Source organism: Linepithema humile, chromosome 4 (assembly GCF_040581485.1).
Source record: "Linepithema humile isolate Giens D197 chromosome 4, Lhum_UNIL_v1.0, whole genome shotgun sequence".
NCBI classification, from domain to species: Eukaryota; Metazoa; Arthropoda; class Insecta; order Hymenoptera; family Formicidae; genus Linepithema; species Linepithema humile.
The window spans coordinates 22470388-22956622 of NC_090131.1; the positions used below are offsets into that span (position 1 = coordinate 22470388).

The 486235-nt window shown below is 37.3% G+C and overlaps 12 protein-coding genes and 1 non-coding gene across 28 annotated transcripts; 5 read left to right on the plus strand and 8 right to left on the minus strand.

Moving 5' to 3' along the window:
- Positions 1–250: 250 nt before the first annotated feature.
- put (activin A receptor type 2 punt) lies at positions 251–8746 on the minus strand. Its single transcript, XM_012367564.2, has 9 exons — positions 8359–8746; positions 7021–7211; positions 6700–6877; positions 6477–6613; positions 6023–6402; positions 5691–5877; positions 5485–5622; positions 4940–5071; positions 251–4495 (listed from the first exon to the last, which is right to left on the minus strand). Exons 1-9 carry the CDS (start codon positions 8405–8407, stop codon positions 4310–4312), a joined length of 1578 nt encoding a protein of 525 aa, XP_012222987.1. The 5' UTR covers positions 8408–8746; the 3' UTR covers positions 251–4309.
- A 237-nt stretch (positions 8747–8983) lies between these two features.
- Positions 8984–12497, plus strand: Nemp (Nuclear envelope integral membrane protein). Of its 2 annotated transcripts, XM_012367565.2 has the most exons (9): positions 8984–9125; positions 9290–9466; positions 10044–10159; positions 10232–10454; positions 10531–10697; positions 10777–10986; positions 11061–11185; positions 12030–12191; positions 12281–12497. In XM_012367565.2, the coding sequence occupies exons 2-9, from the start codon at positions 9376–9378 to the stop codon at positions 12402–12404; spliced, it is 1218 nt and encodes a 405-aa protein (XP_012222988.1). In that variant the 5' UTR covers positions 8984–9125; positions 9290–9375; the 3' UTR covers positions 12405–12497. The 2 variants fall into 2 exon arrangements, with proteins under 2 accessions (XP_012222988.1, XP_067209731.1); XM_067353630.1 differs by lacking the exon at positions 8984–9125 and having other exon boundaries at positions 9140–9466.
- On the minus strand, positions 12483–13800 carry LOC105672550 (uncharacterized). Its single transcript, XM_012367566.2, has 2 exons — positions 13597–13800; positions 12483–13357 (listed from the first exon to the last, which is right to left on the minus strand). The coding sequence occupies exons 1-2, from the start codon at positions 13691–13693 to the stop codon at positions 12852–12854; spliced, it is 603 nt and encodes a 200-aa protein (XP_012222989.1). The 5' UTR covers positions 13694–13800; the 3' UTR covers positions 12483–12851.
- Positions 13801–15428: 1628 nt separating this feature from the next.
- Positions 15429–19194, plus strand: LOC105672647 (stAR-related lipid transfer protein 7, mitochondrial-like). Its single transcript, XM_012367722.2, has 6 exons — positions 15429–16171; positions 16250–16401; positions 16515–16783; positions 16853–16980; positions 17189–17328; positions 17660–19194. The coding sequence occupies exons 1-6, from the start codon at positions 15765–15767 to the stop codon at positions 18019–18021; spliced, it is 1458 nt and encodes a 485-aa protein (XP_012223145.1). The 5' UTR covers positions 15429–15764; the 3' UTR covers positions 18022–19194.
- Positions 18794–20973, minus strand: LOC105672636 (DNA-directed primase/polymerase protein-like). The gene is made up of 3 exons (XM_012367702.2): positions 20221–20973; positions 19218–19999; positions 18794–19112 (listed from the first exon to the last, which is right to left on the minus strand). Exons 1-3 carry the CDS (start codon positions 20533–20535, stop codon positions 18899–18901), a joined length of 1311 nt encoding a protein of 436 aa, XP_012223125.1. The 5' UTR covers positions 20536–20973; the 3' UTR covers positions 18794–18898.
- A 325-nt stretch (positions 20974–21298) lies between these two features.
- On the minus strand, positions 21299–24396 carry LOC105672637 (cuticle protein 21.3-like). Of its 3 annotated transcripts, none has more exons than XM_012367706.2 (4): positions 23905–24396; positions 23561–23600; positions 23204–23498; positions 21299–22770 (listed from the first exon to the last, which is right to left on the minus strand). In XM_012367706.2, exons 3-4 carry the CDS (start codon positions 23213–23215, stop codon positions 21853–21855), a joined length of 930 nt encoding a protein of 309 aa, XP_012223129.1. In that variant the 5' UTR covers positions 23216–23498; positions 23561–23600; positions 23905–24396; the 3' UTR covers positions 21299–21852. The 3 variants fall into 3 exon arrangements, with proteins under 3 accessions (XP_012223129.1, XP_067209738.1, XP_012223126.1); XM_067353637.1 differs by having other exon boundaries at positions 23204–23512; XM_012367703.2 differs by lacking the exon at positions 23561–23600.
- A 1512-nt stretch (positions 24397–25908) lies between these two features.
- TRNAS-GCU (transfer RNA serine (anticodon GCU)) lies at positions 25909–25990 on the minus strand. Its single transcript has one exon. It is a non-coding gene; the product is annotated as a tRNA-Ser (tRNA).
- A 1113-nt stretch (positions 25991–27103) lies between these two features.
- Positions 27104–31746, plus strand: mal (maroon-like). The gene is made up of 8 exons (XM_012367629.2): positions 27104–27243; positions 27751–27907; positions 27980–28636; positions 28701–29683; positions 29763–29957; positions 30473–30690; positions 30762–30924; positions 31197–31746. Exons 1-8 carry the CDS (start codon positions 27159–27161, stop codon positions 31250–31252), a joined length of 2514 nt encoding a protein of 837 aa, XP_012223052.2. The 5' UTR covers positions 27104–27158; the 3' UTR covers positions 31253–31746.
- Positions 31747–31925: 179 nt separating this feature from the next.
- Positions 31926–37745, plus strand: LOC105672590 (RAS oncogene family member Rab27). Of its 4 annotated transcripts, none has more exons than XM_067353639.1 (6): positions 31926–32586; positions 32826–32896; positions 33255–33369; positions 34263–34375; positions 34528–34725; positions 34902–37745. In XM_067353639.1, exons 1-5 carry the CDS (start codon positions 32443–32445, stop codon positions 34709–34711), a joined length of 627 nt encoding a protein of 208 aa, XP_067209740.1. In that variant the 5' UTR covers positions 31926–32442; the 3' UTR covers positions 34712–34725; positions 34902–37745. The 4 variants fall into 4 exon arrangements, 3 of the variants coding, with proteins under 3 accessions (XP_067209740.1, XP_012223054.1, XP_012223053.1); XM_012367631.2 differs by having other exon boundaries at positions 34528–34719; XR_001100849.2 differs by having other exon boundaries at positions 31927–32586; positions 34528–35040; positions 35147–37745.
- Positions 37746–97552: 59807 nt separating this feature from the next.
- On the plus strand, positions 97553–483907 carry LOC105672535 (protein artichoke-like). 7 transcript variants are annotated; one of them, XM_067353615.1, is made up of 13 exons: positions 97553–97726; positions 97801–97934; positions 99788–99988; positions 140662–140718; positions 182383–182503; positions 209392–209498; positions 266413–266507; positions 389116–389154; positions 434812–434899; positions 476600–476992; positions 477704–480796; positions 481644–481981; positions 482603–483907. In XM_067353615.1, the coding sequence occupies exons 10-13, from the start codon at positions 476689–476691 to the stop codon at positions 483164–483166; spliced, it is 4299 nt and encodes a 1432-aa protein (XP_067209716.1). In that variant the 5' UTR covers positions 97553–97726; positions 97801–97934; positions 99788–99988; positions 140662–140718; positions 182383–182503; positions 209392–209498; positions 266413–266507; positions 389116–389154; positions 434812–434899; positions 476600–476688; the 3' UTR covers positions 483167–483907. The 7 variants fall into 7 exon arrangements, with proteins under 7 accessions (XP_067209716.1, XP_067209717.1, XP_067209719.1 ...); XM_067353616.1 differs by lacking the exon at positions 209392–209498 and having other exon boundaries at positions 97801–99988; XM_067353617.1 differs by lacking the exons at positions 97553–97726; positions 97801–97934; positions 99788–99988; ... (2 more) ...; positions 209392–209498; positions 266413–266507 and adding exons at positions 354362–354788; positions 354927–355283; positions 355559–355599.
- On the minus strand, positions 109694–190104 carry LOC105672536 (protein artichoke-like). Of its 4 annotated transcripts, XM_067353623.1 has the most exons (7): positions 189975–190104; positions 182404–183066; positions 124856–124894; positions 117238–117547; positions 113363–116455; positions 112244–112587; positions 109694–111785 (listed from the first exon to the last, which is right to left on the minus strand). In XM_067353623.1, the coding sequence occupies exons 4-7, from the start codon at positions 117491–117493 to the stop codon at positions 111243–111245; spliced, it is 4236 nt and encodes a 1411-aa protein (XP_067209724.1). In that variant the 5' UTR covers positions 117494–117547; positions 124856–124894; positions 182404–183066; positions 189975–190104; the 3' UTR covers positions 109694–111242. The 4 variants fall into 4 exon arrangements, with proteins under 4 accessions (XP_067209724.1, XP_067209723.1, XP_067209726.1 ...); XM_067353622.1 differs by lacking the exon at positions 124856–124894; XM_067353625.1 differs by lacking the exon at positions 124856–124894 and having other exon boundaries at positions 182404–183061; positions 189975–190099.
- On the minus strand, positions 440028–442516 carry LOC105672538 (maltase 1-like). The gene is made up of 2 exons (XM_067353629.1): positions 441252–442516; positions 440028–440931 (listed from the first exon to the last, which is right to left on the minus strand). Exons 1-2 carry the CDS (start codon positions 442481–442483, stop codon positions 440457–440459), a joined length of 1707 nt encoding a protein of 568 aa, XP_067209730.1. The 5' UTR covers positions 442484–442516; the 3' UTR covers positions 440028–440456.
- LOC105672537 (alpha-glucosidase) lies at positions 443397–445897 on the minus strand. Its single transcript, XM_012367547.2, has 2 exons — positions 444630–445897; positions 443397–444169 (listed from the first exon to the last, which is right to left on the minus strand). Exons 1-2 carry the CDS (start codon positions 445877–445879, stop codon positions 443695–443697), a joined length of 1725 nt encoding a protein of 574 aa, XP_012222970.1. The 5' UTR covers positions 445880–445897; the 3' UTR covers positions 443397–443694.
- Positions 483908–486235: the final 2328 nt, after the last annotated feature.

Sequence of the window (486235 nt, forward strand, 5' to 3'; positions counted from 1 at the left end):
GGCACAGAAGATTGGTCGAAGGTTTATTCGTCTTTCGTTGAAGAAAGAGCATCAGGCCTTTTTTTACGATGATCATCATTATGAGAACAGCGCAGACTAGAGCAAAATAAAGGTATGTGAATCAACGCTTTGTATAATTATAAATAAATGCAAAAAAAAGAAGAAAAGCGTATAAATTAATTTATTAAGATTACTTATACCTTAAGAATATATAATAAATGTATATAAGAGCGAAAAAACAAAACCGGTATTTAGTGTTTATTAGATTTATATTGAAACTGTTGCTTTGGGTTCTGGAATAAAAACACTTATATCATTGCTCCTTTCGATAAATTGCAGCGTGTACGCTGCTGGTAAATATGAATAATTTACATTCTACATTATCCCTTAGTGTTATATCGCATTACATATGCATTAATTACTCCTACTGGTAAAAAAAATGTTCAAAAGTCTATATTTATATTAAATATAACATTAAGCTGCTCGCTTTGTAAAATCAAATATACATTAGTAATAATAAGTAAGATAAACATATTAGAGCCACGTAAAATTCATGATTAGTATTCTACTCCGTAAAATAAATGTTACACTTAACGTAGCACTTTATAAAATTCAAATTAATTACGATGTTTTTATCTCGTGCAAAAAATCGTAATAAGTTTCAATCTGTTAATTCGATTGTATCTACCAGGTACTTTGTAATAAACAGAACACGGACATTCTCATCGCTTATGTGTCTGAAGGGTAACCGATGAAATCGGTCATACATTATACACGATTAAACACCACTATGCACACTATTTCCGATCAAATTCCGAAAAGTAAACATTGTCTAGAGCTCTCTATTGTGTTTATCGTCTTACAATCATTCCTTCAGGCACAAGCAATGGTGATGTCCGAAAGTCCTGATAATAAGATTATATTATCCATTTTATAATGATACGTGACGTGGCTTTACAGGAAAAATGCTTCGCTGGATTTTATTTGGCATACTTTGTGATCGAGATATATATTTACTGCACGGTTCCAATAAGTGATCAATGAGGAATGTGAGTGGCACATATTACGTATACATATGTGTATATACATTGTGCGCGCTTTAAGAGAAGTGTCTGTACGTAACTATTTTTCGAATATTTAGAGATACAAATTATTTATAAAATAAGACTATTTGTTCAAAGAAAGCTAATGTAATGCTTCTTCTTTTTTCTTTCAAACAGAACGATGCAAAATCATTTCTGAAATATTAGTGTATTTTTAACCGAATTCGTCATTAACTTTTACTTAAAATACTCATGTTTTAATATCTAGCTGCGTCATTGTCGAATAGTGAGAAAAGATATTTTTTAATCAGCTTATTACAATAATGTAACAACAAATAATTTCTCTAGCAAGAGAAAGTCTCGATATATAAGGTAGTTTTTTAAAATAACGACTCAAGTAGAAAGAGTGAAATTATTCTGCAGTAAGATTTTGTAATATCTCATATTATTTCTGCAGGAAATTCCTTTACAAATTGTATTTCTAATATCAATGAACCGTGTTATATTATAAAGCTCAAAGAAGGAAACGATGTCATATCATAATGATGTTGTTAGATCTATAGTGGCCGGAAATGGAAGTTTTTTTTTTGTGTCAAATGATTGTAAAGCGTTAAAGCATTTTTCCTTGTTTTTCCCATCTAGAATTTTTCTGCACATTACTGATTAACACGTATACAGTCGCTTTGCAGATTTTCTAACTTCAAAAAAAAAATCGTACTTCCTAAGATACATTTCTCGTTTGATAATCGAGAATGGCAGTTCTTATTAATGGATCTATTTTCAACATATCGAACATCTTAAGCTTCAAAAAGATTAGTGGAAATATTTTAAATATTCACTCGTGTTTTTTTTCATGTATTAAAAATTTATATACAAGAGTAGACGATAAAGTATTCATAAAACTTTAACTAATCAATTTTCAATCAAATAATTTCAATGTGTGTTAAAAGTTTCGATTTTTTGTATATAGAAATCTACATTGTAGAGCCACCTACCCATACAGCAATGGAAATCTGCGAGATATATTAAAATCATCCCCAATGTCCCAAATGTATATCACACTGTTTTTCTTTAAAATACAATGAAACAATGTTTATAGTAACAAGTTCTCCAAAGTGCTGTGTGATATAGGATATTTTTAAAGAATGCTTCAGTCAAAAGTCTATGGAAATTATCCAGAAAATTCGTATGACATCACAGAATATTTTAGGGGAGCACTATAGTAAAAATATATGTACACCAGTAGAATATGACGGATCATGTCTAGATATAGGGTCCGTCGTCGTTTACTGCGCGTGACTTGGCACGGGACACGACCGTGTCTCTTGAAATATATATGTGGTCCGCGCGCGCAGTGGTATATTAGTATATTTTAAAAATATACTTCAGATATATCCTCCGTGCTCTCTCTCTCTCTTTTTTTCTTTCTTTCTCTCATACATTCTTAAAAATATTATGATTTCCTAGCAAGATATGTTCACGAGATCCTGCAGATCTTTTTTACTGTGTGGGTAGCTAACAAGTCGCAGATTCGCCGCTGGGTTTTTATATATAATTACTCTGGATCTCACTGCGTACGATCCAATACCAGAGATTTCTGTCAAATGTTCTAAGTATATAATCCACAAATTCATGGCTAAATGGAAGCAGTATTGTTTTATACGTCCTTGCAATGTTATCTGCAAGTTGTTGCAAGGATTGACAAAGATTGAAATACCGTACCTTTTATTTACGCGCTTTTAGAAAAGAGAAATTTATATATACAATAAAATATAATATCGCGTGATATAATTTGGCAGATATATATAACTACGTTCTTACTATATTTAACTCTTGTTTACCTTGCAATTATTTGTAATATTTTATTCACACCGTTATCTTTCAATATTGTTCGTTAAAATGAAAACGTAAACTTCTTTCAATACATTTTAACATTAATGAACCTGTTTCCAATGCACAAAAAAGGCACTGGAAAAGATAAAATGCAGTAGAGATGGCTCACACGAAAATTTATCAAATTAGAGCTCTCGGCTCCCTCGCTGTGTGAGGGATTATGATGTCAGAAGCCACAAAATGGTACGAATTTTTTCCTTCCCCAATATACAATATTGAAATAAATAATTTTATCAACATTCACGTTCGATAAATGTAATATAAAATAATCCAATATAGTTGCAACGAGGGACTAACAGCTTCAAGACAACGTCATGTGACATCATAACTATATAATGAGCATTTGTATGGCGTTAGAGGAGAAATTAATAATTATTCAATAGTGAAACGTAAGATTGAAGAGATATATGCTTGTCTTTTTTTTACTATTGTTTCAACATTCCTCATTGATATGTATAACAAAATTATGATACAAAAAATGGTTGTGCCATTCAACTAAAGCTATAACAACACTAGTCAACAGGGTTTTCGGAACAGATGGGCTGCATGATAAATTCTATTAAATTGAATGAGCTGCAGGACCTGAAACCAGCAGTCTTAGTTATCCATCTTTGAATAGATTATCGATATCCTTCTTTTTTTTTCAAAATTGAGAGGCAATTAGGCCAGTATTTAGGTACTTTAATAAGCAAATATATTTCATATATTATACATATATGAATATATATTATGAATATATTTATAATATATAGTTATTTATAAAGAAATGTCAAATTCTTGTAAATAGATCTGGTGATTTAATTTCTTAGTTTGCATTTTGAGTGGCTAAGATGCAAAATTTAATATTTTTAAATTTTTCTAAAAGTTTCTTGTTTCTGATTATTTGGAAGTAATATCTAACCATTAAATTACATTTAAAAAATAATTTTAATACAGCTAAAAAAGTTTTATAAAAATCTTAATAATAATTCAAACTTTTGCAAGTTTTGAAAATTTAACATTATGATCTTATAATAAACATTCTAAAGTTTTTTATTCTAAATTTCAGCTATTTTTTGCCATTAATATAAAAAATATGACCATTTTCGCTTTGGGAGTTCGTCTTACCCCTAACCGTCCGTCTTACACTTTCCCCTAAATAAAGTGTATAATTTATGTATAATATAATGTATATATATTTATATACTAGTAAAATAATATTATATATTGAAAAATTTAAATCCAAAAACTTTAATACGTAAGCTAAAAGATTATACGTGATGGGAAAAAACTGATGATATCAGCATGTCCAAATTAGTAAAAGCCATGCTATTTACCCTCTGTTCCTGAAAACTTTTTGAATTTTGTAGACTAGTGCAATATATAGACGCTAACTACATACTAGACTCCTTGGTAGTAATAATCTCGTTGGTGTTATCAACTCGAATCAAAGTAGATGAATTTAATACAAGAGTCCTACTAAGGGTAGCAACTCGTTCCACAACGCACGAGGCGGAGAGGCGTGCTTCGGCATCGTGATCCCAACATTCCTCCATAGTATCACAAATTGATAAAAGTCCCTGAAATAACACGTATTTCAGTTACAGCTATAATCCTTCTTTTTTAATTTTATTTTTTCACGTATATATAGAGCAGATTGACTTTAAAACTATTAGACTTTATGAAAATATCAAAATAGGAAAAAATGTTTTTATCTACGTCCTACAGATTTTATACGAATTTTTAATCACATAAACAATATGATAAAAATCTTATAAAGTCCAAAAAAACATATCTACAAATATTTCGCAAATTTCTTTGTACACTTTAATATTTTAACATATCACAAAATTGATTATTATCTCGGGTGATCTTTTTTCTATTCCAAAAAAAGATCTTAATGATATGAAATGAGTCACTCAATATATATATATGCGTTATCGAGTTTCTCAATTATTTATCGATATTAAATATTAAAAGGATTAAAAAAAAATAAAATGTCTTTTTTATAATTTTTAACTTACCGGATGTTTGCGCCAAGTTTCTAAGATGAGCGGTCTCTCTTTCTTATGAACAACGCTTTCTTGCATGTCTTCTAGAGTAGGATGTAGACCGACTTCGTCTTCGAATGGTAGTCGATATTCTCCTATTGGTCCCTAATATTAGAATAAGAAAAACAATTAGTAATTTTTAAAGTGCCTTTAACTTATATTTTCTAATTTATTATAACTAGAATATAACATTGCGCACACCACAAAATACAAGATTTCAATACATCGCAGTAAAATTCTAAGCCTACCAAATGTTATATAAGATTCTAAGGCATTCCGAGGCATAAAGATATATAAAATGTACATTTTAACATTAATGTACATTTTATTCATTTTTATAGTTTAGAATCTTTATATCATGTCAGTTGTTAGGCCTAGAGTTTTACTGCGATGCATTACAATTTTATATTTCAAAATTCTAATCCCATTAAATATGATAAAAGATTCTAAAACATAAAAAGGAATAAAATGTACATTATGCCATTTGTAAGATACACATAATATATAATATTACATACGTCTTGTACAGTACATCTTGAAGCTAATTCCCATAGCACTAGTCCACAAGCATACATATCAATCCGTAAAAATGAATCTCTAGTAAAATTTATTGCCCCTTCTAAAACTTCTGGTGCCATGTATCTTCGTGTTCCAACCTGTGAGAAGCAAAATAGTTATCTTCGTATCATAATAAAGAATATGAAGAATGATATATATGTATTACTTGTCCATGTGTATCGCCGCAAGGTTTTCCTGGATGAAAAACAAGTGCCAAGCCAAAATCTGCTATACAGGCACTCATGTCAGCTTTCAGCAAAACATTTTTTGACTTGAAATCTCTGTGAGCTACAGCTGGTTTATAACCATCTGCTTTATTAGCTGGAATCTCCTCATGTAGATGCATTAAACCTCTGACAATAATAATTTTTTTATTAATTAAATGAAAAATTGCTTAATGCTCAATGAAAATATTATCTTATGTGTGATTTATATACAATCTTATATTTTTTGAAACAAATTACATTTTTTCAAGATTATTATAAATTATGTGATTACCTTGCCATAGACTCTGCAATTCTACACATCTCAGGCCATGTTACAACGTTTGCTTTCAAGTGATCGCATAGCGAACCTTTTTCATGATACGCTGTGATCAACCAAAACTCAGTTTGTAAATTATCTCCACGTTTTTCAACACCTATAAAACGTAATATGTCTTCGTGATCCATATGTGCAAGTTTGAAAATCTCTTGTTCAGTTTGCCAAGATTGCTTGTCTTGAACAGGAAAAACTTTAACTGCTACGATATCATTTTTCAGTTGGGCTTTCCAAACTGCTCCAAAACGACCTCGAGCTTTAATCTCAAGAAGCTGTATTGGGCGTAAACCTAGATTAGGAGAAGGTTGTGGCAACGGGAGAGGTTCCAGTGTTGGCACCTAGAAGATTTACATTAATTTCGTAAGTTAAATGCTACATTTTGTAATTCTGTAATAATTGTATAATATACAACCTCATTAAAATAACCCAATTTCCGGCGACGGCAGAACCACCACAGAAAAAGTGAACTAACAGTGAGAAGTATAGGAATTGATATTAATAAAGCAATTGTTATTGCTTGTTGTTCCATATTGGGCACAGGTTCAGAATCTGAAAAATTAATAATTTAAATAAATTAGAAAAATATTGATAAATTTATTTTTAAATAAAAATAACACATAATTAAATAAAGTTACCACGAATAATAGATGGTTGTGTAGGCTTAGAGGATGAAGTTGGATGTGGATTCAACGAAAAATTTTGGTTACACATATTACCATCGCAGCAACAAAAATATAATTCCTGTTTTCTTTCCGGATTCTCCTCTATACAATGCGGTTTATCATAACAATCATTGCTATCTAGAAAGCAACCCTGAAAATAAATCATACATGTTATATAAAAAATATATTCAGTCATAGCCTTTCCTCTCCGAAAATCTCTTGCAAGATCTGCAGTGTTTTACAAAATTGTATATAATAAATTATACATCATGAATTATTAATGAAATAACTAACCTTCAATTTAATTGTTGTCTTTTTAGTAGCACTGTCAATTGTCCATAGCACATAACAATGATTACGCTTATCAGGATCATGTACAACACATTCTTCTGTTCCCGAACATCCTTGTTGGGATTCTATACATGTTGTTTCATTATAAAATTCGCAAAAGGCTGAACCTTTAACATCTTTCCCAAATACCGTTCCTAAAATAATTGATTAAAACTTTATATTTTCTCTCATTTAATATGAACATTTAACATAAACAATAATAAATAAAATTAAATATTTTACTTTTGTACGTTTGATATGCAAAACTTCATATAAATGTTGCTATTTTTTTATCTTTTAATTTTTTTAATAAAGTAATTTTTATCAGTTATTAATTTAACAGTTATGCGTTAGTAGTTTTTAAAAGCGTCTCAGTATAATTTTTGATTTTCAATATCTTAAAAATTTTGTTTATATATCTATTTAGTTGTAAAACAAATACTTATAGAAAGAGCAATGAGAGTCAAAACTAATTTATTTAATTAATTTAAAAAAAGTAATTGACTCAACAGCAGCATTTCTCAGTTTTTAACTTGATGTATATAATTGAAAAGAACGATAATAAATATAGGGTTTTTTATATATATATATGCCATTTAGCAAATTTATATGATTAGGAATTGAATTATCTATAAATTGATAAAAAAATCAGTTGCCAATAAATATGATTTATTAGTTTATATATAAAGATGATAAATGTGAAGGAATGTTACATCATAGTATTCTCTATCAAAAATTGGAATAAGTTTTCTTCAAAATATTTTGCAATTTAATATTTATAAGATATAAGCATGTAACTGCCATTATAATTGATTTATATATTAAAATTACAGAAAATTTAATCCATAGAATTTTATCAGTGTTTAAATAAATTCAATTAGGAAAAATCTGAAATTATCGCTAAATTATTTGAGTAAAATTTGTTTATCTACAGTCTATATATGTGTGAAGAAAAACAATAACAATAACAAATTATTACTGAGAGTATACTCCAACTTTATAAAATTAAAATAGAAGACAAGTTTGATAAAGGATAATGATACGGACACGTATCCACACGTGTAAATCTAAAACAAAAATTTAGAAAACTGAAAACTTTGATTCTAGCTTGTATTGAAGTTTGGATTAGTTGAGCTAAGACTCTTCAATGCAACTAGTGATAATTTATAAAGCTTTCTTTCACTTCCTCTGAGTAAATTTCTGCAATTTTTTAAGTTGTACGTCTTCTGAATAAAAGCTTGAATTAAAATTGAAAATAGAACTTTTGCTGCACTTAAAAAAACATCATTATATATATATTACCTAATAATCCCAAGAAGATAAGAGGCAGTATCGTCGCATATGCGGACATCGTGAGCGAATCGTAAAAGCATACCAGTAATTTTGAGTCTATTAGCTATTAAGCAAATTGTAGTAATTTATCCACCGACACATCTCTCTTCCTTTCTCTCTTTCTCCTTCTCTCTCCCTCTGTCTCTTGTTTGCTTTCTCTCTTCCACTTTTACACAGAAATATGCACTCGCACAGATTTATGTCATTTTCACCATTAAATCATTGCGATTCTCGTAACCTCCGATCGAGAAACATACTCTTTTTTTCCGGCACGTTATGCGAACACGTTAGCAACGCAATTAACTCTCGCACGCGACTTCCTAGTTAAATTAAGAAAGAAACCTCATTTTCAGATTTGTCAGAAACAGTGTGCAGTAAACGGAGGAAACGCACAGAACGATTTGCAAGCACAAAACACCTACGAGATGTGCACTTATCGTGGACACAAGAATACAGTACGACGGAGCATAATATCGTGGGAATAAAGCCTACGGGATAGAAGATATTTGATGTCTACAGTCACGGTCTGCTTCTAATATGGCTGTCTAGCGCTTTTCTCGTGGTCATCGACTAGACATTATTCGAGTCCAGCAAACTACTGTGTATTTTAGACAACCGCCGTTTGTGGCGCTCTTTGAAGCTTGGCAGAACAAAGTGGAACTAAATATCAATATGGAAGCACTGTATATCGAAGGCATTGAAGGACATCAGAGCCGACGGCTCTTCACGTGACGTCAGTGAGTTCATTAGGTCACGTATCTCTACCTTTAATCAATATTGCTACATGAGTTCAAATAAGGCGCCTTGCTCCACACGCACGTGAAATTCGAGATTGCGATAACTCGATACGTACGATACGATTATTGTTTACATCGCATGATTTCAAATTTTTTATCATCAGTTACTACTGGGACGACTGGGACCGGTAATGTGTAGCAAGTGTGATGATACATGTGTGGAGTAAATTAGTATAGTATTATTAGAAAAATGCATAAAGCAACCGAACCGATAAAATGGATATTCATATATTTCTCTCTATCTCAATGCGTGGCCACAAGGCGTATTCTCGAAGACTCAAGTAAGTTCGAATAAATTGTGGTTACTTATACTTAACCTAAGAGATAAATTAATTTCGATCGAATTACAACTTTTATAACAAACATATATTCAAATTGCCCCAAAAAAACAGCGTTCTATTTGTATTCTATAACAAAAATGTGTTGTCGGTAATATTTTTCGAATGGAATGTACGGTTTTCTTATCAAGTTTTTTTTTGTCATTATCATTATCATTCTTTATCATTTTTTTATCAGCGTATATATAATAATTTAATTATAATATATTTATTCAATTGATTCGAGAATATGCAGTAATAACCTTGATTTAAAAAGATAATTTTTCTACTGTATTTATACTTTTATTAATATTTAATATTTTTTTATTACTAAGTTAAAATTAATCAAACATTTTTTTTAATATAACTTTTGATATTAATTAACAAGAAAAAAGAATACTATAAACTTTATTTTCTGAAACTAATTTTATTTCATGCAACTAATTTTTTACTGTATGGACATTAATTTTTTGTACGTTATTTAAAAAGAGGCAATACATTTTTATATGCATATATATATTTATTTGATGTAATGTTTCAGGACCACACTTTTTTTTACATGCAGGTGATATTGTGGAGAATAATGGCCCTGGATTAAAAACATATTGCTATAATGCTAATACAAAGTACTTAACACAAATATGGAGAACTATGACTGTACGACAGTTTTAAAATAACATAATATCTATGTAATTTTGACATATTTATAATATAATCATTATATTATAGATGCATTTGAACATCAATACGAACTCCTATGTTTTATACGACGGCAAAACACCTCAGGAAATTCATCAAAAGCATGATGAAAATAAGAGATCATGGAACTTTAACTGGTTTGATACTGGAAAACATAAGCAATTAAGAATTAATCCCTTTGAAAATACATGTATAGGAATTTACATAGATACTCCCATTGAGTCTGAATACATAATAACTCTTGAAGAAACACGTGAGTATTTAAATTATAAGTTGTTTCTTTTTATGTATTATAATCAGTAATATATATGGCAATTACTCATTACTAGGTATCGATGTTTGGAGTTTGACAATGATGATAATAGGTATCATAATTTTCTGGTTTGCGCGGAGATTAAGTCGGAATTCTTTATTTTACTATACTTGTGGCATAACTTGTGGAGTGACTCTATCTCTTGTAATTTTGATATATATGGCAGGAAAATTAATACCACGGGTAACTAGTTTTAACATAATACTGTATTCGACTAGAATAATTTTTGATAAAGTATCTTATAAATATTTCTGTCTTTAAGGGAAAAGTTATGTACATAATGATTTCTGTATCAATGAGTGTTTATCTTGCTCAAATGCTGTGGGACAATGCACAATTAATTCTAGTTCAATATAAAGAATGGCTGATATGGTATATTCTGTTTACATCTACGATTAGTTTCATAATATGCTATCGTTTTGGTCCAGTTACCAATCCAAGAACAAAACAAATAATACAGTGGTTTTTACAGGTGAGAAAAAAACTATATTATATCATATTTTTTTTAAATTTATATTGTCATAAATTGGTTTTATGTTTATATAGCTTGTGGGATTGATATTAATATATAAAAGCAGTCACTTTTACGAAGCATCTTTTTCATCTTGCTTTGTATTCATACTTCTTTATAATTATTCTAAAGCAATATTTGAAAGAGGAAAAAAATATTGGTAAGCATATAGGATGATCTGCAATATTAGTAGTCAATGTCTTGCAGACAGCTGTAATCATATGTTACATAAAACTAAAATAGTATAAAATGATATAATTGCATGTTTTGCCTTTTCTAGATTTACTGTGTGAATGAGCTCAAATCCATTGTGCACTTTTTCTCTTTATGTTGCGTTTTCTTTTTTTTTTAATATCTATGTTTTCTTATATTTTATTGTTACATTTACATATTTAAAATTGTTAGTAAATTGTGTGCTTTAAAAGCGTTGCTTTTTAATCAATACATAAATTTAGATATAACTTAGGATCTTAGTATAGTAGATTTTGAAAGTTGTATATTTTTAATTCTCTTAACGTGTTTATTTCAATTATTTGATGTTAAATCAAATTTTACATTCTACATTTAAGCAATTTTTAAATACTTTTTATATAATGTATTAACGCAAATTGTACTTTTAGTTTGTAATAAAATGTATGGCACGTTTTTATTTGTTATTTATTTAAAAAACATAAGAATTGGTTGTACATTATTGTGTCATTTCTATATTTTATTTACGAACAGAATTATAAGTTTTATTAGCATATAAGCAATGTAAACGTATTATAGGTACATCGCATATGTAATAACCTACATTTATTTTAATATTATTGGATTTTTGAAATTTTCCAAATATTTAATGTGTTAAATAGCAGTATACTTATTTGTTCACGAATGCTTTTTTTATCTATTTTAATTTATTTCAAAAAAAGATATGTATATACATTATTTCTTGTGTGTGTATGTGTGTGTTAATTATAACAAAAATGGTAATATTGACTCTTTTTTTTCTCTTTTTAAATGAGGAGAAACATTTTTCCTGAAAAACGAAAATTGTTAAATGATGATCAATATCGTGAAGAAGGAATACGGCAGACTAGGAAAGCTTTAAAAGAATTGCAGAACTATTGTTCTAGTCCCGAATGTAAACCTTGGAAAACGATGTTAAAACTGAAAGATCCTATAAGGTTGAGACTTGTCTATAACACCGCAATATACATATATTATATAAGTAAAAGTTTCTTAGTAACAATATAGATGTACATTTTTTTTTTAGGTTTGCGAAATTTATGGAAGGAGAATCTCATTTATCAGAAAATGAAATCGATGAACATGAAGAAGAGGTTTCAAAAATTTTGGACAAAGATGAATACACAGACGATGAAGACGACTCTTACTAAAAGTGCTTAAATTAAAATTAATTGTTAACGTTTGGCTATTTGGGTATGTGTAAATATATAAAACATACGAAAATAAAATATTTTTATCATTAATCCAATTATTTTATTAGTTTTTCTATCGGACACAAAGAATAAAATTTCGATACAATATTCTTTCTTATAAAGAATATATAATTTATAGTATTACTATTTGTAATGTAATATGGCAAAATGTGAATTGCACAAGTATCACTCAAATTATTTAAGCTATTCAGACAATTCACAGTTTTATCTGTAACAATTTTGCATAATAATTTTTAACATCACAGACTTCGTCAACTAATCTTATTTTTTCTTTATATGTAAACTTTTAAAGTAAAAGATTAAATACATATTTATTAATGTTGCATTCCAGCTTTGCATTGTTTAACTTGTTTTTGAACATGGAAGATTAAACACATCACAGGTTCAGGAAATATATCCAATTATCTGTAAAAACTTGTAAAGCACATTAAACGCAACAACAAGTCCTGCGAGGCTTGGGGGTAACATGCCAGTTTTTAACAAAATATTGAGTACTTTATGCACTATTGGTAAAAGTGTTTTTAAGAATTTCGAGCTAACATTGATTAAAACTTCAAGTGATTTGTTTATTAATGCAAAGCTTTTACTTCCAATTTCGTGGAGGATGTAGCATATTATAGTTTTGGTCGTTTGGATTGGCTGCAATATTATTTTATCGATTAAGTCCAAAGATAATTTTTCTGCCTTAGAACACACACTTTGTCCAGTTAGTGCGCCAAACACAAAGCCGGCGACATCTGATATACCTTTGATTATAGAATTATTAACAAGCTTTACTAATTTTAACATTATTTTAACGCCATTCGGTAATAATGAAATGGTTCTTTTATTTCTTGAGAAAGATTTTTCCAAAGGAGTATTTGGAAAGTTCAATAAGTGATTCCCGACATCTGAAAATAAAATATGTTATGTATATTATCTATATCGGGATGTATTAAAAATAGTTATTGGTTCTGCTAGATAGATGACAATTTTATTTAATTTAAAAAAACGTATATGCAAAAATATTGTTTGAGAAACAGAAAAAATATTGTCTCTTCTATCTGTAGCATTATCTATCCGCAAAAAAGTAATTCCGTCAAAAGCTAAAATATTTTTAATTGCAATTGCATTGTTACACACAACTTACTTGGTTCTTCTTTTTTCAAGTCGGTGCTTTCTTCAGCATAGATCCTGCAGGTTCCGTAAATCACTACTAGAGTGAGAACGAGAATTGATATCTTCATTTTTAAAACAATGTCAGATCAAAAGTATCAACACTTGTTGTATTTCCTTTCTGTCTCTTGCTTTGTTGCAATTTCTTCCGGACAGCCACTTTGCCGTGGTGTCGTGTTCCTTTTTATTGTTCTTCTTTAGTCAGTCATCGGTAGAAATAATTAGTTCGATACAATCTTTTGACAACCTGACATCCTAGCCGATGTAAATTGATGCCGTGCGTAATGAAAGTGGCAAATGATTTTCGAAATAGACACCGAAATATTTCTACTTGCAGTAATGCACTTAAATGGCGAATCAAAAATTTATTTTGTTCCGAGCTTTATTTAATTTATTTTTTATTTTGTTTCAATAAAAATATGTAATTACGTTTGCTTAAGTTTGCATTCGAAGCGAGCTTGTAAAGCAAGTTCGGAAAGCAGCTAACAATAAGTAGAACTAATAATATTAACGATTTTTCACGAGCAACATTGACGTATACCATTGCATATAAGTTTTCTTATCAGTACTAATTTCGTATGGAAAAATGCTTGCCCATGATGACATTTGCGCCTCACCTTTTTGTTATCATCGCATTTGAGTGTGACGCAAGTTGTGTTTCCGTGTTTTTACGGAAACAGAAATTGAGTGACAAATTGTTCAGTGAAGATATTTTAAAATTAGATACGAGATTTAAAATATAAGTATTAAAAAAAAATTATTTTTTCGTGCACGAGTGCATCTGAATAATCGACTCAATAATTTTTTAAGAAAATTGATATTGGTATTTTTTTGTTCATTATTGTTGAGTTTTGTTTTCGAAGAAATAAAAACGGTGTGTATTGTTTGTTCGTGTAACCGGAAGACCGACTTTTAAGGAGCAAATAATTGATCTAATCTACTTTTATATGCTATCAATTATATAAATATCACTTGTTAATCACGATATGTGAAAACAATGAAGAAGTGCTTGATAATAGTGACTTATAGTACTAACTTTATTAACATGTAAATAAAAATAAATAAAACATGCAAGTTAATAGTTTATACTGTAAAAAGCTAATCTTAGAAAAATATAGATAACATGTCTAACGTTACACAATTGTAGTTTATTTAATTGCTATAATTTACATTAAATTTATATGTAGATAGATTTAAACAAAATTGAAAAATTTTATACTTTTCTACATTAAATAAATTTTCTATATAATGACTTTTATATTACTAGTAAAATTTTAAATATTATATTACTTGTAAAAAAATTCGGCAATTATAATATTTATATATTTTTCATTAAATATTTTAGTTGCGCTGTGTACATAAATTTCGTTTGATCTACATTAATCATAAGATTTGGCAGATGTGTTCTTTTAATTAAATTTTCAGATAAATAAAACATTTTTAATGTGTACACAATTACTGTTACCGTTATGATGGATGGATGTTACTGTTATGATATATTTCTGGACTCATTTAATAAATATGAAAAATGTAATTACGGCCATGTGTCCTCAACAGCATTTTGTTGGCGCGCATTTTGTTGGCGCTAAATAACGTCGGTGAAGTAAAATATTTTTTCTTCTATTTTTCCGAAATGGATTGTGGTATAATTTTTTCGTTTCATCTTCTCTTTATTCAAGAACAACTAATAGAACCAATCTTCCTTCTTAAATATTCAAAATCTACAAGACAACAAGACAGACAACTGTATCCTTCTTTAAACGCGCACGAACTCTGTTCGTGTTTTTTTATACCCTAAGATGAAATGGAACAGAAACACATGCTCGCGCACATCTGTTTTATCTTCGTCTCTTCGTCGTTCTTTCTATTTGTTATGTATCCGCAATTGTGCGGACGATGATCAGAATTTGCAATTGATTTTACAACAGCTGATTGGGTATAAATTATTGTCAGACAAAGATGCGTTTTACGTAATTTGTGCGCAGTTTAATCGGTAGCGTGAATGAAAAGCCCAGACCGGTGCGAGGTGTTACGTAGTATCGGCGCAGTCCGAGGTTATCTGTAAGAAAATCCGACGTCCTGAATAAAAGTGAATGAACTAATTGCGTTCTGTGGAAAATACATGACATATCGTTGAAAGCGATGTACATGTGGAAAATAACCGGTCATACTCTCAAACGTTTTAACACCAGTTACAGTCACGGCAATGGTAGGTTAGCACTCGTTTTGGAGCATTGGAGTTCCAAATCGCAAAGTGGTAAATTCAATGGCTATCGCAAGAGAATAAGCTTGTGGTTTCGGGAACAAAGCACGCAGGTAGCTCAGGCCTGCAAACGACAATTTGAGTTCGTAGCTGCCCAGCGTATCAGGAGATATATACAGATATTTCACCTCTACACAAGAATATGGGATGAGGTGGCATTGAGGGAATTTATGAGGTCATGGAGACTAAGGGTCGCCAAGAATGCCAAGAATTTTTTAATTAGTGCAGCCGGTGTGTCTATGTACAATTGGGATCGCGATAGAATAAATGACGAAGAAATTAATAGGTAACTGTGGCTAAAAATTCGTGACAATGAGATATATATTTGTGACATTGTTGAAATAATTTCCTTTTTATCTTGCAGATACAACAACGAAATTGAAGGAATTTACCGATTGCGAGACTCTACAGTGATTTGTGCAAAATGCCATCTGCGAATTGTTATTGATGTTGTACAGCCTGATGTAAAATATTGTAAATGTTCATGTCAGTCTTTTGCTTCTTCTAATGATGATCGTAAGTTTCTTGTTGTATCAACTATCCAACATTAATTTGTCTTTTGTCATGTATTTTCTGCTTTTAACCTTGCATTACACATACCTAATTTGTATATAATATATGAAATATAGCAGATAGTTGGCAACCTTTCATCGAGCGTCAAGACATGTTGATATGGCGAAAACAAGAACCTGATTCCGGAGGATTATTTGCGTACAAAGTATACGGTTCGTTCTCCGATGTCACCGCCGACGATTTCCTACAAGTACAAATCGATGTAGATTATAGAAAACAATGGGATCCTACTGCTCAGGAGTTGCAGATTATTGAGACTGATCCCAAGTCAGAATTATCTGCCAATAACAGCACTGATATTATTCACTGGGAAATGATTTGGCCTGTAAGTGTTATAATATACTATCCCACTTTGGAATAAGTCTTTATTAATCGATTAATTTACGTTGTGCAGAAATTATTTTCAAATAGAGATTATGTGTATCAACGACGATGGGTCGTAGACAGAGAGAAGAGACTTGTAGTTATTGTCAGCCGAGTGACGGAACATCCTGATGTACCAGAAAGGCGGGGAATTTATAGGTATATAAAAGACAATTAGCATAAATCAAGAAATTATGTTGAAATGTGTATATATCGTTAAGTTGAACAATCTTCTTTTCTAATTTCTGTATTTTTTTTATAGAATAATTTTGTTTATTAAGTATATTAGCAGAATTAAATGTCAAATTAGAATAATGCCAAATCTTCTTTCTCGTCAAAAAATAATATAAAATTTGTACATAAACAGAGTGAGAACATATTGGTCGTACATGGTGATAAAACCTTACACAGAATTCCACGAGCCAGGTATTGAATTTGGACTCACTTATTTCGACGATCCTGGTGTCAATGTGCCATCTGCTGTTACTACATGGGTAGCACTGAGAGGTATGTTTTCTATATATAACTACAAAATCTTATACTATTTTATACTATAAGAATTAAGCCTAGCAATTTAGAATTTCCATTTTCTTTACTACAATGCACTAAAATCTTATATTTGAAACAAAGAAATGGTCTAGAAATTATAGAATATAAGATTTTAATGCATTGTAGTAAAATTCTAAGCAAATATTATAAGATATAAGATTTTAAAGCATAAAAATAAAATGTACATTAATGTTAAAATGTACATTTTATTCAATTTTATGCCTTAGAACCTTTAACCTCTCTAACTTTTTCCAATATATCATAATAATAGTTACAATATTCATTTTAGGTTTACCAGATTTCTTAATTCGCATGAGGCAGGCCTCGAAGGATTATCAGAAATATAAATTGACACAAAACGCACCTGCATCGAATAGTGATCATCTTCCGTTATCTGAAGAGGATGTTTCCAAAGAGCAAATCAAGGTCGATGTAGAAGAGAACGATAAAAAATCAATGAGGGATTATGAAGATGAAGATGAAGAAGACGATTCCACCAACGATACTGACAATTTAGATCTGATAACTAATGTGCAGCAAGAAAATGATGTAGCTGAAAACAAGGACACTATCAATTCTACGCCCAAAGAAGAGCAAGGTTTACTACATTATTTCTACATCACGAAATTATTTGCGTCTTTGGACACTTGACATTTGAATTTAATGGAGTAACTTTGACTAGTTAGATTTTAATGTAATTTTCTATACAAAGAATAATGTTATCAGTAAAAACATAAAACATATTCATGAATGATAATACTGTGGAACACAAATAATGTTTCATTGACGTATATTGGAAAAATAGTGCTTTTATATGTAGCAGAACGAATATGACAAACTTCGCATTTTCTTTCAAACAATAAGTTTTCACTTTTTATTAGAAAAAGGAATAATACCAAGTAAACAGTGAGTGGGACTGATCAGATGCGTCATTGATTTTAGTCTGCTCATTCATCGCATATTCATATTATCTGTTGTGAACTGCAATAAGAGAGCAAACATAATGTAGTTAGTTTTAAATCACAATGGAAACATGAACTGAAAGTTGTTTGGATTTAACAATTTATGTGGATCTGTAAAAAGTAAGCAGAATTCATAGTATTCTCAAACATAAATCAACTAAAATATAATTATGTATTATTCATATAGTTATATATGTAAAATATATACCACAATGTAAATACATTATATAATATATATGCAGGCTAGTCTTCTTACACTATTCAATTCATATAAGGAATCAGCGTAGAAGATAATCATTTTTTCGTTAATGTAATAATGTAAATGAATTATATATTCTAATTACATGTTGTTAAAATTGTTCATTTCAATGTTCTATTTCTATTTTATACAAAATATGATTTTTTATCAGTTGTTTATATTAATATATAATTTGTTAAAGGGCATTATTATTACAAGAAAGCATGCTAAAAAATAAATTTATTGAAAAATAAAAGCATTTGTATATAAATATTTTTATACAAATTATATTTATATTTACAGCATTCAATAGTTTTTAAATCTTTTTCTATACAAAGTTTTCATCTATTACTGCGCAAGATATAAGAGTATCGCCTTCTGTGTCCAACTTAAAAATAATTTCTTCTGGTAAACTCTTTGGTGTAGATAAAAAACCCGAGCAATCTTCATCGTGACATTTCTGGTATATTTCTTTCTTGTTCAAATCCACAATCCAATATACGTTATTGCTTTTATGGCATCTACCAATGTTTTCACAGTATCTGTAAAAAATAGTATTGTATTATTTTTTTATGTAGCAAGATGGATGTACATATAGAAAAATAAATATTAATAATTATCTGATTGTCTCGTTGCAATTATATTACCTGTTACCAAAAATTTCATATCTTAGCGTTTTAGTTTTTTCTGAATATTTAGTGACGCGTATCTTGCCAGGATCAACAAGACTACGAATATAGTTGTCTATTTCAGGATATGGTGATGCTTGCTCATCATTCTGACGAATGGATTGTGGTATTTTTGTGTATAGTTGAACTTTTACGTCGCTCCGATTAGAAAACTCGAGTAGAATTAAATTTTGTTTGTTTGGGAAGTATGATATTAAGGAATCTAAAAAAATTCCTAATTCCTTATCTTTGCATTTATTCACTGGAATATGTACGTTATCTGCAGAAACTGTTAAAAATGATTGTTTTCCCCATTTAGTGGACAGATATATCCTAAAATGTCTATTCTTTGTATAGACACCAGTGTCAATAAATAACTTTTTTTCACGATTTGTCTCCACCAGCATTTCTTCCAAATCTACTTTGTTAAAATGACTTAAAATTCCATGTATTTGATTTGACTTTAAATGCAGCATGATGTCATTGTATATAGTTTTGATAAATTTTCCAACGTGCAAGTTATCCTTAAAAGCCATATCCTTTATAGTAAAAATTACATGTCTGCTGAATTTTTTACTGGACGTGGAATCCAATATTAAAAAGTTACTTCTACTACATGACAAGTAATAATGATTAAGTAAATATGCACGTAAGATATCTATCAGTGTCTCAGTCATGCGTGATCCATTGCAAAGTGGATTTTGTTCGATTGGATATTCTAAGTCCAGGTACAACCAGCATGGCGAATCCTTTGGTATTATCTGTTGAAATTATAACTTTCTGCAAATTTTGCATACATTACAAAGGCACTTAGAAATCCTTATTTATTTTAAGATTTGTAATCAATTTAGAAATTGATATTGATATAAGCAGTACAAGTACATATATATATATATATATAATATTATGCATTAACACATTAATAATCTTAAATTTTAGTGATTCTTATTCTATTTTTTAACATAAGTGAAAGCATACTCACCTCGTATGAACATCTCTCTTTTGGTGGTTTGATTTTATAATACCACCAATACACCTCTGGGTGTGCGACGACGAATTTGCGACTACCGTCCTTGGGCTGTTGATACACAAAAGTACAAAGTGTGTCCGTTTTAGTGCTATGTTTGGCAGCTGCAGCCAATGCATCCGCCTGCTTGTAAAATTCCTGCCAAAATTGCGTCGGGCCCAATATATGTGACGGCATGACCTGATATGTTTTCACCCAATTAATGTTAGATTCCGGTTTTTGCTTCTTCACCTTACTGCCGTAAAATTTTTTTGGACTGATCGGATCCATTTCAATGATTGTCGTGCCGATTTCACATATGACTTTGTATGACAAACAATTCACACGATTATCGTCATTCTATTGTTATTTCGGTTGAAACATATCTCTTCTAGCACGTACTATTAGATCAGCTGATCTAAACTCTCGACTCTGTTTCCCGCCAATTTCGTGATATCTGCGGTCGACTGATGTAAACAAGTACTTGCGCACAATGGTTATGTTATGAAACCAATAAATTGCCAATAAATGGAAATTCTTTCACAAAGCAATAATTCTATCCAGCTATCTTTTGAAGTCGGTTTTCTGAAAAATTTTTCAATATAGATTTGAACAAAAATACAATCTCTTCTTACAAATTAGTTGCGAAGTTGCTTATATCTGCAATTAACAAAAGTGAATTTTGTTTCATCATCTCAACCGTTCCGAAATTGCAGGAAACCGGTCTTACGTGAAAGTTGTTCGCTACTGGCTTCAATGATGTCGTGAAATGATCGGTACACTTCGATTATCCATTGTATGCAAATATAATTTCAACTGGAAATTAGGTGACACATATCTATTCAATCCGCTGAAACACTTTCTATCAATCATTGTATCCTAGGCTTTGTGCTTGTAGCTCAATTGCGTAGGTGTGTGACTTTCTTTCAATTGTCCTAAATTAACGATATTCTTATGTAAATGAGGAATAGATATAAATAGGACATAGATAAAAATAGATAATACATCGCAACATAAATGGATAAGGAAATGTCGATTTCGCAAAAAGTATTAATTGAAGCTTTCAAAAGCACATTTAATCATATGAAAAATAGTTTTTTAAATACTTTTTTTCCAATATTTTTTCAACACTTAAAAAATTACAGTAAATTTTATATATTAATTCTTTAAACTATTATTTATTAGCACAAGAAGTGATGCGATTAACACAAATTATTGTATTTCATATACATACATATATATATATATAAATTAGATCACAATAAAGATGTAGATATTTCCATCATAGTATAACAAGCACATTTTATTCAAATCTAATACAATAAAATTTCTATTTACTGCTAATCTGGAAAAACTCTTGGTATAAAAATGTATTTCAAAATATGTTGCGTATATTCTGTTATTTTGAAGGGTTTTATGCATACAATACAGTGAAGTATAAATATAAATATTACTATATATATATTATATACACACCTATGTAAAGCTTTTGCATGTACCAAAGGGAATACGGTAACATTGAGGAGCTCGCTGACGCGAGAGACCTACAATCTCCAAAATCGTTGTCATGGCGAACCGCTTACATGCATTAAGTATGCATCAATTCGTTTACCAGGCGTAGCTGGTGCCAAAACCGCTGAAAGCGGCGTGTACCACGGGCGCGGCTGTCTCATAAGAGTAAGGGGCGGCATATGTCTTGGCGACTATCGGTGTGCTGTGAGCGGAGTACGCGAGAGCCGGTGCGGCATGAGCGGTGTATGCGAGAGCCGGCGCCGCGGCGATCGCGGTTTTAGCCAAAACTGGAGCAGCGGCAACAGGTGCGGCATAGGCGGTCTTGGTGATGAACGGAGCAGCGGCGGCGTAGGTAGCTGCAGGTGCAACTGCGTAAGCGGTCTTGGCGATCACGGGGGTTGCCGGCGCGGAATAAGTGTACGCGGCGGTCTTAGTGATGAGCGGGGTGGCATAAGTCTTGGCGATGAGCGGACTGGCGTAGCTGTAGGCAGCGGGTGCAGCGGTGTAAGCTGCCTTGGCGGCCAGAACTGGGGCGGCCGCGGCAGCGGCGTATCCGTACGAGGGTGCGGCGGCGTATCCGTAAGCGGGTGCGGCGGCGTATCCGTAAGCGGGTGCGGCGGCGTATCCGTAAGCGGGCGCGGCGGCATAAGCGGTTTTGGCGAGTATCGGAGCAGGGTGAGCGGCGTATGTCGTCAAGGCCGGTGCGGCGTAAGCAGCTTTGGCGATGACAGGCTGTGCGGCGATCAGGGGCTTGGCCAAGGCTGGCGCGGCATAGCCGATGGCGTGCTCCAGCAAGGCGTCGTTGCTCACGTGGCTGTTGCTCACGCGTACCGACGAATGCGCGGAGTCCTCGGCCCGGCTGTACGAGGACACCACGTTCTGGCCGGCGTAGCCCTTCTGCGTGGATTCCTGACTGTAGCCAATGCTGCTGAGGTCGGCAGACAGGGTGCCAATGTCGTAGGCCGCCGGCCCGCCGGCGCTAGCCATTGCCACGAAGGCTGCGAGTATAACGAACTGAAATAAAAAAATATTACCATTAATGATATATATATTAAAATTTATATGAGAGAGAAGAAGTAAATTTTTAGCAAATAATTCTATAAAATTCCTGCGTTATTCAGCCTAGATCATCTTTGGTAGAAATGTAACGTTCAGTTCTAGAATAACGAATTATTAAAACCTGCTTATCTATCTCTCATCTATTTATCTACATTATTTTATTATATTTATTAAAATATAAATATAAAAAGCAAGATATAAAATAGATATCTGTAGCTAGAAAAATACTGACTTGATCATCAAAAATTTACCCACAGAATCTTGCTTTCTATGTTTCCTTTGATTCTTAATATTTTGAAATTGAAATTCTGCTTGTTGCTCAATGCGTTTGCATTGTTAAAATATCGATGAAATCTTCTCATGGATCTGTTGATGTATATATGCTTACCTTGAATGCCATTCTGCTTGTCTGAAGTGGAGCAACTACTGAGTTCTGCTGAAATGGTAGCTGTCGACCACTATTTATATCCGTGTAAGATTGTAGGGGGTTTCGATCGAATTTTGGGCACTACTTTGTTCGAGGTGATTGGGCATGGCCGATGGGAGAGGGAGACGTATATTTCTTTGTGGGAAATCATTAAGAAAGGAGCATACGAAGGTGTAAAGGAAAGGTAGAATAGTCGCTCGAAGGGGGAATATTGGCGAATTCCGGGCGTGGTCCCCACGAAATTAAGATCGCGCATCTGAAACAGAGCAGCTTGTCAGAAAACGTCAAGGGTGCGACACTTATCTGCTTAATAATTACTTTTAACTCGTTTCACTTTTATCTCGTTTCGTTTTCGTTCCTGCATTTCCAACAAAGTGTAAGTCAATATTATTATATAGTGTAAGTATATATTATTTACAATTAATAAATAAATTAACATAGCGGTAATGTTAAGAATTGTCAGTGTTTCATAGTTCGATCAATTTTCTACATTAATTGCCGCTATATAGATATGCAATATGATATGATCACAATATATATGTAATACGTGAAATTTATTTCTTTGATTTGTCAATTAATAAAAACAATTAGAAAATGTGTTTTTCGCAAATCACTTTACAAGTTTTTTTTTCATAATATATAATACATTTATATAAACTCACCATGATATTGTAGAACTCGTCAAGGACACACTTTCTCCAAATTCTCTGACATAAGCACTGTCATATGTGTAACAAATACGTAATACTTGCGTATATATAGGTGCTCTTGTTATTTGATAGAAAATGGGCGTGATCTTATCCAAATATGGTTTTATTGCCTGGAGGTTGAAAGGCTGAGTTCGTTGCAGAATTCTAAAATTTAACACGAATTATTATGAGTACACTTTGAGAGGAACAAAAATGGGTCACATTATAAATCAAAATAGATCAAAGTGAGAATCGCTTTCTGTTCGAATTGAAAAGATTTTTAATTTGTTTTTTCGTTGCCTGTTTTAATTGTTTTCTTATAAATTTTAAGACAGATCTAAAATAGAAAAGCAGATGAAAAATGTAGAATAAATGTATATGAATTTTTATTCGACATTTTACATTTATATATGTAAAAGAAATAATCATTCTCATAATCTTTCCTTTTGAAATAAACAGGCAATAATATGAATGTGAATAAATCAGAACGGATTAAATCAATAAATGATAAATGGAGCGATAGCGGGTACAAAAACAAATCTTGACTCTCTCGGCTTCGACATTTCATTTACAAATTATATTTAACATGACATTAATATGATATCAATCAGAATACGAATTAATTGTTACATTAAGAGGATCATTATTAACTTTAATCGAATTTATTACCTTGTACCTTATTATTATATAAATTAATTGCATTGTATTGCACAATTTATTTTAAACATGAGGTATCTCAATCTTAATTTCAAAATTTATGAGAAATATAAAGTCATATTAATTAATTCAAAATTGATGCTGTTTTTCTAATGAGATCATTTTAATAAAATTATGTAAATAAATTATGTAAATAAATAAAATACCAGAATTTTTGTTGATTTAAAAATAATTAGTAAAAAATATATAAAATTTATACAATGTGTACATTCTCTCAATGCGGCCCTTTATCGCAAAGTTGATCACCACTTGCTTTAAGTGATGGTGCTAGGTCACGGACAGCCTTCACGTAAGTGGTTGAATTTTTTCCTTTGTAAAAGTACGCTTTACGCGGAGGTTACATTCATCCGTCTTTCTGTCCATGACCCAATATCGCCCTAAACCCTTTATTTTATGATTGGTAAGTATAGTGCCGGCGATTCTTAACTTCCATAAATTGCGCAAAGAGAAAATGTCTTACATGAATCAATTTAATATATTAATTATTATGTATAATAATATTTTCTTTATCTGTACGTATACAAGCATGTAAATTAAAAAATTTGGTAGCAGCTTGCTAACAATTTTAACTTTCGACATGCCGGTACATGACACGTTGTAAATATGTGTTTCTGATTTGCGCGGAAACATTAATTTTTAGCTTTTGCACCTTTCAGAGTAAAAATTTATTATTATTAATCATGCGTCTTTATCATTTAAAGATATTTTTCGATCGGTCATAAATCTTCCGGATAGTCTGTAAAAATAAAGAAACATATTTAGCAAATCTAAATATATATAATTTTTTAAATGGTTCTTTTCTTTTTTTTCTATTTTTTAAATGTTATTATATCTGAAATCATATTCAATAAATTAACAAGGTTATAATCCAGGTAGCAAAATGTTGGCAATGTTAGCAAATTTACTATCAATTTGCCAACATTGCTAATATTTTGCTTACCGGGAAAATCATAAAATAATTCATAAATGATTTTTCATGGACAAAATCTTTTCTGAGATTAATTTAACATAAATTTAGCAAATAATTTAAATACTTTTTTAAAATATAAACAAATAATGCAATTTTTGTATGAAATATGTAATTATCTTTAAATCTTCTCTCACTTGCAATAATCTTCTTACTTACATAATTTTATAACAAGTTTTTATTATTATGATTATAGAGTTTATATTGCAGATACAAATACAGATTTTATACAAAATTTAGTTTTTTTTAAATATTAAATAAAAATATTATACAAAAATAAAAAAAAAAAAGAACGACGAGGATGGGATTCGAACCCACGCGTGCAGAGCACATTGGATTAGCAGTCCAACGCCTTAACCACTCGGCCACCTCGTCACGCGTTATTTTACCTTCGAAATGTTATAATGGGCAATATTACCTTGCTTTCCCACTGAACTATAATCTTGAGAACTTTCACAAATTGCACAAGATTAAAAAAAACCTGCTAGTTGATTCAACAGATGTATTAATATTAGTTTGCAAGTGTGCAGTGTTTAGTGTAGAGAGTGCTAAAAGTAACTCCGAAATCAATAATTGATAACTGATTAAAGTGTCATATATATATTTATATCAAGCAAATTAATGAGAAAAATTATTTTTATTTTTATTTTTATTTTTATTTTACGTTAAATGTAAGTAATTTAATATAATTTATTAATGTAAATGCAATTTTATTAATCTTTACATATGCTAATTAATATTAGCAAAATTTTCAAAAATGGAAATTGATTCAAATACTTTTTTAATTATATAAAATACAATAACACTTGTAAATTTAACACATGTCTAACTGTTCAATTATTGATGATCGTTATCGCATATTTTTCTTACTGTAATTAATTATAATATATTATATTTGTGTCTAAGTACGAATATTGTATATGGAAAGTGTTTTATTAATGTAGAAAATGTATATCTAATGAATGATAGAGCATTTATGACGTTTTGTGTACATTTTGCTATTGAGCAAGTTGTAATGACATCAGCTCTTACATCATAATGTGATAACAAATCTCTTATCGGTTGTTTAATTTTAAATGTGCAATTGTTTGCGTAAAAATGTAAAACAAACATAAGAATAAGATTTAAGAATAACTAAAAATAAGAATTTTTTTATGTTGTTTATGTATCAAAAATTATCATATTGCACAGTCATGCTATGTAGATGATGCTTAGTTCATCTTGCACGGATGTTTCTGATTCATGTAATTCTTCTTCGTTATGTATGTATACGACGTATATATTAGCAATATCACGTTAATGTTATTGTACAAGTGGCGTGGAAGTCACGCGATTGCTTGTGACTATAAATTCCTTCTATAAAATTCTGTATGATTAATCCTCCTTGAGCGGTAGTGATGGTTGCAACTAGGCCGATTGAGTAATGGCTCGCGTCCAATACTCGTTTATTTTGTGGAGTGCATTAGCTCTAGATTCTAGAAGATCGGTGTAGAGTTCTAGTGTCGAAGTGAGGTCTGGTGAGAACTGATAAAAATTGATCAACATGGCAGAGATATGGTTGGATTTTACGCCGATATATGATGATGCTACTACAAAATGCTTTGAAAATGAATTCGCAAGACTTAAAAGTAAGTACTGTAAAGAGAGTTTCTGACAAAACTTTGTATCTTATAAGATATAACATACTGTGGATTAATAGTTTCTTACAACTTTTGCGTTTGTAATAGAAGTTTGTGCAATATACTATAGATTCATAATTGATAATAGACATAGTTACAAGGTCATATGTGATGACATCATTTTACGATTCGCTTTCGCAACAGACTATCATACAGAATGTTTCGAAACTACTAAATGTCTAGAGAATTTTGGTGATTTTTATGATAAACTACATTAACATTTGTACAGCAATATAAACTTCGATTAAATTTTGCAATTTTTTTTGTTATATTAAATATTTCTGTCATGGTAAAAAAAAAGTTAATTGGACTATTGAGTTAAAAAATTAATAATAAGAAAGATGGATCTAATAACGAAATATTATAATTGTAACTTAATGTAAAAAAAAAAACAGTCTAAATGAATACGCTGTGTGAACTACGCTGTTAGCCTTTTTACACGCGTGCTTATTTTAGGCGAGTGCTATGTGGATCATGCGGGTGCTACTCTGTATTCGGATACGCAGATCAGAAACGTCAGTGCTGATCTGCATGGCTCTCTTTATGCTAATCCGCACTCTGTCGGTATCGCGAGTTCATCGACACAGGATATTATCGAGCGCACGAGATACCGGTGAGAGAGATTGTATTAAGCCAATAAGCGTGCGTGCAATAATGAATTTAATTGACTCAAATCGCTTTTCAGGGTTTTGAGTCACTTCAACACGACACCCGATGAATACAGCGTTATCTTTACATCAGGCGCCACAGCGAGTCTAAAGATAATCGCAGAATGCTTTCGTTTTAAAGCGAATGAGAACAACGAGACAACTTCGGGGAATTTTGTTTATCTGCAAGATAATCATACGTCAGTCCTCGGGATGCGAGATGTAGTCGCCGGTAGAGGCGCCGAGGTCATTTGCCTCGGGCACGATCAGGCGTTTCAGCTTTTCAGCCAGCATTCGACCTCTCGCGATCCCGATGAAAGACAAAGCGGCAATTCTCTCTTCGTGTATTCCGCGCAATGCAATTTCTCTGGATTGAAATATCCCCTGAAATGGATCAGAGATGTGCATACTGGAGCACTCTCTTCTGTCGTTAATAAACCATCGACTAGATGGTATGTTCTGTTGGACGCAGCTGGCTTCGTACCAACGAATAACTTGGATTTATCTATTTTCAAACCAGACTTTGTGTGTCTATCTTTCTATAAAATGTTCGGCTATCCCACTGGTATTGGCGCCCTGCTGGTTAAGAATTCCAGTTCGGATATCCTGCGGAAGGTTTATTACGGCGGCGGTACCGTGGATGTCGCCCTTAGCTCTGAAATGTTTCACAAAAAACGTCAAGTGTTGCATCAAAGGTAAATAAGCGATAATTAGATCCTAAAATAAATGCATTATCCAAAATCATCTTGATTTGCACAGGTTCGAAGATGGGACCGTGCCGTTTCTATCTATCGCATCGTTGCAATACGGCTTTGAAATATTCTCAAAACTTACCGTAGATCAAATCTCAAGGCACGTTTTTTCTCTCGCCAAAATTCTGTATCATTCCTTGCTAATGTTACACCACTGTAACGGTAAACCAGTTGTGAAGTTGTACGCTGATTCCGATTATGAGGATCGCAGCTCACAAGGAGGCATCGTTACATTTAATCTCATTCGATCCAATGGTGAATACGTGGGATACATGGAAGTCCTTAACATGGCAGCATTATTCAAGATACATCTCAGAACAGGATGCTTTTGTAATCCTGGCGCATGCCAGAGGCATTTATCCCTCTCAAGTGAAGAAATTCTTCAAAACTATGAGGCGGGATACACGTGCGGCGGTGCCGCGGATTTAATAAACGGGAGACCTACTGGAGCAGTGAGGATCTCTTTTGGATATATGTCTACAATTAAAGATGTCCAAACAGTCTTACTTATGATTGCGAAGTGTTTCATCGACGAGCCGTGTATCAGAAAACTTCCGCAATGGTGGGAAGATCATAAAGTAAAAGTTCGTAAAAAGTACAAGCACTTTTACAATTCTAACATTCTGGAATATCCAGTTCTGCGTATTACAAATAACGAAAAAGATATTATAAGCAATAATTTGCGAAACAATTTTCATAATAATAGCGAAAACCCCGATCGTGTCACAAATTCTATAAATGCTGACAAAATAATTACATCGGAAAATAAATGCACTGTGCAACGCTTATTTATATATCCTATCAAATCGTGTGGCGCATATGAGATTACAGATTCGTGGAATTTGAATTCTAAGGGTCTAGAATATGACAGAGAATGGATGATAATGACATCCTCTGGCACATGTTTAACACAAAAACATTATGTAAATTTATGTTTGGTGAAGCCTATTATTTTTATAAAGGAAAAAATTATGAAATTAACATATCCAGGTAAGAATGATTAAGTGTTATAAATGTAATATAATATGATGTAGACATTTTTAGTCTAAACAATAGTAAATCGTTTTAGGAATGCCAACCATTGAAATACCTTTAGAAAATATTTCTAAAAAGTCAATGGAACATCCTGTATGTCAAAGTAGAGTATGCGAAAGTAGAGTACAAGGTATTGATTGTGGATCAGAAGTTTCTGAATGGTTGAGTTTAGCATTGGGCAAGCCAAATCTCAGATTAATTCGACAAAGTCATGAAAGACAAAAGAAAGGTACAATAAAAATAATTAATCAATAAACAATTTAAATATAAGGCTTATAAGAGCATGAGCTAGTTATTGTTGCTCTTTATTAATACATTCGATTAAAAAGTGTACGAACGTTTCGACCTATGGCCATCATCAATGTACAATAAAAAATAAAATATAAAATAAACGCTGTTATCGCATGAGATTAACGCGACAAAAAAGCCGATATTAAGTTGCGCTCGGTTTTTTTCGTTAATTTCATGCGATAACAGCGTTTATTTTATATTTTATTTTTTATTGTACACTGATGATGGCCATAGCCCATAGGCCAAAACGTTTGTACACTTTTTAATCGAATGTATTAATAAAGAGCAACAATCACTAGCATCATGCTCTTATAAGCCTTATATTAAAATTGTTTATTGATTAATAATTTAGAGCTGAGAATATAATCTCATTGTAATTTGTATTTTAAAAATAATTAAGTTACCGTTTCATTAAAATTATAGTTACTAATAGAATTTATTTTCTTTTTGCAGGATTAAATGAGGCAAAATTATCATTTTCTAGTCAAGCACAGTATTTAATAATAAATAAAACAAGCGTGTCATGGCTTGTCGATGAAGTATCTGATGATTTAGATTTTGAAAAAGATACAGCTATACATCGATTCAGAGGAAACATTATTATAAAGGGTTGTAATGCCTTTGATGAAATGCAATGGCAACAGATTCGTATCGGAAATAATAATTTTAAGGTATACATTTTTATATTAATCAAACTATTGTCTAATATATGTTACTATATGTCTAATATATTTAATGGTAGGTAAATGGCCCCTGTACAAGGTGTCAAATGATATGCATCGATCAAACAACTGGGAAAAAGACCATTGAGCCATTAAGAACATTAGCGGAAAAATTTCATGGAAAGTTGAGATTTGGAGTTTACTTGACTAGATTGGAGAGCACACAAAGTGTACTTAAGATTGGTGATTGCATTTATTATTCCTGAGTAAATAATCTCTAAATGAGTGACTAATTAAATACACGTTGAAATTTTTACCATAAACAAGCAACAAATCTGACATGTTCTATGAAGTACTTAGTAGACCATATACACTTATAGTAAATAGTCAAGTTCATTTTTATACAAGAAATATTGATAAAATGAATCATACCTGATTTATAATAAAACGTGCTTACAACAAAACGCAATCCACAGCTTGTTGTTGGTCAATTTTTCTTATCGGTTTTCCTGCAGATACATCTTTGACCATATCCGCAACTGCAGCGAAATCAGGAAAGGCTAGAGTTTGAAGCTTTGAGTATACCTGTTCATCATTGACATCCACCTCAAAAGATCCTAAAAAATAACAGCTGTAAGACTTTCATTTGTTCCATATTCATATGCCATATTTGCAGACTTACCTCGCCTTCCCGCTGTACCAGTAACAGTGGCATCGGGAACATTTTTCTTAATTTCCTCTGCCAGCTGAAGGAATTGTTTCTTGTGTCCACATGAGCCACTTCAAAGTTATAGCAATTTGTTATTATATAAATCTAACTAATAGAAAATCTTGCTATACAATTGTATACTTACCAATATTCAACATTAACTTTTATATCTGTGTCTTCTGGCATTTTATCATATTTTAAATTGTAGGCAATTATTATATCCAATTCAGTGTATCTTTCGTTCGATTATTTAGTCCATTCATCCATAAATAGCACTTTAGTGTGATCTAACCTAATCTCTGCTCACAAACGAGAACCTGTAATAAAAGTAATAATTATACTTTAATATCGATATACATCATTCTTGTTTTTATATTTTGTTGATGTATGCATCATCGGAACATTATTAAAACATTATCGCAAATATAAAGTACACTATACTATAAATAGTGCACTTGTTATTCAATATTATTTTGTGTATATTGTTGAAACAAACAGAAAAATTGAAAGATACAGCCAATTTGTCGATCGGAGGAATATTACTTTGTGTATTGAGAAAGATATCCTTTTGCATTCCGTCGCGTGGTTTCGAATTTTTATCGCAGCGATTGTGGTAGCTCTGCAGTTGCCAGCGCCATTTTTCGCGAACAGCTGTTCATCAGCTGTCACCGCTGGTCGTCGGAGCTCGTTACGCAGCGGTGCGCCAGTTTGTCACGCATACGCACGTCAAATTCCCTGCGAAGACGCGAGCGTAATTGCGTTACGCTTACAACGCGAGATCTTCAGACGATAATCGGCCGACCTGTTGTAGTTCAGTAGTGTTTCCGCGTTATGGGGGCACGGATCTTTTGAAAAGTGGCACACGTAGGCAACAGGTGTCCATGTTGAATGCCACACACGCGTGACAGTCGCGACGACGCTTAACGGTGCGCAGCTGTGATATAATATAATCATCGCCCTGATAGAAAAGTTGTGTATTTCTCACGTTGACAAGTGGATTGACTCAAGGCATAAGGACTTGCTAGATCTTTGTGTTGTGGACCTTCATCAAAATGAATTACGATTATCTGATAAAGTTGCTGGCGCTTGGAAACTCCGGAGTTGGCAAAACGAGTTTCCTCTGTCAGTACACTGACGGCACTTTTAACTCTCGCTTCGTGTCTACTGTTGGGATTGATTTCAAGGAGAAGCGAGTGGTAAGAAAACAAGTAACGTAACTTGTATGGTAGCATGTGTCACTTGGAGCCTGTTTATTTTTGTAAGTAAGCTTCTTAAAGACAGCATTGTAATAATACAGGCTTCAAGTAATTAATGCGGCCATGCGAGTGAAAGTATAAATATTGCACATGTGTTACGCATACACATGAAGTATGATATAAGAGTTACGATAGCTTCTGCATTGACATTTGTGAGTAAAAGCCAATTGTTGTTGCAGGTTTATCGGACAGAGAATGGCAGAAGCCAACGAGTACATTTACAGCTTTGGGACACAGCTGGCCAAGAGCGGTAAGTATATTAGATTAAAGATACATGTAGTTTTTAGACAATAGTCAACACGTGTTTCTTGCATTCTTTGGCAAGTTAGCATTGAAGTTTAGCAAACATGTGATACTATGCTGTAATTATATTTTTCATATGCATAACATTTAAATAATAACTCAACTACATTGCTGCGGAAGTTTGCATATGCCAAAGTACACAATACTGTTGCAACACTGGAAGATTTGAATATAAATATGTATAATCTAAGCTATATATAGATATCTCTTAACATGTGTGATGCTGCATCCTGCATGTGCAAATAGAGACTTAAGATTCCCAATCTAACATTTCACACAAGTAGCTTAACATTATTAATATCTAGGTTCAGAAGTCTAACTACAGCCTTTTATCGGGATTCCATGGGTTTCCTACTAATTTTTGATCTGACCAATGAGTTGTCGTTTCTTGAAGTAAGAGACTGGCTGGAGCAGCTTAGGGTACTCATCATTTATTAACATTATTGTAAATATCACGCAAGATTAGAGAGATCATTCTAATCGAACGATTCTTTGAGTTAATTTACTTCTTTTATTTTTTTTATTGTCATTAGCTGCTAATATTTTCATGTCATTAACATGTTTGAATTATCACTTTAATTATACTGTTATCTGATGTGCATGACATTGGAAATAGAGTGAAGCATGTGGAATACTAATAAACTAGAGTGCTACAACTACACCACAATAATTACTCAAAATTTAGCCAATTATTTAGCTATTTAAATGAATTCAGTATTGATTGTTATGGTATTTGTTGTGTAGAATAAAATGCTTGTACACAAAAATTGCTAAATTTTTTTAATTTTAGCATAGTTTGACAAAATTGAACAGACTGCATTATTTTGCATTTTATTTGCTTTAACTCATTTAATACAATAATAGTTTTGTATTGCTATAATTATATAAATATGATTACAGTGATTTATATAATATAGAAGAATTAAGATACACTTGAAAAATTGTGTAAAAAGATTGCTACTTCTTTCATGCGTTATTTTGCATATATTAAATAATCAACAAAGTGCGGTTTTGCTGATGATATAGTCTTCACAAAAAACCGCACAAACTTTGATACGTACTTTTTTATACTTTATGACTCAAGCTGTCGTTCGATTTGACAATTAAAGATTTAAATAATGAAAGTAGTGTCAGAGTAAATATTCAAGAAATTTAATTTCATGGAAATTTGTCTTTAATTTAAAAATTAAATTCCTAAATTTGAAGATTGTATAATTTAGTGATAAATTTCTTATTTTGCACAAAATAATCAAATGTGGAATTTTCTCTTCATTGAATTAACATATCATATTTACATGTATATATACATGTAGACCCACGCGTATTGCGATGATCCAGACATAGTTCTCTGTGGCAATAAATCTGATCTTGAGGCCAAACGCGTCATCAGCGAACATAAAGCGCGAGATCTTGCCGAAAGACATGGGTAAGTCAAACAAAAAAAAAAAAAAAAAAAAAATAGCGCGTGTAAAATAAAACATGTGTAATGTAATTTAAAAAAATTTTTTGTCGAGCTTCTCCGAGTGTCATATTCTTTTTTTTTTAAATAGTTGCTTAAATGAAAATTTATCTTTTCAGCTTGGTTTATCTGGAGACGAGTGCCGCAACTGGGCAAAATGTCGAGCGCGCGGTGGAAATATTATTAGACCGCGTAATGCGCAGGATGGAGGCTATGGTAGACAAGTCGCTGTTACCACATCAAAAAGTTTTAAGATGCCACGAGCGCGACACTCCGCCGCCCAGTAGTTTCTGCTATTGCTGACAGTGCCGGTACATGTAGTTATCTAACTACTCTGTCTGTCGAAATAAAAGAAAAGAGAATATTGCGGAATTGGCATTTTTTTTATTTGCCAATTTCGCCATAAACTCTTTTCAATTAGCATGTTCGTTGCAATCAAAACATTAGAAATTTTATTAATTTTTTTATATTCATTTGTTACATTTTGCAACAGAAAGTACAATTGATATCAATTTGGTAAGAATTGACAAAGTCGGCGAAAAACTTGTGGATAAAAATAATTCAAAGAACTGTTTAACTGATGGACTATAATCGACATTGCTATTATGCGAATCTCATTATGCGTCATATTCGTAAGTATAGTAATTAATAATTTTCATTTATACTAGGTTTTTCATTTTTTGTTTTTATTCAATATTTTGCAAAATTAGTGCAAATGCATTTTCATTTTTTTGTCAGCATTCGATTCTGCAGTGCGCATATATTATTATCGTAACGAACATGTTAAGAAACTTGTCGATAAATTTATTTCTATAAAATGGCTATCCTGTGTCACGGGAGAACGTATATATTGACAATGATAAAGATTTCTTGTTATTCTGCACCTAACTAAATGTCTTCCATTGTCGTTTATTATTGAGTGAAAGCATTCCTTGCATTCAGCGAATCTACTAATGAACTCTCGATTGATGTATTTATACAACAATTGGACTTTGTCTTCTACGGACAATTCTACGGACTATTTCCGGGACCTTTAATGAGTTTTGTACATACTCTGCTCTATAAATATTTTATAAAATTCTTTTTATATCGCTCTCGGTTGCTTGTTCACGAATGACAAAGTTAATAGTATTTAGACGTCATTTAACTAAAAGTGTCTTTCATCTTGCGATAACGCTGACCTTTTCTATCACTATTATCATACGCACAAGGTGTTCAACAAGTCAATCTTTTCTTACTCGTCAAAAGTGTGATATGCGATTGACTTGTCGCAGTAAAAGTTTTGGAAATTAAATGCGATTCACTTTCGACTGTGTGTGTATATTTTTGATGTTATTACTGATCAAAGTTGACATATTTAATAATAAATGAATAACGGGCGTAATTAAAATCATATAATGCGCATATCTCGATGAACTAATCTCTTGTGATATTTATATCATATTGAATAAAACTATAAATTATTGTATTGTGATTACTCATTAATGCCTCAATTATCGAATAAATGCTACAGATGTTAAAGAGAAATAATAATGTATTTAATAAATAATTGCTCATAAGCGCATATACAGATATTAATTGTAATGATCATGAAACATGTATTTTCCTCTTTTGCGTTTCTAAGTCTACGGTACGTTCTAAACATATCGCAACTAGTAATAATAATAATTTATTATAACAAAAGAAGATAACATCGTGACACAAATGTCACGAATAAGAATCTATAAAATTTTTGAAAATAAAGGGAATATTTTCTAATTTTTAAAAATTAAAAATTAGAAATGCATTAAATCTCTTGACAGTGCAACTAGGAAAATCTTTCTTCTTCATTTTAATCGGATTTCAACTTAATATTAACCAACTTAAAATTTCACTATAAAGAAATTAATCATGTTGAAAATTAGGAGTTAGCAACAAATGATAGTCTTTCACATAGTATTCGCACAAAAAGTATTGTGATTAAGTTTTTAAAATTTAAAAAGACATTTGATGGTTTTATGAAAATTTATTGAATAAATATTAAAAATTTTGCACTTTTATTATGTCGTTAATTATGATTCTGAAATATTGTGCGAGGTGAGATGCTGAGAGCGTAAATAAGCAGGTAAGCTTATAGAATTATGTATACTATGGAGAGAGTGTAATCAATCTTAACTGCAGTTTATACGGAACTTCCACTCATCTCGCTGTCTTGGGATATATTAATGCTAAATTGAGCAAAATAATTGAAAATTATAAACATGATACAAATAATTTTATTAATGAATAATACCGTTGTAATTTTATGGAATTTATTCGTTGATCTTTTATATATTATTTATAATATTACATCTAAGCAAGTAATCAAAGTATCAATATAAATAAATTGTCTAATAAATAACTTAACCAATTCATAGCCTAAATCAATGATATATTTTTTGATGTAAAATAATAAAATAACTACGACAAAATTGTATTCATTTATATCATGCGACTGAAATGTTATCAACGTTATTAATATTACAGCAAAAGTAATTTTAGATCGTGCGAGTTCGTCGACGTTATTCGTAATGGAAGTCAAAATGAATGCAAAGTGTACTGTCTGAGTAATGAAAACTCCGGAAAATATCTCTAGTAATGGGGGATGAAACTTCATTGTTTCATCAATGAGAAACGAGAAGTTGTAAAGTACACTGAAAGAGATTAAAGTTTGTAGAGAAACTTGCTTCATTGCTCGTTTATTAGTCTATTATTTACACATATGGATTGTTTATAAACGAAACTTGGAATACTATCTTTATGTTTTCGTTATGTAAAAGTTAGTAATAATTTTTCACTTCAATCAGCAGTCATCAATTTGAGTCATAACATTTTTCAATAAAAATCTTCATGATAGAATAGATAATAAAGAATTGTGAGGCATCATAACAAAAAAAGAAAACATAAATAGAAAAATAAATTAACAAGTATACTAGATAACAGATTCTCAAAAAAGTGTAAAAGTGCGATCTGAAGTAGGACCAATATCACTGAATGTTAAATATATTTCTAATTTATATCACAAGCGCGTTAAAAATTGTTGCAAGTTACAATTGTTGTATTGTATGACAATTATGTCTTGTCTGTCAGAGAAATATAGATGATACAAAATTTAATATTAAGATAAATTAAGAACCCAGATAGCCAAATGTTAGCAATATTGCTAGCTTGACGGAAAATTTGCTAACATTTTGCTTACTGGGAATATCAACGAGTATTTATTCATGTTTTGAAGAGTTTCCACATAATTGTTGAATAAAAAAAAATGTTGTAAAATTATGTACACGAATTGATTGAATAAAAATGGTCGATATTAAAATTGTTGTATTTCACACATTTTGCAACCCCGATTAATATTGTTGAATCGTCCCAGCTTTCTTTGTAATTAGCTACAGAATGCACGCCCATTACTATTCTCCGTTGTGTAGCACGAATTTTCAAGATACACAGAGATATCCTAGCTACCAGCGCGAGAGAAATTATTAGAATGCTAACTTAGGAAACTCGCATATAATTTATAGCACTAGAAGAGAGCGCAAGCGGAAGTTGAAGTGCCACAATACCGTATTATGTACTTAAGAAACCATCCCGGAGTTACTAAATTGAGTTGTTCATGCGATAATCTGTATAATTAAGTGAATAGCTACACACATTATAATAGTTGTAGGGATCTATTTTGTTTGTTTACGAGACGTAAATATATTATATTTTATTTTTTCAATGAGAATAAAATATAACATATGGTGCAGTATGTGAGCCATTTTAGAATAAATAAAAATTTATGATGTATATAGAGGCGTTTTAAAGTTGCATATTAATCCTCTAGTGCATTCAAATTTTAGTTTATTTAAAAATTTTACATCACAAATTTAGAATGGTAAAGTTTTCGAAGTTTTTGGTATCGTTCATATATAACGTAGTATGCTAAATAAAGGGCGTAAAAATAAAATAAAAATCTCAGCGAGTTAGTATTTGCGCGCAGAATTATTTTCAACAAGTTTAATTTTCTAAAGTATAATGGAGAAGTTAATATTGAATAGTAAAACGGATAAGAAGCAAACGATGTGACGACAATTCTTGCAGTAACTTCTAGAAAATTAATTATCTTTTGCAAAGAGAGTTAAGGAATTACCAAAACCCGTTTAGTCAATGTGTGAAAATTAATTTGCAGATGCAAGCCATTAAGTGTATATTGAACGCCCTAGTTCGTGCGCGAAATTTCAGCGTAACTTATCGCTGCAGGTAAATAAAGCTGGCGCAAATTTATCAAGCAACCGGTATTAATGGTAGACTATTTATCGAATCGCGGCCACTTCGTTGCTCGGACCGTAATCTTCCTTTCTTACTTTGCTCATTCTCTTGATCCTCTCTCTTCCCCCTCCCTCTCTCTCTTTCTATCCTCCTTTCTCAGTGCTTCTCAAGGTGAGAGTAAGTTTTCGCGAAGTCTCGGCGACGAGCGTAACTTCTGACCGGAAGTTTCACCGTGCTATCTACCTGAATTCCCCTCGCTGGCTTGTTCGCCAGAGACGCGGCGGCTATAGCTACTAGCTCTGCATGAATTTTCGTCGCACGTACCAAGCAGTCAGTTTCAAAGATGACACGAAGCTGCTTGGCTTTGCAATTCCGCGAGGTTTGTTTTACGCTAGTAAAGTAGAGTTGAAACCTACTCTGATGTATATGCATATGAGGTACGTACCTGCGGCAGGTGTTCGCTTGGAACTATATGAAATTTATAAATATGCATACGAAGTTATATATTTTCATTGTACGCGCGAGTTCATTATTTTCGCGCGCAACAGCCGATTCCGACAAATATAGAAACAGCAAGTATTTTGGGTGATTTATTTACGTAGCATTGTTGAGTCCGGTTGAGTAGTTAAATACGATATCACGTTCTCTAAATCGGAGATATGCTGTTGATACCTTTTTACGTATTGACAGGAGTGATCGACGTTTGTTAAATCGACAAGATTAATAGGCGTTATCCGCGCGCGCGCAATTACTTTCACTCGCGTCGAAGATTGAAAAACGAGAAGAACGAGGCGTCGCTCATCATTTATCGGAACCTGGATATTAGTGGTGTAACGATGATCGACTTCCCGTAGCAGTGGTAAGAGAGTGCGTTGGAACTTTTAACACGTTCGCCTCGGGGCTGCAAAACTATCTACATCGAGCGAGCTTGCGCTAGGTGCGAACGTTAGAACTTTTAACACGTTTGGTGCCAAGCTGCGAAAGTAACATCAGGCTGCGAGCTTGCCGCAAGTTTCAAACGCTACTGTTTGCGATTTTTCAACAAAGGTTTTTTTTTCGTTTTTTTTTCATTGTACGACTTTGTGCAAGATTACGAAAGACACAATTTTACCCAAAATACGATTTAATTTTTAATAAAATGTTTAAAGGTATAACAAAAATTTTATGTAAATACTAAAAGTTTATTTTTTATTTTTAAAAACTTTGTGGAATTGCATTCAACGCAACGTTATTTTTTAAAGATCTCATTGCATTTACGCAGTAAATTGAAGTTTCTTTTTGTAAAAGATTTTCTATCAGCAACTTTTAGCGGTTACAACTTTTTGATATTATATTTTGATATTATTTAATTTTTAATTTAAAAAGTTATTATTTTTTTTTTTTAAGAGCGTATCTATAGCATGTTATATTGTATTAGAAATTTTGTTTTGAATAGGTCCATGTATCAACATTGTGTGCCGATATAAATGTGCGAAATAGGTCCGAATGAAAAGTGAAAAATGCATGATTTAGCATTGTTTCGATTTCAAACTATTTCCACGAAATAATTTTACATATACAAAGCTTAGTAAAAAATTACCTCTCTCTTTTTATCAAAACATCTTTTATAAAAAAATTTTTCCTTCGTACAATAGATGAAAATCAAAATATCAAATTTCCAATATAGATGTGAAAAATTAGAACAATAAATTTAATCTGTGTGTTAAACAATATTGAAATTTCACTATTCATATTTGTAAAAAAATAATTGAGAACTTGGATTGACATTGTTTAAATCAAAGAAATATGCAAACTTTTAAAGGTACGATATTTTTAGCATTTGCGAAAACGAGACTGATACGATAAATGACATAGCGATGTCATTCGAGTTTCAATATTTTCCTCAAGACATTCCTAATTAAAATTGCGTTTTATCGGTAAAATTTGTTAGTTCAATGAATCGATAATGTCAGGAACTTCTCTTTCCAGACAGTGGAATAAACAGAAAATGGGAAAACATCGTCTCAAAGATAACCACACAATTTCTTTAGTTTCTTTTTACGTCTTTGTCTCCCGTTGCTGCGATTTTCAGCAAAGAGGATCACGAAGACTGTAGTGCTGCAAGAAAACCTTAATGGCGATAGTGTTATCTTTTTTTTTTTTTTGTATATACGTTTATCCTCGAGATTTTTCTGTTGCCATCGGATTCGCTTTACTTATGTTTATTGTAAATCAAAATAACCGTCGTCACAAAGACATTTGATGAATTTTGCATCTTATAGAGCATTTTACCGCATTTATCAGCTCGTAAATGAATTATCACTGACTATACTTAGATCACAAGGCGTTCACAGCGCATTTCCTTCATTCGCGCGGAATTGCTTTTTGCGCCGTCGCTTTTTTTTTAAAAGCCGTTCGCTGGAATTACGCTACTCCGCGCATCAATAACCTGCGCGTTTATTCTTCGCGTTATCGTTAATATCCTTAAATTCGCGGGAGAGAATAACTGAAGCTTCCTACTCGCAAATAATGGCAAATCAAATATATACGCGCGTATTTATAATAGAAGCAGCACTTGTAAGATAAGTAGAAAGACCGCGTCTTAAAGCGTCTTAAAGTCGAGTTTGCCGTCCCTCGCGCATATCGACAGTTTAATATTTAAAACTAAAATGGCACGATACCATTACGCACATGTGGGCTTTCCATTTTTGTTTTTTGTATACAACTTTTTTCGACATTAATTTCGCCTTCGCGTCGCCGTCGAAGATACACCCGTGCATTCACGCCCGTTCGCATTTCGTCTCGCTTGTTCTACGTATGTACACTCGAGGAACGCGGCGAAGCGAATAAGAGAATGAAGAAGACGGCGAAATAGCCGGGGCGGAACGTGTCGGTTGTTTCACCCCCGCGCGTTATTCGTGGGTGTATGTATTGTACAAGCACGAGACACAAACGCTGGCGATACCGTTTGTGTAGCCGGCGTGTGTGTACCGATAGGCGGCGGAAGAATTTCGGTTAGATAGCCGACTGCTAGATAAAATGAAATTACGTCGCGACCTCGAGCCGGAATGGGCCAACGGAATCCCCTTACCGCCTCTGTTTCTGGGTCGGTGCCGCTGCCGGAGTGATTTATAACTTCCGTCTGCGCGGATATTTCACGTTCAGTGGCACGGGCTAGCGCGGGCGAAACCGTTTGACCGTCTGGCCGGGATTCCACCGGCTCCCGTACGACGGTCGAGAAACGGGCTCAACGGCACCATCTTGAAATAACGAGCGCAAGACGCAGCCTCCGGGTGCCGTTCAGCGGGCACTCCGATGATTGCTGGCGGAAACTTTCGGTTTACATTTCTTCTCGATTAATGTCGAGTTACCCTTCGACCTCGCTTCTATAGTTCAACGCGGTCGAAGGTGGCGATTGTTTTTAATCAAACCGGGCAACGAAACTTATGAATGTTTCAACAGTTCTACAATATTAATGTAAAGCTCAAACAGAAGAATTTAATGATTTAAGAATTTTAAACTAGACGAACTTTGCTAAACATTCGCATGCTAAGTATAAAAATATCTTGCGGAAAAAAAATCGATAAATAAAACAGTTACGTGGAAATTCTTGAATAAATAAATACATTTGTGTGTATAATTTATTAAAAATTGAGTTATGCAATATTCATGCATACATGAAAAAAATAATGTGAGGAATGAGAAAATTATAATAAAATTTATTTACTGTTCCGATACGTAGAGCGCATTCTTTTAGAGGAGATTCACGTATAAATCCTGCATGTGTAGTAAATATCTCGTGGGTTTCTCTTAGATTCTTGGATGCGGAAATAGATTGAAAGCGCGCATTTTGTTCCCGCATGCTCTCGTGGGATCTGAGGGCTTCGTCGTCAATTTCATCGCCGGATCGGTCATTGATTCGTTGACTTAATTTTTTCTGCATACGGAATACAATAGTGGTGCATATGCATTGTTTCAAAATAGTTTATCATTTATACACGTTGTTCAAATCCTTTTTCTTGACGCGCCAGCAAATACCGACTGTTTCGCACTCTTACGCTGCCGTATCAAAAAGATTAAGAAACTGTCCAGGCGCATTCCGCGGACACGGCGGTAAAGATGCAGAAAGGAAGCGTCCGTCCGAGCGCAGAGGAAACACCGTCGTTCTGTCTGTTTCGTACGCGAATGCTGTACCACTTCGGTGGATTTGCAGAGCCTGTATGTTTCTATCTGGCTGGTGCCCACTTGCCTTTTCTCTCCAGAGACGGCGCGAATGCACTCAATTGTTTCACTCGAGATTGTGAAACACGAGAAACTGGCTTAGAGGGAGCTTTACGCTGCTCGGGGGCTGCCCTCGGAACCGGCGAGGGGGAGGGTGGTTTCTGTATGGAAGTTGGACACGAGGATGTACGTTCAAAGAAGGTGCGCACCTTCTCCTCCTCTCTCCGTCGCTCACGGCGCTCACTTCCAGTCTCTTTCTCCTGCGGTAAAATATTTTTGAGCAGAAATGACGCACAGACGTATTCTCTTTCCCGTCCGGTGAAATTGAGGTAGCGCGGCGCACCTTTCTTCATTCTTCCATGGAAAATTGATGGCCGGCAAGAAACCGTGTTTCAGATAATGCTGATGGATACAGCGCACAAACGTAATGCGCGCCATTTACTTAATTTCTCAGGGGCTCGCTTCTAGCGTTATCAAAGTTTCAGAACTTATAATATTTAAGTGTGTGTAAAAATGCGCTACGCAAGTTGGGTGTGCGATGTACATATATGTATATCTAACGCGAGATATTACGCTCAAGAAAAAAGAATTTTGGCGCGCGGTTGGAAAGTGGGTCACAATAAGGCGCGATCTTTTGTCAGCTCGTTCATCATAATCAGCTTTAATCCTCGTGATAGTGATGAGGAGCAGCCGCGGAGAAGGAGTCATCGCTTCATCCGATAGCCGAGAAATAGGAAATTGTTCTTAACCGAGTGAAACGAATTAAAGGGCCCTCGCCGCGGAATTGCTGATCGGTTAACATCGATCGGATTCGCTCTTCCAATTAACGTCACGTTTTCGCAGGGGATCATTATCCCTCTCAGCAATTCTTTCGGTCCCTTTCCCGCTCCGTGGCCTGAGGTCGATCGGGGAAAAGTCTCACGAATCGCATCCCGTTGTGCTGAAACTTCAGCTTGCTATCGGCCCGCTCTTTCTTATTCCGCTCTTTCGTCCGGCTTTAATGCAACCCGGGGAATCGTAAACGATGAGACTTCCGGATGCGGCCCGCGCGTATTTCTTACCCTCCCGCTAAATCCGCGTCAGGATACCCGGGACAATGAGGGGCGCCGGTAAGAGAGAGGCACGGGAAAGTTCGCGGCGGCTCTTTACACAGGCAGATACTGTGAATCACTTCGCCCGCGAGCGCGAGCGCGCGCTACGCGGGGGCCTCGCTAACAAATGCGGAAAGTTCGAAAAGGAGGAGAGCGTATAACAACGGCATTACTGCGTGGAGTTTGGCGACGCTCGTTTGCCGGGAAATTTCATTACGCTTGTTGCGTCTTTCGGCCGTGCCGGCGTCGCGACGCGTTTTGCTATTCTCCCTCAAAGCGCCATTTAAGTCTACACCGATGTCTTCTATACGAGCGTTGGTGCGGCAAAATGCGCGACAATGAGAAATAAAGCGCGACTTAAATGCTAATAATAAAGAAGAAAGTGTAAAATTGCTCAATTCTATGAATGGAAGCGAGAAGATATATGTGAATAAAACCTCGAATTCCGGAGAACGTCCGAATCCGATTGTTCCGAATTTCACCACCCACGGCTTAGTGCTTTACTTTATACTAAGACTTTCGCGGAATTCCGGATATAATATGACAAGAGAATTCTCGTGTTAGAAGATAATTCCCCGTTATAAATTGGATAAAAATGCGCTCGCTTAACGCACACACCACTTACCGCTTTCCCGTACGACAGATAACTTCTCATTGTCGGATAAAAAAAAATACGCGAAAGAGTATGCGATTCTCTAGATCGGATTATCATAGCCGAGAACCAGGCCAAAGCCCTTGGCTGGGATTTCTATATCCCACGCCCATCTTCCGGAATATCTTTCCACCGCGCCGGCTCTTACCGCGACTTCAGACGCTCCTGAAGTACCACGGCCGAGCGGGGAACGTTTTATTTCGACATTATAAGCTATTTCACTTTGAAATGGGGACAAATGGAATTGTAGCCTCCCCCCATTCGGCGTCACCCGCGTTTCCCAGCGCAACTTCTCTTCCTCGCACTCACTTGCCAACCACGCCGGGACTCGTTCCAATCTGCCGGCCTGAATCGCGAATATGATTCACGCGAAATTAAAATGTCCGATTTATCGATTGCCTTTACCCGTTCGAAATGAGGTATTGAATCCGAAAGTATCTGGGGATGCCGGCGTGTCTCTACCGTTCGTCACGAAGACATACGCTTACGATGGCGACGTCGACTGCTCGTCTGAAAAGAAGATGTCTTTAATATCTCGTCAAAATTTCATCCCGTTATTTTCCGTGCATGCGCGTTGCAACTTTATCCCCGATCGATAATAACCGATATTTCTTGCACGCGAAGATAACTCGATAGCGCCGGGGCAGTCATCAGATTAGTTTTAAAGATTATATATCGCGTGGAAACTATGTTAAGTAAAATGAGATTCTGCAGAAAAATCTGTAATCGCGTTTAATCTTCATCAGTATATAGTTACATAAGCTTTAATGAAATTTGGATCTAAAAAACGTATTGTTCTTTAAAACCTCATTTTGAATTTTATCAAACAATATGGCGTTAAACGAGCGCTGTTGATATTGTTATATGAAAAGTTAAAATGAGAAATATTTTTTCTTATCTCTCCTTTTATTTCAACACAACGGAATCTAATCAAATTTATAAAAGTGCTCTTATTAAATTTATACTTTCTTTATGAATACATCCTTTATAGAATCTTTTTTTGCAATAAAACCCGCCAACCGCGTGGTTATCTCGACACTTTCCATTATGTATCGTTTACGGAAAGCAATTTGCGTGGCTAACGCTATAATGTCTCGAGGAAGACTTACAAAACGGCGGTTGTGCACTTAGCTTGAAGCTTCGTCCAATGCTTTATTTGCTATTTTTTTCCATCGCTGCCGGTGCAATTAGGTGCGTTTAATAAATAACTGTGCGATTAATTTAAAAGTATAATAGCGGCAATTCGATCGTTAAAGATAGATTAAGATGAATGCGGTGCATTTGCGATTATCCAAATATTTCATATCATTATCCATTAAAAAAATTCAATATCTATTTAAAGATCATAAATTTAATACAAAACAAATACATTGCTACTTTTCATTCAAATAACACGTATTTAAAGATTATTTTATCCAAGTTTCATTTTGTTTTAATAAGTTATGCTATATAAATGCGAGAGACAATGTCTTTTTTTTCGTTTTTTGCTAAAAAGATCGTATTTTATAATTATGACGTATGTCCAGAATATAGTAAAAGTATACTGGCAAGCATATTATGGCTTGTCTGCACAAAGCGTTAAAAGATGAAAGTTTTTTCATCACACATTATGTCATTTTTATATACCAGGTAGATTATACCTACATCAAGCTCACAGATTATAACGTATATTCGATCGTAAAAAATATTTTCTAAAAATCCATAAGTATTTTATATTCATATTATATTTTTTCAAATGTCCACGTAAAAAATTTTTAGTTTTTCCCAAATAAGAAGCATAATCGATTTTGAATGGCGCGCCAGGTTTCTTTCAATTAAATTGCTATTAATTAAATATAATTTTCATTGATCTGTCCGTGAAAAATTTAAGAATTTTTGAACAAGCAACGATTGTGCACGGTGGATCTTATTCTGCATAAGGATTACGTCTTGATGATTATGTAGAGTTAGTGTACCATTCTGTTCTAAATTACCACGATTTAAATTGTATTCGCGGACGCAAAATGCAAGCTCAACCCCGTCCGTTATATGCGCATGAGAACACTGCCAAGTGGTAAGACCGACAAAAAGCTGCGGCTGTCGCTTTCAGGAAGAAACCGCAATTCGGAATCACCGGTTTAAAATATCAGGCTTACGAGAAAAGCTGACGTTGCGGTAACGAGATTCTCAAAATTTCTGAAAATTATAAAGCCTTTTGCACATCATGAGAATTTGCGTATCGATATGAAATAATGAAATATTGATATAAAATATTCCTAAATTAATAAATCAGTGATTATCCTGCGTAGATTTAAATAGTCGATGTAGCCAATAAGCGGACTCACTCAAGATAAATAATGAAACTATATATTCTAGTCGTAAATATCGAGCAAATTTCAACCCGTGGTAGAATGTGATATAATTATCGCGATCCTCCCTGGTATTTTGATCAGCAATATTAAAATAATGAAGAGAGGGTAAATGCTTTTAATATGCTTGCGGAAATTGCGACACAGTTGGTTATCTTCCGCTCATATCAGCTTCCTATCCTGTAAATTCCGTAAATTCCTTTTTCTGTTTCGACAGAAATATGTAAAATCATGAGTTAATTACGCTAGATATCTTGTTATTGTATACAATATACTACCATTAAATGTAATTAGCCAGATTCTGTTATGAACTTAATAGAATTTTATAAAACATTGTTTTATGAAACATTGTTTGACGCTGTCTTGATTCGAATTATTTTTCTTCTGAAAATATGTGAAATAAAGAGATAAATTTTTACGAGATAGTTTAATTATATATAAAAAATATATTTTCTCTTATGGCATAAATATCGAAAAAGCTATTATTCGGACAAATTACATTTATGCATGATAGTATTTAATGCGGGCAATGCGTACGCGCGACAGGAGCACAAAAAGTTTGTGCAGCTATTTAATAGTTCTCTCTCTTCTTCTGCGTGTTCACGTCTTTTTTCTTTTTATATTTTATTAGACTGGAGATAAGTTTCGTTTGTGAATGTTGAAATAATGAATCCGTAAAATTAAAACCTTTTTACAGAGTCGTGTTACGTTTCCTCTGACGTTGCAGCTATTTTAACCGCGGAGCGTTAGATTGGTTTTTCGGAAATAATTCTCATTTTATGAAATAAAGACACGCACACCATTAAGTAATGAAAATGACGACAAAAGCGACGACATGGGAATTCTAACGAAGTATAAAATCAACAAAGCGTAACTGAGCGCTATAGAACGCTTCGCGCACGAAATTCCGCGGTACACGCGAATAAGTGCGCTGACATTTCTCGTTTGCGGTAACTGTGAAAATGGAAGTGGAGCCCGGCTGCACACACATCGCGCGCACGAGTGTACAATTTTCGCAACGCTTTATTGGGATGAGCACGTCGCTGTTGCAACATTCAACCGCGCCGTGACGCAGGATAGAAATATTTTACGAAATGGAACTTGAAGCCGACGATATGCGGACTCATCGCCGCGCTCTCGCGAAACACACCTTAACGCGCACCATCAGCCTCGACTTTCCCACGAGCAGACGTATTCTTCATGGGATTTAGCGGCGAACCGTAAATTCGTTTGCTCACCCCCTTAAACGCCTCTAGTCACCAGTAATATTTCATTGGAGGCTTCATGCCGTCTCCTACTTCCACGAGACGGATCTGCGGATCAACGAACCCTCTACAAGGAAGCAGCTCGTATATGTCTTTGTTCAATCAAGCGCGCTCTCGTCTGGCGTCCCCGCATAATCACTTCCACTAGCGTACGGCAAAAATAGTCGCCGATATCTATCATGTATCTCCGGTAAACTTTAGAATAACACGACCCAGAAAAACAAAGAAAAAGAGATTAACGGCCCAAGCCGTTTGAGCGTCCGTAAAGAGAGCAATTAATCATAATTTAGAAAGTATTAATCAATCAAAGCGTTAATTAGCCGAATCACTAAAGCAGCAATTTGCCGTTTCAGAAAAGATAAGGATATTTAATGGCAATTTTTCCGACATCTGGATATTTTTAATCAATAAACAATTTAAATATAAGGCTTGTAAGAGCATGAGCTAGTTATTATTGCTCTTTATTAATACATTCGATTAAAAAGTGTACAAACGTTTCGGCCTATTCTCATCATCAGTGTACAATAAAAAATAAAATATAAAATAAACGCTGTTATCGCATGAAATTAATGCAAAACAAACCGATATTAGGTTGCGCTTGAGTTTACTGAGAGAACAGCGTTTATTTTATATTTTATTTTTTATTGTACACTGATGACGGCCATAGCCCATAGGCTGAAACGTCTGTACACTTTTTAATAGAATGTATTAATAAAGAGCAATAATAACTAGCTCATGCTCTTATAAGCCTTATATTTAAATTGTTTATTGATTAATAATTTAGAGCTAAAAATATAATCTCATTATAATTTGGATATTTTTAGTTGCTTTCTCGTTCGGCAGGCACGATATTTCTTGGATCTGACAGGTTACGACCTAACTCATAAATCGGTATAAGATTGTTATAAAATAACTTCTCTAGGAAGAAGTTTCCTAATCTCTCTTGTCTACTTTAGCTCTCAACTACTATGCAGTCAATTTGACGTCAGCGGAGACGTTTTGCTAAAGAACGAAAAGAATACCAAATTCGTTCCAGCTTTATTATTTCTTTATAATGTAATTATTATTTTGTCATGAAAATAAATAATGAAAATAGAATTCTTCGCTTTGATTAAAATTAAACTCGACAATTTTGTACAAAGTTAACAGTAATAATACGGAATTAATATTTATTTTTATTTTTTATTCTAATTTCTATTTTAGTAAAAATAGTATTTGTTTTAATTTAAAAAATGAGTGCTGTATAAGAAACATTTTCTCTACATTTCATTTTATATATACATCATTGATTTAAGGCAAAAACGCAATTTATCAAGAATATCTCAAAGAATAGAAAATAACGTTACGTGCAACTCGAATACAATATTATCTTACGAACGGATGCACTTAGCAACTTCCAGTACACACTTCACAGTTAATAAATCCAGTTACTTCCGGCTTTTTATTTGCGTCAACATAAACCAAGTTACAGCATTGGGTAGGAAATGAGGGCTGAAAGAAGGAAGGAAAGAAATGCCGGCACGCGTTGATTACTTATCGATTGTTTGCGCGGGTACCGTTGCGATTCGTTCAATTTAAAATCGCGGTTTCTCGCTCGATGTTTTCGCAGATGGAACGTAATTTTCTCGCTTGTCTGGTCCGTGATTTCTTTTCTCCAGTGCAGCACGATTAGGTGAAACCGGATTAGCTCCAAGTGTGTATCATTCCATTACCATTCTATTAGAAAAAGATGTTCCACCGATTTCCACTTACAATCAAAGGTGTTTGATCGATTTCAATTATTTAAAAAAAATAGAAAATAAGATAATTGTAATATTTTTTCACAAAAATAAGAATAATTATGATTAATCGAAATAAGAGGAAATAATTCTAATGCTGTGCAATAATTAAGTCTTAATTATTTTGTTTTGCGCGAGTGCTACTTCGAATTGCAAGATATAATTACCGCTTTTAGAGTTTCCGCGAATTTGATATTGGATTAAACAGACGTAGCAAATTGACCGCTTACATACTCAGCAATTATTACTAGCGAGAATTACAGCGCAGAATGTAGAACGATAATAATGTTCGCAGAGATTTTCATTAACAGCGCTTTATGTGCTATCTCTGTTCGTAACTTTTTAATACTCAAATTTCTATACTTTTAGCTATCTAAAGTTCACTTTTGTAACTAAATATGGAACAAGGCTTTGCATAATTTGAATCTTGTAGTTTGCTTAAAAAATTGCTTTTAAGTTGGAAATTATTCGTTATATAAATTTTTTGTCGCGCAAAAATTATTTTGTAATGAGTTCAAAAATTTATATTTATAGAGAAATGCTATAAAAAATCTTTTGCGAGTAGATTTAAAAATATTTTTTATTCTTATCAGATAATATTTTTTGACTGCTTTTATTAGATTGCGTAGTAAAAATATCGCGATATTCGATCATTTCTTAATGTACGGATCATCTTTATTGTTCGGCAAAAACAAGAAAGTTTCATTATAAGTTCTTCGATTCTTCATCTATTTCCATGCTTCAATCAATGTAACGTATTTCGAGAATTCTAAAGTGCAGTGCAGTAGTAAGACAGGTCGCCCGTATGCGTCCGAAATCTAGACCATCCGAAACACTTCGAGGCGACCCTACAATGGTGGAAGTTCGTTCGGACCGTCGTAAGTTCGTCGCTGAGTTTCTCGAACTCGAATCGTTAAACATCGATTAAACGGATAGGTGACTCCTGGCGTGGACGCGAAGGGGCACTCCCGGTACGTGGAGTGCAGCACAGATTGTACTTACGGGGGTGAACAAGTTACAAGTCTCGTTACAAGCAGACCCAGAAGTTGGCCTGGCTAAAGCGGGCTTTGATGATGATTAAGTCGCGTTAGCGTAGAATCACGATGCGACATTTGATTTCGGCTCCGGATTCGCATCAAGTGTGACAGATGACGTTGACACGTGCAGCAATGCATACACATTCGCCTGATACTTGCGACAACCGTGCGCTCGAAACATCGTAAAAAAGTCGTTAGCGATATTTTTTGCAGTCACCAAGCTAACCAAACACGGGTGAGATTTTTTGAAACTCTAGATTTACTGACAAGTGGAGCATGATGTCGAGCACTTTTTGTAACAATATTTGGTTGTTGCAAAGTTGGCAGTTAGTTGCAACAGCAAAATTTTGAACAAAACTTCACGCGAGAAACTATGTTGTTGAAACAATAACGGGTCATCTTTCGATTAACGATTTATCGTGATAAAATTAAATACTTTCGACTTTAAGAAAAAACTTTGAAATAATGTGCGCACGTAAATGTTATAACAATTGCTCAAAATTAGCATAAATGTTAATAGTAATTTAACAATATTACTATGCATTACTAATTGAAATTACTGTTTAATTTTGTATATTTCAAAATTATAATTAATGCAGAAGCTTTGGATAATAGTTATCTTCAATTTTCAATGATTATATTGGCTTTGATTATAGTAAATGTAATTTACAATTATCAAATATCGCATGACAATATACGATTTTTGAGCCACAATCAAAGCTGAGTTATAAAAGAATTTGTGAGATTTACAATCGAACGTGATTCCAAAGTTATCCACTAGATTTATTTTTCAACGTCTTATGGTCACTCGTAAAATCTTTCACTGCAGATCTCTCCGGTCGTCTCGCGTCCGTTGCCCGATCGCGAATAGAAATGTCGGAATTTTGGCGATATCCGGTGTGTATAAAGTGTACGAATAAAAACGCTTCCGTCGGGACCATATTTCACGAATACTACTTACAGGCATATACCCATCGTTCTTCCTGTAGACGCTTCTGGTCCCGAGCTCGCCCTACGGAAATTATATGCGGGATTCGAGCCAGAGCCGCTACGTGTGCTCCACGAGATCGGAGATCTAGAATTCCAACTGCCGAACGTTAAGCATCGAATTAATGCCAGATGTCGCGTACATTGAACTCATCGAAGAGTTGCGTGATTAATATCTGCCGGGCCGAATCGCCGGAAGCGTGTCGGCTCAGATCGAAAGATACTTAGAGCATACGGGCTGTATTTTACACCTGCATCCAAGATCTTATGGATCTTTTCCAAAATTACGGAATGTGCTAATTCTACGAATTTATAGCGTTCTATAACATTTTTACTTAATGTTCAATAATTATGAGTTATTAGCAGAATTTTACGCATTTCAAAATTTATCTCTGTTACGCATTTATTTTTCAAATTTAAATTTAATATTTTATCGCCTGTTAATAAAAGAGGATATTTATTCGTTAACAGTTTGGTTGCTTGTATTTCGTGATAAAAATTGTAACATTAACAGGTTGATATAAAACATATTAAAACTTCCTTCAATCGCGATTTTTTTAACCGAAAATACGGTGAATAAATTTCCATCGAGTAGGACAAATAAAAATTCATTTTTGATAAGCACAAAATATTCTGAAAAATTTGAAGTCATAAACTGTGGAAGCAGATTTTATAAATTATTTCTGCTTATTAATAACGATAGTGAACCATATCTATATTCCTATGGTAATGAATATTTTAACAAGCAATATTAAGCGCATTTGTATGAATCATACTGAAAGTCATGCGTTAATTATAATCACGTACAAATTTACATAAAATAATCCTTCGGCTGTAATAAATGCTTGTTACGTCGCATTGCATATTTAACGCTCGTCCGAATATATTCGGGCATAATAAAACTTTTTTGCGCACATAATGATAGTCAAATATTTTTTCACCTTTATCGAATTTACGGATTAACGGTTTATTTTTGCGTGTTTTACATTTTCGGCGAGAGAGCTGTTGAAATTTTCGCACGTAATATGTCAAGTATGAATCGTATACTTCATGCAGGCATATAACTTCAATTTTGAATGTTTGCACTTCTGGAGCATCATTCACCGAGTTCAGAGTTGGAAATACGTTGTATTAACCGCGCGGTAACGAAAATTGGGCCAACTAAACCGACTTTGTCCTGCGCCAAAGAGTCGCTATCCGCGATGCGAGGAATTCGAGCATTCAAATATGCGTCTCGAACGTAACACGAAGTTAGTCTAATAAGTGGAATTTGAGCGCACCACACCGGGGCGATGCATAGGACGCTTCTACCGTAAGATGTTGCGAACAAACAGAAGAGACGTCACCGAAGACTGCGCTAATATATTTACTGGTGTCGTGTATAAATGCGATATGCAAGCGGAAATAATGATTCGCGGTCTGTCCTTTTGCATTCGTAACTGGATATTACTAATGGCATGCAACTGTATTATCTTTCACGATGCAGTGAGTTTCACCGTACATCGCGTTATTGATCGCGCCCGCTTTCATCTTGGCATACTTTTAGTTCGAGTGTAATTTACTCTATCTTAGCAATCTGTTGTTTTACGCGATGCTTCACTTAGTCAGAAGTATAACGTTGTTCATTCTCTTCTAAAGAAATAGTACACACGATCGCCGTATATTTCATATATAGTACACTTCTACCATCCCGCATATCTTTACGATGAAAGGCGCTCTTTCTCGAAGACGATTTGCGAAAGGTTCATTGCTGCAAAACCATTCTTTCGCAGTCAGGAACCATCCTAATTCAGACCGCTGTCAATAAAACCGGTAGTTTCATAGAACATGGTGAAGTTATGCGGTCATTTGAACGATATATGACCCGTGATATTAAGTGGGCCATGGGATTTTTATAAGCCGCGGATTGTGAACGATCGAAATCTCATAATTTGAATATTAAATTTCGTGCCAGAGTACGATTCCGATAAAAAAAATAATGGAATAAATACGTCCAATCAGAATTAATTTAGATTAAATATAAAAACGAGAGAAATAGAAATATAAATGTGAGATAATTATTTAGCGCTAATTAAGTAGTCGTAATTAAATACGAGCTTAATTATTCAGAAATTTCGGCATTATTAATTATACTGCACATTTAGAATTTTTTTAATCCATCGCATAATACTTTCTATCCTTTTAGTAAATGTAATATTCTGCTCTTTACATAAAAATATGGGAAGAATAATAATATAATAACACGTAATAATGACAGTAAAATATTCGCAGAGGGATATTTTAATAATCTGTATACTTCTGTAAAAGTACGCACGGCTAGCTCACGGTAACGTAACTTTTCACTTTTCTCATATTTCCCGCTATTTTTGTTAAAAATATTTTTCTTTGGTGTTTTTAAGAGATCCGTGATTTGACACGCTCAAGCCTGTTTATTCACAAAACGCATCTCTGTATTTTTATTTTTTTCTGTGACATGTTAAAAAATTGTGGCCACGAATATTCGTCATTTTGTAAGCGATGCCGTTAGCCTACAGGCAAATGTTTCAAAAACAATCGTTATTTGCGTGCTGTCCAATTATTTCTATGTAGGTGTAAAATTAAGCACTATTTTTAATGAGCAAAATTCTTGCAAATGAAAACTTTTTACGGATAAACGGTTAAAAACTTGTCGAAGAATCTGTAAGTAGAAGAAAGCGCGGAAAACATACAGAAATATACGGAACGCCGAGAATATACAGCTCGGATAGTTACGCATCAGAAATTTTCACGATCGTTCCCAATTGAAATCCGATGACGCTTCCGTCTCGTAGAAACACACGAGTTATTGGAGCGTCGCGAAACTCGAATCTGGAGCTTTCTTCGCGTCGAATCCGGGACGAGGGCGCGGGCGTTTTCTTGAAAGTCTCATGCGGGCGCATCGCAGGACGTGTTTACACGACGAGAATGGAGGCTCGCGGCAGCGTCGCAACCGCAGTTGTAAGGTGAACCGCAAGAACACCACCACCCAACCACCACGGGGGCTATCTTATCTCATCTAGCTGCTGTTAAATTACCCGGCTCCCCGAGCTTTCCCGTCCTCCCTCCTAACCCTTTCCTATTTCCTGCCTCATCGCGGTATTCTGAACGAACACAAAATAAGGGGCGAAAGGAAGGATTGCAAACGAGAAGGGCAAACAGCAGGACGGATAAGAGAACGGCAACGAGAACAAAGTGTGCCCCGTAAGAAGGGGGGTGGGGGGGGGGGAGTGGAAGACGGAACGAAATTGCAGCGCTCCAAGTGCTTTCGGAATCTCGATAATGTCAAAGACTCTTGCGGAGGAGAGAAGGGATTCTCGAGACTCCTCTCGTCGACGGCGGGAAACTCTTTCGTGAAATATCGCCCGGGGGCCACGCGTTCAACTTCGAATATATCATTCGCGACTACTTACTGCGGTTTGTGGCGGGGTTTCGCGTGGCGGACTCCCCGTAATTCTTCGGTCAGCGGCCGTCGAAGGATATCCAGAATAGCCCGAAGGTGGTTTTTCGGCGAGCACGGATCACGAGAATCTCTTTCTCTCCCTCTCGATCGCGAGGATTCTTCTCCGCGAGAAATGCGGCGTTTGCTTTCGGTTGCGGTGCAGCGCGGCACTGGTAACCTAATCGATGAAGACATTTGCCTCCGTCGACCACTGACGTGGACGGAGAGCGCGGCCGGACGCCGTATATCTTCCGCCCTGCGCAGCGCAGCACCAGAACGAAGAAATGGAATTCGGTAATATGTAATGGTCAGCGCGCACGCGGAACCGACGGTCTTACAATTAGTGAAAAGATCGGCGCCGGTTTTCGCGTACTTACGCGGGCAAATCGGATTCCAAGCTCGCTCAGATTCGCGCACACATGATTGAATTATGGTGTTTTGAAAAATCTTAATCTCTTAGAATTCTCTTAGAATTCTCTGATGAGTCTCGAGCAATTTCTCCGTAAGATCTTATCAAATTAATACTGATACTTAAAGCACGCAGGATAATATATTCACAAAATATATGAGATGTGGAGAAGAATAAGTATTTTTTTTAGTTTGTTGGAATTATTTAAAAACAGTAGATAATAAAATCTTTATCCGATAATGTGGAATAAATATAAAAAGGTTAATAAAGTAGGTACTACTTTAAGTATACTTTACGCAAAAGAATGAGGCACGGCTATGAAAGGGAAAAGAAACTTTAATGGCTTGTATCGGATCGAATCAGATTGGCAGTATTCAAGGCAAACTGAAAAGCGCGGAAGTAACTGCTCTGTATCGAGTGGGGTCAATTTATATTAGCTTTAATTAAAAAAATCTATATTTATTCGCAGATGTTGCGTCGGAATTATTGCCAATTCAGAAAAGAAACTATTCGAATCGTATGAAAATTGATAAAAAACTGTAAGAATTCTATAAACACTTTTAAAGTATCGTAAGCGCTTCATGTGAATAAACGATAAAGATCATTATTATATATTTATGCAACAAATGAACAAATGAATGAGTAATTGGCTTTCTGAAAGTACAAAAGCACCGTGACTCGAAAATATTGCTGGACAACAATTGGAAAGTATAGCTTGTCGTAAATCTACAAAGTGAAAACCGCCCGCGGCTAGTGGCAACGTCAACACGGTGCAAGTAAAGTTAAATCAATCACTCCAAAGTTATAACTATGTTTTAGAGCAAAGCGCGCGAGGTACGGCGATCTGCCGCGCTATATGCCTCATCGATAGGTTTTTGATGGTCATTTTGCCTCATCGAAAAATCGATACCGGTCCGGCGCTTATCATAATTACAGTTCAGGCTACTTCACAGCGCGAGCGTGCTTCGTGAACCAGTATTATCTTACCGTTATTGTCTTAGCGATTTCGAAAGTTTTCAAGACGGCCCGTAACTTTAACGGTTTCTTAATAATACCCCGTAGCGCGCGTTGCTATCTACAATCCAGCTTCTCTCCCTCTTCCTCTCCTTCCCCCCTCCCCCCTCTTTGTGAAAGGACAGATTAAATTTATATATATTATATAAATCCAATTCGCGTAACCACTGCGAATAAGCCAACAATATTATGTCTAGATTTGAAATATTCGTAGTTACACGAGCTTCGTGGAATTTTCAAAAGTGTTTGCGTAAGAATTGAAGGGAATGCGCAAAAGATAAGTCTGAATAAAGCCAAAATTTCTATGAATCTTTTCAACTCTTTTTGAATCTGATGATTATTTAGTTTAAAAAATTGAGCTTAATATTCCAGTGAAACGTTTCTGCAGCTAATTACAAATTCAGCTCAGTTCTGGTTGTGTACGGCTCCCAGCAGTAGCCCAGATTTCTTTTCTGTTTCGTCTTACAATTCGCTATTGTACACCCGACTTTGATATCAGCGCTGCAACGAGGAACGTGATAGGAGAACTTGAAAACGGAGGGTATTCCCGGAACGAATTCATTTGTCACAATTCGCCGACGTAACGCGACGTATATATACGCGTATCACCGGAAAACCAGGGCGCTGTATCAAAGCGTAACAAAGCAGAAGCGGGAGGAGAAGGCTGTATAACCTCGGTCATGTAGAACAGGCGGGGCCATACAACGAAGGTACCGTCGAAAGCGAAGATACACTTTGCCGTGTCGAAGATGTCGGTCGAGAAACAATGCACTGCTTGGAACAATGTGTTTTATTCTTGGATGCGTCCATTATCTTTAGAAAAGGAAAGAAGGCAAGCGGAAAATGAGATAGCTTGAAAAAGCCTGTTCTTGGTCGATTCTTCTCGTTTGATGTGAGCTTTAATGTAGATTGGCCGTGGCATAATTTCGCGGGACGTGCTTGCACAAAAAGCAAATAACGCTACGTAGGCTGTAGCGTTAATATATGGCTGGAGCTTATGTTTTGCCAGAACACATTATTTTATTTACGATTGCAAAAAGTGCAAAAAAATATACGTGGGAAAGTCAAAAAGTAAAGTGACAAAAGTGGAGAAGAAAATAAAATACGATATTAAAATATGATATTCTAAAACACATAATAATTCCAGATAGTCAGTTGTTAACAAAATTTGATTAAAATTACTATCAATCTGCCAACATTGCTAATATTTTGTTCACTGGTAATGTATCGTAATATTTTCACTTCATCTTAATTATTATTATTATCATAACTCTATTTCATATGCAAAAGTTCTGGTAATCACTAATTTCTGCTCAAAAAACATTGAGGTTACTCACAGGAATTTTTCGGCTTGCTCTTCCGGTTACGCCCACTCTGCTCTGCGGTAATGTAACATATGTTCGCGTCAGGTAATTATGTTTCCGACCAAAGTTTTTTACAACTCCGTAGTGGAGTGCCTCCCACGTCGACGTCGTGGCAGAAGCCGAAAAAATACGACATATGCATCAGTTTGTTTGAATTCCAGGGTAAAAATATTCTTGCTTTAGAAAAGTATCTTTTAAGTAACACCGCGCAATATTATAAGTCGATAAATTATGATAAATCGTAAACATTATATTAGTTAAATTGTATTGCTGGAGATATTGGATCGTGATTTAATGTAAAATAACGATTATAAGCTGATATGATGCGATCGATGTTGAATATATCTTGTATTAGTTACTAACATGTATATTAATTATTATTAATTAATAATTTAATTTAGTATCAATCATATTACAATATGAGTAGTATAAATCAATACTAATATCATCGCAATGCCAAAAGAGAATATTGAATTAAATATATTATTAATTAATGCTAATTGAGATTATTTACATAAAGCTATTTCTAGCACCCATTGAATTTGTTACAAAACTTATTTACATAAAAATAAAATTAGTGTTTTGATCATGAATCCTAGTTTCTTATTTAGCCACACAGATTTATTATTATTAAAATTGTATTTATTATCTATATTCTGTTACTATTACTTATACCATAATTTTATATAAGATTTGAAGATTTCGATCAGCTTTTTCAGATTTTTCTTATTTTTTCAAAATAGCAGCAATAGAAAGCTATTTTATCCACGTTCAATAGAATTGATCCAGTAATATTGCCAATTGAACGGTGGCTGCACAAACATGTATGTTACGATAAGAGAAAAACCGCTTACTATGGTCAAAATACAAACAGAACATTGCCAATTGAATTTCGAAAATTTGTGAGAAGTTCTTCCACAAAAATAATAACGTTGAAATTGAAAGAAAATGTCAGAAACTCGAGATGCCCTTTCTTTGATTTATTTGTAATAGTCAATAGAATTACAGAACAAAGGCATCATAGATTTTACTTATAATTGACAGCGGCGAACCAAATCAGAATCTATAATCGGATCGTAAATAGGCTTTATTTTACTTAGACCGTATTGTTGGTACTAACAATGCCTTTTTTTCATTCTTAAAGTTTGCCTCGAGTTGGTTATGCTGCAGTAATGGGACCTAAAGGAGCCTAAAAACTTTTTTCAAACGAGTTTTTATTTTTTTTTTTCAGTGAAATCGCGAAGATCCGCAAACTAAAAGACTTTTATGGCAGGGAGATATCAGCTTGAGATTTTCGTGTTGGGATTCAAGTTTCGTGTTTGTCTGGTATACGTCACTTTTTATAACAGAAGAGTTTTTCATTTTTATAAACAATATATTCATCTTTGCGAAATCAAACCGAAATTACTAGATACTAGATCTGTGTGGTCTCACAAGTTTACGCGCGCGTCTTCTCGCAATATAAACTTCAGTCATTTCTGAAGTTGGAAAATTGTGAAATTGTTTTTCCTTCCGTGAAATACAGTATTGAATTCTAATAAAAATCTCTGACATACAATATAGATTACCATGAAAAACAAAATATGTAAAAAAAAAACTTCAACTTTCAGAGTATTAAAAAATTTTAAATATTTACTTCGAATATTACGCTATATTTATAAGCGTAATTTTTAATAATAATTTATGAATGTACTTTTTATATGTATATAATAGTTTTTAAAAATACATTCGTATGTTACAATTTTTATATTTGGTTACCATTTTAAATCGCTTCTCACATAACAGTATTCATATTTTATCTGGTTTTTTTATAATTTCTTTCGCTTTCTGTAATGATTTATATAACAATATCGCTGCAATTATTTATATAACAAATTTTAACCACGTGATATTGCTATATTTTGTTTGTATTAAAGATAATTAATAAAATACGCAAAATTCACATAAAAAAATGTAATATCGCACAATAAACTCACTCTGTATGATAACAGAAATAATGTTTACGTCAAACGTATGTTTTTTTAAGTAACAGCAGTGAGCATCATTTTCTTCATGCAGCGTCCGCATATAATTCATTCCTATGTATGCCATCTGTTTAAGTTGAACTCAATGTATAAGCCTGTTACAAGCCTTGATTTAGGTATGAATTTAGATTGAAAAATTTGTCAGCTACTTGTTATCACACTTTTTGTTTTTGTTATCTCATTTTGTAACTTCGTTATCGTACGCTGCATACGACAATCTATTCTTGCGAAAACAGAAAGGAGAGAGAGAGGGAGAGAGAGAGAGAGAGAGAGAGAGAGAGAGAGAGAGAGAAAGAGAGAAATGAGTCCGACAACTAATATTTTATCATATTTCACTTGCAGATTACGTCGCGGAAAAATGACAAACGCACGTATCGATTTTCGCACCGGCTGATAATCCTGACCTACATAATGCCGTTGCATCATTTGTCTTTTATCTGCTACAAATCCTCATAAAGATTTATTAGTGACGCTGAAATATATATATCCCCAAACAACGAAAGAGAATGAATAATGGTCTGGTGTACGCGTGTATTAGCAGGCTAATGCGTTCTTTTTCGCAGTCCGTTGTGGGATTTGTCTGGACCAATGTCAAAACAACTTATATCATTAACCTCCTGGGACCCCTCTGCGCATCACACATGATACGGTGGCATTTTTCTTTTTCGCGCGCTTAATCCGGTAGGTAGTCGCGCGAACCGTAATTTACACGCCAGTGATTCCAAATAGTAGAAATGGTTTTCGTTGAATTATTCTGATTCTTGCTAATGTAGGTTTTTTATTTTATCGATTTAGCTAAATAATTTTACGTTCAGAGTTTTGCGATGTATTGCTCGACCGTGCTTAAATTGAACGCAATATAAAAACCATTATTACAGCTGCACAAGTACACGGTACGCGAGAGAGAGAGAGAGAGAGAGAGAGAGAGAGAGAGAGAGAATTAATCCGAAACCTTCTCTATGCTTACTCATACTCCATAAATTTCATTGGCTGCACTGCGGTAAGAACGATGATCGAAATAGTTATTGGGAATGACCTTATTATCGACTCGCTATTCGACACTTACTATAAATTATGAGTACAATACCATAATCGTATATTCGATGTTTTTTCTTCCCCATTGTGTCGATGCGGGTGTTGAAACGAAATCGTTTCCTTTGAGGATCGACACTGTTTTCATCATTCGATTGGAAATCGAATCGCGTTCACAACACGATCGTGGTAATTACACAATTCGATCGTACGCGAAGGGACATTAGTCTCCGCGTTCAGCAGCATGTCCCGTAAGACCGGTTTCACACGGTTTGCCGTTGCGTCACGGAATGCTTTCAGCATTAATCGCGAATGAAAAAAATACTCTTTCAGATAAAAGTTTTCACACACAAATGCAATCAAAATATTCGTAAAGAGAAAATATATAAATAGCATCCAATTGTGCCTGCAGTTCTACAAAGCTTTCATTATTTTCCTTTATTTTTAGTAAATTTTTAAATTTATTAAATATTGTAATAATAAATTGTATATATTGTAATAAATTTCATTCTCGCTATTAAAAATTAAATTGATTATTATGTGTACTTGTGAGAAGATTCTTTTTCATTGCAACTTTTTTTTAAATCTTGAAGAATGCAAAATGTGAGCTATACTTCTATTTTCTTAATAAACAATGCAAACATAGATAAATTTTCCCAATAAACTAAATAATAGATTATTTAGTTATTTTTGATTTAAAAAAAATAAAAATAAATAAAATAAAATTGCCTAATAGCGTGCTAAATATCTAAGCTTTAGACAAATTAATTATTATTTTATTTCAAAATTGTTCATATATAGCGATCGTTTACAAACGAGGTAAAATGCCGTTAGTAAAAGGGTTGAAAACCACTGGCGAAATTAGTGGTCCGTGTGAAACTGGCTTAAACTGGTCCAGGGACACGATGCTCCAGCGACGACGCTCATAATTGCGTCCGTCGGGGATAATCCCGGGCGTCGATGGATAATCAAGAGGACGGTCCCGGTGCACCACCGTCCATCGCGTCCACGTCGATTTTCACCACCACGGCTCGAGGGAGACAGAGAAGAGCGAGAGAGTAGACGGGGAGGGAAACGGTACCATTCGCGTGATCGCCGCGCGCATGAGGAAGAGAGAACAGGATTATTATTTTAATGGTGGCTTAATTTGGCGGATGCACAAAGCGTCGGATGCGAGCGGTGCCGAAATTGTCGGGGAGCGATCAGTTATGAGAGCGTCGATAGCAGCGGAGCCCAAATATATATTCGAAATATATCCTATCCCTCGGACCAGCCTCTCGCGTTTAGCGGTAGCACTGCGTTCTCTCGCACACCCGTCGAAACGGTCCATTGTGCGGACGTTCGCCCCGTCCGTTATTGCCGACTCCGCGCACACCCTCGTCCGATTTCACCCTTCCCGTCGTTCTCGCGCGTCGTCGCTTACGGGAGGACTGTACGTACGTACGTCTCGCGTATATACGCTTGTCATCCGCGATTTACTCGCGCGCCGCGCACGACGCTGGCGAGGAGCGGCTTGGGGGCGATTATATACGACGAAAGGAGCGCGCCTCCGCTGTCGATAAAGCGGATAATGAATCGAGGGGCAGCGGCATCTCTACTTTTTTTCTCCTTCCGTCTCTTTCTTTCTCTCCCCGGTAGCTCGAGTTGCTGAGCGCCCGAGGAAATGTTTCTCGCGCGAGCGAGGAACTATCAACAATGAAGCTTGTTTTGTTCGCAGCATGCCACGCCGCGGTGTTGCTTAACGCGCCCGGTGCGCTACGTGCATTATTCGCGAATTAATTATCGCGGAGAAATGGAGATATTCTTCGTCCCCTAACCCTTTCCGTCATTGCAACACTGTTTGGAGTCGGAATCATTATATTTTGCATGCTAATTGGACAGCTTTTATATACAGAAAGCGCCGTGTGAATGGAACAGTATTTATTTATATCTCATGAATATTAATAATGTTTTTATTTACGCGTTTTACGTTATGATCCGATCTAAAAGTTTTCGATATAAAATCGCGAAATGCATTTCATACGTGGAAAATTGAGCAGGTAACCATCACGATGACATGAAAACAAGTAACGTAAATATACCATAGTATATGTACCTGGTTTTTGTGAAATAAAAACTTGTAAAAATGATGAAAACGAGAAAATTTCTTCCAATAGTTTTTAAACGAACAAGTGAAAACTGTATAAAATAATGATTATCGTGCGGCGTTAAGCAATGTGAAGTGAAAGATGTATCATTTTTACAGAGAGAAGTGCCCGATGTAGTTAAAGTTTGATTCGCTCGAAGAAGCTCTTACCGGGAAGGGATGTAATTTTTTCTGACTGACTTGCGAGAAAGAATGCAGGCGTTGGAGATAAGCGAGTTCGTTAGAATAGACATTTATATCAACGGGGAGCAAAGCACGATCGTTGAAATTGAAGTTTGTTTGTCATAAAAGTTCGTTGCTGCGCTAACGGCAACCGCGTTTTATGATTCTAGCCGTATGAAACCAAGATAAAAGACAAATATCATATTTCACAATTCGAATTCGCTCTTTGATGAAACGCTACTCATGTTTGATTAAAAGCGCAATTATTGTTTATAATATTGATTACTACTGACAGCTCTTTATTGTTTGGCTTATAACACATATGTTGTATGCTATGTGTGCTGCATATGGCTGTACATACATACACACACACGTATATATTATGAATATCTGTGAATAAAGTAAATTTACATTGATAAAACTAAAAGCTTTACGAAGTGTGCAGTTGAACGGATATGTGAATGCTAATGAATCTTTCATACGCGCAGCATTATAAAGATAACAATGTAAGCGGATTTCGCATCTGCCGGCGATCTGGGAATTTATCACATTTTATAAAAGCAAATATAAGACAATACAAATAGTTATTGTTAGCCAATAGTTGAATAGAATTGAATAATCTAAATCCTAAAAATGCGAAAATTGTTAATATCTATTTTCAAAAAAAAAAATTTAGCGCAAAAAAATTCACGTTACTCACGTATTACTCAGTTATACAAACGAGACTCTTACATTTCTCTTGAAAAGTTGAAATTGAAATGTTTCCGAACAAATCAAATCCGGGATGAGATGTCTATGCCGTGGAAACTATACATTACTTCCGTTTCATGTAACACTGATCGTCGTGAACAAATTTATTAAATAATAAGCTCGGAAACACATCTCGTTCTGCAATTTGATGTTGGCGTACTGCCATGCAAAATTAGATGACTTCCCGGAACAAATATTGCGATGATTTTCGCTGTTAAACTTTAACTAGCAATTATTGAAAAGTCTTTAGCAACTTTGTTAGATTAAGTTCTAACCTTCCTACGCTTCTAAGCCTTTGCTATATACGAACGAACTCTAAAGGACTTCGAAGCGGTTTGCCGTATCAGAGGTCGACTCTCCGGCGCGCTTACAAATCCTGCCGATAAATTCGCCCTCGAAAAGTCGATCGTGCGACGGATAACTTCCCGGGCGGAAAGAGTTGCGGCAGCGATTATCCTGAAACGGGTCCGCGCGGTGTACTTGTGCGTACGTGCACGGACGGAGCGACCCCCTAGACGATAATACATCCGTGCGGAATGCCCCGTTGCATAGATATACCAGCCGTTATTATCATTAATACCGTTTTCTCTCAGTCGCCGCTTAACCTCGTGTCGCGCTTCCGGAACGAAAGGGTTTCTTCCGGCGGTGGATGCGCGGGTGAATACAATTCCCGCTTTTAAGTTTAATAAACGAGAACGCGCGCGCGCGCGCGCGCTTCTCTATCTCGAAATTCTAGAGTGCTTGGAGTGAGTGCGTTAAGACGAGAAGAGAGCGGGCAAATGAAATAATCCGAACGGGAGCGGACGGGACAGGAGAAGGAGAATGCCCTGAAACACAAGCTCGTGCTAATTTTAATAACGGAGATTTTCAGGCAGTCATTAACGAATTCGCTGAGTACGTCTTGTTAGAGATGATAATGGAGAGCGAGAAAGGCAGGGGGGAGAGGGAGAAGATAAGGAGAGAGGCGCGAGACGGCGAGGGATGAATGGAGAGGTCGAGGATAGTTATAACTCATCCGACTTCATCGTCCGACGAAGTAAATGTGGCGCGACTGGGGTCGGGCGGGGATATTCCATTGTGCCCAACTGACAATCGATTTAGGTTTTGTACCCTTAGCTTCTTATATTCAAGGGCTCGCAATATGTGTATGTGTATGGGGATTTGTCAGGGCGGTACAATAGCGTCGTTAACACGGCTTTGACCGGTCGCGAGTCGAACGCAAATCGCGAGGGAGTACCGTTCCTATTCCTGCACAACATCGATCGTTGCGGATCTCTTCGATGGTCGATTGAATAAATAAATGTCCCCCTTTGCTGCGATAATATATAATGGTTAACCGTTCGTAACGTAATGCGATATTCTGCTTACGAGCAAGTAAATGCAAGCTTTTACGATAAATATCAATGGCACTGCTGCAGGAAATAGGTTAAACAATAATAAATTATTTTGGTGCTCGGTAAATATTTTCGCAAATATTAAAGATATAAAGAACTCATCAGCATCTCGTGTTTTGCCGGGTAAATATTCACATTTGAAAAAAAAAACTAACTCTCATAAAATCCACATATTTAAATTAATTCTAATAAGTTAAAATTAAGCGTTCTTTATTCAGCGCGTAATTAAATACAAGAAATAAATTCGCGATGCAATTAAATGCGTGAATTACACGAGATATTTTAACGTAACAACAGGGGGAAAATTTCTTGGGAAATCAATTATCCGCGTATTAATTCATTGAAAGTAGTAATGAGGATCGTAAAAGCACTTTCTTTAGAACAACTGCATATTGTCCGTACTTTGAATTGCTAAAGAACCCTATAACAATTGCAATAATATCAAGTTTGAGTGATGCTATTATAAATCGCATTTCAATCCAGCTCGTTTCAATCAAATAAGAGGAAGAAGACAGAAATGTAAGGAGGAAAAAAAATTGTATATAATAAAAAACTATGCATTGTTACCAAACGTTTAAAAATACCTGTCATAATTATTTTCACTGGTTGCAAGCTCAATACTTTTTATTTCTCTCGATCGTATCGTCAGATATCATAGTGCACCGAAAAAAAGCAGCACTAATGGTTGAGTGTGGTCTAACTGCCGCTCGGTTCGTTAGCCGCTGGTCGTTCCGGTGAAAATCTGGCCGTTTATTGCACCCTCTTAGACGCAACGAACCTGAACCAGGCTGCAATGCGCTTGGAGGGAGAGAACTTTCTTTTATTTCTATTAGCCGTCGAAAGTTCTCTCCGATCCAGTTGCGATAGGGGCGACCTCCGCCAACACTTCTACGTGTACTTGTTTCGCCGCTTTTTTTATTTCCGGCTTGAGAAGTGAACATCCGGAGAAAGTAGGGGAGTCACGCGTATACGTCGGACGTAATTAACTCCATTAACCACGAAGAAATTATTTAAACCGCTATCGACGATAGCGCGCCACGTTAAATACTTCAAACTTTTAAACCGAGCGTGTTGTATATACAGTAAAATAAGTCTGACCAAAATGTAATTATCTACTTAAAAAATATTATATGAATCAAATCCGATCAGAAGATAAAATTATTTGCCATATGATACAATATATTTCCATAAATTTAAAATACAAGCGTATATATATTTTACTTTTAATCCCCTATTTTCCAATATTTTTTAAAATTTATTATAAGACACAATATACTATAAGTAGTACAAATATATTTTAATAGACTTGTTTCAATTAGAGTATTTTGCTACGGCGTGCCGTAGTTTTACAGTTATATATCCCCGGCAAAAGATGAAGGAAGAAATTGTGGAGAATACCGTCAGTTTTATGACTGTCGTAACAGAGATGGAAACAACTGCCGCGTATCTTTGAAATTTTATGACAGTAGGTTTCATTATCAGATACTGAACGCGCGCACTAACATCTGTTACTTCAAGAATTTAAATAAATTTTGAGTAACACAGAATTATATAGAACATTATCATTTGAAATAAAAAAAAGAAAGAGGCTCTTCTCTTATGACAATTTATGGCAAGCATATAGATGTTTAAGACGTCGCAAAATTTATGTTAAAATATGCAAATTTTTAGAGAAGTTAGTCACGTTGTACGCTATCTTCAACAGCACCTATCGATTCCTTCGATTTCAAGGCACATAGTTCTCTCAAATATAAAGCCTCGTGCATTCAATAGAATAATGCCATATTTGCATTTCGTCTCGAAGACCTGATTCCATCAAGTATGCCCCACCTGACTTTCGCGCGCTACGTTGTCCTCACGTGTGAATTCGCGAATCTTATCGTCGTCGACGATGCAACGTACTTCTTCTTTTATTCTTCGTTGGCGTCACGGACGTGCCTTTAGAATATGACCCAGAATCGCGGGATATAAAATTGTCGCAAAGTAGTTAGCTTTTTGATTCAATAAAAAATCAAAGTTCCCCGATTTTATTCTTCATAATGAGTTATGTGGAAAACGAAATATGATGTACCAAATAGATATAGTTCGTTATCCGTTATAATATGATATGTAATCTAATTATCACATATAGTATATATAGTATATATAATAATTTGATATACGAGATATATATTATATATCAGATGTATATCAGATTCCTTTTCATTCATAAAATTATAAGCAAAACATTTGATTTAATGTAGTCTTCGTAATATTTAATATTTATCTTATATTAAATATTTAAATTTATAATATTTACCTCAAATATTAAATATTTTATTTTATAATATTTATCTTATATTAAATATTTATATGGAATATATTCAATTAAAATTCTGTTATGTGATTAAGATCACGAATAATAAGATCTTTTTATAAACTTGCAATATTGTTATTTTTAATACCTGATAATTCCTAAACTTTATATAATATTCAGCTCCAAGAATTTTCTGACGAAATATTTTTATTAAGGAAAATATGTTTTGGAAAAATAGCCCGTAGTACATTTGCATGCCGACCGACAATGGATGCAATGCATAAATATTCTATCATAAATCCGCAGTGAAAAAAAACATTTATAATGTTTTCTGTCAAAGTTTCAGTGCCTTTCGCATCCCAAATTCCAATCCATGCTGAAAACAGCTTCCGTAATCCCCAAAGAGTAATTCGGATTTATACTTCCGCGCAATGCCCTGCGTCCTGTGCGCAAAAACGTTCAACTTTTCCCTGCAGCTTTTTCAGATTCGCGGAGTTAAGAGGACACTGAAATATTGCGCGAAAGCCGCTCCTAGTGCGCATTGCAATAAGAGAAATAGTCGATAAGAAGCTTTTGGCCTAACTCGAAGTTTCAATAGCAATTCGCTCGGGCTATAGAGAAAGTTTGGCGTGAAAGTTTTCGACAAACCGTAATTTACTAAGTCAAAAACGGAGGTAGAAAGTGGAAACTCCTTATCGAAGGCATAATTGCTCAAAAGATGTTCCGCGGCGGAAACTTTACCAATGTTTTGGGAAATAATGTTACACTATTATTCACAAAATGCACGGCTAAGAATTTACTAAATTTACGAGATTAAGAATCAGGTATTTCGCGTCAAAATATATGAGAATTAAATAAATAGCGTCGTCAAAGTGGAAGAAATAATAAAAAAGCTTTGAAAAGCTAAATTTTTCTGTTTCAATAAATCTTTAAGAATTTTTAAGCTCTTAAGAAGTCTTCAAACTCTTAAAAAGTTTATCTTAAACATCGTCATAAATACACAAACTACTTTTTTCTATTAATTTTATTTTATGTACTTTAATATTTTTATCAAAATTGTGTATTTTCTAAAAATATTTTTCTCTTATTAGCTAAATGAGCAGCACTGGTGATTGCGCAAATGAAATTCCACTGCGCGGTTCGCATTAAAGATGCAAAAATCCACAGCGCTTTGCTGGAATTTGCTGAGAAGATCTCTATTCTGATATTCACACGACGTGAGATTTCTAACCGAGATTCGAGTCTACGGTAGATTAATGGCGACTCTCATCCTCGCACATGCCGCTGGGCAGAGCTCCTGAGAATCCCTATCCCCCCTTTACGTATGCAACTACATACAGCCGTACGTATGTATGTGCACGCCCGTGTGAGCGCATATCTATAGCAACGAATATAAAAAGGATGCCCGTGAATATCGGCGAAAAGCGTGAAGAGAGTAAAGGTTTTTCGTCGGCATAAATGTCCAATGTCTGCACTTTTCGTCGATCGTTAATAAGAGGTTACTTACCCAACCCAACATTGCTAGCTCCGCTCTTCCACCCTCTGGACGCAGAAACCTCCCCCTCCTCGTGGCTGCCCTGGGAATCCGTCGACAACTCTTGCGGTTCTCATCTGCCAGTGTGGGATGTGGGGTATCTCCCGCTCTGTCTCTCTCATCCTTCCTCACTCTCTGCCCTGTCGTGTCGCGGACACCCTCACGCATTACTAAGACGAATAGCTCCCTCGTGGTGTCGTGCAATCTCCGCAAAACACGCGCAACCATCAGCGAGCATGGGCCAACTTCATTGAAGTTCCTTATACACGCTGCATCGTCGAGGACGAATATTTAATTCTTCATTATTACGACTGTGAACACACTCGCCGCTATTCTAATTCTTGATTTGTGCCTGAGAAAAAAAATTTTTACAACAATAAATGTGATATATTGTTACTTCCTACTTCTGAAATTATAATATTTTATATCATAAAAAAGTTAACAGATAAAAGGGCTACAAGACAAAGCGCGACGTGAAAAAAATTTTATTGTCTATCAATACAAAAGTAGTGATACCGATATAGAAATGTTTCGGCTCAATTTCGGCCCTTTTCAGTCTGGTAGGTTTGTAACCGGTATTGATACCGATATTGATACCAATATTGATAGCGGTTACAATCCTACCAGACTGAAGAGGGTCTGAAATTGGGCCAAAACGTATCGGTATCACTACTTTGTATCAATAGATAATAAAATTTTTTGCGCTTTGACATTCGTACTTTGACATCCAAGTCCTTGTAGCTCTTTTTTTTTTAAACTTCTTTTGTTGTTATATAATTATAAACATTTCTGTTTAAACGTTCTTTATTAATGTTTGGAATTAATTATATAAGACTACTTTTATATCGATGAAATACTCGTTTTCTTTTTCTCTTTATTTCATATCTTTTCTCTTGGAAAAATAGAATTTATATTTTTCTTAAAATCCACTCGTATTATGTTACTTCTACAAACGTATTCACTTTCAGCATGAACACACACACATACACACACAAATCTGAGAGAAATAATATAATTATATTCGTCAAGGAACATTGCATAATGTAGTTTTCCGTCAAGAACAAGCTGCAGCTTTCCTCCGTGCGTGCATATCGAACATGCATCATACGAAATGTCAGGCGGTAGGTAAACATTTTATGAGGGAAACTACGGGTTATCCGTTTATGTTACACGGCGCATCCGCTAGATCAAGCATCGTCGCATTAAGCTAGTTTCTGTTTAGGGAAACGGGTGGCAGGATGCGGCGAGGTTAATTGCAACCAACAGCGAAGCCACGAGATGTGTACGGAGGCGGACTCACGAGACACGTGGCACGGAAATACGGCGTCTTCATAATCCGGCGTCGCCTCCGGTCGTAAGATGCGAAACGTTTTGGTCTCGTGATCTCGGATAGGTGCCCAGAATTAGGACACATTTGGAATGCCAGCTAATCTGATTCAACTAATTTCGACTTTCTCGCTTCACGTATTTGCGAGCGTATGCGAACATATACACTTGCCGTATAAAGTGTGCTTCGAAGCGTAAACTTTTATTTTGTGAACGTAAATTGTCTACTATATATAAATAATAATAACAATTTATAAAAGTTTATAAAAAAATTTACTTTTAAAAAAACCAGTAATTTTAGAATAGAATTAAAGCAGTTAATGTATAACAATAGTAAAAATATCTAAAATAATATAAAATTTGTCTGAAAAAATATATTATTAAATATATTGATGCGTTAAAATTGGAATATTTTATATAGCGAGATTATTTGTGTTGAGATATCTTTTCATACAGGAAGTAACTGCGCGAGATAAAGCGAGATATATGGATGTTTGTAAAGCTAGCATATCCATCAAAAATTAAAACAAAACTTATATCAATATTCAGTGTCATGGCAGGAATTTGCGATTGAAAATGCATAAGATAATGTGAAAAATAAAAAAAATTAATATATCACGATTGAAATCTTTTAGAAGCCATAAGCAAAGTAGAGCTCTATGTTTAGAAGATATGAGCGAACAAAAATTTATATAAAACTAGAATTCTCATCTTCAATCGCAAATTCTTACTGAACTGGAGCGCTAAAATTGGAAATAGAGCATTAAACTAACACTTAAAATGGTACTAAATTTTGACATGATTCCCATTGCAATTTTTTGCAGTGAGGGTTATCTGCGCAGACATGATGTATGGTTATTTCGGAATCGTAAAGCGAATGTGTCTTCCCGTTATCATTTCTGAGTGTTTATTGAAAAATGCGAGTTTCATGTGTTTCGAAGATATTCAGCATACAATAAATTTTACTTGCCATTGTTTCTATTCAATCTGTATTACATCACAAAGATATAGACATTAAGCACATGAGACAAATGTAGTACGTACATACGAATGATAAGTGAAATATAAACTTTACAAACCGCTCTTGTTCAAGAGGTTGCATCGATGAAATGCTCAGATTTCGCGGCTATGCGCACACAACCAGACAACTTCGACCCGAGTCGTATACTATCGTTGTATTTTGCAGTTCTTCGGCGCGTATTTACCGAAGGATATTTTTGTTCTCGAATTTCCGTAGATAAGTATGTACTTTATTACCTCGTGTAAATTTGAAGTCGTATCTAATCGCGGATTTAAAATTAATTAACGTTAATATGTGTGTTAGCTATTTTGTATAATGCAATTTTATTATGATTGTGTTTAAAGATACAAATTTATATACCTACGTAATAGTTGCTCAGTAGTCCTCAAACTACGAAAAGTAAATATTTGATGTACATCTAAATTAATTACATTTTGCATGTTGACAAAAGATGTCTTAGATATAGCGTCAAGTAATGCGTCGCTAAAGCAAGCAATAGTTTTAAGAGACTATATTTTTTTAAGACAGGACTTTTTTATGACAAGCGTTGCGTACTGCCAAACTTACAGTTATAAAAAAAATATTACGCAAGAGAAACAGTAAAATGTAATGACAGACTGAAGTTTCTCGCGTTGTTGTTTTACGTCCTCTGTAATTGGAAAATAGTCGCGGATAATGCAAGAAATTACGGCGCACCATACTCGCAGTCAGCGAGACACCGTCCGTGCATCACTTTAATAGACAGTATCAAGATACATCTAACGATATGCCGGCATTGTGTCTTGTTGATGCATTAACTATGAGATATCGCCAGGAGCGCGAGCTACCTGTCTCTCCTGCGTCCTTATAAGGTTTCACGTGGTTTATCTATAGCAGAAATCTTGTTTGGGCTTCGCAGAGCATGAGCAAACATCGTCTGTAGCCTCGTGTTTGCCGCTTTAAACTGCAAACGGTTTGTCACTTTAAACGCGATATAGCAACATCTATATATATCACATAGTTTAAGAGAATTACCGTCCGGTCAAGAGTTTAAGCTATAACGTTGTTAGCTTTCTCGTTAAACTAATATTGGGTTTCATGCAATGTTTATTTTTTAATTCATTTTTAAATTCTATTGAAATATTTTTTTAAATTTCAATTAGATTCACATTAAAAAATTCCCACTACAAAATAATACATTACGTCAACAAAATGTCAAGTTTTTTTTTTATGGTTTTTAAATTGGAGATTTATTTTTGTATCATTTTTTTCATATTATATTTAAAACTCATAAAAAAATTGGTGTGAATTTTTTAAATAATTTATTCTAAAAATATTTAATTCATATTTTATTATTTTTTGTACAAATAGCTTTCGACAAGCTAAAAACATTATGTTCAACTTCTTCCTTCGTAGCTCTGTCGAAATACATTCTTTCAAATCGCTGTGTCACGATCCTTGCGTTTCGCGATATACAAGTGTATTTCCTCGTTGCGACACATTTGATCCTTGCTACAAGGACGAGTGCCGGCACAATGGCGGAAGAAAAAGATTTCTCCGAAATGGAACTGCGAGTGGTAGTTAAGTAAATGGGATCGTTCGTGACGCGGGCGGTTGCCTCCAAAATCGGGTTGGACTCTTCAAACGCCGTTGTATCGGGAGCGAAGTGACACTAGTCTCGTGGCGGTTTCCCCCGTGAGGATCTCAAGCAGAGTGCTTCGCCCTAGAACACGTGGCGCTCTCACTACTGAAGGACCGCCGGGTTCTTATTTATCTGGGTTGCCACGTCTTCACTCCACTGTCATCCCGGAGAGTCTCACTTTTGGAGGACCCTAGTTTTCATCTTGGCGGTTCACCTTCTTCCCAAATTCAGCCCCGCTGCTTCTCGATACGTGCTCCAGATGATCAATGAGCCTTGGAAAATAGTAGTTCACCTTTTCCTTGGATCCCGCCCAACTTGCTAGTTACATATTTATCGTGGCATTGTGCTTCGACTTTCGGCTTTTTTCCTCCGCAGCAAGTTTATGGAAATTCTGATACGTTTTGAGAAGTTTGTCAATATATCACTTTAATATTATGATGTCGTCGGTTCTCGGCAAATATCGCTTTGCACAGCGATTAAGGTGGAGTGCGTAATAATAGAAGTAGCAAAAGGTTGAAAATGTTTATAAACATTTTCTATATATTCTGGACCTTTAGTAGTTTAAAATAACTAAATATTCTTAAAAAATAAAAATAATAAATATATTATTTTAAGGTATATATATTAAGCTATTTAAGACAAAGATATTAGGAATAGGAATAAGTATTAAATATTAGGAAGAAGAATATGGAATTATTTTATTTCAAACAACAAAGAAACGAAATGTATTAGTTATTTCTAATTCTTAATTTTTAATTCATGATACGTTAATACATCCCATTTTCTTGTTCTGAAATAAAATAATTTCAATTTTCTATTCCTAATATTTAATATTTATTCCTATTCCTAATATTTTCTCTATTGCGCAGGACCTAAGTATCGACCGATAACATTTGTCAGTCGGGACCGAACTAAGTTGTTCGTGATTCAGATCGAAGAATCAAAACTCGCGAAACTCCGATGAATTCGATCGAGTGTTTAAGCAAAAATATAAAGTGAACTTGTATCAAGTGTTCATCTAGTGTTTAAACAAGTCAAAATAATCAGGAAAAGAGGAAGGCCTCTAAAAATTAATGTGGAACTATTAATAAATTGTTTCCAAAAGTATAAAAATGATATTGTAATTAATAATCAAATCTGCTCAAAAGACGGCAAGATTTAGCTTGCAATTTCGAAAGAAATGAGCGAGACAATTATCTCTTTTTTTTTTGTACACATATGCCTGTAACAATATTTATAATATTAAGAATATTTTATTAAACAAGTAAGCATTAGTTAACAACAGTTTAGAGTAATTACTTAACAACAGTTTAAAATCATCGAAGAGTTTATCAGAAAGTTTCATAACAGATAACGAAACTAAAATTTTGGAAATTTCTGTTTCTAAACAAGAGTTCGATTCGATAATCGAAGAACGTTTGCAAAAAAGAACTGAGCGTAATTTAAATAAGAAAGCAAGTTACAAAAGAAATTTAAGATTTAGATCAAGTCTTTATCAAGAATTTTTTACAAAGTTGTTTTGGAAAACAAGACAGTTGCAATCCTGTGCAATAAATTATATCAATCATTACATACCGTAAAACAAACAGAGAATATCTTAATGGTGCATTAAATTAATATGTATTTTGCACATGGACGGGCTCCAAGTTTCGACAAGTTCGCGACCGAGCCGATACACGAACAGTAACAATAGCGATCCCTATTAAGCTGGCACCTTCACCATGAAAAATCGGGTTCGGATAGTTCATAATTAAGTGCTAATTTGCTGCTAATTTATTGCTCTAAGCGCAAATTTATTGCTTCTAAAACTCATTAGCAGGAAAATAATGACAGTTTCCATTTGACCAAACGATTATAGAGCAACATTCGGTTACAAGCATACAACATTGGTTGAATGAATGATTGTCGTTAAAAATTCCTGTACCTAAACATATATGCACACTATTCTTTCGCGCTTCTTCATGCGGCAGTGAGAAAATTTGATGGATGTTATAATATCTACGATTATGTAAACAAATATCAAAATAATATTCAACGTTGTTATATACGCATCGATAGAGTACATTTTATAAAAAGATATATCCGTTTGTTGAAAAACTCTATAAAAATATTAAAAACATTTTACGCTTCATGTATTGGTGCTCTCTGTGATTGCAAAGACGAAATGGAGGCGAGAAAAATGATAAAAGCAATACTAACGTTGTCACAATCCAAAACAGAGAAATTAATAAATTTAAAAAAGGGAACAATATTTAAAATCTATCATAACAGGTAAGCATAACAATCTCACAATAATTCTCGAATATTACATATATTATATAACGTTTTTAAGTACCGTTTTAAAGAAATAGAAAACATGATCACAGAAAGTGAACACTTGGATGATTTTACGGAGGACGTAACGCATCTTGCAGAAACGGCGACCAATTGGAAAGAATGGCTTAAAGTTGTTGAAAACAAAATAGAAAAAGAATTTGAAAGCGAAACCGATAGACCAAATGCCTATTATAATATTGAATTTGCTAAAATTAAAAAAAATGATATTTTACTGTTGCCATTATGGACAACATTATTGGAGACCAAAATAAATTATGGAAGCATGAGAGGATCTACAGCAAGTTGTGAAGAAGAAATAAATAAAATAAAAAATACAGTTTTTAAAGATATAAAAAATAAAACTATAAGAGTGGACACTCTTTTGTTCAAAGATATATCGAACATCTATTCAGTGAAACGCTCTTAGCCGATGCTAGTTCAATAGCCGAAGTAGACCAATATAAATTAGATGAACAGTTACCATTCTATTTGGAACATCGTATTTCTCAAAAACTGCAGTACAAGCAGCTTGTTGAAGTGGATATATTTAAACATTGTTCAAAAGTTCATCCAACGACGCATAAAATAGATAGAATTTCATACTCTCTATTAAATGCATGTCCACTTGACAGTTTAATACAAACATTATTTGTAATTGAAACAGACAATGAGAACACAAAAAAAATGGTAAGTAAATAATTTTAACAGAATAAAAGTATAAAAGAGCTTCTAAAATCTTCTTTTTTTGTAGATAACTGCAATTTAAGGTAATGAGTTTTTTGATGTTATAAAATATCTTTTCCTACGTGGCATTACCAACGAAGCTTATAAATGCAGAATGAAACTTATGGCCAAACTAATAACCCAAAGAAACGTCGCTTATAATAAAAAATTGGAACAAATAGTTGAGTGTAGTGGTAGGGGAGATATTTTTGAAATTAATTGGAAAGTTTTCATTTTTTGTATCTTGATTTTTATAAAAAGTGATGCAATCAAGTAATCAAGCATCAATCTGATATACTATTTATTAATAAAATGCAATTAAGAAAAGTTAATATTCATATAAATGAAATGGAAGAAGCATTTCCACAAATGCGGAAATATCATTAAATGAACATAAACTCCCCTAACTTCAATGTATATAAATAAATATAAAAATCTTATAAAAAATACTAAATTATAATAAAAACTTATTAAAACCTTTTTATTAATAACTATAATAAAATTTATAAAAACTAACATAAAAATAAATTTTATTATAATAATAAAAAAAAATTAACAATAAATAGTCTAATTAAAACTTTCTTATATCAAAAGAATAATATAACTCATTACCAGAATATTGAATAACTAAAACTAATAAAGTAATATCTGCAACGAGACCAAAATCAGAGAATTTTGGAAAATAATTAAGTAAAAAAAATAAAGAGTATCATAAAATAACATTTATTATTATTATTATTAATTATTATTGATTAATTGATTTTTTAATTATCAATTATTATTTTTGTAATGTTACAAATGATTCAGTAATAATAGAATGTTTGACTTCCAAAAAATATATGATACAAGAAATACCGAAATATTTAACAATTAAAGAAAATAAAAAAAGGAAATTATAAGATGGCATTATAAGATATTTAGGTACAGTGGGCAAAAGTAGTGGCCATTATACAATATGTCAGTGACCCAATGGAAATTGGAAAAAATTTGATGGATTCACTAAAAAGAAAAGTATCCAAATTGCTTGATTGCATCGCTTTTTACAAAAATTAAGATACTTCAAAAAATAAATAAATAAATTATATATATATATATATATATATATATATATATATATATATATATATATATATAACACATCATATAATAATTTTAGAGAATTAAATTACATTATAATAAATAATTATTTTTAATTATATTACTAAAATGTCAGCTATAAAAGATTCAAGAAAATTTTAAAAACTAGAAGCTACCGGAAAAATGTGTTGCTGTGGACTATCAGCGATGTTCTTACTGTAAGTCGTCTCGCGCCTGAAATAGGAAATTCACAACTTGGTGAGCATATGCGACGTTGAGAAATTGGTCGCATAGGTTACGGGCATAAAACGCGAAACAATGTCCGTACCTGCAATGGTAGCCGATTCAACGCTTTAGTACCACATCGTAAAAGATATTGATATTCCTTACCGGTAAGGGCGGATATACATGTAATGGGTGAAAGTGTCGAGGTAAGTGTGCAACCGTGCCAAGAAGAGGTGATTTCGTTCTGTTCCACATCGTAGCAAACAGGAATAACACTCTATCTCTGCGGACGAAATTGATACCGTTCTTTCGTGTCCGCGCTCTTTCTGATGCCGATTTTAGCCGTACTTTGTGCGTATTACAAAATCGATATGGCAGAAGCAGTTGTTTCATATATATTGGTATATTACATAAAGAAAACTGTTTACGATGGTTTCGTTGAATCACATAACCTATATTAATATTACAGAACAAGAGTAACCGTCCTCTGACGCAGAGATAAAAATAAAATATTTTATATTCGTATACAGGGTGTCTCATTTTAATTTATCTCTCAAAAAACTTTTTCATTTTTTTCTACAATCAAAAATAAAAAAAATTTTTTGAGGGGTAAATTAAAATGGGACACTCTGTATATAACGTTTCTTCCCTCCCACTTTCAAGTTGTCAAATGATATTGGTTATTGATAATCTCGTTTTAAAATAATGTGACTTCGTAAATAAGCATGTGTTTTTAACAATATATGAATATATTAATAAATATTAGAATTTTATTTTTTTCACGGCAATGTAATTTGCGTTGCGTATGAATGCCATCATTTCTTTGAAAAAAAATATTTGTTTTTTACAAAAACAATTATTCTTATAAAATTTAATTTATGTGACTATGTAACTGAAGAATCATATGCTGCGCCGTGAAATGTAATCACGATTCTCATATTCCATTAAAACAGACATTTCCAGCAGATATGACGGCGCGTATACGTATTTTCTGGTTTAATTTGAAATATGCATTTAACGGTGAAATGTCTTCGGGCGCGCGAAGAAAGAGTCCTTCGTCGTCATCTCGCGGAGATGTAAGTTATTTCATCTTCTCTCGGCGAAAACCGTAAAGGGACGGATTTCTATTGGAGCGGGACGCAAAGGAGAACAACGTATTTATGTTCGTGCAGCGGATGTCCCGCTTTACACTCCTATCTTTTTTTTCTACAATTGTATTTTCCGCGAAATCAAATCCATCTCAGAAACGTACATTCCTTCGACCACAGAAAAATACATTCGTAAGATGAGTGTGTAACTATTCGTATAAAATAATATTCTAAAGGAAGATCTTTAACGTTTGTTAAGTGATTTCTGATCATTTGAGACATTATCTTGTTTTTGCGCACTTTTTTTACGGTATCAAATAGAGACGTTTTTTCGCTGAGTTTGTAGCGAAAAAGTAAACGGCAACGACCTGGCTGCGTTTTAACATTAATACGGGTTGTCAGCCAGTATCTTCTGTAAATCGTTTGTCTTAGATTTACTCGTGACGTTCGGAGATTTGCTGGTGACGCCCTTACCAGCTGCACTACCTCGACAGTACGATTAATTCGAGAATTCCAATCGACTGTTCTCCGTAATGCTTAATGGCGCGTATACAAGAGAAATCTGCCTTTTTTGGTTTTTAACGCTACCCGAACGTGCTTTTACCAGATATGTAAAATTTGAAAAAACTAAATTCTTTTTGGAATGTAAAATTGCTTCGTGTATTAATATATTCCAGTATCTATCGTTTATTCTGATATTCTACCGTTCTGTGATTTTATGTGTAATGGTTTTTCAAAATACAATACCTATTTTCGTTAATCTTTACACAGAACTGCGAATATAGTCCACAATTCTTAAAACACAAAGTTAAAATTACACATTATACATTCGCTTCTGTTATCTCTTTTCAACACTCAAAACTAGCAAAGCTTTTAACACGATAATTGTTTAAATAACAATTTTAAATTTATCAATGTTTCCTTAAAGTGACAATAATAAAACACATCATTCTTATGAATAGATAATTATATTAGAAAATTTCTTTTCAAAGTTTCGACAAAATCGATATATTTGTCATTGTGCGATTCAGTACGTTAATTTTACAAAGGTAGTTTACCACGCACAGCTCAAATTCGTTTAGAAAGCTGCAGTACGTGCAAGCCTCCGGCCTTTAGGCGGAGATCAAGATTTGTCGTTGCTTACACCGGAGGTTGATCTACATCGCGGTTGTAACGCGATCCGCTGCCGGAGCCGCCCTCGAATTACTTTGCCGCAGATTTATCCCCGATTCACCGGAGATTCACTCCAATCACGCATCGCCACACAGACCTGGCCGTAGAGCTACGCCATAGTATTGCGGGTGGTTTACGATCGTTCCTCGCAGATTTAGCCCGCTCGAGCTGGCCGGCAATGGCAGTCCAACCATTAATTTACGAGCTGCGTGCCGCCCGCGCGAACCAGCCGTTCCCCGCGCAACGATTGTTCGACTAACGATCATGGACGATGGAGGTGAGATTCTTCGGACCGTCGGAAACGTTGTTAACGTGTTTTCTTACGTTCGCGCTTCGGGGTAAAATTGAAGAATCGCAACAGCCAAAAAAGAAAGCGCGGTTGCTTAACGCTTCCTCGTACAACGCGTTTTTTTGGGAAATAAAGAAAATAGTATTTTTTTATAAGAGGGACTCATTTGTTTCATACGTGAGATACTTGTTTAGATAAGCATTGCTTTTTTGAAAAGTATTTTTCTATTTCGATTATAAATCCATGGAATTTAAAGGACACGCTAAAACGCTTGATCATGGAGGTAACAATAAGATTAACCAAATTTTGAAATTTCGAAATCGTTTTGTACGCGGCGCATTTTAATACTCGCAGTTTAAGCTCGATTATAGGCTCTGTCTTAAATGCGTTCTTAAGCCTTTTAATAGGCTGGCCGTCAGTAAAGCATTATCTCATAACGTGGAATTCATAATAGGGCAGTTTTTAAGTCGTCGAAAAAAATACGCTGTATCTAGTGTACACACTGTGTATATCAGGTATATCGAGAGCTGATGGCGCACTGTGTTATGAAATGGAATAATCGAACACCGATAATCTAATCCGCAACGGTTTCGTTCTCGAAGAACAAATCATAGTCCGACAGAAATTTCCGCCTTTGTTCCGAAAAATCCAACGTCATAGAGTTTGTTAATTGACGAACGAGAGTTGAACGAGTTTTCTCGTCCAATGTTGCACGGCCGCCGTGTGCGTGGGCCGCGTAACGTCGAATTCGCCTGGCAAATTTGATTACCGGTGTTTTGTAAATCGGGGGTAGACGAAAAAAGTCGTGGATTATTCGTGATATACGTTGAACAAGGCACGCGGAAGCCAATATGCAGTTGAAGTTGTCTGATACATACCAAACCTATCGCACTTTCGCATGCATGTACGGATTTCCAGCCGAGGAAATTCGGTTCGGTCGAACTACGTCGGAATGAATTACGAAACTTTTTCGACATGAAATCTGTCGTTGGCCGGCATCGCGACAGAAAATATTTCCCGGTACAAAAGATTAATTCCCGGTGGCACTCGTCACTTTTTGCCGTGTTACCCGCTGTGTTTTGCTCGTTCATTAAATTAAACGCGCGAGAATCATGTTTAATTCTTGATGTCGCCGCTGCCGCCGCGATGTATGCATGCAGTACACGCTTTTTCTTCCGTGAACGCACGCGTGCATTCCTGACCGCGTTGTTGTCCGATTCACGCCATTCCAACCTATTCTCTGCTCATCCCCCCCCCCCCCCCCTCCTTAACATTACTCTCAATGATTCTCGCATCTCCGAGTTGCACAAAGCGTCCTCTAATTCCCGCGTTACGCCGGCCGCGGCCGCCGTAGATCTTTTTCACGAATTTTACGTTACGGGGAAGGAGAGAAAAGGGAAGAACGACCGCCCATGTCGCTCGTGATAAAACTCTCGCTTGGTCGGACCCAGCAACCGCGCGCCGGACATGCGAGAGCATTTTAATCGCGTTATTTCATTTTCACTTTTTCTCGCGCTCGCGCCCACGCATTCATGCGCCGAGTTCTCTCTCTCTCTCTCTCTCTCTCTCTCTCTCTCTCTCTCTCTCTCTCTCTCTCTCTCTCTCTTTCTTTCTCTTTCTCTCTCTTTCTCGCTCTCCCTCTCTCGTAATTCAGACGTTTGGCGTGTGCTTTCGTGTAGATACGCGCGTGTACGTGCCGGTGAAAAGTTTATCGTAGAGAGCGTGACGATTAAAGCGTCGGAAGTTTTGCAACGGGCGTGGGATGCAGAAGTGACCACTGCTGGAAAGGGGATATATCTCGAAAAATCGATGCTGTAACACTTTTTTTCGTCTGTAACTACATTTTGCGCGCAGAAATTATATCACAAAAAAAAACGTAAAAAATAAAACTCGACACCAATATCGATTTCAGATTGTTAATATTAGTTTTTAATTTCAAAAGACAAAATATTTGCTTTAAAAAAAATGCAATTTATTTAACGCGATAGTGTATTTTGTTGATTATGTGGGTTACTGTACCAAAATGAGCTGGTTAATAGGCCAATTTGGCACACTTTTAACAATTTCAAATGTGTTTGCGAAAGAACAGTTTCTAATTCAAGACTAATCATTCCATAAAAATACTTATTTTCTCAAGTAGACTCAATTTCTCCAATGACTATGCAATCACGGACTGAATGGGGCGGCTCTAAAGCGGAAAAATAAGTCGACAGTTTAATGATCATAGACGCTTTATTTAAAAAATACGAGAACCATTTTGCGATGTACGTGAAAACCAGAGAGAAACTAAACTACCCGGCAAAGATCTCATGAATGTCAAGAAAATGTGATATCGGGCCAACATAAATGTTTGTGATATATGTAACGCCGCTTTTTCTTGACCGTAGTGTTTCAACGTAAACTGGGAAACATCTCGAGTAGAAATTGATTAAAACTAAATAATATTTTTTATAAAATTATTTATATAATTACTTTGAAGCAGAGTTTAATTTAATTTTATACAAATGCAATGAAATTTTTATGAACAAAAATTTTATGTGTAATATAGAAATTGATAAAAAAAATGCACGATGTACTCATAAAGAATAATTGCAATTAAGAAAATTATTTGTTTTTGACGAATATTCGTTATTTAACTGGATTGCAATATGCCGAACGATTCAAGTAGCGACACTCGAATGCTATCGATGCATACACTCGTAAGATGTGGTATACTACACAAGTGCGCGTTCAAATTTATTGAAGCTTTGTTGGCTTGGTAGAATGGTGCATGGTATCACACGCTCGTTTTTTTATTCACGCTGCGGAGCAAAGGGACGCGTTTCTCTATGTGTAATACAGCACGACACTTTTCAGTTCTGAAAAAATAATGCCTTTATTACACAAGAGACGAGCGACATTTGTAATCGATTGGCTGTGCAAAGCGGAAACGGTCATGAAATGTGTATGCTGCGAGAATTGTTCCCGAATTAGAATATTAATATGTAAAACGCTTGTAGCACTTGTGTTATTATTTTTCTTATTTTATCTTTGTATCTATATTTTATAATATACTCAATATATTTATAATATATTGAAAAAATATTAAATATTAAAATCTTATTTTCTCAAAATGCTGTAACGTTTTTTTCGAGTAAACTCTTTAATTATAAATGGTGCAAAACACATATAAGTAAAAATTATTGCAGAGATTATAATTAAATATGTGCAAAGAATTAAAAAGATTATCCTGATACGGTAAAACGGTAATATCTCTTTTGAATCAATAAAGATTAAGCCGTTTTAATTCGGTCTCATTGCTCGCATAGTACACCAGATTGACAAAATTAAGGTTCAAGTACTTTTTTCACCCATCCTACGTGATCCATATCGCTCCCCTCTTGACTCTAATGGAACTCGTTGGACTGCCCGGAAATACAAATTGCCCTCTGATTGTTAAATATAATCCCAGCGATTTGTTAATCAGTCGAAGACTATTCAAGTGCAGCGCGGCAACTCCTCTTAATAGTATTCTGATCTTTGATCTCGCAGTTTGTCAACTAAGCGGTATTTGTCTGCATCGTGGCGTGATTTTGCAGGACGATAAACAGTTTGATGTTGGTTCGTTTTCGTAAACGCACGTCTAATCAAAGTGCGTGTCCGCTCGACTCGACATCGGCGTGAATATTCGGAACCGATTATGGTGGTTAGCTTAATTGCATCGACGCAATTTCTCGACTGGCTTGCGGGTTAGACTCGCCGGTTTTGGGGTTTGGCATTAACGCATGCTACTCGAAACGGGCCGACGCGGCGGTTGTCGATCCGTTCGATAATCAGCGTAATATATAAGCGGCACACAGCGCGCGCGCGCGCGCGCACACACACACACATACATACATATTGATGCACGTTTGGTCGAGACGCGTACGAGAGCAGCTGGTTAAAAAACGTTTCGGACGACCGAACGATCGAACGTTCGTCTCTTTGATAACTACTGATCTGAACGTAAGCGCTTTGGGATCTTCCGCATTCTGCGTTACCATCATTGTGCGAACTACAGATTAAAGCTTAACGGATATTTCAAGAGAGTATGTCTGTTTGAAGTAGTGAAAACGATCGAGGTTTTTCAGAACAATCTGCAGACAAAAGAAAAATCGGAAATTGCGCAATTGTCAACTTATTTTAATAAAAAGAAGTAAAAAAATGTGTCATAATACAAAGTGATATATTACTACGCACTTAAAATATAATTTCTTTTTGTATAATAAATCTGCAGCTGCTTTGCGGGTTAAACCAGTCTTTGAAAGAAAGAAATGTAGTAAATATGCATTTTAGATTACACAGCACCAATTTTGTTGCGCTTTAGATATGCTGTAGGAGAGGTTGTCCTGAGTAATTCTCCGCAAAAATTAAGTGGCGGACGGCATTGGTTTAGGAGATATAACAAATTAAAGTTTCACAATAAAGATTGTGTACGCCATAATAATCGGTTATTATGTAATCAAAAATCTGTTTACAACTTTCACGCGTGAAATATGGAATACGTGGACGCGAAGCGGAGCCCACGTATTCCGTAAATATTTTTCACCAGAATGAGAAGTAAGGAAAAATAATGAACTGCGGGAAATAGGTAAAGCCGACTGTTGACAAAATATCTATGACTATATAGCTTTGTTTACATTCTTCAACAGATTAGTACGACGTACACAAACTTCACTGTAATATCAGCTTATAACACCTAAAGTAGAGCATTAAAATTGTGAAACTTTTATTTGTTATATCTCTCAAATCAATGCTGTCCGTTACCTAATTTTTGCGGGGAATTACTCAGAATAACTTCTCCTACAACATATCTAAAGCGCAACAAAATCGGTGCTGTGTAACCTAAAATTATTTACCGAAAGAATAATTACATACATTACCTACGACGAATATTACTATCGTGATAAAATCGAGATAAAAGTCACACGTGTGAAGTGAAATCCAGATATGTAATAAACTTTATAAACGGTATTGTTAATCGAACAGCTGTTTTTTTGACGTCCGATTAATTAAACGAAATTATTTAAGATAATAATTTGCGATTTGTCGGTGACTTTGTAATTTTTCGATTTTCGATATTATTGCACAATGAGTGGCAATTGTGCGAGCGCGTTCTCTCCGAGTATGGTTCAAACTTTGATCATTAATATCATCATCAATTCAGCTGCAAGAGTAACTTTAGAATTCGGTCTTTTGAGCTACAACCGATCTCATAGGTACAGGATAATTTCCGCGTAATTTTCTGACATAATTAAACCAGCGATTCAATAATTAAACCTCGACTGCATCGTTCGAATTAATAAGTACCACTTCAGCGAGAATGGCTCTTTTACACAAAAAATTATGGACTCGACGATTGGCCGGTACAAGGGAAATGTGCCGATATGAAATTACATTTTCCTCGTATATGAATTAGCGAGATGAAATCTCATAGCGTGATTTTGCTCTATATCACAAAAAAAGGTATTCCGATATTTCAACGGTGGACACAAATACATCATTGACGACTCCGCCGATGACAGCCGGCAATGCGGCTTATGCGATAAATTGCGCTTTAATCCGCTTGCGCTGCTCAATAGATCGTGAGCCTTCGAAATTACTTTTCCAATTAACAGCCGCGTTTTATGTTGCATTTGTCGATAATCAATCTCTCTTGCATCTATCTGGCCATGTGTTCGCAGCAGAATGTGTCTGCGTGTTGACGCGTCTACTGCGCCACGTCGGTGTGCGGCGGTGGCGGGGTTTGCTCGTTGAGCTTGTTTGACCGTGTATATCTCAATGCGTGTTCTGATTGCTTGCTCAGCAGGCTGGCTCGTACGTATGTCAGAATACGCGCGCCGACTGCTACGATGCCGCACGCGTTCGCGTTTAATTATTATACCTTTTAATATACGCTCACCGGGCGCGCGTGTTTTTGCGAATATTAATTTCGAAATAATGCAATAACCCAAATAATAATGCAATCCGCAGCTCCTCGCACAGTCGAATATTTCGCAATTATTTTCTAGCGAGAACAATGAACATCACGTCGTTATTCGTTACTCATTTATTTTTTTATTTTGCATCTAAAATTGAATATCCGATAATGGGATTGCTGAAAGAAACAGCGACTTTAATTTAAATAATATAATCGTCTACATTCTCAGATTTGTTCCGATCTGTTTCACTTTGACACTAATTGATCCTAGCGGATCTGATCGGTCACGTTGCTCCGATAATCTGATGCATGTTCTCCGAATACAAAGACGCTCCTAGAGAGAAATGGCTTTGTGACGACGGTAGCGCGTGCCAACGCGTTCGTAGAACGCTGCCATTGAAATACCATGATCTGTCTTTCTACTTCGCACGTCGTCCAAGAAGCTACGGAATTTAGATGGGAAAGCCAAGTCAACTGATACTGTATTTTGCATACAGCACGATACGATCGTCTACTCCGTCGAAAGTGTTGCGCGCATCAGATTTGGATAAGAGATCGATTCTCACAAAGACTCCTCCCAATTTGATGCGGCGGTCGTCGTGTGCTGTTATTTGTTTGAATCATCGGAGGATTTACGTACCAATTTGGGCAAAAAAGAAAGAAGATTTATGCTATATCTAAGTAACATATTAAATACATGTTACTATGCTTTTTTTAATGAAAAATATTTGAGAATTGAAGAAAGAATTTATCTCAAAAAGGTAAAACACATTTTATATAAAATAGTTTGTAATTATATTTTTATATTCCAAAAAATGATTTTAAATTTTTGTAAACGAAACTAGAAGCAAGATAAATTAAGAAAAACTATGCTTCTATATTAAAATATGACGGATTTTAGATAATAAGAGCAATATCATTAACATATTCATATGCGGAAGAAAGGCTTCTCTAGTTATAAAAAATTTGTTTCATCAATTCTGTTCATTTTTCACTTTTATGCGATATGATATGTGAGTCAGAAGAGAGTACGGTATATATAGCAGTAAATGAGACGTTAAGCGCCTTGCGCAGATGTGTCCTTTCCAATATCCTTTTTTGCGATACTTGTCGACGATCCACGTTCAAGCGCTAAAATGTTCTTTAAATATCGGCCGATACTCAAGGGTGAATTACGATTCGCACTGGCAACGGCAGCATCGAACGTATGTTAAGGGAAAGGAAAAGATAGAGAGAAAGAGCGAGAAAGAGAGAGAGAGAGAGAGAGGTGCAATGACGGCGTAGAATTGAGCTTACATGGCTCCGTAAGGCGATTTCTTAGGCATTCGCCGCAATAAGTACCCATAATGCTTCGGAACGCGGAGCAAGCGAAACCGTCCCATCGTTTACCTGCTATCATTCGCTATCCGCCTATAAACAGCGACCTTAACGGTTATCGGAAGATTGCAAAACCGCCTCGAGAATACTAATAACGATGTCGATCTGAAAGGGACTTCCGCCTATCCTACGATCACGGATTAACTCTAGTTTAATAGCGTCGCGTAACGTTTAGTATCGTATCGGTTGAGATAGGCAAAGTTGAGCGATGCTTCGATCGATTTTATTCGCGTACAGTTTTACCGAAATGTTCGCGTCGAACAGTCAAGAAGAATGGAAACTTGTTATCGAAAATAGCTTAAAGTGCGATTAAAATGTTTGTGCTGTGTTATATTCTCGCCGCCTCTCGGTTCCTTCGCTATTGTTTGTCCTGGACTGCTTTAAGCGCTATATACTGGAAGAGACGAAGACTAGAGTACATAGACGAGCGACAGAAACAACTTTGCGCCGGGTTAACGGATGCTACTGTTCTAAAGTCAAGATGTTAGGTGCGGGAGAAGGTTGAGATGTTAGATGATCCCCGCTTAAAATGTATCCTCGAGACAATGTGCGCGAAAGCAAAGAGAGTTGTTAACCTCTCTCCTGCGCCGTTATATGATTAAATTAAGGCGTAACGTGTATCACGGAAATATAATTCACGCTAGACTTAAAGGATTGGAATGCAGAGATTCGGCTGCAATCACGCGCGACAAACTTTCGCCGTTCGAATGTCTATACTTTTATCCGTACGAATATCTATTTTTCGATTGAATTGACCATGAAAATCGCGGAAACTCACCGGAGTTAGAGATCGAAGTTTCTAGGAAATGAAGGAGAAAGTAAGATTGGGGAAACGGAAAATGGGTTCCGTGGACTAGCAATAAGACGGCTACGTGGTGGAGAGACGAAACTTTCCTTCGTCGCTATACGCATCTCCGTGGAACGTGTTCCTGCATTAAGATCCGAGTTTAAAACAAGTTTTGAATACGGGGACACTACGGATAAAACAATGCGAAAACAAGTAATGTTGACGTAAAAATATAAAAGACTAGAACAGCTAACGATGATCCAAGTTAAATTGCGAAAACAGGCAATGATATTTCGCATATAAGCCGCACGAATTATTCGTGGTGAAATTCCAGTTGAATTTTTTTTCCGGAATTAATAATAAAATTTGCATTAGTAATAAAACGCTAGTTTTTAAAGTAAGTAGCTAACTAAAAATAAAAAATATGATATATATACATATGTAACAATGTAGTTAAAATTCAGCTACGCCTGAAGAGTATCCTCGGTTCGCCGCGTTTGCTTTCATCTACAAATTCTTTGACAAATTTGGCGTCCACTTTTCCCTAGTAAATTCGATTGGGAACACCTTTTTACATATACTTTCCGGGTTTACACAAAAAATCCTTTGTCTCTCTAATTGTTTTTGTCTCTCATCTCTATTGTCGAGTCTATTGTAAAACCGTCGATACAAAATCAATTTACGCAATATACTTTTACAATATTTCCTGTAACAAGCACAGAACTTTAGGCTTTTCGTCTGTCAGCTTTGTATTTTTACTTTATTTTATTTTCTTTTATACAACAATATGGAAAATTTATAGTTCAATAACGTTTAACTGATGCGCTGATTTAATTTTACTAACAATAAGAGGATATCGTGTCAATGATCGAAATATCATTTAAAATGAAATTATAAGCGAGTTACTTATTCGCTTCGTTGCACGATTCTGAGTAAGCAATTTTAGCCTCGTGGGTCATCCATTCGGCAATGGAAAACTCGCTGGGAGCGCGAAAATTGATTCTCTCTCTCTCTCTCTCGCGTCGCGTATGGCTGCACTGTCTCATAGCATAGCATTGGTTTTGGTCTCCTCTCGTCGATAAACCCTATCAGACGCAGGTGATGAAAGCTCGATCCAGTTCGCGCCGTTCATCTCGTTCATCGCGAACGATCCCACTGCGACTCACGCATGCATGCACGCTCACGCATGTATGCAAGCTCACGCACACGACAGGAACTCGTCATAAATCTGATTCGCCGCGACAGTGCTCGCCGGTAGTAATTAACCATTCGTTGACTGTCAGTTCTTCTGACAGTACGCCTGGGCGATCGGGTCGATACGTCTACTCGATATATTTGCTCGAAGAAGCCGAATGATGGCGAACGCATTCGCGAGGAGCGGAAGAGGCGTGCCGATTGATGAGATTGATCATGGCGAGATTAGCGAGTGACGAATTGTTATTTGTTCCCGCCGCGTTCTCTCCCGGGAGAGCAATGCGTTTATATTCAGACTGCCGATAATTAATTCCTCTCGAAGGTTATCCTGACTAATCGTCTGGTCTTAGAAACAGCTTCCCTGAGACAGCTCGGTCGACGCAGCTGCCGGGTGTGTTCTGTTTTAATGAGAGTGCACGTCTAGATTCGAAGAATCCGATTAATGCCGCGCATAGCGATAAATATCGTCGTAGATCAATATGATTTATCGTGCTGTGTTCCGGTATTCGTTGAACTATCCCGCAATATAATTTATGTGCAGCAACTTATGGCTGCGAGTACAATGGCAAATATTATAGCTAAGAGAATTGATGCATATATCAAACATTGAGTTCGGAGTTAACGACTCGACTTGAAAATGTTTGCATCTTTTTGCTATTTTCATACTTTCAAAATAAATAAATATCATTTAGAAAAATAGCTTCCGTTTTTAAATCATGTATGATCTTTCTTTGTGGCAAGCTCTCACCTTAATCAATGTTATTAATGAAAATTTAAGGATTGGCCGCTAAATTCTAACAATAACACCTAACAAACATGATAAGTACAAGAAGCCTACGTATGATGTGTAACATATTTCGAATTCGTTTGACAGGTTGTCTGACGGGTAAGTGCAACCACAAATTTGAAATTCTAAATATTGCACCGGGGGGACTCGTATCAACCAGCAGGTATGTGTGCAATCGATCACTCGTAACAAGTTTTCTGCTAGGATATATTCCATTCAAAATGCTTGCGCAACACTCTGCATATTTATTGCAATACGTAGAGCACAACTGTTTATTATAAAAAGTAATCTCGGTATTACGATTTTTAAGCAATATTCGTTACAACTCTCAACATTTTGCAAAAGGTGCTTTGTACCTTATAGACTTTAAAATAATAAACGTCGAAGCGTACAGGCTAATGGAACTTAACCAGAAGTTAGCATTACCAAATTAACCCACGAATAATTACGGTGAATTTCTATAGCTTCATTATGCTAACATTCGCGCATACTGCATTGTTAATAAGAACGCGTGAAACGCCGATGCACGCTGCAGCCGAACATCGGCGAAACTTGTACGCGGATAAAAAAAAACGGCTGCAATTTGTACGCATAGCCCGGGGGAACGTGTTGAAAAAACGTACCTAGCCCAATATTCAATTTTCACCCGACCACAGAGTGCCGACGTCAGCTCTTATTTGCTGAAGCTGTAATGTAAAGTGCACAATATTTGCCGGACGTATCGGCGTCCGTTTCACCGGTGTGGTGAAAGAATATATGCCGCTGATGCGGATAAAAATAAAATGGTGAGCGTTGCTACGGCAAACGGTATTGGCGGAGAAGCGACAGTATACACAACGAAATTGTTGCTTTCCGTGCAGCAAAGCAAAGCGAGATGCGAGAGTCTGCGTCCACCCGGAGCGGAGAGAACCGGGATCGAGATAGCGCGAGAGAATTGGAATAAAAAAAAAAAAAAAAGAAAAAAAACGCGAGAATTACACGACAGTTGGTGCAGATGTGCGGAGGGTGCCGGTGGTGCTATCGGACGATCGGCTTTTTCCACCTGATAAAGTTTAACCAATTAACGTCCGCGCTGGTTAAGTCACTTTTCGGCCGCGCGATAAAACCGAAAAGACACCGAGAGATTCGGGTTATTTGTACACATCTGCTGCGGGATCGAAAATTGGCTCGGATTTATTGAATGGAGCGCGCAGTGGCGACGACGGAGGGAAATCGAGAAACGTCACGACATGGTAAACGTGCGGCTTTATTTACTAGGGACTTGTTTAGCAAAGCGCGTTATAGCTATTGGAATATATTATCATCTGTGGACGTCCAGTCTAGTTAGGTACGTTTGTCAATAATGTTTAGTATGCAACTTGCTTAAAATGCACGAGGATATCTCATTTCGCGCGTTATCAATTTTGCGGGATTGCGGAGAGTTGCAAATAACATATTATCTTACGTTGTAGTAAATGAATAATATTTAACACGTTATGATTTTTCATTTTCTATTTTGCTTCTTTAATTATTTTCCGGCGTGCACAGTGCATTGCAAGTAGAATGTCTAATAATATAGATGTATAAGTAGCATAATATTTCTTTTAAAAAATTCTATCATTCTTTATAGTTTTTAAAGTTAAACATTAAAAATTTTAATAATTATGCCCTCAAGTTATTCATTTCTGTTAAAGTTCGCGTGCAATTATCTGAAGAATAAGATTGTCATCTACTTACAATCTTGAAGTTAAATTCATCAGAATTGCTTCTCTTTCAGTCACTCATAGCTCGAAACAATTTGCTTCTCGACATTTGCTAAAGAAAAATTATCTCAGTTTTCGCAAGAAATATCCCCGAGTGTTGAGCACTTTATCATTATATGTCGTATCTCCGTCAAAAAAATTCCCAGTGGATACGTTTCAATTCTATTATCAGAATAAGAGATATAATTGTTATTAATATACGCAATAACTGTAATTGAAATTGACACAGTGCTGCAAATTGATTCAACATTTTAGTTATTTTATGTATTATAAAATATTTAAAAAACTATAAGTATTATTTATTAATACACATTTATATCTAAAATAATCATATTATAGAAAGGCATTTTTGAGATGCAAAATATTTTACTGTGCGTTCAATTCTCTTTGCGTGGATTTTGCAACAATGTACGTCTTCATTATATTTCTAGTCGAGTACAAACGATCGACGACTCGATTTGCTGAGTCTTGGCAGTACAGTCTGCCATCGGTCGACAACGCTGTTTCGCTCCGGATTTTGAAATTCCTTCAGCTACTCGCCGACTTTCGACGTTCTTAGAGTGCGAAGCCAAGGTGGAAACGAGTTTACGGCAGAACGGGGTGGAAAAGAGGAGACAGGTTCGAACCGATGGAAATATTTATTCCAGAAATTTTCCTCGGAATAACGGTTCGGGGTTCCCGCGTTTATATAAATTTGGTCTTACACGTTTCAGGTCTTCTCGCTTACAGAGTTTCCGCAAAAGCCTGGCGAAACCTGAGTTCGGCGATAAACTTATGCACTTTCTACATCACATTTTTCTTGCCTCTGACCGCATTGTTTTTGCTTTCTTACGTTCTACCCTTACTTCGTTATCGATCGCATGTCTCCGGCGCGCTCATGATTAAATAATGAGTTTTTAGTAGCATTTTTAAACACAGACACCTAACAATTTTAAATCAGAATGCTTAATTGAAATATGGATATTATATCTTTTGTTAGCGTGTCCCAGATGCGCATGACGCGTCTTAGAGAAATTCGCGATATAAAATATTTCATTCACGAGCTACACAAATGCCAACATTTCACGCGCGTGCCAGTTTCGAAGTCGGCAGTTTGTCTCGAAAGAAAACTCAGACTTCTCGTTTCACGGAAAAGCCACGGATGTCAGGTTCTCATTTGGGTATTCGTTTTGAAGTCTCCGCGAAGTTGGCCAGTACTCAAGGACCTAAGACACCTAATTTTGAAACTTCTCGCGTTACTGATGGTCGTCTGCTCAGTAATTTGTCGACCTAATGCAGAAAATTTATGAACAAAGCTCGGCTCTCAAAACTAACAAACTCTCAGTGTATCCACACTGTTCATGTGTTTCTTTTTAATTAATTTTTCTAATTGGGTGCTTCTTGAATGTAATTACCTTTTCGTTGTGCGTATTTCAATTTATTTCTATTACCCGATATTTTTTTAACTATATAAAAAATGTCACTGTAAAACGATATAATATCTCAATATTGATAAAATTGCAAGGTTAGATAATACTGTTACAAAGAATCATATTGAATGAATAAAATGTATTCATTCAGATGAAACATCAAATAATCATCAATATTCAACAAAATCAGGCAATAGATTTAATACGACGGCATTATGCTGCCGCGCATTAATCCTATCATAATATTATCCTCTCATTAGTTTGCATTAAGCTGATTGGATTATTAATTATGCGAAAAAGGAGACTTCAAAATGCAGTTATTGCTAGATTAAAACGGTACAAAATTACCAATCCAATATTGCATTCAAATAATAGCAACTTTTTTTTTTTTTGCCATTTTCTTTTATATTAAACTGGCTTTTTTCATTTTTTTATTGTGCCATTTTTTAATGCTATAATTCGAATCAGAGTTTACTAATTAATTAATTGTAAGTGTTTGCAATTAAAAAAAATTACATTATTCTGTCTTGCGTTCGACAAATTGCCATAACTATGTCGGTTTATTTTGTATATGTTAACTTTGATGTTTGGTTGTGCAATCGTCTTCAAAATACAAGTATCTAATTAATCGCAAGTATCTAATTAATTAAAGTGTCACGACTTACTACGAAGCTTGATCGTTTAGTCTCGCATTCGCAGAGAACATAAGGTCGACGTACAGGCGTGCCGAAACAGTCGGGTAATCCTCCGACCTCCATCATAGTTCTGTCTAACTTAGTCTTATGGGCAGACAAGATTTACCTTTGTTTCATCACGTTTTGCCGGTAGTTTCAGCGTGGCGTTACCATCGAGCTTCGTTGTAATTTCGCCGAAGCGTATTCCGACCGCGCCGTCGCCGTCGGGGTATTAAGATAATGAGAGTTTCTGTATCGCCCATCCCTGTACCCGCACATTCGATAGCGCACGACCAAGTTAAAGTGTAATTTTCCATTTCGAGGCAATGATTCGACCCGCAGAAGTGGACTATAAAAATTCGCCTTCGCAGAAAATCGCGGTTGCGCTTGTGCACCGTTCTTTAAAGAGAAACTGTACATGCAGATCCGAATCAGATATTATAAGTGCTAAAAGTAGGAGATATAATCACGTTTTAATTCCTCGCAGTTATGTCTAATAATATCGTTATACTAATATGCAAATATAAGAAATTTTAATTGTTTGCTACACACAATAGAAGTAATCATATTGCAGATTCTCGCATTGCATATGCTTGTGCTTACACAATTTGATTCTATTCAGATATTATACAATATATTATCCATAGTATTGCATGCCAGATTGTTAGTAACACATCATGTAATGTGAGAATGGTATTACAGCGTAGAATTTATGCGGTGATAAGATTGAAATTGAGTGTATTACTTTAGTTTTATCAAATTATATATAAATTAAATATTTAAATATGAGTTAAAATATGATATAAGTATAAAATAAAATAGAAAATATAATATATAAATATATAAAACATAAATAAAAAATTAGTCTTTCTAATCATTATGTTCGCAAACATTGATAGGCCAAATTTTAAAATAAATGCATCCAATATATTTTACAAGTATAGTTATGTAACTCATAAAAAAATCAAGCTTTTACTCTGAATAAATAAAAATTCAGGTTTGAAAAAGTTGAGATATTGATCCACTTAATCATCAAACAATGTACAGATGCAGTGTAGCTTTTTGATGTTGTTTCCTCTATGACCTGTTAACGACTGTAATTACCGCGAACAATGCAGACAATAAATATTTTGCGGTTATATAGAAGTTGTACGACCTTTTGTCTCCTCGCGTTGCTTGTGGCACCAAGAGTAAACTCGAAAGATATTTTCAAAGGCGAAAACACACCGGGGCAAGCAGTTACGATCAAGAAACGAAATAGGCACGTGTCGTTTTATGTAATCTCACGGCAGTGAACTCCGCTTTGTGCGACGCACAAAGCCACTGGTGCCATTTCACCGAATGCTCGATTTTGTATGCATGTCTATTCCCCGAATATGTACGTCGTTACGGAGCCGGAAACGTTTGTTCGAGGCTCATTGAATTTCTCATTGCAAAGTTCAGTATACGCAAGGCAGAAAGTAATATCGACGAATGTTTCTTAATACTTGATTCATTATTACTTGCGTTTTATTTTTATAGTATAATAATCCGCACGGATGCATTTTACACTAACATCAAATTTTTATTTCCATTACTCTGTTTAATGTTTTGTAATGCAAACAAATGAAATATTTTTATCATTAAATTCACAAAATATGGATTAAAGATAAATATTTTGATTGTGGTAAAAATCACAAATAAACAAATAATAAATCAAGTAATATAATATTAAAATTTACTCACCAGTTGATGTTCGGCTGCAACAATTCTTTCGATGATGTCTTGTCGCTGTATCTCGTTGCGATATGCCATCATTGTAATTTATGCGATGTCCTGCTGCTATACTCCCTCGCCGTTGCTTCAAACACAGGCTTTTACGGTAATAATTATCACTTTCGATTCGACCGATTAATTGATACGACACTCCCGAATTTTACGATGCACTTTTAATTTCACGATTCCGAAATACTCTCGATTATAAATACGAAATAATTTCAACGATATAAAAATCAGCATCGTTACTGTCCGATAAAGTAGCATTGCGAGGCAAAAAACGTGAATATTATCGGAAAAGTTAATTATTATCATTTGCCTTTATTATTATGTTGACCGATAATGCGTTTAACTCTCAATGCATGATCACACGTACAATGTTCTCTTAAAATAAATAAATAACACAAAACATGCCTGTAATGTTGCCAACATTTTTCACTTCTAAATACGTGTAAAAAATTCAAAATACGAAGGCAATTTCATACCGACGCTCAACGTTTCGACGCGATAATTGTCGCACTTTGTACAAACGTCGATAGACTGATAATTGCAACCGTACGCATTAAATAATACTCCACGACGATTGCTCGTCGCTTGATTGAACAATCCCGATATGTATTTGCGCACAGAATTTACTTCGAGACGAACAAAAGCACCCGCGAAACGTAATACAATGCTACTTTATGATCCGACACCGCCACCATTTTGCGAACTGACCTACGCCAGTGATATCGTGACGTCATGTTCATAAAAGTTCGAAAGATGGAGCAACTTCGCATCGATGCTACATGATTCAGCAAGATGTCCGATACGATGCAACGGTCGCAATAGATTGTACGAATATCGGTAAACTGGTAATCGCGACTGTACGCACTAAGTAATATTTCGCGATTGCTGTCCATCATTCGCTACGACTATCTTGATATGTATTTCCGAACAGAATTCATTTCGACGGGTAAAAATGCATGCAAGAACAGAGCGATACTCATCTATGTCTGACACCGTCGCCATCCCGCGGGGAAAGAAAGCCGCGTACACACTTTTGGTATCACTGCGTTCCCCTACCAACTGCATACATAGATCATGTGACGTCACGATCGTACATACGGTGTCATTGAATGTCTCACACTTTCGGTAATATATTTTTAAATTGATTTTTAATTTATTCATTGTATTTGCATGTTGGTTAAAAAATTTTAAATTATTTAAATAGTTTATTAGTTGATTAAAAAGTTGGTTAAATAATACGAAGTAAAAATCCTAAACCAAAGGTATAACATACTATTGACATCTAAGGTATGTACATCGATAACTGATCACGTTTAAATGTCTAAAAAAAATACGCCGTAAAATCTTACAAAGAGAATCTTACGAAGATTGTGGCAGTTTATACGTCGATTATACTACTTGAATATTGTAAAATGACCAAATAAAAGTAACGCCGCTACCGCCTCTACTCGCCAGTAGAGTTAGTTATATGACATTACCGACATATGGGACATTTTCTCAGTGTCAGTCCTGCGGGGTGCGTCGTTTTCTTAATGCGTCGTCATGCTCCGAAACAGAATATAAAATAAGTATCGAAAAGTAAGTATCAATCTATATACATATAATACAATGAATTCTTTCTCCTCATTTTATTATTATCATTATATTTTCAGAGTGATGTGTGATCGTCACATATGTGACTAGTGAACTTTTGTGCGAAGCGTCTTTCTTAGAATTTTCTAACCTTATAATCGCGACTAATGATGCACGCGACGGATGCTTTGCTTTATTTCTGAATAAAAATAAGGTGAGCATAAACAGCATTTGGTATTAGGAGAATCATTAAAAAACATCAATTGCAATCACATGAATGAATAAGCGCACTAATTTTTTAAAACGCTCAATCATCGTTCAGTTGAGTATTACATTTACTTTTGGTCAATAAAAAACACAAGAAATACGAAACGGGTACAATTTATTTCTGCGCTAATACGACGTGATTGAGAAGGTTATAAAAAATTTAGAAATTGTAGAGAGGAGAAACACATCATCACATTTTTTCGGGGAAATATAACAATTATCCGCGACATAAACAATATGAGAACAAAGTTAGAATAACTTTTAAAACTGATCAATTCTTGCAATAAGTAATTTAATTCGACAGTACTCAATAATTGAGATTAAAATCTCGCAAAAATATATAATAATTAAAATGTTTATTATAGTAAATATAACAAAATGGATAAAAATATCTTCATATCGTTCAAATGTATATTTAAATATTTTTTTATCTGTTAAAATATTTTAGCCGTTTTATATAAAATATATAGATGTACACATTCTATATCTTAACATAAAATCTAGTAACATGAGTATGGACAAAAACGTTGCAATATAGTAAAATGGAAATCATAAAATTTTCTTTGCGATATTTATCTAGTTTTTTTATCTGACTATATTTAGAATGCACTTTATGCATTGATGGCCAATCGAACAACACGATGGGAACAGTATTATGCATATACTTTGTGTACTTCAGACGTATTCAGTATTTTGAAGTACGTATTCAGTATAGTATACGTACTTCAGATATGTATTTTAGAACACATCGGTGTGTTTTATAGTGCAAGTCATCCATTCGTGAAAACAAGTACGATTTCCTATGAAAAGATTGTCGATGTATGTACGTATAATACAATTAATTCTTTTTCTCACACATTTTTGCAATATTATCTCCGCAGCAACGCGTTGATTACCTTACGTGTCGAATGTTGGGTTATTTTCGTCACGCGCCTTTCCTAGAATCCGTATTTCGCGACGGTCGGGCACGGACGTTGTGTTGTTTACCTCACGATAGTTTCGAATAAAAACAAACATGAATATAAAGCTGTCTGGAATTTTTCGAGTTTTTCGTTCGCTGTACTATAAGATTACGTATCAATATCACACGATTGCTTCTACTTAATAAGCGTGTAAAATTAACCTATAATTGGATTTACATGAATAATATATAATATATAAGGAATATTGCATTTTTTCGCATTAAAGCAATAAACAAACGTCTTGAAATATTATTTAATGTATATGGTTGTGTGATTATTGGTCTTTCGATATTCTTAAAGTCATTAAAGTTTATTCTATTGTGTTGTACATTGCGAATCAGCACGCATCGACATGAAGTTATCGTCCTACGAATTTTTATAAATACATGACGTCACGACATCTTGCGCGTCGAACAGTTGGCAAGAATAGGAGCAGAACTGTCGAATGCGAGCAAGCGTTGTCTTCTATTTCATGTGTTTTTTCTCGTTCAAAGTGAATTCGTGGACAAACAAATACCGGGAATGTTGAATTTAGCGATGAATGAGCATTATAGAATGTTAATTAGTGTGTACAATCGCGATTATTATTACTAATTGTTTATCGATATTCATATAACCTATAACCGTTGCATCGCATCAGTCGTCGAATCGTCGAGCATCAGTATGAAATTATCTTCGTTTTTCGAATTCTTTAAACATATCTCGAAAGTAACGGGAGTGTCGTGCGAAGTTGCGGGCGATTATCTGTCCATTTCGCGCTATTTATTCGTTCGAAAGTTTATCGCATGAGTATCGTGCGTCGGGAGTGTCGTTTCGTGCTTGTAATAATAGTGTTTAGGAATCGTTGCGTTGTGCATTAAAAATACCGCGTGCGTAAAACTCAGGAGTGCTGTTTCAATTAACCGGTCGTACCGTAAATGACAATTAGTGCTAAATAAGTATGTGTTTGGAGCAACGATGACACTCACAGCACGTAGCTGGACATTGTAGCGGATTGCAGCGGCAGGATATCGCAGCAGAAGCAGTGAAACCTCGACTGGTGAGTAAATTTTAATATTATATTACATGTAAACTAATAGTATATTACGTATTTATTTTTTGTTTATTTATGATATCAAATTGTTATAAAAATTATGCTTTTTGATGATATTAATGAACAGATTTCCTATATAATTATTTTTATGCGAACTTTTAAATGTAAATTCTTTAACTCCATGCGATTTTCTTAACGTAGTGCTTGCGCATCTGTTTTACACTTTTTTAACGTATTATATGCTTGCAAAATATACATTTTCTTGTTTATATTGGATAATGCAACAATTTTTTAAACAAAAATAAGAGCTCTATTAATTAAAAATTTTTGCCAGAGCTTAATTTATCGAGTTTATCGTAAACGAATAATTACAGGTTAAATATATGTTTAGTTTCCGATAACCACAATCGTTTACAGACACTTGTATGCATGCACATTGTTGCGAATATAGGATGTAATTACGCCTGAATACAATTTTATATAAAAATCGATTATTTATTGCTTGCTTTAAATAAGAGAAAGAGACAGAAAAAGGGATAAGTAATATAGAAAGATAAATATAAATGTAAGAAAAAGTGAACACATCTTTTTATTAACTTATATATTGATACAATTCTATTTTTTTGAATATGTAATATTTTAATTTACTTATAAATTTAAATTATTTTTCTTTGTTTTACTAATTTAAATTTTAAATTATTTTAGATTTTTTAATAGGAATGTTATAAATTTTAAATTATTTATTAATTTTAAACTAATTTCAAATTTTTATTTCATATTTAATTACCGAGGTATATTTAATGATAAAGATCTGCAAAATTTGATAGAATTCATTGTTTTATATTATTGCATAAGCTTTTTAAGATACGCTGTATACATTTTTAGACACGGCGTGTATATAATGAGTTTAATAAAAGTAATGGAACATATAATAGTAAAAAAATTAATATAGCCAATAAGGTCGCCTTTGAACTTATAATTTCGTTCCGCGCGAATTTCCAAAGAAGAAAAGATTGGAAGGAAGAGATGAAACCGCGGTGCTCATTATAATATCACCGGATAATCCGATACCCATTTCATACTGATCGATCCCTATCTTCCTCGGATCTAAGAGTTAAAATCCGAGAGTTAGTTGAGATTCAAGGGAAATGCTGAGCTCCATAATCATACCGTGGAATTGCTTCGCGCGGCTCGGGGATTCTTCGGCTGAGCATTTGATATTTGCTTAGATTCTACAGAAAATGTTCCTGACCGTAGACACATTTCATCTATTTTTACGTCTCGTTATAGATATTACTTGATAGGTATTTTTTTCTTATTAATATTGATGTATACCTCGGAAAACGTTGTGGTAATAATTAGGATAGAAAACGAAGCATATCGAGGTATTTTTTGTAAATAGGACAAGAGAAAGATATAGGAAGGCTTGCGAGTATCGCGCGCAAGTTGTCAAAGCGCGATCGTGTCTGCTATTCAGGCAAAAGTTCTGGGGAAAAAGTCTGTCAATCGATCGTGTTTCATTGTGCGAAGCTTGACCATTCTTTTGCAGAACTGGGACAAGATTCGCGTTTTAGATATCCCTTCAGAGAGTGTCTCATAAAGCGTCTGAGCGTATATTCTCAGAAATTCGAGTTACACGTCTGTCAAACAAAAAGTTTTTGATAACATTCATATATTCGCAAAATGAGGAAAATATACATATTGTGACTGGCTTCCGTGCGTCGCGTTCAGTAATAAAAAGCACTTTGCGTCTTTTTTGCGATGACCTCGCGACACTTCTTTGTACGAGTATATTTTCCGCTCGATTTCCCGCTGTTACACTGGCCAATAGCCGCACACATGTATTTCGTAATCACGCTCATTCATATGAGCATTTCAATGAAAATTATCGGTATTGTTATCGCGTGGAGGGAGACGTGTATTTTCGGGATGTCGCTTATGAAAATGGATTAAATGTACTCCACGCGCATGTAAAATTACCTATCACCGTCCATATCGGTAATTGTTATATGGTACATAAATACGAACGATGAGAGTTGGATTGTTCTGAAGAATATTTTATTGGTTTTTAGCAGATGTATTTAGCAGATTTTTTTTACTTTTTTATTTTGTGTCGATACTTTCATTTTTCAACAATTGGTGTGCATTTGATGCACCAATAAATATTTCATTTACTTTTATAATTCATATAAATTTATTTTGGATGTTTTTCTTTGATAAAATGCATTTTTTATTTATCGATATTCAAGAGCGCGTAAATGTATATACAAACATTATTTTCGGAATTATTGAACATGTCAATGCTCTTATGTGCTATAAACGTCAGAGATATACATGGAAATGTAAGTTATTATTGTAATTACCGTCGGTATCCGTTGGTAAATATGTGTAGCTCGTGTATGAATCGGCAAAGAGAAAGCCGATAAACTCGCGCGTATGAATTGTGTTTCATACCAGCGTGATAATCGCGATTTTGAAAGCTCCGCCGACGAAATTACGACGAACCGAAATATTATTATTCGCTTTGAATATGCACTGCTGGTAATGCGGTGTCCCTTTTTGCTCTCGTTGCCGAAATAAGCCGGTCCGGTGATATATTAGTACCGCATAATGGAGTTACTGTAATGAATGGCCACGTAGCACGTGCCATTTTTGTTGGTTTTCGCGGCGAACGCAGTTACTGTGACATACGAAAATGTCAATCACCTATGTAAATTGCACAAACAGGATCGCCGATGCTGTACATTGAGTTGCAGTCAGTGTATTGCTACAAGTTATTATTATTTAACATTATTTGGCACGTTAATGCTAAAAACTGTATGTTTTAATATTTGTAACAATTTAATATTTTGAAATAGTTTAAAAAATTTTGGATTTTTGTTTATGTGATTTTACATGGATGAAGTTAATGTGGACGATTGGTGGTGGTACATTGACTTAATGATTTAATTTGTTCTTTTTTTATGTAATACACTTTTCATCTCTCTTTATTATGATTACTTTGATTATTTATCACTATTCACAATTTGTACTGACTTCAATCGATTTTGCTGTGAAATTTGTCGCCGTAAAGTATCGATGATTGTTTAATTCACATTGCATAATGGCAGCGTATGAGTTCAAAGCGATTTGAGTGTCAGCATATAAATTTTACTTTGGAAAATATTTGATCTTCCGCACGCTGTACGCCGGTTGTGTGAAGCGTACTCATTTTCCAACATATAGCGAATAAATATTAATTATCTGTTATTGGACAAGCCATACATGGTGTGCTGGGTCATTCGATTTTGTGAAAATAATGTATGCTGGATTAATTTGCATTGGCAATGCGTGTCCACGCGCGCTACATTAGATCATGTATAGTTTCTAACAAATTTAATCAATGAATTCAAGGAACCATTTTACTTTTAGCTTTTACCGCAACCAGTATAAATTTTTGATATACCTTCCGTAATTTTTTTCAGAATTACTTTTTCGTTATTTTTCGGACTAACTATATCATATCACCATCACGCTTGAAATCCGTTTGTTAAATAAATATTTTTGCAACGTATAATTTGCATCCAGTATGTAATTTTACTTTATGGCTGAAGCTTGCATATCATTAAATTGCAATGCATGATTATAATTCATCAAATATGTATAATGGGTATAATATATCTCTACTATGAAGCCTGATTAATAAAATATAACATGTCTCATAAAAATTCAGGAATATAATGGAATAAGTAGAATACTTATATCTGAAAAAAATTGAGCGAATTTGAAATTATACGTCATTTTTCAAGCGAGAGCATTGTTCGAACATCTCACTTTTACGCCATTATTCCAGTCGAATAATTTTACGGTATTATTCCTCTTGCATTCGATCGCATATTCGCGTCGATTTCTTGATCACGACTTAGATTTATGTAGAACTAGTTGTTATCTCTCGCCAAACGAGTGCTCTTCCTTCTGGTCTCTGTTCTCGCTTCTGAACCACTTTGCTCGCCCATCGGGTATCAGGTCAAGAGAATGGAATCATTCCAAATCAGATTACGACATGCGCTGGGCATTTAAAGCATTCTTGATCATTCCTCTTTCAGTGTCGCCGAGATTTTTCGACGTGAGAGAGAAACGGGCAAGAAAACGCAATCCGGCAGGAAAGTGTATTGCCAATCGATATCGAGGCAGAGTTTTCTAGTAGAGTGGTATCTGAAATCTTTATACAGCACACGAAGCGAAATGTCGTGTTCAAGAGTGAACGTAAAACGTGTAAAACTATAGATATCAGAGTTATTGTAGAAATAGTGAAAACATGTATTTTGAATGTGTTTTCTCTAATCTCTATAATTATGAATTGCGGTATTTGACTTCTATTAAAATTTAAAAAAATTTTTCTGCTTTTTATATTGTTAGACGACACTTATATAATAAAATATGCAAACTGTAAATTTAAAATTCCACTAATTAAGTTATTTCAATATAAGCAATATTCTTTTAAGTTTTACAAAAGGAAACTTGGCAAGTGCTGTGAAACCTTCCTTGATACTTCTGATTGTTGTAAAAATTATATTTCCAAGCGTCTTTCATTTTACATTTATTTGATGATTTTATATTTAGTTGATTATTTTTATTATTTACACAGTACTATATTAAAAAATTACATTATTTTTTCTAATATATCAAAGAATTTTGACTTGATATTTATCTTGAAATTATATTAAATTTTATGGGTTTTATGTCGAGCTTAATTAATTTAAAGGATAATATGCTTTTGCTGTTTGCTCGATGTAAAATAGATCATTCTGGCTCTCTAGTTTATGATAAACAGAGAAATGTGAAAATATAAATGAAATACTGCTGAGTAGTAAAATTATATCGTTTTGACGACAATGTGTACGCTTGAATTACGTAAAAACAAGTTGCTGTGTTAATTGGAAAATTTGTGACAAAGTTTTGAATATTTTAATTTTCGTTTATTGTTAGCAGAAAATATTTCAAGAATGCAATTTGTAACCACTTGAATTGCAAACAGTTTGGGAGTAACACGAAAAGTTTAGCAAACACAGAAAATTAAACAACAAAGGTACGTTGCGGTAATTAAATTGCATCTAGGATATCTTCTTTCCGCGCAATGCGTCGGACACATATTGCACGAGAAACAGAATATTTTATTAATTAATTTTATACGGAGTTTTGCAGCCGTTGCTTTTTCGCTAGTTGATAGAAATATGCCTTGCACACGTAAAAACACTTTCTTTAATTATGTTACGTGTTCCGAAAGTTTGTCCATTATGCACATAAATTTTACAATGCTATATACATATTTTTTGCACGTCGTGAAACACATATGGTGATTGTAATTAATACACTTGACTATTTTTTCACAAAGAAATAACCGCGAAATTATATTGATAACAATATATTTATATTGATTGCATTTTTACAATTGTTTGGGAATTTAATATTTTAATTAGAAGAAATGTGAAAATGGCAGTTAAGATTGAATGTAAAGTTTTAATGAAAGTATTGTGACACTTTTTTGCATCCAACTAAATGTATAGAAATATACTCTCGCTGCAATTAATGTCGATGCCATACGCGATGCAAGTGAATTCAAAACGATAGTATTGGTTGGACATTCAATCGATATCGCTTTTTGACGCCGCCAGACATACACTGATCCAACAATAATGCGGCGCTATGAACCTGTACAATGCGCGTCGCGTTTATCTCAATAAATATAGCCCCTCGCTGTAGGCTGTCGCGAGCAGACTGCGCGCGCCCATAGATAGTTATTTCTCTCTTCTAGATATCGCGCCATAGAATGGCGTACACTTACATGTCGTAGTGAATTGGTTACTTGATAAATGTTTTGCGTCACGGCTCGGAATGGTAGTTTTATACGAAGCTACTGTATCGACTATTGTATCGTTATAAACGCTATCTCGCGCAATCTATCATTTTTTTTCGTAAAGAAAAATAGTTAAAATATAGCTATATATACAAGCTGCAGCAAAAATCACAGTACAAGCAAAAATAGAATGATTTTTTGTATAAAAATAAATGAAAAATATATAATATTTTTTCATACCAAGTTTTGTTATCGAGAAAATTGACTTTAATAATTTTATTCTATTTTATATATTTTTGTATTGATTTAAATAGCAGCTATTAAAATATATTTAAAAAATACAACATATTAAAAAAATAAAAGCAGTTTGATGTTGCATAATTTTATCCATAACTTACATTATTTAAAATTTTTTTTTTTATAGACCATTGTATTTTTGAATTTATTTATTAATACCCATCTTTCTCGCACGCGAGAGATAAATTTGACAACATGATACAAGATATGACTATTGATGAAGACTATTGAATTTTAGCAAAGTGCGAAAATGTTATTAATTTAAAAATTTTTGAAGTTAACTTTCTTGATGATAAATTCTTTAACATTTTTTATTTACTTTTATATAATATAATAAACCATCCTGTTCCAGTTTATATCGCGATTTTTGCTTCACTCTAACAAGATATATTTAATTTTTAGTTGAAAGAATGCTATAACATTTTTTAGAACCTCATAAAATTATTAGAAAAACACACACCGGCGCTTCATGTGAAACGCGACGCTGAAGTGCCTTTCGTGTAATGCGCTATCATATATCCGCTTTCATTCAGCTGCCAACTGTTGCGACGAGAATCATCGCGAGCATGAGTGCATCTTCTCTGGGGTGTACTGTGTCAGGTGAAAAGTAGCGGGAGAAATACGATCGAAAACGCGAGGGAGCAAAAACGGGGGATTTCATCGCATGCATAATTTCTCGGCTCGTAACTGCGTCTTCCCGTTACAATGAACCGCCTTGTTCGAGCGTATTATCCGTGTACATGTACGAGGATAACGGGGAAACACGGGGAATGACTGCGCGGGGAGAGAGAGAGAGAGAGATACAGAGAGATAGAGATGCGCGAGCTGTGGTACAATGAGGTGTATAGACATCGACTCTAATACAATTGTTCCTGTACCAAGTTTTCCCGGTGCAAGATATAGGCTATGCCAACTACTAACCCCGCGTCATACCGGATCCGAGAGCTATCCTAGTACTAGCGGCAGTACAGTTACGGTCTAACGGCGCGCTGCGCACCTTATTAATAGTTGCACTTGGAAACTGCAACGGCGTTGGTCTCGTGTGCACAGCGAAAGATTAACAATATGTACGCGGGAGTTGCCGCTCGAGCAGAAGAACCCTCGACCGCAGCTGTTTGTCATGAGGAGAGACGCTTCGGATGCAAAACACCGTTCTGCCGTTCTGTTGTAAACTGACGTTTTGGTTCATTAACGCCCGAATATTTTCGCGCTGCGAATATCGAGTGGTGTGTTTGTTCCGTGGCGTTTCTCCGACATGCGTCTGCAAAATTTTCCTGACCATTCCGCAAGATTTGTAGTCGTTATCTCTTTCATTTTTTGCTTTTATTTGAAATACTAATTAACTGCTCTGTTAATTACATTCACATGGTTAAATGGGATAATAATGTGAGTAATAATGTGGGATTTTTATTCCACGGATGAGGAAACATTAAAAACGTGTGAGGAAACACGGAAAAATTTTAATATACGTCTTCTAAGAGCGATTTCAGTGGAAATGTAGCTTATTACACGTGGTAGATTTAATAGCTCAACTGCCTCTCTTTAACTTTGAAATATTAGTTCTTAGTATCTCAAACAATATCAATTGTTCTTTAACAAACTGTAATATTGCCTTATTGTACTTTACAATTTTTTTTCTTTTACACTACATTTTGAAATTGTAAATACAATTATGCTGCTTTTCTTGTTTTTAACAAAAAGCATAGCAAGAAAATGACCGTATTGTAAACGTTTTCGTAGATATGAATTTACTTCTCTACTTTATTATAAAATTACGGCTGGAGATTTGCAGTAGAATGTTTTATAAGATTGATAAGCCGCGAGTATAATCAGTGAGGAACATAGAAGACGAGTGAATAATGACGTGAAGGAAGATTAATTTTTCCGTTAAATGAACAGCGTAATAAATAATTATGAAAGTGATATATCTGCTTCTTAATATCAACGTACGTATTTCTGCTAGATCTCCGTTAATTATGTTCGTTCTGTTGCTTTTTTTCTGCTAGAAAGAGTTTCACCATGCATGCCTGCGTTAATTATACTAGCTAGTATCTTATATATTTTCTACTAAAGGGAGAGAGAGAGAGAGAGAGAGAGAGAGAAGGAGAGACAGGGTATTGTGAAGGGACCGGCGTTAGTTTCAAGATTACCTTCATAAAGTAGCGTGAGTTTTATGCCAGCGTAAAAGTACGCTGACCCTCGTTGATGAGATTACAGAATATGATTATGAAATAAGTGGAAGCACTGGACGATCGTGTCCGCGGCGCATATTTACGACCGTTATATATCGAGATAAATTACCGACATGCGACAGTTAGACGAAACTCCTGGAATTAATTAGAGTTCATAATTGCACTGCTCAACATGTTTCTAGAGCTCTCGATGCATCATGCTGACTTTTCTTGTCGCGTTTCTTCTTGTTATATTCTCATTAAATTTACTCAGTAGCAATCTTATTTCAAACTTCTTGTGATACTTCAGCCTCTTTAAAGAACATAGATGTTGTAGTCGACGTTGCTGTCGCAAATTCCCTTATGCTTACAATTTTTAGTGCTTTTTACACATTTTGTACATTTGTTATACTTATTTAGTTTATTTCGCAAATATTTAAATGAGACAAACGTTATACGCTTTTTTACCATTTTAGTCAACGTTAAATATTTTGTAAAATTTTTAATTTTATTATACTAAAAGAATAATATAATGTTTTCCAATATTTTATTTTATACATTTTCATACATGAGAATGATACTCGTGGAAAAATGAAGGTATTAATATATATTGATTAAAAAACTATCATACATTCGAGAGACTGTGAGTTAGCAATTAATTGAAACAAATTTAACAATTAATTGAAAAACATTTATGGATATACAAATATATAAATTAATACTTTATATATAAATGTTAATACTTTAGGTAAATCTTGTTACATGATAGCTTTAATATGTACTTATATTCACTTACCTGCCACGGGATCGCATTTGATACCTTGGAGATGTATAACAACCATAAAACGGACTTGCATTGAAGCATGTATTATTAGAAGGTATACATCCTTGAAGCTATAGCTTCTCCGACGTATCAGATCGGAACTGATTGACGCTCTGGGATAGACTCGAGTTAATTACGAAATCTGCGCGTACCACAGGGGCGTTCTAAGCTGTCCGGTCTAAGCCGCTATTATAATTAATTAATTAGTCATGTGACTTAACGTATTACCGGAGATACGCTAGGAAATTCCATTTCGTCGGAATGGTAATTAAATCATAAATAACATGCGTTGCGCATTATTTTCGTACAAAAGAAATAATTGCGTTGCAATAAAAATTACTATAAAATTAAAGATGATTCTTACAGAACAAATTATAACTTTTAACTTTTATTATTATTAATATTCCGTTCAATCGGAGTTCTGCATTCTGCAGCGCGCGTACGCGTGCGTGCTTGTGAATAAATTAATCGTTGGTTTTGATATTTCTATGAATTGAAAAAAAAATCAATCATAATTAATTGTGATTAATGAGTTTGTTAATAAGGATTGAGGAAGTTGCCTGAATCATAATTGAAACGATCGATTTACAGCTTTGGGGTACTTTTATTAACCGAAAGTCTAGACTATAATAAAGAATGCTATGTGTATACATATCTTCTATCTATATACAATAAACCGATTTTTCACGATATTCGATACACAGTTAACATTTGGCAACTTGGAATCAATTACTTCTTTTTTTTTTGGCAGGAATCACACTTAGTCTTTCACAATTCAAGAATTCGAATGTGCTCGTTTGAGTGTCTCTCAGATTCATAAATGCGTCTCGCAACGTGATATTATCAAAATTGAAGTGGCTAGATTACAATCATTCGCAAAATCTTCCCTATCGCGATATTTTAAGGACGACGATGTGAGCCCTTAAAGCATTTTTTTTCCTTCGCGTTTCTTCTTAATTACGTTAGTGCTGATCATTAGAACTATCGATACGAATAAGTGTAATATTGCTTGCGCAGCACTATAAAGATGAATTTCGTGGATACACATCTGCACGGACATCGTTACGTCGCGATGTTTTACGTTATTTACAAAAAAGTGTCGCACGTTGTATGATATATAGACGAGTTTTGAAGTTTATGAAGAAAATTTCAAACGGCTTAAAAAATCAGTCTTCGTACGAGAGATTCGAAGTTTCGAAAGTGAGGGTTGATAGATCGTTGCTCGATTTTCGTAAAGCAGCGGAAATATTCCCTATTAATAGCTAGTGCTTCGCGATACTTTGTAAAAAAAGAAAAGATCTGTAAAGAGTGTTCTGATAAAATTGTCCATCAAAATGTTAATTTATCGCACGTATTTGATTTTCTCGCTGAAAGTTCTTGAATTTTCACGTAGAAATGTTTTTTAGTCTTTTGGCACAAGCTTTCAACGCCATGACGCATCTAAGTCTTGCGTCGAGCGTTTCTCGTCGATATACGGTAATCAGATTAAGTCGCTACGAAGATGTTCTCACAATGGAAGTCGCATGTTTATTCGCGCACAGTCGCACAATTGATGAGATGATTGTGTATTCAGGGACATGTTTTTTTTTTTGGCACTTTACTCGCATTCTTCTTTCTTTATATAAGATGAGCGTATCGTGGGAGCGATGGCATGCTCGATGCAATGAAGATCGTATAAAAAATCGTTGGAACATTGCTATCGATTAAAAAATTTTTTACCGATCGGCGTAATTCTGGTTCGATCGTTTGCTGTATAATAAGTCGAAGAATGTCTGTCTCGTAGATTACGGCGTAGATTATTGGCGAAATAAAAAAGAAATGTCGAAACTCGTGACGGCCGGAATAAAATTATCACGATCATCACATTCCGCTTCGCGTTATAATCGACATGATCGACGGCCGTCGGCTTGATTATTCGAAACGCGCGTTAAAAGTTTGAAGATCCAATATCACACAACGACCATTCCGCCTCATCGTCACGTTTTCGACGACACCGGAAACATCGTCGACACGAACTACACGTCGTTTCGTCGGGCCGCGCGATTATTAGCTGTAGATATTGGTGCAAGTCGACACGGTTTTCATCTCGATGTCATGTTGAGCGGTCTCTTTACAAGACTCCTTCGCCTTCTGCTACGAGCTGAGAGGTGGTGGGCCAATATTACTTATGAAACTTGGACAAGTGTTCTCCGCTCTGTCGCCGCTCTGTAACGAAAAATGCCTGTACGACATGTACTCCGGCGGATTCGCGGACAACGGCTGATCTCGCTTGGCCGTCGCCCTCTGCTTCTTCATTTTCATGTAACCCAGTACGGAAATCAGCACCACGAAGACGACGAAGCCCATGCAGCTACCCACAATCAGGCCCAGCCGTCTCGTGAGCATGCTCGTCAGGCTGCCTCTGTCGCTCACCGTCCCGTCACCCACTATCGAATCGGGCGCGTCCAAAGTTCGGACATCCGTGCAACGGCTCGTAGGCGAGTTTACCATCATTGGCAACGCCGACCCCTCAATCACGTCGTCGTGTGAGGCGTTCCACTGCCAAGAGCCGATGTCCTCTGGGATCGGCGTGCCCCAGCTGCCTAAGCCGAGCACGCAGATTAGGTAGCGCGTGCCAGACGCTAACTTCGTCAATCTTACGGAACGTGCCTTTGGATCCAGCAACTTGCCTCGTACCTGAAACGTCGGTGAAAACATTGCCATCAGCATACATAGATTTTTGCTTTTGCGCCGGATTTTAATAATTAAATGTAAACATTTGGCGAAACAATGCAACACGTGTTTACTAGTGAATTTCATTACAAACACATATTCTAATTATTATTTTTAACGTTATATTTTAATGCCGTAATTTTTTTCAAAGATGTAATGTATAAATGGAATATTACATCAACAGTGTAACTGCATAAATTTTGCAAATTGCTACAGAAATTTTTACAATACAATAACTAAAAAATTTTTAATTATATATGTTAAATAATAAACAAGAATAATTTTAGATAACACTTTACTATATTTTACTGAAGAATTTTTAATTTCTAAATTACTGGATAGCGTAAAGCTGAGTTTTTATGCTTTATATTTTCTTTTATCTAACATAGTAATTTTCCTGGCGCAATTGCAAAAACTCTTACCTCGTCGACGTTGTCCAAGGCGTGATATGCCACTTGGTATCCATGGAGGCCGGAATGATTTCTGCTCTGCCACGATACAAGAACAGAGAAGGGCTGAATGTCCTGAATTGCGAGTTTCAAGACCAACGGAGCGGAACAGAAAGCGTGGGGGTCAAGATCGAGAAAGACGAGGCCCCGGAGTTCGGGCGGCTGCTCACATCTTAACAAACCGCCCTCGACGTCACCGACTCCGACACCATTTCTTCCGCGGCTACGACCACCGCCGACTCCGCTCACCAATTTCTGATGATCTCGTAACCATTCCCACAATTCTTGCGACTCGCAGCCACAATGTAAGGGATTCTCTGTCAATGAGACCAAGACGAAATTCGCTATTGTTTGCAAGATTGCACTCATCAGCTTAAAAAGTGAATTGATTAACGATTTAATATATCAGAATATTCAATTATAAATATATATTTTTTATATACTGTTATTATTCATAAAAAAAACTTGATGATGCTTTTTAACTATTTCACGGAAATTTAACTTATAATTAAAAACTCATATATTATAAATTTATTTCGTTTATTCACGCGCGCCGTAATTTATTAAAATAATCGCAAATCTCACGCATTGATAATAATTGAAATTTATAAATATTCCGATTTAATGCTTTCCAATTAGCATAAAACATATCTGTACGATTTATAAATGAATGAATTAATGAGACGATATTTATCGCCGTGTAATAATATATTGTTTCCAATTTTTTTACAAATTTAGATGAAACGTATATACTCCGAAATATGTTTTAAAGTGTTCGGAAAATGTTAAGACACTGCGAGAGATTAGTTTGCGAAATGTATCGGAGAAAATGAGACATAGTTGTGCGAACTTGTTTGATTGTTTCGATGTTGAATATTGATTTGAGACAACAATACGTGACTGGCGATATGATTGATTTTCAAGTAGTAGTAACTTTAACCGGATCGATAGCCGCCGTGTATATGGGAAAATGCTTTCTACCGTCATCGTTCATTTGCGTTTGAATTGAATCGTTGCTTTCGAAAAAAATATGAACAAGCGTGTGCAAGCGCGACATTAATTACAAGTACTAGGCGTGTCTAAGTAGCTTACCTTCAGCCCGCAGACTCCTTATTTGTGTCTCGAGTGGTCGGAAAGCGTTCAGCGGCAGATTCTCTAAGTAATTTCTACTCAAGTCAAGTAGACGTAGCTTCTTCAGAGGTCTAAACGCCTCACTGGAAATGGCGTTTATCCAGTTGCCATAAAGATGCAGCTCGATCAGGCTAATTAAATTCTTGAATGTCACTTTGCCGACAATGCCGATCTGATTGTAAGACAGGTCCAATATTTGAAGAGACTTGAGATCCTCCGGGAATTCTTCCAGCTCTTTCAGACGGTTGTGCGTTAAATTGAGTATACGTAGATGCTCCATGCCCTGCAGCCTCTCTTTCGGTAAGATCTCCAAACTATTCATGCCGAGATGAAGAGTGAGTAAATTTGGTAAACTTCGAAACGCGCCCGGCGATACGCGAAGAATGCAATTCTGTCCGAGATAGAGATGCAAGAGCGCCGGAAAGGCTTCGAAGTCCTGCGAAGTTACTATACTGAGATTGGTGCCGGATATGTGCACTTCTTGAAGAATAGGATACATCGCCTCCGACGGTAGATCGTGGATTCTGTTTAAAGGATTTCGGGTGAGATTCAGCCACGTCAGACCAGGCAGATTCTGACCTGAGAGAGCTACCGCGGGTATTTGTCGAAATTTATTCTCCGACAGGTCCACTCTGCGCAACAAGGACGAATGCGCGAAGAAGTTCGCCGGCAGCGCATTCAAGTTATTGTGACTGAGATCCACGGATATTAACCGCGACAGATTGGCCATCGCGAAGCCGGACATCGTCTCGATCTTATTGTGGCTCAGATCCAACTCCCGCAGATGCTTGAGACTGGCGAAACTCGCCATGTCGACGTTGAGAATCTCGTTGGTGGACAACGTGAGGATTTCGAGATTGAGCGCACTCGCCAGCGCCGAGTACGGGATGTCCTGCAGTCGATTGTAATCCAGTCGTATTTCCCGCAGCGACAATAATCGATCGAAAATGCCCGGCGGCAGAGTGCGCAGGTGATTCCGATTCAGATGCAAACGCGCCAGATTTCGGTTCAGCACGAAGATTGTCTCCGGTAACTGACTTATCTGCGAATCGTCCAGGAAAAGCTCTTGCAAGGACGGCAGCCCGTTGAAACTGTGCTCCGTGATCTGACTGAAATTGTTGCCGGACGCCGCGAGTGTACGTAAACCGGAAACATGCAAGTGCAGCAGCGCTGACGCCGTAAGAAGATTGTCGTCCAAATTGAGATCGAACAGATTATTAAGTCCGCGAAAGGCACCGTTTTCTATCGTGGTTATCGAGCAGTTCTTCAAGTTTAGCGTTCGGATCGGTAGGTCCTCTTGAAAAATTGCATCTTGCAAGATGGTAAGATAATTGTTCGCCAGATCCAATACTTTTAGTTTCTTAAGAGCCGTGAGCGCATAAGGATCAAGTCTTCTTAAGCCGTTATCCTGCAAATACAGTTCCTCCAGCTCGTGCAGCTCAGAAAAAGTCCTCGCCGTTACGTGACTCAGCTTGTTCATGCTCAGCTCGAGAAACTTCAAAGCCTGCATCGGTTGAAAAGCCGCGTCTTCGATCTTGGATATGGAATTGTTCGTCAGATAAAGGCGCTCCACTAAAAGAAGATCCCTGAAGAGGGGCGCCTGCAGGTGTGTCAGCTTGTTGTGACCCAGCCACATGATACGAACGGACGCCTGGCCGCGCAGAGAATCATTGTGCAACACGGCCAGGCCGTTGCTGTCCAGCTGAATGGACACTAAAGAACTTCCGCCGGAAGACGATTCCGACGCTGAGAGCTGAAAGACGTCGCCGAGCATGGTCAGCTGATTGCCCTGCAGATTAACGTGCTGCAGACTATTGAGCGTTCTTAACGCGCCCGTCTCCATCGAGGTGATGGCGTTGTTTTGCAGATGAAGTTCCAGTAGCGCCGGCAGCGGCGTGAAAACGCCACGCTTCACTTCCGTTATATGATTATCCTGCAGCCGCAGCTCGCGCAGTTGATGCAGCTTAAGGAAGGTGCCCGGCTGCAACTCGCGGATCTTGTTACCGTCCAGGGAGAGCGACGAGAGGTTTTCGCAATGCTCGAGGAATTCCCGCGGCACCTTCTCGATGTAGTTGTTACTCAGATGCAATTGCGCCAGCTGCGTGAGACTCGTGAGACCCTTGGCGTCGATCCTGCGGATGGCGTTCTGCTGGAGATATACGACCGCGAGGCTGACGCTGCCGGCGAATGCATCTCCCGGGATCTCGAGAATATTGTTTTCCGCCAGATAGAGTTCCCTCAGCTCGGGTAGCCTGGCGAACACACCACCGATATAGTGAATGTGGTTATGGCTAAGTTCGATCGTGCGCAGCCGTTCGTTCCCCTTAAATGTCGCGACGTCGAGGAAGACTATTTTGTTGTGACTCAAATCGATCGACTCTAGATCTTTCAGCGACACGAACGCGTCCTTGTGAACAGTCTCGATGGAATTGTAGTAGAGCGATAGGGTGTGAAGGATAGGACAAGGTCGGAAGCAGTCTTCGGACAGTTTCTCGAAATTGTTGCTACTCAAATCGAGAATCAGCAGAGCGCTGAGAAGACTGTAACCGTCGTCGGGTAGTTCGGATATCTCATTCCACGCCAACCTAAGCGACGCCAGGCTCTCTAGCCTCCTCAGGGGAGCCATTGGAAATAGTTTCAGTTTGTTTTCGGCCAGATCTAGATCGCTGAGGCTGTCTTCGAGGCCGGCAAACGCGTATTCGGAAATTTTCGATATCTGGTTTCCCTTCAGAGTCAGCTTCATTAGTTTCAAGCCGTAAAAGCAGTAGGACGAGAGATCTTGTATCAGATTCGTCTCGAGATCTAAGGCGGCCAACTTTCGTAAATCGGCCAGTGATTTTTGAGGCACATGGGGCAGACGCCCGGAAACCAGTGCCAAAGATTCCAAGCTATCTTTCAGGTTCGTGAACGCGCCCTCGCTCACTTCCCGCAAAGACGAATGTGATATTTGAAGATGCCTGATTTGTGAACCGGGTGGAAAAGCACCCTCTTTTAGCTCCTCGATGCTTTTGTCCAGCTCGTAAACGCTCAACGACTGTACCATCGTGCCCGTGCCTGAAAATGGTCGTAAAGGGCAAGGCCATTAATTTCGCTGAATCGCGATAACATAAACTTCGAGTTTGGCAACATTGGCTGATTGCACGTTTCATTAGTTTTATGGCGTGTCAAAGAAAATAGTTTTCTCCTAAACGCGTTATTCACTTCACATTGTGAAATTATATGAAAATGTTGTAAGAAAAAACGAGCGCTCTTTTCACACATAAGTGTAGTTCGATACTTAATGAAGTGCGACGAACAAATTTAATAGATTAGTCAATCGATAGAGAAGGTGACTTTTAAAGTACCTTTTAAGAATATTGCTAAATATATTCACATCTAAATAATTTTTAGAAAAGTTATCTTGTAATTCGGATAATATGATTAATATTAATTTTGAAATATTTTCTTTAACTTTAGCAAATGCATTTCAAGATTCACACGACTGCAAATATTATACATTTATAATTAGATCGTGCATGTTGTGGATTCTCGCCACGTTGTCGCTATAAATCTGTTTAATGGAGCTTGTTTCATAGTAAATGAAACAGCGTAGCTTAAGACGCGTTAGAGAATGCAGCTACAAGTGCATCAATGTGCATAGATATGCATAAATGTATCATCGTAAATATCAGAGATGGAAATTGTTGATGAATATTTGTCGCAAAATTAAGTTTTAATATCAATTATTATATAATTTTATGATATAAGTAAAACAGCTTTGCGATTTCACAAAGTTTGATTTTTTAATAAATGTTTAGTTAATGATTTTTAGCTTTTCGCTCTTTAGTATTACTTACCGCTCGTACTTAGCACGCCTTCTAGTGTGGTTTTTAGAGTCTCTTCCGTAGCGCCAGCGCATTCCAGGAAGAGACCGTCTTCAAAATTATAGCAGGGACAGCCCGGAATTGTTTCCGACGGCGGACATTCCGCTATCTGAGCAACGGCTTTAAATGTAACGAAATTCTGAATTAATAGGATCTGGAGAACCATCCTTGAGATCCGCCAATTTACAGCGCAAGGATGGTTTTCCCGTCGTTGCGGATCTCGCGTCATCTTAGCGTCACATCCGTAATCTCGTTTTCCGCCTGACAGACCGCAAAGAGTTTTCTGAAACATAAAAATCACAAACAAAATTAAAATCGATGAATATATATTTTACGTTACGCGAAAATTGCAGTAATAATAATTTTTTTAAAAATGTTGCAAGGTGCAAATTTTGCTCACTCTTTGAATTCATCGACATTCTATTTTTCTCTTCTTCAGTTACAATTTTATTTCTATGTTTGTATGAAATAGTGAATTAAAGCACTATTGGTTCCGTTAAAATTTTCCTATTTCACTGACAAATATTTACGGTTGCCTTTGCCGTGAGATATTCTTGTCTGAATAAATCTACGGAGTAAAGTTAAAGTTCGCTTGCCAGGCACTGTGCAGCGCATGCTGGAGCATGTTTACGAAAAAGTACGGCCAAGCTCTCAGAATAGTGCGAATAGCTTCCTTGAATAACAAAGAGTGCACGTCTCGCTAAGACGGAGGTGCATACGAATATACGGGGACATAAAAATTATTTGACTTGTATTTAAAAAAGTCGCGTTTTCTCTGTAGGTTTTAGTGACATTCACTTTTCCAAATAGCGCGAAGAAAGTTTCTTTTGTTAAAATAATGGTGTATCATAAAAATGAAATAAAACAGGTTTTAGAACGTCTTTTATATAAAACATTTTTTCATTTAATTGTTTTACTTTAATTATTAATGTATTCAAATTTTTATTTAAATGAAAACGTTGTTGGTAATATTAGAAACTTTTTCAACTGTACTTTTGAAGTTATGGTAGAAGTTTGGTACACAGAACTGCTGTTAGTGAATATAACATGAGATGAAGTTGCATACACACACAAAGATGATGTTCTTAATTCGAAACTATCTATCAAGGGAGTACTATTCAAATAGTCACCGTCGGCGATGCCGGTTGTCAACAATGCTAACGAGTTCTCTAGATGATGTTCGATTTGGATGTACTGAAAATACATAGCATGCTAGTAAATTGTCATTCGTGAAATGCGCTTTATTTGCATCTATTTTTTCGCTCGGCGAATATTAAGCTCTGATTAACATATATATTTGAGAAAAAATATCTTTTGTCATATTTCTGAAATATCGATCAAAACATGTATTTCTAAAGAATTTCATGTTCTTTTATACACCGTGATAGAAAGTATTTATATCTAAAGTCTATCCGACTACATTTATTGAAAATAAAAATACTATAACAAACGTCTTTTCTGGTACGGCGAGTTTCATGCATAATAAGGAGGAAGTAAGGAGACGAATATCTACAAAGCTCTTTACGCGTAATCGTACGGCGCCAATGGCCGGTTCAGAAATCTGTATCACAAAGACGATGTCTAGACTGAATCGATTTTTCACAAGCATCAAGCCGCGATATCGCGCCCATTCACGCCCAACTGAATTCACGAATGCCTCTTCCTTCTGACCCCGCACCGCAGGATCGCGGCACGAAAAGCCTCAATAGCCGCACACCATTTTCGTCTACATCCACATTTGCGCTTCCGTAGAGTGTCGACGAGCATTACGATCGTGCGGTAAAACACACAGCGACGTTTCACGAGATGTGCGTGCCAAAGATTTTAAACTCGAATTCAGGCGTGTGTGTGTGTGTGTGTGTGTGTGTGTGTGTCTTACCGGAAAGTATACTCGGAAGAGATTTTTGATAAGATCTTTTAAGAAATACGATTAGCCAACTCTTACAAGAGCTGAATGTGCAAATTGTACTATTCGTATGTGTTATACAGCTTGGATCTATCTGAAAAATATATTAAGACATTTTTATTTTTATTATTATTATTTTGCGGAAATTTTTTAAATTTTCGTACATGTTATAAAATTTCTTGGCAAATAAATTTTAAATAAAATACTTATTATAGCGATATAAGCAAATAATGATAGTGATTCCGGTAATATACACCCATATGATACACACACTCAGGAGTACTGCGACGGCGCGGTAAGTGAGTCCTCGGCAAGACTTGGAGGGTAATCGCATCGGATCTTCCCTCTCTTTATTTACTATTGAGCAAAAGAGTCGCTGTATTTTCGATTATTTCGAAGCGAGCGATTAAGGGCGGAGATTCACTTGGAATTCAAGAACCGTTTTCAATTTAAGCATTAATCTTTGTAGTGAAACGCCGGTTCAGCATTATATCGGAAGCTATCGTTCCTTAAGTATTTCGATCGAGTGACTGGGCAAACTCGCCGGCGCCCCGATGCCATGTGCCGTGCTTTTCTATTTCCATTGCGCCCTTACCGATCGCGCGGAATATGTTGTTCGTAGGACATACGCTGCATTCCCGGCACGAATTGCCATAAATGCCCCGTCCTCGAGGAATCCGGTGTGCGACGCGCCATTAGTAAACTAAGATATCGCGGTTACGTGAAGCTTCTCAATTCGGATTATTGGCACCCGGTATTTGATAGAATTGAGTCATGGCAATAAATGGATTAGCGGACGATCAATTTGAGTAAGCGAGCGCTGACGAACGTGCCTGACGCGTAACAGCATTTATGGAGATGACTGAATGTGCTTTACGACTACTATTGTTTAAGAGACTAATTGATGTGAAATAATAATTACACTTACTCGTCTCTATTTTATACATATATTCTTATATCAATGAAGTCTCTTTTATCATATCTATCAAAGCATACATTTGCAAGATAATCTTTGTTTTTTACGGTGCATTACCCGTTGTTACGTCACAGTAAGCGTTCGTCAATTAACAACTTTGAAGTTATTAAAAGACGCTACTGCGTAGAGAACAAACCCGTCTAATCGAATGAGAACTTCAAAGCACGCTCTTTTCAAGCCGACATGGTAGAGGATTATAACTCGTGTGAGGAGAAGAAGGTAGTTGTGAATTCAGTAGAAAATGCGCTTTACGAGACATACATCGTTTCGATCCAAGTGTACGGCTATATACGTACTCCTTGAGAGCATACTCAGCGCTTCATGCAACACCGGCGGTAATAAAGCGCGAAAACGTTTCGCCGCTGCTCCGTGGCGCTGTTTTAACGCGATGAAAACAGTCGGCGCGCTTCCGCGCGAGGAAAAACGAATGTGTCTCTTTCAGCGCGTCCATTTCCTCGTCAGAACCTCTCGCCCTGCCCCAAAGAAATTTCAGCAATGGAATTAAAAGGTTTAAGCGCACCAAAAACGTTCTTCATCTTTTCAATTCTTTGTTACATTATTTGCCTCTGCCTTGCTACGTTTCTCTAAAAGATAAAAGTATTTAAAGAATTTAGTGAAAATTTTAAAAAGTTAAAGGAAATTGCAATAAATATAGTCACTATATTTCTTACAGATAACAAAATGTATCTGGAATAAATTTCTATTGCAAATTTATTCAACTATAGCTCTTAATTTATTGAAGAAAGTGTTTTTGATAATATATAATAATATTAGCTCTCGATTGTTCTCGATTGTTCTCGATTTCATAGAAATCTTCCTTTATTACTGCATAATGTTCTATCAATTCACTCTATTGCGTAGCTGCTGTTTGACGTGAAAACTTGACAATATCTGTTGAATTTCGCAATTTGCATTAAATCGATTTAGGAACAATAACATATTGTAATTTCGAAACTATGTTTCGATAAGGTAATGATGTTTTACGCCACCCCATTAGCTAGGTATTTGCACAACACGACTTGTGAACTTCATGGTTCGATTAGTAGTCGCTCTTTTCGACACGCTGCTGTGTCAACAACATGTATGCGCATGCATATTAATCACTTGACGAAGTGCTTTGGCATCCTGTAGTTACACTGAGGATTAGTTGCTGGGAAATGCTTATTAATAATATACCGATACAATTGATTTCATATTACGAGAAAAGTGTTAGCTCTTTGCTATGAATCATTTATTCCAAATAATCCATATTGCAATTAACTTAGTAAATTTTATGCATTCAACAAGCGGCGCGATAAAATAACACACTTTATCGCGATATTAACCTTAACGTTTACGATTCTCCGCGTATTTAAGACAGAGTAATCAATTTTCTGCATACTCTCTGGCAGTGTCAGTTGGAACTCTACATCGTTTTTACAGCAGATGGTAGCTATTGTATCGCGCTTGTCATCGTAAACTGCGCATAATTTCAAGAATATGCGGTTCTCATATAAAACCACGGTCGCGATCTATATATATACATCTTCTATATATATATATATATGTGTGTGTATGTGTGTGTGTGTATATATAGACGATGTCATAAAATCGGTAGCAGTGCCCGCGATATGTTTCTCCCCTCACAAATCCAGAGTGCGCCTTGAAAGATTACCTACCTACCCTCTTCCTGTAGTAGCTTCCCCATGCGTGCCATGACTTATCCAGAATGCCACGCAGTATTCTGTGCATTCGCAAAACTTGTTTGCCACATATTACATTTGGCGGTTAAACGTACCATGAACTAAGTTCGTTTATCAGAGCGTTCAAGCGATTTGATTGCAAATCACGTGTGCGAAAACTTCGGAGGGACTTTTTATCGCGTAAATACACATACATAAGCGCACACACGTCGGCGGATTTTCTTAATATTGCGAAATAGAGGTTAAATATAGCGTGTTGGACACACAAATATAATATCATCACATGAATGGAAATATGTGGAACAGTGAGAAATGACAAAGTTATTGAACAATATCGGAGATAAATTACCCGTCGGAATATATGCGAATGTTGCGAGTATAAGCGGTAACTAGTTATCCGCGATCGTAATTGATAGAAATCTGTGTAATAGTGCATGAACTGTCGTAGGCACGAATAGTGCTTTGCACGGAATATTAAGGTCAGACAGGCACATTTGCTGGAGCATTGCGATAATAACCCACGTTAAGTTTGATTGGCACTAATATAATTATTCTGACAATTAAGCTTATTAAAGATATTTCTTATTAGACTTTATTTATTATTAGTTGTGTGGCTAGTATTTTATTATTATATAATTATGATTTATTTCTCCGTGGAGTATGTTAACTTTTAATAGCATTTTATATAATTAATTTTTAATGATAAATTACATTGCGCATGTGAAACGTGTTTTTGAGCTTGAATATGTGTATTGTTGTTTAAAAAAAATATGCGCGTACATAAAATTTAATAAAATGTTTATTTTGATTGCAATTGAGCGGGAAAACAATCAAGTTTTGCACTTTGTGTGGAAATTGTACATGTAAAAAAATATAATTAAACCAAGCATCTAAATAAAATCAATAACCAACCAAATATATAATAAATCTAAATAAATCAAATAAAGCATCTAAATAAAATCAATAATCAATCAAAATAAAATAGAAAGGGTTGAATACGCTTGTATAGCGAGTGGAGTGTATCATGTGTAAAATTCACTACTACACGAATAATTGATTTTCTCAGAGGAAAGATCTTAGAACATGTTACTTGTTTTCTCTTGTTCGTAATGATACTTGCGATTTATATGTCGATAGTAGTGTATGAGTTTTTATTAAAATATATTTTCTTTGTATATGGTGAATGATAACGGCATTGCCCTAGGGATGTTACGTAGAGTATCTTTTCGGTCGTTGTAGTGGAAAACTCGCTCGTATAACGCTAGAGGAATATGTTTTACATACTCCGTGTATCTCTCACGTGTTTATCTCTTAAAAATATTATTTTGAAATAATCTAGATTACGAAATAAAAGAGCAATAATTGAATTTAATTTAATATCTATTTTTTCATCTACATGTATTCAAAATGGCTGTCTTGCAAATATTTTTTTTTGTGAATATCTTTTTGGAAATATTTTTATATTTAAAAATATGTTTGCAATAAGCAATTTTATTTTTATTAAAAAAATTAAAAGAAGTTAATTTAATTTAAAATAAAGCATTCATATCGTATGCTATACGCTTTAATATGTATCAGATTTTATTTATAAATTATACTAATCAAGAGAAAACAACTATATATATGTAAAAGTTTGAGAGGTGTGTAAAAATTTATAAAAGTTATAAATCTTAATAAAAATAATTAAATTAGTGTCAAGATTAAATACGTATTTGAAGGATGAATTAAGGATATTTGTCAGAATCGCTCGTCAGATAAATACAGTTTCAAATCGAGAACTATTTAGTTAAAGCGTACATCACGTTCATTTCGTCAGACGTGGACGGACTTTCTTTAAAATGGTTGATCTCCCTGCAGGATCTCTTTTGCTCACAGAATCCGACTGCTTGCGGATATTGCTTCTCTGTGCATCGCCTTTTAACCGGTTTACCTTGTTCCTCCGCGAGAGGAAAGCAAAGCCGGGCTTGCTAGCATCGAAGAAGCTACCAATTTCCGCAGCGCCTATCCTCTTTCGAACGTTTTCACTTCGAGGATCCCCGCTAGAAGTAGCTGCGAGGAATCTCTGAAACTGCTGGGTTAAGTGAATTCGAGGTGTCCCGGCTCGGATTACCACCTTCCAATTTTGCCGTCTTCGGCGGCTAACGGGGGCAAGAATTCGCTTCAGATCTAGAATCGCGATCGTCTCAAGATTTGCGTGATTCGAAAGGCAGAGTTTATCTAACTTTGCATTATCAGCCGGGCTTACGCGGCTTGATCTTGAAAAGGGGATCGCGCACTCGCGAGAGATTTCTCAAAGAGCACCCTTTTTGCCGGTGTACTAGATTGCCATAGGACCTCGATTGCATTTATCCCTTCATGAATAATTGCTGCCTTAAGAAAATCCACAAAGAGCTTTCGTTCATAAAATACCCTATTTTTGATGGAACATTAATCTATAATATTTATGGAATTATGTACGAATATAGTAAAGTTTGCCACAAAATGTTTTATCGTTATCTTTATCATTACAGCTGATCCAATTATAAACTGTGTGATATATATATGGAGAAAGTTTTATATAAAAAATTACTGTGTACGGAAGTAGTCGCGGAATGGAGGAATTATAAAAATTTTTATTATGTTTTTTACATAATGGTCATAGTATTTAAATTTATAATAACTTTTATGGTTTGCGATTACTGCCGTATCATAGTAATTTTTGAAATAAAATTTTTTCTATGTACAGGTTAAAATTTTTTCTATGTACGTGTTCCAGACCATATCATCCATTAATAGCAGATTTCGAAGGCTATTTGAAAATGAAAATCTTTATACCAAAATGTTAAGGCTATGATAATTTTTAAATGATAAATGTTTATAGTTGATTAATCAAATTGTTCAAAATTTACGCTATATTGATTTTATATCGTTATCATGTGAGAAAAAAATTAGTTTGTACAAGACATTTTGTACATTTTGCACATTTTACATTATTTTTTAATTAATTTTTAAAATGATTTTAAAAGAAAATCAAATAGATTGACTTACCGGCACGATGCGCAGCAGCAGAGTTGTTCACAAGTTTATCTGTAACATACAAAGTACATCCAAATTATAGTAGCGATTAAAATAATTTTTTATTTGAGAAATAATTATTAAAATATTAAACACATACATTAAAGTTTTATTTATTTTTTTTATTTAAATATCTAATAAAAAATTATATATTTATATTTAACAACCATAAATATTAAAAATTGTAAACGTTTTACTGAATATTTCAAAGTTTCTATGCGTGTTACATTACATATTTAACGTATTATTCTGCAAATAACAGATAATAAATAAATTATTACTTATCTTAAAGCTGTTTCGCCGGCACTCAATGCTCTTTCTGAGCCTTCTCCTCCTTTCAGTCTCCCTTGCAGTTTTTCAAGGCACTCACACGCGTTCGCGATGTGAATACGAAAATCGTACGGTGTTTTAAACGGGTACTTTGTTGTTCGGACAAAGTAAAACTCGAATATCATCGCACGGATTACACGTTCGATACTGCCGCGTATAACGATGGAAAAGATGAGATCGAAAACTACGGGAAATAAAAGGATAGTACTATCGAAACGGAACGATCTGCCGCGTACGAGGTTCTGCTGTGTGCATGATAGAGATACAATAAACATATCAAGGACAAAGTCGCGCTGAAATCGGAATTGAAATCGAGGTGCACTGATCTAAGCCAACTTTATTCTTGATATGTTTATTGCGTCTTTGTCGTTCGCACGGCGCCACTTTCCACAAGGCAAATTGTTCTGTATCGGCGCGTTATTTCTTTTCATAGTACTATCCTTATTATTTTCCATAGTTTTCAATCTCATCCTTTCTTACTTGTTACGGATGCGGCAGTGTCGAATGTGCAATCCGTGCGATGATATTCAAGTTTTATTTTGTTCGAATGATAAAATACGTGTTGGGAGTGTCGTTTAAAATATCGTGCAATTTTCGTATTCGCGTCGCGAACGCGTGCTTGGAGAACTGCAAAGAGGACTGAGAACGCTCAGAGAGAACTTCGGGTGCCAGTGGAGCAACTTTAGAATAAGTAATTATTTATTTCTTATCTGTTATTTGCAAAATATTGCACGTAAAATATTATGTAATGTAATGCACGTAGAAATATTCAGTAAAACATTTGCAATTTTTAATATTTATGATTATTAAATACAAATATATAATTTTTTAATTAGATATTTATATAAAAGAGATGAATAAAACTTAAATATGCGTAATAATTATTTCTGAAATAATTATTTCTCAAATAATTATTTTAATCATTGCTGAAATTTGGATATACTTTGTACGTTACAGATCAACTGTGAACAACTCCGCTGCTGCGTATCGTGCCGATAATCCCATTTGTTTGCTTTTAAAATAATTAAAAAGATAAATTTAAAAATAATGTAAAATAAACAAATGACCTTTAAAATCTGCTATTAACAGGATATATTTGGTCTGGAACACTTTGTGTATATGTATTTGGCATACAGTTAATTAACGTAATTTATTAATTGTAACCAAATACTCGATGTATTTTTCATAAATAATATATTTGGTTACAGTTAATAAATTATTTATAAGACAAAATTAATTTTTATTATTAATGATTCTTTGTATTAAGAATTATTGTCATATAATACAATATAACTTTAATAAACTTTAGACTTACAATTACTTTTCGTACTGACACGTGCTGATGTCTTGCGTTATATATTCACATCGTAGGCGTAGTTTCAAACAAGTTCTGATCTGTTTGTGTCGAAATTATGCAAAAGTATGTTACGCAATATTCTGTGTACGACTTAGTATAATATACGCATTATTTACTACTAAAACTAAATTTTAAGAATGCGTTATAGAAGGCTCGTCTCCAATTATGTTTGCTAACAAATTATGATAAAAAGGAACGAGGTTTAATTTTTCTTGATGTGAAAAGATAACAGACGTCGAATTGCACGAAACTAGCTTAAAGGATTCCTGCCGGTCGAATTAACCGAGACGAGAATACGTTTCGCATGTTTCTTCTGCCCGACTGCGCAGCATTCGTCTGGAATACCTCGATTTAGGGAACCCCAGACGAGTGTAAACGTGATTTGAATATTTCAAACGCCAATAGCAGCGGCCGCGAGGTTTTCAGCGTATCTGACATACTATGAATTATTTTCGGTATCGTTGAGTGTATTGAAATAATCCGGCGAATATTTTACAGGTGGAATATTTGTCAGATTATTTCATATTGCGCAGACACTGTGGTACGTGAAACTGATAGCGGTTGGAACTGGATTGGCGGCAAATTTATTATACGTACAGAGTTGAATCCGATGGATTCAAAAAGTGGTCATCGTACCTCTATCTGTCGTACTTTTAAATTAATTACTTTATAGACAGCACAGATAGTGTTTGTAAATTTAACAAGATATAAAAACAATATTTTCAATTATAAAACAAACATATCTAACAGATTGTGCGCCACAGTGTCCTATGTGTGCTTTACAATCATTTGCCCAATTCATGTGTACAATGTCGAATTTCAATATCTGTTAGGAAGCTAAAATTTTAACGAAAATTTGTTTTTGAGAAGTTTTTTTAATGAAATATGTTTGCATCATTGTTTATTCATTTTGATTGCTCGCCGATAGAAGCAGTTGGGAATATTGGCACAGGTTTCACATATGCGGAAAGCTATCGGATATTCGCTTTGTAGTTTGACACAGTCAACGTAAAGGATACGTAACTGCTTGGCGGCGAATCGATGCTGTCACCGTGACGAATACCAAATGCGTTCGTTATGTCACATGAGCTCGTGAGCGGAACATGTCGTAACTTCCGGACAGAGACGATCCGATTCTTGCGGAAACAAATGTGAGATATTTCGGCGAGAAACGGGAGTCTCGATCAACGAAACTGCCACATCTCGGGGACAGTTTCGCTGCGCCATGGACGACGGGATGGGATGGGGAACGGATGGGCAGAACGGAAAAGACCGGGTCCTCGTCGGATTCCGCGAGTATTGGCACATACGTAATCTCCTTTCGGCCTCGTTTCCGGAAATCGCTGATCTTCCGAGGAGCATTCCGGTCCCTGCATCCCGGTCGCCGGGGTTTAGGCGACCGGGATCCTCACGTGGAATAGTTTCGCGGCGCTTCGACGAGATAGCTCCCGAAAATTTACTACCCTCGTCGTACGTGCAGTAACTTAGGTTAAGGTCTGAGAAGACGCACTCGAGAGGAGGGGTGGAAGAACGGGAAAACGTACTCCCCGCCACGCCGATTTAAAGTTGAAGAGTGCTCTCGATTCCGGGCCGATGACACTCTTCTCGGGATTCCCGACGACGCCGTTTCTCTTTATCGCACCCATCCGCAGGTACGAATGCGCGCTCCGCGGTTTACGTTGCTATGTGTAATACAGTAACAAGTACCGCATACCGGCTTGTCATGCATTCCACAAGATATGTTAGCGAGTGCGCAGTGCCGCCTCGGGATCAATAATATTTCAAGAATTTCAGATGTCTGTTTTTTGCTACATATTTTGATGTAAAATTTTGTTATCCTTATTTTCTATTGCACAAAACGTAAATTAGTTATTTTTCAAAAAATATTTATATTTCCCACAAAACAAAAATTATAAAATAAAACTTTGACCAAATGCAGAACGCGAAGAGAAACGTAACAGTCAGAGACTTTGCGAGATAAAATATTTATATTAATTTTCTATAGTTGATAATGATATTATCGATTATATATTTGCAAAATTCTACGTCAAAACATTACTCCATTATTTGACAGAGTAATGAGTTTTTCAAAGCTTTTTGAAAGCACCAAAAATGGGTCGACGTATGGATTTACCGTGTAAGCTTCCGAAAGCTTGCCGTCATCCGGCGCTACATCGATAACTCGCACCTGCGGACAGATAGAACAAATCTATCAGCGGCTATCGCGCGATACGCGCGTGTCCTGCACACTTTCACGTTCGAAAATCGCCGCAGTGGTGAGAGTGATCCTGAAATCGATAAGAGGAAACAGCGGGTGCTTTTCTCTAAAAGACGATCGGATAGTATTCAGCAAAGCGAGGTTACTCGAACAAGACTACGGTCGAATGACTATCGGCTTGTGATAAATTCTCGCAAGTTTAAAGGATGCCGTAATGGATTCGGATTATATATCTTCTCGGACGGTAGCTTGCCCGCCGGTTTTCTGACGGAAAAGAGAACGCGGAGACCGTGAAAACCCGTTGCCGCTGGAGCGAACTGCCGTAGCGCATCGTCAAGCGATTTCGGATACTTCGGGATATGCCGGGCGAAACGGGAAATTTTTGCGACATGCCGGAGCAAATTTCGCTTCAGCACACCGTTCGATTACCGCGCTTAGCGCGCCCGCGCGGACTTTTTAAAGCGTCGATCGTCAGCTGAAAGGATCTTTCCTGAGAATTGTGCAAAAGGGCAGCGTGGCGATAGTGTTAAGTGAAACGTTACAGTTTCTTCTCGACTTATATTTATACAACGAAGAAATGTTATGTCATAATATACGAGAAATGTTTGACGAAACGTATGTGTTAAACTTTACTGAAGACAGCGTAGAACGAAAAATCTTAAATTAGTTATTTTATATAAACATGTTCTAATAATAATTTAATTTTTCTTGATTATAAGATGAGATTCTTTTAAAATTATGAAAAATGTTAAACCTTAATAGAACGATTTCGTTATAGCACCGTAATTTTAATTAAATTCTTATACTTAGATTTCCAATATAGTTCGTTATGTCTGCTGACGTTCTATAATTAAGCTTCCATCCAAAATGACGTTAGCTATGCTTAATTACATTCGCTCATTACGCGAGGAGTAATCTACGATTGCAAGTAACGATCCATCGATCGTACCTCATTAAAATAGTGCTCATATTACAATTGCAATTATGCAGCCGAAAATCAAGAGATCTATCGAGAGCATTCATTCAGTGGTTGCTTGGTAAGTCAGATTCGTGTCGGAATAGCTCTCTTTCGTCGTCTTCTTTATTCTTACAAGAGGACAAAGAATCTCCGCGGATGGGTTAAAGTACGACGTAGTACAAAGAAGCTGAAACCGCTCAGCACTTTCGAGGAAATATCGTTTGTGAGCTACGAGAGGACTCACCGAGACACCGTCGTTGCCAAAAGCAGACGGAAGAGGAGAGTTTGTAAAAAAGCTCGTAGAAAAAGATGCCAAATATATAAAGTGATATCAGTGTATGATTATATAATAATATCGATCTTTTGTCTGGTCTCTCAAAGCGTCGATATTTTTTTGTGTCGATGTTAGATTCGATAGTGTTGCATATCAGAAACAATGCAGATTTTTTTTGAAAGTATATTTATATAAATAAGTTAGCTATTTTTTCTCTAATTTGTGTCCCAATCTCTTTTTGTTCATACCACGAAAGTTTGGTGACCCCAGGCACCGATATACGAAGTGCAATTCATATAGTTTTTTCGTGATTTTTGCTTGTGGTTTTTACGTGTTAATTTTGGATTGCACCACGTACATTGGTTTGCGCGAAATGAAGCAATAGGCGCAATTTTACAATATATCGTTCTCGTGACCTTCGAAAGTTCATGAATGCATATGTGCTGGCACGCGTATATATGTACACAGCACAGCGACATACGCGCGAGAGAGGTTATGGAAATATTATTTTAATTAACCCCGTTCTCTCCTCTCTCGTGCCGGTTGTTCGTCCCACTTTGCGTTTCACGGTTATGACCTATCGTAACTCCGCGAGGTAGGCGGCAAAGGGATTTCATGCACCGTCAGATATCAAGCTCGTATAATATTATTATCGACGTTATTATAATTAAAACGCAAAGAAATTAACTTTGTCTTCGGCCCGTTCATCATCGTCGCTTTCACTCTTCCATTCTCTCCCTACGTTTTTCTTTCCATTTCTCTTCCACTTTATTCATTCGTTTTTTTTCTTTCGTTCCACTTTGCTATATTCTACTCTCCCGCTCTGCTCTCTGGCATTTCCATCCGATGTTCGACTTTATGAGCCTCGGCGAACTCTGGTGCTCTTTAATTTCTTTTGCCCTCAAGTTTGGGAGCGCTCATTTCCACCCTTTTCTCGCAGTTTTATCTGTGCGAATTAACACTTCACTTTGATACCGACCGCGAGGATTCTCAATGATCGCGATGAAAAACGGGACGAGAGATCTACAAGAGGGAGAGGAAGATAAGTGTTGGAAGCATGCACACAAGATCGATTTTTCCGTGCAAAACGAGAAGCAAGATAATTCTAGTTTTCGGAGGGATGAAAAAGGGTGAATTAAAGAAAGAAAGCGCACGTCTATGTATAAGGAAAAGAAAGAAGGGCAGACACGTCGATAAACGCGGTAAAATCGAGAACCCGGTGCAATCTTTCGATTTACTGCGACCGAGTGATTCCATTGAACCAGCACAGGTGCTGACGATGGATCGAGTGGGCAGTAACGCCGAGAGTGAAATAATTTTCATGACGCGAATAAATTTGGTCCCTTTGGGCGGTATGGGCATTCATTTACATCTTCCGAATGCAGTGAAAGCGCAAATTTGCTGCCACTCGCTGTACGAATTGTCGACATTTTTTTTCCACAACCACACGCGTACAAATAAAACCAATTGCGGGAGTCGAGATAAATCGTAATTCATAGTAAAAGTTAAGCAAAACTCTCGTAAATTACAAACTCTTATCGCGTAATGAGAAAAAGTCAGAGATATGAAATATCATTAAAGTAATGCATTTTTAAACGTTAGCAAAATATTTTATGATGTGAACTTTGTTATCGATTCTCTCGTATGCCATTTACAAAAATTAAACATTTACGACATCAAACATTTACATTTACATTTGTAAAACTAAAAAGTTTGATATTTTGTAAAATTCCTGATTAACCGATAATCAATGATTAATTGTGTATAAATGCGTTGTTGAATAATTTGAGAATTGATAAACGAAAATCATAAACTTTCGTACAATGTTATTTCTGTCTAATCAAAACAACACTGTTATATATTGTATTTATAAAAATAGTCAGTTGGTTTACGCACTTTCAACGCACTTGTGATTGGCACAAAAGCCGGACGTACACTAATGCAGTTGATCGGCGTTATTCTCGTTAGGTTTCTCGTTAACAGAGAGATTATCAAAAGCTTGGCTGCCTTTGTGACGTCCAAGAGCAGAACATTTCATGAATAAGTGATGCAATTACCACAAACACATTGCTTGCGATTATTTTACGAGCTGTTGCGTACGCAGTGTATTATTCATTCTACCTTTTGGCAATTTAAATTCCGATAAAAATAATATTACTACGTTTTATAATTGAGCTTGCACGAGATATTTCTGCTTTATGCATGCGCCCGTAATATTTTTCGACGACGATCGGATAATCGTTTATGCGAACGAATAGAAAAGTAAAGATTAAGGCGGACATCGTTCGGCCGCGAATTTATTCATGAAAGTATTCTTGTTCCGGCACTAATACTCTTATTGCGTTGAATCCTTCGCTCAAAGAGGAGTAAAAGATAAAAGAATTTGACACAAAGAAACTTTGATGGCTAGTTTTATCTTCTTTTTTTCGCTAATGCTAAATTACCGAGCCATCGCTCTTTAATTCTTATTAAAGATAAAAACATTTTAATAAACTGTCTGTGTTAATAAGATTTAGAGAAGTATAATCGTGTAACTTTAAATTGACGTGGCAAATATTTGTACAGTATAGAATAAAATTCAATTTGTCGAAATTTTTAGATCTTTTATCGCTCATAAATTAAATAAAATTTGCTAGCGTCAAAATATTTTTGTTTTTAAAAATATAAGAAAATCCATTTTCTCGAGAAATCTGTAGATCAAAGAAATTGTGGAAAGTTTGCGTCATCTCGCATAGAGTGTGAACTGTGAATTTTTCACATAGCCGCCTGGGCGAAAAGTGTGTGCAGCTTTCTCTCGCAGATGATAACAACGGTCTCACGTTCGATCTCATCTCGCGGAGCTTGTATATAAGAGTTTACTTTTTCCTTAGTTTATGTAAGATCTTCGGTTTACTTTAACGTGATCCCGCTACTAGTTTCCCTGGGCTCGATTCGATTTTGCTACGTGTCGCTATTCTTTTTTGTCCTTCAGATTAAGTTAAGCTCTCGCAAATTGGATATTGCGCGTTTCTCTCGTCAATTTCACTAACGAGAGGTGAACATTACGAAATAATCTCACGAATATAAACGTTTGATGTTACATAAATTCGAATTTACAAAGTATATATGGATATGTAAATACATAATGAATGAGATGAGATCTGGTGTTTAATTTGATAGCGACATTAATAAGGTAACTCAAACGGACGTGATTTTGATTTAGTTTTTCATCAGTTAAAACCACTCTGTTTGGGCTTTAACATACAAATCGTATTAACTTCACTATATACTTGTATATCATTTTGGTAAATGTTCAATCTCGATTATCAAATACATTCTGGAATTTAACATCAACAAAATTATCACTGATTAATATCCTATTTCATCTCAATGGTTTCAATACTAGATAGTGGTAGATACACAGAGAGTTCAACTGATGTCCAAGTCGTGAAAAATGGGAAAGCCGTGACGCAACCTTTGTTGTTTTAAATAAAAACGTACTCGTTCAATGTGCATGTCATTGTGCTGTTCGTCAGATGACGTTCTCATTATAGAACGTTGACGGAGTAGTAGCTCATACCGAAATTACATCGTCTCGTAAGTGACAGGCCCGCACGTTTCTAACGCCCTCCCGTTCGACGTATGTACATGCCGCGTACAGCCACACTGATGTATTGCAATTTGCAACACGCGTGTAGGTTATGTCAGCATGTAACAATGGATACATCAGGCACGACGACGACTCGCCGTCCGGAAGCCCGCGCGACCGCCACCAGTGGTCCGATGGAGCACCCGATGGTGCCGAACCATCGAATTGACATTTCGAGTGATCGGTAAATCAATCACGGTCGCATTAATAAGGACCGCGCACGCACGGCCACTCCACAATCCAAGCCCTACTAGCTTGGATCCGGTAATAGATAAGGGATTGCGTGCGGTCACCGTTCGCGTGTCCTGACCGATTCGCGTGCACGCGCGCGCGCGTAATTATTGCGTTTCGCCCTCGTTAAGATTAGTTGACCTTTTGCAATCGCGATGCACGCACGCGCGAAATTCCCCGTGGTGTGTCGTTGCCCTCTCGAACTGTCGAGAAATGGCCATTTCTTGGTCTCTGTCAAGGATACTGCGCAGCAATACGACTTCCTCCTCTTACTTCCTCTTTTATAGCGTCGCGGTTATGAGCCAATCTATTCTCCGTTTATACGGTAACGCGCTCGATGGAGAGGAACGTAAATAGCGAAACATTAAAGCGAAACATTACATTAAGTAAACGTTTCGCGAACGACGATGAGGGGGCGCGGGAAAGTTCGGTGGGAGATATTTTCAGTCGTCTCGCGAACGGGCGTCATTGAAATTCAATGAACATCAAAACGAAGTAACGCTACGCGACTTCGTTACGTCACAGTTACGCTATAATGGCGTGTTCTCCGAGGCGAAACGAGATTCTCGCTAAATTCAACACGCGGCTTACGACGTGTGGTATCATTTATGTCGGTTCCAATCTTACGCTGCACTCCGTAACGGGCTCTTGCATTCGCGAAATCGTTACTACCATCGGTCGAATCGCAAACTTTGAACCGAACTACAACTGCGCGGACGAGCGTCATTAACCCTCCGATGCACTTCACATACTTCTATATTACACACTAGACTGCCAGCGACTGTCGACTGTGTTGGACCTCCGCAGCTTCTTGCGACGTGTGTATCGAGGTCGTGAGACCGGCGGTGGCGATGGCATTTGTAATATATAAACTCATGGATATGGTAAAATAACATTGTGGTGATACGATCGCGTGCACTGCTACAAATGAACAGTTCTTATGTGCTTGATCACGCTGCGGTTTCTACTTTCTGTATGGCACATGACAGCCTCAGCCATATTTCATCGGCTTTAATAGTCGAGTGTGTATTGTAGAAGTCTATTCTTTTATAATCTCTATTTTCATTAATTCGGAATTTTTTAAATTCAAAACAACGTACGCACGCGAGCTTCCCATTTGTCTTCCGATACACTATAAATTATAGTAGTAGAGATAAACAAATAAAATAACTATATTATTCCAGAGGATTCAGAGAAGAGCTAGAAAGAATTAATTTTTTTATATTTAAGTATAAGGTGGATGCAATAAACAGGTTAATAGCGTTGAATTGTTGTGGTACATTACGGTTCGTCGCAAACCACCGATTGGTTCTGCCAATCGCATGCGATTCACTTAGTAGAAACGGTCGTAGGTGAAATTGGCTGTCTAGATCGATAAAAGTGAGATTGAGATTTTCACGGTATTGAGTAGGACGGACGGCTCTTTGTAAAAGGCATGTGCGTTTTGCGCGAGAATGTAATGCGAACGCCGGGACGCATGTGTTGAGCGAGAGTTATCTTCACAAATTCGCACGTGATGTTCTGACGGTCCCCGGGGCGCTTTGTTCGCCGTTTATATTCCTGCTTGGCAACGGCATTGTGAGCGGTATAAATTTTCCGCACGACGTTTGAATGCTATAAATTAAAAAGCATCTGCGTGCCAAATCTGGAAAACGCGGAAAACTTGTTATACCCAGCGACGTAGTTCAGACAAATGTATTAAATTCTGCTCTGGAGAAGTAAATCTTTCAGAAGTGTATTGCATCGAAGTTTTCTTAACCTGTCCAACTCTTTCGTATTTTTATGCTTAAATGTACTTAATTTATAGCATTCGTCAATTACATTTTATCGGTTTTATTATATTTTTCACCAAATTTTATCAAATTAAATAATAATTTTCTTCGCTAGCGTATCTTTCTGTATTATTGTATATGAAATGGAATCATCTTATACGACCAATGTGCGCAAGTACATTTCACAAATGCATCAGTATAGCTCACGCGACATTCGATCTAACCCGTTTGATCCTTTATAGAGAAGCAATCCTATCCTACGTTTACCTTTTTTTCTGTACACTCAAAGTCTTTTGCTCATGTGAGACGTCTGAAATACGTTCTATCGGATTCCTTAGATGCAGGTAAACGTACGGTGTCACGTTTCGCAGTGCTAGGTGTCTACTCACGTTCCTCACTCTAAATTTTACTGCCGCGCGAGATCCAATCCGACAGCGCGAAGTGTGCGAGGGATCTAATCCGAAAAATAGTGTGCCGCTGTACGATAAGCGTTTTCTTTATATTCGTACCCACTCTATGTCGCACGTCTCCGCCTCTGATACTTTCGCGAGTGCTGTCATTCATCCCGCATTTGTTCCTCGCTTCGCGAGGAATATATTCGACGACGTTACGGAAAGAACGATTACATGTGAGGAAAATACAAAAAAAAAAACAAAAGAATTGCAATATTCCGTGCATTCTTTATTTGTCTGATATATTATATTGTTCCATTCTTCATCGGCGATTGTTACGATCGTCTGAAAGGTATAATGTTCCTGTCATAATCCCACACGTCAGAATTGATAACCCTTCTTCCCTTACTTCCTTCTTGACACAAATGCGCGAGCTCCCTCGTTCAACGCGAAAGTGTGGCGTTCGAGGTGAAAAATAGCAAAGTCGAAGATGGAATATTTTGTTGGTGAACGAGATCTGTCGGAGAACATAAGACCCTTGTACGTTGCGCGCAAAGGAGGTTTCATTACGACGCAGGCGGTGGAGGGAATTTCCCGCGCAGCAAATAGGGCGGGATGGGGAGAGAGAAGAGGTCTCATCGAAAACCTAATACGATGGTAATCAGGGGTGAGTCCGCTTCGGTTCTTCAGGGTTACCAGTCCCATCCGTCGCCAGAAGAAGATCCGATCCAGACTCTCCCCCTCTCCTTCTACTATCCGCCAGTTGCCAGGCATTGAAAATTTATTGAACTTCCCCAGTCATCCACCCCGTCTCCCCTTTCTCCCCGCTCGTCGCTCTCGCTCACCCTCCTGCGCTCTCTTGACTTGATCGAAGACAGGCTTTTCGATATCTTAATAATCCGCCTATTCGGCTGTCACCGGGGGTGGGTATGATTTCGCGAATCTATAGTCCGCCGACGTACGAAGAATAGATGTCGTACTTGTCATCGCTGTACGTCGCCGACGGAACCTTCATGAGCTAAGCTCACTCGAGGGACTTTTATGCTGTCGTTATGTTCGACATCTCGCGTCGTAATGCCAAATTGAAATTGCAGCACTGACGGCCTTTGAACGGCCCAGGTGTAATGGAACATCTCGTGTAATCCATGAAAACCTTTTATTGAAAGCGGATAATAATTTTTAATATATAAGCTTAAAGTATATTATCGTGCGATTGCAAATTTCAGTGCAGGAATTTTTATCGAAGCTATAAAATTCCTTACATTTTTTAACAAAATATGTAATGAATAATTGTATGTATCGTAATTAATTGTATATCGATATCATAATTAATAGTCGTATAGTGCATAGTTGTATTTAATTTTCTTCTTTTTTTAGTAATTATTTGCGATGTTACATTATTATGCATTATTCAAAAAAATAAATAATATAAAGTTTCCTATAATTCGAAGAAGGATGAATACAAAAGTTGCATCAGAGAAATCGTATTGGCATTCTATTGTCATTTGATAAGAAGAACTACTTTTATGAAGAGAGTTTGTATCACAATGTATTTCCCAGTTTGTGCGTGTGTTTATCTGTTTTCGCAGCCATCGCAAAACGCGTATACATAGCGCATTGTATGTTTTCCATTTCTGCCTCTTCCAGTATTTCCATGAATATATCAAAACACAAGATCCATCTATACTCGCGGTATTATCGCAACTTCTCTTATAAAATATTTTACATTATCCGGCACAAAGGAAGCAGTCCTTACCATGCTCTAAGAGCAACCATAGACATTCGTTCGCCCTTCGAGTCGGACAATGACCAACCAGAAAGAATCCTCGGAGTACCGCGTTTCTCACGAATGAAAACGATCCGCAACTCAATACCGTAACGAGTTTCGCGAAGTCCGACGAATGCATCTGATAAGCGAGTTTGCTTCAAGTTCGAGACGATCGCCGCCGACGTTGCACCGATGTCGAAGCTATCCCGAAGATGTCTGAAAAATAACCCGTATTTCTTCGACATAAACGGGTGCTCTTCCGCGCAGAAATATCTGGTATTCGCGTATACCTTGTCTCGCCCCGTCGCGACCGCTTCGTATTTCGAATTCGCACCCATCCGTTTTGCCTGGCGACCCTCGATGTAGCTACGCGCTTTCTCTCTTCAGGATCTTTTATCTACTTTCTTATGTTAAATTCATGACTCGACGGCAGCCGCTGTCGTTGTCGCCGCTCCCGCTGGAATTCTTGCGCGGAATGCAACGCGCGAACGCGCGCGACACAAGTCGCACAGACTCGCAATACGCACAGAATGCAAGCCGAGCAACGGAGCATGCGAGAATAGTTTCAAGTTGTTCGTGTAGACGCGAAATGATGGATATTTTGCGAGACGATTGTCGGCAGTGCTTTAAACGGATTATTCTAGGCTGTATTACGCCGTCGCTTTCTCTATCTCTCTGTGTGTTTCCGTTTCTCTATTTCGCACACCCTCGAGCTTCAAAATTTACGGGATTAATTAAAAACTAATAAAATTTACAATGCACTCTTTGTTGTGAGAAAATATTACCCGCGGATTTATAATATTTATTAAATTGTTGTTTATATCTGTATTCTCTCAACAACTCAACCATGTTTTTGATTAATATTTGATAACAAGAAAAATTGAATAAAATCAGAAAATGTTATTAAAAGTGCGTTAATTTAATTTAATTACATTGCATGAAATACTGTTCGACAATCTGCAATTAACAAGTACCAACGACCTCATTATTTCTCGTCATAAAATTTTTAGTAAAGTCGAATAATATAATTAAAACTGAACAAGCGGGTCGGCGAAATTACGTTCTCTAACGATAAAATCGATAATTACGAAATTATTAAAAAACGTTGAATACTAAATGTTTATCTGACAGTATATTTATTTATGACTTTATGACTTTATGGCTTTTGTGGCTTTAAGATATTCCATTTGAATTTTTCTGCAAAAAGGAACAAGTTGCAGCTTCTCATGCAATTTTTCGAACATTTTCTTCGGCAGCCACGTAGCAAATATCAGAAATGTCTGTTTACTCTTCTGACTTTTCTACCGGCTGCATGTTCTCGTAGTATTTCACAGGAATATCGCCAATAGCGCGAAAGGTGTTCTGCGTAATCACGTTTCTGGAATTTCCGTGGTTAATACAGATTTCCCATCCTTCCGCTGACGTTGTAATGCAGGGTTGCATCTGCATAACGTAGAGAATACAATGTGCAATACCGGTGCGGACGAGCGTAAGCCTGAGCGCCGGTAATGAAATCGCGCATTACGCCATAGTAATGACGGCCTCGAGGCATTGCGACGCTTAATGTTCACGATAACGATGTAAAAAAGATGAAACGAATGTTTTTATACTTCCGTTGTGAAGCACAAAAAGAAGAAGATTAAGACGCTGTATTCATTGTGTCGTAGGTCGCAACTTTGACTTTTGTAACTTAATCACCGCTCATGAAAGAAGTATGCAAATAATGAGCCATGTCTTCGAATCGCGCGTCAATAGCTTAAACATACTGTACTACTCGTAAAAAGTTTGATGGAATGATGAATAACGCTGTATAAAATAGACAGGAGTATAAAATTGTATAAAATTGACACGAATTTATAAAAAAGTACCATCGTTGCTTTTCAATTAATTACACTTTAATTTATATATTTATCGCATTTCAATCAATATATTCTCAATGAATATTGTATTTTACAATTATTATTTTATATTATATCAAAAATATTGTACTTGTAAATATGAACCTCTGCAGGAATCTCTATGAAATAACATCTCAGAAATAACTTTTTTAATAATTTTAACAACAATTTATATAATAACTTACAATAAAATACAAAAATGAAACATTGAGAGCTTTTAACGACAAGCCTTTGATAATAATTACATTTTACAATTACTATTTTATATTCTATCAAGAAATACTGTATTTGTAAATATGAAAATAATACATTAAATAAATTAACTTTAAAATACATAAACTAGCACTTCGCAGGAATCTCTATGAAATAACATCTCAGAAATAATTTCTTTAATAACTTTCGTAACTTTAATAAAATATAAAAATAAAACGTTGAAGACTTTTAATGACGAGCCTTTGACGATAAAAATAATTAACTCAAGTTATATATTTTTAATGATGGACAAAATAATTGGTAAGATAATAGATAAAAATTTAATTATACGTGTCTGTATATATCTGGAACAAATTTATTCAATTAAGTGCGCGCAATGTTTTGTGTTTTAAATGTCTCTGTATAAGTCGGGCCTATAAAGTGCGATCAGTATTCTATAAACGGATTAGTATTCCATAAACTTTGTTACTAATTTAAGTTAGATAAGCTGCTTTCAGATATGTGTCAAGAGTACTTCTAAAGAGCTTTTAGAAATCTGGCAAGTAGACTCGCATTTGCGTACAGTTGCGCGGCTATACAAATGTTTGCATAAGAGTCTTAATCCGATTATTACGAATGAAGTTAGGTAGAGAATTAAGGATAGAAAGCTGTAAGCGTGTTTCTCGCAATTTTTGCCACTGCCCACAGTGAACGCGGATTGCGGACAGCAGATTTAAAATAATAAACTTTTTTGTTTACAGGATTGCTTCACGTCGGCTCGAGAGAAAAAGAAAACTGTCGTGACGACAACAGAATCGGTAAGTCCACATTTGTATTTTTAATAACTTATAAATACAAGCATGAAAAGTTACTTTAATTTAAACTCATAGGTACTATATAGCAAGGAAATTTTTTACGCACTTTGTTTATTTTAACAAGATGTGAATTTTGATTGCATTAATCGCGCGGATAGTCAAATGTTAGCGATGTTGATAGATTGACAGCAAATTTGCTTACTGGGTGCTTAGATATATCAGGTTTAATGTATACATTAAATCCAATTAAAAATCTAATATTTGATTAATTAGTTTCAAATTAATGTTATATAAATTATATTTGTGGTTTTTATAAAATTTATGTGATTATATATTTCTAATTAATCACGTCGATATCAGTATATTCCTATTTTCGTGTTCCATCGCAGAACAAAAGTCACTACCAAATGGCGCGATCGTTTTAATAAATTTCCAATCGTACATGGTGCCATGATACTAACGACAATCGCCGCACTCGTAGCACACGTAATTATAGAAGATACATCACGCTAAATTAGCACAGCTGCAATCAGCGCAACGCTCTCTTGTGCATTAGTCATTTAGTTATGACTATGACGAGAGCTATAAAATCTTATGCATATCTGTTCATAAAAACTGATTATCGGACGATGTACATATATTATCTCTAATTACAATGCTTTGTGCTATCGCGTTGAGTTTGGAAACTATTGTAATTATATCTTGTGCGAAATTTGCAATCAAGCGATGCGAATGTGCACAGTCCGATGAAAGCGTGATTTATGACTCATAAATTAAAACGAGACACAAGAAAAATATTGAATAAAAGAATTGCTAAATACATCTTTAAGATTTTGAACAGCTTGGAGTTTTTTTTGGCAATGTGACATGAGCATAGTAATACAAAGTTTTTTGGAAAGACTTCAAATTTATATTAAATTTATGAAACGTCTCTTTTATTGAACTTTCTACAAACGTGACGCGTAATATTTATTTATTTTGAAATTACTTTTACTAGCATTTTTTATTAGATCTTTGCAAGTAAAAGGTAATTTTTAATTCTAATGCATTGCAAATTGATAGTGAAAAGGAAATTTAATTGAATATTCAACGATAACAAGTTCCAATTATTTCGTCTCTTAAAAACGCCGTATCTCATCTTGGAACGAAACGCGGACTAAATAATCGCGAGCTTGCATCCACGTAATCGTAAGTATTCCTCGCGTGCAGTTTCCGCGTTCTCAGTCATCGCGTTATCTGAAATGTCCTCCAACAACGGCATAAATTTGCCGGTATGTTTTCGGCTCGCTGCGCAATTTAGTCGAGGCTCTGTTTGCGCCGCCGCTGATTTCTAACTCCAAAACTGCAGCGGTGCGACGCCACCGACGACTTTGCCACGCCGGTCACGCCGATCGTCGGAGTTTCTCATTACGATTCCGTTAGCGTCAGCAATTGCAGTAAGTTGTAGCCGGTCGAGCATATATCGCGTTACTTTATTGCTGTTTGGCCAGTGGCCGCTGCGCTGCTACTATTTCCAAATTTTCGCCATAGCCTCGTCGTGTCAGTAACTGCAACTTACGATCATGAATAGACGTAACGCTTCCGTATCTTACATCCAGTTACTGGCTACATCCAGCTTTACGATCTCCAGTTGAAATTAGATTGCCGCATTAATTCCTGTCGTTCGTATCGCGCGATAGGTCATATATTTATTAAATGAATTGTACTTCCTTGACTACACACTATATATAAAACAATAGTGAAAGAAATTTGAATCTTTTCGTTCTTAAAGGGAAAAAAATATGTGCAATTATTTACATCTTATGATGAAAAATATGTGAAATAAGAACGAAAGAAGGAAGAAATGTAGCAGTAATTCAGCATACCTTACTCGGGAGATTTGTCTTTCATGTTAGCAATATTTTATTAAATCCCGTGTAAAAGAAGTTTCTTTTGGGTGTCAAACGATTGCGCTCTTACAGAGCAGACGCTCGAGAAATTCGTGATAATCAAGGAATATTTGTACATGTCGCCATTTTTACTTTCTATTCGTTAATATGACAAATAGGGCTCGGATATTCGGGCTTTAAACCAGCTCACCGCCGGCTGCGCCGGAGACAAATGGGACAGCTCGCTCTTTCGGCTTTACCTCTTCTCTCGCTTCGTCACTTCTTCCCACCGACGTACTGCTAAACGAGTCGTTAGTGCCGATTTTTTACACGGAACCGTCATTTTAACACACGGGACATCCGAGCCTTAAATTAATGTACACATAAATTCACGAGATTTCTTAATTTATCCACGATAGTCGAGAGAAGAATTGCGCGTTTTTAAATTTTTTTATTAGAGTCGTTTTAATTACTACATTTTAGACGCATTACACACGTATTCTATGAATCGCATCGTATTGAAAGAACATTTCTGCATTTGAACAAGCCGTAATTTACACTCTTCTTCAAACCTTAGCAAAGAATTCTAAAAATTCAATTTTCTGAAACATCGCTGTCAGAAATTCCGCAAATAACTTGCAGTAAGCTGCGTCTCCGTTTCCAATAATTTAACTGAGAAAAGCAGCGCGGAAATTGCAAGGAAGCTGCGATTGATTACCGATTTGAAGCTGCTACGTCGACTGCCTTTGCGAATATTGAAAAAAAACGCGAAAGCTAGGATAATAAAATGCAAAAGAGTAAAATAATACAAATAGCAGTGTTATAAATATTCATACTCGAGCTATATTATTTTTAAAGTATAAAAATAAATTATGAGAGTATCATAAAAACAATAAATAATTAAAATTTTTATTACGAAAGATCAAATGTATGTCTTTTTAATTAGCTACATACATAATATTTATATTTATATGATATAATAATTTCTATAAATATCTACATACATTTTCACCGTTTGAGAAGAAAGAAAAACACGTAGAGTTGATACGAATTTTATGTTTCGAAGAGTGTGGAATGTTTTCGGTGAAACAAAGAGAAAATCCATTCTATGTGACGTGGCATGCGTTATGTTGGAAAACGCGCTGCAAATATTTTCTCGCTGCTGCATCATAAATAAATAGCATATTATTCAGCGCATTATTTTAATGGAATTTACGGCTTCAGAGAGCTTTCCGAAACAGGTCACATCGATTGTTAAGAGTTTCTCGCTGTGTGATATCGTCCGATGTATCACAGCAGAACGGAATTTCACGAAATTGCTTACCGCCTTTTACAGTGTCTACAATTCCTGCTGGGTGCAGCTAGTCGAATTGTGTTCCGAATTCTGCAGACGTTACAGACACTCATACGAAACTGATCTCACTTTTCGAAAGCAATTTTCAAAGCAAACTCGGAACAAATTCAATCCTATTAGATTTTATGAACCGTGATAATTCACAAAAATTATTCAAAATTGCACGGCAAATGATAAAGGCAACACAAACGGTAACTGAGAAACAAATTTGGAGCAAACATTTGGTTAAAATGAGATTATATTTCATTTTACAGAAATATTTTACTGCAACGAGGATATAAAGCGGTTATATTATATTATGCTTTTACTTTGTGAGATATACATGATGTTAATATTGTTTCGCTATAACATGGAAATAAAAATTGTCTATTATGTGGCAAGCGAATAAGCTTACTTAGGCGATAAGCTTACTTATCTTTGTAAAAACCTGCTTATCTTTGTAAAAACCTGCTTTTTAGCATTGTATATGCCAAAGCGCGAATATCTCTATATATGTGTATTTTTTTTACAAGGTCTAAAAACATTCCATTAACTTGCACGTCCATTAGAATATTATTTTCGCGTATTTTGCATCAGCGCATTTACCAAGGGGTCTCGCTACGATTTCATCCTGCTCTATGAATTCCTTTCCACACAGCTGAGAATGAGCACGTAATTTGCTTCCGACCTTTCGTTTCCATACGCACAAATGACATACGGACAGCGAGCAATGAAAATGCCCTCCAGGGACTGTATTGTTCTTGCGATTCGTAATGATGCCTCCGAGCTCGCAGATGTTACGCTAAGCTCTTCGAAGCGGTCGACAAAAAAAAAAAAAAAAAAAAAAATTGGGAAGAGCTGGAAAAAAAACGTAGTATAATATGTATACGTCATGCAGCGTATTATCATTCCTCTTGTACATCACCGACGTATGATACGTCGGAATTCACCGTGCAATTTTAATACTGCATGAAGAAGAATGTTTTTTTTCCCTTTTGTATTTATTCAAAAATTGTGAAAATAGAGTATGCTAATGATATGCCATTTGCGTGAAGAGCGAAAGAATACGATGATAAATAAAAGTAATTTTCTTACATCGCTATGCAAGAAAATCGCTGCCATTTAGAAACTATGCTCTACGCCGTGCCTTTATATCCGCCCTCCACCGAATCAGAGTCATTGAACGAATTGGCGCGCCTGATTGCTCGACTCCGGCTGATCAGGAAGCCCATTTGTTGGGTAATATATTATTCGGAGTGGCCACATCAATCATTCTACTTGCAAGTTGCCTGGCTTTTCATTGAAACTTAAAGATTAAATGTAAGGAGAAAGCATGTGTATGTGATTATGTGTCTGTGTGCGCGTATGTGTGTTTTATAGAAGATAACGTGATTATAAAATTTAATAATAAAGTTTTGGAAAGGTTTGCCGGATCTACATTCTTACTTTCTCTTTCTTAGTTTCTCTTTTGTATCCTCAATGCCTGGGAATCGGATTTTCCATAATTGATAGGCTAAGAGAAAGATCGGAGTAGCATCATTTATTAACTGCGGGCTCATTCTCTTGCCCTCATGTTCTCTTTCAACTTCTGGCTTTACTTACGATTGCATTGATTACACGTAGTATGTAATATCATCTCGCGATACATAATTGATTCAGGCGGTATGTAATTAATTAATGAGTTGCCGTGGTATCCGGTAATATTCGCTGTTAATTCCTTGCTTCGTCCTGTGAATGCACGTACACGGTAATATTCAGCGCGATTCTGCTTCGTTCCTCTTACGATTTATACTCACAAGACCCTTGAATTAGTAGCAGCTGGATTGCGAATTTTGGAGAGCTTGTGCAACAATATTTTATTAAAACACATACCAACATGCGCGGGCGTGTAGAACTCGAATGAAATTTTATTCCTTTGCTAACAGGAATATCTTTTAAAATTCACATCAAAGTGTGCGAAAATATTATATCGGAAAAATAATTTACACAAATTCGCGTTTTTTGTGTATATTTAAATAAGTTGTTTAAATATACGATATTTTTATATGCAATATTTCTTCGTTTTATTTTTCTTTTTTCTCACTTTCTTTCCGCGCCATTTTTCTATTTCACATTTGCCTAACCGTCTGACATGTTGCGTAATGAATTTTAATATTGATTATCAATTCTAACGTTATCACATAGTCGGAATTTGAAACAATGAGAGAACAGCGCAAGAAGAAAAGCCAGAAGAAAAAAGATCATAAGGAAAAATATGAAAGTTCGACTGTAATTCACGAACAGATGTTACAGACATGCATACACATATCCATGATAAATTTCTTCGTTTCTGACGTCTTTTAGAATACGCTTTTAATTAGACCGGAAAACTGGCGATAATTTATTTCCAGACGTAGCTCGCTATCAGAACTGTATGTAAATAGGTAGAATGCAGTTCATTAATTGCTATATTTACTTTACAAATTGAGATCTTTATACTTTTATCGTAGCTGCAATTAAATTCTATTCTTTCAGGTAAATGTTTCGATTTGTTGTAAATTTGCTTAAATGTCAATTAACGCGTTAATTGTGAATTATAGCAACTTGTCATGTGATAGCTGAAGTGTTAAAGTCGTAAATGTGGCTATAGTATGGGTTAATTACAACTGTTTGAAACTGCTCTCCTCTTATGAACGAAATTAAACTGCTACGACTCGAAAATTTAATGATGGACAGTTACACTGATCGAGATTAATTGAGTGACGATTATTGCACAAATGACTTCTATTTACTGATTTAAACGCTGGCGCTAGCAAGATTCGAAACGATTAATCAGATCCGAAGAAAGAGATCAAGTTCAATAACAAATTTGTTATTTTATCTGTAATTGAAAAACTGTCAAATAATATTGAAAGATATATTTGTTGTCATATTGATCATTGGTAGCTTAAACTTTATATTATTAAGCGAGAAGGAAGTAGTTTTAAATTTGGAACAGTAAATAACAATTTTTTTATGTAATTAGTGAATCTATTTTAAACTATTTTTTTGGACAATAGTTACATTGTGGTTGAAGAATACAGATACTTTGCAATCAGTACAACTGCTTTCAAAAAAAAAAGAAAGAAAAAAAGGAGAAAAGAGGAGAAAAGAGGAAAAATCGCTCTTCATTTGCAAGTGAAGATTTGCATTTCAAAATACACGACAACGATAGATATTTTTAATTTAAAATAATCTTCCGCGAGTTAGACGCTCCAACGCGAAAATATATTAATTTTATCGCATTCAAGGCAATCCAGAAGGCATAAACCAGCAATTGCGTTTCTCTTCGATAATTATACTGCGACAATTATTTCATTCGTCGCTAAACACGAATTTACTGAAGTTCCTGTGTTTGACAATGTATTAACAGCATTGTTTATGGGTGGTTGTTGAATTACGCATCAATTTGTAGCTTGTAGATTAACACATAATACATTAAGTGCTTCTATGCAAGTGTTCGGATATTTCGAATGCGTAGAAATTAATAGAATTGATTCTGTTTCAATATTTGAACTTATTGAATTATTTTTTGAATAATTTATCGAGTGTGCTTGATTCTATCCAAAGAAACAATTGCCGTTTGTTTATGTAAAACAAAGTTAATCGGAAAAGAAAACTGGAGATAATTTTTTATAAATTAACAATGAAATTTATAACACAGCAAATTTACGATTAAATAGATTTAATTCTAATTTTTTAGCTTCTATGCTAAGATTAATATACATATTTTTAAAAAAGTAGCAGGAGGGAAAGCGAAATAGCACGTGACGTAAAATGTTGTATACATATATTAGTGTTTGCATTTGCTTCTGTAACTACCGTATTCTCTTTCTCACTTATATTATATAATATCTAGATGCAGCATTACTTTATGATCCTCTCATTTACCCGCGTGAAGATTACTGATGTTATATTTCAGTATAAAATCATCAGTATAAATGCTTCAATTATCTTTTTTCAGCTATATTTTGTTTTATCTCGTAATTATTCATGCATTTAAAATGTTTATGTCTCGCTTTACATTGCATACTATTAATTAGTTTGCTTGTCAAATATACTATTCAATAGGAAGGTTTTAAATTTAATTCAAAATAACATTTTATAACATTTATATCACTTTATATCATTATTGCGCAGTTGCATTTTGCCTTAAATTAGCAAACGAGCGTAAAAGCAACAATGTACAGAAATATATATAATATAATATATATAACATAAAGAGTCGCTATATATATTTCCATTTCTACGAATGTTGGTAAACTTTATTCATGCGACGGAAATGCGAGAAGCACCGATATTTTACTTTAATTGCAGATTCTGCGCAAATAAACTATCTCGAATCAAGTTTAAATTGTCGGTTCGAGCAAAACACGTCGATAAACCGACTAGCGTGTTTCCGTACGCACTTCTCGCAAATGAAGCCATTGACGCTTTCCGCCCTCGAAGCACGAGGAAACCGTATTTTTTTTCACACTGTTCGTCCTCGCTTCTCTCTCACTCTCTCTCTTCCTCCCTGAAAAACGGAATTTAATTCTACGGCATAGGTGAGAGCGGCGCGATTAGTATTCCACGCATCGCATCACGGGTCCCGATCGTCATGGATGGCTACGCCTTTCGACCCGTTCCTCGCCTCGAACGTCACGTCCTCCTTCCTCCGTTTATTCCCCCGTTTTGCTACCACGAACGAAAGTCGGAGTTTACCGTGGAAGAAGCTGTGCGTTCTTTCTTGCTCGCGATCTTATTTCATATCGCCTCGCAACTTTTTCACGGAAATCCCAAGCACGTTGATCGTGGATACTGCGCCTTCCGCTCGTTTGTTCCTCCCGAGCCAGCCATCGGGGGAGCACTGAGTTATTACACACGGTCTTCCGCGGTCGGTTGGCGTGGAGGGTTGCTTCGCAGCGGGTTCCCTCTTCTTCTCCCTCCCTCCCCCCTTCCCCATGGGTGCTTTGGGTAGGACAAAGTGCCAGTGCCAGCATTAATAGGCCACAAGCAAGTGACTTATGTAAAGTTTGACCAAGTTGGCGCAGCAATATGCCTCGCCGTCGTCTCGCTCCGATGTTCACCCCCCCATCTCTGTCTCTCTGTCTTTCCAGAGAACCAACGAGAGAGCGATGGACCGAATAACTCTCCCGAGGACACTTTGAGAGATAGAGAGATAGAGAGAGAAACCGAGAGACAGTCGCGGCCGCGGCATCCTCAAAACTTCCAGCGATACCTGCATTTCTGCTCACCGGGCGGCGAATCGGATTGTGAGAGCGGAGATGAATTAAGCTCAGGAGCGTGCGCGCGCGCACTTGCTCGCTCGTTCGCGTACGCGATTCGTGTTTCGCGAGGCGCGATGGGAGGTGAGAGGATGCGCGGTTATAAAGGTCGGGTCATATTTTAGTTCTCGCATTGTACTGACGGAATTGTAAAGGAAATAAATTATCGCGCCCCGGGGAATCACCGGGGCGCCGCCGGCAACCACCGTTTCCTCGCAGTGTAACGTGCTCGCTCAGACTCTGTCAGGAGGAAGAGAGAGGAGGAGAGAGACAGAGAGAGAAAGACAAAGCCCGATGCTGAAGTACGACAGGATTACGCCCCTTGATGCTGAAGTTGCCGATGATCCGGGGAAACTGCTCGCGATAATAGCGCAAGTAGTTCAACCGTTTGCGGTGAATTACCGTGATATTTTGGGCATGAAGTTTTGCGAATTGAATGATTGAAAATTAAAAGTAGAACAAAAATCGACAGTTGTTAGACGTTTATGATAGCTATTGCGCTTCGTACAATTGATATATGACATGAGAAAGTTTCTTATGAAAAGATACAAAGAAATCATTCATTTTTTACTGAAATTTATTATGATTGATCGAGTGAAATAATTGATTGTGTTAAATAATTTTCCCTAGCTCTGTTCCATTTTTCCTGTCATTACTCTCGAATGTGAAAAGTAAAAAAATATCAGAAGAACAATAAAATTCTAGTGTTTTATTATTTTTTAATTAAATAATTCAAATGTTTTTGCAATTTTCAACATTTAACCTACTCATGCTTTTTGTTAAAATATTGTTCGCAAGCTTTTGTCGAAAAAGCTGTGGATCAGAATCGAAGAGACAAGAAGCAAACAATCACTTCGTACAGAAAAAGGAGAGGACAAAGTTATGTACTTACTTTATACTAGTATTTGTATGTGTAGAACGTTTGTTCGCGCAACAATTACGCAAGCGTCAATATCACCTCGAAGAAAAAAAGAAAGCCGCCTTTGATCTTGCCTTTAATCCGCCAATATCAATTACCGTTTTTTGCTGCCGTCACGTCGATAAGTTCAAAAAAAGAGTTAAAAGAATCTTGGACATGCAGCGCGGTCTGTTCCTCCCCCCCCCCTCCCCCTTTCCGCTCCACCTCTTTCGCATTCGACCAGAATTTCCAATTCCGCGCGTATTACTCCAGATTACGAGACCAACCGGGCATTTTTTGGTATTCCCGATAATTCCGTAGAATGCGAGGGAAGGGGATTAATTCGAGTGGCGGAACCGTATGACGTGTTCGTCACATTCGGGGGTTATACCCGGCCGGAAAATGCGACACCTGCGTCGCGTAAAATTGGATAGATGGTCTCTCTGCGCAGCTTTTATAAATCGTAGATACTTCCTAGAGTTTATCACGCGTAATACTTTGCGAGGATTCGCTCGCAAAAAAAAAAAAAAATAGAAAGAAAAAAAAATGAGACTAAAGCGCGAAACGTGACGATTTAACGGAATTATCGCGAATTATTTCATTTGCCGCCATTGCTCGTTCATTGTGCAGCTTCATTCTGTTTTAGATTCAAATACATTATTAATAATAATATTTTCTCTAAACTCTAAAATTCAGCTTGACACACGCGCAATTTCGATCGCGCGTTTTAAAATTTAAATGCGCGACGGTGTGCGCACTATCGCTGGTGCTTGTAACATTGGCTTTTGTTCGATCATTTCGAAAATATACGGGACAGATTGATGCATTGCATAACCGGTACATATCGGACGTCCCTATATTTTATATTTCGCGCGCGACGAAAACTGTTGCACAACGCATCGGATAACGCTGGTATCGTAACGTGCCAATAGCGATTCCACAACTTCGAAGAATTGTCGATTTGGAAATGCGAAACGACAGGTAGAAATTTGGCCCACAGATATTATAGGTGTCACGTTCGCAAGATTGATTCTTCTTTCATGAATAGAAGCGATGCACAGAACACTTTCTTTTTTTAGATAAGAGATTCATATATCAATGTCTAGTAATTTATAGTATCTCTTGACTCTGCAAGATTTACTGAGATATCTTACAGTCGATTTTTTCTCTTAATAAAAACTTCATTTACGTTGCTGCTATTGCCATTTTCTCCCCAACTTTTTGATATTTGAATGCTTTAATTAGTATTTCCCAAATCAAGATTTCATTACAATGAAAATAAAAAGGAGAATAACATTTTATTATGCATTTGCAGTCCTAAAGCCTAATTCGCGAAAATTCGCACCAGTTCTACAATCTTCTCAAATTTCTCACAATCTTGTCACCATGTCTTGCGAGTTTGCCATAATGACTTTCGCGAACATTTCCCGTTAATGAAACCACGCTTTAACGCCATTCGTGTCCTAATGGGGCAGGCTCCACCATCTCGTCGCGCAAACCGAGAATAATCTGCCTCCGGAGACGAGACCCAAGGCGCACGTTCCTCTCACTCACTCTTTCTCTCTCCCTCTCTCTCTCTCTTGTCCCTTCTAAAAGTGTTGCCGACATGTCTGGCGGGCACCATCGAAGGTCTCTCTCTCTCTCTCTCTCACGTAGGTATATGCGACATTTGTCACGTATATTTAGTGCGAATTTCGCGGCCGTTTCTCGCCCGCGCTCGTAGAGATTTCCCCGCGGCGATAAGCCGCGCGGAATCTCTCAAAGCTCTTTTTCGTCGCGCCTACACTATACCTGTCGCGCGTCGAAACGTATTGAAGTGGTGAACGGTTATGACAGACGATTCAATACAGTCCAAAGCCGCCGTTCCGACCTCTATCTTCGCGGATGAGCTGCAACGAAAATATTAACAAAATACTCTGCTGCGCGATCACCGATATCGATCGCTCCACTTCGCGGGACGCCAAATTGAAAACCGCGCGGTAGAGCGCATGGCGCGTCCAAAAAATCAATATTTGATGGATAACAGAGTTTCCACAGCGCGACATCGGTATTCTTTCAAATATTTGAAGACGTCTCGTGCACCGTCGGTTTAATGTCCAAATATCAATAAAGCGATCGCGTTCACATTCAAAATCCATCGTGACATGTGATTATTATGAAAGTTTGTCTGCTATCTTGTATTTGCAATCCTGAAGTCTAATTCGTGAAAATTTGCACTACTTTAACAACCATATTTGCTATAATGTGATTGTATTATTTTAAACATAAATTTGAGAAAAATGAGAAAAAACTTGAAATTAAATATAAAAAAATTTGTTTAAATATTAAAATATACATAATTTGTACATTTAGATTATATTTATTACATTATTTTTATTATATTTATTACATTTATTGTATTGAATTGTATTTATTGTAATCATTGCATTCTACATGGGACAGAGAGAGAACCGTACTAATTCGGAAAATTGTACTAATTGTTTATTTTCAAATGATCAATATCGTATTAATTTGCGCAATATATGAATATAGTAGCTTATGTTGAAACCCGTGAATTTTCTGGCCAGAACTTTACGTCAACGTGGCATTTAATTCCTCGACCATGTCTTAATCGTCTCTTCCATCCGGCAGCTACTTTTGCGCGCGAACGCAGATGGAAAATTGGAGCTTAAATTTCTGTACGAGCATGCAAACGAGAGCGAGGAAAAGGGCGAGAAGTCGTAGAGTTAATTAGTGCAGAAGGCGCAGTGCCGTTTTTCTTTCCCATCTTCCGTCAAAACAGGCAGCGGGAGGTTCGGTTATAGAGCTTTTTTTCTCTCGTTGCCTACGATAATTTATAATTAATAAGCACGGCGCGCCAGTATATTTGTCTTGGCTTTTTCATTATTTTATCGCGGCTCGAACTAACTTGTACCGCGAGGTGAAAGGGTTTACCGTAAAAACCAATCTGCATACTATGCTCTCATCGTATATTTCCGATGACTCGACATATATTGTGTTTTTTGAAAGATCAAAGTAATTTAAATTTTTGCTTGTAATAGCATATTAATAGTACTTCGATGGCTTTCTCATAAATTATTTTGGAAAAATAATTTTGAAAATTTAAAATAAACTTTTCTTCACTGAGAGAAAAAAATAATTGCAATGACCACAATCTGTAGTGCTTTTTGGTGGCAACTATATTTTTATAGGTATTCTAATTATATGGTTGGTTATATGATTGACAGTACTATACGTATAAAGTTATTATTGCACATTGTAGTAATAATTCCTATAAAAATGAGTAATTTGATTGTAATTATAGTCCCATACATTATAGTTCCAAATATCACATACTTTTCTCTCAGTGTTCGATTAAATGGACTTATTGTGCTCGATCAATTAATATCCGTCACAGTACCTTATCGTGTACATGAACTACAACGTCGAACATAATTCAGCTATTATTAATGCATGTTACAATTTCTCTCTCTCTCTCTCTCTCTCTCTCTCTCTCTCTCTCTCTCTGTCTCTGTCTCTGTCTCTTTCTCTTTCTCTCTCAGATTATTATATACATCATGATGTTTTCATCTATTCGCCTGTGAATGATACTTAATGGAACATGCTATGAGAGAGGGAGTGAGATACTGCAAAATATAGGATAAAATTGAGAGCGTAATATTATTAGCGACCGTGAATAAATCTCTGATAAACTTTGACATTAATTCAATAGTAGTAATGGCTAGTTCACGTTATTTTGTTTCGGTGTAGCATGTCGAAAATGAATTACGCTTTGTGCTGGCGAGCTCTAGTCCCCCGTGTGTTTAACGTATTAAAATAATTCCCATGTAATACCATATGTGCATTGGCCCAGTGTAGACCATAAAATGATAACGCTGTTCGATCGCGAATAATAATTTATATTGGAAATAGAACTTGTTCGATGGAATTGAGATCTAAAACGTACACAACCGATCGTAACCGATTATCAGCGGCAGGATCGTATCCCTTTCGAGGGTTCTCTTTTACGAATTTTCCGCCCGTGAACAATTTGTCATTAACGCGCGAATGAGCTCGTTAATAGCTTTTAATCGCAAATGTAATCACTTAATCATTGTTTATTTCCTTTGATTTCTACACAACTAGGCCGTGACATTAAACAATAGCGTAAACAGTTTTAAGCTTGGATTACATGGCTGATCCTGGATTATAAAGGAGGCTGGATAATATAACAACGTCACGAGTACATTTTTTTTCTCTATGAAAAAAAAAAAAATGAATAAAAATTCTGTTTTCTCGCACAATGCGAAAAATCCAGTCACGGTAGTTCTATATCATGCGACGAAAGAGGGATGTAAAGTCTAAAACCATAAAGCATTTACGCGCGGGCGAAATGAATTGGTTACGGTGAGCGAAAATTCCGAATAATGAATTGCGAGCTAGCTGATGTGGGTATTTCTTTCACTAATTGTGCGAACTTATGCTTATGAATTCATGTAACTCAATATTTTGTTCGCCAGGAATTTTGGATTCTTATTTTACTGATATTTTCACTGATATTTTTGTTATTATAATACTGTGTGTGTTTCTAATGTAGAACAATTTTATATTTTTAAAAGATTTTATTATTTTATTATTATCGCTACAAAATATTGATAAAATTCGATATTGCAGAGACTATATGTATGTTCAACATTGGAAAATTGCGAAAATAACTTAGGCAGTTTGTGCGGTATTATCTGCATACATGACTAGCCCCGAGGGAAATTGTACGTTCTCTCGTAACGTAACGTGTTTGTGATACTCGCATGTAAAATATATTGATAATAGGAGTGGCATAGAAAATTGTTTTGTATAATGAATGATTAAAACATTATGATATTCGTAATATCGCGAAATTATAATATAAAGGAAATTCTATTATACGACTTTAAAATGTTACACAACCTTAATATTGAACGTACGATGATTTATCGTTTTTAATATAATTGTAAATTTCAGAAAAGCTTAATAAATGCTTTCGCACAGCAGCATCGAACACTACATATATTTTGCTTATTTTAAAATTACGAAATAACACAGATTTAAATATTCATTTATTTTATATTGAGTTACAGAGGGTCAAAGAGAGTTTACGAACTCATTTAAATGTTTTTCGTTTTACTTAAAATATTATGTTCCGCTTAAAATAGACGCGCGCATTTAATTTGAAATCCACGTTATCGCAACAATTAGAAGCACTTGAATAAAACTTGAATTATAAAATATGAAGGTAAATTATTGCACGCATCATGCATTCATCATAAAACAATACGTTCAGTACATACATTGATGCGTTATAAAACCGTTAATAAAATTGTTAATTTTTTATATAAAGCGATTGATAAATACAATTTGAGATAATACCATCGCCAAACAATAACGAACAATTAAAAAATCCGAGTTATCGACTGTTTTTCGAATGAAGTATTTTTATACATATTCGAGAGGCGGTGTTATAATGAAAATTGCGATCGCGTAATGCATAAGGAACAACATATTGAATCCAATGGATTTTCTGCCGGCTTGGCTTAGTCGGATCGCGGATAATTCGAGTGGATCAAATCGATTGCAATTTACCCATAGCCTTAAGTCCATTTATACATAGACGCGCCCGAAGCGCGGCACTCGGAACGCCGCGCTAGAGAACGACCGAATGCTACAAATGGATCTGCATAGAGTGATCTATACGAGCGGACGTGGACGTCTCTTCAGCACGCGCAGATTGCGCCGTGCATACGCCGCATTCGGACGTTTCTAATGCGACGTTCCGCGCGGACATTTTCAACACCCTCGGTCTGATGCGCTCTTAACCCACACGAAGTCCTTTCCCTCGTGTTTCCACGAAAAGCTTTATTTGGAAATTGAAATCCTACTAATGTAATAGATGTTGGAAGATTCACACAGATAGTGCAATCTACAAAAAGTTCTTCTTTTACCTTGAAATCTTTTAATTAACCTCAAGTTGACTGCCGGTAATTTCTTTGTCATTTTCTTACGTCTTTTAATTTTCAGTTTTACGATACGGAAAGAAGATTCTGCCCTTTGTAAGATTGTTTAAGATTACAAAATCTCTTGCGAATAATGACGCGACTGTGTAGATATATTTTTAAAGTAAATCCGGAAAATGAGTGGCTCTCTTTGTGAACTCTGAAGCCGGAACTGGATTTGTTGTAACAACTTCGGTCGCATATTGATGTTGCAAATGTAACTCGAACTGCTTTGAACTTTTTCTAGAGTGCACATATATACAATTGATATGAGAACCAACCGACTTTGCATTCAGTTTTTTCTGAATAAATCATCTCAGCGGCGCTTTATGCAGAGCTGCTAATTAGATTGAAGTAGTTTACATTCAATAGCCGTAGTTATAAGTACCACGTACGTACATACGTACGTACGTGCCTTCCAATGCGCCGCAGTAAACTTACGGACATTTTTTGATATCGACTCACAGGTGACCGCGATACCGGTTTGCTGAAAGAGGATCATAGTACGAACATATATCCTGAATGCAGTTGCGTGCCATTGTCTGTTTGCAGTGGATGTTGCATTGTGTGTTTGCACGCGCGTTGCTAAAAGCAGTTGCGATAAATTTCGGTGCCGGATATCTACGGCGGAATTTATAGCGATGTAAAAACCAGATATCCGATTTTTATAAAATTGGACTACACGCGCGATTACAGCGCGCAGGAGTTCGCTCATGCGCGAATGAGAGAGAAAGAGAGAGAGAGAGGGAGAGGGAGAGAGAGAGAGAGCTAGTCTAATTAGTGCGTCGTAATACGAATGTTTATCTACCTGTTTTAATTAATGACATACCCTCATATTATTTTATGTAATATTCGTGAAGTCGTGTTTTAGCCGCGTTTCCGGCTTTAGCATTCTAAAATACATACCACTCGCTTTTACTCCGTAATAACGTGCAAGCGTGTCCTCGCGGCTTTGCTATGCATTTCTATCTTCTTTTTATCGGGAAATATAATGTAAAACGTAATCCGAGATACACGATTGCATCAGCCAATTATACATCATGTATAAAAGACAGCGATGAAAATGTAACTTTGCAGAGCTCTGAGGTATCAGTTTTTTTTCCCCCTTGATAAATGCGGAGAAATCCATTCGAAAAGTTTAATTTTCTCCTTATGAATTGTAGATTATTTTATTGCACCGAGATGTGTTGCTTGTCCAGACTGCACAATTTTCAGCGCTGTAGATCTATACACAGCGGCTTACACGGCACTTCCTTAGGATAAGCGTGCATTCTTGATCGCGCACATCTATCAATATTGGAAATATTATGCATTGAATGCAGCCGCCGCTGTCCAGAAAGGAGGAACGAAGGGAATGCACAATAGGTAGCGCGCGAATTCCTGGAAAAATCGATGAGGTACCTTTCAAAGCGATCGTCCGCAAATTACTTGAAGCTCATTGTGACTCGAAATTGATGAGGTCGTGGACGCGCGCGGAAACGCACACACATGCGTACACTCGCTTACGCGCGCGTACGTGTATGCACACATACATAACACATACCGAGGATCGCGCGGCGAGGGAACGAGCGAAATAAACGACGAGAACGACGATTGGTCGAGTCGGAAAAAGTGCAACGGCGGAGGCTGACGAGCAGGAAGTTTGCGGGCATTAAGTTTTTGCATCATCCGGACGAAATACGAAGAAAGTCGTTCCTCGCTTTTGCCTCGCATAAAAGTGCGCACGCGCGCGCGAGTGCGGTGTCTTATCGTCAATGAAGGGTTGTAAGCCTCTGCCGGCATGTAACGATATGCCGTTAATAGAAGACGTTGATATCTGATGGGAGGAAGTTCGTTAACTACGCTTGTGTGTGTGTGTGGCTGTGCCGCCGCGGAAATACCCGATAAAACCGGCCGAGACGAGAAATAATTAGTGTCCGCCCGTTTCTTGAATGAGGGGCTCTAAGCGCTAGAGCGAGGGGAACGGGCCGTTAGAGCTTTAATACGAGTTTAAACAACACCTAACAAAGTAATAAACGTGAGGAACGAAAGCCGTTTGTTCTGCCCAACCCAGCATTTATGCATTTAATCAACCATCGCCGGTAATTGGCGTGTAAATAACGATATATTGTGTGCGTAAAATGGACGTATATGTAATTTTATATTAATCTTTATTACGTTGCATTATATAAATTTCCCTCCATTTTTGGTCGAAGTTTCTTAGTATCGTTTGTTTAAAAATTTATTTTGCAAGAGGATATTTTTATACGCGGCAAAACAACGTCGAAGAAACGTTTAGCAAACATATTTTATGATTACGTGTCTTCGAATAACGAAGGCACACGAGGCATTAAAGCGAACAGCAGGTGCAGCACGAGCGTCTGCAATAACATGGCGAAAGTTAACGTCAGCCACGTTAACCCTTTAAGGCATTATGCTATATACATATGCCTTCTAGTTTTCGCTCTCTGTCTACGCCGAGATTACGTCAACCCGCTCGAATTGCGGGATTTCATTTCCTGTAATGTTGAGACAAGAAATGTCTGACAACGAAATTGATATATTTCGCAAAATTAAAATTATATTCTAATAAAATATTCACAAATAGTCGTAAAAATTTAAAAATTTTCCAATAAAATATATAAATAATTACAAATATGGAAAAAAATTGTTCATCAAATGTGAAATAAATTACAAACTTGTAACAAAGTTTGTAGTGCTATATTTAATACATGATAGAATGTATATGAAATAATATATAAAATGTAGTTAAATGTTTCATTATAGATTCAAAAAAAAATTCTTTGAAATAATTTGGTACAATTTTGTTTATTATGAGATTATCTTTTCTTTTGCTCGATTTTTTACTCGAGCAAAGGTAGTATTTGACGGCACAAGTACCTTTGATTATTTCCCTTTGATCATGATTCATCGAAAGATAACTAAAGGAGCCTTGCGTTCATGATTGCGAGTTGATGCTGACAAACGACTGCAATTGCGGATTGCTGAAATGCAAGCAACGATACAAGCTGCGTACAGCATCGTGTTTGATCTGCGTTTCTCATCCGAGCACGTCCACTGCTTATGCGCCCAGAAGATGCAATACAAACAACTGGGAATGTATAAACGCACCACTTCATTATCGTATTTGGTCACGCGGAGATACTGTATCAGTAGATAGGCAAACGTTGCCACGCACACAAAATGATCTCGATATACGTGTAATTGTCATTTCATGAATTTTCCAAATTTATTACGTACACAAGTGCGTACACAACAAATGCGCGTTATCGATTTCCGACGAATATTTTGGAAAAAAGTTGTTTCAGAGCTATTAAAAATTAAAATATTTTCTTTATCTTATTAAAGTTTTATGTTATATCTCTTTGTAAGACGCGAAATTTTTTGTCGTAATCACGGATCTAAAATTATTCTCCAATTACCTACTACTTTCAATGAATTTTATCTTATAGGTATCGCTAACTATTCTGTCTTCTGTTCTTTTTTCGTCCTTTCTACAGCGTCTTCTCAAAGAGTCGTTCTTAGTAATTTAATTCCAATAAATTGCCGATGGTTTAGCAGCATCGCCTTTGCCTTGCTCGAAACTTTCGACGAAGCGTAACTACTTTTATGAAAGGAACACTCCTTGTCTCCCCTTTTGTTAACGCCTAATAAACGCGAAAAAAATTGAAGAAAAACTTCAAATTTTTTACACGTATCTATTTTTTGCAGTCGTTATACATATATTATAGAATTACTTTAAAAAGATATTTATACTTTTATACATGTTATAATCTTTCAATCGCAAATTTATTTAAAACTAAATATTGCAAATAGAAAGTGCCATGATTGATCAAGAATGTTAGCGATCAATGATTGCACAAGAGCTTTGCGCGGATGGACTTCACATATCCGAGAGCACATATAGAAGCGCAGCAATCGCTGACACGTGTGTACGAACAAAGAGCTGATCCGTCTGAACTATTCAAACAAAGGGAGGTACGAGCCTGATATAGCATCGCAGCCATGTCAGGATATACGGTATTACGGATTATTACGGGGAGAGGAGTATAGAGTCAATCTCGGGACAGACTCAACGTCGCAACAAAAAGAAAAGGACGGCAGAAGAATCGGTCGTCCGCGAACACATAGTAACCATCACTACGGGGACACTTATAAAACGAAGTGGTTTAAATCCTTTTAGTGCATTAAATCCTCTTTCGCGTTCGCCGTCGTTCCCTTTTGTCTCGCCCGTCACCCTCCATCACCGCATTACCGGCTTCCACGTCAATCTTGCGTGAACTCGCGATCGCGGCACATCTGTACCGGAAAGCTTCCGTTCACGAGCCGTGTTAAAAACCGATAATGAGTCCATTGTTTCACCAACGATGTGGCCGGCTTTGGTTGCATTTCGCTTTGCCGGCGGTAGTTCCTTGCGAATTAAAGAATTTATGAGCTTTTTCCCCCCAGCGACGTAAACAATAACGCAGAGATAGAATAGCGCTCCGTGAGATACTTTTAAAAATACAACGCGCGGCGCGTTGTGTTACTGCCGTGAAATTCACCGTGACTTACGACTTTAGAGGCGTCGTAGAAACTTTTTTTAAAGATCTACATCTTGAGTGACGATAAAAATTACGCACCGAGTTTTAATTTCTGTTAGTGTAATGTTACATTTTGCGCAAAAAAAAAAAAAAAAAAAAAAAAAAACAGAAAAAAGGCGATCGTTCATTGTGACAGCTGTTATTCTTTTTCAGCGTAATTTGAACTGTCAATTTTGCCAAACACGTTTCGCGGTTCGAGTGGAATGACCCGATAACGACGTGACGAAAAACGGAATCCTTGCCATAGAACTCACAGAGAGACGGTAAAATAATCCGCTTTCGACGTACCAAGGGCTTTTTGTCTCTCTTCCACTTCTGCCACAAATTAAAACTCATATCTGCCGCAACACATTTCCCGACGTATTTGCCGTAACAACGCGCTCGGCTTCAATCTACGACGTAGATTTCACGTGGCATTTTCTTTGAATTATTTTTTCACGGCGCAATCCCACCTTAAAATATCGGCGCCAGCAATAACTCGGCCACCAAAGAACGCTCTTTCGCCGACTCTCGAAGTTACTTGCGTCCCACTATTATTTCCTGCGCACTCACTCTCCGGCCCGTTGGCTCGTGTGCTTCGCTACCTCGTCAAAAATCCGCGCGTAACTCGCGGAAACCTTTGTGGACGCGCGTTCTTTCGAGATTTTCACTCGGCAACGTAGATGTCAAAGTGCTTCGTGAAATAAACGAGGTGCCAGGAGAGAAAGAGAAAGAGAGAGAAAGGGAGGGAAAGAGAGAAAGGGGGAGAGAGAGGGAGAGTTCGCGCGCGCGCGCGCGTGTCTTGTTTAAAAACTCTCGTGAAAACCGGAGTAAATGTATGCGGATTTTAAATCCGCTTATGCCTCGCGAGGTATGTCCTTTTCACCGGGTTTTGCGCCGGTCTCGCGAGTCCCGCCGCCACTCGTTATGCGTCCCGAGTTCCGGCAAACTTTTCAATGTCGTTTTCTAACTCCGTAACTCGCCGCGCGGACACTTTCGCCTTGAAAGCATTCGGGGTTTAAAAGAGGGTTCTTCGCAAGGCGGGATAGTCGTATTATAGCCGATTATAATTCTTTGACGCGCGCCCCGAATGGCTCGATACTTGAATTACAGCTCGAATAGTTGGGGCTCCTTCGCCTGGCGATAATTTTGCAGTCTAACGCGCCAATAAACGATGGAGCTTAATCCCCGTCGCTCGTGATAAATGATTTCACGCTCCTGAAAGTACACAACTTAAGGTCGTCGCAACCCCGTGAGAAATTCGATGGCGGTGCGCGTGTTTACGTTGTCAACATTATATAATCCTGACACTGCTAGTGCATCACTTCGGACGCTTACTTCGTCGGAGTGCATCGCAGAAGCGGGATTTTTAGACATAAAAGTCTTTACGGAGCGCTTTTTGAGCATTTTTTATAACGTCGCGCTACATTCTATTTCATATTTTAAGAACATGTCTAATGCATGTCAGCAAATATACCAGCAGATATATACAGAGCAAAAGATTCCTGCATCTATTCACATTGAAATTATGCTTTCCGTTGTTTTCCAGAATATTTTGTTTTAGAGAAGTACATAGTTTTAGAATCTTGCATTTTTTTATATTCGGAAAAATATACCAAAAATGTGTTGATGATTAAACGAATGGTACAAAACGACATGATGTAGTGACATGCATTTTGTTTATGAGAAATAGACTTTGCGATCATTAATGATACACAGGATATACGCCTTGTACGTGCGAAGTGTACAACTGTGCAAGTAGAACGGTATTTAAACTTGAATGTTACGAGTGGCATTAACGGGACTCTGCTGAATAAAATATGACGGAATTAGCCGACGTTAAATCCCCTTGGAAGTTCAAGCGAACTAGGAACACGGTATTTTCCTTTGTAACAAGTCCATTGGTTGTGAGAAAGAGAGCTGATTAATACGGGTACTTATAGGAAGGCCTGACGCTTTCAACCGCTTCTATGGCGAACTCAAGAATGGTTGTACACGAGCAAAAATAGAAGTGGCTTCTCTTCGTTATAAGGTCGCTCGGTTACACGTACAAATGCCTGCTTTTGACTCGTTCCGCGCGCACCAGTGCAAAACGCGGCGCGGCGGACGTGTTGCGGCGACGCTCTATTCGCGAACTGTTTTGTATTTACTCGCGATGCAGCAACGTAATCGCGCCATAATGCCCCGTTTAAAAGCTGGCGGTCGATATCGCGGGAGAATAATACGGTGGTTTTAAAAAGAGCGTAATTACGGCACGGGACGCTCTTCCGCAACAACGTGATATCGAATATTTCCAACGTCACCGGATGATGGATCTGCTGGGAAACGTAATTTTTGAAAAATTGATTTCTCCAAGATACACAATCTTTCTTTTTTATTCTCACGCACGCCATATATAGAGCTTTAATGTTGAAAACTCCGTTTTTACCGAGCCATATGCCAGTGACAAGTTTTTTATTCGAAATTAATATTTCCTTGACAAAATTATCGAGACACTGATAATTTTTAAATTGTGAGCTATTAAAAACAAGAGGTCTTTCGCGAAAAGAGTTGCCGGGAAATGCAAAAATACTAAAAGTAAATAATAAAACTTGATTTCTTGCTGAATTTAACGTGAGTTTTATTTTACTCGTATCTTTTAAAGGACTAATTACAAATATTTAAATGTAGAAAATTAGATGACTTGCCTGGACGCTTTCATTAATGAAAAGTAAACTTTAAACTCGTAAAAGAATTTATCGTAAAAGTTTCACATCACGTTGATCTTTTTACTTAAGACTCTTCTCACGAATATAATTATTAAATTTCTGCTCTCGCTCTTTTTTTTTTTTTTTTTTTTTTTTTGACGACAGACGCGATGAGTGTGTAAATTCCTTTAATGATGAATCATTGCTAAGTCATGTACGCAGTATCATACATGCACCGGTTGTTCGCGAATAATCTCTGACCCAAATCTACCCCTTCGTCATTGCCCTTCTCATCGCAGAGCGCGTATAGAGCAAAAAGTTCCAGTTTGACCGCCACTTCGAAGTTCAAAGGGCGCTGCATATTGGGGACGCAGGGGTCGCAAAAGGGTTCGAGAGTTCGTGCGGGCGACAGCGACGTCAAAAGCCGGATTGTTGCCCGGTCGCGTTTGACTTTGGCGCGATGAGTATGACATTATCCGTCGGCGTAATGAGAAATGCGCGGACGGGCGGGCGGTCGGGGCGGACTTTCGGTATAAACGAAGACACGGTGACATTCTAGTGTTGGTCCGTTGCCGATGACGGAGTGCAGTGCCCTCCGGCGCATCGTCGTCGTCGTCGTCGTCGTCGTCGCACTCCGCGTACCGGCTCGCCATCTCGCGCCGTCTCGCCCGAGGAGATATTCATAGAAGAGGAACTTCAGGGAACTTACTCAGGCTATTCGTGGTTTCCCATAAATGCGCGGGAGACGGCAAGGAGAGGCGAGAGGGTGCCGATGGAGGAAGCGTCGCTGTATTTTTAACCCGCGGCTCGCAAAAAGTCGAATTATTTATAGAAACGGTTAGCAGCCGGCGAACGGCCCCGTTTATTCTCTTTGTTTTGTCTACTGATGGGCAACGGTAATGCTCTTACGTGTCGGTGCGCAAGATGCGGACTGTTACAGGAGAATGTAACGCTAGACCCTCCACGGCTTATGAGTATTCATGCGACGTTCAAGCGGCTAACATATGTAAAGGACGATTCGAGCGTATTATTTGCATAATGCGTAAGCGATTCCTGATTCCGATTACCGGGGTATTGTTTGAGACAGCGTACGTGGAATTTTGTACGCGGGAGATCTTTTCGGATAACCTCCCCCCAAGCGGAAACCTCACAGCACATACTTGCGAACTAAGAATTGAGATTGTATGCAAATTGGTCGATTATTTCGCCAATACAGCTACAATATTACGTGTAATTGCATAGCGGCTTTAACGACGGCTTTCAGAAGCTTGATATTATTATTTGATATTTCTCTAAATATCTCTCGCTTTTTCAATTAATTTAATTAGCGCTTTGAGCAGATACTCTCTACATATCTATCATGCATAGAAACTCGCTCAAGTTCTCAGATATCCTCTTGACTGTACTACGAAGCCTCAGAAGGTTCATTTACATTTTAGTTAACGCATAAACTTTGCATGAGAATCGAAACGGAGTTTGCGTACTTCCATCAAATCAGTGTGTCTCTTTCTATCCGCAATCTTGCGAATAGCAATCAACTTAAAGGAAAAGTTGTAAAGAAGTAATGCATATTTGAGCGAAAAAAATAAAATAATTAAGAAACACTTCGGGCGAGAATATTCAGCTTTTCATAGCATAATTTCCAGATATACCGTCAATTCCAAATATTATATGTAAGCTATATGCTGCACTTTGCAATATCATTTCTTTTAAAGAGAGTAAAGTTCACTGTGATGAAATACGGCTAACGTATGTGACAGAAACAACTCTAGTCACGTACCACGTTTTTTTCGCGTGAGCCCATTAGCCAGGGCGCAAGAAAACAAGGATAATTATTAAGGGGCATTTCATTAACTCGTTTCGTTAATTCTCTTTATCGGCGTAGCGAGCGGCCTTAATAACCGAAGGAATTCCGCTTTGGCGGCTGCAGGCAGAAAATGAACAAGAAATTTGGCATTATGTGTTCTGCCTTCTCCTCCCGCTGCACGGCCTGTGCACTTTAGGAGCACTTATGAACACTTAACGCAAGAAACAACACGATACGGCACGTATGTGCTAGCACTTTAAAGCGTGGCATGAAAGATCGTATTTAAAAGAAAGGCAACATTACTTAACTTGCATATATATGACTTACATCAAATATTAATGATCGGTAAAAGAAATATATAATGAAGTCGTTTATATATGCATCGTAATGCACTTTGCGAATGCAATTAAAAATAAAATATCTTTTATAAGAAATGATCGAAAATAAAACGATACATACAATGATCGATTAAAGAATTTTAAGATTAGTTTAAAGATATTTTGTTAAAAGAAATTTCTATATAAAATTGTACTTTGTAAATTCTGTTTAGTGTATCTGCAATATTTTTGCGCTAACACGATTATCAGTCATATCAAAGCGAGAAATTATTTTTCTCAATAAAATAATTATTTTTCTGCAAATTTACTTGAATCAGACAATCAATGTTATTGCCTTTAATTCGATTAAAGTATTATGTCGTTTATGTACATGATAACGCAATTTACATATTTTTCATGAAAATGCATAGGATACTAGATTTTACTCTGATCAGCGAATCTTGCAGTAATCGTAAATCGTGCAATTTCACCGGCGACGTATTCTCTCGCCCAAATTACCCCGGCATCTGTAGATCCTCCGATGAATCGCACTCCTCCGGGACATTAAGGACCGTCGGAGTCGTAAAAATCAATTTGCGCGAGCCACGTCGCAGGGCAATCAATTCGGCAGATTCGACAATCTTATTTGCAGGATTCCAGTGCGCGCGCTAAGGTAACGACATCGGCACGCTTCGCCAGGCGCGGGCGTGCGCGCGGAGGCTGTTCGCCAGAGTATTAAATTGGCTGACGCGCCCGCCGCTTCCGCTTACAGCGGCATCGCACCGAGCTCGCGCAATTTTAAACCTAATGGATTTTCGTCTCCTCGATGCCTGAACCCGCTGCGACCCGCCAAGATCCGCCGTGTGGGATTCGCGGCGAGCGGCCACCCGAATCCGTCCTTGCCCACCGAATCAATTTCCGCACGAAGTCCCATTAACGATCGGCTGTGTAGGTGTATGGGTGTGTGTACACGTATGTGTTAGAATAGCGGAGGAGGCAGTGTTGGGTTGCGTGCGGGTGCTTTTCCCCGGAGTTCTCCTCCCGGCGGTCCCTTCGTGAATTTATTCGCACGAACGCCCGGCACGTCGCCGAGGAATTCCATTAATCGACGGCGCAGGCACTTCGAGGCGACCGAGCTACCGCTTTATAAATGGCGGTAACCATCGTTTAAGCCGGGATTTATAACCTAACCCGAACCTAAGCCCAGACGTATCGCGATACGGCGTATCCAGCGGTGCGCTCACCGATATATCGATACGTTAGCGATCTACGCCCATGACGCGTCCATGGAACTTGATGACTTGCTATTACGAAACTATTTGATGAATTTATTTTAAGGAAGGTTCTGACAGATAACGACCTCAATCTTTTTGCGAATAAAACTTTATTGAGATATCTGTTCCTGAAATAACATCTCTAGGATGTTTTGATCCTAGAAATTTTCCGCGACAAAAATATCACGTAATGTACTAAAAGAATGTTAACAACGCACAAGATCTTGATGAAGATTTTGACTTTCATTGCGACGTATTCTCGGTAGAATATTTTAACACATAATTTTTTGGAAATATTGTATATATATATATATATTGTGTGATTTGCAAAAATGAGACAATAATAGATAATAAATTACTTTAAAATACGATCACATGATTTCGATCACCGGTCACGAAATCTGATGGTTCGAGCTTACGCTTCTCGATGGGATTGCGGCCAGAATCGATGAAAACGCTCGAGTGATCGCGCGGACACAGCGAAAACTTGTTGCACGGCTCGATCATCATAGCGCACACTGGTGTTGGATGAACGCGTTGTTCGAAATTTAATCCTCAAACGAGCGATGCACTCTCGTGATGAATATCGTGATTTCCGCGGTCCGAGCGACACGAGCGACGCTCATGAAAACACTTTAGTTCCAAATGTGCATTCCGTCGCGCGCGCGGTTATAATGGAGCTGGAATTTTATCTCAATATTTATGTAGAAAGGTCCGCGGCACACACCACTGGATTACATACGAGCGTATCGATATTATTGCACAGATCTGATTGAAGATTAGAGTCGGATTTAATACGTAGATTTGAGATTGTGTTTCCTATTTTTTCACGTTCGACGACCTCGCTTTTTGAATCATCGCGACATAACTCGTACAGGCTGTTCGTAGTGAGAAATTGTGTCGTAGATCAATTACCGATATCACACTCTGATAAAATATAGATATTGAAATATAGATTTCAATATATTGAGTTGAATGTATTATTACATTTTTAGTATTATCACTCTTTCATAACAACCATAAATAGTTGATGAATATTATAAATATTATTTCGCTAAACATTATTTGAATTTTTCAGCCATTACTTTAAATACTAGAAAATATACAACATTAATTTTTGATTTTTTTAATATTTAGAATATTTTTTAAATTAATTCAAATTTTTAAGAAGAAAATTTAATATAACGGAGTGGTAATACATTTCTTTAAAACTCTCGCGAAAGGATCTTAACAAATACAGGTTTCCGAAACTAATGCTTACATTACGCTTTAAATCTAGTTGGTCTCAAATCGCCCTTACTAAGCCGTTCTCGTTGCCGTTCCATTCGCCAGTACATTTTTAACGAAGTTGGCTTACTACTTTTTTTCGCGATACTATCCGCTTAAGGCTCGGCATTTCCGTCAAGGCTTAATCAGTTTAAGCACAGGTTTTATCCACAAGCGGCTACGACCTGCTCTTTAAATTCAGAGGTAGCTTAACGTTTAAGCTTCCTCTGAAATACCAGGCCTAAATGGTCCCTCCAAATGCGCTACAATCCCGACATTATTATTTTCTGTCCAATGGATATCGTACAGAAATCTGTACACGTTACGATTTGATGCGACTCTACAAATCGTTAAAATTTTATTCCTTTTGGTTAATAGATTCTTTGATGCGCTCAAGTCTTTTCTCCTTCAACTTACTTATAAACGTTATGCATTTTGCATTTTTATTATGGTTTAATTTTTCTATGTTTGATGAGAAAACTTCAAATAAGAATGCTCTAGAGAATTCTAGTTGAAAAAAAGTGCGCGACATCTTGATATATTATCTTGCAACCTATTGCTAATAAATATATTTCTGTGTTAAACCGGGATTATTGGTTGCATAATTTAATATGGCACCGCAAACTTTTCTAATAAAAGTTACAGCGCGTCTTTTTCTCTCAACTTTGATTGTAATACTTTGCCAGTTTGCACTTTTTATCACGATTTCATACAATAAATTTTTGTCGCAAAATAATGATCGTTATTAATATCACAATATCCATGAATGTCAATTCATCAATGTATCATTACGAGTGTTCAATGTAGAGCAAAAAATTTCCACTATTACTGTAGCAAAACCGTAGCGCGAGCGTGAAAATAAAAGTAAAGAACAGATAACGATGGATAACATCTTTTTCCGGTCAAAGCTCGGAGTGGCTTTTTGTGTTTTCGAACGAGTGTAGCCATTACGATGTTCTGTCATGCACGCTGCAGGTTTTTCGCAACATGAATAGAGGAGTCGACCTCGGGTGTGTGTTCTAACTATTTCGTGTGCTTCAATTAGTACTTGAAAGCATCGTGCAAAGTGCAACTTTGCGTTAAGTTGCGAGTTTACTGGCGATTTGGAAATGTGGAATATCAAGAAATGAGCGGAAATTGCATGAAATCGCGACATAAAAAAATTACACGTGACTTTTCGAGCGTCTAAGACATGAGAAGCATGTAATATTTTCCATGATATTTTTCCACATACGTAATATCCGGAATATTTAAATGTTCGCCAGTAACGTGCTCTGTTGCTATTCTATTCCTTCGGGATTAAATCCCACAGGACTCAGAAACACGATAAATTCTAAGAAGGAATTGAAAGGAAAGAAAAAAAAGAAATCGGAAACCATGGCGGGCCGATGTAAATATGGGAGGAAATTGCTCTGGAAATAGTCCTTCTCCCAATGAGCGAGAGATCGCGAGCAATTGAAATAGCGAGATGCCAATCGGTTACGCAAACGCTTAACGTGTAATTAAAAACTAACATCGTTTATGTGCGACGTATGTGCTAACATACGTATGTACGAACAGAGTGTACTCTATACACACATGTATACATATCAATAATGAACGCGCTTTATGTACGATGTGCATCTCGCTTGTTTCGAGATAATCTCCAGCTTCCCTCAATCTCCTAGGATGGAACGTAATCGTAGCTTAAATCAAATTGTGTGCAACTTCCATGTAAAATATCTAAATCATTTTCCTAATAATATTAGATAATATCATATAACCAATTTAGAAAAAGGGAGAAAGGGAGAATTATCAAAGTTTCAAAGTTATTTCTCATTTTTTCTCCCGTGTAATTGACCGCACCCTTACAATAAAAAGTTCAGAAAAAGCTCTTGCGTAAAAGTTGAGAAAGGGCGCAGTCTCGCAATAACCAAGGCGCCAGTCGCCGGCAGCGAGCTGGTCTTAAATGTAACATTTTTGCACAAATGTACTAAATGCAATAAACGCGCCATTAGACGAAGATCGTGCAGCGAATCAGCGCAGACGCGAAAGATTTTCGTGTGTTTATCACCGTTTTGCTGCGCGCAAATTAAAAGCTCGCGGGCGGTCGCCGCGGCATGCCGACGGGATCGCGTGCGTCTCCATTGTTGCATTTCAGTTAACTGCAGTTAACTGCGTCAGTTGGCGAAAGTAGTACCAGCGGACAAAACGCCGTAATTAGAGCGATAATTGTCAGAGCGAAGGGTGCGCGTCAGAGGGCGGCGCAATAGTGGAGGAGAGCGCGCTAGAAACGATGGGGCGGCGAGGAGGGGGAGAGAGTAGAATCAACCCGGCGCTGCCGGGGCAATCATGGTAATTACTCGTGAGCATGTTCATTACGGGGCGGCTGTATCTACAGAGGCGCGCCTAGGAGCGGCTAGATTTCGTCTCGGCCCATTGCTTCCTTCAGCCTACTTTGCCTCGCCATCAGTTCGCGAAACGATAAATCGAGCATATATCGACCCGGTTACACCCTGAGCGGTTCAGCGACGAGATTACGTATGTAAGACGCGTTCGTCGCGCCGAATCGCTTCCGATGCTAGTCGATTCGGATTTAGAGCCGTCTAACTTTTGGAAGATGCTCAATTTGAAGATATTTATTCACATAATGAGAGTTTTGAAGGTGGGAGACAAACTTGTTCGACATTTGAACAGAAATTTTCGCATGCAAAACGATAAAAAGCCGATTCGATGATAGTAATCGTAAATTCGAGTTGATCAATTTATTTACATTTATCGCGAAATAAAGATATTGCTATTATGCATATTTCTGAGCTATTATTTTGCAGGCAATATTCAACTAATGTGACAAATATTTTTTTATTCAATTTGGAATATATTATTAGAATCGCGTGTTGCGCGATTAATTTCATCTGATATAATGTGAAATTTTGATATGCGTATAAAATATTGTTCGATGACTGGAATATTCTTGGTTATGACATGCACAATTTTCTCTCACGCTATACGACAAATTCATCTAATTAGTAACGTTTTAATGATAGTTTAATAACAGGCGAACAATATAATGCTCATTTAAATTTCATTATTTTGCAAATAAAAAGTTTGTTAAATAATTAAATCATAATTTACTTGGAAATAAAAACTTTTACCATCTAATTTGAAAGTCAAAATTCAAATAAATGATTATGATCCATATATAAAAATTTGCTTTCAACAATATCTGTTGCAGTATTTATTTTTTAAATTGTATACATGTTATAGAAAATATTAAAATTAAGGATTTTAAGAATAATCATTGTGCATTACTGCCTTAATGGATTCTATCATGATCGGTGAAAACGTTTATCGCGTACGCATTAATGTTTGCCGTTATTTTTATAAAAATTTTTTAATCGTGAAATTATAATTAAAGTAAATTTCAATGAATGAATGAATTTGAACATGACAGTCATTATTGAGCAATATGATATTTATACTATTCAATTGTAAGTGAAACACGAGTAAGAAACTGAATTAATTATTTAATTTATTGTTTTTGCATTGCGGATTATTTAAGTAATATAATTTACATGCAGAAGAGATGCTTGTAGACGCAATGTAATAAAGTATAATGTAATAGAGCTGCACTCGTACCGTCCAATATAACGTTGCATATACGCACATTAATGTAAATTCCATGTAAACACGATGCCAGATACAAGCGAGTGTGCATTTGCGGCTGTTTCAATCTGGAATGCTGATGATGTCAACAATTACGAAAGCGCGCATTATATATTTCAATAATAAGTTTATGCATGCAGCGCGAACGTGTGTACGTAAAAATATTTAAAAAATTAAAAAGAAAGTGCGCTCTCTATACGTACAAACTGGGTTACGATGAACGTTGTATTCCGTCTCTTTGAAAAGCAATTTGTTGCATCAGGTTCCCAATTTCAGTGCCGCGCGTTGCGGGCGCAAGTAATGCATTTCACAGCGCGCGTTTATTCAAACGCGTGCTACAATTGCGTCTCAATCACAAGAGTAACATAATTGTCGCGCGAAACGAATTCACATTTGTGCGACATACCCCGCGGAGATATTATAGCGTTCCCGTGCCATTCTATTAGTCTTTCATTTTGGCCCGGAGCTATTTGATTCTCGTTTTAATACAGGCAGCTGGGTAACGGCGCGATGGCGAATTGGATTTCTCCGTGTTTTCTCCGTGTCTTCAAACACAGAGCCCATATCTGCATGTATAATATTGCCGGCACAAAGAACGTGAAATCTTTACCCTTTTTCATTCCACACATCTTTCCATGCACACCACGGCACAATGTGGCGCGGTGTTTGCAGTTTCATACAATTTTAAAATTTTTTAGCTGCCGTGTGTTATCTTATTATTGCCTATAATGAATACTTTTTATATTGGACGTCACAAGCATAGCGGATTTATAATGATCCCAAGTGGGTCGATAACGTTTCTTAGAGTGACAATTTTTTTTTTAGATTTTGTACGAAATTTAGATGTACAAGATATTCCATTATAACTGCGTCCAATTTTAAGACCGGCTTCTCCGACCTACTTGCTCGTCATTCTTATTGTTATACATAACTCATCGCTCGTGTCTAAATAGGGGAGGTTTAATTTAGACTATTGTAGCAGTGACATCAAAGCGAGACTGTTGTTCTCGTCAACGCATTGTTATTATGTATGCCCTAATTTCAGTCGCGACATTGTACATTACGCATTTATTAACCTTGCGTCCATTACTTCATTAACTCCGCGACGCATTTTCGCGATGGAATTAAGTCTGAGATTACTAATCCGTTTATTTGCTCTTTCTATTTCCCGCTTGAAGCCTTTGAAAACGTCTACAATAGTATCCGATTCTGTCCACGCGTTTTTAAAATTTTTTATTAGTCTGTTATTAGTCTTTCTGTCACGTATAAGAAATGCATAATCGCTCAACATTTTATCTTGTTATCATAACCTGTTGAGTAGTCACCATTCTCATTATGTGCTTTAACAAGTTGAGGTAATGAATGTGTCATGCTCGCAAACTTGTTAACATTAGTCTCGTATTACAAGAACAATGTTATTGTTAATGACATTTGTCCTGTATATGTACGTATATAAGTTGCGTATATTTTATTACAGTTTAAAATTAGTTTAGACACGTTGCGGATACTGCGTGGCAGGTACATTATGCGGTGTGGCGATATGTCCCCGTAATTGTACTAACTTCCATCGATAAAGCACGCTCGCGTAATTTCTAACGAATCTTCATTATGGATGTCGATAGTAGATTGCTCGATACTTTCTTGCGAGCGAAGGGATGGGGAGGGAACATGCTGCTCCGACATTCATCCGGAAATTGATGACTTTGAAAGGCCGTGAGTCCGTATCGACGTACGTATAGTTGAAAGAGGAAATGTCCATCGCATACGAGCACTCGGAACGAAGGGGTCAAGCGGAAGAAAAAATTGTATCTGTAATTGAAGGATATGGCGTGTATCCTGCATGGAACGCTGAATCGGTTGTCGCGAAAGTAAAATTTCATATTGACATTAATTGTGTGGCAATACTGCGTATAGTTCCACAGATCGCAGAAAATACTATTACTTATGATAAAAGTAAACAAGTATATTTATATATTAAAAAAACTATTCAAAAATTATTTATCATTTTTCAATTTCTTTTATTTATTAGAATTATTTATTATTATTATAAATTTATTATTTATTAGAATTAAAATTATTGTAATCATTATAAATTTATATAATAACGCAAAATTTTCATTTGTAATATTGAATTGTTTACTAGTATTTATTCATTATATTTTATGCGAGCAACTTGGAATATTACGGGGAAAAACCCGCAAATATAAATAATACTGGATAATAATGCTGCAATTCATAAAATTTCAATCAAACTTTGCGAAGAAATCATAGCACACAATTAATATTTCTGGTACACCGTCGCAGTTTGCATTATGTATTTTTGTTGTTCCCGTTGCTTGTTGGATATTAATTTGTAGTTATCGACCGCTTCGTTACGCTTGTAATTAATTTGTCGTTTTGCATCAAAACAGTGGCGCACTGTTTTAGATCGTTCAATATGTTAATCTCTCGATCTTTCCTTTTTTTCACTGAACATGCTTTTCATACAGCTGTAACGATCCGTGGGTAAAAAAATACCGGGTCTTTCCTGACATCGGGAAATATGTCCGAATATCTGAAAGCTCGATTGTGTGTCAGTGGAATACACAAATCGGATCAGTCGTATTCGAGTAAAACTCAGATGCTCGCGCTGCGCAATTTCAAATATTGCCCACGCTAATAGAAACTACGCAGTGTCAATACCGAAATGTCCATCGTATTATACAAATAATCGCACAAGCCACTCAAGCAGACATGGCGGACGTGGCAATTCGAGGCTAAACCGATTGCTTTATAGCGATGTGCATTTTGTGCATCATGTAACATTCATATGAAGAGACATGTCCCAGTGGATGGATGCACCAATTTGCTATTTTTATTGTCGATCATAAATATTAATGTTTTTGTTAATTACAAAATAAATTTACGGTGCAGCCGTGAGCGTTGTAGTAAGGGCTGTGCTTCGTAATAATAAGTTATTGTCTATTCAGAACCATTTTCTATTATTTCAGACGATGAATATCATCGTTTCGGCCTTAACAATAAAGCTTGCGAACGTTTCTGACGCAAGGAAATTTATGTTCATCCCAATTAAAAGTTATCTGAAGCACCCTCGTAGATACCGTCTTCAGAACCGCTGAGGCGGACTGTCGTTTCTCAGTTCATGGAAACATAGACAGTGTAAATTTATTTAAATGCCTTTCGCGATAAGCGTTGTGGAAGCTGTTATGAATGGAATGTAATTTCCTGAAAAGCAGCGAAGGGCTTACGGATCTTAAGCGCAACCGTTACATTTCCATTCGGCCACTTCTTCGACGATTTCGTAATTGTCAAGTCGCTTTGATCGATTCGATCATCGAGAGTTTAACGAATAGCTTGATACTTTGCGCGAGAATTAAATTAATAAGTTAAGTCATGACGTGTAAAAAATTTAAGAGTTATACAATTATCTTATTCAATTATATTTATATAATTTAATATATAAAATAAGCGTAAAAGCAAAAGGCAGAACTTTTGAATTAAATCATACGTTTTGTTGCTACTGACACAAAGACGCGAAACGCGAATAGTTTTCAATGTTCCATTATTGAGAACTACCATGGGTACGCATTCGTTTTAGCAGCGGTATCATTGGCGAACGCAGAAATGCTGACGATGCCACCGCACGCATCCGGGGAAATACTCGCTCGTAAAATGCTAGTTTATGTGTGTACGGGTCACGCGCGTGTGTCATGTGTGTGTCATGTGTGTGTCATGTGTGTACATATATGAACGAACATCTGTCACATCGGCGGACAATGCACACGGATACAGCCGTGAAGTTACTTTCCGGAGACACACAAAGGTTCTGAGAGAAAAAAATCCATCTCTCTAGGATAGAGGAGCCGAGGTCAGCCAAAGCTTACGACTTCGGAACTCGCTGGCAGTTTTCCAAAGCTTCTTCGGCCAATCGACCTGCCTGATTGCCTGCAAAACACACGGTATTGCCTCGATATATTCACTGTAGCTGTGGGCGCGTGAAACATTGCGCTCTGCGCGATCAGCATCAATGGATCGATGTGTAATTGTTGTCCCAGGTCATCAACGTAATGGAGAATGTGTATGGAATTTGTTTTTCTTTTTTCGGAGCTATAAATGTGTGAAATTTTAGATGCAGAAATACACTCAATGTGTATATTTGTAATATTAAAACCAAATGTGTTTCCACGAAAATATATACAAAATATATTGATTGTTTGATGCCAAAATACTAGGGACTTAACTACTTTAAAAAGATACTTTACTACTTTAAAAAAAATATGTATAAGTCGACGCGAAAATATATATAATAATATAACCACGTGTACATAGGAAATAAAATAATTTATTTTTTGCGTAATTTTATTTTTATATTTTTATTGATCTGTTTGAATTTTTGTATAAAAGCTTTTTGTTTCTTGTTCTAGATATTTCATTAAAAATAGTTGGTAATTTCGCGATATTACGTATTGCAAAATATTATGCGCACAAAATTAAAATTTGCAATTTCCCATACATCCATTTTTCCATTACGCAAATGAATGACATTCCACATACGCGCACAAGTACGGAACACTTCAAACGCCGCTTGTAGTTACTCTCATAATTATTGCAGATCTAATTGACGCTAAATTTTAATGTGGATTCATCAATGCGATTTCCTGTTCGGGCGTGGTTCACGCCAGCGATAATTCGGGCTGAAAATCGATCTCCGGTCGGAATATCGGCCGTGGATTAGCGGCAGACTGGCCGTTAAATTACACGGCGCCGAGAACCGATCCGAGGCAATCGGTATGCGACAATCACATCGCACGCGTGATTTCTAGCGTGTTTCCATATAGGTATTCGTGCCGACGGCTCACCTTGCCCATCCCTTACCTGCCTGTCCGTCCCTGGCTACCGTGGTCACCTTTTCCGCAGCGCCACCCTGTACGCCGTTTGATTAACACAGCCGAGAGTGTGGACGGCGTGGTTTCGGCATACTGCATGTGACATTACGGGTACACCATCCATTATTCTCTCCTCTCTTCACCCTTCACTTCGTGATTCTCTCAGTGTCGCGCTTAAATAGATTCACGCGCCCGCGCGCGCAACTCCGCCCCCGTTGAGCCGCTGTGCTCTCATACGTATTTCCTTCCGCGCTACTAAATCATCATCAAGTTGGCGGAGCGACGATAGTGTTACTTTACGTAGCATACTGCTTACAGTCTCAAGTTGTACCGAACGTCGAGTTATTGAATTTCCAATTATTCAGGCATTCGAGCGGCGGAAAACTCGCGATACGCACATCAAGCGACAGTGATGTTATCTGAATAGTTAAAGTGCACGGCGCAATGTCTTATTAAACTCGGCAGGTTGATGTCTTATCCAGTTAGCGCCTAGTTCTTCAGACGAACTTTTCTACACTCGCGATGTAGGTATAATGTGTGGTAGAATTGTTTTTGGTTAGAAAACTCTGTAATTCGGAGTAAACAGGTCAATAATTTCAGAGTACAATATCGGGCTGTTGCTAGAAATAAACGAGAGTTACTTGATATCGGGATATTAATAAAATATTAATTGGTACACTAATTTCCATCTAATTATAATTATTTATCGATCAGCGGGATATTTCTAAAATTTGTGAAATTTTTCGATTTCACGAAATATATTTGTTCTGCTTTCGAGCGTTCGTGCTTTTCGAGACGTGTTCATTTGAGATCAGGGCTATAGTCCTTTGTCTCTAGTTGTTTGTTATATCATTTATCTGGCCACTTCGCCAGTGTCACATATAGGTACGGGGATAATGACACAAACGGAGAGGACAAAGGAAAAAAAAAAGATAAGAGGCGTCTCGAAAAATAACGAAGTACCTGCGGGGAGCAGAGAAAGTAAACGACCCTTGGCGCTTGCGGTGGTGCTCTTTTGATTTTGATGGATCGCCCTTTCCTCGTGGCGTTCTCTCCAGCTTTCTTCCTTCCTTCGGCACTTCTTTCCTTCCTTTATCCCTTGCAGTTTGCCAGTGTGAAGTAAATACCTCGACTGACGATGATCGACGCAAAATCGTTAAACCGTTAGATCCTTAAATCTTTCTGAATTGACTGCGAAATACGAAAAAGCTCTCCCGATGCATATCAGAAGATCAGATTGTACACTTTTATTACCTCAACCGATTGTTCTTGCATAATATCATTCTTGCGCAATACTAATTACAGGTTTTTAATTACAGATTTAAGAGATATAATTGCTTTTTATACCCGTATTCGATAAATTGTAGCAATATAAAATTAACATTTTATTGAATTTTTTTGAAATCAAGAATGTATTATTTTGTATATTAGCGGGCAGAAATATTTAATCGAGTTGCCGAGTAATCGCGTTTAATGCAAATATAGATGTATTCACTACCCATCATTAACTCTGAATTGACAGAAGCCTATAATGAGATAATGACATATTTCATCGCAAGATTGAATAACATCAAAGAAGAATAGAAATTGACTTGAATAGTGTAATAATTGTGTGGAAAATGGTTTAAACGATTATTTAAATAAGTAAATTATCGACTAAATGAAATATGTGACATACGATAATATGAAATGTGCAGTGCCATATAAATTTATTTAATATGCGGAGGCTTTGACAATTAGACAAAATCTAGATATTAATTTTCTTTACTAATGTACCAATTATAATTACCGCACTTTATTACGGAAAGTTTTGAACTGTAATGCCATCTAACAATTATCTCTGTTCATGTATAATAAACTTTGAAAAGACTTTTGATTTAAAAATATAACATAAATATTTTTACAGAAAGAATTTGATAAAATTACAAAAGATAATAAATCTTGCACGAACATCTAGTGATTACTTATCTAATTTTAACATCATGATTAATTGGAGATGGATTATATTTTGTTGAATATTATTTTTTCTTATACTACATTTGTGTAGTAAGAAATTACAATTACAATTAATCTTGTACAGCAGAATTAACTAATTTGTGGTATTTAATTCGAGACACACTTTTTGAAAATAGCATCGGAATTAGAGTTTCATTGTATTTTTTTTTTTTTTTTTTTTTTTATTTCTTTTTAAATTGCTCTCCAAATTGCTGAAAGCTTACAAATTGTTTGCAGAAGAGAAATAAAGAAATAAAGCCAAACCGTTGCAACTCAACCATTTTCCAATACGTGTTCCAAGTTAGTAGACAGTATAATACGTGCCTATGTATATCTATAGTGCCGAAATTAGATTTGCGATATTGAATGTTGATATTGCGATAATAGTTTATGGCTTAGGTTTCGTGTGCAATATTGCATGATCTCAAGCACGTACGCAGTCTATAAACCAGTCGGCATAGTCAGATCTAATTTGTTACACAACCACTCAGCTCCACCCAGCACTTAATCGAACTGACAACCGAGTCAGCTGTCGCGAATTAATTTGCCTTGCAGGTGTCAAGCGCAGACCGACAACTGTCGCCGTTTTCACTCGATCTATTGGAAATATATTCGCCTGAATTATTTCTCGTCTGAATTCTTTTATCACGAGTTTGCTTTCTTTTGCGAAAGCGAACGTATTATCGTGACATAGATTAATTAAAAGACGCGTATTATCAGCCTCCGTGTTCGTTCAGCGTTAAATATTAACTACAGTATACAGTATACGATTACATGTTCGGATTTTAGATAAAAATTTTATTAAATGTTGAATATAAATTATGCTCGAACGAGTAAACCAAATAACATTGAAATGTCGCACTAACAATAAGTACAGCATTAAGCATCACTATACATTTTGCAAATATATTACGTCGGAATTTGAGACAAAGCAACATATTCGCAGAGAGGTATTGTCGTTCCATCGCTATTACGACGCGCAGAATTCTAATAATCCTGTCGGTTATTCCGCTTAACAAATGAACAGAGTCGTACTCATTATCTTCTGCGTGTAGTTTCGAGAAAATCACTTCCACGTAATTTCGCAACAGTCTGAGTTGCGGTATTCAGCGGTGCGCTTCCGGTATTGCTTTAATGACATTCTTTAGCACGCGGAGAACTTCGCGCGACAATTGTTGAAGGGAAATGCTGATCGGATGGAGACACAGAGCGGGGACAGAGAGCGATCTCGAAAAGCGAACGTACGGGCCACGCGTCGACAATCGCTGAAGAGACGAGCGGGTGCTTTAAAGGGTTGTTGAGGCATTCTACGGTGACCACAAATATTACGGTCCAACTAGCGGATCTGCCCTCGTGAAAGTGCAAGTCGAATTTGTGGCCGGGATTTGCTCGTCAGATCGCAGCTCTCGTGTCGGGCGGTCTGCGCGTGTACCGCAAAGCAGACATTCTGTGCATTCCGAAACTGTAATATTGCACTTGTTGTCTGAAGCTGCCGTTCGAAATTAATTATACTGCGAGAAAGAGGTGTGCAGAATTGGTTTCGAATTTCGGTCAAAGTTATACAATATTTAAACATTTTTAGCGTTCATTTAAATAGTTTACGATAAATATTTTCAAATTTTCGACTCAGACGCTTCGCGTCTGAGTCAGATTTCTGAACAACGTAATCTGTTGAGCGTTTTAAACATTTTTTTTTATTATAAAGGTGTTAAAATAATAAGATCGATTTGGGCAATATAACAAGGCGTGCGCTATTCTGTTGTGTACAGTTTTTTTTTTTTTTATTTGTATCAAAGTACGTAATGGCTTTCGCAATAAACGCATTTGATAGAGAAGCAACTGGTGCACAAATTTTTGATATTAAAGCGTTAAGTATGCCGCATGCTGCTTGTGTGTGCGCTCGTATACGTATATGAATATACTAAAATATCATTCTCCAAAGTAATTACGCTCTGAGTTGTCGCATTAATTATGGTCATGGATTACACGAGGGATAATATCGTGTTTACGTGTGTATCGTAAAAATCCCCTGCATGGTTTTAATTGCATCGCACTGTGTATACCGCAGTTTCGCTGCTGAACACGGATTATGGCTAAAATATAAATAGCTGTCATCATTTTATATCGTGATTTACCTCATGTCTGATATTTGCAAGCGATATATTATTTTTGGATGAGCATGGTAATGAGAAAGAGAGAAAGGAAGAGAGCAAACGACGCGTCACATAATTAAAATATAGAGCATTTTTATGGAAAAAAACATACGCAGCAGCGGCTTGATTTTACGCTGCATTTATCAGCTGACGCAGTGCTCGACTATTTTTTTGCGAATTCACATTTATTTAGAAAAACAATTTTAATGCGTGAAATGCGGTGCTCCGCTGCGTATGACGCGTAACGCCATTTAGCGGCGACAGATTAACGGCACTATAAGTCTGCGGAAACGTATTTTCCAGAAAATAACGATTGAACGCGGACTCACTCGGCGAAAGCATAGTGCCGCTATCTCCTCGAAACCAAACTCAAAAATCGATTGGACACTCGTGTAGCACTTGTGCGCGAACGCACCGCGAATAAAGTTAATTGTCAGATTGAAGGATAGATATGTTTTATTGGTTCGTATATCACGTTGTGTTGCCTGTTAAAAATGCGAAAAACTGAAGTTGAGATTTTTATCGTGTGAAAAGTGTCCGAGCGTTTACAGTGTTAATGAGTTGCTATCTTAATAAAAATTTAGTTACACGATTTAGATGTGAGTCGTTTTTTGCTACATGCAAAAGTCGACTGATAAAAAATGCAAATTGAGGTACACATTTGACATAATTTAATGTTGAGCGTTTATCTGAGAAAAATATACGAGAGTAACTTTTATAATATATTTTTACAAGATATTTCATGTTAGAGAATGCATAGTCGCTATACTTGAAGATTATAAAGAGATATTCATAAAAATTCTTCGAGTTTTTATCTACAGATACAATCCAGAAGTTTTAAGTGGATCATGTCATAAACTACTAGGACGGATTATCAAAGTTATGTATGACGTGTCCTACACTCAGCCGATTTTTATGCTATGTAGTGGTTACAAGATCACATGGAAATCTGACAAAAAGTATAAAAACTATACATAAACTTTAGACAAGCACAAGCATTTTTCTTTAGACAAACTTAGAGAAACATTCTTTCTTCAAGTAAACATTTTAATTAAAAATTTCTTATATTTTTGTACTTTTTACTATAAAATAAAATCTGTTACTGAAACATAATTATGAAGAATGAAATCAATATCACGGCAGCATATGTGTAAGCACATATATAAGAGAATTTCCTAAATATTTTCTATATACACATTTTATACTTTATATTTCAATAGTTTTAATGAAATTATTTGCTCAGTATATAAAGTTTTGCAAGAGTCCTATACTAAGAATGTCATCAACTTTGCGCGCAAGAACTTGAAAGCTGGCTAAAGTTCTAACTTACACGTAATGCAGCTGTGCAGTTTCTTTATAAGTGGATTACTATAGCGCGAGCGTGAGTTACGCACAATCCTGTAATGCAAATTTCACTTTGATTATTGCGTACAATGGCGTTGAAATTAAATTTCTGATTTTTATCAGATTTTACATCTTTTATGCAAATTTTCTCGTCTATCTTTTTCTAGTTTTGGTTTTCGACTATATTTCAGACATTTGAATTCAGACATTTGAACTCACACAGAACCCCTTAGATATCCATCAAGTTTAACAAGATTACCGAGTTAGAAATTTCATTTCTCTACATAAACAAGAAATAAACAATCGTCTACACGGAGACATGCATCTTGGTTGTTTTAGAAATTAATAACGTCGACTCACCTGCGCATACGAGCCGCAACGTGAAGTTTGCTTGCCGAAACCAGCGATCTACGCGTGTGCCGACACGGATCCCAGGATCTTCCCTCGCACTTCAGCACTGGTAAGTCACACTCGCACACGCACGCCGAGACGAATCGTACCTCGACGTGCCATCACTCCGTTTTCTCGGCCGACAATTATCCCATTCGGCCGGCACGATCACGTTAGATTACCGCGTCGATGTTCGTGTGTTGCGTAGAGCGGACGAGCACCCTCGTTCTCGGACCGACCTCTCGGCCTCCGAAACGAGACGAGCAATTTCTGACGAGTCGAAGGCGCGCGTTCGCCTCGACGACACTCGAGAACAAGAACACACTCCGGACGGGACTGTCAGTCCTGGGTTTGCGCTTTCGGTTTACGGCGCCGCCGCGAGTGTGTGCATTTCCGTCAGCGGGGATTAAGGGACGTTGGTGTGTTGTCGCACGATATTGTCATTGTACGTGTCGGTCGTGGTGACGCCCACTATGACAGGTACTTACTGCGGATACATCTGTTGTTTGGAGAGAGTACGCGCGATAAGCGTCCTCGAGTATCTTCCGGTGTGTCTGGTGGCCTGTCGGCGGTCTTATTTGCGAAATCGGAGTCTCGTGCGCCAGTCGATCGATTTCCGTGCATTTAGCTGCGCTATGGACGAAACGAATGTTAGATACGAGTGCGTTACGGCGCACACATCTGCCGTTATTTATCGCCAGCGAGGGAGAATACGGGGGAACCGAATGAGCGGCGCATGTAACGAAGAGTAACGAAGGGTGGGAGATGAAACTTATTAATTAGAAATGCTTTTCGCAAATAGCTGGTTCGCGTGTCGCCAAACGAGCACCATGTACATGTTATTAATTGCTATCGAGTGCTAATTGAAATTTGTTCTGGAGACAATCATTCTCGGAACGACGTAATTAATCACACGCGTACAAGAACATGCTTTTTGCCACCGTGTTTAGACAAATTTATGATTGCTCAAGACAATTTTGACTAGAGAATTCTTCTAGAGAAATGGAAAATTCTTCTAACAACAATCATACAGCAGAAAACTTTGTGACTGATTTTTTTATGATGATATATTAACGTTAACGTTTATCACTTCATACAGCGCATTTGTTTCGCGTCGACTAAACTTTCTAAAGCTCTTGTTATCGACAAGTTAAGCTTTCTATAGCGACGACACGCGTTTACTCTTGTGCCGACATACAATATTAGCTGTACAAGAGAACCGCTTTTGCTTCGTCTTTCTTTTTTTTTCATGCTTCGGGGTTGTATTTATCGGTACGACGATGGACAAGCGCACGATGCAGCGCGAAAACGACGAGCCTTCGAGAGAAGGCAGAGAGAAAGTGTGAGAATGAGAGAAAAAAGAAGGGTGTGACCTCCGAACCATTAATTTGCATAGGGTGCCTTAGCGCTGCATCTCTCACACCGCGCGGGAGAATTTTCGGAGCGGTAAGCGAGCGCCTCGTGTACTCTGTTAATTGCCTGGTCGCTAATTGAAGTTCGTGCGTTGCTCGACCGACTAGTGTGCCGCATACACGCCGCGAACCGGACTTTTCGGTTTCACGAATTCTCGCGTCTACGGAAGCTACCGTGTCGGAAACAGTCGGCGTTATCATACGACGCGGCGCAGTTCGCTGGCCACAGTAGCCGGGCGTATGGCGCGGTTACTTCGTTACGCGATTGTCTGCAGCAAACTGCGCGCATTTACATCGGCGAGAATTATACGCGCTGCATACGGACGTGGCCGACAAAGCGCGGGAAACTCGTCAGAGGCTCCTTGCTTCGATTGTGCAAATCGTGCAGTCTGCGCTGAAGAGCTTTGAGAAGTTATTCTCATCAACGTCCGCGCGTGCTTTTCATTCGCTTACATGCCGTACAATTTATATGAGTTGGCCGTATGTCGTGATGAAATGCATATGTGTTCAATTTTTCGATTTTGAAAGCATGCCAATATTAGTTTTGTATATCTAGAATGTTTATGTTAAGATTGACGAAGCTTCTAAATTTTTTTTATACAAATTATAAAAGGATAAAAATATGAATTTAACAATTTATCATTAATCATTTATTTATTAACGATTAATCTTATGCTACAAAATCTATTAAAATGTTTAACATAACATTAATCGTTAAAATAAATTATTAATAAATTGTTAAATTCATACTTTTATACTTTTATTTTAATTTTTTACAATGAGAATTCTTTCAAAAAGTTTTTATCTTACCAATATTTTTAGTCATCACTCTTTTAAACATTTAATACGAAATACATGAAAAATCCACCAAATTTAAATATTATTTATAGATTGTCTAAAAGCAATTTGTGATTTTAGATAGTTTTATAATTAACTTAGAGGTTATAGAATTAGATTTCTATTCTTTGATTTCTATTTTTTGATTTCTATTCTTTAGATTTCTATTCTTTGATCAGCATTGATTAAATTATGTTGCGGTGACACATAAAATATGATTTCCTTTTATGCACAGATTAGAGGTATTTTGCTGAAATTCAATTGTGATTACCGCTAGAACCATCAACCAGAGCAGTAACACTGAAGCTTAAGAGAGAGGTAGGTAGGTACCGCTTGGATATTCGCGATCATGGCATGCATTTGCATTGTGGCAGATTATATCAAATTCATATGTATATATTGGTGGTAGAGAGAAGGAAAACTCGTCAGCGGCTCTTTGCATGGTACATGGTTGAATGGAATGGTTACACAAACTGAGCTATGGTACGTGGTTATTCAGCGAGTATATATCGGGTCTATTCACGGATCAATAAAATCATAGAGCTTGTGCGCTCTATGAGTTCTATCTACTTTAATTTCAAGTCATTGTCGGTCTGAATATTTGCAAACGTTGCATATGTTTGCAAACAAAACTGTTAGTGTTAATACACGCGTCGCTCAATAAAAATGCTTGAAACGCCGCATTTTATTACCATGTCAAAGTTTGAAAAATAAAAAAAACCAAAAGCTTGAATAACTAAAATGAAAATCAATACTAAAATTTTGGAAAAAGAAATCGTCGAATTTTCACGTGCAATACCTTATAAGTTGCTTATAAATTCCTTTAACGTTAATTTTGGATTTTAAGATATTTTATCAATTTTATTTATTTTGCAAATAACGTCTTATTAGCATTTCATATTTTAATTTCGTTCTGCAACGCACAGTTAACGTTTTTTTTTTTTTTTTTTTTTTTGCGAAGACAGGAAACTAGATAATGAAAAATCGTCAACACACACTAATGAAATATATGTGTATACCATAGATGTATCGCCACGCGATGACTTATAATCATAACGCGGCTGATATCCAATAAAATCTATACTCGGTTATTTTCTGCATTAACGTGAGACAAAATAATGCATTTCCGACGATCGATGATCCGATCGAAACTATAAAGCTGCGCTCGAGAGGGGCCGCCAGCACACTTCACCGGTCTTTTACGACTTCATTAAGGTGCCGTTACGAGCTAGATACCGTCGAGCGAACAAAGTATGTGCTTATACAGCTCCCTTATGATAAACTGTGTCGATTTATGAACATCGCGCATGGTTTAACGGTCGTTACTAATAATTTTTCGCTTTGAGACGCGCCGCCGTTGTTTCATAAAGCTGACAGGATGGACCTAGTTTCGAAACGAACGAAGGATAATAGTTCACAGATAGCGCCAATTGAAATTTGAATTTGTTAAGCACGATTGCTTTATATATGGGTCAACGGCGTTGATATCAAACTGAAGCAGAAGTTTACGAAACTCGTTACGAGCGTTAGTAGCATTGGCGAAATTCTGTAACCAGTCAAACGCGTATAGCGCATATTCACGTGGGAACGTATCATTTATATTTAAACGCGACACCACGGGCTGCACTATTAATTATTAAAAATAATATAGAATTGCATATATATACTACACTGAATAGCACATAAAATGTTTACTTTGCTGATATTTTACAAAATTTGCTTAAATGTATTATATATTAAAAGATATTTTTGTTAACTACGTATATCAGCTACGATTTAATATATTGAATTAACTATCGAATTATTTAAACAAATTTTTTTTTTAGTTTTATGTTAAAACACTCGGAATTTTATTTGCAATAACTTGGAGTTATGTTTGTTCAAAAGGTATATAACCGTAGAGGAATTCACGTATAAATTAGAAAAAAATACTGTGAGTAATTAAAACTTTATAATTAGAAGGTTATAAAACACACGTATTTTTTCAGTAAACTGTGAATTCAAATATAGTTTGTGCAAAATTGAATTCAAATTGTTAAATTTTTATATCGCAAAATTATACGAAGATTTTTATATTCTCGAGATATATCAGCATTCAATATTTTTTAATCGTAATTAAAACATGGTCTATATGTATTGATTTAATTATCACGTATAACAAAATATATTTATTAACAAAATATATTTATTAAAAAACAAATATGTTGATATAATTATAAGAGCGAATTTTAATTAGACTGCCGCCACATGTTTATTGCACATTTAAACCTATACATTTAAATCTATATGTTAAAGATTATACATAATTATACATAATTACTTATATTTCACAATATAATTACTTATATTTCACAATTACTACGAGAAAAACAAGTAAAAAATTTTATGCTATTTGAAAAAAATTAAACGTGAATTTAAATTTCATAATTTACGCGTCGACTATTTTATTTCGCGTATTATTTCGCATATATATTCGTCAAATATATCTTGGTAAAGAAACGATGTGATACAATTTGCGTAAATTTTATCTCATCAGCGCCTTGTTTAGAAGGATTAAGGTTACTATAACAACCAATGTCCTTAATCGCCATGTAGCCTAGGTTCAAGTTCAGCTGTGGTGCGTGATGCTTTCCCCGAGAAAGGTAAACGTCAGTACGTTTACAAAGTAAACAATGTGCATAAATGTTTATAGTATAGGTACGTGAATTTAATAACGTCAGGGACTTCGCGGTAATGAGGGTGAACGTGTCAAAATATTGATGCTCGCGCGGTGACAGCTGAACCAGTGAGATTAGAAACCATTTTGTCCACTTTCAAGCAACCACTTTTAAGATAATTTACCATTATTTTACAAATTGTGTGTTATAATTATATTTAATCAATAAGGCAAGAGGATAAAAAATTTGGTACAAAAAAATAAGTCTTCTTACTTTCTTTAAAATTGCACGGAATAAACGTAAGAAATTTTTATTGGCGTTTTAAGTCACAACTAAGCGAAACAAATTTTAAAATTAATGTTTTAATTAATCTAAAAATTTTTCTGTAATTTATTTTTGAAAATTAAACAATGGATCGTTTTATATTATTTTTAGGATGAATGCGAATAATATGAATATATATAAATTATTTTGTAATATAGAGATCGATTGCGAATAAAAATGTGAGAACAATTTTACGTCTTTTTCTAACAATTTTTACAATATAAAAGTTTAATAGTGTTTAATTTTGCATAAATTACATTTTAAATTATAGTTTACTGAAAAATATGCGCTTTATAGGTATCTAATTATTAAATTGCAGCGCGTTTTTTCCAATTTATATATCTCTCGGCAATCACATATTTTTAGTTAAGCAAATATAATTTAAAGTTATTGCAAATAATACTTTATATAAAACTCCGAGAACTTTGTTCAAATTTCGCAATCATCGAATAAGTTTGAGTGCCATACTGAAACGATACTGAAAAATAGAACTTCTCTCGCAACAGTTTCTCTTGAAACAGTCGCATGAAAAGTAATCGCAAGTATTTCACACACAAAGATATGTCAATGTTTATTTAAAAAAAAAGAGACTTTACTTTACATCGAAAAAGTAAAACTCGCCGACGTCCATACAAATATGCCAAAATTTGACAGCGATATTTCTGGTTGGGCCAGATATGCATTTCGATGCTTTGTTTAAAACGTAGCACGGTAGGACGGATTTTTCGTGCCGTCATATAAGTCTTCTTTTTGCCTCTGCATTTTTTTATAACGATATACGAAGATCGTCGGCCGTGCGTTGCAACGTACTATGCAAACAATGCGTATACATATTTATATATGCTACTACAGGTATCGTACCGATAAAATCGCCGTTATGATGAGAATGGGGCCGACGGAATATTTGAATACTGTTTAACCGGCGTGTCTCAGCCGGATTTTATAAACGTCCAGACTGATTAAAGTTTTTACGCCGTTCTAATTCCGGAACTTCCTCCACAGCCAGACATGGGAAGCGTTGTAAGTTTATCGTCGGTTCTAGATGCTGTTTACGCCACGAGCTGCGGTAATTGGAGTCCCCAACACGAGTCGTCTTTATCGCGTGACAGTCGGACCAGTGCTTTAATTTTTCACGTTATCGGCATGATTAACGCATTGTGTTATATACGTCGACGTATATATATATATATATATATATATATACATATGCGCGCACACAATTCAGCTACGTATCTGCGATTGCATCGAAACGCGTAATACCCATAAAATCCGGGTGCATTAAAGTTAACTCGCAATCGAGACAAAATTATAGGTTGCACTTTCCCGGTGCATCGTGTGCACCGCGCGCGAAAAGCTGTACGCGAATCGTAAACTTGCGCCATTCATTCATAGAATTATGAATTTTTCATGCCGCATGCAATTTTATTAGGCCACTCTGGGGCGGTGAAACGCTCTTATCGTGTATTCGTGTGTCTCCTAACTATACTTGCCAATAATCCGCCGTTGCACACTCCGCTCCGCGCTGTTTATCAACCTACCGGTTGTCAGAAGCGTTACATACGTGCTGTCAAACACATATTTCGAGCACGTATGTATTAATTTGGATTTGAATTAAATTTCAGTGGTACAAGTTACGTCAAGCTGCACGGATCATTAATACGAATATATTACCTCATTAACTTTTTTGCATTTGCCTTTTTTACAAATGTATTACGCCATTGTGTTTCTCGCATTAACTTCACCGATTAGTTTTTTTTTTTACTCCGTTGTAATCTTTACTCTGAAATCTAGTCACATCTTATACTTTATCTCCCTTCATGGTAAACTTTACTTTTTTACGCGCAACTTGGTGCAATATCCAATTCCATTAAAACTTACGGCCAAAGAAATTTAGCTCTTACGCGTATAAACTTTAATGATGCGTAACGTAAACCGGGAGGGTGTATGTTTCATTTGCGTATAAAAGATTCACAGTCGTATCACAGTTGTTCTTTCAAGAGTTTCTACAGAACGAATGCGTCGTAATGATACACTATAATAGATAGAAGATACACGAATTCCCCTCACAGAAAAATGGAATAACCGAGCAATTGGACGGAAAAAATTCGGGACTCTTTCTTTTTCTCTTTCTTTCTATCTCTATCTCTCTCCCTCTCCCTTTGCCTCTCCCTCTCCCTCATTCACCGGCTCCGATTTCGCGCCAATGGAAGTAGTCGTCGCTTAGTTTAGCTGCGAGATCATCGCTGTTGCTTTGTTGTTCGCGTTTTCGTCGTCTATGCACTGTGCGAATAATTTTCATTCAGAAACTCACACAGAAGTTTATCCCGCCGGAACGGCGCAATCCGATGAGATGCGCTGCATCCTCGTAAAATCCGAACAAATGCAACGGCCGACAAATGTGAGGGCGACCGTCGAAATACCGACGCGTCTCGCGGCAACGTACGGGCACGCACGCACGCACGAGGATCGCGCTGTGACACCGCCACGCGTGGTGTACGTTTATTTCCGTCGACGGAAACGTGACACCCGCTGCACGCTCGGGAGCTGTGAACCCGTCGCTCCCATTCAAGAGTCGCCGGCGGACTGCGAGCTCGCACCGTGTCGAGATATGGGAGTGGTGGGAGCGTGGGAGGAGAACCGAGGGGGATGTAGTACTGCACTCAACGAGTGGGAGAGAGATGACTGTGGGTGCTGGGGATGAAGAGAGAGAGGCGATTATGAGCACAAGGATGGAGAGAGGGAGAGCGAAACCGATGGGAAAGAGTGAGAAGGAGAAGGAGAGGAAGTGCGACGATGCGAGCGAACAGAGATAGGTAGACGGTTGAAGAGAAGGTGGACCAGACAAAGAGAGAGCTAAAGCACAGTGTTCGGGAACGAGAGGAAAAGAAAGGACGCAAGAGAAACGACAAACGAGGAAAGATGACGATCGACGGCAAAGAGACGGCGGATGGCGACAAAGAAACGTGAATGCTGAAAGCACCTGGGCGACGAGGAGAAAAAAAGAGGATGGAAGTAGAAAACGAAAGAGGGACGAGACGAGGACGCGAAGAGCCGACGAGGACGGTCGGATAACTACAAGACTGACAGAGTCTGCGAGAGCGCGGTGTCTCTCTTCGCTCCGACTTTTCTCTACTTCTCTTTCTTTTTTCTGTTCGACCCCTCTCTGTGCGTCTCCTTCACCCCCTCTCTCTTCCTCTCTCTCTTCCTCTCTCTCTCTTTCTCTCTCGCGTTTCATTCTTCCCGCTCGTATCTGACAGTTTGCACCCTTCGCTTCCTGCGCCGCTATACGCGCCATTTTTTTCTTCACTAGCCCGCTCTTTAGACACATTTCGCGATTTTCTCTCGGGCATCCCCGCGAGTCGCGAACCATTCTTCTTACTTTACCGCGGCTCTTCAACGGCAACATGCTCGGGCGCGCATAGACCGCCGCGTGAGTGGAAGGATTGTTTGCACCGAGCAACGTCGCGATTATCGCCGAGAGACATCCTCTAAAAGGAGTTAGTGCGGGATCTTTTGGTTATGTCCGTGTCGCATAAAACTTTGGTAGTGGCGAATTTTATTAAGAGCGCACGTAACGACGAGTTTTATGCAAGAACTGTATATTTTCTGATCGAATCTGTTTAATCTTAAAAACGGTTGCAAAGAGTTTTCTCGTAAACAAGCGATCAATTTGATACTATTTCTCTTAAATATGATATTTTCAACGGCGACTTATTATGCAAGATTTTTTTTATATTTTTAGAAAATTATATTTATTATAAAAGTAACGTTCTTTAATATCTTGTTAGCTTTAAATTTTTTATAGACTATTAAATAAGAGGCTTTAAAAGTCAGTCTAAACATAAGGTTTTTACGCATCTTTACCTGATACTAAACATCGTCCTGCATTTGCGTAACTGCTGTATTTTGTAGCAAAATTTCTATGGAAATGATACAAATGTCCAGGACTGCATTCCAGCAGTAACTCGTAAACTACTGCGGATGCTTCAAATCGTGAGTGGACAAATTGTCTACCTCTGTATGTTCCAGTATTAAGGGTATTACCCTTGCGCGTAAAATAAGCGCACCAGTAAATAACTGTTGAATGACCATTAAAGTTGCGATTATTTTCATGTTTTATATAAAATAAAATATAATTGCGTTCTTTCTAAAATGTGAAAATCCCACTTTTTATTATAATATTATTATAAATTGCAGTAATAATTTTTTGATCCATTGTTCATTGTTCACTCAATTTTATTATTATAAAATTCTCGTTTTATTATTATTCATATTTGAATATAACATAGCGTAAAATCAGTAATATGTATTAAACATTAAACATTTTTTTATTTATATAAGATAATTTTTTCGATAAAAGAAATAAATTTTTATTTTTGGAAGCTTTTCTTGTTAAGATAAAAATAATGTTTGTTTCTAATAATCCATTTGTGATATTATATACCTAATTAAATAGGTATATTTAACTTATCCGACTCATAAATAATATTTAGTCTGTAACAACTCTAACTGCCTCTAACAACTAATAGTTTCGAGGACTTTGAAGTTTATGAATAGAATGTCTCTAGAACCAAGATCTGCGACAGACTAACAAGGAATCAATATAACTATTGCATACATATATACATATATATGTATAATATATATATATATATATATATATATATATATATATATATATATATATATAAGTTATACCTGGCATTGGTAATCAATAGTTCACGATATTTGAAACAAAATTTTCATGCGTTAAAATTTAAAACATAGTAAAAATATAAGAGAAAGCCAAAAGTGCTAAAATAAAAAATTTATGCACAAATAGAGTATATTTTTACGCGAAAAAAATTAACTATGAATATGCAAGAAAATGAGAAATCTAAAAATCTGAAAATTTTATATGTAAGTTTTTTTTCCGCATTACAGTTTATTTTTGTAGTTCATAAAGACGATCAGTGCGCAATCATGAAACGACTTATGTGTAATATCTCATAAAATTCGATATCGCAGATTGAGTTTTCCACTCAACACGCCAACTTGGCTCGACTCATGGGGGTAGTTCAAAGTGGGCCAACACAGGGATGGACGATATCACGAGAAAGCTTTTAAAAGATTTACAAATTCACTTTTAGAATGGCACGCAACACCATACTGCACATTGCGCGCACATGGGCTGATTTTAAAATAATAATTATAATTTTCAACTTTTCTGAGTTCTGAGAAATCCGCTTATTTTATTATAATTTTGAGATAATTAATTACAACGCATTTGAACATTTATGCTTTTAACTATTAATGTGGAAGGTATAACAATCATTGTATGGTTAAATTCAGTTTCATTGCATGAGTAAGCATTTTGATTAAATTTAGCTTTATTGGTTGTCAGAGTAGGGAGCTATTAGTTACAAATGTTTACTCTAACTTGTCTAGGCGTAATCATTCACGCAGTATTAATGCGAACGTAGCTGTTGTTAATTGTTGCAGTATTTTGTACAGAACTTTATTTCGAACAGACTTATTTGCAAATATTTATATTAATTATGCATCATCACCTCAATGAGGTTCATTTTCGGAAATAGCATCCAAAATTCCAGATCATTGAGATACCTGGTTTAGATTCGGTTCTAATCCGAATGAACCTAATCGAAACTTTCCACGTTATATTCTATAATGTTGCTCTCGGTAGATTCTGAATTTCGAGACTTTTAATTTCTTCGGTCCATTATTACTACTCGCCTCACTCACCTCTGTTGGTTTTAGTAATAGAAAGATAAACGGAATTAAAAGTGTTAATTGGAAGAGAAAGTATAAAAAAATAGCTGAAGAAAAAATGCTTTAGTCAGATAATGAAAGGAACCATTTGCTTAGAAAATAAAAATTTGCTTAAAGAAGTAAAATTAAAATTAGATTGCCTTCATTAACTTGATCGTGAATGATTTGGATATTATAAATACTTTTATTGAATAAATAGAAAACAAAACACAGCTCTCGCTATTCGTCATATCTTTTTCACACACAAGTATTGATTTTTTCGGAATCACGTCTCAATATCTTTTTGGTCTGACTTTCACATATCTTATTCTTTATGGCGCGGACACGCTTGTTTGAAACGCTCCGTATTCCATATGTGTCGCAACGTTATTATTCGAAAAATGTTTCGGGCATTTCGAAGTATTTTCCCCGCTTCAACCCGCAGCCGTTGGAAAAATTTGGCGCGGTCGAGACCCTCCGCTCGAGATTTTTGGCTACCGGTTCACCCTTCTCGATACACACAAGGGTTTGCTCACATCGGGACGAATGAGGTGGAAGCTTTTAGGAAGCGCTGCAAAGCAGACACTTTCTGGCGTACAGAACATATATAGGTCCCACTCCGTCGCAGCCTGCCGACGTGGAAATGCGCGCTGTGAACTATCAAAGACAAGAACGTCGGTGAGTTCCCGGCACGAATTTTCCGTGAAACGCGGGTTGACTGAAAAGCTTGGCTGAGATTAGGTCGGTGGCCAATTTCCGTACTCTCTTTCGACTCTCAACATCTTTAGCGCCAAAAAGGAAATTCGTCCTGTAGACGTTTAAGCTTAAAGGAGATTTTAACATCTCTGGCTCAGTATTACGGTTAATGATGTATCTCTTTCACTTGTACTAGTAGAAAATCTAGACAAATTTCCATTTAGTAATAGAATCTTCAATTTGAATAACACTCGCTCAGTATTTGCCAGTGTTAGTTAAAAATTATAAACTATAATTTAAATAATTAGAATGATAAATATGATTATTGTAGCCAATGACTTTTTACACTCAAAGTAATGAGAACAATGCAACGTCTGTTAACAATGGCAGAAAGACTTTACTTGAAAAGTCATGTCGCAATACATGTTTTTGACGAAGTCCCTTTTTGAATCGAAGAGCTCTTTATAAATCTTTCCCGCAAGAGAATGTAATAACATTTTTTTCCCGTTTATTTATCCCTTTGTCCGTTCGTTTATAACTCTTGCGTCGACAAAGATTGTCGGTCTTTTTGTGAAATGTGCTTTTGTGCTTTATCCGACGCGCTGAAAACCGACGTAAAGCCATAAACCATATAAAAATATTACATTGCTTGACTCAATCAAGAAAATTACCAGCGGTGCGCGGAGCTGAAACGTTCGAAAGTTACAAAAGCAAACATCCGTCGCCCCCAGGTTCGCGCGGGGTCGACGTTCACGCTTATCTCGCGGTATTAAGCGACCCTGACTTTTTTCCGTCTTCGCCGTCGCAGTCACGTACGTGTCACGTACACGCAAAAACTTACGCCGCCGGCCTGCCGGGAGCGGCTACGGGCTCATTCGGCCGGAAGTACCGGACATCGGGTGAAATACGATTGCACACCGGCAACGAACGTACGGCGGATACGGCGGAAGAATGGGGACGAGGATTCGCGGAATATCGGGTTGTAAGGTCAAAAGAGAGAATGAGAAAGAGAGAAACAAAGAGAAAGAGAGAAAAAGAAAGAGGGAGAGGGTGAGAGAGATGCACAAGAGGTCATCTCTACGCGCCTAGCGGGACTTGCATATTTCCCCCCCTCGCGCTTTGTTCAACCGGATATCACGGGTGGTTCGCAGTTGTTATTTACGTCGGGCGATGAATAACAATGAACGAGAACATATATTAAGCGTATCTATAAATTCGAGCGCGGCGTGACAATTCTCGCTAGAAACGATGGGGAACGATGGGCGCGTCGACGGCGGTGTTGGTAGCCCATACGGCGGTGGTGGCGGTGGCGGCGGCGGCGGCGGCGGCGGCGGCGGCGGTGGCTGCTGCGACGGCGGCAGTGATGGCGGTGGTATAGCCGACAGAGAGAGAGTGCATTAAAAACGACCGTTGGCGGAACGACGGAGAAACGGGCGCGATAGTGCCCGGCCATCCGACCGATCGTTTTCCACGTTCGTTCCGCTCGTGTCCTAACCCGCGCGCGTTCACGAGCATTTCACCCACGAACGACCGAGGCGTGCTGCATTGTTCGACAGCAGACAGCGCTTCGCGCACGTTCGCACTCTTTTTTCCCCTCCATTTTCCTCACTTCTGTATAATGTCGATTCCCGGAAAACAGGGGTAACGAAAGAAAGGACGCGGGGAAAATAAAGGTCGGACGCATTGCCACTTGAATATTCACCCGTGACGGGGCACGTCAAAAACAAGAGAAGTAGAGAATCGTGTTACGCAATTATGCGAAATGTACTGCGACGAATATTGTCATTTAATTTTTGACACAGAATCCAAAATTATAAGTAAGAAAAAAATTTTCGAAATACTATCTTTTATTAAACATGAGCGATTATTCTAATCTATTTTTTTTTTTTTTTTTTTACAAAACATGGCGTAATAAAATTGTAACTAAATTGTAACTTAATTTCTGAAACAGTATTTAAGAAAGTAAGGATCTGCTTCACATTCAAGATGTGTCCAAAATCTGCAAATGTCCTTTTAATGACAAATTCTTTACTCAATTTAGAGTCGATTTTTCTTCAGCGAAGATGTCGAGAGGGATGATCATTTTTCACATCTTTCGAATTTTCGACATCATATATCTCTTCAGCTGAGCTTGAAATTGAAATTTTATTAAGTTTCCACTTGAAATTAACTGAAGGATGTGACTCTGTTATTTATTTGCCATCCTGAAGCTTAGTTCACGAAAAGCTTTCCTTTTCCAGTCTTTTATAACTCGGAAACCTCCGATGCCTCGACATTTTCGCTCGCAATGAAGAAAAATCGCTTGCAATCGAAAATGTGTAGAATTTGTCATAAAATAAAAGTACGTTATTGCAATTTCTGGATTATTTTTTAGTATTCAGCATCAAACATATATAACGCTGTTCTGAATTGGATCCACGTTCATTTGAACTTTTCGTCTCAGAGCGATCCCGACAACGCGTTGTTGACATATGGAAATTCTATTACCTACCATCCTATATAACCATCGAGCTCCCAGTATCGCCAGACTTGTTGTCGATAATTACGGGCCATTGTAAACGCTGCGAACGTGCGAGGAAAGAGCAGCGATTGTTTAGTTCCCGTTTGCGGCCGTCACTATTCAAAATCGTAGTGCGTCCGCGCTACAAAGCGAATATTAACTCGCACAATATTTTCGCAAGGTACTTCATGAATGTATCTCGGCGCTCGCTGAAATCAGACCGATGAAATTTCACCGATCTCACCCTCCCCGCCGGTCGTGTCTCGTCGCGCGCTAGGCAAGCCGCCCCGTTGAATATTGATGTAACATTTTGTGTCATCGAATGGAACGCCATGACGAAAGCTCGCTCGTCACGGCGAAAGAACGTGCCGATTTACGTGTACAATTTATCGATTATACGGGGACTGAGTTCACTAACATCAATTAATCCTAATCTAAATGAAATAATTGTATTTTGTGATGCTGGGTTTAATAGATTTAGCTAATTTTGATTTTGCTAGAGTTTACTAACAGATTAAATAACCGTAATATAAACAAAAGCAACCGATACACTCAATTTATTATTGATGTTGAATGTTTTTGAGAAACAAGGTCAGCATTAAACATTCAACAAAGTTTATGCGATTAACGTAATTTATTTACACCGCACAGACGGGGCGTCATCGCCGCAGAAAAGTTCGTTTTCTTTCTCAGCCACCATGAAACGGACAATTACGTATAAAGCTCGAAAGTAGAGGTAAGATAACGCTCCGGAAATAACGGTATCATTATATTTTAATACTATTCGTGTAAAGGCTTCCTTTTTTTATTCGGCGAGGAATCAGCTGCGTCGGTCGTGGATACGAAACGAAATGGAAGAACCTTACCAGATGAGATAATAAACGGCGCGGGTTATTACCTCTGTAACATGTAACATTGTGCGCGAGCATCAGAACCTGGATCCAGTCGTACCATGATATTATGATAGGTACGTACGTATCGGGTCAAGAGTTCCGTGAAAAATTTGCTGCTAATGTACCGGCCATCTATCAAATATTACGTCGTAGCATGCGAGGATGATGCGCGAAACTGTCATTTCAAGTAGGTCACGCTTTCACGCGATGCTTTTTTTTTTGCCCGCATGAATTCGCGCCGGTGTAAAAATATAGTTAGCAGCGCACGATATTAAAGCATGAGTGTCCGTCGTTGTTCAAAAATTAAACCTATATTTTCGACGACATTATCGTCGTGACGACACGTCCGAGAGAAAGAAAGAGAGAGGGCGATAATACAACTTTGCTCTCGAGTTTAATGACACGTCACATTCCTCCTATCGTCGACTTCACGCCTCGTCGTCTCACGTATCCTTTATCACGTTGCCACTTGTCCCGCGTATCGTGTGAGGTACTTTTCGCCGCCCGGCTAGATTATCGAGTGGATCTTAAGAATCCTGTGGCAGTTTGAGCTTAACTTTCTTTACCTTTGCAACAAAACTGGTTTTCTACGCGGAGACCAATAACAAAAATCGAGAACAAAACTTGAAGAACTATTTTTTTCACGTTGTTATTTGCCGCCACATCTATATCGATATTCTACGTTGCAAATTTGTACAGTGTGCTTGTTTTTTATAAATTTTAAATTTTGGACAACGAATAAAAAGATAAAAAATAATGGGAAGCTGCATTTTTGAAGGACAGCGCACTCTTCTTAAAGTTTATATTTTTCGGGGCGCGCCTTAATCCTTCCGCTTTACGCCTCCGAGATATATAGTTCCGAGCCTCGTCCCACAACATGAGGGGGCGAAACCGCGCGGCGTTGCTCTCCTTATTTCGCCACGCTCCTGTATCTTACTTCTTCGCCTTGCGTATATAGCGTAATGTCGAATAATAAGCAGCCCAAAAGCGCCGGTGTAATATTACGTCGGATCGTGCGGTAGATAGCGCGCCGGCTCCTCGTCTGCTAAGTTCCCTCGCTTTAAACGGGCCGTCTCGCCTGAAGGGCGGCTTATCGTGGCGGACTGCAACCGCTGTTCGAAATTTCCTGGAGCGCCTACGACTACGCCGTACTCCCATCGTCGCGAGAAGCAAGTTTCCGGCCGCGCAAGCACACATCCGAGTTTCCCCGCGAGTTGCGAGCGAAACGCGCGCCACGGATGCGGTTGTGCAGAAGCGGATGACTCTGGCTGAGCGCGGCATTTGCGAACGAAGATACGGAGGCTTAGGACACGGAGAGTGTCACGGTTATGCCTGGGAAATACTTCCGACCGGCGGAAGTTAGCGACTCGTATCGGGGCCGCCCGGCAATTGTGTAAAATAGTGATTTTATTACGCGTTGAAATTTATCACCGTCGCATTTTTTCGCGCACGCGAATGGTTATGCGCGCGCTATTTAAAGCGATAAATTAGAGCGATACAAATATATTGTGACATTTATGCAAAATATTTTTAACGCTCGCGTCCTATAAATAATGTACGCGCGTAGTTATGCGGGCGGCAATGCTTTTGTATCACATAAATGTGTCGCGTGATTTATTATTAAGCGCGTATATAAACCCGCTTGTGACCCGGGCACAAACTCATCGGAAGATGGGATCACATGATTACCTATTGCGGATCAAGCACAATGCCTGGAAGCAATGATGCATAATACAAAGCTCTCCCTTTTCGCCCCTGTCGACTGATTGCGTGATCGAATCTCTCTTCCTCTTTGCTTCATCCGCGACGGTGCTGCGATATGTCCGCAAATAATGCGTTCGGTGGTCACAGTTCGCCAGAGATTAAACCGGATCGCGTAACGTTCTATTGTGGAAATCAATTCATTTGTGCATATCGTGATTATCTCTGATATGCGAACATCCTCGATGATACTTCAAGTAGTAATTCGTGTGCAGTATCTGAAGTATTTTGGGAGGACAATATTTTGTTAAGAGATCAGAAGAATTCCGAAGAGCTGCGCGTTTTGCAGAGGTCTGTGTAGTCTCGATCAAACCAATACAGCAAAGTTCTAAAAATATAATTTCTGAATATATAGTTTATATAAATTCCAAATATATAGTTTCTAAGTGCTATATCGATAGTTGCTGCTTTTACGGGTTAGTAGAATATTCCAGTTTTTTTCGGACAATCGATTTTATCCGATAAAAGTGTTAATTATTTTCGATGACATGTAAATTTTTCTATGTTAGAAATTAAATTGTTTTTCCTCTTGTTTTTTTTTAAGTTTATACAAATATATTATAAAATTTCTTTAATCACAGTAAAAATGTGTGCTTTATATTTGTAAGCTACGTTATAAAATAACTAGAAAATGAATCGTTAATAAGAAATATCAAACAAGCATTCCGCTGTGATTTTTGCCAATATCACGAAATTAACGATCCTTTATAACGTCGATAAAGATGCAGAGCAGCTCCGCACTGCGTACTCATCGAATTCACCATTCGTCGCGCCGCGTGGTGTATTCTGACAAGCGGTCGTTCGCGTCTGTCTATCGTTTTGCAATTCCGTTTGCGTATTACGAAGTTGCGGATGCGCGTCGTTTCGGATCGGCCTCGGTTCGATAGCCGCGTCCGGATAGCGTGCGAAACTGGGCGAAGCTGCGTTACATTCGTCTATCCGTGCGGCCTTCGGTCGCTCATGCGTGTTCGTATGCGAAGCCAGGACAAACGGTCGCTTTGTAAACGCGAATTTCGCTCCGCACGGCCGATAGTTGACGCGGTTCCGGTGGCTTCTGTTCTGTCACGATTACGCGCTTCCGTTCCACGGCGCGATCGTTCGTGCCTGCACGCTGCGAGAATCAACGCGTTACAAGCATCCCGGCAGAGTGTGCAGGATGCACGGAGCTCAGAGAAGGCCCGGAGTGAATGATGGTGAAAGGTTGTAAAATGGAGGGAAGAAGCCGCGCGCGACCGCGACCGCAGGCTTTTACGAGCGCGCTGTTACCGAGCTACTTTGATAAGTTAATTGAAGCATTCACATCGCATTTCGCGTTTTACTAGATTTTTACGCCATCTGGATTATGCTCATAATATGAAGATTCTGATTACACAGGTATTATAAGACTTTCAATTTTTTTCAAAGTAAAGATTAATGACGGATAATTTTGTATCAAAATTTTATGAAGAATCCGTTATTTACTTTGGACTGAAAGATCCTATATATCATTCAGACAAATCGTATTTTCTGAAAAATTACGAAAATGAGTGTAGGAAATAAGTAAGAGGAAATTTACGCGATTGCGAACTGTGCAATTAAATTCCTAATGTGCTTATTAAAACTATTTCCGTAAATCTCTCATAAAACGTTGTATTACCCTTGTTATATAGTCTATATACATTTGTTTGCGAAAGAAATAAAAAAAAAAACGTTTGATTCACTGAAACAGTGCGCCGACGATTATTTGTAGTTTTTTTTCTGTCTGGTGAAGAGATTTATGATAAAAGTTTCATAGTGTATACACGCGCATCCCGCACAGAACTTTTCGTTTTATTTATAAAAAAGCAAAATTAGTGGTTCACACTATTGCTTTAGTTTGCAAAAGGGATAAAGATTATAAAACTCTTTCTTTTTTTTATTATAATATACAAATGTATAACAAACATATATACATACAGATATATCAAGTATTATTAAATTATTAAAAATTTTCTAACGATATCTACGATTTTATTTCGAAATATAATTTATTCAATGCAAGATCTAAAAATATTTTTTGCCCGGTTTTCTCATTTCCAACTTGCGTACAGAGATTCACACACAGTCAGTCATTTCCGTAGCTGCCGTATGAAAACCTATCAGACAGGAAAATCGCGATGAAGGGGATAAAGGATGGCGTGCAGCTACTCGCTCTGAATACCACAAAGTCGAGAAGTTGACTCTCGCCGGTTTCTTCGTAATAACTCTTTTGGCGTCTACAATTAGCGGTTAGTCCCGGTTCCTTGCACGCCGAGCACGTCTGCAAATGCTTCATAAAGCGTTGCACTCTGCAGGTTCCGGAGCCCGAGGCGTGCTCCACTCCCGCAGTCCTCTCGCAGGCCAGAGCCGAGAGGGTTAAACGAGGGAAAGTAAGACGACGAGATGATGTGGGCGGGCGAAGGAGGGAAGGGGGGGGGAGGGAGGGAGAGGAAGAAGGAAAACTCGGGGTGAGTAAGTGGGTGGTCCACCGAGGGGCGTCGGCGCCGTTGCAGCAGGTACGTGGGTTACGTACGAGGGTACGTTCGCCAGTTAGCTGGCGCCAACGTAGAGACGTTAACTGACTTACGCCGCCCGCGGGGACGAGGGCCGCCCAGCATGAAGTAACGAGGAAATAATTATGAGAGTACGTGTCGAGATTTTATGGTATCGCGCGCGAGCAGACGCGTTGCTGCCTAAGATCCGTTTCGCCGCTTCGGCACGTTTCGGTGGCCGACGTAACTACAAGCGGATTTACGACGGCCGATTCGCGACACAATGAATCCGATTGGGGATTCTGAAAGTGATTTGATAGAATGCGACCGGCGTTGCGGGCAATTTCCACTTTTTTTTGTCCGTTATTATCGTCATTCTCCGGTCGCGCCGCAGTGCGAAGATTTCGGAGGCTCGAGGCGTGAAAAATTGGGTTTGAGTGACCCACTGGGCGAGTTGCTGTATATCATAAATGAGATTTAGCGTGCCTCTTTACCGTACACGTGGCGATTAATATGCATTTCATCCTAATTCGGCTTTATTTCGTGCTAAATGCGAGGTCGCGTATGAATTACAATCACTTAGAAGGGCAAGAGGATAGGGCACTTAATAATAATTACTGTGAGAGTTATGAGAGGGGAGGGGAGATGCTCGCTTCACTACCGTAAATAAGTGAGGGAGGGTGCAGGGGGAGTCATTTTTGCACCCTCCTCCCGGTCTCTGCCTGGCAGTTACCTTTCTCTCGTCCCTCTACTTTTTGTAATGGTCTCTCGTTTCTTGTCTTAATCTCATTTTCTTTCATTTTAACTCTGATTTATATCATACACGTGCTTACAAAAATTTCACGCTTGCTGCGATTTCCCCCCAAAATGTTCGTAATAAGAGGGGACTCGTATTTTTTATCCGTTCTACTTATCTGCTATATTGTATCGTCTAACTTACGGAGGTTGTCGCAAAAATATCGCCCACTTCTTTCAACTGCAGATACTGCAATATGAGGTATAAGACGAATGGTGGGTTGCAACGTCAAGACAAAACGATGGCTGTTGACTTGTAAAAAATGGAATGTTAAAGGACTGCGGCAACTGACAGCTGAATAATAACAAACACGTTTAGTTTATATAAATTACATTTTGCAATTTAATGGCTTTCTTAAAAATATTCAAAGAACAGATCTTTCTTTCCGTATGTCAATATATCCGTTTCTTTATTCTTTCCTTAATATTTATCTTTGTCCAGTATCATTCGTGCGCTTAAAGATGCTTCTGAAAGTAGAAATAACATCTTGGCATTATTAAGAAAATTTATTGGTTCGACAATGTTGAGTACTCGTTTCAAATACTTTCGATTTGTCTGGCCAATCGACAATTGCAAATTTTCTTTATTAGATGCAAGTTTCAAGAATACCTGATCGTTCAAAGCTCACTCATTTATCGTGCTCGCGATTACGAGACGCCGTGGATTCTCTTCCGTTGTCTCGAGTCCCCGCGTTTTCTATCCAAAGGAGCTCGTTGCTCGTTGCGGAAGGGAAAAATAATGAGGCTGCGGATAGGATCCCGGAAACAATCGTCGTGGTCCTCAGTATCTCACGTTTCTCTTTCCGGAATGAATGATTGTGCGAGTAGGAGCCGCAAACTGCCATAGTGCGGCAGCATTTTTAAATCTCTCGGATGCTGTATTTCAATTTTTTAAAGGGTGTACGACAGTTCGTAAGCGAAGCAGTCACCGTCGTGAAGCACGTCTCGCGACTGTCGGGTTGGCGTGATCTATTCGTTCGTATTGCAGACGAGCATGATTTTGATGTTGTGTGCGATGCTGTTTCAAAGAAAATTTTAGAGGCGTTTGAATATTTAAAAATCTCAACATATAAAACGTGCATTTCAAATCTTCAGATAAAGAGTGAATATTGATTATTGGATGAAAAGAAATCTTCGCGTATTTTTAAATTGTTGAATTGTTTAATTAATTCTGTGGTTTCTTATTTGGATTGCATAAAAAAATATTTTGCAAGCAAGTTACGAGTTTTGGTTTATTGATAGTCGTAATTAAAAGTTGCGCAAATGACAGATAGAAAAAGATGAAATTATATTTTATCGACAAAACATTGTTTTGCAAGTTTTTCTGCACTTTTATTTCAAGATAAGTATTTTTTGAAAACTCGAAAAGTTTAAAGAGCTGTTCAACTTTGGATATACCGAAGTATTGCTTTCCCTGTAACTTTGTGCTATACAAAAATCCGAACTCACCAAGGAAGCATTTGTAGAGATTTTCCGCACAAGCGAGAAAAGTCTTTACGAAATGGCAGATACCAAATCAATGAGCCGAAAACATCGTTTCTCACAATCTATCTTCTTTAAAAAAAAGAGATGACTGCAGTAGATTGTAGGTGTTCATCAATCGATAAAAAGCTTCATTACACTCGGGCCAGATCGAGGAAAAATCGCGTACGAAGCTATCGCGCGCGTACAGGCGTGCTACAGCGCGATCGCTCTCGTATTTACGAGGTTCGATTTGGCAGGATGTCTCGATGTTGCAGGAACGAGGAGGGTCGCGAGCACTTGCGAGGGTGCGCTATTTTACGAGGGAGTCGTGGCGGAGGAAGGCGAATCGTCGTCGAAAAACGCCGGCAGTTTAAGTTTCGCTCGGTGCGCGCAAAAGGGCGTCGAGCGTTGCTCGAAAAGCGTATAGACGGATCAGGTGTACGGTCCCGCGTCCTGAAATACTCTGGCGAATTTATGATTCCGCCGTGCGGCATTTTCACGCCTCATGTCGGATTTCCGTGCCCTTATCTCCGCGTCTGACGGAAGGCGGTGAAGCGACACCGCCGTGCGATCGCTCGCCGCAAAATATCGGTACGCCCACCCGGACCGACCCGCGGTAACGCGAAAGTGCGGCGCCGTTTTTACGGATGCGCGTCGTATTTCGGTGCGCGCGTGCAGGTGGCACAGTACACGGCGATCTGTCGGAATAATATTGGGAAATATTGCTTAACCGCCGTACTACGGGAATTGGGTCGAGAATAATTTCCTCGCATTCGCGTATCGCCAATTACGCGCGAGTTGTTCGTATATGAAATCGGAGGTGACGAATAGCATTTGTGGAAAATATTTGAAAATACATTTTTCCCTAAAATTTGACTTGAAATCAAATCAATTTTTTACAAATATATTGTTTATTAAATTCCAAATAGTAAATTTTGTTCCCGTAAGCAAGCGTTGATTAAAGTAATAAATTTATGACAAAAATTTTTGATTAATACCGATCATTGTTTATTTATAATATTAGAATTAGCATACAATTTTTTTTTGATATTCAATATAGTTTTCCATTTTTTTATTCGACTTTCAAAAATAAATCCGCGTTATCCGCGCTATACTTCCTTCAAAGTAACCCCGTTGCGAAGTCCAGTAGATCATCAACGGCGGTTCAATTTTCACACGGCGGTAATCGTTCTCGTCTTCGTACTGCGCTGTTACGAGATTGGATGTCTGCGCTATCTCCTGCGAGGTAGAAAGAAGGAAGATACTGTCGTCACCAGCCGGTCGGGCGAGCGAAATGAACTTTATCACACAGCTGGGATCTCCATTGGAAAACGTGTGCCGCGCGAGAAAACCTCTACCCACCTTCGCTGTCCGCCCTCTCGCTACATCAGGTCTTGTCATCTTAGATGTTCCACTCCGGCCCCCGCCGTCGTGACAACCGCAACTCCACGACCCTCGTGCTTCGGCAGGGTCAGCCGGTGTAAAAATATTTATCAACTGCGTAGAGCTACGTTAGCCGGCCGCGACGACGTCACTTCGACTGGAGAAGGTTGGATGGTGCACTTGAATTTTGTAAAGTGCACTTAGTCGACGAGAGCTTTCTCTGCCGGGCGTGTCGGCGACTTCTCGAAATGACTCCCTTTCATTTCTTCCTCTCTCCTTTCCCCTTGGCGGAAAATCTATTTTCCCGCGATAGATCTTCTCTCTCTCTTTCTTACGCGTCGCTTGTCGAAGGCGGGGAGAGAGATGGCATTGAAGCGACCCGGGTGAAAAGCAACGGCTTTCCAGCGATAGTTATCAGATCTGAATTCAATTCGCGATTCAGACAGCGAAAAGCGCGTCGAAAAAAATGTCTTTTCCCTTTATCTTTGTTTCGATGCTCCAATATCCCGGGTCTTTGTACATCCATAGAATTGAGAAACGACGTCGATGATCCACGCTCGAGGAACTCTCGATCCAGTGACACAATGGCCTCGTATCGCTGTATCGATGCTATTAGATTTTTTTTCTAACTACCTATATATATATATATAGGTAGGTGAAGATGAATCGATGCATGTGCAATGAAAACGAAGGGAACGAATACGCCCGACGTGTCTGACCGTGACGGATCGTCGAGGATTCGCTGCCAATCCAACAATATGACGACGAATTGTCGTCGTTCCCAACTGGGTTATCTCACTTCGTAGATTGGTTCGCAGATATGTTGGATATCGATATGGATTTATCTTAAACCTCAAAGATCCTTGACTGGAAGCGATTTACGCGAAGTACAAGAATTGATAATAGTCGATAAGAATATCGATAATAATAAAAAGAAATATATAAAATACTAAAATTTTTCAAATGGCCTGGAGATAAAAAATAAATGGATAAAAAGATATATAAAAATCATATTGAGATAAATATAAAAGTGTAAAAAAAATAATATTTTTGATACGTTCGATGGCGGTTTTACTTCTATAAATTCTGTTTTGATGTCCCTGCTGGGTGTGATCTGTGTTTGTAACATGGATATCATGTCATGTTTGACCAGCGTGTACAACTTTCACGACAAAGCTGCATTAAACTAGACGCAATGACTGCCATCGTTACATATCGCCCTCCCTTGAAAAACGGTGAGCGCTGTGCCGAGCGCTGGTCCAGTCGCACCGAGTCGGTCGGTTATTCAACTTTCATGTAAATGCCCGTCGCGTTTAGTCGCAAATACCTTCCAGCCAGCGCCCAAGAAGACACCGAGTCCTGACCGAGTTATGCGCGTGTCCGTGTTCCGCGAGACAATAAAAGCTTCGGCCGGGAAGGGACAGAGATAAAGCTAGCACCGGGACGGAATTTACGCGGGATTCCGGATAGAAAATAGGACCCGCATAAGTCATGGATATAAAGGTTAAACGAGACGGCTCTACCGGACTGGCGGGGTCGTTACTATTACTTCCGAGCCTCTAGGTTTTAGCCCCGCGCGCAGTTTTCGGCGAGCAATCCACCCGGCATCGCTCGTACTTCTCCGTACATCGCTCTCGCCATCTACTACCGCGAACTTCGCCTCGTCTATCTCGCTGATGCGCGCTGTAGCCGGGGCGATGAGGAGAAAGGCATGCGACGGAGCGGGGAGGTGGCGCGATAATGCGAGCGAAGAACGGACACAACGCTCCTGCCCGGAAACTTTCGACCAGAAGTAGTCGGTTGGTGGTTTTTGTGAGATGGGAAGAAAAGCGGGCTATACTCGGAGAATATACGCCGTTCTCTTTCGACGACATCGTTGTCGTCGCCGTCGTCGTTCTCGTCGTCGTCGTCGTCGTCGTGGTCGTCGTCATTGCCGTACTCATTGTCGGCTACGCGAAAATTCGGCACCGCTCCAGTTAACAATCGCGATTAAGTTCCTTTCGTGGCCACCGTCGTACGAGCTGCGGACATTAGCGGGGAGATTAACGTTTGCTACGCTCGCCGTTACGAGCGAGGAAACCGGAGGACGAGGAAGCGAAGATCTCGTTTCCTCGGGCGATAAACGAAGTATGCTTCAACGCGTCTGGATTTCGTTCCAGGAGGGAGACGACGGGTGTATCGGGATTAAGGGGATGTCGGGCGCGCCGCACGGTTAAGATGTTTTAGGAAAAATAGAACGGTCGTTTGCGCCGATAATGGCCGCTGTTTTCATCGATTAATGCATTAGTACATAAATCGGCGTTTAATAGATTAACGTCAGTTAACAGGAATTTGATATAAGAGATGGAATTTCAATAACGATAAATATTTTTCACATATTTACCTCTAAGTATTTAATATTCACAATACAAATTGTATTGATGCGCTATTTAATGAAAACATAGGTTGCTTAAATTATTTTGTGATTATCTTCTTCAATAACTGTTTAAATTTTATACATTTTGTACATTTACACAGTAATTGTTTATAAAATTTTTGTAAATTATTCTTTAAAAATGTTATCTATTATTAGTGAACCGTAGAATATTGATAAATAAACGAACGGATAAATTATAAATTCTTTCTTCGACGCATTTATATCAAAGATATGAGTTCTTACCGCGATCGCATTATTCAAAAGCTGCACCATTCTTCGATCCCAGATCGTATTAAAAATTCTCATTTGTGGGAGAACGTAGCAGGATTTCAAACTCATCATTGCCACTTGCAGTTTCTCTGGTCCGTGAACGTTACGAATCACAAATTATTATTCATCCCCCCAGGCTGGTTGCGAACGTAAACGACTTTATAGGACGGCACGATACCTCCGTGTTTTACGACACCCAGTAAAATGTCTCGGTTACCGCAAGTGTAATTTTAATAATAATTTCCTACGACATTTCTGTCGTCAAGCGAAGGGGAGACTAATTTTTTTTTACTTTTTTACACAAAGTGATCGAAAAGGTTCAGTCTGCCAGCTGGTTGACATAGGTGTGTCTGCGCGATATTTCGCTGCCAGATCGATGTCAGATAGGAAGAATAGCGCGAGATGATAATTCGCCAAGAAGTCTGGATGAAAAACATTCGTGAGAGCGAGGAGTAGACGGTTGGTTTATGCGCTTTTCGTGGCGCGAATGTGCAGTACGCGAAGCGGAATGTAACGCTCCCGACTTAGATAAGAGTTTTGCAAGGTTTTATATGATCCATCGAAATGCGGCGTGCTCACACTTTTTACATCTTGCGATATGAATTAGAAAATAATTATCGCTGAAAACAGCTTACAAAATTTTGTCTAATATTCCAGTAATAATAATTCCTGTTCGTGATTTTCCATCGACATGAATATTACGCGGCGCTTCGTGATGAGGAAGAATCCTTCCGATGCATATTTAAAGATCCCCCTGGATTCCCGCTGAATGTGTGAAATAACGAGTAACTTCAATATTCATGAACTTTGGGCGTTTGAATCTAGCCTGGACAAATCGGATGAATTTATGTTGAGAAACAAATGGGTAAAGAAGAAGAACAACAAAAAACTTCGGAATTTCGATAAAGAGGAAGCGCAATCAATAAAATATTTGCATACGAATAAAGTAAAATCGCGGGGATGCAAAAATACAGTTTGATAAATACGAAACAAATTGCATTTTTAAGAACAATGGGTAATTAGTGAACCCGTCTAGATGTTCATCAATATTTTTTTCACTAATTAAGAAGAAAGTAGCAGTTTGAAAATTAAATTTTATAAAATGTTTATAGAATGCTGATCGTACAATTTTAAATGTAATTTTAAATTTCCAGGAAAATTGGTTTTCGTGAAAATGGTTTAGCGCACTTTAAAACTTGAAAATATTATGTGAATTTGTATCTTTTGTCGTTAAATTGTTGTACAAAATTTCTTGAAAAATGCGTTGATTGATAAGTACAATTTTTATTTTAGCAAAGTTGCTCTCTTTCCAGAAAATATTGAGGAGCAGCCATCGACCAAGCTGATAAAAGAAAGATGAAAAGGAGATAGGCAAATAGGAGGCGATGGTGCCAGCGGCGATGCTCCACATAGCGATAAGGTAAAAAAGAGCAAAAGTTATATATATTCAGACGAGTGGTCGAAAGGAATGTCTTTTGTTGGTTCGCGGCTGCAGTTTCAACGATGGATTGACATTCCGTTTGAGTAACGGATCAGTCTGTTTTTATCCTTTCCGTCGCGTCTTCGGAGCGCGTCCAGTGACTTGCTTCTTCGTATTCGCATAATTCTCTCCTGACTTACCACATTTTTTGAAGGCACTGGCATGGAAGATATCCTCCTCAGTCGAATCTATTGTCATCATCGCGCCGCGTCCTTTGATCGCACTAGTAAGTGAAGTCGAGCCAGTTAGATAATTGCTTCATCGATACGTCGTGTTCCCCGCAAGGACATGCTAATTTCTTTCACAAAAACAAATCCGTATTATGGAAAATGTCGATTTTTCAAGGAGAAGTGTTCGACAAATTCTATGATGGAAGTTACATACCTTAATCCAATGTTGATTTAATGATTAATACGTATAACAAATAGTATAAAATATTTTTATCAAATTAAATGCAGTTCGTTTGTTATGCCTGTTTAATATAAAAATCAGAGATAGATATTTTTATTATTCAAAAGTTGACTTTGTCAACATGAGCTGTATGCAAATGAAACTAAGGTGATTTCACCGGCTTTCTGTGCTATCGGCTAAGATATAACTTTTCTTCCCCCCCGCGTAACGGGTGCATTCTATGACCCCGAAGTATAAAGCGCGAGGATTATGTATCACATACACGTTTTCGAGCATCTCGCTACGGCTGATTGCGGCAGCCGCTTCATTTCCATACCATTTGTAATATCCGCGCGATACACGCCTCTTCCAATTTTGGTTTTGCCGTACACACATTGAAAGAATTTGAAGCGAAATAATATTGCAAATAAATGTGGAAAAAATATGTTTTATCATATGGGAAACACGTACTCTCATAAAAAAAAAATACTTTTATAAAATCAACCTCGGAAGTTCCGGTGCATCGCGCGCGATATACGTTTTATCGTACTTTAATTACTCGCGGTGTTAATTGTGCATAATTTTTCCATAAATCCTGTTTACTATCGCAGTAATTGCCGCATATCAAATTTATTGACTACATAGACAATTTTCCAAGCGAGACGCGTAGAGGCATCGCTGTATCACAAAGCACGGCGGATCGCTCGTTGAATAAACAAATGCACTCTTGCGTGCTATGAACTACTATTGCCGCGCTACGAAATGCCGATTAAACACGCTCTCGATTATCCTCCTGCATTTGTTGAAACAAATTCACGTTAGCTTATTATAATGTTGATTCGTACCGGCGATTCCGCGCGCGGAGCTTACCCGTGGCTATAAATCCTCGCTCTGTCGCGCCTTTGTGTCTGCTGGGCTAAATTGAGTTTTGCGCGCATCACTAACATCTCGCTATCGAACCTATCAATTATTCCCATCTGGAGTAAATGGCTTGAGTGCGACAAAAGTTGTCGAAGGGAGCGTGAAATATATTCGACTTACGCCGCGTGTTATATAATTTAATATTAATCGCTTTCTTTTCTTTCCAAGCTACACGGAAAGAAAGAATTTTGCTATCGCAGCGAAATCGTCGTTGCTATTGCATATTAGATGTGAATTTTTTCAAATTATATCGATATGTCAGCAAAATCTATTTCGTAAAGACACATTAATTTGCTGCTACAACAAAATGATTTTTTTCTAACAAATGTATTTTGCTAATGCAGCAAAATTGTCGCTGCCAATAGAAATTTTGATGGAATAGTTAAAATCAATTTGTTATAACAACAGATTTGCAGATTTTGCAAAATGATTTGCCGCAAATAAAATTAGCATCCGTAACAAATTTCTTTGCTATCCATATAATAACTAACATGTTTTGCTATAACAGCATAAAATTTACTGTGCCAGTGAATTATTTTTTTCCGTGTATATTTCTTTTAAAGAACCACATCAACGTCTCAAATGTGAATTTGTTTATATTTTGGTATGTACAAAAGGCTAATATCTGTCAGCTTGCAAATTTGGACAAGCTATTAAAATTATATTGCAGGTTCAAATACTAGCAATTTATTTTTGTTAAAGGCCATTAATATATTTTATTAAGAATTAAAATCTATTGAATGTTAAATAAGTTATTTGAGAGAATTAACGATACTTTCACTTATACGCGAAATATATTGCGAATATAATGTCTCACGACGAATAATGTCTTAACCACGCGATGCGCATCAGTCGTTATGCGGTCGTAGTTAACGAGTCCAGATATTCCGGCCGTATGTCAGAATTTTGATAGTGAGCCCCGTGCGGCGCGCGTTTAACACGCACGTCCGGCGTGTAATGACCCTCGAAACGTGTCGCTGTCAAACACGACTTGACCTCCGACGAGTAGAGGGTGACGGTCGAGAGGATGTAACCGGCCGGACCTCGGAGCCGGGACGTGTGCGTGATGCAGCGTGTGACATATGCAGCTTCGTCCGCGGTCCGCCGCCGGCCGTATAAACCCGCGATCGGCCGACCGAGTGGCCAATAATCGGTGGCCGCGGCCTTATAATTGATTCAACGGCCGATTACGCGCGTCTAATTATCGATTTCAATCGACACGGCCAATCGTCTAAGCTTAGGCCGCCGGATAATTTCGTCTGACCTGACATTATCCGCCGCTAGCTCATTCATTATTACTCTCGTGCGACATGAAACGGTTTGCATCGGTAGAAAACAGGAATAGAAATGATAATTAATTGCAAAATTAATTGATTACGAAATTGATATTTGTATTTCGTTATCGTATTTTTCAACTCGAACGATTTATACCGGCGATATTTGCCAAAGAAAAGTCACTTAGAATGTTCTACAAGCATAAATGGCTCGCATATATCTTTCTTCGAACGCTCAGTATGCTTGCATGCGGGTGTACGTGTGTGTGCGCGTATACGTGTGTATTCACGCGAAGCTTTTCCCGTCGTATTGCAGCGGGGAAAGTTTAATTGCCTCGATAAGCCGTCCTGAATCGACAGTTTCGAAGCTATTCGAGCCTCGGGGTTCTTCGGCACCCGAGAAAAAGAAGGGCGCTCGAATTCTGCCGGTGGCAGCGTGTAGATTCCGCGAAACAACTTCTCCCGGGCTTTTTCTACGACGGAAACCGAAAAATGCCCGTCCGTGAATTGCACGTTCACGAGGCAAGTGAGACTATATCGGCATTTCGTTTCGGGATCGCGTTGCGCGAAAACGCGCAGGATAGTATGCGGCTGATGCTTTAATTTACGCGGTGCTATCCGTCACGTCGACCGGAGAGGGTAGTCACGATGGAGATTTGGCATGCAAAGTAATTATTCGGCGGAAACTCCACGCGCTAGCGGCGGCGGCGGCGGCGGCGGCAGCGGCAGCGACGGCGGTGGACCGAACAAAAAAAGTCCGGGAACCGCTGACGAGCGGCAAAAAACCGACTGCGAGAATCTGCGAATACCCCTTTCGGCCCAGTCGGACGAGAAAGGAGGGTACCTTCAATTTTCAAGCGAGATTTATGACGGCCGTTCGAGAAAATTGAACACGGACCCGGGAATCTATAATCTACGATGGAGAAATGGATGCGCCGGCGAGATAATAATCTACAGTGGACTTTATGTTGCCGATCAATAACGGCCATCGACAGTATTTATCCCCGGGGTACGGGAAAAAGATGGACGCTATATCGATTCCGCGGACATTCAGGTATCAATTGGGGGGACTTATTGAAAGTTTTAAGTGAATTTTATAATGCGGTTAAAGTTTGCCGCTTGAGCGGCGTTTAGTCTGCGCGGGAGACAAGTAATTTTCTCGAAGATATGGCCCATAGCGTGAGAGACCGCGTGGGCTACGAATAAATAATCTCACAGAAAAGATTGGCCAGAAGTACGGCGTCGTCGGAAATGAGAAACGTGTAGAAAGTTTGATTTTTAGGGGGATTAATGGTGGCATCAGCCGCGGGCGTAGATTTAACTCCTCAATTAAATTACCGGTTTTCACATGTATTCACAAAAGTGCACGAAAGTGACTACATCTGTAAACGCAACAAGCTTGACGTTTTAGTAAGTAAAGTTATTTTCTCGGGAGGGACTAATGTTTAATTTAACTAACGGTTCACTTTGCAATCCTGCAAGTTTAACTTAATCTCTTGAATTTCTCCTGCCGTTGCTTTTAGCGTTGAAATTGAAAAGTTTATGAAAAAAAAAGAAAGTGACGAAGTAAGCAAGTATGTAGAAAAATAATCTGTTATTTAAATTTTTATAATAAATACATATTTTACAACGACGACTTTCCGGAAACTTGTTCTTCGTAATTTCACGACGAAGCATTAGTTTAAAATCCACTAGTCGATAGTTATTTCGGTGAACAAGAAATCAGGAGTTGCCCGTTAATTCCGCCAAGCGCTAAGGACGCCTTATCTCTAATCCGAAACGTCACGGTACAACTGGGAAACAGCGTATCGTCGTGGCACTTCGTCGTATCCAGTCGATACGCAGATCTTAGTGCGAAGGGTCGACGTTACCCACGCCACGTTGGCTGCAAACTACCCCGTGGTGCTATTAAGACCAAAACAACAACCCCGGAGTTCCGGTTTCTATGGTTCGAGAATTTGTATTTTGGGTCACGAACGTTCGTGAGATCGTGTCGGCATTGTACGCGAAATTAATAATCGCAAAGCAGATAATATTGAGATTTCCGGCGGGCCCCAAATAGAAGCACCTCTGGAACCCTGCATAATTATCTTGGCTAAAGTGCCCCTCCGGTCGCCCGGTCGCGATCCTGCCACAAGGAGGTTCAACGAGATTTTCATCCCAGCGCGCGATATCAGAGCTCGTCGGAACGGCAAGAGCAAGGAATTGTTACGTTCCTTGTCGTAAATTCCAATATCCTTGAACGATAGCGTCGATGTTGCTCGACTTTTTATAATATTTACGAAGATATTTGCAAAGATCACGCAGTATATTCTAAATATGCAATCGCGTGTTTATAAAATGAATTAAAATATTCGAAAAATGTTTCTATCTTATACTTTCTAAAACAATAACTTTGTACATCTTGATATACTGAAACAGTCGTCAATTTCTTTAGCTCTCTGCGATCCAAAAGATATCCGATGATTTTGACTCACGTTGTGTATAATGTAACTTTATCTATTGAACCTGCGAACTGCATTATTCTGCGAATAACAGCATTCTTTCATATTTTCGTGCTCGATTCCGAGTTGATGCGCAAACATCGCAGGTGTCTACTTTTTTCAATAAATGTGTTATTCATTGCTACGTTCGGTGAATAGTGATTCTTTGATTGATGCAACAAATAGACGTGTCTAGATAGCACGTGTAGTGGAAAAAGCAAAATTGATCTACCGGTGCAAAGTTTGACCGCAAGAATCAATCAAATGCTGGCACGTCTGGTTTCTACAACAATTGGAGCGTGTTGTGGTGGATGTAGCCACATTAATGCAGTATCTTCCACTGTTGCTACATTTAAAGAGATAAAATCGAACATATAATAAGACTTCGAAATACGTACGGCAGATTAAAAAGAAAGCAGCGTTGCTTGACTCTTGTATTTAGACATGTTATTGATTTCTTTCAAAATTGTTCTTATCGAAATTTTCCTCTCATTATTTTTATTGATACTTCCTTAGTTTTATTTCTATCTAATTTCCTTGTATTTTTTGTTGGTACTTTTTAGCAAAAAAAACGCACGATTTTGCGAAAAATCTGCTTTGAGTTAATTATAGTTGCAGTCGTGACAGACGGTTTGCTTACCTCCTGTAGACCGGGACGAAAAAAGGACACTCGCCATTTCTACGAGTCAACGCGCCATTTCTACGATTTTATTCCCGACCGCGATGAAAGGCGAGCCCCGAGCCATCTCATTAAGCTCACAGAACGTCCGTTTCTTTTTACGCCTCTTCAAGGATGGCGCCTTTATCTCGCGAGGTTAGTGCGATGATAAAAGCAACCCGCGCAGGACTCGCGTCACCTGATTCGTCGTAAAAGAGTTGTTTAGAAAAGAAAGTACTTCGTTACGCGGACCATTGTAGCCGAGCCCTTTCACGGATGTCGCCGTTAACGACGCCGTCGAAGGACTCGATACGTACTTGCGAAATCAAAGAGCAACGATTGCTTTTTACGATGATTGCACAGACGCAGTTCTTGTATACCCGCGAATATTTTAAATCGTTATAAAAATTTTGATATCCGTAGAGACGCATTTAAATGGATGATTGAGAAAAATTAAAGGTCTAAAGAGCCTGCGATTCGTGCATTAAAAGTTCCATAAAGATAAAAGTTTGAATACGCGACTTTTAGTTTCCGTCGAGTCGAAAAAGGCAGCGATCTCCACAGATCAGATGGTTTTATAGATACAAAGAACGAAGATTTGAACGAAGATTTAATGTCGCAGTTCAAATCGCGTTCTATCTCTCCCCGGAGAGGAGGACGGTTTTCAATATTTTATGAAAAAAGCGGCCAGTTTTTTTGACGTAATAATATTGAAAGATAATACATCTTTATCGCGACAAACTGTAGCTTGAAATACACGCGTGGTTTTATTTCTAGAGATGCTAAGCGAACTTTGAAACTCGGAACATATTTTGCAGCTTCTGCGGAATATCTGTTTCACATATTGTTTATTTAATTCCCATCTATTCGTCTATCCTTAGACATGCAGTAAATTTGAATGTTGGAAGTATCTGAAGAAACTTAGAGGCGATGCATTTTACATTTTGATGGAGGGCACTTCTGATGATTGAAAATAGCGATAAGGAAATTGTAACGCGCCTTAATGTATTATTTACAATCACATCGCAAATATCCCTTGCATGCTCAACAGCCTTGGAGAATTGCCTGCAACCGGCGGTCGCTCCAAGTCTAAATACGCTACATCGCCCGCGGCGAACGAAGCGAACTTAAAAATTCCTGCAACGTTTGAGACGCGGGCGTGTAATGGACCGTAATTTCTCCTTACTACAGTCGATTACCTTATTGTGCACTTGTTGCACTGGTAGTCGCACTGTTTGTTCCCGCCGTTAGCATGCCGCCGCTAAAATAATCCCGCGATAAAACTCATCGCGATTCTTCGGGGATCGTTCGCTGTTTTTATTCGCTTTGCGCGGCGTCCGCGCGCGAATACTAAATTAAACGCGACGGGCTTAATGGTCCGCGACACGTTTATAAAGCGCTTTTAATTCTTTACGCCGCCGCAGGAACAGTCGGCTTACCGTGGTGCGATCTGACTAACGACGCGGTACATCCCAAACGAATACAAACGTTCCGGCCGGCGTTGTTGCGGCGAATTCGGAAATTCTCGCGCGGCAAGACGGCAAAGGCTGATAAATGATTCGCATTGAAACGTGCGGAGCTGAGAATGCACTCAGCACGCAAGTTTTTAATTTGCCGGTCGAACGGACAGCGCGCAGGAAAGGGAAAACACATTGTTCCGAGGAACAATTCATTCTGCACTCGGCCGCCGCGGATTGATCGGCGAAACGGAGCCGAGTGTTCAGTGGAGGAACGGCAAAAAAAAAAAAAAGAGAAGGAACGTCGCACAGTGAACAGATCGAAGTGAAATATAACTAGCTGCGCGCCAAACAGTGCCAGTGTTGCGCGTGACTTTTAATTTTCCACTTCGGGTAACAGCCTCTAACGACAGAGCCCAACTCGCAATCGATATAAGGACGTTTCTGGCTTCCTGCGATGAGCAATGTATTAAGAAACGCGGAAATAGAAGGAGCAATTTCTTGATTAAAATGTATCCGGATCAAAGATGACAAAGAAGCTGGATATTTATGGTGTAAAAAGTAATGTTATTGTATAGCCGATGTGGCACACGCGAAAAATTGAATTGAATTGGCTTGATAAAAATATGAATAAGAGCGTTCGAATAATATTTTATTTGAAAAATGTGATTGGTTTGAAAAAAAGCATAAAATATATATTGGATGTTGAGATATTGCGAGAAAAGATACCACGTCGATCGAATAATTGAAGTCTAACAATAAATCAATTGTTTGGCTATATTCATGTAATTTATTGTATAGACACGTGGTTTCATAAAAACGAATACCTACATTTCAATTCGATGCGCGGCAATCGATTTCAATCTGTGATTCGTAAACTATGACAATTACGAAAATTATAATTATGTACACACGGTACGTAATATCATAATATGAAATTAGTCGTCACAATCTATTATATTTACGTTAGTTTACAAATTATGCGGTGCGCATTATACAAATGTTATTCATCGCTTAATCATCATGCGTGATTAAATAAATAATATAATATAATTAATAAAAATTATATAATTAATTAGGATGCACTGAAAGCTCCAAACGTGTTTTCCCCTTCAAACAAAATTGCAACCGAAAGAAAAGATTTTATCTATCGATATATATGCATGTTCCACATTTACGAGCGAGAAAACGAGCGTACCATGAAGCGGAAAAAGAGATTTTCTCTTTTCCAAATAGCGACATTTAAAGCCCGTCGATCTCTTGCTCTCCGATTCCGGCTGTCTACGCGATGTAGACGTTGCGATGTCGCCCGAACAGACAACGATCGAAGGGTTGCCGAGTTCTCGTATCATGGAGCGAGAGAATGAAAGGAGAGACGGGGGGGAAGGTCGCGCTTCTTACACGATTTCTTACCGGCTTGCTTCCATTCGTCTTCTCATCTCCCGGAGGATTCGATCTCACGGCCGCTCTTTCTCTCGCGAGGCTCACCTTTTTCGATCCTTGTTCCGCCCTGCCCGAGAAAATTCTTACTACGGGGAGAACTTTCGGATCTGCAGTTCTCTCATTTGTTCACGTCCGCTGCTGAGACGGCATTTGGATATTTTTTTTTTTTTTTTCCTTTTTAATCCGCGAGGCCCTCCACAGGGCGCCCTTCATCGTCTCGCGAAGTTATCGCTGATCTCGGCAGTTACCGGGATTATTAATTCGTGGTCGATGATACACGTGAATGCCTCGACGAGTGTGATTAATTTAATATAGTTAAACGAAGTATGAAACTGCGACGTTAACGAAGGCGCTACGAGGAAGAAAAGCAGGAATCGATAAGTCTTGGGATCGAGCTGATTGAATAAGAACAATCGCCAACTTGCAGTCTACGAGATTCGATACTGAGGGAGAATATTGTACTTATAATGTATGAATATTTCTAAAAAATTATATACCTATATTATTATTATAATAATATGATTGATAATATTGTGGATATTAATAAATATAATAAATCGTAAAAGAGATAATCGGGAAAACAAAATGCTGAAATCGCAGCATTGTTACGAACCGATGAATCAGCTTGTACACTTTTAATAAAGCGAATGTATGCTCATATCATTATAGCATATCTTAATGAGCTGTTTAATTAATATACAAATATGCCGTTCTTCTTATATTTTGAGTGGCGTATAATGGCGTCGGTTAAAAAGCAAAGTAATTAGAATATGAATGTAGCACCGGCGGGATATACTTTAATGCGCGCTCAGATACACTTTTTTTTAATAAAATGAAAAGCATAAAATTATGTATGGAAAAGTACGTCGGGCGACGTTGCAGATCAACAAATTCTGCCGTATTGCCGTTCTTTGAGCAAATGTTAGCTTGTAAAACGGCTTTGTGAAAATTTTATATACAGTCTTATCTTCTTTAATGACGACACGACGACGAGAAAAACCATGCAAATTAATGAAGTGCGCTCCACATCTCTCTCTGAGGTAAAAGGGCGTATTCTCAACTAAATGAATAATACGCGGTTGTATGCACGTAAAATTAAACGAACATCCGCCGTAACTATTTCGAAACATGGAACGTGTATCGAGGCCACGTCGACTAATTTATCACCGATCGTTTATCCCGTATAGCCAATTTGTCGGGCCGTCAATTACGAAACAATCGACGAGCAATTAAGCAATCGTTCCGCGTAATCAATTGATAACGCACGTGGCGTAAGGCGTATGGATTTTTAATGCCGCGAGACTTTTTATCTCATTCCTGTAAATGGTTTACTTATTACGTCCGATTGCACGAACCTGATTACGGATACATCCAGGCGTGTATGCTTTTCCGGTGTGCTCCACTCCGATAATTCCGTCTCCAAAAAGAGAATACGCAAACGGGCGAATGATTGGATAATTGACTTGTGGAATAACGAGAAATTAATCCGATAAACTGCTACGAGAAACAGCTCAAACAATTTGTGAAACTGTTTATACACAATTGCAATTTGTTCAACTATTGTTCTAGAATGAAATAACCCGATATTCAATTCGTGTACATTACAGTAAGTGTTGACGAAAAGTACGGTAATTTTAAATTGCTGATTTACCGATAATGTACATAAAACAGACAATCCGACATTATTTATATAACTTATATTTCATGATATAAAGTAAAATGTTCCGTGTGCGAGCAAATTGGAGATACGCTGATTAGAGAGAACTGAGTAGTAGAAAGAAAGATAAGAGCTTCGGTGCACCGCGATATTTCCGCCTAATGATCTATAAATTTGTAAGACGTCAACTCGCAAACTTATCACACTTTGCGACTTGTCTGGTATTAAAATTCACTAGAACACATTATTCGTTTCGGTGCAGAATAATAAAACGAGGCACTATAAATTTCTTCGAAAATTCTCATTGCCACTTACATTTAAGAAAATATAACAACTGCGCATTGCATCAGTAATTTATATTGTCGCAAGTGATAAAAAAAAAATTCTCGGGAGAATTTATTTTACTTGACTTTGCCATTTTTTACGTTCAAGTGAACATCTGATACGTCTCTTCTGTTTTTCATCATTTGAATCGCAATATGTATTTTTTTTTGTAATATTTATACGTACTTATACTTATGCTCGTCAGCTGAAAATATTTGGTACGAATTCTCTTCACGGATGTGTTGCTCATCTTTATTATACGAACGTACCTTTCTCAATTTGCATATCTTGACCTTTCTTTCTCTACGAGTTACTCTTCTTTGCCACCTTGATTAACAGTGCCCCGTCTAGGTAGCCGGTAACTTTAGCAAGGCAATAATGCTGCCGGGTGCAGGTAACGAGTCACTCTTGCGCGTCTGGTAGCGCCAAAGGAAATAAGATCCTTTTATTTTCCGCGTTTCTCCGTTCATGAGTTTATACCAGGATCGTCAAGGTAGACTTCTGTGAAACAAATACGAAGGTACATTGATTCTCACAGAATTAGAAAGAGAAGTTTACTGTTTCGTAACAAAAGGCGTTAAAAGTATTATATAATGAGATAGTGTAAGAAAATATTCAAAAAGAATGCTCGAATTATGTGCAAATAATTATACTTGCCTGAATTGTTACTCTTTTTTTTTTTTTTTTTTTTTAAAGACTCAAAATGCTGTTTTTATCAAATATATCCTTAGTAATATTACAGATATAGATATTAACAACGAAACTAAATTTTGCTCAACTTTGATACTTAAATATTTTAAAACGAATACAAAATAAAAAAATAGAACGAACCATAAAGCGCAGGCTTTTCTTCTCCGGCAGCATTGTGTATCGAAGTATTATCCAAATGTTGGTAGTGAAAGTTTGAACGATGAGGATGCTTCACGAACGGCTGCTGGAGATTCGCGAAAGAACATACAAAATTGTTTTGAAATCCGGGTTACAAGAAAAGTACGCAAATCGGTCCCCGGCTTACGTATCCTCCGAGGGATACTGAAACATTTTAAGAGCGGATTTTCTATCTTGACAAAATGTCGAATCGGGAAGCGAGAGATTCGTTCGTTGTAGATACGCAGTATTGTATCCTTCACTGCCATCTGAAATTATACATTAAGATTAGTATTGATTAAATGTGTTAGATAAGATTGCATTTGATTAAACGCAACGTGTATATCTGAATACAATAGCATAATATGAAACACGATGTGTGTCATATTATGCTAAACAAATGCAATTTGCGCGCTACATACGTGATGCTAAACTAAATACAGTGATTTTACAAAGCAACACGTTACTTTGTCATGCTGGCGAATAATGATATGCGCTCCAAACCGCGTTGTCAGCGTCGTTTTAACATCGCTATGTAATAATTCTGAAAGCCGACGTTGCTGCAATTAAATGTTCCTTTGACGTTAGCGATTAATCGCCATCGGGAGTTTTCTCTCTCGTGTCCATCTTCCCTTCTCTCTCTTTTTTTTTCTTTTTGATTACTACAAATACAAATATTTTCTTTGCTTAAGCGCTCACATCGGCTATTTAATTAATTGAGTGACACCCATTGATTGTCATTTCTTCCTTCTTGCGCTCCGCCGTCGCGCGTTTAATTAACTCGAATTGATAGACTCAAAATTTGCCACAAGGCGCACTCGACAGTACGAAATTAATCCCAACAGGATTCATTTCGCCGGACTCCGCGCTAATAGTCCAGCGGTATCATGTAACACCGTCATAAATTAATCCCGAACAGTCGTTACGGTACCTTCGAATAGTCTATGGCCACGGGGACATGGCATATCGTGACACACACGCCCCATGTGTGCATCCCAAAACTGAATAAACAACGTATGTCTATCAGCCGAAAATTAGGAATCAATATGTTCGAAATTGCTTGCCTTTCTGTGAATATACATTTTTCCATTAAGACATTAATGATATAAGAAAATAAAAACGTTGCACAAAACTCAATTTATATCATAAACAGTAAGCTGAAAAATGCAAAAATGCCCGGTAGAAGTAACGTAGGAAATATCGAAGATAAGAGTCGTGAAAGCAAACTTGTGGGACTCGTGAAACGATCGATTATAAAAATATCGCAACCGGCGATATATACTCCATTGTGTTATTCGCTATCGCATACACGAAGAAAATTTTATATAAAAAATTATTATGATACGGCAGTAACCGCGGATTACAAGAAATTATAAGTTTAAATATTAATGCCATTATGTGAAAAACAGTAAAAAATTTTACAATGCTTTAATGATCCGCAGCTACTGCCGTACATAGTAATTTTTGATATATTTTCTATAAAACATATACGATATATATACACACATATATAAACTGCAAATAAAACACGAATCACGATTCTTTGCAAAACGTTTAGATATAAAATATTTGCTAGTATAGAAAACATGCAAATCGAAAGCTATCGCTTATCAAGTTTCAGCGTACACACCGAATCGTGCGCGCAATGAAATAATCAAACGCGTTTCGGATGTGTGTATGAGAGTGCGACGTTGATGTCACCGATTAAGAATCATGCAATAACATTCAACCCGACGACTGTTCATATTTTCGATGGAAACCGTATCGTTTGGTAACCAAATATTTGTGCGGCGCGGAACGTCGATAGTGCGTGCATTTATAACGTACGTGACACAATGTTCCGCCAGCCATACGAGCGAACAATAATATCTTCGCGATGAAAGGAGCGATTTTTTTCCGCCGCGATCACATGCTTACAACTCCAATTTAAACATTCTCTTTAATTATTACTACTATGGAATATAGAAAATTTACTTTTTATCGATGCGAGTAAGATATGTTTATAGGATATTTAATTAATATTGCAAGATATTAATTGTGGAATATTTGATCAATATTTTTTAAATCAAAATCTAGATCAGACAATGCAGGAAATATTTCGCACAATGTATTGCATATATAAATACGCGCTGCGCCACAGGTTCTTTTTTGTCCTGCCTTGCTCGTCTGGCACCTTTGATAAATAATAAAAATGAGATTAGCCGTGAGTCGTGGCGAATAAATTATTTAGTAGTATTCGCGACACGACTCGTTCACGCTCGGATCAGCGAGACAGAGTTAACTCCGGACGGACCGGGCGGTTGTTTCCCCCCCGGATCGACACGCGAAAGAAGGGCTCTGGAAAACGTTCAGGAAAAAGTTTCCGTCTAAAGGCAAACACAAGCCGCAACCCTTACCGTAGCCGGCAAACAATTCCGAGGGAACGCCGCGGTGGGCCGTTTGCATTACCGTTCAATCCCCCTGAATCCGCGAGGTAAAAAGTTCAGCGATATCTCGAAACTCGAGGGAAATATGCTTATAGCGTTTGGGGGGGGGGGGGGGGGCGAAACGGTGATCGGGCGACGACGCTCAAGCGAAATGGAACCTCTCCTCCCCTTCCCTCGCGCGTCTCGTTCTCCCACCCTTCTCGATGATACACCAACGGGTGTTTCACCTCCCCATCGAAAATCGAGTCGTTCAAACTTCTTATACGTCTCGCGGTCGGACGGCCGTAAATGCCGAAGCTCCTAATCAATTTCGTCCGTAAGAAGCTAAAGCTCCCCGCGTCTCCACCGGAAACGCGTGCGCGCGGAACTCTCCCGTAGCTTTCGTTAAATCGCTTATCGACTCAGCGTCTTTCTCCGGGTCCGCGAATTGTCGAAACAGACTCGATAAATTTAGCTCGGCATTCTAACGGTCGCGTCCCGTATGTAAGCCGAAGCGAAATATAATTGAGTGCTGGGCGGAGCGCGCTTGCTACGGCGATCGTATCGCGAAATGCGTATCTCGTATTCCTCGGTTCTCCAAAGCGTCGTACGGTTCGTGAAAAGCGTTGCGGAAGTTTTGCTTTACGGAACGTAGCGTCGAGGCACCGCGACCAAGAGGCTGTATTTTTATTTTTGCGAGTTGTTCGCCAAACAGGGAATAAACTGCCATCAAAAGCCGCGTGAGATAGGCGTGGCGCGAGGGAAGCCCGTCTAAAGAGTAAACCCGAGAAGTTTACTTTCGCGCAGAAGGGGAGAAGTGTTTACAGCTTCTCCACTTCCGCTTTCGCTATCGGCGATCGGCGGATAAGGCGCGAAGTGGCGTACGTACAGTGAAAAGCGGTGGAAGGAGCGAGGCTCGGCGCTAAGCGCGGAGGCAAGAAGACAGCGAGGAGGAGCAACGGCCGGATCGCGACGCGCGGCCGAAATGGCCGGTCGCCAATTCCGTTGTGCATTAGTATGGAAATGGAGTGTGATTTGTGATCGCGGTTCGCGGACGCGTATTTTTCGATGCACGCGCAAGGAGAGCGCGCAGCTCCCGTCCGTGCTTCCTACGGACAACAATAACGAAGTTATACTGGCGTGCACAGGCAGGATATAGACGGGAACGGCGGGTGATGCAATGCCGATGATGCCGGCACGTCGGGCTGCAGACCCGACAAACACATCAAGAGCGTATACCGTAGGGATTAACCCGGAAAATTTATGAGCTCTCTTTCGCGCGAAACGTATATCGACTTGCCGAAATGCCGTGAGCGTGAGAGGAAGAGAGAGGGGGGGGGGCAGGAGGCGAGGGGGAGGAGAGCTGTTGCTATTCCTGCAACCTAAAAAAATCACAACTACCCTCAATGCGCTCTCCCGGGAGCGCTGGAAGGATGTACATTGTCCTGAGCAAAAATGCTTCTGACGATTCGCGAGAGCTTTGTATCTCCTCGCGATGCGCATAATACAGAAAAGGATCGTTATCATAATGGAAGAGCGTTTCTACAAAACGTTTCCTGGAGGGTTCGTTGCCTGTTATATCATAAGTACGAGTAAGTACTTCTGTGCAGGTAAAACCCAAGTCTTAAAATACCATGGAAGCTACAATAATCTTATTAAAAAGAAAAACCGAGACAAATATAAAGACATATTAAATATAAAGACAAATTAAACAAAAACATTTATGTGAAAATTTAATATTTTGTAAAATTTGAGCACAGAGAAGAAAGTGTATAAAAAAATTCGTGTGATGTGGTTAAAGATGTAAATCGAGATCTATAATTTGCAGCAGAATTTAAGATGGAAATCTCTGTAAAATTTTACACGATGGAAAATATCGATCGAATCGAAATACAAATTTACTGATATATTTTTTATCAAATCTGCATTACATACTTAAAATTATAAGTAAAATCTTATTTCGAATTCTGTTGCAAATGATAATTTTAGAAAAAAACAGAGATAAAATTCAGATGCAGAGATGCGCGTGCAAGATTTATAAAGAACCCGAATTTTCATCATTTGAGAACAATGACTGTTGATGATGCCTGAAACGTATTATAATTTCGGGGTAACGCCTTATCGACACGTGTCGAAATGGAAAAATCAATAGCGGCAGATATTCTTTTGCGTGACGAACATAACTTATGTGTACATTCTTGCTCGGGGTATTCTGTAGAGTTCACGGATACGGACCAGCGAGCGTGTGCACGGTGCAAACGTAAAAGAGGAAGGAACAAGAAAGGAAGGGGAGGACAGGTCGCCCGGGGAGATAGCCCGGGGAGGGTAAGCGGAGTCAGCGAATGGTAAAAGAGAGAAACTCGCGTCGCGAAGGAGCCGAACGTAAGCGATCGGTATGAATCCTGTATCGTCGCGAGCGGCCTACTACGAAGTCTTGTCATGTTCGGCACGGAGCGTGGAAGACGCTGGGGAGAAGGGGGAGGGTGGCATACCAACGAGCTCGCGCTCGGTAACTCGTATCCGCGGACCACACCGGCGGATTTCCCATCCTACCGTGTGCCCCTCGCGTGGTCCTCGGGAAGGATGCGCGGAGAGAAGGAGAGGATCCTCGCGAGCGGGCGAGAGTGCGGCGAGGGCCCGCCGGTTTGCCGCCGCGCTCGCGCTGGCGCTTAATATTAAAACCCCTTATATGTCCTCCGTGAACGTTCCACGCTCCACCGACGGCATAGATTTACATAATAAAAGAACGTTGCAGAGCGCCACAAAAGGATGCAGCGAATCCTGTGCGCCCGTGCAGGCGAGCTGTGGCTCCCGGCGCGTCTAGTAGTAAAGTTTGCGCGCTTGCAAAGTCGCCCGACTACCACCATTCAACCCAATCGCGGCACGAGGTTCGTCGCGAACGTTATTGTTGTGATACTGAGTCGTGATGCCCGGGGTGACCGGGGTCTCGCCAGCGCGTGTATATCCCACGTCGTTGAATTGATTTACACGGCTGCGTTATCCAAGACATTCGTTATTATTAATATTCGAATAAAGACGAATAAAGAAACAAACTTGAAATTATATTATTATATATCGCGCTCAGATAAATTCTGCACATTTCACTGTGAAACGATAAAATTAGATTAAATAAGAGAAAATTATAATGTTTAAATGGTTTTGCCTTTTCGTGCGTATATTGACACGTTCGCGGCGCGTATGTATTCTTTCTGGATTCGTATCACGTATCGTAACAGGAGAAAGATACACATAACAGTTGAATTAGAGGCAAAACAGAAACCGCCAATTGATTGGAAATAAGCGCGTACGGTATTTCCTATCCGTAGATCGTTCAAGCGCTGAATATTGGAAAATGAACTGATCCGCTTCGTTTAATTTGTTGGCTTCGGATCGCGGCACGTATGTTAGACCGTTTCCATGGTAAAATATCAGAAAATGAAAGTGCGAGTAGGCAGATTCATGAACACACAATATTGGAAAAATAATTGAACGAGAAAGCTATAAAATGTTGCGAACAATTATATTTCCTAAGGCAATGTTTTGTTTAATAATACCATTAATTTGCCACCACCTTTGTTTATTTGCAGTTTATTTTTTAACGCTACACGAAAGTAGATAGAATTTCCACAATATGTACTTGCAATCGAGAGACATAATATTTCGAATTAAAGTGAAAATTTTCTATCTTTATAAAACAACGCATATGATATCTAAAGAATCATCCAGTCCATTGCGACGTATATTTTTTACTATAATCATGCATTAGAAAGGCAAATCCAAGACATAAATGCAGCTCTCGGCATATTTCCGGTTCGTTAATGCGCCTCCGCGTTGAATGTCGAAAAGGACGAACTAAACCGTTTCATTTAATTCGCCCTGAGCCAAATCGGCGCGGAGAGAGCGCGACAGGTGCGTCCGTGATGAAATTTCAAGCGACGAAAGCCCGCTCCTCCGAGCAAGCCGCGGCAGCTGCTGGAATATAAATTCCGCGCGATCGCTCGCCACGCGCGTCGTATGTGTGCTATGCGCGAAAAGTCTATCCGCCCTCGCCGTTGTCCGATCGCGCCGTTGGCCTCTGCGTCCGGGACTGGCGGCTGCAAGCGGGCTCAGTGACTTAAGGGATTACATGACGCGGGATTACACGGCTCACAAATAATTCAAAATACCGGATAATAAATTCCGACGGTGCACGCGATGAGCCTTGACGTGCACCAAAGCACCATACCGAAGAAATATGATACACAGGATGTCCTGTGGGGGATGTCGCGTACTTGTTCTCTTGTATAGATTTCTCGATGAATATGCCATGCCGTTCTTGGCTGCGATCTAATTAGGCGTCATCTTTCCGGACAACGGTTTCAGTTTTTTACGTGAAATATTTTGGCGACTCAACTGCTGATTAAAACTTTTATTTTAGCGACACCCGCTCGAAATTGAAGTGAGAATAAAATAATTTTATAATCTGTATCTCTGCAGTTTAGTTCGTTAAAGCGTTTCAGTTGCCTATTTGAAAAATTGTTGAAACTGTTAAATTCACTTTGACATCAAGGCAGATTGGTCTCCCGTTGTATTAGAGAAATCGCTTGAGAATCGTAATGAGCGAAAAAGGAGAAATAGATTAATGAAATATATGTAGAGAGTAATTTTGTCGCGCAACCGAATTGTGCTGCGAGTGTAGTCCGCTGCGAGGGCGAAATCGCGTTAGCCCGCTGTTTCTTTCAGGGATGATATTTGATTTACCGTTCAAAACTCTGTACGTTGCAAATCCCGGCCTTTGAGAATTTATTGTGTTAATGCTCGTTATAGAGGATTCGTTTGCGTGCGTACACTCCCATATTCCTGTCGAGATATTAACGCGTCGCGTTCTCCGGGGAAATTTTTTCCCGGAGTACCATATCCACTCGCGCCGCGCTCGTTTGCTACCCGTGAACCATTGAGGGTTGTTATGTTTGTTATTAACTTCCAATGCCGGGCCTTTGAGAGATACCGCCGGCCGTGCCGTGTTTCAATTACGACGGGAAAGGTCGGACCGTGCATTCTAGCCAAATTGCATTATGCGTATTTAGGAGTTTCGCCGTCGGATACCTAATGTTTATTAACGCGATATTTTGCCGGTGCACGTGTACTTCGCGACTCCATCTGATGTTAAGTAATTCAATATGCGAAATGAACGTAATGTGTTTAATATGTGCCTCTGTACAAAGATTGGTTTGCTAACTGTAGTTGCGCGTTATTAACGTTACCCGATTAGTTTGCTCTTTGCTCACGCGTCGCCTAATAAAATGCAGCTTTGTGCTAATTTCTCCTAATTTCTCCTAATTTGGTTAAACGTAGTGATGAATTTTTATACCTTTAGTATTTTCTCGTAGAAAAAAAGATATTTTAAAACTCGTTACGTTTAACAATCTGGCCTTTCGATTTTTGATGTTCGAAATCTCTTTCTTGTACATATATTTTCTTGCGTAATATTTTATAAGATTGAATATGCTATAAACCATTTCAAAGAAAACAACTCTCTTTATTCGTCCGATTAAATGATTTATTTTCTCGCGAAACAATGTTACACTATTATGTACTATTACGGAGTTTACGTACTTTCGCTTCGGAAATTGCTTCTTCCTCCACTTTTCATAGACTTGACTATCGTTGTTGTCGAAGGTATACTTAAACTACCGAGCAACTGCTCTCAGCACTTATAATTACTTTACGCCAATTAATATCCCCTCCCGAATTAGTTCAACAACTTGCAAACATTTTGTATATACTATCGCGCTTTCTCCCCACCGCCCTGTTTTCTCATTTATTCTGCAACTGTCTATTGCTCTCGCATTCCATTCTCTCTACTCGAAAACTTTCATTCACATGTTTGCTCCAACGAAACGGAAACGACGGAAACGTTGAAAACATAATAATCAATTCAAGACGCACGAATGGAAACTTATTTCCAAAAGAAATAATAATAATGACTCAATAAATATGGCATGACGTAAATCGTGTGTTTCTTGTTTAGAATAACGTTTTCGCACCAAATAATAATACGGATAACTATCACGCTGTAGGAATAATTATCATCAATTATTGAGAATTATAATTCCAGTCAATATAAAGTTGAATGCAATCTGCATCAATTATGTTGCACTCTTCGCGTAATATTAATATTGTGTCAGAGTAATTATTCAAACGTGATATTATTATTGATTGAAGCTGCTTTATTGAAATGCGCGAAATAGATACGAATATTTGGGACTGTCTAATGAAGATAAATAAAATATAAAATGTAAGCGCGTAGACTCTGCGAACGGTCCAATTAGCTGCAATCGATCGATCGCACGAATTCCACATTGATTATTTATTTATCTGGCGAATGGTAACGCAGTTTTAAGCATTATTCGATTTATACATGTTACCATTTCAATTTTTTCAATTATGGGTTCGAATAAATTGCTGTTTTCCGGATAAATACGCGATACGTCGAATTTTATATCGACGGTCTTTAATGTGCATGTAAATCCGCAAATAAATTATTATATTTTTGAGATAAAATTCGTGAGGAATCAAATTTGTTCGTAAATGAATATTAAAAAAATTCATGTCTATTGTTTGTCTTTTGTATTCTATTTCGTTTTTGAAATTTTAAACTATTATATAGCTATTTATATTTTATACGAAAAGAGGCAATTGTACTCAACAATACCGCTGAAAGTTAACTTTCAGATATAAACTCGCGCATATTGTGGCAATTACCGATACTTTGTAAAGACAGAGTTTAATTTTAATCTTTTTTTTTTCAACGAATAAGCCCGGCGTATCCTACATGTAGCAGTTATATTGGCTTTTTCTCTGCGTTAATATCCAATTATTGCCGCTTGCGAGCGCTCACTTGGTTGAACTTGCTCGGTTCCCGTTGCAACTCGTGGAAGACACTTTGCAGAAACTTCGCCGATGCGCAGAAACCGCGAGTGCGTTTCGGTATTCGCGCGTAGTGGTGCAGCCGGCCGCAGTACAGGCCCCGCATCCCCTGCCGGGAGGCATCTAATTCCAAGCGAGGTGCCCGCCTAGACTTCGTTAATTCAGAATTAATATCTCGGCCGGCGCGCCCGGTATTCCCTGCTTGAATCCGTAAAGGAAAGTGCGGGTTAAAAGATTTGCGAGGGTTTGAGTGATCGTTAAAGGCGGGGTCATTACGGCCACTACGCGGCGAGGTATATAGATTTTAATTTATGCGTTTTAATATTCCACTCTTCTCACCACTTGCTGCCGCGCGCTATTTTGAAATGGCAAATCTTAAATGATAAAAGATGTTCGGCCCACATAATTTCTTCGCCGAGTATTCTCGAGCTTGTGCAAAGTTTAGGATTTATTAACATGGATCGAATTTGGAAACTTAGACGGTATGATTGCTAAGCGGCATGTGGAATATATTTGTTTAACAATAAAATTAAATATGTTATATATGTAGGAAACATTTTTTAATCATAAAAATAGTTGTCATATTGTGTTGTATTTTTGTAAACTTTTTCATATAATAATTAGCATAATAAAATATATGTCGGTATGCGGAATAAATTTGCCAACAACATAAAATGCACTGAATATTAAAATGAGATTTGTATGCTATTTGTGTATTTATATTTTTGGTATTCATACACTTTTGTCTTTCTCAACACAATTACTCTAAAAATATACACGGAAGCGCTGCAAGCAATTTACAGAGAAGAGTCCATTCTTATTCGCAGAAACAATTCCATCACGAGGAAAGCACATCCTTTCTCTCCATACGGCCGTTTAGAATGCAGATAAAAATCTATTGGCTGGCATTCTTGTTCCACATTCGTGTAAGCTTTTACCGCGGAATACTAGAGGAGAATGTCGAGTTTTTTATTATTCTTTTTTTCCTTTCTTCCTTTTCTGGTGCGCGCCGTCTCTCGTTTCCTATTATCTCAGCACCGTTAATTTTGGTCGTTCACTCGTCGAAACGGACAATTGGTTGGTAAAAATTTTCTGCACACGCTCGTAGGCCAATGTTAACTCACGTCAGCATTTTTTCCGTAAATTAATGTTTAAACGTTAAATAATGTCTGTGATAATTTTAATTAAAATCGTGTTAATAACGCTTAATATATAAGAGCGAAATTAAATCATATAAAATATAATTTATAAAAAATACATACAATCTTTCTGATGAAATATAAAAGTTTACAAATGCTGTCGATATCATATGTCAATTTGCAATAATAAATTGTATTTTCAAGGATAGAAGTTATATACCTGACCAAGATGTGACTTTCCTTTAGACATTTTATTCCCTCAGATAGACAGATTTGTGATCATTAGTCTATTCTAGTTATTCTGAATTTCCGGCGTTCTCCCTTTCGATTCACTGCAGTCGCCATAAATTTCGCGAAACGTCAGTAATGAACCTAACATCTTGTCGTAGCATTAAATGAGATTGCGGCCTGCAGGCTCGGACAAAATCAAATTTCTGTTGAAAGGACCGCCGTGTGTACCGATGGTAGTCACGACAATCGGAACAAGCTTAAAACGAACGTTCTTGCTTGTCCGGCCACGTCTGAACACAGCGTTACGGTTTCCAAGCTCCTCCGCTCCCTTCGAGTAAATATTGGTTTCTATTCTGCTAGATTTACGTTCTATTATCGAGCACATAACATATCTATTTTAACGTGCGACGTCAGGCCGCGATTTATGCTTGATTCTATAATTTCCTAAAAGCGAGCGGTTAGCGCGGTCTGCCGAGCCCTTAACTCAGAATTACTACCGGTTTTGTTAGTTCTCTTTATTAATGCTTCGAATGTTCCCACCCGCAATATATTTGCATTACTCTCTGAAACAGCTTCAAAATCATGCTAATAACACCTATGTATGTGAGTGAAAATATATTAAGCGTAGATTAATAATGTAAGATGTTATAAAGTGTGTCAAAAAGATAATTTTGAATTAATCAAACAAAAATTTTGCATGGTTGAAAATATATTATAATTATCATATAAAAAACGAAAAGACAGAAATTAAATGATTAAATTTATTTTACGTTAATGCGTTAATCAAATGTTGGTTATAAAATAATGTGGATTTGTTTAAAAAAACATTTACTATTTTCGTTCTTTTAACGTTGAGTCCATCATCAAGCAAGATATTTCATATTTAAATAGAATATTTGATATCCGATAAATATCATAATTAGGACGTAATGGTTGTGAATTTATAATTCGCCCGTTTAATCAGAGATAATTCCATTTAATTCCGTACATATTTTCGGGCTCGGCCGTTTGATATACCGTCGCGTTATCACGCGAACGCGGATTTTCGTTGAACTGAGCGATTCGTGTTACGACATTAGCGCGATTATGTTATTCCCTATTATTTTACCGTCGTGATTTATTGTTAAAACGATGGCGAGCACGGCGATATATAAATACATTCGCTCGCTCGGCGATCGGGTAGTAAATCACCGTCTACGCGACATTTTCAGCTTCATTTCTCCAGAATTCCCGTGCGTCGCATCGCGTGTAAACGTAGGCGATACACGCGACCGGAGCCGCGTAACATTCGCCTCGCCATAAGAGAAGCAAAGTTATGCGGGACGCCTTCATAGGAGTGAGCCGCGCTAAAATATTCCCAGGTCGGTTTAGTCCGCGTTTATTCCCATTGTTTATTACATCCCGGATGCGTTGTTTGTTGAAAAAGTTTGTTGCCATGAATCAGGCCCCTGCCAGCGGCCATTGTACTTATTCTACGCGGAGCAATGACTTCCCCAGCGAGACTCTCTCTCTCTCTCTCTCTTTCTTCGCCTAATTTTTTCTTTCAGATATAATTCTTATTAGAATATTTCGCTGTTATAGAATATTACAAACATTATGATTTTTATTACTTTTTAAAAAGTATGATCGAGAGATGACGCATAAAGGCGTTGTCGATTAACAAAAAGTGAATAACAACGAAAAAAATGCACGATAGCTTTTTCAGAAATCCAAAAAAAGACTTTCCTGTTTCATTTTCGCTTGCCTACGCAACGAAGGACGCAAGGATTTTGAAAGAAGATCCAGGCCGGAAAATTAATCATTTTTGCAGTGGAAGCCGACTATAAAATCGAAAAGTGGCTCTTATATTCTCGATATTAGCCCGGCTTGACGTATTATTATGGAATTGCCGTCATGCGCGCGTCGGTGGACGATCGAAAACGCATCAGGCGACTTCGTCTTGTCTGCGAGTTAAGTCACTCCGACGACTTGGTAACAGCCCTCTTGATCGAGTCTAATCCTAAAGAGTTTCCAATATCTGATAGTCCGAGGAACGTCCTTGATCGGCATTGAGCTTAACTCTTTTACTTCTTTTTTTCGCTCGTTTGCAAAAAAGAAAGATCCCACCGCGTTCTTAGCTCTCCGAGATAGAATTTCACACTCTGTAATTATGAATCATATTGCTCTCAATCAAACCGGACATATCCAACGATCGAAAGTTGTTTGCGCAAAATGCTCCATTTTGTCCAAGTAAGAAATTTCAGCTCGCCTCCTTGATTCATCACGTGTTAAATGAATATTTTTTGTATAGTTTTATAGATTCAGTAAAATTTCAGTAAATCGGTTATATTTTATGTTGACATATAATAAAAAATTTTATTTCTAAATATTTCTGTTTTGAACGAAAAATAGAAACAAAGTACTTGTTTAATATGCTGCATTTATGTACTCATATTATTTCGTATTATTGTACCCGTTAATATTCAAACATGTAATAGACTTTGACACTTTGGGCCAAACATGAAAGCTGTCTTTCTAAGAGAACAACATTGCGTCTATATCGATCTCTACAACTGAAACTCTTGCTATATATCAGACAAAGTGTCTACTTAACACAGATATCTAACCCAGTACACCTGACATTTCCTGCAAGTGGTTTAGACAGTTTATAGATCTAGCAGCGGTTTCGTAATTTAGGTTGTAATTAATGTCTTAGCATTTCAATCTGCTTGTAAATTAATCATAAATATTAGTACGCAGTGTTTAACAAAAAAAAAAAAAAAAAAAAATATGCACATAAAGTGTCTAAATGCGTGTAGCATATATATTGATGGTGATAGATAGATTACCTTCTCTATGAAATACAACACGACGGGAATGTATGGCAGTCATCGTGCTCCGGGAGAGATAGTTATATCAAACGCAAGAAAACGGAGACGCGTGTGCTCTCAGTACTATCAGTGCACGCTTTAGGAAGTATCCGAGAGATCAGCGTGGAAAGGACCATCTGGACAGACGATCGACTCGTGACCGTCGACTGTGTAACAATAATCGATAGACGGATCCCGCAGTCCCTTTGCCGGATTGAAGGCTCCGTCATTTCTCGTATTCCACGAAATTCGATAGGATTTGCCCATTCGTCGCATTCGTCGGCGAAACGTGGAAAATCCGTCAAGAGAACTCGCCGGCGAGATAGGGGTGGAGTTGACTTTCTCGGTCCTAGATTTTTTCCTCTTTTTTTTCCACGCCAGAGACATCAGTCAACAGTGATTTCCAAGGTGTGTGACTGCGGTAAGCGAATACACCGGCATGATGTATCCCCGTGGGATAGCCGGGCGAGATTGGACTTCACGCCTGGCTTCAAAAGTGCGTAGCGGAATATACGATGGAAGAGAGCCTGTCAATTCGGCAAGGCAACACGGACTCCCCAATCCACCGCCTTTTGTTTTTTTTTTTTTTTCCAAAAACAGTTTCTCCCCGTTCAAACGCTCATATCCGCTCGTGTAGAGCAGAATTCATCCTTGTGACAGTTTCGATCTTAACATTCGTTTCTACAAGACGCGAAACAAAATTCCTGGGAGTTTATTTGCTTCCTTGAACTTTTAATACCGCGTCCAAATCGATCTGTAGCAGGAGGATGCCACAGATTCCTCGCACCTCATCTACGAATTCTTTAGTTAATTTGGACTCAATTTCCGTCCTGGCAAAAATTCGCTCGATTATGCTCAACTTTTCCGGTTATTTTTTTTAATAAATTCGTGAATTAACATCGTGTTAAAAAAATAAGGTAAATTTTTATTCCTCAAGTTTAGATGGTACGCGAGGCCCGGAACACCGCGTGCATACTGCGAGTGCTTTAAAATGGAGCCGTATTTTGAATGCACGTCGACTTCGCCGTATAGGCATCTTTGGCGGGGTATGCATGTTCTTACGATGCATGGGAAAATGAGAAAAACGCGAGAGTCGCTGGCTCAGCAGTATTCGTGCGACGAATTCCCCGAGCAATTCCACGTTCGACGAAGCTCATCGGCCTATCTTGTTGCGCGATCTTGCGAATCCGATCGTCGGAGACGCGACTGGCTTGTCGCTGTAACTGAGATTATATTTGAATTTTAATGACACGCGCTGCACGGTCCGCCGCCTTCTCGGCTTTACGGATCTTTTCTTCATCTTCGTGAGGGGAAATCCGGAAAATGCAGGTACAGAAATGGTGGAAGCGTAGAAAATAGCTATCGCGGCGAGTGTGCTGCATTTATTCATGCTCGTATTTATGGCCCCGTCACGATAGCAGCGGCTGAAGGAGAGCTCGGCGGCGACTACGTCATCCCGATGTGCGGACGTTGTCCGGCTTTATGATACTGAAATTCGGCGGGGAATAAATTCTTGTCGGGAGAAATGACTGGGCCCGGTGTATACTGTCATTGTCCGAGCGCGGTACGGCATGCCGGGGTTTGATCGCGATAACGTCCTCCGGGCAGACTCCGAGCGAAATAGACAATAGCCACGGATGAAAATTACAACCCGAGATCGCTTAAATTATGCGAATAATTGCGCGAAGTAGACGGCGACGGTCGAGATAATTGAATGCGCCGGCGCATCGTTCAAGCGCCGCTGGTGGAATTCGGTGTGCAATATTGCGAGTGCATTTAAGAGGACGGGGCGATGGCGAGATCGAAGGGTGGTTCGGTCGTCAACCCCAGGTTCCGCGCGTGTTTACCTGCGAAATTTCGAACGACAAGCGGAGCGAGAAGCAGAGGCAGATAGAAAGAGAGTGAGAGCGCGAGAGAGAGAGAGAAAGAAAGAGAGGGAGAGAGAGAGAAAGAGAGAGGGAGCTATGGAGTCCGTTGCATCGGTCTCTATCGTGTCTTTCTCTCTGGATACATTCGAGAAGTATCGAGCCCGTGCTGGAGACGCGAACCTATAAAGACGACGCATATGCCATCGAGTATACAAAGCAATCTCGAAATCCGCTACGCGAAAATCCCGCTCGTCTAGTCGAGTTTACCTGTAGAATGTCACGTCTATCGGATATGTTTTCTACCGGAAGATTCGAACTCCGATGTATATCGAACTACGTTCCGATGATAAAATGTACATCGAGTGTGTGCACTTGCACAGTGGATGGAAGGAATATGCGTAAGAGACACAGCGAGAACAAAGAGACCGATGTAGCGGAAACATAAACTTGCAAAGTGATTACACCGTAAAATAGCGACGTGATGCGTAATCGCGATCAATAGTTTCTGATAAAGTGGAATATATTGGGTACGATCACGGCTGACAGGCACTATATAGGAAACGATGGGAAGAGGTTGCTGTAAAAATTTTATAGGACCACGGATTTCGGAGATTTTTCCGCGTTGAATTAGATCGACATGTGGGTCAAGTCATATCTTCCAATTTTGCTAGCATGAACGTCCCACAAGATATTCAATAACTTTTGGAAGAATAAAAAGTTTCATTTATTAAAGCTAATCCAGCGAAATGTGCAAACTTTGTCATTGCGTAAAATAATCAGAGGAAAGGCAATAATAATATTTATGATTTAGAAAGAACAAAAAAAAATGATAATTAGGTATTTAGTGTACTTTCTTTTCGACTAGCCTTGAGTCAAATTAATATAGCTTTATATTTAGAACATTTCTCTCATTTAGAACAATCACATTTAAAATATAATGTTTTTGCTCACGTATATTTTAAATAAAAGATAAAAATAATGATTTCATGTATTGTTTTTTTCTCTAAATGTAATTAATAGTAAGGAAACTTTTTATTGCACATCATAAGACACGACACAATTAGTGATGTAAATAGAAATTTATGCATCTATTTTTTCTGCTATATCGCATTTATATCTTTATATAGTGTGAAAAGAAGGGAGAAAAGAAGTCTCTAGTCATATTAATAGAAAAGTCGCGGCCATAATTCGAGAAAGGGGAAAAACTTCCCTCGTTTCTCCGTTTGAAAGAAGAGCATCTAATGGAGAGGAGAAGCGATGAGAAATACTGGAGACGGCTCCACAAAGATGAGATCTCCGTACAAACCAGAGGACTGATTCGAAAGTTTCGGCAGCCGCCGGTTGATGGGGCAAACTTCCTCCTCGACCCTTCCGCCATTCTCGTTCCGATAATTAACTTAGAAAAATGTGGTCCGCCATCGTCGAACTCGCATGAAATCCACCCCTAACTTCTGCCTAACTTGACCTTTAGCCCGTGTCTCCTTCGACCTCTCACCTTACCTTTATGTCCTCATCAAGCGCCGTAACTTCCGCAGCTTTAAACTTAAATTTACTTCGGGGTGACCCGTACGCCTCGTTGACCCTTCCTCGCGCGACTTCCAAGCGAAGTTCTCTCATCAAGCCTCCATTTTAGTCCGGCTTCACGCGCATTACCGCCAGCCGTCTCCGTTTTATCTCCGCTTTATCGCTCACGACGACGACACGCGTGTATTGGCCGTATCGGGAAAACGGTTGGCACAAATAACGCTCGATAACATGTTGGCACCCGACCGCCTCTTTCTAACATCCGTTTGTTCCTTCTTCTTGGGAATCTCGTTCGCCTAGAATCATGCGGCGAAACGCGATATAAATTTACTTCTTGTTTCACGCAACTTGCTGACACAAAATGCAGGTTTCCATAACAGGCGCAGCGTGCGTGAGACGATGTAGCGCTTATTATGGTGTCACCGACCGATTAATAGCTGGTATAAAATAAAGAAGTCGCAGTGAGAAAATATTTCACAACATGTATAAATGTTATATTTTATCTGTATGATACAGAAAATATTAAAAAATGAAAAAAGTAGAAGAAATTTGTTTACATTACATTAATTTGCAGAGGCAAAGATTTAATGGGAAATGTTATGTATTACGAAATTTTCTGCATATTTGTGAATATTTGTTTTTGCAAGCAGTATGAATATAAAATTACTGAAATATTACAAGTCCCAAATTATAATATTACCTTTATTATCGTGCACTGAAACGATTGATATTTAAATAAGTTTGTTATTTGATAAATATTTCGTATAATTCGATAAATAATTCGTGTAAAATTTATCACAAATTTAAACTCTATTTGCAATAAATATTAACGAATAAATATTTAATAAAGAAACTCTTTTGCAAAACATGAAATTTATAGTTCGATAATGCAGTAATATTTAAGCTTTTTGTAAATTCTCTCTTTTTCGATAATCGCTCAACATTTGCGAACATCTACAGGATTTCATTTATTTTGGCAGCAAATAATTTTAACGCTCATTTTAATGTTTTTGCAGCCATTATATTATTGTACAATGTGCTTCGTGTAAATCGTGAATTTTTTCTCTAACGCATCGTACAGTTATATTTAAAACAATTTAGCATGGTCGATACCGTGTCATACTTTGTCGGATAACTTTTTGCTCCGCATTGTTCGCACGGAACGTATTGTTGCCTTTGCAATTTTTCAATTTCACGGGTACCGTCCATCCCTTTTACACCCGCGATGAACGACGTGAAATTTTGTAGTTCCTGCTGCCGTTGCTGCTGAAGTAATTGGATATCGTAATCTCGTTATACTTCGCTAGCTGGAAGGATCGTATAAAATGTCGAGGTGAGTTTCTAAACGAGATTAACCCGCAGATCGTACGGATTAGCATGACAAGGTTCGAGTAATGGCTCGGTGACATTGGACATCACACGTGTTATTGTATCAATCTTCAAAAGATTATTTATGATTAATTAATTTGTTGATATTCAATTTGTATTTATTAATACATATTGTCATATCTTTTCCGTTTGTACCTTTAAAACTTTATTTTTTTTTTATAAGTAGCTTTGTTAGTATTGTTTAAGATTTTTCTTCTATAAACACTATGCTGAGATTTAATTCCAAAAAAATTTTATCTTATTTCCGACCGATTGCTAAATGTTTGCTACTACGACAACATTATTTGCATGTATTCTCTTAAAAAACAGTTTATTGCCCTGCGAATCGAAACGAACATTGGCTAATGAAGTGTACGAAGGTGTCTGGCAGGAGAAGGAAGGCTCTTCTTTCGGTAGACACACCAATAATTGCCTGCCTAGCGAATCTTCTTCCAGGAGATGTTCCGGACATAATTGGTTGCCTTTGTGCTAGATAGGAACGAAATGTTCTCGCTTGAAGACTCTCTCTCTCTCTCTTTCTCTCTCTCTCTCTCTCTCTCTCAGTTAAAAAGATTAAAATCGATACCTTAGGATGCTGGCGTGTTGAAGAATGTCGAAGGATGTCGAAAGATTCTCTGCAGCGAAAGTGTTTCTTTGAGCATACTGTTCCATTATCGTGTGCCAGAAACTCTTGTAGTTTATTTACATCACTTGTAATAGATTTATAATAATAAATTGAGAAAGGAAAAATTTAAAGCGTCATGTAACGCAAATATAATTATACATTATGCCTTCCAAGAGATGTAAAATTTATGATTACTGCTTTATTAATCATGAATAAGTCACTCGTTCAACAGTTCATACATATCTCATAAGATTTTAAAGTTTCCATAACTCTCTAATAAAGTTTCAGCTCAAAATTATGAGTTTTATAGTAATTGGGGGATATTCTTAGTCCCGAGTGCCAGTAAAAACCGAGATGATCTAACGGATCCTTTTAAGCTCGCGAAAGTAGCAAGGAAGAAAGCGAATATAAATGGGCGACTAGCTCGCGCACGTGTGTAATGCCTTATACGTATATGCGGTGTATGCGCCAGAACGACCCACGCCTGTCTGTCCGTGTGGATTGTCGCGTGTAAAATCTCGAAGGAGATCCGCGCGCGTACACGGCGCGCCTTATAGCCCCGTAAGGAGCCGGCATCGCGACCTACAAGCCACGTGAGAATTTTCTTGGTCCGACGAGAATCCCTTTCCACTTTTCCCCGATGTTACTCCCGCCGGCGCTGCTCCCTGCGGTCCGTGCGCCGAAGAAGGGAGAACGTAAGAGGCACGAGACAACTCCCCTCCCGCGCCGCTCCCATCGTAACGTTCCGACTGGGATTACCACCGGACCTCTTTTCCACCGCTCTCTAACCGTTGCCATCCAACGGCGATATTCCCGAGGAGACAAAACGCGCGCCTTTGTATATGCGAAACCTTGACGAGATTCGAACAACGAACGAACGGTGGATTAATCGCGAAATCTTCCTCTGTACTCTCTCGTACGTTATACAGCATTTCAGGCCAACTGGACGTAAAACGAGTCTCTTCGAGCGAAATGAAATCGGACTGACAGCGGTGAAATTGTATCCGCCGGTTTCGGGGAAGACCGGATAATGACGGTTACCCGGCCCATGACAATCGTTGCGATGATGACGGAAAGAAAAGACGGCTGTTTGATAGATGGGTAGGATGAAAGATAGAATTAACCGAATGTGCGCGCGTCCTTATGTTTCTGCCGAAAAAACATTAGCTCGACGGGGAAATTGGATGTTGCCATGTATATTATTTTCTTTCGATTTTACCATTTTTTCTCTTCTTGCACTTCAAGCTTGTTTAATCACATGCCAATGTTAGAGCCAGAAAAAAAGCGATTAAAAGACAGAAGCGATACGACAAGTTTTAATATTGATAGATAAGATTAAATTTATAACTTTGATAAATGAAAATTTAAGTAGAGGAAAAAATTAATCAAATTATATCGCTCAGCAAGCAAAATGTTAGCGATGTTGGCAGATTGACAGCAAACTTGATTAATTTTGATCAAATTTGTTATTAATCTGCCAATATTGCTAACCTTTGGCTTCCTGGATCAATTTTATAAATAATCTTCCTCGCGAATCTTTCTCTTGAGAAATATTAATCAAGTTGTCACTCAGCAAATATAATATTAGCAATGTTCATCAAATTTGCTGTCATCTGCTAACATTGTTAACATTTAGTTTATTGGATCAGCTAATAATTAATATTAAACAATGATTAAGCAGTATTAAAATAAAGATTAAAATAAATTTGCATCTGCTAACATTATTAACATTTAGTTTATTGGATCAGCTAATAATTAATATTAAACAATGATTAAGCAATATTAAAATAAAGATACGTAAAGAAGTACATAAATCATGTGAAAAATCGCATAAATTGTCGCTATTGATATCGAATAATAATCTTCAGCGGGCGCTTCGGGTGGAAATGCATTCTCGTCGGAAATCGTTATTCCAGTGTGTCACTGCTGGTTCTTTGTCGCAACAGGGATACTCGAGAATGATAGTACATGTTCGAACAGAACACCGGGCTCCGAGCACGCGGAGACGTCTTTTCCGCTTTTCGTGAAAATCCAGTCGAACAAAAGGGCGGGGAGGAAAGAGCGACTTCTCTTTTCTCTTTTATTCGGGGGAAGTAGAAAAGCGGGACGCGCACACACGACGTTGACACTGGTGAAAACAAACGACAGAAAAATGAAGCCGCTCGCCGCTTTTCCCAAATCTCGGCCGTATTTCAGACTGATGTAGACACGGTTTGACTCGACGATTCGGCACTTCTCCTCCTCCCCCCACCTTCCTCCGTCGCGAGCGACACGTCGCCGTAAATAATGGACGGGTAGGCCTCGAGGTGCGAACATTCGGTCGTCGTTTTCTCTCGTCCACCTGCGTCCCGTGTTTGTCCGACTTTATTCCTTCCTTCCTTCGTTCTTTTTTTTTCCCCCTTCCTTTCCTCTAAATATCTCTTCTTTCGCTCTTCGTAACCATCGATCACCCCGCTCCGTTCTACCGGTATCCTCTTGAAAATGCGGATTTAACGGGAACCGAAGCCGCGGTGTATCTCCCGGGGGAGACAGCCGAGAAACGGTCGTCAGCTGGCGAAAATGCAGAAGAAAAGTGGACGTGCGCGCGAGCGGCCGGGTCACTCCGGCGTAGCGTCTGGCTGGACGTGTGTCGCCTCCGGGATTTCCTCGGAGAATACACACCCGACATTATCGATTGGAGAAATCGCTTGAATGCACTCCGAGGTGTTAAGTAATATCGTTTTCTCCGGATGGAGTTAACGCCGCGTCGATTCCGAAGTCAGAGGTATCCTCGGATTGATGTGGTTGCGCTTTCTCCGAAAATGCGTTTATCTTCGCAGAGGGATTTGAAAGCGCACGCTTTCTTCTCCGTATTGGCGGTCACGTTAAATTCATCGCGTGAAATGGAGTTTTCCGCTGTCGGAAATAAGAATTCTATTTGCAAATTCTCGGAAAATAAGGATCGTTTGTTTTACTCTCTAAACTTTATCTTGGTTTACAATGTGGAATTGGCTTCTAATGGAATCGAAATGTATGGAACAATATTGCTCAAGAAATCAGAAATTATCGTTAAACTCGATTATATTATTGCGGATAAATGAAGTCAACAGCGTGCGAAATTCAATTGCGCACGGACATTGTTACCGATGAAGGTAAAGGGAGCTGCGTAATTATTTACGTGGAAATACGTAGATACCGAGGTACATTCAATATCGATATTGACGTCGACAGCAGTCCGTTGGACGATCTATTTTCCGGACGAAAGCGGACATATTTCAAATCTTATGTTGCCCTCCCGTACACGCAGACCCGATTAAGCTTTAAGGATATTCTCGGTGTACCCGGGCTGATTTCACCAATCCGTGAACCATAAATCTTACGTACCTCGGCGGATTAAGTAGCTTGCTTTATCGTCGTCTGGCGTGAGATCTCAGAGCCGGGGAGTCGCCGATTTGGGATTAGCCGGCGGCATTAAATCAGGAACACTCGGATCGGTTCCGTACACCGGACTCCTAAAGCTTCTTCTGTGTAAGCAATAGAAAATAAAGAATGGGCATCGATTGCCATGTTCCTTTTCCGTGCACGGCGCTGTTAAAGCTGCTAGATCCGCAGGCGCAGGGAATTACATGTTGGTAAAAATCACTACGTACAAATGAAGGCGGGCGCGCTTCCAGAAACGAGAGAGCCGAGATTGTATTCGCATAAGCTCAAAGATGGCGGAGAAACGGCGCGTAAACGATCGTCAGAAACGAAGTCAGAAGGCGAAGACTTACGCGATGCTCATTTTGTTCGAAATTACACGCCCTTCTGGCTAATTATCTGCACCAAAGTCATTACTGTTACATTTGTGCGATGGCGGGCGTGCTGGTAACACAATTTACATCGGATTCTGCTGGCAATGTACTGAGCACTAACCGGGAATCTCGACGGTGCTCGACACACCGTGACACGCCGGGGCTTAATATAATGGAGCCTGGAGGAACCAGTAATTACGGGGGAATCGAGGTCGAGAAACGATTTACGGCTGAACGAACGGCCAATGGCTCCTTCCGTGGGAATACGAAAAGGGGTGTTGCATTTCCGTCTAGCCACGAAATGAATCCTCGCGCCTGGTTGCCGCGATCGATCTCGCGGAACGATTTCAGAGCACCTTCAAGGATTTAGGAGACAACGAAGAGCAAGAGCGAGACGCCGTTTATACGGAAAGCCGGGGAGTTTTCTTGTTGATCCGCTTATGTCGCTTCGTAAAAATGCGTTCATTCATTATGGATAGTTACGTTAATTTATGTATAATTTTACGAGCAAGATATTAATTTAGGATCCAGATTCTAATTATATTGCATATCTCATGTTTCTACTTTAAAGTTTGAAGAAAATTGATACGTAAGTTATTAAGATGTTTATTTATTAAGAAAGGATATAGCTTTTCCAAAACTTTTAATAATTTGCAATTAATGTGAATAAATAATCAATAATTCATATTATATAATATTAATACGTTTTATGATCTGGAAATTAGAAGAAATTATATATATCCGAATAGAAGACTTTAATGTGCGAAGAGAGAAAAAGCAAATTGACTAATATAAACTTGATTATTTTTTAATTTTGTTCAATGCTATTATATCTGGGTTGTGTGAGGGAAATAAATTACTAAGTGTATTAATCGCGAACTTTTCTCTCTCGTAAAATTACGATTCAATAACATATTACTTTTAGACACAAGTAAAATATCCTTTTTATCGTTAATAATAATGAGAATAAATTGACAAGGATAAAATGAATCGATTAAATATCAAATAATACACGTTATTACATTCGCATTAGTGCATTGTACGGTTCGAATCGCGAGCAAGACGCGAAGGGGTGAGATCACATGTTGGCCGACTCTGAAATAGAGGAAAAGGCATTATTTATCATCGCATGAGTTTCGATGCGGACATCAAACATCACACAGCGAGGGAATCTAGGTCAGCCGATGAAAACCATTTCCGCGCGTATCGATCGTAACGGCGCACCGTTATATCGTTATTGTTAATCTCGCTATAATCGTTTTTCGACGCTGTTTCCAGAGCGGTGTGAACTTCCTTCCGCGAACGGTAACGGGAGAGAAGGAAAAAGGAAAGGAGGGTAAATTTGACGCCCGACAAACTGGCTGCGAAAGATTCGACGATAAAAATGAGGTAACAAAAATAGATGCCATCTCAGCGAGCAACGCGCGGATGAAGAGACGGGAAGGAAGAACGACGGGTGGAATAGGTGAAAAAGAAGAATGCAAGGGTAGGCGGAAATAAGAAAACGTGAATGAAGACGAGAGAAAGAAAGGGAATGAAAGAGAGAGAGAGAGAGAGAGAGAGAGAAAGAGAGCGGATAAGCGCATCGGAAGAGTTTGAAACCAATAACTTCGTGTTTCGGGCAAATGGACCCGCATACATGCGCCGAGGCATGGATTTTGGTACGACTGGCGGCAGAGTCCGAAATTTTGAAATTTACGGCTGCGACGTGCGAGATCGAGTTTTGATGGACTATGAAATCGCGATTTCGCCGCCTGGGTCGGCTCGATATGCGCGCGATGTGAAGTATTCAAGGTCGGCGTGGCGAAAAAAAATTGAATCGATTTCGTTATCGTGTATCGAGCACGAATAATATACTTCGATCCTTAATGTGACTAGCGACACCACGCTGACTCCATTAAGAATTACAATTGTGACTATTTTCAATTGCTTTGAAAAATATTATAAACATGTCACAATAATTGAAAGCCAGCTGCGATTTTATCCGATTTGAATGTTTTGCGTGCTGTCTATTTGATTATGTCAAAAAGAAGTCCGACGAAGAATGAAACGATTGATGATGTACTGTTCCGACTGAATATGAAAAATCATATGAAAATCGCGATACATCATGTGAATGCCGCTTTCTTTTTACTCAATAGCAGGATTCGGATATACCAGCGACACTCGACGCAAAAACGAGAAGTCGGCGCACAACGGCGCGCCCTTTCCTCGCTGAATGCCGGCTCGGTCCAGCGCTGGCCCACCCACCGTTCCCCGAAAGCATCGTTCGATCCTGATTGCTCTGGTGCGACCCATATTTCGACATCGACATTTTGATGTGACGTATGCGAACGACGAAATAACGCGGGAGTTAACGGCAAAATAGAGAATAGGGAATTGAGAATTTTTTTCCATCAGGACATCAACTAATAAAATATATTAGATTGATATATCTATGTTTTTTTTTATAAGATAGATTTCTTCGCTAAGTAATGTTATCGTAAACACAAATATTTATTATATCCATTTATAAAATTGCTTCGCTGCCACACTGACCCGTCAGACTTTGCCTCAATAGATTTTATTGTCCACCTCTCTGAGCAAATGTATCCTTTAAATATCCTAAATATCTTAACTTTATAGCTTTGCAAATTGACACAGATTTCTTTATTAGAAGATATTTTTTTATTTCTGCAAAATATTTGCAAATCTGTTCCTTTTTAACTTTAAATGCATTTATTGGAAAATAATAGCTTTGATTTGGTACACCAGATATAGTAATTCCTGGCAGTTTGTCAAAAAATGTAGAAAATAATTTTTAAAAAAATACATATAAACTGTATATATAAAGAATTTACATTGCCCTTTGTGTAGTGTATTTCTGCAGTGTGGAGTTTGTTTACGGGAGACTTTATTTTGGATCACTGATATTGGCAATTTTGTGTTGGAATGCATAGCGGCCGCGGGCTGGTCTGCCAAATATTAAATTTTTTCGTTGAAAAAAAATGCGATCAGTAGTAACTATGATAGTCTATTTTCCTTACAAATTATCTTTCTGTTACTAAAATTTACTAAAATTTACTAAAATTTAGCCGTAAGATCTCGGCGCGTTTCAATTATTATTTTTTTTAATTAAACAATCTTTTCACGTTACGGTGCGTTTCAGTGCTTCTCGCTCATCGCCGTCAAGTAACTTAACGTGTCGTATCTTTTTCGCTTGTGTATAAGATAGGATATACTCGACGGTCAATAAATTAGAGCAGAGATTGCCGTCGTGGAACAAGCAATTTCCTCCCTCGCCTTCGTCTGACGCTACACCTTTGCATACCCGCCATACCTACCCGTCTAACACCTCGGCGAGATAGTTAACGCGAACGTTGCAATACAAGAGGGTCATAAAATCTAGTTATTGCACATTGCGCATAGATTATGACGATCGAGCACTATTCGACTATATTGTTACCAAAATGATAACGTATTTTCAAGCACCCGATTGCTGCTGATGTTCCTGCCGGATGAAATATGCATTAATTTATTTTTGACAGGAATTTTCTACTTTAAGTTTATATTTTTAAGATTAGCTATTATCTTTTGTTTTGCTTGAAAAGATGATAGAATTATAAAAGCTTTAAAGCCCGATGCAATTCCGTAAGAGAGAAAATAATTTGACATATCGTGAATCAACTGTGCATTACTGACACTAATTGTAAGTCTTATATAATACTTTAGTTCGTACATTGGTTTATATGTTCTACTTTAATATTAATCGTTATCTTGCCTCAATGTTTATGATTTTATGCATTTTGTCGTGCTGGTGGAAATAATTGTCATGTGCTGTATGCATTTAATCCTTAGATGGGCACTTATTTACAAAACTCGTTTTCACGAGTGTTCATATCTGTTCAGCTGCTTCGTAATTCGCTGTAATATCCGCATAGGGTTTCAAAGCTGAATGTAATCGCTGCGATTAAACTCGGATGAACATAGAGACTGATATTGGATACCCGCCGTCATTGGACGTAATGAGATGGATTGCGGGAAACTTAGGAAATAGTTTCACATCTATTACTTCTTAATCAGGGCTCTTCTGTCGCGATTGCAGATTTATCGTGATTACGTAAAGTTGCTCTAGCCTACTTAGGCTCTAGTGGTATATTTCGCTCTCGATGAATAGATACTGGGTTATTTGTTTGTTTAGGCATAATATGAGATTTTTTTATGTCAATGATGGCATTTGGTTCTTATAAACATCGTATTATTTATTATATTACTGTTATAAATATTTTACACAAATTATTAATACAAAAATATAATGCTCCAAAGTATCTCTTGATAAGAGATACAAAATAAAATTTGAGAAATATGACGTGTTAAAATCTCAAACCATTATTCCCACTAATCGCGTGCCTTGAAATGTATTCTATATTTGTATTTCACGATTTCTCTTAATAAATACAGATTGCGGTTTGCTTATGGCATACCCGTAGCTGCCTAGTTTGAGTTAATTTAGTGGTTTCTAATCCTCTAAGATTATATGAGACATACTCCGTCTAAATTGCTTAATATTTGCATAAAACCATGCGAAATAAAGTCGGAAATCTTGCAGTCAGAATTATTTTCTTCCTTATTTTGATGCTATATTTATTAATCACTTTAAATATTGAACAAATTTCTTTCCTTTTTTTCTATTAGTGAAATAAATTTAAATATTAGGAAAAATACTACATTTTTACGCATATTTTAAAAGCGTTTATTATATATAAGAAATGTGACAAGATATATGATAAAATGTGTCCGTACATGAATATTCGCAACATAGGTTCAAAGAAATAGAGTAAATTCCATGAGTAATATTGTTGTCAGCCGTCACACCGGATGCAGCAGTAAGCCTTATATTCTTACTCTATATAAATATATAAATAAAAGCCATGCTGTAATGATAATGCATGTTTCTTTCCGTCCCGCGGCAACATAAGCGCAGAAAATGTCAAGCTATGTTACAGTAGAAGTAACATATTACAAAACAAAAATTTTCCTCGCCTTTCTTTTACATCTGTCTTCATAACATATCCTTCCTAATCAAAATTTTGATTTCTGTACGGTACGGCGAGCGAAATGTAAAAATAACAAGCAACATTATGACAAATGTCTACTTGACAATTCGCAGAGCATTTTTTACGTTGCGTTTATGTGTGTATGTAGGTTACGCAGTATTTTTCGTAAATATATCCCAAATTTTTTAAATACACACTGCGTATCGTATAACGTTGAAATGGTCTTTGTTGGAAGCCGGATAATCAATTTCCGTCTAGACATAATAGCTGCCAGCTTTTATAGGACGATAATTTTCATGCTTAACATTTAACACAAAATCGCTATTCGACGCTATCTAAATAATGATAATGCAAATATGCATCTTTGTCTTGAGATCTAAAATGAAAGGAAAATGTTGGTAATTATAACAATTTAAAAATATTTTAAAGTTTTATAATAAAGTAAAATAATTTTTGTGAATTGACATATATAAATAGCAATCCATGAATAGTTTTGTTTTCTTTTGAAATATTACAATATTATAAGATTTACTTTTATTATACCTTACTTGCTGAGTAAAGAAAAATGACTAAGTATACTATAATAGATAAAGATATTTGTCAAACATTTTTATATCACTTGATCTTTTCGACAATATGATACACGGTATTAAAAAATTATACATATGCAATAAAATATTAATCCTTAAAAAGTTGATGTTCTTTGAATTAAAATTAATATAACATTTTTATTGACGTGAAACACGTCTTCATTAAGGAAAAACACGTTTGATACATCGATTAAAAGAACAATGTACAGTGATTAGCTAATTTCTGTATGCCGTGATAATACATTTTTATATTGTTTTACATTGTTGAATTATTATTTTTTACGTTCTTACTTTACTTTTTTAATTCGATAAGAAATACAAACAATGTAAGATAAAAAATAAATATATATCATTAAAGTCATCAAATCCATAACGCTTTCGCTTCAGGAGAGGTTTTCGTAACAATATAAAATATAAAAGAACGAATCATTTTCTCTGCCAGTGCCGAGTATTGGAAAGACACAATATAATATACGATTTACTGTTGTGTAAATCTGTAAAATTGATCTGGTGACTTTGTTCAATCCTCTGTGTACGATATACTACAAACTTTCGAGAATTGTTCGATTTAACTGTAATCTAGCAGAAAAGCTGGCTAGTAAAGCTTGGTAAAATTGCACTTTTGTCTACCTGTAAGCTCTCTATCGGTGGTGAGACACATATTGATTATCTGTGCTAACAGTTATCGTTTTATACACTGGTTGTATTATGAGAATTGAGATTTACTGATATTCCGAGCATAATAATCTTAAAATATAAACGTTAGTACTATAACAATTTTAATTATTCGTAATTACTTTTATTTATTATACATTTTCTATGATATACTTTTTTCATTTCAATATTTATTTTTCTTGTATCAATAAATGTCATATTAATTAATAATTATTTATAAAAATACTATATTAAAAACATTTTTTTATACTTGGAAAATTCGAATAACTAATCACATTTTATTAAGATATTTATCAGCTTTATGCGCTTATTTTATTACAAATTATATACGTTTGTCACAGTTTTCCTTTTAGGAATTTTGCTCTCCCAAATGGGTCGTCTGTGCTTTCATTTTTTGATTTCACGGTTTTCATTTGGCACAACGACAAAATCGCCGCAGCATCTCCCAAAGGGTTAAACGTTCGCGCAGTAGCGCGCATACGCGAGTTATCGACCACTAATCACGGTAGATATCGGAAGGGACAGCAAGTCGATCAGGTTGGAGAACGCGGTCAGGTAGCGAGTTACGTAGGTAACGCCGCCGCAAATGCGGCCCATTGCGGAATTTATGATTCGTAAGTGCATAACTCTGCCATTAACCATGAAATAGTTTCCGGTTATCTGCTCTGTTCCATGCAGGCAACGCGGGATGCGTTTGCCGGGCCGACTCTGTGCGCATACACTGTCCTCTCGTATTTCCATCCGGCTCACTTATCGGTGTTGGCATTATTCGAATTATTAAGCACTCTACGCCGGGGGCTGTAATCGACGACCTGCTCCTACCCGCTTCGGCGTTCCCATTGTACCAGCAACGTGCGTTTTTCGCTGATCCGCTATTACACGCCGCTTTTCACCAGCTCTTAAACATTATCCCCTGATCCGCTCGCAGCGCTATTGTTACCCATTGTTTTGCCGTTTGCGACTATCGTGTAAATCCAAAATAATGTGGCAATTAAGAGATCGTGTGTAGATTGAGCGGGATTTGGGATCGTTTTGGATTCGTGGCAATTAAGAGATCACAGATTGAACGAAATCCGTCGTATTAATTGAAGCGCCATACTTTTACTGTTCAGATCAGCATGAATTTTTTACGAAAGAAGAATGCGTTCGTATAATTAAAATGACGATAGAAATAGTGATAAAAATAATGTGTGGTTGTACTCTTAAAAAACATTTAACTCTTAAGAAAACGTGTTATGTTATTACATCCCGCTCTTCAGACCATAATTTATTTTGAAAAATGTTCCTTCGCGGTTTAATATTTATCTTTGTAAGGAAATCGCCATTTCAAGAGTTAATCGTTAAATATTGATACAAAAGAACTTTGTGGAAATAGTAATAATATTAAATGTTGGAGCGTGCAAGATAATCTGCGAGAAACGCTGTGCATACGTAAATTTTCATTTTTCATTATCTCAGGTTTGTAATTTAAATTATTAATAAACAGACGTCGCGGGGCAAATGCATGAAGCATGTAGCTCTTAGTTTTTTCTCCGGGTCTCCGTGATATTTTACGAGAGCATGCAAGCCGACGAGATGCGATCGCGGGAGGACAAGGAAAAGGGGTAAGTCGGCGGAAGTGGCAGCGAATGTAGCGTGAAATCGCAACGGAGGAATCGCAATAACTCTTCCAAAGCGGTTTAAAGCCGCTCGTCCCAGACCCGGCTGCCGGCTGCGGGAAGGTCGGCGCAGCCCGACGGTGTATCGAATTTTTTTCTCGCGTCGCACACACCCCGTGTCTCTCCTTCCCCGTTCTAACCCTTTCTCCCCTTCCCCTTCTCTTCTCTTCTCTCCCCCTCTCCCCTCTGTCTCTCTCTCGCGTCTCCTCTGCCATTTTTATGATATTGGCGCAACCCTTGCGCTCGGGGGGACGATCGTATTATATTTTCGAAGGATTCCGCACGGGAGGATGAAGCGAGTATGCGCGGCGGGGAAGCGTTGGCGATGCAAGTGCGAACGTGTCGAAATTGGAAAACCTCGGCAAATTTACCGCGGCAAAAAGCGGATACGAAGCGACCGTTTTCCCCTTACGAGCAGCGTGTGCGCCGTTCAGCCGGCGCTGCGACGCGATCATAAGGGCGAGACGCGTGAGACGGGGGGCTTCTGCCATTAGGTACTGACCATCGAAAATCCTGGTCACGTAAAGCATCTCACGGTCGGGAAGGGTAATCATAAATTCTGAACGGAGATTGCACAGCGGCGCAAGCTTGCGACTGACGACGCTTTTCTTCATCCTGTGTGCCGGGGGATCGTTTTGGAATTTTCTTACGCTCCGTGTGCAGTCCGCACACGCGACGAAGCACAATGTGTTTGCGCATTTGTGCAACGAGCGATTATTTTCCAATAGATATTCCATTGTCTTCTTTTAGAGATATGTATATACATATGCTGCGAATCGGGTCATTCGGGTCGCTGAATAAATGGGACAACATAATTAACGATTCCTCGTTGATAAAATTGATGGCCGATATAAAATCAGTAAAAGATCATAATTATCAATTCATGCGCTGCATTGTCCCATTTATTCACAGGACTTAATTTTTTTAATCATTTTTACTCTCTCATCACGAAATATTATTAAAACATCTAACTGCGCGTTAAACACATTAATTGTTTCTTTTTGCCAATTTTGTGAATAAAATGAGATTTTTAACAATTTAAAAAATTTAATAGTTGAAAAAAAAAGAATCAAAGATAACAGTGGTATATATCGATGTGAACATCTTGTACGGAGTTTACGTATAGTAATCCATCGATTTGCGTTCTCGTGAAATCACAGCTATTTGCCTGTAAGCGATTCAGGTCAAGTACAACTGGAGATGCAAACTTGTACCTAAGTGAGGTACTTCGTAAATGCAAATATCCTATAGTCCCGATCGAGCACCACACTAGTTGCCTCTAACAATGGAAACTACTTAAGCGCCCGATTATTGCGATAATGCGACGGAAGAACAAGTTCGCTTAAACTTAACTGCAACATTAATGCGTTATGGTTAGCATCGGTGCTGTGTATACATAGGAAATAATGTGAGCAACAACACGCATCTTATCACATCATTTCAAACACATTCTCCATTCGAATGCAATTAAAGTGCAGAGAAGTGCTGGATTGACAGGCGCATGATTGAAATACGTTTTAATCAATCTATGGTTTATCAATCTACGAATGCAGCCGCGGCGTTCACTGTAAAAAAAAAAAAAAAAAGATGCGTGTGTACGCTATTTGACTAGTTTTTATTTTTAATTCCCTATCGTTCAACCAATCCTTTGGCAGCTGACGGCTTCGTTTGGCGCTACTGCCAAGTTTTAGAAAACGCGTTTCTATATTTTTACACGAATCAAAAATTCTTTTAACTATAAAAAAAAAAAAATTCTTTGGGCTTCAAAAAACAGCCTTTATTGCATGAATATGCATCCTTACAATTTTTTTCTGGCGTTTTATTGTTGACTAATGCAAAAAAGCTTTATACACGGCTGGTTGAAAGCATTTAAATACTGGTAGCAAAGTGCATATGTATCGGAACTAAATATTTCCGATACGTATAAATACATACTCCGCTCGTTCCCGTTCAAACAAAAGTCTTTATATGCTTCAGACAGAATTCTAGAGTCTGCATGCGATCCACTTTCGATCTGCGTCTCAGCAATTCTGTCATTCCCTTTGATACTTATCCTTCTATCCCGCTGCATATTTCTCTTTAGTTCTCAGGTTGCACGCGACTCCCACGCTTTTTTGGATTATGCTACGATCCGTCTTTTGATCAGTCAGGTACAAGTAAGATATTATTTTGCAGAGCCATATATATGGATATGTAGTTTTGTCGAAAAGAATCAATGAACGGATTTTATGAAATTCCGTATGAGCGCGTTTGAATAATATTTTCCTGAAATATCGCCCTTTAATCCTTTGAGATCAGCAGCGTGTCTGCCATCTTTATTGCCTTCGAAACGTTTTATTATCACCAAATATTCTCGCTTCAATATTTCGTTTTTAATTTGTGCTTTGTATTCCACCATTTCCACAATACATATTTCGCTATTTTAAGAGAGATGTTGATTTTCCAAAGATACACACAAATTTTGCAACGCGATTTTTTTCGATTCTTATACTCTCTTTATGAAATGGATGAACGCTCTCATCGTGGAGATAAATCAAGCGGAACATTGCGTTGCATCTGCTGCGAGAATTTGCGTTGCCGAATAAACGATACTTGTTATCCAGTTGATAGTAGATAACAATGGGCAGCGAGTGTTTGGTATCCATAACGAGTACTTGTACACCTGAGACCATCGTCTAAACGGAAATTAATCGTTCATGGATCGATATAGAGAAGGGGCGACGGGCGAATAGCGGCTAGTCGGTTTAGCGAACATACTAATCCGATCAAGCAATCTCTGCGATCTCTCCCGTTGCCGGACCCACCAATTGCGTCTATACACCTGCCGGCCCTGCTACCCCTTGGCACCACGGACATCCGTTAATCAACGCCTAATTAAGTGCGTCAGCAAAGTCCAGTGGTTCATGCCCGAGCCCGGTGGAACCTCATGGTTCATACCGATCGATATTCTGATATTGAATCGCTTATAGATCTCGCAGCATTTATCGACACAATTTCATGCGCCGCTTGAAATTCAGTTTACGGACTTTACGCGACAATAGAATGCTTCATTATGAGAGGGATACTATTATTCGCGAAGTGATACTATTATTTACGATGCGGAAGAGATATCGCTGTTTTCCGAGCGATATTAGTTATTTTAGTAATTAATTTTAATACATTTAATAATGAAATAATCGAAAATATAACAGCTTGGTCAATAACGTGGAGTAATGATTACCGGGACGCTGAATAAGCGTTATAGTTTCTCAGACAGAAAACATTTCCGCGTCCAGATTTATTTTCTTGATGGCAAAACATCAAAGTTTGACCAAATCTTTTAGGTACACACAGGATATGGATATCTCAAAACTGGGACAGTTGATGTGATTTTCTGATTTGAAAATAGAATGAAAGAAATGCCACACACGTTCACATACGACACGTATTATTCTTTATCTATTCTCAGCTGCAACATAATATTGATCGTCCCAATTTCAAGCTATCAATGTGAATTTACGATGGAATCTTGAAACATTAATGGAAGCAAATATTATCCTTGGCTTCTCAGCGCTAAGTTAATGCGCGCGGACGTTAACGTTTCGTTCAGAAATGACCATTGTACGGCTTTTTGTCGTTTATCGATCGGCGTCGAAAGACGAGTGCCAGTCTCATTACATATAGTCTTCCGTTGCTACAAACGAGGCGCCATTGCGGTTTCGTCACGCCGCTCCGCGCGGAGGCGGAGGCGAAAATTGTCTTGCCGACAATCGCAGGATGTGGTCGATTAACTGCACCGTGACGTGCATGTCGTTTTCGTCGTCGACGAGGTACTTCTACCGGCTTCCTCCGGAAGTAGCACTGATGGGAAACGTCGAGGAAGGCTCAGAAAAGATAGATGCCGGGATACAAAAGGGGGCGGTAAAACAAGGTGAGAGAGAGAAAATGAGAACGAAAATCTTATTTTGCCTTATCAACGTTTAACAGCGGCGACGACTATTAACGCGTAATTTATGTCGGCAATTACTGCGAAATGTCTCGCAACGGGATATTTTTGAGACTGCCATGGAAGAGGAAAATTTTTACTTCATCATCGTTAAAAATATCAATATTGGACAGTTTACGCACTTAGATCCTTTCATATCTCTTTTTTTTTTGTACAAACTTATTTGAAACTTGCGACAAATATTGAGCAGGTCAACTATCTTATGCTATCACTGGCATACATTTTCTTTTTTACACTCTTGTTTTTTTTACTTACTTTTAGTTCAAACAAATTTTTAAAGATGTAAATTACCCGTTTTTCTCGTGCGCGTATTTTATCTTTAACTTTCAGATTTTTACGGCAGTTTATGCGCTTCCTCTACCTCGGAGGAAACTCACTGTTCGCAAACACACGATAACGTGTAAATTTTTGCTCCGGAGCACTCGCTTCCGCGCAGCTATCAAACGCTCCTAACAGTGTATTGACTTTGCAACGTTATTGATTTACCAATCTATCTCGCGGGGGGGAGCCGAGAAATGATTAAATGTTGCCTTTTCAAAGGAAAAGGCAGAACATTCCGTTCGCCGTGGCAATCGAGAGATCTAGCTTGTACGAATGCGCGGGGACCGCAACGTGAGAACGATGCCGAGATTCAAAGAAACTTGAGGAGGCTGAATGGGACAATTGCGCGCGACATGCAATTTACTTCTAGCGACGGCTTTAGCGAGCTCGCGACTAATTCAGTCGACGAATTCAATCGCAGCGTAGTGTTTCTCCGGGCGATTAATCCGACACCTCTATTCGAGGTGGGCCGCGGAGTTTCGATTGTGACTTCAGTCACTTGATAGTTTATGCATTTGCGATAATCCATGGCATTCTGTTCCGATTGCCCGCGATACGCGGCACCAACGTATACTTCCCCGGATTTATGGGTATCGTTGAGCCAGGTTTACACACATTGGGCGTGGAGCCTGAATGTCGACGGTGCTCATAGCGCGGGTGCGGGTCTATTGAAAACAGATAGCGGTATTCCTTCATGAAGTAGACTAATCGGTAATCAAGCTCGCATTCCATCACTTTTGATCTTTCTCGCGCTTCTCCCCTCGGCCGCAAATTTCGATCTCACTCATACGATACATATTGATATAGTTGAGCGTGTTTTGTAATTAATAAACATGCGTTACTCCTAATTTATAATACAAGTTAATGTTCAATTATTCAAATAACCTTCATTAAAATTGCATAATAATTTTACATATATTTTTTTCACACGTACGAGTTTATAATATCCGAACATTTTTTGCACGGGCGAAGATAATAATTCTGTCATGTTTTACCTATAATATATTAGCCACATATTATGCATGTGACGATTTGTTAATTAAAATCAGATCAATAAGAAAAATTCGTATATTCATTACTAGATTATTATAAGCTATTTCATAAAATTTCGCTACTCTTATTATGTCGCTGATAATAAAGTATATTTTAAAATCTGCAAATATATGCCTTATTTTAATATAAATTATTCTATAAGTTTGAAATATGATTTAGGTTAGATGAAATATCCATGTCTCATCACGAAGTATTATATTATAATAATCAGATCTTTGATGTCTACATTTTTCTATATTTTCGCTCTTCTCTAGAAATTTTATCACTCCGTGGTGGATTTGACATAAAATCCGAATTTATGCTTTAGAAATACAATATAAATACACACGTTCTTGTTGTACTAAAAATCCAAGTAAAATAAATTCAGCAGATATGGTGATATCAATATCATTATACGTACGAAAATATCATGAAAATAGAAATCAATTTGATTATAGTTATAAAAATGTGAAAAGAAATGTTTAATTTAATAAACTGCGCGTGCATTGTGCAAAAAAAAATATAATAAAGAATATAATAAAGAAAAATAGAAACTTAAAAGAATGAGATCGCGAGTTTGTTTGATTTCTGTAGGTAAAACGCCGTATTGCGGAAACTTTATTTTGCTCACAGTGTACGACCCACGTTTACAGGCAGCTTTACACTAGTTAGTTAGGGGTGGAACATACATATCATTCCACTCTAGTCGGACTTCTATTACCCGCAGGCACGCGCACCCGCGCGCACAATTTGTCTCTTTTCCTGTCCGTAATCTGCACATCTCGTGCTCCCTCATTCTCTCGGCACCGCGGTATCAGGAAACCAATTATAAGTGTCCCGGAAGTTGGAACGAACTGTGGAAGTTGTGTGTAGGAAATTGCGAGGTCGGACTAACACCGTCGTCGAGCATTTCCGCAAGCGGGGAAGAGGCGGGCGACGTGTCTCTCGCTATCCGGAGCAAGGATGGACCGAGGGTGAACGTGAAAAGAGCGATGAACGTACGCAGCATGGACATACTGCACGCTCAAGTTCAGACGAACAAACTCGGACACTTCGGGCGACCGGTGTAATTTGCAAGCAGACGCCGCCGGCTGTAACCACACGTGCAAGATTACCACCGCGACACATCCCGTCCGGAGATTACTCTTCGATGTCTCCATTCGACACGAAAGGTCGATGAAGGAGCCTGCAAGGGAGCCAGCGTTTTATGGAACATTATACCGGGAAACTCCGTCGAGTTATCTCCGTCTGAAATAAATGGTGCTTGCGGGTCGCATCCATTCTCTATATGTTCGCATCTTTTTCTATTTGAGCGTTCCTGGAACATTCCTGTGTGCTTTTTATAATCTCACATTCAAATTATTTCGTATAATAGTAAAAATAAAGAATCTTATTAAAAATGCTCATGTATTCTATTGAAATTTTCAATACTTTTTTACAATGTAAAATGTAAAATGGAAAAATTTTTTTATAAAATTATAAGTTAATTTTTATTTTATTAATATTCTCTCTTCGACCTGATTTGCGAATTGCATCTTGAATTTATTGAGAATGTTTCTATGAACGGAGAACAATGGATTCATTATCGGTTTGAGAGTAACTTTTTTGATATAGGATTTCACAAGTCAGAAATCGTTCGGTGATAATCAGATTACGGTAAAATGAAGCAATTTTCGCATCCGCGCTTACGCATTGTGCTCTTTTTCTAATTCTACGTTGAGCTATGTGGAAGGCCGGGCGATTCATCTTGCTTTCGTTAGAAGTCGCTCATCGTCCGAACATAAATCTAGAGTCGGATGTACCAGCTTACCAATACTCGATAAATCGGATTTTATCCTCTAATTCGGATGTGTGTGAGAGAAATAGGCGAACGACATGTTTTTGGCATTGTCGCCGTAAAAACGCGCGAACGTGTGATATAAGTGATGAAAATATACGTAGTCGAATACAATATGTGTTTTTGCTTTTGTCATAATTCACACGTAAGTATTATTCTTTCCACGAGCGAGTCTTCACATTTTCTAGGATTGTTATGGGACTTGAAGATTTCTGTGTATCTTTTGTGACATTTCAACATTGGGCTTCGTGTGACATTATTTTTTCCCATATTGTTTTATTTATATGAGCAACATAAAAATACTTTTCTGTAGCTGGTGCGCTAAGTTTTCAATATAGGACAGTTTTCTGTAAGTAAATCATAACTTCACGAGCTCGCTAAAATAAGACGTAAAAAAGTTATGTAATAAAATTATGCTGTATTTTCCAACCAACCGCGCAATATCTTCGAAGACGGCAATCTTTGAAAGGCTATAACTTGGAAAGTTCATTAAAGCAGTTAGAAATGCTTTCCCTGATATTTCCGGAACGGTGCACAAGTCGAAGCGAAGTTAATACAGAAGCGACACAAAGTCCCCTTGAGGATATCATGTAGGTAATACTTGTCGTAATATAACCACTCCCTTAGGAGCCATTTTGACCCACTTATAGAAACATCTCTGGAAAGAGAATATCACGTCTACGTACGAGTCGTGGGCTATAAAATATTTAATTTTGTGAATTTTTGGAAACATATTATCGTAATTTCTATATATATATTATTTGCAATAAATAAGTCATCTCATGACGGGTTGGAAAGTTCTCTCTCAAACTATTCGGCGCTGCACTTTGATTCGGCTGTTTTCTATTAGGTATAATTGCTGATATTCGAAAACAATTGGGATTCCTCATTATTTTCGCTTCGATGCACAAGAAAAAGTTGGAGAGGCTCAAAGTGCAACAGCGAATAACATTGTATGGCAGTTGAGAACTTCCTAAAGCTTATGAGTATAGTTGGAGCTTTGTGGATGGAGTTGGATTAAGCTGCCTTAAAAGCCTACAAATATGTAATCCTACTATGGAAATAATTATATTCGTAATTGCCGTGTAATTTTTAAATATAAAAATAATTGTATGTGGATAAGGAAGATAAAATTACAAATATTAAATCAGAAAATATGACGGATACATGCATAACAAATATATCAACATATTTACTTGTTACATATTATATTGAATTCATATTGAAATAAAACGTTATATTGATTTTTGCCTTGAAAACAATATGAATGTTTCTGTAGCCATATCAATTTGTATGCGTGTAACAATTAATTGCAATTAATCGTCATTGCGATCTCATCGTAAAATTCTAATTTTATAAATATAAAATTGTCGTCCATGTGATAATTTTAGACGATAACTCTGAATGTTTTATATATGCTAAGTGGAAAAAAATATCAAAAGAGATAAAAAATATATTTTGCAAAATATTAAAACTTTTATATCTTCATATCTTTAATATTTGACTTTTTGAAACTCTGTGTTTCTTATTTCTTTTAAAAAGAATCCTGTTCCTCGAAAGAATTTCGTAAGGGAAATAAAATTTCGAAGGCATTAATAAATTGCAATACGGTTGGCTTCGAGCGATCGTAAAAGTACAAAAAATATTTTCGTGTCAGTTTACATCTCTGTCCGTTGCATCGAATTGCGTTTGACACTAGGCCATTGCTTGGTGTGGAGATAGTAAACCGTATAAAAATATATATATCTTTGGCTTACGGAGTAAAGTACACCAAATTGAGCGTGACATAACTGGAGAAATCGAAACAAGTTATTTTCAAGCGATGCATTATTGATTATATGCAAATGCATCTGCAGATGTTAGATTTGTTTTGAATTATATAACTACGATGAGAAATATGTACTTATAGTTCCTTTATTTTAGAACATTTTATATTATGTATAAATTAAAATCCTTATTTTATTATTTCTATTTATTTTGTTATTTTTCAAGCTTATTGATATCTAGACATTGACAAAAGATAAAAAATAAATTTCATTGTTTTTTAATTTCTGTTTAATCAACTTTTATTTAGTTTTATTAAAAAGCAAACATTCCGTAATAAGAGTATGCTGTAAAAAATATCAACTATGATAGCTCTGAAGAAATAACATCGATAACATCCGATGCTGGAATATCAGAATTTTATAATAAACATATTAAACATGTTTTTATATATCCATGGTTTTTTTCCAGTTACAGTGCACTCTAATTTTATATGTGCATCCCGATTGGATCTGTGAGCTAGAAATTTATATAGAGAAGTCGCGTTTCAACCAGATTTATTCTCGTTAAAATTTAATAGAGCCAACACCTGTTCTGTTTGAAACCCGACTAACCGCGATTTGACCAAGTATGACATTGGCGGGCATACCATTCACGCACTGTAAGTGATTCCATTCATGTAATTAATCGCTGAACAGCTCTATAGGGATAACATGGTATTTACAGGCACCACGTACGCGTAAGCCAGAAGTTATTTCCTCAAAGCGAGCGCTTTTGCACTAACCGATTGTAGTTAAGCTTTCGCTGAAATTAACCGGTCGCAAATATGTCTCTGCAAGCACTTTTGAAATATCGAGCACATTTTGCATGATTCATTTTCTATCTGATCGTACCGCAATCACGGCGCGAACAATTACGATAATTACAATAATTAGATAATCAATAACCGCACCGGTCGGCCGAATCTCATTCCGTTTCCATTCTCTTCCGGCGGTACCGTCATGGGCGTCGTTACCGTTTGAATTACGGACTTTTAATGAATTACAAAACAAAACCCCGCACTATCGAAAAGTTTTACTCGTCTTCGCTTGCATACCGGCCCCCGCCGCCCACCGTTTCCGCGATTTTGCTTTCACGAATTACGCGGAATGTGGTCCACCACTTGCGCCGTTCTAAAAGTTGCCCGTTGTGACGGGCTACGCCACTCCGAAATTTTGTCGGAAAACTCATCGGAAAGAATCAACTGCCAGATGCAAGTGACCTCAGTTGTGGCAGGAAAAACTGACTATGATAAATGAGCGACGATCTCTGCTCTCTTTAAAGATTTTCTTGGTTGTATTAATATCACCACTAAGAGCTGTCGCTATATCTGTAGTTTGAAATACCGCACAATTAGAAGAGTTTAAAAAATTCTCCATTATATAGCGACTTTATCATGCATTTCTTTCTTTTTTTTATTACTGCGTTTCAAATTATAGATAAGATTTCGATTTTTCTGTATTATTATTGATATGCAAAGTACGGTTCTTCAGAATATTTAAAGAATAATTTTTTCAAAGAGTCCTAATATTTTAGTATAAGAATTTATTAGATTGCCGATTTTTGTAATTATTCTTTTACATAATGAAGCCAATGTATTTATAAAATGTAATGTTATTTTATAAATCTGCTTATTATATACGATATTACTGATTTTATGCACCACGTATTAATATATGGTGAAAAGATATATGAGCCGGAGATTAAACATAATACGATTATAGAGCATAGGGAGGACGCCGTCGTGAAAATAGGATGTTGACCATGGCCAGGGCTGGGTAATCGGTCCGTAATTAATTAATGCATCGCCCATCAGCCCTTCCCCCAATATTCTAGACCACGTGAGTGCTGCGGACCACTGATAACTGAAACAATTCGCCGTTCATCCTTACACCACATATAAATTACGTGAAACGTTCCGCTTCCGTTTATTATCCCTTGATCAAATATTTGATTCATTTGAGAATGGAAGCGGATAATAAGACATCCATATACCTATCATACTCTTAGTCATTAATTAACCCGCCAATTAATTTTTCGCATTGACGAATCAATCGCAGGAAGTTAATCAGCTTGCGTTCAATTCTCTCATTTAACAGACGCTGTTGTGACTTTATCAGGAATATTATTCAGTTGTTATTTTATATGTACAATGCAAAAAATTTCATATTTAAAAATATTCTTTTTGCTGCGATTATTATCTTTCAGTTACTCTCGAGCAAGCAGTTAACGCGGAAAGTAGATTGATATTTAAACGAACACGCGTTTGACATTTAACAACAAAATCACATAAGACGTAACTTGTTTTAGGGAGGAAGTGTAGCCCTTGTTATTATAGATACATTAAGACCGAAACGCCCACGCATGCAATTAAGCGTGTTGTTTTGAGACGTTTCTACCCGCTACGCCATCGTCGCACAAGCACGCCCATTGTATACGTTTAATTAAGCACAGCTGTTTTGACACCGGAACAGATAGTTTCTGCGGCGCGCCGTTCGAAGGCAGTTGATTTAACTGAAACATCTGCCGCGTGCGCTCTATAAGCGTTCGAGATGTACGGTCGCTGTCGGTTTACCGTTGATTTAAAGTGCAACCAGGCAACCGGCGCCGGCTCGCGCGCAAATTAAATTTTCGAATTTTTCGTACGGACAGCAACTCGCCGTCCATGCTAGCGCATAATTTATGCAGCACCGTGTGCGAACGCCACGAAGCGGATGCCCGCAAAATGCAAAACGCGCGCGCGCGCGCGCGCTTTTCCTGCCAGCAACAAGCTACCGCCAATTGACGCGAAAAATGGAGACATTCGAGTCTCAAACATCGCTGTGGGACATACAGCGCAAAAGAATATTTAAATTATGCTGCGCATTCCGAAAATACGATTGCACCTCAGTAAACTCGGAAAAACTTTGGGAAAAACTAGAGAAACGAAAGAACATATTCACTTGTTGTTTCATGATAAAAATCTTCATAATAAAAATCTTCCACTTTATGATAAAAATCTTATTTTTGAGTGTGCTGCTTCTAAAAAAAGAATATTCTCATATTATTATTTTTGATACTTGTATATGCATAGTGTTCATATGAGAGAAATAGTTGTTTTCCTTGATGAACATTTCTATCTATTGCAATATGTAAGATGCAATTTCTTCTGTATGAAATGCCGAGATATTGAAGTATTTCGATCGAATTTTCATATAACGATAATTTCAACTATGATTACGATGATTGCGTTACAATACGGCGGTAATTTTAGGGAAATTCGCACTAACATTACGTGGTATCGAGAGAAACTAGTTGTGAAATTCGACTAGCTGCACGTTAGTTACAGCGTTTCCACAATTTCCCGACCATGTTCGACGAACTTGCGCTTGAATAGGTTACACGTAGCGACGAATGTACGGATGAAGAAACTTTCGGTTCTCGTGATCGCTGTGGACTTGAAAATCCGAAAGTTCTTTGAGCGCGCTGCAAAGTGAAAAGTGCTTTTATTATGTTAACGTGGAAACTTCTTACTCATATCCATTTCAGTATAGTGATCGCGCAAGTTTTAAAGAGTATAAGTAAATAAGATGATGCATATTGGGTGCTTTCTTATGAATTTTACATGTTTTATGTATGATTTTGAATAATTCTATAAATATAATATGTATTTCGTATTTTTTTACTCCTGCAATTCCATTTGCAAAATTGCATTATTGTGTGATTTAATATATTGTATAATTTGACAGGATTTATATAATTTAAGTTTACATTTGAATGATGTATATATTATGCATATTATATTTCTTGCAAACATACGTAATTTGAATTGAATATTCAATTATTTTATCATAATTATGGTTACTTACTTTTATGATGATTTTTTATCAGTGTTTTATTATGTATTATACAAACATCTCGAAGTAACATTTTACTCAGAAAATTTAGATTGTCCAAATTTTAGCGAAAATAAATATTTTGCCCATAGAAAGTTGATTGAAGGTTGGATTTGTAACTTACATTACGCTATCTAAATTCAATTTAAATTATGTACACGAGCCATGTCTCTTCATCCCCGTAATACCTCTCAGATATCTCGAAAGGAGGTAAGGTAAATTTAAAGGAGACGCGATTCGACGGGGACATCGTTCTTCCAGTAAGACAGAGAAAGAATGATAGACGAGAGCGCGTCTTAAATCTTCAAAAAGCTCCTTTTAAGTTTGGTCCCTCACTCTCCGAGTGAGTATCCGAGCGCGCGTCTGAAGCGCGGTCTGATTAAAAGCCTCGCGCTAAATTAAATACAAGAATTCTCCCTTCGTCTCTTGCTATAAGACGGGTCAAAGGCGTGCGGGACCGATCAAGGTGGAGGCGAGGGGACGGATGGAAATTATTGGAAGATATAATGAAAGGATGTTCACGCTGTTATCTCGCGCATGAATATCATCGTTGAGAAGACATTTATTTCACAAGATGCGTAAAAAGTATGTAGCTATACAACGACACTAATGTACAAAGGAATTTTATTTGATGGAAGACAAGCAACATGGTTCACGCTGTGATATTGTAGACACGTTTGCATCGCGATTCAAAGAAAGTAAAAACTCCACAAGATTTTTTTTTTTTCCCGTTGATATTATTCATTTTTTCCCCGTTGATATTATTCTTTTGTTACACATCTCGGTATATGCTCGTAAAATGACTCGCGGACGTGATCGAGCGAGTTTAAACGACATGTGGAATATTTTATGGCTCTTTTATGAGCGTTTTGGAGAGGTGGTCAAGGTTTCGTAGCTACTACGGCAGAAGTTGAAATATCATGCCAGATACGCGACGCCAGACACGCCAGTTTATCATGATTTTTTGGAAATAAATGTAAAAATGTTGTATATTTGTCTTCATAGTTGTCTCTACATTTAAATTTATGTACTGGCAAATATGTGTCACCGAAACGTCTATAATTTTCTAAAATTGATAATTGTTATTTTTTTTCATATTTTTTAAGCTATCATTATCTGCATGAAATTTTTAGGTCTTGCTACGATAAAATTAAAATTGATTTTTTTAATTAAAATTCGACATAATTATATGACGAAAATTTTATCACACGAAACATAAACATTTGTTTTTTCCGCAATGACAACCGCTCGATAGCACGTACAAGGCGCATCGAGATAAGCAATCAGCATCGCGGAAAAGAGGCAATAATGCAAATCTTCCATGCCTTTTTTAAGATAGGATAAATAGTCTAAAATGGTGTAGCGCAATTTATGTTTTAGTTTTATAAATTGCGAGACTATTATACTTCGTTAATACCTAGGATTATGCATTTATCCTTTTTATGTGCTATATGGTACAGGCGTACTGACATATTTGCATTTTTAATTTCTCTCAAGCATTATTCAATATTTTAGTCCCAGCTAATTTCCGTCATAAAGCGATCGTTATAAGCTATTATAATATTATAATATACATTATAATATTTCTGGATAACACAATACACATTTCTCAATTTTATTTAATTTTACTCCTGTTTTATTATAGTAGTAATTTTTATATGTGATCCTACATTTTAATAGAGTGCATTTTATTAATTAAGATACTAAAGTCATATAATTTTATGATTAAATTATTAATAAATTTATGCTGCACTCAACGTAATTTCTCACTGCATAAAAATGTACGATTAAAAAACGTATACAATATTACTAATTATACGTAATTGATAAAAATTGTATATTGAAGGTATTTTGATATTAAACATATTTTATTCCAGATGGAGAAAAAAAGCAAGAGGAAAAACAGATATTCGGACATGCAAACATGCTTTGCGATGATGTATAATCCCATAAAGTATCAGCAACGTGAAGCGTAAGTAAAAAATCATGTTCTATCTGCGGCATACGAAATGTAAAAATCAAATTCAGCGTAGCTCACAGTTTAGTTTACAGTAGTCACATACTGTAAAGTACGATTATCTGTGCACATATATGTCGCGCTCTGCGCAAATATGCGAAATGACAGACATACTTGGGTGAGAAAATTTCATTATGCATGTAACAATCAAAAGTGATATATAGAGAAACTATAGAGAGAATAATGAATATGATATCACAAATAGGAAAATGATCAAATTTGTTAAATTAACTATCTCTCCATAATTAGGCTTAAAATAATACATTTCAAATAATGAAGCAATCGTTTATGTGATCCGGACTAGAATTGGAACAGCGGTCGGAAATAATGCAGTATTCGCCACGCAATTTAATGGAAACTAATTTAATTACCTGTAATCGGTGATATACATAAATATAAATTTCCCGCAAAGTCAATTTTACGCTTATCGCGGACTACCGAGAATATCTGCGAAAAAGTTACACTCGAATATCAAAATGTCAATTTGCGGTTCCGACAAAATATTTCAAGAAACTCCTCCAGAGCGCGAAATACACTCTGTACTTGCTCGTTGGCCACCAGAAGTGGCACTAAGTTTAATCCCGATTTACGGTCATGGATTACACGGAGCCTCGAATCGCATCAGACGTAGAAGCCATGCGAGAGTAAGAGCAGCCGAAAACAAGAAACAACACATCGCTGAAATACCGCGGGAGCTTTCAATGCTAGATCTCTCTCTCTTTCTCTCTCTCTCTCTCTCTCTTTCTCTACAAGGATCGTCATAATTAACGTCGAAATAACGAGGTATAAAATTAGTCAAGATTGAATTTGCAGTAGTAAATACAACCATATATTAATAGTAAATATAACCATATATTAGAGAAATATATGTACATAGCATAAAAACATTCTGAATACTTGACTACATAATTAATAATTATTTGAAAAATGTTATACACACAGTAATACGGGATATTTTATAAATTTTTTTTATAATAATATAATTCTCCTAAATGTATTCAAATTAACATTTTATTACGAAAAACTGAAATAATGTAAAATTCAGAAAAAAATATCTTTTTAATAATCGTAAAAAAAGACATAGCTGTACCGCGATAGATGTGCGCTCTCGTGAGAGCAACAGCTGTATTAAAGCAGCTGCTCTTTAAAATATCAGCGTAGGGAACGTCGTTTTCGTGCAGGGAAAATTTACGGGTTCGTGCGTTCGAAAGTAAAGGGTTAAGAATAAATGCCAGACGAGAGCTCAACGACCACCGCCGACGAATAAATTGCGACGTGCAAACGGCCCGAGGTATAAAAAATGTTTTAAAAAAATGTCTTCTGTTTTACGTGCCATTTTTCATAAATTACATCACGGTATATCGCGTCAGTAGATCATGTAGTTTTGATTATATAAAACACGCTTGGACAGCACAGAAAAGTCTGAAACAAAAGTTGCAAACACCATCGCAACGTTATTTCTTGAAGCTGCAAATTAAAAAAGAATAATAGTGATATAGTCGCTTGGAACAAACACATAAATGCAATTTTATTAAAATCTGTCACAAAAACTATACAAACAAATGATGCTTTAATATTGGAAAAGTTGTGGTCCGATAAGTGCGTTTAGCTGCGTTTTATCCAGCAAATAATTGCTACGTATACTGAGAGGATAAACCTTGTTCACAGCATATTGTGCTTTAAAGGAAGCACATTTTACGTGAGAAATGGGAGTAATGCGCATTTATTGCGCGCAACGGCAATGCGTAGTATACTATTGTATATTAGGTGGGATATTTCTCAGGTTTTTGTACAGTAGTGTGCGTATGTAAGTTAAACTTGTCTGCAAATTTAATGGATGGCTATACTTCTGAAGCACGGTGTAACCAGTCATTTCAATATTCATGGCTCGCGACCGTGCATCGATATTTCTTTCGCGTAAAACATGAATACACTGTTTGCATATTTATTTACCCTAAATTTAATATAGAAATTCTGCATTATATATTTTGTTAATACATTTCAGTTCGTTGCACACGCCATTATTGACAATCTTAACAATAAAATTTATTTATTTCCATCGTCATATACAAAATTACAAACAGCCCAATAATATTATTAACAGTTTTTTCATTAATAAATTAATTAAATTAATTCCTTGCCTATTGTTGTTTTTATCTAGTTTTTATGTAGTTGCTTCAATCAAATTTTTGCTTTTCATGATTTTTAGTTCGAAGATAAATTGAATCTTTTAACTAAAATTAAATAACGAAAAATCAGCTCTATAGCTACAATTTGTTATGACATATGTACCTGAATTTTAAAGAACTTCACGGAACATATCGTTTGAAATTTCTATCCTTTTCAACTCTCTATGCATTATTGCGATATATTATGATACAGTGTATTTACAAATCGGCTTTTCGAAAAGCGGCTCGCGCGATCATATCAACACACAACACTCTAACGGATTTTGAGTGAAAACTCGAATTTATCAATGAGAAATTGCTTTCTTGTCCATTTATTGCGACATAAAAAAATATATAGTGAATTTGCGATATGTGCGCCGGTAATCTGGTCACGTATTTTTCGTTTCTATATTTTACGTTAGATATAATTTTAAAGAATTATTGAATCTTTCACCTTAAGTATTGCCTTACTATTGATTATAAAATGCCTCCCTTGAAACAGAGTAATGCGAACATTTTTTTTAGTAATCATTAGTTTGGAAAATATTTGCAATAGACCGAATTATTGCTTTACCATGCATATGACATACGTATAAATTCATAAATTCTTTGCGTACCATACATTTTGAATGAGAAGAATGCGAATATACGTTTTTACCAGATATTCTATGATGAAAGCTCCGCTGTTGCTGATTCGCTTTAAATAGCTCGGTAACGAAGAATACAAGCAAATGCATTGCAATTTTTAACGTATGAAATCCAGCGTATGAAATTTCTAATTCAAAATCCCCGTTGGAATTAAGGTTATGAAATAGAGTTCACTGAACTGCGGTTGTACAATCCGGCTTTCTGTATCAGTTTTATTCTCTTCGTTTTTTCTCTCCCGCGCTGTGTTAATTGATCAAACTCAGTGTCTATCGGAGACTTGCGAAATTCTCAGCGGCGTGGCGCGTATCGCGTCGAGACGGAGACAGATCGTACGTCGCCGGCTTCCTTAAACGAACGTCCTGCTAACGTCCCTTTTTTCATTCGTCGGCTACTCCCTTTTCGCGAGTGAGTCCGCTCGCTCTCTAGTTTTCTGGACCACTGGGTCTTAGACAAGCGTGATAGAATATAAAAGCAAAACGTATCTCGATCCCTCGTGCTCTCTCCTAGATTAAATGTCGAGCCTCCCCCTCCTTTCCTTCCTCTTCCACCTCCTCCTACACTTAACCGCCCGTCCATCCTAGTCCTCGCGCCAAGTCCTCTTATCCGTTCCGTGTACCGTGGACTTTGCGCTCTGTCGTCCTCTTACTCATCCCTCTTTCCGGTCCTTTCCGCGCCTATCCTCCCCTTTCCCTCCTCTTTCTTCCTTTCTGACGCATCCTATAACATCGTTTAACCTAGCTGCACCCCCTTTTCTAAAGCTTCAATTATCCTCAAAGCTCTCACTTCCTTCGAGGATACGCGAAGGTTTACGAAGAAAAAATAATAAGAAGAAAAAAGAAGGAGAAAGAAAAAATGAAACGTCCGCTGAATGCGATCATCCAACCGCTCGACATTTTCAAGACGCTTAATACTTCCATGGTAGGGCGATTCGTTTCGACGGGATCTTAAAGAACTTCCGACCCGCGTGGAATTACGGACGACGCGAGTCGTAGATTAAATTCACTTCTGGACAGAAGCAATTTTTCGCTTCGCTCAGTGTCGTCGGTTTAATGCAATTTGCACTCTAATTAATATAAAGCGAGTCTGAATTTACCGATCGCTGGCAGGGGATACCGGCCCTAGACGTGAATTACGTCGATTTTGTATGAAAAATTGTTTATTTCGCGCGCAATTAGTCTTAGTTGATGCCGCGTAATTAATAAATGCATCATTTCTGTGAGCGCCACGCTACTCGTTCGTTTCAAGAAACTCTTTAAACGCTGTAGTTCGCACGAAGTTTCGCATCATGATTTATGCAGCCTATAAAGAATGGTTGTTTTCTCTAGTTGCTAGTAGAAAAATGTACACGCCTGCGGGACACGCTATACGCGTGATTTAGTATTCGTCGAGCAAACTGGAACATCACATAGTATTTTTTCTGAATGTTTGATGACCAATTGTTATTTGCAGTGACATTATCGTGCGAATCTCTCGTTCGAAACGTCCAAGGATGATCATTTCAAAGATCTTTTCATTAGCAGCGCGTATATCAAGGCGTAAGATTTTTTTAAACGGAAGTTTGTTTGTTTTTTTTTTTTTTCTTCTTGAGGAAGGGTGTGTGGGTTTACGAGTTGGCGAATGCAAGAGGGAACCGGAAACGGGCAATGCAGAAAGATGGGACGTGCGACGACGGTGAAAAATGCGCTGCATCCGAGATTCGCCTTGGCTCCTGGACGAGAAATTTTCTCCGCGGAAACTTTAATTACTTCCTAGGGATTCATTACTCGATGCTAATAGACACGTGTTCAGTTATTCCTTTTTAATTTTTAAAATTCCGTGTCATGAATATTGAACATCACGTGGCAGTCGCTTTCTTTTGCGTTTAAGAAAATGTGTTACTGTCCAAAGAATAATTTACGATCTTATCCAGTGGATATAGTTCGCGGCGAAACCATGCGGAGAAACTGGCCGACAGGTATTCCGCGGATCGTCTACAAATTTAATAATATGATGAAGTGAGTATATAGCGAATTTTCGGTGGGTGGGACGGAAATCGATATAAAACCGACTGATTTGCATACTTGTAGTCGAAAATTCAATTTTCCCGATCTACAAATCCAATTAGGATGTAAAATAATATAAAACAATACGTGTCAAAAATTTCAGATTTTGGTTCACTGATTATCGTAATGAAGAATTATGCGTGCAGTCGACCGGACAAATCGCGCAGTATGCGCAAGTATCAGATAATAATACAAGAGCAGATTTAATTGTTTATACTTCCCTCCGTATCTCGGTGTAATACGAGTATCCGACAATCGATATAATTACACGGCGACCGAGTCCGCGCTTGATATAGATGAGTTACACAATCAGATAATTAAGTGGCAGTCGCATGACATTGCACAAAGCGTGCCGGTCGCCACGTGTTAATAGCGACTGCACGTTTACAACGCGCAGTTACCGCAGTACAAACCAATGCGCTTATTGCAACAGATAAATGATGTGTAATCGTTAGCCAACAGCTCGATATCAGCTTCCGGTCTAACGATTACGCACTACTGTCTATTTGCGAGCGCTGATATCGATAACGGTCCGAAGTAGAAGGAACTTGAATATCGTACTTGGGAGTCAAACGGACTGCAATCGCGATTGTGATAATATATCGTGTTCCCCCTGTGGTCAGTGGTTTTCTCTCTCGCTCTCTGTTTCGGTCTAAAAAATATACTTTAAAACGAAGTACGTGCGATGTTCATTATTTTGCGCAAATCGCCGATAATTATACATTCAGTTGTGCTACTTGAAATCAACAATTTATCCGCATTTGCAGTTTATAACAGTGAGATATGTTGTAAGTTATGTAACGGAGATAAGATATCTCACATAAATAAGGATATTAAAAAATCGCGAATAACAAGGCATCGAGATTAATAAAATGACGGTAAACATTATCGAATGCGATAAAAACTCCATTTTCCAATCAAGATCGGAATCGTATGTGAACAAATGTTAAACACGCGAGGACGAATCGCAGTTGTATCTCTCTATATGGGCGGTTAGAAGAAAGATAACGACTGGAATCATATTCAACGCTTATTAATTATCCCTGATCACTCGGCGTGAAGTATTGTACACTGTGCATTTGCATACTTCGATAATCCGTTATTCGCCAAAGTGCGGGAGTAATAGCAGTGGGCGCGGCGATAGTCCGCATACCGCAGATCCGATCGATCGATTTTCAATTAGCTTCAATTAGACCGCCATACCCACCGGAAATTTCACCTAGTGAGATTCTCCGCGATATACATCTCGGCGGGGTCAAAGATACAATGCGCGGCGAAAGCGGCATCGCGCGCGCGCGCTCGACGGCTGAGCGGCGATTAGGGCGTGAAGTTGCGCTATCCGGGAAAGAATCACAATATGATGGTGGGTAGATCGCGGTTTATTCCACGATTACGCCGCATTTCCGCGCGTAAACTCGCTTCTCAAAGCGTGAAATGGGTTTATGCAGAATATGCCGGAAAGTTTCGATGCCCTGCATAATGATAGTTTAGCATTTTGAAATAATCGTAACTTGCACTTTCACAAAGAGCTAAGCGTCAAATTCGGAACTTGTTAAAATTGCTGTAATTTTCTACGATGTTAAACTTATCTCATTTTTGTCAAATGTCTGCCATTGACGTATGCAAATATAACAGTATTGTAATTATAAAAAATCTACTCATATATGTATTATACATATATTTCTTCGTTGCTTTTCTCGTGCTTAAAAAGTATACAAAAATAATGAATAATTTTTTCGTTATTATTTGATTTTTTTTTGTTATAATTACAAATTTAAATTATTGTAGCTATCGCATTCACATATACGGCTTCATATGGATTTGAAAGCTTCGGTTGTTAGACAAAAGTACGATCGCTTGAGCAATCAGCATTATATTAAAGAGCCGATAGTGCCGGAAGAGAGGGTGGGGCTAGTTATTCGTAGTTCGACAGAGGGTTGGATGAAGTGGCACACTAGCTGCAGTTCAGATAATGGCAGGCCAAGTTCATTAGCATGGCCTGGCCGAGAGAGACAGAGAGAGAGAGAGAGATAGAGAGAGTCCTATCACAGTGCCCTGCGAACGTAGCCCGCCTGTCCCTGGCTTATGGCGACGCCTCCTGTATTCGCGGTAATAATGGGTCGCGTCCGGGTCGAACACGACTGTACGCCGATCGCTTCGATAGCATCGATAAAATATGCGCTAAGCGTTTCCGCAAATGCGTAGCTTGAAGCACACACATTGTTTTCTAAATAAATGCTCTTTTCTTTCGAATAATATGCGATCTGTGAAAATGAAAATAAAGAAACTTTTCTTCAGAAATGTAAAAATACTCTGAACATGCGCTAAACGTTTTCCACAAATATGTATAACAAAACTCATATATATTATATATTTGCAAGAAAGAAAGATGACTCTTTATTTTAAATGGACGAGCTTAAAAGATATTTTTTGACGACTCTCGAGAAAAGCATTCAATTGCAAATTGATTTAGCGAGACGGGTGGATTATCATGAATCTAAATCGTCTGCGTCTGGTTGCTATTTAACTCATGCTGTTGGAGATACGGTGACATACAATCGTTATTGATTGCAGTTCGTCGCATGGTCGGTTGCACGAGTACAAGTCATAAATGGCAGATAGTGACGAGAGAGCATTGTGGTCTCCGGGTATTGCTCTCTGCCAACTCACATTGATCTTTCACGTGTTGCATTTGTCATGCAAATTATTAGAGAAAGAGAAAAAGAGCATAAAAACACGAATATTGATCAGGTTTAATAATATCTTGCGAAATTTCCCCTCGTGTTCGTGTTAACGCGAAATTATTATTCGCGTGTTCTAAAAAATGTATTAAAACTAAAAGTAAAAATTAAAAAAAGAAAAAAAAATTGTACCCTAATTGTCGCTGAGAATCTTATAAAGTTTCCATTCAAGTTTCCAGCGTTTTGACATTCGCGAATTAAATCGAATCTTCGGATCTTTGTAAATGAATTCCGGCGTGGGTTGCAAACTCGAGTTGAAAACGTTACTTACTCAACTATAATTACCGCCTCCACTTTCACCTCCCGTTCCTCGCTTGCGCCGCGATACCGCCTGGATGCCGAGCGGTAATTCGCGAATTATTATCGGGCATGTTGTACGTGTTACGTGCTTGTCGTTAGACGGAAACTTCCACGGATGCGATTAATTAACAAGAAGGATACCTATCCATTACCTACCCCTCGGATTATGAGGCGCATAAGCTCACATGTGCTATTGGTTATTCCAACGTGCTGCATCTATGTACTGTCGTCATGATGTCGGTGGATCCATCCCAGTCATGTACGATGGTACACGTACACCGTTGTATATCAAGTGATAAATGGTTTTGCTTGGCGTTATAATAGATGTTAAGTTTCATGAAAACCCCATTTTTCATGTAAGGAGTGCAAGCATTCTGGTTGTAGCGTTAACGCTCGATACTTACGCTCAAGTATGATAAAAGCGAGAACACGTCAAATTATGAATTGATTATCTAAATGAAAAGAAAGTTACGTCATTATTAGATTAATTGTATTTTGAAACTTTAAAGATCGTAACAATATTTGCAAAAAATTGCGCGAAAAATATAGAATAAATAGTTGTGCGAGAAATATAATACATGTGAGAAAAATATTTATGATTTCGTGATATAATTAAAACGCGCAGTCAATAATTGATAGCGCGCATAAAAAAATATGATTTATGGAGCTAAATAATGGAGGTGAATCCAAATTTATGCCTGTAATCCAATTGACAATCTCACCGAAAGCGCATGGAATATACATACATATATGTACAATGAGATTTGAATTAATACCTCAATTAGATAATACAAATTCAATAGAAATTTACTTTGTATATTCATCAAAATTAACATACACAGAATTTTATTAAATTTGCATACACACATTAAAAAAATATTTTTTTAAAATTGTTTTTTGCAAAAAATTCTTTCTGTATATTCTTTAAACATTATATGCGTTTATCAATTTTTATCAATTTATAAAACGCAATCTCAAAAATAATAAAACCATTAAAGTAAGATTATTTTAATAATATCTAATACAAAGGAAATATACATAGTCTTTTGTATTACGAGAATTTTGAAGAAGTTAGGCATTGTGTGTGTTAATGACACATTTTGCTAAAAGAAACCTCGACTTTGTATGAATAATAATAACAGACAAATAAAGACTCCATAGATATTCGATGCTTTAGAACTTTCGTGAAAACTGCATCGGTCGAACAGGATTACAACAAAGATCTCACGTTCCTGACAATCTGATCGGCGAGCCTCTTAATCGTTCACGCGTGCCTCCGCATCGCAATATCGCCGTTCACTTTTCTCTACCACCCCCTCAGGGCCGTTCTTCAAGGCGCGCCACCGCACAAAGGGAGATTCCGAACAATACGTTCTATCGGCACGCGGGTAGTAGGTAGGGTTGACACCGTGAATCGGTGACCAGGCGTCTGTCGGACTTTTCCACTTACCGCTGGCGCGTTTCTACAGGCTCCCACGAGACGCGACAGCGCGCGAACGGTTATAGTGGAGTGGGCGCTTGACTATAGCGCGGCCGCACCACAGTCGTTCCTGTGAAACGTCGCGACGGACTGTGTGCTTTGATCTACCGGCGTCGATATCACGCGTCACGGAGCACTCTATCCGCGCGAGTGCACTTTTCGGTCGTGAAGACAGGAAATAAACAATCGACGATGTACACAAAAAGGCGCCGCAGAGAAATGACGGCGAAAGAGGAAACGGCTAGAATGTCGGCACACGTACGTCGACGTCGACGAGAAAGGCTTTTATGTTGCATATCGGCGCCGGATACGCTGATATTTCGGACCTGAATGAATTTTCGAACCACGAGTTAAGCTCATTAAGTTTTCTGAATACGTCGACATTTTAACGTGCGCGGTTGATTTATTGCTGTATCGATTTATATTCGCGATGCTCTCGCATTGTACTGTCTTATCATAAAGCTCACAATCAGTAGTATGAAATTTCAGAGTTCAAATATATTCTGCTTGGATTTAGCGAGAAAGCCATTTTGCAATTAAAACGTTCAGAACATATAATTTTATAATATATTCTGAATGTTTTAATTGCAAAATAGCTAGCTAATGTAGAAAGAGAGTTGAAAAGCTCTTTTATGACGCGCAAAGTTCCTGTATCTAAAGAAGAACAATCCTTATTTAATTTTATTATTTGTATTGATATTATTATTGGAATCTAATTGTTTTCCATCAACAAATTAATTGAAAGTTATTTTCCTCTTTATTGTGCATCATTGTGATGCGTTGAGGAATGCAGCAGAGGGTGTAAGTCGAAGCGAAAGCTGAGAGAGACCCCCGCTTGTTTAAAGTTTCCGTGAACGGCGGAAATCTTCGGCATCTCGATGAAAACTTTTCACCTGGAAACACGCGGATCGAAATATCGCACGCGGCGCGCGCGTGAAAATGACACGCTGCGCTCCACGGAAGTTCCAATTAGCGTACGTATATTCTATGCTCGAATGAACAAAACTCCTCAAAACTTTTGGTTCACGCGCAGGATAATGTCATATTAATTAGCGCACTTTCGCGCACCAAGCACGGCGACGCAATCGTTCGAGCAACTCTGCAAAATAACTCGTAGTTATTGCTAATGGTAGGAACGTAAATGCGACTCGAATAACTTAGCGGAAAATCACTTTGTAGCGAAACTTCCGCTTTGTATTCAAATTATGCAAAATTTAATTTTCCGGATAAACTAAGATAGTGATCTTTCATGCGCGAACTTTAATTGTTTACTACATGACGCGGCGTGCATGATGTAAGGAGGCTATTCACAACATATGTATCTCGTGCGAAATTACATGCTGCGTTTTTGCAGTCCTTCAACGGATACGCGTAATTGCGATGACAGTGTTTGTACATTCAAAAATATCAATAGGCTTCAAAAATTCATTGGCCGGATCACGTATGTCCGGCGTTTAATATGACAAGCAGTTACCTGTGCCATGATACGCTTCGAAATATATGTATAAAGCTTAACGAAGTATTAAGAGCAGAGCACTCTGCGTAAGCCCGGGATATGCGCGATGGCGCATACAGATGTGATGCAAATTAGCGTTTAGTATAAGCTGCGCTAACTTCGCGTGCAACATAGCCCGCTCTTTCTCTCGATAACCTTTGACCGTATCTTCGATAATGCCGGTTAACGTTAAGCCAGTTTCCACGGCTTTCCGGGAATCGTTAAATTAAGAAAATCCACGGCTATCGACTTTGTACGCACCAATGTTTACGGATTTAAACGATTTAACTACTGAGAATATAAGTTTGTTAATTACGAAGTTAGATATCCCCATGCTAATTTGTTTATGCATATGTATATAGATAATCATATTTCAACTTTCTTTAAAAGATTTATCTTGCAAAGAAAAAGGTGAATATTTAAAAAAAAATTTCTAAATACGTCAAAATTTTAGCGTACCTAAATATAACATTTCGAATATTAGTTAATTAATAATCAACAATTGATTGTAATTATAATAATGCAACATTAATATTCAATGTTCTAATATCTCTTTAAATATTTATCGCGTAATGTTATCTGTAATAATTGCGATCTGTATCGATCGAATTGTGCCATTATTCGGTAATGGCTACATTATAATTCATTACGTGTACATTTGTCATCTTTGCATTACAGCGGGAAATCCTGAAGTTTATACGGATGTTCGACAAGTTTCCGCGAGATATTCAAATTATAGCAAGCCATTAGCGTAGTTTCGCTAATGACATACTTATCATATGAATGCATGTCACGGAGACTGGGTCAGTCATGATTTCGGACGTATGTTACATCATAGCGCATATGCAAACACTATTACAGCAGTCCTTCAGCCACTGTGCACACAACGTAATTTATTTCGGAGTTGCACAGTTAATATTGACAAATATGTAAATTTTAGTCTCTGTAAAATTATTCATTTTGATTGTTATGTTATATTTCTTAGAATAATGTATTTCTTACTTTGTACAATTTTTTGAAGTATGAAATGATATTGTATTTCTTATTTCAGATATACTTTATATATTATTTAAATTATTTTATGTATATGTGCATAATGTATAAAAAATATTATCATTTTGTAAAACAAGACTTTCTGATTAATTTCCTCGATGCGGTTGTACAATTTAACTGTAAGATCGAAATGAAGTTCACCAGCGTAGAACCACGCGTCAATATGAAATTGAACTCTAGAGAGAGAGAGAAAGGTAGCTCATGCATACATTCACGCTCGAAAAATCGCACGACAGGTGCAAACACACGGCAGCGGTTTAGGTGCGGACTAAAATGTGCCGGCTTTGATGTCGCCCGCCTTTGGTTTATTTTCACGATTGCGAATCGATGCGAATAGGCTTACGAGAATGCCGAAAATTGAAAGGAGAAAATCAAACGGCTGATTGTGGGAGAGAATGTATGCGCGGAAACAGGAATACTTCCGGCAGTATCGCTGCGGAAGGGCGGTTCCGCAGGCAAGTGCACCACAGACAATGGATTCATCGAATGCGAGATTGCCGAGTTTGCAGGTAGTACTTCGAAATTGGCTGCTTAAAAGACACTGCCGGGAGGTACTTACCAGCGCACTAACACAAAGAAGTCAAAGTCGCCGAAGTTAAATATCGACTGTCGCTCTGGTTCGGCGTTTCGTCAGTATGCTGTAGCATGCGAACCTGCAAAAAAGTCCAGAGTCTCATTAAAACAAAACAAAAAAAAAAACAAATAAATTTCGTAATCTCGTATTTTGTGCAAAAATAATGGAAAAGTTCCGCGTTACATTTTCGACAACGTATGGCGTGCAATTTTTAAATAAAATATTTTTTTATATTAATTTATCATTTAAAATTTATATATGTAAATACACCAAAAAAAAAAATGTATTCGAACATGCAATTTGTTTATTGCAAATATACAAGTGCGAAGTTTTTATTTGCAGCATCTATGATGTAAATATCAGGATACTCAGTCACGCGATTCTATGCGTCAATAAAGCCAATGAATACAAAAACACACGCGTTTGACCCGGACAACCAATTTCGAGCTCAATTTTATTATCTACATACGCGCATAACTTATTGCTTGAACAAAGCGAGAGCTAATAGCGAGGGTGATGGGGTTCCATCCAATTTTCCAATTGAAAAATGGGATTTTAAAATTTGTGGTCGAACGACATTGTCAGATTACACGCATTTGCATCTGCCTGTTCGATTTGTAACACGCGTTGAGCCGTCCCGAAATGATTATAAAATTACAAATGCATCCAGCAGTGACTCCGCTCTTTTCTTGCGTTCGTGCACTTTCGCAGTAAAATCCTTAGCAAAGAATGGCTAAACATCTTAGATAGCACTCATTCCGGAATTACTATGCCAATGTAATAGGAGGATTCCATGTGCGATTCCGCAGAGAGCACGGATTTTACTATCACTCGATTAATCTAAGTCACGTTGTCAAACAAGTATCCCATTTACCCGGATTCACTGGGAACTTTAAAATGACACGGACGGGGGCAAACATTTTCGTAGAGCAATTACGAAAAGTTCGTAGAACGTAGATAACCCGACCGTCGCAGTCGGAGGAGACTCTTTCTATTCCGAACTTGGAAGAATTTACTCGCAATTAAAAAGATTGTGGAAAAAAGTTGAATTTATGTCAAACGTCAATAAATGCAAATGAATGTTCATCATGCATTATGATCGGTTCATTAAATTAAAGGAATTTTTACAAATCTACCTGCTTGATTTTCCAACGACTTTTTGCTTAGCATACTATCGATTCTTGACATAGATTATAATTGCTAATTTAAAGCAAATTGTAATTTATAGAACAATTACTCGCTTGAAGCCATTGCAAACGTTGAAATGCAACAAATATTTGCCGTAATTATGTAGGTTTAAGATAATTGTTATATTAGCGTTGTTTGCATCTTCGGTTTTATTTATTATTATTATTATAGCATTCAAACGTAGCAGTCTCTGTTTGAGAATTCTACATTGACACGAAACAATCGGTAGCGGCGATAATAGTCTCCATTCAGATGGCGTATTTAACTTTAAACGTTTGCATTTAATCCTTTGTTTATTTTGCATGCATATAACATACCGCATAAATGCACTTCAGGTTGCCACATATACTATACTAAACGTGCATGAATTCGCGATCTATTGAATAATAACGGTTCTGCAATTTCTCATGTATTTATGCCCGCGCGAGTCGTTCACTTTTTTCAAGTTTACTCTCGCCGCCGATTACAGGTGCTCGCTCGTACGTTTTACTCGTACAAACATACCACACGGAGCGGCAAAATACACGCGCTAAAAATAGGAACATCTCAATCAGAGCGAAAGAAGTTCCCTGATATTTCTCATTGTCAGTCGCGCGAAGTTTCCACTGTGGAGTGACGAGCGCAACGTTGACTCGCTCTACTTATACACGCGCGCGACGGAGTGACAGTAGTCAGACGGAGAGCAGGGTCGGTCGCGCATTCTCTCCGGCGACACCGGCTGCTTGTTTCTGACACTATCCACCGGGCGAAGAAGGAGTCGTCGCGGCGCGCGCGGGGACCAGCGACGCTTTGACACTGCCCGAGGGGGGGTAACTCTGTAAACAGCGTACGCGGGACTTACGCGGCGGTGCACTTAGGAGAGCTGCGCGCCGGAGTTATGCCGAGCGGTCGCGGCGGGCGGGGAAGACGGACGCACGGCAGCCTGGGCCAAGCCGAGGGAAGAGAAAGGAGGATCGCCGTTGGAGTTGAGCAAGGTAATGGATGGCTCATAACCGAGTTACTTACGTATCACGGGCTCTACGTCTTACACAACCACCGCCGCCGCAGTCGCCGCCGCCGTCGCCGCGTCTAGTGAGAACCACTACCACCGTCCTCGTCTTTGTGTCGCCGCCGCCGCCGCCGCCGCCGCCGCCGCCGCCGCCGCCGCCGCCGCCACCGCGATCGTCACAGGAAACCCGCAACGGTAACTAGTGGCGTTGGCGAAGCGGAAGTAAAAATTCATATTAAAGTTTGCCCCCGCGAGATAATGCGAGTGTTTCATCTTCGTTCCGTACGGCGATATCTGAAGGGAGGTGTAATGGAACGAGCGCGCTTTATTCCGCGCCCTTTTGCTCCTTTCTTTCTCTTTTTTTTTTTTTTTTTTCTACTCGACGCACCACCGAGCGGACAACTTCACGACTTCCGCCGCGTGCGATTTGATGGAAGACTTCCCTCGTCTCTCTCCTCGAGACCGCTTCTTGTATCCGAGGGATGATTGAAATCGGTGGTTACTTCTCGACGATATTGCGTATCGAAGGATATAGTTTGTAAAATATTTTACAAATATTTTTATACACACAAACTTTCTCGGATCAATGATGCGATGTATACACGTTCATTCGCCGATCATTGCAGAATATAAGGATTCTATTTTTAATTCTTGCAATATATCTCTCGTTAATTACCATACAAATATTTGATACGTTTAATAGTAATGAATGTATAAATATGATTGGTTAATAATTAATAATTTTTCAAAGATATTATCTGCTCATTAAAATGAACGTCATTAAAATATGTAACATATATATTCTATTTATTCTATTTATTATACCTTGCATTTTATAAAATATTTTAATCAAATTTATTTCTGCATAAACAAAAAACATTTGGAAATGAGTGCAAATTAAATCAACGATGCGTGTCTGACCATATCAAGATAACTCTACTTACGTTACCACCGCGAATTTGCTATTTTTTTTCAAGCAGTCTCAGCGCATTAAAAAATTGTCATTTAATTCTCTTTGGTGTGAACAAAGTTGCTTCTTTAAATAAAGAAGACCTTCACTCTCCGCCGTCTTTCGAAGCGACTTCCGTACATGTGCATACGATTTTATAACGCATTCTTTCAGTTTCTCGGATCTACGAACGGCCGCTGTCTCGCCTCGCCTCGACCGACTTTATCTTGAACTTTTTTTAGTGGCGCAGTGTCAAGTATGCACAGCAGTTTATACGTCGCCTCCTTTCCTGAGATACGCGATCACCCTCTCGAGAATGGCTGGTTCCTCTCCATCTGTTGCAATGCGGGATGATTCTATCTCCGGCGTGTTGCTGCACGCAGCAGCGCTACTTCCCCGTGACATGTTAAAGGTATATAGGCGGCGGGAAGCGGAAGGAGAAACCACGGAAACACGGGAGATGGTCTGTGTGAATTCCAGGTTTCATGTCCGGCCGGCTTTTCCACGCTCGCATTTGCGCCCTGATTAATACAACGAATAATGAATGCAATGCATAATGTACTTTTGGAAAATTTCTCCCTTTTTTTACATAAAACACAACGCGTCTTTCTCCTTGCAGTGCAACCGCGCTCGCTCGATCCGCGTGTAATGAATTATATTTTTAATTTATATTCTGATAGCGCTCGAAGTAAAATAATGCGCTCTCAGTTTTATATAAAACTTCCAGTATCGCTATATTTTCAATATATATGGTAATGTGTGTTGAATAAGTGTCTTATTTTCACGTTTGAATTTTTGACATTGCATTGCGGCAATGCAATTTGCTTTAGAATAATGAAAGAGAACACCAATCAATTTTTATAAAACTGATCTATATGGAAGATAAACGTCATCAATAAATTATCGATTTTTCAAAAGGCAATGCTTCATATCATACGTTTATATGACGTTGATGTTGACCTATATATCACGTGACAGCTACAGGCATCGCGAATATGTGCGCAATAAATGACACACTCTTTGACTGTGTAGAATACGTTAAAGTACTATAACCATGCTTAATATATAACATAATAAAATAGAATTTGTTATATATTTTTAATTCAAATGTAATTATAGATTGATATTATCAATTTTATATTTAATCAGCAATTTGCTAAATTAAGATAAATTTAAGATCGATATGCCGCATAATCTTTGCGTGTTAAATAAGGCTGAAGAATAAATAGGGATGTTGTCATTGACGAGGCATCATTACTGCGGCGATACGATGAATACATACTTTGCCGACGTCAGCGCAATTGCCGATGAAGTCATAAAGTATACATAAGCCTCGTGCACGAGACCGTTGCTTAGATATTCAGTGCGGCGTCGAGAGAATTGAACGAACGATCTCTCGTCTAGAGTGAACTCAGTGGATGCAGGGGAGCGAAGTCAAAGTATCTCGCTAGGTGAGGATCGAATCATAAATCAACATAACGAATTGGTTGATATAAGAAATATAATGTTTCCTTGGGAGAGAAGAGGCTTATCTCGTTTGTAGTTGATCTTGTTTTGATCCGACATATTTGTGTACAACATTATTGTGGCAGAAATAAAAATAACAAGGAGATATTTGTTATCTTGTTATTTTGTTATCTTGTTATTTACGTTGAACATATTTGTCCAGAGCACATGAAATTATTGTGCTTTCTCATTTTCATTGTTATAATAATTAAAATTTGCAAAATAGAAATCAACCTTGCAATACAGAAATCGTTCGGAAATTTTCTGCACATTAAACATTTCTAAAATTTTACACAAATATATTAAATGGAAAAAATATGCTTAAAAATGTAAAGAAAGTTTTGAAATGCCTACGGATTACTTTACAATCGAAAAGGTATATGGCGAAACGCGGCCAAAACTCGATTTCTTAGCAAAGCCACTTTGTCTCAAGCTGGAAAAACTATTAACTGGCTGTTAAAGAGACCACGGCGTACGCACCGACGGTGCAATATAATTTATCGCCCACTGTCTGAGAGCTACTTTTTCTACCACAACCACCGCTACTACCGGCCGCCAAGTTTTTTCCAACAGTGCAGCCATGGAATATTAAATCCCCAATATTTCTTCATAACGCAGCCGTACTCCGATCGCAGTTGCACCCTTTCCTTTGCCGGCACATGCAATTTGTTGAAGTTACTGCGGCATTTCTCGATGCGAGTATTCGCGCGGAGTTACCAAGTTTTGCCTAGCATTGCAATTAATCCATGTAAATTAAAAATTATTATTATTTAGAATTATTGCGAAATTATCAGAAAAGTTACATTTATCGGAATGTGACTGCGCCCTTCGCACTGTATGAGATATGTGATATGTTTTATTCAAACAAATAACATATAATTAAAATACTTTTATACATAATGAAAATATTTGTAATTTTTTATGATTTTCTGTTCGAGTAAAACACGATATATTTTTATTATTTCGCTTCAACCGTTTGTGGCCGTAAATCGGAATATTTTTGACATTGTAATCTTCTGTTTATACGCTTTCAAATCACTGACTCATTATATTAATATATCTATTTTAGGCTACATATTATTCTTCCACTGAGTTATGCAATGTATTATTTTTTTCCGTATGTTGTTTATGAATATGTTAATTAAAATCAACAGCAAAAAATATTCAATCACAGAAAAGTAAAATCCAATAATATCGATTCTTTTAATCGTTTATTTCTGAATATAAAAAGATAACCATATAAATTAACTATTTCTGTGGATTATTATGCAGCCATAAATTATAATATTTATTATTTATTGTGTTGTTTTATATAATAATACTTGTGACAAATGTATGTTGATCTTAATGCTACAGCCTCTTTATGCTCTCTGCTCTGTTCTCGTTTATCACAGGGAAAGAAAGAAAAACGAGTTCAGCAAGTGTTAACCTTCGTCGCAAGAGGTGATAAAGCAAATCCAACATTATGGCGGTCTCGACTTCCATTTTCATATATCAATGGAGGCGCTAGCCAAGCACTGAAGTAGGTTCTAATGAAGTCAATTTATGCGACAATAGCGTTAATTCTAGACTGCACAAAGGTAATTATCGATTATTTAATCAATCGATCTTTCATATCGATATTATTCGATAGACTTATAATTTCTCTGCAGCGGAGATAAACAATTGCTTGCAACAAAAGCCGATGCATATAGATGTACCCTGTCAGAAAAATATTTTATATTAATATTCTATTAATTTTAATTAATTCTATTCTTTATTAAATCGTGAGAAATATATAATAATTATGAAAACGTGAATATTAATTACTTTCGAGTTAGGTAACTAGTTGGAGAAATTAAATTTGATAACTATAATTCTGCGATAATACAAATTAAAGGGATTGGAAGTCAGTCAGTATTTTATATACTCTTAATATTTTACACAAATGCTAAATATCAGCTTTGATATATTTACGTTGTCTCATTATATATAAGATCATTTTTCAGTTAATTCGAAGTAATCTTTTTAGAACTTTAAAACATCGTTTCGCGTTTCCAGTCTACAATTAGTCCCTTCACTGCGCCACTCCGCTTGCATCGCGTTAATTATAAGCAGGATAGAGCGCCGAGTGAATATATACGAGCGGTATCATCCCTGTATCTTCTAAAGCAGGGAACCGCTTTACAGTGAAAAATACCTCGCACGAAGAATGCAATTAGCGAGCTTTAACTTTTAAAAGAGAGCATAAGATACTAAGATCGTTTCATTGAAATATTCTCCGTATGAAAGTGTTGCGGATTCGAGCCGGCTGGCGCGCGTAGCTAGATGCATCGCTGCAGTTGCGCGAGCTGTGTCGAGTATTTACTCGAAATAAACGCCGATGGTAGTGGACCTCTTCTTTTTTTCTTCCTCTTTCTCCGTCCCGGAGTGTAACATGCAAATAACCCGGACGGCTTAATAAGAGACGAGATGTAGCGGTAAATCTTTACAATCTTCGTCGGGTTTTAATAAGACAACTCTTCGGGCGTAGCGTTGACGATTGCACGCATGTAAGAGAAAAACTGCGGAATAAGGCGAGCCATGTGAGGGAGAAGAGACGAAGATAGTATGAAAGCGAGTGCAGTAGAAAGACTATTTCGCAGGCGAAGGAGCAGAAGCTTTTATCTCGTTAATTTTATGCAGACGGAACCGGCCTTCCCTTCGATTCGACAGCGAGAAACGAGAGAAAGAGAGAGATGGAAAAAGAGAGAAGCTATACGCAGAAAAGGAGAACTGTGCGCGCGGAAAATGGCTCTAACCGTTAATCCAATTGGCTTTCGTGAGAATTAAGGCCGCCCGTTCTCTCACTGTCACACACACGCACATTTCGCATCTACGACGCGCTGCGTTTTTACTTTCGCGGTAGTTGTGTCGTAATTAGGTGGCAATTACATGAAACATTTACAAAGCTGAACGCGAAGAGAACGTATTTCACACCGTAAATGTTTTACAAGAGGCATTACGCAAAAATAACAGCGCTCCTAATCTCGCTCGGCTATTTTTTCTAATTGCATTTGTGGTTTTACGTAGATTGCGTTGCGCAGCCAATTTTTGTGTTTGCAAACGCTTTAAAATACTGCGGCGTCGCGCAAAAATTGTAGCACTTTTAATTATAACCGGCTATTTTTTCCCGATTCCGCGATTATAATTTTATCGGAAACGTTCGGGTTTGACGTTTGCGCCGGTAACAAATTCGGGCGGCAGATCTCGTGCGTTCGATATGCGAAAATTCGGGACGGATTTGCGGGAGTTTCGAGAAATCGCGCGAGATTAAACGACAAACTTTTAATTATTTCGCATTTCACAGCGGAATGTTTAATCAGCAGAAGCGGAACATACTGCCGTGTCGCATGACGTATTGCGCTTTTCATCACGCTTCGCAGCTTGGCGTAATGCGCTCAACTAAACGTAATTACAAATTGCAACACGTACATTTTAGAAGCGAATGTTTTTTTCCGCACCTGCGTCCGCGCGCCGACGGACGGCTAAATGCGCTGTCACGCCAGGTATTATTTACAACGTTGTGAAAACGTTGTCTTATTTTCTACAATGCGTTACGGCAAGCGAAAATGCACCACGTCTAATTATGATGAGAAAAATACGTCGCGTGTATATCACTATTTTTTTCCGCTGCGAGGACAGACGTATCGGTGTGAGTGAAGGGTTGCCGATGAATAATCATCGAATGTAGAGATTATGTAAACGCTTTTTAACGGATCATCCGCTCCCGCGTCCATTTTGTATCTCTTCCGCAAGAGTTGCAAGGTTACGAAGGTACTTGAACAACTTTCGCGAAGTTCGCGACTGGAAACAATGAACTTGCTGATAAGTATCTCCTCCCACCGATAAATATTCGGCCATCGAATATGCACGCCATTTCAGACGGGGAAGTTAATTCACTTCTCGATAAGATGAAAACTTCTAGACAACTCGACGAGATACGAAACTGCGCTTACTGGGTGGAAGGCGGACTCGCCTATACGTCGACTAGCTCAATAAGGGTATGACGGAAAAATGTATTGGCCGAAAGTTTGGTTCGACGAAACTTTTAAATGTCCATTAAACCCTTTTGTAATTCTTTCATTTTGAGTACAAGCGTAAAATCAAGTACTCTCACAATTTCTGGCATCTCTACATACAATTCTCGTTAGCTTCGACAAAAGTTAAATTTAAATATTCTCATAAAACGAAATAAAAAACGAGAGAAAATACAAGTTTATTAGATGATTTATTTTCTTTTAGAACGTGTTTTGCAATTTGAGAAATTTTAACTTTTATTTATTCAACTCAAAGTTATCGGTAATTAAAAATAATCGAAGATGCAAATCTTTACGGCGAGATGCAGCACGGCGGTCTCGTTTAAATGAGCGTCGTCTAAATGCGAGAGCATCGCAGAATGTCTCAACGAAAATATATCAGTAGCTACCGCATTCTCCGTCCGTGCGCTGCTATAATTGAGATTTCTTTATCATAGCATTCGCAAGCGGGAATGCTCGTTTCCGACACCCTTTGTTCGCGCACGATGCAGCGGAAGAGTGCTGTTATCTCGCGACTGGTAAATTTTCCTGAGTTACAGCCTCGAATCCAGTCGGAGCGACCCGTTAATTAGCGACCGAAAGAAGAATAGCCGCGAGACTCGTAAATTAAGAACAATAGGGAGAAATACGTGGCGGAACACAGTCGGGTTACTAGGTAGCCTGCGAATTTTCACCGGCCGGCGCGCGCATTCCTCGAACAACGATACAAATTAAAAAAAGGGGCGATGCCGATGAATGCATCGCGCGCTACGAAACCCTATATGTGGCTCGAAAGCGAATAAAAGTAGTCGGAACGAGACAACAGCTTTTTTTGCATTTAATAACAACGACTGGGAAAGTAACGACTAATGATAAAAGTATGTATACTAGAAACGCCCCGTTGATTCACGTGTATTACAGAAATCTATATGTAGCTGTTATGCGCTTATTATATTGTGTTATGCCATATATTAAGTCTTACATAGACTCTTAACTAAGATTCAACTGTTAACAATAATACGATATTTTCGCAAATACTTTATTAAATTCGTGAACAAATAAAAAATATATTTCGCTCAAATGTATTTCATCAACCTCGTCGACGCGCATCGCAAGATCATTTAGTGCTGAAGAATTATTTTTTGGTATACTTGTTATTTGACGTTTATCGGTGTTCGAATTTTCTGCAGAAAACTTTATAAACACATAATGTTTAACCTAATATTTATCACACGATGGCACCAGCGTCGTCCGGAGCGAAGCGAAGTACACGGATTAGACGGCAGGCGAGTCAGTAAACTTAAAGTGGCAGACCGTACTTTGCTATACAGAAAGCACAGGATTACGTGCACCAGGAGCGTGAATCAAATGCGCCGGGCTAACCGAGTGCATCCGCAGTATTAAGTTCGAGCGGCTCGCACACGGAGCAGGCCGCGCCGGCCAGAAACTGGCCTTTGTATTCCAACACGCGAATATCCCGCTACCTTTCACGCATCTTTACAATGGAATTCTTTCGGAAGACAAACGCCATGTCACAGAGTACTCTGGTTAGTCTTGCCGACAGATAGAATAACGTATGTACACACGTTGTCTCTCGATTTACGAAGTTGACGGTGCATACGCGTCTCGAATTTCAAACAGTGCCGTCTGCCTTGTGCTACGCGAACGATGGCACGCTTGACCCACGTAGAAGAAAAATGTTATTCAATGTTTAAAACATTTCAAATTGCCGCTTTGAATCGATATGACAGTAATGAGATCTTAAAGTGATCATTGATTTTTGCTTTGTCGATTGACTTTGCGGAAAATTAATTAATATGTCGAGCGATGTAATTCGCGCCAGCTAAAAATGTCTTAATAAAATAAAATAATATACAATAATATATATTGAGAGAAAATTATCATTACAATATTGTAAAAGAAATATACACGTAGATTTCACACGCGGATTACTCCAGTAAATTCCGTAAAGCTCGAAGTACTCCACGTTCGGTCCAGAATGATTTCGGATATATCGAGGAGCGAGAGGAAATCGGATGATTCCTCCGTCGAGCAAATGCGGAAATGTTCCGGAAGACAAATATTTATCTCCTTTGTAGCTCGCTCGTGATATATAGAATTGCGCTACCGTCGAATATTTTCGGTCGACGTCGAATGGTGCTCGGGCGGGCCGTCGAGATATCGTCGCGTTGCCCTCTTAGTGCCGTTGCAGCGTTAAATAAATCGATGAGCGGCACGAGTTTTCAAAGCACAGCACATACGCGCTGCGCGCGTACCGTATTCTTGTACCGGCGTATTTATTATGAAAGCTAATTATCCCGCCTCGAAAACGGGATAGGCGTACACGTCTGCAGGGAGCGTGGAGTTAATTACACCTTAACCGTATTCAGTATTGTAATAATGTGCGGAAACACCCGGAGGATATTTGCTCGAGTTGCCAAGCTGCGAGCCAGCTAAGTATAATGAAACGCCCTATATCGCGAGATTAGGAGCGAAATGGTGGAAACCATTCTCCGCGATTCGAGAATGTTAAGAGTCCCCGAGCCATTATTGGTCCCGCGATCCTGTATGCCGCGTGTGTGAATTCTCTCGCATGTGCGTATCGCACGTGGCGAATACGTACTGCTAAAAACAAAGCGGTCGGTTAATTATCGAATGCGAGCTACAACCGCGTATAAGTTGCGATATATATATATATATATATATATATATGAGGAACAAGGTGCCGTTTAATTTAAACGAGATATTAAAGCGATGCATCATCCGTATTTGAGCCACTTTATCTCGTGCTTTATTTCAGTTCCCGTGCATTTTCGAAAACACACGTTTGCAAATAAATGATTTTAAAGAGAATTCTTCTTCTCTCTCTCTCTTTTTGCGCACTCCAAAAGTCGCAAACGAGATGCTGTATAAGTATCAGGAAAGAAAACTTTTCAAGAGAAGGGAGGTACAACTTACAGATGTCACGATTCTTCCACTGGGAACACTCAAACGGTATCTCTTACAAACGATGCGCTCTGCTTCTACGTACTACTTCTTGACTGCATAAAACGAATTTGAAAGTCAGCGGCATTCACAATATTTCGTACTTATATATTGTGTCTGCTCATTTCCGAAGATATTATTTATTCAAAAGCCATTAGTAAACTCTATGTATGTTAAGTCATCTTGAAATTTACACATGGAATATGTAATTCGAAATTTATACGACATACAGAGTACGCCATGCAATTTGAATTAAACTTCAGGCGCACACAGTCAGAGATTGCATTTGGAGGCGACTTTTTATTTTGTAATTCATGAAAAAATTTGCTTCGAATTTATTATGGATAACCCGGACAGCTTGAAGCCATATCATTCAGAAAGTATAAGGTACGATTATTTACTAAGAAATCTAGAAAGGGCCGCGTGTTGCCGTTGTACACAATTTCATCATTCTGTATCAGGAATGTACAAGCAGTCGGAGGGGCGAGAAGGGTTGATTATCACCCTCTCGTGGCGTGGATATCTCGCCACTTTTAGCACGTCGCGTGCGAGCATTTGGTCAGATGTTGCTGCATTATTTGTGCGCTGCGGAAGGAGCGAGAGGCCGAGTCACACGGCCGGTAAATCGAGAGAGATGTAACGCACAACTTCATATACGGATATATACGAGGGTACATCGATCCGACCGCAGCTCGATTGCCAAACCGCCGACTGCAATGCAGCGTACGTCGGTTGCGTCGGATCTGCAGTTGTATCGACGCTGGATAGTCGGCCGTGCCATGGGAAATTTAATTTCGAGCAGGCTTTGCGCTTTGCGCTCGAAACGTAACCGCTATCGGCGACGTTCGTGTGCGCCGAGTGCGATATTTTCGCGAGGTGTATGTGATGTACGCAAAAAACGCACATCAAAGATACTCTTCTCAAAAGAGTTTGCCCGTAGTTCCTTTTCGCTCTGTGCGTGTGAGTGTATGTGTGTGTCCGATCATCGGTCGTGTTTAAACACGAGAATACGAACTTTCCTTGAACTACTTTTCAACAAATACTCTGTTGGTGCTTCCTCTTTCACTCGATTAACATTTATTCTCTATTCTGTGATTCCCAAACAGCTGTTAGCTGCAGGTAAATATCAGGCATCCGTCGGAAATTTCCTGCAACGTTTACATAAGCGGAAATCGCTAATATCCGCGATTGTTACGATGCTCTGCGGTTTTCCGTGTGCGCAATAATTGTATTTCCATTTTCAAATGGTCATTCGACTCGTTTTACTTGTTACAAAATCAGCACCGATTTCAACAATTGCGCGTAATATTTGATAATCGTTTAAATTCTAAATAGGCAATTAAAGAATAATTGAAATCGCGTAATTAGATTGCGCAGAAGCTATATAATCTTTTACCTAACGAGAATAAGGATATTATTGAATATACATTTTAACGATCCTGAAATTTTATTTTGTTCCTCGATTTTCCGTTTCTCTTCCAATTTTTGTGTATATCACGTGCACTATTCTACGCCAGCCAGCTCTCGTTCCCACTATTCTTCACATGCAAATCGAAGATATATTGTATTGCTTTCAATCCGCCACTTCTCCACCAATTGTTTTTTTCCGTTCACTAACGTATTTTGTCTCTCTCTACATTTATTCGCCATTTCTGCTCTACATTTTACATGACCCACAATAAAACCGCGTTGAGAGAGAGAGAGAGATAGAATACAGAGTGTACATTTGTACAATTCTTTAAATGCTATGTATACAACCGTTTCTCGTTGTACATATCGATACAAATATTTGACAAAAATAAATTTTACAAATTTTATTCTTTGGTGGTACAATTATTCATATATGAATTAATTTCTTTCTAAATTGCGACAAATATACATTTGTAAAATAAACAATTTAAAAAAATCTGGGAAAAATTAAAATTCATAAAGATTAATAGTATTGTATGACAAAGAAATATCGATTAATTACTTAGTAATTGCGAATACGACAGATCGGTCAAGCAGTCTTCATACAGCCGAGACAGGAAGCGAATCGCAACGCCCTTCAACTTCAAGCACGCGTAACAGATATCCAAGCGCGCGAGTATCGTATGGGGTGAATTTGGTATCTAGCTGGTGTCTAGTTGGTATGCTGTGTGAAGGATAACAGAAATTTTACCAGGAGTTTACGCGCAACCCCCGATAGAGGGTAGCAAAAGTATGATCGATAGGAGTTGGTATCGTTGCTGCACAGATAAAGCGCTCGCGCCCCCAAAAGCGCGGACATCTTGAATTCCGAGTGATTATTACACTTCGACTTTGCTTTATTAAATATTTCGACGTTCGGAATCTTAATTATCTGATTTTGTTATTTAAAAGTATGTCGGATAGTCGTCTAAACAATCCGCAATAACACCAAAACGCATTTAAAAATAATATAAAGCGATATTAGAAATCAAAGATGAGATTAAAGAAGCAAAAGAATTGCGCGTACATTTGGAAATATTAGACGAAACAAGAAAAGAACAAATAGATAACAATAAAGAAGGTAATTTTCCTTGAATAACATGCATCCCTCTCAAGTCGTTGGATAGTCATGTTCTGCAGGACTGGTTGGCTAATTCGATGAAACCGAAAGGGATCTATGGGGATTACTGGATTATCCGAGAGTTTTACGATCATGCTATACATCAGGGCGACCTTACAGCGGCGATTAAATTACAATAAGCTCCGTTCCCTTTCCGATCTCTTAATTGAATTGCGAGGGCGTTGCAGGTGAGAGCCAGTGAACCGGGCCGCATTAAAATAACTACCGCCTCGCGGCTGGTACGTAATTGCCGTCGATAATTACGTTCCACACGGTATATTACACGTCAACCATGTCGCACTTCCGGGCCATAGAATTCCTAGGTTAATCCGATCTTCGCGGTTACCGAGAGAGAATTTAACTAGAAATAAAATTTTATGAGAAGAGCCCTTTTGCGAAGAGAGCGTACGTTATCGATACAAGGAAATTGGTTGTAACGTCGGTAAACCGTGCGCACTGGACTGATGGATTTCTCTATTGACGTGCTCCAGATATAGGTTCTTGCTAGTCAAAAGACCGCGTTTCATAAAGTTATATTATTTTAAAATGGAATAACGTATTGTAAATCAAATAATAGAATTTTTTATAACAACGTTAAACATACTTTACAGAATATTTTTGTACAATTATAGAATAAAATTTATAAAATAATTATGGAATTTACTTGAAACAATTTTTTTTTAATTATACTGTAAGTTGTTCTTTTCAGAAAATAAATCAATATAATATTATTTGCTTTTAATTTTCTTGCTACATTAAGTATTTCGCTTATGAAAAATTATCTTGGAAAAAAGATATCATGTTTTTTTAGTTGAACAAAAATTAAATTTCAAGTCGTTATCTCGAAGATGTTGAATTAATAAGACACAGTGGAAAAGAATTCAGGTAACAAGTTTTGCAAAAAGAAATTAATTAACTTTATGACGTTTGAGTGTTTCAGATAAAAATAACAACTTTTTAAATTATTTAATTTGAAGGGAATTTATAACGAAGAAAAAGATAAAATTATTTTATCACAATTAGCAGTTTTTCTTCAGTTTTCATTGAAAAAGAGTACTCTTTGACTTATTGCTTGTCCAGTGAGCATATTTCGAGATTCGTTTCTCTCTCTCTTGTATCGCTTTTCATTTTAGCCCCTCAAATAAATCGTAGAGATAATACAATATGATAATATCCGGAAATGTGGGAAGAGAATACGGAAAGCTCGCGATGAATAATATTAAGGAGTTATTAAATTACTTGAAACTCAATTACATACTCCAGGGCGGACTGCGTCTATACGCATATTGCGTTGCATCCGGGAGAATTCAAGTCTGCCCTATTTTATGAGTTCCGTGCCGTCCAATTATATCACGGAAAAACTGAGGTGTTATTACCATCAAGACAGCTTCGAAAGAGCGATGCTCCGGACAGAAGCGCGAACAGTGTAAATACACAGACACAGCTAACGAGACGTCCGCCGCATTTTCAAGTAACAAGTTTCCTTCTCGAATAACTGGCATCAATTTATAAAGGAACTTTGGTGATTAGTGATGGCAATTCAGCCGTTTTTGAGGAAACTTCGGATAATTTTCGTCGCAGAAGAATCAGACACACACAGATCGACCGTTCGCCGCTGCAGGCCTTGTTACAGTTTCGACGAATGACAAGCAGAGTATCAAGATCGCGCTCTCGACTTTTCACGATAATGCTGAATCAAGATTTTCGATATCGGACGAAAGTTGCGGGCCAACTTCTACGAGCAATGGTAACGGCCGGAATGGCCGAGATACGTATACGAAAATTTAAAGCATCGATCACCGTATGAATTCAGCGGACCAAAGTTTCCAACTCCACTCTTTTAATTCTGGCATTACGTAATCCTCTCGAAAGTTTTGGAATTTTGCGGACATGGATTACTTGAATGAATATCCGCAATAAATTTCCGAAAGTACTTCATTGCTTATACATTTTAATAACCGTGTCGTAAAATCTTGCTGACATTTTTGCACAATGCATCAATAAAGAACAATAAAAAGAGAGCACATACGCGAATGCATTACTCTCAAATATCGCGCGGTAATTATTCGAATCATTCTTCTTAATTAAACACGTCTTTCTGAATGCTCATTTACATCTATTGTACTATCTATTTTATTGTGATTAATAGATTCTCTATAATGAGCGTTGCGTTCAAATTGATGAAAATACCAATTGAAAAAGTGTGAAATATGACATGTACGTTTTATCTTATTTTTCATTTTTAAGATATATAATTATTAAGTTATATCTTCTTGTTCTTAGTATTTTTCTTCCCTTATATTTTTTTATTTTTATTTAATTCTTATCACTTTTCCACTATTACAAGTCGCTCGCAACTTGAGGTAAGAATACGTTGCACAATGTCGAACAAGACTTCGAGTTGTGGACATTACGGACTACCGTCTTTTGTAGAACTTTGTTGTATGAATTGCTTTTATCTTATGCATTACAAGGCTGAAATCTTTTTAGTGAGGCAGGCGTGGGGTAAAATCCTTATCGTTCAAGATTGTGTGATATCTTGAGCGCTGGATGGTTCCTGGAAACTCAAGTCACGCCTTTATACTAAACTTCGAACTACTAAACTTCTAAACTTGTTCATTTTATCATATTATCCGGATAACGAAATTTTTACCACTTGTGCTGCTGGCACTTTGTGTCGAATTTAAAAACCATTTACTGCAAATCATATACTTTTCAAACAATATGCTGTTTTTGATCTTTTGATCATGTTGTTTCAAAACTGATTGATAATGGAGAAACTGTAAAATATAGAAAAAATATTTAAAATAATCGTAACTCTCTTTCATACAAAATTATATAAAAATTTGTATAAATGATGTTGGATAGCACTGCTTATATATCGGCGACAGATACGTGAGAGGTTCAAATGGATCAAGTTCCTTTTTCAAATCCATATATAAATTAGAAAAAACTGAATGATTTAAAAGTGGGTGTAAATGTTTAAGTTAAAATTAAGAGAAACTGTTGCATCTTTGAAAAACATGTACATGTTGCATACAATTAGAAAAACTTTAACTTTAGAAGTAATTTTTTAACAATTGACTTGATCCACTTTTCCTTTGAACTCCCCACATATTGCGCGAATCTCACCTCATTTCACCTCATGAGAATCGCAAACTCAGTATAATTAAATACTCGGAAGCAATGCATTGCTCGATTCGTGGTATGCGTTCACGTTAGCGAGACCATTCCCTGCTTTTGAGCAGGATGAGCGCGGGAAACGCAAATACCAGATATCTAGCAGGTCGGCGATCGAAATGTCAATAGCTCTCGCGCGAAATTAAATGTCAGGCTGACGCACGAAGTAATCGAGAGAATGGCGTCTCTTCTATGTATTCGCTCCTTATTCGAGTACTACCGTTACTTCAAACGCAAAAGGACAGATTGTCAGCTCGCTTTTTCACGGCGCGACAAATTTTCGCTCTCTGCGCGTAATCGCACTTTTTCCTCGCCTGTCGTTTGAGTGACTTGATGTGCTCGAATGAAATCGACACGTAAAATATACGACTTTATAAATATAAAACTTTATGATTATTATTTTAGATATAATTATTATTATTATTGTTATCTTTTGGTCATTTTGGTATTTATATTACAGTCTAACGATAACTGTATAGTAAAGTGATATGGTATACTAAAGTACGTATTTTTTTCATATCCAGATCCGACAAGAGTACAAATAAAGAACAAGAGAAGAATAAGGGCAAAAATCAGTTGTCACAATAATAAAAGAAAAATATTGCATCTATGTATCTTTTGGCTTTATAACAAGCGTTTCAGAAAATGATTATATCTTGCAGAACGAGTATTGATTTCACTTGCGAGGAAAACTACAAGATACTTGTCGCCATATTTGTTATTCCCGCGAAATGTTTACTCGTGGAAGATATACAACCCATCTTTTGAAAGCCATCCTATCGGAAGGTACCTTGAAAAAGTTGTTCACATCGCCTTGGGAGCATCAAGATCCGTGCTGCAAAGAGCGATGGCTTTGCGGCAAGAAATCACTCTTAAGGCTTCCATATAACCTGCTTGGCGATTTATGTCAAAGTAAATACGAAGAGATATACAAGATATGCCATGCTGTAAATGTCCTGGCCTAAATATAGCTTAATGTTACGTTTGAATTATATGTGTATATCACGGTGAAAAATCACGCAACGAATCGAATCCGTAATTATCTGAAATATAATCGCGTCTATATTAATTTTTTAATATTTTTATTACATATAAATTTAGATCCCATTAAATACTAATATTAGAATATAATAAAAGTAATTTATATAATATCAAAATATAAAATTTATATAAAAATATTTTTCTTACGCTATGTAGAAAAAATGGGGATAAATACAAACGAAATAATTAACAAAAATATCACCTTTCTGTTATCAGTCAAAATTGTTGAAAACAATTGAATTTAAATATTATTATTAATTAATTTTTCTATGATAAGGTTCATGTTATGGAAGGTAAAGTCTAATTAAATTTTCTATTTAATTAAAACACCTAATAAAAATAAAGTCTTACCTAATACGGTAATTAAATAGATAAAGTATTCCCGAGAAAGCTATTAAAGGTTCAGTAATCTTCCTTTTATTCCCTAAAGTGCATCTCCGAGTTTTCATTATGTATACGTGATTCTTTTCATGCAAGCACGTCAGTTGTGTTTGCGTGAAACATATGAATAATTTGCGCGGACTCTGGGTACGGAAATAAGGTACAAAATTGTTTTATTTCTAAAACGACAGCGCGCTACTTCCTCGAAACTGACAAACTAAGGAGAAATGGTATATCCGGTTGAATAGCTCCAACCTAATTCGAAACCTACGGCAACCCCTTAACAGCAGTGATAGCTGCCATTTACAAAAGAGCCCCGGACCAATGTCCGAAGTTTGGCACTTTGAATCGGGCCATTTGGCCCATCTTTCCGTACATTTGCAAGTGGCCCCGGCCACGAAGCCGCGATCGATGCTATCATCGTTTCCGAGGAGAGGTAACTGCAATCCTATTCATTATATGTGCTATATGCAATACTGTATGCTCTATATAGCATATTATATATATATATATAGACGAATCTAGAATTGTACACAGGTTGCATGACGATAAAATTGTAACCTCGTAATAATGATAGAGGGTGAAATCTATGAAGCCAAAAAATTTAAGCCAGAAACCGAAAGAATAATCAGAATAATATTAGGCTAAAACCGATGATTGCATAGGTGAAAGATTTATTAGAGTATTTTCTATGATTAATGTAAAATTGATAGTTTCTTGAAATTTGATTAAACATAAATTTAATTTTTAGTTTATAGTATATGTGAAAAGTCTTATAATATTAATAGTTTAAATTGAAATTCTGTAAGTAAGGTGATTAACTTTATGATTCGCGACTCCGAGTTATAAATTTTCATTAACGTTAAAGAGAATAGCTTTTCTCGCAAGACGTTGTATCATCTTCGTAACGTTTTATAAAAGATCGCAAGCAGCGTCTGCACAAAACAATTCTTCAAGCTTCTTGATGCGACTTTTTAAAAAGGATTTTCGACTTCTCGGCTTGTTTCTTTGTTGCTATTATAATCCTGCAGTTCCAGTATGGAATGAAGACTAGCTGTTTACAGTTTCAGGGAACTCTCAGCAATCATCGACATGCGAACGAACGTGAGCTACTGTTCGCTCGCAAAACGTCATATCATGTAACTTAAAATCGGTTTTCCAATATCCTTCTTCATTTTCTTGTAAAGAAAAGTTTATAAGTAAGCTGGATCTTTGCTTATCAATAAAACATTGCACAACGCCACGAGTTTATAAATTTTTATTCTGCCTTAATTTTACAATAATGAAAATATATAATCCCATGAAATAATAAACAGTAATAAAAATATGTAATTCCATGATAAGACTAGATATTTTTATGCAGACATTTCTAAATTTTGTGAAATATTTTATTTCTTTTGAGTTCATATAGAATGCGGAGAGATCTAATTTTACAATTTCACAATCGGAATGAACTAATGGCTATTTATAAACGGTATACTTAAAAATAAGTGCACCTAGTTATAGTTATTACGTACGTCCTACATTCAGTCTGGGTGCAAACTAAATTTCGCAATTTCGTTTATTCAAATTTTCCAACTTTAACCGGGAGAATCACCGTTGCCTGCATAACATAGAATTTATTTCATTTCCGTCACGTATGCTTTCATTTCGTCGCGATTAATCATGCCGATTATGCCCGCAAAAAACTAGAGATCGATATTTTTCTTCAACGCATTTACAATTACAACGTGTCTGCCTATCGGCTGTGTTTCAAAGAGCCACAATAGTGATCAGTTTTAATTTTCTTTGCCTTTCAGTCGCGCCGAGCGCTGCGGAGTTTTCTCATTCCGAGCTTTACAGCGAGCAGTCGTACACACGGGTTCGTGCCGTGGTGCTGTGATTCAAGCACTTTCGTGTCCAGCAATTTGATACCAGTCACGTACCGAATACATTTCGAAAGAATGCAAGAAGCTGCTGGTAGAAATACTCGCACGTGCAAGGAAAGGCGTGTGCAAGTAATGAGCCTGCATTTATCTATGATAAAACTAGATTGCTGTAATTTTTAATATTATACGCAATTGATAATTTCGACGTTACAAATCTCTGATATTTTTGTATTAGAAATTTTGTATTTCAAGAAAAATTGAGAAATGGAAAAAACCGTCTGATAAATCCAGATAGCCAATTTTATTGATTGATAATATTTTTATTTTTGTATTAAAATTAAAATTTGTCAAATAATTGTCAATTTGCTGTGTTTTATTTCTTTTGTAATTTTTAGCCTTGAAGTAGAGCAGAGAAAGCGTTATATTCGCGAGTAAAAACTTGGACAGGTCTGATAAAAAACAGACAACGTTAGTTAAAAATAAATGGTACTATAAAATTATTATACATGATTGATGTATACTTGTGTGTATACGTGATGTTTCAATTTTATAATTGATATTAAATAGGTGTTTCTAACAAGTTGTGTTTTATTCAAATACGTTATTTAAATATAACTTTTTTTCGATAATTTATTCTGGTAAATTTGTATTAGTATAATTATTTATTCATCCTTTCGTGACGTAGTCGTCGTATAATCGTAAGTGCATTCTTGCAATTTACTAAATTTAATTCATTGTCTGCCAACGTTGTTAGTGACATGCTTTATTTTTCATACCACCTGTGTGTCTGTTTTTATTTCCATCTTAAGTGGCCTAAACTCGGGGAACGAAATTGTAAATTTTAAATGAGTACGAAAAAGAAAAGATTAATATAGCTGCAGAAATTTCTGGGTCTACTATACTTTTGAGGCAGTTTACAGGCATTACTTTGCTAAATTGCATCTAAAATTGTTTTCTAAGATACACAACTTCTTAATCGATAACCTTGTAAAAAGAATAAAACGGGAAAACATGATTCCCTCACGTTAAATGTATATCCGAAAATATCGTTCGCGGAGCGCAGCATACGAGTCCCGCACGTTTCTAAGGAAACGCTATTAGTTTCAACCGTGAACGTTCCATAAATCTCGGTTTCTTCGTGCTAACAATGTTGGATTAATTTCTTCAATTACCTTCCCATACACTTGGTATATATCTTCTGTTGTTGTACGTATTTTCACGCTGCATCACCTCTCATGCAATAAAAACAGAGATCAAATAAATTACACGATTGTGTTAACAGAGAGAAAAATTAATCGAAGTAGCACTAATACTATGTACTTTTCAAAATATATGTATATATTAATAATTTTTTAATCATTTAATTTAAATTTATTTTGTATATTATTAAATATTGTAATATTTTGGAGATATAAGTTATTTTGTTTCTTTTTTTAAAATAAAATTATATGCAATATTTTATTAGGTAGAAAATGAGGATGTTTTTCATAAATAAGAAATAAGGAGTAGTGAAACTTTGTGTGTAACAATATAAAGAAAAAATTTTGAAGTTGAAATAAAAGTATGGGTAGAGCGAAATATATAACTGCATCTCTGGAAATCTGACTGCAGTTTAGCCTATGTCCGTTCTTTCTGCGACATTTTCAAACACCGATACACAGCCGGCTTTCTCCGTAAAGTAAGTACTTCTAGTTTGGCTTGAGACCGTTCCTCGCAAAGCCTGCCTGCAAACTCTTCGCAATTAAGCCGATTACGGCAAAGACCCGATTAACTAAGGTTCCAAGTTAAAGTTTTATTCTTCGCTTTTTACTTTTAAGTGGCAGTTTCCGAAAAACTATTTTGCGCACTGATTAAACGGCGTTGGAAGCATGATTCTCTCGCGAAACAATATTATTATTAGATTACCTCATCATATTATGATTATCAATACCTTCATGAACAAAGTATACTTGCGTTTTTTACACGTTCGAATAATAATTGAGATTGTATGATGTACAATATTTATAAAAATTATATCTTAGTTGATTATCTAAATTTGTCTGATCTATTGTAATCAATAACGTCTCAATGACCGTGTAATAAAATATGACGAGTGAAATGAAAGAATTCACACAGGAATGTAAAGCAAAGTAGCATTTTTTTTCTCTTTGATCTTTGATAGTGAATAACGAAACGCTGGATTAGTTCGGTTCAATTTTTAAGTCGTCTCCACTCAAGCTTTCGTAAGCCTCTCAATGTGCTTTGAAGTTCGATCTCTCGTACTTTGTGTCGCACCGCTTTCAAGGCATCGATGCTTTCCTCACCCCGTGGCTCCTACGACGCACACCTTTACGTTCAGTGCTTTTCATTAGCAGCGAAAAGCATTCGTAGCCACCGCACCGCCGCAGAGGGGCCCCGCAATTACTCTGAGACTGTAAGTGCACAGTGCAATAACGTGTGCTTATTCTGTGGACAGTGGTAAAAAGGAAAAGGTACGCCTCCGGCTCTTGCGACACCGCATAACATTTTAACCGTTTTATGATAATATTCGCGGCAAAGCAGAACCCGGGCAATAGCGGTTATTCGCAAAGTGCTGGCGCCATGTGTACACACGAATAAAGTGAAGAAATCATTAAAATATATGAAACATATGTTGCGAATGATATATTCGAGTTTTCCAAGTGTGAGCTAAAACAGCGAACGCGTTAAACTCGTCGATAAGTAAATAAAAATTGGTCATCAATTCTCGGTTGAATAGTGCGATCGCTGCTCGGTACCCATTGAAACTAGACGAAACTAGACGTTATCGCACATATATCTTAATGTAAATGATATAAAATTGCGCGCATTCTAACAATTACGCTCATAATCTCGCGCGTGAGAAACAGCCGCGCGAATAATGTGATGCAGTGAATTATTTAACTGCGTTCGAATACCAGGCGCCTGTTCTCAGCGCGTGAAAACGAATCGTCTATTGTCTATCAACGTGACACATGTTGCGATTGTTTGTTGAAAAGTAGCGAGTAATAGAGCCCGTTCGACAAAACACTTTTATTCCGATTGTTTATTGATACCTGCCATATAAAAGGTACTGATTGTTATTTTTTTGCATACAACGACGTGACACCTGCGTGACTATCCACCTTTCGCTTCGCGTGCTCGCCCGCCATTGTTTATATCTTTGAGTGTTTTTAGACATCTAGGGCTAAATGCAATTTGTCGTTTGCGCGGCGAGGTTACGCGATCAATATGTACGGAGAAGCGACGAGTCTTCCCTTCACGAAATTATTTTTCGATGAATGCAGCTGTCGCATCGTAGAGATATTATACTTTAACAGATCCGATAATTGTTTAAATATCAATAGTACGAATCGTGCCTGCTTTACGAAAATCCATTTGTACAATTGAAAAGCTTAATCTAACGCTAATGCATGTTGTAACTTTCTCTGAACATTCCAACAGGCTCGATAAATCATAAAAGCTTTTACATTTCATACAAGATGCCACGAAATCCATTTGGCGGCACTGTCATAAAATGTTTCCCTGCACCAACCATTCAGACTATTCTTTAAAAATAGATTTAGGACATTTAGCAAAACTCTTGTGACTCTGTCTTGTGTGTAGACGAAAATACAGTGTTTCTTAAACAAAGCTTTATATCGCATAAAACTCACTTGTATCTTTAAACAAATTTCCAAAAGAAAACTTGATAAATGTTGAACGAAATTACGAAGTTTGATCCTGAAATTTTCTCGCCCTGAAGAAAACGTTTCTGAAGTTTGGACTTTTGCGGAATCTTTCGATCTACGGCGTTGCATTCAAAGTGGTTCAATCGTTCACTTGGCTTTCAACACTTCTAAAATAGCTACTTATTCCGTTCGGAAAGTCGAAAAATTTCTGCGCTTTAGCGACTATCAATATTGAGCGGCATTATGCTACAAACAACGTGGATATCAATGTAAAATTCCATATTGCATTCAATATCCGATATCTAAATCAACCGACATTACAGTGATATATACAATGCATGTTATAAAATACTGGAGATAGAGATAAGCCGATAAAGCTGACACATTGACTGAAACGATAATCGTGTTTATGAAGTGATACGTTTGATATGCGTCGTTAAATGCATAAATGGATGCCGTTAATTGAGACAAATTAATCGACGTAGATCGAGGCGCTGGCACAATGAAAGAGACAGATATAGATTGCAGTGTGATTTGATTGATGAATCAGGGCTCCTGATATTCATAGACTTTAAATTTTCGTTCCGCGGGAAAATGCGGGAGATGACAAACGAAACGGTCTGACCTATTGTGTTTTTGCGCCAGAGGAAACACGTCAACGCGCGACTGTAGTGACCAATCGTTAGCAGATACCTCGAAGCTTGGTCGAGACCATTTTTCACAACAGGACGGCTCATTCATTTACACCCTACTCGTAACAGCTTTTGTCTCGGAGTGGCGATGCGATGTGCTCAGGCATCGCGTTTTTGCGACTGATCGATAGAAAAAGTCGAGCAACTTTAATAGCCGCCCGACAGCGGATATAAAGGACCGAGCTGACGGCTGAATTCTCGCTTACTCACGTAAGAAGAACACTCGCCCGGTGAAGAAAATGACTTCGAAACACGACTTTAAATTATCTCGCAGCGCGGTGAATCGCGCGATCGACGAAAATTCCGGCTTCAGCTAACGACATCTGCAAGGTCTGATTGTCGCAAGGACCGACCGCGAACTATCACTTGTGGGACTAATTGGTTCCCTTAAGAAGCCATATTGAACACGATGACGACCAGCGGCGGCCGGAGAGCTGACATCGTTAGACGGAACAACCACGAGTCCCTCGTGACTTATGCTGTCCGTTTCGGTGGGATGAGTTTGCAGGAGAGGAATCGAAGCGTCTCGGTTTCCTCCTATCGCTTCACGACACGAGCGACGGTGGTTATCAGTGACTACTACTCGCTAGTCATGAGCAAGCCCGATGCGGCGGATATGCAAAGTTTGACGTTCGTGCATGCGCTAATGGTCGGGCTGAAACGAGTCTCTCTCAAGATGATAGTGCCATTTAACTGGGTGTTCCCAGGGATAATATTCCATTGAAGATTCTCCAAGGACCGCGCGGCGGCGGCGGCGGCATCTTACGCGACCGCTCCAAGTAAACGTGTCATCGCGAAACTTGCGCATTACGAGACGGTCTCTGTAACAGCGTTACATTATGCTACAGATGTTACAATATACGAGAGAGAACATTAATTAAGCCGAGCGCGACGCGGGGCGTGGGTGGCGGAGATATGTCGAAATAAAGCAGTTAGCGAAAAGCAAAGAGATGGAATGTGCTAAATTCAACGTGAAATCTATGAATCGCGTTTGCGGTATTTATTAATGCAAATTGTTTTCCACATTTCAGGTCTAATTAGAAAGCGCGCTCCGGGAATTACGCTCGTGAAAAGCGGCGATTGTACGCCACGCGAATATATTCCCCCGTTCGTTTTATCTTCTCGACAGAAAACCTCTCGCGCAGAGGCAAATCCAGATTGTGAAAACGCATCAAACGTTCCAATTCAGATTTCATCGGGCACCATCTTGATTTATTCGCGGTGCAAAGTATGGTTACATCTACAGATCCCAGCGGCAAAGGCGTGAATGACGGTCGATGGTTAAGTTAAGCCTTCCCGGAGCTTTCTTTGAGATGTAAATCACAATGCACCTGACGCCCGAGAATGAAGACGCGACGTCCAAGTTAAATTGCGACGAAGGACGCCCTCATTGCTAACCATCTCCGTAGCGGGCTGTCGATTGAAGCTGCCGCTTAATGAACTGTAATTGTCGCGGGCCGGCATCGATCGAACAGCGCACTACGGTGGTCGCTGGAAAATGTAAAGTACTCAAGTCAACTTATTCGTCTTAACGGGAAGTCGGCCACGAGAAATCTCTACGCGTCACAAACACGAACCTCATCAATTTCAACGTTTCTCTCAATTATCGCTATTGCATTCTATGAATTAAAGTGTCTTAAAATGCTTATTCTTGAATTTCTTCTTCGACTAGCTTGAGATATTTTAAATTGTTATTGGATTTTCATTGGAGAAAATATTAAAGTTACAATCCTGATTTCTAGAAATATTAATTATTTACGACAATTGCTTCTTTTTATTTAACTGTATTGCATCTGCTATCTTCAGCGTTTTACCGTTCAATAAAGACTCTAAAATACTAGTTGTGTGCCGGGCATAAAAAAGTGGCAACCGCGTGATGAAAAATTTAAATTTATATTGGATGACGTTGGTCTATTGCCTCGATTTTCGATACGTTCGTATAAGAAGCGTAGATTTACAACAATAAACTCGCCGGCAAAACTTGGCAAAGATATAAAAGAAATAATTGACGGTTTTATTTTTTACAACGTTCAAAGTCATCGCATCAAGCTATCGAGTCCACGTCCAATAACTTCAATAAAATACTTCGCTGCGTTTACCGCGATATTAAATAATCGTTATACCAGTAACTGCTAGACAGTTACATTTGATGAAAACGTTATTGTTGGATATTTTGTTTGCATTTTTTTATGTAAGACAACACAAGAACACAAAACTATGCATACAAAGTATGTCAAAAACTGTAGAATAATTTCTAAGAGAGTTTTTGAATAAAATTTCGAAATAAAAATTGCACTTTAAAAATAAATGTATACATTATGTTAAATAATTTTACAAATATTTCTCATCACTGAAAAGCGTTAAAATTGCTATTGTACATGTTTATCAAATACTCTAAAATTAATGTTTTTTAAATTATTTTTCCCTAAAATTAATCTAAACTTCAATGCAATTCAATTGTTACGATATTTGCACATAAAATAGGCGTATTCGCGTATATTGCACTTTTTATCACGTCAAAGGCAATCGCATGACTATTTCTAAAAGCAAACTCGTCCGGTATTTATGAAAACGTTTATGCAAACTTTGGAATTTAAATGCATGTGGCAACTAGCTTCATCACTCGAGTACGTGTAATAACTTCGCTGCTGCTCACTTGAATTGATTGCGTCGTTAACATCTTTTACAAAACTGTACACGTGTATTGTGTGTTTTGTTATATATGCTTATTTCTGTAAAAAGTCTGCCAGTAATATTAATATACATATAATAATATGCTGATATGTTTATGTAAATAAGACTCATAATGTAACGCGGAATTCATTAAACACGACGTTTAAGATTTAACAACATTGTTTTTATCATTGCAAAATAATAATATCTCTATTCTTTAACAATTTTTTAAATAATATATTTATTAAAATAGAAAAAGATACAATTTGGCAGAATTGATATCCATTTCTCTGTGGCTTGACTAACTGAATACACGCTGCTCAACTCGTTACGCAAGAAAGTAAGGAACAGAACGCAAAATAGAAGGAAAAACGATAATAAAAAAAAGACAGAATAAGAACAAAATGTGCGATTGCAGTATTCATGTATTGATTGAAAACGAAATAAAGTAACCGCAACTTTTTATATGCCAGCGTTCGTTTCCACGATTCGATTCGATATGTGTAAGTTATGAAAGCAATTCTGCTTTTGCCGTTTAAAAAGATATTGCTAGACCTTAAAAAATATAAATACATATATACAATATTCAGAAATATAAAAATATCCACGCACAAATATACACTTTATAATAAAGTTAGAAATTTTCAATATCTTGAAAATCCTGTTCTTTTTATATATTTGCAAAATCAATGGCGTAATGCATATGCAAAAACGAAAAATTCTTTACTGACAGCAAACATCTATACATAGTTCTCTGAAGTCAAAATTACTTTTTTCTTTCAATTTCGAATTTTATTTTAAAAATCAATATTTTTTTTGTTCCCCAAATGCTTAATGTCTGTTTCTTTGTAAAAAGATTCTCGAAATACAATTCAGTGAAAATTAAATTAAAGAGGTTTATTATTACGATAAAGAAACGAGACCGTGCAACACTTTTATAAATCTGATATAATGTTATAGTTAATATTTCAAAAAATATAAGCTGCCTTGTAATTGGACGGATTCTATATAATTTGTAGGTCACATCAATAACTGAGGAATATGCTGCAGACGTTACTTCTAAAAAAGAAAAGTTCATAGCACTTTGTGCTAAAATAGAAATAGCTTGAGTATCATTAATTAAAATTTATATAAAAAATAAATGGCGCCGAGGATGTTGCACGTTTTTTAATTTAAAATTAATGTCTATTAGCGTATGATGGCGTATGATAGCGAAAGGTGACATGTACAATATTTTTAGCTCTAATTCTATTAAAATTGAATTAAGTGAAAACTAAAATGTCCTTTCTTACATGTAGAAATTGCTCCAAAATTGACAACTTGTTAAATTTACAAATTTCTGTTAACGTTCTAACATTAGTTTAATGTGCACGAAGTTTCGATACATAATTTGCAGCAACAGTCGATCACTGTGACGTATGTCTATTGTGGCACTCTTTATCTGAAACCGATACAAACATTCAATAATTCACGAGGGCAAAGTGTAATGTCTATTTTGCAACTCTAAAAAAGATTAATATGTACATTGTCACTCTTTTCCACTTACAGTTCCAATTTTATGATAATAAACATATGGCTATCGACGAAGAATGATAGAGATAGCTAGTGATATCACCAAACTAGATGGCTGCTGATATCACCCGGCGTAAACGTTGCGTGACACGCAGACGCTTATGTCATGAAGCCGACACTGCGGTGGTGTGATCCACTGATCGCCGAGTCATAAATATCAATCGAATAAATGCACATAAATTGGAAGCATCGATCGCACACATCGATAAGAAAACACAGTTTCATCTAAAAGCATGAAAATGATATCCAGTCGTTTCAAAGAACTGATACAAATGCTCGTACTGGTGCGAAATAAATCGTTCGTTTGAGGGAAAATTTCGCTGACACGAATAGCGATCTCTTGTTGAAAATATTAAGTTTTATTAATACTTTAAGCAACAAAATTGCTTAAAAGATTATATTTTTAAATTGGGCCAATTATTTGGAAATTATTCTTAGAAAGTCAATAAAGCTGTAAAATGTAGAGAAACCATTTTTGACTAAAAATATATTATAGTGATAAAAAAGTTTACTTATTATTTCAAATGCTAAAAAGTAAATTATCCAATTCGTCTGTGATGACAAGCGCGTATAGAGCAATTAATGAGGTGTATGGGAATCTCGGCGTTTCTGCAAACTGACGGTAACCGTCGGCAGTCATTAACAGATGTTAAGATTACTTGATTATCGCGTGCAGTAGTCAAGTTCGTCAATCTAATGCATATGCATTACCATAGGATCTGCGGTGAGACCTGATGACAAATTGCATATAAACGAAAACATAAAATTACGCGGAGCTTGTATTCCGTTTATTTGTGGAGTTGCGAGTCGATAATCATTTTACTCTTTTGAAAGCGTTAAAAATATGTTAATATTTGTAAGATATCTTACAAGTTAAAGACATAACACGTTTATGTCAAGTAAGTCTCTTGCCGAAAATATACATATCTAAGATTTTAGCTAAATCTCACAGACTTAGGAACATATGAATTCCGGAGGGATATAGACTAGAAGATGCAACGAAGCAAGTGCTCAAGAATTCAAGAACTTGGACGTACAAGGATTCAGAGATCTGAGGATTGAGCTGCGCAAACTTCCCTTGGATCTCAAAGAATATTTGCATCGTAGCAGGGTAAGCATGCAAGGACCAAGGATTTCGAAATCTACCCGGCAGTTGCTTCGACATCAGCGAATCTTATCATCCAGCATTCTAATTTAAAAGATTCGTACATCCCGAAAATTCCATCTCGTACTTTATCATTCTCTGTCATGTTACGTGATAAATGTATAATTAAAGTGAGACTTGTGGCGCTGTGTAATATCGTGCGACGCGCAAATGTATTCGATGCAGCGGGACAATTTAAGCGCCCGCCGAAAATACAAATTTTATATTCAACGTAAGATATTTGAGGTGGGAGATGCTTAACGCGGAAAGCCCGGCTAAACTGGATCACGAGCACTTCTGGCAGCCCTTCCGGTGATAGCGTGGAAAAAGATTTCCCTCCGAAGTCTAACGGTAAAAGATTCCGTCGTATATACAAGCGTCACTGAATCTCCCGGTACTGTCGAGTTGCGAGACAGCTTCCTAACACTCTTCTACGGGGAGTAAAACGATGTGGTTTATGTCCCGTTGTTCATCTAAGATCTGGCGGAATGCACATCGACGGCGGCGACGTGCTTGCTATCCGTGCGTCTTCAAGAATTCCGCTTTACCTGTCAGCCAGGATATCGCCGTGTCTTAGCACCGCCACTAAACGTGACTCGCATTCGCACCTCTTCCTCCATCCCGCACTTTCGCTTGTCGCGCGACATTATCCAATGTCGTAAAAGCTCGAAAGTCCCCACAGCTTCGAGATATTCCGCGAGTGGTTTTGCCAACGGTTGTCCAAGATAAACGAGGCACGGAGAGCTGCCGTGGAAAGCAAACTCCGATGGAACAAATTTCGAAACACTAAACTTCTTTATGGCGAAGAGTTCATTAATTTTGCGTCAACACTTTTCGGTCGGTTTTCAAAATTGTAGAATTAACTGTGGTTTTATACTTATTGTCTAAAGTTACGAAATCATCAATGAGGTAACAATGATATAACGTAACACATTGAAAATAGTGTGCGCGAATAATGCACCATTAAAAAGTGAGGAATTCTATTCAAATCACGATGAAAAGGAAATCGCGTATTCAATTGTTTAAAGGTCAAACAATTTTATCCGACAAGTACAGCTATTACTAATTTACTAATCAAACGAAGTGAAATCTCTAATATCACCGTGTTTTACCGATGTATTTGCTAATACATCCTGTTTACACGAGATTAAATAATCAATATTCAGGTATACATATAATCATATTAATGTTGTTATATTAGAATATAACACAAATTTGACTAATGAATGTATCATAACATTAAAATCAGAATGAAATTGATGCGTGAGTAAAAAAACTGAATAATATCAAACCACCAGGTTATTGGAAAACGATAAATATATATATATATATATTACGAGAACTAATGTTTTGTACATTAGTTCTCGTACTAATTATTTGTACATTGCACACACATTTATCACATACGTGATAATATAATAATAATATATTATTATAGAAATTATCTTTAAGTATGTAGCGAAATAGACGTTCAAAGTTGGCTGTCGGATTTTGAACAATGGCTTTTTATTAGACAAGTTAATAAGTATTAAAAGGATTATGTACTAATGATGGTTGTACAATTTCTGGTTATAGCACACTGGTAACTAATTACATGTGCATATATTATGAACTACGTACGTACACAATTTTAACAGCGTAGCCTGAACGCAAACTATATTAATTGGAATTCCATGACTTTAGAAATTTAGTACTTGCGCTGAAACCTTAAAGTGAACTGTTCTTACGTAAATTATATATTCTATAAAATGAATAAGTAAAATAATTTTTTGTATTTTAATTCTCGATAAAAGAAATTTTCTTCAATTATATTATTGCTCTAATAAGTATACCCAAACATAAATTTGCGGCGGAGTAGTGAAATTGCTATACCTGCGGAATTTGTGAGATTAGCCGATCGCTTTCAAAACACCTCAAGTTTGCAGCCGAACAAAGACGAACCGAGACAATATGGTATTCTTTGAAGAAATACGTGGCATGTAATCGTCCGAGAATATCCTTTGATGCCAGCTAATGCTGGTGTGTGCAATCTGTTGTAAAATCGATTCAGCGCGTGATTACATCCGTGGTCAGCTCGCAAGAAAATCTCGTAAGAATTTGATGCATTTAAAAAATATTTTATTGAAACACTTATTTACTTTATCAAAAATTTTAGTTATAAAAGTAAAAAGAATTAATAACTGCTTTTCAGAAATACATAGAGATAAATAGTAATAAATGTTATTAAAATTATATAACGATAAAATAAGATTAAAAGATTATTTGAAATGTCTGAATAAAACTAATGAGGTAGCATTTGAAATATTATTTGAAACGCGATATACACTCGATTATTCGTAATTCTACATAGATGAAACACTCAAATGTACTTGTGTATCTGGAGATGATTCCATCGGAGCTCGGCGACGAAATTTCTGCTACGAAACTGCGCAACCCGGTCATGACAGCGGCCATATGGAGTACAGTGTCTGAAAGTGCCCTCAGCATCCGGCATCTATTTTGAATTTATGGCTGCGTGCATAGTAGCGCCGGAAACAATATCGACTTTTCCGTCGGCGGAAATTTAAGGGCCTTCCCACATTGTGCCGCAGGCAACGAGCTCCCACGGATGCATCTCCGAACCACCGTCTCTAACTTCGATACCTCGCTATTTGGAACACCAAGAAACGGCGAAAAGTTTTCCGGGAATCGCAAAATGCAACCTAGCACGCGGTAATAAATGCTCGGGAGGGGTGCAACTAACGTCTCTTCCAACGGGGTCGCTCGCGCGAGCTTTTAAACTCTGAGTTCGCGTCGCAAACTCGATACGCCAACGCGTATGTGTTGCCGTATCGAATCGATACAGAGGCCACATATCCTTGCAATAAGAAGTCACGAAGTTTTAACATTATGGCTATAGGCTATCAGGCACTTAGCATATTAAAATTGCTGCAGCGAGATGCTTCTTACGACTCCGGGTCGAACGATCGCTGGGAATATCTTTATCTAGTGTCTGCGGCTATTCGTGGACTCCCGATAAATTCCCAGCCGCAAACGTGCCGGAAGCAAATTTGTGGCGGAATTAAAAGCGATGGATAATGATAATTGCCTTCCCGCTATCGACTTATTCATCAGCCAGTAAACTTCGGTTTTCGATTTAGTGACGCGCATAATTAATTCAGCGTGCTTGCCGTTTTCTTCTGGAAGTCTTAATGAAGCAAGTTTAGCGTGCGGCGATAACTTGCCTCGTGTTTAAGAAAAAAGAGGCGCTCTGATTGGGTACATATTTTGTTATTGATAAAATGCACCGGTGACTAATTAATAACCAATGCTATTGGGACAGCAGGTGCAGTTTACTGCAGAGATAATTTAATCAGCACGAATATTTTATATCGTCAAAGGCATTTTATCGTAAAATATGATGCGTGCGAAATGTATAAGCCATCACATTATTTATTCTATAAATTTCACGTTGAATATATTGAGATTTGGTGGCTGAACATAGCCGAAATTAAATCTGTAGACATATAAATAATGATTAATCAATCGTATAGCGTTATTTTTAGAAAGACAGCTGTCAAAGTATAATTAGAAATTTCCGTCGATTCACCATAAAATTGAAATTAAAATCTATTAATTCCTGATAAAACTATATTTAACATAGACGCTCCGAGTGTTTTTGAATGTCCGTTACGACATTTCTCTCCTTTCAGAGGCATTCTTCCGATATTGGATGAAGCACCGCGGGCGGATTTTTATTTTCGGGACTGTCATCCACGCGCGAACAATAGCACTTCCTCCCCTGTCTTTGCCCCTCGGTTTCCAGATGAGTGATTCGAGCGAGGATTTATTTCTTCCCCCGTGGACCGAGTAAAAAAGTCGGACATATAGATACCTGCCATTGCATGGAGACCGCAAGGTTACATTCTTTTCTATTCTGAACTCTATCCATCTTTTGTCTAAATATGAGCTATGAAAAGATAACCGTAACAGAGAGAGCTTGATTAAATTTTGAAAGGAAAATTTTTTATATTTGTAACGTGTTTTTTCGTCGAAATGTAGTCGAGAATAGATAAAATGCTTGTGCAAAAGCATTTAAAAAATCTTTAATTATATTTAAGCATTAGTATAATTTTATTATCTACAAATTTATGATAAATGTATCGGTAATAATTGCAACTTTTGTATGTTATTCTATTTGGCAATTTTTATCTATTAGTATAGTTTATTACATTATGTGTGTATGTTTATTACATTTAAAAAATGTGTTAAACTCTTTTTGTTGAATATTTTTATGCTCTTTTTTATCTGTCTTTTCCGTCTCATATTTCTGTAATTATTTGAACATATTCAAAATTACGTATGCGAATACACTCTACTGAGACCTAACGAAGATTGTAGAAATCCATGGTAACTTCAGATGGCATACTATTAAGAGGTAGGTGCAGCTGGATTATCAAGGCGTCCATACGATGGTATAGTTAAACCCCCTTGCTATGAAATTTCAGCTATATAGACCACCGAGAAAATTATCCTATCATACCGTCTCGTGGAGTCCAGGTTTTCGAGATTTCGCTCGACCTAATCTTCGCTGGAAATTGTTTCTGCAAATTTCCGACACCGACGGAATAGCGGTCACAATGGAAATAGTAAATTTTCATTATTTATTCAAGAATCGCTCATTCACCTTTTATGATTTACCAGCGCTTTGAAAAGCGATATTCAAATTAGCCTGGATATTAAAGAGATCGTAAAATCTAAAAGTATATAAGCATTAAAAAAGCTGTTTATATAAAGATGAAGATATCGATTTTATTAAAATTATAAATTAAAAAAAAATACACAGAATTAATTTTAGTCAAATCCTGAAATTTCTTCTCTTGATTTGCATATTTTACTCAATATTCTTATTGTAAAATAAGAACGTATATTGAATTGGATATTGATTTTATCTTTTTAATTATTATTTTTTAATTATTATCTGATTGTATTATTAAATGTATCTACATTTGCTAAATCTCTTATAGTATGCAGCGAGAAGTTTTGTTGGACCTCAAACTTGTACATAAAAAAAAAATCTAAAATTGCGTGTTCTATTGCACAAACGTAGTAATAAAGTAAAAACTATTTAATGAATACTGTTCTAAACTACACAGAGATTCTAATGGCAGAAGATTCGGTTTGCAGTTGGCGAAACTGCCACCCTCAGCTTGCTCAGACATCGCGCAAATAGTAAACAATTAGCCATGTACCTAAACTTCGCGTGCGGATTTAGGGTAAGGGTGCTCAAGGGATTTGTTTGTGTGAGATTTAGTGTAGGGTGAATCTATGCGAGCTGCATCTCCGCATATCGATACGTTGTGGGGTCACATACCTACGTGATGATTAATACTTATCAGTTACGCGAACGTGAAAATGCTTACGAGAGCAAGAGCTATATCAATTGCTACACAGATAGTTGCATAGATATTCAAGAGTCTCTGAATATTCATTATTTGCGCAAGACAATCTCGCGCATCTGCAAACGCCGTTAAATTTGTAACAGCCGCGGATGCACTTAAGTTCTAGCATTTTAGAGAAATTATATCGTTTTGCACAGAGAGATTTGACATTTCGGGAAAATACGATTGCCGAATTACACGCTTGTTGACATATGCACATGTATCACGAGTGTAACATGTCACTGTTTTGTACTGAATGTCACACGGCGGAATAACGTAATATAAATTCGAATAAAATATACATATATATGTATATGTACGTGTATGACCAATTTTCCATCCCCTCTTTTATACAGCTATATATGCATTCGGATAAAAAAATATCAGATATTATTGAGTTTAAACTAATTTCCATCGGAATTGCATCTCTGACTAACACCGCAGTTTTGCAGGATATGCATTTTTCGCGATTTGACAGCCGCCAGTTTTGTACTGAAGCTAAAAAGAAAACCATGAACATAACTTTTTTTCTTTCTTTTTTTGCGAGAGATGTATCATCTAAAATTAACGAGTATTGTATCGAGAAAATATCTGTAACTCTCAGATCAAGAGCGATCGAATGTCAGTTATTCATATTTTCCATGGATCATCAAAAAAATCAGAGCTTTTTGAAATGATTTCTAAATACACTTTGCATTATGCAAAAAATCTTGATTACAGATTATTTAGCAGAGAAATTGCTTTCAAGTTTAAAATAAAATGTAGAGAAAAATATAAATTTTTGAGACATGTAACATGAAAAATATTAAATATGAATCTTCATAGTTTCGTGATGAGTTTGTATAGAAGTTCTACTGTCTGCTAATCTCGTTTCTCGCTTTAACTAATCTGCATTGAATAATTTTCAAAGCGCGTCTTACGTTGTAACAATTACACACATTACTTAGTCATGTTGGCGGAATGCATGTAATTAACATCGCGCATAACTACATATGTCCGATTGTATATCTTAAACTGTATTTATCTTGACAGAGAACTACGAATGCGAAATTATATTATTGTATTAAGCGATTAGCGGACGTGCTGCGTGTAACACAAATACATCCTGTCTCACGATTATGCACGTCCACCATGCATTCCCGGTGCCGAGGGTTGTGATTTATGCCGTATGCAGATGCGGCTAAAGTCACTCCTCCTAGATGCAATTGACCAATGGAATAGTGAGGTGATAACAAAGGTAACTGATGAAAATGTGCTTGTACAGCTGTGACCGATTACCACTCGAAATATTAGAATATTGCAGGAGTCTGTTGTCCTGCGAGTTTTACGCCGAGCACATTAGAATGCACGTTAATTATGCAGATTGTTAGCTTATATAGTTCATACTTTTTCCTCGATGCGTGCAATTTTGCATCATTCTACCATCTACCACGGCATCATCATTATGCTATTACCTCTCACGCGTAATTGTAATTTTCTTCGCGATCCTGAGCGCTACATATTTCCATATTCAATATTCAGTTCTGCATAAAATAACTAATATGCTGCGCAGACGTGGGCGCAATAAAAAGGGAAAAGCGAGCACGAAGGGTGGAACACGAGCAACTCGGAGTGCCGAGCGTGAGAGCTAATCTTCCTTACGTTACGTGTAATAATTGACACGAAATTAACATTCAGCTTGAAGTGAAATCATGCAAATAGTCTGGCGGTGCTTTTACTTCAGCAGCTCGCCCACGCCATGTCGTAATCTTCAGCATCGCAGAAGTAATACTTCAAGAAACGGAGACAGTTCACTAACTCGCGAGTGCTGGCAATAACGTCGCCGTCAGCTAGGTGTAAAAAAACAAACACAACGAATCGGTCAGTCATTCTAATGAACGGTTAAATTGAAAATTAGTCCCACCTACTTGTTTCCCACAGGGGATTCCTCTATCCCACCCCTCGCGCTACGATCCCCGGACAGTTCTCTACTGTACAATTCAATTTTCCGAAAACACGCCGGAATCTGGGCTGCGCTACAACAGCGGCTTCAATTTTCATTATAATCAGTTCGAACTCAGTTAGGATTCCATCGAATAAGCCTGGCGCATGTTCACGAAAAACAAGTGATATATTCCCGATACAAAAAGAGAACGGTGGCAATATTCTGTCGCGCGTATTGCTATGTTACGTTGTCATAGAAAAAGTAACGAGAACGAAGTTTCGGCTATGAAAAAGCATATTCACAAGCGCAATTTGGATTCGCTGTATGGCATGTACTCTTGCGTGTGTAAAAATAAAGAGAATGTCAAATTCGCATTTGCTTTGACAAAAATTGCTAAATAAGATCCGAACAGAGTTAAACGTTGTTCAACGTTCAAAATAACAAATTGCAAGATAAATTTGTTAATGTAATGTTAAATACAATAAAATACAAAAATGTGAATATTTTCCAAATAGTTTTTTTTTTATCTTAGGATCAAAATAAATGACGTAATAGAAGTTATGTACTACTTTAAGATTTTTTAAATGAGACGAGCTAGAAGTATTGTGTGTAACGAATCGTTTTTATATCGCGTTTTATTTTTCTGCACATTTTATGCATATTGTGCATCCTTTGCTCATTGAATTTATGCGGTTTAGCACGCAACTATTCCCTTCCAAAATTTCTAAATAGTTTCAAATGTTTAGTCGCTACACGTATATCACGGTTAATACAGAGCGGGGAACAGGCAATGTAAATTGCTTGAATGCTTCATGAAGTTTGTATTGTGCACATTATCACGGTTGAGGATAATTCTAACGGTTTGCTAGAAATTCTACAAAAGCTCACGATGCATTGTTGCCAGAAAAATGTTAGAATTTAAAAGAATCTACTTTCTCATCTTATTATATATTTTATGCGATTATGACTGTTATTTCTCTTATTCCATTTCCGTAAGAAATGTACAATAATATCAAGCTATTGATCTTTGCGTACATGCTTCAAAGGCATTTTCGCTATCCTCTCGTTACTTAAACATTGTTGTGGCATAGCGTTATTTCGTATTTGATCTTTTTCTGGTACAATTGTGAGCCGTACATTACTGCATTAATAGATCTTCGTGACGTTCTTTAATTTTCATTTCGTGTGCCGAGTATTCGGAAGCCAGTCTCAAATCGATATACCGTATCCGGTCACGGTACATAAATAATCCTGGGGCATCGATATACATGTATTTATAGCTGTAACAGTGCTACGTAAAAGAAAAAAGCAGCCAACGCAACGAGAAACTTTTATAATATCCGCAGCGTATAAAAAATAAATATGAGATTAATATAGATCATACAAAGTTGATTACAACATATTTACGCGCGAAGTAGCGAGCTTAACAGTTTTTCAAATTACTATGGAAAATATATGCAATTGTAACAATAATTTCAAAGAAATATTATCAGTAGCTTAGAGCTACGTCAAAATTTTAATTTCCGTGAAAAATACCTGAATGTTTGAAATGTCAATCGTAATTATTATAAAATGTGTGTTGTTAATTAGCAATTTTTATTTATGAGTAAATTTATAGTAATAAATTTTATTACTATATAAACATTACAACTGCACATAACCTTTTTCATTTAAATTATTATGACAATTAAATCCAAACATAAAATTATAGTCTGATTTTCACATTTATTCCGAAAATGTTATAATTTTCAGTCGCACATATTACATGGTAATATTTATGCAATATATTGCGTGCAATAATATGAGCAAGATTTCTGCTTGGATATTCTAGTCACACATATCATTATCACAAGAGGACTCCATCAGAACTTCGAAAGATCTACAGAGAATTTGCTGACTACGGGCTAGGGTCACCCTACTTCAATCCTAACTTGTAGAAGACGTTTGCCCTCTATAACCTTCAATCGTCGCCGCAGATACAGCTGACCTCTTGGACATCCATTGCGTAAATGGAGTCTGCAAAAATCTTTTCGTTTTTCGATACTTTTTCAACTGGTCAATGGCTCTCGACAAATAGATTTGCCAGATGTTTCCTAATATCTTAATGTATCTGAAACTTTTATTCCATCATACTTATATTTTGTCGCTTTCTCATCTTTTTCAAAGATATGGTATATTCTTTTACTTTTCATCTATGTAATATTTACATACGTTTTAGAAATAACTTCGAAAAAATTTTATGTTTGTAATACTGTAATTGTAATATATGTAAGATAAAGAAATATCGTATGAAATGTTATATACGATAAATTGTAAAAAAATAAGTAAAAGCTCTCTTTGCTGACGAGTTTAAAGATGAAATACCAGGGATTTGATTACCAAAAAAATTGCGACTATTTTTTTTCTTTGCCAATGTCAATTTAAGCTCAAATAATATTCACAATTTTCGGCATTATGTCTTTCTTCGCGGATTTGAAAATGTGCGTTATCACACGAGCCCCTGGTCCGGATTCAACGTGGGTATATGCATGGCGTGTTAAACGCGCGCGTTCTACATTGCGAAAGGGTGCACACTGCAGGACTATCGCGAGCAGGTCTCGCAGTAATATTTGATGTACGAGACCGGGGCTATACGGTTGCCATATTTCTGCCGACTTTGCGAACCATTTTAGTTTTTCGTACCAGTTGGAAGGCTTCCAGTAGCGCGCGCGCGCGGGCGCGCGCCCGCAGTATCCTGCGCGCCGTTCCGTTTCTCTGTGAGCGCCTTTGCGGCTAAAATATAGTATACTCGCCTCAATATGTGCGAAAACGTACGAGCGGGCCGTATGTTACCTCACAACTTAGTAAAGGCAGGCTTATATCTACACATGAAACACGCTTGCCTACATTGGACGTCCGCTTTATGCATGTATTTGTTCACATACTTTGTATACATAAACATGTGCCAAAAATTCCCGACTCTAAAAGTCTGTTTTTCAACCTAACTAAACACGTTGATCCGCGTCTCGCCGAGCACTTTCTCTTCCGATCTGCAAGTCGTAAGCGGATGCGTCTCGGATGCACTCGCTACCGCGACGGCTGTTCGTGAGTTTACATACAACCTACAACCTTGCTTTGATAAAGACTCGAAATTCCTAGCAAGTTTCTTGACGTATGTTCCCGTGAAACCTTTAAAACTTGTTTCCGAATTAATGAGAAGGCGGCATGCAAGATTTTCGTTGCTCAATTAATTAATACATTGTGCAACATAATTTAAAAATGTTTCTGCTTTTCAAAAATGTCAACGACATTGCTATTTTTTAGTAAGTTACGATAATCTGTCTCAAATATAGATCATTGTCTCTTGCACGCGTCTGTTTTTATCATTGTCTAATAAAACTGCATCGCATATCATTGATTTTCCTCGCACAGTTATTGCCGAGTTTCCTTCGGTTTTCTCGTGTTTCGCGGCAGTTACCGGTGGTTCACTTCCGCAACAGGCATGCCTGGAGTAATCGTCCCGCGCGGCTCGTTTTTCTCAACTTAAAGCCATCGATCGTGGCAGTGGTTTTTGCTGGCGATCGTGAATGGACGATGAGAAAAGGCATGACATTCAGGCCGCGAGTATCATTAAAGTGGATCAAAAACAACGTCTAATGCGCTCCTCGAGATCTCAGATAATCGATATAAAATCATGTTATTACGTAACATTACGCAAATGCTATATTTTACGATGGACGGGAGACGCGTTATCAAGTATATGCGCGGTACTAACATTAATTCAATTCACCATGCGGAATATAAAAATATAGGGAAAAATGCTACAGTTATTTTTTTTCTACAAAATCAGCAAAGTAGAATTTATTTAAATTGTTGATATGTTTGTTTCAACGATTGTTTGAACAATTATAGTACCGATATTCCTTTTTTTATCCCAAAATAAAAAATTTTAATTAAATTAAAATCAATACAACGGTAATCGAAGTTGTCCAATTAATAATTAGTATGAGTAAAAATATCTCCGCATACATAATTATTTCATATTATTGATCATACATCTAAAATACAAAATTAATGATTTGAGATAGTAAGAAATTTCATATATTGTCATATATAGATGTGTAAAATACCAGATATTCTCTCTACATTTATAGTAGTCAGAAATACTGCCTATAATTATATTAATATTTATTCTAAAATCCATCTATCTTTTGATATATCCAAATTTATAAAATAAAATAACATTTTACTAATTGTAAGATCAAAAATAGTTTGAAAGAACTCGTTATATCTGTTATAAATATAAAAAAGATAGAAGTATAAACAGAGAATACATTGAGAGAATACATTTTCACGCGCCTTTTGTGAATTAACAAAGCTCGGCGTCTTCTGCAGTTCATTTGTTGCAAAGCTGACGAAAGGACTGCCGCGGGCGCGGAATTCTCGAGTCACTTTGATTTAGACAATCTTGTTTGGTTGGCAAGCTCGCTCAGAAATTTAAAACAGTAAATATGAATAAAGTATTCGCGCGTCGATGAAACCGGATGGTAGCAAGAAAGAAAAATTAAAGAGGGAAGCTGCCGTGGCAAATATTTCTGGTTGCCGTCTAAGGTACGTACTTGCCGGAAACAACCTGCCTACTATCTTGAACTCGAGGCATCCGTAATTTGTAGCGTAAACTCACTCTGGGCGATGTAAAATATTTCGCGTTGAGAATGCGTCGGTCGGAAAACGTTGCATACCGGCGAGTTTCCCATCAATGTTGTTCTCGAATAATTCGATGTGTTAACACACTTGCGGGAAATGTTACGGGGATTAAAGTAAAGAGTTTTACTTCATATTTTTACTTAAATACTCGAAATTAATGAAATATTTATAGAAATCGTATGCCTTTAAATCAGTTTTATTAATTGTATATACTTTTTGAATTAAATTATAGCAATTGTGCGAGATAAAAAAATTTGCATTAAACATGTTCGTCTAAAAGTTTGATCAATTAACATATTTGTGGAATATTATGAAAATAAGATTATACTAATGGATAATTTATACTTCTGCTTAAATACTTAATAATATTCAGAAAGATTCTGTGTTCAGACTGTTCATGTCTCTAAATAAGTCTTATTACTCGTATATGTATATAAGATTATAATAAACTTGGCGAAATAAAATTTATTTAGAATGTCACCACGTTAATTCTGCATAATTAATATTAAGTACCTAAAATAGTTATAGTTAAATAAACTTCACATTTATCAAATTAGTAACGCAGTATTTCTGCACAAATTGAAGATATAATCGATTTTACCGATTGCATATTTTCAAATTTACTTGAGTCGCATATTTTTCTCGCAAAATCGCTCTTTTTACATAACACATCGCCGTTGAAATAGCTTGCATTCGCCTGTCGTTGTTGCCCTTCAAAAACTTCTCGCAAAATGAGTTCGCCGAGTCACACGCGAATCTCGATTAGAATTTCATCGAGCACGCGGTTATGGTTTGCCAGCACAATGTACGAGGCGCGCCTGCCGGCCTCGGCTGCGACGGCACGGTACTACCTCGAAATAGAAATTTCTCTTGGGGTTGACTGGATTGCAGGCATTGGACTCAGGTGGATGCACGCTAGCATCGATTATCGAGGCGGTACACGTTACCTCGCTTCACTACGGTCGCTTAAGGTCGCTTTTCGACAGCGACGGCGGGGGATATCGCCCCTATCCTTAAACTCCTCTGAGAGACGATCGCCCGCATCTACACGGATGCATCCTCGCACGCAGCCACGTAACCTTTGTAGCCCCTTCCTATCTTTCCTTCCTACCTTTTCAGTTGTCCTTCCGTTCACCGAATGGCGACACCGCAATCCCGTTAGCCTTCCTCCCCCTCCTCCGAGAACGCCAATTGTCTGTCGGAATTTGATAATAGTTCGTCGCTCCGATGTAAAATTCATGAGGTGATCTTGGCTTGTAACAATCGAATATCGCCGTGAGTTAGACATGCGACGCGAGAGGGAAGCTAGGACCGTACCGAATTTCGGAGCAAGCGCGTGACATATTCGTCTAGCCAAAGGCATCACCTTCGGCGAGAATCAGATCGAGTGATGTAACCGACATTACCGGCGCCGTTGACTTCCTTTTTTTCGCCCGCGAGGATACACATCGTGTTACACGAAGCGTTGGTGCGTATGGCGTGTCGGGTTTCGGTGCTCTACACGAACGGAATGATACGGCAACACGTATGTGCCCCGTTGAATATCAATACGCGCAGGAACTCCTCAGGGGGTGCATTCGTGCTGAAATAGACTGGCCATAAAGCCAATGAATTCGCAAGATCGATGAAAAATGTTCAATATTTTTATACATATTAAAAGATTGCGTCTAACGGCGAAATCAATTTTTGCGCTGCAATATAAATATACGACAATATTGCTGGATAATACGGTCCATTATCTGTCATTTTCAAAATTGGTCCACTTTAATATTTTATTTTAATAATTATTCAATGGACGCATACGTGATTTATTTTTACACGCGTTTAAGGTAAAATTATTCTCTACATTTTTTATTTTTAATTATCCAAATGTGCTCATTATTTAAGAATATAATTCCTTTTGTGCAACCCAATCGTAACTTATTATTGCAACATTTTGCATTATTTAAAATAGAATACTAGAAAATGTAATGCCATAAATCTATTTTGACGACAGAAAAGCATTGTGGCCGAAATCAAACGGCATTTTATTCTACGCTTACGTCGATATTTTACAAAACTATAAATAGAATAGTTCGTCTCAGATCGGCTTTTTCCTTGTTTCCTTCTATCTTCATCAATCCACTATCTACAAAACTTTGTGCATCAACTGAGTTATCTTTTGTATACTTTCTTTAAATCGTCAGCAAATATTATGATTTTATTGAAATAAATAGAAATGTTCAAAATGTTATTACTTTGCGTAGAATACAAAAATTTACGTTAAAATTTTGTGCAAATATAAGCTTAATTAAAATGTTCAATAATCATTTCAATTAATGTTTTCTGAGTGCAATTATTAATAAATTGGGAAATTGAATTTTCAAGATTGGACATATCGATTATATACACGCGAAAAGTACGAGGTGTGAAGGACCTATACAGCACCGAATAATAACTTCGCGCTTACCGAGTCTCGTGCTACGGTTAACTTTTTAATTCACGGCGGAAAGTATCCGTTCTGCTTTCGATCGGTCCTTCGTCGGCACCCCGAAAACGCGAAGAAAAAGCCTTTCGGCTGCAGTTCCACTGGCTGAACTACTTCCCGGGAACCGCTCGTGCTATCACAAAAGAAGGATCGGCGATCGCGTGGCGAATACAATTTATGTACAACAAAAAGTACTTGCGCGCGCGCGCGCGCGCGGAAAAGGGGCTGGCGAGAGTGAGAGGGGAAAAAGGCGATCGGAAAAATACGGCGAAATTGCGCTCCGGTAGACACACCGGCTCGGCAAGTTGGAAATAGCGGGAATACCAATGTGCAAAGCAGCTAAGGCCCGGGCTCACGGTCGTATCGCTCCTTGCGAAAGGACCGTGGAGAAAGCATTCGGGACACGTAGAGAGCCAGGCAATACTTTGCCGCCGACGAAACGAGGAATTTGGCCAGTTTGCAAGACACTTCATGCCGATGTGGTTTCTTGTTCTATTTTTGCGCGCGAAAACGTCTCACACTTTGAATGATCACTCGCGGATCACTTGACACCGAGAGATGCCTAGCTATTAAACTGATAATGTCAACTTGCACTTTATCGTTGGTATAAGTTTACAGCTAATTTACCATGCGCGTTGTGAGACTGCGGCATTTATTAATTGCGTATCGATATAAAATGACCTAATAAAATGTTTCATGGATAACGTAAAGAGCAATCTCTAGTTTGTGTCTTGTAATATTATCATAAATTATTCTATAATGTTATTTCTACCTATCTTTTTATATAATTTGGTGCGATTTTATTTTATTCAAATTGTCAAGTTTTTTATTTAATGCAGCATTAAAATAATTAAAAATACATAAATAAATTGATTTTTAAATTGGTTTAGCATTAAAATCAAATAAATTTGTTTGCAGAGAGCATAAGAATAAATTTGTCAAAAATTAAAACGCGTCGTTCTAGATTTATTTGTTTTATAATAACTATTTAAGTACAATTTAATATTATCAGTTATTGCATATTTTTTGAATTTAGTAAAATATTAAAAAAAAAATTATTATTTTAACATATTTGTAAAAAAAAGTTTTCGTGGATCTATTTTCTAATTCAAATGAGAATACTATTTTGCGTGGAAGTCATGTATGCCAGCAGATTACGTGCTCCATCGGATTTGTCATATGAAGGTGTCAGCTGGTGCTGAATTTGGTTACACGACGTCAAGCTGATTAGCGCATAATGCAATCAACACCCTCATTGAAGCATCATAATTCCCGATATAGGAACCACCGAAATCGCGCCAATATTACCTGTATCCGACCTCATGCGCTCTAGCTGATAGCGCTTCATAATGCCAGTAATTATCGCCAAGCTAGGCGCCATCGATCATATGCAGACTTATGCGATGAAAGCCAGACGTACTGCCTGTAAACTGTCCCATATGAAAGTCATAGCAATACAAATGAGTCGACTTGGCTATGTACATATGCACATCAATCATAAGTCGTGCAAGTGGTGAGGCGTGTTAAGATGATAGACATGCGCTAGCATATACATATTTCAAGGCTCATGAATTTCAGAAATCACAACTTTTTTTAACATTAAATTCCTATAAAAAGTTTAATAAATCTAAAATGATAAAATTATGACTTACGTAAAATTTTCGAAACAGGAACAAGACAAATGTAAAATTTTTAAAAGCCACGTGTAATTTATATCAAATTTATATATTTATATATTTAAGAGAAAGATTTAATTATCTTGGCGTATGGCCTATCAAATCGGTCGTGTTATTTATTTTTCATCTCGAGATTTATATTCCGCGTGGTATCGAAATAGAATATTATAGTCAGACAATATATATTCTCCAGCTTTCGCAGTGTTCCGCGCACGACTAGATCCGAAAATCGTTCTTGTACACAGACGTAAATCATCAGAATGGTCGTGCACTTATCTCCGTGCGCTCCTCGGTAAGTCAAATCGTCGGTTACAGCCGACGCGCGCATCGCCGTCGATCGCATGAAACAAATATTTTTCTACGGATTTCGAGGAGGGAATTCTTTCTCGGCACAAGGCGCGCGACGTTTGACATTACATTCGAGAGCGCGCGACGATCCCTTTTTGCCAAATACCGACGGATTTGCAGAATCGTTCGGTCAGATTGAATTGCAAAGGAACTAGACTTCGTGACAGCCTTTCCGGTACCGAGTGTGACACTGGCACGCGTTCACGCATACGTTCGCGACCGCTATCGACGAGTTACTGCGTTCAATGTTCGACAACAAAATCGGTTCCGCGAAGAGTCTGCGCTTCCTCGCGCCGTTCTCTATCCCTTCGTGGTTCTCCATTACAGGACCAACGCCATTTGGAATTCAATCAGTCTGTATGTCTTTCCTATGAATAATATTGGCAGTGTATCGAAGTCGGGCAGATTGCGCGATCGCGACTCGAATAATCGAACGGACGCTGCGGTATCGAAAACTGTTAATACTGCTACTAGGTCGCCGATATGAAATTGATTTATAAAGCCGATCGTATCCGACATAGGACCGATTTAATCCTTAACGATACAGTATTTTTATAATATACGTACGTACGACGGCAATAAAAGTTAAATCATGATTTTATATCTTCGGTTGCTATTGCTATTAATCGTCTACATTAAAAATATAAATCACGAAAATATGAAATTGTCGCACGTTGGTATATTAAAAAGAAAGAAAAAAACATACTCATGTTGAAAACAACAATAGAGTGACCTTTTTAAATATTTTTTTATATTTGTAAAATTATTGGAAGAAACAATCAATTTAGTTACGTATATTGCGTTACCTTGGTAAATATTTAAGTAAATACGCTTGGAATATTACCTTAATAATTATTGAATTTTACCCATAATCATTATGCATAATATTAGTTATAATTAATAAGACTTGATAACAAGAGATTTAGTGCATTAGTTATACGCATAAAATGAAATTTCAAGCGTGTTAATATACCTCTTTAAAAACGTTACGACGGTCATAATAGTGAAATCGTCAAAATTTACGAGAATTTAACTCTGTTAATTCAGATTCGTACCGCTTCATTTCTCGGATGCGAACAACGCAGCAATGACAGCTATTAATCAACACAACAGCGGAAGGTCAATTATCCAAATGTCAGTAATTATTAAGAATTTTAAATCAATAGGATTGTTTCGCGGCTAACGTTGCATATAATTGCACTCGGTAATTAATACGCGCAATTGTAGAATTGTGCTAGAACATTAAAGAGAAATTTCCGTATAATTATATAGTGCTACATTTGTCTAATAACATTACATAATTATGACTAAAACATATCATACATATACATTTACACACATTATATATACATTGTTGTAAAACTTACAGTAGCAAATCTCTTTAACATTATTCTTGATGGAATTTCCAGATATCTTTATAATGTTTCATAAAAAAAAAAAAAAATTTTTTTTATTCAAAAATGTTTCTATCTGTATCCTTAATTGTTTTTAATGTCATTTGGTTTGTTTTATAAAATAAAATTAAAGAATTTTTTTTATATAAAATAAAAATATATTAGAGAATATAAAAAAAAAAAGATATTGCAGAAAAATATTTGCCTTCTTTTTGAGTACATGTTTTTTTCAAATATTATATTTTTCTCTCAAATAAATTTATTAACACCAAAAATTATTAAAAATGGAAAAAAATTTCTTCTATATTTGTGTCTGTAAAATATAAAAGAAAGTGATCACCATAAAACTCTGAGACAGACAAAATATACAAATTTACATAGCATTGTTGACGGATTGACAGAATATACTCATTTGAATGACTGTGCAACATTCGTACTACATTATTCTTAACGTATCGCGGAATGCGTGACAAAAAGATTGTCAGCATTCTCCGCGCTACAATGGATTATATGTTGCAGCCGTTGCGCGTTACTACACATTACATTACACCCTTGTAGCGGTGCAAGTTTATATTCTCGGCGCGTTCCCGACGGATCGTCAATCTTCTTCGAGTAGACGATAACTACCGCGTCTAATATCCCATCGTTCACGAGTGAAGACCCGCTCTTATCCATTGAAACAGTAGCTATCGCCGGGCGGCGCTCTTGTAACCGGCTGACTGAGTGCAGAAGGGCGTATTCTAGGCGTTGGTTCGCGATATCTGACCGGTGCACACACGTACAGGGACGCGTGACAATTATGCGAGATTAATGGTATGCGTAGTCCTCTGCTCAAGCCCCTATCTCACTCAGTATCTATCGTAGTACCCGCTAAACCCCGACCACCTTTGTGCCGTGTGCCGCACGATCGGTTTTGCGAAACCGTAGATACGATGAAAGGACGCGGCGGTTTCTGATTTTCGATTGATTGCATCGCGAAGTGTTACCGCAAGCTATCAGCGTAGGGCGAATAAAATTGGTATTCAATATCGATAGAAAAAAGATTTGTACATTTTAGATTTTTTAGGATAATCACTTTCTTTCATATTTTACGTATGCAAAAATAGGAAGAAATTTTTTTCCATCTCCCCAATGATTCCGCATAAAACTTTAAAATTTATTCTTCTCGTTAAAAATCATAATACTTTCTATAATTTTTGTTCGCATTCAGCTCGCAGATAATTTTAAAATGCATTCTGCGCGATCGAAAAAAGGTTGAAATGCTGTCATATATTATTCGCTCACGCAAATCATATCTTAATTCAGAGACGGAAAATTTTTAAGCTCCTGACGGCAAGTACTGACACTTAAAAAACTGACGTAAAAAATTTTAAAGCGTCTGGGGCAACAGAACTGAAGATAAAGTCTCGCCTGTGAATGGCGTCACTTTCAGCGCGAGATTATTTTTCCCTCTGGCGCGATACATCGCGGAAGTGTCGCCGGGTTAGATCCCTGCTATAATTAGTCACTGCTAGGAAGCTCCTGCCGCGAAAATCTAATGCCGCGCGTCGGTCATGTCGAAACAAAAACCGCCAATTTGGATGAAAACCGCTGAAAAGGGGCCGGCCGGTGCTCCCATTAAAGTGGATGTATCCTCGCGGCTCCGAAACACTGGTACGTGTCCTTTCTCCCTCGCACTGTCTCGCGACTTGAATAGCGAGAAGAACGCGCGAGCCGTTCCCACCCTACACCCACTCCGACGAAGAAAACCCTGGCGAAACCGGCGTGGAAATAATGAAGCAAACGACAACGAGGAGGCGGAAGAGCGCGCTGGGCTGGCAACGCCGGGAGTTCCGGCTATTCACCACTTTCCGCGTTCACATTTATTACGGGCCTCCTCCTGCCCCACAACACCCTTCCACCCTTTTTCTCGCATCGCGCGATACGATACGTACGTAGGTGCGAGCGCAAACGTGTGCTTTACGTGTTCATGCATACGTTTATGTGTCATGCTTATGCGTGTCTCCGTCGCGGCAAGCCCCTATGAGCATTTGTACGACTAAGTAATATCATTACTTTATGAAACGAAAATTCCGCCTTGTAAGCGCTTTGGAATCTATGTCAAACAACGTTGGATAAGCTAGAATGTACGAGCATTCTGCCTCTCTATGCAATACTCGGTGTACATTTGTTAACGAGATATTTTTTGAAACAATTTCACACAGATATCTTAAGAAGCAAAATAAACTTTTGAATATTTTAGATATTTTAAATAAAATAGTATAAAAGAGAATAGAGAATAGAGAGAATTTATATCGTGAATCTTAGTATTACACATCAATTAAAAAATAAAAAATCTTATCTGATAATTAAACACAAGCTCGAAAAAAATGAATGAAATTATTACAAGAAATATTATGAGAATAAACATCAGTTTGAATCAATGAATGATAAGAAATGATAAGAACATTGCGGCAAATAAATTATAACATAATAATTTCTATGTAATATTAAATTACAAAGTATGTAAATGATTGTGTTAAAATGTAAGAGAAAACTAAATTCTATAATTCTAAAATATGTTTGTAAAGATACATTTTTTAAAGAAACTAATACAAGCCAAATAATTTCAGAAATGAGAGAGATGCGTAAAAATCTCAATCTGAAGAAATTTTATTGTAACTTTACATTATTGCGTATTTGATGGACAGACGGCGATTAAAGTGAATCGCATAATTAATGCGAAGCAACTTAAAAGTTTCTCGTTCGAGATGTAATATGCATGTATAATGTGACGGCTAAGTGTCACACGCCGTCGTGACTCGAAAGTGGTGAAATTTGCACCAGCTGTAGACGCGACTTTAAATTTACATTTGAGAAATCCCCGTCGCGAGAAACGGAAGCCAAACGACGGTGCACGTCCGCTAACTTTTCCGCCGCACTGACAGCTCGACGTTCGAATCCCTGAAAATCCTATGTAAACCCTCCGGCAGCCTTCCTTCGAAGAACTCTAATACTCGAAAAGCGGGCTACTAGTGTACCGGCAGCATTCTATCAGGAGTATCATATACGCGTATAATACGTCGCACATTCGGAAATTTCCCCTTCTCTGCCTTTCAGCTACATTTGCCTATACATAAGTCTGATTTTACAGGAAGACCGCATGTATATTTTTACTTATTTTCACATAATGTGCCAGCATTGGCTATAATTTTAGTTTAACTGATTTTTATACATTTTTTTTAAATTAAGATTATGGAGAAGAATGAACAATTAATCAAAATATTATTGAGATTGTGAATAATTATATATAAAAGCAGTTTTCAATTTTACAGAAAAAATATAAAAATTGATGTTTTGATTAATGAGAAACTTAATCTTTACTCTCAAAATGCCATTAATATTAATTAGAAGTTTATACAGAAAGACCAAATGATTGGTTTTAGTATTAAATTCAATCGACGTTGATAAATCGTAATGCCGATGCAGTTTAAGAACGCGAAGGACAGCACGTGTATAATTTATTCTATATACATTTCCTACCTCTTCACAGGGATAAAAAGACACAAAGTAAGACTCTGCTTTAGAGAAGAGCATCGAGGATCAACTTTCCTAACTGTTTAACTTAATTTCCGCGATTTCTAAAGAACACGAGAGCTGCAGCTAAAATTCTTCGATAAATCAATACATTGAATTATATGAAGAAAAACTGGTGAGTCTAGCCCGGAGGATGTAAGTTTTCCATCGGCTAACATAAATCTTTCGCATCGTAAATTCTGCATCTTAACGTCTACCGTAAGTTGCATTCATATGCTAGAAAAATGAGTGGCAGTTCTACGTATCATCAATAAATATTTAATAAAATCTAATAATGCATTAATATTGTTTTCATGTGCGTATGTGAATTGCATTGAATTATATCATTATTGTTTCACATTATTATTATTATTATTATTATTATTATTATTATTATTATTATTATTATTATTATTATTATTATTATTATTGCAGAAGTTACAATATATAATAATTATATTTGATTAAAATAAACGATGAAGAATTGTGTTTTTGTTTATAATTAATATTTCAAATTTGAAACTTATTTTTTAGATTAGATTTTAAAATTATGACAGATCGTGAAATATTTAGCATATTGTTGGAACGAATGACCAATTTCCGAGCATCGATTGTAGAATATGGAGTACAAAATCTCGGTTTCCGCTGCGCGAACCTGGCGTGCTTTCGAATGCGCAAAGCAATTGCGCGTCGTAAGCTCGAGTCGCGTGGTCGAGAGCCTTGAGAGTTAGTCGCCGTCACGGCAACGTAACGCGAGTCACCCGCGATGTTTCATTACCGGCGTGGGTGTCTTCCGTAACCTGATCGACACATTGACATTGATAAGCGTGAGCCGTCTATGCGCGCGATCGATCTCTGACGTGCAAATTCGATTTCCTGGGCGCGTAGCAAAATTTATAAGAAATTACTTACATTTCGAAGGACGTAATTTCCTCTCTTTTCGGTATTACATAATGTTGTGGATATTATTGATCAAGTGAGACAGGCGAATAAATATCGTTCGGAAAAACAGAAACGCTGGAAAAGGAGCGACGGAAGTGTGTCAAGCCGGAGAACTAGGTAAGTAGTCGTACGATCGACTAGTAGGAACTCTTGGGAGTCGCGAAACGCGTGCCGGCCGGCCCTTATTTGTCAAGTTTGCGCTTATCCTATCAACTTTCATCGAAGCTTAACGAGAGCGTACAGGACGCGGTGGTCGACCGCGGTCGTACATATCGATCAGTCACCTGTCACCCGTAGAATTCAATTAATATTCACGAGGGCGGCCGGCATGTCACAGGTGCCACTCAACAAGCAACGAAACTATACGTTACAGATTGAAATGAAAAATACTACGAGCAAACGGCAAGGAGAACTCGCTGCGCTACGTGCGCGGAAGTTTAATTTATCGCCGCAAAAGAAACGGCTAACGAGAACGGGGCCAGGCGGAATCACATTGAAACGCATCTCTGTTCCGAGATGTAAAAAGAAATTTCGCCGAGCGCTTTATATCCTTCTTGCGTCTATTTGTTGCTCCTCGAAACTTCTCTTCTTTATTTTCCTCTCTTATACTTTGGACCAGCCTCGGGTGCCGGATCTGAAGCTCTTCATTACGGTAAAACAAACGCTTCGCGGCTAAATTCGATAAGCGCCATGTGGAGAAACAAACGCTTTGAAAATTCGGTTAGTCCAAAACTCGCCGGAAATCGGGAACTTGCTTCTAACACGACGATCGACACAGTACTCTCCTCATAACTATATCGACTAGCCGAGTTCTTATGATACCATGCGAATCCGTTTTCATATAACGATCCCCGGAGCATTTGGGCTCGACAAGGAGAAACGAAGAGAAGGGAAGAGGGTAAATCTGTATGCCACGTTGTAAGTCGTCCATTGACTACCGAGCGGAATATTCCGCTCCGGCTTCAATTTGCGAAAGTTTGGGCTCTCGGCGGATTGGTCGGGGACTCGCGATTTCAAAGGCGGCATTCGTGTTAACACAGCTCTCGAGGGTGGCGGCGTCGCGCAGGCTGGCTATATAAATTGCTTTTCATCTTGCGACAATGTAGACTGTGGACATTTAATTTTGAAAACAAATAGCCGGGGAACTTTTCGCCGCGGTCGCTACTCGCGCGAAATTAAGTTCTCTTTGTGCCACGTTTTCCACCGGTCAATTAAGCGGGGGTGCGGCGTTACCGCGATGTGGTGACTTGCGTGAGTGGTGTTGCTCATCAAACTAAATTTCAGGCGAACGGTATTGATTTACTCGATTCAATAATTGAGTTAGTTAATTGTTGAGTTGAGTTAATTGATAATCTTTCCCGGGGCTGCTATTCCGCATTAAGATGTTTCTACGTGTACGATCATTATTTAACGAACGGAACGGGTCTTGCATATTCCTATCGATTGTTTCACGATATTAATTTACACGACAATATTTGCGCAATTCGCTGATGTGTAAAAAGAGATTGATAAAAATGCAAATAAATTGCATGCATATATTCTGCACTTTTTATCGCACGTAATAGCGCGCATATGTCGATTAATGTGATATAAAATTCTCAGCGAATTAAGAATGCATTATCCGATTCTTTAAGAAAGTGAAAAAAATTCATTCGCGTTGAATGGTGATGAAATTCGATCTTCGGCGACTATGGAAATCACTTTAATTCTCATCTCAACGAGTCGGTACCAGGAGCGACTGTGTCCACCGGTGAAATTGGTTCCGATCCCGAATATAATGCGGTCCCGGAATTCGATATCTGAGGAATCGATTCGCCTGTTTAAAGACTAGTAGGAATGAAATATTAACCCGGGGGCTCGGCTATTTGAAGATCGAAATTGTAATTCCGACGATTGAAACTTCTCTCCCGCGGAGAAGAGGGCGGAATCTGCGCGCGGCGTAGCCGGGGATGGAAGGCGAAGATCAAGACGCGGAAATTCCATTCCCACCGTCGTCATGTGACGGCTGAGTTTGCGTTCGAACTTCGGGCATTACGTAACGTTGGAGCTTTTTATGAATTCTCTAGTTAGAGAGTAAGTACTTCCTTCCACGCGACTAAGTTGCCCACCGCCACGGGTCATGAACTTTTTGATTGCCTTCGGTATTTGTAGCGAGCTGTCTTCTGCAAAGTCGGTTAACCGTAGTGTCGTTTGCACGAAGCGACGCATGAAACTGCGTCCGGTGGCGCGTACTAAATATCGACTTTGGGTGTTTACGCGTAGTCACACGGAATGCTAATTTGCACGCCGGGAACAACAATGAACGGCGGCACGTCATGTCCCAGAAATACACTACGGAAAACCCGAAATGACGTAGCAAACAGTGGAATTCAATGAAACAGGCCGTTACTTTGTAGCCGACGCACGCGGGGTTAATTGTCAACATTAACAACAGTTAAATTAATGGCGGTGGCTGCGAAAATGTTTCGCGATTAAAATTCCGGCGTGTGCGTCCCGTGTGCGCGTTTACACTCGGGCGCATAGCCGAAGTCCGAAATTTCGCGCGGGGATGAGAGGAGGGGATCGGCAAATATTCGACTTTTCATCTCGGAAACGCAAATTGCTAGCCCCGACAGGCTGGACATTTCATTACCGAATTCCCTGTGCGATACGTGCGCCGCGTAATCCATCGCGTGTGCGGTTACACCGGAACCCTCACGTGGATAATTCAGTCGTCCGTCGATCGGAAAAGAGACAAAGATGAATTGCGGAAGGGGGAAGGACGAGGGGACTGTCCATCCCGATCGTCACGCCTCGTTTCCGAGGGCTATCGGGCCTCGTTACGCACTCGCGATTTATTCGCGTCTGTTTCACAGTATTTGTAACACAGATTTTCGCATAACACGTTAAATCGCTAACACGTGTAGGTGCAGCGGATCACAAAGTGTATGCTGTATATTAATGGTGAAAAGGATAATTGGTACATTTTTTAAATATAAATTATGCTTTTTGATTTATATGCAAAGGTGATTACTGTTGGCGTTGCTGTTAATGAAAATTGCCATGATGAGAAATATTCTGCTTTCGTATCATCTTTCAATTACTTTTCAGAGATATGGCAGTGTAATACCGATTCACCTGCATATTCGCTACTAATATATTATATTGCCGGTTATATAGAAATCAGTGATTTGTAATATGAGCGCGTGCGTTCGGCAATTTCCCGAGGCCCGCTAGCCACGCCGAGTTAACTGAACAAGCACAAAGGAATCGACAGTGCAATTGAATCGCGGTTAATCATAAAATCGGTTGTTTTCGGGAATAAATCTGAAACAAAAAGTAATTAACAAAAAGTAATTAGGACACAACCACCATTTACAATATGCATTGTTATAAATTTTAGTCATATTGCTTCTCATTCGTTCGGTTACATCGGATTATACATATGGTTGCTGAAACATTTTTCAAGCTGTGGGCTAGATGCCACCGCATGCAACAATTTTTTTTTATTCAAATAAAAGTTCAGAATATATTTTTTAAACAGTTTTAATAGTATTTTTTTGGCGTTTACGAGATACACGGAAAAAAGTATAAATATTTTGAAATGTGTTTCTGTTCTACAATTGCTGCAAAGCTGATTTGTAGATTTCAAATACATTAAAGTGTTAGAAGGCACGGATTTTTCGCTCGAAACGCTTCACTGAGTTTACGTAAAATACAGATCGGAATTTGATATCCGATGAGAAACCCGATAACGTTCGAAAATTTTCATGTGGATACGTTTTTATCTGTAACACCTGATATTTGGAGAGTGTTATTTGTTTCAAGTAAGCGTAGGTTTTCTTATATTGCTCTAGAACATCTTTTCTCTAAATCTAATATTAAAATATTTTAAAATAGTGCACACACACGTGCTTCAAAAGTTCATATTTTTCTACAACGTTCCAAAATAGAACGATTATCGGATTCATTTTTCGTCAGCGTTGATCGAGGCGATGGTGAATTTAATCAATTATTGAAACAAAAAAAAACAGCAGAATATGTAATTTCTTTGATAATTCAGTGATTATTATAAGACAAACAATTATATTTAATAAAAATATTGCGCTAGACATTTACGAATATATATCTTGAAAACAAATTATATTTTGAATTTGTTTCAGTTGCATCCATCGTAAGAATAAGATATTTAAGTCTTGCAAAGAAAACATTTCATCACCGCTAGAGGTGCCGTCATCATACCCTCCTATATCTACAAAACATTTTCCTCCATATACAGCTTGACGGCTGCAGTAACAAGTTTTCTTTCCACCCCTCCGTCTCTCTTGCTCTTACAACGTGAGATGATTTTATTAAATCCTTCTTGGATATCGTTCGTGACATTCAGGTATAACGCAATCTTGTGCGCTGCACAACGAGACCGGCAAAGTTCTTGCACTACACGCGCTTTGATCAAAAATAAAATCAATGAAAGATCCCAAAAGGATATTACAACGGTTAAACGTCGGGTGAAATTTCAGTGAATTCGACGACATATTTACCCGCATGATTCCTCTCCGCGCACCCTTTGATCTCGCTCACCTCCATTCCCTTCCCCCCCTGCTCCTCTCTTCCGTATCTTTTCCTCGCTTCCGCGATTCGGTTCGAGCCTTCCACTTTTAGGAATGCTGTATGAATCCTCCTCGAAAAACCAGAGGCAATCTAGGGCAAGAGCTAAACCACTCGCGAGCTCGTCTGATAGGCGTGTTCGCGAGCAATGGCACGGGCGTATTCCCGGCAGCGTTGCGGCGTCGCTCGAGCGCGATAGTACCGCGGAAATGGGAAAACTTTTAAGGCACCTCGCGGAACACAAAGTGCTCTTGTGCGCTCTACCTGCGGGAAGCGCGCAGGTAACCTCGCGCCTCGCGTAACGTTCGCGGCACCTCGAGGATACGTAATTCTCTGCGCGCGCGCGCGAGGGCCACTGCACGAAACTCCTGTGAAAAATGACGCTCGGGCTTCATCAGGCGTTTGTTCACTGCGAATCGCATGTGTCGGGGCGTGGTATCTCGCTACCGGCGTGATGAATCTTCAGAGATCTACCAGCGATGCGCGTGTAATACTTATGGATAAATGTTTATCGCACTGGCGCAACGTGCCTTGAGTTTGCGGGTTAACATGATAGAGTGGATGTAATCAAATTATATGAAAAAGATTACAATCTATTGATTTACTTCATGTTATTGAATAATTTATTGTAATATTTCCTATAATGTGAACGGAAAGTATGATTAGTTTCAGCACGGTTGAAATGCGCAATAACTTTGTAGAAACACGACTAATGTACAGACTGAAATGCGATTTGGAATGCACTGAACTCTCTGTGGGAATTTAAACGCTCTGTCGTTCCCTTTCTAAAATCCTCTGCATCTCACCACTTAAAAAAGCAATTTTTCGGCATGTCGGCTTATGCCATGGTTATGCGCAGGGCGCGAGTTATGACATTTGTGAAAATTCCAAGCGCGCATTTAAAATATTTCATGATTCCGGCAAGCCCTTTAACTTGTAGTCGACGCGCCCGTTCGCGCATGCCCGACGTAAACTCTCATGAATTCGCAAACAACTCCGCCAGGACTCGAAACAAGTTTCTCCTCCCGGTCCGTTCCGCAACGCTTCTTTCCACCGCGGTCAAAGAGGACCATCAGACATTTCGATTCAGTTCTGCTATCGCGCTTAATGCCGGAAAGGATGGTAATGGCGAAGAAGTTTTCACGAGCCGCGTCGTTTCATTACCTCCCGGAATGGTGTGAGTTTTCGTCTCCTCGCTTTTACATAAAGATATTATTACGCACCCGCTTGTTTCGAATGGAATAAAATTGCGGCGCAGCGCTGAGTTTGTCTCGGTTTATTACATCTCGTTTCCCGCAACGTGAATTAAACCTGCTTAGTGCCGCCATGGAGACTTGTTTGTCGCGAGCGCAAAATAAAGTATCATACACTACCGCGTCTGTCTTTTTGCTCGATCTTATTCTTTTCTCTTTGTCTCTCAGTTTTCCTCCCCTATGACATCGACATCTATCTCGATTCGATACAGTTCTCGCTGTAAAATGTGATTTATCAGTTACTCGCGTGAGCGAACGCGTCGAATCGAGTCCGCTCGCGCTTGTCCAAGCTTTTTCTCGCTTGCTGAAACAAAAGTATTGACATAAAATATTAAGACCGTTCGATGAGATACGGTGACACCGATGGATTTTACCTGCACGTGGAATATTCGAGGAATTGTCGAATAAAAACTGTTGAAAAGTCTCTTTCTTCGCTACGATTAGAGATGACAATAAAATATTACGAATAAGAACATTATCTAAGATATAATAATAAGATAAATGGAATAAATCTCAATTGCATACTAATAATAATGCATTATTTAAAATTTTATCTAACGACTTTTAAAACTAATATAAGTGTGTTTGTGGAGATTTTCTTGTTACAATTTTAATTAATCACGAATTTATGAATTTCTTCATGAATAATCTTCACGCGAAAATCTATTTGTCGAATCGCAAAATAAAGTTATAGTTTGCTTTGCAAGTTTGACGAGTTTGTAATACCTATCAGAGATGGCGGCAAAGTGATTCATAACAAAACGATGAATTTGCACCGTGCAATATAAATGTGTCTTGCCGGCTGCGCAATCGCCTCTACCATTCATTGTGCGGTACTCCACATCTACTCAGTGGCAAACTATCGGATATTCGATTGAGGTCAATCAGGAGCAATGCGCCCGGTTTTCTGTCGCAGTTTTCCAATTTTGCAAAGAGAGAAAAATGACACCGTTTCTAAAAACGCGAATTTCCTCTTTGCCCCGAACCTGTAGTGCAACTTTCGCTTTGCGCTTTGAAATTAGTAATTTCCAATATTTCTTCGTTTGTCTGGAATTTGATATCACACTTTTCCTTACGGTCAAAGTAGCGGCATATAGTATGTAATATGTAAAATGTATATAATATCTATAAAGACATGCATACATATTAGTACGATAAATTGCTAAATAATTGATAAACGTTTCAATTATTACAGATTCTCACAAATATTTTATTTGTCTTGACGACACAACTAAATTATTCTGAGAATCTTCGTAGATATTGATGTGGAAGCAAACAGTCACACGAGGTGAGAATCGAAATAATCAGATTCGCCCTTACAAGACCGCGGGAACAAACGAGGTAGATTTTGTCATCGAAGGTGGAATCGTATAAAATGGTCCTTGGTGGTGTCGGAAGCTCCGCAATTCGATTCCACCCATGTCGAGAGAAGGTAGTGTTAAAGCCGCAAGTTGGCATGCAATTTAATACGGGCACAAAATCCTCGAAATTATTCGATTACGTAGCTTCGAAGAAATTTACCGATAATGGAGGTCTGAGTGCATCTGCAGGAATGAAACCGCAATCTAAGAAATATGTATGTAAATAATAAAAATGTGCCAAGTGCACTCATAAAAATAAAATTAGAGCGATGTGGAGTACTGTACTTTTTCTTCTTTTTTTTTTCACTTTTTTTTTACCCTTTTTTCCTCACAATTTTTCCTCACAGCGAAATAATTACGGATGTTGCGAAACAATTTTCCACAAGCACGTAGACCGCGTACGTTCCGCCGCAACGTAGTGCGACAATTGTAATAAGGCCATAGGGATAAACGATTATTCGGGACTATGCGGCATGGACCGTGGAACGCGCTTCTAACGGGATGTATATATAAACAGAATTTCAGCGAACGTAAGTGTGTAATGCACGCCATAAAGCGGTTACATACCACGCATACGGTAAATCCAGTTTAAGCGAATATATCGACATAAGTGTTACGATGTGACAAAGCGGTTCCTGCGGCAACCGATTATTGCGAAGCTATTTACATCATCCTCGACACGCCATTACTTGCGCTACAAACTTCAATAATATCAGTATAATATGTAAGTAATGGTGTGGGTTTCATCCAACTTGGCTCTACGTTTAAACGGCTGCGGTATTATCGGTGTAAAGTTACCCAATACCTCCCATTAGACATAAGCTGCTTATAACTGAGAATGAAATGTTTAAGACGTGAACTTTGCACATCCTTTTATTTTTATTAATCATCGGGCGGAAATTATTCCTGTGTTGCTTCACCGAGAAATAATGTCTAGCAGCTGAATAACAGCTAAATAAATCTCTTTAAAAAAGCTGAATAATCTCTTAAAAGCACTACTCTGTTTTTGTATATGCTATTTACTATTACTTTTTTTTAACGTGATTTTAAAAATATGTTAAATGTACAAAAATAAATGTTTTTCGAAATAAATGGCGTCATAAAAAAATACTATAAATTGCATCGCATAGCGGTTCTACCTCGCATTCCACTTGTTTCAAAGTTTCGGTGTATTGGCCCTGACATTGAGTCGAACGCGTGCTCCGAACGTGTAGAGTTCGATATCATCTACCGTGGAGTGAAATATACCTAATTTGCATGTAAACGAGCAAGAGGTAGAACTCTCGACACTTACGAACGCTGTTTCGCCACGTTAACTTTAGCATGGCTACAATGAAACACGGCCAAAAAAATTTGGCCTGTAAATTTGTCCTGGACATCGTGATTCTATACGCGATATCTCTGCGTGATATTATTTTTTTTAATTTACATAGTCTCTTTCAAAAGATTTTTTTTATATCAATTATTAATATCAATTAATAACTAGAAAATGATATTTAATATCATGTATAATAAAAAAATTAATTAAACTCAAAAACCAATAACAGCATTAATTTTTCAGGTATTTATAAATTTTTTTATTAATCTATAACCAATTCTTTTTTTTAACAAATATTTAATCCTGAATGTTAAAATATTGTAAAAATGTAAAATTTAATCAAATTTTTGCTAACTAGACTTTAAATTGTTCAATAAAATCTTAAATGAAAAAGCAATAATTTAGAATAGCTCTTGTTTACAAGAGCTATTTATATTTCTCAAGCTCCATCACGTATGCCACGCTCACACACGCGTATTCAATTGATTGAAATTGCAATTTAGAATGTTTTATTCTACAAATAACTCTTTCCTCTTACAGAGAAATATTCAAAATACTTTATGATATGATTTTCTACTAAAGATCAAAGCCGATGTTAGTTATACACAACCAGTTATAATCTCGTACATATTACATCCTGATTATATGTAAGACTTTCCTAGACGCGACATTAGCAACGCTCTGTTACCCGTAATCATGAGAGCACTTGTAGTTAGCGCCAAATTCCTATTCAGAACAGCTAACATAGTTCTAACATCACGTAGAGCAGCAGAGCAAGCTAGAAATGCCGAGGAACCGGTACAAGATCAATATCAAGATGGTGGTCTCTTATACCTGTTAGCTCGGAAATTTGCCATGTTGTATTGCCGAGATAGTCCGAAGCAAATGTTCTGCAGATCCGGATTTATTGGATACAAATTTCTCGGGAAACGACGCGCGGCAAGCTGAAAGAGCTCATATCGATAAAACCCGCATACGCTGTCGAATCATACATATTCGTTACATGCACGTTTTTCGCACAAATAAATTCAAACTGCAGCGAGTGCACACGTGAATTCATTTATAGCAAATAATAAAAATAATTAATAATAAGTTATAAATAACTTTTCTTAATGATTGCTAATTCTATTATAATTTTTATTAAGAAGCTTCCATAATCTGTTTTTATGAATAATAAATATATACAATTTATATTTTTAATGCAGAAAAGCATCTTTTTATAAAGTAAAATATTTACGTTCAATCTTAAGATCTTTGAGTGTCTATCGGCGTTACTTAATATTGCGGCATTTTGAATTAAATCTACGGAGGTTCCACTCATCTCCGTTTCCTCGTCGACAAACAGTCAGACAAACCGGATTTGTAGCGCGTCGTGAGAATATCACGCGCATCTACATTGCAATCTGTCAATTTGCGCCAAAAACATGCGAGTTTACCTTGTCGCGGGAATTCACGATACGTATTCCGATGGGAGATAAACAGGAGTTCGTGACAGTACCATCATCGACAAGGGTTGCTTTACAAAGATAGATCGACTATACTGACCTACAGTGATGATCGACGAGCCACCTACTACCACACCCATAGCTTCCGGGATCGCCTTTATTCTCACTTGAGACGCCTCGGAAAAGGAAAACAGAGAGAACTGGATATCGTAGAAAAAAATTGGAGAATGACAGATGTGCATCTTACATAAAAGCTCGTATTTCACACGATACATTTTCCGGCCAGTTGAGTGTAAGAATGACAATCGGTTACAACTGTTTATTCGAGTGACGAATACCAATATTGATTGCATTGTCGAGAGCTTACTAAATCTTCGTGATATTTAAAATACAGCATTTATTTCACGCAGTACGATATTATCGCATTCATGTAAAATAACACGAGATGAATCGTGTAACAATCGTCTATGACGAATATTTAAACTGTTTTTAATTAACCGTAAATTATATATGATAAATAATTTGAAATAAATATCACAATAATGTATGTGCTTAAATATATGATGATTAAATGTGATATTTCGAATCAATTTTGTACCATAAAAAAGCATAATTTATAATGGGAAATAATATACATATATAGAACTATGGTTGTTTGCAATTAATGCAAATTTTGTTTTTCGATAAAAAATTATCACAGAAATAATTTTAAGTATCTTTCTGTAAAAAAAAATTTACAAGAAGAAAATTTTTAAATTAATTTTAAAAAAATTATAAATATATATACTGTATGACATACACGTGTTTGAAAAATAAAACATTTTTTCTAAACAGGATATCGTGAAATTATTGCTATTGTTTTCGATTTTTTAAAACTTTTTTGGCAAATTCATAAAATGTAATTTAATAACATTATTTTATTCTTAATATTCTATTGATAAAATTTTGAAGTTAAATGTTTTAATATGTTTTATATGAATTGAAATTCACACGTATAATATTTTTATCATAAAAATATTACAAAATAGCAGTACTTCTATTCATTGTAATTGTTTTCATTTTTTATTTGCTTTGCATCTCATAGTATCGTATTGCACAAAGACGCCAAAGCGGGATCAAAACCACAAACTGCCGTTTGCTGTTCAACCTCGACAGTTCAAAGCCATTTATATAGCTGTTATTTCCAGGAGGGAAATCTTTCGTGCTCTTTTATCGACCTGAACTTAACTCTCGCCTGGTAGATATATCGAGACCATTCGGACACATCCCTGCAGACTGTTTATGTCACAGTCGCAATCGCTTCGTCTACATCACTCGAAACAAAACACTATTCTACCTCCTATCCGCCCTATTTCAATTTTTAGAATTTAAAGGTTTTTTTTACGTTTTAAAATTTTAAAGCATAAAATGGAAATTCTATCATGAATCCAAATGAAGCGAATATATTTGTCATGTGATTGGAGTGTGTAAAGTTAGCACTCCAACATAAAAATTCCACAGTTCTGGTTTCAGCTTTCTTTTGAAGAGGTAGAGTTCTCTAATATTTAAAATATATAGTTTCAGCGATTAACGCCACCATAGAGAGAGAGTTGCAAAAATTGAAAAATGTGCTAATTTTATATTCGATTTCAAGGTTAAATAGTTCGAAATAGCGCATATACTTCTTTTTGAGATAACAATTCATCCAAAATTGTTTTTTATTTATCAGATAGTATATCTCAAAAAAAGCATATGAGCTATTCAGAACTATTCGATCTTGAAATCAAATGTAAAATTAGCATTCTGTTTTTTAAATAGAACTATGGTGGTGTTAATCAACAAAACTCTTTCTTTTTAATATTAGAGAACTCTAGAACTCTTCAGAGGGAAGTTGAAACTCTAATTAAAACTATAGAAATTTTATGTTAAGGTGTAACTTCACATACTTATCCGATTGGCAATCAATCGATTCGTTATCCGAAAAATAATAAAATCCACAAATGTTTATCGAGATCAAAATATAATTTAAATTATGAATAAAATATTCTAAAATCTTATTACCTAATTTAGGTAAATTTGATTTTTTATATATATGTATTTTCAGATATAGATGGCGATAAAGAAAAACGAAAAGAAATTATTAATTTAACATCTAAGGATAAAAATACGTCTTCCTCTCTCTCTCTCTCTTATAAATAATATGATTTTTTAAATGTGGAAGACCCGAGGTATTTATTTCTGGGTACAACTTTCGAAGAAACATATTTTATCTTAGCCATAACTTCCAGTGTATATTTATATTTCAGTAGTTACGCGCGTAAGTTCAACTCGGCATTTCAGAGATACGGCGTTTAGATGAATGCGACAGTATTAATAATGTACGCAATTGTGGATCACGTCATTATTAAACAGAGTGCGGTTGCAGTTAATAAATACCAAATTACATTGATAACGTACAATACACGCCTAGTCGCAATCACAATTACCATATTCTAGTTACACTTACGCTTATAATAGCATAATGAACTTTACCGTAGCAATTTGTAATTGTAATAGCACATGAATTAGTGAAATGGGTTACCAATAGGTAATAACGAAAATTACTCTTATTTTTGGATTAGTCTTAAAAACTATACATTAAGTAAAAAGCTATTAAATACATTTTGAGAGAAAAAAATAATAAAAGATAAACTTTTTTGTCTAATTTGCAATATTTATAAGTAACTTTGAAAATAATTTTTAAAAAATAATTTGACTATGCAATGAATATAATGAAAAATATCTGATAAGTAGGGCACGATGTACTCAACAAAATGATTGACACTGTACCAGCAAAGTACATTTGCCATTTTGAAGTTGAATATTCCATACAGCGCGATACAGCGCGATGAATAACAAAGTAGTGATTGTTTCGCAAGATAATATAGCACAGGAGTCGCTTTAAATGCCATACGGAGAAGAGTTAACGAGCGGCGGTGCGACACACAATGCAAAACTTTCTACCCTATATTCAAAACCATCACATTCGGATTCATACGAACAGGGACATTGCAAAGTTCGCAGTGAAACTGCGAAGTTTTGTAGCCACTGAAGCCGCTATCGATAACCACTGAGCGCAAGATACAGCAAAATCTACATGACGGTCGCGCGCATTGCGCAGCTACCCTGCGATTGCGTTGCATTTCCTTTGCAGATGCAACGCGCCATTTAAATCGATACAATGCCCCCGCGGCGTAGAATACAAAATATTGTTTTAAATGCTATCAGTGGTTCCCATTTTTATTCTTTTACTCGTAAACATCAGAACTTGTCTGTTTTTAAAGCAAACATTGTCTTTGGACAAACAAAATATAACAGTATAATAAAGAATCACTTCTATTTCTTCGTTATTTCAAAATATTCTACAACAAAGCTCGTGTATGTTTCAATTACATTTAATATTTTTGTAAATTTTATAAAATCGTTAGCGAGAAACGAAGATTATAAAGGAATTGTACGTTTAATTACGTACATTTAATACAATTGAACGTTAAATTGAACGATGTATTATCGTCAAAAAAATTGAACGATGTATTATCATCATTATTATCCAAACGTGTTTTTCCATTTTACAGAAATTGCGCTTCACAAACACGAGATAAAAAGTGCAACGGACGTGATCATGTAGCGCTGAGGCTGTGTATCTCTAGGGGACAAGAGGTCGAAGGTGTACAAACGGGGGTGACTTACGTGAAAAAGTATAGAACATATCACGCGCGTCGAGATACATCCCGCGCGCGCATATATCGCTGCCGGCACTGACTCCTGGCAATATACGCCGGTGCGCGCGACCTCTCAAAAGTTGCATAATGTCATACGTGAAAATACTTCCGCGGAAAGATATGCATCAACAAGTCTGTAGAGCGTGCACTCTATCGGTCTGAAAGCGAGCGACGACGTGAGTAACCCTCGACAACGAGCCAGCCTCCTCGCAAACTTTCCTAAGCACGTACGACGCCCGACGCTGCCGTCGTTGTCGGCGCTCCCGTTCTTCCTCGTAACGAGTCGCGGGATCTCGCTTCATAATTTTACAATCCCCGTCTTTTCTCCTTAGCTGACGCCTATCGCGCGAGAGTGCGGAAAATGCCGCAATTCCGACCGGCCGAATCCAATTTGGCGCGGGACAATACCTGAGATTACGTCTGCACAAAGCTCGCCGCTACTACTTCGGAGGCATAAAACTCTGCAGCGTCTCGTAAAACGTCTTTCTACCGATCGCGCTTTCCGAGCCAGCTGCTGCGTTACGTCTGCAACTTTCCGACTAATTTCATTGCGAAATTTCTTACCCACTTCTATTTCACATTTAATCGTTTCGCCACCCGCCTGTACGCGATATTTCCGATTGCATTGTTATCAATCTCAACGTGACTATAAAAGCATCAAACATTTAATTAATCAGAAATAAATATCTTCAAATAAAAATAGGATAACAATTGCGTACAAATTGCAGAATCTTTGTATGGAAATAGAAATCGGATAAAAAGTATCATTAAAAATCAACGGTTTTACAACATTTTTAAAAGTTTTATAACATAGAGTTTCCAAATTATTAAAATTAAACAAAAAAAAATTATAAAAACTACTATTTCTTATTGCAAAATTATAATTATTTATCTCAAATAGCAAAACAGCAAGTTTAAAATTATTACTGAATATTAAACTAAATATAATCAATGTAATATATTAATTTTGACGATCGATTTTAAAGCAAAGGTTTTGATGTCCTGTTTAATATTTTGTGCAGATGCTATAGATTTTTAATATGCTTGTATCGCAATAACACATTATTCAGGTGCGAAGGGAGGAATGCTCGGATGATTACGTGCCTTAAATATCAAACTTCTCCCAGAACATTCTTCGCACCAAGGTCATACGAAATTCCACTGTCGAAAATTCCAATCGAAATACCAATGACATTCGCGAAGTAATTGGTGGCTATGAAAAAGAGCGATTTTGTGGTGCGTGCTTGTTCATACAGGTTTCACGCTATCGGTTGATGCCGACTATTCAGGAAGGGCAGCCGTGAGGTCATTTGCATGGCAAGTTACGCAGGGATCATTTACGGATAGTAATTAACTGATTTCCAATATCGCATGATGAAGGTTTACAAGGTTTCCTACCGAACTAGAGACTGAATTATTACCAGTCTTATTAGATACTCAAGCCAATGAAGTTAATTTCTTTTGTATATGTATTCAGTAAGTGTATCAATCGCCTAGATTGGTGATCTTCACATTTTTGAAAAAGCAGTGAGAAAAGTATGAACAATGCAAAGACATAAATTGTTGTATAAATATATACGATACTTTTTTGTAACTATTTTTGTAACAATAATTTTTAATAATTATTTATATTATAAAAATTTTATTTAATTATATATGTAAACTATTTTTCCAAGAAATTTAAACTCATTATGTTTGTTAGTTACCTCATTTACGAATTTCCTTTTTGTATTATACTGATTGCTGATTATCATCGTAATAATGTAATTGATAATACAGTGTAAACGATAATGTATTAATAAATTAGTATACATACGTTTTAACAAATTTTAATCATACAAACTATAAACTGTACAATTTAACTTATTTGTAATTGTATCAATGATTATGATACGTCAAGTATTGCTCTATATTATTATTTGCCTACATTGTATCTAATTGTACTTTGAGGTATTTTATACTTTATAAATTTATCGTAACACAATTCCTATTTTGTTATCTTCTATGTAATACGTTTATGAGCGCGGTATACCAAAAAGATGATGCAGCTTCATAGTGAACGGTCTCGGATGTATTACGAATAATACCGCAAAAACAAGCTCTTCGCACGCTAGTGCCGACGATGAAAGCTCGACTTTTCTTGCATCAAGTTTACCGCCGCGTGGTTACACTACCTGAGGCTTTCCGAGCGTAATTCATAAAAAAAAAATCGATGCTTTGCTAAAAGTAAAACTTTGGTACTTTACATTAGGCACGTTCGCCAAGTTAGCGATGCGCCGTTGCATCACTTCGTACTAGGTGTGACTAAAAAAAGCAAGATACACCTCGTTGATGCATAAAGGATGAACTGCGGTATTTTACAAGTTCACAACAGAATTGCCCAATCTGGGAATATTGAGCATTAACAAAACTGTAAACTGCTCTTCTTCGATCATGTTACCGAATCAGCTGCACAAAACCGACTTAACTTACACATGTAAGCTCAATGTGGTATAAAGATGCTGACTCAGTATTACGAAAATCTTCGAAGCAAGCGAAGCGTGTATCTTTAGAAAGGACAAAGAAAGGAACAAGATGGGGAGAACTATAGAAAGTTTTCCAATTAACTTATTCTGAAAGAATTTGGGGCGACACAACATAAAACCAAACTCATCCAGCGGATTTAATCGATATCCACGCGTTTTTAAGTCCCTGCGAGCATAACAGCGCAAATATCGTAAATGAGGTGACTTTTAAAATCCCAGAGGGAAAACTCCCATACACATCGTTATGCAATGCAAAATGCAAAATACAAAATTTTACACTCACGCATAAAAAATAAACTACTCATATGAATAATTAAATGAAAAAGTTGTTACAAAAATAGTTACAACGATGTTTCGTTCAACTTGCAACGCTGATAGCAAAGCACAGCTCTGCCGTGTCCCATAGTTGTTGCAAAGTTACAAAAAAAAAGGCAAATTGCAGTTCTATGCATATGAAAAATGAATTTGTGACAAAGATTTTTCAGTCCAAAAGTGATATACAGTATAACGTCCAAGCTTATATTTATCGCAAAATTGTATTCAGCTGAGCATGGAAGACGGTAATGCGGTTAGTGTAAATTTCATAAAGTGCGTCCGAAGGGTGCACGATACTGTAAACTCCGCAACGGCTTATATCGAATTTTCCTATCTCAACGGCAACCTGTCTCGTCATATAACGCGGTTCGCTTTCTTTATGTTGAGCGCGGATCTTAAGTTTTGTGGAATATGCATCTTTCTCTTTCAAGCTATTTGTAGCTGTGCATAGAATTACTTACATTTGTATGCTTCTCAGTACACATTTCCCGTTATACCTCTTTATAGAGTTGAACGTAGGCATATTATGTTTATAGCATGCGTATAAACGGTAGTATGTTAAGAGTAAAAGCAATCATAAAATCAATTCTATTTATGATAATGGAATAAATAGAAAATAATACGAATTTGATTTTATGCGTCATTACTTTTAACAAATTATTGGATATACACGGTTATATTGAGCGAGTGTCACAAATATACACTCGATTCTCTTTACAAAATATCGCTGCGCACGCATAAATCTGTTGTAATAGCGACCGCATCTTGGAGCCGCACACTGGAATTAATTAATGAATTCTACCGTGATAATAAATCGCGTATTAATAAAATGATGCATTTGTACCGCAGCGTTTTGCACACGGATAATTTTAACAATATTAGCCGCGATATAATTATCACTTTATCGTGCATTATTGTTGTACGAAAATAACTTTACGAACTTCCATTATGCGCACTCGATAAAAGCCGTCCATTATAATCTATCGTATTTATTTACGCTGCATTTATTACTATGAAAATTGAAAAAAAAATTGTGTATTTTATTTTTTTTTTTAATTTATAATAAAATTACTTTATTATACGATTTTAATTTGATGTGATACTGATCAACTTTTTACACAATATTCGTCAAAAATATTTTTCGACTGTTATATCATGCATTTGACCGAGAAGCGTTGTAAAAGTAATTGGATTCAATTAACGGCAATCATACAATGCCAATTTAATTGTCCGGGAAATATCGCATCAATGGCCGATGGCTCACAGATGCAAACGGATCACACAGCTAAACATGTCGAATGATAAAGATTAGTATTTATAATCCTCTTAGCCATCGAGTGTGTATTTTCATATAAAGTTTAAACTCAACGCCATGCCATCAGCGATACTACCTTTTTTTGGACGCTGTAGATATTTCACGTGCCTATAACGCCATGAATTTTTAAAACGATATTTCGCCGAGCCATGCACGACGGCCGACAGCGTACACAAATACATCGATATTGCGCGAAACTCGTCGCGTTGCAATTTGGACCGGACAGCAGAGAAGTTCGGCAACCGCTGGACGTAAAGCGTTTAATCGCGAGATATCAATGCCGGCAAATTGACCGATAAATTATTGTTGCCGTATCGCTGATCTGCTCGCGCCCCTTTCTATGCGTGCAACCGCAGAGTTCTCGATTTTTTTTTATTGTCATATCGCGGCTCAAACTTTTTTCGTTCTAGGTAGAGCGTAAAACTGACAGGGCAGTGTTTACTTTTATTTTTTGTATTGTCGTACTTTTACTAATCGTGTGACCTACGCAAAATGAAATCAGCTCGGTGAAGTACAATGAGACGCGATAAGGCACGTTTAAGCGTTTTCGTTAACAGTCTGAGAGATTAATAACGCAAGAATGCTATCATATTATCGTAATATTGATTCATTTTTAACGACCTACTATATATTCAACGCGATTAGTAAAATGGAAATATGCTAATGCAACACACGCGTTAAAACTTCCGTTATTTAAATCAATAAAGAATAATTTGCATCTTTAAAAATTCAAAATTTCTCAATCTTTTTTTTAATATAAATAACTCTTAAAGCAAAGCAAAAAATGATGAAAAATTCAATTTTATAAAATTTAATAACAATTATTGACAGAAATGATTGAAATTTTATTAATAAAATGCTACTAAAATAATTATAGTCAAATTACCGTATTTATTTCTCTAAATTTTCCTTTTTTTATTTTTTATTTTGCATTGCCTTTTAGCTATTTTACATTTGTCTAACTGTGTAAAAATGTTAGAATGAAAAAGCGAATAAGCGACAGAAAATATCATGCAATAAATTTTAATATTGATTCATAATATTCCGTGATAATGAATTAATATTCCATCATATTTTATTTTTTATTTGTTTTCTCATTTTAACATGGTTACGAAGTCAGACAATTCTAAAATAGTAAGAGAATAACAAAACTGTAAAAATGAAAAGAAAAATTAAATAGAAAAATATCGATGTTTGACTATAATTAAATTATGTATATATGTATTATCACAATTGTGTTCATATTTAATGATAAACAAATAATAATGACCGCACGAGTGTGTCGTATTGTAATTATTGTGCATTATTATGTTTATTATTTCATAATCATTTAATAAAGATTTCAACTTGAATAGTGGATTTATTTTCGATTGACATCAGCATACAACAAAATATATGTATTGTTGTACCCTATTAAGAATCTTTCTGCAAAATATATTATATTTAAAGGCTCTTGAATTTTACGATATCCCAATAAATTTCGTATCTAAAACCATATTTTGACAATTTCTTCTTTTGCAAAAATATTAAACAATAAAGTCAAGTGAAAAAATATACTAAAAATATATTAAATATATTCACAAAATTTACATCTTCCAAATTTTAATTTTTAGATTTATCTTCTTATAAGTTTCTATAAATACGTTTCTATAAATTTTTCTACATATATGTATAATTTATATTTTAAAGAATTTATAATTTAATTTTAGAATAATAAGTTTTATACGTGACATGTGCAATGTTTTGATGTAAAAATTTGAAATATTTCATTGTAAACATAAAAAAAAAAAAAAAATTTTGTATTTTACGATTTGTTTGTGAAAATAAAAATTGCAGACAAGAACATTATCAACGTACGGTTTTAGTAATTACATAATGAAATTAGTGAATGAAAAAGCATGGATAATACAGTATTTTATGTATAATTACATAAATATAATAAATAAATTCACTCACCGGTCGTTGTGCCCTAGCTGAATACGCTCTCACAGCTGTATCTAGAAAAATGAAAACATATTTTAATTAATTACAAACATTAAATATTTAATGATTTGCATTTTGGTTAAAATATAACTTTAATCATAACCACATGCAATAAATTGCGTGAATAATTATTTAAAAAAACTGCAATGAATAAAATGAATTTAATAAATGTTTTAATAAATATTGCAATAAATATCTTTAAATATTTTAATAATTTCTATATGATAAATAGAAATTTTTTACTCACTAGTTAGGGCATTGAAGTTTGCTTCATCCGCTGCGGATTCCGCCTGAAATTGCTCTGCATCAACTTCTTCGAAGAATCGTTGAACACTGGTGTAACACTCACACTCACACTTATGTAGTTACACTCATACTATCGAATAAAGGCAAACTGCCCTGCAAACACAGAACATTGCAGAAACATTGTGGCAATGTTGCAACATTGCAGCAATATTATTGCAATATTGTAACATTGCCGCAATGTTACTGCAATGTTCTGTGTTTGCTGGGTGTATACTTTATTTTTAAAAATCACAGATTTACGTCGTGAATTTACTATGGTACACGAAACATAAATGCGAGAAATGTATTTTCTGCTGCAACGCGGCTACAATAATCAATTATTATCATCTTACACATTCGATTGTTTTTTTGACACTGTATACGTGTTCGGGGTAAGTAAGATAAATTACGATCGTGTTTGAAGATTATGCAAAGAAACTGAATTTTCAACATTTTTACATCCAATGAAAATAATTGTTCTCAAGCAAACATAAGGATTATTTTTGCACATTTATAGCTTTTGATTCTATTCTCACCGGATTCATAGTGGATTCGTATTGGATTCGCGTCGAATACATGCAGCATACGCAGCATACGCAGCATACGCACTAAATTCGACCGATGAAACGTTAATCGCGAACACCTGTGACAACAACAATACGTTTCGATAATCGCCCGTCACTTTAATCGACACTACCGACAAAGATTCGTACTTATTTTGCGTTTTTAACGGATAAAATATACAATCAATAACGAAACTTCACATTTTTTGTGTTCTGCGAACTGTCCGAGATTACAATAGCGGCCGAAAGGTGGTGTACGTAATCAGGATTGCCACCCTAGAATTTATCGATATTCAATGTCGATTTGTTCTAGATCGACTTTATCGATTCTACGTCACTATTTTACTATCATCTTACCAGCCGCTACTTTCACTCAGCGTCGACACGAAGAGATCAGGACAAATTTTTTGCAATCAATCACGTATTTTATTCGTATTAAATGTGCATATTGAATGCGAATTTGTGTCGGGAGTGCCGATTAAAGTAACGGACAATTGTGATATGTATTATTTACGAAAGTGTTTGTGATAGGTGTTTCGTCAATTGTCTGGCGGCCGTGGATTTAAACAGATTACAATCGCAGTATATGAGTATATGAATGTTGATGTTGTCATGTACATGAAATATTTCTTACACTCGTTCAAGAGAATCAAAGCGCGGTGTACTTTTCATTAAATGTGACATGTTATATGTTGAAAATTCAGAATTGAGTCAGATAAAACGTAATTATTGTTGCAGGTATATTCGTATTTAACAAATTGTACGATACCGTTAGGACAATCATTGTCTCGCTCACTCCAAGTGTGTGTACAATATCGAGGCATTGAATGTGTACAATATAATACTTTAATCAACATTTCCGACAAAGATTCGTACTTATTTTGCGCATTTAATCGGTAAAATATATGATTAATAACGGAGCTTTATATTCTTTGTGCATATGTGATCCGTCCGAGACTGTAATAACAGTCGAAAGGTGGCGCACGTAATCGCGATTGTCACCCTAGAATTTATCGATAATCGATGTCAATCCGCTCTAGATATCTATCGACTCTACGTTGACTATCTTTCATCATCTTCTTAGCCGCCATTTTCTTTCAAGGTCGACACGGAAAGATCGGACAAATTTTTTGCAATCAATTACGTATATTATTCGTATTAAATGTGCATATCGAGCGCGAATTTGTATCGGGAGTGCCGATTAAAGTAACGGGCGTTTGTGGAATGTATTATTTACCGGAAGTGTTCGTAATGAATGGCGTTTCGTCAATTGTCTGGTTGCCGCGGGTTTAAACAGGTTACGATCGTAGTGAGTATATGCATTTTGATGTCATGTAAGATTTCTTACACTCGCTCAAGAGAATCAAAGCGCGGTGTATCTTTCATTAAATGTGACATGTATGTTGAAAATTCAGAATTGAGTCAGATGAAACGTAATTATTGTTGCAGGTATATTCGTATTTAACGTATTTGTGCGATACCGCTAGGATAATCATCGTCTGTCCCGCTCACTCTGAGTGCGTGTATAATACCGAGTCAAGCATTGAACGGGTATAATATAACACTTTAATCGATACTTCTGACAAATATTCATACTTATCTCGCGCATTTAATCGGTAAAATATATAATAACGGAGCTTTATATTCTTCGTGCATATGGGAATCCATCCAAGACTGTAAGACCTTTTGCACATAGGACGCGGTAACTCTTGCGCGGCAAAAACCAACGCGGTAGCCAATCAGTTCTTTGCTCTTATGGAAGACTTGTAAGTTTAAAGTTAATTGGCTACCACCGTCGTCTTTTGCCGCGCGTCAAACGTTGTCGCTCCTGTCTGCAAGAGCCTTAATAGCAGTCGAAAGATGGCGCACATAATCGCGATTGCCATTCTAGAATTTATCAATAATCGATGTCGATCCGCTCTAGATATCGACTGTACGTTGACTATCTTCCATTACCTTCCTAGCCGCCATTTTCTTTCAAGGGGTCAACACAGAAAAATCTGAACAAATTTTTCGCAATTAATTACGTATTTTATTCGTATTAAATGTGCATATTGAGCGCGATTTTGTATCAGGAGTGCCGATTAAAGTAACGGGCGATTGTGGAATGTATTATTTGCCGGGAGTGTTCGTAATGAATGCCGTTTCGTCCATTGTCTGGTTGCCGCGGGTTTAAACAGGTTACGATCACAGTAAGTATATGCATTTTGATGTTATGTAAGATTTCTTACACTTGCTTAAGAAAATCGAAGCATAGTGTACTTTTAGATGTGACATGTTGAATGTTGAAAATTCAGAATTGAGTCAGATAATTGTAATTATTGTTACAGGTATATTCGTGTTTAACGATTGGCGCGGTATTACCAGAACAACCATCGTTTGTCTCGCTCACTTTAAATGCGTGTATAGTACCGAGTCGACCACTGAATATGTGTAACATAATTATCCGTTACAATTGTATGCGTGGACGCGGTACAAAGTCTATTTCGGGTACGGACGTTTCGGAACGTAAATATATAGTTTTCGCGGAAGTGAAGTGCGCGCGTTAATTTTTTTGCTAGTGTGTTGTGTAGTTTTTTTTTGTAAGTGTGAATTTATGGTTTTTGCCATGAAGCTGATGTTTTGAAGAGCTGATATGGAGCGGAATCCGAAGCGGTTGAAGCAAACTACATATAATACCCTGGCTGGTAAGAGCAATTATTTATTTATTAATTACATATGTATGTAATTGTGATAAAACACACATTACAATTTGCATTTAATAAATATTTATTAAGATTTTTGAAAATGTTTACTGGAATATTTATTAAAACATTTATTACAAATTTTAAATAATTATTTACGCATTTTATAGTATGTAATTATGTTTTAATTTAAATGAAAATAATTAAGTAATGCACAATAATTTAGATAAAATGTATGATAATTTATAACTAATTGAAATATTTATAAATTTTTCCAGGTGCATCTGTGAGAGCATACTTAGTTAGGGTACAACGACCGGTAAGTGAAATCATACATTATTTCATATTATTTTATGGAATTTAATATAATTTCAATGTATATACATTTTCTACTATAACTATTGTTGATGTTAGTCGAAAATAAAACGATTATATAAATTGAAATTTCTATTAAAAGATTATAAAATAGCGAACTTAATGTATCATGTTAATTATGATGCGACGTACAAAGTTATCATTATTCAATCATTATTTAGATATGTATAACTGATTTACATATTTATTTCTAGTCTTTTCAATTTTTCTTTGCTTTTTATTTTTACTTTTGCTGTTGCGTTGTTTTTCCATTACTTCTGATTTGTTTGACTTCGTGAACCATTGAATGAGAAAGCGAGAAAAACAAAAGATATGCAATGCTGTTGATCCGTAGAGATCATGTTTCTTTATTTGATGTTATCCGTCAATATCAAAATTTGTTTTACAATATATTTTGTTGCTTATTTGATTTCTTTAACGTCGTGTAGTTAAGCAAATATGAAGTAACAGAAAGATACATGATAAAGATAAACAAGGAAATCAGAAGAAAGAAATCAAAAGTTTGACTATACAAATTGTGAAATTTTTATTACATACTATATAGTTTTTTATACCGTGTTTTCCATTATAAAAAATATAAAAATGTAGAATTTATTTTATAATTTTAATAATTATTCAATTTAACTCATGTTTTACTTTTTTTCTGTGTATAAAAATGACAAAAAAATTATAATCATATACTACACTAAATTTAAATATTTTATAAGAAATTTTAAATATTTGTTAAGCAATAAATGTATGGATGCGGTTTATTTTTGACAATATTTGCTAATCGGTAAATACATTTGCTGCAAGCGGTTAATAAGGCGTCACTCTCTCATGAGAATTATTTAAAAATTCAATAACCGAACACCTGGTTAATATTTCATCGACTAAAGGCGCGACGCTTCTCATGCATTAACACCGACGTTAGTGCCATTTCGCGCTTGCCATACATTACCATCAACGAATATTATCATTATATTTGCATCAACTTTGATGCTGTAATCTATTATGAAACTCAAGCTCAAAAGATTCAAAGACAAGTTTAGAAAACACAAAAACAAAAGAAAAGTCTTTTTAGAGTTGTTATTGCAAAATTACAAATGTCACATAGAAACAATTCCTTTTATCCAACGATAAATATTTCCTTTAATGTGAAATAACTTGAATTTTCTCTTCCAAATATCTGGTATTTTCTATTAGAATAGCACTTTTACAATAGAAATATTTCTGACAAAACTCAAAAATGCTAAACAAATTATGCGAAAGATTGAATTATCTAATAATATTTATTAGCTGAGCGATCATTTTGTATTTTGCATTTAATCCAACAAGAAATAAATTGAGAACTTTTTGCGGACTTTTGTGCAATACATTTACAGGATCAATTTCGCTGTAAATATAGAAAGTCTCGTGACCCATCATCGCGTACTATATTTAATTTTGCTTGAAATTTGTCTGCCACTGACGCCTGTTTGAATAGCTTTCTGCGGTTTCGCATTTGCGCTTTCAGTTTTACTGGAGACGACGGATCTCTGCAGTCAACGATAACAACCTCGGTCGTAATCGCGAAAAGCCGCACGCTCCCATGAATATTTCGAACGACAAATCTGTTAGATTCTGCCGTAACGAGAACATATCTGAGTTTCGTGATAATCACCGAAAATCCAATGGTCGAAACGAAACGCGCCTCGCAGCAATACGCTTATACGAATTGTCCCGAAATTGGCGACGCGAAGTGCGAGATCATTTCGGCAAAATATAACGATTGCAGCGCGACAGCCACTTTGGCGAAACACATTGCATATAACGCACGACTTAGCATGACTCGTTAGTGCTTCGAAGAGCAATAAGCATAGTTATTAACAATAAATATTGCAAATATCAGATTATTAAACAAAATAATCAGTAAAATAATCTATTTGTCATATGTTAAGAGCGTAGATATTTATTTTTACTTAATCTGCGAAAATCTACACGCGAATAAACACTAAAATGGCTCATTATTTATTGCAAGTTTCTGTTACAGGAATTTAGGTCAGGCTAAAAAATTATTCATTTGTGTATGAAAGATTTCAAATGTAGTAATTTTTGAATATGAATATTAAATGATGCTCATTCACGTTGGAAAATAATTGTTTCGTGAGCGAACCGCTCGGTTCGTTTGCTTATCATAACCATTATCAGAAATAAAAGTGAGCACTCTCCGCGTCGTTCGAATTTCTTATCGGCTCGAGATAATAGATCCTATTTTCCGTTGCAAATTAGACATGAGCACTGGTATAATCCTCTCCGGCGTCCTAAGCCGTTATTACATATTAAAAACGGGTCGCGGGCCCACGCTATATCGTGTTCGTCTTATCGCGCTAATTCGTGAATCGACCCCTTCTCAGCCTAATTGCAAGAAACGCAGCCCGCACGAACGCGCACGAGCTTAATGCCCGATGCTCGCGCGCGCGCGTACACGTCGTTAGGACCCCCGCTGTCCCTCGCGTCTCTCTTTCCGCGCCGCCGCCTCTTCTAATATAATACATATTTACGGCGTACTTGTACGTGATGTGCTTTATGAAATCCTAGGATTTCACAGTGTCAGACTAAATGTGCTTTAGTGCGGTGAGATACGAGTGCGAAGGCTTAGGGCCGAACACCGGCCCTAAAACGATGTCGGATGGTGTACCGGTAACAGCCGGACGGCGGTAACGATAGAGCACCGCAACGGAAAAGGACGTTAAAATGAATAGTTCGCGAATATCGTTTGGAGGCAGACTCCCCCCGTCGCTTTACGAGACTCGGTTCGAAAGTACTGACGCTGTTTCAATTCCAGCCGTTCGCGCGCGCGTATAAACACGATTGATTTCTACGACGCCAGCCAGCCAGCCAGCCTGCCCGCATCGCGTAACGAGTCCGACTTTTCAGCGTGTTTCTGCAAAATTGGCCGACGCGATCGTAACTCAAAGTAACGCCGCGCGTTAGTCTCGGCGACGTGTTGGACGTGATCGATATTTGAACATCGACCGCATCTAATCAACGTTCGTGGGATGTTTAGTCACGAGCGCTGCTTACACTTGTAGTTACTTAAACTTTTCCTCACTTTGCTCGTAATTATGCGCGATTGATATCAGATGTCGAGGAAGACGGAGCGATAACGAAGATGTAGTACTTCTTGGCTTTATCGTGTAATATGCATATTTGTTTCATTCTTTTCATCTGCCCTGCTATTAACTTACGAAAGTTCCTCTCTGCAGAATTTCCTAATCGAAAGAAATCTTAACAATTTATCGATAAATAATGTCTTATTTGATTTATTCCGTGAAAATTGTCTTTATATAAATAACGAAATCACATCGCGGGAATATTTAAAAGAGACTGGAATGGACTTTCGAAACTTAATGCTCCATCTAAATGCTGATTCTTTCAAAGGTTCATTATTTGTAGTAATTGTGTGCTTAAATTGTACTTAGAGGCAGGTTGAAAGATATCTAACCTTCGGGATAGTAACTGCCTGCGCATTTGTTACTTTATTTTATGTAGTCTACAATGAGATAGAGTGCGAAGGAAGACGCTAGTTTCATGGAGACTAATCACTTTACCAACAAATTTGCTCGCTTCCCAACTTGCTGTTCCAAAATAGCACTTGTTCCACAAAGCGATTGCAGAATGCGTACATGTAGCGATAAAGCAAACGTTGTAAGTAGATTTGTAATACAGTATTACACGGAATTACTCGGAAAATGTAGAGAAATGCACGCGAGATAAAAAAAGCGAAACATATTTCGAATACACGTAATAACACAAAGCAAATGCATATCCTTTAATAGATTTTGTCGGGATAAATTGCGAGAAAGAAATTAAATATATACTTTTTGAAGTATATAAAAAATATCACATCATGAGGATCGATGGGCGCATATATGCCAATTCTAAGACACTAATCAAATGGCTTCTTTAAAAAGAGTGTACACTTTACATAGCTTTTCACGAGCGAGGAGCGGCGTCGCATTTGCAAACACTCCGCTCGGAGTCTCTCCTAAATAAACGATTCCAATCGAACAGTCGGCATTGTCGTTTAAAAGTCCTCAGCAAATATCGCGGCGAATACAGTGACGCATGAATGTGAGTACTATCGCGTAATAGCGACGTAATCATCGACTGGAAAGCACTCCACCTTCGTTTTTCTTATCTAACATTTGCAAAAATTGACCTGTTAAAGTTAAATACATTACCAGCATAAAGTAAACTTACTGTGAAAAGCATTGCGAAGAAAGTGTTCTAATCTAGAACATGTTATTAAATAAACATAAACGTTACACTAAACTGTTATTTTTTTATTTAAAATTATTTTTACATGTTTCAATGCTATTTGATACATTTGAAATTTATTAAATTGTTTTAGGCATTTTTGGCTCAGTGTAATGTGTGTCAAAATTTAGACCTGAGTTTCTAAATAAGTATCTTTCTCTACTTTATAAAATAGAACGGCGTGATCTATTTGATAGATATATAGTGCTTCAGTCGCAAGCGTGTACGTGTCTCCCTTACGCGACATGTCTACAGGGACTTCCTACATTCGCGACCCTCGAACAAGATCGCCGATGTTCTTTCGTACAAAGCGCACGAGTTCGCTCATCGAGATCCGTTCACCCGGTGTTCCCATCTCGTTTCGTACTACCCTTATTCTCCCCCGACGTCCTGCGAGTATCTTTTCCATTCGCGATATATAGGACCCCTGATACATATATGTATCAAGCACAGGAATAAATCAAGAGGCATAAAACGCGTGTGCCCGAACGCGATCGAACGGCCTCATTCGAGGAACGAGGGTAGCCCGGCCAATGCTCAACCTTGCAAGCTGCAGTCGTTACACGCGACCCGGGATCGCGCCTGCAACTAGCGAGGCTCGTTATAAGCTCCGCTTTAGCCTTAGCACAGTTTTCAACCTTTATTTAGTCTTAAAATCGTCACGTCGCGCGTCTCTTTGAAACTATAGTCGGCCGTCCGCGCCGCAGTGATATCCTTGACCTTATCTACAACCGTCAACTTGTAAGCTCGCGTCTTTCCGGGCGCCGCAGAACGCACGACACGAACGCTCCTTGATTTATCGTGCGGGAAATATTGGCCGCTTCGCGCTAGCCGACAACGCGGAAATGTGTAATACATTGGGAAGGAACAGCCGTTCGTTTTCCCCGGGGCAAACGGTGTAAAGCACTGGCGAATACCGATAGGCCGGCAATGATGCATTGGGGAAACAATGCGTATTTATATGACAGTAATAGTGATTTATTCAATGACGCGTCCGGAGCCGTTTGTGTTTGCGCGTGTTTTACTACGTGCTGCTGTGATCTCGCCGTATTCTTCGCCGCATAGCGTAGACTAGCGCATTTTTATGCTTACGTGTTTACATTCGTGGTTGTAAGGTAATAAAAGCACGACGCAAGTGAAGTGTACTACTTTCGTGGCACTCGCACTCTCCTAAGACTGATCGATACGTCGGAGGCCGTGACACCGTCGCGAAGTGCCTCTTTTTCTCTTGGCAGGGTCATGCAGAGAATATGTCAACGAGTATACACCAATAAACGTGAGCGAAAATGCAATGATATTTTGGTGAGCGATACTTTTAAACCGTAGCTCATCGATCAGTTTATCGAAAGCTTAATTTTGTAATATGAAAAGTTACTTCTTATTAATTGAGCAAAAAAGTTTAAATGTAGAGAAAATAAATTTAGGTTAACGACACGATGTCAAATTAAATAAGCTTTGCTCAATTACTTATTAGCTTTTACTGGATCTGAAACTGACGCGTGGCATTTTCTAAGCAAAATTTAATCAGCCTTAATAAATTAGTAACAATCGATTAAGTTTCGCAGAATGCAAATTTTCTTTTGAATATTTATTATTATTTGATTTATTCAAATTGCCTGATTTAGTTGTATTATATGGCTCAAATAGATCAGAATAATTAACGTGTTATTAGAGCATAATTATATGTAATGTAAATATATTCTACACCTAATAATAAATTTAATACTAATAAATTTAGACTGAGTTTATATCGGAAGTCATAGAAATAGTGTTGGGGTTAAATAGCTCGTATCCGTCTAACGTATTGCAGAGCATATGAAGTGTGAAGTATTAATCGAATTTTGGAACTTGGTGAGGTTAGGTCTTCCTTCGCTTCAACGTAGATTGCAATCAGAATAGCCTTTCCAAGCAGTTTCACGCACAAAATGAAGATTGTGAAACTTTATAACTCTGTTGTTTGGTCTAGAATGACGCTCTCTAGATTTTTACGAGATACAGCCGTCACACAAATGACAAAAGTTATTCTTCTTCAGAATATAGTAAAATAACTTACGCGATTTATTATGCACACAGTGCTATGTATATATTCAGTAGCATTTATTAAACTACATGCGCGTATTTTGTTTGTCTTACTTTATTTCTAATTATTTTTATTTATTTCATTTCTATTTCAAAACGCGACTAAACTCTGAACACCTAAGCTATCCGTATGGAAGTTTTTAACTTAACGAATACATGAATAAAGAATGTCTCATGCATTCTTCAGCTTCACCCACTTTCAGAACCGATCATTTCGATCGCAATTCTCTCATGAAAATGAAATGTATATTATTCGCCAAAGTGGCATGATAAATAAACCTTCGCGATGTTTGCCTCTTAAAACATGGACATTCTTTATTTGAGTAGCCCGCTTTACTACCCCGTAAATTTCTTCGAAGGCGACTGGAGGTGAGCGAACTCGCGGATATGTTTCTCGTAAGTGATATGTACAAAAGAAAATACGCGCGCAATACCTACAAGCCGCGAGTAAACGCGTGCACGAGCTGGTAAAAGGTACTTGGACGCTTTAGGACCCATTAAATACCACAAGCAGGCCATAAACGTAAAACAGCCCTTTTCAGATACAGCGACGCGAGTGGGAAAGGGTGGAGAAATGTACTGACGGTTTCTTCAATACGGTAACGTCCCTTAGGAACCGAGATAAGATTTAGGTTCGGTCCCTCGTGGCGCCGTCGTCATATCGACATTGGAAAGGTACTTTCCTGGTCAAAGATATCGAGCAACAATAGCGCGCTCCTGCTTATCGCCCCTTTCGATGTCATGCTATGAATCGATGTCTGACTTGGGGAGTTATCTTCCTAGTTTGTGGCGGATCGTGTCATAAACATCAGCTAGTCAATCCGAAACAACGTCTGGAGATATCATGCTGATGTGTTTCGCATTCACTTCGCCGGCTGTGAACTAAAATCAATGGAGAACGTTATGAGCCACGTCAGATTTCGCACTTTCGACGCCGTTCAAGTAGGTACCCGTCTCGCGTCATAAAGCGCATCCTTAAATTGACATAAATTTCCCGCTGAAATTCCATCCCTTTGCGCAGAGATTTTATATAACTTGATTCCGATTTTACTTGATGAGTAACATTTTAATTTGAGGATGAAATTATCGAGAAATAACAGGACAAATATTTATCTGCAGAAACTAATTTTGTGAACAAACGTGAAAATATAAAATTAATAATGTTTTGTTATCTTTTACACATTACATATATACACATATACATTTCTATAATAAATCGTACGTAAATACGTACTAAATTTATATAACATATAAAAAAATAATGGAATAATGCAGTAAACGTATTTGTACAAATATTTATTTTTTATCATGGTAAATTTTGAAAAAAACAATTATTTGACATAAAAAATGTACGTATATGGCTGTGTAATGAATGTAATACAAAAACTTATGTTAATTATACGAAAGACATAAGTTTTTAAAGCGTAGGTTAAGCAATGAATTTTGGAAAGAGCTTACCAAAATTGACACTTCTTCACTGCCACATAGGCGTGTTTCAATTTGTCAAATACACAGTGAATGAAGACCCTGTCTTGATACAGTTAAAGGTAGAATTAATTAATTACATTTCTTTGTGACGCGACAGACACGCAACTGAAAGATCTGACGCGTTGTTTTTGACAGACAAACGACTCTGTTTGTCTCTCCGGCTGTAATTACGTGTGGTACGTGAACAAAGTATGAAATGAATCAGAGGTACAGATAAAATGTGCTCGTCGTATTATCAAGGGGCTTAATCGTACGATACTTTAACACGTGTTGAAGTGAAGTATTATAACTCTGGCTACGTGCACACACAGATTGATTCTTTGCCGTGAATTTTAAATTATAATACGTGTGTACGGAATTTTCAAATGACAACAACGAATTATTTATGAATTTATGAATTATTTTGCATTAATCATGCATTTTACATTTGCAATATTAGTTATTATCCGCATTATCTTTTATTTAACAAACATTATTTTTATTAAATAATGGTTATTATCACTATCTATATAATATCTCATTAACCAAATATCCAATTCTGAAAAATAATGATTTTAAAATGTAGTAAATCTGTTACACTAACTTTAATTGCATCTCGGCTATGTTGAGATACTAACATGTGAAAAATGGTGCCAACGCTTCTTCATTATTAATTCGAAAATATCATTTTAAAAAATGTTTATAAAATGATGCCAATTCTACTAATGATCTTTTTTAAGAGGGTCGACATACGTGACATTATTTATTCGTAATGATGCTCTGAAAATGTTTCGCGCGCGTACACACATTCGCATCGATCTCAATGATAATTAACTTTAAACTCGTTACGGTATAATGCATCGAATCGCATCGCCGCCAATTCTATGCATGATACAGAACGCGTATAAATATTCCACGGTACTGTGAATAAATTCAACAAGACCGGTGGTTACGTCAGTGTTAGTTTCTATCATTGTAGTATAACAATATCACAATACTGTCTGCCAGGCGTAACGTTTTGACCACGTACGAATTCCAATTTTAAGGGTGAGAACACTGCAATGCGACACTCACGTACTGTCTTTAGCCGCCGCATTACACGCACTCATGAGGAAACGACGATTCGAAAGAGGTAGAAAATTATTTTCTTTACCTCGCCTTTCGGAATTTCTATCTTCTCCTCTTCCTTTCTTTTAAACTCCAAAAGGAGCTTGTGCTTTGGCTACGAAATGCAATTTCGTTCTCTACAATGCGTCTCAAAAAGTCTGTGTACAATGATGATAAGGCGGTATTCTCCAATTTTTACACGATTCTTCGTTTAAAATGGATTGAAACTGAATTGAACGAGAAAGAGAAAATTTAAACAGAATTATAGATACTGAATTATTTAATAAATTGTAAAATAAATTAGCTGTCAATTAAAATCTTATTCAAAAGAGATTGTTTCAAAATTTAACAAGTATCGTAATATTATTTTACGTAAATTGCATAAGTTTTGAAATATATCGCGTATATGCTACATAAATTTTTATTCACATTAAATTTTGTTCCCAGATGTATGATTTTAAAATTACTAAACAATGTATGAACAGCATACGTAATTTTATGAGTTTGGTGAAAAAAATATGTGCGTTAAATATATCAGGTGCGAGAAATAAATCACTATTTCAGTATCTCTTAATCAGCTTATTAAAGACACATGAGGTCATTGCCATTCGTTCATCGAATTCGCGTAATGTGGAATCGAATGCAAACCATGCGCCGTGTCGAGGGCGCGATGACAGCGACTAATAAATTATTAATATAAGTTTCCGATCACCGTGATACGAGATACTACGCTCGCCGATAAAGCTCTCGCGGAATTGCGCTAGGTTGACATTTACATCGAATATCCATTTCCGCTCTCATTGTTGTACCCATTCGAGTGAGAACGGCTACGTGTTCGCACTCGCGTGCGCGCGCGCTAATTTGATGACAGCACCGTGAACTTTATTTCCATCGGCTGCGCGTTAGCTGCGAATATACGAAAAACCGGCGCCATTAATATACCGCACTGTGGAAACGTTATCTCTCGGCGATTTTCCCGTCCATTGTGTATCACGACTTCAATTTCCATTTCTTCCGCATAATAGAAAGCAACTTCTCATTGTTACATCCTGAAAACAGCGGACAATAGACTCTTATAAAACAACGTATCCTGATGAACCGACAACATGGATCGTAAAAAAATTTGTAATTTATTGTAATTTATTTAGTTTGCGCTTTCTGTTTTTCTGTAGTTTGGAAAAAGTTATGGTTATTCTCTCCAATACTTCTTATTACTTGAAATTTAGAAAAAAAAGGTATAGCGGGTTTCTCCATTCTCTTTATTAACAGTTATAATATGTTAAAAGGACGGGATACGATATTCTCAAACAAAGTAAGTCGTTTCCTGTAGCTTAGTAAAGGAAGTAAATGTGGTACCTTTAAATGCTTCTCACGCGTACGTCATAAATAATGCGGGTAGGTAATACGGTCGTACGAGTAGTACTGCGCGAATATTAAAGAATTCCTAGACACCTCAATGAGAAGAAGACGTCCATTTCCCACCCATGAAAGAATTCACAACTTCAATCCTCTGAATACAACGGATTCCCGACTTGGAGAATGTTTATAAAAACGCATAAAAACGCATAAAAGATCCAATTTTACGCGCACAATAATTCCAAGGAAAACGGCTCGTAGGAACAAGGCATCTTATACTCGTCTTTCTTCCTTTCTTCTACGCTGTATCTCCATTTCGCATTTCTGCCGATCGATAAACTTCACCGCCTGTTATTTTTTTCATGATCCGCTGTCATTTCATCCGCCCCTTCGTCCCTTTAATCCGCCGTTTTCAGCGTGCTTTTTTTAACGTAGTTATTTGCACAAGGTGTATTTTATATCTCGGCATTATATTTATTTTTATGGTTTTTTTTTATATTTTACAATTCAATAAAGATTGATAATATTTTATACATCTTTTAAATAAAGATAAATGCGAAAATTGTTTCTTAATTGTGAAACAATTTTTGCTGTGTACAACAATTAAAGCTGTAAAATATGTGATGAAACAGTCAATTTATTGGATTTTAAAAACTGAAAAAAAATTTTTTTTTTTTTTATACGAAACTTTTAATTTATTTTTATGAATTAAATAGTAAAAATATTTTTCTATTCGTTATCCTCTTACTAGTGGTACTAAATGTGATTTTGCTAGAAGATAAAGTTTAAGAGAATACCTGATTCTTGAGCATTAGGAGCTTATTTCCTTTTTGTCCTCCGAATGCAGCAAGTTTAAGTCAAGTTACTCAGTTGTACTACCGAATAGAAAACTGTCGGCAAAACCTGCGCGATTTGTTTGCCATAACAAAGCCGCACGCAGTGCCGACACGTTAATTGTTCGTTGCGTCATCGTACGCCCGTGCTTGATTTATTTGGCTTACACGCGCGACTCGCGCTTGCCTCTATAAGCGTGTATCCTCGCGAGGCAGAAAGATACCCCATCGGGGCATGCAAATCTTTCATGGACGAATTACTTTCGTTACAAGTGCAACTAACGGTGATAAATTGCTGAACAAAATGCAATCTATCTAGCATTCGAAGCTCACTGAACTTGAGTGATGAGGACGGGAATGCCGTTTAGGAAGTTTTAGTTTTGTAATTGCGAATGTGCAGTTTCAAACTTGAGTCTGTTCATTGAGAAAATAATCTGAATTCTTCTTAAGTTGTTTTACAGGGCTACAGGGTCTAAGATTAGAATTGATCGCGGATCATTTAACGGATAGTCTTGATCTTCCAGATTATATTACTTTGCGAATTTTAAATCAATATCTTTAACCTGTAATGTCTTTCCATTTACAGCCTTTATGGCATAGAAACACATATGTGTATAGAATTTATATTTGATATGTATAATTTAGATATATTTATGATACAATTTCTCGTTGAGATTGTAACTTTAATCTTTATATTGTTATTGTAATAAGAAAATATACTATTCTTGGGAAAGTTTATTAACTCTTTAATACCAGGATGCAATGTCGCAAACTCCTACTAAGATCATAATTTTCATATCTAAAACAAGAGTTCAAGCAATGAATATAATTAAATTATTTCCCATTCCACAATATTTTAAAAAGTATTTAACAAGAACAAAATTTATGTACAACAACAAAAAAATAACTTTAGAAATAGAAAGTATACTTTATACGAATTTCGATCTTGCATCGTACAAAGATAATCGACACACACACAATCGTAGACAGGAAAGAAACTATTTCCAAACATTCAAATAGCTCTTTGCGCGTCATTAAGCTGTTTCGATACCGTGGAATATGATAGCGATGCCATAGTGATGAGGCAACCACATAGCTGTGCTCGAGTTACCGTCCAATTTCATTGCGGGTCGAATGTCCTTATTATTTACTATGCGATATGCTTGTACAACGCGCGTTTGAACGATAATACAGACTATTAAAGTTTGCATTAACTATAATTTATAACACAGTTTCCAAATTTTTTAACAATTTTATGTTATGTACATACGCAATGCATAGAATTAAATTTATAAAACAGGCAAATTGCAATAATGTATTTATTGTATAAATAGAAATTGTAATTTTAAATTGTTTTATAAAGCAATTTTAATTGAATATATATTTTGATTAATTATATATTTTTAAATATTAAAAATATTTTTAACTATAAACAGCTTTCTTGAAAAATATACATGTATCTTTGCAAATATATGATTTTTTTTTTGCGGCAAAAATATTTGAAAACATAGAATTATATTGTATTGGTTTAATTTCATATTTACAATACATATTTTAATATGAAATTAAACCAATACACAATTACATGTTTCAAAAATATTAGTAACTATTAACAACTTCGTTCATTTAAAATTTAATGGTATGTGTATTGCGTAACGATAACATTATACAATTCCTTTCATGTTCAAGCATAACGTTATATTGACAGAGCTGTCATATGCATTCTACATATATCGCATTAAATAACTTGATACTATAATCGTTGATGTAATATTGTATCCACCAGCACGTACTTATGCATTAATCATTGAACCGATTCTTCGTATTATTGAATTATATAATTCCATAAATGTGCGTAATCATCAAAATTCAATTTAAACGTTACGTACAAAATAATTAGATCTAGATATATGAATCGGTGAAACCAAATAACCGTTAATGCGTAGAGTTTGATGTAATTATACATTGCCATGTTTTTACTGGCTTAAAAGAATTAAAGAATATTTCTCTTTCTCTCTCTTTATATTGTTACAATCTTCTTTTCTTTTACATAATTCATACTCGTTACCGCTGTCACTTTGTGACATGTAACTGACAGTCGCTTATAAGTTTTCTACTTTTGTCTTATATTATTCTCTGAAATTAATACACGCGACAAAGAATATCAAACCAATAGCGCATTAATAGACACAGTTTTCTCTTTTCTAAAAAGTGTAAGACTACACTTGTGATAATTTTAGTTACATGTGAACTTTCTTGTGCCGACTTCAAGGACCCAAGCTGAAACAATCGAAGAGCACAAGCGAGATAGCAGGATCGAAAAATATTTGGTTAAGTCGACTCGACAAGCGTAGCCCGCGGCGATGTGCGAAAATTTTTAATGCAGTAGTTAAAACCGTCGTATTTAGTCAAGAGCATAAACATGTATTCTCGATCAAGATTGCTCATAAATCGGTTATGTAAGAACGTAATGAAGACATCTAACTCCTGCACTAAAAGTTTGCAGCAAAATTCAACCATCATAGCTAGAGGATTCCACGAGTTCTCTTGCGGGATCACCGCCAAGAAAATACGTGAAAGCAATCTCGCTTACGCAGATCTCTTTACGAATTGTAAATCCGTTCAATCCGATTCGAACAAGTTCCCGGGACAGATCAAATCTGAACTCCTTCATAGCAATTTAGAATCTTCTCTATCAACGAGATGTAATAAACTTATGGAAGATTCTGACAAGATGCGGTATAAAACACGTCAGTTGGCGTCTAAATCTTCATTTTTTGAAAGCTTTTCGAAAAAATATAGGTAACTTATAATTTTAGTAAGAGAAAGTTTTATTAGATTTGAATTGCGATATACTTTTGTGAATTGTTCCTGCCACTTGTTAAATACTTAATGATAGCTTTTATTATATTAAATATTTAATGATAGAATGAAATTTTATTCTTATATCAATTTTTGTCTAAATTTCTTCAATTTTTTAAGTCAAAATGTTGTTTCTATCTTACATCTGTTTATCTTCAAGTATAATTGTTTCTCAGATTATCATCTTACCAAGATAACTTCAATCCCGATTTCATAGAATCAGAATTGTTTGACGTTCAGAATATTTTGGATCCTTATAACAGAATTAAAATCTCTCAAGATCTCATTAGAAAAAAGAGGCGACAAAAAGAAAGGGAGACAATTACTCACGACACGTCAGGTCCAATTATATGGAATATAATCTTTTGAATATTTGCGGAGAAAACGTACGGAATTTTGTAACTGCATTTGCGATTGAATCAATATCGCTATCAATTTTCACGAAGCGTGCTTGTAATAACTATCTGTATTTTCGTACGAATCGGTTTATACGTTTTGACGGCAACAATCGTAGATTACACATATATACCAAAATATAACTGGAGTAATTACCTTCAAGCTAAAATAACATCGCTTCGTCTATCATACTCGCGATGAAAAATGGCGCTGCAACACGCACGCAGCACGATGTGGTATCACGGGATACGCGAATTCCAAAATCACACCGATATATATAAGCTTTAAATTGCGATAAATCCTCCATAGGAAGCTTTATACGCTGTATGATCATTTAAAAATCGGCTTATATTCCATTCATGATTTCTATCATCTCCTTTGTATATTTCACGAATATGTCTGTATGATTACCGTTAATAACGGCCATTTTGCCATTTATTAAATTTTCTATAAATATATGTCTTGTATTTCTGCAAAAATCAACGAAAGAGCATTTATTATGAATTTTATATATATTACTAATTAGATCTCGCGATAAATTATCATCGATATGTGGATTTCAAACGCTAAACAAAAAATTAAACTGGTTTATCACAATTAATTAAATTGTGCAATCATTTGTTAATATCAATCAATTTGGAAATATTGGAAACACTGAGAATTTTATATCTCGTATTCTCTTACGCCATTTCCACGGCATACCGTTTCGTTTTTATTGCTTTTCTATATCTATGAAATTGCCCTTGTTTAAACGTAAAGCACGGCAACGTGATCGCTGAAGGTTTAAACAGGATTGCAGATAGATTTTCGGGAGTTTTTTTTTTAAACGTTTATGAATATATATTACAACGGGATACAGTACGCTATAGTCACACGTGTCGCTTCCACGATAAGGGTGCCGAGCCTCTACGATTTTGCATAATTCTGTTAAGCAAATGACCAGAATAATAACTCGCCGCAAGGCATATGTGACATTCATGCTGGTGCTACGAGCGAGTGTTGAACGAAATTTAGTTTCGTAGTTTACATGGTGATAGTGGAATATTTATACGAGTGCGCCGGATGAACGTACATACTAGCCTTTAACTTTCCACGATGTGGTGTCCCACAATAAAACTCCTTCCGACAGATTGATTATAACTTTTATCAACTTCCAACGCGCTTCACAATAACGTTTTCTTATAGTTGTACATATGTGAATTCTCTTACAATTGTCACATTGTGAAAAATAAATATGGGATATTCTGAGAATAAATGAAATTGTTCGTTATTGACAGCAGAAATAATAAAACGACTCTTCGAACTGGAAAGAAATCAACTAACTCTGTGAACTGTTTCGAACATTTCGATTTATCGGTTCGGACGTTGGTCGTAAGTAGCGTTCCTGTTAAATTTATGTATCGAGTTGTTTCGAAAAAAACGTAATAGCTATATTTGTCAATGAACGATCAAAGATCTGTAATTCATTGTTATAAAGTAAATATATTAACAACGATTCGTTCACAATATTAGAAGAGAAACGTTTTTGATTTATTTACTAATCTGGAACGTTATATAAAAAAATGTAAATCTTGAAAATTAGTTTAAGCTCATGAGAGGAGCATTAAAACGAACTTAAAACTGTTGCTCAATATGGAGATTCGATTCGAACGGTGCGTCCTCCACTTACGAAATTAAACTTCGTTCCCAGACTTTCCAGCAATGCCCAGCTCAATAACGCGCTTTTGCCACTCACCGCGACTGTGCTCCTTTCAAAGGGCTCTTTGAAGCGCTCGCACTTTAACGAGCATGAGGTCTGTCATCCTGCAAAATCGAGCCGATACCCATCATTCATCCTACCGTAATCCGTCTCCGCGAGTTCCAGAAGTTCCGCCGAGCCCTTTCCTTCCCCCCGCGCAACGGCTCCTGCATCCCTAACTTACGGGCTCGTTTAAGTGCGCAATGATTCGGAGTCTGGTTATGCAACCGGTTCTGAAACTACGTTGGCATCCCGCGCGTCTCTGTTCAAAACGAGAAAGATATCGTTCCCCATTTCGAGTCCCGATAATCCCTCGGCGATTATCCCCTTTGAAGTGATACCAGCGAGCGCTCGTAGTTTAACGAGTAGAAATCGAAATCGCTCGTCTATACGCGGCGCGCAATACTCGCAATTTACCTCACCACTAAACTTTCACGGAAACGGCCGATTTGAAAATTTCAAGTTAATTGACTACGCGTTTTGTTGGAAGAATGACTTTCAATATTACTGTAAATTAATCACTAGAATTAATGGCACGCTAATATTACATAAAGTCCACTTGATCATTAAATATCAAGCTTTATTAAATATTATTTATCTTATTTACATATATATAATTATTTAAACTTATATATTATTTTAATATATATAATATTTTGGTTTCTGACATAAAAAATAGTATAAAGATAAAATAATATATAAAATGTGTACTATTGCTAAGATAAAGTTAAATTTTTATATTAAATATTTAATTTAATATTGCATATCAGCAAATGATTCTTTAATTATTTTTTATGCAACTATAAAATAAACAAATTTTGAAAGATAAATTATTAGAATATATAATTAGCTGGGACTTGATTTACGGAAGATATAGATCAATTTTATTGGAATTAAAAAAACATTATTTATAATGTTTTCGTCACTTTCTGTAGATTGTTTGTAATTTTAATTTTTTCTCTTATTTTGTTTTTATTTATTGTAGCGTAAACTCTTCTTGATTTGAAAAATTAATGTTTTATTTAATGAAGCATGCAATTTATATCTTAATGTACGACTTTCTCTTGATTACTTCATCAAATAACTGATATCATTCTGAAGATTATCTGCGTGACATTTCGTTTGAATGCACCCAGATTTGTTGCCGGAGACAAAGCTACAAATTGTACAACATAATCAACCTCCTATTAATCCTTGGACCATTTGCCCGTATGAACTAATGACAGACCTAGAATTACCTTTGCGCATGTACCTTGTTCAGTGTTCCTTCTCCCTAATAAATCAATGGCCGCGATACGCTTTGTCGTTAATTAGAGCATTTGTAATCAAACGTACCTTGCCATGTAAGCACTAATAATCTTCCGTTAGTAATTTGCATATCGCGTGTTGTGTAAACATCTGCACAGATATATGTCAGAGTGACTTATCCACAATGAAATATTTAGAGAAATGCTAGAGTGTGGACATAAAAGAATTATACAGATACGTATATTTTTCAACAGATAAATTTCTAGTAATGGACGACGAAAATGTATCGCGTTGCGCGTTTTAATGGTATACAATTATTTTGCTATGATATAAGCTGAATAAATTTAGGCAAACAGACCAAAGCTCTCTTAATGACCAATAATTGAGGTTAAATAAGAGCGAACGTGGTTGACGAAATGATTTATACTGGAATTCTCTCACATTATCATGGCTATTGTTAATTTTAATATCTTAATACGATTAAACTTTAGTAATTGGTGAGCTCGAGACAATTTGATTTTGGATTTACTCTACTAAATATTTTATAGCAAAGGGCAATGGTAATCTCATAAGCGAAAGCGCAACGTCGTGTTCTTCGAGCACCGTCATTCCCCGTGAGAATTCGAACTCCTTTCACGAAATGCGTGCCCGCGCGAGCAGAGTTGCTTCCTGGCTGTTCGCACTTTAATGAGACAACCACCATCGCATTCATTGTCAGCACAGTCTACGCAATGTACATATATGCGTCAGTGCTTGGCCTACATGTCGAGGTCGGGACGCTCATTATTACGGTCCTTTATGTCGCGTTGTTACCGCTGCGCCGTAGTCTCTCTATATCATTTCGCTAAGTATAATGTACATATTTCCGCATAGCACTTAATTTGTTCCGTTAAAAACGGAGATACATACGTAGACGATTGCGCGTGCATAAAACAGCTCCGAGCAATTTTCCGAGCGTGACTAAATTAAATTGACCGTTCGTTTTTCGGGTCAGTCGGGATATCGTCGAATCGTCCTTTTCGGTACGATGAAATTACCGTCCGCTCTATTAAGCGTCTATTTACGGGAGAAACGCTTTCACATAACTTCGACGGTATTGGCCAAAAGTCTTCTTCGGTCTATGGTAGATTACCGGAGCGGCGAACGGAGCGAGGCGCGATAACTAGCTGTAGTAATGAAAAGCGGGGGAATATATTATCGCCGCGGCGCACATCTTCCTTATTTGAGAAGACGACGTTTCCGTGGGGGACGGGCAAGAGCGGGAACGGCGTCGCGTCGCTATTAGACCGCGAACCGAACGATAATTCATTTTATAATTAATACCTCGGCAGAACTTAATTAAGAGGCACTCGAGGTGTTTAGAGCCGCGCAACGTGGATTTTTACGATATGAAGTTTGTCGCGTCGGAGTTGCGGAATTGCTGTTTGCCTCTGGATTATTCGTAATTGTTTTATCACCAAAAAATTTATATCGCTTAGGATTTTATCAATAAATTAATGTCAAAATTAATTAAAAATTAAAATTATTCCGAATAACAGAAAAATGTGAGAAATATGTGTGAAACAAGTATGCAGAGTCACTGCGGAACTTTTGCAACGTGATAATCGCAAAAATGTAAAAAATTGTGATATTAAAAATTATTACAAATTTGAAACGGTAGGAGAATTCAGTAGAAAAAAAAACATGTTGAGTGATAGAAATAGATTGCGTTAAACTATTTAATGCTGCAATGTATGTATTTGATGTCGTTATTAGAGCATCGATATTTGGTAGACATTACTCTGCTTCCTCTCTCGACGTAGATAGCAACCGTCGATTTGAATTATCGCGAATATTACAACTGTCCCTTGTTACGATTGACCCTAAGCTCTTCCGCGCTCTCAGACATCTGTAACGAAAATGCAGAGAACTGCAAAGCGTTAATGCACAAAACGCTTACGTTTCTACGAGCAACACGTTCGTACGGACATGCATGCGCTGTCAAAATACCGAGCATATGCAAAGCGTCGCAAAGCGAGAATGCGCATGGAGATGCTGCGAGACTGAATCTCACGAACAAACGGAAATGTAACCTTTAACACATGAGATAACAGACGTGAGCGGCTACTCACGTAACTAAGCAATACGAAATTTTCAATGAAAACTATATATAAATGCAGGGAGAAGGAATTGGGGATCGTTAAATTCTCCAAATATTATATTAATAATCTTTGGTGTGTAATGACAAAATTACGCAGGATTGCACTGGATTCCCTTCCCAAATTGCATCAGTGGTATAAATGGCGCGCGATATCTTATTCATGGCCGCGATCAGGGAAATTGGAGATACCGATCGCGAGTTGCGCTAGGCATGACAACCAGTTGACGTATCGCAAGACGGGATGTATGAAAATTCAATTCGCGAGAAACGGGGAAGGGATATGCTTGCTGCATCGGCTCGCTGCTGCAGCTTCGACGTGTACATACGTAAGCGCGCGCGTGCGAAACTACGTAAATATATACGACGCCTGCTGTACGTGCGATATCGGGACGTGTGCGATACTGCCTTTCCCCGTGATCTTGTATCACGTAGCTTCGCCAGATTTTCCTATGGAACATACTTTCGTTGCGCGAGTGTGAGTACCCAGTCGCTTACATATAGAATTTCTGCGTTGGTGGTTGACAGGCTATCAGAGGGTTCATCATTGCCGCTATCAGTTTTCCATCATTATCTGCGACGATATATAAAATGACGTAAATAGACCTTGCTCGGATAGACTGTTGATAGTTTGACGTATCTCCAAATAACTTTTTTTCGAAATCTATAATGATATGCAGAAGACAGTTGATGACACTTTTATTATTAACGATTTAATTTCGAGTAAACGTACTTGACAATTTTGAAATGGATGTGACTTTAATTCTATCATTTGTATTTGTCAAATACTGAAGTTGATCAAAATTCATTTTTATTATAGAGTACATAGAGTAAAATGATAATAATGTGCATACAAACAGCGGTGTATGCAAACACACACACGCGCGCACGCACGCACACACACACACACACGCGCGCGCACGCGCGCGCGCGCACACACACATTTCACTAATTACGAAACTCCGCTTGACTGCCGTGTACGTACTTCCCAAACTAAACCTAATTATTTACAAGCCGGGAAACAGTGCTCGTTTCCTATATCCTATTCGTGGTCCACGTTGTTTCTTCCTCCCGCCGTTATTGGGACCAAGCAGAATTCGAGTTATTGCAAAGTGCGGAATAGTCTGCACTCGACTTTTTCGCAACTGGGAGCCGGCCCCCAGCTGCATCGGCCAAATTGAGTTCATCCTTTTCGAGGGTGTACCGCAAATTGAACAGCGCTCTAATGATTTCCCGTTTTCCCTTTGCGGTGTTTATGGTGTATTTATGGATCGTACGTGCTTTCCTGCGGTCGCTAGTACGTCCATGCACGCAACGTATATATATCGTCATATAAGCTGCGAGAGGTTTCGATTATTTTCCCATCCATACTCTCGCTCGTAGCACTGTATGAAACGGTAAGGTGTTGTCGGCGGTGGTACGGAATAAAGTAGCAGCGGGTGATAAACGAGGTCGATAAACCGCGCGGAGGGACAAGCGTGGAGGGAAACTCTAAACTTCCGACGACGAACTTTATTAGTCTTATGGGGCTGAATTATTAATATCGCGGCGTTAAAAGAAAGTTGACTTACTACTCGACCGCATGAGGGGGTTTAAGAAGTCCGCTAACAATAATTACGAGTAATCCACGAATCCATGAATAAACCACAAGCGAAGCGCTTGATTCATGATGCTGAGTTGCGAGATGATAAATCACGTAAGAAAGGTTACTTTTAGAGATTAAATATTAGACATTGATTTTTCGCGCGAATATCGTGTTTTATTAAAGACATTAATACCACGTGCTAATTATTTTCTCAAGTTTTTTACTGCGATTTCATTTGATCATTCGAATCTCTAATGCGATTAGTTAATTGCTTATATAAAGAGGGAGTGCTGAATAGATTATTTATTTATTTAAAAAGTGAATATTTCAACCACATTAGCTTATATACTATAAATAAACAAAAATTTTTATTTAATCAAACGCATTAACAGTTGTATAATAAAAATCGACTTTCTATAATAATACGAGATTACCTGCAAACCAGAACGAAAATTTATTAAAACAAAATATCACTACTACCATAGTTGCTGACACAAAATTACATATAAAAATACATTCAAAACTAAAAAATATTTTTCTTTGGAACGTAGTTGCGCGATCCAGTGACGCACGCATGAAAAAGAATACATTGGATTATTTTTACAAAAATGACGCAACGAAATATATATTCTAGATCGCGAGTTCTGTGTGTACTGTTTTGAGTACGAGCGAGTATATAAGTATGTTTTTTCTCGCAACGTCTTTTCGTTACACCAGAAGGAAGTCTGAAAGCAGCTATTCTTGGCGTTTTTGTGGTACGCTCCTGTTCAACATCACATTGTTTGCATCCATTTGAGAGCAGTAATTACACTGTATTGTATTACATAATTACATAATTAAATCTGTAATTAATAAAATAGGAAGCGCACTCCTGACTCACAATTTACGGATGTAGCACAGTTGCGCACGGGCAGGCAATACCGTTTGTCAGTAGCATCAAAAGATGAACGCAGTATCAACTCTAAAATGGTTGCAGATAACGGTGCTGAACGGGAGTCGGTAAGCATCTCGCGGAAAACGCCGAGGTGGCTTGTCTCAGACTTCTCTCTTTGGTTATACACATACGATGATCCTCCCCCATATGGCATGGTTTATGGCAGTAAACTGCTTCTAAGTTGCAACACGTAAGCCGATCCCGCCTTCGAGATGCAGCATGTATATGTGGCGTGCGCGATCGCGCATGTATGTATATATCGTCATGTCTGTGGTGCCTTCGAACGTGACTCGTTACCCGCAAAAGGGATTGACGATGAATGGAAGGAAGTGACACGTCGAGTAGGATTGGGAGAAGCTTAAACGGGGAGGAGCGATGAAGAGAGAGAGCTTCTCTTGGATATTTTGCTACTACATTTTTCAAGCGCGTCTCGGTTGAGTACACATATGTGTGTATTTCTATTCGCGTTGCACACACAGCATTGCAGGTTGCAGCTGAATTACATACTGTAGATCGCACGTCTCTTTTGAAGCTGATTTGTAAATATTATTTATAAATATCTATACATTTTCTCTATCTTTTTGTTTGACGAATTATAATTTAATTTTTTTTTAATTTTTGCATACAAAATGAATTTTTTTGAATAAATTTATTCAAGAAATATATCATTAAAATTTGATAAACCGTATTCGTCTCAATTTGCGTGTATTAACATGTTTGATTGTTGATATTATAAGTACAATGCATAAGCTAGAGAATATATAACTTTTTTTTTTATTGTGAAATTTTTTAAAACGCTTGGCATCTAACAATTTAGAAATTCAGTTTTCCCATCGCTGTAGTTCTCCAAATAAATACGCGCCTACTATCGCATAAAACACACTAGTGTACACTAAGAGCGCTTTCACAAGACGCATACAACCGAGTATCGAGCCAAATACGTAAATTCCTTCTTAAATGGCTTATAAGATATCTGCCCACAAATAGGATACACGAAGGGGAATGGGAATGCCACCACGTTCCTCTGCCAACTCTCTCTTTCTCTACCCCTTTCTGCAACAGGGGACAGGCAAAGCGCGATTATCCGACCGCGAAATTGTCCTGAACACCACTTCCTGACTCCCTTCCGCTCCCCCTCATTTTACTCGTCTGGCCCGTTCTATTCGGTTCCTATCACCCATCTACCGGCGACATCAAGCCACCCTTCTGCCACTCGTCGTCCTCTCTTCGCCCGCATCGTTGTTCAACCACGCCGTGAAATATGTACAGTCGCGACAGGGAATCGCGGCTAAAAGCAGCGCGAGCCGGGATACACGAGGAGGGTCGAAAGAGGGTTGTTGCGACCGAGAGAGCGAGTCGTTGCAGAGGAATGGCGAATGCCTCCGCGGACCGGTACAAAGCATTGCAAACAATGCCCGAGGATTTAGACAGTTGGCGCGATCAAAATGGCCGGGCGTACCGCCGCAACCCCCGTTCTCGTTTCGCTTTCTGCGTATGTATGCAACACGCTTTTGGTTTTATGGGCGCGAGTGGCCGGAAAAGCGATCTTCTGAAAACAAAAAAAAGTTGAATAAAATGAAACGCGCGCGGTAACACGCTGGAAGAAAAATTGTTCACGTGGCCAACGAGCGGGAAGGGTCAGGACAAGGGCGGCGACCGTCACACAGTCGCAGCTGCGTCACGCCGATGCGATAGGTCGCCGTCCATTTCTATGTTTTCCCAGGACCTCTGTGTCGCTTACCACCACATGTGGCGTGTCTGCTTGCGGCTATAAGGTTTGACAAGATTGTAGTGATGACTTTTGATCACTTGCGCTCTAAGCGCAAAAGTTCCATCCCGAAACGTTTAGCGAACGGCACTGCTACATTTTGTTAGCGTAATATTCATTCCGTAATCACGGCCGTATTAAATATAAAAATATCTGTTATATTACTTGAGAAAATGCACAGCTGCTTTTCGTATTGAATGCGCACAGTAAAAATCATGTTTCTGAATTTCGTGTACGCAAAATGCAAAACTTACACAGAAATTCTATTTAAAACATGTTAAGATTATAAAAATTCTACATCACGGAAAGCGAAATAATGTTGATAAATAGTTTGTACATTTTCTTAATTATTTGGTTAAATTTTGACATATCTTGTGTTTAATCAATTTAAAGTATGAAATTTTTTACTAAATCTCGGGAAATCAGACCGCTGTTTTTAATTGGATTAGCTATTATGCAAATTAATTTTGTCCCACGAGACGTAAATCAACGTGATGAGAGCGTGTGCCAGAGGCAAGAGAAAAGATGACTAGTAACTTTTCATCTTATCATGGCCTAGAAATTCTCATTGCGGTTTGTCAGAAAAAACGCGGTGTGAAAGCTCTTCACACTTCGTAGTACTTATCGCGCGTAAATTACTCGGTGTTGGCATCGAATCGCGGACACATTTGTAAAGACTTGGACTTTTGTAAAGTTACACGATGGCGAATTTTAAGGGACTCGTATTAACTTTGTTTTATATATAACGGATAACTAATTTTCTTCCTCAAATAATATGGAAAAAACCTATTTATATCTTAAATAATTCACGAGAAATTTAATTAACACATTTTCAAAGAATGTAATTATGATAAATGAAGCGTTATTATGCTTAAACAATTGTACAAACTAAAGTTTCGACCTAACAGAGAAGTTGAAATAGTTTTAGACGAGAGGTAAACCGCTGAGGGCATTGCGATGTACAAGCTTGGGGCAGGTACGTGATTAGTAACTCAGAGATCGAAGTTCAATTCTCGGTAGAGCTCGGAAAACTTTTTTATACTGTGAAAAACTTGCTGGATGCTGTATTTAAGAAGAAAACGCCACTAATAAGCGCAATAATAAATAAAAAATTAGAGAGAAACGATTGAAATAAATAAAAGCATTGGTCAAATATTGTTTAATTATTGATGTACACAATTTTGATCAGTGATTTTCCTCTCATTTTTATGTTGCAACGTACAATTTTTTAACAAATGCATTTATGTATCGAATGGATAATAAGTTTATTAATTATTCGATTGAAGTTAGATCTACGCAAAATTTTTTTACGTTGAAATTTATTAAACTTTCTGCATTGCATTTCTGAATTCAAGCATGCCATTAAGATAGTGACGAGTCTCGAAGTATAGGCAATAAGTTTCGGAATCATGAACTAGCAAGTTTGACGTGCAAATTTACAGGGTTACTGTAACACGCTTTGCAAAGTTACAACTATAATGAGAAGTTTCCTCGATATTGTTTAAGACGGAAAATCTATAACTGAACCTTTGAATCTCGTCTTCTCGTCTTTAGTTTTGAACCACGCTAATTTCTGTTCCATTTTACTTTTGGAACATTTTACATTATAAATACATATCTGTCATTTCAAATTTCAACGAAGAAGTCGCACAGGAATTAATTTTCTTTAATAATTAAATAAGAATAAAATAATTGCTTAAAATTGAATTATATTAAATTAAATCCAGCAATGAATTTTGTATTCTGTATAAAATCTTGGATTCCATTGGAATTTTTGTAAGTACGTTAAAAATTATGTTAGCAAATAACAAAAGTTATCGAATTCTATTACTTATTATTAGTTTTCTATTTACTTGATTTTTATTTTAAGAGAAAAAGAAGAAAATTTCTGTATGAAAGGATTAAGAATTTTCGACGACGACATTGTCTATCATCTCCCTGTCCGATCGATCGATCATCCGCGACGGACGCGACGTTGAGTATCACTCACATCACGATTCCCTATTTTATATACGCACCGATATAATACACGCGGTCGCGTGGAACACAGTCAGGACACCCCCGTGTGTTACACGCGCACGTATAATAATGATCGATAGCGATTAGAGCCGTCTATCAAACGAGTGACCTGGGTGTCGTCGGTGCGAGGGTGCACGAATGCAGGAACAGGGGAATATACACGCGAGCATATCGAATGGGATGACCCATGTATACTTATACGAACATCGTTCTCCGCATGATTGATGACGAATCCCTCCGAGCCGGATCGACATTTCCACGGATCCACTTGTCGTTATTATTAGCGGACGTCTCGGCGACGGATATAGCCGTCTTTAAAAGTAAACATCAGTGCTCTTTTTATCGATTTATTCTAGTTTTTTTTTCTCTTGTCTCGGGCTACTTTTTAAATGATTAAATATTTCTAACAATAAGTGATTATATATAGATCTGCAGGTGTATAACAAGCGACATGTGTGTACATGTATATGAAATATATGCTGATCGTCACGTAAATGTTTAATGCATACACTTATCGGAGCTAGTTTGTCTGCTAGAGACAAACATTGATACAACTGAAAATTTTCAATCTTAGAAACAACAAAATATGAAGAAATTATACAGATATATATATATATATATATATATATATATATATATATATATATATATATGTATCTTAAATATAACCTTTGTACTACTTTTCACATTTAAGCTGATATATGTATATTTAAACACTTACATTATTGAAAATGTAGGTTATACAATATTTAGTAAAAAAGAGATTTTGATATTTCAAGATTTATGATGGATTGAGCTCAAGCATTTATAACGGATAAAATTTTAATATTATATTAATATAATAATAAGGATCACGAACAGCTTTCAGAAAAAGGTCTGTTTATTTCAGGTCGGTTTATGCACGTACAAGTGTTTCGCATTTTCTCGATACCTATCGATCGGTTAATCTTCGGCGGTGTTGTCAGTTGTTATATATACGGTGTCTCATAAAACCGCGCGCGACTTACATTAAATAAACTTTTACAAACAATTACAAATATAACTTTATTGTACGAATTCTGGATATGTTACATAAACATAATTTTGTAAAATCAAAATTTGTTTATTTTAAGATTTTTATCAGTTTTGTTCATTAAGATCTTTTCTTTTGTACAAGACAACATCGACGAAGTAGCAAATTGCCGACACTCAACGCTTTAAATTACATCGCTTGGTCGAGCGTATTTGACAATCATTTAAGACGACGTTCAATTGAGTGGTACTTTTACAAATGTGTGTTCTACGTGGTCCGTGCAGTAATTCAGAACGGATAGAAGTAGAAGCACCTCTTTCACACACGAGTAAGTATTGAATGCCGCTTCCACTGAAGCAGTTCTACCGATCGATAAGCACGAAATTGAGATAGAAATATTGTTTGTTTATTGTGTCATTTTATTAATTTATAACTTTGGAGTGCGTATAAGATGAATATATACTTATATACAAATAAAATTGTATTCTATATATTTTTAAATTTGATCATTTTCTGCCGAATAAAATAAAAATGGACAACTAACTTTAGTCTTACAAAATAATCAGAATAATATTCAAAATTTACATTTGATAATATAGATAATAACATTATTTTGACAGAAATTTAAATTTTATTTTTAATTTTACACTGAATTTATGTAAAAAAAATGACATAAATAAATATATGAAAAATATACACACAGAATTCAGCATTCCGTGTTATCAAATAAAAAAATAAAAATAAATTTTAGCTTGCAATGTTTAATTTACATAGATGTATTTGCTACATTGAAATATATTTGTGAACATTGTGATGTCAGACATCGCAAATAAATAAACAGTCTTAGACGTTTCAACAACTTTTCCATGCTGCACAGTAAATAGCTCCTAAACGCAATTTCTTTACTTTACGTACGTCTGCTAATAGTAAAGTCGCTTTTATTTCTAAACACAGACAGAGTGTCAATATAACATTCGTTAACGAGAAGAAGAGGAGCGCTGATAAAATTCGTCATTAGTCGCACAAGTACAACAAACGTATTTACTCAGTAGTTGATGTACGCTGCATTTTCGATGCACAGGTAGCTCCGCAATAGCCTCTGTCGCATCTGTACACTCATTTAAAAATATTCCGTTAATTACGATCGCATATGCTAATTATAAAACGTGATGATTTTCTCATTTTATTTTACACCACCAACATGTATTTACAACTGCTGGTGCGGAATGCAAAACATAACAATCGTTGTTCCTTCGGCGCGAAACGTATTATATTGTTCGTAATATGTGATATATATATTTAATAAATGCAACAAATTTACTTTATGTATTTAAGAATTACACTGACCAACAGCAACGTCCAAAGTTACTTAAAGAACTTTCTGTTGTTACTTTGCCTTTACAAATCTATATAAGATTAGATTTTCTGAACGCTTTAAAATATTTACAGAGATTGCTTGTTGTACGTTTACATAATTTTCGAGCTGAGTTCAGCAAGATCGAACTTAAACTCAATGGTCGTATTGCAGTGGATTGTCGTATTGAAATAGACATCGAAGTCTTACAAGCCACTCGGGCAGTCGGTGTCTTAGTAACACAACCGTGAAGTGGCAACAAAGCTGAATGTCTTTCACACAGCAGTGCAAATACACCTCGGAGATCTCGGCAAGGATCTTAAAGAGGGTGTTTGGCTGCCTTGCAAACTCTCCAACGATAATCTCCGTCCCGTCAGCATTGCTTCTTCTTGCAGGGCAAACGCGCGAAACGCTTCTAAGAGGATTGTCACAGAAGTAGACGCAAATAATGTCTGGACGCATTGCAGTTGACGATTACACTTGTCTCTCTAACATATTAACATGAATCTGGTGAACGTTTAACATCATTTAATTTGCGTAAACTTCCACAATGTGATTCAATATGTTTAGAATCAAATTGACGGAAGAATAATAACTTTATATAAAAAAAATAATTAAACGCGCGTTCTTCTTGCTTTGAAATTTAATAATCTGAATAAGCTTTAGAAATCGTATATATAATAACACGAATCTTGAAAAGATAGAAGGGAAACATTATTTCTGTAACAATCGCATTTCTAAAAAGTTATGAAACTGAAGTTGCAAGGATTTAATTAGACTTCTTATGCAGTCACTATAAATATCACGTATACGCAGCACGCGGGATTTTAATAGCATTATACCAGCAGGGAGTACGAAATGTAGGTAGAGGAGAAATGGAGATGAAAGCGAATGGAGAGTGCGCTCGTAGCCCGATCGCAAAAACTTTAATCGGTTTACTGGACTACCCAGGCGGACCGATGCGAGATAATTGAAATCCACGTGGAAAGCTAGGAGACCCTCCGGAGATTGCCATTAATTAGAGCTATAGATCACTCGGCGTGCTTTGTGACAACCGGCCAGTTCCTGAACCCTCTCTACGGCGACCCGCTCCCTGATTTGTCTTGGTAGTACGCCGTTTGCTCGAGCAGTACCCGCGGTAACATTACTGTAGTTACGTGCGTTAGCAACACGAACCGATAGCATATCTGCAATTATATAACATACGCGCGGTATGATTTGGTGCTATATAAGGTATCTCTAGCCATCGTAAAGCCACTGTTGTGATAAATTAAGCAATTGCAATACTGCACCGTCGCTTAATGTGCAATTTAGTTTGAAAAATCTATACTTTTTTAAATAATTATTTTTATTTTTATACAAAAATATCTTTTTAACGAAATAATTATAATATAACATAATAAGACAATAATAAGTACAAGTATTAATTAGTCATAATAAAATTTTTACTAAAATTTCGCAAAAAGTAAGAGAACAAAAATTATTTATTTCAGATTAAATTAACAATTCAAAACTATTTTGGATTAATTATTCTTTGACGGTACGGATAAAATGGTTTGACTGACGTCGTTGAAATATAAATCTCAACAGTTCTTTGCAAAAATTGCTGCGATGGAATAGCACAACGCTTGGTCACGATGTATTCGTTATTACTATCCACTTTACCAGAGGTTACAACGTCACGCGCGCGTAAGAGCTCGATATCGTACATCTTCCTTCGAGCGACACGGATGTATGCCGCGTATTACTACCGCAAGCGACATGGTACGGACAGGAAACCACATTGCGCCACGCCAGCGAGACGTTTCTACTGATCTTCCTATTCATGAATCACGGTTGAATTGTATCCTTTCTCGCGTTTCTCGGGGCGAACTAATAACGCTTTCGACTCGTTGCACAAACAAAGACGCGTCAGGAATGTGGTAGGATGAAATGGGAAACCCTCAATCGTGCAAAGCTTTTACTAAAATAACCTTAATAATTTCATTCACACGTAATCATATATCTCGATATACCAGCACAAGACATTAATGACCAATTTATTATTTTATTTTTCTCAAATTTTTTCTTCTTTAAACATTTTACATTGCATATTTCGGATGCAGCCTTATATAGCAATTTTTATATACGTAAATTGTAAAATACTTTGTACGTATAATGAGAATAATTTAATATTTTGAAAATAATTTTTTTTATTGCATGAAATTAAATTTGGTAGAAAACAAGGATAATTAATTATTCGATGCACGATTTAATACAGCACACGTTAAAAGCGCAATATTCTTGATAACATCATCATTTATCGTTCTGATAAATTTATGAGCTAACGTAGCACAAACCGATGGCGATAAAGCTACATTTAGATACTACAAAGTCGATTTAATAGAGAGGCACTCGGCCAGACGATCGTACATGTGTTCGTAACAGAATTAACGGCTCGAATAGCTCGGATTCAATAAAATCTTGTTATCAGAAAGCTCTTTCTCTCTCCCTCGGGAAGCTATCATAGATACCTATTCTATTTCGTGCCTGCCTGCTCGTTCTCGGTACAATTACTGTCCAATCGTTGTTCTCGCGAGAACGAGACAACGTTACATGCATTTTTATTAACTGCTTCGACACGGGCCTCGTGCAGAGCGAGAGAGGCTTTTGCAAAGGTAAAGGATTGTCAAACGAGCTCATAAAAAAGCTACGTCGGCGCCGTTACTGACTAGCTGGCTATTGCATTATACAATATAGCCGTCGATATAGCTGCAGCGCCACTGAAGCGATGCACTCGATCTGCTGCCGAAGAAAAAGAAGAAACTCGCTGTCTCGAGCCCGCGTTGTGCTGCAGGAAAAGCTGTTTTTTTCATTAAAGTGCGGACGCGATCTTTTTCGAAGATGCAAAAGACCGACTCGGGAATCCTTTGGCCGATGATGGTGCAAGCCCGCCGTTAAAATTGCACCAGGAAGGCGCGATAGGGACGCAACGACTAGAGCGGCGAGTAAAGTGATCCGGGTGGTTGCACTGGCGGGAGATACCGGCGGGCGGATGTTGACCGAGAGGGAGAGAGACAGGAAGAGAAAGAGAGAGAAGAGGGCAGGAAGTTGCATCGACCCGATGCGAAATGCCGTGTTAATGTGATTCACGCCGGCTACCGGTTACGCCAGGCACAAAAGAAGTCGCCCCCGTCGCCGACGCATTCGTTTCGAGAAAATTGTACGGTGTACTCCGCTTTGTCCGGCTGTCCGGCCGCATGCCCTATTGCGCCTTCTGAATTGCGGGTGCGAAATAAAAGTTTGCAGCGGTTATTGCTTTTTACGAGATGCGTCCGCGCGCGATACGTGTAACCGGCCGCCGTCGCCTGCGCCTTTAACACATCAATAGCCCCATTCGCGCTGCAACGAAGCCCCGAACTCTTCCCCCCCCCCCCCCCTCTCATCGCGAACCGCTCGAATTGCTCAATTTGCCTTCCGTTCGCGCGCGTAATCCTTCTTGCTTTGTACTCGCAATAATTCCAGCGAAATAACAATGCGACGGCGAAACCGCGCGACAAGTGCAGTAACAATGATATAATAATGATAACGCTGCCGTTATATCGCGTAACGCTCTATTGGACTACTTTCAATAAAATGTTATCACACATTAATTATAATGAAACCATATAAATTATCAATTATAATTTATTGTGCAAGGGATCATGACACCGTATATTGTATCAGCGAATATAATAGATGAAACCAGGTCTTTGTCATATATCACAGAGGCAGATCTTCACCCGACTTTCCATTTAGCATACCGCTACTACATAAATCTAAACTTATACGGCTGAATGGATTGGCGGCTATTCAGAGAAAATGTCGGCGGCGCACTGCTCCGCGACGGTGAAACAGCTGCCTCGTATACCTGCGAAATAAGTAATGTCGACTAAATTGCACATATATCCAAAGTAAAGTGCGATCGGCAATCTGATTTATAACGGGTCATATATGCAACAAACGTCTAGGCGTTTTAAATGCAAAATGTTGCTGTCGAGACGTACGTTATTTGAATCTTTTATTTGAAATGTAGATATTTTGATTTATTCATTAGATAAAAGCTATTTTCAATAACTGGGTTAATTTAATATTACACTCAACATATCTTTTTGAATATCAGACTTAAATGGCGCTGTAAAAAATATTATTTATATAATATATAATAATTATTATATTACACGCTCTGACAAAGTAACAATAAGATTTAATTTCCGTAAAAAATAAATGCCACACGAATATTACATAATCATAATATTTTATATTGTTTAAAGTCTGTAAATTGTACTCCAGATTAACCGTATCATTTATCAATAGCAAATTCTTGAAACCATTTGAAGACAAAAATATATCTATCAAAATGTCGAAGCTGTTAGTTTTTAAATGGAAAGTTTTAAATTGAAACTCGTTAAAATTCGACAAATTGCACAGACGTATTGATTTTTCTATTATTATCGTATGACATAAATCTGCTATTAACAGGCGATATGATTGTTCTGAAACATCTTGTGTATTTTACATTGTTTGAAATCTATTGTCTTTATGATGGAAAGAAAACATATTGGAAAACAATTTCAGAAATAATTATTACGCACATTAAACTTTTACTCATCTTTTATGCAAATATCTAATGAAAGAATTATATATTTATATCTAATAATCATAAATATTAAAAATTGCAAATCTTTCACTGAATAAGTACTTCAAAGTTTCTATGTGCGTTACATTACGTAATATTTTATGTGCAATATTTTGCAAATAATAGATAAGAAATAAATGATTACTTAGCCTAAAGTTGCTCCGCCGGCGCTCGATGTCCTTCCTAAACCTCTCCTTCTGTTAGTCGTTTTGCAATTTTTCAAAGCACTCATACGCGTTTGCGATGCGAATACAAAAATTGCACGATATTTTAAACGGCACTCCCGACGCACTTTGTCGGACAAAGTAAAATTCGAATATCATCGCACGGATTACACAGTTCGGTACTGCCGTGTAAGTAACGATGGAAAGGATGAGATCGAAAACTACGGGAAATAATAAGGATAGTACTATCGAAGAAGGGATAACGCGTCGAAACGGAACGATCTGTCCAGTGCGAGATGCTGCGCATGATAAATATATGAAGGACAAAGTCGAGCGGAAATCAGAATCGAAATCAACGCAAATTTGTCGTATTTATTGCACCTTTATTGTATATACGTAATAATTATTTTTTGAATAATTATTTTAAACGCTGCTATAATGTGAATACATTTTTATGTTACAGATCAACTTGTAAACAACTCTGCTACTGCGCATCGTGTCGGTAAGTCAATCCAGTTTATTTTATTTTAATGTCAGTAATAGAATAGACTGAAATATAATGTATAAGGTATTTTTAGACTAACCCGTTAATAGCAAATTTCTAAGGTTTTTCACATGGTAAAAATCAATATGTGACGTGCTTGAGCGCGTGAATTTTTAATAATCCGACTGGTCAACTTTAAATATTTTCAATCTAAAGACTATTGTAGTCACAACATGTTGATGTAAAGATATTCGTCTCCAAATATTCATCTTAAAAATCTACTATTAACGGGTGATACGGTTAATCTGAGACACACTGTATAATATATAGATCAAAAAGTTAATATACATATAACATGTAATATACATATAACATGTAATATTTTATATGATTTGTAAGATTAAATTTTGATCTTGAGGAATTTCAATGATGCGACGAAATTAATCAAAATTAGTTCAGTCTATAACTTGATATATTACGAAGGTATCAGGAACCGAAGTTGGAGTCATTTTCGAATGTAAACGAAGCACAAAGAGTCTCATTAAAGATTGCTTCCGGCGTGCGGCGACGCTATTCTTCGCCGCCACGCGAATGAAAAATAATCTCACATATCCGAGTGCAATTTCTCTGCCAGAGCCGTCCCCACCGTGAATTTTTATGAAAAGTCGAGCAATTCTTACTGCCCGTAATTATATCCGTCTCTCATCTTTGTATGGAAAACCAACTCACCGTAATTAAAGGTTTTCTAGATTTAATTAATGGCGCCTTCTCTGCCCGCCTCGTTGACGCCCGGTAAAACGATTTGATATGATAGAAAAAGAGCGATGACGCTTTTGCAATACATATCATGGATGACGGCATAATTTCCAGTCGGTGGGACGAGCGTCGTTAATATCCTTTCGATTCGCGAAACAATTCCTATACGGGACGCCGGATAACGTGGATACTCGAGGGAGGAACGCGAAAGCAGTAATCATCCCCTATCCTGTAAACGTCCTTGCATTCGACAGGCGTCTGCTAATCCGCGGGTCCGGGATCAAATTGGAATTGGCCGTAGTTTAATTTAAAACTGTTTCCTCCCCCTCACACACACAACACACGTACGCGCACGTGTGTGCTCATGCGATCAGGACCGTCGCAAGTTGTTGAATGCGAGAGTGATTTCAGCGAAACGCAAGAATCATGTTTTTGCATCGAGGATTATTTTTATAAGATTAAAATTTTACTCAGAATCAATGTTTCTCAATTGATACTGATGCGAATTGTTAAATTTTATCTCTTAAACATGAGAATTTGTTAATAATTAATTTTTAATTTTTGTAATCTTGAATTGTTTTTTGGAAATTGTAATTTGATATAATATTACTTTTAATTTAAGGGCCAAGGTCCTATTTTAAAATCTTAAAAAAATAATTAACGAGCGAATCGATAAAGAATATATTTCGCTTATTACGCGTGCAGCGTATACACAACGTCGAAATTCGTTATATACACCGTCGCGAGAAGTAATATTCATCAATATTCTCATTAATAATTTACTCATTTTTCTGGGGCATGGCGAAGTGTAAAATAACGACAGGTCTGAGCGCGTGTAGAGAACCTTTGCACACATATACGCGGGGACGATACACAGGAATACTTTTTTTTTCGGCTCGCAGCGGAGCGGCAATAGTAGACGGCGACGCTACCGTCGAGAAATTGAATCGTTCGGATGGAAATTCACAGCTGCACACATGGCCACTCATGACATATGTATATGCAATACGTACATCTGACACATTCGCGGGTCCATATATTGTTTTCTATATACTGAATTCGGCACATATGAAATTTGATGTGTACTGCATTAGTTTCGAAGATTTCTATCTTCTTGTGTCAGAATATCGATGCACCAGTTATTTCTGCAACTTATGATTCCTGTCGGAATATTTACTCATGATTTACGTCGAAAATCTCCATCGAGTAACATGTTTACTGCGAAGAAGACACAGAAAGAGCATTGACATTTTGAAAGTAACAGCGGAATATCAATTTCTGACATTTTTTATAGCGTTTTTTTTTAGTCCGAAATAAAACTATAATTAGAGAACCTACGTTATATAAAACTTATTGTTCTCTAGTCCATATTTTGTATTTCAAAATACTTTTTGTTTGTAGTTTACAGTACGGGAGTGTTTTAATCCTCGCGGGCAGGCAGTTTTGTAATTTAAAACAGGAATTGATTCAGGCTATCATACCCTGGAGTGTCAGAAACTCAATGTGTTTTTTTAACTGCCCTCGAGGCTCCTACAGTTATCCTCATGCAAAATACTATTTTCACACGACGTATGTATATACGTACCGTAAAATATCAAGTAACACACATTTCTAAAATACGCACGTACCAAATAAACGTGACGTATATCAAGTCGCCGTTGCATCGTAAACGCGTCACGTTTCGTTACACCCGAGTTTAGCCTACGTTTGCGTAAAATTTTTCCGTCACATTCTGCCGCATTTTACTGCGCCGGAATTTTCAAATTTGTCTCGGTGTGACAACGTTGCCAGTCTACCCAATATTACACACATTCTACTTATAAACTCATTCATCACTATAATCTCGTCTGCGTCACTTTGCACTAGTGCAAATTATTATGTATACCACATGCAGATTTTTTTTTTATTATACATACAAAGATAGTTTGAAATTTCATTTTTACAAACTATGCAAATTTACTAGATTTGCAAATTTAGTGAATTTTACAATGTGTGGTTCTTTATTTAGTTAAAATATGTGCGTTAGAATTACAGATTTGTGTATAGTACAATTTTTCTATACATAAAATTATTAAAGTAATGTAATTGAGTCATTGTATTGGATACTTCTATTATATTTTACACGTAGAATATGCGATTGTGAAATTTTGATATTCCATATAAAGTTAATTCTATGAAAATAATTCAATTTTGATTGTGTGACAGATTATTTACAAAAGATTGGAAACTTCGTAGAATCTGCATTTCTTTTTATCATCAATAGTATTATCAATAGTATAATTTCATTGTACTCACTTTATTTTCAAACTTTAATTAAACTTTTTTTTTATTTTTTATACATAAGAAAAATTGATATCTCAAGCGAACTCAATGGCAATTAATTTCTTTCTTTAGTTGCTCTTATAAAATCTCTTTTACGTAACTTTAAAGTTATGTAATATACATTATTTAATAGAAATAGAAAGTTTACGATGAAGATAATTTGAAACTTTTATATATTTTAATAATTAATTCTTTTGTATTATAATAACAATTTATAATATCTAATTAAGAAAGATAAAGGGATAAACTATTCTAAACAATTTTCACATTTCCTAAGGAAATTGCAAGAAGTTGAGAGTGCTTGAAGTGAAACCGCAGTTAAACCATTAACACGGAAAATTATTATAGCACGCGTAAAGCACCGTCGTACTCGGTTATTAATCAAAGCGTTTAGCATTATATATAATATCGTAAACGTAGACATTTTATCCGAAAGTTTCTAACGTTTGCAGACTGTTTTACGGCAGTTCGGATGGAGTTCGCTTTTCGGGAGTATTAAAATTGTCACATAAACGTATGCATTAGGCGCGGCATATATGTTGCGCGTACGTGCTTATATGCGTGCGGTGCGCGCACGTGCTTATATGCGTGCGGTGCGCGCGCGAGGATACAATGTGTACATATATCAAAGACGATGGTGGATGCAGAACTCAGTAGAGCAGCCACGTGGTAATGTATCAAGGTCAGTAATTTATGGCAGGACGGTTAAGCCCGCGCCCGCCCTCTCTTCGAGGGAAGATCTGAAAGTCAGATCTGAATACTCTTTCTCTCTCCCTCTCTTTTTCGTATATGCACTCTAAGAAACTTACGACATTACAAAAGGATCATCAAACAGCACAGTGAGTTACGATGCTCGTAGCGTTGCCACGAAACATTCGGCCATTTTTGTCGGGGGCGGAATAAGAGGGAGCCCGACTAATTTGTCATCACGATGCATCGCTTTGCAGTGCGCTAACGTAACGTCTCAATTATTCATGGTGATGCCGTTGCACGAAGAGTTACTTAATATAGCGCAATTTTTGCAACATTCAGGTTACTCCACCGATCTATACTCACTCTGCATTCACCACAATGCCGCGGTGCTATTCATTTTATATTGGAATTTAGTCGCAATAAACTGGAGAGTTACGCAATAAAACAACATCGAGACATTGTTAAGCATTTCTTGAGGAAAATTCACCGGTTCTTTAATTGTGAATCATGAAAAATGCAATTGAATTGATGCCTTGTTGAGTATTTACGAATAGGTTGCCTCTCTCTCCGGAACAGTAATTGGATCCATTAATAAGTAAGATGTTCGCGGTGAGATGGTACTAACTTTTGTCGAAGAAATGCTAAGCACTACGATGAAGAACCGCAGTGTTTTATATCTTGAATAGTTTCCTTTATCAAATAACATTTATAATTATCTGCAACATTGAATACATTCATTAAGATGTAGTGCCTTATTGAACGTCTTCATATTTGTGTAGATATATTTATAAAAATTTTAATAACTTATTAAATTATCAATTTCTAATCAAATATCAAATTATCAATTTCTAATCAAATATCAAATTAATAAAAATATCAAATTAATACACTTTATTCATTTTAATTATAAAAGGACGTTTTTTTCTACGTTGAAAATTTTTTTTATAATTATAAATAATTAACCATATATTCACATGTTAGCAATGCTGGCAGATCGACAGGAAATTTGATGTTGCTGTCAATCTACCAACATTACTAACTAATAATGCACTACATCAAATTTGATCAAATTAGCTGTCAATCTGCCAATATTGTTAACATTTTGCTTACGGGATTATATTATAAACAATTCTAAAATTATTTAGCACATTTCTTTACAAATGAAAAAAGAAGGAACAAAAAATGTAAGCGTTACTATGATTAGATAAGTGTAATAATTGTTTATACGTTTGGATTTTAGCACTTCCTGTTTGTGTCGTCAGTTTTAGATTCGGTATTGATAATTTAGAGCACTACGTTATGCAAGTTGAAAGATCTCGATAACTTAAGCGACTTTGAAATCAATTTATATAATCTGGAAAACAAATAAAATGGTATTCTATCAAGTATATTATCCGAAGTATGATTATATTATATTATATACTATATTATTGAATTTCTATGTATATTAAAAATAGTGAAATCGATTAAAAATTAATTGAAAGATAACATTATATAGTAGATCGTATCGTTATAATTAAAATGATGATTAAGTTGATTATATAGTTATAAAGTTTGTTATTATTTAAATGAATTACAAAAGCCATTAGCGGTAGAAAGGGGTAAATAATTATAATTTTAATTTTTTAGAGATAAATCTTAAGATAAATTTCGGAAATTGGCAATGAAATTATCCAGAATATTAAATGTAAATTTCTTTTGTCTTCCAACTGTACAATCTTGGTTCACTGTGAATTCTTTTCCTGTTCATAACATATTCATGGCTGCAATCTAAAGAAAGGGAACATTGAGTTAATTTTTCAGTTGCCGTTAATGCGAAATCGCGAAAATAACGAACGCGGAGGATTAATGACATAAGTAAATTCCCTATGTGCTTCTATGCCACATTTTATTTTGTCATGTCTGGGCAAATTGCGGTCTAAAGCAGCCGCCTTGCGGCATCCCCCGCGGGACACGGCGGCTTCGCAAAGGAAAGCTGTACGCGCCACATACACGTACTTGCCATCGCTAAATCTCGCGACTGCATTCCATAATCCTGGTTTCCCCATGGCGGTGACGTTACCTCGTAAAATTCTGCGGCCCAACGGGCGGCGACAGCGAGCGCGCGAACTTCTGACAGGCGGCCGAAAACCGGGATAATATAAAGGCCAAGGCGTTTGCGACGACACTTATCTTACCGAATATGACACTCGCGTCGCAAAGTGCATGTAACGAAAGAGAGCGTCTATTCGGAACGTTGGTAACCCCACCCTACCCCGTCATATCAGCGATGCGACAATTTTTGCGGGAACTTTCTTGCCGCGTATCAGCTCAAGACTTTAGGGATCAGACGAGAAAACAAGTTATCTGTTTTTTGATCACAAAAAGGATGATATATATTTTACACCGCTCGCGGAATAAATTACATGATTTACTTCATTAAACTAATATAATTATCTTTTCTTTTTTTATTTTTTTACGCAATTATTTTGAAAATAAATGCGCATCAGTCGATTACTGTTCTTTTTACTTTTCAATTTTATTGTCTCATTATTTTCTATTCTATTTTCTCATTAATTAAAATTAAAAAGAGTTTTTTTGCTTTATCGGAAATAAATATAATGAGAAGTAGACGATGAAGATTGCGGAGCAAGGAATATGGAAAAGAGTAACGTTTTAATATTAGCTGAATAATAATATACTTATTTAATATTTTATGTCTTAATTTAAGTGAATAAAATAAAAGAAGTATGGAGACAGTTATAATTACATAAATGTTCATAAAAATTTCTTAATATTTTTGTTAATGCAATTTAAGATTTAATTTACTCTTATAATTTGATATATTAGTTATACATATTCGTTGTAAAGTTCAAGCTCGACAACTTTATTTTGGTAGAGAGCACGACCAATTTATCTTTCGGAAATAGATGGTTGTCACAAAGATTTATATATTTTGAGCGGAGAGATTGAAATCTATTTTATTCCATTTATTCCAGTTTTAGAATAAAGTAAAAGTACTTATTGGAAATATTTTATTACACCAACTTGAGTGTTTTTTTTTATAGGCTCAGTTAATATTATGCAGCTTTGTTCTGAAAATGATTACACGAGAAAGTAAAAGGAAAAAGAACAATTATACAGACAACAGTGAAAGAACACATTAATTTCAACGTGTAACGGAAGAATAATAGTCTCTAACAGTAGGGAATTCTCTCGCTTCCGATGTCATAATCCAATGTAGCCGCAATAACGGTCCAGAGGGACCTTAACGATCGACAATCCTCGAGTGTATCTAATAAAACTGAAGGCACATCGCCATTCGTCACGAATCCTGCCAACCGAGCAGATCGCTGGCACGGCAGACTGGTCTATCTTAAGCTCGTAAGTGACGGAGTTCTAAGCGCAGGTGGACGCGCGAGCGTGGAGTGAGTTAGGTATCTCCTTGAAATGCCATCCACGAACTTGGTTTGACCGCGAGCACGTCGGAAAATCAGATCCCCCCGCTGGAAAGTGCGAGACACCGTTCGCCGTGCCGATTTTCGAAGCAGACACTTTCGCAGACGCGAGCGAAAACTTTCCGTCCGTTGTAAACGAGTCGCCGGAAGTTAGCCGACGTAGACGCTGTACGGAAGCTCGTTTATCCCGTCATAAAAAAATTGCACCGTCGTAGGAAAACATTCGCCCATTACAGCTTTTGGCGCGTATAACAATTCGTCGCGGATGGCTTGCTTTATTCGCGGTGATTGACGCTACGCGAAACATTTCAGTTTCTCTTTTAGTTTCACTAATTATATTTAATAATCTTTCGAGATATTACGGAATGGAATTTATAATAATCACATTACTAATGGAATTTTATTACAAAATGCACATACGTAATAAGAATAGACAAAATATATTCGTGGTTCTCTATTGCTTTCACGAGAGGAGTTTTGAAAAGAGCGAAATAATGAAATTACTGTTAATCATGCTCTTACATTTTACTTTCTCGCTAAAAATACGGAGATTCACTGCAAACGTCACTTAACCGCCATTAACGACGACCGTTTCCTATCCTAACCGCAGCAAAGTGGTGGATGCCGTTTCTCCACACTGCATATATATACGACGGAAACGTTCAACGATCCAGCTCGTAATTTATTTAATCCATTCTACGACCCAAGTGGATAACGACGATTCCGTACGATCTATTCTCTCGCCTTACATTCGAAATGACGGCAAGCTGCATCACGTGCTATAACAAGCACGCTTTGCGCGCGTATCTCAACGTGCGCCGCTACGTCGCGACGCTAATTAATAGAAAGCAGCTGACGTAATGCGCCGAATGGGCGCGCCAGCCGAATGCGCAAGTCGCGTCGACGGAAGATCGTCGTACGACAGGAAATGCATATTTCATGGCTAGAATGCAAATTTAGCTCGTGCGAGCGCGCCGCCGTACATCGCGGCGCATTGTCCCGCGATGTAAGAAAGAAGAGACGGAAATGGAAACGGCGGGTCGAGGAAGGGGCGTGAGTAAGTAGATAGGGGTGGAAAGAGACGGTCGGCGGCGGCAGCGGAATCGGTGAAATTAGAGGAGTGTTGGTGAGGGCAGAGACAGGGAAGAACGGTTAACGCAAATAGGCGGCAATTATACGTGGCCCACGAGACTGTACAACATCCAGGAATTGCGCCAGGTACTTAAGTCTTGCCAAAATTTCACCCCGGGTACCTTCATGCATATCCAAAAGGGCGGAGGGAGGAAGAGCGAGAACGCCCCGAGTGTTTCTGCAAACGCGTGCACGCTGCAGATACGCGTACATATGTTATCGACGCTGAGATTTCGGTCATTTGCTGCCTGTCGACTGCCCTGCCATATCCGCGTTGCGTAACGCATTATGCATGAGTCCGTCTCGCGATTGCGCGTTGAGACTGTAACAGCGACGTACATAGCTGACCCATGCATATTTGACACTGACAATAAGATCGACTGACACTACGTGTTTTGCCGTTTTATTTAGAAATTATTACAATTTGTGGTAATATAATTGTACGTGTTATCTATCAAGTCAATATTAGTACTAATATTACTTGTTTAACAAATTATGTAATTAAATTATTTGTAATGAGCAAATAATATTAATTTATTCATAATTATAGCAGCACACAAAAACATTAACCACATATTTCAATAAATTCGATAACAAGAAATCTTCTTGAAATATAAATTTCGTCGGAAAAATAAAAATGATCAAAATAATTATTAATTGTGGGATCGTGTTGCCATCTCTTTTTATTTTATTATTACTCCTACATTTGCAATTCTCAGGAGCGCGACAGATATAGTAAAATTACACAGTCGGCTGCTTTCGGTAAAGAGAAAGAGAAAAGGCGACAAGCTGAAAGAGCAGACAGCACAGTGCTTAGGTACAAGCTTTCCTGTCCTGCGTCCTTTTCTTATTCTGTATGGCGTAGTGGAGTCATAGTTCTATTATTTGCTTCTCTCTTTTGTGTGCTGAATATGCAAGCCGACTCGTATTCAATATATGCAAAAGACTATTTTAAAGTCTAGATATGTATAAGCGCACGTCTTGACAAATAAAGATAAGAGAGTAATGTTCACAGAACAAATTTTAAAAAATGTCACGCCAGCACGAGATTCTTTAGTTCGCTGTTAAACGCAAAAAGTGTCTATAGTATGAATAAAGAGAGAGAGAGAGAGAGAGGTAGCTAACTAATTTCGAGTTCTATTCTAATTGAATATAGATATTTTAATTGAAGATTAATGGCGAATTTTCGATCATATCCATTTAAATAATACTGTGAAGGAAATTACTTCATTTTTCAAGATATCAAGATATGCTCCATTGTTGCATTGAGATCGCGATAACTATTGCTGTTGTAATTATTGATAGGCTGCAAATTTACGTACGAAGAGAGTTACTAATCAATAATATTGATCATCTAATATCGAGTATTAATGCGAAGCAACGAACGGGACACAATTTCTGTTAACGCGCTTAAACCAAAATATCGAATATCAATATTAGTTTTGAAAGAAATATATTAGTCGCCATGACATCGCACAATAACAATTAATATTAATGGAATATCTATTACGCAGCGTATTATGTAAAGTTAGGTCACGATTTACAATTACCTTCAGTAAAGGGAACATAATAAAGTATTTGCATATTAATACAGTCAATTCCTAAATAATGTAGTTAATAAATAAGTAGCAATAAATGTAAACAAATAAATTTCAAGTTAACAATAATAAAGGCTGTCATTAACAGCTTTATTATTGTAATTTTTAAATAAAATTTCGAATGTAAAAGTCTTAATGCATTATGCATTATTAATGCATTATTCATGCTAAATTACTGTCTCACAGAAAATCCATTAAAGAAAAAGCAATAATCATCTATCTGCTAATTATAGATAAATATTAAATTGCACAATGTTGTGGATAATGTTCTACATTTCAAATTTTTTTATAGTTTAATTAACAATTTATGGAGCTTAAGGAGAAGAAGGTTATAGTAGTTAAGATTATAGTAAAACTTCTTCAAGTTAATCAATAAATTACAAAATGTAATCGATCTATCTATTAATTGAATCTAAGGAAACCCCAGTAAAGGAACTTAACCTAACGCAATATAATTATGATACGTCATCAAATTTTCGCGACATATCCACACGTTCTGCCTTGATGGTCCGCACAGAATATCGTGTTCGGGATTAGCATGCATATTACATTTCATTTTGGAAAAGGACGCTCGTTGATTTCACTACTTTAAACAATAACGTCAGCGAAATTTCCACACACCGGCTTTAAGGTAACCCGGCCGAAAAAAAGCGGATTCAAATGCGAATTACATTTTTTCCCGCGCGCCGAGCGAATGTTGTTTTTTGCCTCTTGCAGACTGCTGAAACGGCGGGCACTGTTGAAAATCGCGCTTGACAACTTTGCACGGCAGATTTCGATCATTTTCGCAATCGGCGGGTGACAAATAGGCGATCGAGTGGCGCGAGCACGTTCGAATGACGATGATAGCCGGAGCACAATTAATGGCGGTCCTTGCGGATGATATTTGTGCGCGCATACGCACGAACGTTGCACGCGAAAATATATGGTAGCGGAATACGAATCGCCGGCATGGTCTCGCATTCGTGACGTATGAGTGTGCGTATCGCGGAGCAGAAAAATATTACCGCCGCGTTTAGCTTACGGATCTTTCCGTCGCTTAATTTCCAACAACGTTGACGTACCATTTTCACAATCTGCCGCTGTATTAACGCTTATCTGTCAAATTTTGAAATGTGATTTTATTATTTCGTTCATTGTTTTATTCAAATGTTGTACCAAAAATCGAATTTCTGTATACTGTCAACTTTGTTTTATACATCCATCATTAATGACATAAATCATACGGAATATGACGTGTAATTGGTTACACGGATGATTATTGTAGAGTAATGTTTTATTAGATTTTATTAATTTACTTTATTATAAAGGATAGCATTTTTTATTTTTGCAATATATTATTGACAATTTGCTAAAAATACTATCAAAAATCACGTATTTTTCCATGCGACTATGATACATCTCGAATTTTTGAAATTTCCTCGCACTGTCCTCGTATTGGATTCACCAGCACTCGTCTATTTTTCATAGCGCAGCAGAAAAATCAATGTTCCGATAAATCATTTGATTTATTTAACTAGATCATTGTAGTATATTGTGTTAGAAATGGGAAGACGGTTAGAAGGACTATTCATCTTATATGAGAACGTTCTACTTGAAGTTTCACATTATTATGAAGGGAACAGACATGTGTGTACCGTGCACTCACAGCCAAGTACGGATAGACGAAGAGCACCCGACGTAAAGTAAAGACCCGACATACGTTTAAGAAACACATCACAAAGAATGCTAGCAGTAACAAAGAACGTACATCAAATAAGAAGATGAAAACTATTAAAGAAGTTTTATACTATTTCGTCATTAAAAACTTTGTTTTGAAGATCGGCAATATCGTACGATATGATTTCGTCGGAGAATACAATTCCATTAATGGAACGGAATTTCGCTGGAATTACAGAACGTAGAATGAACGTAAGCATAGAAATTATGTCTTTCAATTATAACTATGCAAAGAGATACGTAGCACATTAAGAGCGCTCTATATAACGCACAAAGTGATGCGTTTTGCATACAAAGAGATACCTGAATATTTCTCGTATACGTTACGCAAATTTTGACTTGGATAACAGCTCGCAGTTATACGAGATAGAGCGATTCTGGCCGACTGAAGTCCTGAAGCATCCAATAACTGGATTAAATTATTAAAGGGCAGAACATTTGTACGAAACTACTTGATTCCTGTTGAAACCTCATTCAATGTCTCAACAAGCACTGATCTGCACGTCACTAGAATTACCATAACGCCGTACTCGGGGTAAATGGCGGCATGTCCGACAGAGAATTACGCGATTCACTGTTGCATCCTACAAGACGAAATATATGCAGAATATGTAAAATATGCTCTTATCAAATATGCAGCATACGCGGCAAAGTTCAGAAAGCGTTCAATTTTGCGATATTCCTTTATATTGTGTAATCGCATCACCTGTACCTGACGATAGCCTGTGTAACATTTCGAATTCGCATGATGAAGACGATTTTTTACGAACTGCAATTAATTGTTTATTTTTCCTCATATTTATCTCGATTTTCTATTATTTATGATTATTTTTTTCCGATAATCTTTATTTGAAAAGAAAGTCGTACACGGAGAAAATTTTATATAAAAAATTACTATGATATAGCAGTGGCTACAGACCATATGAGGAATTATAAGTTTAAATACTATGTGGCCGCTATGTGAAAAACATAGTAAAAATTGTTATAATTCTTCCATGGTCCGCGACTACTGCCATACATAGTAACTTTTTATATAAAATTTTCTCCGTGTTTGTCAGCAAGCGCACTCAAAAAAAATTTAATAAATCTATGTTTAATTTTATTTATATGTTGTTTGAAGAATTTATTAGTTTCTTGACAACGAGATTTTATAAGATATAGACAATGCAGGAAGATTTTTGTTGCAAAAAGAAAAAAATTAATAAAGATAATTAACATCGTCTTTATTGCTTAACGTAATGAATGCGAGATGGAGTCGTGCGCGCGAAAGGATGTAGAAATGGAATCATGGAAATGTACGGTGGAATCCGCGCTTTGCTAAAGCGTGTCTTAGGGCAGTAATGTATCGCGCGAAATCGAACTAGAGCAGAACACGAGCAGTCGAAACGTTCTAAAGCGTACCGTTGCAGCTTCGCTAGTGAAAGGCAGATCGTTCCGGAATGAACAGAACTCGGGTACTTCGCAGTGATTCAACGATGGTGAGGGATGCGATTTACAAGCTCAATCAATTCTAAAAGACTGTGGGTGGAAATGCGCTCTAACTTTATTCGAAACTCTATTTTATACATCAACGCAAAGATTATACAAAATGAAGATATGTATGTATTATCAAAACACGAGAAAATTTCGTGCTAATAATTTTAGTCTCAATTATCGTACTTATTAATCGAAACTTTCTTTCGTCTGGATCTTAAAACAATCAAGAAGTTTTAATCATTATATATAATATATTATATATTATATATATAATTAAAATATTTGCGAATAATAAATAGCAATAATTGGTAAAAGATATTTTTAAAAGTTTTCTTAAGAATTACATTTAAGCAAAATAACTAGAAAAGTATTCTGAAAAAGAGAAATTCGTCTCTTGTTTACTACACAAGATACAACACTAACGGCGAAAAGCTTTAGCTTTTACCAGAATCGAACTTTCTGAATAAAACATTCTGAGTGACAATTGTACTTTTCGTCTTGATTGCTTTGAAAGTAACAAATGTTCTAAATTGCGTTTCAATTCAATTTCTAAATGAATTATTAATATATTATTAAATTTCCGAGGAGTGCATTTTAAGATTAGCGCATCACATTTTAATTTATTCGAAACCGGTGCAGAAGTTGTTTCCAAGCTGCGCGTTATGTATAACTAACGATCGAAAATTAGTTTGGTCGCATACATTATTGCTCAAATATTGATATTAATGCAAGTTTAATCTTTACAAATAAAATAAAACATTGAAATATTATGCATGTCATTTAAAAAATATTTATGGTTAAATATATATTAATTAATAATAGAAATTATATCATAAATTATGTTGATCATTGTACACTTTAATTGATCTTATTAATTAATCAATATTATTGAATTAAAAATTATTTATAAACAAAATTTAATTATAACTAATATTATCATTTATACTAAAATATTTTTTAATGCTTTTGAAGTCCTATAAAATACAACAATGTAAATTTATTATAAATTATACTTTTATATTTATATTTTATAAAATTATATTTATAAAATATAAATATAGATTTATTATATAAAACTCTGATACACATCCGATAAATCTATTAAAGCAGTAATGCTTTTATTGACCTAACATTACAAGAAACACATTGTTTATTTTTACTGATTTTTTATTGATGTTTTTTATTTCTCTTGATAAATAATAAATATAGTTGACAAATTTGTAGGAGATAAAAAGAGTACACACAAAATGACATAGTGAACAGCAATGCGACAGCAATCCCTCGTAATCGACACACCATGTCACGTTATACATTCGATCGGCGACCACTTTTCTTTGAAAAGATAATAACATTCTGACGAGAAAGTAAAGAATTTTGAAGCGATTAAGCGAACGTCCAACGAAGCTGATCGCTGTAATGAAGGCACAGCTATCAAACCATAGCGATGTAACGAGGAGTTTGACTGACGCGAAACAGACAGCTAAATATCCAAGTAGTAAAATTAACGCGAATCTTAGATTGAGCAACGTGAGTGTACGCTACAAAAACTCGGAATTAACTTGGCAGTTGCTCTGGCATAATTTCCGATGTTACCTCAGGCATCTTACAAACTTATTAGATGTGGCGCTGCAATATGCGCTCTACATTATATCATATAAGCATCCCCTTTAAGCAGTGGAAGTAAGAATGTGCAAACTACGCTAATTTGCTAAGTAGCGACGCTTGTCGATAATCATTTCAACGCGTCAATAGAGCTTTATGAATAATTAATACCTTGAGTAATAAGAAATAAACAGATAATAATATGCAAATGCATTATAATTTAATAGCCGTTGGTACTTTGAATAATAATGCAAGGAATTTATGTACTCATTTAACTATGTATCCTCTATTATACGCTATCATGTGCATGTAAACGACATATTTAACTTTTCATTTAAAATCCGTTCAATGCATTATGTTCATTACTTAAAAATATTTATGTTGTCATCACATAAAAAGATTTCTTCTTTTTTTTGCAGTAGATTTCTTTTTTAAATTTTAAATTTAATCCCTATATCTCGGCAAATGTTTTTTGTTCATAATTTGAGAAATCATATATAAGTTTTATTCGATTGTGCTAAAGTGTCAGTTTAATAGACGTTGAGAAATCATGTTATACGTTAATATTCTAGTCGAACTGTTAAGTTAAAATTTTTTAATAAAAATTGCGTATTATAAAATTTATAAAAAATTTATAAAAAATTATGTTAAACTTAAAACATTTGAAAGTATTATTCCCTCAAAAACAAAAAGAAATTTTAAATTTCAAACAATATGCTTTTTTTCAAAAATGAAAAAAGTAATCAATGATTTTTAAGTATATTTTGTAAAATTTGAAACAGATTTCAGGAGTAATATAAAAAATATTAATAAATTTGAAATAATGTTTTTGTAAAAATTTTAATTATTATATAAAGTGTACAATAAATATTATATAAAGTTAATTTTAAAATAATTAAACATTAAAATTATTTGATATTAAATTTTAACAATATAAGCTTTACAATATTTTTTTATAGATAAAAAGTCTCGTGCTTTATTAATTCAAATTACGCTTTACGTTTTTAACATTTAAAATCAAGGTTTAATTAGGGGGACATTTTTTAACGTTAAAAATTTAACGGCGCGAAAGGACGGTGTCCAATCAAGTTCTTGTTAACGAAAATTCGTCTGCAAATTCACCGGAGTGCACGGCTCAGAAGTTTGATGCAAATCTCGCGAGACACCCGGTGCACATAATAAGAACAAATTGCATTGGGCTCATAAACACTCCACTAGTAAGCGTCGCCAAGAAAGGTTACTTGACACTCAGGCAGCCAGCATGCTTGCTGCCATCCAGTCAGCCACCCCGCCGAGCACCCCATTCAGCCGACCAACCAGGCAGTAGGGAGAGTCAGGAACGAGCCAGACGAACGAGCGGGCGCCAGTCTACCGTGGGCGCACGTCGCGGCACCACGTGTGCTCCGATCTGGTGTTTCGTTGACATATACGGGGACACGGTCGGTGTTATTTTTTACTCCAATTACGCGGCCGTACGCATTGTCTCAGTGATTATTTACCATACGTGGTCAGACTTGAAGGAGCGAAAAAAACCTAGTGGAATCCGCCGTACTTTCAGTAGTAGTAGTGTGTGTGATACAGTGCGTCGCGAGCAACACGGTGCCACACACGGAGGGATCTATCGGTGATCTATGATTACATAAGCACGAGGTAATGTCCGTACAAATGATCGATTCTCGTACGTGTCAGGTGATTTTACTGATCGTTATCATCCCCCGTCGCTCGTTTGAGTTCTGTTGAACTTTTTGCGGGGTGAGGTTTATGAAGACAACGCGCGCTGCCACTTTTGCGAGTTTCGCCATTCGCCGCGTATCGTCTAGGTGGGTTACGAACCGATGATCGATGTTTGACGCTACACACGAGTTTCGGAGCAAAGTCAGACTGCGCTGCGTGCACCGGACTACGCGTGAACTGAATTGTGTCGTGTGCGGCAGATATTATTTTTCACGATCCCGCACGTAGATAGATTACCGGTTTTTCCTACGCGGTACATGAAAAATGGGAAGCGTCATTAAACACTGCATATCGCTCCGCAAATCGGCGTAGTTAAATCCGATATCGGGGGTGTTATACTGCTAATGATGTTCTCGAGATAACGAAAACACACTTAAAAGACCCCTTCGAGTATCTTATTTAGCGTAACGTAAACTATTCAGGATGTTATTTTCGTTGCTCAATATCAGCTTCATTAGATTGCTACATTTAATTATATTAAAAAAAGTTTAAAAGTACTTTCACGTTATCGGAATAAATAAAACGTTTTATTTTTTCCTTCGTATAACGTACGAAATCACAGAAGATTAACCAAACAAATTATTTATTTAACAATGATGAAAATTGACACTTTTGAGAAAATTGAAAAAGAAGAATCGGAAAAAAGAGATAATTTTACTTTTTGCGTCTAAGATAGACCAACGTTTTTATCCATGAAAATGAAGAGAATCTTTAGAGACATAGTCTGAGGCGTAGTTGATTCTTGAGATTAAATCTAACACTTGCAAAGGATTACGTTGTGATTGAATTAAATTTAAAATGCGCGAGGAGATATTAAAAATAATTTTTTGACTTTAGTAAATTATTACACCACTCATTTATTGTTGGTAAAGATGGCAGGAAAGCTGCGCTTTTTAAAAAAAAATCTTTTACTATTTTTTTATCTAGCAGTTGTTTGAATTTGATACTTGCAATGCGTATATAAAAATATTGTTTATATTTTTTTTCTCTGCAAGTTTATAAAAAAAAATTACCGATATCTTCAAAACAGAAATTTTTAATTTTAAAAAATCTGGTGAACCTTTTTCGCTAGTTTATATTCACGTAACACATTAATTTAATTTATTTCACCGAGAATACGTGAATTGAAAAACAAATCAGAATTTTCTCGGCTGGATAGTTTTGCGAATCGTTTCATACGAAATCTAATGAAACAGGAAGACATGATAATCATACGATACATACAAATTTTCTCATGCAAAGTTTGATGTCGATTTCATCGAACATAAACCAACTAGTGAAATTTTCTGGCAGATTCATACCGTAAAGCAGTCACGCTTTGGATATTTAAGGTGATATTCACGTTTCACGGGTATAAAACGGAAGCTTTCAATGTTCATTGCCAGTCGCACTGACTTGCTACAAATCATATTGAAACGTTTCAATGGAAATCAATGGCTCTACGATAAATATTTCAACGCTGTGTACATTTCTCACGGAAACTTTTCTTCTATTAGCAATGAATTGAATAAGAGATCAATCAATTCCTTGAATTGTACAAGAAAAATATTACACGTATCAGAATTATGACGTTATGCGTGCACACATATTATTATATTAAAGAGATGATGTTAGTTTAACATTCAATATGACAGATGCTTTTCGTGCATTACATATTATAATTTAATCAATAGCTTTTCATACATATTTAAATTTTAGTTAACTAACAATTGTTGCATATATTACAGCTTACAAGTTTAATCACTTAAAATTGATTTAAATTACACACTTAGAAAATTTTTATATTTTAGAGTTCTTTCAGAAATTGAACACTAACATTAAATATTAATGCGGTTATATTTTATAAAAGCGAATACTAATTAAAGTTAACTATTCATTTTTTTCTGTAAAATAATAATTTTTTGAAAATTTTTTTATGTTTTTCTTTATTTTTTAAAAATTGCAATTGTTTTATGCTAAAACATTACCTATTTCATTAAAAGCATATATATTTATGGACGTTACGCACATTAATGGGATGATTATTTATTCCATGCAACAAAAATAAAGGTTTAATATTTTTACTACACATATTTTTGTTATCGTGAAAATAAAATAATGTTTTATGTATATTGATTGCAAACAGAAAAAAAACTACACAAATTCGTTTGGCGTGTTTTGTTTCGAATTAAGACGACCGTTGATTTATGTCCAAAATATGCGATTCGTTTCATTCTACCTCGTAATTTCAGATCTCGAAGATGTTCCCATACATCATAATAACCATAATTTGAAAGGATCTGCATGCCGATATCGCGTGCCGTTTTCTTGAATTCAAATACTGAAAAACAGTAGAAGCCCATTTCCATCTTTAATGTTCACCATAAATTCTTATGCAACACCCAATTTTTCATCATTTTATTCATTCTACGGGGATGGTTCAGGTGCTATTACGTTTATATTGTGGATATTGAGAATACTAGCGCAGTTTGAGCAAAAAAGAACGTATGAATATGCTTTCGAAACTTGGTGAAGTTGTTCGAAATTTTGAATTTCGTATCCTCTTCGTTGTAGGTTAAACAGAAGGGTCAAATTAGTTTGAATTCCCGTGAGGCTACTTCTGCTCGTTATTATACTGACCGAGGCAATTCCAAATACAGTATTCAAATACGGAACGCGTGACTTTCGATTTGGACATTCTGTATGCGCGGAGCACTGCTCTGCACACAATGCACAGGCGTGCTATTAACGGCGGTATTTGTCCTTCGCAATTGGCTAGTGGAGCGATATTATCGAGAAATATCCCTACGTGAGTGCTTACTTGCAAATACTTGCCGATGGGATATATGGAGAAATTGTCTCGTCGCACACATCGGTGACCGATCTTCCCGTATCCTTCGCATTGTGCCAGTTTCACTCGCGATCCTATCATTACGCGGCGTGGCGAAACAAAATTAACGTAACAAAGTCAGCGAAGTGAAACTTTGCGCTGAATTGAAATCACGACTTAAACCTCAATTTACCTAACAAAGACATGCGTACGGCAACAAGTTCCGGTAAGGAGAAAGATGAAATTTAAATCTGTTTAGATTCTATTTATTACGCTATTGCGGAAAATCTTGATCGGAATTTGCAACGCTATCAAGGGAGTGAAAAATAAGAGAAATAGCGCTTGATATTTTATAGTGCTTCAAACTGGCCGACTTTCATTACTGTTAATATTAGTTCGCTGATCATTAGTTATTGCGTAGTAAAACCGAAGATTGATATTGATTGCGCGAGAGTTATTAATATCAATTTACGAGCAGAAAGGAACTCGTGGAATCGCGGAATTATTCTTGCGTTTGTTGTAGGGAAAAATATGATGTAATCAAGTTAAACCGTTCCGTCGTAGGACAAACATACTTTCAGGATTTTGTTTATATTTATTTTTAAAGTATTTTTTGACCTTTTTTTTTTCATTTTTTTTATTTCTGTTAAAAATATTTTTCTTTTATAGCATACAGTACAAAACTACCGATGAACTAACACGGAGAGTGAAATATGATAAAAATAAATATAGTGTGTATATGTAGGTCACGTGTATATATATATATATATATATGCAACAGGAACATTTAATAATAAACGGCGAAGCGCGAATTCCTTCATTGCCGCAAATTGAAAATCCTCGATAATGTTCTCAGGAGGAACCCGTCTAATAGTTCGACATTTCGGTACAATCAAATTCTAGAGAGGTATCTTGCCGGAGGGCATTCTAGAATCCCGGGTAGAACTAGCGCGAACTTAGTTACGCTGGAACCGAGGACGAGACACGTCAAACAATTTAGCTGCGACTGCAAAGCTATGTTATAGATCCTAATAGCTCTAGTCAAACTGCACAGCAGTAAAGAATGGACGCAACGGAGTGGAGACGGCGTCTTTAATTGTCGCAAACGATCTAATTGACCGAAACGAACAGAATATATTTCGCAAGCCGATTGTATTTGTGGCGCGAGAGTTCCTTAAACCGTACACAATACTGGTATTTCTATACACCATCGAAACCTTCAATGCACTTCCGGGTCTCACAGATTTGATTTTAAACTCGAGATCGGATCTTCGCTATCGATGTTCCTTTCTTGAACATCCTGTGCAGTAAATGTATGAGCAACTGCTCATGAAAATGCATAATCCTGGAGGACACTCTCGTAACGTCAAACACAGGAAGTTTTGGGTTAAAAAGTTTCCCCAGAAGTTTCCCAGACTATCGACGTGGTAGCTGCATGAAATTTCCTCACCTATTCTTGGCGTGAAACTCACGCCGGGCATAAAAAGGATCTCTGACAAATTAAGTTGGATATACATGTTTCACATATTTATCGTAACTTTTACTTAAATTCCCGGGAGAAAAGCTTTTTACGACGGATTGCGGAAGTAGAGGCAGGATTGAAGATAAACGAAGCGGCAGTGTGACGTAACAATGAAACTCGACGAAAGTCGCGAAATACCGATTAGCGCTATAAGTACGTGTATAGTTATAGTTCAATCCACGCGGCCATTACAACATATCGTGTCGGCCAAAAATAAAAGTGACGGCGCATGCAACTGTTCTGATAGCGTTTCTATCCATGTCTAACACGACGCCTGCACCGAGATCGATACATAGCTACGACGAACAGGAAGGTCGTGCGTTCTTTCAGGGTCCTCCGCCAACACAGGCGACTTTTTATACATATATATCTGACCTCGAATTTCCGCAAGCCGCCTTGCACTTCTATAGTCAGTCTCGACTATAATTTTCTTCCGTTCCATCTGACAACCAGAAACGCCATATGCACCCCAATACAATCATATGCATTCCTGAAAATCAATAGAGAATGTTGCTCGAAACAATCTTATTCCACACGCAAGATATTGTACGTGAATATTTGAAACAGAATTTTCATTTTTTTTGCAATTTGAAACATCGCTTTTTTTTTACGAAACAAAAGAAATATTTTAAATGAATCGGAAGTTAAAATATATTTTTAATTTTTTTTATTGAAATAAAAACGTTGCTATAGGTGCGCTCTCATGAATATATTACTTGTACATTTAATTTGATGGTTTTAATTGCAAACGTTCGATTTTTGAGCTGAATAATATTTTGATACGGAAATGTCGAAAATACTAGTGAGTTTCAGTCGGAAATACGTACGATAATAAAACAACAAATGGGAAGCGTTAAACGTTCTGTTGAGCGTTTCCAGAGTTCATGTGGCTGCTGAGGTAAGGGTCAGGTTGATTTAGGGTTAGGGTCAGACGAGTTCAGAGATAAGAATAAGTCCAGGTCAGGTCAAAGTTTACATTAGATGTACCATAGATTATATAATCGCTCGAACGATCCGTATAAAAACTTGTTTTTGTAATTAAAAGAGATCCCCGGCTTATCAATATTTTGTACTTTATCGACAAGTATTCGGATTATTTGACATTTTTAGAATCACGAGTTGATGAGGGTGGACGGTTTTTACGTTGATTATTTATTTGAAAGAACGAATTTAAAACGAATTGGTATCCCAGTTACATTTGTAATGTTTCAATTTTCCCGATGTAAAACTGCGGTTTTGCCGATTCAACCGATGCATTTACTGGCAGATAATTTATGTGTAAATGCGGCAGCACCGCATTATCAAGGCGTTACCGCGAAACGTTCTCCAATAATTGCAAATCGGCTAATCGAACAGCATGACACTATAAAAGCGGTTTATCCCGCATCGTTCGGCGCTCAACGCTTAAAGTCGCGCTAGATTTATACTTCACGCGCCAGGAGATACAGCGGGCAATAAATTTGAGCTGGCGCAATACCTAATCCGACAAGATGAAGAACTATTACCGGCTAGCTGAGTACAAAAGCGAGAAGAAGCCCATACAAATAATGTCGGAAGTAAGTTATATTGAGTGCCAATTTAAATGATAATTTTCGGAAGCGGAATTTCTTTTCTTTTTTCGAGGTAGTCACCGCAGTCACCATTTCACTGATAATGCGCTTAAACGAAAGAAAGAGGATATCGCGAAAGTTCAGCATGTAACCTAATGTCTACTTGCATAAATTTAAATTACAAGAATTTTATCTTTGATCCATGAGCGAAGTTCTCGAGTATGTTGATAATCCGAGATAAACGTGACTATGCAATAACGCTTTCCGAAGGGCAGCAACAAGTTGTTAGATGCTTTATAATAATCAGGAAGTTCGTTGTCTGTTTTGCGATAAGTTACTTGTATAGTTCGTACAACACCGGTACTGTTACTTCCAGATCGTGTACATTGTTGCATACACAGTTATTTTAAGCGTCTAGTTTCATCATCGATAAATTATTAAATATTTTTAAACGAAATTTCTCTCTCTATGAAATTTGACATGCATTTGCGAAACCGTAATTACACATAAAATATTTTACTTTTGCAATTAACCCCTGTAATCGATTACATAATCTTCCTCGAAGATATTGAAATTGTACAAAATGAATATTTTTACGATACTTACTGAACTCGTGAACGCGCACCTTCTTTGACAGGGAACGATGAGTTTTGATTGCATGAGGTCTTCGTGAGATTTAAAAGGGCGAAAATTGAACAAGTTCTCTGACAGTTACGCTTATTGAGGCGAAAGAGGGAGGGAGAGAGAATCCCGGATTTTTATAACTCTAAAATATCCGTTGAAAAGTTCAGGATTGGAGCCAAACGGAAATGCAAATAGACAAACTTTTACGGAGTAAAAAGCGCAGCGTTCACGTTAATGAAAATCTAATAGCGCGCACGAGCCAAAGCGAGTTTGTTATCATATGTGATAAAGTAAATAGAAGTCCGCAAATTACAGAGACCATTTGACCGAGGCGGGTGAGTTCTGTTTGATAACTGTCTGCTTTGCCGTAGCTCTACTGTTCGTGAGTTCGTGTAAAAACACCGCGACTGCACGAGCTTACTTTATTCGCTGCTGATCGAAAGCGGAATATTCGCGTGCATAAATGTGCGGCGCACGTTGCGCATGAGTACGTGCGAACTTCTATTACATACAAGCCATTCTCCGATAAATTTGCTAAACCAGCGGCGCTGGTTCCGTCTTGTTCGTGAGACCGTCATAAAGGGTACGTTTTCGCGAAACGACCTTGAGGTACTCACGCGCACACGGGAAGATATCCAGATAGAATTTCATTGGCGGTGCCGCGGAGAATAGTATCAGCGCGCTTCTGTTATATCGAAGGATAAAAGTTCAACCTTAAAGCGGTAGCTACCTTCGAATGGTCCTGCGGATTCCGCCAACAATAACACGCGCCGCTCCTCGCATTATGTGGCCTTCCATCATGGAGGATCTTGTATTGTAACATAACCGAGAGGTATTAGGACCGCCCCGTATTCCGGCATTGTGTAAGAATGACGATGCCGGACTTATTTTCCGAATAAAATCAGTTTCTCCCGTGTTTCGTTATATATTTCACATTCGTTCTTTGATTCTACCATTGAATTTTCTTTACGTATGAAAATTTCTGTACGTTGCTAAACTCTCTTGTGTTAGATGCGTATTTTCGCTTGCACTGATCGCATTAGCAAGACTTGTGAAGTAACAAAGCTGATTTAGAGCAGTTCAGTTTAACTAATACAGAACCACATGTTCCGTGTGCTTTCCGCCAGATTATAATTCTATAATATAGACTGAGAAGGATGATTTGGTTTGGTACTGCTTTTCCAATCGGTTTCTAGTTATAATAGTATTATAATAATATTATCTAGTGAGTTTTACAGTTCTCTAATTAATAACGAATAACACATGGTTATACTTTTTATATAATAAAAATGAACATACTTGTGTGATAGATATTATAATTAATAAGGTAGTTAATGCCAAAGCACTTTATTTAATCACACATGTTACTTCATAACGGCATTATAACAAAAAGGCGCAGAATAAGATTATATACAATAACAAAGCAGCATTACTAATGAAAATTAATTTTTACGCGATGAAAATTGCAGTCTCGTTGAAACGAGAGAAAACACAAAATTCTGAAAATTTAAAAATATTTGTTTATATTCATAAGAAGCGCGCAGTATCCTCCATTATGGAACAGGTACGGTAAAACTAGAAAATGACGGAGGCGTGTTCGTGGAAGTTCAGTACACTTTTTGAGGATTAATAACAAATGAGAAAAATCTCGCCGAGATTGCGACTGCGGTACGCGTTTCTCAGTAATTCAAGCAATACCACTCCGCAAACGTATTTCTCTGTAAGCTCCTCTTTAAGCTGCATCGCGCTGTTTATGTGACCTCGCACGCCTCGACGAAAAAGCTCGGCCAAGCTCCGTATCGTGTTCCAGGGTCTCACGAAACTTGCGCCGGGCGTACAATAAAGATGCCTTTCTCTCTCGTGGCTACTTCCCTAAACTTTAAAACTTACCGGACTGGAGTTTTTCTCGCGTAATTAATTACGTCATTAAAGTATCTTTTTTTATGTCGCAGTCGACCGCGCAGCAAAATGCATTTTTGCTGACAGCCATTATCTTTTGACGATAATGTCGTGCGCCGTGTCATCGCTTAAATGAAGAATAACTATTGGTAGCATTCAGGCGAATTATCAAGGATCTTTTACTGTGAATTATTGGACTCAAATCTTTCACCATTTTTCATTCTGTACTGTACAGATATTAATATCACGAAATAATATTACAAAAATCGTGTGACGTTTCAAAAAGTAATATCATATTATGCGAAATAATGATATGAAAGCAGCTCATATTGTTATTGCGAATTACATTAATTTTTTCTGAGAATTTAAGTATGTTTTACTTATGTTTTTTATAAATATAGTAAAAATAATCTTATATCGCATGTTAAATGAAAATTGTTCTACATTTTAAATTTCATATTCTGCTGTGCAATTTTAATAATGCCAAAAATCTCGTGATATTGGTTTTCTTTGGTCCATTAGTTAAATTTTATATTACTCGCTTGATTATATGCGGCATAATATATCGATGTCATACGAAATGAAAAGGAAATTAAAGTTTATTCGAAAGGTGATAATAATGCAAATATGTAATATGGAACGCAGTTAGAATGTATCTAAATACATTAAAGTGTAAATTACTTCGTAATATCGGAATCACGCAAATATGCTACGCAGCATATGTAATGATTATCTACTTCACGTCTACTACTTTGTAACTAAATTGCGCATTAGCGCCATATTTTCACTTTGATCTACAGCACACGATTTGCTGAATACATAAATATATTTTGATAATATTTCGCTACCTCTAGAATTAAATTATATATTGCATGTGAGGCTGTTTCAGCTTATATGCGTTTTATGTAAAATACGCGCGTGTATTTATAGTCTATTATATTTATTTAAAATTTTATTTCAAAGGTATCTAATCTCGAAAGCAAACAAAAATGGCGCAAGGTTGACTTTTGCAAAAACTAGAACTGCTGCTTTCTCTATCGAGTCGTGCGAAACATAGCGAAAAGGCTAGTTTATTTACTTTATACGTACTGATGTATGTTGTTTGTGTGTCCGCTACTCGCTTCCGTGCACGCAAAGAATATGAAATTAACCTCTTTTATCTGAATATCAAGTCCAGCTCGTGACCATCGTGAATTAAGCCCAGTCTGAATTATATCACCCATGCAATATGCGCTCTGCGTAAATCATAAACGAACAAATGTCCTAGTTTTATATATTAATGTAATAAAATACATTATAAATTTGAAAAGCTTTCTCCGGTCAAGAAGGTGATATAAGTAATTGATATTTTCAACGTCACTCACTGCCACTTTATATTCTTCAAAAGAAGATTCTTTTGAAACCTTCCGAGGGATGAACGATAGATATTGACATAGCTGACGAGTGCAAAAATTTTACAAAGATAACTTTTATCTCACCTGAAATTTTTAACAGAACTCAAAGATAATTTAATGTTTAATAATTTGTCATTGATAAATTTAGTCCAAAATGAAGGCAAGTGAGATAATACTTTTCATTGAAATTACTCACAAATTTTGAAATACTTTGCAATATTTAAATTGACCAAATAAGATTTTCAATAATTATATCATATTTTATTTAATAAATATATATTTTTTATTTTCTCGAAAACACTACATCAATAAAAATAAATTAGCGAAAATAGAAATAAAATTAGCTTAATTACTTTTTTCTGAAATCAAATCAATTCGTTTAAATTTGCGTTAATTTAATCGATAAACGGCAAAATTGACGATACAAACGTTATAGCGCACGCAATTGGATAACGGCTGTAACCATTGCATTTGAAATCCTTTTATTATTTTTTTTATATTGACGCATAGAGTTTTGCGCAAAACATGGTATGAAAATTACACCCCGATATTTCACAATTATATATTCATTAATTGCAAATTTCTACGAAATTAGTTTCCAATTAATCGCATCGTAATTAACAATTTACTCAAGCAGCTGACACTCCTTGTTGCGGCCACTCGTAGGAATTTCATTATTACCAATGAATTTAAATCAGGCAGTTTATGCGTCGGTCAATAGCAGTTTGCATGATGTACTACGTTCGTATGACCAGACACTACAGCGTTTGGACTAACTTAGCACGTTTTCTGAACTTGCTGTTCAATTGCTCACAAGTTGGTTAGATTAGTTCAGAACATAGTTGACTAGGTGCCGTCAGCACTTTAGATTGACTTGAATATTTGACAACGCAATGGCGACATATGCAATTCCCTAGGCAGATTTCCACCCGGAATGCCTGCGACGGTGTGACATTATAACGCTATGAACGCCCATCCCTATGTTTGAGGGGGCGCCGATTACACGGGACACTGCGGAGTTGCACGCTGACCTACCTGGACCTTTATGGCTCGCTTTTATACGAGTTTATATGAGTTTGTTTTACGGCATGCATAATAAATTGACGGCGCGTTGAAGAAATGCGGGCGGCTGGATTAATGCTTCAGAAGGTTGCAATTGGGCTCGAACGAGTTATTGATCTTTAGTTACAATACGTAGCGATAGACGTGTCAGAAAATCCGACTCATTCTCGCGCAATCTAAAGAGCCGTTATTTTTAAAGCTTTTAATGACACGAACATGCTTATTCCACTTTTGCTTCGATGAATCAAAAATATTAAATGCAATTGTATATGAATTAAGGGCGCAGAAATTTGCAAGATAAGGAAATAGGAAATAGTAAAGATAAAATTCATATCCATATCTGTGTAATCAAAATATTTATAATTGTTATTTTATATAACTACATTTTTTTTTATTTTTTTATAGCGACCCATTGTTACGCGAAAACTCGCAGAACAGCTATTGATATCCGAGTGCGGCGTATTTTATCGGCACTAAAGCGAAGTGCCATTATACAATTGCAGCTATGCGTATCGATGTTATGCCGGTATTATCCCCGTACCATCGTCATTTTCCAGTTTCATGCCCGTGTCTGTTATTTATTACGATATGAAACGAGCATTCCTATATTCATGTCGCGTGACATCGGACATGGATTTTATAAGGTCGTCTCCACCAATTATCTCTTTACCTCCCAACTCACCTATTAATTAATACTTTTTAATTAACAAACACGTCATGAGAGGTATGTTATCTTCTGCTTTCTGTAATGTTGTCGCACAAATATAGAATATTGAAATTTTAATTTTATTATACAATAGAATTGTATTTTGAATACGATAATAGAAATTATTAAATGTAATTTGATAACATTATCATTTTTATTACAGCCCAAAAATATATGTTTAAAATAATACAAAGCATTTTTTCTCTTTATCGCATTTTATGTAAAATGTTTTTATTATAATAAAATAACACAATTTTACATTATATTTAAATTTTAATTTAATAAACTTTTTTGCGAAAAGAGATTACATACATATGTAGGTAACGATTGCAAATAATAAAATTTTTATGCTAAATTAGTTGGAAAAAAAAAAAAGGTGCAAAATCCATTTTTACGCTCTGTACGTGCTGCTTTTGTGTGTGGCGCGAACCAAGTAGAAGATTTTTAACCATTTTCGAAATCTTACTGCGACTAATTTAGTTTCATGCCCATGCATATTTTCACCGTCACGCTGATTACACAAAACGGTTTTCTGGTTCGTTTCTACCATACTAAGCGTCTGATACGTGAGCCACACGCGTCTCGAATTCGATTTTAATAAAGGTTCGTTAAACCGCTCTGTGTATAATTTCGTGCTAGAATTTTATATCTTTTCCGATTGATTTCCCAATATCGGAAACGGTCCGGGCATGACCGATTTCTACGCTACGCGCGCGCACGCGATACGCATTTATAAAATACTCACGGGACCAGAAATAGATAAATTTGAAAAAAAATATCGATACAAAATTGCACCACTCGTATATCGCGACAGCAGATTACTTTTTTGATTAAAATTACGTGATAGTAGTTCTGTTTGCATTTGTAACATAATATTTCGATAAAATATAAATTAATCGAATTTAACGATAGTTCTTTATATCTGCATCACGTACTATTTTTAATATAATTTTATACGCATAACTGCGTTGACAAGTAATTTATCCGCACATCAAAATATAAATAGCATAACTTTTTTATACCTGCCGTATTCTACGTTGCACTCCTTAGCAAGCGCGCTGCGATCTTCTAGAGAAATATTAAAATTCTTTATATTTATGCATTGCAATGATTTTTTTATTGAGCTATTAACGGTTTGCGCACGCGATCTTAACTCACGCCGGGAACGTTATAGCATGTTCGAATATAACCGGAAAAATACAGGAAAATGCATCCAGAAAGTGCCGTACTATAAAAGCCACTGTTTAAGTATTAATATTCTTCGGCATTATCGGTTTCTCTCCTTTCCTATATAGGTCATTGATTTTGAACTGCATTATTAACAACCAGAAGTACGATTTGGTTCGACAAGGATTATCATTTTTTATTATTAAGTAGAACTGATCAATTATTACGAAAAAAAGATAGCGAGTTTGGAAAACACATAATTTAAATATCAGAGCAATATTTCCCGGTGTAATAAATTTCAATATTTTCCCGTTGCGATTTTTACACGAATTTCATCGACCGGGAAGCGTGTATTTGGAAAATATTTTAATCACGCACTTCTGTGGTATATTACATATTTTTGCATAATATATTCTGACACCAATGAGTTCATTGGAATGGAAATAAATCGCAAATACGCGGATCGGTAACTGTCAACAATGGATGTTTTTAATGATTCGTTTATCAGATATATGACATTTTTTAGAACAGCCTTAAAAACACAACTTTTGCGTTGTAAAATTTTTTATTTTCTACGCACGACGGACAGCATAAGAGAATTGCCTACGGCTATCGCCGACACAAAATGTTCCAAACGAAACTAAAATTAACTGCGCGACCAAAGCGAGACCCGAAGCCCATTTCACCCGGCGGCTAACAGCGCTCTCCTAATTCCGTTCTCCGTGTTTCCAACGCCGGCGATGAAACCCAGATCACGCCGAAAATTAGTTTTTCTATTGCATCAGAGAAGAAACATTTTCCACACGCTTTCTTTAAAAAAAAAAAAAAAAGAGTAAAAAGGCAAAAAACCATTGAACTTATCCACTGACTTTATGAGCTCGAAGATTATATTCCCTGAAATTTTCAGTTAATTGAAATTTTTAATGTAATTCAATAAATTTTTTACATATTTCTGAATTAAAATATTATATTTGCGACGTTTGTACTTTAGATTCTGCTATCCGCGCTTAGAGTTTGTTAAACTTTAAAATGCTTTATTACGCTGAGCGTCAGTGCTGACGTTACAACTTCACGATGTGAAAGTAGGCTAATCCTTTACTACATTTTGATGGAAAGTGAAGAAATGTATTACCGAATATATCAAAATTGTGTTTCAAAATTTTAATAACTTTAATTCATTATTTATAACGCTTAAGAGAAGAATTTAAAAAAACAACTTACACTTTGTTTGAACGTAACATTTCTTTCTATAAGGGTCGTGTCTGCCAGTGCAGATTTGACCATAAAGGAAAGTCGAGATCACGTTCGCTGCGAGCATGAAAATACAAGAACGCGGACTAAAGTGAATACGTCGAGTTACCGTTAAATGCTTTACGCGCATTACGGTTTTATTCCCTCTCAATCCACGACGGATGGACGGAAGAGACCATCGAGTAAAGAAGGCACTGCTGCCATTGTAAGTTCGATCGTGATCGGCGGAAGCCGAGTAAGGAGAAAGGAACGAAGCGCAATAGACAGGTTCACCTCCGACCGCCGTGGAGAATAGACCGCAAGCTGTGAATAATAATAAAAAAAAAAAAAAAAAAGGAGAGAGAGAAAGAGAAAAAGGCGACGAAATTGCAGATTTAATAAAGGCCGCCTGAGAGCACGCTAAGCGAAAACCGATTTCATTATAATGTACCCCTCGTCGATTCGTTCGTGTGTGACGCGCGTCGGATGCTGACTACCGCGAGATCACATCTCACGTTTTCTCACGATTATCCTGCCAACTTATCGTCGTCCGTTCTTTCGGTTTTTTATTTCGTATGCAAAAAAAGCGCGAGACGACGCGTCCCTATCTTGCATTTATTCGCAAGACGGATGTCAGAAAGGCTGCTATACGGAAAAATAGAAAATGACTGTACGAATGCGTGGTATTAAATTGAATTAAATTTTTCGTTTAACATTGCCGGTGGAATCGAGATTTTCAAAGGAGCAATACTCATTCGAGATTAACTAAGTCGCATTATTGCAAACGGGCATGAATGTGCAAGTAGACGCGGCTGATATCGGCTTTACGATTTTCTAGCGGCGTGTACACATATATTTCCTCCTTCCGTCTCTGGCAACAACGCCATTGGCATAACGTGCCATCGATAATTAAGAAAGTTTTACGATAGCTGAGAAGAGAGAAAGAGGGGTTCGATTTTCCATCAGCTTCGTACGCGCGGCGCCCGTATCGACGCGGATAAAATCTAAACGAAGCACTGCAAGTAACGTGATAATTTCGTTTCGTACCCTCCTCGAAACGTTGTCAAGTACAATAGCAAGTGTGCGCTAATATCATCGCACTACCCTCGAAAGTACCCGGAAGACTTACCCGGATTGATGGTGTAATTTCATCGAGTAGTAGAGAGTTCATATCGAGTTTTAAGTTTGTTGTAAAACAAAATAAGAAGCTATAAATGACTTTTGCGTTACAAACAAAAATCTAAGGAATGTCGCGATTTAGATTTTAGAAATGGAAGTAAAGGATAAAACAATATTTTTTATTGTAAATTGATATTGCTTTCAAAAAGTTGTTTTAACTTTAAAGATTAAAAAGAAAAATATTTAAAGTCTAAGCAAGAATGATAAAAAAATCTGTCGAATCAAATTTTTATTAAAGGGGAATTGAAATTGGTCAAAGAATTTGTGATGAAAAAAATACAGAGAGCACGGAACGCTCTATAAATGTACTATACTCGGCGGATAACGTATCGATTATAAATTTAACATGCGACAAGAATAGCCTTGTCGGTAGCTTACAAAATGTAACGAATTCTATTATGTATGTGTTGGCAGATTAAAACTTTAGTAAAAGGGCTGTAAAAGACTTATTTTAAGAACTCAAGAAATGTCAGTCAGTTAAAGATTAAAAATCACCGTTTTGAAAGATTACAAAGGACGGCATACACTTTACGAAATAATATCTCTCGTGTGAAATAATTTTCTAGCTGAAGATAGCAACCGTGCCACGAGCGCGCTGGGTTTAAGCATAAAGCGTATGAAAATGAAAACCTCCAGGTTTGCGTATAACAAACGAATGTTAATGTAACGCACTTTTGTACTCACTCTTGAGTACTTCATGATTCTGGTGTATAAGCACTGTCGGGAACCATATTGTCGGTTACGGAAACAGGTAGACTACTACTGACGCGGTCGGAGTGCAAAGAGCACTGACAGACAAGACGGTAAACAAAGACATAGATTGTGGATCCCAGCAGAATTAGAGAGATGCACTCTCGTAAACGAGATCTCAGAGATCTCAGAGACCGCGTTTCCGGCATTAAGGATTAAACTACTTTGCTGATATTAACACATTTATTAAGCTTATTAAGTTCATCCTTATGCCGACTAATGCATTACGCTTTTCCGTTTATTTTTTACAACAGGGCAGCGAGGAAGAAACAATATTTAACTGTGGATTAACGCATAAATGCTAATATAAGCCTTGCATATCTTTCTTATATAATTAAAATGAAATATATCACCTCGAATGATTGAGTGAATGAAAATTCCTCTAGTGTACGTTTTGTCTGCCAGCGTCGTACCGTACAATATCGACTAGTGAACTAGAAAATTAAGGGTAAAATGCATGATGTAATAACGTCACAAAATTGCGTGGTGCGGTAATGCAAATGCCTACGTGCATATTAACGCATTTTTACATTAAATTAACACGCTCGCCGCCATTCACGAGCCTTGACATATCCAATTGCACGCCTGTGAACATGTTAATTTTCTGATGTTAATACATTTTTTGTTGGCAAGTTCGTTATTTTACTCGGTCATTTATTAAATTTTCATAATTTTCAACGAACGGCCTCGTTAAAAAGGTTATTCAATTTTAATCAACGTTTAGACGTGTATAAATTTTGCATGCCTGCGACAGTAATGATACACCGGCTCGTTAATTAAATACACAGAAAATCACATTATGTCTCCCGGACTGCACTTTATAACTGCATTGTTAAGCGCGTGGTCCTCGTCGCGCCGAGATTTCTGCTAGGAAAAACAAAGCTGAAAGTCCAAAAATATATTTCCACTCGCGGTTGTTACGGCTGATCGGATTATAGGAGAGCTTTCCGCTACACGCACAGATTACGATACGCAGCCGCGTAATATTGATATGCCATGTTATCGATGGTATCGCATTCGCGTTGGGAAACCGCGTGTTCGCTAAATCACCGAGTGAAACAATGCATTCGCATTCGCACTGTTAAAATCAATTAGAGAGGTACGTAAGCGTTCTAACAAATTCGCATAGTTTGTACGTTTATCTTACAATTAACTTCGTAATTAACCGCGTTATTATTAGCACGGAGTATTTTCTCATTAATCCCAATAATATCCCAATACAATGTTGTTTTCCATAGTTGCAAATGCAAACACAAAGAGAGCGTACGTGGCTGTGTATAATCATATTTTCTGATATTTTTGGTTTTCTGACATTTTGGTGGTAAATTGTTGTTTTCAACGGTACCGCAGAGAAATATTACCAAAGCATTATATTTATGTTTATTTTTATTTTTTTGTGAAAAAAATATTGAAATTTGTTTTTTTTTTTGACGATAAAAAGGCAACTAAATATTTGAGACATCGAGTTGTAAATTTTCTTCTCGTGGAACATGTGTAACTTAGAAATTCGGAAATATGAAACTTAAATATAATAGATTCAATCAATAAAATTAAAGAGCTAATTTTCTGGACCAGAAGTGCATAATGGATAATCTCATATCCCAACCATCTCTTCTTTGCTTAATCTCCAATAAAACTCTCCCGTCAGATATATCAACAGTAATTTGCATCATCCCACGCAAAACTCTATGGAAAACAGGCGAGCTTGAAACCCGCGCGAGAAACGTGGCGCATTAATTACTTCGTTTCGCAACCCCTTTTGCCGTCGCTCAAAGGCGCGCGATACTTTGCAAGGGCAAAAGGGGAGGGAAAATCTCAAACGCGGCTAACGCTCTCACTCGTCCGCTCCGTAAAACGCGGAAACTCCAAGGAATATTCAAGGCAGGTCTGCGAGTAATGATTTACGCGGGGATGATTTTGAGGAATGACGCGATCTATCTTAAGACGTCAAAGTTCTGCATGCTAATTACAACGTGGTCCCGTCGTCCCCTCCTGTATAATCCATGCCGGAATAGGCCGGGAGAGCGGCTGGATGCGCGGGAGAATATCGCTATCCAACCGTGGGGGGGACATCCGTCAAATCTCATTCCGCCGGCTGCGGCTGGCGTGCGCAGTGCTCTCCGCGCTTGTCGGCGTACATACGCTCGCTCGCGCGTATCACCGACGTAATAAGAGTCGACGTCGCTTAAGTTTCGCGCCATGATGTCGATGATAACCTGGCTGGGCGACCGTAAAATTAGTTTCCGATTTCATTAAAGCATTTGGCCGGAGGGACGACTCGCGCCACCGCCGCCGCCGCCGCCGCCGCCGCCGCCGCTGCTGCCGCCGGCAACCCGCGCCTCGTCCCGGATGCGGGACAGGTACCTCACAGATACATACCCGTTTTGCAGGAACAAAAGCGACTGCGGTCTCGCGTATCGTTGCCCGTTACATTCGAACTTCCTGCAATATATTTGCGGTACGTGCGGCCGGTGTTAAGTCGGAACGTTTAAAAGTAACACGGTGTCACGCGCGTTTAATGAATACGTGAGCATCGCGATATCAAGCACCTGCTGTTATTTTGCGACGATTACAATGTCCGGAGGAAGATATGAATATTTTGTCGGAAGACACGAACAATAATAATAATGAAGGTACATACGTGTATCATGGAAATGGAAAGAGAAAAATGGTCGGTGAAGCGCAAAAAGCGACGATATTCGTGAAATAATGAAAAACGTTAAATTAAAAGAATATAATATAAAAATTAATATATTTTTCATTCAAATCACGTTTATTTTTGCTATTTCTGCAGCTTACGTTTTTCCACACCGCCTTTCGTCAAACGTCCTGTTACTGCGTGTATGATTTTACATTACAGTGTTTAATACTATATCAATTTCATCACAGAAAAGCAAGCCACGCAGGCGGCCGCCTGCATCAATTATAATGCATAGTATGCAATATACGTAGAAAGTTATCGATGGGTACATAATTGAAGGGTTAATACTCCATCGTTTGCGTGTTAAACTTTATAAAATCTGGATTTTTTTCTCACGAAAGGACGTTAAAACATAATATTTCGTAATTACTTAAAATTCTAAATTTTTACAAAGCATTTAAAGTATCATATTAATATTTTTATCGAAATTTCTCTGAGATATTTTTAATTAAGTTTAATTAAAACCAATTAATATAATAATTATGATATATGTCAATTGTTAAAAATAGAAGCATTTGGTGCGCGGATGCATATTGATACTGTCCCAATCGCATTCTATAGTTAGATGCAGGTCACTTAATTTTATTTCACATATATCTAACAATAAGCGACTAGCATGTCTGCTTTTTAGCAGCTCGAGTAACGAATCCGTTCATTTCTCTCAAATTATTGATACGTTGCATGCAAACTTCACATCGGCACAATTTCAATGCACATATGTATTATATATACACACATTCGAACACAACTCCAGCACATTGCAATTCGATTTGACGTGGATGGGATTGAGCGACGTTATCTCGTGTTCTGATTAATACGTTATAAATTGGGAAGTTCAATTTTTATGCTTGATGCGGCGAATGTCTAGATTAGACTTATTTACAAACAGCCGACATCTCTGTGGCTTCAGGCAAGCTGGGAGTCTGGCCGCGATTACGACGCGGCGACCGACGGTGCGGAGGGGAGCTAAGGCGAATGTAACTCCTACGGTGAATTAATTAGGCGTGACATTATCACGTTTCGAGCTTTGAGTTGGTTGCGAAACGTAGATAGTTCGATGCGAAATCTTCGATGAAGGGTTGCCATCCGCCGTTCGCCCTTCATCGCCCGACCCGGGGTCTGTCTTCCTCTTCTCACGCTCCCGCCGGGCGTGCACTTCACTATACATTTGATTTATCTGGAAAGTTGTTGCCTCGGGGAAAAGGGCATGTTCGCTAGAATTGTTTCAGAAATACGCGGCAATCTTTTCCCGATCGTTACTTTGTTCTACTGAAAGTGATATCATTTATTTCGGATGCTATCTTGATAATGCGTGTAGTACGAGCGGGCTAGTCGACTGAACACGAGTTATGATTTTTATCGGATTAAAACGTAATGTGATGAGTTGAAATTTATACATTGTTTTCTCTTTATTATTCCTTTTAATTTTTTTTTATTATGTAATTTTTCTGTGAAATGAGACTCGAATAGGTATATTAAAAATTGAATAAATACTAATTCTATAAATATTAAATGCGAGAAGGATAAAAGGTAATGGATTGATCATTAACTTAAATAGATTTGTGCTTTTTCTATCTCACAACAGAATTACCGGAATATTCTTCGCGGCATTGCGCTGCGTTCCCGTTTCTCGAACTACAATATTTCTACTGCGATAATTTATTAACGGTACATTAATAGAAGACGGAATATTATGACAAATTGCTTTCTTTTTTCTTGTAATATTCACGAAAAAACTAGTGTTTTTATTTCTTACAAACAACACAGATTATACAAGCGTGTCAATTGCTTAATTGAAACAATTTACGAGAAGTACAGCTGATTTTGTTCATATATTATTTTACGAATAACAATATAAAAACACATTATTGTATGCATATTGTTATTTTCAGCTTTTAATAAAAACATTTCTAATGCAAAATATTTTACATAAATATATACACGAGTGTTTGTGCAACTCTAACACACAGTTACCTTATCTCATAATTATAAATTTAATATGTATCACGCGATAGTAGGTTTAATCCTAAAACCACACGTCGCACGCGTCATATGTATGATGAGACACATCGTGACAGATCTTCATTGTTACAGAAATATCCGACGTAGCAACAATGTGTCACTGTCCAGATTTCAGATAGACCATACAAGATAGCAAAACCTACGAGGGTGGAGGGTAGCCCCTGTTACATACACGTAAACCGCACGCCACGATTAGCGAGAACAAACTAATTTCCTCTATCAGTGTCCGGTCCACGCAAGTAGTTATACCTACAGTCTGCGATTTTATCGTCGCATTTGTATTATGATTTGCATCGTGCTAGTCCTGCGTAGTATCGTGAAATTATTTATTAAAAACGTCGAGCGATACGCTGGCTATCCGAATTGCGCGTGTCTGAAGAACAATGATACATAAATATTTTAGATATGCCTACCTACGCAACGCGTACACACAAAAATCGTTATAAAAGTTGTATTAATCTGTACACAATGTGATAACGCATTTGAATTTATGGGATCAGCGTAGTAATAATAAATAATCTGGCGTAGAATAACACATATCCCGCGTTTCGCGAAACAAATATTCCGTTAAATATAATTGTCAGCAGGAGTAAAATATGCGATAGCTTTAATTAAGGTATTGATATTTGGAAATATCGAGAATATACATAAAGTACAATAGACAATATTGGATGGGCTAATATGATCCTGACGTTCAATTTTACCAATGACGGTATATATACGCACAGCTATCGTGTAAACATACAAATTGGGATTATTCGACGTTTTCCGTTATATCATTTTGTACATGGTTAATGCGTAATGTGCGGAAATAACTATGACTTTTATTTTTAAGATTTAAAACTATCGCGTACGGCTAAATGAAGCATTCAATTTGCTCGTTATCGAACGAATCCATCGAGATACCCGGAATAGAACAACGTCGAAATACTATTACACCGTCGCGTGAACTGTATTTCTTTCCTACTTAATCCCCAGCTTCTTCTTTTAGTTCAGGTCCAAGGAACTTTCATTCTATATCAGAACCAAATGTCGGGTAACGATTCTGGAATGTCTTTCTTTCTAGTCCCAGGAGCGCGCTTGGAACTCCGCCACTCCACTTTCACTGCCCGAAAAGTCGCGAGTAATAAACTTAGAGTCCTTCCCAATGAATCTCGTTCAGTTCCCAATCGAGTCTGCTCGACTTTTATTTCAAAAAGTCGACAGGGAAGCGGATTGATTCCGCATTAAGATTTAAAAGCGCATAAAGTCATTACGCTTAATTTTTGGATTTTTCGCTAGATTTATAGATTATTGGAATCGTTATCTTATAGCTATTGAAATATTCAAGAGATCAAGAACTCTTAAGATTAAATTTAACTGATATTTTTATCTTCGTGTCATAATTCAGTCACATTTATACTCTACTAATTATTATATATATTGACTTATACTTTATTAAATTAATTAAAATAATTTTAATACGTATATTTGCACTATTTGATTAAAATACATTCATCATATTTTCATGTTGATTGAATTAGATTAACAAGATTGATTGAAAAATATATTGATCTCGTTCGCACAATCGCACACGGAATTTAACTCCCGAAATACTTTTTTCTTAAACTCCTTCTATCCGTACGTAATTATTAAAAGGTGAAATCAATTCCACTTTGTGGGCGAGAAAAAGTTGAAAACTGAAGAATCGTGAACGTACTAATGAAGAAGATTACATTTACTCTCATTTCTTTTCTAAGCCGCATTTCTCGTTCATTAGAGTAATTACTTATCTAGATATGAAGATAATTTGTAACAGCGAGTATAATATTACAATATTTAATAAATTTTTTATATAAGTTGAAAGTTAATTTATACTCGCTGTCACAAATTATCTTCATATCTAAATATACAATATATATTTATATATATATATATATATATATATATATATATACATTATATATATATATGAGATGCTTTTTCAAATATAAAATACTAAAAATTGAATTTGAAATAAAAAACAGTCAAATGGTGCAGTACGGTACAAGCAAAGCAATTTCTGTTATAAAAGCTGTGTAATTAATATTGCATATCAATATGTCAAAAATCCATGTTTTTGTTATGTTATAGTTTTACAATTTAATACTCGTTTTGAGTAACTATAAAAAAATTTATAGCTATCTTTACTAGAAAAAAATAATTATTACATATAATATTTATTTATAATAATATCTTGCTATCTGCAATAGCTTTACAGATAAAAATTCATTTATTTATTTGCTGTATGCTTAATAGCAGAAGACAAGAAACAGAAAAATGTTTTGAATTATTTATTTAATATTGGATAATCAAAACATGTTATAATATTAATATGTGAAAAGTTCAAAGTAAAAGTTTATTTTAGGCATGTGTTTTCTTATTAAAGTAGTATTTTACACAAAAGTAATATTTTTACACAAAAAATTATGGATTTTACATACAACTCATTAATATTATGTAACCAGTCAATGTGGAAAACATTTAAAAGAAAATAAAAAATGCATTTGATAAATATTTTTTTTGTAAAAATCTTGGATTAGATCTTTGCTTAGTTTTTCGAGTTGAACAAATATTTGTCACACATTTTCTCCAACGGAGCTGCTTTAGTGTCGCGTTTATGTTGCTTGCATGCACAGAGCACACAAACTATATGTCATCATTGGCACACGTGCTCCAAGTGCATTAGTCTCATTTCACCGATGGACACTTCCTCCTGGTCCACAAGGTCCATCCGGCAAAAGTGACCGCGTCCGTCCATGCTACTGTATGATCACAGCTCATGAAATACGATGCAAGTCGAGATCCGTGCTGTCATCGCACTAAATCATCCCGACATGCCGTCCAAGCGCATATAGAGTCTCTTCATGTCTCTTTATGTGCAGGCTCATTAAAACTACTCCGATAATTATTATCTCTGTTATGAACGTACATTACAAACTAAAACACTGCTGAATTTATTATGTAATCATGCTTGTGCGCATAAAATGTAGTTGAATTTATGTAAAGCAGCACGCAGCTCAAAGCTAGAATATTGATATTTAAAAAAAAAAAATCTTGATATATAAAAATTTTATGCCTTATTAATCAAGAGCCAAGATCTGTGGTCACGCCAGGTTATCCTAATTTTAAAGCACCTCCAAAACTATCGAGTGCGGCATCTTTACGTCGTAAACCAGTCGACATTGCGTTATGATAATAGCAGTATGAATAATATATGGTGCCATAGGCGTAGTAAGAGCATATTTGTCATCCCACGTGTATATACCTAGCAATACGGGCTTGCATGCCGGATATTGGTTATCAAGGGCGGCCATAATCGTGTGGGAGTTGTCGTCGACGTTGCTATTTCATTACACTGCAGTATGCTTTTCTTTGTATGCTCAAGCGTGCATACACTCTGCATATAAATTTCGTGCGCATATGTCATGATCTTTATACAATGAGAAGGGGCCTTTTTTAATAACGACAATTCTTTTCTTTTGTAATATTTGCATCGTGAGATTTATATATGTAATATATTATGATTTCATTCAATTACAAAAATTTCTTTCAGGAAATAAAATATAAATTAAGAGGGAGAAAAGAAATGTCAAGAATAGAAGATTTGATCTTTTTTTTTTAATACATATGTAACAACTATGTAGTTGTATATAGTATATAGTTGTATATAATATATACTGATAAAATATTCTTTAGATGAAAAGCGAAATCGATTCTTCAGATCCAGATAGGTTTGTTCTGCCGCAGGATATTTGAATGTCAATCGATAGATCTGAGTTTCGTCTTCGAAGATATGAAGCCCGAGAGATGAAATATCCTTCCTTCGAAATATCCGCAGAAAGGCAAGACAAAGCTTACGCTGCATCAGTCGATGTAGAGCACAGATGTTGGTGACGTACGACCGCACCGATTGGTACACTTCACTGACTGCAACATGGAAGGCTAAGAAGCTTTTGCTTCAACTACCGATACAGCGTACCGTATAAATGCTCTAACGATCTCTTCGTTTCCGAGCGTAACGAGAAATCCTACCGGCTGTCGTTTGATCCAAAGCTTACAAATACAAGTAACGCTAAGCAGACTTTTACATAGCAAGATATTTACTAGATAAAGTTGGGTCTATTTTACCGATACAGCATCTATTTCTCTCTATCTCTCTTTCTCTTTACACAAAGTGTTCAGATTCTTGTACTTTTTTATCCCACTTTATTATTAATATTATTCGCTCAATTTATTCTAAATGAAAAAGTATGTCTTGAAACGTGATATTCGTATTATAAGCATTATGAAAATTAATTTTACTAAAATACACGTAACGTCAACATGGAACGAGGTGGTTTCACGAAAATCATGAAAAAACTGATTATATGCATTATCACAAATTACACGTGTGTTGCTGATTAAACAATGACTTTATTACATCACGTGAGAGATAGAATCTGTTTACGTTAATGCTAATAGGACCTTCCTAATAATCTAGAAATTAGCCGTCATAGCCACGCCTGTTTCCCGTCACGTACAATGTGGTAACGAATATTATATGGTAACTAGGAATTAACTATACTGATGAGCTATATACCATAAATGCGTTTGTATAATCGAATAATCGGATTTAAAGAAAATTATTTTAACGCGCGATTAATATATTGAATATATAAGTTTTTAATAAAATAATTCGATTAAAAATTTATCACTAAACGCATGCGGAAGTTATAGCCGAGAATTACGTAATCACAATATTTTACAATATTATACTACATAAACAGTTAATTTTGCCAGTGATTGTATCGAATTTGCCAAAAGATATAAAATTATTCAGGGAAACATGGAAATGTAACGGAAATCGCCTTGAGCCTAACATAAGCGCATCGTTAATGAATAATGAGCAAGCTTCCTATTATCATCCACCTTTACTCATACGTCTTGTAAATGGATACAGTCTATAACAGACTGTTGAAGCGTGTATTTAGTTTGATCTGTATTTCCGTGTTCATATTGCTGTACTCCAGTTAGTGTATAGTCAAGCTTAGAATAGAATTGGAACAGAATTTCTATCTCGGTATATCGTTTTCCGGAGCAAAGATGGCTTTTCTGGCCGACTACATAAAAAGAGAAACGAACGCACGGATGTAATCCTACCGTACGACGCGAATAAATCACTGAAAAAAAAACTTTGTTAAAAGTTCATTCAACTCCTTGCGCCGACATTCAGCGGGGATAAAGGCGACCTTCCGACTTACACGGGAGCGCCCGTCTTACAGGAGAATTCTCGCATAAAATTTGTTACATTAACGCGTTACGATCTAATTCTTTATCGTGTCTTCCTTCGTCCGATCTCTCAATACCCGACATTTAAACCGCAGCCATTGCGTATTTCTACGCTTTCCTTTGCCTTTTGCATATATTTCTCCCAAGTCCGAACTATGACCTCCACTTTTATGCGGTCTATCAACCCTTTCACACGTTTTACGACGTGCTTTGGAAGTGGAAATTTCACCGCTAGCGCTGATTGGCAGCGCGTCGGAAAGAACTGTCAGCGAGCAAGGGGACTTGGCCTCGCTTTTTCTTTTTCTACCTCACGGACGCTCGAGCGAACTCCTACCTGGAGTGCGATTACCATTTTATCGAGTCTGATTTGCGAGCACTTTACACGAACCTTGTTACTGCTTGGGCATTGTAAGCAAAGAGCTGCACTTACTAGCGTCCTTTCAAAAATTTCGCCAGACCCGGCACGGTGGAAATGTAGTATACATTTGTGCATACGTTTGCTGTGCACGCTTATGCGATAACGCGGCGGTATCACGGATACACTTGGGCTGTTTGTTATCGTTCGAATATAGCGATGATCAGTTGTGTCTGGCGAAGAAAAATACAATAAGGGGCCGCGTGTCGAGAACACGCGAATCTTCTGCAATTGATTATGGAAGCGCAGGAGTACAATGGGTAAACAGCGATATGCCGTTGAATTTCAATTTCGTGAGTCGATCAATGTTTACTAGCATCTCACCGTTTCAGTATCGCGGGCCCGCGTGGTGTTTGCACGTGACAAATGTACTCTCGGTAATGCACAAATAAATCGATTTCAATCATAAACAGCGGTTGAATCACACGAAGGAAACTTTTGGCAAACAATCGTTTCATTATCATCGCAAATTAATACAAACACATCGATATGCGTATTATTGCGCAATTCTGGCACGCAATTCCGTTAGGTGTAATTTCCACTCATCGATAAACGGAACATGCTTATTGCGTTCTCCGTGAATATAGATTTTTTTCGTCGAGAAAGTTGAAAATTTCATTAAATATTCTTACAATTATTTAACGCGCATCTTTATTATTAAATATTGCCCTAATAAAGGAGACCTGCTTTTTAATAGAGTCTCAAATATTGTAAAATTTCTACTGTCTGTGTCAACAGGAATGCTGGAGAAGCATTTTTTGCACATTCATTAAATTTGCACTGTTATATTAAAATGATTTCTTTGAGCAACGCAAATTTACATATCTATAATCACAGCAGGTCTCCTTTATTAAGCGACAGCATTTGTCATGCAAACACGGTAAGTGGACCATCGCGAGAGTATCTTCCGTGTATAACTGTGCTAACTGTGCATAACGGTTAATAACAAGTTTCATTGTCGGAAGCGCGGATGGAGATGCGGAACACTAGCATTCCATCCCGTCGCATTGTAAGCTGCGAACATCCTCGCGAACTTTGTCGCGGCTTCTTCAAAGGCGACGGAACACTAACGAATGGTATGGAAACGAGCGCGAAGTTAAGTCCGAGGAATTCCTTTTGTATTACGTCCAGTGAATAACCGGTAATAAAGATACGCCTTGGCGTTCCTTTCGTCATTACGCGTAGGCGATCGTGCAAGATTCATAAAAGGTAACGGGATGTTCCTTACGCGAAAAAATTACGAAACAAAATTCGCCGGTGGCGTAATTACGCGCGCAAAACATAATCACCGACGGAAATCCTATTTTTCCGACTTTCCAGGGAACGACGCGGTTGTCGGCCGGCCGGCTGGTCATGCAAGATTCGTAATTACGGCGCGTAATTACCAGATAACAGATAGGCAAGCGCGACCATCCTCGTTTTTCTTTCGCCACATGTCTGGCAAAACGTGCCGCGTCATTGGGTGCAAAGCGCATGCCGTTCTTTAAATCTTCTAGCGCAAAAAAGAAATGCGCGCGCACGCACACATACATTTCACTAAGTGAATTTTAACACAATCCCGAGAAACGTTAGTAAAAAATTTGCTGGCAACGTTGCTGATTGCTTTAAATTATTGATGAAATTTTGATTCAAGCATTTACAAAGAAACGTTTGCAACTTTATGTCTAAGATTAATTAAAATAACGGTAATAATCTCTTGAATGAAGGAAAATTATTTAACCGGCACTAGAATTTTTATCACCAATAATTTCTTTGATAATTAGCGGCTTACGAAACGTCGAAATGCTGAATAAAGTCTGCTGCTGCTGCAAGCGGCTGCGATATTTTATTTTAATTAAACTTTTCGTTCTCGGAATGAACATCGCCTATCCGTTTCACCAACAAATCGCTCGCAAACTTTTTCCTCGACTACTACGAGAGATTATAGGTTGATTCGTGCGAATCCGCCGATGATTACCGACGCCGTGTCCCGCGCGAAAATCCGATTAGACGGTTTAAAATCGATGGTAACCGGCGCGGAGATCCATTCACGACGGATGCGAGCGCTGTAACAGGGCAACAACGCCGACATTGGGCAGTTTAGAGGGTGCGTGTTTGAAATTGGTCGAAGGGCTGATAGAGCGTGTGCGACGGTAGACAGGGAGAGAGAGAGAGAGAGAGAGACGAACGTGCAAGCCGGCGGCTTGCAATTACCATTCATTACTTTGTTGGGGCCAATTGACATAACTGATTGGTATTCGGCACCCATGCCACCCTCAAAGGATCCTGCCGACCGTCACGAAGGGGGCTAATGTAGTTACCCACGTCTATGCTGCGGGCTACACACACCTCCGATACAACACCCCGGCGTTGCCCGCGCGCGTTTACGACGTCGAACGCGCGGAGTTAAATCACGATTAAAGCACTCTTTCGAGAATTAATACGGTTTCGAGCGCGACGGTTACTGCAGATCGCGCACGGGGATTGAATGATCGTGTGCGATCCGCAGTGCCTTCGTCGAGAAATACGTGTTTTCGTTTTTCTTCTCTTTCTTTTTTTTTTTTTCTATTATCTTTCACCAAGCAGCTGACTCTTTCTGCTAATTTTAGAACGTGTCGGGCTTTTCAATCCGCTGATGCTTTCAGCACGCGAAATCTGCCAATTCTGCAAATAGATCCGGGTGAAATTTAATTTGAGACGAAAACTCACAGTTCAGATATAGAGTTGATTTTAAATTTTATAAGTTCTATCTATCAAATTCCATTATCACGTACAATTGCATTATTGCCGTAATTTTATTACACATCGTTTATATACGTCATAATAAATAGAAGATATATTTCTGATCTTGCTACATATCTAAAAGCAAGAATAATTATTAAAAGGTGACCTGACTTCTCTTGTTGCAGTATTCTTGCGCGGAAGAATGGTCTTGCATCACGGATATCCTGCGTAAGGCGCACCGGCAACTCTCGATGTAAGGGCGCACGAAGCAAGGTAAGTAAAAATAAGTTTACCAATAAACAACTTTTTTATAATTGCGAAAAGTAATATCTGCAATTATGAATGCATTTACTTGCTTACTATGCATGAAGGTATACCTACGTGTAACGAAATAGTTTACAGCCGCCGCATTCAAAATACTTCCTTACGCAAATTGCATTCAACTCGCCCTATTTAATCAGTCTCACAAATAAAAGCATAGCAACTCGGAAAATTTATACATAAATCACGCAGAAACCTAATTTTACAAGCTCTAAACTTGCGCAAATGTTAACCGTCCGTAATCAAGAGTCCTTTTTTATGTAACTTTCCTTCTGTCTCAAACTTCTTGCTTGCCATAAACTTAACCGACTATCACAATTCGAAGCCATTTTCCTTGACCAAGCACTATTTCCACCCGAAGGAGGTACACGAAGAATGGAAAGTCAACTGATAAATAGTTCCTAATGTTTTTCCGCGTCGAGTTCGCCTTCTCTGCGGTACGGCGTGCCGAGTACACTTACGTCTGCAAGAATTTCGGGCTCGCTTAGTTCCGTTTCTCAAGAGAAATTCTAACTTACCGTTAAAAGAATCGAGGCGAAAAATTCTGCTTCATTGCGAACGGATGACATTTCCCTTCCTTTCGCGAGAACGCTCACAGTGGCATTTTCACATTCCTTATCGCGGCAGTGTGGAACTATCATTTCCCTAGAAAAGCCCTCTTAGAAAAATCATGGAATGAAAGAACGGTATTTAAGGGAGACGTTGGAAACGCATTCCAAGCGTTATATCAGCATTTAAATTTTATAGAAATACGCGTAAGATATTATTTAGCGAAGTGTTCGATAAAATTATTATTAAAATAATGTTTCAATTTACATTGTTATTTTCATCATTAAATATTTTTTTTCATTGTTTATTAAACTCTAGTCACTATTCAAATATATTTAATATTTATTTTCGCTAAAACACTATATATTTGCATTAATATAAAGCGTATAAAATGTTTTCGATAATTTATTTAATGTGAAAAGGGAAAATTTAAAAAAAATACAATATTATTTTGTGATAAGCGAGGAACGTATAGTATACATATATCAAGGTAAAACACGTTCAGCACATCAGCACTGCGAAACATTATTCATTATTACGCGTCAGCTATTTCGCAGCAAAATCGATACTATAGTATCTTTGAATGCACATTTTTAAAATATTCACAGAGAAAGAGATGTTACGGAATAACGCAGTAGGATATCTATAATACGTGAGGCAACATCGATCGTAATTTGTTGATACAAGTTGTTAAGCAGTTTAATCTTTCAATTTTTATTTTTTAATTAACTAAATCTCCTTTCTCTTTCTCTATCTTCAAAATATCATTTAAAATTGCTACAATTATTTAGTTTGTCAAGACTAGGCTAACGCTATTCTGTTTGCCACACAAACATTGCGACAAATCAAGGCTTTGTCGCGAGTCGCAATACAGCGTCGAGAATGGCACAGTATTGCACGTCAATGACAACGTTTACACGACCCACTTTACGCCGGCTTAGTGTACCAACTTAGTGTACCTCAAGTGTTAAATGTAGTATAGACTGTGATTTTACGTTGCGGTCACTTCGCTCGTGTAATTACGTGTTTATATAGGATGATGATCATAAAGTTGTAAGTAAAAACAACTTGAAAGTCTAACTAATACTTATCGTAGGAACAATTTGCGTTCAAAACAGGATGTTTATAATAGTTTGGAAATACATGATAGCTGTGATGCTGTGTGTGTAGAGATAATAATTCGAATAATTTAAAAGAAATATACATATATCGCAGATAATAACATAACACTCGGCGTTACGTGGTAACAGAATATATTTAAGTAATACAAAAGTTTAAGAAAGCTTTTAAAAATATTTAAAGAACGTTTTAAAGATTATAGCATTTTTTTCAAACGTTATTACAACATTTTTTAGACTTTGTATTATCTACATACCTTTGGGAGAGCGAAATGGTATACTCGCATCGTATCGTTGTTACAAATTGTCTAACACGTGAAATAAATCGTCAATTCAAATTTTTTTTCATCCAATTAATCCGTAGTCTCTCGTTACTTCTGAATACAAATTGACCGCCAGTCGATGACTCTTATTGCAAAACGACACGATAGAAACGTGCGTTTCAAAAGCGTATCCGATACGCGCAGCATTGCACGTATTCATTTGAGCGTCTCCTTTTTTTTCTCTTTCACATTTATTTCCGTTCATGTCATCGAATACACGTGTGCCAATGTTACAACGAACACGTTAAACGCGCGCGAGATTTATAAATGAAAATGAAAAACGCGATCGCGTCATCATACGCCGAAAACTCAGTCAATAATGTAGCATCGTCGCGGGAACAATGAAAATAAAATTCATGTTACATGCACAAATCCATGGATTGTGTGTACCTTTACATCAAAGAGGATTTTCCCCGAGTTGTGCTAACAACAAGCATGTCATGCTCAGCCACTCGAACGTCTCACAAAGCGAACAATGTTTGAAAAACAATTATCTATTATTTCGTAATACGAAAGTATAAAAATGAAAACACGATTCCCTGCAAAATTTTGCTTCACAAAACAAATTATTCTACTTAGTATTTTTTTACATTCCTTGCACGCTATTCGCATTTTCTTCGCAATTAATTAATACCTCGTTCTTTTCCCGTTCTTTTGCATTCAATTAATAATGTAACTGAATTCGACATTTGTGCGGACGGAAGAACCGTTAGTCGCTATAACGGATTTGACACATTATTATTTTACGGAAAAGCTAATTAATATGTCGACGGGGCGGGCAAAACAAAGCCTCATTTCCGCGACCGATCAATGATTCTGGACAACGTAATTATCAGCTCCATTTACGCCACTGACAGTGATGATTCATTAACGTGGGGGTAAAAGGTGGCGAACGGTCCATATGCGCCGCTATTTTTATGGCGCCATTATGAAAAGCTTGCCTAATTCGGTCTGATGTCATTAATGTCTGCGATTCGGCGATAAATTATTCAGGATAATTGGATTCAGGGCCTGCATAAAATCCACTTAGTATATGGCGCCCATTCAGTAAAGGTAGTCGCGGGCCACATGGACATAAAAAGGGGGGAGGAGAGCGAGCTAATGCTCCGACATGAGATTATTTTATACCGGGCTCTATGGCGTGTGTTGTAAATCGACGCTATAGCGCGACCCACCGTAGTGCGGTATTTAATAGTTCATGCTGTATTACGCCGAGCGAAATAATATCGTTCCGAAATTTAAATTTTTTGGGGAGCTTGCAACCATTAAAACGCGCACTTAGAAATAATAAGTAATCCTTTATTCATTATCCTTTATTCAAATAAAATTTAACAGATCCTGATATATTAAGCATACATTATCTTATATATATATTAATTTATATCATTTCTATTTATAAATTCATTTTTATATTTTTACTATTTAGAAACATGTAATAATTGCTTTTTCTTTTGCCTCGCAGTTACTTTTTTAATCTTGAAGAGGTCCGCACAAAGGGTGTGTTTGCGAATAACGCTGATCTTTAACATCGCAGATTGCATTCGTATATTTTGTTGCATTATTAAGCCAAAGGCGAAAGAATTTTCCGCGTCTGCAAAATGGACGCGCCTCTGTATACACTACCCCACGGCAATTGCTCTGTACTGCAATACGCACGGCGTGCAAGCAAACATTTTTCATTTAGTCGAATACTCTTAAATATCAAAGAGTGCGCACACGGAAAGCGAGGAAGAACGCAATTCTCCGTGGCTACCGCGTCCCAGCATTACGAACCGATTCTCGGGCGTCTGTTGTCTACACAAAGCTAAAAATGACGAAAGAGAACAAAAAGAAACGCGGCGAAAAGAACGTACGGCGAAGCAGAAGGGAAGCACACGAATTAATTAAGAGTCCGCGGATCGCCGGGGCGAGCAAACAAGGTGCGGCGCAGTCGCCGTGGTTCACAGGTACACCGAATATCCGGTCGCGGTCGTGTGCGAACCGGAGAAAGAAGGTCGGCAAGGAAGATAGCGGCGGTTGAAAATGCGAGCCGCCCCTTCGTCGATTCGCCGCGGCGCGTATGCCCCCGCGTGTTATATCGCTCGATATACAAACGAAACCGCGGAGACCCCGGCGGGAGTGCATCTCTTCTCCGAGCTGTCTCGCGGAGAGAACGGGCGGAGAGAGACTGCGAGACACAAGAGGTTGAAGAATGTGCACTCAGCGTGATTGGTGCTGCGCGCCGGTGCATAGTGCCGGCTGTCGGCATGAAAACTCGAGAATTTTCCCAACTACTCATGTGCACACAGCCGAAGACGTGCGTATAAACCTGCCTCTCACCGCGCGGCGTCTTAGCCACCGTGATCGAACTATCGGCTTTCCTGTCGTAGAACTATTCTCTTTTTCCCTCCCTGTATTCCGGTCTTCTATTTCCGTCTTAGTATATAGCGAGAAATGTATAAGTTTTAGCAACTCGCATTGTGGTTGAACACGGAGATTTTTGGGCTTTTCTCGCGCACAAATATTTTATCCGCGACGGAGAAAAAAAAAAGGATACGAATTTGAAAGCATTTTTAATTCGTAGGTTCATCCAATCATGAGAAATCAGGAAATCTCTTATATCATTGAAGTATGAAATTTGCAAAGGGATTGGTTTGAGAGATATATGGGTAAAAGAGTTTTTTTCAATCTTTTTAGTGCGCATTGTGTGTCGACGAACGAAACTTTTAATCCGTTTTATAACAGCCACTGTTATTTTGTTAAGCCGCTTTAAATGAAATCGTAAATCAGACAGATGCCCAAATTCTGCTTGTCTTGTTACATTTGCCGAGCAGCAAAGCGAATTTGTATTGGGATTTTACAGAGAGATTTTCCAATAGCAAATAATATTCGGCGTGTTGCAAGCTATTGGTTTATTCGCGTAGACATAAACAACAAACTACGCTTGCAAGTTGTAATGTAAATCGGACCGAATAAAGTACATTCAGTATTTGTCAGAAGCTAATATTTATCGAAAGATCAGATTCATATTGCTATTGCAGCTACCGCAAAATTAAATGTTATTAACGAAACGTATTAACAATTTATATGAACACAATATGAACAAGAAAAGAGGAAAATCAACTATTATTATATTAATATATTGAACAAATATAATATTAAAATAATTACAGATGCGCAATATGCATATGCAAAATTTCTCTCTCTCTCTCTCTCTCTCTCTCTTTCTCTCTCTTTCTCTTTCTCTCTCTCTTTCAAAGGTTCATGATATTTATTTCACATTTATCCAAGTAAAATTAGTATTTTCCATAATGATTACAATACATAATAAATACAATTTTCATTAATTAAAAAATATCGAAAACACAGTACATCTCTGTTCGCATGAAATGAAATATCACTTGGCTCTGTGTATTTATTCTCAATTTCATACAAGACGATCCGTCCATAGTGGCTTGATACATACGTCTATACATATATATCCCAAACTTCGCGTTACCGGTGGGTTATCCATGAGCACGAGAGATAGGCGGGAATTTACTAAACCAAATCTGCTGTGGTGAGCACAACGGAGGCCGAGCCGGGCACAGTGATGTGAGTCGTGTCAACGCGCGATTCTGCAAGCAGCTCGGAGTGCACGCTGGACGCATAGACGATCAACTGCCCTGGAATATTCATCCAAGTTCTAGCATCGACGGCGACCGGCGTGTCTGCGAAGTTAACCATAAGCGCCACGACGGACACCCCGTGTCGTCGCACTACCCCCAGGATTTTCTCGGTAACCAGAACGGTCTCCGTGGAACCCTGCTCGATAACAGGCTTCCTTTTCAATCGCGACAGAGACTTAAATACTTTGTAATGGAACACCGTCGCGGTCTTTTGCGCTGCCAAATTCAGACTCTTGTAATTGCTGTGCACCGGAAGCCACGTTTTATTGTTGGCAGAGAAGCCGGCGCTGGTGCTGTTGTCCCATTGAAAAGGCGTTCTTGCCGGATCCCTCGATTTTAAATGATATCTAAAAGACGATAAGACGGAAATTAATTGTACGATTTAATGATGGGAAAAGAATTTAATATTAAGAATCGAATTGATTGATAATATATTTTGTTATAAATTTTAATGAAAACATTGTATAAATTAATAGCAGTCTTTTAATAATGTAGCGTAATTACACGATACGTTATAATTGTAGTATTACGAAGTTGATAGTAATGTTACAAAATAGATAACGTACGGTTTATTAATAAAATAACGCATCGATAGATTCCATTTCAAATTTACTGCGCTACACAACGATACGGTTCTATTCGGGTTCATCTCCACTCACGATAGTACCTATTGGGTCCAGCTATGCATCCGACGGGATCCACGGTTTCCGCATACGTAAAATTCCTGTCGAGCATGCCGATCTCGTCGCCGTTGTAAATCACGCTCACGCCGGGTAAAACGATCGCGAGCATGGAGAGCTGATCGGCCCGCTTCTCGCCGAATCGGGAAGCCGCGCGATGATTATCGTGATTTCCCACGACCCAGTTCGCGACGTACGCTGGATTTTTAGGCATGATATTCATCCAGCTGTCGATGGAGCGCTTGAAATCGGCCGCGCTGGATTTGTTATTCAGGTCGAGGATGAGCATAAAGTTGAACGGCACGTTCGAGCCCGATTCATAGTACAATGCGAAATCCGTGTCGGCCTCAGTCAGAATCATTTTCGTGTCGAACGTTTTCGAGTGATTATCCAGCAAGTTCCGCCAGGATCGGAGAACATCGTAAATCTCGACTAGATTTCTCGTATAAATGTGGTCCAAGGTTTCGTAGTCGTCGTCTGGTAAGCCGGATTCGTTTCTTCGGGGCTCGTCCGGGAAACGGGGGTCTTCAAATAGATGACTAACGGTATCGATGCGAATGCCATCTATACCGCGATCCATCCAGAAATTTAGCACGTTCGTCATCTCTCGTTGCAGCGCGGCGCTACGATGGTTGAGATCCGCTTGAGCAACGTTGAACTGATGTAGGTAATACTGTTTTCGTACCGGATTCCATTCCCAGGCGGAACCTTGGACAACGCTCAGCCAATTGTTTGGTGGCTTCCGAGTGCCATTTACCATCTTCGCGTCGCGCCAGACGTAATACTCGTCGTAGGGCTTGATCCGTAGAACGCTCTTCTTGAACCATTCGTGCTCGTGAGAGCTGTGATTGGGTACGAAGTCAAGGATTACCTTCAATCCGAGGGACTTCGCACGGGCCACAAGCTTGTCGAAATCGGTCAAGGTACCGTAATCCCTGTCGACGTCGGTATAATTAGAGATGTCGTAACCAAAATCGAATTGCGGACTGGTGTAGATCGGCGACAGCCATAACGCGTCGGCGCCGATGTCCGCGATGTATTCCAACTTACTCGTGATACCGTCCAAGTCGCCGATCCCGTCCCCATTATTATCTTTGAAACTTCGCGGATAAACCTGATACACGAGACTGTTCTTGTACCAATCTCTGCTTGCATTCTCGGCAGATACCGCGGTAGTCAGAGCGACCAACGCCGTAATGAAAACGGAGAGGCGATGCATAGTGACTGATTCGAGATTGGATTCCGATACGCTTTTATACTATGAGATGAAACTCTTAAAAATTTGTAATAGATACGGTATTGGAATATTATCACTTTGATAAATTCATGACTGCGTCTTGCTGTATCTAAGAATCAGTGATAATCACGGTATAGTTGGCATTTTTTATATAATTGATACCATATAGTTTTATACAATCCTTTGTACATTATCTGAAAGCGCGATAAGTATTGTAATTTTATTAAAAATATTTATTGCAATAAATATTGCAATTGTTAAAAATTTTTTATTTTTTTATCTTCAAATTTTGTTTTACAACGAGAGAAAATGTAAATTGCAGAATCGAAAATTGCAAAATTGCTTTAAATTTGTTTTGCAAAAATACGTGATTTTGCAAAATAACATTGTCATTAATAAATGAATTTAATTTTTGTTCGCATAAAACTCTTGAAATTTGAAACAGTAATAATCAAAGGACAAGAGAAAATGTAACATTTTTGAAGAGTTTAAATGCGCGATTATGAATGTTTCATAATTATCGTTGATTTATACGATAATTTGTATAGATATGTTAATTTACATTATACGACAAATTGTACGCTTCAATTTCATATGCAGAATGTCAGTCAGAGCAAAATAATGTTTCGATGCACGTCGTAGAGCTGCGTAACACGACGTTTTTAATTTGTTTTTATCATGGCAAAGGTTAAACTTAAAAAAATCGTAATCTTTTTTTCACAAACATTTTAATAAAAAATAAATATACTTTATTAAAAGAAAATGAAGAAGTCTGAGAAGTTAATCGGAAAATCTATAAATGAGAATTCATTAATAAATCTGCGGAAGAACCAAATTAAGAATTTAATTGATATCGTTTTAGCATAAATTTTGGCATCTTATAATAAAATCAACATTTGCGGTTTAAATAAAATTTATTTTCTTGAAGAAAAAAATATATTTTATACATAGTCACATAAATGAACAAACAAATCATTTATTTCAAGTAAAAGTCGCAATAATTAATTGCAAATACTAACACTTGATGATGTTAAGAAATTTATAAATACATTTTCTTCGAACATCTCTCTTTTGAGATTTATACAAGACTGTCTGCCCGCAGAGAAAATAGCTTGTATACATCTATATGTACATATTGGAAACTTCACTTTACGGAGAACTATCGATTAGCATGAGAGATAGGTAGAAATTTACTAAACCAAATCCGCTGTTGTGAGTACAACGGAGGCTGAGCCGGGCACGGTGAAATGAGTCGTGTCAGCGCGCGATCCTGCAACCAGATTGCTGTCCACGCTGGGCGCATAGATGATCAACTCCTCTGGAATATTCAACCAAGTCCTGGCGTCGACGGTGACCGGCTCGTCGGCGAAGTTAATCAGAAGTGTCACGACGGATTTGTTGCGTCGCCGTACTACACCTAAGATTTTCTCGGTGACCAACGTGGTCTGCAGGGAGCCTCGCGCGACAATGGGCTTCTTCTTTAGTTTCGTCAGGGACTTGAATACTTTGTAATGGGACTTTGCCGCGGTCTTTTGCGCCGCCAAATTTAAAGTCCTGTAATTGCTGTGCACCGGAAGCCACGTTTTACTGCTAGTAGAGAAACCGCCGCTAACGGTGTTGTCCCATTGAAAAGGCGTTCTTTCCGGATCTCTCGATTTCAGATGGTACCTTAAAATATATAATTTTGAGATTATTTAAATGAATTAATGCTGATTGATTAATATAAGTAATATGTTTTCAAAGGCATATTATATATTTTTTTTGTTAACAAGCCAACGTAAAAGATGACGTAATAAATTTTATTTTTTTTTAACGAATTACAGTTTTTCAATTAGTTATCATTGATTGAATTAGTGATGAATTAATTGACTGATTGATTATTAAAAACAAATTGAGTTATGAAAATATGAAAACAAATATCTCCAATGTATTTATATTAATTGGTATGAATTATAAATAATTTCTGTTAAAACGATATTTTTGACTTGATATAATCATCTTTTTAGTTTGTCATTCAGTTTGATGTGACATTATAAAACCGCAAAATGATTCATTTATGGATTTCAAAAATATGATATGACCGTAACGATATGATTTTATTCGGATTTATTTCCACTCATGACAGTACCTGTCAGGTCCAGCATTGCATCCGGCGGGATCTTTAGTTTCCTCATATGTAAAATTTCTGTCCAGCATGCCGATCTCGTCGCCATTGTAAATCACGGTGACACCGGGTAAAATGGTCGACAGCATGGAAAGCTGATCCGCCCGCTTCTCACCGTATCGGGAAGCTACGCGATGATTATCATGATTGCCTACCACCCAGTTTGGAACGTACTGTGAACCTTCTGGCATGTTATTCAACCAGCGATCTACGTAACGTTTAAAGTCGGCCGCGGTGGATTTGTTATTCAGGTCGGAAACGAACATGAAGTTGAAGGGTACGGTTGAGCCTGCCGGATAGTACAACATGGTGAAATTTAAATCTGCGTAAGCTTCGGTCAGAAACATCTTTGTGTCAGCCTTCGGCGAGTGTCTGTCCAACAGTTTTCGCCAGGTCTTGAGAAGGTCGTAACTCGGGAGTTGATTCTTCGTGTAGATGTGGTCCAGAGTATCGTAGTCGTCGGGCGGCAATCCGGGTATGTTGGTTGGCGGCTCGTCCAGGAAGCGAGGATCCTCGAACAAGTGATTGACGGTGTCAATGCGGAAACCTTCCACGCCGCGATTCATCCAGAACGTCAGCACGTTCTTTATTTCTTGTTGTAACGCGATGCTGTTGTAGTTGAGTTCCGGCTGACCAGCGGCGAACTGATGCAGATAATACTGCTGCCTCACGTCGTTCCACTCCCAGGCGGAGCCTTGGAAGGCGCTCAACCAGTTGTTCGGCGGTTGCCTGGTACCGTTGACTATTTTCGCGTCGCGCCAAACGTAATACTCGTCGTAAGGCTTGATCCCCTGAATGCTCTTCTTGAACCATTCGTGCTCGTGAGAGCTGTGATTGGGCACAAAATCGAGAAGTACCTTCAGTCCGAGGGACTTTGCCTTCGCAACGAGTCTGTCGAAATCGTGCAGAGTACCGTATTCTTCATTGACATCGGTGTAGTTGGCGATGTCGTAGCCGTAATCTATCTGCGGACTGGGGTAGATCGGCGACAGCCAGATAGCGTCGGCGCCGATGTCCGCGATGTGCTCCAATTTGCTCGTGATGCCGTTCAAATCACCGATGCCGTCTCCATTGCTATCTTTGTAGCTTCTCGGGTAGATCTGATATACCAGACTGTTCTTGTACCAGTTTTTATTACCCCTGGCTTCCGGGGAAATCGCCGCGGCACTGGTCAGCGCGACAAGTGCCGCAATGAGAACGCACGTACGATGCATTGTGATCGTTTGACTCTGTTGATCCACTCGGATACATTTTATAGACGACGAGCTTCGGAAAAAATTCCTAACAGCAGATATGAAATTGTTGTCTTATCGGTCTTAGTTAGAGTGCTTGATAAGTTTTGAATTACGTGTGGTCGTATCCAAAGACTGATAACTTGACGATAGCTGCTGACATTCTTCGCAATGTGATCAGCTACTGCCAAGTAGTTTCATATGTATGTATGACTAGTTTTTATAGTATCTCGAACGTGATAATTCTTGCAATTGTATGAAAATATTATTCGCATTTGCATCATCAGGTCTTTTGCCACAACAAAGAAATAGATTGCACAATCAAGAACTAAGAAACTTATCATGTATTTTTGTGAAGCGTTATCGGTAAAGAATTTAATTACCTCGTAATCAATGTACGCAAAATTATTCCATTGCCATCACTTTTACAAGTGTTTGTGGACTCGCAAAGATAAATCGATGCAGCATTTGTGCAAGTAATCGTTTCTTGAACTTGAACGGCTGCGAGCAATCGATAGTGCTCCATAAAACATTTCGCATACGCCGCACGTTTCGCAATGTATCGTTGATAATACAATTTCGCATTTCAAATTTCAAAATAATGCCACGCCGCGGATTTCATCGCGAGAAAACCTGCGGCGAGGCACACCGATACGCGCTCCTTGATGCGATGTTAGCTCTTTGGTGCATCGACGTGTACGAGAATCGATTTCGCCGGCCACTTTAGAAATTCGCGGAATCGCGCGGCCCGTACGTTTTTATAACTCGTTCTCGGACAGGAAGAGATTTGCAGTTTCCTGCGAAAAGTACCGACCTCGTAACACCGCGTATAACATCGACTCGCAGCCGCGGCTGCGATAAGATTTTTCGATCCCCGGCCGGTTTGAAAAATGGCAAAATATCCAGACCCGCACCATCTCGCGTGTGCAAGGCGTTTATGCGTGTTGGCCTCGTAACTGCTATCGCGACCCACGCCTAATTATACAGGTGGTTTCGCCACCTGCATTTCTTACCTTCTCATACAGCCGGTCAATTTAATCTCGGCACGGGCGTCGGGTGTTCTATCGGGAATAAATTTGCTATTACCGCGAAATATCGTGGACATCGTTGCAAAATTTTTTTTCCACCTCGAGGGCCATTTTTCATTCTTTAAGTTCTTGGCGTGTATTCAAAAACGACATAAAAATTGCGCTTGTATTTCGAAAATTCAACGGCGACATCCTTTGAAGTGAATTTCGTTTTTTAATATGATAAAGTGCCATCATTCAACATTTTTCAAGCGGAAATTGCATTGTAAAGGGAACGGTGAAAGTTACAATGCAATTGAGAAAAGAATAACTCATCGCATAAGAATAAATTGAAGTAATACTCTTTTACATACATTGAATTAAAATATTATAATATTATCTATGACGAGCTGGCAATTGCAGTTTTTCCATACTTTTAATAATTCTTCGAAATTTTACAAGTAGCAAATGAACAGGTAAAATAACGTATAAAAAGTGTCAAGTTGATGGAAAGTTTTTCTAATTTCTTTACACGGAGTTTGACATTATTACGCACAAATGGCGAATGAATAAAAATGCATAATCATTTTTCCTCCGACTATATTGTTTATATTTTTTTGTCTCTTCTCTTCTCTTTGGAAAATTGTCTGATAAATGGAAAAAGTCTTGATAGAAACAGTCCCATCGCAGTTTCCTTTTTACTTTTATTCTCGGCATTGTCGGATACTCTGGAACATTCAACTCCGGAAAGGCGGCTCTCACTTTGCGATTCTTTGATATATTCTGTCGCAACGTTCCCGTTTGAAGTAAAACGCGTGCGTTAGATCCCAATGAAAGAAAAGGAAGTGTACCTTTCCTACGCAATGTAAACACAGCTTATCTATTGATATTGGTGAAGCGTAAAATGGAAAAGTCGGCATAAAGGAAGTTAATGAAAGAGCACTTATGCTCGGTTTCACTCCAACGATGAATATCTCTTTATCCGCAATTTTCATATTTCAAATAAACAGACTTTTTCAGCCGATAAAAGGCGGAAATATCAGTTTTTCCGCGAAATAAATTAATTGTTAATCTGTGTAATAAAAATGCAATTTTACAAATTGCGTGTGGGCGCTTTCAGAAATTGTACTTCGGCTTAATCAGATCGAAATCGAATAATTATAACCAAATAGGAATATTGAATCAACGAGGAGAAATCGCACAAATTACACAAAGGAGAAAAAAGTAATAAAGCGACAATGTGTAAATTGGCCGCGGATTAAAAGTGCAGTCTCTAAAGAACATAACCGGCAAAAACGTTTGCGTTTCACGGAATAATTTATGGTTACGAATGCAGCGGGATGGCCGGAAAATATTACCGTCAGCAGGAATTCTCATACGGCTATCACCGTGAAGTTTTGTCTCCGGGTGTTATTTATATGGGTAATTTTCTTCATGGCTTATAGCCAACTTAATTCATTCATTATCCGGACGGGCGATAAAGACAATTTCACCGAGATGATGTATCATTCTTATTAGCAGCGCTATTCCCATTGTTGACTTCCACGGGCTCTCAAGTTTATCAAAATTTCTGTTTAGTCTCACGGCGTTATTTATGAACGTTTCTACTAGCATATTAGTATACCCCGGGGAAATATGTTGACATGTATAAGCACTTCATCTTCATTCGATTAATCTTATCATGCGTGAGTACCCGACGCTAAAACACGTTAAGTCATTTTCAACCAACGTTTACAGCGATGAAAATGGAGAATTAATACATTATTATCGAACGTTGCAATTTATTTATTAGTGAAATTTATTTGTTTTTATTTTCCATTGTGCACATATAGATTTTTTAACAATTTTTTAACAATTTATACAAATTTAAATAACAGGTAAAAATATCATGAGAAAAATATTAAAATTTGGAACATTTTCGACTTATCGGCAAATATGTTTGATAGAAAAAACGTATACAATTTTAATTCTTATTTTTACAGAAAAATAAACAATACATAGCAGCAAAAGGTTCAACGATGCAAATTGTGAAATGCGTCAAGTACGAATCAACGAGAGAAAATCAAAATATAATTATTTGTAATCTCAAAAATCATATCTGTTCGCAATTATGTTCTCTCGTGACAAGAGTTAATTTCCGCTGCGCGCGCTTCCATTAATTAATTATAAAATGACCTCGCGTTATCGGATGTCAGCTTGTTTTTCTGATTGTATGATTGTATGATTTTCGATGATCGGCTATATTTTACGCCAATTTTCATCTCGGAAATAGTTCGTGACACATGATTGCTTGGAAAGACCGACGCGACGAAGGCGGGAAACTGGCGTGGCCAATGTAACGAGGCCACCTTATGTCAGCCACCCTCAGCGGCGCGATGGGGTAGTCAAACAACCCCCTCACAGTTTACGGCCGTAATTAACTTCCTAGGTTATTAGCCCTCGTTCGTGGCGGCTGCGTGCCACTCTCTCCAGGACTTAGTTCTGAACGGTCTTTCGCGCAACTCGTCCGATGAGTTCTGTCCAGCTGCTTCGGCAAGTTTATCTTGCCAACTTGCGCAAAGAAATGTTTTTAAAAGTTGCTGAAAGTTCGAAGCGTGGAACTAATCGTACATAATTATTCGGGCATTATGTAAAAGAAGGAAAGAAAGGAAAAGATCGGATAAGTGCATTTATAGCAAATATTTGTTGCATTTTTAAATTCGAGATTAGTTAAATTATGCATAATACAAAGTAGGATTGCGTCAAATTAGCAAATTTTTGAAACTGAAATAAACGTAAATATATGATACTTAATTTTCAGTTTATTGAAGATTCTGGACTTTATCTAAGGATGTAGCATCTTGTTTCCGTTGCGACAAGTGGCATCTGTTGCATCTGCAAACAATCGTCGACAGGTAGCACATTCTTTTAAAATTCACGACATTCCTTCCATTTGCAGCGCGAACTTTCATATCTGGATTTCAGCAAAGAATACTTTGCTGGCGAACTTTAGATAAGCTCGAATGGAGCTACGCGAACATTTTAACATAATCTATAGGAATTTCTCCACGTCACGTTCTATATTACGCGTTAAGAAACAAAAAAAGCTAAGGACTATTCGGTTGCTTTGTACATTTATTAATCGGCTTCATATTTTGTCACACTTCGTAAAACATACGAATTTATTTGAAATTTTGATAGTACGATGATATTTATCGATGTATTAAGTTTTACGACCGCGTTATTCAATTAAACAAATGCACGCCCTGAGTGATAACGAGGGCGTATAGTGAACAACAAAGGTAACATTATTATCTTGTGTGAGCGGCAAATTGTAATTTTATATTAATTAATTGAACAAACAAAATAATATTTCGAGAATTTCGAAACATATTTTTACTTAATAGGGAAACGTGTATTATTATTAATTTTCCAAATTATATTAATGAAATTACAAAAATTGTCATTACAGAAATCTGTTAGAATGCTTTTTTGAATAACATGCGAGCGTTAATACAAGCGAATTCCGCGTAAACGCAATCCGCTTTGTGATAACATATTTAGGATTTTAATCCTTCATACTCATATATTCTATGTATAATAACTTAATGCATTATTTATCTGAAAATTATGAAATTATATAATCGCGCAAATATTAAAAGATACAAATGGTAATATACCATTTGATTTTTTATCATTATTTTTCTGATCCGGTATCCGGAAAGATCCGAATTTAATTTCATAATGTAATGCACATCGATATTACACAGAGCTAACATCAAATGCAAAGGGTTAAAAGGGATCTGAAAAAGGATATTTCTGATTTCCATTCGTATCCGTTATAAAACGAGACGTGACTCCGCGACGGGTTCGCTCTATGCAGAGCTGTAGCTCTTTAAAACTTGGCGCAACGTCGTACGATATCTCTCAGAAGAGCGACCGTAATTCAAAGCCGCGGATCAAGTTCTGGGAGATCTTCCATTCGTTCGTACCTCTTTCCTTCTTTTTTTTATAATTATGCGCGTCTCGCCAACAAAGAGTGCCAGACCGGTCGTCGGCCCCTTTCCGGCCGTGAAATCCGGGAAGGCTCCTCGGTCGGTCGACGTCGCCGGCTCCTTTCGGAAACTTCGCCTCGAGTCTCGATGTAAACGACTCTCGCACTGTCTGGCACCTCATTACACAACTACCGCACGCAGTCGTCTCGTCGTAAAGGAAAACCGGAAACTCCCGCCGGAGAAAGGCGAGACGTGAGACAGATAGGATAGGCCGCGCAAGGTTTTCACCGTGAAAGTTTCGTTGTGTTAGAGACATCGACAGGCAGACTGAAACTGATTTTGCGGGAACTAAGACGCTCGGTAATGCGCGTCGAATGTAATTTCAGGATAACACATTTCGTGCGCGCGAAATGGAAGAGTTAGAGATGGGAGAAGAAAGACAAAAGAGAAGATTGTGGAATATTTTCCAGGATTTTCACTCTTTTGAGATTTAAGTTAATATTACTTTTTTGCGGAGCTTTAAGCTGATTTCTCTAAATTCGCAAACTGATAAAATTTTCATTTGTCGCACAAATTCCTCTCTTGTCACATTTATTATGCAAATATACTAATAGAATTTTAATTTATATTTAAATTCGCTTTGCAATTCTGAATATTTAATTATAAGCGAGTGAATGTGGCTTTCGCGAAGCCAGTTTTAACGAGACCAAATTCAAAAATTGCGTTCCAGAAAATTGATAGGTAAATAATTCGTGAGACGATTAAAGATCTGAATAATTTATGTAAGGAATTCCGCCGATGCAGGCGTTTTATAAAATCCCATGTAAGTTATTGATCCGCGGAGCGTAATACTTTGACCCTCATCAGCGGTACGCGCTTTACCTTGTCGCGTGCTTGATGCTTGCGGTAGGGATGTGGCAGAGTAACGACGTCGCATTTCGCTTGCGAGGGGCAAAGCGCCGCTTCGCGGGCGGATTTCTCGCGTCTGATAACGACGAATGGAAATAACCGATAACACACATCTCGCGTATACACTCTGAGTACAACCGGGCGCGCTGAATAGCCGCGCATTTATGCCCCCGGGAACGGGGAGAACGTCGTCTTTCATCCGCCGCGACGATACGAAAGAGTCTCAAGTCCGCGGATAAGATCGCAGACTCCTGCGAGCCTCCATGAATCGAGTCGCATCGTCGACGTTGAATCGCGCTTTAAGCCGCGCCGCGATCCCTTTATGTCTCCGCGCTTGGGCGGCCCGAAGAAGAACGGGCGACGCGGAAGGAAGAGCGCAAAGGGTGAGGTGTGATATTTATGAGCCGCCGACGCGAAGAATGTTTCACGGGTCTCGGGGGAAGATCGTGCGGCCTATTCACACGGCGACGATGCTGGGCGAACGTTGCCGTGTCGATGCCGGTCGCTTATCCGCGTATTGCGAGGAATGAAAACGGAAAGAGAATACGCCGCGGGGCGATCGCGCGACGTACCTCGTCGGCGTTCTCGTCGGAACGTTATTGCATCAATCCGAGCGTTTCGTTACGCGCGCCGATCTGGGCGTCTTAGTGAAACGCGTTGAAGATCGGCGACGGAATATATAAACCGCCCTCCGTGGAGGCATTCTCTGCGATATTTTGCGCGATGCAACGGCATCAACGACAAAATACGAGTCGGACGCGCGCGGAAAGCTAAAGGGAAAATATTTCTCTTGTATTACATACCGTTGGTTTTTTAAGACGGTGCGACGTGGAAAATACTTTCGCGCGGATACGACTTAAACCTCTGCTTTTTTCTTTAAACGTTTTGCTTTAAACGTACACAATGCATTTTTATTGTCGCGAATAGTCTAAAATTTTACTGGCATTTGCGATGAATATATTGCACTCGATAAATTCGATTCTTTTATTCTACTATTTTTATCCACCAGCTATCGTGACTGCGCCAATCAATAAGGTGCTATTTATCACATATCAGAAATGATGAATAATTAATTTACATACCGAAGAAGAAGTCTTTAATTATTCCAGGCACATAACATTACATAAAATACAGGCCGGCATATCCATTTGTGATATCTATTTCCGAGATAATCACGTTTCACCTCGCGTAGGTTTTCAGTGGATTTTAGACTGCATGCTGGCCTTCGCGGTGTGTCCCATAAGTGTGAGCAATTAAAATAATTAGGAGGAATAATCTCGAGTGAAATAGCATGCCGTGCTCGAATGTACGCAAATGTACGCGAGAACGTGCGAGACGAGCGAGCGAGCTTGGACGACCATAATTAAAACGCATGGCGGTGGTCGTACACGATGCCGCTCTAATCCTGCCCGCCCGCATACTTAGTCCGCGCACGCACTTTTAGCACTCGGCAAGCGCGTCAATAGCGGCTTCCGCATTGAGCACTCGTACATAATCTGCTCCCGTGAGCTTTCTTGACCCTTACCGCACGGTTTTAATTAAAAAGTTGAGCTTGAATAATGTTTATTTACCTCAATATAATGAAAGCGGGAATACATTTTATGACTTAAACGTCTAAATTGATTATTCGAATCTTCAATTTAAAAAAAAATGACAATTTTTATTTTAAAATTTATTTCAATAAAACAATCTTTACATTTATTTCTTTGCGTGATGAAAAACCATTAGTTATCAAATGTAATTGCGATTTGAAATATTAATTTTGCGTGTTGAATAAGAGATTGCAATAATATAACAAAGAATGATTAATACAAAAGAGATGTACAATTGATTGAAAAATAAACTTTATTTTACTTTATTCTGCTCCAAGAGCTATGTCGTATTGCAATCTTGTACTTTCTTCATGCTTGTAAGATTAAAGAAAAAAGGAAGTAAGAAAATTGGACTTATTCTTTGAATACATCAAAGACACAAATGAGCGAAGAAACCGTCAAATTACATCTTTTCTTAATAAAACCATTTCACTTTGCAGCGAAAACTTATATTTGAAATGTTACATTTAATTAAGTTCGAAATTAACATTTTTAAAATCATTAATAAAATAATATTGCAATGCGCACATAGTTTGTACAGACGATATAAAAAAGTCTTAAAAATATTTTACATGTATAAAATTCATAGTCTCCGCACGCATAAATCATATACGAGATTTCGTCATCAAAATGCAACTGTGTATTTCACAGCGGAATATATTAAATGTCACGATATCCATGTTTTATGAAATCTAAATTTCAAAAGTCATTTCCGTCTGTTATTAATCAACATAATAATTTCATTATTTATAATAATGTGTTGCATAATATATATATATAATTTTTAATTAAAATCTTTACATATCTGATAAAAAAGTGTGCAACTAGAATATTGTGACATTAATTTTGATTTCAACAATATAATTTAAAAAGTTTGTTCCTTTCATTTTTAATTCAACAAGAGCTTTCTGAAAGTAAAACACGCGCTTATTGCTTTCGAAGAGTAATTTATTCCCATCGATCTTACTTTATTTCGCAAACTTACAATAAAATCTTGAATTTTTTATTTTATCGTAACAAGTACATTTACGTCGTGATCCCTGCAGTACACAATTCAGAAAAAGAATATGACGCAAAGGTCTGTTGGCGCACGAATAATTATCTCTCGTCTCCGCGCGTCTCGTTTTACGCATGTTCGCCGATGATAGGAAAAAAAATTCATCGGTCGCGGCGCGCAACGTGATAAATTGAATTCAGCGTTGCCGAGTACATTTACGTACGAGTACACGCGTGTCCGCCGGTCGACTCGTCGTCGCGCGTAAGGGAGAGAGGAAGCTCCGTACGATATACGACACTTTAAATATACGCCGACAGTCCGCAGCGCGCTGCTAATCGTAACGAGCGTGCATTGTGCAAATTGGAGGATCCTTAATGGGCGGCGCAATTAGCAATACCGATGGCATGTGACGCACGCATCGCGTGGCATACGCGTACGCCGGGTTTAGTCGGTAGTCTAGCTACTATACACTACCTGTACGTGGCACACTGCATCGGCATAGCACGGACGAAAAAACCAATGATCGATGTATCGAAAATGTTTGCTCGCAGCGTGCAGAGGGACGGCGCGCCCGCTCGGAACCGATACGCTTATGTGCCGACAGAAACGTTGCCCAATCTGTGTCATCGATCGGTGCCTGCCGTTTCGGGCTCGCGTGGGTGCACCGATAATTACGTGGATGCGATTCAAATAACCGAGATGATTGGCGAGAGGAAGGATATGTGCGCAGCACGCTGTTACTTCTGCAACCGGCACCGCCGTCGCGTTTCGAACTATCGACAGCGAGGAATAAACGCGCAGAGGTACACGTGTGTATGATGAGATCGTTACGCCGATTTCGCGTTCAACTTAAGAGGATTATTTCTATTGATGAAAATGAATGACGGCTCACCGACGCTGCGCGATTATCGTTGCAAATTTATGATTATTGAAAGATTGATATAATAGTCTGATTAGTTATTAATGCCCCATTATGCATTTCTCGATCAATATTATAACAGTTTATTAGGTCTTGACTCGGTGAATAACGTATGATTGTACGCTTGAATGAATACCTTAATAATATGTAATAGTTTGTGTAATATTACATAAATTATTTTTGTGTTAATCTCTAAAGAAATAATAAACAAGCACGGTAATTGAGATCAGAAAAATTAATCTATAGATTAACTTCATAAAAGTGTAGTGAGGCATGTGATTGTAAATATTATTTTGCTACCGAGCACCATTTATCAGCACCAACACCTGTTAGTTATCTAAATCGGATAATCCCAATATATACAGCTATTAATACTGGATATTAAGTTTCTTTATCAAGCATTTACTGATATTACGTATCTATTTACTCGGATTAAACAATCATAATTGTAATCAAAGTTTACTAGCATTTAAAAACGAAAATTTGTATAATCACAGCGTATAACAATGATATTCATAATTAAAATTGATTTATTATTCAACAAGCAAAATGTTAACGTTGGCAAATTTGTTGATCATATTTGCTGTCAATTTGCCAACATTGCTAACATTTGACTATTTGAATATTTCTATAACATAAATTGTGTAATAAAATTAACTTTACATTATATTTATGCCAGAAATCATTTTTTATAGTCATTATTTTTATGGCATAGCAATTAATCTCAATATAAATATTACACTGACAAGGTAATGCGTATTATTTATCCGATAAAATTTTTGAAATTCGTATTTTTTCCTCTAAAACTTTTATTTCTCCGCTCGTCTAAATCGATATAAATTTTACTATATTAGTGATTAATTTTATATTATATAAACAGCGTGATAATACTATGTGTCTACTTGTTACCGAATGGTTCACATTCCATTAATACGCAGGCATTCAGGTGGTTCCAGTACATACACATTATTGCAGAAGCACGTCGGTCCACAAGCATAAAGCATATAGGCATATTGCAATATTGTTAGGCGTATGTTGTCGAATTATCAACGTTTAATTGAAATCCTTCAAAGTAAATCAGTCATATTTCAAGTTTCCAGAGTTTCTATAAATTAACAAATAAGAATAGAGAACTGTGGTATAAAAAAAGTAAAACTAGATAATGACTTATAAAAAAAATATTTTCTACATATTAACTAATGCAGGAATGGAAATAGATTTTGAAATCTAATAAACTCTTAAATATTAGAAATGCAAGGCTTTTAAACAGAGAGCCTTCGGAACAATAGGACAAACATGTCTGGACTTAATTAATGACATGTTGATGAACCGATAACTGGAAATCGCTGTAATTAACAACTGAGATGACTTAACCGGATATTACCTCAAGGAAGCGGCAAAAACTTCTTCTAAGGGTTAATCTGTTTAAGATTGATTGGATGGAAAGAATTCTTTTCTCGCTGAGTAAGAATAAAACGATCATGGGCATTAAGAGCTCATTCAACTTTTAAATTCAACTTATATTGAATTCTACTTATTAAACTCTGACAATTGTGAGAAGGAACGGAATAAGTGCATTCTCATTTTTCTTTGTTTAGTTGATTACAAATATGCAAGAATATTATATTATAGAATTTTATTTTATAATCACACATGCGAGGTAAATACATATCGTATTTCTACAAACACGGAGAATACAATTTTATTAATGAATATATATGTATAATTAATATAAAATAATTTTTTTACCAAAATAATTACAAAAAGTAAAAATTTGTGTTATACATATTTTATTTGAAAATATAAAATTTATATTAAATTTTAATTAATTTAATATTGAAATGCTGATTTATCTAATTACCTTTGTATTGCTTTTACGCACAAGTAATAATAATTGCTACAAAAAGTTGTACTATTACATCGTGATAAAAACAAAATTTGTTTTTTTATTTGTCGTATCTTATGTTAATTAACGTGCATCCATAACGGCTTTTCGTCGAAAGAAAATCTAATTTTAAATAGCTCTTATAGCTGGTAAGATGCACGAGTTAAAATCTGATTACACTTCTTCTGCTTGGCAAAACTTAAAGTGGTGCCCAGCTAAATTACTGCTTAGACGGTGCTTAAAGTATAGCCCATAATCTGATCGGCCGTCTCTTTACGCTGAGTCCAGCAATTTAGTCGTAAAGTGGTTTTAATTAGACTTTATGAGACATAATGCACTTTTCACGTTTCACGATTTCGAAATAAATAACAGAACGATATGTTTGATTTCAATATTATCAATAAATGCACAGTTGAAAGTAATACATATACGTGTGTGTGCCAAGTGGCATATATTTACATTTTAATTAATTCTCTTTTTTAAGCAACCTTGTCGTTTATTGCCATATCGTTTATATATAACCTTAGTACATATTCATTACGCTAGGAATTTCCATTTTTTCGCTTTAAAGTATTGCACCAACTAACGCCCTAATTCTGTCGTGAGTAATACTCGAATATATTCGAGGATATATTGTCGCAAGAAAATATGTTACGATCACATGAAACATATACGGAGCGCGCAATGTGTTGAAATCTGAATATATAAAGCAGGTTGATGGGAATGTCGCGTAATCTTCCAGCTGATCTTACTCGTAAATAATGTTCATGCGTGTATGTGACGGTATACGTAATGCGTACTTCTACGATTTCACGGATAGCCTGGTTTTAATTTTAGTCGGATTATTATTTATTTTTTTTTATCGTGCTTATTTTGTTATAATTATAATGGAACATATGTTGCTATTAAATGTAATTATTTGATACATAAATTGAACTAAAATAAAATATATGTATATTTAAACAAGATCTTGCATATATCTGTGCAAAATATTATTCTCTCAATGTTGAATTTACAATCGGCTATTTTCAAATTATTATTTGACAAGTGGCATTTAAAGCGCTAAATTGTAGTTAAAATTAGATGAAAACTACTTAAAGGGAAATCCTACACTTGCACGTATAGTAGATAAAACTTTCGTTGCATTACTTAAAAGGATATACGTGTTCGAGTAAATGAAAACTGTGATTTGCCGCAAACTTCGGTTATGCAAAGCGGTTGGACATTTTCCTCGGTGAAACGAATGCATCGTTATGGGTGAAGTGTAGCGAAGTGCGGTAAAGTGCGACGATGTTTGCCCACGGAACCGGAAGTAATGCGCGAAAATGCGACGACGATATGCAAATTGTAGCAATTTTGAATCTACGAGACAATCGCAGCAAAACTCTAAGACGTTGTTTAAAATGTACATAAAACAGTTTAATGATTATAAGACTTTAATCCTCTTCGAGAGCTATGCGTCTTATTATTAAATTTAAGTAAATAAAGTTTCTTATTTATTGTCGGTTTTTTATAACTTAAAGTGTTATATGAAAGAAAATTATCTACTATTTGTCTGTTTGATATTTTAGTACCACAAATACTCGACTACAAATTGTTTCGACCACAAATATTAAATGTTTTTGTATATCATATATATATATACATATGTATATAAGATATATTTTCCACAAATATTCTACAATTTAATAAACTAAATTAAAGATTGCAATATATTTTTAAACATTTGTTTGACAAATAATGAAATAGCCGTGCACTCTTTATTAGTACTGCCGCAAATGAAAATAACGCTTAAATATAATGCGATTATAGTACGGATAAAAGAAACGCACGCAAAACGGCAGTAGAGAACGCGAGCAAAGTAAAAAGGCAGGCCGGTATGCGCTAACGTTTGCGTTTCCGCGCTTGAACAAGGAATTGATAATACGGTGTAATCCCATTTTAGCGCATTATATGCAAAAAAAGCCAAGTAAATGCGGAAATCGCGAAAATGCTGACATCCGTTTCATTCCGCATGTATCGTTGCCGCGGGATTTTGTACGCGCACGCGGGATTACTTTCAGCTGACTATAAGCCCAAGTAATACCTAGAAATTGCATTATTTAAATGCCGTCGTATGATTTATGACGCTCGCTCCGCGACCACCAAATAATTTCATATAAGAAGCGCAATCTCGAACAGAGGGTTAGCGCGAGTAAAAATCTAATTCCGCTAATACCGCGAGCGAAATGTCTTAAATCTTTTTCGCACGTTATAAAAGCGGCCAAGAAATCTCTGTGAATGTGTACAATAGATTGCGGTAACTAAAAACATACATGAAGAAATGGCGAGAATGTCATAACAGTTTTTCGTTCTTTTAGTAAATCGCTTTTGGTAAACGCGGTAATACGAAAGACGTGAGATATATTATATATTTTGTTTCTCTTAAACTACACGTGTCAGATTTAAAAAAATATTCCTCACGTGCGAAAGAGGTCAAAGACATAACGTGTCAGCGTGTATGTGTACATTATACACGTTTAAAGTTTGAGACATTTGCATATCTTCCGTTTATGTGTGCGCTGAACTGCCGTACCACCTGCGATGTAATAATCGTTACTTCACTTAGCTGCCTCGTTAATGCAGCGCGGAAGTACAAAGGAAAACATTGTATGAGCACTCAACTTTCGCAAAATGTAACTGATTGGCAAGAAAGACTTCCTCCAACAGCGTTATTTCAATTTATCAACAAAGGGAGAACAACAGCTGAGTCGCTCAATATATATGCAATATTCCAATGCAACGCAGGAACGATTTATATTCTAAAATAATATTGGACTGAAAAGACCGGTATTTATGCGAATTAACGCTACCAATAATAATTTCAGATTACAGTAGTTAAGGTGTTTATGGAGTTACTTTAGCAGCTAGTTTGCTGTTAGCTATAATTCACAAAGTCGCATGCTTATACATTGGTAAATCCTCGGTATTATCATTTTCGCAAGTTGGCTTAGAAATGTGATTTATAATGTACAGAGTCTCTCGTGTAGCATTACTTTTGGAAAAAGAATCCTCACCGAACTTACAAAAACATTTGCCATTCATTTAGAACTTTAAAAGTTTAATTCTGGTGAGAGAAAACGCGATTGTAGATGAAATTCGGTTAGACGTTGGCTGCAGTAGATATAACTACGTACAGTCAAATAATATTTGCTAAGTATATATTGTTCAATTGCAAAGCTTCATAAACAATAGTAACACGATTTGAATATTAACTAGACAACGCGCTGTGAAACCATTTGGTTTGACATCCCTCTGCGGGTTACCATAAGTGTCATTGTACAACCAACGTCAATATCTGGCAACTCGCGTAGGATCAATTTCAGCGGATTCAAGTGACGAACGTGCCGAGTGTACAGGAACGGATATAGAAAGTTTCAAGAGATGGCGAACAAAAATTAAAAGAGTTTCGCCCGTTAAACCCGCATACAACAAATCTTTTTTGCATTCAAAGAGAGAGAAAGAAATGAGACGGTATTAAAAACATTCGAAAAAATTATTTTATTCTATTTTTAAATTTATCAAGCTGCTTATATCAAAACTAGTTTATAAACTTTTAAGACATTAAAATTTTTTTTAACCAATATGTAGATATTATACAGATTTTTTAATCAATATATGGATTCAAAACGCGTACACAAAAAGTTTGGAAAATCTTTGCGTTACATTTTTCACAGAATTTTTCACAGAATTTCCGCAAGTCACCCTCCCTCGGTTGTATCTAAAAATGAAATCAATCATCAGGAACAAAAGCGTACTGCAAAACAAGGAACGCTTGTATTGCAAAACAATATCAAGCGTTCCTTCTGGTGTAATCTGAAGTGTTAGGATTTGGCGAATTGTTTTCGAGCCAGCTCCAATACAATCCGTAATTAGTGGGAAACGAACATCAGCTTTAACGGGACTATTGTTCGTTCGCTAAATCGACGTTGAGATATAACAATGGCGCATCGTGTGCATTTTACACGTGTTGGGCACGAAGTACACACATACAGTGACTAAAAGAGGCACAATCAGCCTACCAAAACAATACGTAAGTTACAGTACTAAGATTGATTCGTCGATACCTGACACATCAATGCAACGTCATGCGCAGTGCGCTATACGCTGAGAAGTTACGGTATTCATCTGTCGTATTGAATCGACAAGGCAACTAGCATTGGATCGATCGCACGATATCTGCTAATTAAGTCCAGAGTTAACTAAGCGTTATTTTTTACTTTCTGCTTAAATAATTGCATTACAGCCATCTAGATTATTTTGCATTAATATATCATTTCACGAGATATTTTTCAGGAAAAAATTTCGACAATATCGAATTTTAAATAAAAGTCTAAAATATAATTTTTTATTTTATTTAAAGAAATTTAAAGTGCTTTTTAAAAATTAATAATAAAAAATATATTACAGATATATAAGTTATCAGATTTGTTAAAAGAGTATTCCAATTTCTGAAGCTCTAATTTTATTAGAAATCACAAAGTAATTTTATATTCGAGATCCTGTTGCTCGAGCTGTTATTTATTTTCCCTAGTTAAGCTTCAAAGAAACCCCATTGACCTTAATCGATTCACTTATAATGATGCAGTTGTTTCTTTTTTTGTTTCGAAATTTGCAGCTTTCTAGAGACGCGTCGTTAACACTGACAATGAGCAGTAGATAAGGTTCAGTTGTCGGAAACGAATGCTGGCCTGCGAATCGTATATTGGACAAAAGGTGTCGACTTTAAAACGGTAATAAACTCCTTTCTCTGTGCCATCTATTGTTTTGCAGTACGCCACATTAAAAAAGACGGGACTAAAAGAGTATAGAAATAAGATAGAATAATTAGAAAGTGATATAACATTGAAAACTGCTTAACACTAATTGTAAGTTACAGAATTGCCGATTATATAATTCGACCTTGATATGATTGAGTTTAAAATTTTAAAGGATTTTCAATGCAACAATCACATTTTTATTACGATTCTGCGATCAAAAATTTTTTTCCACAGAAACACTAATACAAACATATATCGTATAACAATTAAATAATAGCGGGTTGCAAAAGTAAATTTTTTACATGACGTACTTGCTTGAACGATTTTATGAATACAAGAAAAGTTCGCAAATAACAACTGAAATTTGGCATGCTATTGAAAGGTTCGCAAATAGCAACTAGAATTTGGTGTGCTATTTTTAATTTGCATATGATACCATGTAACGATATTTTTGTTTGATATGCCTTAACACTGAAATAACAGCAACGTTTCAGTATTACTAATAATTAAAATATCAGACGAAATTAAAACGTGACCTTTTGATATAAGCACCATTCAATCATACGTGCTTATAATGAAACACAAACGACATTTTCTCTGATAAAAATGGTCAGGTAAAATAGTTAATTGAGAACCAGATTGTCTCTTTTATTTCCGTTTTCAATTTTATTTCTCCCTCCATCTCCCCCCCGCCCTCTCTTTCTCTCTCTTTATTTCTTTGATATACTAAATCAGATTTTTAATAATATCAATTTCTGTTAAACAAAATATAAATAAAATAATTTATTAAAAGTTATCTGAATAATCAAAATACTAAGCTCTTTTTTATTTTAAATAATTTTTCTTAAAAATTAGTAGATTACATTTTAAAATATCTTTATTTTTTTATGTAATCTTTAATAAAGTTTTTTTAATATAGTGTTTTTGCATTCGAGAAATGTCGCGTTTGAGAAATTTGTATAAAGCTTAAGAAAAAATATGGTGTCTTCCGTCAAGTCCCTTCGGTGCACAATTATTTCAAGATTGTATAATAATGCGGACATCAACGAGCACTTCAGTCTTTCGGAAGTACACGATGCGTCCCTGCTGGCATCGTGTTCGCCGCGTTGTTACTCGCGTGCGCGTGCTCTCTCTCTCTCTCTCTCTCTGTCTCTCTTTGCGCTTGAATTAATTAATTAATCGACCCGCCGGACCGCGTCCCGCTGAGGAAAGCGTTCTTCCCACAATTTCCCGACTTCGCCACTTTCTAGCGCCGCGGCACATATAAATCATAGAACGCACGGCGCTCCTCCCGTGGTTCGCATATAAATCAAAGTCCGCGGCGCGGGGATGGGCTGCACTCTTTGCCGTCGCGGTGGGTGCGTATCTCCGCGACGCCGTGCACGTAGCCGGTGCACAGAATTTGCATTTTCCACGGAAACATATGGCATTGATAGCGGATTGTGTTTTTTACCGCCGCAGCGAGCGTTTACATCGTACCGAGTGATAACTAATTCGCCGTATCGGGGCTTACGTGACGAGAAGACAAACGCGTTCCGGGTGTCGTAACACCGAGATAGATACCTCTGGTGCATCCCATCAACCAGTTCATTTAGTAATACGAACCACCGAATGCGACAATATCGTGTTTCTACGGGGATATATTTACTCAGTGCTGCTTCCTTCGATTAATCCATCAATGCTATCGAATTTTCAACTCTAATTAGTGTTTATACTACTTTACTTCGCTGATTTTAAAGTTATGTTTACTTTTTTTAGAAAGAATTGAAATGTTAATCCGGACATTTTGAGAGAGAGATCACTATTAAATATGTTAGTGATAATCCAATCCAATCCTATTTTTTACATAAACTTTATATGACTTTATGAGTTATTTATTTCGATGAATTTGAATATACATGGAACATAAATTTTTCACAAATAAAATCATAAATTTACAAGCAGTCGTCGTTGTTTTGCTTATTCGTTTGTTCGAGCTTCGATCCGCGATTCGGTTTCACATATTTTTCTCACGCCGTTTTATCGGCCAAGAAAGCTGTGCCGGGTGTCAAATAAATAATAACGCGAAATATGCCGTTCCCCAGGGGATTAACCAATCTGCTTCCCCGTTTGAAATTAGAAACCTCGACTGAGTTACGGTGCAAGGGAAAAAAAGCCAATTCCGATATACGAATTTCCAATTCCCAAAGTGGCTAAAATATCGTCGAGGCTACCCCTTAGGTTCTCGTTTCTGACGTTCTCTGATAGCGAGCACGAAATACGAGCGATGCAATCATAGGCAAGCTACTGTGATTAACTATGGATCATCATCATTACACGGTAGATTACGCAGTAGATTACGCTGAATACTAAGATTGCGTCTATATTCTACGTGGATAAGCGCGAATATGTGAATGATGAGATCATACTGTAAAGCAATAAGATTGGAATAAAGCTACATTAAAAATGAAAAGAAAAAAAAGAGGAATATTTTAAAAAGACAGCTACAAAAGCTAGCTAGCTGTTATTTTTTATTTTATCCTTAATCATACTGGTCTAATGGCATACTGAGTAGTTTGAAAAATTTATAAGAAATATAAATATGATAGTTTCTTGAAACCCCTTGCAAAATTAATTGAAACTTTCGAGATGGATATTTTACCCGCTTTGCAGTGAAGTTGATACAATATGAATGTCGCTATTTTTGAGCGGCGCTTAAAAATTACTGTCAGATTGTTTTTATAATTATTTTGATTTTGCCACGATTAAAAGTGACAACAAATAAATTGAGGTTGAATGTTGCGAATTAGCTTGTTAAACTCTACCATTAGGAAGACCACTAGCGTCTGAAGTATGTGTCGTATCGGTGGAAATTATTATTATCGGTTAGCGTTCTCTGCTCTCGGACGCTTGAACGCTTTCACGAGCAAAGTGCACAAGAAGCGTGCATCGTTAACAAGCAAAGTGCCTGTATATGTATACGTTGCTTGAAATACAGGCCAATTATATTACTGAAATGGAACGTGATCGAAATTATCCATGGAAGGGAAATTTGAGTTCAGATCTTGTAATATATAAATATATTGGAAATTTACATTTCTAATTATATTTATAGACTAAATATGTATATAGCAAATTATACTGATCTATTTATCCAATTTTTGAGGTACTATCGTAAATACACAAAGTTAAATTTCACGCCCACGTTTTTATTTAACTTTGATACAAAAATACATGTTTGAAAAAGATTCGTCAGATTAAAAAGCCACGATCCGATAAAACGAAGCACACCAAAAACGACGAAATAGACAACCAACGCAGATTTTTACTTCAACGAGGCGTCAAGAGCACGCTAGCAAAGGGGAAAGTAATTAATCCCTGTCCTACCATTTGGCAGATACCTACATCGAAAGGGTCGTACGAAAATGAAAATCCCGCCGCTTCACTCTTGAACGGCAGCAAATTGAGTCGAAGTTTGATTTTTTTTTTTTTTTTTTTTTTTTTCATTTGTCCACACGGAGTCGTTTATTCGCGAGAGACGGACAAGCACTTCAACCAATTCGAAACACCGACCCAGCTCTACGATACTCCACGCCGACGGTATCGGTTGGAAAAAAAATCCGAGTGCCGGTTGTCGCGAGAGTTCGCTTCCATTTCAGATTTAGGTTGCGATAAATACAAGCCGGACTGCTCCGCCAGATCTGCCGTGCTCGCTTGTTTCCTGGCCAGTGGTTATCTCAACGGCAGGCCGGCCCGCATGAAGCTTTTCAGAAAAAAAAACTCGTCCAAGGCCGAGTGAGTGGCCATCTATGGTAACACGGTACCTCGGATGGGTAGCCTTTAACCTACGCGGAAGAAGAGTCAGAAAAATTCGTGAACCATGCAGCCGTCGCTTTAGCGTGCGTGCGCTATAAACTCTGTCGCGAATACCGCTCGATTTCTCCCATGATAGCGTGTTTTCATCGAGGCTCCGTCATCTCGGACAGCGTAAAACGCCGCTAGATTACCGCTTTTCGTCGAGCGACGTTATCGTACTCGATCTCGACGATGAGCACGTAAAACCAACCTTGAGTTATCAGCCGTGCGCGAATATAATACGAAGTGCAATTTAATAAAATTAACGACAATATATAATAAAATTAACGTACGACACTATATCATAAATTAATATCACATTTTCTTTATTACTAGATCAAATTAATTGTGCAATTAAATATTTTTATCGCGTTATTACAGTAATGCTTCGGGAAGTAATTACACCTCTATTGAACGGCGAACAGGATATATTCTCTGCAATTGTAAATGAATAATAATATCCAAATAAATAACAATAATCCGATAATAAATATTAATTCTCCACGAGTTCCTTCTTCATGGCAGCATTTGATAGATAATTAATTTCTCATTAACACGAATCGAAAAATTATAATATGCAAACAATATATAGTGCATTGGATTAATGTATGAAGCATTGTCCCGGGCGATAAATAAATTTATACAAATTTACACAAATGAGAAATGTGGAAGTACACGTGTGTGTTACTTAAATATCATTTAAATTTATTTCACGGGACTCATTTTTCTGCCGTACTGTAATCTTTCTTTTGATCGCATTGTAATCGCGACAACCGTACACTCGCGACGAAGTTTCTTCAAAGATAAAATTGCCAGTGTAGTTATCGACGTCGTTGTTCAAGCCCTTGTAAAAATCGTCTTCCCGTTTTTCGTTACTGAAGCACGGTTATTACATCAGCGAAAAACTTTTCAATTGGATTATAAAGTTTTCTGGACAGGCGTAATTTCCACAGCAACGGCGAAGCGGCGGAATTATCAAATCACTTCTGTATATAAGCAAATAAATGAAAAAAAATTTACGCGGTCGTTAAATTTAATTTTTTTGTCCGCATTAAAATACTGAGATAATATTCATAAACTCGAACTTTAAAAATACATACTGTTTCAACATAGTTACGTTGAAACTTGTTATTAAATATTATTAGAAAACAGATGGTTGCGTGTAATTGCACATATTGCTAATTTTTTCTACTGTTTTAAAAATTTGAAAATAAAAAAAAAGCATTTATAACTCCCCCCCCCCAAAAAAAAAGTTTTTTCTGCGCGCATATTTATGTGAATTTTTTGCACAATTTTAATGGAATGAATAAGTCCTGAGAATGTTTTAATGTAAAAATTTTTTTGCGTTGTCGCAATCTACACAATACATAAACAAGAAAATGTATATTTTTGCATAACGTAGCTTACTCCTTTCGTCATCTCAGAGGTGGACGTGACATTGCGTCGTAGACTTTTAACGTAACTATTCACAAAGGATGACGCGACAAAGCTGAATTTCCCGGAAACAAAGGTGCAGGTTGCGAAACAGAGCGACACTCGTGTAACATCTCGACGGCATGTCGGGAACGGAGCCCTCGCGCTTGCAAGGAGCGCTTGTCGTTTCCACATTAACGCGTCTTAACATAACGCCCCGAGCCATGCAATGCACAAATATCTCGCTGACACACATGTTACCGCGACGCCTTATTATCTGCGCGATGACTTTATATCCGCATTACGCGCCCGCGTTGGGAAAACGATCATCGTCACTGCTTTCGACGACCGACGTGAAAAATATGTTTTCGCCACTGCACAGGGTATTTGAAATTTATTGTTAAGACGCGAAGGATGAAGGCGAGAGGGATTCGCATTCGCGAATGGAGTTGGAAAAGTTGCGTGGGTGTTCTTCGGGGTCGCCGTGCTGTCGCATTGTAAAATAGCAGCGAAGTGTACGTAATCCATCGAGATTGCGGCGGCGCCTCGGATTTACGGAGGAGAGCCGGACCTCACGGCATTTCTGCTTTTACAAGCAGATTGGATCGTACCCGCCCGGGTTTCATGCCCCGATCGGAATCGTGAAATTCGCGCCGGGCGAGCAGCCAAGCTTCAGTTGGTTATCCAATGGCGCTCATCTGATAAATACGAAAGCCGCCTCTTAATAAAACTTGCCGCTGCACCGGATTATCGCGCCAACGAGTTGTCCTCGATTCCGCTCGTGTCCGGTCAAACTTTTCAACGCGTTTACTTAGGACGCGTTTTCATTTCCCACAGCGCGGGATGATGCATACCGTTAAATGTATGCAGATAATCTCTAGGAGAACTGCTTTTCATTATATACCATAGTAATTACAGTGCCCAACGAATACGAAGCGAAATGATGTTGCCGCAATTCGAAATATCAAATCGTATTTGCACATTTGAGTCGTTTAGCGGATTGCACTAGAAAATCGATCTAGAAATGTTGAATTTTAGTTCATAAATTGGTATCAATAGCGATTGCAAAATACCTCATTATATCATTGATCAAAATGTAGATGGGCATACGTAAATAATAATAATAATTATGTGATACGGTAATTAACATTCTATATGCATGTGCAACAATTATGATGCAAAAATCACAATATATATTTCATTATTGAAAGGATTTAGGATTATTAATGACAGTTTAGTTAATAATTGAAATAGAAATTTTACATATTACGCATTGTTCCGCGCGATTGTTTTGCGAATATATTAGAATAGATTTATATTCCTGGATAATGATGCGTATCGATCGTGCACAGCATGCACAGACAATCATAGCACATATGTAGATGATTCAGCATGTCGCAGCCGAGTAAACGCCTTCGCATTATCGATAAGCATCGAGTTTTAGCGGGCGGAGAAAATGATATCGCTGCATGACGAGATACGGAGATTTTTCTTTTCACGGCGATAATCGTACAATGCTACTATCTCTGAAAGATATTTTCACGATAATATGATGAGAAATTGATTTGTTAAGAGAAGAGAAAATAAACAGCCTATAGTGAAGTTATCAATGTCGAACTTATTACTGTTATTGTTATATGAAATGCAACGGAAGAGTGATTCACAATTATATGAAATATTTGAACAATGCGTAATATGATGTACATTTTGTAAGATACACTATTTTATGAAAATATTTAAAATTTACATGTATATATTCCAGTTTGTTTAATATTTTCGTAAATATTAATGCAACATTTCACATTTTATTCAGCTTAAATAAAAATTTTCCAGAGATGCACCTCCTCGAAATGTATGTTGAACATTATAGACGATGTGTCCGATGTTCTCTTATTTTCACTATATCCTCATTTGTCTTACTCGGACATGAACTCATCTGTTATTTTGATATAAAAATAAAGACGTAATTCTTGTTTATAAGCAACACAAAAGAATTTTCTACAATTCATTTTAGTTAGGTGCAATACCACAGAATGTTATTATTCTTTTTTACACAGTTATTGTGCAAGAAATTAATTAAAAACTTTTTTTTGTTTCTGGTTTATATTTCGCGCAATTATGTAGTATCTATATTCTGTGTTTCAAGCTGTTAGTTTTTTCCCATGAATATAAATCTCAAAACTGTTATTTGCGTATTCTCTGCGGACTATTTCAAGAATCCCACGCAATATTGCATAATATTTATATAGCGAAGAAAAAGCGTGCGACGTAAAATGCTCTGATTTAAATTTTCCCGTTTACATTTCCCAAAAGCCAGAGATGCATCTTTATGTTCTTTCGCTCACAACTTTGGTTGCGTACGAACATACGAGTATAAAGATGTATTATTTTTATCTTTTGGCCAAACATTCAGTTTTTGATGCAGTTATATAAAAAAGATTCGATAAAAAGAAGTAAAATAATGAAATCAAATAGCGCATAATTAAAACTTATAGGTACGTGCAATTTTAAAAGTATCAGTATAACGTATATTATAAAAAAGTCACAGTTTACATATTAATAGATTTGACATTATTTTATAATGTTTACACACTACATACGTAGGTACGATTAGAGATGCTCTGCTTGATATGTACAGATTTCTTGTATTTTCAAGCAGGAATAGGAAAAGATTTCTCCTTTAATCCCTGTGGTAATTAGCCTTAAAAACCACTAATTACGGTTAATGAAATCTTATCTGCAGTCTGGATGTTTCCTCGAGCTGTTTCACGCGCAACGTACTAATTGCACCGCCACGAACTTTTTTGCCGCATCAACAAGGTTAAATTTCCTTTGAAGATGCGCCCTTAACGTTATCCCGCTCTTGTGTATTGTAGCTGCGTGCCGTCTTATACGAGAGTATAAGACTGAACATATAACGCTGAAAAAACATCTATCCCGGATTACTGCCGGCGATATTTTATACCAACTGTTTCGTACTCTAAGCAGGCTCGCACATCTTAAAGCCAGTAGTCCGTAACGGATTACGACGCGTCGTGATTTAACGCTTTCCGCACCTTTATTTTCCACTAGACGGTCCATCTACTGCATTCGTGACCGGACTCGAAGGTATCGTTGATTTTCAATCTTCCGCCGCATCAAAAGTCCGAGAGGCGGACTAATCGCGACTAATAAAATTTCGTTAGTGCATCGCGATGTAACGCAATGAGTTCGATGCATTTATCTGATTGTGGAATGTAATTTCTCCCGCTGAGTAAAGTGGCAGCGAAACCGTCTGCGTAGAAACTATCAAAACTTTAACTCTTACTTAGTCGCGAATTCCACGAGGTGGATTATTCTCGACGTCGTTTATATTTTCCACTCGAAATAAATTACCTCGCCGGAAATTCATCGTGAATTTCTTAATTGACTGACGTGATTTAACGAAGAATTCAAGTTTGAAATCCGGAATTTGATTGAAAAAGAGAATTATCGTTTCGCAATTTGCATAGATTTCTCTGACCCACATCGGCCTTTAACCGAAAGGGTTAAACCAACAGCAGAAATCACTCGACGCAGAAATGTGATTTTGTTCTAACCAAAAGCACACGTGCCAAAGATCTCACTGTCGGCTGTTAAAATAAAAATTGTTCGTCGATTATCTTTAGAAAAAACTGTATACAACAAAATACAGAAAAAAAGTGTCATTTTTGAGCCGCAATCTTACCGCATGTTTCCGATAACATCAAGTAAATATATTAGCAGTTAAGATAAGATTTGCATTGATTCACAACAAGAGCAGCAAAACATTCCACGCGCGATGCGTAAGATAACACACAAAACAACAATACTTGACATGTAACACGTGATTCGATACGAATAATTTTTGCATATCTCGATTTCGTCTCACGGTACATTTTAAATCTTTAAAATCTATTTTATGTTGGTAAAAATAGTTGAAAAAATAGCAAAAAAGGTCAAAGAAATTGATTGTTTGCTGTTTTTTTCATTTTACAACATTACGTTGATCATGAAGACTTAAATAAAATCTATGTTAAGCTAAAAGTAATATAAAATTCGTCGTAAAATAAGACCAGCTCGAAGAACACGATTTTCTTTTACAAAAAATAGATTTAAAGCGTCCTCCTAGAAACCAAAATAAATTAGCATTGAAGAATATTTAAAAAGCACTGCAGCTAGATATATCTTATCATTATTTATCTCAGAAATTTTTGGCAGTACTTTGTTTATCGTATCTGTTTGTTACGCGACCTGAAGATAAAATGTGAGTTTATGTGAAGCACGTAAGTGGGTCGACGTCGCTCCGACGTATACGTGCGCGGTTCAATTTTTAATGATCGATCGATAAATTAGAGATTTAACGTTGGATCCCTTCGGATGGATTTCCATTGCGCGGATTACATAGCGTGATCGATACGGAGGCATGATTAAAGCCGGTAAACTCGCGGAAGGGAAGCGTTTTATTTCCGAGGAGAAATTGCGCGATATTGCCTCGCGATGCCGGAGGAACAGAACTCGGTGAGGTACAAGTTATTAAACGATCTCAACGATGTTACTTCATGATGACCCTAGAACTCATAAAGCGGATCCGCTTCGTCGCGTTTTCTTCGATATACCTTTCTCGTTTTCAGCCGCGCAAATTTATTTCCGTGCTACCATTATCAGGCGAGATAACCTCTACTGTGCCGTCAACAACGCGAATAAAGCGGCGAAGCGCGTTTTTATGAATAGCGCTATTTATTAATTGCTAATTAACGGAGACGCGGCGAGAAGTCGATTAAGATTATTTTGATAACGTAATAACGAAGAGTTTGAGTTGAGATAATGGCTAATGGAATGGTGTATCAAGCAGTTAGAAAGATCAGCCGTTTTATCTTGGGAGAAAAATCAATGTCGTAAAGTTCCATCGTAAAATCAAAGTCTCTATTTCCAGTTAATATCGGCTATAAATGTGTGCGGCAAGATTTTGTGAAAATTGTCGTTTCTTACGATTCTACTTTTAAGACCCTTCGCGCTGTCATTCCGCTCCTGCTCCGCGCTGCGATCGTAAATCCAGTCCTATCTGCAAATAGTGTTCTTCCGCTTATTTCTTAAATCGATGGAGAGACTCGCGTTCCTCTTAGGAACATCGTAAAGTTCGATGCGTTATCGAGCGTGCCGCGGGATATTGTTTCTTTACGATCAAAATCGTAAAGTAAGATGCGTGTATGCGTGATTGTACATAAGGTTCATAGCTTCTTTCAATACGCGCACGCAAAGCTATATGTATATATTACATATACCTCTCGACCGGGATCTTCTTAAATCTTTTCAATCTTGACGCTTTAATCCAGAAATTCTTGATCCCGGGATCTAGCGCAGCAAATAAGAAATCCACGCGCGCAACCGCCGTCAATGTCTTGTTCGGCCACCCTTTTACGATCTCGGAGGGATGACGTCCCGCAATACAAGCACTCGCCAGCGACGCTCACCTTTTTATTATTCCACGGCGTGTGAGACGAAGTTCGCGTAGGGCGTGTCGCGCTATTTGCATTCTCATTACCATCGGCGGTTCTTATTTAAATAGGTGAACAACTGCAAAGCACTCTGGTGGTCGGCGAGCTCGTTAGGCTCTTCCCTCCCAAGTGGGTGAGAAAGAAGACGGTGAGCGGGAAAGAGAGTCGTATGCACAGGTATACTGGTCCGTTGCGTCTATACTCTTCCGACGCACCCTCACCTCCATCCGCCACAGACTGTCGCTCTCGACCCCTTCCCGCAAGACGTAGCCGAGCGAGAAGAGCCGGATGGCTGCAATTTCGCGCGGGGACGCGAATCCTCGTGACCTCCGACCTCGTCAACACCGGGGGCAGAGAGAGGGAGGGAGGGAGAGAGGAAAGGGAAAGGGGGAATCTTTTAAATTCAACGCGGTACGCTTCATTAGTGGCTGCGGTTTGCTCGGCGGTCGCAACGATTTAATCCGAGCTTGCGCGTGGCGTCAAGCCGCGCCGCCATCCCGAGGAAATTCAATTTCGCTGCGGCGGTAATGGACCAGAACGTTCCGGGGCCAGAGAGTTAGGCTGTCTCTCGGTGGCCGCGTCGGAAACGCCGATCGACTGGCTGTATCTCTGCTGTGCGGAATTCATTCGAACGTAATACGGATCCGAGAGCGTACGTCGCGATCGCTCGCTTCTCGACGTTCCGCTCGCGGCGTTTGTTCGCGCCAATCGATCGTGCGCGATGCAGCGCAGCGCGGTCCGTAGCTATTCGCGCGCGGGAAACGCCGCGGGCGAATCGACAGGAGAAGTATGCCCAGTCGTGCGTGCGAATGGCGTGCGTACTCGAAAACTTTCGACGCGGTAGCTGTGACACAAATATAAGTAACTGCTGGAAGTTGGATGTGACTTCCACGGAAACTTAGCGCATTTGATCTGAAATTTATAATTACATGAATACGCCATATTTATAAATATAAATTGTGTATTTTCTGTCGAGTAGAAATTTTTGGATAAAATTTAAAACAGGTCTTATCTAAATTGAAATTAAACGAGGAACTTGTATTTGTTATTGTTCTATTTTTTTAATATTGTTGCCTTATCTGTTAATTGTTTTTAATTAATTTTAAGTGTTGTGAAAAACATTTTTAATGCATATATTTTTTATCCTACATTTAATCTGATTCTAACTTTTATATTTGAATTGAATTTTTTATTTCTCTATCTACTTAATTAATACAAATAAAATTTTATTTTAAAATTATTAATAATAAAGTATTAAATTTATTAGAGTAATCCGATTTAACGCAGGCCAAACTTACTACAAAATTAATGTAATGCGAACCATTAGCTAGCTATATTTTGGTCTATATTATTTTGGAAAACTGGATTTTAATGCTTACAAAAAGCTTAGTATATAAATATATTTGAAATAAATGTGAATGAAAAAATTATGCAAAGTCAAATATAAATATAGAACTTTTCAGTTCAGTCGGAGGAAATTAAATTGAAAATAAAATTTGTTTATAGATACATTTTATATGAAAATATTTTTATCAGGCGTGTGATTGCAGGTAAACTGCATCCGTTTCTAGTAGATTTTCAAGCCTGTCGAATGTCGTGCCATTACGTAACGCTATGCAAATATCGCGCCAAGTCCTTCGAGAGTAAAACGTCGAGTATACGAAAGATTTCTTAGTTCAGAAACAAGAGCAACGGCGGGAGCTTCTCAAAGTTACTGCGCGGAACAAACGACAAAGTTCGACCTTACGATTCGATCCAATATATTACAAAGACACGCCGTACCTCTCGGAATTCATAATGGCACATAAGCTCACCTAGTTTCGAAGTAATAGTGATAAGCATTTTATTTCGCTCGTACTTCTGTTATCTCTCGCGAGCTTTCGTGAATTAGGCATTCGCGTAACGCGTAATTAAGCCCTGTCCTATTTCCGTAACAAAGCAAATTCAGCCGCCTTTATTAACCCACTGCGTGCTGCCGCTGTACTCGCATTACAGATTGCCTCAAGACATAATGCTAAAACTTCGAGATCCAATTTCTGAAGTAATTTTCAGTTAAATATATGAGCGCAGGTCTCTGACTTTGAAAATGCTTACAGAGCTATGTAGCGCATAGATTCTTAAAAACACATTATTTAAAAAAATATAAAAAATGCAAAAATATTAAAATCAATGCTGCATAATTCTCCATAATTAACTATTGTATTATATCATAATTATTATTACTGATAACACAATTGCTTCTATTCATAAATCCGTATTTAAATTTTCAACTTTGAATTAGTTTAGAAATTGGGTCGCAGAATTATAGTGCAAAATCACAGGCCATTTTGCACGTATGTTTATCTACCCTCTGATGTTGTGTTTGATGTAAACACAGTAGCATCCTTATTAATCGTAATATTTTGCAATGCGTTATTGCTCTCATATATTTGTTGCTTTTCAATAACTCGGACGACCAGCGGCAGCTTTATATTATTCAACCGTGTAATCTAGACTGTGCAATTAGCTTCTCACTTAATTAGGACAAAATTTAATTAACAACTTTAATTTCAGCAGAAATAATGAATCGCGCGCCTTTCGCGAAAATCTAGCGAATTAATTAATTACGATGTGCGTCTCGCACAGACAAGTGTCCAGCGATCGTTGGAATAGAGAATTTTATGTAAGATCTAAGCAGGTACACTATGATTAGTGTGCCGGGGCGGATTAAAAAATAAAATCCCGTGGCACAGGAGTCGCAGGCATATTGATTTTTCTACTCCGGTGCAGCCAATGACCTAACGTTACCTCGCTGCAAGCACGACCCTAACAAAGTTATCCGAAGAATGACGTGCCGTACACGGCGCAGCACGGTGGAAATCGACACCCATTTACCACTTCGTATTCTCGATCATGTCCGTACACGTGACCCACCCCTTCGGGTTACACTGAGCATCTTAAGACACCATCTGGCAACCGCCCAATCCGGTCATATTTTTCCGATCGTAACGGGTCACGCGGATATGTGACAGCATCCCCGAGCCGTGGAGATTTACTGCGGGCATTAAATTACAACCGTCGTGGCTGATCTTTCGGGGATCGGTATCTTTTGAACGAGACGTCGCGACTAGCTCGGTGACCAACGATGCTGTTGACTGTTTCCTTTTTTTCTCTCCTTTTTTTTTTTTTATTATTTAAGGATGTTGCCTGTCGGCTTTTTAGTCCCGCGGGATCCGATCTTCCCTTGTTGAAAATTGAGGTTTGCCCAGAAAGTACATATATATGTTGCGGTCCGTTGAAAACAGGATGATCATATTTTTCTGCGGATCAAAACAGGTGGAATAAGCTACGTTTGCAATTTTTAGAAAAGAAAACACAAAACAGGATTTATATAATTTTTTGTTATCAATTGGGCAAAAGAGAAAATATCCTAGCCATCAGAATTAAAAATAATAATTTTTTTGGAAAATAATTTAGATACTTTAATTATCTGTTACAACGTAACAGATAATTAAATAATTTAAAAGTGATATTTACAAAATTCATTATGAATTAAAAACGTGTCTTTTTTTCGCAATAAGTAAATTTTATTTTACCTTTTGCTCTACATATCTGTCTCTGTACCAGCTATATTAATAGACATTTCCAATTTATAAGAGATTATCGAAAATGTAAGATATCCTAATGTTAAATCCGATACATGAATTTATGTCTATAATCGTCAATATATGTCGATAACGAATCAAATTAAGATACAATTTTAAATCACTGTAGAACGCTTATTTCGAGAATCTTTATATCCGAATGTCCAAATTCAGTTATGCGTCCGTAAAAATAAGTTCCATCTCGTATCCAAGTCTAAATTGAATTCTCGCGATGTTTCGCATTTTTGCTTGCAGAACCCACGGCGGTGAAATCCGAGTGTCGGCGCAAGAAACGATGAACGAATCGGGACGAGCCGGGAACGAAGCGGCGCGATAATAATAATATGTGGACGACGCGGCCACGGACCAAACGAAAGTGGCGACAATCGTCGACCCGGTCGTGCAGAGAACGTGACAATCGGTGGAATCGCCGTCGGGACGGCTTCCGCATCATCTACTCGGTAATATTGGCGGCTTGCATGGCGACACAGGAGGCGAGGGGCGCCAAGTGTCCGCCACCGGACACAATACCCGGCTGCCCGTGTTACAACTTCGAGAACGGCGGTCTGTTCCTGGAATGCGCAGGTGCCACCGAGGAGTCCCTCAGGAACGCTTTGTCCGGCGTGATACATGCCACCGGCGGGGAAGGTAACCGTCCATGATACAATGCGCAAAAAGCAGGGATCACCGGAGAACACGTATTCCCGTCGCATACATAAGTAGAAACAGCCACCGCAGTGATACGTCCGTATTGTGGGGCAATATCGTACGCGCAGGAACAGCTGTGGCTCGGAATAAACAAAAAGAGAAACGCAAAAAAAAGCTCAAGAGACTATTCAGTATCTCCATAAATAGTCAATGAGATCATATGATGCCTTTTTAACTCTTATTCTCTTATTATGAAGAATTTCAAAATTTTTAATATTTAAATGTAATTCTATTTTTGTAAATATATTCATATTGTTGAGAAAATTGGAAATAGTTTATATGTTTATATATAAACAAAGGCAGTAGAATATGTTTTAGTTTAATTCGACAATATCAATACTTTTCAACTCTCATATATCTTTGCAAAATTAGAATATTATCTTAAATTTTGCGTTAATTAAATCGTGTTATATTTTACGCATATTTTGCGTAAGATTCTTTATTTTTTAACGACATGAATTTTTATATTCCGCGAGTAGATATTAAGAAAAAATCTTTTATTCGTCATCATCGATATTCGATGAAGAATTTTACGTGTGTCCGATAGAGATAAAAATAACTTGAAAGGAGAATTTAACTTTTAATCTCGTGACTGTACAACACACAAAGCATGTCAATAGCTTTGGGTGAAATATCGTGCGATTGTTTCAGGGGCGCTCGTTCAGTCATTGAGCGTGTACGAATTGGATCGAAAAGTGGAGGAACTTCGTGCTGTTGCTTTCCCGGCGGGCTCGCAAATTAGGCATCTACAAATATCGCATTCCGCGATCCGCGAAATAACTGAGGATGCTTTCGAGCGATTAAGCAAAAGCCTGGAATCCTTGGCACTCGTATCCGGCCGACTACCTCACGTACCTCAAAAGGCCATGGCCACGCTAAGCCTACTCAAAGCGCTGGACCTCGAGGCCAACCTCGTTCACGAGCTGCCGAGCTTCAGTTTCTACGGGCTCTCGTTAATTAAACTGAATCTGAAGGGTAATCAAATCATGAAAATTTCCGAGTACGCCTTTGCCGGACTCGAGGGCTCTTTAAAGGATCTGGATCTGGCGGAGAACAAGATCAGAGTATTCCCCATGACGTCCTTAAGAAGATTAGAACATCTCACGTCGCTGCGTCTCGCGTGGAATGAGGTATCCCAGCTCCCGGAGGACGGCTATTCCAGGCTGGACGCCTTAAACTTCCTCGATCTCAGTAGCAACAATTTCAAGGACATTCCGCTCAATTGCTTCCGCTGCTGTCCGTCCCTGAAGACTCTGTCCCTCTATTACAACGCGGTCGAGTCGGTCGACAAGGATGCCTTTATATCGCTGATCGATCTCGAATCGATAGACCTCAGCCACAACAAGATCGTGTTCCTTGACGTAGCTACCTTCCGTGCCAATCAAAAGCTCAGGTCGATCGATCTCAGCCACAATCACATACACTATATCCGGGGCGTATTCTCGCGGCTGCCCGAATTGAAGGAGCTCTTCCTGGCAGAAAATAACATTCTCGAGATACCGGCGGAGACGTTTGCCGGCAGCACGAGCCTCTCGGTCGTGTACCTCCAGCAGAATGCCATCCGGAGGATCGATGCGCGCGGTCTGGTGACGCTCGGCCAATTGGCGCAGCTGCATTTGAGCGGAAATTACATCGAGAAGGTGCCGCGTGACTTCCTCGAGCATTGCGAGAATCTCTCCACGCTGTCGTTGGACGGTAATAGTATCCGCGAGCTTGAAGTCGGCACGTTCGCCAAGGCGAAGCAGCTGCGCGAGCTACGGCTGCAGGACAATCAGATCACCGAGGTGAAGCGCGGCGTGTTCGCGCCGCTACCGTCGCTCCTCGAGCTGCATCTCCAAAACAACGCCATCACGGACATGGAGACCGGCGCGCTGAGATCTCTGCACAGTCTGCAACACGTAAATCTGCAGGGTAACCTTCTGGCGGTGCTGGGCGATGTGTTCCAAGTGTCGAACGACGTCGGTCAGAGCGAAAACAGCGGCAGTTCCCTCGTCTCTATTCAGCTAGACAACAATGGCCTCGGCGTCCTGCACAATGACTCATTAAGGGGTCAAGCCTCGGTCAGGATCATGTGGCTTGGACACAATAGACTGACGCGTCTTCAAGCTCCATTGTTTCGAGACCTGTTGCTGGTCGAGCGACTGTATCTCACGAATAATTCCATCTCGCGCATCGAAGACACCGCCTTCAAGCCAATGCAGGCGCTCAAGTTCCTGGAGCTTAGCATGAACCGGCTGAGTCACGTAACCGTGAAGACATTCTCGGAGCTACACGAGCTCGAGGAACTTTACTTGCAAGATAACGGTCTGCGCCGTCTGGATCCTTACGCTTTAACGGCTTTGAAGAGACTGCGCGTTCTCGACCTCGCCAACAATCACTTAAATGTGCTGCACGATAAAATCTTCCAGGAAGGACTGCCGATCAGAACGCTCAATCTGAAGAACTGCACCGTCAGTGTGATCGAAAACGGTGCCTTCCGCGGACTAAACAATCTCTACGAACTGAATCTCGAGCATAATCATTTCACTGCCACGGCGTTAGACCGCCTAGACATACCGGGGCTAAGAGTTTTGAGAATATCGTACAACAATTTTAGTCAGATCAACGCGAACTCGTTGGACGGCCTACCGTCCCTTCAGCATCTGGCGATGGATTCGTCGCAGATCAACCGGATGCCAGCCGAGATTTTCGCGAAAAACAAGAATCTTGCGAAACTGCTGCTCAGCAACAATTTGCTCAAGATGCTGCCGGCGATGTTGTTCTTAGGCCTCGAGGCGCTCAAGGAGATCAAACTTGACGGCAATAGGTTCCAGCAAGTTCCGTACGATGTGTTTGCGAACGCGAGCACGGTGGAGTTCCTCTCGCTGGCCAACAACGCTCTCATTCAGGTGGATATGTCGCGATTGTGCGGATTGACGAGTCTGCGGGAGCTCGATCTACGCGGCAACTACATCTCATCTCTCACCGGCTTCGCCACCGTCAACTTTTCTCGCCTCATATCCGTGGACTTGAGTCACAATCATTTAACGGCGCTCCCGGCGAATTTCTTCGCCCGCTCGAACATGCTGCGAAAGATCGAACTGGCGGCCAACAAGTTTCGTCAGATACCAGCTGTGGCACTCACGGCGCAAAATATACCTGGTCTCACCTGGCTGAACGTCACGGCCAATCCTCTCATGCGAATACACGAGATCAGCTCAGAAGCGAAATATCCGGCTCTGCAGGAAATTCACATTTCCGGAACGAATTTGACGATAGTCACCAGCCAAGACTTTGAGGCGTTTCCCGCGCTGATGCATCTCTTCATGGGTAACAACATGATCTCCAGGGTATCCCCCAGCGCTTTTCGAAGTCTTCCGAATTTGCTAACGCTGGATCTCAGCGTGAACGAGCTGGAGCTGCTACCGCAGGAGAGGCTGAAGGGACTGGAGCACCTTCGATTGCTCAATCTCACGCACAATCGTCTGAAAGAGCTCGAGGACTTCCCGCCTGACCTGAAGGCTTTGCAAGTGCTCGATCTTTCGTACAATCAGATAAGCGGAGTGGGAAAGAGCACGTTCCAACACCTGGAGAATCTAGCCGAGCTGCATCTCTACGGCAACTGGATATCGTCGATCTCGCCGGACGCGTTCAAGCCGCTGAAGAAGCTCAGGATTTTAGATCTAAGTAGGAACTTCTTAGCGAACTTACCGCTGAATGCCTTTCGACCTCTCGAAACGCAAATACGGAGTCTACGGGCTGAGGGTGAGTACGATCTATTTCTTTATCCGCGCGGTTCCGATTTTATTTCGTTATATTTGTAAAAATTCTATCAAAACATGTCCATCGCAAACGATTACAAAAGATTAAAGATCTATTTTAATTTTAAAAGATTATTAAAAAAGAATATCTTTGTTACAATCTTATTTATTTTCAAATTAATTATTAAACAATATTCTTATTAGTATCTATTTGTTAATATGTTTCTTTTTATGTTTCAATTTTTCTTGTTTCTTTATTTCTTGAAAAATTGCAAGTGTCTTGTGTATAAATTATTTGTACACTTTGGAATTATTATTTATCGTAAATGGATACAAAGAAGTTTGCCTAAGTTCGACAATATTGCTCGTGGAAAGCACACATGTCGTCTTCACACGGATCGCATTGCGCTATGCTCGACAATAGCAATCTCAGCTGGTGAGATGATTGGTCGCATGCAGAAATTCACCGCCGATGTCTTCGCATGCAAATTCGGTTCACAGTCGAAAATAGCCCCGCGGGTAGTTGCGCGAAACTCCTCGACATCGAGTGAACGATATGAACGCGGAGCACACAATCGGCGAGTCGATGTTGCGAAACGTCACGGCGCTATTCAGTATTCGGGGACGACAATAGCATCGCGGTAATTCGGGTTGCAATAAACGTCACACGGTATTTACGGCAAATCCAAATGCCCGATCTCTCATAACTCTCGAGACTTTCGTGACGATCGTGACATGGCGCGGTAAGAACTTTTCTTCTTTCTTTCTGAAAGCTTTAGGGACAAATGATCGTCTATATCGGGATCGTGGAACTTCTATGATAATTACGAGGGTTATATCCGCTGAATTAGAAAACCCACTGCACTGCGACTGCGAGTCTCAGGAGCTTTGGGAATGGCTGCGCGATCATCAGAAACTGGTCGGCGGCGGGATGAGCCGGAATCGCGGGGGCGGACTGAGGGTGAATGACATGGACGGCGGTCTGCTGCGGTGCGAGCAGCCGCCGGAGCTGCGCGGTCTCGTGTTCCTGGATCTGGATCCGCATGCCTTTTGCTCCGCGCCGCTGGTCTTGAAACTGGCGATCCAGGATATCCAGCCGTTCTCCGTTCTGGTGTCGTGGCAGAGCAGGAATCACTCCGGCTTGCGCGGCTATCAGGTGGCCTATCACGCTCTGGACAACGTTGACGAGGTACTAGAAAGTAAAAGTTCTCATCATATAAATGCGCATTACAATGCTTCGCTGAAAAGCGAGCGCGCAACGTGAAGTATAATCGAGCGAGCGTAAACGGCGCTTGATTCAATCGATAGCAAAAGCCGAGGACACGCTTCTTCTGTCTTTCCCTCTCTTTCTCTCTTTCAACGTCGCTCTAATTCATCCTTTACAAAAACGTGTCGTCGCATCCGACATCGTCCTCGCTGATCGATCGACGCAACCGCGCAAAAAAGCAGCGCGGCGCGTTTCGGCCGGATTAAGTATTTTTACCGCTCCGAAAGAAATCGAATTTATTTATTTTTAGCAATTGCTGGGATTGTGATATACTCGCACATTCAATCTCCAGCATTCGTCGTGCCGTGAAAAAGAATTTTGCGTCGGAATATTTTCTATAACAGTACTCAGGAGAGAAAGAGAGGAAGAATTAAAACGCTGAATATAAATATAAAGTTAGAAAATTGATTATATTTGTGAAATATAATCGACAGATTTATCAAAATATAATTTCTACAGAGATACATTAATATCACTTCCTCTTCCAAAGTTCATTCGAAAATCTCAAAGACTCACCGTCGCTTTTATCGCTCTGATGTCCAGGTACGTGCCAAAATACTCGAGCCCAGCGCGCGCTCGGTGAAACTGTCGAAGCTGTCGTCGAGCACGCGCTACCTGATCTGCGTGTTCGGTCTCGGTAATTGGATGACGTCGCGATCGCCGGAGGACAGCCCGATGGAGCAGCTGAACTTCACGCAGATCGAGATACTCGCATCCACGCCGAGCACGCAGATGGCGGACTCGCCGACCAGCCGTTGCACAGAGGTGAAGACGCTGGACGCGCCGGACGCGATAATCAGCAGCGACGGCTCGGCGATGGGCGACGTCGGCAGCGTCAGCAGCTTCCTGACGAGACGGCTCGGCCTGATAGTTGGCTGCTGCATGGGCTTTATCGTCTTCCTGCTGCTTGTCTCCGTGCTCGGCTATCTGAAGGTGAAGAAGCAGCGGGAAGCGGTGAAGAGGGAGCAGCAACCGATACCGCCCGAGTACATATCGTACAGGCATTTTAGCATACAAAGCGGCGAGGCCGGCCACGCCGCCGTTCGGCAAACCAGCCAGGACGGCCAGCACTCCAACTTCATCAACAACACCACGCTGAACGTATGAGAAAAGCCGCGGAACTCCCGACTCGTGGAGGTTTCGAACGTGTAAGCAGAGTCGATTCGTACGACAATCTCGTCGATTCGAGTGTGCTAACCGATTCGAAGGGCTCCCGAATTGCGGAAGTTTCGTGTTTACCCGCCAAACGATCCCGTTAAACGGACAATCCTGTGTCGAATTTTGTCGACGTCGAACTGTCTTGCGAACTGAGAAACTGCCATAATTAGCGGTGCTGTGCGCTCGAGTGACACGCACGGAGAGTGCTGCAGTTGATTCGGTCGAGTGCTCGAGACGAGCGTTCTCGATCGTTGTTGTTCACCTCCCCCCCCCCCCCCCGCCACCCCCCTAACCCCACCTCACCCCAGCAAAGCATCGCTACTGGTCTTGTGCCAGATCCCCGCGAATCAAGTCTTACAGCAACGAAGAGTTCAAGCGTGTTCGCATGTGTGAGTACGGTGAGAATGCGCGCGTGAATGTGATCTCTATTAAAACTAAGTAACGGAGCATTTTATAAAGAATTTTCTACAAGCCTGAATCTTTTTCGTTTCGAAGTAGTTTTAATCAATTCGCGACGAGGCATCGTATTGGACGAGCGCAATCGAGCGAATAAAAATGTCTCGTGAGAGAGAGAGAGAGAGAGAGAGAGAGAGAGAGAGAGAGAGAGAGAGAGAGAGAGGGTGAGAGAGTTGTACAGGAAATTGGTATCGATAATAATACGAGCGATGTGAGCCATACAGCGTAGCTCTCGTATACTCTAAAAAATCTTATAGGTTTTGAACAAGACGAGAACCGTATCGTATTGTACTTTCCGCTGGGAATACAAATTGCGATCAATTCAGCCGAGTGCCCTCTATCTGGTTTTGCTTTAAATTTCTCTTTATTAAATTGGGATTTTCAAAGTGTTAGGTACTGAGTGTCGAAATCGATGCGCGCAATCGGAAAGACCTGCGCGCGACGTAGATAGGACGTAAAGTGCACCGACGTCGGATAGACACAAAGAGAACTGTCGCAAATATAAAGACGGATATCATTTTATTCGCGAGAAACCGATCGAACGGCGCCTCGGAGGAGGAGGAGGAGGAGGAGGAGGAGGATGGGGATGAAATCTCGCGTCTCTGTAGAATAATGCTCTGTCTTTTTCAAGAAATATAAAATTTTGAAGAGTGTATGAAGCGCAATTTCGAAGGCCGCGCGTACTCTCGAACGAGCTGTGAGCGGCAAGCGGGAAGTGTGGTAGGTAGATTTTGTTTCCGCGTGTAATACGACGCGCATTTGCCGAACGATTTACGATTAAACACCGCGCTATTACATATCATCCAGTCGCCGTTTCGCGAATGGGAATCGAACTGGGCGGCGGGCGGGTGTGAAGTGGCCATTGTGTTTTCTTAATGGCTCGGCAAACCACGCGGTTTAGGACGTCACCACGCGCCGATCTCGCGAAATGGCATGCCATTTTGCGGTAAACGCCCGCGACGACGGTACCATCAATTTCCGATTGGGCTGGCCGAATCATCAGAAAGGCAGGACGGGAAAAATTGCTCATCCCTGCGAACGATCGATCGCGCGACTCCAGATTTCCCAGCGATGAGAGGGTAAAAGATGTAAAAAGAATGTAAATTAAAAAAAAGTATTTTCCACTCGGTTAGCATTCTAGCACAGTTCTATACGTGATCTAAAAGCAATATCAAATGAACTTCCATTGCAGACGCTAAAATGTGATTTCTTATTGTCAAATATAAAATATAAAAAATATAAAAACGAATTCTTGACATTTTCAACGTGACAAATAGTACGCTCGATTTATTCGCCAAAAAATACGTGGAGAATTTCGCCAATGTTTGTAAAACAAATTAACAAATGGCAAAATAGTGAAATTACGCATAAATTTGTTTGAAATGTAAACTCATCTTCTCCTGCGAATACTTGTGTCAGGTGCAAATATCTGTGTCCGAATGCTAGCCATCATTGGAGGTTTGGTGATTAAGGTGACGTTCTGTGAATGGTTTAGAATTTATAAATATACGTGGAACAACTGTATATAGATACACACGTATCGGGCAACTATGTATTCTGTGGTTAAGAATGTCGATATCACCGAGATTATTATCGTAAGAAAAATTCTGATGATCTTTTTAAATAGCGAAACAATAGTAGTTGAATTAGCATCGGCGCGATGACTCTCCATGATTTTCGAGAGGCCAACGAGGCGGATCCATCAGAACTTTTATCGCGATATCCGGCACGCGATGGACGATGTAACGTATTTCGCATTAGCGATGAATGACGCGCGCGGATGGAGCGTTTTCGGAATTCGATTTTGGTCGGCAGATTGACTCGCTCGATATCGCCAATAACTGGTATAATCGCCACGGGTATAAAAGTCGCATTGCCGCAAACGCGACGAAATATCGCGTTTACTGCAAAGGAATTTTTAATTCTCCCTTGCGCGCGCGCGCGCGCGCGCTTCAACAATTCGACGCATCTCGGATTCGCGCTTCAACGGGGACGTGATTATCGAAGCAATACGATATCCTGCGAGCTCTCGTTGTAAAAAATCGTTATAAGGCTATGGAAACGAAGCTCGACGTGTTCGGCGATAATTCATTATCGCATTACCGGATCGTTCGCAGCTGGCGAGAAAGAGAAGCTCCATTCTCAAAGAAGAGGAAAGCAAATGAGCAAAATCTCGAATTAGGCGACCAGCGCGACGCGAGGTCTATGTATGCGTTGTCGTTACACACTGTGTATTGTAATATATACGTACGTCACTGTAATAAAAATGCAAATTCTTTTGTAATCAAGCATTTTTTTATCTCTCACACCTTCCGTGAGGGCGCGCAAACCGAAAGAAAGCATTAATCCGCCCGCGGACGCGGTATCGCGAGCGCGACGAGATTGAACCATAACCGACCGGGTTTTTCTTACGAGCCTTACATACGCGGGAGAGAATAATGGTGTAATTTCTACCATCGTATCGCGCAGCTCACCTACCTCACAGTTGCGCAAACATCTCGATTTTACGAGAAGGCATTTAAAATGCACATAGATTACGTTGCATTATGCCTTACATAGCTT

Excerpts from the sequence above, each read along its gene's own strand:
- mal (XM_012367629.2), top strand. The coding sequence starts at position 27,159 with ATGGCAGAGATATGGTTGGATTTTACGCCGATATATGATGATGCTACT. Across the intron at positions 27,244-27,750 it reads TGAATTCGCAAGACTTAAAA|GCGAGTGCTATGTGGATCAT; the intron begins GTAAGTACTGTA and ends TGCTTATTTTAG. Across the intron at positions 29,684-29,762 it reads TATGAAATTAACATATCCAG|GAATGCCAACCATTGAAATA; the intron begins GTAAGAATGATT and ends AAATCGTTTTAG.
- LOC105672550 (XM_012367566.2), bottom strand. The coding sequence starts at position 13,693 with ATGAAGATATCAATTCTCGTTCTCACTCTAGTAGTGATTTACGGAACC. Across the intron at positions 13,358-13,596 it reads CTTGAAAAAAGAAGAACCAA|ATGTCGGGAATCACTTATTG; the intron begins GTAAGTTGTGTG and ends TTTTATTTTCAG.
- LOC105672536 (XM_067353622.1), bottom strand. The coding sequence starts at position 117,493 with ATGACGCGAGATCCGCAACGACGGGAAAACCATCCTTGCGCTGTAAAT. Across the intron at positions 116,456-117,237 it reads AGGCGTGCTAAGTACGAGCG|GCACGGGCACGATGGTACAG; the intron begins GTAAGTAATACT and ends GACCATTTTCAG. Across the intron at positions 111,786-112,243 it reads CCTTGGACAACGTCGACGAG|GTACGAGGCAAGTTGCTGGA; the intron begins GTAAGAGTTTTT and ends CCGACGTTTCAG.
- LOC105672535 (XM_067353616.1), top strand. The coding sequence starts at position 476,689 with ATGTGGACGACGCGGCCACGGACCAAACGAAAGTGGCGACAATCGTCG. Across the intron at positions 476,993-477,703 it reads ACATGCCACCGGCGGGGAAG|GGGCGCTCGTTCAGTCATTG; the intron begins GTAACCGTCCAT and ends CGATTGTTTCAG. Across the intron at positions 480,797-481,643 it reads ACGGAGTCTACGGGCTGAGG|AAAACCCACTGCACTGCGAC; the intron begins GTGAGTACGATC and ends CCGCTGAATTAG.
- LOC105672590 (XM_067353639.1), top strand. The coding sequence starts at position 32,443 with ATGAATTACGATTATCTGATAAAGTTGCTGGCGCTTGGAAACTCCGGA. Across the intron at positions 32,587-32,825 it reads ATTTCAAGGAGAAGCGAGTG|GTTTATCGGACAGAGAATGG; the intron begins GTAAGAAAACAA and ends TTGTTGTTGCAG. Across the intron at positions 33,370-34,262 it reads ACTGGCTGGAGCAGCTTAGG|ACCCACGCGTATTGCGATGA; the intron begins GTACTCATCATT and ends ATATACATGTAG.
- LOC105672537 (XM_012367547.2), bottom strand. The coding sequence starts at position 445,879 with ATGCATCGTACGTGCGTTCTCATTGCGGCACTTGTCGCGCTGACCAGT. Across the intron at positions 444,170-444,629 it reads TGCAATGCTGGACCTGACAG|GTACCATCTGAAATCGAGAG; the intron begins GTACTGTCATGA and ends ATATATTTTAAG.
- put (XM_012367564.2), bottom strand. The coding sequence starts at position 8,407 with ATGTCCGCATATGCGACGATACTGCCTCTTATCTTCTTGGGATTATTA. Across the intron at positions 7,212-8,358 it reads TATCTTCTTGGGATTATTAG|GAACGGTATTTGGGAAAGAT; the intron begins GTAATATATATA and ends CAATTATTTTAG. Across the intron at positions 6,403-6,476 it reads AATTGGGTTATTTTAATGAG|GTGCCAACACTGGAACCTCT; the intron begins GTTGTATATTAT and ends TAAATCTTCTAG.
- LOC105672538 (XM_067353629.1), bottom strand. The coding sequence starts at position 442,483 with ATGCATCGCCTCTCCGTTTTCATTACGGCGTTGGTCGCTCTGACTACC. Across the intron at positions 440,932-441,251 it reads TGCATAGCTGGACCCAATAG|ATATCATTTAAAATCGAGGG; the intron begins GTACTATCGTGA and ends ATCGTCTTTTAG.
- Nemp (XM_012367565.2), top strand. The coding sequence starts at position 9,376 with ATGCATAAAGCAACCGAACCGATAAAATGGATATTCATATATTTCTCT. Across the intron at positions 9,467-10,043 it reads GCGTATTCTCGAAGACTCAA|GACCACACTTTTTTTTACAT; the intron begins GTAAGTTCGAAT and ends GTAATGTTTCAG. Across the intron at positions 12,192-12,280 it reads AAACTGAAAGATCCTATAAG|GTTTGCGAAATTTATGGAAG; the intron begins GTTGAGACTTGT and ends TTTTTTTTTTAG.
- LOC105672647 (XM_012367722.2), top strand. The coding sequence starts at position 15,765 with ATGTACATGTGGAAAATAACCGGTCATACTCTCAAACGTTTTAACACC. Across the intron at positions 16,172-16,249 it reads AATGACGAAGAAATTAATAG|ATACAACAACGAAATTGAAG; the intron begins GTAACTGTGGCT and ends TTTATCTTGCAG. Across the intron at positions 16,784-16,852 it reads ACTGGGAAATGATTTGGCCT|AAATTATTTTCAAATAGAGA; the intron begins GTAAGTGTTATA and ends TACGTTGTGCAG.
- LOC105672636 (XM_012367702.2), bottom strand. The coding sequence starts at position 20,535 with ATGGATCCGATCAGTCCAAAAAAATTTTACGGCAGTAAGGTGAAGAAG. Across the intron at positions 20,000-20,220 it reads AAGAGAGATGTTCATACGAG|ATAATACCAAAGGATTCGCC; the intron begins GTGAGTATGCTT and ends TAATTTCAACAG. Across the intron at positions 19,113-19,217 it reads TATGAAATTTTTGGTAACAG|ATACTGTGAAAACATTGGTA; the intron begins GTAATATAATTG and ends TATTTTTTACAG.